Source organism: Mustelus asterias, chromosome 18, assembly GCF_964213995.1.
Source record: "Mustelus asterias chromosome 18, sMusAst1.hap1.1, whole genome shotgun sequence".
Lineage (NCBI taxonomy): Eukaryota > Metazoa > Chordata > Chondrichthyes > Carcharhiniformes > Triakidae > Mustelus > Mustelus asterias.
This window is the reverse complement of record NC_135818.1, coordinates 13174758-13751473: the sequence shown is the minus strand read 5'-3', so window position 1 is coordinate 13751473 and position 576716 is coordinate 13174758. Positions and strand designations below refer to the sequence as shown.

The following is a 576716-nucleotide window of genomic DNA, read 5'->3' as shown; positions in this document are numbered from 1 at the left end:
CCAGTGGTGAACCAACGATGGTTCACCACACACAGTGGTTAGCACTGCTGACTCACAGCGCCAGGGACCCGGGTTTGATTCCCGGCTTGGGTGACTGTCTGTGCGGAGTCTGCGTGAGTTTCCTCCGGGTGCTCCGGTTTCCTCCCACAATCCGAAAGATGTGCTGGTTAGGTGCATTGGCCGTGCTGAATTCTCCCCCAGTCTACCCGAACAGGCACCAGAGTGTGGTGACTAGGGGATTTTCACAGTAACTTCACTGCAGTGTTAATGTAAGCCTAAAACAAAAACAAGAAATGCTGGAAAATTTCAGCAAGTCTGACAGCATCTGTGGCGAGAGAATAGAGCCAACGTTTCGAGTCTAGATGACCCTTTGAACAGAAGGGAGGCACGACGGCACAGTGGTTAGCACTGCTGCCTCACAGCGCCAATGACCCGGGTTCAATTCCTGGCTTGGGTCACTGTCTGTGTGGAGTTTTGCACATTCTCCTCTGTGTCTGTGTGGGTTTCCTCCGGGTGCTCTGGTTTCCTCTCACAGTCCAAAGATGTGCGGTTAGGTGGATTGGCCATGCTGAATTGCCTCTTAATGCCAGGGGGACTAGCTAGGGTAAATGCATGGAGTTGTGGGGATTGGACCTGGGTGGGATTGTGGTTGGTGCAGACTTGATGGGCTGAATGGCCTCCTTCTGCACTGTATGATTCTATGATTCTGTGAAACGTTGGCTCTATTCTCTCCCCACAGACGCTGTCAGACCTGCGGAGATTTTCCAGCATTTTCTGTTTTTGTTTCAGATTCCAGCATCCGCAGTATTTTGCTTTTATCTTAATGTAAGCCTGCTTGTGACACTAATAAATAAACTTTAAACAGTTAAGTCAAAGAAAGAAAAACACATACATTTTTTCACATCTTTTGGGAGGCTGGGATGCAGCAAAGTGCTTTGTGAAGTATATTTGATGTATTGTCTCTGCGGCAGTATCTCAAACACTGTACAGCTAACAGCAATGTGATAATGTATCCATTTTAATGAGGGGATGGTCGCTCCGGTCACAGGGGAAAACATCCCTGGTCCTCTAAAGAGTGTAGTGGAATCTTCTTGCATCCATCCACCTTAATCCATCTCACCAGAATGATCCCGGGAATGAAAGGCCTGATGTATGAGGAGCGTTTGAGAACTCTGGGTCTATATTCAATGGAGTTTAGAAGGATGAGGGGGAGGATCTCATTGAAACCTACAGAATGCTGAAAGGCCTGGATAGAGTGGACACGGGGAAGATCTTTTCATTAGTAGGAGAGATTAGGGTCCGATGGCATAGCCTCAGAGTAAAGGGACAACCCTTTAGAACCGAGATGAGGAGGAATTTCTTCAGCCAGAGGGTGGTGAATCTGTGGAATTCATTGCCACAGAGGAGGCCGGGTCATTGAGTGTACTGAAGACAGAGGTGGATAGGTTTTTGATTGGTAAGGGGATCAAAGGTGGGAGAATGAGGTTGAGAAATTATTAGCCATGATTGAATGGCGGAGCAGACTCGATCGGCTGATTGGCCGAATTCTGCTCCGATATCTTACGGTCTATGGTCCTATGGACAGGTTAGCGGGTCAGGGTTCAAACTGTCTCACCCAGAGGACGAAGCAGCACTTCCTCAGCACTGCATCGGGGCATCAGCGCTGATCTTGTGCTCAGGTCCTGAGAGTGAGACTTGAATAGATGATCTTCTGAGCCAGAGTTGAGAGGGTTCTCGCTGTACCCCAGCTGGCATTGGGATCGGCTTTCCCCTTTTGTGCGATAATGTGAAATGGGCCCCAACAGGCCTGTATTATCCCTCCCAACCAATTGAAATAAAGATGGTGAGAGATGTAAACCAAGCTGCTGATCACCTGTTTTCCATTTGAAAACAATGTCAAAATCTGCCCCATTGTCTCCAGAAATTACCCTTGGTTGAACTAAAAAGTGCCGTTTTCATCGTGACACATTGCGGGATTCTACATGTGTCTGGTTCTGGGCTAAATAAAGAATTATCATCAGGTGACCCATGCTGTGGGTGTTGGGTGAGACCAGGACTGTGCTCAGCTTGAGCTGTTGGTAATGATCGTGTTATCATCATTCACACCCTCGCTCCATCCATCTTTTGTCTTGTCACTTGTCTCAGTACCATACACTCTTACTTTGCCCTTTATTTACTCCTGTTTTCCTATTCATTACAGATCTTCCCCTTTATCCTTCCTCCCGCAGCAACCCCCCCACCCCCCACATACACACACAGACATGCACACACACACACTCACACGCACACACGCACACACACTCAGACACACATTCATACACACACACTCTCTCACTGCCACACACACGCACTCTCTCACACACACTCACACACATACACTCACACACACGCACACACACACTCAGAGACACACTCATACACACACACTCACACTCTCTCTCACTGCCACACACACTCACACACACACTCACACACACAGACACACTCACACACACACACACACACACACAAACACTCTCTCAAACACACTCACACACACACACTCACAGACACACTCACACACTCACAGACACACTCACACACACACACACACACGCACTCTCTCACACACACACACACACATACACTCTCACACACGCACACACTCACGCACACACTCACGCACACACTCACACACTCACACGCACACACACACACGTCATGTGACTTTGTCAAACAGCTGACTTTATTTTCTGGTGCTCTGACCAGCATTGTACACTCAACTAAGGCTGCCAGAATCATCGGATCACAGAATTATAACAGCACAGAAGGCTGTTCAACCCATTGGTTGGAATTTTCCTCGAAGGAGGCCATTTGGCTTATTGAGTCTACACGGACTCGCCCCTCTCCCCGTAATCCCACACCTTTAAACTTAAAGTTTATTTATTAGTCACAAGTAGGCTTACATTAACACTGCAATGAAGTTACTATGAAAATCCCCTCGTCGCCACACTCCGGCGCCTGTTCGGGTACAGTGAGGGAGAATTTAGCATGGCCATAGCACCGACCCGGCACATCTTTCGAAATGTAGGAGGAAACCGGAGCACCCGGAGGAAACCCACGCAGACATGGGCAGAATGTGTAGACTCCGCACAGACAGTGACCCAAGCTGGGGATTGAACCCGGATCCCTGGCACTGTGAGGCAGCAGTGTTAACCACTATGCCACCATGCCACCCGGATGGTAAAAGCAAAGGATAGCCCACCGGTAGGATTGGTGAGTTTTCCTGCCGTATTCTAGACCATAAAATATAGGAGCTGAATATAGGGCGGCACGGTGGCACAGTGGTTAGCATTGCTGCCTCAGAGCACCAGGGACCCGGGTTTAATTCCCGGCTTGGGTCACTGTCTCCGTGGAGTCTGCACGTTCTCCCCGTGTCTGCGTGGGTTTCCTCCGGGTGCTTCAGTTTCCTCCCACTGTCCAAAGAAGTGCTGCTAGTTAGGTGCATTGGCCATGCTAAATTCTCCCTCAGTGTACCCGAACAGGTGCCGGAGTGTGACGACTTGGGGATTTTCACAGTAACTTCATTGCAGTGTTAATGTAAGCCTACTTGTGACACTAATAAATAAACTTAAACTTAATTAGGCCATTCGGCCCATCAGGTCTGCTCCACCACTCAATCACCATCATCCATTAACGTGAGTCTTGTCTCCTCTTTCCTTATGTCCCTGCCAAGCACTAATGTTATAGAAACATAGGAACTGGGAGCAGGAGTAGGCCATTCGGCCCTTTGAGCCTGCTCCGCCATTCATTTTGATCATGGCTGATCATCGAATTCAATATCCTGATTCCCCCCTTCCCCCCATATCCCTTGATCCCTTTAGCCCCAAGAGAGATATCTAATTTCTTCTTGAAATCAGACAACATTTTGGCCTCAGCTACTTTCTGTGGTAGTGAATTCCACACATTCACCTCCCTCTGGGTGAAGAAATTTCTCCTCACCTCAGTTCTTATCCTCAAACTATGACCCCCCTCGTTCTGGACTCCCCCACCATTGGGAACACATCCTGTCTAACCCTGTTAGAATTTTATAAGTCTCTATGAGAGACTCTAAACTCCAGTGAATATAATCCTAACCAACTTAACCACTCCTCATATGACAGACCTGCCATCCCAGGAATCAGCCTGGTAAACCTTCGCTGCACTCCCTCCATAGCAAAGACATCCTTCCTCAGATAAGGACAGCAAAACTGCACACACATCTGGCACATCAGGGAGCAGCCCAGTGCCTTCTCCAGCCAGACATGGAGGTTCACCTTAGACATCAGTGAGGATCTGCACCCAGGCGTCCAGACAGACAAGGCTACACAGCTTTCGCCCACACCATCACACAAACCAGCCTCCCATCCATTGGCTCCATCTACACTTCCTGCTTTCTCGGAAAAGCAGCCAGCATAATCACGCACCCCGGACATTCTCTCTTCCACCTTCTTCCGTTGGCAAACAGATACAGAAGTCTGAGATCACATAGCAAATGACTCAAGAACAGCTTCTTCCCAACTGCCATCAGACTTTTAAATGGACCTACCTTATATTAAGCTGATCTTTCTCTACACTCTAGCTATGACTGTAACACTACATTCTGCACTCTTTCCTTCCCTATGTACGGTATGCTTTGTTTGTATAGTGCGCAAGAAACAATAGTTTTCCCAATACATGTGACAATGATAAATCAAATCAAAATCAGATCAAACCCTCCACCACTGCAGAGTTACACACCTTGGACGTACTGAGTATTAGAGAGGCCTCAGTGTCACATTCTGGTGAGCACCTCACTCTGCCTGATCCACAGTAGGTGGAAGCAGGGACATCGCAGGGAGTCGGCACTTGGAGGACTGCTGGAGGCCAGGGCTCTGCTGAACCCCAGTTAGATGATGTGCCTCAAGAGTCAGTCATGCCTCATTGCTGAAGCTACAATGGCAAAATCAGGAACATCAGTAAGGGATGCCAACTACACTCCCCTTGGATTGAAAGGTCGAATGGAGGAATCCCAATACTTCCTATCCAAGGAGGTCATGCTAGCATTCTGTCACAGCCAGGTCAACACTGCAAGGGCGACAAATGCAGTGGAGACCTTGGTGCAGGTCCTTGATGCACTGGTGGAGGGAATGAACTCCATGGTTCAGGTGGTTGTGGACATCAACGGGTACCAGTGCTAGAGGACGGTGGGGTTTCTCAACAAGACTTTTGCACGAAGTGTCACTGAGACAACCGTATCCACCTTCCACAGAAAGACTGGACACTCATGCACTGAACACCCTCCAGCAACTTTCTGCAAGGCTGCCAACTCATTAGTTGGCATTCCCTCACAGTGACAACACAGTCACGCCAATGTCTTCTTGGTAATGAGGATTTTCCCCACAATGGCCAGGGCCACCACTCCACCCAGTCATTGTGAATGTCTAACTTCTGTACATTGGACCAGGTGGCATGACCCTGATGAATAGTGTGTCTCTGCCTCCGGCAATACTGAGCCTCAGGGGCACCCCTAACTAAGGAGGAGGCTCGTCCTGGAGAGAGGGGACTGTCAGCACAACAGCACCCTGATATCACCCTGTTCCCTGGGAATTAGTGAGCCACCTTCAGCCAGACAGGTGTCAGACCTTCATAGAATCCCCACAGTACAGAAGGAGGCCCATCGAGTCTGCACCGACCACAATTCCACCAGGCCCCACTGCCGTATCCCAAATATTTACCCTGCTAATCCCCCTGACACTATGGTCAATTTAGCAGAGCCATTCCACCTAACCCGCTCATCTTTGAAACTGTGGGAGGAAGCCAGAGCATCCGGAGGAAACCCACGCAGACACGGGGAGAACGTGCAGACTCCACACAGACAGTGACCCAAGCCGGGAATTGGACCCAGGTCCCTGGCACTGTGAGGCAGCAGTGCTAACCACTGTGCCACCATTCGCTAAAGCTCTTTGAGGAACAATGTACTCTCCCCACTGCAAGTCATCATCTTCCTGCAATGTTCCAACTATGGGCAAGTGCTCCCTTCCCATGACACAAGCCATATTAGTGAGGGTGTGCATTGCCAGCAGCCAGACAGGAGGGGATATCAGCTTGAGTGGGTGCTACCACTGGCCTTAATCCTGTCCGTCCATGAAGCAGGAGAATGCGTCCCGAGCTCTCCTGCCCTTCTGACCATCACCACTATCTGATGGCCTTCATCTGCTTCCTCCAGGGCCTCCTGCTCACCACTCACCTTCTGGCCTCCCATATGGTAAATGGTTGTTCATTTTTGGACAGCACAGTGGCACAGTGGTTTGCACTGCTGCCTCACAGCACCAAGAACCTGGGTTCGATTCCCGGCTTGGGTCACTGTCCGTGTCTGCATGGATTTCCTCCGGTGCTCCAGTTTCCTCCCACAGTCCAAAGATATGCAGGTTAGGTTGATTGGCCATGCTAAATTGCCACTTACTGTCAGGGGGACTGGTAGGGTAAATACATGGGGTTATGGGGATAGAGCCTGGGTGGGATTGTGGTCGGTGCAGACTCGATGGGCCGAATGGCCTCCTTCTGCGGCTGTAGTGATTCTATGATTTCATTGCTAGGTTTATTGGCTTAATAGTGACTACATGAATCGCTTTGTGATATCTCCCAGAGACATAATCAGGTCCCACAGGGCTACAATGGATCACATATTATTTCCCTTGTAAATCCTTTCACATATTGTTCAATAATCGACATATTCAGTGCAAGCCTCAAAACAAAATCATATTGTTTAGTCGAGTCATGTACCTGGACGCAACACCTTGCACAATGCTGCAATATCATTTCAGAGGCAGATTATTGGCGTTTTGGCATTGGGTCATCAATGGAAGTGATGACGCACAATGGATCCATTGTTTGATATGTAGATTAATTCTGTGGTCAGTTTGATTTGCTACCTGTTTTATCCACAGCATAAAAACCCAATGGTTTCCAATTTGTCTCAGAATTGTGTAAGATCCCACAAGATATGTCAAGGAATTTCACAGTAACTTCAATGCAGTGTTAATGTAAGCCTTACTTGTGACTAATAAATAAACTTTACTTTTACTTTAAAGCCTTGCTATGCTAATCCTCCCTTTATAACCTTATTGTAAAACCCGATAATTCAATTGTCTTTATTGCTGTGAGGTCGCTTTGATGGGACTACACATTAGCCATACGTGGGACGGCACGCTGGCACAATGGTTTGCACTGCTGCCTCACAGCTCCAGGGTCCTGGGTTCAATTCCTGGCTTGGGTTACTGTTTGTGTGGAGTCTGCACATTCTCCCCGTGTCTGCGTGGGTTTCCTCCAGGTGGCTCCGGTTTCCTCCCACACCCCAAAGATGTGCGGGTTAGGTTGATTGGCCATGCTAAATTGACCCTTAATGTCCTGGGATGCGTAGATTAGTGGGATAAATATGTGGGGTGATGGGGTTAGGACCTGGGTGGGATTGTTGTTGGTGCAGACTCGATGGGCCAAATGGCCTCCTTCTGCACTGTAGGGTTTCTATGATATCTATATGTCCCCCTGCTGCCTTGTAAGCAAAATAGTATGTATTTTATTGTAACCCTGTAATAAGACTGAATTTTCAATCAAGGATTATTCAACAGGATCCAAGAAGGATCCCAAATCTCAAAGCTTTTCAAAAGATGGAATGAACTCCACTGGTGATTGCTCCATTTAGAGTGAAGTAGAAAGGTTGTCAATCAAGACTCCACAAATTTGATAATCTCCCTCTGACAGCTGCCACTCATTGATCCATAAATATGTATCAGCTACTCCCGAGGATGTAGTCGTGTTGCTTGTCCCCCTTCATCAGCCCTTTGTTACCCCTCAAATACTCTCAACAGGGGATAAGCCTCTACCTGATGCAAAGCAGCTTTTGGAAATGTCCCTTTCATTATTGAAGGGAGGTACGGTGATATGCAAAGCTTTTCTTAAAGCTAAATTTATTCCATCTGTGTGTTTTCTTAAATTTAATTCATTCATACCACTCACAGAATGTCAAACAGATGTGACATTTTAATGATTTGGGAAGTATAGGAAGTTAGTAGTGTAAGCTTAAGTAAAGGCTAATCTTAGCCTGAAGGCAGATTTACCCCTTTCACTGTGTAACAAGATTCCACTGGGTGAGTTAAGATTCTATCCAGAAATTACATTATTGAGTCATTTGTGAGCAATGTACCTTCCATCTGATAGAAATTGTTTGCAAACTGTACTGTGCAGTATTTTTCTCCCCTACATACCCAGTCTATATCACCTCCAGCCATTTGGCACGCAGCGGTAAACTTGATTACCTGATAGATCATATACTACATTAGTAGTCAGTTATTTACGCTGTCGCTTATACGTGTCTGCAGGGTAACCAGTGACTGCAGAGGAAATGATTGCCCTTCTTCCCGAGATGTATCTTTTATTGATATCAATAAACGTCGAAGGCATTTCAAGCAGAGAAAGTACAATTTGTAATGTTTTCCAGTTAATGTTGTCCAAGGCTGTGGTGCCTGAAGTGAAAAAGAAAGCTTAATTTTGCACGCACAGCACACACAAGCTCAAATGTGTTCAGTTCTTTGTATCTTTATTTTTGATGGGATTTCAGTTTCCAATCAAGGTAACATTAAGTTGACAGAACTTTGACTAAGATTTCCTTCATTACCCCTTAGATGGGCATTGTAATCATAGAGTCATAGAGGTTTACAGCATTGAAATAGGCCCTTTGGCCCAACTTGTCCATGCCACCCTTTTTCTTAACCACTAAGCTAGTCCCAATTGCTTGCGTTTGGCCCATATCCCTCTATACCCATCCTACCCATGTAACTGTATAGAGTCAAGCTGTATAGAGTCAGGGTTATAACTACATGGAAGTACATATCACGCACAATACAGAAACATGTTATTCTGTCCAGTTGGTCTATGCTGGTGTTTATGCTCCACAAGTCTCTTTAATACGTCTCTTCAACAAGTTCTATCAGTTTAACAGTCTATTCTTTTCTGCCTCATAGAATCCCTGCAGCGCAGAAGGAGGCCATTTGGCTCATCCAGCCTGCACCGATATCAATCCCACCCAGGCCCTATCCGTGTAACTCCATGTATTTACCCTGCTAATCCCCCTGACACTAAGGGGCAATTTAGCATGGCCAATCAACCTAACCTGCACAGAAACCGGAGCACCCAGGGGAAATCCATACAGGCACGGGAAGAACTCCATGCAGTCACCCAAGCCGGAAATTGAGCCCGGGTCTCTGGCATTGCGAGGCAGCCATGCTAACTACTGTTCCATCGCGCCGCCCATTTATTTAACTATCCTCCCTTAAATGTTTCTATACTGTTTGCCAAATTATTCCTTGCAGTGAGTCCACATTCTAACCCCGCTCTATGTAAAAATGTTTCTTCTAAATTCCCTGTCGGATTTATTTAGTGTCTTCTTTAGCTAGAGTGGTTAGCAGAATAAAATAAAGACTCACATTTATAAAGCACCTGTGACAACCTCAGGATATTCCAAAGCTAATGGAGTAGTTTCTGAATTGTATTCACAGTTCAGCCAATTTATACACAGGAAACTCCCACAAACAGATCATTTCTATGCTCACAATGTTGGTTAAGAGTAAATATTAGCCAGGACAATGTGGGTAACTCCTCTTAAATAGTGCCATGGAATAATTTAAGTTGGAAATCTTGTGCCGCAATGGATAGCGCCCCTGCCCACAAGCCAGAAGATTTGGGGTTCGACCCTCATCCCAGGACATGTGGACCAAGGAGAATGCATTCATAATGCGGGCAAACAGGTTGAGTGTGTTGTGGCAATACTGTCCTCTTGATATATTTTATGTTTAAGGGGACTGTTTTAAAGTTCAGTTTTTTTTACAGGCAGTCAGTATGTCTTGTAGGAATGTAGCTCAGGTGCTGGATAATTACTAATTTCAGTCATGCAGTGTTTACTTAGCTAATGGACTCTTGTTTAGAAAAGAAAAGGTACCCTGGGATTTTTTTTTGATTCAAGGAACGGAAGCTTGGGTTTTGATTAGGTATACAGGGTCATGTGATAATGTGGTTAATGGAAGGAGCTAGTTATGTAGCAGAGAAACAGCTTTCTGTTCATTTTCTAGCTGGGATTGTTTAAAAAGAGAAGTCTGCACACTGCTCTGAAAATCAAAACCTCTCTGAAATTTTTAAGCCTGTTAACACAATTAATAGCAAGTATGCCTGGGATTGCTAACTGTATTTGAAGTGGCATTTGGATCTTAGAGGAATATTGCCTATTTGGAACTGAACTAGTGATAAATTAGAAATTAAAGTTATTTCCTTCCTTTTTTAAAAACTATTGTTCAACTGTTAGGATAAGAACATAAGAACATAAGAACCAGGAGCAGGAGTAGGCCATGTGACCCCTTGAGCCTGCTCCACCATTCAATAAGATCATGGCTGATCTTTTCGTGGGCTCAGCTTCACTTACCTGCCGGTTCATCATAACCCTTAATTCCTTTACTGCTCAAAAATCTATCTACTTTTGCCTTAAAAACATTCAATGAGGTAGCCTCAACTGCTTCACTGGGCAGGGAATTCCACAGATTCACAACCCTTTGGATGAAGATGTTCCTCCTCAACTCAGTCCTAAATCTGCTCCCCCTTATTTTGAGGCCATGCCCCCTAGTTCTAGTTTCACCCACCAGTGGAAACAACCTCCCTGCTTCTATCTTATCTATTCTCTTCATAACTTTATATGTTTCTATAAGATCCCCCCTCATTCTTCTGAACTCCAAAGAGTATATCCCCAGTCTACTCAGTCTCTCCTCATAAGCCAACCCTCTCAACTCCGGAATCAACCTAGTGAAACTCCTCTGCACCCCCTCCAGTGCCAGTATATCCTTTCTCAAGTGAGACCAAAACTGTACACAGTACTCCAGATGTGGCCTCACCAGCACCTTATACAGCTGCAACATAACCTCGCTGTTTTTAAACTCCATCCCTCAAGCAATGAAGGACAAAATTCCATTTGCCTTCTAAAAAGCTAAGCTGCTTTGTTTCATTCGAGTTATATTTAAAATGTGATATGAATAAAGCTTGTTTTGATAAAAAGATCCCTAATTCATCAGTAGAATTAATCAGAATTACTCCTGGAACAAATCATACTATGCAAAAATAGAAAGATTGATGGGATCTAGTCTGGCTTCATAATATTCCTTGGGGTTTGGGACTAGGATCCTAATAGTGTCAACCAAAAAATTCTTCCAAATACGCCAATGGCTGGCAGTAACAATGGGAGAGAGAATCCTGATCACCATGCTGGATGTGGAGTGGCACCCTTCAAACTCTAAGCCCCTGGCACTGCACTGTCAGAGGGTCAGTATTACGGGAGCACTGCAATGTCAGAGAGTCAGTACTGAGGGAGTGCTGCACTGTCAGAGGGTCAGTACTGAGGGAGTGCTGCACTGTCAGAGGGTCCGTACTGAGGGAGTGCTGCACTGTCAGAGGGTCAGTACTGAGGGAGTGCTGCACTGTCAGAGGGTCCGTACTGAGGGAGTGCTGCACTGTCAGAGGGTCAGTACTGAGGGGGTGCTGCACTGTTAGAGGGTCAGTACCAAGGGAGTGCTGCACTGTCAGAGGGTCCGTACTGAGGGAGTGCTGCACTGTTAGAGGGTCAGTACTGAGTGAGTGCTACACTGTCAGAGAGTCATTGCTGAGGGAGTGCCGCACTGTCAGAGGGTCAGTACTGAGGGAGTGCCGCACTGTCAGAGTGTCAGTACTACGGGAGCACTGCACTGTCAGAGGGTCAGTACTGAGGGAGTGCTACACTGTCAGAGAGTCATTGCTGAGGGAGTGCCGCACTGTCAGAGGGTCAGTACTACGGAAGCACTGCACTGTCAGAGGCCCGTGGCGACAGACTATCAGCCTGTTCTGTTAATTACCAACTATGGAAATGGACTAACTGCCTGAGTGCACCACTATGTGCAGGAAGAGAATGGAAGAAGAAAAATCATTTCAGTTTACCTGAGGGAGCAGGCAGGGTCTAGATTGAATATCGTGTCCAAACAACAGCATTCTCTCAGTACCACACTATAGCATCAACTAAGAGTTTTGCACTCAAATTTCTAGAGTGGGACTTGAACTTGAAGCCATCAGACTCAGAGACTAGGACTCTATCACCTCGCCTGCCACAGAATCGGAGCGAGTGAGGGTCCGACAACAAAAATCTCCATTGATCTCGGGTGGGAATTTCTGGTCTTGCCCGAGCAAGGCCGTAAAACCCCGCCCGGAGTATTGCCGACGGAGCCATTGCTGACAAGTGAAAGAACCAGTTCTCCAATCAGCCTATCAAAACTCTTCATAACCTTAAAGCCTTCTGCCAGGTCACCGCTCAGTCTTTTCCAGAGAAAATAATCCTCAGCCCCTTCAATCTTACCTGTTAGCTATAACCTCTCAGTTCTTGCATCATCCCTGTAAATCCTTCTTGCACCTTCTCCATTTCTGCTACATCCTTGTGCACCCCCCACCCCCAACTGGCCCCAGTACTCCAAGGCCAGGACTTCACCACCTTCCTCACCTGGTGGGATATTATGGTTCTGCCAAAATAACCGGCAATTTAAATAACCCAACGCATCTGCCAGGGGGGAGACACTATGTCGGTCATAAAATCCTGGCCCAAGTGTTATAAATACGGTTTGGTACAAGTTCATCTTTGTCCCTCTATTTTTCAATTATATGCCTCTGGAAATAAAATATCTCTAGGGGCGGCACAGTGGTTGGCACGGCTGCCTCCTGGCTCCAGAGACCTGAGTTCGATTCCTGGCTTTGGTGACTGTCTGTGTGGAGTTTGCATGTTCTCCCCGTGTCTGCTTGGGTTTCCTCCGTGAAACTGATTTTTAGACCCACATGCTATTGTCCGGGATTGGGCGATCTGCGCCAGGCGTGGCAAGGTCGGAAAATTGCCCCTGTAATGTTACATTGCCAGACAGATTACCGAGTCATTATCACATCATTGCTTGTATGAGTTTGTTGTGTGCAAATTGGATTTGGTCAGACAAGTTTCCCTGAGTTCATATTTCTGCCTATTTATTCATGATGATCATAGAGAATCTTTAAGTTTACTCTTCATGATTTATTTCATTATTTTACATGAACTAAAACCCACGTATATGTAGTTTCCTGCATTCGTTTTGTCACCCATTTTGACAACGCCACCACATTGGTGCACAACATCGTGGGCCGAAGGGTCTGTTCCTGTGCTGCACAGTTCTCTGTTAGCCTGCTTTCAGTTCATTAATATCTCCTCCATCCTCCTTTATTCCTTCAATATCAGCAGTAATGCCTCACAAATCCCGTCCTTATTACTTACCGATAAATCTTATCTCTCCTTGTGGATTTATTTGTTGTAGGTTCTTTCTGCCTGGGTACGACAGCCATCTCGTTGTTCGCAAAGTCATTAATTCTACTTTGGTTATCACTGCATAGTCAGGGCATATTACTCATATCCTCCCTTGTGAATACTTGGAGCAGGCAATGATTTAGAATGTGAACTATCTCATGCTTATCCTTTGTTTCAGCTGCATTTCATGGTTCGTGCCTTGCCTTTGACTGTTAAAGTGCCAAGGAATCTCTTGCCACTGTTTGGCAATTCTAACCATTCTTTGCTTGCCATTCTGACCAGCCACTTAACACGTGTCTGCAGGTCCTCAAATTGATTCCAATTGGAGCCCCTTCACCATGTAATGGTTCATTTGCCTCCTAACTTCCCTTCTGATTAATTTGTTAATCCAATTAGGGACATGCACTTAATTAATCTACACTTGCTGACTCTGGATACATAATTACTTTGCATGCATTATGCACTTATCCTCTGCTCAATGGCTGCTGCAAAAAAAATCCCTGCCAATTAACTTTGTGTAACCGCTCCCTCGTTTTTTGTTGTTGACATTATCGCTTTTAAAATTACACGCCAGGTTCATGGAGCGTGATATTTCTGCACATCAGATCATGTTCTGTAGAAGGGTCGCCAGACTCGGACTGTAAGGGTGGTGAAACTGTGGAGTTCATTGCCACAAGAGGCTGTGGAGGCCAGGTCATTGAGTGTATTTAAGACAGAGATAGGTAGGTTCTTGATTGATAAGGGGATCAAAGGTTGCAGGGGAAAAGTGGGAGAATGGGATTGAGAAACTTATCAGCCATGATTGAATGGCGGAGCAGACTCGATGGGCCGAATGGCCTAATTCGGCTCCTCTATCTTATGGTTGACTCTGTTTCTCTCTCCACAGATGCTGCCAGACCAGCTGAGTTTATCCAGCATTTTCTGCTGCTTTATTTCATATTTTAAATGAATAATTTTGTGTCCAGCGTCCCTCAAGGATCTCATGGTTCCCTGGTCATTTTGTGGGTCACTGACCAAGTTAAGGCTGTGCGGCACCACTCAGGGTTTCAGGAATACAGTGGGTCATGAAACATTTGTGCATCTCCCGTTCAGGATTCGGAACCAACTTGGTTCTCACCATTTATATTTGTTTGATCATTTGGAAGGATGGGAGGAGACAGCTACAAGGCTCCCTCGCTCTGTGGGAGGAACTGAGGGCTATTACATAAGTTCATAAGATATAGGAGCAGAATTAGGCCATTCGGCCCGTCGAGTCTGCTCCGTCATTCGATCATGGCTGATATGCTCCTCATCCCCATTCTCCTGCCTTCTCCCCATAACCCTTCAACCCCATTACCAATTAAAAATCTGTCTAACTCCTCCTTAAATGCACTCACTGTCCCAGCATCCACCACACTTTGGGGTAGCGAATTCCACAGATTCCCAACCTTTGGGAGAAGTAGTTTCTCCTCAACTCTGTTTTAAATTTGCTACCCCTTATCCTAAGACTCTGACCTCTCACCCTAGAATGTCCCACAAGAGGAAACATTCGCTCCATGTCTATTTTATCCATACCTTTGATCATCTTGTTTATCTCAATTTAATCTCCCCTCATTCTTCTAAATTCCAGAGAGTATTGGTCTAAACTGTTCAACCTCTCTTCACACAACAAACTCCTCATCTCTGGAATCAATCTAGTGAACCTCCTCTGAACTGCCTCCAATGTCACTACATCTTTCCTCAAATAAGGAGACCAAAGCTGTGCACAATACTCCAGGTGCAGCCTCACCAATGCCTTGTGTAGTTGCAACAATACTTCCTTACCTTTATATTCTATTACCACTGACTCCTGGGGGTGTACATAATCTTCCCAGATGACCACCTTAGTTTCATCCGGACCAGGTGGCGGGCAATCTTCGGCCCATCGCCTGCATGTGGCGTTTTGTTTTCACGTCCTCCCCATGTCTGCGTGGGTTTCTTCCGGGTGCTCTGGTTTCCTCCCACATTCTGAAAGACGTGCTGGTTAGGTGCGTTGACCCGGTGACTCGGGGAATTTCACTGCAACTTCATTGCAGTGTTAATGTAAGTCTTACTTGTGACTCATAAATAAATAAACTTTATCTGTTCAATTAAGCAATGTATAATGTTTAGTTGTAACTGGTACTAGCTTTGACAAGCACAGTAAGTTGTAATATACATAGTGACAGCATAAATGTTTGAAGTTGATGACAGTTCTATTAATATAGTTTATTTATTAGTGTCACAAGTAGGCTTACTTTAACACTGCATTGAAGTTACTGCAAAAATTCCCTAGTCGCCATAGTCAGTGACCCAAGCCAGGAATCGAACCTGAGTCCCTGACGCTGTGAGGCAGCAGTGCTAACCATTGTGCCAAGGAGGCCATTTGGCCCACTGAGACTGCACCAACAATAATCCCACCCAGGCCCTACCCCCATAACTCCACATATTTACCCCTCTAACCTCCCTGACACTAAACATAATTTAGCATGGCCAATGCACCTGACCAGCACATCTTTCAGATTGAGGGAGGAAACCGTAGGAAACTCACGCAGACACAAGGAGAGTGTGCAAACTCCACACAGACAGTGACCCAAGGCCGGAATTAAACCCGGGTCCCTGACACTGTGAGACAGCAGTGCTAACCACTGCGCCACTGTGCTGCCCTTTCCTCAAGAACTTGGTCACAACGCAATCAGACAAAAGAACAACGTATGAATGAAAGCAGAGAAAGAATAGGCAAAAACAAATAATGCAAATAAAAGAAATTCCGCCCATTATTACTCAACAATAAAGGGAGAAAACAAAACCCAGCAGTGACTACCTGTGAGATTGCTTCACGTTTAATGTAATCATTCCACTGTTACTTAACTCAACAATCCCAATAAAATGTCATCAGAAATATCATATCAATGTGTCTGGTGGTCAAAGGCTAATAGAACAAATTATAATTTCTAATCTTAGGTGTCCAACGTGATTGGAGGGACACAGTTTTCCTTTAACATGGCCTTTTGACAAGAGCTGCAGAGATGTGTTAAATACTAACTCAGAAACTGCTTATCTCATGGGTAACGTTTAATCAGATCAGCTAAGAGATAATGCCAGTTCCTCTGCATAGATGCGCATTCTTTTGACATCAGTTGCACTAACAGGAATTCATCTATCTCCACTCTGACAGTCATATAAATGAACCTCCATTTACAATGGATAAAGGACAAGAAAGAGGCTGTCAATCACATCCTTTCACTCTGCACCAGAATGCCTGTGAAACATGGTGATGTACTAAACCTTGGTGGGATACCAAGACATACATGTGCAGAATAGATGGAAAAACAATAAGTTGCCCCCCCCCCCCCCCGCCCCACCCCCTGCCACCCCTCTCTCCCCATGCTCTGTGCCCATTTTCCTGATGGGTCGGGAACTGACACATCAGTATCTGAATAGCTCGAGTCCTTGTGAAAAAAGGCCCTCTATTCGAAGAATTTGAATAAAAGCAGCAAAGACAAGGAGATGAGACATCTGTCTGCACTCATCGTCCATTGTGATCTGAGCTTCTATTCCCAGCATAGTTTCAGGTTCATTCTTATCCGGGGTGGAATGAAAAGGATTAACTTTATTCAGGCCTTGTGTGACAGAATTCTACGTTTCTCAGTCTCCTACTTCAGTAGCCTGCCTCGGAGCCAGTCAGCTAACTGACACCTTCTCACTCACTGACTGTGTTATGTCTTCTGGTTCCCATGAGTTAGAAAGCGTAGACTCAAAATGATTTGATTTGATTTATTGCTACATGTATTGAGACAGTGATAAGTAGCGTTTCTTGTGCGCTACACAGACAAAGCATGCCGTTCATAGAGTACATAGGGGAGAAAGAAAGGAGAGGGTGCAGAACTATTTACCATTTATATAGATGATCTGGAGGAGGGGACGGAGTGTAGGGTAACGAAGTTTGCAGACGACACAAAGATAAGTGGAAAAGTGAATCGTGTGGAGGACGGAGAAGATCTGCAGAGAGATTTGGACAGGCTGAGTGAGTGGGCGAGGATATGGCAAATGGAGTATAACGTTGATAAATGCGAGGTTATACACTTTGGAGGAAATAATAACAAATGGGATTACTATCTCAATGGAAACAAATTAAAACATGCTACCGTGCAAAGGGACCTGGGGGTCCTTGTGCATGAGACGCAAAAGCCCAGTCTGCAGGTACAACAGGTGATCAAGAAGGCAAATGGGATGTTGGCCTATATCGCGAGGGGGATAGAATATAAAAGCAGGGATGTCTTGATGCACCTGTACAGGGCATTGGTGAGGCCGCAGCTGGAATACTGTGTGCAGTATTGGTCCCCTTATATGAGGAAGGATATATTGGCATTGGAGGGAGTGCAGAGAAGGTTCACCAGGTTGATACCGGAGATGAGGGGTTTGGATTATGAGGAGAGGCTGAGGAGATTGGGTTTGTACTCGTTGGAGTTTAGAAGGATGAGGGGGGATCTTATGGAGACTTATAAGATAATGCGGGGGCTGGATAGGGTGGAGGCGGAGAGATTCTTTCCACTTAGTAAGGAAGTTAAAACTAGAGGACACAGCCTCAAAATAAAGGGGGGTCGGTTTAAGACAGAGTTGAGGAGGAACTTCTTCTCCCAGAGGGTGGTGATTCTCTGGAATTCTCTGCCCACTAAGGTGGTGGAGGCTACCTCGCTGAATATGTTTAAAGCGCGGATGGATGGATTCCTAATCGGTAAGGGAATTAAGGGTTATGGGGATCAGGCGGGTAAGTGGTACTGATCCACGTCAGATCAGCCATGATCTTATTGAATGGCGGGGCAGGCTCGAGGGGCTAGATGGCCTACTCCTGCTCCTATTTCTTATGTTCTTATGAATGTAGTTTTACAGTCACAGCTAGGGTGTCGAGAAAGGTCAACTTAATATAAAATGGAGTTTAATTTAGATAAATGCAAGGTGATGAATTTTGGGCTAATACGGTGGCACAGTGGTTAGCATTACTGCCTCATAGCGCAAGGGACCCAGGTTCGATTTCTGGCTTGGGTCACTGTCTGTGTGGAGTTTGCACATTCTCCCTGTGTCTGCGTAGGTTTCCTCCGGGTGCTCCGGTTTCCTCCCACACTCCAAAGATGTGTAGGTTAGGTGAATTGGCCATGCTAAATTCTCCCTTAGCATACCCGAACAGGTGCTGGAGTGTGGCGATTAGGGGATTTTCACTGTAACTTCATTGCAGTGTTAATGTAAGCCTACTTTGACTAATAAGTAAATAAACTTTTTTAAAAATAAATAAACTTTGGTAGATTGAGCCAGGGCAGGACTTATTCAGTTAATGGTAGGGCGTTGGAGAGAGTAATGGAACAAAGAGATCGAGGGGTACAGGTTCATAGCTGCTTGAAAGTGGAGTCACAGGTGGACAGAGTGGTGAAGAAGGCATTCGGCATGCTCGGTTTCAGTTGTCAGAACATTGAATACAGGAGTTGGGACGTCGTGTTGAAGTTGTACAAGACATTGGTAAGGCCACACTTGGAATACTGTGTGCAGTTCTGGTCACCCTATTATAGAAAGGATATTATTAAACTAGAAAGAGTGCAGAAAAGATTTACTAGGATGCTACCGGGACTTGATGGTTTGAGTTATGAGGAAAGGGTGGATAGGCTGGGACTTTTTTCCCTGGAGCATAGGAGGCTTAGGGGTGATCTTATAGAGGTCTATAAAATAATGAGGGGCAGAGATAAGGTAGATAATCAACATCTATTCCCAAAGGTAGGGGAGTCTAAAACTAGACAGCATAGGTTTAATGTGAGAGGGGAGAGATACAAAAGTGTCCAGAGGTACAATTTTCTCACACAGAGAGTGGTGAAAATCTTGAACAAGCTGCCAGAGGTAGTAGTAGAGGCGGGTACAATTTTGTCTTTTAAACAGCATTTAGACAATTACATGGGTAAGATGGGTATAGAGGGATATGGGCCAAATACGGACTATTGGAATAGCTGGGCAGCATGGGCAAGTTGGGCCGAAGGGCCTTTTTCCATGCTGTAAACCTCTATGACTCTATCCAGATACCTCTTAAATGTTGTTAATGTGCCTGCTTCCACCTCCTCTGGCAGCGCGTTCCAGGCACCCACCACTCTCTGCATGAAAAAGACTTCCCCCGCACATCTCCCTTAAACTTTCCCCCTCTCACCTTGAACCTGTGCCCCCTCATAATTGACATTTCCTCCCTGGGAAAAGGCCTCTGACTATCCACCCGGTCTATGCCCCTTATAATTTTGTAAACCTCTATCAGGTCTCCCCTCAGCCTCCTTCTTTCCAGTGAAAACAATCTTAGTTTATTCAACCTCTCTGTTGTGGGTTAATCGATGTGACCAGTAGTGTCAAGAAATCTCAGACAATACAAGACTAAAGAAGTCAGTGTTTCTGTATTAAAGATGTAATGTTATTAAACAGCTGCTGCCAGGAGATCATCAAAGGGTTAAGCAGCTCTGGCACAGAGCAATTAAACCTCTCTAATAAATCTAACAATACAATTGAAGAACAGATCAATTATAGATTTTTCTTATCAACCTTATCAAACCTAAGATGCTCAGCCCAAAGTTCAAATTCTCGTTCTCACGGGTTCCCTTGGAGTTCATTGTCCAACCAGACAAACCCGTGACACCACATCTGGACACCAGTCCATCTTGTCTGGACAGTGAATAAGCCCTATTCATCATATGTAATAAAATGTTCCAACTGTTCTCCTATCCAAAACTTTAGCTGATAAATCTTGCGTATTTCCATGGTTCAAATATTCTCTTGAAATATGGCTTTGTCCTAATGACTTTTACCATGATGCGTTTTGGTGAAACACTTTTGACCAAAGTGAACGATATTCCTTAAAATCAACAATAATAATACATTTAAAATATCAGCATTTATGTTTTACAATCATAATCATTTATTTGAATCAATCACTGTATCTCATATGTGTAAATTGTTTTTTATTAACTTCTTTTAAAGTTATTTAACTAAATACTGCTAGTTATGTTAGTGGCTTAATGTGTATTGTTTTAAAAAGTCTCACTAATCTCATTACCCCACTTCATTCTGCTCATAGCCAATGCCCTTGAGACCAGGCAACATCCTGGTTAACCTTCTTTACACTCTCTTCAAAGCTTCTACGTCCTTAGTGTGGCAACCAGAACTGCAGGCAACACTCCAAATGCGGCCTAACCAAGGTTTTATATAGTATTGTGTCAACACAGTCTCTGCGTGGACTCCTTTATGACCGATATTGTGGCACGCAGACACTCAGAGATCTCTGCCAACTCCTCCTGAGAGTGTGCTGTGACCTCCCCACCCTGCATAACCATCTCAGCTGATGATATAAAGACCACCGATGTGCCTGTGTCTGAGCTGGTGCCTGGTAGTGAGGGGGGATGTGATGTGGGTAGATTTGTGTGTGGCTCCTCCCCTTCTGTCAAAGGAGGGTCCTTGGGATCCTGGGTGCTTCTGCAGGCTGGCGCATCTGAGAGATGAAGTCAATAAGTCATTGGCATCAAGCATCACATAATGAATGCCCTCGCTAGGCGGCCTGGTGAGACTATGGACAACAGCATCAAGGTGGCATTGTCATTGCTGGATAGCTGAGGACTCCTGCTAAGAACTTCTCATTTGAGATGAGCGAACCCTACATTGTTTGCAATCTCCTCCACCCTCGCATCTGTCCACTGCCTCTTCGTGACTGATGACCACGGTGCACATCTGCACCCGAGCTCCATCTCAGAGTCGCTAAGGATGAGCAGGTTGGGAAGCCCACCACCCGTTCATTACACTTAATGGCATTATGGCTTCTTTAAGCTGCCAAACAGATTTTCAAACCTCACCTTGATACGCACCCAGGGCTAGCGGGCTGTTTTGGCAGGCCCAGATACAAGTACATGCCCTTTGTAACTCTGAATCTTACTCCGCTGAGCACCGTGAATGATACCCACCATTCCCTTCTCCACACCATGCCAACTTGCTGCCGAGTGAAGGGAATCATTAAACCTTTGGCAGGGCTGGACTCAGGTGTGGCGCACCACATCATACCCACTGAGCTGGACTGCCACCTCTAACACCACACAACCCTGCCACAGCAACCTCTGCAAGACGTGCCGGATCATCGACACGGATGCCATCATCTCATGTGAGAACACCATCTACCAGGTACACGGTACATACTCTTGCAACTCGGCCAACGTTGTCTGCCTGATACGCTGCAGGAAAGGATGTCCCGAGGCATGGTACATTGGGGAAACCATGCAGATGCTACGACAACGGATGAATGACCACCGCTCGACAATCACCAGGCAAGACTGTTCTCTTCCTGTGGGGGAGCACTTCAGCAGTCACGGGCATTCAGCCTTGGATCTTCAGGTAAGCGTTCTCCAAGGCGACCTTCATGACACACGACAGCGCAGAGTCGCTGAGCAGAAACTGATAGCCAAGTTCCGCACACATGAGGACGGCCTAAACCAGGATGTTGGATTTATGTCACATTATCAGTAACCCCCACAGCTTTCCCCTTGATCTTGCAGAATCTTACTAGCTGTTCTGTCTGGAGACAATACACATCTCTTTAACCTGTGTTTAATGTTCCCTCCACCCACATTATCTGTACCTTTAAGACCTGGCTGGCTGTAGAGATTTGCATTCTAATTAGTATTCTGTAACTTGATTTCTGTGTCTCTGTGCACTGTTGGAGAACAGATTTTCACTTCATCTGACGAAGGGGCAGCGCTCCGAAAGCTTATGGTATTTGCTACCAAATAAACCTGTTGGACTTTAACCTGGTGTTGTGAGACTTCTTACTGTGCTTACCCCAGTCCAACGCCGGCATCTCCACATCATGACTGCCACCTCTAACCAGACCTTCGCCATCTGGAGCAGGGGCCTCCTCTTGCCATCCCATAGAATCACAGTGCAGAAGGAGACCAATCGGCCCATCGAGCCTGCACCGACCACAATCCCACCCAGGCCCGATCCCCATAACCCCATGTATTTATCCTGGCGAATCCCCCGACACTAAGGGGCAATTTAACATGGCCACTCCACCTAACCAGCACATCTTTGGACTGTGGGAGGAAACCGGAGCACCCGGAGGAAACCCGCGCAGACACAGGGAGAACGTGCAAACTTCACACAGTCACCCAAACTGGAGATCGAACCCAGGTCTCTGGCGCTGTGAGGCACTAACTACTGTGCCACCGTGCCACCCCATTGCACTAGGATGTCCCACCCGGCACTCACTGCCTCCAGGTGCTCATCCCAGATGCAGGGGGTTGGGGAGGGGGGAGGGGGGAGGGGGGTGGGGGTGGGGTGGCCCTCAGCATTGCCCTCCCACCTGGTGTGTTGAGCGGGTGCTGAGACTGTAAATTGGCACAATGCTTATATCAGCGCCTGGACAGGCTCCTCAAGAACTCCTGGCGGCCTTCAGGGAGCTGCCTCAGTCGCAGTTAAACCCCATGGAAATTTCTCCCGCCCCTGCTGACGTGAGCCATAGAAACTTAGAGGCCAGAAGCAGGAGTAGGCCGTTTGGCCCTTCAAGCATGCTCTGACATTCATTTTAATCATGGCTGATCATTAAAATTGATATCCTGATCCCCCCCTCCCCTCATATCCCTTGATCCCTTTATCCTCAAGAGCTAGATCTAATTTCTTCTTGAAATTTTTCAACGTTTTGGCCTCAACTACTTTGTGTGGTAGTGAATTCCACACATTCACCACCCTCTGGATTAAGACATTTCTGCTCACCTCAGTTCTGAAAGGTTTACCCCTTATCCTCAAACTATGACCCCTTCCCCAATGTCGGGGCATGTTTCACGCTGGCCGGCCTTTAGTTGGCCAAGCAGCGTAAGATCGCGTCCGTCTTAAGTTTGTGGCTGGAATTGGAAATCATAAGACCATAAGATATAGGAGCAGAATTAGGCCACTCAGCCCATCGAGTCTGCTCCGCCATTCAATCATGGCTGATATGATCCTCATTCCCATTCTCCTGCCTTCTCCCCATAACCCCTGATCCCCTTATTAATCAAGAACCTATCTATCTCTGTCTTAAACTCACTCAATGACCTGGCCTCCACAGCCTTCTGCGGCAAAGACTTCCACAGACTCACCACTCTCTGGCTGAAGAAATTCCTCCTCCTCTCTGTTTTAGAGGAGTGAGTGTCCCTTCATTCTGAGGTTGTGCCCTCGAGTTCTAATCTCTCCCACTAGCGGAAACATCCTCTCCATGTCCACTCTATCTAGGCCTCTCAGTATTCTGTAAGTTTCAATTAGATCCCCTGTCATTCTTCTAATCTCCATCGAGTATAGACCCAGACGAAATCGCGGCCATTTTGGCAGTGCGGATCGCACACCGTGCGCAAAATTCAAGGCGTTGAGTTCAACAATTTCAGACTGTAAATTCTGTTTCTCTTATTTTCTCTTTCAGGCACATCTTCTTATATCTTTCTTTCTTTTCTTGCCCTGTCACTGTTCCCTGTGGCCCTGTGACTAATTTTTCTGTCATTCGATATCTCCTTGTCTCCCACCCTGATCACAGGCTGTTTCCAGAATTCTCCAACCTCGCCCACGGCTGGGATTCTCCAGTCCCGCTGCTGTGAATGGAGACTTGGCTGAGCGCCAAGCTCCGTTCGCATTGGGAAACGGTGGTGGGGGGTAGGTGGCGGGGAATGGGGGGGGGGGGGGGTGGGGGGCTGGGGGGGTGATGGGTGAGACCAGAGAATTCCGGCCCTGTGTTCTCGTTCCATCCATCCCCGGCCCAAACCCTATTCCATCGAGTCATAGAGAGTCATAGAGGTTTCCAGCATGGAAACAGGCTCTTCGGCCCAACTTGTCCATGCTGCCCTCTCTCATCTTTAATACCTCTATAACTTTAACCGGTTCGGATGGGAAGGCTAACTCCACTTCCCTCTCCACAGATGCTGCGTGGCTTGCTGAGTAATTCCGGCATTTTCTATTTTTATTTCAGATTCCGAGTGCACACAGGATTCTACTTTGTGAGCAGCTGAACAGGTTGCCTGGAAACCAGAGCAGTCCGATTTAGGCATCTGGCCCATAACGCGAGCAGGCTTAAATCAAATTATTTGGAGGGTGTTTTTAAGCATATGGTGATTAAGTTTATGACTGGAAACAGTTTTATTCAAATGAGTCACACAGCATGGTTCGTAGTCCCTCAGTAACTGAAATCTGGATCTGTAACCCAATAAAGTGCAGGTACTTCCTGAGACAAAATACAAATATTTAAAAATACAGGAACTTAAAAAAAATATACATGGGGCGGGATTTTATGGCCTTGCTCAGGGGAGACTGGAAATTCCCACCTGAGGTCAACACCCTTGTCGGACTCTCACCCGTGCCGATTCCGTGGTGGGCAAGGTGTTGGACTTCCGGGAATAGAGTTGAAATGTGTAAAGTTAGGCTTTAGGGGATTTCATTTTTGCTGTGTGCTTTTCCCAGTCCACAGTCAAATGGGCTTGTTTACAACTCAGATCTTCATTTTAACACTCTGATCCATTCAATTAAAAATAAGCAGCTTAAATGATGGTGTTTGAATAAATGATGGGCAGCACGGTGGCACAGCGGTTAGCACAGCTGCCTCACAGCGCCAGATTCGATTCCCGGCTTGGGGTCACTTGCCGGAATTGTGCCGCCTCGCCCACCCGAGGCTCCCAAGATCCTGCCCGAGGCCAACGGAGAATGCTGTTCTGTGAGCCTCAGAATCGGGGCGGGCGAGGTGGTAAAATTCTGACCACTCTCTGTGCGGAGTCTGCATGTTCTCCCCGTGTCTGCGTGGGTTTCCTCCAAGTGCTCCGGTTTCTTCCCACACTCCAAAGATGTGCAGATTAGGTTGATTGGCTATGCTAAATTGCCTCTTAAGTGTCAGGGGTACGTACTAGCAGGGCAAATATGTGGGGCTACGGAGATGGGGACTGGGTGGGGTTGTGGTCGGTGCAGACTCGATGGGCCAAATGGCCTCCTTCTGCACTGTAGGGATTCTATCATTCTATGATTCTATTCTGTGATTCTATGTTGCAGCAGGGATAGAGAAAGTTAATGGGCAAGGGTTAAATGTTTACACAGAGAGAGGGCACAGTGATGTGGTATTGTGGAGGTATGTAGCTTTTAGAGGGAAGACACATGAGTGGTAAAGGCCGGAATTTTCCCCCATTCACGCCGCGGGGTTTACTCGGAGACATGAGGCGCGATCAACGGAAAATCCCATTGACGGTGGCGGGACCCAAAGTTCCTGCCGCCAGCGAATTATTTTCTGGTCTCCCCACAAGCATGTTTCTCGCAGTGGGAGATAGCAGATTCAATATGGCGGCCGGACATGACGGTGCCATCCCAGCCCTGCCCCGCCCCTGAACACAGAGAGAAACATCTGGTTGAATAATTAACGAGGTCGTGGCCGGAAAATTTGGGAAAGACTCTGCCCGACCTCCCCAACAATCCCACCCTCTGCCCCACCCCCGGGGTGGAATTTTCCCATCCTGCCCGCCACGGGAATCATAGTGGGTGGGGGGGGAGGGGGGGGGCGGGGGGGGGGAAGGTGTGGACCATGCAATGATCCGTTGACCTTGGGTGGGCTTTTCCGGTTATGGGGCCAGCGCGGCCGGAAAATCCCACCCGTAGTATCAAAATGGGAAAATTCTGCCCTTCATTTTCTGTTCCAATATTGCCAGTGTTGTTGTTAACGTTACCTGATTTTTTTAAACTGATTTATTTGAAGCTCTAACTGATTTGAAAATCATTTAACTAATGGGGGAATGATAGACAATTGGACGGGGTTTTCATGGCTGCTCACGCCCCTCCGCCACTGCCAGCGAGGATGGAGAATATGGCACTCAGTCACATCTCCATTCACTGCGGCGGGACCGGAGAATGCCAGCCTCAGGTGTGGAGTTTGCAAGTATTCTCTGTGTCTGCATGGGTTTCCTCTGCGTGCTCCGGTTTCCTCCCACAATCCAAAGATGTGCGGGTTAAGTGGATTGGCCACGCTAAATTGCCCCTTAGTGTCAGGGGGACTGGCTAGGGTAAATGCATGGGATTATGGGGATAGGGCCTGTGTGGGATTGTTGTCGGTGCAGGTTCAATGGGCTGAACGGCCTCCTTCCGCACTGTCGGGTTTCTTTGATTCGATGGTTCTATGAGGATAGGGTCTGTCTAGTATTATTGTCAGTACAGGCTCGATGGGCTGAATAGCCTCCTTCTGCACTGTCGGGGTTCTATGATTCAAAGATTGTATGGGAATAGGGCCTGGGTGGGATTGTTGTTGGTGCAGGCTCGATGGGCTGAATGGCCTCCTTCTGCACTGTAGGATTCTAGGATTCTATGAATCTGCTGATTCCAGGACTTTGAAAGATTCTTCAGATTTGAGGGAAAAATAAACGACTTTGACCCATTCTGAAACGTCTTTTACCTGAGAGCGAATTCTATACTTGCCAGAGAAAGGAGCCTGGGCATTTTTCACTGTGCCACAACTATTACTCAACATTGTCAAAGTTCAGGTGTCGCTTTTGGCCATAGATGCACAAGTGACTTTCTCCTAGGATGGTAATTCATTCTGACGGCTATTTCAGCACATGAGAATTTGAAGTCGGCACTGCAGATCATTCTCTCGCTGCTCCATGAATACAAAAGCAAATGACTACAAGTCTAAAATAGAAAAAAAATTGCGGCAAATACCAAGCAGGGTGAGCTGAGTAGCACAGGAGACAAAACACTCACCCTTTCACCTTCTCCCTTTCCATTTCCCAGGCCCCTAACGATCTCTCCGAGGCAAGGCAGCAATTTCTGGTAGTTCTTTGAATTTAGTTTGCTGCAGTCCTTGTTGATGATGAGGTCTCCTTCACATCGGGGAGACCAAGCACTGACAGTCATAGAGGTTTACAGCATGGAAGCTGGCCCTTCGGCCCAACTTGTCCATGCCAACCTTTTTTTTTAACCATTAAGCTAGTCCCAATTGCCCATATTTGGCCCATATCCCTCCATACCCATCTTACCCAGGTAACTGTCTAAATGCTTTTTAAAAGACAAAATTGTACCCGCCTCTGCTACCAACTCTGGCAGCTCATTCCAGACACTCAGCACCCTCTGTGTGAAAAAATTGCCTCTCTGCACCCTTTTGTATCTCTCCCCTCTCACCTTAAACCTACGCCCTCTTGTTTTAGACTGTTCTAGCTTTGGGAAAAGATGTTGACTATCTAACTGATCTATGCCCTTCATTATTTTCTAGACCTCTATAACATCACCCCTAAATCTCCTACGCTCCAGGGAAAAAAATCTCAATCTATCCAGCCTCTCCTTAGAATTCAAACAATCAAGTCCCGGTAGCATCCTAGTAAATCTTTTCTGCACTGCTTCTAGTTTAATAATATCCTTTCTATAATAGAGTGACCAGAACAATACACAGTATTCCACGTGTGGCCTTGCCAATGTCTTGTACAATTTCAACAAGACGTCCCAACTCCTGTATTCAATGTTGTGACCAACGAAACCAAGCATACGAATGCCTTCTTCACCACTCTGTCCACCTGTGATTCCACTTTCAAGAAGCTATGAACCTGTACCCCGAGATCTCTTTGTTCTATAACTCTGCCCAATGCCCTACCATGAACTGGGTGGACGATTGCTTTGTGGAATGCCTCAGTTCAATCCGCAAGCCTGACCCTGAGCTTCCTGCGCTTGCGGTTTGAGTTCTCCATCAATCTCCAACTCCAACCTCTCTGCTCTTGGGTTTCCGACACTATCCCAAAGATGTTGAAGGGACAGCAATCTCGTCTTCCGAGTCAGCACTCAGTCTCCATTGACTTCAGCTGTCCCAGAGTCCAAATTTATTCCCACTTGGAAATAAGTGGACGTATTAGTGAGAGGCAACATGGTTTTGTGAAGGGGAGGTCGTGTCTCACTAACTTGATCAAGTTTTTCGAGGAAGTGACGAAGATGATTGATGAGGGTAGGGCAGTGGATGTTGTCTACATGGACAAGGTCCCGCATGGCAGACTGGTGCAGAAGGTGAAGTCGCATGGGATCAGAGGTGAGCTGGAAAGGTGGATACAGAACTGGCTCGGTCATAGAAGACAGAGGGTAGCAGTGGAAGGGTGCGTTTCTGAATGGAGGGCTGTGATAAGTGGCGTTCCTCAGGGATCAGTGCTAGGACCTTTGCTATTTGTAATATATATAAATGATTTGGAGAAAAATGTAACTAGTTTGATTAGTAAGTTTGCGGACGACACAAAAGTTGGTGGATTTGCGGATGGCGATGAGGACCATCAGAGGATACAGCGGGATATAGATCGGTTGGAGACTTGGGCCGAGAGATGGCAGATGGAGTTTAATCTGGACAAATGTGAGGTAATGCACTTTGGAAGGTCTAATACAAATAGGAAATATACAATAAATGACAGAACCCTTAAGAGTATTGATAGGTAATACACCCAGAACGATACTGTGTATCGTTCTGGGTGTACAGGTACACAGGTCACTGAAAGTGGCAATGCAGGTGGAGAAGGTAGTCAAGAAGGCATACGGCATGCTTGCCTTCATCAGCCGAGGTATTGAGTTTAAAAATTGGCAAGTCATGTTGCAGGTTTATAGAACCTTAGTTAGGCCGCACTTGGAATATAGTGTTTGATGCGCTTCTCAAACACGAGGCCAGATGCTCAGTAAATGAAAGGCTTTTATTTACTGTAATGAAGCAGCCAGTAATTATATACACTATCCCAGACTGAAGGGGTCCCGGCCAGAGCAGGGACTTTTATACCTCTCCCAGGAGGCGGAGCCCGACTGGGATGTGCCACAACACTACAGTACAAAGGTGTAACAACCCCACCCTAACCCCAACAGCAACAAGTAGCACAACTCAACAGTAACATATGTACATCCTTGTAGTACTGGCCAGACCCTGGCTCAGTACTATCCAGTGGGAACCAACGATGGTTCACCACATTCACCCCTCCTTTGAGAACAAAGGCCGGCGGGGTACAAAAACAGAATAAAGTGTCATCAGTCTATAAGTTCAGACAGTCAGGGGGACCGCACCGTCGTTGTGACCGCCTCAATACCGGCGGTGACACCGGAGTAGGCACTTGCGGTGGCGTTCTCCCCAAGGCGGCGTCCAGCTGTTCCTCCACGGACTCACAGGCTGGTTGACCCTGAGGTGACGGTAGTCCATGGGATCCTGACACGCCCTGCAGTGGCGACCATCTTCTGGGCTCAGGCAAGCTGTACACGGGAGTAAAAGGGTTAAGCAATGGTCCCGATGCTGCCCGCGCCGTGTCCGGGGAAGAAACAAGAGTTAAAGGGTTTGTAACAGGGGGTATGGGAGCGACAGGGGTTGCTACGTCCCCTGCTGGCGCCAGGTCTCGGATCGAGACCGTGTCCTCTCGCCCGTCAGGGTAAGCCACATAGGCATACTGAGGGTTGGCGTGGAGGAGATGGACCTGTTCGACCAACGGGTCGGACTTGCGGGCCCTTACATGTCGCCGCAGGAGGACGGGTCCTGAGTACATCAACCAAGACGGTAATGAGGTCCCCGAGGAAGACTTCCGAGGGAATGAGAACATCCTCTCGTGGGGAGTAGCATTGGTTGCCGTACACAGGAGGGAGCGAATAGAATGGAGCGCATCAGGGAGCACCTCTTGCTAACGGGAGACTGGAAGACCTTTTGACTTCAACGCCAGTAAGACAGCCTTCCAGACTGTAGCATTCTCACGTTCCACCTGTCCGTTACCCCTAGGGTTGTAGCTCGTGGTCCTACTAGAGGCAATCCCGTATGAGAGCAGGAATTGCCTCAAGTCATCGCTCATGAACGAGCCCCTGTCGCTATGGATGTAGCCGGGGTACCCGAACAGGGTAAAGAGATCACGGAATGCCTTGATAACCATGGCAGCGGATGTATCAGAGCAGGGAACAACAAAAGGGAACCGAGAGTACTCGTCAATGATATTGAGGAAGTACACATTCCGATCTGTTGAGGGAAGGGGGCCCTTAAAATCGACACTCAGTCTCTCGAAGGGACGAGTGGCCTTGACTAAATGTGCCCGGTCAGGTCGGTAAAAGTGCGGTTTGCATTCCGCGCAAACCCGACAGCTTCTTGTTACTGACCTGACGTCCTCCACCGAGTAAGGCAGGTTGCGGGCTTTTATAAAGTGGTAGAGCCGAGTGACCCCAGGATGGCATAGGTCATTATGGAGGGCCTGCAAACGGTCCTCCTGTATACTGGCGCATGTTCCACGCGAGAGGGCATCCGAGGGCTCATTGAGTTTCCCTGGACGGTACATGATGTCGTAGTTTTAGGTGGAGAGTTCAATTCTCCACCGCAAGATCTTGTCATTCTTGATCTTGCCCCTCTGCGTGTTGTTAAACATGAACGCCACGGACCGCTGGTCCGTGATCAGGGTGAACCGTTTTCCCGCCAAGTAATGGCGCCAGTGCCTGACGGCCTCCACAATGGCCTGGGCCACCTTTTCCACCGCTGAATGCCGAATTTCGGGGCCTTGGAGGGTGCGGGAAAAAAATGCGACGGGCCTGCCCGCCTGGTTAAGCGTGGTGGCCAGGGCGAAATCAGATGCATCGCTCCCCACCTGAAAGGGGTTGGACTCGTCAACAGCGTGCATCGTAGCTTTCGCGATGTCGGCTTTCAATTTATCGAAGGCCAATCGGGCCTCTGGCGTTAGGGGAAAAGTCGTGGACTTCATGAGCGGACGGGCTTTGTCCGCGTAGTTGGGAACCCACTGCGCATAATAAGAGAAGAAGCCTAAGCATCTTCTCAGTGCTTTTGCATTAGCAGGCAAGGGAAGTTCAGAAAGGGGGCGCATACGGTCTGGATCAGGGCCAATGACCCTGTTTTCCACCACGTATCCTAGGATGGCTAAACGGCGCATACGAAACACACACTTCTCCCTGTTGTAGGTCAAGTTCAGGCGAGATGCAGTGCGTAGGAAGTTCAGGAGATTCGTGTCGTGGTCCTGCTGGTCATGACCGCAGATGTTGACATTATCCAGGTACGGGAAGGTAGCCCGCAGCCCGTTCTGGTCCACCATTCGGTCCATAGCACGCTGGAAGACCGAGACCCCATTGGTGACACCAAAGGGAACCCTGAGAAAGTGATACAAGCGACCATCCGCCTCAAAAGCTGTGTATTGTCGGTCCTCTGGGCGAATGGGGAGTTGGTGGTAGGCAGACTTGAGGTCTATGGTGGAGAACACCCGGTACTGCGCAATCTGATTGACCATATCAGATATGCGCGGGAGAGGATACGCATCCAGCTGCATATATCGATTAATGGTCTGACTGTAGTCAATGACCATCCGGGGTTTGTTCCCGCTCTTGACCACCATGACCTGCGCTCTCCACGGACTAGCACTGGGTTGTATGATCCTTTCTTTGAGGAGCCGCTGAACCTCAGATCTAATGAAGATCCGATCCTCAGCGCTGTAACGCCTACTTTTAGTCGCGATGGGCTTGCAGCCTGGCACAAGATTCTGGAACAAGGAGGTTGTGGTGATCTTCAGCGTCGAGAGGCTACAGGCGGGACGTGTTGGGCAATTTGGAGGCTGCTGCTGTTTTCCCACTGCCAGTGAAGGGAGTGGCCCACCGTACTGTAGGATTACACTCCTCAAGTGGACCATGAAGTTTAGTCCGAGAAGTATTGGCGCGGAAAGATACGGCAACACTAGGAGCTTGAAACGCTCGTAAACTGTGCCTTGCACCTTCAAAGTTACCACGCAACTCCCTAGCACGGCGACAGACCGGGACCTCGATGCCATAGAGATTGTCTGTTTGGCAGGTTGAATCTGGAGTCCACACCGCTTCACAGTGTCTGGGTGGATAAAGCTCTCAGTGCTCCCGCTGTCAAACAGACAATAAATCACGTGGTCATTGACCTGGATATTCATCATAGATTTGTCAAGTCTATGAGGCTTGGCCTGGTCCAGGATGATCGACGCCACTGTTGGTTCATGAGCGCCACTGCAGGCAGCTGAAATCGATGAGGAGGACCTCTGCTGGTCGTTCGCGGTCAGTGTCGACCAACATGGCCGCTCCCATGAGTCGCACGTGGGTGATGGCGCCAAACTCAGCGACCCCTGGTGGTCACACACCTCCGACACCGTCGACCGCAATGGCGTCGTCCTGGCCTCGCACGTGGACGAACCCCTCGATGACTTCGACGACGAAGACCCGAGCTCTGAAGAATCGCAGGCCGCACTGCCGTTCCTGGGTTTAGCTCGGCACACTTTCGAATAGTGCCCTTTCTTACCACATGCGGTGCACAACACAGCTTTAGCGGGACACCGTTGCCGAGTATGCTTCGCTCCCCCACAGAAGTAGCAGCGCGGGCCGCCCGGGGCTGCTGCCGTCGTCTGGCCCGAGTGTGAGCACGCCATTACGCAGCATTTCGAACGCGAGGGACGAGGAGGGATTGGCGACTGCTCCTGCCACGTTGTCTCCACATGGTCCTCCGGATATAATACTAAGCTTTTGGAGGCCGTCTCGAGCATCTCCGCTCGCTCGATTGCCTGGGTAAGATCAAGGTTACCCTTCTCCAACAGTTTAAGTCGAATGTACGACGATCCGACTCCCGCCACAAACGCATCTCGGGCGTGGTCGTTCATGCTCTGCTCAGCCGACACAGCTTTGCAGTTACAGCCCCTGGCTAGCTGTCGGAGCTCGTTCGCATATTCCTCCATCGTTTCGCCAGACTGCCGTCGTCGAGTGGCTAAGAGGTAACGAGCGTGTATTTCATTGGGTGGTTTGATATAGCGCTTCTTCAGAAGCTCGAGGGCCTTAGTATAAACGGTGGCCGCACGGATCGCGAGGTCGACAGTGTCGCTTACCCTCGCATGGAGGACCCGGAGTCTGTCATCATCTGTGGTGACCGCTGCGGAGGCTGCCAGGTAGTCTTCGAAACACTTCAGCCAGTGATCGAAGGTGTTAGAAGCGCCCACCGCACGTGGATCTAGTGTAAGGCGTTCTGGCTTCAGGATCTGCTCCATACTCTCTTTTTTTTTCTTCGACGAGAGTTTAACAACAGTAAATAAAATTGATGCGCTTCTCAAACACGAGGCCAGATGCTCGGTAAATGAAAGGCTTTTATTTACTGTAATGAAGCAGCCAGTAATTATATACACTATCCCAGACTGAAGGGGTCCCGGCCAGAGCAGGGACTTTTATACCTCTCCCAGGAGGCGGAGCCCGACTGGGATGTACCACAACACTACAGTACAAAGATGTAACAACCCCACCCTAACCCCAACAGCAACAAGTAGCACAACCCAACAGTAACATATGTACATCCTTGTAGTACTGGCCAGACCCTGGCTCAGTACTATCCAGTGGGAACCAACGATGGTTCACCACAGTGTTCAATTCTGGTTGCCACACTACCAGAAGGATGTGGAGGCTTTGGAGAGGGTGCAGAAAAGATTTACCAGGATGTTGCCTGGTATGGAGGGCATTAGCTATGAGGAGAGGTTGGAGAAACTTTGTTTGTTCTCACTGGAACGACGGAGGTTGAGGGGCGACCTGATAGAAGTCTATAAGATTATGACAGGCATGGACAGAATGGATAGTCAGAAGCTTTTTCCCAGGGTGGAAGAGTCAATTACTAGAGGGCACAGGTTTAAGGTGCGAGGGGCAAGGTTTAAAGGAGATGTACGAGGCAGGTTTTTTACACAGAGGGTGATGTGTGCCTGGAACTCGCTGCCTGGGGAGGTAGTGGAAGCAGATACGATAGTGACTTTTAAGGGGCGTTTTGATAAATACATGAATAGGATGGGAATAGAGGGATATAGCCCCCGGAAGGGAGGGAGTTTTAGTTAAGTCGGGTAGCATGGTCGGTGCAGGCTTGGAGGGCTGAAGGGCCTGTTCCTGTGCTGTAATTTTCTTTGTTCTTCGTTCAAAGATGTGCGGGTTAGGTTGATTGGCCATGCTAAATTGACGCTAGTGTCAGGAGGATTAGCAGGGTAAATATGTGGGGTTACGGGAATAGGGCCTAGGTGGGATTGTGGTTGGAGCAGAGTTGATGGGCTGAATGGCCTCATTCTGCGTTGTAAGGATTCTATTCTATGGATTCTGTTTTGAACGTATACCAATTTATCAGATTTTTCACTGCTACTGTGCATTCTCTAACCTAAATCATTTTATCTTACCAGCTTACAACCATGTGATTTCTACAAATAGATATACTTTAGAAACTGGAGGAGGCTGCCAGTTTGAACCTGTCAACCTCCTTCAGCCCATCTACTCTGAACAGTGTTCCCGTCCTCTCCACAGCTGCTATTTGCTTCATTTCTTTTCACTCCTCTGGCTGTAAGATTGTGCCGAGTATTGCTTTAGTGAATCTTGTACACCGCAGTGTGATTGCTTCTATGATTGTTGGGGGGTGAAGATCTGCATGGAATGCACACATCTACCATTTCGAGGCTCACTGAGCATTTTAGAAATGCCTTCCTTTGTTAAAGGTCACCGCTTCAATTAAACTAAAGGCGCGCAAAATACGGACACACTCGATTAAATGTAAGGAATTTACTGTCAAGCTTTTTCTTTGTTGGAAGGTTTCAGCTAAAAAAACAACGAGGAAAAGCACTAATATGACTGTGTTTTCATTAAAACCTTAATTCTGGCACAGTGGTTAGCACTGCTACCTCACAGCGCCAGGGACCCGGGTTCAATTCCGACCTCGGATCACTGTCTGTGTGGAGTTTGCACATTGTCTGTGTGCGTTTCCTCCGGGTGCTCCGGTTTCCTCCCACAGTCCAAAGATATGCGGGTTAGGTTGATTGGCCATGCTAAATTGACCCTAGGGTCAGGGGGACTAGTAGGGTAAATATGTGGGGTTACAGGGATAGGGGCTGGGTGGGATTGTTGTCGGTGCAGGCACGATGGGCTGAATGGCCTTCTTCTGCACTGTAAGGATTCTATGATTCTAACTCCAAAAACCCTTGATAATCTACAGGGAGTTACGTGAATGTGGAAAAGTAACAGATAGCGGCTGAAAGAAAACGATGTTTGCTCAAGAAATATGAAGATGAAAGGCGACTTTATCACCCCTCTATGGAATGTTGCTTTTATCACCGCGGTGTTAATCACTTGATTGTTCCAATATTTTTACTCTTTAAACATCTGTCGACAATGAACACTATTTCCGATGGCATGTTGCAAATAAATTACACGATGATTATGGGGTTGGACATCAGCCAATCTTCGACAAGACGAGTTGCAGCCAGTCTCTGCTCTCGTGAAAACAAATCTTTATTTCAGTCCCCTTCTCTCATCTCCCCCATATTGCTGCCGCTTTTTGATACCGTGATATAGGGATTTTTCAATTGCTGACTTATTGGGTTCAGTTGCCAGGCGGATCGTTGGCCTCTCTAGGGTGACACAAGGACAGCGTTTCATTTCAAACAATGACTTACGCCACTGAGGAGTGTCCGCTCACTAAACTTCAAGGTTGGCTTACAGAACTCCATCTAGCCACTGACAAGGCCATTGCTTGTCTCTGTGACTATGCAAATGCTAAATACATAAATAAATAAACAATTCCTTGCCCGTTAAGAAAGTTTTGATGTTATTTTCTCATAGAAATGAATCCAGGAGTATTCGTGCCAGCCTAGGCACTGGATTCAGACATAACAATGGTATACACACCAACCCGAAAATGTCTTCCTCCAAGCTCAGAATCATAGAATCCTACAGTGCAGAAGGAGGCCATTCGGCCCATTGAGTCCGTACCGACCACAATCCCACCCAGGCCCTATCCCCATAACCCCACACATTTACCCTAGCTAGTCCCCCGACACTAAGGGGCAATTTAACATGGCCAATCCACCTAACCCACACATCTTTGGATTGTGGGAGGAAACCGGAGCACCCAGAGGAAACCTACACAGACAAGGGGAGAACGTGCAAACTCCACGCAGACAGTGACCCAAGTCGGAGATCGAACCCGGGTCGCATGTGCTGTGAGGCAGCAGTGCTAACCGCTGTGCCACTGTGCCACCCTGACTAACATAGAACCATAGAATCCCTACAGTGCAGAAGAAGGCCATTCGGCCCACCGAGTCTGCATCGATTCTCCGAAAGAGCATCTTTCCAACCTTCTTGCCCTATCATCGCAACCCCACACATTTACCACGAACAATCCACCTAACCTACACATCTTCAGCCTATGGGAGGAAACCAGAGCACCCGGAGGAAACCCACGCAGACACGGGGAGAATGTGCAAACTCCATACATGGTACGTATTTGAAAAGAATAGTACCAAAGTCACGATCTGAAAATTAAAGCAAATTTGTATTTCTGATCTGCTTATGTGATACTGGTGTGCAGGTGGGCCGAATGGGCTTCTTCAGCACGCCTATTGGTGAAATGGAACCAAATGTTCAAACTAACCAGTTACATGCCTTCAAATGAATTTGGGGAGAATCTTTGCTGACAGTTCTTGGATTTCTCCAACTTCTGTTCACAAGATGAATAAGGAAACAGGGAACAATGAGGACATAGAACAAAGAAAAGTACAGCATGGGAACAGGCCCTTCAGCCCTCCAAGCCTGTGCCATCTTAGCTCCTCTACCTGAAAAGAATAATCCACCCACTCCGTCACTTTGTATTTTCACCATTCAATCTGGAAGTCTATTCCAAGTGCTAACTGCCCTTCGTGTGAAGCTATTCTTTTAGATATCAGACAATTACCTGCTTAAATGTAACAAAACTGCCATTGTGGTGCAGGGTTGGAACCCGCAAGTGATTGGAGCGTCAGGGTCACAACACCAGGATGGATACCCTGCCTCAGATACGTGACTGGCACTGAAACCTTCTTCCAGCTTCTGAAATCATGGAGAAGAAAGAGAGCAGGGAACATGTCCCTTTTCTCTCAGTGTCTCTTAACCTTCTGCATGAGCTAGGAAAGCAATGAGAGCTGGGTACTCCACTCTAATGAAGGAAGACTTGCTGAATCAGCCTTTCACCCTCATTCACAGCACGGTGGCACAGTGGTTAGCTCTGCTGCCTCACAGCGCCAGGGACCCGGGTATGATTCTGGCCTCGAGTGACTGTCTGTGTGGAGTTTGCACCTTCTCCCCATGTCGGCTTGGATTTCCTCCGGGTGCTCCGGTTTCCTCCCGCAGCCACGATGATCATGGAATAAAATAGAATCATAGAATCCCCTACAGTGCAGAAGGAGGCCATTTGGCCCATCAAGCCTGCACCGACAACAATTCCACCCAGGCCCTATCCCCATAACCCCATGCATTACCCTGCTACTAAGGGGCAATTTAGCATGGTCAATCAACATAACATGAACATCTTTGGAATGTACAGGTGAGGTGGATTGAACATGCTAAATTGCCCTTTTTGTGTCCCAAGATGTGTAGGTTAGATGGATCAGCCATGGCAAATGTAAGGGGTTATGGGGATAGGGTGGGGGAAAGGACCTGGGTAAGGTACTCTGTCAGAGAGAGTCAGTGCAGCCTCAATGGGCCGAATGGCTTCCTTCTGCACTGTTGGGATTCTTTGATTTGATTTGATTTGATATATTATTGTCACATGTATTAATATACAGTGAAAAGTATTGTTTCTTGCGCGCTGTACAGACAAAGCATACCGTTCATAGAGAAAGAAACGAGAGAGTGCAGAATGTAGTGTTACAGTCATAGGGTGTAGAGAAAGATCAACCTAGTGTGAGGCAGGTCCATTCAAAAGTCTGATGGCAGCAGGGAAGAAACTGTTCTTGAGTTGGTTGGTAGGTGGCCTCAGACTTTTGTATCTTTTTCCTGACGGAGAAGGTGGAAGAGAGAATGTCCGGAGTGCTGGCTTAATTGTGCTGGCTGCTTTTCTGAGACAGCGGGAAGTGTAGACAGAGTCAATGGATGGGAGGCTGCTTTGCGTGATGGATTGGGCTACATTCACTATCCTGCTGGGTTCACTGAATCACTGCTGGAGCGGGAGTGCTGAGTACTGTGGAAAACACTTCAATAAATACAAATGGCTTTAAGGCGAAAGCGAGTTGAGTTGGAGCCAAAGAAGGACCCACTTGTCTCCAGTCCTGGTCCCATTTAGCAGCCAGCTTTGTAAACAGTCTAAAATTAACCGTTGCAATTTGCATAATTTGCAGGTTATTTTGAGGTCATAAGCAATGGTATCATTGTGATCATGATCACCTGTCTTGATTCCATTACTTTCACATCATTGCTTATCTGGAACTGAAGTGAGACCTCTGTCTGCGTTAGTACCATTTCATTGACTGAATTGGAAAGACCCCAAAGCTATTTAGACCGATTAAATCATGACTCTTGAACATGTGCAGGAAAACAACAAGGTAGATTAATATTCAGTCCTGCTCAGGACTTACGATATGACTGTTTGTTGAAGCCGACGGTGAGGAAATATGAGGAATGAGATTTATAATCATAGAAATCATAGAAACCCTACAGTGCAGAAGGAGGCCATTCGGCCCATCGAGTCTGCACCGACCACAATCCCACCCAGGCCCTACCCCCCACATATTTACCCACTAATCGCGATGCAAGGAGCCAGATCGCAAACTAATTTAAATATATGGAGCTCCATTACTTTTTACAATGGTCTGCAAGAATATAGGATACATTTTTAACCTGGAACGTGCAGTCTGTCTGGGGAACCTGGTTCCACAGTTTCAGGGGGAAAACAAACCCAAGATTGTTCCTTGCTCCCCCCAAACCACAAACAGTGAAAACCTGTGGCATTCTCGAGAGTTCAGTGGTGGCACAGTGGTTAGCACTGCTGCCTCACAGTGCCTGGGACCCGGGTTTGATTCCTGGCTTGGGTCACTGTCTGTTCAGAGTCTGCACGTTCTCCCCGTGTCTGTATGGGTTTCCTCCGGGTGATCCAATTTCCTCCCACAGTCCGAAAGATCACTATGATAGAGGTGCTATATAAATGCAAATCTTTTTTGACGGGGTGAGGTCACATGAAGTGATGCAATGGCACATTTTTAACACAAAGACAATTGATGCCAGAAGAAAATTGCTGGCCAAACATATTTTGTGTTCATGAAGGTGGCAACTTAGGGCTGCCACGTTGACACAGTGGTTAACACTGCTGCCTCGCAATGCCAGGGGCCCGGGTTCAATTCTGGCGTTGGGTGACTGTGTGGAGTTTACACATTCTCCCCATGTTTGCGTGGGTTTCCTCTGGATGCTCCGGTTTCCCCCCACAGTCCAACGATGTGCAGGTCAGGTGGGTTGGCCAAGCTAAATTGCCCCGTTGTATCCAAAGATGTGTAGGTTAGGGGAATTAGCAGAGAAATGTATGGGGTTAGGGGGATGGGGCTTGGATAGGATGCTCTTTTGGAGAGTTGGTGCAGACTCAATGGGCTGAATGGCCTCCTTCTGTACTGTAAGGATTCTACGAAAAGTCGGTGTGTGGCTGGCTGCTTGTGGTGAAGTTGTGCCGCACAGATAACTGATTCTATAGCGACTCAGTGTGAGCTTGTTGGTCTCAGCAGAGACAATGAGAGTATTGTAAGTGTTTGGGGTCCATTTTAACTCTGTCAGCCCTGCTGATATCAGTGTTATCTGCGCAGAGCATTTCCCGTCGTTTCTAATTTTAACTTGCAGCATTCTGCCAGTGACTGAGGCTCCCACCTAAAGTGGGGGATGGGGAGGTGACATGGGTTTTTAAAAATTCATTTGTGGGACTTGGCTGGCCAGCATTCATTGCCCATCCCTTGTTGCCCTTGGAGAGCAGTTGGGCGGCCCAGTGGTTAGCACCGCTGCCTCACAGTGCCAGGGACCCGGATTTAATTCCGGCCTCCGATCACTGTCTGTGCGGAACCTGCACATTCTCCCCGTGTCTGCGTGGGTTTCCTCCAGGTGCTCCGATTTCCTCCCACACTCCAAAGATGTGCAGGTTAGGTTGATTGGCCATGCTAAATTGACCCTCATGTCAGGGGGATTAGCAGGGTAAATACGTGGGGTTTATGAGGATAGGGCCTGGGTGGGATTGTTGTTTGTGCAGGCTCGATGGGCCGAATGGCCTCCTTCTGCACTGTAGGGATTCTCTGTTAACAATTCTATTCTATGTTAAGTTTGATGGAAAATCAATGGAAACATTGAGAACTGACATTAAATGAATATTATAGCGTCCAATAGACACTATTGGATTTTAAATTGCGAACCTAGTGACCTATGACCAACTTTAGTGGTAGGGTATGTTAAAACAGCTGGAACTATCTGAGAAAGGATGCAGTATGTTGTTGGCGAGACCTATAAAATAGCCTGAAAGTCATCCCAAGCAAATACAAATTGGATCGTTGGACTATCTGTTATTGCGTTCTGAAAGTTCGGCAAATTCTGCTTGTATCTGTATGTCAATACAATTATATTGTAAGGAAAAGAATTATGACTGGGCTCGTGTGTTCAGAGATGATCCACAAGGGATATCTTTACTGGGATAATGAAGCCCAGAAAAAGATAGATAGCAACTGATGTGACATGGGATTCCTTGCGATCTTTCTATTTCTGTTGCGGGAATGCTCAGTGGGAAACAACATACGCCAGCCCTTAATATCAGAGGCATTTTGTCACTGTTTCTAGAGAAAGGGCAAAGCAAGTACAAAAACATAGAAGTGTATCGAAGATGAACAATTAATTTTGACTTCTTGTCAGCTGAATTGCAGTTAGTGCCACAAGGTGCTCTTCATCACTTGGTAGTGAGGAAATCTCCATTAATAGTGCACAAGAACTCTGTTTTTTACAGAGAGTGATTGCTTAAAATGAACAAATGGGCCATAACCAGAAGGCGCGTTAGTTTGTTTTCACCTTTGCCAGAGCGGGGCTGTTGGTGTTGTCTTGCTTCTTCTCTGGTTTTCTTCAAGACTCCCTCGGTCCACGTTTCCATCCTGTTTGCCTTCTTCCTCTTCCTCAATTCTTCCTTCACTCGTTGACAAGGCTGGTGTGTCTTTGTTTCCTATTACTGTCTATCTTTCACTTCCGACAATAGACCCCTTCAACCTCCCAATTGACCGGATCTTCAGGAGTCCCCAATTGCGGCCTTCTGCTCCTGGCTTTCCCTTCCCAATCCTCAAAAACAGGCTGCCCATTTGAATCATAGAATCCTTAGAGTGTAGAAGGAGGCCATTTGGCCCATCGAGCCTGTACCAACAACAATCCCACCCAGGCCCTCTCCCCCTGACCCCACGTACTTACGCTGCTAATCCCCTGACACTAAGGGGCAATTTAGCATGGCCAACCAACCTAACCCGCACATCTTTGGACTGTGGGAGGAAACTGGAGCACCCGGAGGAAACTCATCCAGACACAGGGAGAACGTGCAAACTCCACACAGGCAGTGACCCAAGCTGGGAATTGAACCCTGGTCCCTGGAGCTGTGAAGCAGCAGTGCTAACCACTGTGCCACCGTGCTACCCTTTCTTCAGAGTCCAACTCTCAAATCCCTTGAATGCAACACTCCACCCAAGGGACCAAGGTGGACATATTTTCACTTTCGTGCTGCTGCATTTTAACTTCCAGATGCCACTTAAGTCACTAATGCCCTGGCCGTCGCCAATCTAACCTGGATTTCATTCTTGGATACGACTTTGTGTTTATCATCAATTTGGCCACCCACTCGGTGCTTCCAATGCTAACGTTTCCATTGCCATTTAGAGCCGTAATCTTGGTCTTTTCCTCATTTATGTTCAGTCAGAAAGACTCATTGGGCGCCATCTTACCAGCCGTCCACGCCACTCTCCCAATGCAGCGAAGTTGGAGAATTTGACGCCTAGCCAAGTCTCCGATCACTGCAGCGGGATGGGAAAATCCTCTGGGAATAAACAGTCGTAACATTCCGGCCATTGTGTCTTTTGACTAAGCCTGGCACTGGCTCTCGAAGGTACGAAATTAAATTCATAGTGTGTAGCTGAGTTAACGTTTCTTGACCAGGCTGTCAAATATACCTTAAAGCCAGAAAGTGAGAAAAAGAAAATCAGACAAGATTTCCAACTCTGTTCATGATCCAGCAACCCCTTGGCAGGAGGGGAGTTTGTACAGATGGTTGTGGAGGACTGGATTGGGTTAGACTTTAGCCCCCCAGCCTTGAACAGCTTCTCGGGACTCACAGCCAGATGGGAGGTGACCGCCATTATTAGTGGGATGGTAATCCAGTGTTATCCAGCCCTCTGGAGAACATTGGAGAAAACCAGAGAAGAAAACATAACACGCAGAGGCAAGGGGTCCACAATACCAGTGAAATATCTCGATTGTCGGTAGCGCTATTGGAAACTCTTGGGTAGTGTGCCCACCCTCAGTTCATAGAATCTCTACAGTGCAGGAGAAGGCCATTCAGCCCATCAAGTCTGCACTGGCTCTCGATAGAGTATCTTACCCAGGCCCTATCCAGTAATCCCACATATTTACCCTGCTAATTAACCTAACCTACACATCTTTGGACACTAAGGGGCAATTTAGCATGGCCAATCCATCTAACCTACACATCTTTGGACACTAAGGGGCAATTTAGCATGGCCAATCCATCTAACCTACACATCTTTGGACACTAAAGGGCAATTTAGCATGGCCAATCCATCTAACCTACACATCTTTGGACACTAAGGGGCAATTTAGCATGGCCAATCCATCTAACCTACAAATCTTTGGACACTAAGGGGCAATTTAGCATGGCCAGTGCTCTAACCTGCACATTTTTGGAGCATGGGAGGAAACCGGAGCACCTGAAGGAAACCCACGCAGAGACAGGGAGAATGACGTGCTGGTTAGGTGCGTCGGCCATGCTAAATTCTCCCTCAGTGTACCCGAACAGGCGCCAGAGTATGGCGATTAGGGGATTTTCACAGTAACTTCATTGCAGTGTTAGTGTATGAACATAGAACAGTACAGCACAGAACAGGCCCTTTGGCCCACGATGTTGTGCCGAGCTTTATCTGAAACCAAGCTGACTGGCTTGTCAGCTGTAAGCTGACTTGTGACAATAATTAAAAAAAACGTAATGTGTAAATTCCACACAGACAGTGACCCGAGACCGGAATCAAACCCGGGTCCCTGGTGCTGTGAGGCAGCAGTGCTAACCACTGTGCCACCGTGCTGCCCATATGTACTGACCATGGACTCAGAATATTTTGGTCATGGAGTTTATTTTAAGAGAAAGCAGCTATTGATGGCACGATGTTGACCTTGGTGTTCATAGTTTGCTGTTCCCACAACTATGCACTTTCTTGTAGTGGTTCGTTCCCCCACTGGCTACCACTTGTATAAACAAATCAAACTGCAGAACTTGTGCCAAAACTCTATACTGATCGCTGACATTCCTTCTCGTAGTTAAAGATGAAAAAGGGTTCAGAAATATAGTGAACTGGAAATCTGCCAGTCGTCTAAAATTATCAGGTCACTTGGCTCTGCGAACAGTTAGGGCAGTAGATTATGGCTTTACGTCCAAGGCTTGACTCTCACTTACACTGAGAACATTTTCTGCTGAGAGGCCATTGTGGCGTGTCAGCTATGCCCAGTGCCTCTGACGTGGAGGGACGGTGGAAAGGATCATAGAATCCCTACAGTGCAGAAGGAGGCCATTTGGCCCATCGAGTCTGCACCGACCACAATCCCACCCAGGCCCTGTCCCCAGAAACCCATACATTTAACCTAGCTTGTCCCCTTGACACTAAAGGGCAATCCACCTAACCAGCTCATCTTTGGAGTGTGGGAGGAAACCAGAGCACCCGGAGGAAACCCACGCAGACACGGGGAGAATGTGCAAACTCCAAACAGGCAGTGACCCAAGCCAGGGATTGAACCTGGGTTCCTAGTGCTATGAGGCAGCAGTGCTAACCACTGTGCCACTGTGCCGCCCCCAGCAAAAACTAACACTTGTTTGCTTGAAAAGAATCTGCTATTCAGGGAACAGATATGGAACTGTTGTCACAAGATGGATTCTGATCAAGAAATCTCAATGCCTGTTGGCTACCTTCCAAAAGGCCAATCAATTTAAGGGGAGTTAATGGCCTACTGGTATTATCACTAGGCTATTAATCCAGGAACTCTGCAAATGTTCTGGGGACCCGGGCTCGAATCCCACCACGGCAGATGGTGGAATTTGAATTCAATAAGAAATATCTGGAATTAAGAATCTACTGATGACCATGAAACCACTGTTGGATAAACCCATCCAGTTCATTAATGTCCTTTAGGGAAGAAATCTGCCGTCCTTACCTGGTCTGGCCTACATGTGACTCCAGAGTCACAGCAATGTGGTTGACTCTCAACTGTCCTTGGGCAACGAGGGATGGGCATTAAATCATAGAATCATAGAATCCTACAGTGCAAAAGGAGGCCATTTGGCCCCTCCAGTCTGCGCTGACCACAATCCCACCCAGGCCCTATCCCCATAACCCCATACACTTACCCTAATTAGTCCCCCGACACTAAGGGGCAATTTAGCATGGCCAATCCAACTAACCTGCACATCTTTGGAGTGTGGGAGGAAACCAGAGCACCTGGAGGAAACCCACACAGATACGGGGAGAATGTGCAAACTCCGCACAGACAGTGACCCAAGCCGGGAATCGAACCCGGGTCCCTGGCGCTGTGAGGCAGCAGTGATAACCACTGTGCCACCGTGCTGCCCCAATTAAATGCTGGCCAGCCAGCGATGCCTATGTCCCACGAATAAATAAAAAGATTAACGAGCTTTTTCTTGCAGGTGATCAGTGTTCTGGTCTTTTCTTGGCAGCCATTTCAGCCGTTGGCTGCGTTCACCTGGCACAGTTTTTATGTACCATCTCAGGTATCAAAGACTACATTGTATTCCTATTCCTATCGGCCCCGAAAGACACCTGGGACATGACGTTTGAGCTTTCAGTGGGCGGGTTGGTGGACTGCATTGACAATTGCGGACTGGCTGTATCCCAGGTATCTTTAGGAATCTCATTGCCAAAGACAGGCTAACAGACAGGTCACACGATAGTGTAACAATGGTCTTTATAAATAAACATGTGTAGCTAGAAACTGACTGACAGCGCAGGTGTGTGCGTTACTTAGAAGAGGCACTTTTGATATATTTGCTCACAATCATGTTTGCATTACCTGAATTAATAGGAAATGAAGGATAATTACGTTCAGGAGAATGTTGTGCTGTACATCTATTTCAAATCTCTTCCTGCACCGAAGACAGACTTTCCTCTATTTCCATAGCTGGTTTATTCCTGGATCAGGTTGCCAGTCTGTCGCCAGGAGCTTAAAGCTTGAGAGGGACCAACACACATCAAACATGGCTGGCCAGGAGTCTCTCCCACTCTTACCTCCAATTTTAACGTTTATTTATTAGTGTCACAAGTAGGCTTACCGTAACACTGCAATGAAGTTACTGTGGCAATCCTCTAGTCGCCACACTCCGGCGCCTGTTCGGGTACACTGAGGGAGAATTTAGCATGGCCAATACACCTAACCAGCACGTCTTTTGGACTGTGGGAGGAAATCGGAGCATCTGGAGGAAACCCACGAAGACACGGGCAGAACGTACAGACCCTGCACAGACAGTGACCCAAGTCGGGAATTGAACCCGTGTCCCTGGCGCTGTGAGGCAGCAGTGCTAACCACTGTGCCACCGTGCCGCCGTTGGCATGTTTGGAAGGATTTTGCAGGCTGATAATCAATCTGTTTGACTTCGTTATGAACGCACCTTCCTTGGCCATCAAGTCCTGGTGTGGGGCTTGAACCCAGAACTCCTGTCTCATAGGCAGGGACGCGAACCCACTGTGCCACAAAACTTTCATCTATATTTAGATGTATATCTGGAACTTAGAAAATTTTCCGTACTTTAGAAACAAAATTGGATGAATTTCTTTACATGTTGTATCATATGCAACAATATTTTCCTAATTTTTAGTCTATCTTGAACTATCTCCATAATGCCTATTTTAATTGCCAAATGGGGCAGGTTCAGGTGTGGGCTGAAGGCACGGTGGCACAGTAGTTAGCACTGCTGCCTCACAGAGCCAGGGACTCAGGTTCAATTCCGGCCTTGGGTCACTGTCTGTGCGGAGTTTGCACATTCTCCCCGTGTCTGTGTGGGTTTCCTCTGGGTGCTCCTGTTTCCTCCCACAGTCCAAAGATGTGCGGGTTTGGTTGATTGGCCATGCTAAATTGACCATAGTGTCAGGGGATTAGCAGGGTAAATATGTGGGGTTATGGGAATAGGGCCTGGGTGGAGTTGTGGTCGGTGCAGACATGATGGGCCGAATGGCCTCCTTCTGTATTGTAGGGATTCTATGAAAGCCCCAAAAAGTGTCAGCATGTGAAGTACTTGACATTGATCCCACCCATATCCACCTTTAACCCAGGGGTACATGGAGCCATGTGGGGGAACGCCAAGGATCTGTCAGGTAAATATCTTTTTTTTAAATTTGGCCAGTCCATGTGAAAGGCTTGTTTTCATTTGTGCTCAGACTTGTTCCGAGCATCTGATTTCACTGCTTCACAGATGATTTCCAACTTTTTGGGAGTCATTCCACTTACCTTGGCCTTTACGCAGCTGGATCTGAGCTTCACTGCTGTCAACATTCACCACAGGATGGGAGCAGCTTAGTCAGTCATGAACCTTTGACAGGACTATCCACAGCGCAGTGCCAACAGCAAAAACACCAACAACAGCCACCATGCTGGCACTCTTTGGGGCTTTATGTGCCTTCAGCCCACACCTGAACCTGCCCCATTTGGCAATTAAAATAGGCATTATGGCGATAGTCCAAGATAGACTAAAAAGTAGGGAAATATCATTGGGAATGATACAACATGTAAAGAAATTCACCCAATTTTGTCTCTAAAATAAGGAAAATTTTCTAAGTTCCAGATATACATCTAAATATAGATGAAGGTTTTGTGGCGCACAGTGGCACAGTGGTTCGCACTGCTGACTCACAGTGCCAAGGAACCGGGTTCGATTCCCGGCTTGGTTCAACTGTCTGTGTGGAGTTTGCATGTTCTCCTCATGTCTGCATGGGTTCACTCCGGGTGCTCCAGTTCCCTCCCATAGTCCAAAGATGTGCGGGTTAGGTGGATTGGCCATGCTACAATTGCCCCTTAGTGTCAGGGGGACTAGCTAGGGTAAATGCATGGGGTTATGGAGATAGGGCCTGGGTGGGATTGTGGTCGGTGCAGACCCGATGGGCCGAATGGCCTCCTTCTGCACCGTAGGGATTCTATGATATTTTAAGATCTATGAACCGCAGCTTTCTCTGCACCCATATATCGGTCCACTGAATGGAGGGGAATGGACATAGCACTTCAGTTCAAAGAAAGCAATGGAACCAGCCTTCCTCCCTTCATTAGGTCATTTAACCTCTTGACGCACTGCATCCGGCTGTAAGGAGACAAATTCCGACTGCTCTGATTCTCAATAACCTCCAGCAACGCTGGCTTGGTTTGAATTGAATTAGTTTGAATTAAGGGTTACGGCGATAAGGCAGGAAATTGGACTTTGTGAGTGTGAGATCAGCCATGATCTTATTAAATGGCGGAGCACCTTTGAAGGGCTGAATTCTCCTGTTCCTATTTCAAATGGTCTAATGAATGGCCGGTTACTTCCTTCTGCGGTGTCCCATTCCTTCTCTCCTTCATTGTCTCAAACATGACCTGCAGGGAAGAATTAGAGTGCTGCTTGTTCTCATGAATAAGATGAAATACATTTAACACACATCAAATATTTAATAACGCTAATCATTTATATGATTTTATAAAAGATAATATATATTTATGTATTAATAGAACCATCATCAAGTTCATGGTAAAAACAAAAGAAAGTTTTAAGTTTATTTATTAGTGTCACAAGTAGGCTCACATTAACATGGCCATGAGGTTAATGTGAAAATCCCCTCGTCGCCACACTCCGGCGCCTGTTCCGGTACACTGAGGGAGAATTTAGCATGGCTAGTGCACCTAACCAGCACATGTTTTGGACTGTGGGAGGAAACAGGAGCACCCAGAGGAAACCCACGCAGACACAGGGAGAATGTGCAGACTCCACACAGATAGTGACCCAAGCCGGGAATCGAACCTAGGCCCCTGGCGCTGTGAGGCAACAGTGCTAACCACTGTGCCACTGAATATTGACACTGTGGACACAGAGGGAGCGCACGGCTCTCACAGTCAGTGTTGTGAGCAATCAGCACACACCTCACTTCAGTTGCCCTTGCTTTAAGTGCGTATCACTTCAGTCATGCAGGTAGGCAAAAAACTATGGGGATGGGATGTGGCCACCTTGTGCATTGGCAACGGTCAACAAAATGTCTTGTGGGCTGCACTCAGAACCCGGATGGCCCACATGTGGCCCCCAGGACACAGGTTGCCCACCAGTGATCAAAAGGGATACTTATCTGCATGTAGTCCAGTACTGGAATCTATGTGTTATGATGCTGTTTGGATTGGTGAAGAGATTCCAAAGTGCTTCTTTCTGTATTTTGTTTTGTCTTTCTAACCACGAGTCTTTCTAACCAGGAAGGCGATGGCCTATTGGCATTATTGCTGGACTATTAATCCAGAAATTCAGCTCAAGTTCTGGGGACCCAGTTTCAAATCCCGCCACGGCAGATGGTGGAATTTGAATTCAATAAAAAATTCAGGATCTACTGGTTACCATGAAACCATTGTCGATTGTCGGAAAAACCCATCTGGTTCACTAATGTCCTTTAGGGAAGGAAATCTTACCTGGTCTGGCCCACATATGAATCCAGAGCCATAGCAATGTGGTTGACTCTTAACTGCCTCCACAAAGGCAATTAGGGATGGGAATAAATGCTGATTCAGCCAGTGACACCCACTCACCATTAATGAATAAAAAAAATAAGCTCGAACAGCTTATCACAGGTGACGTTCAGACCAGTTTGACTTGAATGGAAGAAAATGGCGGAGCAGGAAGGAGCAGCCTGAGGACTGGCGGCACAGTGGTTAGCACTGCTGCCTCACAGTGCCAGGGATCTGGGTTCAATTCCAGCCTTAGGTCACTGTCTGTGTGGAGTTTGCACATTCTTCCCGTGCCTGGATACACGCTCAGAGCTCCTCTGGAATGGCTCCAGCAGTAGAGTTTATTTAAGTTTATTTATTTATTAGTCACGAGTAGGCTTACATTAACACTGCAATGAAGTCATTGTGAAAATCCCCTAGTCGCCACACTCCGGCGCCTGTTCGGGTACACTGAGGGAGAATTTAGCATGGCCAACGCACCTAACCAGCACGTCTTTCAGACTGTGGGAGGAAACCAGAGCACCCGGAGGAAACCCACGCAGACACGGGGAGAACGTGCAAACTCCGCACAGACAGTGTCCCAAGCCGGGAATCGAACCCGGGTCCCTGGCGCTGTGAGGCAGCAGTGCTAACCACCTTGCCATCTTGCTGTCCCTTCACCCCTGCCCCACCCCTCCATCCAAATGGCCAGTTCCTCCTCCTCTCCATCTCTGCCACACACACCTGCCCTCCTGATGCGTGATTAAATCACTCGGGAGGCTAGATTGTACCCGGGAAATAAAGGCTTTTATGACTGACAAGAATGGAGCACACTATATACAATACAATCCCAGACTAAATGGTCTCCAGGCAGTGCAGTGACCTTTATACTTCCCCTGGTAGGCGGAGCCAACTGGAGTGTACCACAGAACAATATCAACAGGTAGAACAGCCCAACCCTAACACCAACAGTAATTATAGTAACGTATCTACAAACCCCCATAGTGCTGACCATCCATGGCTCAGCACTCATAGTGGTAACCAACTATGGTTCACCACACCTCCCCCGCCCCCCCCCACCGCCCCCCGCCACTGGTCTTTCCCACTTGAATTCCCTACCCTCTTTCACCTCGCAGCCTGCCTGATGACTGCCCCGGGGGTCAAGTGTGAAGCTGTGAAATTTCACACGACCGTTTTCCATTCTGCATTCACGGCTTAAACTTTAATAATTGCCTCCTGTTTGTTCACTCACTCTGAAAATCATATCTGAACCACATATGTTGCCCTAGCAACCACCCTGCTATTAACGAACGGGAGAGCAAAGCAATCCAATTAAAAGAGCCTCTGACGTAATTTATGGAACTAATAATTTTGTCACGTATCGTGGCATCAGCAATGTCCCCTTGTCACTGTGTATCCAGTATACGTCCGTATTATTTATGCTTCTATTTCTGGACTTCATGCAAACGTGTTAAATGCATCATTACTGGTACTGCTCTGGATATAATATTAATACAATATTAAATTGAACAGAGTGAACATTATGTTGTTTGTCATGGCTGCCTATTGGATAATTATTCTCCCTAATGGGTCCCCAATGTATAGCTCTATAATCTCATATCTCATCTGCAATGTTCTTGATTCTGACTGGAGGGTGCCAGTTCTTATCTTAACAACACTGGGCAGCCAGCAACTGTCCTTTCATCTACCAGACACAAGTTCGGCTGAGGGTGCAGCTAAAATGCTCCACTGTAAATGGGATGACAGCCTTTAGACAGTCTTACCTCAGCTGCCAGCAGATCCTCGATGCCAAGATGTCAATGTTCTAAAGTGGTGCCACTTTTCGGCTACTGTCACCCACTGTCAGCATCAAACGCTGCTAGGTCAACTACAGGGCAGATACAGAGTGAAGCTCGCTCTGCACTGCATTAACTATGCGCTTAATGTCCAACCACCGCTACATTTTCTCAATTCCCTTCTCGATTATCATTGAAGTACGCTTCCTTGGGAGCCGGCGACTCTGAGATACACAGCGGCACAGTGGTTAGCACTGCTGCCTCACAGCGCTAGGGACCCGGGTTCGATTCCCAGCTTGGGTCACTGTCTATGCGGAGTCTGCACGTTCTCCCCGTGTCTGCATGGATTTCCTCCGGGTGCTCCTGTTTCCTCCCATAGTCTGAAAGACGTGCTGGTTAGGTGCATTGGCCGTGCTAAATACTCCCTCAATGAACCTGAACAGGCGCCGGAGTGTGGTGACTGGGGGATTTTCACAGTAACTTCATTGCAGTGTTAATGTCAGCCTATTTGTGTCATTAATAAGTAAACTTCAAAAACCTCTTTAATACCTAGCTAACCTCTCTAATATCTCGCCAAGCTCTCTAATATTTCTGTATTTTGTTGGGTGGATTGGCCATGGTAAATTGACACTCAGTGTGATGAGTTGTGTAGGTTAGAAGGATTAGCCATGGTAAATGTGTGGGTTTACAGGGATAGGGTAGGGGAGAGAACCTGGGTGCCAACTCCACACAGTCACCCAAGGTCGGAATTGAACCAGATCCCTGATGCTATGAGGCAGCAGTGCCAACCACCGTGCCAGGTACACGGTACATACTCTTGCAACTTGGCCAACATTGTCTACCTGACACGCTGCAGGAAAGGATGTCCCGAGGCATGGTACATTGGGGAAACCATGCAGACGCTGCATCAACGGATGAATGAACACCGTTCGACAACCAGGCAAGAGTGTTCTCTTCCTGCTGGGGAACACTTCAGCAGTCACGGGCATTCGGCCTCTGATCTTCGGGTAAGCATTCTCCAAGGCGGCCTTCACGACACACAACAATGCAGAGTCACTGAGCAGAGACTGATAGCCAAGTTCCACACACATGAGGACGGCCTCAATTGGGATCTTGGGTTCATGTCACACTATCTGTAACCCCCACGACCTGCCTGGGCTTGCAAAATCTCACTAACTGTCCTGTCTGGAGACAATACACACATCTCTTTAACATGTGCTTAACCCTCTCTCCACTCACATTGTCTGTACCTTTAAGACTTGATTACCTGTAAAGACTCGCATTCCAACCATTATTTTGTAAATTGAGTTTGTGTCTTTCTATGCCCTGTTTGTGAACAGAACTCCCACTTACCTGACGAAGGAGCAGCGCTCCGAAAGCTAATGGCTTTTGCTACCAAATAAACCTGTTGGACTTTAACCTGGTGTTGTGAGACTTCTTACACTGTACCATTACCAGTATGGCCCAGGAATCTTCCATTAGGGGTCTAGATGGAGAGAAACTGTTCTCCCAGGCAGAGGTCTCAATAGAGGGCACAGAAACATAGAAAAGCAGGAGTAGGCTATTTGGCCCTTCGAGCCTGCTCCACCATTCAGTATGATATTGGCTGATCCTTTATCTAAAAACCATACTCTAGTGCCCGCCCCACACCCCTTGACACCTTTAGAGTCTAGAAATCTATTTATTTCCTTCTTAAATATATTCAATAGCTTGGTCTCCACAGCTTTCTGAGGTAGAAAATTCCACAGGTTCAGCACCCTCTGAATGAAGAGGTTTCTCCTCATCTCAGTCCTAAATGGCCGACCCTGTACCCTGAGAGTGTGGCTCCTTGTTCTAGATCCTTCCCCCTAACCAGAGGAAACAACATCCCTGCATCCAGCCTGTCCAACCCTGTAAGAATTTTATACATTTTAATTAGATCCCCTCTCATTCTAAATTCCAGTGAATGCAGGCCTCATCGGCCCAATTTCTCCTCATATGACAATCCTGCCATCCCAGGAATCAGTCTGTAGCAGCGTGGCCCTTGAAGGGTGGACGTGATCTGAGGGCCATGTGACCGGTGAGGACCCTATGATTCGTTCTACCAGGAAGCTGAGCCAATAGGCAAGGGTGCGTGGACCATGCCTTGAGGAGGGTCTGGTAGTCAGGGTCTGGGAATCCAGAGGAGCGGTCGCACTTGTAGTCTAGTCTTACTTTGATGTTCTTGTGTATAATTACTCTGTTGGCAATAAAGCCTTAAAAGTTGAAACTTCATCAAGTGGCCCTCGATCTATTACAAGCCTGGTGAATCTTCACTGCACTTCCTCTGTGGCAAGGAATTCCTTCCTCAGATAAGGAAATGAAAACTGCACACAATACTCCAGATATGGTCTCAGCAGACTCTGTGCAGCTGCAATAAACATAGAAACATAGAAACTAGAAGCAGGAGTAGGCCATTCGGCCCTTCGAGCCTGCTCCACCATTCAATATAAGACATCCTTGCTCTTGTACCCAAGTCCTCTTGCAATGAAGACCAAGACTTAAGGTGATCGACAGATGAACCAAAGGTGACATGAGATTTTTTTTTTATTCAGTGAGTTGTTTTGACCTGGAATACACTGCCCTGAGAGGGTAGTGGAGGCAGATTCATTTGTGGCTTTATGAAAGGAAATGTATAAGTGCCTGAAGAGAAAATATTGGTGACACGGTGGCACAGTGGTTGGCACTGCTGCCTCACAGTGCTAGGGACCCAGGTTCGATTCCTGGCTTGGGTCACTGTCTGTGACCCAAGCTAGTCTGCACATTCTCCCCATGTCTGCGTGGGTTTCCTCTGGGTGCTCCGGTTTCCTCCCACAGTCCGAAAGATATGCTGGTTAGGTGCATTGGCCATGCTGAATTCTCCTTCAGTGTACCCAAACAGGTGCCAGAGTGTGGTGACTAGGGGATTTTCACAGTAGCTTCATTGCAGTGTTAATGTAAGCCTACCTTTAACTAATAAACAAAGTTTAACTTAACAGGGTTACAGTTAAAGGGTGGAGGATTGGTTGAATTAATTGGTCTTACTTTGGGAGCTGGTGCAGAATTGATGGGCCAAATGGCTTCGTTTTGTGTTATAACCATATTGCAGGGGAAACAAAGGAATACTTGATTGGATGGGGTGGTTCCAGGTGGGAGTTCAAGCAATGAAACCTCCAACCAGGTTTGACAACCTGCAGGAGCGAAACACCAGATTTTGAGACAAACAGTACAGAAAGGGTTAATATCCTTCAGTAAATGTTGACTGAAGGATACACATTTCTACAGCTCTTGTCCACGTGGTTTAAAATGCAGTTTAAATAGGAAGTATTCATGATAAACCTACCATTTTTAAACTCGCTCCAGTTTGAAAGTAGAATTAAGTTAAGTTTGCCGTGATGCATTTAATAACTTACAATATTAAATCACGCATTTTTGAACAAATGTTTGTCGACATTCTTTTTAATTTTCTCCATCTCTTAATTTTGATCCCCTCTCTATTAGAGGCACTGAAGGCTGCTGGGATACGAGTCCACAAATATCAGCTGCCCTTCACAAACGTGTCAATTCTTCACCTGCGAATCTTCCTATCTGTCCCCAAATTCACTCACGCACCCTTTTCAAGATGGATGACCGGATGGTGATCGAGGAACGGCAACCTTGCCTGATTTCTCCTCTTACCTCCCTCGCCCAGGGGCACTGAGGACAACGACAGCATCCTCACCCTTCTCCTGCCGGAGGCAAAAATTTGACTGAATCACTGGAGGCGGGACAGGTGAGGGGCAGGAAAGGCGCCGGGGAGGGAAGCGTCATGTGTATGCGCCTCGGACTGCTGTTCTCACCGCATCCTGAGATCCACGCTTAGTGCCATGTGCCGCCATATGCACACCCTCGATATCTCTCTCCAGCAACACTGGCACACTCTATCTCAAAGCTGTCCTTGTTCCCAGTTTCATTTCATTCTTCACTTCGTTCTTCATCTTATCCAACGTACAGACAAAACATATCATTCCTGTTGTGTCTTCAAACCAGTTTCATTAAAATAAAAGAGAATTTAAAATGTCCTCAGAAAAACATCCGGTTTGGAATAAAGGGCATATAACTGGCTCTCCTTCTGTACATAAGCAGAATAGAACCTCAAAATTGGAATTCATAACTAATGGATATTTGAGGACAATCCCAGGAGATCTGTAAATCTGTCATTAAACTTAATTTTGTATCTGTTGACCAAAACTTTTGAAAAGATTTATTACAATGGTTTTCCTTTGGTTATAGCTGACAATTATTTGAAGTTGGAACCATTGTTAGGGAGTCTCAAAACATTCTGCAGCTAATTAATTATTTTTGAAGTGTGGTGACCTAAATATGTCAATTTTAAAATAGTTACAGTGGGGGAGGAACCATTATCCAGGAACAAAAATAAAGATATGTAGTTAGCAGAGCAGATAAAACTGGTCACGAGGGCAAAAGAGAAACAACATGGGAAAACACCAGTTTGACATGGCCCTTTTCCAGTCCCCCAGCAGTTTTCCAGTGGTTGCACAGCCCCCTTGCCATGTGGGGAGACAGTCAGCTGCATGGTGTTGGCCCCCAATGGGGAGGATGGGGGGTGCTTGGTTTTTGGAGGCTCCAAGCCCTGAAGAAGGCCTCACTCCCACGCCACTGATATTGACTATCCCTGCGGCCCCAACGGCACCGCTAGAGGATTCCCTCTTCCCCCTACCCCCCAATTGAAGGGGGCATGCCTACCCAGCCTTAGCACAACCTTTCCTTTGAGGATGCATCTCTTGCGGAGGTGCCCTCTTGTTCCCCTTGTATCCGCAACTGTTGGCACAGCCGTGTCTTCAGGGCAGCTGGATGTCTGACTGGACGGCACGGTAGCACAGTGGTTAGCACTGCTGCTTCACAGCTCCAGGGTCCCGGGTTCGATTCCCGGCTTGGGTCACTGTCTGTGTGGAGTTTGCACATTCTCCTCGTGTTTGCGTGGGTTTCCTCCGGGTGCTCCGGTTTCCTCCCACAGTCCAAAGATGTGCGGGTTAGGTTGATTGGCCATGTTAAAATTGCCCCTTAGTGTCCAGGGATGCGTAGATTAGAGGGATTAGCAGGTAAAATATGTAGGGATATGGGGGTAGGGCCTGGGTGGGATTGTGGTCGATGCAGACTCGATGGGCCGAATGGCCTCTTTCTGTACTGTAGGGTTTCTATGATTTCTATGATTTCTATGATGGACGGGCAGCGTGGAGAAGCAGCCCGCCTGAAAGGGTTAATAATCACACAAGTTTAAAAATCTCAGTCGCACAGGGAAAGCTATGTGCAGACCACAGATCTTGATTAAAGCAGACCCAGGTAAGAACCAAGGACCATTTAATTGAACGATGTGCAGCTGCAGTTCATGCTTGCCCATTAGAACAAGAAAAATGGAAAGGGAGGTTGATATACCATTGGTCAGAGATGTAGCTATCATTGCTGGATGATATAACATGCACAAGTTACAACTGGGCACTATATTCTTATGTAAGCATGATGTAACCTTAATCAATAACTGTGAGTGGATAGAGATGGGTTGAGTTCTAAGGAGAGGTTGGATAAACTGGGAATTTTTTCCCTGGAGCGTAGGAGGCTTGGGGTGATCTTATAGAAGTCTATAACATAAAGAGGGGCAAAGATAAGGTAGATAGTCAACATCTTTTCCCAAAGGTAGAGAAGACTAAAACTAGAGGGCGTAGGTTTAAGATGAGAGGGAAGAGATACAAAAGGGTCCAGAGGGGCAATTTTTTCACACAGAGGCTGGTGAGTGTCTGGAATAAGCTGGCAGAGGTAGTAGTAGAGGCGGGTACAATTTTGTCTTTTAAAAAGCATTTAGACAGTTACATGGGTAAGACCATAAGACCATAAGACATAGGAGCGGAAGTAAGGCCATTCGGCCCATCGAGTCCACTCCACCATTCAATCATGGTTGATTTCAACTCCATTTACCCGCTCTCTCCCCATAGCCCTTAATTCCTCGAGAAATCAAGAATTTATCAATTTCTGTCTTGAAGACGCTCAACGTCTCGGCCTCCACAGCCCTCTGTGGCAATGAATTCCACAGACCCACCACTCTCTGGCTGAAGAAATTTCTCCTCATCTCTGTTCTAAAGTGACTCCCTTTTATTCTAAGGCTGTGCCCCTGCGTCCTAGTCTCCCCTGTTAATGGAAACAACTTCCCTATACCCTAAGATGGGTATAGAGGGATATGGGCCAAATGTGGGCAATTGGGACTAGCTTGGTGGACAGCATAGACAAGTTGGGCCGAAGGGCCTGTTTCCATGTTGTAAACCTCATCACTCTATGACTCTATAACTCCTATACTTGTATTGGTATATGCTAATTACGTGTAATCAAATTTATAACTATAATTGCTTGTGTATTTCTGAACTGTGACTGGTGTGAATGGCTCAGTTGGGGCCCTGTAGCGCTACAGTTGTCAATAAATCATCTTGAACCACTCAGTGATTTTGTTTGGCGACTTGAGGAGAATGGTAGTTTTAAATACAACAAGAAAAACATAGTGACCGCCCTGTAACATCGCCTGACCCAATTGGCCAGTGGTGCCGGCAGCTGTCTCTTAATTGGCTGCTGCCGGGAAGGTTGCCACTGTGGTCCTGCTGCCCTCCCTGTGCAGAAGTTCGGGTCTCTGCCTTGGGTCCTGGCCTCAGGACTTACCGCATGGCAGCAAAAGTCCCAGCCTAGGAAGCTAATTTGTGTCTGTCCTGTCCTGGTTTCATGGCTTTAACAATTGAGTTCCAGGCGGTATCCCATTAATGAAAATAAATTGCGGCTGCTATGTGTAGGAGAAGCAAGAAATCAACACACAGCATACTGCAATGATATAACACAAAGGTGACAGTGCTGTTACTGAAAGCAAAAGAAGGATTAATAAAACATATAGGCACAGAAATAATGAAGAGCGATGAACCTATTTTTCAAATAGACAGTGGCTCTTAAATTATACAGCAGGATATCTGCATACACATGCTTGACACTTCCACTAGGAATTGAATTAACACCAAAATGAGAGAACTCGGAGTTTCAGGTGATTACATTCAAATATTCTCACAGTTACCCAAGGGCCTTGCACTAGTATAGTGACCAGATGGTGTGAAAGTTCCAAAGAGGAATCATATTGGACTCAAAACGTTAACTCGGTTTCTCTTTATACAGACGCTGCCAGACCTGCTGTGTTTTCCTGGCATTTTCTGTTCCTCTTTACTGTCATCGATCTGCCCAGCATCAGTTAAAGTCCTGCCTAGCGACAACAGTAGCCGGCATTCAAAGGGGCTGATGAGATGCGACCTTTCCCAATAATGGGATTAGCAGGCATCCAGGCAGAATCCTGTATAACTGGCTCGATCACCAGGAAACAGCACATCTAGATGACTAAGGGATAAGGGGCGGTATACAGATGCTAATATCAAAAGGCACGGAATGTGAGAGAAGCACTCAGCCACAAATATACAAAGGGGAAAATCACAAGGGTTTAATTGTCTGCACCTGCAGAAGCAGCCAGACCAGTTAACAACCCGCAAACGAGAGGCCAGTTTTATAGCTTAGAGCCTGAGAGGCCATTTTAACATCGGAGAAGTCTTAGAGCCAATATAATGCAGAAACCTTTGCAAATGGAGTTTAAATAACTTTGCTGGACCAGGAATAGACGGTCCCCAGACTCGATTGTCCGCCTTGTATTGTGTGGTAACTATAAGCTGGATTTGACCTATAGATTTATTTAATTTGGATGTTGTTTGGGAATGGGAAAGTCTTAAGGAGTTCAGGGATCAAGAATATGGGACAAGGGGTAATTTCTATATAAACAGTGTGTGTGTATTTAATAGTTCAAGTATTTGATTGTCTTACAGTGTCCTAATTGTATGTATTTGTATTTTCTTTGGTTTAATAAATAGTCCTTAGTAATTGGTGGCACAGTGGTTAGCACTGCTGCCTCACAGCACCAGAGACCCAGGTTCAATTCCGGCTTTGGGTCACTGTCTGTGTGGAATCTGCATGTTCTCCCTGTGTCTGCATGGGTTTCCTCCGGGTGCTCCGGTTTCCTCCCACAGTCCAAAGAATTGCGGGTTAGGTTGATTGGCCATGCCAAATTGCCCCATAGTGTTAGGAGGACTAACAGGGTAAATACATGTGGTTACGGGGATAGGGCCTGGGTGGGATTGTTGTCAGTGCAGGCTCGATGGGTCGAATGGCCTCCTTCCGCACTGTAGGGATTCTATGAACAACTGGGCTGGTTATTCTCACTGGGAGTTTAATTAGACTCCTACACCATTCCAAAAAACGACACCACCACAAACTGGTGTTTAAAGTTGAGACGCCATCGCAGACAATATCCGCATGGTTCGTGACATTATGCTGAAAATGTAAAGCTTTGCTCTAACGTATTTGCTTTCACAGTGCAAACGCAATTGATGCATCCTTTTTTCCCCCCATACCTGAGATTAAGTGGCACTTCAGGATCAGTACATTAACTCTTGCAGGCAAAGGTCCCCCATGAAATGCCAGTACCCTACACCGTAAAAAGAAATAATTTCATATCATGAGCATTACAACCTTTTGGATCTAAAAATACTTGCACCTTCATGGATGCACATGAACAACAGGCCAGCTTGAGTGGTCAATTACATCTCTCAATGAATCATTTGCAAATAGTGTTCCTTTAATTTATTCTGTCAATTCGGTCTGTTTTGCAGATTAGTCACTTATCATTCACTCTTACTGGGTAAAGGAACTCAGCAGAGTACTGAACCATAGCGACCAGATGGTTCAATGTTCAATTCCATGTCTCTCTCAGTCAGGCAATTGGGGAGCTGCAATAATTCTCCTTTATATTCATAGTATTTATACTAGTATTATAGTATTTATATTAGTATTTAGCATTTAATATTGGGTGGCACGGTGGCACAGTAGTTAGCACTGCTGCCTCACAGCGCCAGGGACCCAGGTTCAATTCCAGCTTTGGGTCACTGTCTGTGTGGAGTTTGCACGTTCTCCCCATGTCTGCGTGGGTTTCCTCCGGGCGCTCCAGTTTCCTCCCACAGTCCGAAAGTCGTGCTGGTTAGGGTGCATTGGCCGTGCTAAATTCTCCCTCAACGTACCCGAACAGGTGCCTCGGGGATTTTCACAGAAACTTCACGCAAGCCTACTTGTGACATTAATAAATAAACTTAAAAACTTATTTTCCTGGTGGAGTATCACTGCACTTTTGCAAGCTGCTGTCTCTTGTGTCTCAGTCAGACAGATTGCTGCATGTAACCATGGGCTTGTGGTAGCATGGTGTCTTTGAAGGGAAATTCCCTGTGGGCCACGTGGCTGGGCCTGGAGTGTCGAGACGGGAAGGCTAGCCAGATGAGGGCAAGGCTGCGTATCCCGCCTCAGGAAGGATCAACAGTTGGAGTCAGGGAGTAGTGGAGAGTCGCATAGTTATTCTGTCAGACCCCATTTGCATATATTTGATTTGATTTGATTTATTATTGTCACATGTATTAACATACAGTGAAAAGTATTGTCTCTTGCGCGCTATACAGACAAAGCATACCGTTCATAGGGAAGGAAAGGAGAGAGTGCAGAATGTAGTGTTACAGTCATAGCTAGGGTGTAGAGAAAGATCAACTTAATGCGAGTTAAGTCCATTCAAAAGTCTGATGGCAGCAGGGAAGAAGCTGTTCTTGATTCGGTTGGTACGTGACCTCAGACTATTGCATTGGCAATAAAGCCCTTTCGTTCTGAAGCCTCATGGAGTTGCCCTCGATATATATTACAGGGCTGAATTTTTAGGCCCCCTTTGTGGGGTTGTGTGGGGAACACAGAAATGTGTGGGTGTGTAAGTTTGCGCCACTGGCCAGGGTCCCGAGTAGAGATTTCCTGTCTCCGTGTCACCCCGGGCCATTTTCACAGTGGCGGATTGTGGGGTGGCAGAGCTACCTGTCCACAAATGACGGATAGCCAACTGACCTAAGTTAAAGGTCAATTAAGGCCCATCAAGGACGACCAAGCCTGCTTGGATTCAGCTGCAGGGTGCAGGCCGTTCTAGGTGGAAGGGTTTCCACGATGGTGGTCCGGCCAAATTTTTTAAGTTAAAGACATTGGAAGGAGGACATCCATTGTATGGTCTCCTCTCTCTCTCTCTCTCTCAATTACCTGAAACAACAGCCTGCTACTTCTTCAGTGCTGGAGGACTTCATAATAGCCATCGAGAGACAAACATGCTGCATTGTCCTGGATGGTGTTGACCTTCTTGAGTGTTGTTGGAGCTGCACCCATCCAGGCAAATGGGGAGTATTCCATCACACACTTGAAATTGAAAAATCATGTGAAGCATCATTTCTATATCATGCTTGACATCAGAGTGATGATTTCACACAACATTTCACCCATCGGATCCATTATCCAGTCACTTTTCAAGCTTAATTCATAAATTTAAATTGCCCACTTAAGAGATTTTTTGCATAATTTGGCCCGTGAGCATTAGTGAGTCAGGAGGTGAGTTACTTGCCTCAGAATTCCCAGTCTCTGACCTTCTGCCATTGCCACAGTATTTATATGGCTGGTCCCGTTCAGTTTCTGATCAATGGCCCCATGTTTCACCAGAAGGAACTCTTCAGATGCAGACAATAAAAATATAACAAAACTTACTTCAACTTATAAATCAAAGAACGAGTTGAATAAAGAAACTTCATTACTCCAAACTTGGGGCCTCGCCCTGGGCCACTCCAAGCTCCACACAATTCCCAACAGGTTCTTATTTATAGTGAGACATCTGGTCAGCTGATCATCACATCATTCTGTAATTGGTTCCATGGTTTACTGGGTCAGCTGACCCTTACAGCTTGTTGCCATTGGTCACATTACATCCAATACAAAGTTGTCACTGGTTACATTCTAACATCCCATGGGATTTTTCACCATGTGTGGCTATTGAGGTAGAGAAATTAATTTAATTTAGTTTGAATGTGGGAAGGATAAAGGATGGGCATTATATGGTCTGGCAAAGGGCGGCATGGTGGCACAGTGATTAGCACTGCTGCCTCACAGCACCAGGGACCCAGGTTCGATTTCTGACTCGGGTCACTGTCTGTGTAGAGTTTGCATCTTCTCCTTGTGTCTGCGTGGTTAGGTGCATTGAAAAGGCGCCAGACTGTGGCAACTAGGGGAATTTCACAGTAACTTCATTGCAGTGTTGATGTAAGTCTTACTTGTGACTAATAAATAAACTTTAACTTTTTTTTAACTTTGGGTTTCCACCGGGTGCTCCGGCTTCCTCCCACAGTCCGGAAGATAGAACATAGAACATAGAACATTACAGCGCAGAACAGGCCCTTCGGCCCACGATGTTGCACCGACCAGTTAAAAAAAAAAAAAACTGTGACCCTCCAACCTAAACCAATTTCTTTTCGTCCATGAACCTATCTACGGATCTCTTAAACGCCCCCAAACTAGGCGCATTTACTACTGATGCTGGCAGGGCATTCCAATCCCTCACCACCCTCTGGGTAAAGAACCTACCCCTGACATCGGTTCTATAACTACCCCCCCTCAATTTAAAGCCATGCCCCCTCGTGCTGGATTTCTCCATCAGAGGAAAAAGGCTATCACTATCCACCCTATCTAAACCTCTAATCATCTTATATGTTTCAATAAGATCCCCTCTTAGCCGCCGCCTTTCCAGCGAAAACAATCCCAAATCCCTCAGCCTCTCCTCATAGGATCTCCCCTCCATACCAGGCAACATCCTGGTAAACCTCCTCTGCACCCTCTCCAAAGCCTCCACATCCTTCCTGTAATGTGGGGACCAGAACTGCACACAGTACTCCAAGTGCGGCCGCACCAGAGTTGTGTACAGTTGCAACATAACGCTACGACTCCTAAATTCAATCCCCCTACCAATAAACGCCAAGACACCATATGCCTTCTTAACAACCTTATCTACTTGATTCCCAACTTTCAGGGATCTATGCACACATACACCTAGATCCCTCTGCTCCTCCACATTATTCAAAGTCCTCCCGTTAGCCCTATACTCAACACATCTGTTATTCCTACCAAAGTGAATTACCTCACACTTCTCCGCATTAAACTCCATCCGCCACCTCTCGGCCCAACTTTGCAACCTGTCTAAGTCTTCCTGCAAACTACGACACCCTTCCTCACTGTCTACCACACCACCGACTTTGGTGTCATCAGCAAATTTGCTAATCCACCCAACTATACCCTCATCCAGATCATTAATAAATATTACAAACAGCAGTGGCCCCAAAACAGATCCCTGAGGTACACCACTTGTAACCGCACTCCATGATGAATATTTACTATCAACCACCACCCTCTGTTTCCTATCCGCTAGCCAATTCCTGATCCAATTTCCTAGATCACCCCCAATCCCATACATCTGCATTTTCTGCAGAAGCCTACCATGGTGAACCTTATCAAACGCCTTACTAAAATCCATATATACCACGTCCACTGCCTTGCCCCCATCCACCTCCTTGGTCACTTTCTCAAAAAACTCAATAAGGTTAGTAAGGCACGACCTACCTGCCACAAAACCATGCTGACTATCACCTATCAATTCATTACTCTCCAAATAACTATAAATCCTATCCCTTATAATTTTTTCCAACATCTTGCCGACAACAGAAGTGAGACTCACCGGTCTATAATTCCCGGGGAAGTCTCTGTTCCCCTTCTTAAACAATGGGACAACATTCGCTAACCTCCAATCTTCTGGTACTATACCAGAGGCCAACGACGACCTGAAGATCAGAGCCAGAGGCTCTGCAATCACTTCTCTTGCCACCCAGAGAATCCTTGGATAAATCCCATCCGGACCAGGGGATTTATCTATTTTCAGACCCTCCAGAATATCCTGCACATCCTCCTTATCAACTGTAATACTGTCTATTCTACTCCCTTGCAACCCAGTGTCCTCCTCAGCTATATTCATGTCCCCTTGCGTGAACAACCGAAGAGAAATATTGGTTCAATGCTTCACCAATCTCCTCCGGTTCCACACATAACTTCCCTCTGCCATCTATAACTGGCCCTAAACTTGCCCTAACCAACCTTCTGTTCTTGACATACCTATAGAACGCCTTAGGATTCTCTTTAACCCTATCCGCCAAAGTCTTCTCATGTCCCCTTTTAGCCCTTCTAAGCTCGCTCTTCAACTCCCTCTTAGCCAATCTAAAGCTTTCTAGTGCACTACCCGAGTGCTCACGTCTCATCCGAACATAAGCCTCCTTTTTCTTTTTAACCAACAAATAAACTTTTTTGGTGCACCACGGTTCCCTAGCCCTACCAATTCCTCCTTGCCTGACAGGGACATACCTATCACAGACTCGCAGTAGCTGCTCCTTGAAAAAACTCCACATGTCGGACGTTCCCAGTCCCTGTAATCTCCTAGTCCAACCTATGTTTCCTAATTCTCTCCTAATAGCCTCATAATTACCCTTCCCCCAGCTAAAACCACTGGCCCGAGGTTCATGCCTATCCCTTTCCATCACTAAGGTGAACGTAACCGAATTGTGGTCACTATCACCAAAATGCACACCAACTTCCAAGTCTAGCACCTGGTCTGGCTCATTTCCCAGCACCAGATCCAATATAGCCTCTCCTCGAGTTGGCCTGTCTACATACTGAGTCAAAAAACCTTCCTGCACGCTTTGAACAAAAACTGACCCCTCTAACGAGCTAGAGCTATAACAATTCCAGTCAATATTAGTCAAGTTAAAATCCCCCATAACAATTGCCCTATTACTTTCACTCCTAAGCAGGATTGACTCCGCAATCCTTTCCTCAACCTCTCTAGAACTTTTAGGAGGTCTATAAAAGACTCCCAACAGGGTGACCTCTCCTCTCCTATTTCTAATCTCCGCCCATACTACCTCAACAGATAAGTCCTCATCAAACCTCCTCTCTGACACTGTGATACAATCTCTGACCAATAATGCTACCCCTCCCCCTCTTCTACCTCCTTCCCTACTTCGACTAAAACATTTGAACCCCGGGACCTGCAGCATCCATTCCTGCCCCTGCTCTATCCATGTCTCTGAAATAGCCACAACATCGAAGTCCCAGGTACTGATCCACGCTGCAAGTTCACCCACTTTATTGCGAATACTCCTGGCATTGAAGTATACACATTTCAAACCCTGCTCCACCCCACCTCTGCAATGCCGTGCATTGCAGTCCCCATCCATGCATCCCTCACTTTCAGCCCCACTACTCAGGATCCCTCCCCCCCCCCGAATCAGTTTAAACCTCCCTGCATGGCCTTAGCAAATTTACCCCCCAGGATATTGGTCCCCTTCTGATTAAGGTGTAGACCATCCTTCTCATAGAGGTCACACCTTCCCCAGTACGAGCCCCAATTGCTTAAGTACCTGAACCCCTCCCTCCTGCACCATCCCCTCAGCCATGAATTCAAACCTTCCCTCTCCCTATTCCTCTCTAAACTATCCCGTGGTACAGGCAAGAGTCCAGAGATAACCACTCTGTCAGTCTTGGCCTTTAGTTTCCACCCCAACTCCATAAATCCCTGCCTAATATCCCCTTCCCCTATCCTCCCTATGTCGTGTGTCCCCACATGTACAATAACTTGTGGTTTATCTCCCTCCCCCCTAAGAGTCCTGAATACCCTGTCAGACACATCCCGGACCCCAGCCCCTGGTAGGCAACACACCAACCCTGAGTCCCTACCTTTAGTTCCGACCCTCCTATCTGTCCCCTTAATTGTGGAGTCCCCAATCACAAGGCCCAGTCTTTTACAGCCCCTAACCACCTGAGCTTTCTCACTCGGCTCACCCCCAGAGATCTGCTCTCTATGCTCAGTTGATTCCTCCTCAACTGTAGCCTCCAGCACCGAAAACCTATTATGGAGGGGAACCGCCCCAGGGGATTGTCTTCCCGATTGCTTCTTACCCCTCCTCCTGGCATTGACCCAAGCCTCATTTCTAGGAGTTACTATTTCTCTATAACTCCTATCAACTTCCACCTCCGCCTCCCGAATTATGCGGAGTTCCTCTACCTCCCCCTCCAGCTCCTTTACACGCTCCTCCAGAAGCTGCAATCTAATGCACTTCTTACAACTAAAATCTCCTGAAACACTACTGGATTTCCTCACCACATACATCCCACAGGAGATGCAGCATACTGCCTGAACTGCCATCCCTGAAGCCATTACCAGCAAGAAAAAAAGAAAACAAAAAACTTCCCCACACTTATAATTAGGTTAGAGGAGGATGGAAGGGTGGGATCCTCTACCAGTGTAGAGGATCGGGTATCTCCTCTGCACCAATTTATAGGGCTAGGGGCCCGAGAGAAAAAAAAAACTACTACTGAGGGGGAACCACCCAGGTAACTGACTTTTAAAGTTAAAATAAAAACCCTTCCCAGACTCCTTTGCTGCCCACTTCTAGTTTTCACTTTAAACTTGAAAAACTGCTGTTAAAGTAAAGGCCAAAAAAATACACACACTAGCTGACTAATTAAATAAATAAACAATTCAATTAATCCAATTAATCTCTTACCAGCACTGCTGCTTTTCAATCACCCCTCTCAGCTTGCTCCAGTGGATGTGCGGGTTAGGTTGATTGGCTATGCTAAATTGCCACTTAGTGTCAGGAGAGGTAGAAGGGTTAATATGTGGGGCTACGAGGATAGCGGCTGGGTAGGATTGTAGTTGGTGCAGACTCGGTGGGCCAAATGGCCTCCTTCAGCACTGTAGGGATTCTGTGATTCGATCATGTAGTTGAGCGGCATGGTGGCCCAGTGGTTAGCACTGCTGTCTCACAGCGCCAGGGACCTGGGTTCGATTCCTGGCTTGGGTCACTGTCTGTGTGGAGTCTGCATGCTCTCCCAGTGTCTGCGTGGGTTTCCTCCGGGTGCTCCAGTTTCCTCCCGCAGTCCGAAAGGCGTGCTGGTTAGGTGGATTGGCCGTGCTAAATTCCCCCTCAGTGTACCCGAACAGGTGCCGGCGTGTGGCGACCAGGAGATTTTCACAGTAACTTCATTGCAGTGTTAATGTAAGCCTACTTGTGACTAATAAATGAACTTTGAACTTTGAGCTGTCACATGATCAAACCCCCAGGTATGTCTCCCAAGTGAAAGGCAAAGTACCGTGGATGCTGGAATCTGAAACAAAACATTTTGAGTGGCTCTATTCCCTCTCCACAGATGCTGTCAGACCTGCTGAGTTTTCCCAGCACTTTCTGTTTTTGCCTCCCAGGTTGACAGTACTACCTGCAGGACTCAGTTCCACAAGAGGATGTGAATTTGCCCATTCAGTGATGGGAGCAGGGAATCTGGAATGATAGTAACTGGGATAGTTCTTGGGTTAGTACCCCTTCCCCCCCTGAGGACCAGATCCAAATTTGTACGTCGGACCCCTGTGGTAAACTGGTACTGGGTTAATTTGATTTGCTGTCAGTTGAGGTCACTGGAGGGGGAGGAGGGGGGAGGGGGTTTAAATTTTCAAAAGAGCATGAGTTTAGAAGTGTGTCCTGCTGGCTATGAACGTGTGTCGGAACAAAAGACAAATTCTGACCCCAGGGGGAGTAAAGTACAGCCTTCAATCAAATGACAAACACGAGTAGACAAGCAGATTTCCAACGGAGATGACCTGGCATTAACAGCAGTGAAGTTATGCTGTGGTTTGGATCTCAGACGTGTGAAGCGATGGTGATTGTGACTGTCCAGTCTATTGAAAAAACATATGGAGCGTCATTTCTATGTCATGCTTGAAACCAGAGTGATGATTTCACACAACATTGCATCCGCCAGATCCATTATCCAGTCACTTTTCAAGCTTAATTCATAAATTTAAATTGCCCACTTAAGAGATTTTTCGTATACTTTGGCTAATGCCCCGTGAGCAAATTCATTGTCCGATCAGAGAATTAGACACCCCTCGGTCTATGCTGCAATTAATAGGGTTTTAAATGACAAATTATCAAAGGAAACATGCTACGGCAATTGATACAGGGCAATGCTATTAATTTTCCATAATTTGATCATTCCGTGCCTCTGCTGTTGCCAAATGGAGGGCATTAATTCATTGAGATGCTCACGGGATATTGGTTGAATAATTAATTAATTAATACAGCTGAGAACAAAAAGCTCTGAGGACAAAAGGCCTTATAAAAACAAAACAAAAAAAAGAACAACCCTTTGCAAATTCAAAGGCAATAATCCTGATTTACTTCCCCCCCAAGGGAGCTGTTCACCAACGCACTGTCTACTACAACAACAATTAAGACACTGACTGGAATTTTACCACCTCACCGGCCCCGGAATTGGGGTGGGGGGGGGATGTGGGGGGACGGTGGGGTCGAGGCTCGCAGAACGTAATTCTTCATTGGCTTCGAGTGAGATTTTACGAGCCTCGCCTGAGTGAGGTCATAAAATCCTACCCACCATGTTGGATTTATTCAGCTCGATGGGGGTCTCATTTACTTATCAGGGAATTGGTGAGGAACTTCCATCTCTTCCATGAGGGGAGGTCCAACCATATCAAGTGTCCTCCAGATGAGAGGGTCCCAAGCGACCAAGGGAATGCGGAGGGCGTCAGTAGCTGGGGGACACCATTCCTCGATCCTCGGTTAAAGTTTATTCATTCGTGTCACAAGTAGGCTTACATTCACACTGCAATGAAGTTACTGTGAAAATCCCCTAGTCACCACTCTCTGGCGCCTGTTCGGGTACACTGAGAGAGGATTTAGCATGGTCAATGCACTTAATCAGCACATCTTTTGGACTGTGGGAGGAAACCAGAGCACCCGGAGGAAACCCACGCAGGCACGTGGAAAACGTGCAGACTCCACACAGACAGTGCCCCAAGTCGGGACTTGAACCCGGGTCCATGGCGCTGTGGCTGCAGTGCCACAAGCAGCTGAATAGCAGCAGAGGAGGTAGGAGCAGGAGTCGGCCATTCGAGCTTGCTGACCTTCTACTTCAGTGCTATTTTCCTGTGCTATCCCCATATCCCTCGAGGTCTTTAATGTTGAGAATTCCATTGATCTCTGTCTTAAACACGCTCAATGACTGAATCTTAAGAATGATCACATGTGGTGAGTGTGCCACTTATTGCTCTACTTAGGGTTTAAATGTAAGATTGATAAGAGGGGAATGCCAACTCAGTTAATGGAAAAGAGGTGACGATGGCAGCATTATCTGTCATAGACTTTGCAGCTGCTCAGTGAATGGCCCTGGTCCATCAGAGTTGACTCATACATTGCTGCTTCTGAGTTGTCACATGCAGGAGACATTCCCACGGCACCATCTTGGACAATCAGCATAGGCGTTGTGTTTGCCTTTGTCAGGTGTTCGAGTTCTCTTGGGTAACAGCAATTTAAAGGCACTCAGTTGACTCCTTACACAAACAGCGTTGGACACCATGCATCCAATGCAAGCTCTTTAATTACTTGTGCACAAGGAGAACTCTCTATGGCCAACACACAATGGCCAGAGCGGTTCTGAGGTTACAGAGAAACAGCTCAGCAGTTATAGTCAATTACAGCAACTCAGGAACAAGAGATTTTTTCACATCTTTCATTGACATACATATCCACCAATCATAGCATAGCCTTTTGCCCTTTCTTATCCAATAGAAAATAAATCCTTCATTAGCATAAGATGTCCCCATATCTTGCTATTTGGTAATCGCCATGGTAACTTGTTCTTTGTTTTCGTCCTGCTGTTCTAACCTGGAATGCAGTGTTTATGGAACAAGGTTTTAGATATACTCGCTTTATTCTGCGTACGTCAGCGTTGGCCTTACTGAAGGCCGTGTTTGGCTAATAATCATTTTCCATTACTTGACAGAGTTTTTTTTTACAATGATGGAACTTTAATTTTCACAATTGTTGTAACCTAACTTCCACACAGGAACTAACAACGGTCATTTATGTGCTCGTGGACGAAGACTGTCCACAATGTCAAAGGGAGGGCCAAGACGAGTGGCAGTGTCCGCTACCTCACCATCCTGATGCCCCATGGAGGAGGCTCCTGAGCCTGGACACCAGTATGAGGGCTGGTCTATAGCGACTGACCCAATGCAAGGGCACAAGACAGCCTCTGGTGAACATGGACACTGTGGTTATGTGTCCACCACTGGTCACATGGAGCCCCACATGAGGAGTGCTGTGAAGGGCATGAAGGAACACTTATTACCCTCCAATTGACCTGCTCTCCCTCACAGGTCAGAGAGAAAAGCAGACAGTGCCAGTTACCAGGGGACAGCTATCCAGCTCTGAGGAGGAGGAGGGAGTCCATAGACCCCCAATCCTCCCCTGACAGTCTCTACTTTCTCAGGAGACAAAGGAAATTTGGCATGTCTGCTACAACTCTCACCAACTTCACCATAGAAAGCATTATTTCTGGTTGTATCACAGCTTGGTATGGCTCATGCTCTGTCCAAGATTGCAAGAAACTACAAAGGGTCATGAATGAAGCCCAATCCATCACGCAAACCAACCTCCCACCCATTGACTCTGTCTACACTTCCCACTGACTTGGAAAAGCAGCCAGCATAATCAAGGATCCCACACACCCCGGACATATTCTCTTCCACCTTCTCCCGTCAGAAAAAATATACACAAGTCTGAGATCACGTACCAACTGAATCAAAAGAAGGGCGGCACAGTGGCACAGTGGTTAGCACTGCTGCCTCACAGCGCCAGGTTCCTAGGTTCAATTCCCGGCTTGGGTCACTGTGCGGAGTTTGCACGTTCTCCCCGTGTCTGCGTGGGTTTCCTCCGGGTGCTCCAGTTTCCTCCCACAGTCAGAAAGACGTGCTGGTTAAGTGCATTGGCCATGCTAAATTCTCCCTCAGTGTACCCGAACAGATGCCAGAGTGTGGCGACTAGGGATTTTCACAGTAACTTCATTACAGTGTTAATGTAAGCTTACTTGTGACAAATAAATAAACCTTAAAAACAGCTTCTCCCCTGCTGCCATCAGACTTTTGAATGGACCTACCTCACATAAAGTTGATCTTTCTCTACACCCTGGGTATGACTGTAACACTACATTCTGCACCCTCTCCTTTCCTTCCCTATGTACGGTATGTTTAGTCTGTATAGCGCACAGAAAACAATACTTTTCACCGTATACTAATACATGTGACAAAAGTAAATCAACTCATCTCAAATCAAATCAAAATCCAGCTGCACAGATACTCTCACGTCATGAGGTGATTCAGGATTACAATCTAGTGAGCAAAGCAGAGACAGTTGTGATGATAGTAGCGCAATTGAAACAAATTTTTATTTTTTAATGTTTCTGGGGAATGTTTAAAAATTCAGTTTCATGCTATAGGCAGTCAGTATGTCTGGAGGGAATGCAGCTCAGATTTTGAGAAAGCCTAGTAATTACTCACTTTAACCTTGCAAGTTATGTTAACTAGTGCTAATGGACTTTTGTTTACTTAAGTTCCCCTGGGATTTCTTTTTAGAGTGATCGACAGGGCCATGTGATGATCTGGTTAATGGGCAGAACTGGGTCTGGAGCAGAGAGGAAAAGCTTTTGCAGAAGACAGTTTAGTTTGCAGCTGGAGCCTGGTTGAAGTTAGAGGGATTTTGCAGCTTTCTGAAACTCTGTCCCTCTCTGAAAACTTCAAGACTGTCTATACTCATCACAGCAAGTATATTTATGGTTACTAACAGTATTTAAAGTGGTGTTTGTGTCTGTAAGAGGATGTTGCTTCTTTGGAACTGAAAATGTGATGAGTTAAAAATTAAAGTTGTTTCCTTTTAATTTTTAAATATTGTCAGCGGAATCATTCCGAAACAGGCGGCACAGTGGCACCGTGGTTAGCACTGCTGCCTCACAGTGCCAGAGACTCAGGTTCAATTCCTGGCTTGGGTGACTGTCTGTGCGGAGTTTGCACATTCTCCCCGTGTCTGCATGGGTTTCCTCTGAGTGCTCCAGTTTCCTCCCACAGTCTGAAAGATGTGCATGGTAGCTGGACTGGCCATGCTAAATTGCCCCTGAGTTTCCCAAGATGCGTAGGTTAGGGGGATTAGCAGGGTGAATACATGGTGTTATGGTGATAAGGTCTGGATAAGATACTCTATCAGAGAGTCAGTGCAGACTCGATCGGCCAACTAGCCTCCTTCTATGCTGTAGGGATTCTATGATTCTGTTCTATGATTCCTAGAAGGGTTGAGTCTGGCTTCCTAAGTAACATGGGGTTCTTCTCGGAGACCCTAACACATGGCACTCATGTGTTAGGGTCTCCGACCAGAACCCCATGTTAGCCTAACACATGGTCACAGACACTCAGAGGGCTTGGGAGTACTGAGCCTTAGGTATCATTAACAATGCAGCAGATGCTGGATTCACAGCAGAAGATATAGCAGATGTGGAAACATGTGGTGCACATTCCAGAGACCATGATCACCATGACAGTAGATGGAAGACCCCAGCCAGGCTATGAATGCTGCCATGACTCTGCGTGTGGGCATTTGGCCTCCTCCGTTAAGAGATTGGTGAGTCATATCCAGCAGACCACTCAGTGGATGCCAGAGATAGGCATGGTCTTGCAAACTATTGATAACTCCATGAGCTTTATGCAACAATGGCTTGGGAAAGGCAGAGCGGGGTGGGGGTTCGGGCAGTGGGGAGGGGTGGATTCTGGTTCAGGGGTTGTGTGGGGTCGAGGGTGCAAGGCGTCTGGAGGTGGTGAGAATCCTTGGACTCCTCAGCTCATCAGGGAGGTAATTATGCCTTGTGAAGAGTGGAGGATGGCTGCCTTCTGCATCTGATAGCTCCTTGGAGGGTACTCTGGCTGTGGACACTGGCTCTTAGCTCCTCAGTCAGTGACACCAGTGCCTCACATAGCCGTAATTGCAGAGTAGGATCCTGCAGAGGCCTTCGGTGTGCCGATGCCACACCCCTCCCCTTCCCCACCAGGCCTCAGGCAGTCAGAGGATGCCCGCCAAAGTCACCGAAATCCACTGGGCAGCATGGTCAGCAGCCTGAGTCCACCTCACCTGACAACACAGAGAGAGCACAATGTAGAAGAGAATGTAGCTGCACTTAGGGTTCACGTGCCCGCATTTTGTGGAAGCTGCGCTATCTCGCAATGTTTCTCCTCTCCATTAAGTGTGGAATGTGGCAAGGTAAGAGCTATCCAATGTTTTGTCAGGAGGAATACTTTCCTTTAAAATTTATTTATTAGTCACAAGTAGGCTCACATTAACATGAAGTTACTGTGAAAATCCCCTAGTCGCCACACTCAGGAGCCTGTTCGGGTACACTGAGGGAGAATTTAGCATGGGCAATGCACCTTACCAGCGTGTATTTTTGGACTGTGGGAGGAAACCCACGCAGACACAGGGAGAACATGCAGACTCCATACAAACAGTGACCCAAGCTGGGAATCGAACCCAGGTCCCTGGCGCTGTGAGGCAGCAGTGCTCACCACTGTGCCGCCCCTATGCCTTTATTGCTGCGATGTGGCCATTTTGTTTTTGCACAATTCACTCAGGTTGGCTTTCTTTCTCCCTGGCGTAACTTGGGTTGATTTTTCTCAACTTCTTTCAGCTTTTCTTTCATTCAAAATGTTGGATTTTATTCACAAACAGCTGCTGGCACCACATTATGTCTTGTGCCAACCTGCCACCCTTCCTTTGTATCATTGTTTCATTTGTACCACTATTCCTTGGGAATGGGGTAACCCTAAGGAAAGTTGGTGCTAAAGCAATCTGCAGGTTTATAGTTGAGTGGATATGGATTTATATTTCAGGTTGGTTGAAGTACACGTTGGAATCCAGTTATCCGCAGCGTGAGGTTGGTTTGCCAACAGGAATATCTTCGATGCCAGTTGTATGGGTGGCCTTGGGTGACTCAACTTTCCCTTCCATAGAACTGACAGTGCCATTATCCCTTTGATAAGTTTCCTTCAATTTCCTCACAGTGCCAGGGACCAGGGGTTCGATTCCTGGCTTCCTTGACGGCGAGTTTCTGATCAGTACAGAAAATTACTTCATCCTCTGCCAGCAAGAATTTCTAAATAAAGGTTATTTACCAGCTTGCTTCTCCCACGGATCATCTACCATCGATCCCATGACGAGTAAAAACCCATTTCACCCTCTTGGTAAAACTCTTGGACAAATACTTGCTCATCAGTGATGATAATCAAGCAAAGCTTTACAATATTCAGCCAACACCTCACCTCCCCAACCTCTGCTATTTACTTATCTCTGGCCTGCTGTCCCCCAGAACTGAACCTCATTTAGCATTTCCCTTGTCTTCAGAGTGATGGATGACGTTTACCTGTCAGAATGAGCACAGCTGCTGCATTTCCACCTAGAATCATAGAATCCCTACAGTGCAGAAGGAGGCCATTCAGCCCATCGAGTCAGCACCAACAATCCCACCTAGGCCCCATCCCCGTAACCCCACACATTTACCCCGCTAATCCCTCTAACCTACACATCACAGGACATTAAGGGGCAATTTAGCATGGTCAATGCACCTAACCCGCACATCTTTGGACTGTGGGAGGAAACTGGAGCACCCGGAGAAAACCCACACAGACACGGGGAGAACCTGCAGACTCCGCACAGACAGTGACCCAAGCTGGGAATCGAACCCAGGTCCCTGGAGCTGTGAGGCTGCGGTGCCAACCACTGTGCCACCGTGCCGCCCTTAGTGGAGCTAAAAAAGAAATCGACTGAGTACTTGTGGCCAGTGAAGTAGATGTTACCACAGGAATCTAGCAGGACTCCATACAAAGTAGTGTTGCTTTTAACAGCAGCTGTTGGGGGAAGGCTGATGGCTAAGAGCAGTTTATGCGGTTTCCAGAAGCTTGGTTTACAGCCAGCGCATGTTCCAGTGAGTTTAGATCCTCAGCAGCAAGGTGGCACAGTGGTTAGTACTGTTGCCTCACGGGGACCCGGGTTTAATTCCGGCCTCGGATCACTGTCTGTGTGGAGCCTGCACGTTCTCCCCATGTCTGCGCGGGTTTCCTCCGGGTGCTCCGGTTTCATCCCACAGTCCAAAGATGTGGATTGGCTATGCTAAATTGCCCCTTAGTGTCAGGGGGATTGGCAGGGTAAATATGTGGGGTTACAGGGATAGGGTGGGATTGTTGTTGGTGCAGAACTCAATGGGCCGAATGACCTCCTTTTGCACTGTAGGGATTCTATGATTCTAGGCAGAAGACTGGGGGGGTGGGGGGAACAGTCTTACGCCGATGGGCGGGGCGACCCGATAAGATCTGGAGAGGGCCAAGAAATCTGATTTCTCGCTTCTCGTGATCTTACCTGCACCAGATAACGGGCGCGATCAGCACTTTTTGGGCACAAGGCCGATTTCATTATTTAAGTATATTTAAATGCTGATTTTAATAGAATTAGCGAGCCCGGGGCAGAATCGTCCGAGTTCACTTGCCTCTGTGGTCTTGCCGGGAATGGCTCTCTCTGGCGTGGACTTGTTGCAAAGGCCTCACCGGTAGAACCGGAGACCATTGAGCCCCTTGGGAGGCTGGGGGAAGAGGACTGTGCCCCTGGCAGTGCCAGCTTGACACCCTGGTACTGCCCACAGGACACCCTTGCACTGCTAAGCTGGCACCCTGGCACTGCCCACCAGGCACCGGGCAGTGCGAAGGGGGCAAGGCCTGAGAGGCAGGGTGCAGACTGGGTCGGCGGTGGGGGGGATTGCTGCGTACTCTGCAACAGCGACCGGTGTGGGCGAGGTGGGTGGCAATCATTCGGGAGGAGGTCACGATCGTTCTGGTTGGGGGAGTGGTGATTGTCCTGGGTGGGGGAATCGCGATCGGCCACGGTGCCCCTGGTGGGTTGGGGGTGCTGGGCCATAGAGGCCGGGTATAGCAGCAGAGGCAATGACAGGTCTCTGTGCTCCTGGAGCAGAGAAACCTGGACATGCGCAATTGCACCCTCTGCTGCTATCAGCCGGCTTTTGGGCGATTTAGGTCCTACCCACTCCTCCTACTGGTGAATTTCAAGTTTGTCAAGACTTTATTTGCCGGAGTGAGGTAAGATTCAATTTTTAAGTTGTCCAAAAAAAAGTGCGAATTTCTCCTGTCTTCGCACTCCTTTGGCACTTAGAATGTTTTAGTAAGATCGCCCTCTGGAAGTATGTTCCTGAACAAAGGATTTGTTAGCTTGAGGCTGCAAGGAGACATGAAATACAGCAGTGATCACAACACAGGTTCCCTCGTGTTCCCTCACAAAGAGAGTTGTCCGACTCAAGCAAGTAGTTTATTTATTTCTCAAAGCATAGCATTCATAGAATCATAGAAACCCTACAGTGCAGAAAGAGGCCATCTGGCCCATCGAGTCTGCACCGACCACAATCCCACCCAGGCCCTACCCCCATACCCCTACACATTTACCCACTAATCCCTCTAACCTACACATCTCAGAACACTAAGGGGCAATTTTTTTTTAGCATGGCCAATCAACCTAACCCACACATCTTTGGACTGTGAAAGGAAACCGGAGCACCCGGAGGAAACCCACGCAGACACGAGGAGAATGTGCAAACTCCACCCAGACAGTGACCCAAGCCGGGAATCGAACCCAGGTCGCTGGAGCTGTGAAGCAGCAGTGCTAACCACTATGCTACCGGCATTCAAAAGTATTAAAGTTGTACTGAACATGTATAGGTATCTGGTCAGGCCAGTCTTGGAATATCATGCACAATTCTAGTGTCCACACTGCATGAGGCACTGGAGGAAATGCCAATGATAAAGATAAACAAGGAGGCTAGCAGAACTCAGATACTACAGCTCTGAGAAAAGGTTTACGACACAGAAAAGGCTTTGGAGAGACCGGCTGAGGCATTTGAATTTATGAAAGGGTGGAACAGAGTAGATGGGAAGTGAATATGTTCCCATCTATGGGCCAGGGCACCATGGTCCCGCTGCAGTGTATCTCCCACCCCAACCCCCGTGGATTTGGTAAGCCACTTAAATCTCCATTTAGTTTGGCGGAAACATAATATCATGGGGGGGAGGAGGGGCTGTAAAATGTTGGCCATCGAAGACTCCAAGTCTAGGGGCCATAAAGTCCGGGGGGTGATTCTAAGTGCTGGACGAACATGAAAATAGAAGAGTTTCAGATACGTTTGTTCAACAAGGACACAAATGAAATCTTATGGCAATTAATGAAAAAAATGATGCACAAACGCATTCCCGCTAGGAGGGAAAGGAGCCTAATCTCACCAGAAAGCCAGCTGCTCACTCTAGAAGGCGCAATCGCACATGCGCAGATCTCTTCATTCTGTTGCATAGAATAGACAGGTCTGTCAACCACTGGTTGCATCCCTCCACCCCCGGATATCGCCCGTCTCCAACTCCCCCGCAATCACTGCCCCACCCCCTCCTCCCCCTCTGCCGATTGGACCCCCCATTCCCTGGACATCAGCCTTAACCCACCCCTGGCTGATAGCACCACTCCCCCCTCCCAACCCCCGGGCCTGGTAGATCACCCTTCCTGGGCGTGAGACTGATCATGCTGGAAACCTGAGCCCAGTAAGATCACGAGACAATTAAAATGGAACAGATTGGGGGAAGAAACTTATTGAGTATTTTACAGAAAATGATTAAAGAAACAACTATGGAACCCTTTGGGTGATTCATTGCTTCTAAGTTGCACACGCGCTTAAACTGCAAAGGATTCGGGTCACATCACGCCTCAGTGTTACATCTGGAGCAGGTCACCAGGTCACATCAGGGGCAGGCAAATCATGGAGGGAGTGCAAGGTGGATTCACCAGAATTTCTCCTGAGTCATTAGATATCTGAGCGATGGTGAAACATTTGGGGCACTGGGGAATTTCAGTAATGGAAAGTGATAACTGAGACAGAAGCTCAGAGGCATATGAATTAGTCAATGTGGCAGAAAAAAGTAAGTCCAAACATTGCCTCAAGTAGGACAAAGGAACACAGGCTCAAACAAGCCAAAGGGAAATTTTAGGACAGATGCCAGTTCGGTCTTCTTTACGAGAAGAGTGATCAGCATTTGCAATGCCTCTTTGTGTTACAAAATGTAAGGTGTTGGCAGATTTTGGTAGCTCTTATTCAGGTATTTGTAGTTCTAGGAAGTTCAATAGTAAGCATTTATTAACCACGGGAAAATATATACATGGGGGAACAATAAAGTTTATTTATTAGTGTCACAAGTAGGCTTACATTAACACTGCAATGAAGTTACTGTGAAAATCCTCTAGTTGCCACACTCCGGTGCCTATTCGGATACATTGAGGGAGAATTTAGCACGGCCAATGCACCTAACCAGCACGTCTTTTGGACTGCGGGAGGAAACCGGAGCACCCAAAGGAAACCCACGAAGACACGAGGAGAACGTGCAGACTCTACACAGACAGTGACCCAAGCCAAGAATCGGACCCGGGTCCCTAGCGCTGTGAGGCAGCAGTCTTAACCATTGTGTTGTCACCAATGTTGTAAGATGCTGGGCATCGTTCGGTAGGTTTTGTTAAGGTATTGGTAGTTTAGGTAGTTCAACAGTAAGTATTTATTAACGATGAGAAACTATACATACAGCAGCAGTAAAGGGCCAAGTTAGGAGTTGTCTCCATTCTTGATTCTACACATGGCTGTGTCTAACACTGCACTGGGTGGTACAATGGTTGGCACTGCTGCCTCACAGCGCCAGGTCACTGTCTGTGCAGAGTCAAGTGCCATGCGAGAAGAAGAGAATAGATATCGCAATGGTTTTCCCAATACTCTTCGAACCAGCCATCCCACCCACTCCTGCTCTTCATATTCAAATCATTTCGTTAAAAAACACTTGTGAATTTTTTTTAAATAAAGAAGAAGTCAGGATCATTTCTGCTAAAAATGAGAATGACGTCTTGTTTTGTTGAATGTAAAATAATGGCTGGAAGTGTTTTAGAACCCAGTCATGCAATTCATAGAATCATAGAATCCCGACAATGCAGAAGGAGGCCATTTGGCCCATCGAGTCTGCACCGACATTAATGAATAAATAAACTCGAAGGCTGAATTATGAATAAAGAAAGGAATGATTTGAACCTTTAAACTTTGAATGGGGGGAGACGATGGCCCAGTGGTATTATCGCTGGACTATTAATCCAGAAACTCAGCTAATTTTCGGGGACCCGGGTTCGAATCCCGCCATGGCAGGTGATTGAATTTGAATTCAATGAAAAATATCTGGAATTAAGAATCTACCGATGACCGTGAAACCATTGTCAATTGTCGGAAAAACCCATCTGGTTCACAAATAGGGAAGGAAATCTGCCATCCTTACCCGGTCTGCCCTACATGTGACTCCAGAGCCACAGCAATGTGATTGACTTCAACCGCCCTCTAAGGACAACTAGGGATGGGCAATAAATGCTGGCCCAGCCAACAACGCCCATGTCCCACGAATGAATATAGAATGGAGACAATAGTGAGGGGAAATCCCAGTAGAAACTTATCAGGGGCTAAATTGAATCACCACCAAAAAGGTTTGCAGTGCTTGTGAGGTACAATTTGGCCACATCCATTAGTGAAAGTGTTGGCGACATGCCATCTTCATGCAGCCTGCTCACAATCAGGATTTCCATGTGCCTCCAGCACTCACCACTGTTCATTGTCTGCACACAACAGGATAAACTGCATGGGCACTTGAATGAAATTAATTTCCTGGGCTATGGGGAATGGGACTGACTGGATTACACTCCAGAGACTGGCATAGGCCCGATGGGCTGCATGGCCTCCTTCTGTGCCTTAATGATGACTTTATGGCCTCAAAAATAGGATTTCAGATATCACGGCATGGTGGCATGGTGGTTAGCACTGCTGCCTCACAGTTCCAGGGACCTGGGTTCAATTCCTGGCTTGGATCACTGACTGTGTGGAGTCTGCATGTTCTCCCCGTGTCTCCCCGTGTTTCCTCCCACAGTCCAAAGATGTGTGGGTTAGGTGCATTGGCCATGTAAATTGCCCCTTGGTGTCCTGGGATGTGTAGGTTAGATGGATTAGTGGGGTAAATGTGTGGGGCTGTGGGGATAGGGTCTGGGGTGGGACTGTTGTCAGTGCAGACGTGGTGGGCCAAATGGCCTCCTTCTGCACTGTAGGGTTTCTATGATTCTTCTCACATCTTCTTGCATCTGTGTCCCCCATTTCCTGCACCAACAGCTAACAGGAGCAACTTCTCTTTCTACATGTTACCAAAACCTGCCATTATCCTGTACACCTTTCTCAAACCTCCCTTTAATCTTCTGTGCATCGTGGAGAACAACCCTAGCTTTTTCAACCCAATCTGCTAAAGTCCTTCATTATTTTTTATTCATTCGTGGGACGTGGGCATCGCTGGCTAGACCAGCATTTATTGTCCATCCCTAGTTGCCCTTGTGGAGGCAAGTGTGTAATAAGTCTGCGGAGGCAGAAGTCCCTTCACCAAAATTCCTTTATTTACAAACTCTAACAGCAGTACACAGAGTGTTAGCAGTCAGCAGTCTACCTCCGGGGGTGTCAGAGGAACTGACACGCCCGGTTAAGTACAAGGCAAAGAGTCCCTGATTGGTCAATCAATTGGATCCTTAATCAGGGACATCTTTTTGAGTCCAACCAAATAAACAAAATCAAACTAACTTAGGGACAGCTCAAAAGGGGCAGCTCCCTAAAAGGAGGGGAACTGCCCAAAACAAAAAGATCCATAATCAGGGAGCTCATACTCCAATAGGCCACCTCAATGGCCTGATTGAAGTCATTACAGCAAGCTGCCTTCTTGAGTGATTGACACAACTAAGTGGCACTTTGCTGTGGCCCTGGTGTCAATGTAGGCCGGACCAGGTAAGGATGTCAGATTTCCTTCCCTCAAGGAACCAGGTGGGTTTTTCCAACAATCGATAATGGTTGCATGGTCAACACTAGATTCTTAATTCCAGATTTTTAAAAATTGAATTCAAATTCCTCCATCTGTCGCGATGGGATTCAAATCCGGATATTCTGGGCTAATGGTCTAGCATTAATACCACTAGGCCATCGCCTCGTCATTCCTGGAGCCATTCTGGTAAATCTTACCTTTACCTCTCAAGAGCTTGTGCAACCAGTCACAAAGCTGGTAGCATTTCTTTGCAGCTCATGTGCTGAAAGACAGACTTTATCTTTGTAAGATATATCGTTTAGTTTTTTTATTCGCTGCAAATGATTCAGAGTGTGACCCTATCTTCTGTTACAATGCAATGTTTTCTTTACCAAGATGAAGGTAGATATGGAACCATATGACAGATGTTTTACAACATCATGCTTGACAAGACTTATAACAGGGATAGTTGACAGGAAGAGAAATCTTACTGAGAGGTAATATACATTTACAAAGGTATAGTGCTTCTCTATAAGATTGGATTGCAGTTTGCACATGTTATAGTTAAATAGTTCATTTCTTGAAGATTCTGAAAGGGTGAAATCTGTTTTCCAGGTAGCTACATAAGAATCCACTCTAAAGATTTCAAAAAGCAATTCATCAGCCTGCTAAGTTGATAGATTCATTGCTGACTTCCTCAGAACAGTATTTCTCCGCACAAAGGTATTCATTAGACTTTCAGTCCTCATCAGGCCATCATTGCTGCTGAATGAGTGAGATTGTTCTTATTTAATGACATACTTTGCACGGCAAAGGACTATAAATGTCACGGCCTGACTTAATAAATATGCAAACTGCTTTATAAATAGCCGCAAAAGGAAAAGCTATGTGGTAGCAATAAACATCTCTGCTGAGGCAAGGCCAAAAAGCCTGCGAATGATAATCGACAGGACATTTCCCTGAAGGGGGAAAAAAACCAGCCCTCAATAAGTTTACATTATGGGTTCTTGTTGCATGTATTTTCTGGAGTCCAGAGGCGGGCTTTTCTGTTCACACTCGCCCCAAGTCCGGAAAATCCCACCTGAGGTCAATGGACCTTTGCATGGTCCGCCCCGCCCACTACGGTTTCCATGGTGGGTGAACAAAAAACAAAGAACAGTACAGCACAAGAACAGGTCTGCCTGAACTAAAACTGTATGCACTTACGCAGCCCGTATCCTTCCATTCCCATCCTATTCATGTATTCGTCTAGTTGCCCCTTAAACGCCACTATCGTACCTGCTCCCACCACCTCCCCAGGCAGTGCGTTCCAGACATTCACCGCCCTCTATGTAAAAAACTCGCCTTGCTCATTTCCTCTAAACTTTTCCCCCACGCACCTTAAACCCATGTCCTCTAGTACTTGACTTTTCTACCCTAGGAAAGAGCATCTGACTATCTACTCTGTCCAGGCCACTCATAATCTTGTAAACCTCTATCAGGTCACCCCTCAACCTCTGTCGTTCCAGTGAGAACAAACTGACTTTATCCAACCTCTCCTCACGGCTAATATGGAATGGGACAGGAAAATTGCTAATATAGTGGGACAAGAAAATTCTCCCCAAGGAGTTTGCTGTGAATTTATACCACAGAAAATCTACTGTAAATGAAAAATGGAGAGGGAAGGCTAAGGGGTGACTTAATAGAGCTCTTTAAAATTAGGAAAGGTTTTGCGAGTGTAAACACAAAGGGTGAGATTTTCTACGCGTGTTTTGCAGCGGCAGAGGCAACTTCCTTCCTTTCCCAAAGTCTGAACATGTTGCAACCTTCGTAATCCAAGTGCATCATTCCTACCATTCAGTGCCTGAATCTCTCTGATCAGATTTCCACCTCTACCACAGCATGTTTCATCAAAGGTACAAATGACATCCTCTGTAACTGTGTAGCATGCACATTATTCCTCCAATAATAACTCCAGCAGTCAGACGTAAAGGAACAGTGCTTTGTTGCACAAAATAAAGTAAAGCAAAAACTACAAGGCTGTTATGAACACAAACAGGTCCCAACCGGGACAATGGAATAATGGACCTGCTCAGGGGCCTGCTTTATGGTATTCGAGCTCCACCTAGTTAGTTATTACCAATCCCCAGGGAGCTCAATGTGTCCTCCAGGGAGGTCAGTCAGTGATTCCCCATGCAAGTCCTGGGGGTTATCACACCTCCTCATTCTTCTTCACCGCTCTACAGATGTTAACACTGTTGACTAATACTTGCCTCCTCACCCAACTCTCTTCCATTGTCCAGGCCAGTGGAGCTGCTCTTTCTTCATTCAATTTTTACCTAGCCCATTATAACGCGTGTCCCATGGGCTTTCCATTGTAAACACTCTCTGCCGCTGGAACCTGTGGTGAGTGTCGGGGGAGGGGGTCATCGTTGGTGGGACCAGAAGATCCCACTGGCCAGAACATCTAGAAAATTTCAGCAAGAGAGAATGTTTCGTCCTGTGGGGAAAATCAAAGATAGAGGCCATCGATATAGGACAATCACTGAGAAATCAGACAGTGTTTTCAGAAGGACTTTTTTACCATGTTCTTAATGTTTATTTATTAGTGTCACAAGTAGGCTTGCATTAACACTTAGTTCATAAGATATAGGAGCAGAATTAGGCCATTTGGCCCATCAAGTACGCTCCGCCATTCGACCATGGCTGATATGCTCCTCATCCCCATTTTCCTGCCTTTTCCCCATAACCCTTCAACCCATTACCAATTAAAAATCTGTCAAACCCCTCCTTAAATTTACTCACTGTCCACTGCAATGAAGTTATTGTGAAAATCCCATAGTCACCACACTCCTGTTCCAAGTACACGGAGAGAGAATTTAGCATGGCCAACGCACCTAACCAACACGTCTTTCAGATTGTGGGAGGAAACCGGAGCGCCAGAGGAAACCCACCCAGACATGGGGAGAACATGCAGACTCCACACAGACAGTGACCCAAATCGGGAATCGAAACCAGGTCCCTGGCGCAGTGAGACAGTAGTGCTAACCACTGTGCCAGCGTGCCACCCGTGTGTTAAGGGAGAATGTACTGACTCCGCATAAACCGGGAATCGAACCCAGGTCCCTGGCGCTGTGAGGCAGCAGTGCTAACTACTGTGCCACCATGCAATGTGTGATGAAAATGTGGAACCTGTTACTCAGGGAGCAGTTGAAACAAGTAGTATGGATGCATTTGATGAGAATTTAGCCAAGCGTGTGAGGGAGAAAGGAATAACGGGTTATGCTGGTTTCTCTCAGCCGGTCCCTCGCGATTGGGGATGATTTGCTTTCACTCTGGTTCAATGGGTTCTGAGGTGGCTGATGAGTCCGATGTGTGATCTGCAGACTCTGCCACACCTGGTGGTGGTACGTGAAGGGTTGTGGGTAAATGGGTTGCTTGTTTGGAGGTTTCTCCGCTCCCTCTGACGCCTCAACTCCACCTTGGATGTCGCTGATGAAGCCTTTCAACGTGCTTGATGCCTTCCAGAATAGTTAGATGAGGACAGGGTTTTTATCCGTTAACAGGATGTGAACATCAGTAGCAAAGCAGCAGTTGTTAACCCTCCTTAACTTCCCTGGAAAATAAGTGGCCTGCTATGCCATTTGAGAGGGCAATTAAGGGTCAACTATATTTCTGTGGGTCCTGAGTCATGTGTAGGCCAGACTGGGTAAGGGCAGCAGATTTCATTCTGTAAGGGGCGTTAGTAAAGCTTCCGGGTTTTACGAAAGTTGATCATGGTCACCATTACTGATGGCTAGCTTTATATATTCTAGATTTATTCATTGTGTTCAAATTCCAACTGCTGCCATGGTGGGATTTGAACCTATGTCCCCAGGGCATTCATCTGAGCGTGTGGATTTTATTAGCCCAGTGACATCTCCATCTCCTCAATGCTCAAGTGAAGTATAAATGCTGGCACGGACTAGTTGGGCGAATGGCCAGTTCCTAAGCTGCAGGGAATCCGATGAATGTAAAGCTTTCTCCTGTAGCTTTCTCCACTTGTCTCATGGAGCTGCTGACTCATGTCTGTCCCTGGAGCTCTTCCCACCCTCTCGTGTCCTGATAATGCGTCCATTCTTTGTGTGCAGACCTTAATAATAGGTTCTGGCAAGTTATTCAGCTCCAGTCTGAAATGGGACCACTGCCAAACCAGATTGTGCTCTGGTCCAACATCAGGACATGTGTTTTTGCAAGCAGTGTTTACTGATTAGCAAAAAAGGAACGATGTAGTTTTGTGTTCTTTTTTGTCCATTCAGGTTGCGTGGTGTGGCACATTCTGTTGAACAGTGTTGTGGGTGCTTTGTACATTAACATCCCGGGATCCAGTGTGTTTAGTAATGTCATTTTATTCAGTGCTATCTTTTCTGCTAAAATCACAGTATCATAGAATCATATCATAGAATCTGCAGTGCAGAAGGAGGCCCTTCAGCCCATCGAGTCTGTACCGACCACAATCCCACGCAGGCCCTATCCCCATCACCCCATGTATTTTACCCTAGCTGGTCCCCCTGAACTAAGGGGCAATTTAGCACGGTCAATCCACCTGACCTGCGGGAGGTCCACCTTTGGACTGTGGGAGGAAACCAGAGGAAACCCTCGCAGACACGGGGAGAATGTGCTAACTCCACACAGAGGGTGGCCCAAGCTGGGAATCGAACCCAGGTCCCTGGCGCTGTGAGGCAGCAGTGCTAACCACTGTGTCACCATAAGATATAACTGAGGTTATTTTCTGCTGTTGGGTAATTTTGAGGCCTTCTGAAAGTCCCAGACCTTGCCTAGACAAAGCTAATCAATCCTGGCAAGGACCAATTATCTTTGGCTTTGAGGCAATATGGTTCCTTTCAGAGTTGAAGATTGTCACAGTCATTTTTATATTGACCTCCTGATAGGATCTGGGTCCAGCAGTGTCAGTAGTTTGCTCTACTTTACACATATAGCGGGGGGGCCGGAGCAGATGATGATGGGGTATTCCATTCAGGAAACCAGAATCCATCGTGACCACAACGGTCATGGTTTCAGCTGGCCATCCTTGGCAGGCACCTCCCACAGAAGTCCTAGGCTGTAGAACTTTGCAGCGTAGAAAGGGGCCACTTTGAACCCACCACGGCTGCAACTGCTCTTTGAAAGAGTTGTCCACTTGAACCCAATCCTCTGTTCTTTCCCTGTGCTCTTTCAATTAAGTTTGCAAATCCTTTTTAAACTTGTGACAGGTGGCAAATTCAGGCCCAATGAAATCACGGCACGTAACTAGGTGGAAGTGAGTGGTGAGGAGAAAGTAAAGAGGCTTTAAAGTGATTTAAACAAGTTGAGTGGCTGGGCAAATACATGGCAGATGCCATATAGCCATAGAATCCCTACGGTACAGAAAGAGGCCATCTGGCCCATCACGTCTGCACTGACTCTCTAAAAGAGAATTCCCCCAAGACCCACTCATCTGCCCTATCCCTGTAACCCCGCGCATTTACCATGGCTAATTCACCTAACCCGCACATCTTTGGACACTAAGGGGCAATTTAGCATGGCCAATCAATCTAACCTGCACATTTTTAGACACTAAAGGACAATTTAGGAAGGCCAATCCACCTAACTTGGACTGTGGGAGGAAACCAGAGCACCCAGAGGAAACCCACGCAGACACGGGGATAATGTGCATACGCCACAACGACAGTTACCCAAGGCCGGAATCGAACCTGGGTTCCTGGTGCTGAGGCAGCAATGCTAACCACTGTGCCACCGTGCTGCATGGATAAGTGTGAAGTTATCCACTTTGGTAGGAAAAGCAGAATGGCTGAATATTGTTTAAATGCTGATAGATTGGGAAATGTTGATATACAAAGGGGCCTGAGTACCCTTGTACATTGAAAGTAAGCATGCAGATGCAGCAAGCAGTTGGGAAGGAAAATGGTATATTGGCCTTCATTGCAAGAGGATTTGAGCACAGGAACAAGGATGTCTTATAGGGTCTTGGTGAGAACACATCTGGAGTATTGTGTGCAGTTTTGGTCTCCTTACCTAAAGAAGGATATACTTTGCCACAGAGGGAGCACAGTGAAGGTTCATCGGACTGATTCCCGGGATGGCAGGATTGTTGTATGAGGAGAGATTGGATCGACTAGGCCTGTATTCACTGTAGCTTAGAAGAATGAGAGGATTTTCCTTGAGACATATAAAATACTGACAGGATTGGACAGACTGGATGCAGCGATTATGTTTCTCCTGACTGGAGGGGTGAGGGTGGGGGCGGCAGTCTAGAACAAAGGGTCATGGTCACAGGATATTTAGACAGAGATGAGGAGAAACGTCTTCACCCAAAGGGTGGTAACCTTTGGATTTCTTTACAACAGAAGGCTGTGGAGGCCAAGACACTGGATGTAATTAAGAAAGAATAGATAGATTTCTAGACAATAGAGGCATCAAAGGATATGTGGAAAGGGTGGGAGTATGGCATTGAGATAGAGGGTCAGCCATGATCATACTGAATGATGGAGCAGGCTAGATGGGCCGAATGGCCTACTCCTGACCTTATTTTCTGTATTTCCATGTGCACTTTGGACCAAAAGTAAAGATGGAGTTTGAGAAAACGTATGATTTATGATATATTGTACTGTTTTGTTCCTGCAATTAAATATTTTGGTAAACCATTGACTGGAGCTAACAATTAATTTTATAACATGAATTTTTAATACCATCACTGCGATTCTACAAATGACCATCTTCAAATAATAAGCACAACAATATTAATGTGTGTGATTAATAATAGATTTCTAAAATGGCAGAATCGTTAATACAGTGGAGTCCCGTTGTAACGCGCCCCGATTTAGCGCGAAATTGGATATGACACGATGAATCATTGGACCCCTTTTTTTACTATTTCCGGTTTAGTGATTTAGCGCGACCCCAATAACATTCGCGATAACATTTTATGGACCCCAACCATCGCGTTACAACGGGGCTCCACTGTACCTGCTACGGAAGCCAAGACTCAGTATCGAACAGTAACTGGTGACAGGTGATTCCAGAAGCTACAGGAATAGTACAAATCAGGTTGTCTGGCTAAATGTATTACTTCGGGTGCGGAGGTTCCAGAGCGCGGAGGTTCCAGAGCGCGGAGGTTTCAGAGCGCGGAGGTTTCAGAGCGCGGAGGTTCCAGAGTGCGGAGGTTCCAGAGTGCGGAGGTTTCAGAGTGCGGAGGTTTCAGAGCGCGGAGGTTTCAGAGCGCGGAGGTTTCAGAGCGCGGAGGTTCCAGAGTGCGGAGGTTCCAGAGCGCGGAGGTTTCAGAGTGCGGAGGTTTCAGAGCGCGGAGGTTTCAGAGCGCGGAGGTTTCAGAGCGCGGAGGTTTTAGAGTGCGGAGGTTTCAGAGTGCGGAGGTTTCAGAGCGCGGAGGTTTCAGAGCGCGGAGGTTTCAGAGTGCGGAGGTTTCAGAGCGCGGAGGTTTCAGAGTGCGGAGGTTTCAGAGCGCGGAGGTTTCAGAGTGCGGAGGTTCCAGAGTGCGGAGGTTTTAGAGTGCGGAGGTTTCAGAGTGCGGAGGTTTCAGAGCGCGGAGGTTTCAGAGCGCGGAAGTTCCAGAGTGCAGAGGTTCCAGAGCGCGGAGGTTTCAGAGTGCGGAGGTTTCAGAGCGCGGAGGTTTCAGAGCGCGGAGGTTTCAGAGTGCGGAGGTTTCAGAGCGCGGAGGTTTCAGAGTGCGGAGGTTCCAGAGTGCGGAGGTTTCAGAGTGCGGAGGTTTCAGAGTGCGGAGGTTTCAGAGCGCGGAGGTTTCAGAGCGCGGAGGTTTCAGAGTGCGGAGGTTCCAGAGTGCGGAGGTTTCAGAGCGCGGAGGTTTCAGAGTGCGGAGGTTTCAGAGTGCGGAGGTTCCAGAGTGCGGAGGTTCCAGAGTGCAGAGCTTTCAGAGTGCGGAGGTTTCAGAGCGCGGAGGTTTCAGAGCGCGGAGGTTTCAGAGTGCGGAGGTTCCAGAGTGCGGAGGTTTCAGAGCGCGGAGGTTTCAGAGCGCGGAGGTTCCAGAGTGCAGAGGTTCCAGAGCGCGGAGGTTTCAGAGTGCGGAGGTTTCAGAGCGCGGAGGTTTCAGAGCGCGGAGGTTTCAGAGTGCGGAGGTTTCAGAGTGCGGAGGTTTCAGAGCGCGGAGGTTTCAGAGCGCGGAGGTTTCAGAGCGCGGAGGTTTCAGAGTGCGGAGGTTTCAGAGCGCGGAGGTTTCAGAGCGCGGAGGTTCCAGAGTGCGGAGGTTCCAGAGCGCGGAGGTTTCAGAGTGCGGAGGTTTCAGAGCGCGGAGGTTTCAGAGCGCGGAGGTTCCAGAGTGCGGAGGTTTTAGAGTGCGGAGGTTTCAGAGTGCGGAGGTTTCAGAGCGCGGAGGTTTCAGAGCGCGGAGGTTCCAGAGTGCAGAGGTTCCAGAGCGCGGAGGTTTCAGAGTGCGGAGGTTTCAGAGCGCGGAGGTTTCAGAGCGCGGAGGTTTCAGAGTGCGGAGGTTTCAGAGCGCGGAGGTTTCAGAGTGCGGAGGTTCCAGAGTGCGGAGGTTTCAGAGTGCGGAGGTTTCAGAGTGCGGAGGTTTCAGAGCGCGGAGGTTTCAGAGCGCGGAGGTTTCAGAGTGCGGAGGTTCCAGAGTGCGGAGGTTTCAGAGCGCGGAGGTTTCAGAGTGCGGAGGTTTCAGAGTGCGGAGGTTCCAGAGTGCGGAGGTTCCAGAGTGCAGAGCTTTCAGAGTGCGGAGGTTTCAGAGCGCGGAGGTTTCAGAGCGCGGAGGTTTCAGAGTGCGGAGGTTCCAGAGTGCGGAGGTTTCAGAGCGCGGAGGTTTCAGAGTGCGGAGGTTCCAGAGCGCGGAGGTTCCAGAGTGCGGAGGTTCCAGAGCGCGGAGGTTCCAGAGTGCGGAGGTTTCAGAGTGCGGAGGTTTCAGAGTGCGGAGGTTTCAGAGCGCGGAGGTTTCAGAGCGCGGAGGTTTCAGAGTGCGGAGGTTCCAGAGTGCGGAGGTTTCAGAGCGCGGAGGTTTCAGAGTGCGGAGGTTCCAGAGTGCGGAGGTTCCAGAGTGCAGAGCTTTCAGAGTGCGGAGGTTTCAGAGCGCGGAGGTTTCAGAGCGCGGAGGTTTCAGAGTGCGGAGGTTCCAGAGTGCGGAGGTTTCAGAGCGCGGAGGTTTCAGAGTGCGGAGGTTCCAGAGTGCGGAGGTTCCAGAGCGCGGAGGTTCCAGAGTGCGGAGGTTTCAGAGTGCGGAGGTTCCAGAGTGCGGAGGTTTCAGAGTGCGGAGGTTTCAGAATGCGGAGGTTTCAGAGTGCGGAGGTTTCAGAGTGCGGAGGTTTCAGAGTGCGGAGGTTTCAGAGTGCGGAGGTTTCAGAGTGCGGAGGTTTCAGAGTGCGGAGGTTCCAGAGCGCGGAGGTTCCAGAGTGCGGAGGTTCCAGAGTGCGGAGGTTCCAGAGCGCGGAGGTTCCAGAGTGCGGAGGTTCCAGAGTGCGGAGGTTTCAGAGCGCGGAGGTTTCAGAGCGCGGAGGTTTCAGAGTGCGGAGGTTTCAGAGTGCGGAGGTTTCAGAGTGCGGAGGTTTCAGAGCGCGGAGGTTCCAGAGCGCGGAGGTTCCAGAGTGCGGAGGTTTCAGAGTGCGGAGGTTTCAGAGCGCGGAGGTTCCAGAGCGCGGAGGTTCCAGAGTGCGGAGGTTCCAGAGTGCGGAGGTTTCAGAGTGCGGAGGTTTCAGAGTGCGGAGGTTTCAGAGTGCGGAGGTTTCAGAGTGCGGAGGTTTCAGAGTGCGGAGGTCTCAGCATCGAGAATGTGAAAGATCCTGAGAATGAGAAGCCCCGGGTATGCGGTTGCCTGCATGTGGTCGGCACGGTGGCACAGTGGTCAGCAGTGCTGCCTTACAGCGCCAGGGACATGGGTTCGATTCCCGACTTGGGTGACTATTTGTGTAGAGTTTGCACGTTCTCCCCATGTCTGGGTGGGCTTCCTCCTGCACCCCAAAGATGGCCATGCTAAATTGCCCCTTAGTGTCCCACGATGTGTAGGTTAGCGGGGTACATACGTGGAGTTACAGGCCTGGGTGTGTGGAATGCTCTGTTGGAGAGTTGGTGCAGACCTGATGGTCCAAAAGGCCTCCTTCTGCACTGTAGGGATTCTATGATTCGATGGAGGTCCCTGAGTAAGGAGGCTCCCGGTGTAGGGGCCTCTGAGTGTGAAGATCAGAGTGAGGAATTCCTGAGTGTTGAGATCACTGAGTTTGGAGGTCCCTGAATATTGTCTCCTCAAGGTATGCAAATCCTTGTGAATGGAGGTCAATAGTCCACACAGTGGGCGGAATTTAACCGACTCGCCCCCCCATCGATGGGTGTGATCCTGATTTCTTGACTGTTGTGATTTTACAAGAACCGGATTTCCGGCAAGGTCGGCCTCTCACTGGAAATGGGCGGGAGGCTGAATAATTTATTTAAATATATCTAAATGTTTTTCGTGAGCCTGGCACTGAATCGTCTGGGCTCACTTGTCTTTATGGCCTTGTCGGGAAAATTCTCTCCGGCGAGGAAAACACCTGCTCCCCATAAACGGTGAACAGTCGTGTTGGCCTTACCAGTGCAACTGGAGGCCATTGACGCCCCCCAGGAGGCCGAGGGCAAGGGAGTGCCCCTTGGGCAGTGCCAGCCTGGTAATGCCAGCCTGGCAACTTAGCAGTGCCACCCGGCACCTTGTCACTGCCAGCCTGGCACCTGGGCATTGCCCAGTGGGCACCTTGGCACTGGCATTGCCCGGGGGTTGGGGTCTATAGGGACGGGGCCTATGGTGCCTATACAGGGTGGGGCCAGCGGAGGGTGGGGCATGAAGAGGCAGCCCGATCAGGGGGGAGGGGAGCTCACTGCTCAGTCTGCAACGGCATCGGATTGGGGGGGGGGGGGGAGGGGAGACCCGCTGCCGCTCTGCAGTTGCGATTGGATCGGTGGGGGCCCGATCGGTCTGGGCGGCGGGGGAGGGAGGGGCAGTGGGGGCTAGATGCCCATGTGCCCATGCACTATGGGGCTCATGATCTGCTTTGGGCCCCCACGTTTGTGGGTGGGGCGGGGGGGGGAGCTGGTTGAGAGGCTGCCTGCAGTAGCAGGGGCCTGACAACTCTCTCTCTCTCTGTCTGTCAGACCCCTGCTATTTAGCATGTGCAGAATCAGAGGTCTGAACATGCACAGTGGCTCCCTCTACAGGCTGGCTGGCAAATTAAGCCCAGCCCACTGCCTGCAACAGCTAGAAACAGTCTTCACCATTTTTTGAGTGACTAAGTGCATAAGATTGGGAGTGAAAATGCACCCAAAAAATCAGATCAGGAACTCTCCCATTTTCATGCTGGCTGGACACCTTAGAATAAATCTCATAGATTTCCACCCAGTATGTCAAGTGGAAGGAACATTTAGTGATAATCCTGCCCTCTTGTATTGCATAAAAGGTGAAATGTACTCATATCCAGTTGCGTGCGATTAATCCACAGTACAAAGACCGTTCAAGATTATGTGTCGCCTTCGACAACCTGTTCAAAGCATCTTTTCTTCTGACGCCTGAATAATACCCCACTGGCAGGTGTTAACAGAGCTTTTCTAACCATTTTGCAATTTATATGCATCAGCAAAGATCAGATGTGGTGAAGCTGACAGGAAAAGAATGATCGTTATTTGTGTTGGATATTCATTGGCTTTTCTGCTATTGAACGGCAGACGATTTCTCCATAAATTCTCAGCTATTAAACCACTAATCCGTCAGTGTGGCTATTTTCCAATAATGTTCGCGTTCAAGTGTTCACTGCTCCCATCTTTTGATGCAGAACTATACTCAAACTGAGTAAAATCCTAACACAAAACCGTAAATTATAAATAAGGGCCAAGGGCACTGGGAAGGAATGTCCCTCCTGTGCCAAAGGTATATCAAAATCAAAATATACTTATAAAGAATCAATTTTGAGCTTACACCAAGTCTACTGTAGATAACAGGCCATTTGGTCCAACCTGTCTATGCTGGTGTTTATATCCCAAATAAAATTCCACATAGAGGCACAATGGTTAGCACTGCTGCCTCACAGTGCCAGGGACCCAAGTTCAATTCCTGGCTTGAGTCACTGTGCGGAGTCTGCACGTTCTCCCCGTGTCTGCGTGGGTTTCCTCTGGGCGCTCTGGTTTCCCCCCACAGTCCGAACACGTGCTGGTTAGGGTACATTGGCCATGCTAAATTCTCCCTCAGTGTACCCGAACAGGTGCTGGAGTGTGGCGACTAGGGGATTTTCACAGGAACTTCATTGCAGTTTTAATGTAAGCCTACTTGTAAATAATGTAAGCCTACAAATAAATAAACTTTGGAACTTTATTGAATTTAGCCGGCACTTCTGTTAAACTCACAGGCTCAGGGATTGGATCTCACCTCATTTGGGTCGTGATGGGGTTGGTGGTAACAACTAAATTCTCCCTCAGTGAACCTGAAAGGGCACGGACTGTGGCGTCTAGAGGATTTTCACAATAACGCCATTGCAGTGTTAATGTAAGCCTACTTGTGACACTAACAAATAAACTTTAAGCAAACCTCTTCACCTCATCCTAACACCATCAACTTCTACTCCATCCTCCCCATTGCACTTATTTAGCTACCTCTTACAGGCATCCAGGAAGTCTTGTGGCACAGTGGGTATTGTCCCTGCCTCTGAGCCAGAAGCTCTTGCTTCGAGACCCACCCCAGGACTTGGTGTCTAAGGAAGATGTGTTCATAACGCGGCCAAAATGGTTGAGTATCAACCACCAAATCCTTCCAACATGGCTGGCGGTAAGAGCGGGAGAGATTCCTGGTAAGCCGTGTAGTGGAAAGAAAGTTGGAGCCTCAACCATCACTATCCATAGCTGCTGACAGCAACATGTATGTGAAAGGTGCACATTGTCACAGCAACCCGGACTCCCTGAGTGAACAATAACTCACCAAGCCCACTTACATCTCAACTCTTCCTCGTGGTAGCAAGTTTCATATTTTAACTACACGTTGGGTAAAGATCTTTCTCCTGTATTCCTGATCAGATTCATTTGTGACTATCTTCAACCATTAGTCAAGATCTTCCAGTCCCGCACAACCTCACATTGATTTCCCGTGCATATAAAGGACAGCACCGTGGCACAGTGGTTAGCACGGCTGCCTCACAGCTCCAGGGACCCAGGTTCAATTCCCGGCTTGGGTCACTGTCTGTGTGGAGTTTGCACGTTCTCCCTGTGTCTGCGTGAGTTTCCTCCGGGTGCTCCGGTTTCCTCCCACAGTCCAAAAGACGTGCTGGTTAGGTGCATTGACCATGCTAAATTCTCCCTCAGTGTACCTGAACAGGCACCAGAGTGTGGCAACCAGGGGATTTTCACAGTAACTTCATTGCAGTATTAATGTAAGCCTACTTGTGACACTAATAAATAAACATTAAAAACTAGTTTAAACCCCTTTGATAATGGCGAGACCAAAAGATCTTCCTGCCAGACAATGTTAGGTCACCTTCGCTTCTGCGAAACATGCGGTGGGTGCACAGAAAATCCCACCTTTAGTGTTTAATTCTGCCTCCCCATTTTCTCCACATCTGCTCTATCAAACCCTTTTACAACCTTAAAGACCTAAAAGGGTACATCCCTCAACCTTCCAGAGAAAAGAGCTTCATCCAGTTCAACCTTTCCTGATAGGCTGAACCTCTCAGTTCTGGAAGGGTGTTCAAGGTAGTAGTGGTGTCAGTGGGTTGGAAAGGGATACAAGTGGACAGCCTATCCCCAGAATGGAGGTAGTCAAGAAAGGGAAGAGTCTTCCCTTCATCTTGTGCACTATTCCAATGATGTTCAATGTAAGCTTGGGGACCTCAGGTTGGAAGCACCTCAGCTTCCAGTTAGACACTTGGCAGCCTTCTGGAATCAACATTTGAGATCAAACATTCCCGATCATAGGACAAAGTGCTGGAAAATGGGATTAGAATAGATAGATGGCCAGCACAAACACGATGGGCCAAAGGACTTCATTTGGTGCTGTAAAACTCTATGAGTGGGGTTCTCCAGTCTTGATTGTTCCCATCCGGGTGCCAGCGAGAATGGAGAATTTGGCACTCAGCTAAAACTCCGTTCCCTGCAGCGGGACTGGAGAATGTCAGCCACAGGCGAGGTTGGAGAATTCCGACTTATGACTCTATAAGCATTGCTCCCATTTTGTTCAGATTTTAGTGATGATTTTCCTCTTCCCATTTACACCTCCGCTGGACTCCTCTTTGTTTCTTGTTACCACTTTCCTTGCATCGGTTAATGCCTATTATATATCTAACCTTCCCCAGTTCAGATGAAAGGTCACAGACCTGAAACGTTGTGTGTGATTTTATGGCCTCGCTCGTCCCGAAACCGTAGAATCCCACATGAGGTCAATGGACTGATGAGCATGAAACCATTGTCGGAAAAACCCATCTGGTTCATTAATGTCCTTTAGGGAAGGAAATCTGCCATCCTTACTTGGTCTGGCCTACATGTGACTCCAGAGACACAGCAATGTAGTCGACTCTCAACTGCCCTCTGAATAAGGGCAACTAGGGATGGGCAATAAATGCTGGCCAGCCAGTAGCACCCAAGTCCCACGAATGAATAAAATAAAAGTGGTTTGGGAGGTGAGTGCTCGAAACCGATCAAACTTTCATTCTTCTAATTACATTATTATGTGTGAAGCTTCTAATTTGATCCAGGTATCCGCAGTTCCCCGTATCATGAACTCACTGTAATGAATAACAACAGGGGGGTCATTGTATTTTGTGCAAGTGATCTTGATAACTAGTTGATCCTTATCACAACATAAGTTGTCTTGATTTAATTTACATTTTTATGCATTTTGCAACAAAAATTGTACAGACATTTCCATCAAAATGGTTTGGAGAAACATGTTCAAATTATTGGACTAATATGTTCAAATTATTTGGTGGCATGGTGGCACAGTGGTTAGCATTGCTGCCTCACAGCACCAGGGACCCAGGTTCAATTCCCGGCTTGGGTCACTGTCTGTGTGGAGTTTGCATGATCTCCCCAAGTCAGCGTGGGTTTCCTTCAGGTGCTGTAGTTTCCTCCCACACTCTAAAGATGTGCGAGTTAGGTGGATTGGCCATGCTAAATTGCCCCTTAGTGTCAGGCGGACTAGCTCGGGTAAATGATTGGGGTTATGGGGATAGGGCTTGGGTGGGATTGTGGTTGGTGCAGGCTCGATGGGCCAAATGGCCTCCTTCTGCACTGTAGGGATTCTATGATTCTATGACTAACATTTGGACTGAGATACCTCCTCCGAGTTGAAATGATGACACAGCCAGGAATGATTAGAATTGCACTGTCATATTAATATTGAATGTGTGAAGAAGTTTGTATGGAGTTCCTCCCATGTAGTACTTCAGTGAAAGCTTCTAACTCTTGGATGATTCCCTTGGATCATCCCTGGGATTGATTCTGGGCAAAACAATTTGGATGAGGTTGGAGGAAGGAGGCTATCAGTAAACACCTGGGGGAAAACTTTATACTCCCTACCAGCAGGGGTGGTGGGAGTCTGTAAAATTCCCCAGATGGCCTTCCCATAGCCCCCAAAACCAACCCCCACCTGCCTGCAATTCGTCAAGGTAGCATGGGTTCAGCTGCTTTTGGCATCTGTAAGGGACGTTGGGCGAGCACCCTTCCATACAGGGCATGCCACGTGGGTTGCACTAGAAGCAGCAGGTGATACAGCGGGCAACCACAAGGAGGGCCATCATGGTGGTGCTTCAGACATGAATTCTGTGCCTATAGGCTTGGTACTAGCGCCAAGTTCATATCAAATTGTAAACAGTGTGTGCTACAGACATGACAAAGATTTGGATGTGACCATACAAAGATGCTTCAATTATGACCTTTACCATCTTCAGAGAGAGGAGAGAAGATTCTTATGCAATCCGCCTGGGCTGGATTCCAGTCTAGGTCAGGAAGGACAATATTCTAACATACTGTGCCACCTCGTCCCCACCAATCAAGTTTATGTTAATAGATCATTCTAACAACTTAATGGAAGGACCACTTCCAACATAACTCAAGTGCTTAAGATAACAAATGGCAAGAATCTTTATGCGAAAGGTTATGGTCTGCACAATATAAGGAAGAATAGTATCTGTCTTTAACTACACCCTACAAGGATATAAACACTGCGATAGTAATTGAGCAATGTACCTATCTATGGGCATAGGAATGGAACCGAGAGGCACACTGTTACTGGGACTGTTTGCTTTATATGGGAACGTCTTGGTTGTGGGCCAAATGAAACAATAAATAGAAGAAATAAATAACATACTCTTTGTCGATGAAAGAGTGGTGCTGGCAGAGAAAGAAAGTCAGTAAGGAAGCATGGAACAAAAAAGCTGATCTGAATTCAGCAAAAGTGAAGTGCAGGACATGGCAGGCGATATTATTGCTATCAGGATGTCAGTACATCTCTCCACATTCAACAGCTGGTCATCTTAAAGCTGCATATGTGAGGGAGGAGCCAAACCACAGAACAATGCCGTGTGGGTTTGTTCAGATATATATCTGATTGACAGGTCCTTTTTGACACGGCGACACGGTGGCACAGTCGAGTGGTAGCACAGTAGGGTGGCACGGTGACACATTGGTCAGGACTACTGCCTCACAGCGCCAGGAACCTGGGTTCGATTCCCGGCTTGGGCCACTGTCTGTGCGGAGTTTGCATGTTCTCCCCGTGTCTGTGTGGGTTTCCTCCGGGTGCTCCGGTTTCCTCCCAGAACCGAGCAGTATTGGGAGCACGGTTTAGCAAGGGTGTAAGATTGAACGATTGGACCGAAAATATTTTATTTCTTTTTGGATGAACACGTACCCATCCCACTCACCAAGACCCCCCCCCCCTAAACCCCAACCCCACCCCCTCCCCTCCCCTCCCCCCCACCCCCTTCCCCTCCCCTCCACCCCCCTCCCCTCTCCCCCCACCCCCCTCCCCTCCACCCCCTCCCCTCCCCTCCCCCTCACCCCCCTCCCCTCCACCCCCCTCCCCTCCACCCCCTCTCCCCTCCACCCTCCCTCCCCTCCACCCCCCTCCCCCTCCCCTCCACCCCCCCTCCCCCTCCCCTCCCCCCTCCCCTCCACCCCCCTCCCCCCTCCCCTCCAGCCCCCTCCCCCCTCCCCTCCAGCCCCCTCCCCCCTCCCCTCCACCCCCCCTCTTTCTCTCTGCCTTTCAGAGCGGCCCACACAGGGTAGTAATAGTAGGGGATTTTAACGTTTCCAACATTGGCTGGGACAGCCATTGTATTAGAGGCTTGGATGGAGAAAAATGTGTTGAGTGTATTGAGGAGAAATTTCTCATTCAGTATGTGGATGGCCCGACTAGAAAGGGGGCAAACCTTGACCTCCTCTTGGGAAATAAGGAAGGGCAGGTGACAGAAGTGTTAGTGAGGAATCACTTTGGGACCAGTGACCATAGTTCTATTAGTTTTAAGATAGCTATGAAGAATGATAGGTCTGGCCCAAAAGTTAAAATTCTAAATTGGGGCAAGGCCAATTTTGATGGTATCAGGCAGGAATTTTCAACAGTTAATTGGGGGAGTCTGTGGGAAGGCAAAGGGACATCTGGTAGGTGGGAGGCTTTCAAAAGTGTGTTAACCAAGGTTCAGGGTGAGCACTTTCCTTGTAGAGTGAAGGGCAAGGTTGGTAGAAGTAGGGAATCCTGAATGACTCGAGATATTGAGGCCCTGGTCAAGAAGAAGAAGGAGGAACGTGACATGCATAGGCAGCTGGGATCAAGTGAATCCCTTGAAGAGTATAGGGGTGTAGGAGTAGAGTTAAGAGAGAAATCAGGAGGGCAAAATGGAGACACGAGATTGTTCTGGCAGATAAGGCAAAGGAGAATCCAAAGAGCTTCTACAAATACATAAAGGCCAAGAGAGTAACTAGGGAGAGGGTAGGGCCTCTTAAGGATCAACAAGGTCATCTATGTGTAGATCCACAAGAGATGGGTGAGATCCTAAATGAATATTTGTCATCAGTATTTACTGTTGAGAAAAAAAGGATGTTAGGGAACTTGGGGAAATAAATAGTGATGTCTTGAGGAGTGTATATATTACAGAGAAGGAGGTGCTGGAAGTCTTAAAGCGCATCAAGGTAGATAAATCCCCGGGACCTGATGAAGTGTATCCCAGGACATTGTGGAAAGCTAGAGAGGAAATTGCGGGTCCCCTAGCAGAGATATTTGAATCATTGATAGTCACAGGTGAGGTGCCTGAACATTGGAGGGTGGCAAATGTTGTGCCTTTGTTAAAAAAGGGCTGCAGGGAAAAGCCTGGGAACTACAGACCGGTGAGCCTCACATCTGTGTGGATAGGTTGTTGGAAGTATTTTGAAAGACAGGACCTACAGGCACTTAGAGATGCAAGGACTGATTAGGGACAATCAGCATGGCTTAGTGAGTGGAAAATCATGTCTCACAAATTTGATTGAGTTTTTTGAAGGGGTAACCAAGAAGGTAGATGAGGGCAGTGCAGTTGATGTTGTTTACATGGACTTTAGCAAGGCCTTTGACAAGGTGCCGCATGGTAGGTTGTTGCATAAAGTTAAATCTCACGGGATCCAGGATAAGGTAGCTAAATGGATACAAAATTGGCCTGATGACAGAAACCAGAGGATGGTTGTAGAGGGCTGTTTTTCAAACTGGAGGCCTGTGACCAGCGTTATGCCTCAGGGATTGGTGCTGGGTCCACTGCTATTTGTCATTTATACTAATGATTTGGATGAAAATATAGGAGGCATGGTTAGTCAGTTTGCAGATGACACCAAGATTGGTGGCATAGTGGACAGTGAAGAAGGTTATCTTGGATTGCAATGGGATCTTGATCAATTGGGCCAGTGGGCTGACAAATGGCAGATGGAGTTTAATTTAGACAAATGCGAGGTGATGCATTTTGGTAGATTGAACTAGGGCAGGACTTAATCAGTTAATGGTCGGACGCTGGGGAGAGTTACAGAACAAAGAGATCTAGGGGTACATGTTCATAGCTCCTTGAAAGTGGAGTCACAGGTGGACAGAGTGGTGAAGAAGGCATTCAGCATGCTTGGTTTCATTAGTCAGAACATTGAATACAGGAGTTGGGACGTCTTGTTGAAGTTGTACAAGGCATTGGTAAGGACACACTTGGAATAATGTGTACAGTTCTGGCCACCCTATTATAGAAAGGATATTATTAAGCTAGAAAGGGCGCGGAAAACATTTACTAGGATGCTGCCGGGACTTGATGGTTTGAGTTATAAGGGGAGGCTGGATAGACTGGGACTTTTTTTCTCTGGAGCGTAGGAGGCTTAGGGGTGATAGAGATCTATAAAATAATGAGGGGCATAGATCAGCTAGATAGTCAATATCTTTTCCCAAAGGTAGGGGAGTCTAAAACTAGAGGGCAAAGGTGAGTGTCTGGAACAAATTGCCAGTGGTAGTAGTAAAGGCGGGTACAATTTTGTCTTTTAAAAAGTGTTTGGACAGTTACATGGGTAAGATGGATATAGAGGGATATGGGCCAAATGCAGTCAATTGGGACCAGCTTAGGGATTTAAAAAAAGGGCGGCATGGACCAGTTGAGCTGAAGGGCCTGTTTCCATGCTGTAAACCTCTATGACTCTATCCTCATCCTGATTACCAGGCAGCTCGGTGGCACAATGGTTAGCACTGCTGCCTCACAGAGCCAGGGATCCGGGTTCGATTCCCAGCCTGGGTCACTGTCTGTATGGAATCTGCACATTCTCCCCGTGTCTGCGTGGGTTTCCTCCGGGTGCTCTGGCTTCCATCCACAGTCCAAAAGACATGCTGGTTAGGTGCATTGGCCATGTTAAATTCTTCCTCAGTGTCCCCGAACAGGTGCTGGACTGTGACGACGAGGGGATTTTCACAGTAATTTCATTGCAGTGTTAATATAAGCCGGCTTGTGACATTAATAAATAAACTTTATTGAATTTAGCCGGCACTTCTGTTAAACTCACAGGCTCGGGGTTTGGATCTCATCTGATTTGGGTTGTGATGCTGGTGGGGTGCATGCCCCCAATGAGGCTGGTTGTTGAGATCAGGCAACACTAGCTGACCATCCTGCAATCGGTTCTCTCTTTCATTACTTACCCTGCGACGCACTTTCAGCAAGGAACACATTCAAGCTATAAATTACAATTGGAAATGTTTGCAGACAGACAGCGGTTAATGGATCATTGTTGGAGCTGTCCTTCTTGGGTCAGTGCCAATGATCATCTTGATGTGTTCAAATAATCTAAACTCAAGTACGGTGGGCATGAAGTTGAAGATGGCATGCAAATAAGGAGTGTGGCTAACTGTGAAAAGGACCTTCAGCAGCTTCAGGAGGCCAAGGGCATACATTTGCTAAACAGATGGCAAATGAAATTTAATGGGAGCTTTTCCTGGATCTGCGCCCAAGGTGCTTAGAGGATTAAAATATGAGGCAGATTGCATAAATTTAGTTTGTAATCCCTTGAATCGAGGAGGGTGTTTAAAGTTAAATTGATTTCATAAGGTATAATCACAGGAACATGGTGTTGTGCAGCACAGGAGGAGGCCTTTTGGCCCATCATGTGGGGCAACAATCCAGTTATTCCCGCTCCCTGGCTCTTCCAACATATCCCTGCCTCTTATCCTCGAATTCCTCTTTGAAAACAAGTGTTGAATCTGTACTTGTCAGGCTGTACATTCCAAATCCTAACCATTAGGATAACCAGCCAACAAAAAGTTTTCCTCCTGTTATCTCTGCCTCTTTAGACCGGTGTGAGCAGAGTGCAATATTTCATGATGAACAGCACAAGCGGATTTGCAGATTGATGGTAAAACACCAGATTAGAAAAAGAACAATTTTATCGCTCTCAATGTCTTTAAGCCAGCAAAGGAACAGCTGCATTTTCCAAGCTCGGTGGACAGCGATAGGGTGGCACAGTGGTTAGCACTGCTGCCTCACAGAGCCAGGGATCCTGGTTCGATTCCCGGCCTGGGTCACTGTCTGTGCGGAATCTGCACATTCTCCCCGTGTCTGCGTGGGTTTCCTCTAGGTGCTCCAGTTTCCTCCCACAGTCCAAAGATGTGTAGGATAGATGGATTGGCCATGGGAAATGTGTGGGGTTACGGAGATAGGGCAGAGCAGAGAGCCTGGGTAAGATATTCTGTCAGGGATTTTGGGGGGAGGGGTTGAGCAGTGGATGGTGGACTGCCGGCCTCTGTACAATTTTTCATCGTTAATAAATACCTTTTGTTTTCCTGACAAAGTCTGTGGGGGTGATTCTCCCATCCCGTTGCGCTGTTTTATTAGCACAGTGGTCCGCGAGACCCCAGTGGTGGCTAATTCACATCTCCCAGCGCCAGATTTCCGGCTAATATATGCAGCAGGTAATTTTAATATAATTTAAATCCTATTAGCGGGCCTGGGACTGAGCCTCAACCCCCCCCACCCCCCCCCCCCCCCCGCCACCCCCCGCGCCAGGAGTGGTTCACTCCAGCGGGGTATACTATAGCTACCCACTTGCGGGGAGCTAGTGGCCTGACCCCACTGGAGTGAAGGGGGTCGCAATCGAAACCCTCCCAGAGGGTCAGGCCCGGTGGGGGGGGGGGGGGGGGGGGGGGGTGCCCCTGGGCATTGCCACCATGGCAGTGCCCACCTGGGCTCCCTGGCACTGCTCAAGAGGCAAAGTGCCAATGCCCAGGGGGCACATTGGCAATGCCCACCAGGCATCAGGCAGTGCCCCGGGGGGCAGGGCCTAATGGGAATGGGGCCTGATGAGGCGGGGTCTCTGGGGGCGATTGGTGGGGGATCCCGCTGCCACTCTGAAGTCGGGATCAATGACTGAGGGAGGGGAGCCAGCGATCGGGTTGGCAATCTGGGTGGGTGGTGTGGGATTGGGTGGGGGGGGGGAGGGTGCGGGGGGGGGGTGGGGGCAGCCTGTTGGGGAGGTCGGGACTGCGAGAGGGGGGTGGGTTGGCACTGTGGGGGGAGAGTCGGGACTGCCAGTGGGAGGTAGGGGCAGCATCGGGTGTGGCGAAGGGATCAGGAAATCGAGGCAGGCCGGGTCGGGGAGTGGGCAAGGCTGGCCTAACCATGTTCAGGGGGCCAGCGATCGGGCTGTGGGGGACATTGCAGGGGGGGTGCAGCGATAAGGAGTCATGGGGCTGGCCAGCTATTGGGAAGCTGGCAGTGCGAGGCCACTGTGCATGCGCCGGTTTCGGTGCTGATAGATCGGCGCTTGCGCAATGGCCCACTCAGCATTTTGCTGCTGGCCTGATTTACTCCAGTTTTTACGCAAATTCGACACTTAGAATTTTTTTGGCAGAATCCCACCCTGTGAGTGTGCATCATTACAGAGGTACAAGAGGACACCAAATCCCCAGCATCTCACAGCAATCTGCATCAAACTCTCTCTCTAACAAACAAGTAGTGCAGATACATCCTCTCTGGGGCTTCGTGTCATGAGCTCCAGAGAAAAGTAGTAGGGCGTGCCTACGAAGGGAAAGGATAAAGGAAACCTGCCTGATTTCTCCTTCAGCAGCTGAGCACAGAAATGAAGACCTCCACATGACCATTTCATTTGCAAATTGAGTGTGTGCCAGGATCCCTGCGCAGTCTAACCAACTAGACTGTCCACATCTGTGAAGTGATCCAAGAATACAGACCAACAAAGAGAGAGAATGGGGACTCTGGGGTCATCCCAGATAAGTCTGAAGGCCAAGAGCTATTTTGTTCATGAACAATTTAGGGATTTGAACACCCACTAAATGCTCCAGAAAAAGTCATCTGATTTGTCAGGCTTCAAAATGCTGGGGAGTGTAATATATTGGGGCGAATTTTCTTGTTCTGCCCGCCATGGGAATTGAGGGCCAAATCATGGAAAGATCCATGGGCGGGATTTTCCGGGTTTGGGACGAGCGCGATCGAAAAATCCTGCCCTCTGTTTATTTCTGATTTGAATCACTTCATCATTGGTGGCTGTGTCTTCAGCTGCCTTGGCCCCAAACACTTCAATTTCCTTTTGAAACACTTCCCATCTCCCACTCTCTCATCTTTTAAGATGTTATTTAAAACCTCCCTCTTCGACCAAGGTTTTAGATGACTGTCCTAATAATGTGCCGCTCGGTGTCAAACTACAAAAGGTCATGAATGAAGCCCAGTCCATCATGCAAACCAGCCTCCCATCCACTGACACTGTCTACACTTCCCGCTGCCTTGGCAAAGCAGCCAGCATAATTAAGGACCCCACGCACCCCGGACATTCTCTCTTCCACCTTCTTCTGTTGGGAAAAAGATACAAAAGTCTGAGGTCACTTATCAACCGACTCAAGACCAGCTTCTTCCTTGCTGCCATCAGACTTTTGAATGGGCCTACCTTGCATTAAGGTGATCTTTCTCTACACCCTAGCTATGACTATAACACTACATTCTGCACACTCTCCTTTCCTTCTCTATGAATGGTATGCTTTGTCTGTATAGCACAGAAGAAACAATACTTTTCACTGTATGTGAATACATGTGACAATAATAAATCAGATCAAATCAAAGCTTTGGCTGATTAAAGATCTATGGACATCTTGGTTCATACATGACATTGCTCAATCGTGTCATAGGCAGAACATTTTTTGGACTGACACCAGCATTCTCTCGGGGGAGAGGGGGCGATGGGGGGGGCGGGAAACAGCATTCCGTCTACCACACAATTGAGCAACACGGTTTATGAATTTCAGTGCCATTGTGGTACATGTATATCATCCCAGCAACTGACTGGTCAAATCAAATAGCAAGTTCCTTCACCTCCCTCGCTAAAAGTTACAAAGGAGTGCGCCCAACCGCACGGCTATCTTCCGGTTTATTAAATTCCAGCTGCCCACAAGCTACTGATGGAAAATGAGTTGGAGATGAACAAACAATCATTAGATGATTACTTAGAGTCATTAGAAGGCCCTTCAGCCCATCGCATCCACACCGGTCAAAGACAAACCACCCAACTGTTCTAAACCTATTTTCCAGTGCTTGGCCCATAGCCTCGGCAAGGCAAGTGCACATCTAAATACTTCTTAAATGTTATGAGGGTCCCTGCCTCCACCATTCTTTCAAGCAGTCGGTTCCAGACTCCCACCACTCTTTGGGTGAAAAAGTTTTTCACCACATCCTCTAAACCTCTTGCCCTAAACTTCAAAACCTTCAATCTGTGCCCCCTGGTCATTGATCCCTCCACCAAGGGGAAAAGTTTCTTCCTGTCTACTCTATCTAAGCTCCTCAATTTTATACATCTCAATCATGTATCCCCTGTAATAAGTCTGTGGAGGCAGAAGTCCCTTCACCAAAATCCCTTTATTTACATATTCTAACAGCAGTACACAGAGTGCGAGCAGTCAGCAGTCTACCTCCGGACATTCCTGGCTAAGGACAAGGAAAAGACTCCCTGATTGGCCCATCAATTGGATCCTTAATCAGGGACATCTTTTTGTGTCCAACCAAATAAACAAAATCAACTTAACTTAGGGACAACTCAAAAAAGGGGCGGCTCCCTAAAAGGAGAGGAACCGCCCAAAACAAAAAACAAAGCAGAAAGGAAACTTAAAACATCAAATTAAAATGTGATTAAAGGGGTCAATAATACACCCCAGTCCTTGCAGTGCCCAGCGGGCACAGAAGGCATCAACTATGCCCTCAGACACTATATACTCCCTCTCCAGGGATACCCAGCCGTAAATATAGCCACAGTGCCTCCTGGTCATTGATCCCTCCACCAAGGGGAAAAGTTTCTTCCTGTCTACTCTATCTAAGCCCCTCATAATTGTATACACTTCAATCATATACCCCCTGTAATAAGTCTGTGGAGGCAGAAGTCCCTTCACAAAAATCCCTTTATTTACAAACTCTAACAGCAGGACATAGAGAGTTAGCAGTCTATCTCCAGGGGGAATATCAGAGGAACCGATACTCCCGGTTAAATACAAGGCAAAGACTCCCTGATTGGACCCTTTTTCAGGGAGTTCATACTCCAATAGGCCAACTTCAATAGCCTGACTGAAGACATTACACTCCCCTTAGTTCCCTCTGCTCCAAGGAAAGCAACCCCGGCCTATCCAATCTCTCTTCATAACTGAAACTCTGCAGATCTGATTTCTTTTCTTGTTACCTTTCCTTTCCCTCCCCCCATCCACCAACCCACCCACTATTGTTTGAAATTGATGCATCATTGTTTGCTGGGTCCAACTCTATTGTGAGTAGGATGTTGATGGCTGCTTATTTAGACTTGAGTAGCATTGTTATCCATAAGGACCAACAATCTTTCAGAACAATGTTGCTTACTAAGAAGATGACACTCTGGTATCAATCTAATGGCTGGCTGACAATCTGGTTCTGAGTGTTGAGATATTTATACTATTACATAGGCATTCCTTTGTGGGTATTAAAAAAATATGAGAGGTGATGCGATTTAGTGTTTAAAATGATAAATGGATTAGACAGCATATATGCAGAAAAGCTAATTCAGTGTAGTTCTATAATCCTGAACAAGAGGCATAATCTTGTACTTTTAAAAAGCCATGCCATTCAGGAGGGGAATTGGGAAGCACGTGTTCATGCAGAGGATGGTAGAATTGTGAATTTCATCCTGTTAAAAGGGCTGAGATCAGTTAATGGATCATTAAGGGATATTGAGGTTACAGATTTGGAGTTGCAAAATGGAGGTACAGATTGACTATCTGTATGGAGTTTGCATGTTCTCCCCGTGTCTGCGTGGGTTTCCCCTGGTTTCCTCCCTCACTCCAAAGATGTGCAGGTTAGGTTGATTGGTCATGCTAAATTGACCCTTAATGTCAGGAGGATTAGCAGGGTAAATACATGGGGTTACCGGGATAGGGCCTGGGTGGGATTGCTGTCGGTGCAGACCCAATGGGCTGAACCATGGCCGAAATTTTCCCATCCCGTCCGCCACCGGAATCCTAGTGGGTGGGGGGACCATGTAAAGGTCCATTGAAGTTGGACGGGAATCTCCAGTTTTCAGGCGAACACGGCCAGAGAATCCTGCCCATCTCTTTCTGCACTGTATGGATTCTACAATTCCATATTCTATGAAAAGATCTGAATATTAATCAGTACTAATGGTGACCATGAAACTGCAACATTTTTGTTGTTGTTAAAACCCATCTGGTTCACTAATACCCTTATGGGAAGGAAATCTGCCGCCCTTACCTGGTCTGGCCTACATGTGACTTCAGAGCCACAGCAATGTGGTTGACTCTCAACTGTCCCCTGAAATGGCCCGGCAAGCCTCTCAGTTCAAGGACTGTTAGGGATGTGCAACAAATGCTGACCTTACCAGCAATGCCCATATTTTATCATTTTTAAAAATATTGTGTTTTATAAGGATGAACAGGGTGGGCAGAAATGGAACTGTTGGTATGACTCTACTGGTGGGGGCTGCTTACCCTACTGTGTGAATTAATCCAGGATTTGGGATGGGGTTTCCAACCCAGGCCGGACAAGGTGAGGACTCTGCCCCAGCAGTTGGCCGCCAGGAACCTTAGGCCTTCATCTAATTGGCTCAGTATCTCTTAATTATCAGTATTGCTTGGAGTGTAGATGGTCCAGAGCTGGGAACCTGCAATTAGTTTGCGTCATAGTGGAGAAGCTATTCACCCAGACTCGGCAGTTGCACAATTTCCCATCCGTTGCAAAGTCCGGCAAACATCATTTTTGGGACGTGAACACGGGTCTAATTTGCGACAAGTCCTGTCAGCTGGCTGACAACCGAGACATGTTGGATCAGTCCCTTGTACCCATTTTCACTGTGGAGAAAGAGAACCGAATACCAACAGTACAGGCGAGCCTAAAGAGAACTCAAAGGGAGAACCTTAATGGCCAGAATTTGACTGTCCTGCCCACCACGGGAATTGGAGCGGGTGAGGGACGGACCATGGAAAGGTCCATTGACCTTGGGTGGGGTTTTATGGTTTCGGGAAGAGTGAGGACGTAAAATCCCATCCTGTAGATTTAATATTAAGTTTTTAAAAAGTAATTCACAAACAATGGGAATTGGAATAGACAATTTACTTCTATTCATTCGAGGGATGTGAGCATCGCTGGCGAGGCCAGCGTTCATTTCCCATCCCTAATTGCCCTCGATGAGGTGGTGGTGAGCTGTCTTCGTGAACTGTTGCGGTCCATGTGCTGTAGGAACACCCGCAGTGCTGTTAGGAAGGAAGGTCTAGGAGTTTGACCCAGCAACTGTATAGGAATAACAATATAGTTCCAAGTCAGGATGGTGTGTGACTTGGAGATGGTGGTGTTCCCATATGTCTGCTCATCCTTCTAGGAGGTAGAGCTCACAGATTTGGAAGGTGCCGTCGAAGGAGCTTTGAGTGAGTTCCTACAGCACATCTTGTGGATGGTACACACTGCTACCGCTGTTCGTCGGTGGTGGAGGGAGTGAATGTTTGTGAAAGGGGTGCCAATCAAGTGGGCTGCTTTGTCCAGGTTGGTGTCAAGCTTCTTGAGTGTTGTTGGAGCTGCACCCATCCAGGCAAGTGGAGAGAATTCCATCACATTCCTGACTTGTGTCTTGTCGATGGTGGGCAGACTTTGGGAGTCAGGAAGTGAGTTAGCAACAGGAGTCCTAGCCTCTGATCTGTTCTTGCGGCCACGATATATATATGGCGAGTCCAGTTGACTTTCTTGTCAATGTTCACCACCAGGATGTTGATAGTTAATCGCCAGGAATTGATGGTTTCCACACCAGGGCATGAAAGGAAAGGGCGGCACGGTGGCACAGTGGTTGACACTGCTGCTTCACAGCTCCAGGGACCTGGGTTCAAATCCCGGCTCGGGTCGCTGTCTGTGCGAAGTTTGCACATTCTCCCTGTGTCTGCGTGGGTTTCCTCCGGGTGCTCCGGTTTCCTCCCACAGTCCAAGGATGTGCGGGCTAGGTTGATTGGCCATGCTAAATTGCCCCTTAGTGTCCCGGGCTGCATAGGTTAGAGGGGTTAGTGGGTAAATGTGTAGGGATATGTGGATAGGGCCTGGGTGGGATTGTGATTGGTGCAGACTTGATGGGCCAAATGGCCTCTTTCTGCTCTGTGGGATTCTATGATTCTATGAAAAAAAAAAGAACCTGCATTCAAACAGTGTTCCCCAGAATCTTAAACTATCCTCGCATCGAATAAATGCTTTTGACATATCGGCACTCTTGTAATTAGGAATTACAGCAGCTAATTAGTGCCCAGTAATAAGGTTGCCAATCCAGCAGGATTGACCCGGAGTCTCCAGAAATTGATGAGAAATCTCCAGGACACAGCTCTGTGCAATTATCCGGACATCAAAAAAGATTTTTTTAAACATGTTTTCACTTTGCCGGATCTAAAAATATTGGAAATGGGGGGGAAAAGGCTATTGGGCTGGCAGTCATAGAATCCTACAGTGCAGAAAGAGGCCATTCAGCCCATCGAGTCTGCACCGACCACAATCCCACCCAGTCCCTATCCCCATAACCCCAGCATTTGCCCTAGCTAGTCCCCCTGGCACTAAGGGGACGAAGGGGCAATTTAGCATGGCCAATCCACCTAACCCGCACATCTTAGGACTGTGGGAGGAAACCAGAAGACCCGGAGGAAACCCACGCAGAGACAGGGAGAATGAGAATGTGCAAACACCACACAGTGACCCAAGCTGGGAATTGAACCCGGGTCCCTGGCGCTGTGAAGCAGCAGTGCTAACCACTGTGCCACCCAAGCATCATTCAATTGGGTAATGAATCTTTTTGCTTTCCAATTAGTGTAGGAAGGTGGTGGATTTTTTAAAAATTAATCATTGCTCATCCCTAAAAGTCGATGAGCTGCCATTGCAACAGTTGGGCCCAACTGAGTGGCTTACTGGACCATTTAAGAATCAACCACATTGTAGTAGCCAGACCAGGTAAGGACAGCAGATTTCTCTCCCATTAACAACAATGACTTCATAGCCATTGTTAGACTTTTAATTCCATATTTTTACTGAACACAAATTTCACCAGCTGCCATGGTGGGATTCAAACTCAGATGCCCAGAGAATTACCTTGGGTCTCTGGATTATTAGTGCAGTAACAAACCTCCTGTGCCACCACCTCCCCACTGACTAATAGCTGGAGTGTGGGGGAAAGTCATGTGATGAAACCTAGACAGTAAGGTCCCACAAACAGCCAAGAACAGATAATTCATGTGTTTTTAATGATATTGGTTCAGGCATAAATATTGGTCAAGAGAATGGAGAGAACTCCCCTGCTCTTCTTCAGAATAGTGCCATGGGATCTTTATTCCTGTGAGGTGGCATAGTGGCACAGTGGTTAGCATTGCTGCCTCACAGCGTCAGGAATCCAGGTTCGATTCCCAGCTTGGGTGACTGTCTGTGCGGAGTCTGTACGTTCTCCCTGTGTCTGCGTGGGTTTCCTCCCACAGACCAAAAGGCATAATAGTTATGTGCATTGGCCATGCTAAATTCTCCCTCAGTGTAACGGAACAGGCAGCAGAGTGTGGTAACTAGGGGCTTTTCATAGTAACTTCATTGCAGTATTAATGTAAGCCTAATTGTGACACTAACAAATAAACTTTAAAACTTATTGTCTACCTGGGAAGGCAGAGAGAGCCTTGGTTTAATATTTCATCTTAAAAGATGGTACTTCAGTCAGTGCAACACTCTCTCAGTACCACACTTTAAAGTAAAGTTTATTTATTAGTCACAAGTAAGGCACAAGTAGTCACAGTGCTGCATTAACATTGCAATTAAGTCACAATGAAATTCCCCCAGTCGCCACAGTCCAGCGCCTGTTCGGGTCAATCCACCTAACCAGCACATCTTTTAGAGTGTGGGAGGAAACCAGAGCACCCGGAGGAAACCCACGCAGACACGTGGAGAACGTACAAACTCCACACAGGCAGTGACCCAAGTCAGGGATCGAACCCGGGTCCCTGGCGCTGTGAAGCAGCAGTGCTAACCACTGTGCCACCGTGCCGCCCTATCATGCAGCACTATCGTGACAAGTTCGCTTTATGTGTGTAAGCCTCTTCAGTGCGACTTGAAAACACATTCATCTGACTCATAGGCCAAAGCACTGCCGCTTTTAAAATAAGTAGATGAGGAAATTGCAGATGCATTAAATCATAATGTACCAAAGTCCTCTTGATGCTTCCGAATGGTAAATGTCGCTCCATTATTTCAAAGCACAGGTAGGGAAACCAGCTAACTGCAGACCTGTCAGTTTAACACCAATTGTGGGGAGATTGCAGGAACTTATCCGACTGAGCACCAAGACTGATATGAGTTGATCAAAGAGGTCTTTCGAATTATGAAAAGTTTTGATGGATTAGTTATAGGGAGAAAGTTTCCTCTTGTGGAGGAAAGTATGACCAGAGGCCAGCAATATAAGGTCATTGCCAAAAGAATGCTAGGCCGGAATTCTTGAGCTGTTTATTTTCATGCTTCAGCCAGCTGCCTTTTGACCGCCCCATCCCATTAAAGAGTCGGGTGATGTCTATATTAGGAATTTAATGGTGCAGTCCCATGATCATTAGTAAATTTACTGGACGAATGATCCAGAGACAAGAGTTCAAATCTCACCAAGGCAGCTGGGGAATTTAAATTCAATTAATTAAATAAATTTGGAGTTTTAAAAAAAAGCTAGTATCAGTAATGTTGATGCTGTAAGTACCAGATTGTCAGTAAAAAAAATTCTACCTGAGCTGTCCTTCAGGGGAGGAAGTTATCTGGTTCCCACTGCAGTGAACGGAGACTTGGCTGAGCGCCAAATTCTCCACCTTCATTGGCAAAGACGGCGGGGCTGGAGAACTCAAAAGAAACCTTCTCACCCAGGAAGTGGTGAGAATGTTGAACTCACTACCACAGGAAGTGCTTGTAGTGAATAGTATTTAAGGGAAATAAGGTAAGCATTTAAGGGAGAAAGGATGAGATGGTTGCCATGGTGGACTTAGATGAGAAAAGATGGGAGAAGGTTCGGATGGAGCGTAAACACCTCCTGGCATGGATTAGCTGGGCCAACTGATCTGTTTCTGTGCCATATATCCTCTGAAGTGTGAAGTGTAGATCATGCCTGACCAACTTCATCAAATTTTTTGAGAAGGCCACAAACATCGACCGGGATCCTCCGATCTCACTCACCCCACCACCGCCGCTAGCGAGAAAGAAGAATTTGGCGCTCAGCCAAAACTCCATTCACTGCAGCGGGACCGGAGAATCCCAGCCGCGGGCGAAGTCGGAGAATTCCAGCCATCACGGACAGTGATGTGGATGGATTTTCCAGAAAGTAATTGAAAAGTTTCTGCGCAAGACATCATTAGCAAAAATGAGTCCACATAAAATTGGAGGTCACGCAGTTGATAATAAGTCAATGCAGTTCCTTTGCAGTTGCTGGGTCAAAATTCCCTCCCTAACAACATTGGGGGCTAACCCACAGCACGTGGACTGCAGCGATTCAAGAAGGCAACTCACCACCATCTTGTCAAGGGCAGCTAGGGATGGGCAATAATTGCTGGCCAGCCAGTGACGCCCATGTCCCACGAATGAATAAAAGAAAATAAGTATAAAGCTAGGAAATATAGAGGGCATAATTGCATTTGTTAGCACCTGTTTTGTTTTGGATGCCTTCAGGGTTTCACAATGGTGTCCATGGCTTGTGCACACACACACACATGGGGGAAAGCACACAGGCACCATACTCATGAGGTTGTTAGCATGGCCACCAGAAGTACGCAGAGCAGGCAGATCATGACGTCATTCAGTGTACGATGCTGATTTGATGCCAACTCAGCCATTTTGGAGCTCAGTGCTCTGGCCACTGCCTTGTCTTAACCTGGCACAGCTGGACATGCACTTAGCAACAGGAAGGAACACCCCTGTGCCTGTACTATTTAAAAGGGATGATGAATTACTTTCAGGTGAGTTTTATTCCTTGATTGATTTCTTTCAGCTATGGCTACAATTCTACTTTCCATCGTAATTTCAAGTGACAGAAGTCAGCAAGGAGTGGTGTGGCAGGTGCTGAAGGATCTTTCACTGACCTAGAAGATCCTGCATAAACCAGTTGACTGTTGCACTAGTGGGGATTTCCCCTAGGAACACACCGTGACTTGGAGAATGGACAGAGGTTGCACAGAGCAGGACAGGTTGCTGGAAGAGGGAGGAGGCAGAGAAGTGCTCTCAGTATGAGACCATATTCATTCAGCAATTCTCCTAGCTGAACCTCAGCAATGAACAATGTGCAGGACATCTTCAGCAAGGCCATCCTTACTGAAATCTGTCACCAGTTGTAGTCACAACTTTCAACTTCCATGCAGGGCATGGACCACATTGCAATGGTGACCATAATTATGAACTTTTATGATGTGGCTCCTTCCAAGTTGGAGTTAGTAATATTTACAAAACCTCACAGTTTGCTATCCACTCTTGTACAAGGGAGCTCACTGAGTCACTCATTTCAAAGCCAGCTAACATCATTTCATTCCCTCTTGCAGGTAGAGTGAGCACGTGGATTGGCTAAGATTGCAGGATTCACCATGGTACAGAGTGCCTCTGACTGGTCGCAGCTCACTTTGCAGCTACCGTGTGTTGTTTCTGCCCTATACCAAAACTGAAAGGGGTGTGACTCCCACAATTCCGGCTTCGGGTCACTGTCTGTGTGGAGTTTGCATTTTCTCCCCGTGTCTGTGTGGGATTCCTCCAGGTGCTCCAGTTTCCTCCTACACTCCAAGGATGTGCAGGTTAGGTGGATTGGCCATGCTAAAATTGCATGTTAATGTCCCAAGATGTGTAGGTTAGGGGGATTAGCTATGAATCATAGAATCCCTACAGTGCAGAAGGAGAACATTCGGCCCATCAAGCCTGCACCCGACAACAATCCCACCCAGGCCCTATCCCTGTTTACCCTGTTAGTCTCCCTGACACTAAAGGCAATTTAGCATGGCCAATCAACCTAACCCGCACATCATTGGACTGTGGGAGGAAACCAGAGCACCCGGGGGCAACCCACGCAGAGACACGGGGAGAACATGCAAATCAAACTCAGACAGCCACCCGAGGCTGTATTTGAACCCAAGTCCCTGGAGCTGTGAGGCAGCAGTGCTAATTATTGTGCCACCGTGCTGTCCATATGGTAAATGTATGTGGGGTTGCGGGGATAGGGCCTGGGTAAGATACTCTGTTAGAGTCGGTGCAGACTCAATGGGCCAAATGGCCTCTTCTGCACTGTAGGGATTCAATGATTCTATGGACAGATATTTCTCTACACCCTAAAACTATATTCTGTACCCTCTCCTTTCCTTCTCCCCTATGTACTCTATGAACAGTATGCTTTGTCTGTACAGCGCACGAAAAACAATGCTTTTCACTGTATCCCAATACATGTGACAATAATTAGTCAAATCAAATCAAATCAAGCTGGTGTGTGACCAGAGGTAATGAATCATGCAGGTTAATGCTCAGTATCCTGGCAGCAGTCATGATGCCTTCATTCTATGGCCATCCACTCTGTCCGCTGTATATGAGAAACCTTGGCAAACCAAATGAGTCCTACTCCACGACAAGGCCAGTCCTCTGGCGATGATGTGACTCCATTACACAACCCGTCTACATGTCTATGGCATGCACATAATGAAAGAGCTATGGCCACACAAAGTGCGATATGAGTGAACCATTGGTTCACTGAAAATACTTCTGCTGCTTGGATATCTCTGGGAGAGCCCCTCAGATTCGTGAGGGAACGGTCCTTGGCCACCTATAGCAAGTTGTTGAGGAGCAGCAGAAAAAGGATGAGGGAAAAGCAGAAAGAGGGAAAGGGAGGAGGCAACATACACTCTGCCTATAAGCCCGTGCTGTCCATGAAGAAATGATCCAATGAACTGAGACCCAATCCCCTGTTTCCCAATGGCCTCACACCACATTTCTCTCTGTCATTGATCATCACAGTGCTTATAAAGTTTTATAAAGTTTATGTATTAGTGTCACAAGTAGGCTTACATTAACACTGCAATGAAGTAACTGCGAAAATCCCCTAGTCACCTGTTCAGGTGCACTGAGGGAGAATTTAGCATGGCCAATGCACCTAACCAGCATGTCTTTGGGACTGTGGGAGGAAACCCGAGCACCCGGAGGAAACTCACGCAGACATGGGGAAAACGTGCAGACTCCGCATGGACAGTGACCCAAGCCGGGAATCGAACCCCGGTTCCTGACACTGTGAGGCAGCAGTGTTAACAACACAATACAAAGGCAAAAGCCTCCACATTCCAAACCAGACTTATAAGAGCAATCATGTCATAATGCGGAAAAATGTCAACTTCTGGTACACGCATGAATATCATTCCAATTAAGATCTGATGGTTGTTGGTGGACCCAGTTCTGATTAAAGCAAATTACTGCGAATGCTGGAATCTGAAACCAAAAGAGAAAATGCTGGAAAATCTCAGCAGGTCTGGCAGCATCTGTAAGGAGAGAAAAGAGCTGAAGTTTCAAGTCCAGATGACCCTTTGTCAAAGCTTTGACAGAGTACAAAAGACGTGCTGGTTAGGTGCATTGGCCGTGCTAAATTCTCCCTCAGTGTACCCGAACAGGCGCCAGAGTGTGGCGACTAGGGGATTTTTACATTAACTTCATTGCAGTGTTAATGTAAGCCTACTTGTGACACTAATAAACTTTAGAGTGCTGTGTACAATTTTGGTCACCTTACTTAAGTAGGGACGGACTTCCATTGGAAGCAGCTCAGAGGAGGTTCACTTGACTGATTCCTGGGATGAGAGGGTTTGTCTTATGAAGAAAGGTTGAGCAGGTCGGGTTCAGTGGAGTTTAGAAGAATGAGAGGTGACATTATTGAACTATAGGATTCTGAGGGGACTCGTCAGGGTGGATGCTGGATGTTTCCTCTTGTGGCGAACCTATAACCGGGGTGGGGGAAAAGGTTTCAAAATAAGGGATCTCCTTAGATGGATATGAAGGGAAATTTCTTCTCCCAGAGGGAATTATTAGTCTTTGGAATTCCCTTCCCAGTGAGCAGCAGAGGTTGGGTCATTGAATATATTCAAGGCTGAGTTAGACACATTTTTGATTGACATGAGAAGGGTAGGCAGGAAAGTGGAGTTAAGACCACAGTTAGATCAGACAAAATGTTACTGAATGGCGGAGGACGTTTGAGGGTTTGAGGCCTATTCCTGCTCCTACTTCTTATGCTCTTATGCTAAGGATGAGGAGGAGCAGTTTATCTTTGGTGTGGTCATATAGGGTACCATTTAATTTGAAATTGACTGTAGCTTGTGAAAGTGGGTGTCTGATTCTAATGCAGGTACACTGGCCCTTCATTGGGCTGAAGGTGTGAATTAGAAGCATTGCAAGACATGCTGCCATTGCATGGCACTGTGGCACAGTCGTTAGCACTGCTGCCTCACAGCGTCGGGGACCCGGGTTCAATTCTGGCCTCGGGTGACTATCTGTATGGAGTTTACACATTCTTCTCATGTCAGCATGGGTTTCCTCCGGGTGCTCCAGTTTCCTCCCGCACTCCAAAGATGTGCAGGTTAGGTTTATTGGCCATGCTAAATTGCCCCTCAGTATCAGGGGAATTAGCAGGGTAAATATGTGGGATTACGAGTATAGGGCCTGGGTAGGATTGTTGTCGGGGCAGGCTTGATGGATCAAATGGCATCCTTCTGCACTGTAGGGACTCCATGAAATATAATTTTCTTGCTAGTTTGCTAGCAATAATGCCAAAGGAAGCCCCAACAATATAATCAGAATTATGTTGCAACCAAGTGGTTTAGTAATGCCAATGACATTAAAAATAGGCTAATAACACTGACTCTACTGGAGTCCAATTTGTTAGAACATACACTGCAACACAAAAGTAGAGGACAAGAGCAGAAATATTGAAATTGTTCTCTCTCCGAAGCAATTCTCCAATTGCAAAACTCATTTCTGAGAATAGATTCAGAATTTACATTTAACTTGTTTCATTTTTCCATTAAATCCACACAAACAACATCTTCCATCCACAGCAACAGTACCAAGTATCGAAGGGCCGGCGATCAGAGGGTGGGTGTCGGGCTGGCCATGGGAAGGGTTGGGCTGGCAATTGGGGGGTCGGGCTGGCGATCAGGGGGTGGGTGTCGGGCTGGCCATGGGAGGGGTTGGGCTGGCAATCGGGGGGGACGGGGGCCTGCTGCCACTCTGCATTGTGATAGGTGGCGGGTGGGGGGGGGCTCGGGCTAAGCAGCAGGGGAGTCGTGCGGTTGATTGGTCCGGGCGGATGGGGGTCGCAATAGGCTGCGGGGCCCTGCGATGGCTGAGGGTTGCTGTGTTTGAGGCTGGCTGAGACCACAGAGGCTGAGTGACAGGCTTCTGCTGCTAGAGACCTGCACATGCGCAATGGCGCCCTCTGCTGCTGTCAGGCACTGCTCAGGCGATTTAACCCCACCCCTCTCCTCACAGGCGAGAAACTGTTTTTGATTTGATTTGATTCATTATTGTCACATGTACTGACAGTGAAAAGTATTGTCTCTTGCGCACAATACTGTGGGTAGCACGATGGCATAATGGTTAGCACTGCTGCCTCACAGTGCCAAGGACCCGGGTTCGATTCCCGGCTCAGGTCACTGTCTCTTCACGTTCTCCCCGTGTCTGCGTGGATTTCCTCCAGGTGCTCTGGTTTCCTCTGAAAGGCATACTGCTTAGATGGAGATGAGGGGAAATTTCTTCTCCCAGAGGGAATTATGGCCGTGCTAAATTCTCCCTCAGTATATCCACACAGGCACCGGAATGTGGCGACTCGGGGATTTTCACAGTAACTTAATTGCAGTGTTAATGTAAGCCTACTTGTGACACTAATAACTAAACTACAGACAAAGCATACCGTTCAGTATGGCAAGTCATATCTTGCCTTTAACAATACATGAAAAATCTCTATAGAGAATCGGAAGAATAAAAAATACTTGGCTGTCAACTGAATGAAAAAAGCTGCAGGAACACTTTGAAAAGGAAGGAGCAGTTTTAGTTTATTTGTACTGGGAGCTGAGATACATCTGCAGAAATTATTAGTTTCCAGAGGCACCCTATCTGTTAACAATTCTATCACAATGTGTCAATTATTCTCTTTGGTATCACTCTTGACCTCTTTAGCGACTGCTCAAAGGAGACATTTAAAATCCGAACAATGGCTGAGGTGCCATTATTTATGAGCACCTGATTTTCCACAGGGCTTTGATTCATTTTTTAAAATTGCAATTCATTGTTTGCGTGCGATTACCTTCATGCTTTCAAAGGAAATGGTTGTAAAAGGTGCCCCGATGTTAATTGTTCAAGTGAGTTGTGTCAGCTTCAGGGAACTTCCTCGGATTGATTAGTACAATCCTGCACTTCATGTCCTGAAAGTTATTCTTTTTCCCCTTTGAGTGTGGCCGATTTTTAAAGCAGCCATTCAGCTGGACTCGGTATTCATTGAACCTGCGTAAGATGGGAAACAATACATTGCGAATGTGTGGGTGTAATATGTTCGCGTGTAACATGCACACCCTTTCCTGCCATTATCAGCCACACTTTTCTCATTTTTGGCTCGCCAGCATTCTTTTTTGGAGCTGGAGGGAAGCCCACTGCTGAGGACAAGGAGCTGGAAATCAGCAAGACCCAGGTCATGCTGTGCAGGAACTGGAGGATAATCTGCAGCAGCAGAAGCACAGCCCATCTGTCAGATAGCACACTTGCTCCTTACAGAGACTGCCAACTAGCTGACTTGGAAGATGAACTAACCCAGTTTAAACGCTTCTTGCAAAAAAACACAATTATAAACTATTGTCATGTTGCCTTAACACGTTGGATTACATTCATTTTCAACAAAGGCAGCACAGTGGCACAGTGGCTAGCACTGCTGCCCACAGCGCCAGTGGATCCAGGTTCGATTCCCAGCCTGGGTGAGTGTGTGGAGTTCTCCCTGTGGGTTTAAAATTTATTTATTAGTGTCACAAGTCGGCTTAAATTAACACTGGAATTAACTTACTGTGAAAATTCCCTAGTCGCCACACTCCGGCACCTGTTCGGATACACTGAGGGAGAATTTAGCATGGCCAATGTGCCTAACCAGCACGTCTTTGGGACTGTGGGAGGAAACCAGAGCACCCGGAAGAAAGCCACACAGAGAGAACGTGCAGTCTCCACACAGACAGCGACCCAGGCCGGGAATCAAACCCGGGTCCCTGGTGCTGTGAGGCAGCAGTGCTAGCCACTGTGCTCCAATTTCCTCCCACAGTCCAAAGATGTGTAGGTTAAATGGATTGGCCATGCTAAATTGCCCCTTGGTGTCCCAAGATGCGTGGGTTAGGTGGATTAGCCATGGGAAATGCAAAGGGTTATGGGGATAGGGCGGGGATGGTGGGCCTGGGTAGGATGCTTTTTCGGAGAATCACTGCAGACTCGATGGACCAAATGGCCGCCTTCTGCACTGAAGGGATTCTATGGTTCTATGGAACGTTGCCACGAAAGGCAGCAAAATGATTTCCAAGAGTACGACTGGAAATCGAAAATTGTTTGTTGCATGTCTGTAGGTGTGTTGGATGCGACTGCGTTGTTGTTATAAGTCTCAACAAAACGAAGACACCGCGGTAATATTTGTGGGAGATCCAAGAGATAGAAGGGCAAGGGCTTGACACTGTATTGAATCAAATTGTCCTCTGTTTAGCACTAAATGTTCAGGGGCTGACAATACAACGACACATACCTGGTGTGCACAACATAAGAAATAGGAGAAGGTGGAGGCCATTTGGCCCCTTGAACCTGCTCTGCCACTCAACAAGGTCAGGCAGATCTGACCATGAACTCAATTGTACATCTCTACATGCCCCTCATAACTTTGACTCTGTTGTAGATCACAAATCTATCTAACTCAGCCGTGAATATATTCAATGTTGACCGAGATTTTTCAGCCCTTCCGCAGCACCCTTTCCGGCAGTGAAGGCAGCTCTCCATTGGCTGCCACCGCCATCTTCCAGTCCCGCTGAGGTATACGGTATTTTGCCCACTCCACTGCTGGGGAACCTGCAATGGGGAGCGAGGAGTAGTTTCGGCAGCACTGGAAGATCCCGCCAGTGGAAAGGGCTGGAAAACCCTGCCCTGTGGTTCAGCTATAAAGGACGGAATTCCCATAATCTCATCTGTTCTTGCTCCGCCGCCAGCGAGAATGGAGAATTTGACGCTCAGCCAAAGCTCCATTCACTGTCAGCGGCACTGGAGAACCCCAGGCACGGATGAGGTCAGAGGTTTTCGGCGAAAGAATCCTGAAGTTTAATGACCCACTGAGAAAATAAATTCCTCCTCCTCTCCTTCTTAAATGGGAGACCCCTAATTCCTAAACAGTACCCCCTAGGCTCTAGATTCCCCCATGAAGGGAAACATCCTCTTAGCATCTACCTTGTCATAGAATCCCTACCATGCAGAAAGAGGCCATTCGGTCCATCAAGTCTGCACTGACCACAATCCCTCCCAGACCCTATTCCCGTAATCCCACATATTTAGCCTAATAATCCCCTGACACTAGGGTCAATTTAGCACTGCCAATCAACCTAACCCGCACTTCTTTGGACTGTGGGATGAAACCGGAACACCCGGAGGAAACCCACGCAGACATGGAGAGAACATGCAAACTCCACACAGACAGTGACCCAAGGCCAGAATTGAACCTGGGTCCCTGGCGCTGTGAGGCACCAGTGCTAACCATTGTGCCACTGTGCCACCCCCTCAAAGCCCCCACTGCTCAGACACTGAACGGCTAGGCCATTGCTCAGTGTTCCCCATCCTGCCAAATGCAGCGGATAAACACAAAGAGGCTCTGACCCATGGTGCCCATTTGGAATGGTCATTGAAGGAGAAGCCATCATTAAATTTAATATCTAAAATTAGGTATCTTCACTGTTGGCTCTCTTAATGTTCCTCATATCTAGTCTCCACATGCTTCCTGTGTCCTTGCCTTTCCTGTTCTGTGTCCCAATACTTATGCTGGGAAAATACATTAAGCGGCTAGCAGCCCTCCACTGCCCAATGCCCAATAATAGGCTCTTTTGCTCCTGGCACATTGCATGCTGGGTACTTGGAGAAGCAGCAAGTCTCAAAAATGAACCAACCTTGTTGTAACTGATGAGATCCCCACTTATTGGGCATAGTCACATGACTGTCAACCTCAAATGCCTCCTCTCAAGGTAGACAGATCCCCCCCTAACAATTGTCTGGGATAGGAACATAGAAATTAAGAGCAGAAGTAGGCAAATTCAGTCCTTCGAGCCTGCTCCGCCATTCAATCAGATCATGGCTGATCTCTCCCTGGTCTCAAATCCACCTCCCCACCTGTTCCCCATATCCCCTTATCCCTTTTTTATTAGGAATATATCTATCTCCTTCTTGAAGCCATTCAATGATTCAGACTCCACCGCGCGATGGGGCAGCGAGTTCCACAAATTCACCACCCTCTGCGAGAAGTAGTTCCTCCTCATCTCAGTTTTAAATCTATCACCTCTCGACCTATACCTGTGACCTCTTGTTCTAGATTGTCCCATAAGAGGAAACATTTGGTCTACAATTACTTTATCAATCCCTTTTAAAATTTTATATACCTCGATCAGATTCCCTCTCATCCTTCTAAATTCTAGTGAGTATAAACCCAAACTGTTTAATCTCTCCTCATACATCAATCCTTTCATCCCCGGAATCAATCTGGTGATCCTCCTCTGAACTATCTCCAATGCCACCACATCCTTCCTCCGATAAGGAGACCAAATACTCCAGATGTGGTCTCGCCAACACCCTATATGACTGCAACATTTCTCTACTCTTAAACTCCAGTCCCTTTGCAATAAATGCCAACATCCCATTTGCCTGTTTTATTACTTGACTGGGGTGACTGTGATTGCTGGCACACACACCTTCACTTCTGCCAATCATTTGGATATGCGAATTCTGGGTGACAGTGGGTGTGTGGGACACATTACCGTGCATCTAATGCAAGGAATGGGAGACAATCCCAGTTGGACCCATTGCAAAACAGCAATTACTGTGTGACAACTGAGTGTGGTGCAGTAAGAGATGACTTGCATCCTGCATTTGATGAATCAGATAATTAAATTGACATTTTCATTTTCATTACCAACAATGTTTTTTTTTGCCAAGTCTTTTTCTACATTTGCCAGTTTAATTAATGCTATTGCGGTAATTCAATTAAGCTTTATTTAATCTATCCTGAATTGCTCGAGTATGACTTTCATTGTGATATGCATGGACAAGTTGCAACTCAAACTGTGGGAATTTAATTGGGAGGTGAAACATGTGTGTTACAGTACTGAAATTTGCAGTAATGGTCTCCTCATGCTAAATGCTAGATTTTACAAAGTAACAATTCCAGTTACGCAATGGGACTACATTTGAGCTGCAAACCTGTGCATCCCATATGATATCCATCCATTACCATCCACCTGAATCCCTAATCGTCGCTCCCACATGATGATCCCCGCTAGGAACACTGATTCATAAGAGCTGTCCCACATTTTTCATGTCATTCTTCATGCTGTGGACCTCAGCTTGTGCATGCAATCCCCTTTCATTGCATTTATCTGTTCTCCACAGAACGCTGATTAACCTGAGTAGATCCATTGCGCCGCTTAAGAAAGATTCCGAGTAGAAATTAAACAACAGCCTGGGAGGAAGCTTAATTTTAATTGCCCACATAAGACATGTCAATTTTATGAAACGTCATCAGGTTGAACTTCACAATATAGCAAATTAAATCCTTCATTTGCATAATATCTAATATGCATGCATTTTAAAAAATTCATAGCATGCTGGCATTAATAAGCCTTTAAATTTCTAATAAGTTTCTAATTTATTTAAAACAGACAAATTGAATTAAATTAACATTTTAAATGAAAGCGAGATTAATCGCTGTCCATTCAGATCGAGTGGCTAGATATTAAAATGGGAATGGGATGACACTTACATAGAAATACCTAAGTTACAAAATTGAAACAAGGCATTTAACTTAACTAGTCCATATTGGCATTTATATCTAAGCAATTAATTCTAATCAGTTACCCGCCCAGTTCTCAAATCCTTTTCGTTTCTGTCTCCACCAACCCGAGAAGTGATTTTTACGTCTGCGCAATTCTGTGTGAAAAGTTTCTTCTGGGCCTCTGTTCGAAATCACTTACTTTTAATCTTATACAAGTGGCCCCTCAACTGCTAGGTATGTCTCTTCTTCATGTCCCATCCTTTCATTATTGTAAACAGTCACATTATTGCCGGAACTTTCCGCCTCGCCCGCCCGAGGCCAATGGACAATGTTATTCTGCGAGCCTCAATTCTGGGGTGGGCAAGAGGGTAAAATTCCAGCCTATATGTTTAAAGTTTATTTATTATTGTCACAAGTAGGCTTACATTACCACTGCAATGAAGTTACTGTGAAAATCCCCTCGTCGCCACACTCCGGCGCATGGGCCTGTAATCTGGTTATTTGAACAAAATAAGATGGAGCTTTTCAAATCTGTCTCCATATTTGTATTTCCTTAGGGGAGGTGATGATATTATTGCTATTCCATTAATCCAGAAACTCAGCTAATGTTCTGGGGACCCGGGTTCGAATCCCACCGCAGCAGCTAGTGGAATTTGAATTCGATTAAAAATAACTGGGATCAAGAATCTACTGAAGCCATTGTAGATTGTCAGAAAAACCCATCTGGTTCACTAATGCCCTTCATGGAAGAAAATTTGCCATCCTTACCTGGTCTGGCCTACATGTGACTCCAGAGCCACAGCAATGTAGTTGACTCTCAACTGCCCTCTAAAATAGCCTAGCAGGCCCCTCAGTTCATTAGGGATGGGAATAAATGCTGGCCAGCCAGCGACGCCCATGTCCCACGAATGAATAAAAAAAATATGGGCAGTGACGTAGTGAATTTGCACAGCAGTGCAGAACCCATTGCACATGGTCCTCTAATTAAGGCCTTATAAAACTTTATCTATGCTCAATATCTCTTGGCTTTTATATTGTGAACTCAATGAATAGTCTACAAATCTTCCTGGAACTCACTTCCTCATAGCTGTGTGGATGTACGTGTCCCACATGGCTTGCAGTGATCCAAGGAGATGACAATCACCACCCTCTCAAGGGCAATTAGGGATGTGCTGTAAATGCTGGCCTAGCCAGCGATGTTCACAACCCATGGAATCATTAAAAATGAAAATGAGTTAAGGTATTAAAGGATGGCCTTTCTTTCAAAGCTTTCTGTTTTTGAAATGAGAAGACTTCTGTTCCTCAACACTAACCAAGGTGAGGAATATTCACATTGATCGGAATCCTAATCCGTAGTGCGGTTGACAGAGGGGAACCGGTGGATGTGGCGTATTTAGATTTCCAGAAGGCATTCGATAAGGTGCCTCACAAAAGGTTGCTGCATAAGATAAAGGTACACGGAGTTGGGGGTAAAGTGTTAGCGTGGATTGAGGATTGGCTATCTAACAGAAAGCAGAGAGTCGGAATAAATGGGTGCTTTTCCGGTTGGCAATCAGTGACTAGTGGCGTGCTGCAGGGATCGGTGCTGGGGCCTCAACTATTTACCATATACGTAGACAATCTGGAGGAGGGGACCGAGTGTAGGGTAACAAAGTTTGCAGATGACACAAAGATGAGTGGGAAAGCAAATTGCGTGGAGGAAACAGAGAGTCTGCAGAGAGATTTGGATAGGCTAAGTGAGTGGGCAAGGATCTGGCAGATGGAGTATGACGTTGGTAAGTGTGAGGTTATCCACTTTGGAAGGAATAATAGTAAAGTGGACTATTATTTAAACGGTGAAAAATTACAACATGCTACTGTGCAGAGGGACCTGGGGGTCCTTGTGCATGAATCACAAAAACTCAGTTTGCAGGTGCAGCAGGAATCAAGAAGGCAAATGGAATGTTGGCCTTTATCGCGAGAGGGATGGAGTATGAAAGCAGGGAGGTCATGCTGCAACTGTACAGGGTACTGGTGAGGCCGCACCTAGAGTACTGTGTACAATTTTGGTCCCCTTATTTAAGAAAGGATATATTAGCTCTGGAGGGGGTACAGAGAAGGTTCACCAGGTTGATTCCGGAGATGAGGAGGTTAGCTTATGAGGAGAGATTGAGTAGACTGGGCCTGTACTCATTGGAGTTTAGAAAGTTGAGGGGAGATCTTATAGAGACATATAAGATAATGAAGGGGCTAGACAGGGTAGAAGCAGCGAGGTTATTTCCACTTACAATGGAAACAAGAACTAGGGGGCATAGCCTCAAAATACGGGGGAGTCAATTTAGAACAGAATTGAGGAGGAACTTCTTCTCCCAGAGGGTAGTGAATCTTTGGAATTCTCTGCCCAATGAAGCAGTAGAGGCTACCTCGTTAAATGTATTTAAGTCACAGATAGATAGATTTTTAACCATTAAGGGAATTAGGGTTATGGGGAGTGGGCGGGTAAGTGGAACTGAACCCACTATCAGATCAGCCATGATCTTATTGAATGGCGGAGCAGGCTTGAGGGGCTAGATGGCCTACTCCTGCTCCTATTTCTTATGTTCTTATGTATGCTAACTTGCACCAGGTCCCGTCCACACATCACCGTATTCGCTGACCTTCAATGACGCCCAATCCAACAACGGCTCAAGATTAAAATATTCATCCTTGTATTCAAATCCTTCCACTGGAAGAGGCGATAGCCTAGTGGTATTATCGCTAGACTATTAGTCCAGAAACTCAGCTAATGTTCTGGGGACCCAGGTTCGAATCCCACCACAGCAGTTGGTGGAATTTGAATTCAATAAAAAATATTGGGAATTAAGAATCTACTGATGACCATGAAACGATTGTCAGAAAAACCCATCTGGTTCACTAATGTCCTTTAGGGAAGGAAATCTGCCATCCTTACCTGGTCTGGCCTACATGTGACTCCAGAGCCACAGCAATGTGGTTGACTCTCAACTGCCCTCCAAGGGCAACTAGGGATGGGCAATAAATGCTGGCCAATCAGTGACACCCATGTCCAACGAATGAATTTAAAAAAAGATACCTTCTCTAGCTCAACAATGCTCCAAGATCTCTGTGCTCCTGCTACTCTGGCCTCTAATACACTCTGGCTCTATCGTACTTAAGTTGCCTAGGCCCTAGGCTCTGAAATTTCCTCCATGCAGCGCCTCACCTCCACCTTTCTACCACTCTCTCCTACTTTAAGATGCTGCTTAAAACTCTATGTCCCCTGCCAGCTTGAGATAGCATCGCTGTACCACATCTCCAGGCAGTTTCTGGTACACACTCAGTTGTGCACTTGGCCTTTCTAATTATGTCTTCAGCTATTTTCAAATGTCACAAGCTTGTTGATATATGGCCATGATCATTCAGCATCCCATTATTTATTTAGATACATGGGAATTCTTGAGGACCGCTAGTGGGTTTCCCACGATGTTGCTCATGGGTAGGCTGGCGTCTGCGATACTGACACGATAGGTTAGTTCTTAACCTGGTCTGTTCCCTTAATGTTACAGAGCAAGCTGTGGGAATTAAGGTTCAATTCTTGAGGTCAATTAGAGGTCAGCAAATAGACATTTTGGAATTCCCAGAGTGGAGCTCAGGATAAAACGGTTTGCTGCGCATCTGTGGCAAGCTGTCAAACTAGATCGGGGTGGCTGCATGTTAAATGCTAGAATCTTTAATGTACACATGCTTACATTTGGTGGGGTTGCTCCATGATAGTCAGAGGTATAACAGAGCAGCGGTGAATGCACTGTTATTATCAGGGGTCCCTGATTTAATCAGCATTGGGAGTGCATACAGACAGCAGGGGGCTAAGTCGTATGACCTGGGCGTGTAGGGGTTTGACCAAACTGGGCATGATCTAGGCCATTTCAGAGGGCAGTTGAGAGTCAACCACATTGCTGTGGTTCCGGAGTCACATGTAGGCCAGACCAGGTAAGGACGGCAGATTTCCTTCCATGAAGGACATTAGTGAACCAGATCGGTTTTTTTGAAAATCGACAATGGTTTCATGGTCATCAGTACATTCTTAATTCCAGGTACTTTGATGGGGCCCCAGAGCTGCTAACTTGAGGAGGGGAACTTCAGCCTCCAAGAACACCTCAAGAGGGCTCTCAGGGAACAGGGATCCGAACCTAGGATCTGAGAGAAAGGATCCAAGTATCCATATGTATTGAGGAAGTTCTGGGCTACTGGGGAAGTGGTCTAGGGCTTTTTAGGGCAAGGGTGACTCAGGTGCTGGGTGCAAGGTGGTAGGGGAGAATCTACAGTCCAGCAGGACTGGGGGGAGGTAATATCTGGGAATATTGAGGGGCTGAAGTAGGGCAAATGTTTGGCCCTATGAGGCCCTATAAACCAAGCAGTATTGGGAGCAAGGTTTAACAAGGGTGGGAGATTGAAATCTTGAAGAATTGGACTGAAAATATTTTATTTCTTTTTGGATGAACAGGTACCACCCACCTCCCCCCCCCCCCCCCCCCCCCCCCGCCCCCCCGCCCCACTCCCCAAGTCCCACTCTCTTTCTCTCTGTCTTTCAGAGTGGTTCACATCCTCATCCTGGTTACCAGAAAGCAGGGTGGTACAGTGGTTAGCACTGCTGCCTCACAGCGCCAGGGGCCCATGTTCGGTTCCCGACTTGGGTCACTATCTGTGCAGAGTCTGCACATTCTCCCCGTGTCTGCAGGGGTTTTCCCGTTATTTGTCATTGTTGCTTTTCTACCCTGCTGCATCTTCTAGCTAAAGACCGTCACTTCCAGCCAGCTTCAGCAGAAGCCCTCGTACTTTCCATATCTTCACTGTATAAAATTTTTTTAAAAACTGGTGCTTCAGTTTCCTCCCGCAGTCCAAAAGAAGAGTTGGTTAAATGCATTGGCCATGCTAAAATCTCCCTCGGTGTACCCGAACAGGTGCTGGCGTGTGGTGACTAGGAGATTTTTCATAGTAACTTCATTGCAGTATTAATGTAAGCCTACTTGTGACAACAATAAATAAACTTTAGATACATTTCTACTACTTTGCCTTCAGTTAGCTGGTTTCTTCCCTGAATGCACAATGTGCAAAGTTAGTTAAGCACCTATTATATATTCAAAATGGTGGCATGGCTGCTTTAAGAGCTGATCACATGGTTTGATGGCAATGTCATTAGGGTGTGTGCTCAGAGTGCTGTTTTCCTTGCAGTTTTGCATTTGATGCAGTGCAGCTTTCAATAAAACCTGTTGTGTGTTTGTTTGGATCTACAGGCGAAATCATATCAAAAAGTGGCAGAGTGTTGTTTCCAGTGAGAAAACTGATATGTTTTTCACCAGGTTCTACCACACTCTGCCAAAAACATAACAAGGGGGCATGATTCACACCATCCTGCAGAGGGGGGCAGGCCCTAAACACACCAGCAAAACCCAGCTGCTCAAAGATCAGTGCGCCATCTTTAAACTGCAATAAAACTCCCCCGATCCCACCATTGAGGCCTCAGGGGTTCCCTACCCCACCCCCTGCCCAGAGCCAGCATTCACTCTTACTGCTGCAACCCCCCACCCCAATCATCAGCCCCCTCTCCCCCCTCTGCAATCATCACCCCCTCCCCCTGACAGTTGGAACCGCCCCCACACCCCCCCCCCCTCCCCGCAATGGCTAATGCCAGCATCCAGCATCACCCGCTCATCAGACTGGCCCCCGGCTCACAAGCACAGCACCCTTCCCCCACCATGAGGCTCCCACTGGGACCTGCCCCTTGGCACAGGTTGGCACTGCAAGTGTGGCACTGCCTGGGTGGCTCTGCCAAGGTGGCACTGCCAGGGTGCCAATCTGGCACTGCCAAACTGTGCCATAGGACTGTGGCAACGGACATTGCCAGGGCACTACCAGGCCATGTCCTTCGTACCCTGGGGGATATACATACCTTTGCGCCCCGCCCCCCCCGGGGGACCCCCACAACAGGTCCACATCTGTGACGTCACATCGGCGCAGTGTCAATATATGACGGCGCCAACGCAGGATGGGGAAGATCCAAAGTCACATTCTCACCGGTGAGAACTGCAACATCTGAATCTTGAGCCCTTTGCCGGCAACTTCACAGATGGCGAACGCAGGCTCAAGATTTCACCCTGTCCATGCAAACCACGTCTTTTCTTTTTTATTCGATTTGATTTGATTTATTATTGTCACATGTATTGGTATACAGTGAAAAGTATTGTTTCTTGCGCGCTATACAGACAAAGCATACCGTTCATAGAGAAGGAAAGGAGAGAGCAGAATGTAGTGTTACAGTCATAGCTAGGGTGTAGAGAAAGATCAACTTAATGTAAGTTAGATCCATTTAAAAGTCTGACAGCAGCAGGGAAGAAGCTGATCTTGAGTCGGTTGGTACATGTCCTCAGGCTGTTGTACCTTTTTCCCGACGGAAGAAGGTGGAACAGAGAATGTGTGGGGTGCGTGGAGTCCTTGATTATGCTGGCTGCTTTTCTAAGGCAGCAGGAAGTATAGACAGTGTCAATGGATGGAAGTTGGCTTGGGTGAAGGATTGGACTTCATTGATGACCCTTTGTAGTTCCTTCGGTCTTGAGCAGAGCAGGAGCCAGACCAAGCCATGATACAACCAGAAAGAATGCTTTTTTTGGTGCATCTGTAAAGGTTGGTGAGAGTCGTAGTGGACATACCAAATTTCCTTAGTCCTCTGAGAAAGTAGAGGCGTTGGTGGGCTTTCTTAACTATAGTGTCAGCATGGAGGGACCAGGACAAGTTGTTGGTGAAAACTTGAATCCTAAAACTTGAAGGTCTCGACCATTTCTACTTATCATAGAAATCATAGAAACCCTACAGTGCAGAAGGAGGCCATTCAGCCCATCGAGTCTGCACCGACCACAATCCCACCCAGGCCCTACCCCCACATATTTACCCGCTAATCCCTCTAACCTACACATCTCAGGACTCTAAGGAACAATTTTTAACCTGGCCAATCAACCTAGCCCGCACATCTTTGGACTGTGGGAGGAAACCGGAGCACCCGGAGAAAACCCACGCAGACACGAGGAGAATGTGCAAACTCCACACAGACAGTGACCCGAGCCGGGAATCGAACCCGGGACCCTGGAGCTGTGAAGCAGCAGTACTTCATCTCCATTGATGTAGACAGGGACATTTTCCTCACTATGCTTCCTGAAGTCGATGACTATCTTTTTTCATTTTGTTGACATTGAGGGAGAGATTATTGTCACCGTACCAGTTCACCAGATTCTCTATCTCACCCCTGTACTCTGTCTCTTCATTGTTTGAGATCCGACCCACGACAGTGGTGTCATCAGCAAACTTGAAAATCTGTTAAAACCCATAACCCCTAACATAGTTAGGACATTACAGCACGTCATTTGACCTTTGAAAACTGCCATAAACAAAGCGAGTTGCCTTATTAAAAATTGAAACATTCACCATCAAGGCAACTTCTGAGTTTTTACGCAGAAGAATTACCTTGAAATCCCAAAAGTTGTTCAGTCTTTTTTCACAGGTGATTTTAAACATAAAGTCAGAACCAAATTGAAAAGAGGAGGGAGGTTCGCAGTGACCAATAAGAGAAAGGGGGAAAATTATCATTCACATTCATCCTCTAACTCGATTTAAATCACTCGGGGGAAAAAGAATAGTTGCAGTAATATTCAATTCCTCAAGAAGAGAAAGAAGTCCAACCTCGACAAACAATAATACATAAAGACGGAAGATACTAGAAATACTCAGCACATATGTACTCGGTGGCACAATGGTTAGCACTGCTACCTCACAACGCCACGGACCCGGGTTCAATTCCGGCCTCGGGTCACTGTCTGTGTGGAGTTTGCACATTCTCCCCATATCTGCGTGGGTTTCCTCCGGGTGTTCCAGTTTCCTCCCACAGTCCAAAGAGGTGCAGGTTAGGTGGATTGGCCATGATAAATTTCCCCTCAATGTCAGGGTAAAGGTAGAAACATAGAAGATAGGGGCAGGAGGAAACCATTTGGCCCTTTGAGCCTGCTCCGCCATTCATCACGATCATGACTGATTGTCCAACTCAATAGACTAATCCTGCTTTCTCCCCATAGCCTTTGGTCCCATACATAAATACATGAGGTTACAGGGATAGGGATAGGGATTGCTGACGGTGCAGGCTCAATGAGCAGAATGGCCTACTTCTGTACTGTACGGCTTCTATTCTATTCTAAGTCTGGCAGCATGTGTGGAGATCAGGAGAAAGGTTATTGACCTGAAGCATTAACTTTGACTCTCCCTCTTCCTCTCCACAGATGCTGCTGGACCTCATGAGCATTTCTGGCATTTTCCATTCTTATTTGCATCTGTGGTACATTGCCATTGTCTCTTTAAGCAATTTTTTTGGTGCACTGTTTTTGAAATGTTAATACAAAACGCAGCAGTGCAGTTAATCACAAATTCATAATGGGAAGTCAGCAATTGTTAGGACTTTAAATGTGATTTTTGGCTGAAATTCAATTTCCAGTTAGTGTCGAAATGTTTTGGAAAAAGCGAACTCATAAATCATCACAGGACACACCTTTGTGTTTCAACTCCGATAAATCAACTGGTTCTAAATTATGCGTGTACAGAATGCACAGATGTGGCTGATGAAAACAACATCCAACCTAATAATCCTAAACTTTTGTGATGGATTGAAGTAAATTATAAAAAGTCATCAAAAGGCAATCCAGTGGATGAATTGAACCATCTTGCTGTGAAATATGTGCTTTCTGCTGCTTTTATTCTGCTAAAAGAATCTTAGATTGGATATTATCATAGAAATCATAGAAACCCTACAGTACAGAAAGAGGCCATTTGGCCCATCGAGTCTGCACCGACCACAATCCCACCCAGGCCCTACCCCCATATCCCTACATATTTACCCATTAATCCCTCTAACCTACGCATCTCAGGACACTAAGGGGCAATTTTTTTTAGCATGGCCAATCAACCTAACCCGCACATCTTTGGACTGTGGGAGGAAACCGGAGCACCCGGAGGAAACCCACGCGGACACGAGGAGAATGTGCGAACTCCACACAGACAATGACCCAAGCCGGGAATTGAACCCAGGTCCCTGGAGCTGTGAAGCAGCAGTGCTAACCACTGTGCTACCGTGCCGCCCGTATTATGGGGTAGAATGTTTTTTATTAGTAATTTGTATGACATGGGCGTCACTGGCTGGCCAGAATTTATTGCTCATTCCCAGTTGTTAAAGGGCAGTTGAGAGTCAGCCACATTGCTGTGGCTCTGGAGCCACATTCAGGCCAGACCAGGTAAGGACGGCAGATTTCCTTCTCTAAAGGACACGAGTGAACCAGATGGGTTTTTCCAACAATGGTTTCATGGTCATCAGTAGATTGTTAATTCCAGATTTTTTAAATTGAATTTCAATTCCATCATCTACCATAGTGGGATTCGAACCCAGAACATTAGCTGAGTTTCTAGATTAATAGTCTAGCGATAAAAGTCTCCTTACACACCTATGACTGCGTGGCCAAATTCCCCTTCAATTCAATTTTCAAGTTTGCTACGACACCACCGTAGTGGGTCGGATCTCAAACAATGACGAGACAGAGTGCAGGAATGAGATAGAGAATCTGGTGAACTGGTGCGGCAACAATAATCTCTCCTTCAATGTCAACAAAACTAAGGAGATTGTCATCGACTTCAGGAAGCATAAAGGAGAACGTGCCCCTGTCTACATCAACGAGGACGAAGTAGAAAGAGTCAAGTGCTTCAAGTTTTTAGGTGTCCAGATCACCAACAACCTGTCCTGGTCCCCCCATGCCGACACTATAGTTAAGAAAGCCCATCAACACCTCTACTTTCTCAGAAGACTAAGGAAATTTGGCATGTCAGCTACGACTCTCATCAACCTTCACAGATGCACCAAAGAAAGCATTCTTTCTGGTTGTATTACAGCTTGGTATGGCTTCTGCTCTGCCCAAAACCACAAGGAGCTACAAAATGTCATGAATGTAGCCCAATCTATCACACAAACCAGCCTCCCATCCATTGACTCTGTCTACACTTCCCGCTGCCTCGGCAAAGCAGCCAGCATAATTAAGGACCCCACGCACCCCAGACATTCTCCCTTCCACCTTTTTCCGTCAGAAAAAAGATACAAAAGTCTGAGGTCACATACCAACCGACTCAAGAACAGCTTCTTTGCTGCTGTCAAACTTTTGAATGGACTTACCTTGCATTAAGTTGATCTTTCTCTACACCCTAGCTATGATTATAACACTACATTCTGCACTCTCTCATTGCTTTCTCTATGAGCGGTATGCTTTGTCTGTATAGCGCGCAAGAAACAATTATTTTCACGGTATGTTAATGCATGTGACAATAATAAATCAAATCAAATCAAAAATCAAAATAATACCACTCGGCTTTTGCTTCCCTGGGGGCAAGCAGTATTGTATGTGCCACCTGCTGTGTACAGCACCTGATATTGAGTTCCATTGTATTCAATGCAATTATATAATGCACTGTATATATGAGGTCGCCTCCTTTGCTTTGTGCCATTGCCCAAAACAAACCTCTACCACCCCTAGATGTTTCAGTGTTTCAGTTACAATAGTAAATGTGTTTTATCGCCAAGCAGATCTTTGAATAATTCAATTTGTTCACTTTTTTGTGATACATGTCTGGAATATGGGCCCAAACATCTTCAGCTGCTTCATCAATGACCTTCCTTCCATCATAAGGTCAGAATTAGGGATGTCCGCTGATGATTACACAATGTTCAGCACCATTCACCGTTCCTCAGATACTGAAACAGTCCATGTCCAACTATAGCAAGGTCTGGACAATATCCAGGCCTGGGCTGATAAGCACCACACAAGTGCCAGGCAATAACCATCTTCAACAAGATGGAATCTAACCATCGCCCCATGACATTCAATGGCATTATCATCGCTAAATCTCCCACTATCAACATCCTGGGAGTTACAATTGGTCACAACCTGAACCGGACTGGCCACATAAAAGCTATGGATACAAGAGCAGGTTAGAAGCTCGGAATCTTGTTTAAGTTTATTTGTTAGTGTCACAAGTAGGTTTACATTAACACTGCAATGAAGTTACTGTGAAAATCACCTTGTTGCCACACTCCGGCGCCTGTTTGGGTACACTGAGGGAGAATTTAGCATGGCCAATGCACCTAGCCAGCACGTCTTTTGGACTGTGGGAGAAAACCGGAGCACCTGGAGGAAACCCACAGAGACTTAGGAAGAACGTGCAGACTCCACACAGACAGTGACCCAAGCCAGGGATTGAACCCGTGTCCCTGGTGCTGTGAGGCACCAGTGAATCATAGAATCATAAAATCCTCCAGTGTAGAAGGAGGCCATTCAGCCCATCGAGTCTGCACCAACCACAAACCCATCCAGCCCCTTTCCCTATAACCTCATGCATTTACCCTAGCTTGTCCCCCTGACACTAAGGGGCAATTTAGCATGGCCAATCCATCTAACCTGCACATCTTTGGACTGTGGGAGGAAACCGGAGCACCCGGGGGAAACCCAAGCAAACACGGGGAAAATGTGCAAACTCCACACAAACAGTGACCCGAGGCCGGGAATCGAACCCGGGTCCCTGGCGCAGCAGTGCTAACCACTGTGCCGCCATGCCGGCCCTTAAGGTACAATGCAGATGGGGGAAATATATGAATCCGTCACACAATGAGCTTCCAGTCATTTGTACCCAAGAGAAACTGTTCTGGGGCAGAGAGGGGGTTGATATTTATATGGATAGTTCTCAAAAACAAACTGGCTCCAGACAAATTAACTTGAGAATTCACCAACTGTGACAGCGGCAGAAGTTACCATTTTATAAATCTTTTGGCTGCATAGAACTGTAAGGCGGACACCCTCACCTGAGGCGGGCACTCCATTTGACTCAGAAACGGACTGGGTACATCGCAATTTATGAGCAGGAATTGAGCCCAGTTCAGAGGGCATCAAAAGGGTTTTTTTTAAATTAATTCGTGTGACATGGGCATCATTGGCTGGTTAGCATTTATTGTGGAGATGCCGGCGTTGGACTGGGGTAAACACAGTAAGAAGTTTAACAACACCCGGTTAAACCAGATAAACCTGTTGGACTTTAACCTGGTGTTGTTAAACTTCTTATTGCATTTATTGCCCATCCCTAGTTGCCCGAGAGCAACTGAGAGTCATCCACATTGCTGTGGCTCTGGAGTCACATGTAGGCAGGCCAAATAAAGATGGCGGATTTCCTTCCCTAAAGGACATTAGTGAACCAGATGGGTTTTTCCAACAATAGGCAATGGGTCATCAGTAGATTTTTAATGCCTGATATTTTTTATTGAATTCAAATTCCACCATCTGCCGCAGCGGGATTTGAACCTGGATCACCGCATCCTGAGATCCATGCTCAATGCCATCTGCCGCCATATGTACACCCTCGATATCTCTCTCCAGCAGCACCGACTCACTCTTCCTCACTGCTGTCCTGGTCCCCAGTTTCACTTCATTCTTCATCTCATCCGATGCATCAACAAGAAACTTTTTCTCTTCCTTTTCTGTGTTAAGGGATGCAAGCTCCAACAACTCATCGATACCAACACTCCACCTGCTCCCATCCCTCGGATAATATCCCTCCTAACCCCAGCCCTTGCCGCTAGAGCTCTGATGAAGGGTCATCTAGACTCAAAACGTTAGCTCTATTCTCTCCTCACAGATGCTGTCAGACCTGCTGAGATTTTCCAGCATTTTCTGTTTTTGTCCCCACAACATTAGTTGAGTTTCTGGTTAATAGTCTAACGATAATACCACTAGGCCATCGCCTCCCCAGGTGGGCAGCAGTTAGGGATAGGCAATAAATGCTGGCCCAGCCAGCGATTCCCACATCCCCTGAATAAATTAAAAGATTCGTACCAGCTCCGACCCTAAGGTACATCCCTCCAGAATCTCTGGGCTACTGTCTTTAAAGAGTTAGGAAAATAAAGAATATGGGCACGGACAAAATCAGTCCTTCATCTCATCGGTAATCATTCCTGCATTCCAACATGATCAACACAGCAAGGGTGCTAATTTAGATCCAATTTTCATAGAATAAGTTAATTTACCATAAAATATTTAGATTACAGAATTGCGGACAGTTCCACTGAACAAGCTCACCAAGCTGCTAGAACAGCCACCTTCACTCATACACCGGTGACATTGAGATGTCCATCGCTGCTCTGTCCAAGACCGCAAGAAACTACAAAGGGTCGTGAACGTAGCCCAATCCATCACGCAAACCAGCCTCCTACCCATTGACACTGTCTATACTTCCCGCTGCCTTGCAATAGCAGCCAGTGTAATCAAGAACCCCACGCACCCCAGACTTACTCTCTTCCACCTTCTTCCGTCGGGAAAAAGATACAAAAGTCTGAGGTCACGTACCAACCGACTCAAGAACAGCTTCTTCCCTGCTGCTGTCAGACTTTTGAATTACTTACCTTGCATTAAGTTGATCTTTCTCTACACCCTAGCTCTGACTGTAACACTACATTCTGCACTCTCTCCTTTCCTTACGGGATTCTTTTGTATAGTGCGCAAGAAACAATACTTTCCATGGTATACCAATACAATAATAAATCAAATCAAATCAAACAGTCAGGATGTTGAGATGTTATTTGCCTTGGTGTACTCGCCGCAGTACTAAAGTGACATACCTACCCACCGCAGTACTAAAGTGACATACCTACCCACCGCAGTACTAAAGTGACATACCTACCCACCGCAGTACTAAAGTGACATACCTACCCACCGCAGTACTAAAGCAACATACCTACCCAGCCACAAACGTAGCCTATTAGATCAGACTGAGACATGAATTGGTTTTAAATCAGCTTATGTTGGATTTCTTGGGAAGCGCCAGAATAATGTCATTCATCAATCAAACAAAATCTCAAACCACACCTGACACTTGGCACAAAGCCAAGTGATCAATTGTGTTATGGACTCCAACAAAGTGATGTTTGATGGTGCGAAACCAACTTATATCAAACATAATGGTTCACTTGACCCTATTGGCTGAGTTACGTGTCTAGAAAAAACACATTACATTCGTAATATTTTATCTCTGACTCAGCCAAGTGTCAGCCCTTAGTTCAGTTTGTAGCACTCTGCAGCAGAATGTTTTGGGTTTAACTCATACTCCAGGGTCCAGGTTTTACACTACCCAAATTCATATTTGCACCCCTCCCCTCCCCCCCGCCCCCCACTCCCCTAATCCCTCCGGCTGCGGGTGCACAGGTGTGGTGGGTGAGCATAAAATGACCTAAAATGGCATGGACCACCATGACCCAGAAATGATTTTGCTATGAGGTGGACAGGAAGCCTGCCCATACCCAAATGGCCACATCGGGGCCTTTTCCTGCAAAGTCCCGCTTATTAGGCTGGCGGGTGCCCAATGTTTTCACCCTGAATCTCAGCCGGGAAGGGCTGGAGGGGATCCTCAATCTAAAGGCCCCTTCAGACTGAGTACTGTCCCCTCAGTGACCTGGGAGCTCTGGCCATCAGTCCAACCCCTCCCCCAATTTCCCTGCCACCCTCCATCACCCTCCCCTACCCGATCTATCCCATGACACTGACATTGCCCTCCTCCTGACGCCCCCTACTCCGCCCCTCCGCCCAACTTCCAATGTTCAATTTTTTTTTAATTCATTCATGGGACATGGGCAACTCTCTCTGGTCAACATTTATTGCCCATCCCTAGTTGCCCTAGGGCAGTTCAGAGTCAACCACATTGCTGTGATTCTGGAGTCACATGTCGGCCAGACCAGGTAAGGACGACAGATTTCCGTCCCTAAAGGACATTTGTGAATCAGAAGAATTTTTCTGACAATTGACAACAGTTTCATGGTCATCAGAAGATTCTTAATTCCAGATATTTTTTATTTCCACCACTTATCCTGCCAGGATTCGAACCCTGGTCCCCAGAACATTAGCTGAGTTTCTGGACTAATAGTTTAGTGATAATACCACTAGGCCATCGCCAAAGCCTGGCTGATGTCTATCTCCACTCCATTTATCCTCCTTTATTCAATACTGATGAAAATCCATCGATCTCAGCATTTAAAAGTTCCAACGAATTTCCTCTCCCCCCATCTACAAGCTTCAGGGTGAGAGATTTTCACTGACTTTTAGTTGAAAAGATGCTACCTGAGTTTGCTTCTGCAGCTTCGTTCTAATTGTAAGATCAAAAATTCAGATGTATAATTTCTAAACCGCGCACATGCATGACCGTCGCATCATGTGAGTAAACCCCTCAGCGAGATCTGAAATGGTTTGCACTTTGGGGAAATGAATAGGCTGCTTGAAGCAAATTCCCATTGCCCCTGCTGTTAAGGTCCATGCCTCACAGTTCCAGGGACCCGAGTTTAATTCCGGCCTCAGGTGACTGTGCAGAGTTTGCACATTCTCCCCGTGTTTGCATGGGTTTTCTCCGGGTGCTCTGGTTTCCTCCCACAGTCCGAAAGATGTGCGAGTTGGGTGGATTGGCCGTGCTAAATTACCCCTTCGTGTCAGGGGGATGAGCAGAGAAATATATGGGGCTACGGGGATAGGGCCTGGGTGGCGCACATTGTTGTTGGCGCAGGCTTGTTGGGCTGAATGGCCTCCTTCTGCACTGTAGGAATTCTATGATTCTATGAACTCAATGAATTGGTGTATTCTCTGGTCACGCTACATATGCACTGATTGACCTTGGAGCCTCTGATCAGAGTCCTTGAACTGCTGATGTAGAAATGCAAAGCACTGCTTACTGTTACGTGCAGCCCTGCAGTCCTGCTGCTCCTGTTAATCTCATCCAACAATTTTTTTTCCCTTTCAGTCTGAGCCTTATTGCATCTTGATGAGCACCAGGTATCAGTGCCTTGCACAGAAGTGTCTTAGCCTGGGGCAGCAGTCAAGTTAAAAGTTCAGGGAAAATGCATTAACATATGGCAAGCATACAGCTAAGGTGTGATAAGCAAATGCATTACATGACATGGCCTGTTAAAGTGCACAGTTTTGTGTGGTAGGAGCCAGTGGTAATTTATGTGGCTGGCAGAATGATTTACAGCGTGTATCTCCCAACACCTCTGTGCATTATACTAGGAGTGAAGGTGTGCTCTACAAACTCGTGACTCGATAACAGGTTGTGGCTGAAATGGGATGTTAGCACCAGAGCCACGACTGATATACTATGGGCTGTTCCCAAGGACACACTCCAAAACAAACATCAATTGCTGCAGGATCATTTTGATTTGATTTATTATTGTCACATGTATTAACATACAGTGAAAAGTATTGTTTCTTGCGCGCTATACAAACAAAGCATACCGTTTGTGGTGAACCATCGTTGGTTCCCACCAGGTAGTACTGAGCCAGGGTCTGGCCAGTACTATGAGTCTGTATATATGTTGCTGTTGGGGTTAGGGTTGGGTTGTTCTACTTGTTACTGTTGGGGTTAGGGTTGGGCTGTTCTACCTGTATTATAGTTATTATGGTACATCCCAGTCGGGCTCCGCCTCCTGGGAGAGGTATAAAGGTCACTGCTCTGTCTGGGACCCCTCAGTCTGGGATCGTGTACTATACATGGTAGCTTCATTGTAATAGTCAATAAAAGCCTTTATTTCCTTGAGCATCTCTAGCCTCGTGAGTTATATCGCGCATCACCGTTCATAGAGAAGGAAACAAGAGAGTGCTCAACTCGGTAAAAGACTCTCTTTGGCCAGCCCGAAACTTGTTCGTCTTCCAGTGCAAGGAGCCGTCCCGGGCCGAATGTTGCAAACTGACATGTTCCAAAGTCCTGGACTACGCGCTGAGAGACGCTCTCAAGCTTGGGACAGCCGCCACAGAGACACAATGGGGGAAGATCGGTGTCTAAGACCTTTCAACTGCAGTGAACTGAGGGGAGCAGAACACCCTCAGGCTGAATGGCTCACTGAATGTATACGGTGAATATTACATGCATCACAATAGCAGTCCAAAGATATGCCGGTTAGGCTGATTGGCCGTGATAAATTGACTCTGGTGTCAGGGGGATTTCTGGGTAAATATGTGGGGTTACGGGGATAGGGCCTGGGTGGGGTTGTTGTTGGCGCAGGTTTGATGGGCTGAATGGTCTTCTTCTGCACTGTAGGGATTCTATGATTGAAGCAGCCTGGAGTGCACCTTGATCTATGTAGACAACTTTTAAATCCTTTAATTTGAATGGATCCAAAAAGGGTCCATGTTATATGTCTTTTTGCAAAAATATACTTTATTCGTAAAATGTCTGAAAGGGAAAGGACATTACAAACATTTCAAAATGGCCGTCACACAGAGCGCAACAATATTCAGGTTCTCTTGAAATGTCTGTAATGTCTTTTTGACTGTATTGAACCACTGTAGAGTGCAGTTTGACGTATGTAGAGATATTTTACGAGTAAAGTATATTTTTGCAAAACAAAACATATAACATGGACCTTTTTGGGTGCACTCAAGCTTGAGGCAGCGGTTGCCAAGGTGCAATGGGAAAAGGCTACTGTGTAAGGCCTTTCATGGTGGCACAATGGTTAGCACTGCTACCTCACAGCGCCAGGGATCCGGTTCGATTCCCAGCTTGGGTCATTGTCTGTATGGAGCCTGCATGTTCTCCCCATGCCTGCGTAGATTTCCTCCGGGGGCTCTGGTTTCCTCCCACAGTCTGAAAGACGTGCTGGTTAGGTGCATTGGCCATGCTAAATTCTCCCTCAGTGTACCCGAATAGGCGCTGGAGTGTTTCACAGTAATCTCATTGCAGTGTTAATGTATGCCTACTTGTGACACTAATAAATAAACTTCTGCTCTCTTGCTTTCTTCCATATCCCATGCGATTACAATTAAATCAATTAAACTATAAAGTGCCGGCAGCGTGCACAGGAGACACGTGCGATTCCACGTGGGAATATTGTTCATTGGTGAAGCATACTGTTAGCTGACAATGCTGCACTTATATGTGGGCTATAAAAGAGCCTGATCAAACAGGTATGCCCTGTGTCATGACCAAAACTTGCTGCCCAACTCCAGTGCATTAGCATTAGACTTCAGAGGGGCGGCACGGCAGCACAGTGGTTAGCACTGCTGCCTCACAGCGCCAGGGACCCGGGTTCGATTCCTGGCTTGGGTCACTGTCTGTGTGGAGTCTGCACGTTCTCCCCGTGTCTGCGTGGGTTTCCTCTGGATGCTCCAGTTTTCTCCCATAGTTCAAAGATGCACAGATTAGGTGGATTAGCCATGCTAAATGTGTGAAGTTACAGGGATAGGGCTTTTTCAAAAATTTGATTTATTATTGTCATATGTATTAGCATACAGTAAAAAGTATTATTTCTTGAGCGCTATATAGACAATGCAGTCCGTTCATAGAGAAGGAAACAAAAGAGTGCAGAAGTGAGAGTGCTACACCGACCGTGCTGCCCGTCTGAACTAAAACCCCCGTACCAGTACATAGGGGAGAAGGAAAGAAGAGGGTGCATAATGTAGTGTTACACTTATAGCTAGGGTGTAGAGAAAGATCAACTTAATGCCAGGTAGGTCCATTCAAAAGTCTGATGGCAGCAGAGAAGAAGCTGTTCTTGAATCGGTTGGTACGTGACCTCAAACTTTTGTATCTTTTTCCCGACGGAAGAAGGTGGAAGAGAGAATGTCCGGGCTGCGTGGGGTCCTTAATTATGCTGGCTGCTTTTCCGAGACAGTGGAAGGGAGGGCATGGGTGGGATGTTCTTTCGGCGAGTCAGCACAGACTCGATCGGATGAATGGCCTCTTTCTGCACTGTAGGGATTCAATGATTCTCAGTTTGACGCCAATTATTTATACAAAATAAGATTCAAGCAACATCTTCCCAATACTAATAAGCAATTAACAAATCGTTATCAAGTTTCTTCTCTTCTTTAATCAGCAGCTAATGAACTGGAAGAAATCACCTACAAGTAACATTCATTCTAATTGAAGAAACTTTAGAAGAGCAGAGTTCCTTTATGCACCACCACAGTTGTCGATTGGTTTACTCATGCAGGCAAACTGTCGGGAATAGAGTGTTCACTTAGTGTGATATATGTCAAATAGGTTATATTTAAAAACTAAAATGAGTACTCATTGCGAATACACAGGACATTAATTTATCATTACTGAGCAAACACACATCAGAGCGCCTACTGTCATCTTTCGCAATCTATGATTAGATCCATTTTGAACTTAATACCTCGGCTGAGACACGCGGACAAGACCATTACGCAATTGCTGTTAATTTTTAAATCAAGCCTCTACATGCTTGTGATCTTCGACTCTGCAAAAAAAAAAATACATGGTAATCATTTTGTCAAAAGTGTTAGTTGGATTTCAAGCACAGCCCTACAAACACCAGCTTGCGTGCAGCAAAAGCTTTTTGTCTGAAGCGGCATACTCCAAATGGCAAACATACGTTGGTTATGACTCTCACCAATTTTTACAGATGCATCACAGAAAGCATCCTTTCCGGATGTATCACAGCTTGGTATGGCTCCTGCCATGCCCAAGACCGTAAGAAACTACAAAGGGTTGTGGACGTAGCCGAGCCTATTGCGCAAAACAGCCTCCCACCCACTGACTCCGTCTACACTTCCCGCTGCCTTGGCAAAGCAACCAGCATAATCAAGGACCCCACGCCCCTCGGACATTCTCTCTTCCACCGTCTTCCATCAGAAAAATGATACAAAAGTCTGAAATCACGTACCAACTGACTCAAGAAAAGCTTCTTCCCTGCTGCCATCAGACCTTTGAATGGACTTACCGTATATTAAGCTGATCTTTCTCTGCACCCTAGCTTTGAGTGTGACACTACATTCTGCCCCCTCTCTTTTCCTTCTCCCCTATGTACTCTATGAACAATATATTTTTGTCCGTATAGTGTGCAAGAAACAATGGGAGGGGAGGTGATTCTCCCAAAATAATTCTAAGTGTCGAATACGCATAAATACCGGAGTAAATCCTACTGTTTTTTTTTCAAAATGAATTTCCTACTGCAGAGTGCTCCAGCGTGATTCACGTGAAAAATCCAGGAGCGGTGCCTAATCCCGCTGGAGAGGCTGACAGCATAGCGCTGAGCGGCCACTGCACAAGTAGCCCGCACTGCTGGCCTCCCGATTGCTAGCCGGCCCCACAGCATGACCCCACATCTCTGGCTGTGCATCACCCCCCCCCCCCCCCCCCCCCCCCGTCCCCCAAGGCCCGAGCGCAGACCACCCCGGATGTGTCCAGGCCAACTTTGCCAACCCCCCCTCGCCCCTGATCCCGCCCACCGGCAGCCATAACCGCCCCCCCTTCCCCCCCCCAACAGCCCTGACCCTCCCAGTAGGCTGCAGCCCCCCTCCCCCCCCAAGGCCCAGCCCCAATCGCTGGCCTCCCTCCCTCTGTCACTCAGCCTGAGTTCAGAGTAGCCCCACACCCCCACCAATCTTCCCCCCAGAAGCCCTGCCCCCAATGGACCTCGCCTCCATTAGGCCCTGCCCCCTTGGCACTGCTCAATACCTGGTGGGCTGTGCCGGGGCACCCCCTGGATATCGGCACTTTGCCTCATGGTTAGTGCCAGGAACCAAGCTAGCACTGCCAGGCTGGCAATGCCCTGTGGGCATCCCCACCGGCGCCCAACCCTCAGGGGGGCCTCAATTTCCCCCCTTCACTCCAGCAGGGTCAGGCCACCTGCTCCCCGCAAGTGGGGAGCTATAGTAAACCCTGTTGGAATAAACCACTCCTGACGGGGGTGGAGAGGCACTAGTGAACCTGGAGATTTCAGTCCTGGGCCTGCTAACTAAATGTAAAGTAGATGTAAATGGTCATTAGCATAAATTATGCAACTCTGCACCGATTCTTGGCACGGAGCTGACAGCGCCGAAAACCTGGCTGTTGGAGACGCGAGGAGGCCGTGGCGCCCAGTGGGGAACCCGCGAAACGGCCTCCTCTCGAGTCTGTTGAACTTGTGTAAGTCACTAGATTGGCCTCAGCTAGAGAATGTGGCAGCACAGGTGGAAAAGATGGTAAAGAAAGGATATGGCACGCTTGCCTTCATCAGACGGGGCATCAAGTATTAAAAGTTGGTGAATTATGTTACAGTTATATAAAATGTTGGTTAGGCCACATTTGAAACATTGTGTCCAATTCTGTTCACCACACTACCAGAAGGACATGGTGGCTTTGGAGAGAGTGCAGAAAAGGTTGACCAGGATGTTGCCTGGGCATGGAGGGTATTAGCTATGAGGAGAGATTGAATAAACTGGGATTGTTCTCCCTGGAAAGATGGAGGCTGAGGGGCGACCTGATAAAAATTTATAAAATTATGAGAGGTAGAGATAGGTTGAACAGTTGAAAGCTTTTTCCCAGGGGAAAATGACAATTACAAGGAGGCACAAGTTCAAGGTAAGGGGGGGGAAGGTTCAGTGGAGATGTGCGGGGGAAGTTTTTTACACAGAGGGTGGTGGTGGCCTGGCATGCCAAGTGAAGTGGTTGAGGCAGATACGTTAGGGACATTTAAGACTTGTAGGAGGGAAATGAAACGAGTCAAGCCTTGGAGACCGTGTTGAACTTCAAGAAAAGTTTTTATTCCACATGCATGAGGGAGAGCTGGACTCCGGCCTGAAATGCCAGGTTGCCTGCGGATTCTCTCTGCCCATCGTAGATTCGTACAGGCTATTATATTTTTCCATGTCGCAAAGTTTTACATTATCATATTAATTCCTCGAGATGGATACAAGATCTAATCCCACCATGCAAAATACATTGTTCAGTAGATCCCTGCTAATCATTTCTCTGGACGTTTCTGTTTACCCGATTATAATGTCAAAGTGTTGTGTTTGCCCAACCGATCAACAATGATGTGTCAATCGCTCCCCCACTCTGCTAGGCGATCATGTTTTCCAGGAGACTATGACCCCCCTAGACTGTATCGAGCCTGGCTATCTTAATGACGGAACTCCCATTGTTGTGATAACTTGAAAAGATCTCCTGCTCATTACCATTGTTAGAAGTTGATAACATGCATTAATCATTATCTGTCGGCAGATATCTGCGTTAATACTTTCCTTCTCTCTGGTGAGGCCTGGCTCTCCGGGCTTGCTCTATGTAGCCCTGCATGTATTACACTGAAATCAAACAAAATATGAACGGACACATAAATTAAAATATAAAAGACATGATCCCTGATATTGCCCTGCAACAAGACTTATCTGGATAAATACCTGAACAGACGGGGAATAGAGGGATATAGGCGGTTGGCCTAGATAGGACAACGTGATCAGCGCAGGTTTGGTGGGTGGGAGGGCCTGTTCCTGTGCTGTACTATGGTTTGTTCTTTGTTAATTCTGGGCTCCAGAAAACATGCATTGGAGAGAGTGCAGAAAAGACTGGTTCCAGGGATGAGGAATTTCAGTTATGAAGGTAGATTGGAGAAGTTGGTTCTATTTTCCTTGGAGAACAGAAGGCAGGGAGGAGATTCGATCGAGGCATTCAAAATCATGAGGGGTTTGGACAGAGTAGATGGGGCAGACATTGTTTCCACTCATGAACGGATCGAGAATGAAAGGGAATAGATTTAAAATAATTAGTAAAAGAATCAGAAGCAATATGAGGAAAATCTTTTTCTCGCAGCAAGTTGTTGAAGTCGGGAATGCACTGTCTGAGATTGCAGGCCCAGCCGCCGGAGTGTGGCGACTAGGGGATTTTCACAGTAACTTCATTGCAGTGTTAATGTAAGCCTACTTGTGACACTAATAAATAAACTTAAATTTAAAGCTATGGGCCGGGTGCAGGAAGGTGGGATTAAAAAGGACACCTGGGTGTTCTGGGGCTGGCACAGACAAGATGGGCTGAATGGCCTCCTTCTGTGCTGTAACTTTTCTGTGGTTTCAATGGTAGGTAACAGTATTACCATGTGATCCCTTACATTCCTCAGCAACTCACCCAGGGAGATAACACAAAAGTGAGCTGCAGCCTTTTAAACGTGCTCATTCCATTCTGTCACTCTGCGTGAGTTTCCTCCGGGTGCTCTGGTTTCCTCCCACAGTTCAAAGATGTGTGGGTTAGGTTGATTGGCCATGCTAAATTGCCCCTTAGTGTCAGAGGGACTATCTAGGGTAAATGCATGGGGTTACGGGGGATAGGGTGGAATTGTTGTCAGTACAGGCTCGATGGGCCGAATGGCGTCCTTCTGCACTGTAAGGATTCTATGATAATTATTTCTCTATCTCCCATTTTGGAGAATCTGGAGCAGTGAAGCACAATAGATTGTTTTTACTATAAGTGATGACACAGAAATGGCATGAATGTTTTGGGCCAATTAACATTAATTTAACATTAATTAACATTAATGGTGGCAGAGTGGTGTTGTCATTGGACTAGTAATCCAGAGACCCAGGATGATGCTCTGGGGACTCGAGTTCGAATCCCGCCACGGCAGATGGTGAAATTTGAATTGAATAAAAATCTGGAATTAAAAATCTAATGATGACCATGAAACCATTGTTGATTGTTAGAAAACACCTATCTGGTTCATTAATATCCCTTTAGGGAAGGAAATCTGCCATCCTTACCTTGTCTGGCCTACATGTGACTCCAGATCCACAGCAATGTGGTTGACACTTAAATGCTCTCAAGGATGGGTAATAAATGCTGGTATAGCCAGCAACGCCTACATCCAATGAATGAATAAGAAAAAATTTACACAAAACCAGGGGTTTGACCAAACTGGGCATGATCTAGGCCATTTCAGAGGGCAGTTGAGAGTCAACCACATTGCTGTGGCCCTGGAGTCACATGTAGGCCAGACCGGGTAAGGATGGCAGATTTCCTTCCCGAAAGAACATTAGTGAACCAGATGGGTTTTTCCACCAGTCAACAATGGTTTCATGGTCATCAGTAGACTCTTAATTCCAGATATTTTTTTAATTGAATTCACATTCTACCAGCTGCTGTGGTGGGATTCGAACTCGTGTCCCCAGAACATTGGCTGAGTTTCTGGATTAACAGCCCAATGCTAATACCACTCGGCCATCACCTCCCCTCATTATTGTTTCTGTTTATCAACCAGGAGCTTCCACCCACCTTCCTATCCTGCAGAAGAGCAGTTTTGTTTAAGCCCTAACGTTCAGTGTGACGTTATACAATAGGGAAATAAAGAGACGTTAGTATTACAGCTTCTGGCTTGTACTCATACAGGTTAGATTGGTAACAGAACAAGGGGTTAGGGTTTAATCAATGATTTGTGAGGTCTCATCTGCAAGGAGTCCCTCTCTTAGATGGGATTTGCAATAAATAAGCCCATAGAAATACGACGCAACTTTTATAATCCCTTGTTTGCCAGAACTGAATTTCACTGGGTCAAAAGCAGGCTGATTGAGTGCTACTGACAGTTTAATAAAACAGAGAATCAACAATTAGGTTTTCTTCTGCACACAGTTTGCACAGAAGACTTGCAATCTTGATTCTGTCATTGAACTCGATCTCACTGCCTACCCTACTTCAGCTTGTGAGCCTGAGCAAAACTGGCAGCCTTTGCAATGGAGAAAATGATGAACTCATGACTATTATTTTTGTTCCAATTGAATTGAGCACTTAAAAATTGTAATTGTGCAGACAGACATTAAGGGCTTTATTGCCAGTGGCATTAGCCCTCATTGAGCTCACACCAATTTGACTCCTCCATATGGACTAAATAACCCATCAATCTACATAGTTAAAACATGGTCACTGGCATAAATCCAATCTGCCTGTAGGGCATGGGAAGGTGTCCAACGCATTCATGGGGCAAAGCACACTAATGGGTGAAAACTGGTCCAAAAGTACATACACAGTCACAAGCACAGAAGCCCGATTTAGCAGCCTTGTTGGAAACCAGGTTAGGGAGGTCGCAGCCAGAGCAATGGGCACCAGTTATAATTCTACAACATGCCCACCGTGCCTGCATATTAACCAGCTCTTTTTTGAAATTTTATTTGATTTGTTATTGTCACATGTATTGGGATACTGTGAAAAGTATTGTTTCTTGCGCACAATAAAGACAAAGCATACTGTTCATAGAGTACAAAGAACAAAGATCAAAGAAAACTACAGCACAGGAACAGGCCCTTGGGCCCTTCAAGCCTGCATCGACCATGCTGCCCGTCTGAACTAAAACTCCTTACCAGTACATAGGGGAGAAGGAAAGGAGAAGGTGCACAATGTAGTGTTACACTCATAGCTAGGGTGCCATGAAAGGTCAGCTTAATATAGGGTAGATCCATTCAAAAGTCTGTTGGCAGCAGGGAAGAAGCTGTTCTTGAGTCGGTTGGTACGTGTCCTCAGACTTCTGTATCTTTTTCCCTTTTCGGGGAAGCAAGACAACCAGAGGAAGGAAGCGAGTTCTAGCTTTAACCGTGCTGCTCAGGCGTGACGATGAAGTCCGGGCCCCATCTGTGAATTTAAGTTGAGGTGCAAGTGGGTACAGCAGCATATCAGGAGAAACCCCCCTTCCCCTCCAACTCGATTTTCAAGTTTGCTGATGACACCACTGTAACGGGTCGGATCTCAAACAATGACGAGACAGAATACAGGAATGAGATAGAGAATCTGGTGAACTGGTGCAGCAACAATAATCTGTCCCTCAATGTCAACAAAACAAAGGAGATTGTCACCGACTTCAGGAAGCTTAGTGGAGGACATGTCCCTGTCTACATCAATGGGGACGAAGTAGAAATGGTCAAGAGCTTCAAGTTTTTAGGTGTCCAAATCACCAACAACCTGTCCTGGTCTCTCCCATGCCCACAGTATAGTTAAGAAAGCCCACTAACACCTCTACTTTCTCAGAAGACTAAGGAAATTTGACATATCCGCTACAACTCTCACCAACCTTTACAGATGCACCATGGAAAGCATTCTTTCTGGTTGTATCACAGTTTGGTATGGCTCCTGGTCTGCCCAAGACCACAAGAAACTACAAAGGGTCGTGAATGAAGCCCAATCCATCAACACCAACCAGCCTCCCATCCATTGACTCTGTCTACACTTCCCATTACTTCGGAAAAGCAGCCAGCATAATCAAGGACCCCACACACCTTGGACATTCTCTCTTCCAGCTTTTTCCGTCGGGAAAAAGATACAAAAGTCTGAGGTCACGTACCAACCGACTCAAGAAAAGCTTCTTCCATGCTGCCATCAGACTTTTGAATGGACCTACCTTGAATTAAGTTGATCTTCCTCTGCACCCTAGCTATGACTGTAACACTACCTTCTGCATTCTCTCTTTACCTTCTCTATGTACGGTATACTTTGTATAGCGCGCAAGAAACAATACTTTTCATTGTATACTAATACAAGTGACAATAATAAATCAAATTAAATCAAATCAAACGCAAGGCTAACTGTATCCAGGGCCACGGCAGTTCCATTGGATGAGTTTCAACTTGACCTTTCAGCTTTTCTTGTGGGCCAGGAGGCTCCTCCAAACCCCACAAGGAGGTTTTGGGCTTCTCAAGTATTGCAGGGGCAGCCATAACCCCTCACCTCAGTCATGGACCAAGCCTTGCTTTTCTCATCCCCAATTCTGGAAAAAGCAGCCTTTACCCTGTAAAGAAATAGAAATACAAAACCAATTATATTCCTGAAAACACTTTTTCTGAAGGATTTGGAAAAGTCGTATTTGTCCCCATCTACCCCAGGATGTCCCCTCAAAATTAAATATGGCTAGAATAATGGTTACAAAATGTTATGGCTCAAGTTAGAAACTCCAAAGTACTTTATGGAGAACCATAAGTTTTGCATCTTGAATTGGGCTAGGATGAGTATGACATGTTTCACTTCAGGTATGATTCAAATGACCCACCAGAGAGCTTTCATCAAACAAAGTTTACTTAAGAATATAGTTAACATGTATAGAAAGAAAATTAGCAATACCTTTTATCAATTACAAACAAAAGAAAACAGAAAGAAAACAACCACAATAATGCATTACATCTTAATTGAATATTAAAAGCTGTAAAAGTTGTTAAAGCTATTCCAACAAAACAAAACCTTTCACAGACAAAACCCTTTTCACAGGCTTAACACAGCAGAGATTAAAATCTCACTTGACTGGAATCAAGTCTTTTTGAACCCTGTACTTTCCTTCCAGAAAGCAAAACGTTGCCTTGAGATAACCAGCAGAATTTCCAAATAGAACAGGGAGACAGAGAGAGAGAGACTTCAGCTTCTTTCTTGCTTGGTGTCCCTGCCAAAACGAAAAACTAAACTGCAGCCTCAGAACTCTCAAAACTGAAACTTTAAACTCACTGGAAAGAAAAATAAACTGTCCAAAAACACATGACCTTTTCTTCTAAAAATGCGGATCGTAAAACTAATCCCAGGGTAAACATCAACAACCCCATTTACCACTTAAGAAGCAATAAAAGGACAATTCCAGTCAAGTCGGAAACAATGACATCACTGAAGCAGTGAGCTACAGAAATCATGACCGGAATTCTCCCATCCCGCCACTGGAATTTTAGAGGACGAGTGGAAGGGAATGTGAAACGCCATTGACGGTCGGGCGGGAATTTCCGGCTTTTAGACCAGCGCGGCCGGAGAATTCTGCCCCATGTTTTTAAAAAAAACCTTTCTTAAAGGTCACTAACATCACAAAAAGCATCACAGAAATTTTGAAACAAACATCATTAAACTTACTCATGAACTCCTCTTCCAATGCATGTTGTCCCGACAAATCTTCCACTTTTTCAGAGTGACCTCGGAGTTGCTCTCCACATTACTCCCATAGCTCAGCAGGTCCACGATTTTGATTAGTGTTTTACCAGCATGGCCAAGCAGGGGGGTCAGGGAATTACCCCGAAGGCTACATTGTAACTCCCCAAAACTCCAGGTTGGCTGACGCCCCCAAACCTTCAAAGCCAGCACTGCGTAGCTCAAATCTACACCATTATTTCCTGCCCCCCTCAAGGGAAGCACCATGATTGTCCCCAATATTTAATCCATCAGTTGACATCAGATAATCCACCTAGTGCTGTCATTGCTGTATGTGGATAGTTTGCCATGTTTCTCATTCTTCCCTGCTGCCGTCAGACTTTTGATTGGACCTACCATATATTAAGTTGATCTTTCTCCACACCTTAGCTATGACTGTGACACTACATCCTGCACCCTCTCCTTTCCCTCTCCCCTATGTACTCTATGAATGGTATGTTTTGTCTGTATAGCGCGCAAGAAACAATGCTTTTCACTGTATCCCAATACATGGGGCAGGACGGTGGCACAGCGGTTAACACTGCTGCCTCACAGCACCAAGGATCCAGGTTCGATTCTCGACTTGGGCCACTGTCTTTGTGGAGTTTTCACCTTCTCCCCGTATCTGCGTGGGTTTCCTCCGGGTGCTCCGGTTTCCTCCCACACTCCCAAGATCTGCGGGTTAGGTTGGTTGGCCATGATAAATTGACCCTTAGTGTCAGGGGGGGATTAGCAGGGTAAATGTGTGGGGTTATGGGAAAAGGGCCTGGGTGGGATTGTGGTCGGTGCAGACTCGATGGGCCGAATGGCTTCCTTCTGCACTGTAGGGATTCTATGTGACAATAATAAATCAAATCAAATATTACAACAGTAACGCCATTGCAAACCACGAATGAAGAAAGTGGTCCTTCGGCCCATCGAGTCTGCACCCACTTTCTGAAAGATTCAAGTTAAATTTTTATCTCCATCATTCAACCATTGTATTTTAGCATTGAACTATTTACCCCAAACTAGTGCCCTTTTGGCACCTCTGAGTAAGGCTTGTGCCAACAAGAAATCAGTGCTTTAATGTTTGTGAATCTGTGCTCTGTAGAAAATGCCTTGAGGCTGCACAACCTCATATATTTTAGAACAATTACAACAATCGGTTAAAGCATTCTTTCATCCCATCAGCTTGGCGTGGATTCCAGGGCAATGTGATTCCTCGATGCATTAAAAACAAAGCAGGTATTTGTACTGGTGATCAGTGGCAGCCTTTGCACCAGCAGGATCAGAGAGTAACGGGTGCTCCGGTTTCCTCCCACAGTCCAAAGATGTGTGGGTTAGGTGGATTGTCCTGACGTGGAGATGCCGGCGTTGGACTGGGGTAAACACAGTAAGAAGTCTCACAACACCAGGTTAAAGTCCAACAGGTTATTGGATAGGCACATGGAGCACACCAGGATGATAGGGAGTGGGATAGCTTGATCTTGGTTTCAGATAAAGCTCGGCACAACATCGTGGGCCGAAGGGCCTGTTCTGTGCTGTACTGTTCTATGTTCTATGTTCTAGGTTTATTTGGTAGCAAAAGCCACTAGCTTTTGGAGCAGCGCTCCGAAAGCTAGTGGCTTTTGCTACCAAATAAAGCTGTTGGACTTTAACCTGGTGTTGTGAGACTTCTTACTTAGGTGGATTGGCCATGCTAAATTTCCCTTTAGTGTCAGGGGGATTAGCTAGGGTAAATGTGTGGGGTTATGGGAAAGGACCTGGGTGGGATTGTGGTCGGTGCAGACTCGATGGGCCGAATGGCCTCATTCTGCACTGTAGGGAATCTATGATTCTATGTTGCTGGATTGGTAGTTAATTTGTTGCGCAATATGGAAGGAGTCTGCAAGCCAACAATCTAACCACAACTTTTATGTTTATTTTTATTTTATTTACTTATTAGTGTCACAAGTAGGCTTACATTAACACTGCAATTAAGTTACTGTGAAATTCCCCTAGACGTCACACCTGGGCGCCTGTTCGGGTACACTGAGGGAGAATTTAGCACGGCCAATGCACCTAACCAGCACGTCTTTCAGACTGTGGGAGGAAACCAGAGCACTCGGAGGAAACCCACGCAGACATGGGGAGAACGTGCAAAGTCCACACAGACAGTGACCCAAGCTGGGAATCGAACCCGGATTCCTGGCAGTATGAGGCAGCAGTGCTAACCACTGTGCCACTGTGCTGCCCAGGATCATTTAAACTTATCATCTACTTGAATTATTGATCTCAACATTTGTGGAATCAACTAATTGCTTGTTAAATAAAGGTCGGTTGAGATATATTCACTAATTTACCTGTGAATGTAGCTTAAGAAAGGCCTGACAATGAATTCCAGACTGTCCAACTATGCATGAAATGGACACAGGGAGTGGAGACCAAGGCTGAATAAAATTTTAAAGTAAAGTTTATTCATTAATCACAAGTATGTTTACATTAACACTGCAATGGAGTTACTGTGAAAATCCCCTAGTCGCCACACTCCGGCGCCTGTTTGGGTAACACTGAGGGAGAATTTAGCATGGCCAATGCACCCAACCAGCACGTCTTTTGGACTGAGGGAGTAAACCAGAGCACCCGGAGGAAATCCACACAGAGAACATGCAAATTCCACACAGGCAGTGACCCAAGCTGGGAATCGAACCCGGGTCCCTGGCGCTGTGATGAAGCAGTGCTAACCACTGTGCCACCGTGGCGCCCAATTGAAACTTAACAATATGGCTGTTCATGCAAGAAAACCATGCGCTTATCCCTCCACAACTACAAGCCTTTCCTTTTCCTCTTCCAAGTACTTGTACTTGTCACGGCTCCAATAGCTTCCTCAGAGGCTGCTCAGATCCTTGTTGTATTTAACAGATTAGTCATGATATCATTGAATGGCAGAGCAGACTCGATGGGCTGAATGGCCTATTTCTGCTCCTACTTCTAAAGTAAAGTAAAGTTAAAGTTAATCTATTAGTCACAAGTAGGTTTACACTCACACTGTAATGAAGTTACTGTGAAAATCCCCTATGAAAATCTTATGATCTTCACATTGCCGAGATGCTCTTGGCTGACATTCAATAGTTTTGGAACTTGTGAGGTCACCATCAAAGACTGCTCCACCAACTCTCACCAACTTCCACAGGTGCACCATAGAAAGCATTCTTTCTGGTTGTATCACAGCTTGGTATGGCTCCTGCTCTGCCCAAGACTGCAAGAAACCACAAAGTGTTGCAAATGCAGCCCAGTCCATCACTCAAACCAGCCTCCCATCCATTGACTCTGTCTACACTTCCTGCTGCCTCGGAAAAGCAGCCAGCATAATCAAGGACCCCACGCACCCCGGACATTCTCTCTCCCACCTTCTTCCATCGAGAAAAAGATACAAAAGTCTGAGAACATGTACCGACCGACTGAAAAACAGCTTCTTCCCTGCTGCCATCAGATTTTTGAATGGACCTACCTCGCACTAAGTTGATCTTTCTCTACACCCTAGCTATGACTGTAACACTACATTCTGCACTCTCTGCTTTCCTTCTCCATGAATGGTATGCTTTGTCTGTATAGCGCACAAGAAACAATACTTTTCACTGTATACTAATACATGTGACAATAATAAATCAAATCAAATCAAAGAAAAATAAAATCCACCTGCGCAGAGGCCACCTTGGCTTTCAGGACATGAGGTTGGATGTGAAATACTGACTGAGATGGTTGAGAGGGGTGGGGGGTGTGGGGGCAATGCGCGCACAGTGGGAGTATGTTGAGTCATCACTTCCGTGCCCCATCACCCCTCTCATGGCCCAGATCCACTTCCCTGTTTGCTGGGAGTTTGAGAGACTTTACTGCAAATCAATGGGGTGATAAATAGCTAAGGCTAGGACATTTGTCATCAGTCTGATGAATGCCATCAGTCAAGTTGGCATTCATAGTGCGCATAAGGTGAAGGCATGTACACACTTGTGTTTCCTGCATTTGCCATTTGCACGAATGAAGAAAGCATGATAAAGAACACAAGAACATAAGAAATAGGAGCAGGAGTAGGCCATCTGGCCCTTCGAGCCTGCCCCGCCATTCAATAAGATCATGGCTGATCTGAAGCGAATCAGTCCCACTTACCCGCCTGCTCCCCATATCCCCTAATTCCCTTATCGATCAGAAAACTATCTACCCGTGATTTAAACATATTCAACGAGGAAGCCTCGTTGTGACGGCTTGAGACGGCTTCTCCAATTTCTCTGCAAACCCGCGCAGAGCGGCTGAAAGAGATGGAGAATCTGGCGGATAAATGAAAAGAAACAGTAGGTCATTCGGCCCTTCAAGCCTGTTCTGCCATTCATTTTGATCATGGCAGATCATCAAATTCAATATCCTGATTCCTCCCTTGCCCCCATATCCCTTGATCCCTTTTAGCCCCAAGAGACATATCCAATTACTTATCGAGTCATAGAGCAGTACAGCATTTGGCCTCAACTACTTTCTGTGGGAGTGAATTCCACACATTCACCACTCAGTGAGTGAAGAAATTTCTCCTCACCTCAGTCCTAAAAGGTTTACCCCCTTATCCTCAAACTATGACCCCTGGTTCTGGACTCCCGCACCATCAGGAACATGCTTTCGCAATCTACCCTGTCTAATTCTGTTACAGTGTTGTAAGTTTCTATGAGATCCCCTCTCACTCTTCTAGACTCCAGTGAATATAATCCTATCCTCATATCCTGCCCTCATATGACAGACCTGCCATCCCGGGAATCAGCCTGGTAAACCTTCCCTGTATTCCCTCTATAGCTAGTACATCCTTCCTCAGATAAGGACATCAAAATTGCACACAATATTCTATGTGTTGCCTCAACAATGCCCTTACAACTGCTATGAAACATCCCTATTCCTACACTAAAATCCTCTCACTATGGAGGCCAACATACCATTTGCTTCCTTACTGCCTGGATGTAGAGCAATGTACCATTGCTCCCACCTTTCCTTCCCTGCTTCAGTAGTTAAACTAATTCCTTTATTGTATCAAGGAGCATGCCTACTTCCGGCCTCCTGTACCACCTTCATGGTGCACCCAACTGCTTCTTCCTCCTGTTGCTAGGGAACAGTAACTTTCCAGCTCCTCACAGGCCCCAGCAGCACATCGAGGGAGGCAGCACTGAAAAGGACCACAACCTTTGACCTTCAATCTTCCCTGGCAACATTTCTACTTTTCTCCTTCAACTTAGCTGACTGCTTCGACTTGCATGTTGGGGGCCTCTCTTTAACTAGTGGGGAGGAAATCCCATCACTTTAGTTGCTATCTCTCCTGTTGACATTGGGGAAATCAGGAGTTCCCCCCCCACTCCTCCACCCCTTACAACCCCCACTCACCTTGTTGGGGCGGCACGGTAGCGCAGTGGTTAGCACTGCTGCTTCACAGTGCCAGAGACCCCGGTTCGATTCCTGGCTCGGGTCACTGTCTGTGTGGAGTCTGCACGTTCTCCCCGTGTCTGCGTGGGTTTCCTCCGGGTGCTCCGGTTTCCTCCCACAGTCTGAAAGACGTGCGAGTTAGGTGCATTGGCCCGAACAGGCGCCGGAGTGTGGTGACCAGGGGAATTTCACAGTAACTTCATTGCAGTGTTAATGTAAGCCTTACTTGTGACTAATAAATAAACTTTAATTTGGTGTCAAACATCCACTCAGTACGTTTTCTACAGAGACAATGGTATCGACTCTTCCAGCAACTGAAACGTTTCTTATTAAGACAGCAGAAACTCTTGAAAAGCCATTGCTCATAAATAGATTTAGAAATCATAGAATCCTGCAGTGCAGAAGGAGGCCATTTGGCCCATTGAGTCAGCACTGACCACAATCTCACCCAGGCTCTATCTCCATAACCCCATGCATTTACCTTAGCAAGTCCCCTGACATTAAGGGGCAATTTACCATGACCAATGTACCTAACCCACACATCTTTGGAGTGTGGTAGGGTATTGAGTTGGACAATCAGCTATGGTGGTGATGAATGGTGGAGCAGGCTCGAAGGGCCAAATGGCCTCCTCCTGCTCCTATCTTCTATGTTTCTATGTTTCTATGAATCTCTAGCACCCGGAGGAAACCCATGCAGACAAAGGGAGAACGTGTAAACTCCACACAAGTCAGTCACCCAAGTTGGAATTGAATCCAGGTCCCTGGTGCTGTGAGGCTGCAATGCTAACCATTGTACCACCGTGGCAGCCATTTATAGATTGATGATGAATTTCTCGTTTACTTTTGAAGAGAACGTAATGTATAAAAAGTTCTCCTGCAAACAGTTGACCCATCCATTTACTGCCCCTGTTAATGTTTGCCTGGCAATTGTTGCAATTCCACCTGAATGAGTGTGACGCTGAAGTGGTGCAAGACTGCCTCCTGGTGTTGGTTTCCCATCACTGCTCTGAATGTGTTTTCGACAGACACACTGGCATCTGCTCTAAGTAAACCTGCAACCAAAATATTCCTACTTCAATTGCAATATAGACACTTCTACCTGCACTATACACACCTCATACACCCCGGACATACTCTCCTCCACCTTCTTCCATGGGGAAAAAGATACAAAAGTCTGAGATCACGTGCTAAGCAACTCTAGGAGAACTTCTTCTCTGCTGCCATCAGACTTTTGAATGGCCCTACCTTATATTAAATTGGTCTTTTTCTACATCCTAGCTATGACTGTAACACTACCTTCTGCACCCTCTATTTTCCTTTTCTCCTATGTACTCTATGAATCATAGAATCCCTACAGTGCTGAAGGAGACTATTCGGCCAATCGAGTCTGCACCGACAACAATCCCACCCGGGCCCTATCTCCGTAACGCCATGTATTTACCCTTCTAATCCCCCTGACACTAAGGAGCAATTTAGCATGGCCAATCCACCTAACTGACACACCTAACCCGGCATGGTGGCACAGTGGTTAGCACTGCTGCCTCACAGCACCAGGGACCCAGGTTCGATTCCCTGCTTGGGTCACTGTCTGTGTGGAGTCTGCACGTTCTCCCCATGTCTGCGTGGGTTTCCTCCAGGCGTTCCAGTTTCCTCCCACAATCCAAAGATGTGCGGGTTAGGTGGATTGGCCATGCTAAATTGCCCCTTTGTGTCAGGGGGACTAGTTAGGGTAAATGCATGGGGTTATGGGGATAGGCCCTGGGTTTGATTATGGTCGGTGCAGATTCGATGGGCCGAATGGCCTCCTTCTGCACTGTAGGATTCTATGATCTTTGGAGTGCGGGATGAAACTGGAGCACCGGGAGGAAACCCACGCAGACACGGGGAGAACGTGCAAACGCCGCAGTGACCCAAGGCCAGAATTGAACCCGGGTCCCTGGCGCTGTGAGGCAGCAGTGCAAACACTTGTAGGACTGTGCACTAATCTTGGGACTTTGGCTCCAGGAGTCTGCCTGCAGTCCCGGTCCTGTCCACTGCAGCTCCTGGTGCTGCAGGGTCTAGAGAGTTGCCAGCCGCTCAGATAGCCCAGCGGCTCTCTAAGGTGGGACATCCTCCCGCCAGTTAACGCTTGTTGGAGTGTGAAATGGCTGCTGTCAGAGAGGATGCTTTGGACGGTGGGAAGGGAACCCCACTACCTGACAAACCTGCCCTTTTTCTCCAGTGCTCCTTTTCGATCCCCTTCCAAATTCTAAAGTCCGCCTTAGATCATTCCTCAGGCTTCTTTTTTGTCGAGAAAAGAGGGCCAGACTGACTGGCAGTTATAATCTCTCAATTCTGCCGTCACCTTGAAAATCTTCTGTGTACCTTCCCCAAAGTGGGCATTAACATTGGATAAAAGCAAATTATTGCAGATGCTGGAAGCTGAAACCAAAAGAGAAAACACTGGAAAATCTCAGCGGGTCTGGCAGCATCGGTCAGGAGAGAAAAGAGCTGACGTCTCGAGTCCAGATGACCCTTTTTCAAAGCTTTGACAAGGGGTCATCTGGACCCGAAACGTCAGCTCTTTTCTCTCCTCACAGATGCTGCCAGACCTGCTGAGCTTTTCCAGCATTTTCTCTTTTGGTCGGGCATTAACATTATTTGTTAACGTGGAGAACAGGACTGTGCACAGTCCTCCAAGTGTAGTTTAGCCAGGGTTATATATAAGTTTGACATATCAGTAACTTCTGTGCTTTACAATGCAAACTCTCTAGAAATATACCCTGGTGCCTTGCTTACTCATTAAGTGGTCTTGCTAATCTGAGTTTCTACTTCTCATGATTTGCTCCTCTATCCACTTTGACTCTTATCTTCCAAGGAGTAATTAGTTGGCCACTTCATTTCTCCCACCAAAGTGTGCCACCTCACACTTAGCTACACTGACACTAACTAGTGAACTACACGCGCATTCTGCAAGAGTATTGACATCTCCCTGTGTTTTGAAAATGTTTAAGTAATTGTAAATGGGAAAGCGGCAGTTAATGTTAAGTTTATTTATTAGCGTCACGAGTCGGCTTACATTAACACTGCAATGAAGCTACTATGAAAATCCCCCAGTTGCCACACTCCGGCGCCTGTTCGGGTTACACTCACTGAGGGAGAATTTAGCACGGCCAATGCACCTAACCAGCACGTCTTTCAGACTGTGGGAGGAAACCGGAGCATCCGGGGGAATCCCACGCAGACAACGCGCAGACTCCGCACAGACAGTGACCCAAGCCGGGAATCGATCCCGGGTTCCTGACACCATGAGGCAGCAGTGCTAACCACTGTGTTTAAGGTCTCTGCTGTTCCGTTCAGTGAAGAACTTGGAGTGTCTTATCCTTTTGCTAACTCGTCTCTCTTGATACAACGTCAATCTCAAACCGTTGATCAGTTGCATGGGGCACTTTAATGGATAGCGGTCTGTAGAGAAATGAAACACAAGAAGCCCGCGGGCCACACAGTACGTCTCCAAACACATTCATTTAAATTGGGATTGAAATTGATTCAGGCCCCAGGCTTTTTCTCTAAAGGTGACTTTGCACACAGTGACGATAGCAGGAGACATGGCAGAATTCTGAAGGCAGGCAAATCATGTCTAAATGAAGTTAGATCTCATTGAGTTAGGTCTCTGAGGTATGCCACTTTATTACCTTTGCAACTGCTGCGTAAAGCAAGTCAAGGTTATTTATCCCTTTTTAACCTTGTTTTGGTGGAACAGAGATTGGCACCGGCTAAATATGACTAGATATAATTACTGTTCCTCCTCCATTTCAGGGTGAACTGATTCCATCATCCAGTAATATTAATTCACTTTAGGTAGACATTTAAATGGGAAGTGTTTCCCCTGCTAAGGGAGTAAAGGAAAGCATGAATAATTAATGTGGACGTGCTTTCTCCATAATTCATCAGTGATGTCAGATTGTATTGTTGAATAAATAGAATTGTCTACCGTGGGATGAAAAAATTAACTCCATGTTATTGTTCAACAGATTTATTTTACGAGTTTTTAATGCAGATATCAGGCAAGAAATTAGTATGAAATTAGTGTTCATGTGAGAGTTCTTTGCCCATTATTTTATTGAAATGTTGCGCAGTGGTTAGCACCGCTGCCTCACCGTGTCAGGGACCCAGGTTCGATTCCCGGCTTGGGTCACCGTCTGTGCGAAGCCTGCACGTTCTCCCCGTGTCTGCGTGGGTTTCCTCCGGGTCCTCCGGTTTCCTCCCACAGTCTAAAAGATGTGCAGGTTAGGTGCATTGGCCATGCTAAATTCTCTCTCGGTGTACCCGAACAGGCGCCGGAACGGGGCGACTAGGAAATTTTCACAGTAACTTCATCGCATTGTTAATGTAAGCCAACTTGTGACACTACTAAAAAATGTTAAACTTAAACTATTTGTTACGGTGTGCGTTCATATAGAAGGCAGAGAAATGCCACAATATGTGTTTTGTATTTTCTGATATTAAAATTTCTGGACTATAGTAAATGAAGAGAAGGATCTACGTAGAATCGTGGAAACCCTCCAGTGCAGAAGGAGGCCATTCAGCCCACCGAATCTGCACCAACTCTCTGACAGACATCTTACATAGGCCCTATCCCGGTAACCCCCAATATTCTCCTCACTAATCCCCCCAATTTACACATCTTGGAACTCTAAGGGACAATTTAACATGGCCAATCCACCTAACCTGCACGTCTTTGGACTGTGGGAGGAAACCGGAGCACCCGGAGGAAACCCACGCAGATATGGGGAGAATGTGCAAACTCCGCACAGATTGTGACCCAAGGCTGGAATTGAACCCGGGTCCCTGGCGCTGTGAGGCGGCAATGCTAACCACTGTGCCACCATGCCACCCTCTTGACTGTGTCTACCTTCATAATTGTTGAATGAATATTGCTGAATAGAAGGTAACTGAGACACAAGTTTGTGGGTTGCGAATCTCCCTGAAGCTCCAGTGAATCAGGCTATATTGCGTCATAGACATTCTATTTAAAGTATGCTTCAAAGATATTGGCCCAGAATTTGTTCTCAGCTGGTGATAGAGAGTCAGTTGCCCACAGAGTTTTGGCTTGTCAGCAGTGATTTTCCCATATGCGGCCTCTGATCCAGCACAGAGGATCTGTAGCGTGTGTGAGCAGCGCGAGAACAGTGAGGTTCTTACCAGTCACCCTGAATAATTCTCATTGAGATAGGCAAAGTCAAAATCAGGAACTATCAAGCTGGAAATGTTTATTAAATGTAAATCATGTAAACAAAGCAAAGTAAAAAATGGGAAATACAAATGAGAATAATGGGGATATAAAAGACATAGCAAGTACATGGCATTATGATCATTTCAGTGTCTGTTGGTGAGGACTACAACAGGGCACCCTGTGAAGGAGCAGGAGATCTCAAACAACAACTGATGATTGATTTGATTTGCTTTATTATTGTCACGTAGTGGAATACAGTGAAAAGTATTTCATCGCAGTGTTAATGGAAGCCTACTTGTTTCTTGCTTGCTATACAGACAAAACATTGTTCATAGAGTGCATAAAGGAGAAGGAAAGGAGTGGGTGCAGAATGTAGTATTACAGTCACAGCTAGGATGCTGGAGTGCATGATAAGGTAAAATGTCAATGATTCACCTCTACTTCAGAAGGTCCTTCCCAACCTCCTCCCTCTCGATGGTATCCCTTTCCCTCTTGACTTCTTCCTTCTTGATGGTGTGGCGGGGCCCCTACTCTGGCATCCCAGTGTTCCTGCCTCTCTCTCGATTGTGTGTGGCCCTGTGCCAGGCCCTTCCCGAACCAACCTCCTCCCTCCCAGTGACATGTGGCCGGCCCCAGTGATGTATCTGGCTGCGGTCCCAAGGTGAATACAATGACCAGGGAAAAGCAGCTGTTCTCCACCTTATCCAGACACTGGGTAAGACACTATGAAGCCCCTAGCCACCGGGACTTGATAGTTTGAGTTATAAGGGGAAGCTGGATAGACTGGGACTTTTTCCCCTGGAGCATAGGAGGCTTAGGGGTGATCTTACAGGGGTCTATAAAATAATGAGGGGCATAGATAAGGTAAATAGTCAACATCTTTTCCCAAAGGTAGGGGAATCTAAAACTAGAGGGTATAGTTTAAGGTGAGAGAGGAGAGATACAAAAGGATCCAGAGGGTCACCACAAAGGGTGGTGAGTGTCTGGAACGAGCTGCCAGAGGCAGCAGTAGACTTAGGTGTAATTTTGTCTTTTAAAAAGCATTTAGACAATTACATATGTAAGATGGGTATGGAAGGATATGAGCCAAATGCAGGCAATTGGGACTACCTTAGTGGTAAAAACTGGGCGGTATGGACAAGTTGGGCCGAAGGGCCTGTTTCCATACTGTAGACCTCTATGACTCTAGCCAGCAACAATATGATGACCCCAATTCACTTGGGCACTTAATACTGAAAGCTTTTAACTTGACATCCCGCAAGGAACTTAACCTTAAATAGCCTTGTTTAGTTCTCTTCAATATTGGACATTGATTGGAATCCTGCAGCAAGAGCCCTGTTGATGTTAAGTTAGTATTAAACATTAAACATGAAATGATTTAGGGGTGGCATAGTGACACAGTGCCAGGAACCCAGGTTCAATTCCTGGCTTTGGTCACTGTCTGTGGGGAGTCTGCACATTCTCCCCGTGTCTGCATGGATTTCCTCCGGTTTCCTCCCACGGTCCAAAAGAAGTGCTAGTTAGGTGCTGTGGCTATGCTAAATTCTCCCTCAGTGTACCCGAACAGGTGCCGGAGTGTGGTGACTAGGGGATTTTCACAGTAACTTCATTGCAGTGTTAATGCAGACCTACTTGTGACACCAATAAATAAATTTAAAATTTTTTAGAAAGTTTAAAGTTTTAAATTTTAAAGACTTTAAACTTTAAAACTTTAAACTTTAAAAACTTTTAATGTAAGCCCACTTGTGACACTAATAAATAAACTTAAAAATTGAAACTCTCATTGGTTAATCTCTATCAATTAAGTGTTTAATGTTCTAGGCATGGCCCTTCCCAACATGACTTCCTCCCTCGTGGTAGTGTGTGACTCCCTTTCCCTGCAGCTGTGTTCCCCCCTTCATGACCTCCTCACTCTCGTTGGCTTTGCAGCTTTGCAGGCCAGTTGGTTCATGGAGTATAATTAACAACCTCACAAATGTGCTTCACTCAGGAATCTTTTTTTAAATTCAGTCGTGGGACATGGGCATCGCTGGCTGGCCAGCATTTATTGCCCATCCCTAGTTGCTCTTGAGGAGGTGGTGGTGAGCTGCCTTCTTGCAGTCCACATTCTGTGGGTTGACCCACAATGCTGTTATGGAGGGAGTCCCAACTATTGTGAAGTACTTTTATAGTTCACGTTGTCACTCAGGGAATTCTGACACTCAATGTGCACTCAGCAAAGTTCACAAACAGAAAAGACCAGATGCTGGAATCAGGAGCGACTTTGGATTATTGGGTGCAGTGAGACTCCTTAAAGTTTTGAGATGGAGTTTGTTGCATTTGCACACACTTCTGATGCAAAGTGTGTTAGCTGGATCAAAAATAGAGAATGCTGGGAAATCTCAGCAGGTCTGACAGCATCTGTGGGGAGAGAATAGAGCCAACGGTTCGAGTCTGAATGACCCTTCGCCAGAGCTGAGAGTAAAGAGAATCAGCAGAGATTTATACTAAGGACATAAGAGCAAAAGAACTAGGAGCAGGAGTAGGCCATTTGGCCCCTCGAGCCTGCTCCGCCATTCAATAAGATCATGGCTGCTCTGAGGTAGGGGGTGCTGGAACGGGACATAGGGAGTGTAAATGAGGATACAGAAGGCTGCGAAGGTGCTAAAAGTGTCCATTAAGTGATTAGAATGTGTGAATGGCAGAACACAGGTACAGATTGTAAAAGGACTGCCTGGGGAATGTGGCAGTTGCCCTCAAGGGTGGTGGTCGGGTAGCAGGGAGGGGTTGGGGGGGGGGGGGGGAGCGTGGGGGAGGTTGTGGAAAGAAGGAGAGCTGGAATGAAGAAGTAGAAAAATAGAAGTGAGAAAGAAGGATGGTAAAATGGATGAATGAGACAAAATGAAATGGAATAAAATAAATGGAAATAGGGTGAAGGTGGAGGGGAGAGTTCGTGCTCTGAAGTTGTTGAACTCAATGTTCAGTCCGGAAGGCTGTAAAGTGCCCAATCGGAAGCTGAGATGCTGTCCCTCCAGTTTGCGTTGCGGTTCGCTAGAACATTGCAAAAAGCCAAGGACGGACATGTGGGCAGGAGAGCAGGGTGGCGTGTTGAAGTGGCAAGCGACAGGAAGGTCTGAGTCCTGCTTGCAGACAGACTGAAGGTGTTCAGCAAAGCAGTCACCCAGTCTGCGCTTGGTCTCTCCAATGTAGTGTGAAGTTGTATGAACTAAGTAATGGCATGATGGGAAAATTGGTCAACTATTTGGTACAATATAAGAACGGCTGACCAAGGCTATTTCAAAATGCCAGATCCCTGTAAGACTTAATAAGGCCAACTCTGCATAACTTAAGACATGAATAAGACCAGAGAAGGTCAAGCTATGCCTGACCTCTGTAAGGCCTGATAAGATTAACTCCTCATAAACTTAGGGCTGTATGAATAAGACAAGATAAGGTCAGGGATGAAGGAGTCACAGACCTTCTTCTGTTACATCAAAGGACAAGATAAGGGTATGAATGATGAGACAAGGAGTTCTAGGAGGTCAGAAGGTTGTGCCATGATTAACGACATTGCTTATGATTCTATTACTGATCAAATTCCTGAATAAGCACTGGTCACGCAAAGTGATAATGATTATGTATAAATACTGGACTGTTTCTTTCTGTAAGCGCGGACTTGAGGAGGAATTAGCAAGTTGTACCAACTGCTCTCTGAACTCAAGTTTTCAGCCAAAACTGCATGCAGTCTTTCGTAAATAAATACTAGTTGTTTTGTTGGAACGAACTTTGTTGAGTTTTTCTATCACAGTCAAGAAGCAGGAACGTTTCCACTTCAACAGTAGAATAGAGTGTTAGCTGGATGCTATTGTAAGATGTTGGCCTGGTTGGTAGGACTTATGAAGGTATTTGTGGCCCAAGGTAGTTGAACAGTAAATATTTATTAACTACTAGAAACTATATACAAAAGCACAGCAAAGGTCCAAGCTGAGAGCTGTCTCCATGCTTGCTTCTACACACAGCTCTGTCCAACACTACACTGACCCCTAAGTGTGGGTCATGCGTTCTCTTACATCACTGTGTGGGTGATACTGTACTCAATGTTCAGTATCACCCACAATGTTCTCACATTAACCCTTCATGCACCACACCCTTATACTACAAGTGTCTTATTGATGAGAAGTTTGCAGCACACACCTAATGTTTCCCAGAAATATTCAGGGTAGGCAGATCATGAGATCACCAATTAGTGAATAACATTGATCTGACACTAAAGCTGCCATGTCAGAGCAACGGGCTGTAACCTGGGTCCTCTCTTACTCCCACACAGCTGAACATGTGTTCTACATGTACAGCTGAAGGGGCGTGAGGGTTAAGGTGATGGAGATGGGGTGGGGGATGGTTGGGGAAGATAAAGGGCCAGAAAGGGGCGGCACGGTAGCACAGTGTTTAGCACTGCTGCTTCACAGCGCCAGGGACCCGGGTTCGATTCCCGGCTTGGGTCACTGTCTGTGTGGAGTTTGCACATTCTCCTCGTGTCTGCGTGGGTTTCCTCCGGGTGCTCCGGTTTCCTCCCACAGTCCAAAGATGTGCGGGTTAGGTTGATTGGCCATGCTAAAATTGCCACTTAGTGTCCTGGGATGCGTAGATTAGAGGGATTAGTGGGTAAAATATGTAGTGATATGGGGGTAGGGCCTGGGTGGGATTGTGGTCAGTGCAGACTCGATGGGCTGAATGGCCTCTTTCTGTGCTGTAGGGTTTCTATGATTTCTATGAAACAGGAGGAGCACCAGGGCCCATGGTTTCTCCCCCTGGCCCCGGTGGAATGGATCTTCATACTGATCCCTGATTAGTTATTGCCACATACAGCAATGTGTTTGGTAGCCCAGGACACCATTATAAACAAATGCGATTAGTACCTGGCATAGACCTGGCACAGTGACCAGAAAATGGCACAAAATCTGTGATGCGCGATTAAATCACTCGGGAGGCTGGATCGTACCCGGGAAATAAAGGCTTTTATTAGTAACAAGAATGGAGCATACTGCATAACAATACAATCCCAGACTAAAGGGTCACCAGGCAGTGCAGTGACCTTTATACTCCTCCAGGTAGGCAGAGCCAACTGGAGTGTACCACAGAACAATATCAACAGGTAGAACACCCTAACCCTAACCCCAACAGTGACAACAGTAACATATCTACAAGTACCCATAGTGCTGACCATCTATGGTTCACCACAATCTGTATAACGCTACCTCCGTTATAATATGATGGATCTCTCCTTCTGCCGCTCTTCCTGAGTCAGAAATATTGTCGATATAGGGGGCGATTCTCCCACACCGCCGTGCTAATTTTCTAGCGCAGCGGGGTGGGAGAATCTCATGGCTGGGCATGTGCGGGATTCGCGCATGCGTTCCCACCATGAGCGCATCTCCCAGTGCTGGATTTTTGGCGCCGTCAGATCCGCGCTGGAAACCGGCGGGAAGACCAGGTAAGTAATTTTAATCTGTTTTTAATATAATTTAAATGCGGGCCTGCTAGCCTCTCCCACCCACCAGGGTGTTTCATTCTAGTGGGGGGTTTACAGTGTGTCCCCACTTTCGGGGAGCTATCGAGATGACCCCGCGGGACGAGTGGCAGGATGGGGGAAGTCGAAGCTGGCTCAGTAATGGTTGGAGGGGGACACGATCGGACCACGGGGGGTTTGGGGGGGCAGCACTGCAGTGGACCTAGGCTGGCCTCGGGTCACTGTCTGTGCGGAGTCTGCACGTTCTCCCCGTGTCTGCGTGGGTTTACTCCGGGTGCTCCGGTTTCCTCCCACAGTCCAAAAGATGTGCAGGTTAGGTGGGTTGGCCATGCTAAATTATGTCAGAGGGAATAGCAGGGTAAATTTGTGGGGTTACAGAGAGAGCGCCTGGGTGGGATCGTTGTCAGTACAGGCGCAATGAGTCGAATGGCCTCCTTCTGTACTGTAGGGATTCTATGATTCTATGACTCAGCAGCTTCCTGGGGTAAAGAATTCCAAAGTGTCGCCACTCTTTGAGAGAAGTAATTCCTCCTCAAATTCATCTCAAATGAGCGTCCGCTTCATTATTCTGCGATTATGCAACACTCTCCCAGGAGTGGAGACATTCTCCCAACATTTACCCTGTCTAACCCCCTAAAAATTTTACATGTTTCAAGGCATCAAATGGCATCCATTCCCGAACATTGCTTTCTGGTGACCGTGGCAATCTTCGCTGGGGCAACTAAACAAAAGCAATATGTCACTGAAATGCAGAGTACTGTAGAAGACATGAGTGATTTCAAATTTGTGTGTGCAGATGATAAACACTATCACATAGCTTTCCCAGACACACTTGTAAAGCCAGAAATACCTTCTGGCCTTAGGGGTGGCACAGTGGTTAGCACTGCTGCCTCACAGCGCCAGGGATCCGGGTTTGATTCCTGGCTTGGGTCACTGTCTGTGCGGAGTCTGCACGTTCTCCCCGTGTCTGCGTGGGTTTCCTCCAGGTGCTCCGGTTTCCTCCCACAGTCCAAAAGGCGTGTTGGTTAGGTGGATTGGCCATGCTAAATTCTCCCTCAGTGTACCCGAACAGGTGCTGGAGTGTGGCAACTATGGTATTTACACAGTAACTTCATTGCAGTGTTACTGTAAGCCTACTTGTGACACTAATTAATAAACTTTTCATTCTTCTGGGTGAGGGAGTCCACGCTCTCTCACGGGTTTTAGAATCTGGTAACCATCGACTCTTTTCCTTTATTGACTCATAAATAAAATATATCACTGTAATATTTATAAAGCCTCAGGTAATCAGCTTTGTAATCATATTAAGTGCAGTCATAAACATCCCTGAGCATGATGTATGCTATACGTGGTTGCCTGATTCCTCTGTATAGATGAATGGTGCTGGATTCATGGCAACTTGCCAATTTATGAGTGTTCTGTTGCAACTCTGCTGATTATTCATTTATATCAGTTCCTTGGGGAAAACAAACACCTTTAAGATCATACCACGAGGTTGGAGGTGATTAATAGTAGGGTGAGATGTCAGAGAATGTTGCTCCGAGAGTGGGGGGGCAGTAGGGGTGGTGGGGGGGCAGGGAGTGATGGCACAGGAGGACTTTGCACTCATGATGACAGATCTAGGATCACACTTCATTGCTGAGCTATGGGAAAGCTTGAACCTGAGATGATGCTGTGCCATTAAGGTGTGTTTGTGTCAGGTTTCTTGTGAAGGGAATGTTTTAAATTTCGGCCGATTGTCTGCAATCGGCAGCCCACAAGCTGAGCGTGCAGAAGAATCATTGCTCCTAGTTAACGGGGTGTTTGTTTTAATCTTAGCTAATGCATTTTTGTTATTTTTAGGGTTTGCCCTGGGGTTTCAGAGTAGGGTTTAATTAGGTTGATTGACAAGAGAGAGAGTCACGTGAATGGGTGGAGCTAGGCTTATAGAGAGACAAGCAGGCAGTTGCTGTTTGAAGTTGAAAGGAGCAGCAGCCCTTTTTTTCTCTCTCTCTCTTTGGAAATTGAAGGCTGGGACTTGCTAGAAAATAGGTATCTCTCTCCAGAGATCTGCAAAAGGTGAGAGGTGTTTTCTGTCTCTCTCATTCTCTGGAGTTCTGCTATGTGAAGACAATGTTTCTCTGGAGGCTGCTGTATGAATCATAGAATAGAATCATAGAATCCTACAGCGCAGAAAGAGGCCATTCGGCCCATTGAGTCTGCACCAACCACAATCCCACCCAGGCCCTATCCCCATATCCCTACATATTTTCCCACTAATCTCTCTAACCTATGCATCCCGGGACACTAAGGGGCAATTTAGAATGGCCAATCAACCTAGCCCGCACATCTTTGGACTGTGGGAGGAAACCGGAGCACCTGGAGGAAACCCACGCAGACACGGGGAGAATATGCAAACTCCACACAGACAGTGACCAGAGGCCGGGATTCGAACCCAAGTCCCTGGAGCTGTGAAGCAGCAGTGCTAACCACTGTGCTACCGTGCCGTGAGAATTAGAAAATGGGTGTCTCTCTGTATCTCTGTCGAGGGGTGTCAAATGGCTTGAGGAGTGGCAACTCACAGAAGCCTGTGTGTTTTTGCTAACTGATTCTGAAGAGGAGCTTACACCTATGAGAGATATTGCTTAATATGGAACTAATAGAGGTAGCTAGCAGTTAAGAATTAAATCTTGTCATGTTTAAATATCTCAATTGATAAATGTTACACTAATTCTTTTTGTTACAGTTAAACCGTATTGTTAAATAAAGTTTGTTTTAAATGAAAGCTTCCTAGTCGGTTAATCGAATCCCAATTGGACTGAAGCACCTTTTGCTCACACTAATGCCAAAATCCAAAATAGTTCGGGTCTAGGCTAACTTCACAATATACCTTGGGGTTTCTGATCTGGTCCCTAACAAACTTCTTTTGCCAAAATCACTGTGTGGTCACCTCTGGGAGACAGCAGAAATAGCAGATAAAGGTCTATTCTTTAATCTGTCCAATTGCAAATGCAAAACATACTGTTGAAGATTCTTAGGTAGAAATGTCACTCAATGACATTTTACATTATGACTTTAACCAGATTTGATTTGATTATTGTCACGTGTATTAACATACAGTGAAAAGTATTGTTTCTTGTGCGCTATACAGACAAAGCATACCGTTCATAGAGAAGGAAATGAGAGAGTGCAGAATGTAGTGTTACAGTCATAGCTCAGGTGTGGAGAAAGATCAACTTAATGCGAGGTAGGTCCATTCAAAAGTCTGACAGCAGCAGGGAAGAAGCTGTGAGGCAGCAGTGGGCGGCACGGTAGCACAGTGGCGAGCACTGCTGCTTCACAGCTCCAGGGACCTGGGTTCGATTCCCGGCTCGGGTCACTGTCTGTGTGGAGTTTGCACATTCTCCTCGTGTCTGCGTGGGTTTCCTCCGGGTGCTCCGGTTTCCTCCCACAGTCCAAAGATGTGCGGGTTAGGTTGATTGGCCATGCTAAAATTGCCACTTAGTGTCCTGGGATGCGTAGATTAGAGGGATTAGTGGGTAAAATATGTAGTGATATGGGGGTAGGGCCTGGGTGGGATTGTGGTCAGTGCAGACTCGATGGGCTGAATGGCCTCTTTCTGTGCTGTAGGGTTTCTATGATTTCTATGAAACAGGAGGAGCACCAGGGCCCATGGTTTCTCCCCCTGGCCCCGGTGGAATGGATCTTCATACTGATCCCTGATTAGTTATTGCCACATACAGCAATGTGTTTAGTAGCCCAGGACACCATTATAAACAAATGCGATTAGTACCTGGCATAGACCTGGCACAGTGACCAGAAAATGGCACAAAATCTGTGATGCGCGATTAAATCACTCGGGAGGCTCGATCGTACCCGGGAAATAAAGGCTTTTATTAGTAACAAGAATGGAGCATACTGCATAACAATACAATCCCAGACTAAAGGGTCACCAGGCAGTGCAGTGACCTTTATACTCCTCCAGGTAGGCAGAGCCAACTGGAGTGTACCACAGAACAATATCAACAGGTAGAACACCCTAACCCTAACCCCAACAGTGACAACAGTAACATATCTACAAGTACCCATAGTGCTGACCATCTATGGTTCACCACAATCTGTATAACGCTACCTCCGTTATAATATGATGGATCTCTCCTTCTGCCGCTCTTCCTGAGTCAGAAATATTGTCGATATAGGGGGCGATTCTCCCACACCGCCGTGCTAATTTTCTAGCGCAGCGGGGTGGGAGAATCTCATGGCTGGGCATGTGCGGGATTCGCGCATGCGTTCCCACCATGAGCGCATCTCCCAGTGCTGGATTTTTGGCGCCGTCAGATCCGCGCTGGAAACCGGCGGGAAGACCAGGTAAGTAATTTTAATCTGTTTTTAATATAATTTAAATGCGGGCCTGCTAGCCTCTCCCACCCACCAGGGTGTTTCATTCTAGTGGGGGGTTTACAGTGTGTCCCCACTTTCGGGGAGCTATCGAGATGACCCCGCGGGACGAGTGGCAGGATGGGGGAAGTCGAAGCTGGCTCAGTAATGGTTGGAGGGGGACACGATCGGACCACGGGGGGTTTGGGGGGGCAGCACTGCAGTGGACCTAGGCTGGCCTCGGGTCACTGTCTGTGTGGAGTCTGCACGTTCTCCCCGTGTCTGCGTGGGTTTACTCCGGGTGCTCCGGTTTCCTCCCACAGTCCAAAAGATGTGCAGGTTAGGTGGGTTGGCCATGCTAAATTATGTCAGAGGGAATAGCAGGGTAAATTTGTGGGGTTACAGAGAGAGCGCCTGGGTGGGATCGTTGTCAGTACAGGCGCAATGAGTCGAATGGCCTCCTTCTGTACTGTAGGGATTCTATGATTCTATGACTCAGCAGCTTCCTGGGGTAAAGAATTCCAAAGTGTCGCCACTCTTTGAGAGAAGTAATTCCTCCTCAAATTCATCTCAAATGAGCATCCGCTTCATTATTCTGCGATTATGCAACACTCTCCCAGGAGTGGAGACATTCTCCCAACATTTACCCTGTCTAACCCCCTAAAAATCTTACATGTTTCAAGGCATCAAATGGCATCCATTCCCGAACATTGCTTTCTGGTGACCGTGGCAATCTTCGCTGGGGCAACTAAACAAAAGCAATATGTCACTGAAATGCAGAGTACTGTAGAAGACATGAGTGATTTCAAATTTGTGTGTGCAGATGATAAACACTATCACATAGCTTTCCCAGACACACTTGTAAAGCCAGAAATACCTTCTGGCCTTAGGGGTGGCACAGTGGTTAGCACTGCTGCCTCACAGCGCCAGGGATCCGGGTTCGATTCCTGGCTTGGGTCACTGTCTGTGCGGAGTCTGCACGTTCTCCCCGTGTCTGCGTGGGTTTCCTCCAGGTGCTCCGGTTTCCTCCCACAGTCCAAAAGGCGTGTTGGTTAGGTGGATTGGCCATGCTAAATTCTCCCTCAGTGTACCCGAACAGGTGCTGGAGTGTGGCAACTATGGTATTTACACAGTAACTTCATTGCAGTGTTACTGTAAGCCTACTTGTGACACTAATTAATAAACTTTTCATTCTTCTGGGTGAGGGAGTCCACGCTCTCTCACGGGTTTTAGAATCTGGTAACCATCGACTCTTTTCCTTTATTGACTCATAAATAAAATATATCACTGTAATATTTATAAAGCCTCAGGTAATCAGCTTTGTAATCATATTAAGTGCAGTCATAAACATCCCTGAGCATGATGTATGCTATACGTGGTTGCCTGATTCCTCTGTATAGATGAATGGTGCTGGATTCATGGCAACTTGCCAATTTATGAGTGTTCTGTTGCAACTCTGCTGATTATTCATTTATATCAGTTCCTTGGGGAAAACAAACACCTTTAAGATCATACCACGAGGTTGGAGGTGATTAATAGTAGGGTGAGATGTCAGAGAATGTTGCTCCGAGAGTGGGGGGGCAGTAGGGGTGGTGGGGGGGCAGGGAGTGATGGCACAGGAGGACTTTGCACTCATGATGACAGATCTAGGATCACACTTCATTGCTGAGCTATGGGAAAGCTTGAACCTGAGATGATGCTGTGCCATTAAGGTGTGTTTGTGTCAGGTTTCTTGTGAAGGGAATGTTTTAAATTTCGGCCGATTGTCTGCAATCGGCAGCCCACAAGCTGAGCGTGCAGAAGAATCATTGCTCCTAGTTAACGGGGTGTTTGTTTTAATCTTAGCTAATGCATTTTTGTTATTTTTAGGGTTTGCCCTGGGGTTTCAGAGTAGGGTTTAATTAGGTTGATTGACAAGAGAGAGAGTCACGTGAATGGGTGGAGCTAGGCTTATAGAGAGACAAGCAGGCAGTTGCTGTTTGAAGTTGAAAGGAGCAGCAGCCCTTTTTTTCTCTCTCTCTCTTTGGAAATTGAAGGCTGGGACTTGCTAGAAAATAGGTATCTCTCTCCAGAGATCTGCAAAAGGTGAGAGGTGTTTTCTGTCTCTCTCATTCTCTGGAGTTCTGCTGTGTGAAGACAATGTTTCTCTGGAGGCTGCTGTATGAATCATAGAATAGAATCATAGAATCCTACAGCGCAGAAAGAGGCCATTTGGCCCATCGAGTCTGCACCAACCACAATCCCACCCAGGCCCTATCCCCATATCCCTACATATTTACCCACTAATCTCTCTAACCTATGCATCCTGGGACACTAAGGGGCAATTTAGAATGGCCAATCAACCTAGCCCACACATCTTTGGACTGTGGGAGGAAACCGGAGCACCCGGAGGAAACCCGCGCAGACACAGGGAGAATGTGCAAACTCCACACAGACAGTGACCAGAGGCCGGGATTCGAACCCAAGTCCCTGGAGCTGTGAAGCAGCAGTGCTAACCACTGTGCTACCGTGCCGTGAGAATCAGAAAACGGGTGTCTCTCTGTATCTCTGTCGAGGGGTGTCAAATGGCTTGAGGAGTGGCAACTCACAGAAGCCTGTGTGTTTTTGCTAACTGATTCTGAAGAGGAGCTTACACCTATGAGAGATATTGCTTAATATGGAACTAATAGAGGTAGCTAGCAGTTAAGAATTAAATCTTGTCATGTTTAAATATCTCAATTGATAAATGTTACACTAATTCTTTTTGTTACAGTTAAACCGTATTGTTAAATAAAGTTTGTTTTAAATGAAAGCTTCCTAGTCGGTTAATCGAATCCCAATTGGACTGAAGCACCTTTTGCTCACACTAATGCCAAAATCCAAAATAGTTCGGGTCTAGGCTAACTTCACAATATACCTTGGGGTTTCTGATCTGGTCCCTAACAAACTTCTTTTGCCAAAATCACTGTGTGGTCACCTCTGGGAGACAGCAGAAATAGCAGATAAAGGTCTATTCTTTAATCTGTCCAATTGCAAATGCAAAACATACTGTTGAAGATTCTTAGGTAGAAATGTCACTCAATGACATTTTACATTATGACTTTAACCAGATTTGATTTGATTATTGTCACGTGTATTAACATACAGTGAAAAGTATTGTTTCTTGTGCGCTATACAGACAAAGCATACCGTTCATAGAGAAGGAAACGAGAGAGTGCAGAATGTAGTGTTACAGTCATAGCTCAGGTGTGGAGAAAGATCAACTTAATGCGAGGTAGGTCCATTCAAAAGTCTGACAGCAGCAGGGAAGAAGCTGTTTTTGAGTCGGTTGGTACGTGACCTCTGACTTTTGTATCTTTTTCCCGACGGAAGAAGGTGAAAGAATGTCCAGGGTGCGTGGGGTCCTTAATTATGCTGGCTGCTTTGCTGAGGCAGCAGGAAGTGTAGACAGAGCAAATAAGATGCAGTAAGTATGTGACTTGGTTTCTACAGGAGAACAATATTGCTTTATATTAAAAAAGGTAAAGTTGCCATAGTCCCAGATACCCATAAGCTGTAGAGAAAGGCTGACTGGTGGTGATTTAACCTGAGGATCACCACACCTCAGGTGAGGGGCAAGGTTGAGAAAGTGGGGCCTTCATAATCAGCCGGTACGGGAATTGAACCCACGCTGTTGGCATCACTCTGCACCACAAACCAGCCATCCACCCAACTGAGCAACCAATCCCCTGCTCTATATTAGGAACATAAGAAATAGGAGCAGGTGTAGACCATTTAGCCCTTTGAGTCTGCTTATTAGACCATGGGTGATCTTCCATCTCAATGCCAGTTTCCTACACTATTTCCCTATTCCTTATATCGATTTTCTCAATGAATTAGTCAGAAACTTATGTTAGGATGGCAACTTTCTATTGGATGTAATGTGACAAATAGTAACAAGCTACAAGGGCCAGCTGACCCAGTAAACCATGGAGCCAATTACAGAATGGTGTGATGGTCAGCTGACCAGCTGACTCACTATAAATAAGAATCTGTTGGGAATCGTGGGGGAACTTGGATTGGCCCAGGGCGAGGTTCCAAGTTTGGAATAATGATGTTTCTTTATTAAACCCTTTCTTTGATTTATAAGTTGGAGTAAGTTTTGTTATATTTTTATTGTCTGCATTTGAAGAGTTCCCTCCAAAGAAACAACCCGAACCACTCCACAGTGTGCCAGGATTTCACCATTCAGAAATCTCTTGTGCAATTACATCTATTCACTTTTTGATTTCTTTCAGACACTTTATATGGAATTATTTAGCTGTTGGGTCTTTGTTGCTTCCTTCACATTGCATTCAAATCATAAGCAGTTTAATTTTTGTATTCCTCCTGTGCCTGTTCCATCTCTGCTACATCCTATTTCATATACAATGAAAAAACATGAAGCATGTTCCCAGATCACTCTCCTTGGTAGCAGGTGATCTCTTTGCCACTCAACTGTGATGAGAAACAAACAGAAGAAATGTTCTGCACATTTACCGAGCAGTAACCTATTAAAGCACCAGAAAGGATAAGCTTCTAAATAGAAGCAATGGGCCTTTAAAGAGTTGTGTTTTGTTTTTAAAGTCAGCAGAGCTTCTCAGTGCTTTATCATTGTAAGATTTCATTAATCTCTGACAGAGCAGCCTACAAGATTGCCCCATGGCGGAGGGCACCTGACTATGGCAAGTCAGATAGAACATGTTGTATTTAAATACCCAAACAGGTTCTGAGGAATGAACAAGACTATAATACTGAGAGTAAATGTCACTATCGTACAGGTCAAAATAACCCCGAGCATATAGAGGTTTGTCACAAACTTCATGTGAATATTCTTAAACATGGTAATGATTTTCAGTGTTCTTGTTTTTATTCAGTCATGGGACATGGGCGTTGCTGACTGGCCAGCATTTATTGTCCATCCCTAGTTGCTCTTGTTCACAGGGCAGTTGAGAGTCAACCACATTGCTGTGGCTCTGGAATCCGGAGTCTGGCGGCATGGTGGCACAGTGGTTAGAATCATAAAATCATAGAAACCCCACAGTGCAGAAGGAGGCCATTCGGCCCATCGAGTCTGCACTGACCACAATCCCACCCAGATCCTACCCCCATATCCCTACATATTTTACCCGCTAATCCCTCAAACCTACGCATCTCAGGACTCTAAGGGGCAATTTTTAGCATGACCAATCAACCTAACCCGCACATCTTTGGACTGTGGGAGGAAACCGGAGCACCCGGAGGAAACCCACGCAGACACGAGGAGAATGTGCAAACTCCACACAGACAGTGACCCAAGCCGGGAATCGAACCTAGGTCCCTGGAGCTGTGAAGCAGCAGTGCTCGCCACTGTGCTACCGTGCCGCCCACTGCTGCCTCACAGCGTCAGGGGCCCGTGTTCGATTCCTGGCTCGGGTCACTGTCTGTGTGGAGTTTACACATTCTGCCCGTGTCTGCGTGGGTTTCTTCCGGGTGTTCCGATTTCCTCCCACAGTCCAAAGATGTGTGGGTTAGGTTGATTCACTGTGCTAAATTGACCCTTAATGTCAGGGGGATTATCATCATAGAAACCCTACAGTACAGAAAGAGGCCATTCGGTCCATCGGGTCTGCACCGACCACAATCCCACCCAGGCCCTACCTCCATATCCCTACATATTTACCCACTAATCCCTCTAACCTACGCATCTCAGGACACTAAGGGCAATTTTTAGCATAGCCAATCAACCTAACCTGCACATCTTTGGACTGTGGGAGGAAACCGGAGCACCCGGAAGAAACCCACGCAGACACGAGGAGAATGTGCAAACTCCACACAGACAGTGACCCAAGCCGGGAATCGAACCCAGGTCCCTGGAGCTGTGAAGCAGCAGTGCTAACCACTGTGCTACCGTGCCACCCCAACCACTGTGCTACCGTGCCGCCCCATTTAGCAGGGTAAATACGTGCAGTTATGGGGATAGGGCTTGGGAGAGATTGTGATTGGTGTAGACCCGATGGGGCAAATGGCCCTTTTCTGCCCTGTAGGGATTCTATGACATGTAGGTCAGACCAGGTAAGGATGGCAGATTTCCTTCCCTAAAGGATATTAGTGAACCAGATGGGGTTTTTCAACAATTGACAATGATTTCATGGTTATCAGTAGATTCTTAATTCCAGATTTTTTTAATTGAATTGAAATTCCACCATCTGCCGTGGCAGGATTCGAACCCGGGTCCCCAGAACATTAGCTGAGTTTCTGGATTAATAGTTTAGCAATAATACCACTAGGCCATCACCTCCCATGTTAGTGTGTTAGCACATTGTTGTTTGACACCAAATAAATGCAGTTCTTACAGCATTCAAAAAAATTTACAGTGGTAAATTTTCTGGTCTAGCCCATCACAGGAATTTTTGTGGACAGGACAGAAAATTTGGCAGACTGGTTAAAGGTCTATTGATCTCCGACGGGAATTTTCAGTTCTCGGGGCGGGTGCGACCGGAAAATTCCACAGAAAGTCTCCAACATCTTAACGCATTCTGTGCCTTGCTTTAATAATCTATCCATGTAAAAGGAGGCTTGACATTGACAGCTGAAAACTGTGTTCCCCTCCCCAAAAATATAGTTGCAAACTGTATCTAAATGTCCATTCAGATCACACTTCAATGTGTCTCTTCAGAAGGAACTCCTCAAAATGCAGCTAATGAAAATACAACAAAACTTACTCCAACTTATAAGTCAAAGAAATGGGTTTAATAAAGAAACATCATTACGCCAAACCTGGGGCCTCGCCCTGGGCCACTCCAAGCTCCCCACAATTCTACATAGTTCCTTATTTATAGTGAATCAGCTGGTCAGCTGACTATTACATCACTCCGTGATTGATTCCATGGTTTACTGGGTCAGCTGACCCTTACATCTTGTTCCCATTAGTCACATTACATCCAATACAAAGTTGTCACCCGTTACATTCTTACACAATGAAATACAATGCAATTTACTGATTGAACAGCAATGTTGGAAAAGGTAAATAATGTTGCCTTATAATCCTTCACACTACATCGAAAGCTATGCATTACACATAAAATGTAAAGAAGCAGCTTAGGTCTTTCAGCAATGTTTAAATATGGCTGGAATGTGGCTTATTGCACCTGTAGCAGAAGACAATTCAAACAGGAAAACTTTGCTCATACAATACTATTGTACCTTCAAGAAATATATTTTAATCATGTTTCTCTGCAGTTTTTTTAAGCAGGCCTGGCCTTTTTGTTTTGATGCCGTGCTGTCTGTAACCAGTAGCGGCAAAGAGTTCCACAGATTCACCACTTTCTGGCTGAAGAAATTCCTCCTCATCTCTGTTTTAAAGGATCATCCCTTAGCCTGAGGTTGTGCCCTCTGGTTCTAGTTTTTCCTACCAGAGGAAACATCCTCTCCACGTCCACTCTATCCAGTCCTCGCAGTATCCTGTAAGTTTCAATAAGATTCCCCCCTCATCTTTCTAAGCTCCAATGAGTACAGACCCAGGGTCTTCAACCGTACCTCATACGACAAGCTCTTCATTCCAGGGATCATTCTTGTGAACATCCTCTGGACCCTTTCCAAGGCCAACACATCCTTCCTTCGATACAGGGCCCAAAACTGCTCAGGATAACTGAAGCAATGTTCAGATTTAATTTGGCCTAATGCAGTGTCCTGGGGTTTTATGACCCTTTTGGAATTGTTGGGTGGAGCCTGATTTACAGGTCAGGTAGTACTTTGGGACAATTCTTTTTACCACATTAAAAATCCAAAGGTTTTGGTTTCATTTTGATTAGAAGCTGTTTGGACTGCAGACTGGAATCAGTGTTTTCTGTCTCTCTCTGGAGTGAAAATTCTGCTGCTGTCTGCAAGTATAGCTGGAAGCTAGAGGCAAGCACTATCTCTGTGTCTCAAGATGTGCTAGAGGTTCCAGGGCTGGAAAGCCTCAGTGTTTTAATTCAACATCCAAAGTCCTAATTCACAGCAAATGTTACAAAGCTGCAAAGTCCAGCATCACATAAGCGTACTTGCTCTCTGTGCCAAGCTGAGAATGGAGTGTATGTTTGTGGAGGTTGTTTGATTTAAGACCATACGACATAGGAGCAGAATTAGGCCACTCAGCCCATTGAGTCTGCTTCGCCATTCAATCATGGCTGATATTTTTCTCATCCCCATTCTCCTGCCTTTTCCCCATAACCCCTGATCCCCTTATTAATCAAGAATCTATCTATCTCTGTCTTAAAGACACTTAATGACCTGGCCTCCACAGCCTTCTGCGGCAAAGAGTTCCACAGATTCACCACTCTCTGGCTGAAGAAATTCCTCCTCATCTCTGTTTTAAAGGATCATCCCTGAGCCTGAGGTTGTGCCCTCTGGTTCTAGTTTTTCCTGCTAGAGGAAACATCCTCTCCACGCCCACTCTATCCAGGCCTCGCAGTATCCTGTAAGTTTCAATAAGATCCCCCCTCATCCTTCTAAACTCCAACAAATACAGACCCAGGGTCTTCAACCGTTCTTCATACGACAAGCTCTTCATTCCAGGCATCATTCTTGTGAACGTCCTCTGGACCCTTTCCAAGGCCAGCACATCCTTCCTTCGATACAGGGCCCAAAACTTCTCACAATACTCCAAATGGGGTCTGACCAGCACCTTATATAGCCTCAGAAGTACATCTCTGCTCTTGTATTCTCGCCCTCTCGACATAAATGCTAACATTGCATTTGCCTTCCTAACTGCCGATTGAACCTGCACGTTAACCTTAAGAGAACCTTGAACAAGGATTCCCAAGTCCCTTTGTGTTTCTGATTTCCTAAGCATTTCCCCATTTAGAAAATAATCTGGGCCTCCATTCCTCCTTCCAAAGTGCATAATCTCACACGTTTCCACATTGTATTCCATCTGCCACTTCTTTGCCCACTCTCCTAACCAGTCCAAGTCTTTCTGTAGCCCCCCTGCTTCCTCAATGCTACATGTCCCTCTACATATCTTTGTATCATCTGCAAGTGTAGCAACATAGGTGATGAAAAGCTTCTGCAGTAAAGTAGCTCCACACTGTGTGAGTTCTTCAATAATAATGTTCTCTTTAGTGGACGGCCCATTACGTTTGTAAATGTTTGTAAAAGGGGTGGCACGGTAGCACAGTAGTTAGCACTGCTGCTTCAGAGCACCAGGGACCCCAGTTCGATTCCCGACTTGGGTCACTGTCTGTGTGGAGTTTGCACGTTCGCCCCGTGTCTGCGTGGGTTTACTCCGGGTGCTCCAGTTTCCTCCCACATTCTGAAAGACGTGCTGATTAGGTGCATTGACCCGAACAGGCACCGGACTCTGGTGACTAGGGGAATTTCACAGTAACTTCATTTGGAGTGTTAATGTAAGCCTTACTCATGACTAATAAATACATTTTAACTTTAAAAAAAAACAGTTTTTCCCCGTAGCTGACAAGTTAATTTGCCATTTCTGTCTGTGGCGAAAAGTAGGCCCCAACACCTCTCCCCATCCCAACTTTCCACCCCTCGCCCACCGCCCCACCCAGCAACCCTCCTAATGAATGTTATGACCCAGGGCAGAAACTCCAAGCTGTTTTATGAAATCAGCCGAGACCATAGGTTTTGCACTTTGAAATTGGCACGGGTGAGCATAAAATGTTTCACTCCAGCTATGATTCAAGTGACCCACTGGGGAGCTTTTATCAAACAAAGTTTATTTAAGAACACAGTTAACATATAATAAGAACGTGAGCATAACTTTTCACAAATACAGAAAAAACCATGACATTGTATAAACTTTAACATCTAAATATACTGTTCCAAATGTGGTGCTGGGACCACAACTTTTCACAATATACATTAACGTTGTGTGTGCGATCTTACTGCCCATTCACACCACACTCCCGCTGCAGTGAAGATGGAAAATTTGGAGACAAATCTCCATTCACTGCAGTGGGATGGGAAAATCCCGCTGGCGTGAACAGTCGGAAAATTCGGGTTTTCAAGAAGCAGTTAGATATAGCACTCGGGGCGAAGGGGATCAAAGGGAATGGGGGGAAGACAGCATCAGGCTCTTGAGATGGATGATTAGCCATGATAATAATACATGGTGGAGCAGGTTCGAAGGGCCGGAGGGCCTCATCCTGCTACTATTTTCTATGTTCCTATGTTTAATTGGCTAAGTTCTAAGCTCTGGAATTGCCTCCCGAAACCTCTTCACCTTTCACCCTCTCTCCTCCTTTGGGGCACTTCACCAAGCTAATCTATCTGACCAAGGTTTTAGTTACCTATTCTAACATATCCTCAAGTGTCTTGGTGCCTGTAGATGGAATGTTACAGTAGATAGGACTAGGTAGATTAGGAATTAGATATAAGAATTAACTCAGCATCAGATAGAATAGCTGTTTTACATAAGTAACCGAACAGCATTAACATTTTTAATATGTTGCTTTAAAGTGTTAGTTTTAAAAGTTTAAAATGAAAGCAATGGAATGATTACATTTAATATGAAAGAATGTTGAATGTATTTAACTCAAGGCCTTACGTGCAAATAAATTTGAACTAAGATGAAAGTTTTAGCAACATAGTAAGACAGGCTAAGAAAAACAATGGACTTCTTGATTAAGAAACTGCATATTGAAACATAAAGTGTGTTATAATCTGGGATAAAAGCCAGACAGCAGATCAAAATCAGATATAAGAAAGAACAAGTTTGAACTAGAGAAAAAGCTAACAGAGATAAGGCTTCACGCTACATAGCAACAAGAAGCCATCTTTAATGAGGCATAAATTCAATCAGTAAAAGCAGACAAATAACACATCTGTATTTGAAGGTGTCAAACTATAATTGATTGAAGGACATGCCATTGTTAGATTGATAGAACTGTGAATGAATGAAATTGCTTTTAATTAAGAGCTGGGCTGTATAATCTGATAACAAAAAGTATAACCATTCTGCTTTTTGGCATGAAATTTGAGATCTTTTGAGAATGCCACATGGCTCATTTGCTGTGTAGGTGAAATCAGAGATCTCCTTTTCGGCCGAAAGAGACTTGTCTTGTTTTAATTATATGTTTGTATTTTCTGAATATTTTTAATTTGTAATGTTTTTTGATTTCAATGTTTTAATAAAAACTAGTTTAATTGAAGAATTTCATTGAACTGAATAAACTTTTTTGCCTTTGTGAAATGAAATGTTGAATGAAAAGATTTAGTCTTTGAGTTAATCAGGCCACCTAGAAGGATCCCCACAACAGTGCCAAACTCTCTTTAATAGCTGTGAAACACCCTAGGATGTTTAATGACATTAAAGATGCCAGATAAATACAAATTCTTATCATTGTTGTGGCAGCTTCTTCATGGTGTTTGTGCTGTTTAGTCATGGGTGCTTAATTAACTGGAAATGTGGTAAGCAAGTTACCTTGAACTCAATCTATTTATACAACTGTATCTTTCCACAACTCCATAAGGTAAAACTCCTATGTCTGTTGCAGCTTTTGGTCATGCCAATTGGCTTAAGTTTATCACATTTACTATTTTTAACTCTTTCACTCATCCGCTAAACCTTTGAATTGTTAAACAGTATGAATAATTGCAATTAATGTAGCTTACTAAGTAACTCGGGGTTATTCTCCAATTATCCCATCTGTCAACACCTTTGCCTGGTCCTCTATAGCTTTTAGTTTATTAACTTTGGAGAAATCCTCTGCTCTGAGGCCTAAGTTTGGTGGCGGAAGTGAGTGTGATTCCTGCTTGGAGGGGGACAACATTGGACCATAGAATCCTTACAGTTCCATTCAGCCTATCGAGTTATACCAACTCTCGGAAAAAACACCTTACCCTTTTTTTATTAATTTGTGTGACGTGGGTGTCGCTGGCTGGCATTTATTGCCCATCCCTAGTTGCCTGAGGGCAGCCGAGAGGCAACCACATTGCTATGGCAATTCCCCTAACCCTGTGCATTTACCTTGGTTAATCCACCTAACCTACACATCTTGGCGCACCAAGGGGCAATTTAACATGGCCAATCCATCTAACCCGCACATCTTTGGAGGAAACCGGAGCACCCGGAGGAAATCCACGCAGACACGGGGAGAATGTGCAAACTCCACACAGTCACCCAAGGCTGGAATTGAACCCAGGCCCCTGTCGCTGTGAGGCAGCAGTGCTAACCACTGTGCCACCATGTTGACATGACCGAACACGCCCAATCTTGCACTTATCAGCTCATTAACTATTTATTTGTGCGGAGAATGGCCAATCGCATGGCAGGGCGCACAGGGAGTTACCATCCCCACCGTTACCTCATGGGATTAAAGGTCCAGGTACCGTGGGGAAAACCTGCTGAGTAGAGTGTTGCTGTTGGTGTCTGGCACTCTACCTTACAGAAGCTGAGCGCCGATTCTCAGACACTTCTTCCTACCACCCCTGGGAGGATGACCCCATTGTTTCCAGGATTGCCATTGACCTTTGGAGATCTTCCCTCCACAGCTTCCAACCTCATAGTCCCCCAACCCCACACTTCCACCTTCTTCCCAAAATCCAGAAACAGGACTGTCTTGGTAGGCCCATCGGATCAACATATTGCTGCCCCACCAAACTCATTTCTTCTTACCTTGACTTCATTCTCTTTCTCCTTGTTTAGTCTCTTCCCACATACATTCACGATTCCTCTGATGCCCTATGAAATATCAACCATTTCCAGTTTCCAAGTCTTACTGCTTCCTCTTCACGATGGACATCCAATCCCTCTACACCTCCATCCACCACCAGGATGGTCTGAGTGCTCTCCTCTTCTTCCTTGAGCAGAGGCCCAAACCATCCCCATCCGTCACCACTCTCCTCCGCCTAGCTGAACTTGTTCTCTCCCTCAAACCATTTCTCCTTTAACTTGCCTCGCTCCTTGCAAATAAAAGATGTGGCTATGCGTACCTCACATGGGACCCAGTTATGCCTGTCCTCTTGTGGGCTTTGTGGAACACTCCTTATTCCAGTCCTCCTCAGGTCCCCTCCCACAGCTCTTTCTCCAGTATGTTGATGATTGTATCAGGACCGCTTCATGCTCTGGTTTGTCCCAGTCACAGGGAGCATTCAGGAGAGGGATGCAACAAGCAGGAGGCAGTGAATGGGAGAAGCAGAAAATAGGAGAGTCAGTGAGTGGGAGGGTTGATGAGGAGGTGGGAAGTGATGAGCAGGAGGTAGGTAGAAAGAGTTTTAAAGTTATTAAGAGTTTTTATATTATTAAGAGGATTTTTGGGCCAGTTTGGTTTAAAGCAGCCAATAGGTTTTTAGTGTAACAATTACAGGAGAGGAAAATTACAGGAGAGGAAAATAACGCACTCTTATGGGTTTTCTGAAGGGAAAGTGATCTCCATTTAGCACATTTTCATGTAGTTCTGTAGAAACACAAAATGAGTGCTGGACGAGGAATAGTTGTGGTTCCATCTTTTTGTGGAAAATTAACAACTGGTCTGACTTACCATTGGGGTGGCACGGTGGTCCAGTGGTTAGAACTGCTGCCTCACAGCACCAGGAACCTGAGTTCGATTCCTGGCTTGTGTCGCAGAATGTGTGGAGTCTGCATGTTCTCCCCGTGTCTGCGTGGGTTTCCTTCGGGTGCTCCAGTTTCCTCCCGCAGTCCAAAGATGTGCTGGTTAGGTTGATCGGCTATGCTAAATTGCCCCTTAGTGTCAGGGAGATTAGCAGGGTAAATAGGTGGGATGAGGATAGGGCCTGGATGGGATTGTTGTCAGTGCAGACTCGATGGGCCGAATGGCTTTTTTGTGAACTGTCGGGATTCTATGATTATTCTCCGGTTTCAATTCTGCCATCAAGTTTATTATTCTTTATTTTTACATTACAATTATACGAATGGATTCTGCTATGTTTTTCAGTAGTCACTGTGGATTCAAAGATCCATCCACCTCCCTGCTTCATAACAAGTTTCAACCTTATTTCCTTCAGGCACCCACCTACTGCTTACATCACTGACTGTTACTTAATAATGATGTGGAGATGCCGGCATTGGACTCTGGTAAACATAGTAAGAAGTTTAACAACACCAGGTTAAAGTCCAACAGGTTTATTTGGTAGCAAAAGCCACAAGCTTTTGGAGCCTTAAGCCCCTTCCTCAGGTGAGCCATTCACCTGAGGAAGGGGCTTAAGGCTCCGAAAGCTTGTGGCTTTTGCTACCAAATAAACCTGTTGGACTTTAACCTGGTGTTGTTAAACTTCTTATTGTGTTACTTAATACCCAGCCCCCTGGCCAATATATATATTCCTCAACCAACGCCACTTAAAAGAAAACATAGACTATCTGATCATTTATCTCATTGGTCATTTGTGGGAGCTGGCTGTGCCCAAATTGGCTCCTACATTACAAGTGACTACACCTCAAGTACTGCCAAGTACTTTGGTACGCTCTGAGGTTGCGGAAAAGCATATAAATACAAGTCATTTCTTGCTTCACCATCTTCCTGCATTCATTGTTAATTGAAAAACTTCAATTTGAGAAATAAAATCCTTTTGCTATACTGTCCAGCCATCTCCATCCTGTATCTGTACCCAATAACCATGAGGGATATCACAAGAGATTCACTTGTATTCCTTAAATAACCCATTAAGAGTAAATTGTCAGAAATTATACTGTGGTGTTTAAATACTGTGGTGTACTCCCTTGTTAAAGATTGACTGCACTGCTAAGGTTGCCCACAGGTACTTATGTTATCCATTTTATACAGATCCATGAATTTCCTAAAGAAGAACCTGGGTATTGATCTGCTTCTGGTCCATTTTAATGATGGTTTGCTTCAGTTTAGCTCTCACTCTTTCACCCTTCCTTTAGCTCTGTGCAGTCCGACTAATCCAGAACCAATGTTTTTGCTTAAATTAATTGATGACTGTAATGACTTCAATCAGGCCATTGAGTTTGGCCTAATGGAGTACAAGCTCCCTGATTAAGGATCCACAAAAAGATACCCCAAACACAAAAGGATGTCCCTGATTAAGGATCCAATTGATGGGCCAATCAGGAAGTCTTTACCTTGTATTTAACCGGGCGTGTCAGTTCCTCTGACACCCCCGGAGGTTGACTGCTAACTGCTAGCACTCTGTGTACTGCTGTTAGAGTTTGTAAATAAAGGGATTCTGGTGAAGGGACTTCTGCCTCCATAGACTGATTACAATGACTGAATTATTAGCCCACATTTGTAATGGGGCTGTAATGTTCCCCATGGACTCCTCAGCATGAAGTCTGGGCCTTTTAAAGCCTGCATTGGGCCTCAATTGAATAAAAATGTTGGACTATCCTTCTGATGTAGATGTGAATCGGGCAGTCGGTCGAAACCTTGAGCATCACTTCCAGCTCTAGCTCATTAAATATAGGAGAGCACCTCTTATCAGGGGGAATGCGGAAATGGCAATGCTATTTTTCAACAATATTTTTAATGGCACGCCTGCCCTGGAATCAGGGCGGGCAAGGCTCGCAAAACGGCATTCCCCATTGGCCACGGGCACGATCTTACGAGCCTCGGGCAGGCACTGCTTTCTATGGTGCATCTGTAAAAGTTGGGGTTGTAGGAGGAAAGCAGGTTACTGCAGGTCAGTTAGCCCGACCTCAGCCACCATGAAAATGCTGGAATCCGTTATTAAGAAACCTTAACAAAACATTTAGAAAATCAGAGGATGATCCAAGTCAACATCTTTGATCAATTTATTTGTTTTTAGAGGATTTAATTAGTAGGGTAGATAAAAAGGTAATGTTTATTAGTGTCACAAGTAGGCTTACATTAACACTGCAATGAGGTTACTGTGAAAATCCCCGAGTCACCACACTCCGCCATCTCTTCAGGTACACTGAGGGAGAATTTAGCATGGTCAATCCACCCAATCAGCACGTCTTTAAATCTGTGGGAGGAAACTGGAGCACCCGAAGGAAACTCATGTAGACACAGGGAGAATGTGCAAACTCCACACAGACAGTGGCCCAGGCCAGGAATCGAACCTGGGTTCCTGGCACTGTAAGGCAGCAGTGCAAACCACTGTGCCAACATGCAGGGGAACCAATAGATGTGGCATCGTGGATTTCAAAAATATATTCAATAAACTGCCACAATAAAAATATTAATACAGAAGATAATGCGTCATGGAGTTGGGGGGTAATATATTTGATCTAATTGATTTGTGCTGCCAAATAAACCTGTTGGACTTTAACCTGGTGTTGTGAGACTTCTTACTGGGTAATATATTGGCAGGGATAAGGGATTGGTTAACAGAGGGGATACAGAGGGGTGGGAATTGTTGCACGTGGGATGGAAAACTTGATGGACCAGCAAAATGTCTGTCAACTTTGGGCAGGAATTTCTGGTCCCATGATGGGCGGAACTGAAATATTTTGCCCAGAGAGTAGGGATAAATGGAACATTTTCAAGTTGGCAGGATGTGGCTGGTGGAGTGTCACAAGAATTCAGCTATTTACAATCGGTATTAATGATTTAGTCAAAGAGACGGAGGCTAGTATATCTAGGTTTGCTGACAATACAAAACTAGATGGAATGCAAGCTGTGAGGAGGACACAAAGTAGCTGAAGATTTAGGCTAGTTAAATGAGTAGGATTTTAGGTGACAGAGTATTAACATGGGGAAGTGTGAGGTTATTCAATTTGGTAGCAAAAATAGAAAAACAGAACTTTTTTTAAATAGTGTGAAACTTTTAAATGTTGATGCTCAGAGTGTTTTGGGTGTACTGAGAATCATAGAATCCCAACAGTGCAGAAGAAGGCCATTTGGCCCATTGGGATTGCATACACAACAATTCCATCCAGGCCCTATCCCCATAACCCCACATATTTACCCTACCAATCTCCCCTGACACTAAGGGGTAATTTGCATGGCCAATCATCCTAACCTGCACATCTTTAGACTGTGGGAAGAAATTAGAGCACCCGGAGGAAACCCACATAGACACGGGGAGAATGTGCAAAATCCACACAGTGACCCAAGGCCAGAATTGAACCCGGCTCCCTGACACTGTGAGGCAACAGTGTTAACACTGTTGTACTTGGTACAAAGAACACAGAAAGTTAGCATGCAGGTACAGCAAGCAGCTAGGAAGGCAAATGACTTGTTCGCCTTTATCACAAAGGGTTTGTAGTACAATGATAAAGATGTCTTGCCACAACTGTATTAGGCTTTGATAAGGCCACAGCTGGAATACTGGAATTTTGTTCTCAATATTTAAGAACGGATATACTTGCATCGGAGGTATTACAGCAAAGGTTCACTAGAGTAGGATCCAGGATAAGAGGCTGGGTAAATTGGGCCTATACTCTCTGGAGTTTAGAAGAATGAGAGGTGATCTCTTGAAATATACAAGATTCCGAAGTAGCTTGACAGGATAGGCACAGAGAGGCTATTTCCCTTAACTGGAGAATCTGGAACATGGGGACCACAGTCTCAAGAAAAAGAGCTGATCACTTAGGATTGAGATTAGAAGCAATTTCTTCACTCAAAGGGTTGTGTTTGTTCCACCATTTAATATATTTAAGGTTGTGGATTTTGATTTGATTTATTATTGTCACATGTATTGGGATACAGTGAAAAGTATTGTTTCTTGTGCTACACGGACAAAGCATACCATATATAGAGAAGCAAAGAAGAGTGTGCAAAATGTAGTGTTATAATCATAGCTTGGGTGTAGAGAAAGATCAACTTGATATAAGGTAGATCCATTCAAAAATCTGATGACAGCAGGGAAGGAGCTGTTCTTGAGTCGGTTGGTGTGTGACCTCAGACTTTTGTATCTTTTTCCTGACGGAAGAAGGTGGAAGAGAGAATGTCTGGGGCGTGTGTTGATTACACTGGCTGCTTTTCCGAGGCAGCAGGAAGTGTAGACGGAGTCAATGGATGGGAGGCTGGTTTGCATGATGGACTGTGCTGCATTCACAACCCTCTGTAGTTTCTTGCAGTCTTGGACAGAGCACGAGTCACACCTAGCTGTGATACAACCAGAAAGGATGTTTTCGATGATGCATCTGTAAAGGCTGGTGAGAGTGATAGTGGACACTACAAATTTCCTTAGCTTTGGTATTATCACTAGACTATTAATTCAGAAACTCAGCTAATGTTCTGTGGACCCGGGTTCAAATCCTGCAGATGGTAGAATTTGAATTCAATAAAAAATATCTGGAATTAAGAATCTACTAATGACAATATTCAATTGTCGGAAAAACCTATCTGGTTCACTAATGTCCTTTAGTGAAGGAAATCTGCCGTCCTTACCTGGTCTCGCCTACATGTGACTCCAGGGCCACAGCAAAGAACAAAGAACAGTACAGCACAGGAACAGGCCATTCGACCCGTCAAGCCTGCATCGATCATGATGCCTGCCTAAACTAAAACCGTACGCACTTACAGAGTCCATATCCTTCCATTCCCATCCCATTCGTGTATTCGTCTAGTTGCCCCTTAGATGCCACTATCATACCCGCTCCCACCACTTCCCTGGGCAGCGGGTTCCAGACATTCACCGCCCTCTGTGTAAAAAACTTGTCTCGCACATTCCCTCTAAACTTTTCACTATGCACCTTAAACCTATGTCCCCGAGTACTTGACTTTTCTACCCTGGGAAAGAGCATCTGACTATCCACTCTGTCCATGCCACTCATAATCTTGTAAACCTCTATCAGATCACCCCTCAACCTCTGTTGTTCCAATGAGAACAAACCGAGTTTATTTGATTTGATTTGATTTATTATTGTTATATATATTAACATACAGTGAAAAGTATTGTTTCTTGCGCGCTCTACAGACAAAGCATACCATTCATAGAGAAGGAAACGAGAGAGTGCAGAATGTATTGTTACAGTCATAGCTAGGGTGTAGAGAAAGATCAACTTAATGCAAGGTCAGTCCATTCAAAAGTCTCCAACCTCTCCTCATTGCTAATACCCTCCAGACTTGGCAACATCCTGGTAAACCTCTTCTGTACTCTCTCCAAAGCATTCACATCCTTCTGGTAGTGTGGTGACCAGAATTGTACGCAATACTCTAAATGAGGCCTAACTAAGGTTCTGTACAGCTGCAGCATGACCTGCCAATTTTTATACTCAATGCCCTGACCAATGAAGGCAAGAATGCTATATGCTTTCTTGACTACCTTATCTACCTGCGTTGCCACTTTCAGTGGTCGGTGGACATGTACGCCCAGATCTCTCTGTACGTCAATACTCCTAAAGGTTCTACCATTTATTGTATAATTCCTACATGCATTGGACCTGCATTTGGACAAAGTGGTTGACTTTCAACTGCCCTCTGAACTGTTCTAGCAAGCCACTCAGTTCAAGGGCAACTAGGGATGGGCAATAAATGCTGGCCAGCCAGCGATGCCCAAGTCCCATGAATGAATCAAAGAAACAGACTGATTTTTGGGTTCCCAGGGAATATGGGAAGAGGGTGGAAAAATGGAGTTAAGGCCGGTGATCAGCCATGATCGTAGTGAATAGCAGATAGGGTTGCCAACTGTGATTAAACCTATTCCTGGAGATTTCATCACATGACTCACTTCCACACACCAGTCATTAGTTGGCAAACACACCCATCCCCATGGTGCATTGCCTTCCTGCACCAACTGGAAAACAAAAAGACTCATTACCCAATTGGATGATACTTGACTGTCAGCCAAATGGCCTTCCCCCCTCCCCCACACCACTCCATTTTAAATATTTCTATATCTGCTTCTTAAAGCCAGGTTGCACCATTGTTCTGACTGGTGGCATCTGTAGCTCATGTGAACTGTTTTATGTTAGAATCATAGAATCCCTACAGTGCAGAAAGAGGCCATTTGGCCCAACGAGCCTGCACTGACAACAATCCCACCCAAGCCCTATCCCCGTAACCCCACATATTTACCCTAGCTTGTACCCCTGACACTAAGGGGCAATTTCCCATGGCCAACCAACTTAATATGCACATCTTTGCTCTGTGCGAGGAAACTGGAGCACCCAGAGGAAACCCACGCAGACACGGAGAGAACATGCGAACTCCACACAGTGACCCAAGCCAGCAATCGAACCTGGGTCCCTGGCATGGTGAGGCAGCCGTGCTAACCACTGTGCCACCGTGCCATCCTTGTGCCACCATGCTGCCCTTCTGGAAGGCTTACAGAAACTTCAATAGCTAACAGAGAGAATTTGGCGCAGAAAAGCTCCACTTATAAGCGTCGCTTACTAACTTATAAATAATAGCACCCTTGATGAGGGAAATGTCTCTCAGACTGGTTAAGATGGTTTTTCAGAGTCTCGGTGCAGAATCGATGGGCCGAATGGCCTCCTTCTGCACTGTTGGGAATTTATGATTCTATGATATGATTCTTTGATTTGAGATGCAATAATTAGGAATTGGGCTGGAATTTTGTGATTGAGTGCTGGGTGCTGGAAGCTAAATTTGTTTCCAAGGGGACAATGATGCAATGTCACTTTGTACATCCTCCTCCTCACATGTTTGTCAGTGGAAAGAGCAGAACGTGATCCTTTTAAAGATAACTTTTATGCATATCTCTGAAATGGCCAGGGAAATGTGTCTGGGAACGCATGGATAATACCAGAGCAGATAACACAAAATTAATTTCAGCTACGATTTTCTGCAGGGTTGCGATACTCCTGGAAGTGTAGTGGACTGGGTCTTCTGTCACCTGATGGCATGAGCACCAACCCCATCAGAATTTCTGGGATTAAGATGTCATGCAGGTATGGAATGAGCTGTAGGTGTTGGGAACTTTAGTGATTGGGAGTTTGCCAGTTTGGCTGTTGCAGGCTCCACCCCAACCCCGGAGTGGTGCTAAACTACAGAACAAAGAGGAATCTGTTCAACCTCCACCGCCAACAGGCCAGATTCAAGGTCACCCCATCCTCTATCATTGAACCACAGGATGCAGATGATGCTTGTGTCTGCACACACTTGGAGGCCGAGCTCCAAGCCATTGTCAACAACTTCACCGAGGTGTATGAGAGCGTGGGCCTTACACTAAACGTTCACAAGACTCCACCACCCTGCTCCAGCCACACAGCACTGCCCCCCCCTCAACCACCCCCGCCGTCCCCCCCGCCCCCGCAACCGAGATGAGACCTTTCAAAACGTGGACCACTTTCCACACCTTACGTCACTGGCTGGCCAGCATTTATTGCCCATCCCTTGGAGGGCAGTTGAGAGTCAACCACATTGCTGTGGCTCTGGAGTCACATGTAGTAAGAAGTCTCACAACACCAGGTTAAAGTCCAACAGATTTATTTGGTAGCACAAGCCACAAGCTTTCGGAGCGCTGCTCCATCAATAGGTGAGTGAGAGTTGCGTTCACAAACAGGGCATATAAAGACACAAACTCAATTTACAAGATAATGGTTGGAATGCGAGTCTGTAAAGTAATCAAGTCTTAAAGGTACAGACAATGAGTGGAGAGAGGGTTAAGCACAGGTTAAAGAGATGTGTATTGTCTCCAGACAGGACAGTGAGTGAGATTTTGCAAATCCAGGCAAGTCGTGGGGGTTACAGATAGTGTGACATGAACCCAAAATCCCGGTTGAGGCCGTCCTCGTGTGTGCGGAACTTGGCTATCAGTTTCTGCTCAGCGATTCTGCGTTGTCGTGTGTCGTGAAGGCCACCTTGGAGAACGCTTATCCGAATATCAGAGGCTGAATGCCCGTGACTGCTGAAGTGTTCCCCAACAGGAAGAGAACACTCTTGCCTGGTGATTGTCGAGCGGTGTTCATTCATCCGTTGTCGTAGCGTCTGCATGGTCTCCCCAATGTACCATGCCTCGGGACATCCTTTCCTGCAGCGTATCAGGTAGACAACGTTGGCCAAGTTGCAAGAGTATGTATCGTGTACCTGGTGGATGGTGTTCTCACGTGAGATGATGGCATCCGTGTCGATGATCCGGCACGTCTTGCAGAGGTTGCTGTGGCAGGGTTGTAATGGCCTTGGCCAAGGCCATCCCCACACCCCCACTTCTTGCTTTCAAACAACCGCACAACCTCAAACAGACCATTGTCCACAGCAAACTACCCAGCCTTCAGGAGAACAGTGACCACAACACCACACAACCCTGCCACAGCAACCTCACCAAGGCAGCCTTCACGACACACGACAACGCAGAATCGCTGAGCAGAAACTGATAGCCAAGTTCCGGACACATGAGGATGGCCTCAACCGGGATTTTGGGTTCATGTCAGACTATCTGTAACCCCCACGACTTGCCTGGGCTTGCAAAATCTCACTAACTGCCCTGGCTGGAGACAATACACACCTCTTTAACCTGTGCTTAACCCTCTCTCCACTCACATTGTCTGTACCTTTAAGACTTGATTACTTTAAAGACTCGCATTCCAACCATTATCTTGTAAATTGGGTTTGTGTTTTTATATGCCCTGTTTGTGAACTGAAATTCCACTCACCTGATGGAGGAGCAGCTCTCCGAAAGCTAGTGGCTTGTGCTATCAAATAAACCTGTTGGACTTTAACCTGGTGTTGTGAGATTTCTTACTGTGCTTACCCCAGTCCAACGCCGGCATCTCCACATCATGGTCACATGTAGGCCAGGCCAGGTAAGGACTTTCCTTCCCTAAAGGACCTTAATGAACTAGATGGGTTCTTTCGACAATCGACAATGTTTTCCTGGTCATCATTAGACTTTTAATTCCAGATTTTTATTGAATTCAAATTCCACCATCTGCTGTGGCAGGATTCGAACCCGGGTCCCCTGAACTTTAGCTGAGTTTTTGGATTAATAGGCTAGCGATAATACTACTAGGCCTTCGCCTCCCCTGTTAAATCGACAATGAGGTTTGAGACCGCCTTCAGTGTGCCAGCACAGCCTTCGGTCACGTGAGGAAGAGAGTGTTTGAAGACCAGGACATGAGCCCTGGCAATAAGCTCATGGCCAACAAAGCAGTAGTGATACTCGCCTTCCAATGTGGCCCAAAGACGTAGACTATGGACAGTAGGTGCCTCAAAACCCTGGAGAAGTACCACCAGTGCTGCCTCCGCAAGATCCGACAAATCCATTGACAGGATAAGCACACCAGTGTCAGTGTTCTCGCTCAGGACAACATCCCCAGCATTGAAGCACCCTGACCACACTCGATTAGCCCCGCTGGGCGGGCCACATTGTCCGCATGCCTGACATGAGAATCCCGAAACAAGCGTTCCACTCGGGATTTTGACACGGCAAGTGAGTCCCAGGAGGGCAGAGGAAATACTTCCCTCCTTGAAAAAGTGCAACATCCCTAGTGGAACCTGGGAATCCCTGGCCCAAGACTGCCCAAAGTGAAGGAAAAGCACCTGGGAAGGAGCTGAACATCTTGGGTGGGATCTTACGGCCTAGCTCGAGCGAGACCGGAAAATCCTGCCCTAGGACAACGGACATTTCCATTGTCCGCTCCTCGCCCGCTCCGATTCCGTGGCAGGTGGAGCGGTAGAATTCCGGCGCTCGAGTTTCAACACCGAGAACAGGATGAAGGCAAGCGCCAAAAGTGAAAGTGCGAGGCAACCAGGGCCCCCCACCCACCCGTACCTCCAACCACCGTCTGCTCCACCTGTGACAGAGACTGTAGTTCACGCATTGAACTCAGTCACCTGGGAACTCACCCCGACCCCAAGGGACTGCCTAAGAAGGAGAAGCTAGCTTTGATCACCTGCAGCAACTTAAAAGGGCAACAATCCTCAGAAAACCAGGATGATCCATTGTTTGCAATGTCTGCAGGGCCCACTGTCGACATCCTGCAGGGTTGCTGATGCAGTTGTGCAAGTCCTGCTAAAGGAGGATCAAAGAATCAAGGAAGCTCGATTTGGTACAGAGGTGTGGAACCCCAAAGAGAAAAGATTAAGGCGAAAGATGTGCCGGTTAGATGGATTACCCATGCTAATTTGTGTTTAACTGTTCAAAGATGTGTAGATTAGGGGGGATTAGTGGCATAATTGCATGGGGTTATGGGGATAGGGTGGGGAGTTGGGTCTGGATAAGATGCTCTGTCGGAGAGTTGGTGCAGATTCGATGGGCCAAATGGCCTCCTTCTGCACTGTAGTGATTCTATGATTCTATGAATGGGTCCAGTGGCCAGAGCTTTTCATGTCAATTTCATACTACCACAACCTCACTCTCAGTGCAGGAAGAATTTTAATAGCTTTAAGGGGTTAGGAAAAATAAGAATTCAGCCACACCTTCTAAAAATACACTTCGACAAGCATGTCTGCAAAGAGTTCGTGTTCTTCTTTCACACTTTGAAAAAGTGCTTGAATTGGTTAGTGATTGAATACCGAGGAGACATTTTGGTGGACTTTACATCCCTAACCTTCTCATAGAAGTCATTTTGACTCACAGCTAGGCATGTAATCGTTCTACTAAAAGTGTCAGATGGAATCTAACTGCATGTCGCTGTCATTGTGCCACTGTAAGCAGACACCTGGGGTTTACTATTTTTATTGGTCCTGGAAGGTAATTCTCATTTTTGCTCTGTTTTTAAAGGTTTCAGGTCATGCTGGGAATTATTTTAAAATTTAATTCATGGGATATGAACAAAGAACAAAGAACAAAGAACAGTACAGCACAGGAAACAGGCCTTCGGCCCTCCAAGCCTGTGCCGCTCCTTGGTCCAACTAGACCAATCGTTTGTATCCCTCCATTCCCAGGTTGCTCATGTGACTATCCAGGTAAGTCTTAAACGATGTCAGCGTGCCTGCCTCCACCACCCTACTTGGCAGCGCATTCCAGGCCCCCACCACCCTCTGTGTAAAAAACGCCCCTCTGATGTCTGAGTTATACTTCGCCCCTCTCAGCTTGAGCCCGTGACCCCTCGTGATCGTCACCTCCAACCTGGGAAAAAGCTTCCCACTGTTCACCCTATCTATACCCTTCATAATCTTGTATACCTCTATTAGATCTCCCCTCATTCTCCGTCTTTTCAAGGAGAACAACCCCAGTCTACCCAATCTCTCCTCATAGCTAAGACCCTCCATACCAGGCAACATCCTGGTAAACCTTCTCTGCACTCTCTCCAATGCCTCCACGTCCTTCTGGTAGTGCGGCGACCAGAACTGGACGCAGTACTCCAAATGCGGCCTAACCAGCGTTCTATACAGCTGCATCATCAGACTCCAGCTTTTATACTCTATACCCCGTCCTATAAAGGCAAGCATACCATATGCCTTCTTCACCACCTTCTCCACCTGTGTTGCCACCTTCAAGGATTTGTGGACTTGCACACCTAGGTCCCTCTGTGTTTCTATACTCCTGATGACTCTGCCATTTATTGCATAACTCCTCCCTACATTATTTCTTCCAAAATGCATCACTTCGCATTTATCCGGATTAAATTCCATCTGCCACCTCTCCGCCCAATTTTCCAGCCTATCTATATCCTGCTGTATTGCCCGACAATGCTCTTCGCTATCCGCAATTCCAGCCATCTTCGTGTCATCCGCAAACTTGCTGATTACACCAGTTACACCTTCTTCCAAATCATTTATATATATCACAAATAGCAGAGGTCCCAGTACAGAGCCCTGCGGAACACCACTGGTCACAGACCTCCAGCCGGAAAAAGACCCTTCGACCACTACCCTCTGTCTCCTATGGCCAAGCCAGTTCTCCACCCATCGAGCCACTTCTCCTTGTATCCCATGAGCCTTAACCTTCTTAACCAACCTGCCATGTGGGACTTTGTCAAATGCCTTACTGAAATCCATATAGACGACATCCACGGCCCTTCCTTCATCAACCGTTTTTGTCACTTCCTCAAAAAACTCCACCAAATTTGTAAGGCACGACCTCCCTCTTACAAAACCATGCTGTCTGTCACTAATGAGATTGTTCCGTTCTAAATGCACATACATCCTGTCTCTAAGAATCCTCTCCAACAACTTCCCTACCACGGACGTCAAGCTCACCGGCCTATAATTTCCTGGGTTATCCCTGCTACCCTTCTTAAACAACGGGACCACATTCGCTATCCTCCAATCCTCAGGGACCTCACCCGTGTCCAAAGAAGCGACAAAGATTTCCGTCAGAGGCCCAGCAATTTCCTCTCTCGTCTCCCTGAGCAGTCGAGGATAGATGCCATCAGGCCCTGGGGCTTTGTCAGTTTTAATGTTCCCTAAAAAACCTAACACTTCCTCTCTCGTAATGGAGATTTTCTCTAACGGGTCAACACCTCCCTCCGAGACACTCCCGGTTAACACGCCCCTCTCCTTCGTGAATACCGATGCAAAGTATTCATTTAGGATCTCCCCTATTCCCTTGGGTTCTAAGCATAATTCCCCTCCTTTGTCCCTGAGAGGTCCGATTTTCTCCCTGACAACTCTTTTGTTCCTAACGTATGAATAGAATGCCTTAGGATTCTCCTTAATCCTGCCTGCCAAGAACATCTCGTGCCCTCTTTTTGCCCTTCTAACTCCCCGTTTGAGATCTTTCCTACTCTCTCTGTATTCCTCCAGAGCTCCATCTGTTTTCAGTTGCCTGGACTTAACGTACGCCTCCCTTTTCATTTTAATCAGATCCTCAATTTCCCTGGTTATCCACGGCTCTCGAATCCTACCTTTCCTATCTTTCCTTTTTACAGGCACATGCCTATCCTGCAGCCTTATCAATAGTTCCTTAAAAGACTCCCACATGCCAGACGCGGACTTACCCTCGAACATCCTCTCCCAATCAACATCCACCAATTCCTGCCTAATCCAGCTATAGTCAGCCTTCCCCCAATTTAGCACCCTGCCCGTAGGACAGCACTCATCCTTGTCCATTACTATCCTAAAGTTAACAGAGTTGTGGTCACTATTTGCCACATGTTCCCCTACCGAAACTTTGACGACCTGACCGGGCTCATTTCCCAGAACTAGGTCCAGTATAGCCCCCTCTCTAGTCGGGCTATCTACATACTGTTCCAAAGAACCTTCCAGTACGCATTTTACAAATTCCTCCCCGTCCGGTCCCCCAGCTCTAAGCACTTTCCAGTCTGTGCCAGGGAAATTAAAGTCCCCCACTACAATAACCCTATTTTTTCTGCACCTATCCAGAATCTCCTGACATATCCTTTCCTCCACTTCCCGTGGGCTGTTGGGTGGTCTGTAGTACACCCCCAGCATAGTGACTGCACCCTTCCTGTTTCTGAGTTCCACCCACAGCGACTCAGTACATGACCCCTCTAAGTTGTCTACCCTCTGCACCGCGGTAATATGCTCCTTAACTAATATCGCTACTCCCCCACCTTTTTTAGCCCCTCCTCTGTCTCGCCTAAAACACTGATACCCCGGAATATTCAGCTGCCAGTCCTGTCCTTCTTTTAACCAAGTTTCCGTCACCGCAACCACATCCAAATTCCGCACAAGCATTAAGGCCCTAAGTTCGTCTGTTTTACCCGTTACACTCCTCGCATTGAAGCAGATGCACTCCAGACCTCCAGGCCCAGTCAGGTCCTCCTCCTCCAGAGTGCTCCTCTTCTTAGCTGGCCTTGCCTTGGCCCCCAGCTCGACCCCAGCCTCAGTATTTACTGACCTCCTGTTTTGTTCCCCACCCCCCTGCCACACTAGTTTAAATCCTGCCGAAACACTCGAGCAAAACTCCCAGCCAGGATATTTGCTCCCTTCCAGTTAAGGTGTAACCCATCCTTTCTGTACAGTTGCCATCCTGACTTGAAGATTTCCCAGTTATCTATGAATTTAAAACCCTCCCTCTTGCACCAGTCCTTTAGCCACGCGTTCAACTGTAGAATCTCCCTGTTCCGAGCCTCACTTGCACTAGGCACCGGGAGCAGTCCAGAGATTGCTACACTGGAGGTCTTACTTTTTAGCCTAGCACCCAACTCCCTGAATTTCTCTCGTATGACCCCCCTGCTCTTCCTACCTACATCATTTCCCCCAATGTGTACAATCACATCCGTTTGACTACCTTCCTTTTTAAATATGCTTCCTACCCTCTCGGAGACATCCAGTACCCCGGCACCAGGGAGGCAGACTACCATCCTGGATTCTCGTTCAGTCCCACAGAAGCGCCTGTCCGTGCCTCTAACTATTGCGTCCCCCACAACTATCGCTCTCCTAAACCCCTTCTTTCCCTTCCGGACCCCTGAGCCTGTCTCCGTGGAGGCGATCTGGTCCTCGTGGCTTACCCCTGGAGGGTCATCCCCCTCCACAGAATCCAAAACAATATACCTATTGTGGAGGGGGACAACCACAGGGGATCCCTCCACAGACTGCTCACTCCCTTCCCTTCTCCCATCTGTTGCCCATCCCTTTCTCTTATGGGAGACTGCCACTGGGGTGCTTTCTGGCACATCACCCTTCTGACTATTACCCCTCCTAACCGTGACCCACTTGTCTTCCTTCCGAGACCCTGGTGTCACTACCTGACTATAACTTTTATCTATGACTCTCTCATTTTCCCTAACTAAACTGAGTTCATCGAGCCTCAGCTCCAGCTCCCTTACACGATCCTTCAGGAGATGCAGTTCCACACATCTGGCACAGATATGGACTTCCGGGAGGCAAGTTGTCTCCAGGAACTCCCACATCCCACACCGAATGCAGTATACTGGCCTCCCACTCATACCAGCCATGTCCTTTTTAGTTTTGGGGATAAAACAAAAAGGGGGTGTAACCAAAGAAAAACAAACAAACAACCTTCCTCGCCGAAGCCCTGTGAGCCAAAGCCCTTTTAGCTCTCACTCTGTCCCCTGCTCACTCTGCTGCCCGCTAACGACACTGCCCGCTCAAAGGTGCGGCCTACTTTTAAACCCTCCAAAATCTTCCCAGGCTGCTGCTGGGCCTATTTCCTGTTTAGAAAAAAAAACCTCCGATTTTTTTCACTAATTTAACTGAAAAATAATTAAATAAATTAGTGCACAAACAAGCTCCCTTACCCTCAGCCTGCATTTATTGCCCATCTCAAATTGCCCTTGAGAAGGTGGTAGTGAGCTGCCCTCTTGAAACGCTGCATCCATGTGGCGTAGGCACATCCACAGTGCTGTTAGGGAGAGATCCAGAATTTTGACCCAGCGACAGTGCCGGAACATTGATATATTTCCAAGTCAGTGGCTTGGAGGGGAGCTTCCAGAAACATGAAACACATAGAAACCCTACAGTACAGAAAGAGGCCATTCGGCCCATTGAGTCTGCACCGACCACAATCCCACCCAGGCCCTACCCCCATATCTACCCACTAATCACTCCAACCTACGCATCTCAGGACACTAAGGGCAATTTTTAGCATGGCCAATCAACCTAACCCGCACATCTTTGGACTGTGGGAGGAAACCGGAGCACCCGGAGGAAACCCAGGTGGTGGTGTTCCCAGGTATCTGGTGTCTTTGTCCTTGTAGATGGTAGTGGTTGTGGATTTGGAAAGTGCTGCCGAAGGAGCCTTGGCAAGTCGCTGCAGTGCATCTTCCAGATGGTACACACGGCTACCACTGAGTGTCGATGGTGGAGGGAATGAATGTTTGTGAGTGGGGTGCCCATCAAGGGGGTTGCTTTGTCCTGAATGGTGTTGGGTTTCTTGAGTATTAGAGCTGCCCTCATACAGACAAGCAGAGAGTATTCCATCACACTTCTGACCTGTGCCTTGCAGATGGTGGACAGGCTTTAGGAAGTCAGAAGGTGAGTAAATCATTGCAGGATTCCTAGCCTCTGACCTGCTCTTGTAGCCACAGTATTTATAGCTGGTCCAGTTCACTTTCTGGTCAATGATAACACCCCAGAATGTTGAAAGTCAAGGGATTCAGCAATAGCACTGCCATTGAATACCAAAGGCTAAAGGTTAGATTCTCTCTTGTTGGAGATGGTCATTGCCTGGTACTTGTGTAGCATAGGTGTTACTTGACAGCCCAAGCCTGGATATTGTCCAGGTCTTGCTGCATTTGGATGTGGGCTGCTAGGAATGTTTGGCAATGGATGATGGATCCCCAAAATAGAATCGTCTTACCTCATGTGAGGAGAAAGTTTTACAGATCTAGGAAAGGAAGGTCATAAAGGATGTTGGAGATGGGGAAATGGGACGGCATATGCCACATGAGGATTTATTCTTGGCACATTTTGCTTCTCTTAACTGTTAGTGAACAATAATTGGGAATCTGTACGTCGCCCCATTGTCTCCAAGTGACATGTGAGCCATATTATTGAGGAACCCATTTTAAACGCTTTTATCTTTCTATTGCCTTCGTAGATCTGCTACAGCCTGAAGAAAATACATATTTCTCATCATTTAACAATGCGAGTACTGCACTTCTTGCTTCTTCATACCTGTCAGGTCATTAACAATTCAGTGAAGAAGAGAGGTATGCACTGTGTGAAATATAAAGAATAAAGGTGTAGGAATAGTAGGTGGTGGCACCCAACAGTAATGATGACAGGGTATTTTCGAGAAGAGACAAATCAAGAAGTCGAGAGGTGTAGGAAGGGAATGCCAGAGCTTAGGACCTCAGCAGCTGAAGGCTACAGGGATAGGAGGGACTTGAAAAGAAGGATGTGAATTTTAAAATTGAGGCATGGTTGAATTGGGAGTCACTGAGCACAAGGATGATGAGTGAAAGGGATTTGGTGCACACTGTGGAAGAGTTTTGGATTGCTGCCACAGAATCTTTGGGGTGCACTGCAGGGTTGTTTGGTGTTCAGCCCTTTAATTTCTTACAACTTTGCTCCCCTTGAAGCAGCCAGACCAAGTCACGGAGTTTTTAAAGCAGCTGTTTAGTCAAGCGATATAGCTAGGACTCTGTGGTCAGCCAGAATACAGTCATACACAAGCAGATATAGCTTCAGATTTAATTACAAATAATTAACATATACCAATCAAGATATATAAGTTATCTCTGCTCACTCACAACTATTGGTTAGGGTTACATCATGCTTAAGATACAAATGTTAAAACCTATCACCACCGTTGCACGCCTGCTTAATTATAATATCCAATCAGTGTAAATTTTTGATCATGTTAGCTGGCCACTGTTACAAATTACCCTTGACATCCCAACTCCTATCTGGATTTGTATATACCAACTACCTCTCCCATGTCCAGATTTCTGATTTAATGAATTCTCTCAGACTAAAAGCCTTTGTTAGATAAATGAACCTATATTCCATGGTTTCCCCCTTGTAACTAGGCCTTGATGCTTATCTGTGTCGACTTTAGTGAAGACCTCTGGTTTCTCTTATAGCTGTTTATGTGATTTTTAAACCTGCATGATTATTAAACCTTTCAAGGTGTAATCCAACTTCAGCAGAGGTGAAAAAAGATAATACCTATCATACACTCTGTCTGATTTTCATTACTGAGGATACTCTTTGCAGGCACTGAGCACCCCTGTGTGCTGCGCCTGTCTGTCACCCAGCAGGTGACTGAAAAGAAAATGAACCTTATGGTTTGATATCAAAGAGCTGGGAGATTTGAGAGTTCAGGTTCACAAGATGTTACCAGCAGTATCACATTTATGTCAGTAATGGATATACCAGGAAGGCGATGGCCGAGTAGTATTATCGCCAGACTATTAATCCAGAAACTCAACTAATGTTCTGGGGACCCGGGTTCGAATCCCTCCACAGCAGATCGTGGAATTTGATCTCAATTAAAAATATATCTGGAATTAAGAATCTACTGATGACCATGAAACCATTGTCGATTGTTGGAAAAGCCCACCTGGTTCACTAATGTCCTTTAGGGAAGGAAATCTGCCATCCTTATCTGATCTGGCCCACATGTGACTCCAGAGCCACAGCAATGTGGTTGACTCTCAACTGCCGTCTGAAATGACCTCGCAAGCCATTCAGTTCAAGGGCAACTAGGAATGGGCAATAAATGCTGGCCAGTCAGCGACATCCATGTCCCACTATTGAATTTAAAAAATGGTCCTTGGACACAGAATCATCATGCAGAAGGAGGCCATTCAGCCCATTGAGTCTGCACCGACCACAATCCCACCCAGGCCCTATACCCATAACCCCATCATTAACCCTAGCTAGTCCCCCTGACACTCAGGCAATTTAGCATGACCAATCAACCTAACCCACACATCTTTGGAGTGTGGGAGGAAACCGGAGCACCCGGAGGAAACCCTCGCAGACACGGGGAGAATGTGCAAACTCCACATAGACAATAACCCAAGCCGGGAATCGAACCCGGGTCCCCGGCGCGGTGAGGCAGCAGTGCTAACCACTGTGCCACCGTGCCGCCCCTAAGGCCAATTTTAAACACGCCTGCTCAGCAGAAACCCAGCACTAAAATGGCCACAGCAAACTTAATCTTTGAGCAGATGAGAGGTGCGCCCTGGAATACAGCAGGCCCTTCTTTGAACTATGTTATCAAGATCCCCATTTCAATCTTAAGCTGAGGCCTTCCAGACGGGGTTTCTTTTCAGAGACTAAGTATTGCCAAAACTTAGCTAATACAAAGACTATTGGGAAGAGATAGCATTGGGCAGTCCAACACTTCTCTTGAGTTACATTACATTCATCAACATAGTTATACATTTCCAAATTCACTTTTCCCACCTCCTGGTTCATCCCGACCAAGTATGAATCAATCATCTTTGATGCAGGTCAATCATTGTTAATAAATGCCATATACTTCAGCCAACTGCATCCTGTCCTCTGACATCATGGGAATTCATTGGTCCATAAAATCCAGAAGTCCCTACCCTGGAAACCATGGATGAACAGGGATATCCACTGCTTGCTGAAGTCCAGATCTGAGGCGTTCAAGTCAGGCGACCCTGACCTGTACAAAAAAGCCAGATATGATCAAAGGCGATCCATCAAAGATGCCAAAAGACAATGCCGGACCAAGCTAGAGTCCCCAGGCTAGCCACATGGATCCCCGCTGACGATGGCAAGGTTTGCAAGACATAACAGACTACAAGATGAAGGCATGTAAAATCATTGGCACCAATGCACCCCTCCCTGATGAGCTCAATGCATTCTATGCCCATTTTGAGCAAGAGGTCAGCGAGAACATGGCCTCATCCCAGAAGTCTCGGATGCACCTATATCCGAGGTTACCACTGCAGGTGTCAGAGAGCATTCTTGAAGATCAACCCACAGAAAGCGACTGGCCCAGATGGGGTACCCAGACGAGCACTCAGATCCTGTGTGGACCAGCATGCGGGGGTATTCACAGACATCTTCAAGCTCTCTTTCCACAATCTGAAGTCCCTATCTGCTTCAAGAAGACGACCATCATCCCAGTACCAAATAAAAGCCGGACTATTGTCCGGTGGCTCTGACATCCATCAGTATGAAGTGCTTCAAAAGGTTAGTCATGGCACGAATCAACTACAGCCTCCCAGATCCTCCTGGATCCACTACAGTTTGCCAAGCGCTGCAACAGGTCCACAGCAGACGCCATCTCCCTGGCCGTGCACTCAACCCTGGAACATATAGATAACAAGGACATCTATGTCAGACTCCTATTTATTGACTACAACTCAACCTTCAACACCATTATTCCTATGAAACTCATCTCCAAACTCTGTGGCCTGGGGCTCGGCTCCTCCCTCTGTGACTCAATCCTGAACTTCCTAACTGACAGACCGCAATCAGTAAGGATAGGCAACAACACCTCCTCTACGGTCATACTCAAAACAGGTGCCCCGCAAGGCTGTGTCCTTAGCCCCTTACTATACTCCTTATACACTGATGACTGTGTGGCCAAATTCTCCTCCAAGTCAATTTTCAAGTTTGCTGATGACATCACCATAGTGGGTCGGATCTCAAACAATACTGAGATGGAGTACAGGAAAGAGATAGAGAATCTGGTGAACTGGTGTGACAACAATAATCCCTTCCTCAATGTCAACAAAACAAAGGAGATAGTTATCGACTTCAGGAAGCATTCATGCAGGATCTGAGTGCTCGTCCGGGTACCCCATCCGGGTCAGTCGCTTTCTGTGGGTTGACCTTCAAGAAAGCTACTCTGACATCTGCAATGGTGACCTCGGATACAGGTGCATCCGAGGCTTCTGGGATGGAGGCCATGCTCTTGCTGACCTCTTGCTCAAAATGAGCATAGAATACATTGAGCTCATCAGGGAGAGGTGCATTGATGCCAATGATTTTACACGTCTTCATCTTGTAGCCTGTCCTGGTGGAGGACATGCCCCCCTGTCCACATCAATGAGGATGAAGTAGAAATGGTTGAGAGCTTCAAGCTTGTAGGTGTCCGGATCACCAACAACCTCCTGGTCCCCCCATGCCGACGCTATAGTTAAGAAAGCCCACCAAGCCTCTACTTTCTCAGAAGACTAAGGAAATTTGTCTTTCACTAATATTTACAGATGCACCATAGAAAATATTCTTTCTGGTTGTACCACAGCTTGGTATGGCTCCTGCTCTGTCCAAGACTGCAAGAAACTACAAAGGGTCGTGAACGAAGCCCAGTCCATCACGCAAACCAGCCTCTCACCCATTGACTCTGTCTACACTTCCCGCTGTCTCTGAAAAGCAGCCAGCATAATTAAGGACCCCTTGCACCCCGGACATTCTCTCTTCCACCTTCTTCCGCCAGGAAAAAGATACAAAAGCCTGTACCAACTGACTCAAGAATAGCTTCTTCCCTGATGCCATGAGCCTACCTCGCATTAAGTTGATCTTTCTCTACACCCTCGCTATAACTGTAACACTACATTCTGCACCCTCTCCTTTCCTTCTCTATGAACGGTATACTTTGTCTGTATGACGTGCAAGAAACAATACTTTTCACTATATACTAATACACGTGACAATAATAAATCAAATCAAATCAAAATCTTGTCTCCTAGCAACTTCGATTACGCAAATCATAGGGTCAAAAGTTCTTGTTCCCACTGATTTGGTGATCTACCTTGATCAGAAAAAGTGAATAATCCTATTTATTTTAAAAACTTTCTCTGATCTTTACTGATCAAAATTGAACTCTGTGACTGCATTGTTCTGAAAGAATGCAGTTCTTTTTAGCTACATCCCATCTCAGTATGCCTCGGGGCAGCCTGCATTTTGGCTGAAGTGTACATCGGAAATACCTTTTTAAATCCAAAATACATGTTTAAATCTTTTAGCTGGTTCTATGTGTTTCTATGCAGACAGTACCTTCTGTAATATATTTAAGGCAGTCTGTGATTCTTATCCAAAGTTAATCCACTCAGTTTTTTAGTTGTCTTATTGGTGTTTTAAATCCCAGAGTATTTTGAAATTCTCTATCAGGCCTGTGCAGAGAAGCAACCATGGTTTCTCCGTCAGCCCAACCTGGTGGCAAGAGGACCTGGGGCCAGAACAGCCCCTAGAAAAATGAATTCATTCTCTTTCCTTTCTGCAGGCCAGCAGGAACACTGCCAGGTGGCATAATTCCTCGAGTTCCATCTCTTTTTCGGATGCCCAGAATAAACAGACAGACACCTGCAGGATATCGCTGCTCCCCAATCCAGCTCAGGCCCTATCCAGGTCAAACAGTCCAGGCCATGGGCCTTCATTTCCACCAGTCTAATGAATCTGGTCAGTTGACTTTGGTCAAATTCCTGAGACCTATGTATCAGCGTCCGACGTCCTAGCAGAGTGGCTTTAGATCAGAGCAAATCGCATTTAACCTTTGCGAGAAGAGCTAGCGAACTAAATAGAGAGCAGTTCATGTGGAATTGCAGATGTGAGTTGATATCCTACCTCATCAGCATGCCAAGCTATCAGACCGCCAGTTGCTTCTAAAATAAATCGGTTACCTAGGAAACCTGAGCTGACTGGTTTTTAATTCAAGTTAGAATGTCTCAGCAGAGTTGGGACAAAAGTATGCTGCATCTTGAAAAATAACATGGGACAGTATTCACACCACCACACAGAATGGTTGCAGTATAGAAAGAGGCCATTCAGCCCATTGTGTCCATGCCAGCTCTCTGAATGAGCATGAAGACTTAGTGCCAGATGTCACGTTTCTGGGTTGCCATCTTGGTTACCTCGATGTGTGCGCTAGCATCTCAGGGACAAGGCTGCATCTGCAAGTAGGGAAAAGCTGTGGACCTTCAGTCTCCCATCGGTTTCATATTCAGAGCTTCACTTTCTTGGCCCTTTAATCATTCTTGTCTTCTTCAGAGGGAAGGCAAAAGGACCAATGTATCCCAGGCTCAAAGCTGCTGTTGTCAGAGTCCTAATGCAATGGAGGACATGAAGTAGGGAATGGAAATCATAGAATCCCTATAGTGCAGAAAGAGGCCATTCGGCCCATCGAGTCTGCACCAACAACTATCCCATCTAGATCCTATGCCCGTAACCCCACATGTTTAACCCGCTATTCCCTCTAACCTACGCATCCTGGGACACTAAGGAGCAATTTAGCATAGCCAACACACCTAACCTGCACATCTTTTGGACTGTAGAAGGAAACCGGGACTCCCGGAGGAAACCTGCGCAGACACAGGGAGAATGTGCAAACTCCACACAGACAGTGACCCAAGATGGGAATTGAACACAGGTCCCTGGAGTTATGAGGTAGCAGTGCTGACCACTGTGCCACCATGCTGCCCAATGCTGAGCATAACTCTAGCAGGAAGCCCTGCCTGAGACACATAGTCAAGGGGAGTCAGGGCTTGAGGGGGGAGGGTCAGTAGGAGAGACCCAGGCAATGGAGGTGACTCTCCAGACCTCAGGCTTAACATAGAAAAGTCTCCTATTTATAAGTGAGTGAAAGGCAATGTCGGGCACGTCTGTGCTTGTCCTGAGATCTAGTACGTCACATAAATCACATTCTTCATGAAGTCCTGATGCCACATGGAGTTGGAGACATTCCCCTACTAGTGGCTTTGAAGGTGACCTCAGTGTTCAATTTACCGGCCTCTGGGTCTTTCCAGGGATCAGCAGGGGACTTGTGAGGCATCTCTCAGTCCGCAACACATCAATGCATAAAGAAGGTCACTGATGCCCTTTGCAGGAAGGCCCATCATTATGTTTGGTTAGCTCTGGGTGAGGAAAGCCAGACTCAAAGATTCACCGGCTCTGCAGCCATCTCAGGCTTCCTAAGGGTGCAGGATGCAACAGACTGTATCCATGTGGCTATACAGTCTCCTCAGCAACTGCCCCTAATGTTTATTAACCGCAAGGGCTACCATTCCATCAATGTGTAGCTGGTGTGTGACCATCACAAGTAGATCCTGCACGCGTGTAGACAGAACCCTGAGAGTTGCCATGATCCTACATCCTGAGTTACTCCAGATGTCTGAGATTTATGAGGGGTCAGAACGTCTGCAGGGATGGCTGCTTGGTGATAAGGGGTAGCCATTGAAATGTTGGCCACGCTCAAAGTCGTTCTGAGGAGAGGTCCAACACTGTTCACACATCCACATGCTCCTTCATAGAGCAGAACATCTGAAGATGCACTACAATTGCTTGGTGGCTCAGCACAATACAACCCTGATAGTGTTTCATGCATCATCGCAGTGTGTTGTGCCCTTCAGAATCTGGCTATGCAAAGAGGTGATCCCTTGCCAGAGGGTGAACTGGAGAAGGATGACAGCTCATCGAGGATGAAAATCCAGAAGCCCTGGAACCTCAGGTGACAGCCGAGAGTCAGTAAGAGCACGATGATGCCAACAGAGGGAGGAATGTGGGCGACCCGCCCGTGATACTTTAATTACTGACAGGTTTCAGAAAGAGTAAGGTTAAGTGGGGGCACATTGTCACGTCTCTCCCAGCCCTCGACGCCATTCCCTTTCATCTCAGGAGATGTCCAACCACTCGCAGTCAGAACGAGTCCAACATTCACATTTGTACATTCTGGCCTCATGAATCACCAGGCCATGATATCTGATTCGATCCACGATGCCGTGTGAATGAGCTCAGTCTGGGAACTGAGACTCCACTGAGGAACAAGAGGAATACGAGAGAAGGCTTGATGCTTTTGCTGCCATCTAATGATGCAAACACTGCCGCGACTCGGATGAGGACACGGCCAGGAATGTCTTGTTTTCTGCCCCTACAGCTGAAGAGACATAAATGCCACCAGAATATCAGTGCTGCTGAGCTGCCCTCACTCAATGGTATTACTTGTGGAAAAAGGGTTAGAAATGATTACATCACACTTCAAATAAAGATTTAAATGCATCTCATTGACATTACACAAGAGTGGGGAGACCAATTCAACTGAGGTTGATGTCAATCTCACAGTCAAACATTATCACTAAGTGAGAGGATGACTAAACCTCGATATAAGAGCATTCCAATAAATAAATTCACAACGCCTTCTCTTGACCAAAACATTCACATAATCCTCAAATGTATTCACAAAAGTGCAATTTATTCACAGCGATAGCACACCCATGACCCAAAAGTGACATCAAAATTTCTTAGCTTCCTAACCTGACCTGTACACAGCACCAACATCCACAGTAGAGGTTTATTTATTAGTGTCACAAGTAGGCTTACATTAACACTGCAATGAAGTTACTGTGAAAATCCCCGAGTCGCCACACTCCGGCGCCTGTTCAGGTACACTGAGGGAGAATTTAGCACGGCCAATGCACCTAACCAGCACGTCTTTCGGACTGTGGGAGGAAACCGGAGCACCCGGAGGAAAGCCACACTGACATGGGAAGAATGTGCAGACTCTGCACAGTCAGCGACCAAAGGCCGAAATCGAACCCGGGTCCCTCTCACTGGCACGCAGTTTCTGCTCAGCGATTCTGAACAGAACGGATTACTGCAAAGAAGTGTACAACTGCAACATTGCCATCAAACCAGCAGACAAAGGAGGGGCCACCGTCATACTGAACAGAACGGATTACTGCAAAGAAGTGTAGAATCACTGAGCAGAAACTGATAGCCAAGTTCCGCACACATGAGGACGGCCTCAACCGGGATCTTGGGTTCATGTCACACTATCTGTAACCCCCACAACTTGCCTGGGCTTGTAAAATCTCACTAACTGTCCTGGCTGGAGACAATACACGTCTCTTTAACCTCTGCTTAACCCACTCACATTGTCTGTACCTTTAAGACTTGATTACCTGTAAAGACACGCATTCCAACCATTATTTTGTAAATTGAGTTTGTGTCTTTATATGCCCTGTTTGTGAACAGAACTCCCACTCACCTGATGAAGGAGAAGTGCTCCGAAAGCTTGTGGCTTGTGCGACCAAATAAACCTGTTGGACTTTAACCTGGTGTTGTGAGATTTCTTACTGTGCTTACCCCAGTCCAACGCCAGCATCTCCACATCAGATTTAGAAGTGTCAGAGCAATGAACAACAACTGCTGTAATCAACGATTGGTTTTGAACCATCAGCCTTCCCTGTACTAGTGGGAAGTTTGGTTACCCACAGTCTATAAAAATGATGGCCTGCAGCAGATGGCCATTTGTATTTGGTGCAGGTGGCTTGTTGCTCCAAGCAACACGGTGGGTTAAACATTAGAGGGTTGGCCGTGGCGTAGTGTTATTGTCACTGGATTAGCAATCCAGAGACCAGGGGATAATGCTGTGGGGTCCCAGGTTCAAATCCCATCATGGCAGATGTTGAAATTTGAATCCACTAAAGTCTCATCATCCCGATTGTTGTTAAAATCCATGTGGTTCACCAATGTCCTTTAGAGAAGGAAATCTGTCCTTGCCTGGTCTGACCTACATGCGATAGGGAGGCATGGTGGCATAGTAGTTAGCATTGCTGCCTCACAGCGCCAGGGACCTGTGTTCAATTCCGGCTTCAGGTCATTGTCTGTGCGAGTCTGTACATTCTCCCCCTGTCTGTGTGGGTTTCCTCCGGGTGCTCCGGTTTCCTCTCACACTCCAAAAATGTGCGGGTTAGGTTAATTGGCCATGCTAAATTGACCCTTAGTGTCAGGGGGATTGGCAGAGTTACAGGGATAGGGCCTGGGTGGGATTATTGGTGCAGGCTCGAAGGGCCAAATGGCCTCCTTCTGCACTGTGGGGATTCTATGATTATGACTCCAGATCCTCAGCAATGTAGTTGACTTTTAAATGGCCTCTGAAATGGCCCAGCAAGCCACTCAGTTCAAGGGATGGGCATTAATTGTTGGCCCAACCTGTGACACCCACGTCCCATAAATTAATTTTTTAAAACTTTCTGAGTTGGAGTTCTGGCTTTTGAAGGAACCTGCGCTAACGTGTTTATGTTACATAACCTGAGCTAGGCTCAGCAGAACCACTCTAACATCGATGCACGATGAGTTAAAAATAGCAACCATTACTCTGTTAGCTCCAGCAATGTGGGTGTGTTAGAACTTAAATGTAACACTGATACGGCTCATAAGCCATGTGTTTATATTACATTAATTTCATTTCTTTCTGAATTCAGTCTCTGGTCCTTGGCGTGTTTCTCTCTCCACAGATGCTACCAGACCTGTAGAGTATTTCCAGCATTTACTGATTTCATTTCAGGATGTTGGGGGAGATGGTGGCATAGTGATAATGTCACCGGACTAGTAATCCAGAGCCCAGGCTAATGCTCTGTGGATATGGGTTCAAAGCAATATGGTAGCTGGTGGAATTTAAGTTCAATGAATAAATTTGGAAACAAAAATCTAGTCCCAGTAATGGTGACCATGAAACCACTGTTGATCACTGTACAAGCCTATCTGATTCACTAATACCCTTTAGGGAAGGAAATCTGTCATCTTTACCTGGTCTGGCCTACATGTGACTCCAAACCAATGTGGTTGATTCTTGACTGCTCTCTGAAAAACTCGAGCAAACTACACGGTTCAAAGACAATTAGGGATGGGCAACAAATACTGTCAGCAAGGACCGCATCACAGGAAAGAATGAAGTAATAAAAAAATGCACAAATCACAGGCCAAGCCAGCAGTTAAAGTCACCATTTTTAGCATTTTCAATCTCCGCTTGCAATAGCCTTAGAGATTTAAAGATCAAAGGTGGGATTTTCCTGTCCCGCCCGCCACAGGAATCGTAGCGGGCAGGACAGAAAATTTGGCAGACCGTGCAAAGGCCTGTTGACCTCGGGTGGGAATTTCCGGTCTTGGGGCATGCCTGGCTGGAAACTCCCGCCCCAAAGGTGCAATTACTTAATGGGGGCTATTTTAGACCATAAGATATAGGAGAAGAATTAAGTCATTCGGCCCATCGAATCTGCTCTGCCATTCAATCATGGCTGATATGATTCTCATCCCCATTCTCCTGCCTTCTCCCCGTAACCTTTGATCCCCTTATTGATCAAAGAACCTATCTCCCTCTGTCTTAAAGACACTAAGTGACCTGGCCTCCACAGCCCTCTGTGGCAACGAGTTCCACAGATTCACCACCCTCCGGCTGAAGAAATTCCTCCTCATCTCAGTTTTAAAGGAGCGTCCCTTCACTCTGAGGTTGTGCTCTCGAATTCCAGTCTCTCCCACTCATGGAAACATCCTCTCCACATTCACTCTATCTCGGCCTCTCAGTATTCTGTAAGTTTCAGTTAGATCCCCCCTTATCCTTCTAAACTCCATTGAGTATAGACCCAGACGCCTCAACCACTCCTCATATGACAAACCCTTCATTCCAGGGATCATTCCTGTGAACCTCCTCTGGATCCCCTATAAAGCCAGCACATCCTTCCTTAGGTATGGCCATGTTAGCCGTCAATGAGAACAGCGACGCAGATGGAAAATTCAGCGGGAATTGGAAAAAGCAAGATCAGATTTTCTATTTTCCAGGCCCCTCACTGGGGTCGTATTGGGAAATCTGCCACGGAAGGCTGGGAATCTCATTTTAATACACAATAATATCATTAGTTTTGGAACATTGGCTCTGTTCTCTCTCCACAGATGCTGTCAGATCTGCTGAGATTTTGAACCACTAAGGCTGGCTATAACATGGCCCATGCATCAACGCGCGATGGTTGAGCAGGTGATTGGTCGTTATTCCCTCCAGGATCCCGCCTACCCTGAACTGAATGTGATTTTATAGTGGAGCAGGCAGGGTCTTGGACCTCAATCTGGTGCATTGTACCAGTGATGCATTACTATTTTCTTTATTCCTGCATGGCATTTGGGTATGGTTGCACAGTGGCACAGCAGTTAGCACTGCTGCCTCACAGCGCCAGGGACCCGGGTTCGATTCCCGGCTTGGGGCATGTCTGTGTAGAGTTTGCACATTCTCCCCATGTCTGCGTGGGTTTCCTCCGGATGCTCTGGTTTCCTCCCACAGTCCGAAAGATGTGTAGGTTAGGTGCATTGGCCGTGCTAAACTGACCCTTAGAGTAACTGAACAGGCGCCGGACTGTGGCGACTAGGGGATTTTCACAGTAACTTCATTGCAGTGTTAATGTAAGCCTACTTGTGACTAATAAATAAACTTTACTTGACCTTCCAACTGGCTTTGACTGGAAATAGAATCATTTCTTAGGTGGGTGGCCACCATGGCAGTAACAACATCTAAATTTCTGAGTCTGAGACTGTGAACCTGAGTGCCGTGGCCTCAGCCCCACTGAAATTGGATGGACCTACCATGCTAGCTCAGGAAAAGAACCCTCTTGCAATTTTCAACTGTCCTTTTTGTGCCTATACCATGTCCATGGTCTTATTGCAGGCCTCCTTCCATTTTTATTCCCTTTACTGAAAAGTTTTACTGTTCTTTAGGCTTCCTACAAACACGTCTCTCAGGCTGATTTCTAAATTCATGCCATACCAACAGTGATGAGAGAGTTTCTCTAACTCGAGAATGTAATTTGCGACAGCCTCACTAGGTAACGGTTTCCTTCCACAGAATGCATCTCTCAGTGCAGTTTCATTCTTAGCCATCCCATTGTATGTGTCCAGAATCTCATTAATTTGGCACGATGGTACAGTGGTTAGCACTGCTGCCTCACAGCACCAGGACCTGGGCTCAATTTCCGACTTGGGGTCACTGTTTGTGTGGAGCTTGCACGTTCTCCCCGTGTCTGCTTGGGTTTCCTCCAGGTGCTCCGGTTTCCTCCCACAGTCCAAAGGTGTGCGGGTTAGGTGGATTGGCCATGTCAAATTGCCCCTTAGTGTCAGGGGGAGTAACCAGGGTAAATGGGGTTATGGGGGGGGATTGTGGTCAGTGCAGACTTGATGGTCCGAATGGCCTTTTTCTGCACTGTAAGATTCTATGATAATTTCAACATGTTCCACAACACTGGGGAATGCCCGACAATATTGGGATTTTCCGGCTGCGATCGCCCCAAGACCGGAAAATCCCACCCAAGGTCAACAGACCTTTGCATGGTCTGCCCCCACCCGCTACAATTCCCGGGGCGGGCGGTAGGGAAAGTCCCACCCTACATCAAAAGCATTTGGCCCCATTATGGTGAGGAAACATTTATTTTATTCTCATCTCCTATTTTTTTTGCTTTCAGCCACCCTTTTCTTGTAATTATGCCTTTACTGGGTTGATTTTTCCCATTATCCCCAACTTTCAGTGGCTTTTTTTGTTCAATTGCATACCATGTTGACTCACTGAGCTGTTGAAGTGAAAAGGGGTCAGTTTTCAAATCATTTTGATTTCCTCAAAGCCAGTTTTTGAAGTTATAAAAAGTGTACCACAATGTTCTCCCTTCATAATTTCTCAAAAGTGAACTGTAAAAGAAAATTCTATCCCAGCCTTGTCACCATTTTTCTGTTATGTAATACACTGAGAAAAGACCCACCATGTACACTCACTGCAAGTAGCCATCGTTGAACTAACTTTAGTTACAGCTCTCTGAAAGAGAGAGTAACAGAGGAGTGGAATCTTGTTGAGCCATCTCGCCTGCCAGCTGGAGACCCAGTGAGAGATGAGTGCTGCCTTTTTCTGGGGTTGCCCGCCCAACCACATGACGCCAATCAGGCAGTTGGGACGGCTGGGGCAGGTCTTCCCTTGGCATCAAGACCCCAGGTGGAGGGGAGACCTCACCTACCGAGAGCTGCCAGTCAGTCAGAGGCTGGCAAGCTCTTGTGCTCAGCAGCACCACTGGTGAAGCCATGGTTGCTGCTGGAAGACAGTAAGAGTTTTAACAACACCAGGTTAAAGTCCAACAGGTTTATTTGGTAGCAAATGCCATTAGCTTTCGGAGCCCTGCTCCTTCGTCAGACGAAGGAACAGCGCTCCGAAAGCTAATGGTATTTGCTACCAAATAAACCTGTTGGACTTTAACCTGGTGTTGTTAAAACTCTTACTGTGTTTACCCCAGTCCAACGCTGGCATCTCCACATCATGAGTACCATCGATGCTGCTGGAAGGACAGGCACTGGAGTCCTAGGGTTACGGAGTGGCTTCGGTCATAGGTAAGTGATGTGGATTGGGGAGGGGTTTGCAGAGAGTGGGTTGAAGGATGTAGGGGGGTGGGGGGGTGGGGGGCGGAGGTCAGCAGTTAAGGTAGGGCATTAATCTTTCTGGCATTCCCTTCCTAATGCTTGATCAGGCACTGGGTACCTTTGATCACCACCCCCCCCTCTCCCCAACAACCATCTCCCCTGCCAACCCCCCCTCCCCCCGCCAACCTGCCACTGTCAGAGGTGACAAACTGGCCACAGGGGGCAGCACGGTGGCTCAGTGGTTAGCACTGCTGCCTCACAGCGCCAGGGACCCGGGTTTGATCCCTGGTTTGGGACAATGTCTGTGCGGAGTCTGCACGCTGTCCGCGTGGCTGTGTGGATTTCCTCCGGGTGCTCCGGTTTCCTCCCACAGTCTAAAAGACGTGCTGGTTAGATGCATTGGCCATGCTAAATTTTCCCTCAGTGTATCCGAACAGGCGCCGGAGTGTGGCGAGTAGGGAATTTTCACAATAACTTCATTGCAGTGTTAATGTAAGCCTACATGTGACACTAATAAATAAACTTTGAACTTAAACAGTTTTACTGTCATGCACTCTACAGGCATGCCTGCAGCTGGGTTAATGCCAGCAACAATGGGGTGAGATCCTTAATTGGTTATTAGTTGGCCACTTATGGGTCTTGATTGGTGGCAGGCTGGGAAGGCTGGCCATGGGGCCTTCCCGTTCAGAACCCATTTTTGTTGGAGGGGTGAAGCCTGGTCCAACCTGATACACCACCATCCTGCCTAAGTGAATGCTCTTCCCACCGCCAAAGCTTGACACCAGCGAGAGCACAAGTAAAAAATAAAGTTTATTTATTAGTTACAAGTAGGCTTACATTAACACTGCAATGAAGTTACTGTGAAAATCCCCTAGTCGCCACACTCCGGCGCCTGTTCGGGTACACTCACTGAGGGAGAATTTGGCATGGCCAATGCACTTAACCAGCACATCTTTGGACTGTGGGAGGAAACCGGAGCACCCGGCGGAAACCCACGCAGACACGAGGAGAATGTGCAAACTCCACACAGACAGTGACCCAAGCCGGGAACCAAACCCGGGTCCCCGGTGCTATGAGGCAGCAGTGCTAACCACTGTGCCACCGTGCTGCCCACAGTCCAAAGATGTGCTGGTTAGGTGCTGCCCACAATAGTCTGGCTGAGGGGACAGCAGAGGGAGCAAGAGGACAAAATGCTCAGCTCTGACCATGTACTGCAGCCACAACCTAACTCAGAGGAACAGGTGAATGAGCAAACCTTTATATCCAGGTACAGGAACAAAAATAACTAAAAGGAAACTCTCTAGGGAAAGAGAAGAAACGAATTATGAATGCAGATCAACACATTGCAGTGAAACAAACTGGATGAATTTCTTTGTAAAATATAATAACTCTAAAACTGGGCTTTGGGCTGCCGCATTTGAGTAGCTCCAGCACCACCTGCTGTTCCCTTTACCAACTCAGTCGATCCTTCCTGTGAAACCATCCGTGGACCAAAATAAAATCACTGAATCATAGAAATCCCTACAGTGCAGAAGGAGGCCATTCGGCCCATTTTGTCTGCACTGACAACAATCCCACCCATGCCCTATCCGCATAATGCCACCTATTTACGCGGCTAATCCTTCTAAACTGCATCCCGGAATACCAAGGGTCAATTTAGCGTGACCAATCTACCTAACCCCGCACATCTTTCGGACTGTGGGAGGAAACCGGAGGCACCCGGAGGAAACCCACGCAGACACAGGGAGAACGTGCAAACTCCATACAGGCAGTGATCCAAGCTGGGAATCGAACCTAGGTCCCCAGAGCTGCGGGGCAGCGCTAACCACTGTGCCACCGTGACACCCATGCCGGAAAGACTCGGGTAGTTTTTGTGGCGAGAATTAAGTTGATGACCTTTCATCAAAGCCTTCAAAGTTCAGGAGCAGGAAACATTAATTGTACACTGGTGAAGAACCACAAATTCTAAGTATAGGGCGGGATTCTCCGGTTCTCATCCGCGACGGGATCCATTGCGATCGGAAAATTTGGCGTTCCAGCCAAAACTCCATTCATTGTTGGCAGCACTGGAGAACCCCAGCCACGATCGAGGACGCAGGATTTCGGCCATATGATCTATTTGATGGTCAGCAGCGGTGGACGGATGTGTGTACGGTGACCAGCCATTGTCTTTGATTTGATTTATTATTGTCACATGTATTAGCAGACAGTGAAAAGTATTGTTTCTTGCGCGCTATACAGGCAAAGCATACCGTTCATAGAGAAGGAAAGGAGGGAGTGCAGAATGTTGTGTTACAATCATAGCTAAGGTGTAGAGAAAGATCAATTTAGTGTGAAGTAGGTCCATTCAAAAGTCTGACGGCAGCAGGGAAGGAGCTGTTCTTGAGTCGGTTGGTACGTGACCTCAGACTTTTGTATCTTTTTCCCGACAGAAGAAGGTGGAAGAGAGAATGTCTGGGGTACGTGGGGTCCTTAATTATACAGGTTGCTTTTCCGAGGCAGCAGGAAGTGTAGACAGTCAATGGATGGGAAGTTGGTTTTGCGTGACGGATTGGGTTACATTCACGACCTTTTGTAGCTTCTTGCGGTCTTGAGCAGAGCAGGAGCCATACCAAGCTGTGATACATCCAGAAAGCATGCTTTGTATGGTCATCAAAGGGTCATCTGGACTCGAAACATCAGCTCTTTTCCCTTCTTACAGATGCTGCCAGACCTGCTGGGATTTTCCTGCATTTTCTCTTTTGGTTTCAGATTCCAGCATCAGCAGTAATTTGCTTTTATCCATTGTCTCCTGTACATTAATTGCCCGGGATACTACTTGTCCCAAATTTCTCCACACAGCAATTGGAGAGAGAGCTGGAGTCTCCTCTTGCCGCTGCCTGGATACCTTTGGTATCCGCCCATGCACTCTGTTCTGGTGTGCAAGCATAGCCCACTCTGCTACAAGATGCAGGAGGACTGACCAGTGCTCATAAGGCACAACATGTCTGACTAAGAACAAAGAACAAAGAAAATTACAGCACAGGAACAGGCCCTTCGGCCCTCCAAGCCTGCACCGACCATGCTGCCCGACCGAAATAAAACCCCCTACCCTTCCGGGGACCATATCCCTCTATTCCCATCATATTCATGTATTTGTCAAGACGCCCCTTAAAAGTCACTACCGTATCCGCTTCCACTACTTCCCCACGGCAACGGGTTCCAGGCACCCACTACTCTCTGTGTAAAACATCTGCCCTGTACATCTCCTTTAAACCTTGCCCCTCGCACCTTAAACCTGTGCCCCCTAGTAATTGACTCATCCACCCTGGGAAAAAGCTTCTGACTATCCACTCTGTCCATGCCCCTCATAATCGTGTAGACTTCTATCAGGTCGCCCCTCAACCTCTGTCGTTCCAGTGAGAATAAACCAAGTTTCTCCAATTTCTCCTCATAGCTAATGCCCTCCATACCAGGCAACATCCTGGTAAATCTTTTCTGTACCCTCTCCAAAGCCTCCACATCCTTCTGGTAGTGTGGCGACCAGAATTGAACACGATATTCCATGTGCGGCCTAACTAAGGTTCTATAAAGCTTCAACATGACTTGCCAATTTATAAACTCAATGCCCTGACCGATGAAGGCAAGCATGCCGTATGCCTTCTTGACTACCTTCTCCCCCTGCATTGCCACTTTCAGTGACCTGTGTACCTGTACACCCAGATCCCTCTGTCTGTCAATACTCTTAAGGGTTCTGCCATTTACTGTATATTTCGTATCTGTATTAGACCTAATGCTCACGTGGGGCACCATGTTTTTCTTGTCAAAGCTTTCTATATAAATGCAATCTCTTTTATTTTATCCACAATCATAGAATCCCTACAGTGCAGAAGGAGGCCATTCGGCCCATCAAGTCTGCACCGACCACAATTCCATCCAGGCCCTAACCCCATAACTCCATACATTTACCCTAGCTAGTCCGCCTGACACCGGAACATCCGGAGGAAACCCACGCAGACGCGATGAAAAAGTGCAAACTCCGCACAGACAGTGACCCAAGTTGGGAATCGAACCCGGGTCCCTGGCGCTGTGAGGCAACAGTGCTAACCACTGTGTCACCCACAAAAACATTTATTAAAAACATTTACCAGAATTTGGCAGTATCTTGGTTCCGGCAAGAAAACTGGTGGTTGGAATTTTCCAGCTATTCACGCCATGCTGCCACTGACCAGAGAATCCCGCTGGCGTGAATGGCCGGAAAATTCCGGCAGGCGTGTTTCTCTCCAGAGAAACGGGTCAGTTTTCCTCCAGATCAAACCGCACTCTGCCACTTTGACTTTTACACCATCGTGCAGGGGCTAAATATGGTGGCAAAGCCTGGCTGCACTGAGATCAGTGCGCCATGTTTAAAGGGTGCCCCGATCAGGACATGAATGAGCCTCCCTCCAGCCCACCATGGAGATCTCAGGGGTCCCCCCCGCCCCCCCCCCCCCCCCCCCCCCCCACTATGCCCCCCTTCTGCCCCACAATCAGTCAGTGCCTCTCCCCCGCATCCACATCAGAAACACCACTTCACCCCCATCAGAGCTGGCACTTGTTGCCCCCTTCAGAATCAACACCTCTTCCCACCCCACCAACAGTCACTGCCGGCACCGCCCTCCCCCCCCCCCCCCCCCGCCCCCCGCCCCACTTCCCCCCAAACATCAGACCCTTGTCGCCCGATTCCCTCACCCACTGGGCAGAGCGAGCACGAGTAGGTGGGAGTTGGTGCCCCAGGAGGGTGGAAGCCAGCAGGTTCAAGGTGGTGTACAGGGTTTACGAATTGAGTGTGGGGGAAGTTGGAGTGTGGATGGAGTTGGGGAGAGAGACTTTTGAGTGAGCGGGGCAAAGGTGGCTGGAAAGACAGGCTTCACAGTCTCCTCCAAACAGTCTCGCTATCTTGACCCACACAGATCAACATCCTCATCAACGCTCCACCGCTCTCAAAGTGTCCCTTAGTTTTTTTCTTCACAGAGTTGGTTACCCTGGATGTGTGAGACACACACGCGTTATTGGGCACGCAGACTTTAAGCCTTATCCTGCAAGCCATCATGCTTAGCACTCCCTCATGTGGCTGAGAGATGAATGTGCTGTGCTGGGCTGACTAAAGTGCTGTTTAGAGCTTTATGCGTCCTGGGCAACTAATCTGAGTTCTGCTCACCCAGTGTCCATATAAAGCAGTAAGTTGATCAGGTTTGAACCTCCTTCTTAAAGGCGTTAGAATTAAGTTGCTAGAAAATAGGACAGCTATTGAAGATTGTGTCACCTTTAATGTCAATATCACTCACACGTCCTCACTCATTGATCACTTGCTTATCATAGAATCATCGAATCCCTATAGTGCAGAAAGAGGCCATTCGGCCCATTGAGTCCGCACCAACCGCAATCCCACCCAGGCCCTATTTCTGTAACCCCACATATTTACCCTGCTAATCCCCCTGACACTAGGGGCAATTTAGAATGGCCAATCAACCTAACCCGCACATCTTTGGACTGTGGGAGAAAACCAGAGCACCCAGAGGAAACCCACGCAGACACGGGGAGAACGTGCAGACTCCACACAGACAGTGACCCAAGGCCGGAATTGAACCCGGGTCCCTGGTGCTGTGAGATAGCAGTGCTAACCACAGTGCCGCCGTGTAGAATGGGTTGATTTGTGTTGGCGCTCTCTCTCACAGGGGTGGGTGATACAGGGCTGCCTGTCAGCATCCCGTCAGGCCTTTCAATCTTGTGGCATGCTAGTGGAAATTTACATCGGTGTTAAACCCAACTGCTAATGTGTGATGCGCACAAGGCAGTCCTCATTTCGCCAGAGACTTCGGGGTGAGTGCAGCAACTTTCTGTCACAGTGTTATGCTGATCCTGATGTGCTGTAGATCATGTTGTCGGGCAGCTCCTGCCTCCATCCCCATACCATGCTGGTCTTCATGGACAGCACCGTGCTGCTGGACCCATGGATGCCAAGTCTTGGGTTGTTAGATCTGTCTGAAATCCCATTTAGCACAGTGGTAGTGCCACACAACATGACGGAGGGTATCCTCAATGTGTGGACAGGACTTTGTCCTGATGCATCTATCCATGACAGTGTAGGGCAGCACAATGGCACAGTGGGGTTAGAATTGCTGCCTCACAGTGCCAGGGATCTGGGTTCAATTCTTGCCTCGGGTCACTGTCTGTGTGGAGTTTGCACATTCTCCCCATGTCTGCATGGGTTTCCTCTGGGTGCTCTGGTTTCCTCCCACAGTCCAAAGATGTGCAAGTTAGGTGGATTGGCCATGTTAAATTGCCCCTTAAGTTCAGGGGGCCATTAGGGTAAATATGTGGGGTTACGGGGATAGAGTCTGGGTGGGATTGTTGTCAGTGCAGGCTTGATGAGCCGAATGGCCTCCTTCTGCACTTTAGAGATTCTATGACCCTCCAGTGTTACCAAGTTGCATCAGTCCTGTGCCTGGGGTTGGGGAGTATGAGGCTCTCCTTACCCCCTGGTTCCACACGCCAGTGTCTATCTGGGCAGCATTGCTCTATGGAACGCGTACTTACTCTTTTAATCCCCTGACACTAAGGGGTAATTTAGCAAGGCCAATCCACCTAACCTGCACATCTTTGGAGTGTGAGATGAAACCAGAACACCCGGAGGAAACCCATGCAGACAAGAGGAGATGTACAAACTCCGCACATTGACCAAAGCTGGAATCAAACTCGGGTGCCTGGCGCCATGAGGCAGCACTAACCACTGCTAACCACTGTGCCACCGTACTGCCCCTTCACATTCTCCAGCCCACCACAACGAAGCTCTGAAGTTTGACCGGTGGTGGAGTGCGAGGTGAGGCCGGTGGCCGGGGAGGGGGGGTGGGGGGGGGGGGTGTGGCCTAATGAAGTCAAGTGGAAGGAGGGTTGTGCAAGAAGGTGGGGGAGGGGTGAGGGCTCATGATGGAATGCGGAGGAACAAGGAGGTGGATGAAGAAGATGAACACTGGAAAGCAGACTGAGGGGAGGGAAACTGGACCTTGACGAGGCTGCATGAAAAGCTTACGAACAAGAGGGTCAAAGTTATTTCCTGGAAGGGGATGCAGAAAGACTCCAGAGGTGGTGGGTAGATGTACAAGTGGGGCATCGGCACCTCACAGATGATGGGCCCTGGGGGGAGGGGGAGGATGACTTAATCGAGGAGCAGACTTCTTGAGGCTGCTATAGCCTTTTCCCTCTGGGTTGCTGACATCTCGCACGCTCTAGTGAAGACAAATGGGCTGGACAGTGAAGAGGCAGTACGGTGGCACAGTGGTTATCGGTGGTTAGTGCTGCCTCACAGCGCCAGGCACCCGAGTTCGATTCCGGCTTCGGTCACTGTGCGGAGTTTGCACATTCTCCTCGTGTCTGAGTGGGTTTCCTCCGGGTGCTCCGGTTTCCTCCCACACTCCAAAGATGTGCAAGTTAGGTGAACTGGCCTTGCTAAATTACCCCTCAGAGTCAGGGGATTAGAAGAGTAAATACGTGGGGTTACGGGGTTAGGGCCTGGGTGGGATTGTGGTCGGTGCAGACTCGATGAGCTGAATGGCCTCCTTCTGCACTGTAGGGATTCTATGATATGAGTGTGCTGGAGTGTGCCAACCCACCTAACCTGCACATCTTTGGAGTGTGGGAAGAAACTGGAGCACCTGGAGGAAATCTATGCAAAAACACGGAGAACATGCAAACTCCACACAGTGACCTGAGGTCAGAATTGAATCCAGATCCCTGGCGCTGTGAGGCAGCAATGCTAACCACTGTGCCATCGTCCTGGCGCCAGGAACTTCAAACCCACGAGATGAGTGTAGGTGGATGAATCAGCTGCTGGCTCACTGGGACAGTTGGAGGGGAACTTGCCTGTGTATAATGAATGAGTTTCCAAGCGCAAAATCTGGTGTGGGATCCTGCTATCCTGGCCAGTGAGACAGGCACTGTACTTAGTCTCAAAATGGGAGGATTCTACCATTGGTTTTTCCAGTTTGTAAGATTTATTACAACAGTGAAACTTCATTAAAAAGTCAAAAGATTCTGCAGAAACACTGGCAGAAGTGTGGATTTGGAATGCAGGTGAAGAGTTGCCTTAGTATTTCTGATATAATTCTGCACCAAATATTTTTTTTTACATAGAATGTGCGGCACTGGTTCATGTCATTATTTATGCTCTGCACAAGCATTACTCAAACCGTTCACGGTAGGATTTTCTTCTTGACTTAATCCACTTTTTGGGATATTGATTGGATTATGTGCTGTTGTGATTTTCATAGTATCATAGGATCCCTACAGTGCAGAAGAGGCCATTCGACCCATCAGGTCTGCACCGACCCTGCGACAGAGTAACGTACCCAGGCACTCTTCCCCACCCTATCCCTATAATGCCACACATTTCCCATGGCCAACCCACCTAACCTGCACATCTTTGGAGTGTGGGAGGAAACTGGAGCACCCGGAGGAAATCCATCCAAAAACAGGGAGAACGTGCAAACTTCACACAGACAGTGACCTGAGGTCAGAATTGAATCCAGGTCCCTGGCGCTGTGAGGCAGCAATGCTAACCACTGTGCCACCGTCCTGGCCAATTTGCCTCTCCATTGTAATTAAGAGGACCTCATCCCTCAAGCCATGGAAGATATGAACATCTGCGTAAAAAGGATCAATTCTCCCTCCTCCTGGTGACTTACCCTCACCAGCAACAAGCTTAAAATCAATGAATAAAATATTTGCCCCACATCAAGATCCTTGTGCAACCTTGCTAGGTTAATCCCACACCACCATCACTCCCCTACCCTGTTGGTAAGGTAGTTTTAACCTTCAATGCTGCAGTCTCGTTGGCACAGCGTTGCCTCCTCCACTGCTCAGAGATGCTGTCGTCAGCCCAGTTGCTGTGAGGATGTAGCTGATAAATGTTGGAAATCATCAGCATGGAGGGAAAGGTGAAAATGAGTAGTTTAGTCCAATATCGTTATCCACGGCCTCAATCACAGTTTCTGAGTGAGACAGTGATCGGCTTGTACTTCCTCCAAGTGAGTATACACTATTCACTCCTCAAAAACCAAATTCAGGTCAGATGGTCCCTTTGCTGAACACCTCCATTCTACCCACCAGGCTTCACATTGAGATTTTTTTGATTTTGATTTGATTTATTATTGTCACATGTATTAATATACAGTGAAAAGTATTGTTTCTTGCGCACTATACAGCAAAGCACACCGTTCACAGAGAATGAAAGGAGAGAGTGCAGAATGTAGTGTTACAGTCATAGCTAGAGTGTAGAGAAAGATCAACTTAATGCAAGGTAGGTCCATTCAAAAGTCTGATGGCAGCAGGGAAGAAGCTGTTCTTGAGTCAGTTGGTACATGACCTCAGACTTTTGTATCTTTTTCCCGACGGAAGAAGGTGATGTATATCCGGGGTGTGTGGGGTCCTTAATTATGCTGGCTGCTTTGCCGAGGCAGCGGGAAGTGTAGACAGAATCAATGGATGGGAGGCTGGTTTAATTTCCTCCATTGTGTTGTGTGTCATCGCCACCGTGCTAAATGGGATAGATTTTGAACAGATAAAGGGAAAATACTGCAGGTGCGGGAATCTGAAACGAAAAACAGAAAAATGCTGGAAAATCTCAGCAGGTCTGACAGCTGGAGAGCTGTGGCGAAGGGTCATCCAGACTCGAAACGTTGGCTCTATTCTCTCTCCACAGATGCTGTCAGACCTGCTGAGTTTTTCCAGCATTTTCTTGCCTTCGAACAGATCTAGCAACTCAAAACTGGGCTTCCAAGAGGCATCTGGGCCACCAACCAGCAGCAGAATTGTACACAACCACAATCTGTAATCTCAAGGCCCAGCATATCCCCCACTCTACTCTTACCATCATGCTGGGGGATCAAACCTGGGTCAATGAAGGGTGCGGGAGGGCACCTCAGGAGCTGCATCAGGCATAACTAAAAATGAGGCGTCAACCTGGTGAAGCTACAACGTAGGGCTACTTGCATGCCAAGCAGCAAATGCAGCATGTGATTGTCAGAGCTAAGTGATTCCCACAACCAACAGTTCTGCCACATCCAGTTGTGGACGGTGGGGGACAACTAACAGGAGGAGGGGGTCCAAAAATATTCCCATCCTCAATGATGGGGGAGCCCAGAACATTATGGCACGGTGGCACAGTGGTTAGCACTGCTACCTCACAATTCCAGGAACCTGGGTTTGATTCCTGGCTTGGGTCACTGTGTGGAGTTTGCAATTCTCCCTGCATGGCTTTCATCTAGGTGCTCTGGTTTCCTCCCACGGTCCAAAGATGCGAGGGTTAGGTTGATTGGCCATGCTAAATTGCCCCTTAGTGTCCCAGGATGCGTAGGTTAGAGGGATTAGCGGGGTAAATATATGGGGTTACGAGGAGAGGGCCTGGGTGGGATTCTTGTCATTGCAGACTTGATGGCCCGAATGGCCTCCTTCTCCACTGTAGAGTTTCTATGATCCTATCTATGATCAGTAGAAAAGATAAGGCTGAAGCATTTGCAACAATCTTCAGCCAGAAATGTCGAGTGGATAATCCATAGAAACCCTACAGTGCAGAAGGAGGCCATTTGGCCCATCGAGTCTGCACCGACCACAATCCCACCCAGGCCCTACCCTCACATATTTACCCGCTAATCCCTCTAACCTACGCATCTCAGGACTCTAAGGGGCAATTTTTAACCTGGCCAATCAACCTAATCCGCACACCTTTGGACTGTGGGAGGAAACCGGAGCACCCGGAGGAAACCCACGCAGACACGAGGAGAATGTGCAAACGCCACACAGACAGTGACCCGAGCCGGGAATCGAACCCGGGACCCTGGAGCTGCGAAGCAGCAGTGCTGACCACTGTGCTACTGTGCCACCCCATCTCGGCTTCCTATAAAGATCTACAGCATCAAAGAAGCCAGTTTGATTCACGCCACGTGATATCAAGAAATGATTGAAAGCAATGGATATTTCAAAGGGTATGGGCCCTGATGACATTTCAGCGATAGACTTACGCTCCAGAACTTGCTGCGGCCCTAGCCTAAGCTGTTCCAGTATAGCTCCAACACAGGCATCTACCCAGAAACCTGAAAAATTGTCCAGGCATGTCCCTTACACAAAAAGCAGGAGAAATCCAACCCGGCCAGTTACCGCCCCACCAGTCTACCCTTCATCATCAGCAAACTGATAGAAAGTGTCATCGACAGTTCCATCAAGTGGCACTTACTCAGCAATAACCTGCTCACTGATGTTCAGTTTGGATTCCACCAGGTTTACTCAGCTCCTGACAGTCCAAACATGAACAGAAGAGCTGAACTCCAGAGGTGAGAGCGACTGCTCCTGACATCAAGGCAGCGTTTCACCAATTATGGCATCAAGGAGCCCTAGCAAAACTGAAGTCAAGGGGAATCAGGGGGAAATCTCTCCACAGGTTGGGGTGATACCTGGCACAGTGGAAGATGCTCATCGTTGTTGGAGGTCAATCATCTCAGTTCCAGGACATTACTGCAGGGGGTGCTCAGGGTAGTGTCTTAGGCACAACCACCTGCAGTTGCTTCATCAATGACCTTCCATCCATCATAAGGTCAGAGGTGGGGATTTTTGATGATGGTTGTACCATGTTCAGCACCATTCGTCACTCCTCAGATACTGAAGCAGTCTGTGCCCATATGCTGCAAGACCTGGGCATCATTCAGGCTTAGGCTATTAAGTGGCAAGTAACATTTGCACCACAAAAGTGCCAGGCAATGGCCATCTCCAGCCAGAGAGAACGTAACCATTTCCCCATGACATTGAATCACCATCACTGAATCTCCCATAATCGACATCCTGGGGGTTACCATTCACACAAACCAGCCTCCCATCCATTGACTCTGTCTGCACTTCCCGCTGCCTCAGAAAAACAAAGACCCCACGCACATAGTCTCTTCCACCTTCTTCCATCGGGGAAAAAGATACAAAAGTCCGAGGTCACATACCAACCGACTCAAGAACAGCTTCTTCCCTGCTGCCATCAGACCTTTGAATGTGTGACATTAGTGTACCTTTAAGAAATGTTCTTTTCCAAATCATGTACTCTGCAGTTGTAAGCAAGCTGTTTCAGTGTGTTTTTCTAATTGTTGCCGGACTGACTGGATGAGTCATTTTATTGCAACTTAAGTGATTTAAATGTGATTTAAATGTTTGTGTTTACTCTGGGATTAGTTTCACAATCCTGCATTGTTCGGAGGACGTCATGTGTTTTTGGACAGATTTTTGTTTCAGTTTGGAGCTGCACGTTTGAGTTTTAGTTTTAGAAGGGACAGCAAGTGTTTTCCCTTTCCCTGTTGTCTTGAAAATTCTGCTGGTTAGCTGAAAACAAGATCTTGTTTATTTATTTATTCACACATCTGGAGGGTGAAAATCTGCTGTTGTTGGGGGCAAGACCAGAGTCTCTCTGGTGCTTTGGGAAGCTACCTTGTCATTAAACTTTTCGGAGTGAATCCAGAGAACTGCAAACTTCAACCAAAGGACTCAATTTCCATTATCACGTGAGCAGTCGACTTTGCTGCATCGACCTGTTCAAAGGGTCTTGTTTATGGCAAGGGTTTTGGTTTGATTGAACACATTAGATATTTTTGCTAAAGGTTATACATTATAGTGATTGTTTTGTTTCTTGTTTGTAATTGATAAAGTTCTTGCTAATTTCCTTACTAGATACGTTGACTATATTCTTAAATAAACTTTGTTTGGTTAAAGCTCCCTAATGGGTCATTCGAATCATACCTGAAGTGAAGCCTTTCATGCTTCTCCTAGCCAAATTCAAGATGAAAATCTTAGGATCCAGGCGGATTACATAAAACACTTTGGAGTTTCTAACCTGAACCATAAGAAATGGACCGACCATATATTAAGCTGATCTTTCTCTACACCCTTTAGGAACATTTAAGCAGTTATTGGATAGGCACATGGAGCACACCAGGATGATAGGGAGTGGGATAGCTTGATCTTGGTTTCAGATAAAGCTCGGCACAACATCGTGGGCCGAAGGGCCTGTTCTGTGCTGTACTGTTCTATGTACCCTAACTGTAGAATCATAGAATCCCTACAGTGCAGATGGAGGCCATTCAACCCATCGAGTCTGCACCAATCACAATCCCACCCAGGCCCCAGCCCCACAACTGCAAACATTTATCCCACTAATCCCTCTAACCTACACATCCCAGGACATTAAGGGGCAATTTAGCACCTAACCCGCACATCTTTGGACTGTAGGAGGAAACTGAAGCACCGGAGGAAACCCATGCAGACATGGGGAGAATGTACAAACTCCACACAGACAGTGACCCAAGCCGGGAATCGAACCCAGATCCCTGGAGCTGTGAGGCAGCAGTGCTAACCACTATGCCACCATGCCACCCAAATGACAACCATGCCAACTATGACACTACATGCTGCTCCTTTCCTTCTGCCCTATGTACTCTATGAATGGTATGCTTTCTGTGTAGTGCAAGAAACAATACTTTTCACCGTATCCCAATACATGTGACAATAATAAATCAAATCAAATCAAAAATCAGTTGCTGTCAAGAGATCTGCTCCTCCACAGGGTGCCCTGTTGTAGGCCTCACCAATAGACACTGAAATGATCATAATGCCATGTATTTGCTATCTCTTTATTGTCTCCATTATTACCATTTATATTTTCCAATTGTTATTTTGCTTTGTGTACAGGGTTTACATTTAATGAGCATTTCCAGCTTGATAGTTCCTGATTTTGACTTTGCCTATCTCAATGAGAATTATTCAGGGTGACTGGTAAGAACCTCACTGTTCTCGCGCTGCTCACACACGCTACAGATCCTCTGTGCTGGATCAGAGGCCGCATATGGGAAAATCACTGCTGACAAGCCAAATCTCTGTGGGCAACTGACTCTCTATCACCAGCTGAGAACAAATTCTGGGCCAATATCTTTGAAGCATACTTTAAATAGAATGTCTATGACGCAATATAGCCTGATTCACTGGAGCTTCAGGGAGATTCGCAGCCCATGGTCTGTGAACAGTATGCTTCATTATTTATTAGTGTCACAAGTAGGTTTACACTAACACTACAATGATGTTACTGTGAAAATCCCCTAGTCGCCACACTCCGGCGCCTGTTCTGGTACACTGAGGGAGAATTTAGCATGGCCAATGCACCTAACCAGCACATCTTTCGGACTGTGGGAGGAAACTGGAGAAAACCCATGCAGACATGGGGAGAATGTGCAGACTCCGCACAGACAGTGACCCAAGCTGCGAATTGAACCCGGTTCCCTGGGTCTGTGAGGCAGCAGTGCTAACCACTGTGCCACTGACTGTATAGCACATAAGAAACAATATTTTTTGCAGTATCCCTATACATATGATCACAATAAATCAAATCAAATCAAGCTGGACAAACATCTGAGGATGGAGGGAGAAGATGACATATTAAGATGAAGAAAGATGTGAGGAGGCTCGAATGGAGAATAAATTACAGCATGGTTTGGCTGGGCCGAATGGCTGTATAATCCTATCTAAGTAAGAAGTCTCACAACACTAGGTTAAAGTCCAACAGGTTTATTTGGTAGCACAAGCCACTAGCTTTCGGAGCGCTGCCCCTTCATCAGGTGAGTGGGAGTTCTGTTCACAAACAAGGCACATAAAGACACAAACTCAATTTACAAAATAATGGTTGGAATGCGAGTCTTTACAGGTAATCAAGTCTTAAAGGTACAGACAATGTGAGTGGAGAGAGGGTTAAGCACAGGTTAAAGAGATGTGTATTGTCTCCAGCCAGGACAGTTAGTGAGGTTTTGCAAATCCAGGCAAGTCGTGGGGGTTAAAGATAGTGTGACATGAACCCAAGATCCCGGTTGAGACCGTCCTCATGTGTGCGGAACTTGGCTATCAGTCTCTGCTCAGTGACTCTGCGTTGTTGTGTGTCGTGAAGGCCGCCTTGGAGAACGCTTACCCGAAGATCAGAGGCCGAATGTCCGTGACTGCTGAAGTGTTCCCCAACAGGAAGAGAACACTCTTGCCTGGTGATTGTCGAGCGGTGTTCATTCATCCGTTGTCGCAGCGTCTGCATGGTCTCCCCAATGTACCATGCCTCGGGACATCCTTTCCTGCAGCGTTGGCTGAGTTGCAAGTGTATGTCCAGCCAGGACAACCTGTTGGAATTTAATCTGGTGTTGTTGTGAGACTTCTTATTGTGTTTACCCCAGTCCAGCGCTGGCATCACCACATAATCCTATCTAACCCATTGAATCTTCCAACCTCTCTATCCCTTGAAATTTTGAATCAGCACCAATGACTGATTTCTGTGATTGCAGCATTAATCCAGAGTCCCAGATCAGTCACTAAAAGGGGCCAAGAGACTGTCAATCACCCAGCGTTAGCCCCGCCCCGAAGAACTGTCAATCACCGGCATGCGCCCCGCCCCTAAGCGATAGTCAGTCACCGGGCATGCGCCTCGCCCCCAGTGATGTCAATCACCCAGCGTTGGCCCCGCCCACTCTACAATCAATCACAGGGCATGCGCTTCGTCCCGAGCGGTTGTCAGTCACCTAGAGTTAGCTCCGACCCACTCAACAATCAATTACCGGGCATTCACTCCGCCCCGAGTGAATTTCAATCACTGCGCATGCGCCCCGCCCCGAGAGACTGTCAATCTCCGAGCGTTAGCCCCGCCCCGAGTGACTGTAAATCACTGAGCATGCGCTCCGCCCTGAGCGACTGTAAATCACTAAGCATGCGCCCCGCCCCGAGTGACTGTCAATCACTGAGCATGCGCCCCGCCCCGAGTGACTGTCAATCACTGAGCATGCGCCCCGCCCCGAGTGACTGTCAATCAGAGTCCGCCCAGAATGCACCGGTTTATTGACAGCTGCCTCCCTCGCGCGAAGAGTGCCACATGAGCGGGAGAAAAGAAAATCACGAACGAGGTGAGCCGGGGGAAGGGGAGCTTCGAGGGAGCTCCGGCTGTGAAGCTGCTGGAACTCACTCTCCTCTGGGTTAGTGCGGTCCCTGGCGTCGCGCGGGCAGGCGGCGCGAGCGGATGTCGTTGGGGATGGGGGGGAGCCCCGCGCCTGCGCAGTGCCGCATTCCCCCGCTCACTATAAAAGAGGAAGCGGCCCCGGCCGCGGGGGCAGTGGATGGCAGGCGGCTGGTGTTAGTCAGTGCGCTACTGGTGTTCCTCATGGTCATCGCTGGCGAGTGCATGTAGGCAGATCGCTCAGCTATGTGTGCTCAATATTGCACCTTCTCACTTCATCCCACCCCCCCCCCCCCCCAGGCTCTCCACCCTCAGCTCACTCCCTTTTCTCTGACTGATGCTGAGCTTGGTGTTGTCTCTTGCCAGACAATCCTCCATTTGTTTCCCCCTGTCAAATTCTGCAAATTATTCAGAAGTGGGTTTTCTCCTCTTTCACGCCTCCCACTTTCTCCCTCTGCTCCATGCTTTTGTTCCTGGGGTGGGCTCTGCAGTGCTGTGATCAGTTAGACCTACAAGATTTATTGAATTGATTTATTATTGTCACACATATAGTAACAAGTATTGTTTTTCGTGTGTTACACAGATAAGACATACTGTTCATAGAGTAAATTGGGGAGATGGAAAGGAGGGTGCTGAAGGTAAAGCTTGTGCTGATGTTGACTTGTTGATTTAAGAATAACTTGGTGCATTATTTAAAGCTAATTGGAAGAATTGAATTTTGAATCCTGCATGATTATTCTCTTATGGTCCACTACTAACAAAATAGATGTTTGGAACTGAGGAAATGATGCAGTTTTGAGGAAGATGAGTAGAAATTTGGTGAGTGAATAGTCATTTGAGGTATTTACTCCATTGTGACCTTTCTGTGATTTATTGTGGCAATTCTCTACTTGAATTTCCAGACTTTGGTTTTGCAGGCTAGCTAGGTTATGGAGGAATACTACTTTTTTTAAACTGTTAACTAGAGACCAGTTAACATTTTGGGGCAGCACAGTGGTTAGCACCGCTGCCTCCGAGTGCTGGGTTCTCGGGTTCAATTCCTGACTTAAGTCACTGTTTGTGTGGAGTTTGCACATTCTCTCTGTGTAGGTTTCCTCTGGGTGCTCTAGTTCCCTCCCACAGTCCAGAGATGTGTAGGTTGGATAGATTGGCCATGCTAAATTGTCCCATAGTGTCGGGGGACTAGCTAGGGTAAATGTATGGGGGTATTGCCTGGGTGGGATTGTGGTTGGTGCAGACTTGATGGGCTGAATGGCCTCCTTCTGCTCTGTGGGATTCTATTCGATGATATTTGTATCCTTACTTCTGAGTTCATATTGTAGAGTACCCAGCCAATGAAATGCTATGATGTGGAGATGCCAGTGTTGGACTGGGTGGGCACAGAAAGAAGTCTCTCAACACCAGGTTAAAGTCCAAGTTTATTTGGGTCATAAAATTATCTTGTGGTTGTGTCTTTGCCTATATAGGCCATGTTTTGAACCTACCTCTCCACTCACCTCATTGAAAGCTCATGATTCCAATTTAACCTGGTGTTGTGAGACTTGCACTCGAAATGCTGTTGTGGTGTTAAAACACAGCAAGATCCCTTTGACAGCACAGAGAAATGATTAGGTAATTGTCCAGAACACTGGGATCTTTCATGATGCTTTCTGTTGAAATATAATTATGCCCATTTAAAATGTTAAGTTGTATGTTCATGTTACATGGCAAGTGTGGATTTTTTATGGGTTACCTACAGTTGGGTTTTCTGGCTGAAGGTTTGCTTTAGAAATTTTGCAGTGTTGAATTGCTTTCATCTGAACTCTTGTGCAAGTAATAAGCTCATAAAATGAGTTTATTTCAATTTCCTGAGATGTATCTGTATGACGTTTTCTATTATACAATAATATTTGGAATTGTTCAGAATGGGAAGAAGCCATTTGGACCATCATGCCCATGCTGGTTCTTGGAGGAGCTATCCAAACAATCTCATTCTCCTGCTCTCCTCCCTATAGTCCTGCAACTCTACTCTTGCCAGAATACCTACGTTTTGAACATCTATTGCACTGAGCTTTCTTAGCTCAAGGGATAACAATCCTAGCTTCTCTCGTCTCTTTGCTTAATCAACAAAAATAAACATCTCTGCTAATAGTTTTTGACATTGGTGATTTTGGCTATATTGCTGTAGCTTCCTGTTACTTTGTCTATTTATCAGTGAATGTGACAGTTGCTGACTATTTCATTGAGTGAAATAGTTTTTTTTGTTGTCTTTTCAGAGTAATGAGAATGAGCCTCTAACAATGCTTGGAATATCATGGGTAGCATCAGGTTCCACTATTTCTGCTATGGATGCCTGTTATCTTCATTGATTTGGACATTTCTCCTTTTCATCTATTTCAATTTAAATTGGGAAAAATATACTTTCAGTAATGTGCCCTTCCAGGGGAATCCAGGACTTGTGCAGAAGCTCCAGCCTCCAATAACACGCAATTCCAAATGGGTTCCTGACTTTCAGAAAAATGCTCAGTTTATGAAACCCATTCAAAAAGAATTAAAGAAACTTGAACTGTCTCCTGAACTTGGTGAGTGGCCTTTTCTTGCTTTGAATTCTTTGAATGTAATGGTTACAGGGATGTTAACCCAAAAACATCATTTGGTAACCCGTGATCTTATGTAGCAGCCAAAATGCTGTGCTATATTTTGTCATGAACAATCTTAATTTCTTCAATCTAATTCAGTAACGGACCATTCTGTCAATCCCAGTTTTAAGTGTAAGCTAGTATTGTTTATATCAAAAGCTTGGACGTTTAATACAAAGCAAGGAGAATTGTGTGAATGGATCCACCTTTTGTGGCTTGAAGTATTTTTCATTGACAGCCACTGTGATGGAGGAGAGCTGTTGGACATCATGGAACAAGCCCTATTCAACTAACTTTTTGATGTTGCATAAAGTTTATTCATTAGTGTCGCAGGTAGGCTTACATTAACACTGCAGTGAAGTTACTGTGAAAATACCCTGGTCGTCACACTCCAGTGTCTGTTCAGGAACACTGAAGGAGAATTTAGCATGGCCAATGCACCGAACCAGTCCATCTTTGGACTGTGGGAGGAAACCAGAGCACCCGGAGGAAACCCACACAGACACAGGAAGAATAGACTCTGCACAGACAGTGACCCAAGCCGGGAATCAAACCCGGGTCCCTGGCACTGAGGCAGCAGTACTAACCACTGTGCCACCATGTATCAGAGGCTGATACTTTTGGAGTGTGCAAATTAGTAGTCTAATGTGCAGTCGGAGAGTATTAGTGGCAAGTAAATTATGATGGTCAGGTATATGCTTTTAAGGTTGAATGTTGTCCTAGGATTAAGCTTTATAATTGCCATTGTAATTTAAGACTTGAAGCGATTTCAAAATCCACAGAAGATTTATATCTGATATGAAATGCAATGTGACATTTCCTCTGTGGGATTTTAGCAACACTAGTAAATTCAAATCTTTCTTTTCAGGAAGGATTTTCAATGAAGCTGACCAGGAGGTTCGGGATATGGGATACCAGAAACATGCTTTCAACATGCTCATCAGTAATCGCTTGGGTTACCATCGGGATATTCCTGATACCAGAGACCCAAAGCAAGTTCTGCATTATTTAAAAATAAAATGCTGAAAGTAACCTCTGCATTGAGTTGCCCCTTGTGCAAGAGGGTATTTCAAAAACTTTAATAAAGAAATTAAATACTATTCAGATAATCTGAACATTCTGTAGGAGGGAGGGGAAGTCATCTTGCCCTATTATTGCACTTGGTTGCTGACTGTCATTCTAGTGAGGATTAGGGAGTAAGTCACCTGCTCTAAGTCTAAATTGTTGCTATTATCTTTGATTCAAAAAATCTTCAAGACAAGTGATTAGTGGGGATTGGGAGATTTTGCTGAATGACAGTTATAAAGTCTCTTGGATTCCCTTTTTAATTAAGTTTAATTTGATATTTTATGTATACAGAAATATCCAGGAGCTTCTATGTTGATGAATGTTGGTAACATTTTTATAACACCATTGAAGTGAATACTGGGGGAAAAATGTCATGGTTTGATGAGCTTTGTTTCCTCATAGGTGTAAAGAGAAGAGTTATCCTGTCAATTTACCATCTGCTAGCATTATTATCTGCTTTTATAATGAAGCATTATCAGCATTGCTTCGGACAGTTCACAGCATTTTGGATCGCACTCCTGCATACCTATTGCACGAAATTATTCTAGTGGATGACAGGAGTGATTTTGGTGAGTAAATGTACTTTTTTTTTTCCCCCCTTCATCTTTTGCCCGTATTCCCTTGCTGCAAAGAACTGACATTTTTTATTTTGTCCTTGCAATACTCGGTACTATCAAAATGTCAAAATATGATAAAAGCCAGTGTGACATGTTTGAACAAGGAGTAGGCCATTTGGCTCCAATCTACTCCATCTAATAAGCTATGACTGTCCTGACAGTAACCTCAAATCTGCATCACATCTATTCTTGAGTACCTACCACCCCCTTGCTGACAGTCTATTCACCTCTGCCTTTAAGATATTCAAAGATTCTGCTTCCATGCATTTTCAGGAGGAAAGTTCCAAAGATTGTCAACCCTCAGAATTTCACCTGTTAAATGGAAGATTGCTTATTGTTAAACCCCTAGTTCTAGATTCTCCTACAAGAGGAAACATCCTCTTTATAATTACCCTATTAAGACTCCTTGGGATCTTATATATTTGAATCTGATTGTCTTTTACTCTCCCTAATCTGATTTGTTTCCTGCCAATTTGTAAGTGGCTTGGGTAATAGTGCAAAGAACATTGACCTCTGTGCCAAGCTCCTTATACTGACAATGCCGAACCTCTGTCTTACCCATATAATGGTACCCACGTGGACCATGATAATTGGGTCTCCCGCACCACCACTGCCAGTTCTCCTCCAGCCCCAAGTAGGTTAGCATTGCTGCCTCACAGTGCCAGGAACCTAGCTTTGATTCCCAGTTTGGGTCACTGTCTGTGCTGGTGTGCATGTTTTCCCTAATGTCTGTGGGTTTCTTCCCTCAGTCCGAAAGACATGTTGGTGAGGTGCCTTGGCCATACTAAATTCTCCCTCAGTATACCTGAACATGTGCCAGGGTATGGCAACTAGGGGATTTTCAGTGTCTTTATTGCAGTGTTAATGTATGCCTATTTGTGACATAAATAAGATGTCCCAAACCCTGGCACTGAGCAGGCAACATTGCCATCTGAACTTGCGCTCTTTGCTGCAGAGAATAATATCAATCATTCTGAAAAGCCCCTCGCCCTTTGGACAACTGCAAAGGCTGAGGATCCTGTGCTCTGGATCCCCATACCTGCCTCACTTGCAATCACTCTGCTATCCCTGACCACTTAACAGGTGTGACCACTTTCTGGAATAGTGTCCTGGTAACTTTCCACCTCTGTGCCGCTATCTGCAGCTCAGCTTCCAGCTCAATTTCTGTCCCAAAGTTCCTGCAGCCACACACTTAATGCAGATGTTTGCCATGGATCGCACTGGTATCAAAGCTCCCACATCCTGCATTTGCAGCACATACCTCCTGACCTTCCAACTTCAATATATGCTAATTAACAATTACCAGTTAATTTATGATTAATAAAGCCTACACCTCCCAATAGGTTTTGGCACTACCAGTAAACCTTGCTGATAAAACAATACCGTACTTGCAGCACTCCTAAAACTTAATTTTGAATAATATCAGTCACTGATTTACCTGGAAATCAAATACTGGAGGCTGAAAGAGTAGGAGAAAAGTTACTTCCTCCTAACCCTTCACCAAACTCCCTACTCAGCGCACTTTACCTCTTATACTTGAAGTTAGATGATTTTAACCTCTTCCCAAACTGATGTTTTGTTTTCTACTTTCAGTTGAGTTGAAAGATGAGCTAGAAAAGTACATTGACAACAACCAACTTAAAAAAGTGAAACTAATAAGGAATGTAATGCGAGAAGGTTTAATACGTGGCAGAATGGTTGGATCGTCTCATGCAACAGGTACCAGCCAAAGCTCCATCTTAGTCTGGACTAAGTCATATTCTGAGTGGTGTTTTGTGATCAAACTAGAGGCGGAAGAGGGATGTGAAGCTTTGCAAAACTTGGGAATCATTTTTGGTTTGGGTGGTCTTAGTACATTGATCAAGTTACTCGGATGATTTTCTGTTTAGAATTCATGCCATTTTTCTTTCGGCTTTCTACTTTGATTGTACCATAATCTCCAATTTAAAGGTAGGTTATACAATCCAAAAGTTTTGGATCTTCTACCACACTAGTTTTACCAACTGCATAACACTAAGCTTGTTTAGAGATTTGGATGAAGGATCTTGAATCAGATTGTCCAAGTAAGAAGAGATCATCTGCTCATTTTAAGCTAACTCAGTCTGTAACAAAGCACTTCCTTAACCTACAATCATTCATTACAGAAACTGTTTCTTAAATAAGATTAGTATCCTGGAATCAACAGACGTGTGGGTTAGGTTGATTGGCCATGCTAACTTTGCCCCCTAGTGTCAGGGGGATTAGCAGGATAAATATGTGGGGTTACAGGAATAGGGTCTGGGTAAGATTGTTCATTGCTGCAGTCAAAGGACAATACAGCACAGGAACAGGCCCTTCAGCCCTCTAAGCCCGCACCGCTCCCTGGTCCAAACTAGACCATTCCAATTGTCCGATAGGAATTCTATGATTCAACCATCCTTCCTGGCAATCCATCTTCCGAGATGCAAGAAAGTAATCTAGTTTGCCCAAAATAGATATTCCCCGGTGAATTCTTATGGAACCTCAGCTTGCAGTCAGTTCCCATCTATTCCCACTGCACATCAGAAGCTATGAAACCAGATGCTGTAATTAATCATTGTTTATAATCTTGTAATAATGGTGAACAACGAGGGTTGCAATGATGCCCACTTGTGCTCAAGTCTGGAAGTCGCAGTGTGCCTGAACAGACTTCATAGGAGCTCCTGCTGATGGTTCCCTTGGCACCCGAGTTGATTCTCCAGCACTTGGATTTGTTTGGGTCAGAAAGACCTTCCCCAGCTTCACATCAAAGCACCCAGCAGTTTATTCAATGAGCCATGATTTTCTTTTGCATGTAGTATTGTACACCAAAAGCTCAGACACTAATCACTGATTGTGGGAATAACTTTCCACACACCAGTCCTAGATTTACCATAGTTTAAACCTGCTCTACTCTCTTTGATGCAACCATTTGTTATTTTCCAGGTGATGTGCTAGTGTTCATTGATAGCCACTGTGAAGTAAATGAGATGTGGCTGCAGCCTCTCCTGGCTCCAATTAAGGAGGATCACAGCACTGTAGTCTGCCCGCTAATTGATATCATCAATGCCGACACACTAATCTACAGCTCTTCTCCAATCGTGAAGGGAGGGTTTAATTGGGGCCTGCACTTCAAGTGGGATCCTGTGCCTGTCTCACTGCTGAATGGACCAGAAGGAGCAACTGAACCATTCAAGTACTAATTCTGGTTTTTTGGGGTTTGTTTTGGGGAGAGTGTCTAAGAAATGGGAAGCTGTGTAGTAATGAGTACATTGATAATCAAATGATAATTACAAAATTACCTCTTGCTTACTGCTGACGGGCCTCAAACTGGAAAATACTTTGTGCAGGTTTCAAAATTTGGATTGTTGCAGTTTAGTGTCAATGTAATTAGACTGAATGTTCTTTGTATTCTCTCATTTAGATCACCTACAATGGCAGGAGGATTGTTTGCAATGAATCGGGATTACTTCAATAAACTTGGGCAATATGACAGTGGCATGGATATTTGGGGAGGGGAAAATCTGGAAATTTCCTTCAGGGTAATTTTCTTCTCTGCCCTAAAACATATCTAAGTTGTTTTTTGTTACACAGTAACATAGATTCTTAAATTTTGCAACATGGATTTTGCCTTTTTTATTTGCTTGTTGGTCAGATCAGTGAACACACCTGTGCATTAATCATACACTTTGTTTAATTTTCATAAGTTAATGTTGATCAAATTGATACTCAAAGATTACTTTATCTGGTAGTAACTTGCTTTAGAAAATATATAATTTCAAATATATGGTGTACAAACCCTATCCCCTCTATGCAACTTTTTATTATTGTTTGGGGTCAGATTTGGATGTGCGGTGGGCAGCTGAAAATAGTTCCATGTTCCCGTGTTGGGCATATATTCCGGAAATGGCGGCCGTATGGTTCACCAGGAGGCATGGATACCATGGCGTACAACTCTCTGCGTCTTTCCCATGTATGGATGGATGAATATAAGGTATGCATTTACAAGGGGATATTTTATTGGTTCACAGATACAGGACCGTAAATTGGTGCAATGTATGAGTCCATTAATGACAAGCACTTACATCTTAACACATTTGTGAGGAACCTTTTTTTTCTAAACCAGTAATTGTAAGGAGTTTGGCTACCATCCCAGGAAGGGGGGTTCAAAGCTTGGGTGAAAAGATGAGTTGTTGTATGTTTATTTGTTTTGAGGTAGGAAGAAGGGGTTCCAGTGTAGAATTCTAGAACAGGAATCTGTTCCAGTGGTAGGGGGTCTGAAGAGAAAACGTAGGACTGAAGGAGATTGCTGCAGTAGCCAGAGAGGGTTAAAATCTAAGAACAAGGGTCTTCAATTTGGTGTATATGACAAAGACTTGGTGCAAGATAGATGTTTGGCAGCATTTTGGACAAGAGATTGATGTTGAGTTTGGCTGTGGTAGAGGTTAAAGTTGGAGACACCACATGATGAGCTGGAGACAATTGTGATGCTTTCACTAGATGGCAGACAGGCCGACTGACAAACTGGCTCCTGAAGTGGAACTGTCATCAGCATTCATGTGTAAGCTAATTATTCCTGTGGATGGTGTCACTAACTGGAATAGCCCAATGTTAGATTCAGGCAGTCTCCAGATAATGGTTTAATGGAGTGTAGGCAACTGTCAAGTTAACTTTTATCTTGTCTGCAGCCCACCCTAAAAAGCTCAGTACCTTAACAGTAGGAATCACATGGACCCTGCGTCCAGATAGAAATGTCAAATGATTATCCTTACAATCCCAACGTTCTTTTATCTTGGAAGGGAGTGGACAGTTTAAAGCAGAATTGTTTACAACCTGACATTTTCAACACTTTGCGACTTTGCAGATGCTCAGTCTATCCACTGTTAGCATAAAGGCTGCTGCTATTTTGTTTGCAAGCATGCACCCCTTGCACCACCTTCCCTGTAAAACTATCTGGGCCCCTTTAATCTCTAACAATCACATCACCCAGGCTTGTGTCAGGCAGATTTCAGAACCAGTCACTTGACCACCCTTCATTTTACCTTAAATCAACAAGGCAGTCCCAAAACAATAATTTTAATCCTGATAATTGTAATTTGCACATCATGAATGGGATAGTATTGCAGAATTATCCTTTACTAGTCAATTATACTGGGCTAAGAATTGCTCCCATTATTAGTGTTAAATAATATTTTCACCTAAGCATAACTGTTTAACATCTGGCTTTATTTACATTGATGGAAATAGTTTAGCAAGGAGTCAGCAGTCAAAAGACCACCCAAGATGGTATGGATGGATAATATCAAAATGTGGGACTGGAAATGGAGAATGCAAATCAGTAGTGAAAGTGAAGGTATATGAAAAACCGCAGGAAAACCTATGATTTGCTCAAATTTCTGGTACTTGAGACCATAAACAGTTAAGATGCTTTTACAAAATACTTCCAGCCAAAATTATTTGATTTTTACTATTGTCAGGATGTCTCATTTGCTGAGACCTAAAACAACATCATTTTTGTGTAGAGTAGCACTTTAAAGCTTTCCTATCTGATCTACTGGACAACTTGTATACATAATCTCAAAACAACTATCAGATTTCAGATTAGCAGTACCTTCAATCTGTTATTTACTTTTACCCTTTTTTTAAAGTTATGTACATTTTTAAAAGGATAAATAAATGTTCTGTTTGACACAGGCTGATGTTCTACTTCCATCACATTACCTATTCATGATGTTTGGACAAGATTTAATGATCCTATAAGATGAGAAGCTCTACAGAAAGTGTCTGCTCCCAGGCTGTTTCTTGCCAGCAGTACTAATGTTTAACCAAGCAGCCACATGTGACTGAGCAATGCTCAGTGTACAAGGTATCTCTTGCTTGCATTTAGAATAATGGGACAAATTGGTAGAATACCTCTTCCTTTTTAAAACCTGCATCCATGATCTGAGCCAACAATGGCTATTGGTTTAATTTACGACACCACCATAACTAGTAAACGAGCCCACACTAATTGGAAACTTTAAGAGTGCATTGAAATAATATTTGCATGTTAGTAGAACTTCACTTAAATAGCAATTTTCAAATTGGATAATATAGTCACTATATGTATTTTTGTGGCTGTAACATTTTCTTTTACGCTTTATCTTCCAGTCCTTATCAAATGTCTGTGCTTTCACATGTAACTCCTTTACTTGATGACAGACTCAGTCCAGCCTGACCTGACACATACTTACCCAACATACATTTCTAGCAGGAATCATTGTATAGAGATTTAAAAGTGGGAGCTTTTGGCTTCTGCATTACCAATTAATATTGGATGACTTGTTCCAGCCTTATGTTTTACAAGCTGGGACCAAACCTGACGACAACCTAGTGCAGAAAATTGGGGCTGTGATTTTCTTTTTCATATTCCAGCTCAAGCTTTCCAATTAGCTTGGTTATTAGAGCTGGAGTTCACACTTTGGCTTCAGCTAAGGTATTCTACTGAAGAGGAACTAGTGCGAAATACAAGATTTCTGTTTGAAATGTTTGCAATTATGGCCCAGCTTTTCTTTACAGGGGACAACGTCTCAACTGAAATTCCTACAGTTGTAATGTTTCCTTGGCCTGTCAATGTGATGTCTTGGAATTTTTGCATTATTGTTTGCTTTCCTGCATGAGCTAAAATGTATTATAGGGATATATTGCACAAGTTGTGAACAATTGATTATTTTCTATGTAATAGTCAATGTGAATAATTGTAATAAAGCCTCATGGCATATGATGATGGTGTTATGATGTGAACTAGAGCCTTTAGAATTGAAAGAAACCACAGGATTTGTGTTCCTGATTTTATTTTAGAAAAGTAAAAAAACCTGAAGCTGAGACTTGATTTGACTTGAGTCATAAACACAGAACAATACAGCACAGGAACAGGCCCTTCAGCCCACCAAGCCTGCACCGATGTGTGGTCTGTATCCCTTTTGTTCACCCTGCCTGCTCATGTGTCCATCAAGATGCTCCTTGAACGTTGTTAACATGCCTGCTTCCACCACCTTCACTGGCAGTGTTCCAGGCATCCACCACCCTCTGAAAAACTTTACCTGCGCGTTTCCCCTAAACTTATTTCTTCTAACTTTAAACCTGTGTCCTGTTGTGGTTGACCTTTCCACCCTGGGGAAAAAGCCTGACTATCCATCCTATCTATGCATTTCATAATTTTGTAGACCTCGATCCACTTGCCCCCTCAGCCTCCATCTTTCCAGTGAAAACAATCAGTTTATTCAACTTCTCATACTGAAAACCCTCCAGACAAATAGATACAAAGAAATAATTTGTGTTATGCTTCTCTGCAAACTCTAATTTCAAGCAGTGTAAGTACTGTTGGTAGAGTTTGGGAAGGGTTTGAATTGAAAGGACAGTCTGTGGATGTGAGCACCTAATCTGGGTTTAATAAACTTTTTAAAATTGTTTTTTTTTCTTCAATTGAATTTCAGGAGCAATACTTATCTTTAAGACCTGATCTGAGGAAACAGAGTTATGGTGACATTACTGAGCGTTTGAACCTGAGAAAAAAGCTGAACTGCACATCTTTCAAGTGGTATCTGGATAATGTCTACCCAGAGATGAATGTTAATGGACCAAATGAAAAAAGTAAAATACAACAACCTCTCTTTATTAACAAAAGTCCCAAACGATCCAAAATACTGCAGCGAGGAAGGGTAAGATTCAAGAGACCTGAATTAAGTTATGTATAATATTTTTACTTTCAGACTTCCTTTTTTCTGCTGTTTCCCACCCTTGTACAGTACAGGGCTTTTCTGCAGAATGCAATTTAACTGTGGAAAGGGGAGGAGACCTCCAGGATATTCAACCTTTTCTTGTTTGTTTGGGCTTGCCTGCTTAACCTGTGGAAAATGAAATACAGAAGTTAACAGACTCTGAAAAATGTCTTCATGAAACACTAACATTGAAAAGTCCTCTTCCCCCCCCCCCCCCCCCCCCCCCAAGTTGCTGCTCAGGATTTAAAATGCATAAAAGATTTGCACACAAAGAAATACATGATGAGTGGGAAATAACCTTTCTTTTTCAGTGCAGTTTTCTTCTGCTTGTCTATTATTCAATTTGATGTTTCACTCTTCTGAGTGAAGGCTTGCAATTTTATTTAAAAATTGGTATCTGTCAGTGTAAAGTATTTAAATAGTGTTGGCTACAAAAATATGCTCTTTTTCAATGCATGGTTTATATGGAAATAAAACAGCCATGCACTTTGTGGGGAAAATCTTGCTTCTATCGAAAAGGAATTGATTGGATTATGAAATCTACCTGGAAGAATGGTGCAAATGAAACCTAATAAAATGTTAATGATTGAATCAACTGAAAGGGTTACAATTATTGAGTCAACTCTGGAGCATTGCTATTTCCACCTGAGAATAAATCTGTTTAAATGGGAAGTCTTTGAGGAATGCATTCATTTTTGAGGCCTATTTGCCTTTCCCAGCTCTTGTAGTTTTTTTTTTGTTGCAAATCTAGTAAACTTTTAAATCTACTCTGTTCAGGTTTGAGAGCCTATAACAGAACTTAACTTCACTCAGGAGGTATTTTACTTCCAAGTTGCTGATTACAAAGTTTCTTGAAGAGAGAAATTAATGCTGCAATTTTTTAATAGTGTCAGATTTTTTTTGCAAAGTGGTGTTAAATTCTGATTTGTTTCAGGCTAGTTGGTGCTCACTCCACTCTGCTACTCATTTTCCTGGTATGGTTGCATGTAACATTGTTCTGAAGAATTATTCAGCCCTTCAAGCTTCTTTCCTCTTGCCTCTACATTTTACCAAGAATTGGCACGTTTGGCCTATTGGGGGTGGGAGGATAAAGTTTAAAAATAAAGCAAGTGGTTCATTTTGGGCTTGTAAAATGACATTGCTTTATTATTTAGCTGGCACTGTCCCTCCTTGACTAAAGCAAGCATTCTAACTTTCTCTTTTTAGCTTTCAATTTGTGCCATTTAAGTAAAGCAACCTGCGACAATCATTGTTTGCTTCCTCCATATACAAACAGCAATTGGGACCTTGAATCTTAACTAACAGAGCAGTAAATTTTGCCACCAGAATTGATCTTAAATAACCCTATGACTGACTAAGAAATTACTGTTTTAAACACTTCATCAACAAAAAAAAGTCTGACATCTTTTGGTATCACAACCAAATAAACCTGTTGAACTTTAACCTGGTGTTGAGACTTACTGTGCCCACCCCAGTCCAAAGCCAGCAACTCCACATCAATATAAAAATAAATGTTGTCTGAACTGCTGGAATTGAGTCTATAACACTTGCCATCCTTTTTTATTCAAGGTCAGTGTGGGTGACAGTGCTAGATGTGTTGGTGACCTTCCTGCCATTAAAGTCTTCTACACAGTGTTGGAAATACTCAGATCAAACAGTATATGGGGAGAGAGGAAACAAGATCATTTTCAGGTCCATTATCTTTTCAGGAAAATATTCTAACAGTTAATGGACCTGAAATGTTTAGTTCTGTCTCCCTGCAGATGGTGCTTGACCTGTTCGAATATTTGCAGTATTTTGTTTCTGTATTTGTTCTATAACTGGTTTAATACTGCCTCATGAACTCCAACAGATGATAGATATATCTTCTGTTCATGAAATTCATTGAAATATTAGTTTTGTAGATAAACATTGGCAAAAAGGATGGATGCAAGTAATGAATAGTATTGGATGCATGCCAGGGCCTAATTTCAATTACCTATGATAAACTGTCTCCACTGTAGAGACAGTTTAAGTACATCTCTGTACATCCATCAATTACTGAGTTGTCTGTATGCTCAGTCACTATGGATGTTGACTGTATCTGATCAGTAAAAGTGAAACATTGGGCTCCACTACATGCTAGTGGTGAACAGTTGGTTATTGCAAAGATGAGTTGGTAGGTAGATGTGGATTTTGTTGTTCAACACAGGCACTCAATATCTTTTCCAATTAAAATGCTACAGATTATGGATGTGAGCTATTTATTGATAAAGGCTACACTATTTTTGACACAACCCAACCACAAGACATGGTTTAAATAGTCCTTCTATATCATCTATAAATCAATCTCATGGCTACCTACTAAACATTTGAATGTCCAAGTACATTATATATCATTAGCTGTGAGCATATATATGCTTTCAACTTGAACATTCATTTGAGAGAGCCTCTAAGCTAGTATTTTTCAAACTTTTTCAGGTGATCAGTTCCTCACAACCTACATCATGGCCTGTATAATGAAATACATCATACAGTATATTAAACATTAGGGGGGGTCAATTTTGGATCAATTTTTCAATTTATTCAGGCCATATTCCAACACAAGGAAATCAGTGTCAGTATTTTGCAAACTCTTCATCAACATTTACACATACGATAAATGCTCAATCAGACAATACACATTTTCTGAGCATCAGCTAGCTACAAAAAATTGACTGCTGTTCATGTGTGATAGATTTCTTGTTTAAGATGCACCTTTGGAATGCATACAGGGATAAAATAATGAGTTGGGCTGTGAGATAATGGTGATACTTATCAAACTCTGAGCTTTCACAATGGGAAGTTTGAGACTCGGGCAGAGTCCACTGACCAGGCAAGCAGCAGTATCAGTGCTACAGTTGCAAGGTAAATGACATGTGCTATTCTTGAGCAGTAACTTGTATCAGCCTTCCCTCCTCACCAAAAGTCCTCGTGTTGGCTATGTCATCAGCTGAGATGTCTTCATTGTCATATGGCCTTTTACAAAATGTGCACTATAAACAGAACATCCTACTTCGTTTGAACAGTATCACAGAAAATCCCGTGGTTTTTTTAAAACAGGATTGCAAAATGCACCTTGTTTTTGAATGGACTCCATTTATAAGGTAGCAACAATTTATCCATTTTCAACATCTGCAGGTCACGGCTCCCACTTTGAAAAACCCTGTTCTAATCTCTTGTAATAATAGACAATGCTCTTTGGGTAATTCTGGCAAATGGAAGATGGATTGAAAAGTACACCAATAAAGTCAAATTTTGTATTCTTTCTCACCATTTGAAAACAACAAACTGGATGTTCCAATTGCAATTCTGGGTGGATTCAAAGTTTCCATGCTACCTTTGCCTGACTAATTTGCCACTTTTGGGTTGCAAACCATATGGATTTATTTTGACATTTTGTAGACAGTGGCTCATCTAGATCTGTGTGTGGGCATATAAAGCCCTGTTTTTAAAAAAATATCTTCCTCCCTTTCTCCATTCCCCACTCTCCAATAGGTATTCCACCCAAATTAAAACAGGAATTGTTGGAAATACTCATCAGGCAGCATCTGTAGAGAAACAGCTTAATATCTTTAACATTTTGACAAGTTTTAAGCAAGTACAGTGGTGATGGAGGTATTCGACTCACACTGACTGAAAATTGATGGGTGAAGATATTTAACACAACCGCCTGCTTCTTAGTACCCATGCTGTTTTCAATTAGTTAGAAGCTGCAATAACGTACACAATCAATGGCTTGTGTATCTCCTAGAGGTTAACCCTGTGAATACTGAATCTAACAAAACATTCATAACATCTATTCTAGCCCATGTCATTCAAAGTTTAAAATCTTAAAGTTTATTTATTAGTATCACAAGTAGACTTACATTAACGCTGCAATGAAGTTACTGTGAAAATTGCCTGTTCGGGTACACTGAGGGAGAATTTGGCATAGCCAACGCACCTAACCAGCACATCTTTCAGACTGTGGGAGGAAACCCACACAGACACGGGCAAGACGTGTAGGCTCTGCACGGACAGTGACCCAAGCTGGGAATTGAACCTGGGTCCCTGGCGCTGTGAGGCAGCCGTGCTAGCCACTGTGCAGCCCCTAGATAGTAGAACTCTGCGTTTTTTACATACACTAATGGCTTGGACTTGGCAATACTGGGCACGATTTTGAAATTTGAAGATGACACAAAACTTCTCAGTTTAGTAAACATGACGAAAATAGCAGTAGGCTCCAAGAGGGCATCGGCAGGCTAATGGAATGAAAGGATTGGGTAACCAGAGGGCACAAATTTAAGCTGAGTGTCAAAAGAAGTGACATACAGATGTTTATTTTTACGCAATGAGTTTCAGAGTCCCAGAGAAAGCCAATGATTTACATCTATGAGGTCACGCAGTTCGGATATCACCTAATTAAATGCTTGCAAATTGAACCTAAACCTTCAAGAGATCCTGTGAAATATTCCTGATGTATTCTCTTACAGCACTTGGATCTAGATAAAAGTGTAATTTCATTACACTTTTTTCCCCTCTTGTTCTGTTGCATTTATTTAACCGTTGTTCCGTACCAACTCTCTGCCAGCACACTTCGTAGTTTGTCTCTTGAGCCAACTTCTGTTGCACGGTCTCTTACCTTGTGGTCACTCAAAGGTAGAATGCCAAAATCAGACATCTTATTTTACTTTGTGTCTTGGAGGTGTTTGTTAACATAAGAACTAGGAACAGGAGTAGGCAATCCAGCCCCTCGAGCCTGCTCTGCCATTTAATACGATCAAGGCTGATCTCATCTCGGCCTCAACTCCATTTACTTGCCTGTTCGCCATAGCCTTTGAAACCCTAACTAATTGAAAATCTGCCCCCCTCTTCCTTAAATTTACACACAGTCCTGGCATCCACCACGCTCTGCGGTAGTGAATTCCACAGACTCCTGACCCTTTTGAGAGAAGTAATTTCTCTTCATCAGTTTTAAATTTGCAACCCTTTATCCTAAAACTATGACCTCTTGTTCTAGATTTCCCCACAAGAGGAAGCATCCGCTCTACGTCAACTTTATCAATCCCCCTTATCATCTTGTCACCTCAATTAGATCTCCTCTCATTCTTCTAAACTCCAGGGAATCTAGGCCTAAACTACCCAATCTTTTCGTAAGTCAAACCTCTCATCTCTGGAATCAATCTAGTGAACCAACTCTGAACCGCCTCCAATGCAGCTACATCCCTCCTCGAATAAGGAGACCAAAACTGTACACAATATTCTAAGTGTGGTCTCACTAATGCTTTGTACAGTAGCAGCAACACTTCACCACCTTTATAAAAGATTCCTTTAGGCAATAAATGTCACGATTCCAATTGCCTCCCTTATTACCTGCTGTATCTGCATATTAGTTTTCTGCATGGGAACACCCAGATCCCTTTGCACCCTCTGGATAACTTCACACACATCCACGTTAAATTCATCTGCCAAATTTTGCCCCATTCACTTAACCCATTTGTACATTTCTTATTTCATTATCACAACTTACTATGCCACCTATTTTAGTAATTAAGACTGACATTAAGATACTATCTACATTTCTTTTGTAATCTATGATTGAGGTTGATAATTTTTGTGAGAGTCTTCTCATCAGGTATTTCATTAGTGAAATTGCAGCAACTTTTAAAAAGGAGAGATTTTAAAATTATTTGTTCATGCCATACAGGCATCATTGGCAAGGACTAGCAACTATTGCCCATCCCTAATTGCCCCTGAATTAAGAGTCAACCACTGCTGTGAGTCTGAAGTCTCCAAGAGGACATCGGCAGGCTAATGGGCGGCACGGTAGCACAGTGGTTAGCACTGCTGCTTCACAGCTCCAGGGACCTGGGTTCGATTCCCGGCTTGGGTCACTGTCTGTGTGGAGTTTACACATTCTCCTCGTGTCTGCGTGGGTTTCCTCCGGGTGCTCCGGTTTCCTCCCACAGTCCAAAGATGTGCGGGTTAGGTTGATTGGCCATGCTAAAAATTGCCCTTCGTGTCCTGAGATGCGTAGGTTAGAGGGATTAGTGGGTAAATATGTGCGGGTAGGGCCTGGGTGGGATTGTGGTCGGTGCAGACTCGATGGGCCAAATGGCCTCTTTCTGTACTGTAGGGTTTCTATAATTCTTCTATGATTCTATGACATGCAGGCCAGACTGGGTAAGAATGGCAGATTTCCTTCCTTAAAGGACATTAGTAAACCGGATGGGTTGTTACAACAATCGATGACAGTTTCATGAGACCAGCTTACAATTCCAGAAATGCAGATGCCATGGTGGGTTTGAGTCCTTTTCCCCGTGGTTAAAAGTTTATTTATTAGTCACAAGTAAGGCTTGCATTAACACTGCAATGAAGTTGCTGTGAAATTCCCCTAGTCGCCACAGTCCGGCGCCTGTTCGGGTCAATGCACCTAACCAGCACATCTTTCAGAATGTGGGAGGAAACTGGAGCACCCGGAGGAAACACACGCAGACACGGGGAGAACGTGCAAACTCCACACAGACAGTGACCCAAGCTGGGAATTGAACCTGGTCCCTGGTGCTGTGAGGCAGCAGTGCTAACCACCGTGCTGCCCCAATAACATTAACCTGAACCTTTGGATTACCGGCACAGTGATATTACCACTATGCTACCCTCTTCCGCTATAAGATGCTGAATTTTGCCTGGCATTCTCGTGTTATATTGGAAAAATTAATGAAGAACAGAAACTTAATAGAGTTTTTCCCCCACTGGATTTAAGCAGTCAATAGGTGAATAAGAAACTGCCTCATCACAAGGTTTAGAACATTTTAACTGTTTATACGATACACCCATTTCTGGACAGATGGGCAACTGGAAACCTGATCTATCAGGGCTGTGATATAAACAATCACTATAAAATGCACATGACGGTGGCACAGTGATTAACACTGCTACCTCACAGCACCAGGGACCCGGGTTCAATTCTTGGCTTGGGTCATTATCTGTGCAGAAACTGCACATTCTCCCCGTGTCTGCGTGGGTTTCCTCCGGGTGCTCTGGTTTCCACTTGCAGTCCAAAAGAAAGGTTAGGTGCATTGGCCATGCTAAATACTCCCACAATGTACCCAAACAGGTGTGGCGACTAGGGGATTTTCATAGTAACTTCATTGCCGTGTTAATGTAAGCCTACCTGTAATACTAATAAATAAGCTTAAAATTAACATGCCCTTTTCACATTTCCTTTTCTCATTAGTTTAGTAAAGCTTTTCCATTGTTGGCTTAATGGAGACCGGGAAATCTATACATATTCCATGCTTTGTTCCTCTAGGGCACTGTGATCACTGTACGAATAAGTTTGGGATAATTACATAACTTAGACTTAGATACTTGCATCACATTTTAAGAAAAATGTACACACCAGGTGTGGAATTTTCTCAGAAAAATTCTAAGTGGTGTTTCTTCAGCAAGGTAAGTTATGTGAGTTTACGGTATTCTGTGCAATACAGAGGCTGTAATCTGATTCCCGTCAGTAGTGGGGGCGGGGGGAGCGGCAGAGCCTATTCATGCCAGGAGGCTGGCTGCAGACTGCTCGGGGCGCTATTGCGTAGGTACCCTGATTTCCCCAGTATCCTGTGTACAGGTATAATCGCAAGCCCGATGTTTCGTTTCTCACTCGTACTTTCTGCCCCGCTATGCTACTTGATCAGTGCAACGGGGTGGGAAAATCCTGCCACAGTTGTCCAGAATTGTTTTCAAGCTGACCCCAAAGGAACGCCAGGCGTCATTTTAGTACAGTACTTTGGGAGTGGAAACATAGAAGATACAATATCTGGATAAGTTCAAAGAATTTTTGTTACTGCTGTATAAGGTTTTATCACTTTTATGCTTCAGGTAAATATTTATCAACACATTTTTTTCAGGTTCACACACTTGTGGTTAGACATTCTAACGTCATTCTATCATACTGAAAGTTCCACAATCCAGACATGACTAGGTCCCAGGCATTTTCAGCAGACTGGAGAGATTACAATGTGCAGTGAATATTTCTATGAGGCTATACCGAAATCTCTTTCAAGTTTAACTAATGGGGCACTAATTGCGTACGGGCTTTTCTCAGTAGAATATTACGTAAGAATTATCGTGTTTGCTTTTTTAAAACTCATTCGTGGGACATGGGTGTCGCTGGCTGGGCCAGCATTATTGCCTATCCCTAGTTGCCTGAGGGGAGTTGAGAGTCAACCACATTGCTGTGGCTCTGGAGACATGGAGGCCAGACCAGGTAAGGACGGCAGATTTCTCTCCCTAAAGTACATTAGTGACCCCGTCTGGTTTTTCTGACAATCAACAATGGTTTCGCGGTCATCAGTAGATTCTTAATTCCAGATGTTCTTCATTGAGTTCAAATTCCAGATATTTTTCTATTGAATTGAAATTCCACCGTCTGTCGTGGCAGGATTCGAACCCGGGTCTCCAAAACATCAGCTAAGTTTCTGGATTAATAGTTTAGCGATAATACCACTAGGCCATCGCCTCCTCGTTTTGATATGGGCTGCACTTTAATCCAAAGATGTTTAAATTAGATTGTCTTTATGAGTTATTCATTTTTCCTTACAGTAACCTTAAGTTTGGATTCAATACCTCTATATTGTTTTCTATCTCTGCAGCTGTACAGTCTACAGACAAGCAAATGCCTGGCTGCCCAGAAATATCCTGATCAAAAAGGAGGCATTGTGGTGGTTAAAGAATGTGATTGGACAGATTCAAATCAGGTTAGCAGCTGTTCTGAGATTTATTTCACCAGGTTTTTTATTTCCATTTCATTGAGAGAAATTGGCCTTGGTTTGCATGAATTGTTGAATTCTTTGTTACTTTGGAGTGAAATATTTTTGTGTTCAAAGTTGCTTTTTGGCCAAAATCGATCTGTAAAACCAGCCCTAATCCTGTTCTCATCTAACATCAGGAGCAGCAAGCTGAACTGTTGTTTCTTTCCCTCTTTGGTTCAAGAATGCTAATTCGATTTGTAACACAGCCTTGGGATTGAATCTGGTAAAACATTTGGCCATCGAAGAGCTTCAGCTGCTCACCCCATGTGTTCAAAGCAGTGTTAAGCTATGATTCGCACTTTGACTAGATTTATTTTTGCACCCTTCTGGAAGACATGAATTATCGCTTCTCTTCCCAGACATGAGCTAGACAGTTAGTGACTCATTAAACTCATGGGTTAAGGGGGATGGATTGCAACACATTTATTGCAGAGTTAACTGTAATATACTTTTATGTTTCTGGTCTTTTGTGTTTCAAAGCTAGGACATGAATGCATCTCCCAAACAATGGCTTCAAAAACCTAAAGCCAACGATTACGACAATTTAATATTTATTTATTAGTGTCACAAGTAGGCCTACGTTAACACTGCAATGAAGTTCCTGTGAAAATCCCCTACTCACCACACTCTGGTGCCTGTTCAGGTACACTGAGGGAGAATTTAGCATGGCCAATGCACCTAACCAGCACGTCTTTCAGATTGTGGGAGGAAACCAGGGCATCCGGAGGAAACCCACGCAGACATGGAGAGAATGTGCAGACCCGCACAGATAGTGACCCAAGTTGAGAATCGAACCCGGGTCCTGGCGCTGTGAGGCAGCAGTGCTAACCACTGTGCCACCGTGCCGCCCAATTTGTCCAGCAATTTCTATTCTCTTTCCCTGTGCAACCCCTGAGGAGACAAGAAATAGTGGAATATAAAATATTCTATTGAAGCTCCCTTTCTCAGGATAAAAGGTCAGTCATTTAGGATGAGGATTTTCTTTAGTTGGAGGGTTGCAATTTTGTGAAGTTCTCCCAGGCTAGGAATGCTCAGTATAAGTCAAAACAGAGAGCAATAGATTTTTGGAAACTAAGGGAACCAAGGGATATGAATAGAGCAAGAAGTTGAGTTGAGGTAGAGGATTAGTTGAGATTAGAAGACAGTTCATCACCTTCTCATGTGCAGTTAGGGATGGGCAATAAATGCTGGCCTAGCCAGCGATGCCCACATCCCATGAAAGAATACATTTTAGAAACTCAGCCATGATCTTATCAGGCAGAGCAGGCTCCAGTGGCAGTATCTCACTTATGCCTGTTCCTATTTCTTAAGGTCTTAAGTAGTTTATTTATATCAAGATTTCCATCCAATTTTCTTATTACTTTCCTTCACCTGAAAGTACGACTCATGTTCATGTATAGCTCAATTTGTAAGTTTAGGCAGTAAGTATTGGTAGGTTATTTGACTAGGAACCTAATCACAGACAATGCCAATCCTGTGATTTCTCTCTGCCTCTCCCAATCTTTCCTTTCTTTGTCTGTTTCGCTCTTTCTAGGAGGGGCTGAAATCAGGAGTGATTCTAGTCCAGATTGGCCAGCTTTAACTCCTAAATATATTTTCAGCTCAAGAATATTAATGCATTTTGATACTGTCATCTACCGAAAGTCTATGCATCATTTACCTAAAGTATATACAACTGATCGGCCTAATATTCATTACACAAGTGATGTCTGAGTAAACTCAAGGAAAAAAATGAGAACTTGTCTTTTCTTGCTGGGGTTTTCTGCATGGTCCCATTAAATACTTCTCCACTTGAACATTCCTTTGTGCTACTTCCCAAGGGCACAGAGACAAGTACTCATTTTTGTATAGTGCATTGCGTTACATGGTATAATACCCATGCCATTATAAATATCCTTCTCCTTAACCTTGAGCAACACCGTGGGATATACATTAATTTTTAAAAATTCGCTCACTATGCGATCTGCCTTCTCGCAATTTCCTGTATGATTCTTAGTAGTTATGAGATGCAACTTTCCTATACCTGTTACAAAGCGTTGAAACCCTACATTTGTCCTATTTGATTTCTTGTCAAGTTTTTATAACAATTAAAGAAAAATCCAATAATTAATGTGCGCATATAATTATAATAATGTCTGTGTAAACTTGTCACACTGTAGATGCACCTTTTTACCCTTGATGTCACTGCAGCACATCTGGCCTGTAACCCAGGTCTGTCCCTAATGGTTTCTATTTTTCTATGACTAACTCCCTTGGTGGCTTTGCTCACCGGATCAGCTTGCCAGAAGAAAAACTATGGATGCCTGAAGAGATGAGGGTCGATATAAAACTAAAAAGCATTCCAGAATGCAAAAAGTAGCACAGATCCTGGCTTGTAGGTCAAAGATGGGTATGTGGAGTTGACAGCCTTGAGGGGCTAAATGTCCTACTTCAGTTGTTACAATTATGTGGATTATAAGATTATAATGTTTCTGCATTGTGACCTGTTCAGAGGTTTGCCTGATAGCAAACCCTTGGTTTTTTTTGATTGTTAGAAATTAAAAGCAGAAAGGTGTACGCAGGTATATTTCATGCAGTGATGAACCAGTTCTGCCAATGAACCTCGGGCAATATTTTGCAATCCAGGGAGTGGACTCTGACGTCATCCCTCAAACACTTGACATTTGAAGGTTCAGCCTCCTGACTGTTTACTGACTGCCTCCTGCACTTGAATATCTCATGAGTAATTTTTAAAAACGTCACACACCAGAATATCCTCCCGGTCACTGCCAGAAAAAAGCCCCCTCCTCCCCTCACCCCATACAAACACACAACTCAAAAAGGATTGCAAAAGAAAAGTCCAAAGTGGGGGGAAAAGAAAATGTATCAACTATCCAGTGACTCCAAGATTCTGAGGTTCTACTCTGTCCTGTCTCTCTCGTGCCCTCGCATCCTTCCTTAGTGGCATTTCCCCCCCCCGCCCCCCACACACCACCATCTTTGCTTTATCGTGGGTTAATTGTAAAGTTTCAAGAATTTGGCCACCACCCCCATGTGTTTTGAACCCTCAGAAACATCCAGCCGCATCTGTGGAGAGAGAAATTAGTTACATTATGTGTTGATAGCTCTGTCAGAAGTTCTGATGAAGGGTCATCAAACTGAAGTGTTAACCCTGTTTCTCTCTCACACTTGCTGCCAGATCTGCTGAGTATACCTGCTGGGGCGGCACAGTGGTTAGCACTGCTGCCTCAGTGCCAGCGATCCGGGTTTGATTCCCGGCTTGGGTCACTGCCTGTGCGGAGTCTGCACATTGTCTGTGTGGGTTTCCTCCGGGTGCTCCAGTTTCCTTCCACAGTCCAAAGATGTGCAGGTTGGGTGCATTGGCCGTGCTAAATTATCCCTCAGTGTACCCGAACAGACACCAGAGTATGGCGCCAAGGGAATTTTCACAGTAACTTCATTGCAGTGTTAATGTAAGCCTGCTTGTGACACTAATAAATAAACTTAACTTATTGCTAGCATTTTGTTTTTATTTCAGATTCTCAGTATCCACAATGCCTTTGTCACCTGTTGCTGTTAAAATCCTGGTTGACATTTCGGAGAGATTGCGTGTTTTAAAAATTTTTTAATCACTCCCTGTTGATGGTGTTTATAGGTTTGGATTTATAATGAAGAACAAGACCTGATTCTGGCCAACCTGCTTTGCTTGGATATGTCTGAAACACATTTATCAGACTCTCCTCGTCTTATGAAATGCCACGGTGGTGGCGGATCACAACAATGGACACTTGGGGTAAGATAAATTTCTGATCGGAAAGCTTTTTCCATTGTACCAGTGTTTCTATACAATGGCTTCATGTGTATTAACACAAGGTATAACTGAACTATGCAATGGCACAGCGTATTTGATTCCCGCCATTGAATACTAACATGCAGATCAATAGCAAGACTTTTTTGGTGTTATTATGGATCTGTTGTGCTGTTGTCAGGGAGCACTGATTGAAGGCCAAGGAATGAAAATCACTGGGTGCAGCTTCTGGACTGTCCTTACCGTCCTTACCAGTCCTTGCCTGTTTCCGAGTAGAATTTGGATAGGTCTGGGAAATAGGCTACCTACCTGCACTCTTTGCTTGGATGAGGCATCTAGAGAAACAAAAAAGGCAAAAGAATGCTGGTTTCTCTTAAAAAAAAAAGTTTTCACGAAACAATTGATATGACACATGTTGCTTTAATAATGTCAAAGATGTCATAACCTGATGGGACGTAAGTTCGTGCCATGGTTCCATGTTGTGGGATGGTTCACTCATTAGTCCAGCTATCAAGGGGAGAGACTAAATGCAGTCATAAGTCAGAGGAGGAGGCTACCTGGATCATTGTCATGGCTAGCTCTCGAGTATAAGGTCTGGGAGCAGTTTGCCTGTCCTCCGCCTTTGGTTTTAAAAATAAATGTATTTAATTTGGAGGGTTGCCAATTCATTTTCAAATAATACTGAATTGCCTTATGCAGAGCACCCATTATTGTTTTGCACGTGGGCTGTTGAGGTATATTTACAACTTGGAAGAAGTTCAGTTGTACTTTTCCCCTTCAATCCCAGCTGTAATCTGTCACTACTCTTTTGCTTTTCTGTTGCCATTCCAGGCATGAGTTTCTCTTGGATAAGGCCACAACTACTGTGTTTCTGCATTCCTTGAAGGATCCAATGAAGAAGCCATCACTGTTTACTTACAAGTAGTAGCCTGCAATCCTCTTTTGTTTGACCTTTACAGACATGCACCATGTTAGTCTTGTTACGCTCCACACACAGACTGCTGTCTTCCAGGTTCTACCAATAGATCAACAGTCACGCCTTTTCCTGCATTTTCCCTGAGAATGTTTGGTTAGTTGTGAGAAAGGACTTTGTATCCATCCTTATTATTGCATTGATAACCCAGTCTTTGGTGGAAATGTGGCTCACAGGTAGTAACATCTTACCCCTCATTAGCTGACTGTACTTCAGACACACTGGCCCTTTCTTGGATCTTGGTCTCTTTCTGGTACCTCTGACTCCATTAAGCACCTTGCCTTGTTCAGTTCCTCTCACTGGTGCTCTGCTGCTTCCATTCCACCACCTGTCTTATCAAACTAAATAATTCCTTGTCCTGTTCCACTCTGCTTTACCCCTGAATCCTAACCTTTTACTGGTTTCACTTCCCATCTCCTTGCAAACTGCCACCTCATTTCTGATTCCCTCTTCTTCTCCCAAGCCCTTGAATGAATCTAGCACAGGCTGAACTTTCTGATACCCTCTCCCTGGATCATGGGCTCATTATTGAACAACAGCAAGCCATTATCTTCCCTGGAAACTTTCTAACCCCCATCCCTCACTCAACTCCATGAACTGAACTTGTGGTTCCCAGGCTCCGCATAATCATTTGCAGCCTCAAGAACGTAGTCCCTCTTTTTTTCATTCCATATTTTCTCCCCTTGTCTGATTTCTACTCTCCTACATCTACAACTGTTGTGACACCCCTCTGCTGCTTTAACCAGTTCCAATTACTTGGTTGTGACCTTTTCATTGAATGGCGCAGTTAGTCCACATCTTCCTTCCCACCACGGCAGTCCGATTGACTCTCCTTGAATGGCGGCTAGATCAGTTTCCATTGCCCATCACTCTCCCCTACCTAACTGAACTTGTTCTCACACTAAACAACCTTTCTGACTTCTGGACTTCCTCCAAATAAAAACAATCACTTTGGACCGGAGCTTTGTCTGCTTCTTTTGTAGGTTATGTTAAACATTCTTCTTAGTTGGGTCCTCTCCCTGATCTGTTTTTTTAGTACTGAATGTGTTGTTGTTGCTCCATCTCCTCACCCTATCTGGGGATTTCATTACTTTTGCTTCTAACTTCACCTTCCATCACTTTCATGTGGTCAGTCTCTGGCTCTTCCTTTCTCTTCTATGACTTTCCCCATTCCTGGAGAGAGATTGTCTACGAACAGCCCAGCAACCCCAACCACAGCCTCAAATATACTTGTTCAGAGCCCGTTTTATTTTAGTAATAACTATATATCCCTCTCCCAGTTTCTCCATCATATCTGTTCTGACAATACTTCATTCCACATTAGATCTTGCAGAATCATAGAATCCTTACAGTACAGAAGGAGGCCATTCGGCTCATCGAGTTTGTACTGACCACAATCCCACCCAGGCCCTATTCCCGTCACCCCGCATATTTACCCTGCTAATCCCCCTGACAGTAGGGTCAATTTAGCATGGCCAATCAACCTAACCCGCACATCTTCAGACTGTGGGAAGAAACCGGAGCACCTGGAGGAAACCCACACAGACACGGGGAGAAAGTGCAAACTCCACACAGACAGTGACAAAGGCTGGAATTGAACCTGGGTCCCTGGCGCTCTGAGGCAGCAGTGCTAACCACTCTGCCACCGTGCCACCCATCCCGTTTTTTGGGATGAGGAACCTCTTCTACCACCCTCCCCACAATCTTGGTGGAAAGGACGCTGAACTTTATCTGGATTTGGCCTTAACACTGACCTTAATCACAGTCTCCATTCTCACTCAGAAAGCAAGTGCTGGCGATGGGCGATTAGTGTTCCGAGGCATGGGGGAAGCTGAGCCTTGTGCTTAGGATATGGATCACCAGCTCACCTGGTGCATTGAAGTTCTGGAACAGTACGATTCTTCTTGCAGGAGAATGGAGGACCATGTTCAGACCATTTTACATACTAATATTAATATAAATTATAGAATTATTAGCGCTGCAGGAATATGTAATGAGTTCTAGAATCGTTTTCCAGATGCTACAGACCAAATTCCCTGATCTGAAAAGACAAACTATTTAAAACTAAAGTTTATGTTCTAATCTTTGTTTCGTGTTTTTATAGGTAAATAATTCTTTGTATCAGATATCAGCTGGACAGTGCCTGAAGGTGATAGATCCGGATAGTCCTAAAGGATATGTTGCCATGGCAATCTGTGATGGTTCCAGATCACAGCAATGGAAGCTGGACAGCTGATGTGAGCAACAGACCTGAAATACTCCCCGGGGAGCAGTTTAAACATCTGCCTGAGATTGATTGCTAAGATGCATCGGCACAGAGAGGATAGCAATTAATGTGTGAATAGAAATGCTGGATGTTGGTAGAACTGCTCACTTTTAATTAGGTGAATAGTAATTTTATCGAAGTATTTTGACTGTTTTCTCTCTCAGCTTTTACAATTATCGTGAGATGGAAATTTTTAATTTGTGAAAATATGGAATAATCAGTTATTTATGTTTTAAAAGTGGTCCAATTTGCTTAGCTGGGTATGATGGTAATTATAGAGGCTCATTATGCATCAGCAGTTTGTTTCCCCAGTGATTCCGATTGTAACTGCGCAACCCAGTGAGGTGAATCCTATAACCAGGTTCTAGTTTGGAAGCCTGGTTTGTGATGAGTTTGGTAAGGGGGTGTTGCACTTAACTTCTTTCTTCTGGGCTAGAGACAGGAAACACAGCTAAGGCATCTACTTCAGTCTCCTAACCAGTTGCAAAGTTTATATTTGCCCACTGATGAAAACGGATTTGACCATGAAAGCCCCCACGGTTAATAGTTTGCCAGAACTCCTCATCTGAAATAATGCATGCTTTTCGTGTGGGATATCACTGAGTAGCTGGCAGCCTTGGAACTGTACCAAAATATACTTAAAGGAAAAGGGGGGGAAAAGATTCAAGTTTTAACTTGGCAATGAAGTAAGTTCTCAAAATAAATCACCAATTAAGATGTCCAAACTTATACATACTGCTTCTTTTCTGAATGCGCTATATCAGTTCTGACGTGATGTGTTGAAGTTTTACTTGCTCTAGTAATGGTATCATTTGGTAGAGCAGCTTATACAGGAAGAGTGGAACAATGTTATTTGGTTTGGGGTTTACAACCTTGAATTTCTTCATAGATTATGAAAAGGCTATAAAAATATCCGGTTAAAGAGATGACTATTTTATTGTTGAATTAAAGCAAAATGTTTACATTAAAACCACATTTATGCTAGTTAGTTAAAAAGGCAGCACAGTGGTTACCACTGCTTCCTCACAGCGCCAGGCACCCGGGTTCGATTCCCGGCTTGGCTCACTGTCTGTGTGGAGTCTGCACGTTCTCCCTAAGTCTACGTGGGTTTCCTCCGGGTTTCCTCTCTCAGTCTGAAAGACGTGCTGGTTCGGTGCATTGTCCATGCTAAATTCTCCCTCATGTACCCAAACAGGCGCTGGAGTGTGGCAACTAGGGGATTTTCACAGTAACTCCATTGCAGTGTTAGTGTAAGCCTACTTGTGGCACTAATAATTAAACTAAACTATGATAGCTAAACATAAACAGTTACATTAGTTGAAAGCACAAACAATGGCTTAACCCGATTCTCAAAATGAGGGGGGGGAAACAAAAATGTGTGTCCGCAAAGCTTCAGTCACCGATGTTTAAATGTCATTGATGTTTCTAATGTACTTCCCTGTCCGCTTTTATAATGCAGCAAGAGGTTTTTCTATGTTTCGTTTGACTTAGGGAATCCTCCTCCTGCTTGTTGTGCAATAATGACAATAAAAATAGGAGGCTGTCCTCAGGAAACCTCTTCCAGCCAAAGTGTAAACCCGTCTCTGCTTATACAATTTCACCAGAAAACATAAGTAATCCCATTGAGAGTTGCACTAATTTAATTCAACCAGAAATCCCCCATAGAGCCCTTAAAGGTGGTCCTTCAGAATTTAGAACTGTTCCATTTATAAGCCTTTAATTTTCTGCTCCAATGATGAGATAGGCATAGGGATGTGGTAGTATAATAGTTATGTTACTGGACTAGTAATACAGAGGCTAATAATCCAAAGAATGTGAGTTAATTCTGGCAATTTGAGAATTTGGACCCAGTTTTTTTTTAAAAACAAAATCTTTTCAGTAAAAATGACCATGAAGCTATTAGATTGTTGTGCTTTTTAAAAAAAACAATGGTTCACTGATGTGCTTTCCTGCAAGAACACCATTTGAGATTCCAACCATGCTCTGAAGCAGCCTAGCAGCATAGAATCCCTACAGTGCAGAAGGAGGCCATTTGGCCCATCGAGCCAGCACCGACCACAATCCCACCCAGGCCGTAGCCCCATTACTCCACATATTTACCCTGCTAATCCCCCTGAAACTGAGGGGCAATTCACCTAACCTGCACATCTTTGGAGGGTGGGAGGAAACCCACGTAGACACAGGGAGAACGTGCAAACTCCACAGTCACCCGAGGCCAGAATTTGAACCCGGGTCTCTGGCGCTGTGAGGCAGCAGTGCCAACCAAAAAGCCCTGAGATTTCTTTAAAAAGCAGAAACGTGCATCAAGTAAATTGGTCGTCTTCCAACTTTATTCCAACCTAATTTAGTAACTTCTGACCAAATTCCTTTTATTAACTTAATTTTTGAACAGTGTATTTTTTTACGAAAGTGGACATATAAAGCCGGACTAAAAATATCATCATGTTTACTACGGATACTTCCTGGAGATTTATGTAAAATCAATATGAAGTGAGTGTATGTTTATCTTTTATCCTTTAGTATCTGCTGGCAGGGATTTTTGTTGAAAGTGTAACTTTAGCAATGGAGCAGCAATGATGGTGGTTGATGTGGAGCAGGTTAAAATCACTGATACTGAATGGAGACGTTAGCATCCATTCCACAGCGATGGCTTCAGTCCATGAATGTCGAGATGCTTGGCAGGGTTTTCTGCTGGAGTTCCCTGACAGCTTGTAAACTTTCCCCATTGTTTTTAATGGATAGCGAAGGCACGGGCTTGTGAGCACTTAAGTAGAAGATCCTAGTTGGGTCGTCACACACTTGGAAATGGCTGGTTAACAAATAATTCCATTGTACTGGAAGCACCTTTAAAACATCGGAGCTGTGCTTAATTACAGTGTGAAGTCTCACAACACCAGGTTAAAGTCCAACAGGTTTATTTGGTAGCATGAACTTTCAGAGCACTGCTCCTTCATCAGATGACTCACCTGATGAAGGGGCAGCGCTCCGAAAGCTCGTGCTACCAAATAAACCTGCTGGACTTTAACCTGGTGTTGTGAGACTTCTTACTGTGCCTATCCCAGTCCAACGCCGGCATCTCCACATCCTGTATTTAATTAGGTAGAGATTTAAATTTTATAAGCAAACCTGTTCAATTTGGACTGCCATTGGGACCACTTTTAAGCCACCGTTGAGAGACATATTGTCATTTCTCATTAGGGTCTATGATCTCTACTGATGTTTTGTACAGACTCCATGGGCGGGATTTTCTGGCCACACTCGTCCCAAAGCTGGAAAATGCCGCCTGAGGGTAACAGACCTTTGCCTGGTCCGTGTCCCGCCCGCTACGATTCCCATGGCGGGTGGCACAGGAAGATTCTGACCCATGTTCTGAAGCATCATCCCCAGCATGTGGAATGATTTAATTATTTGCTTTAACTTGGGAGATTTTTTTCCTCTTATAATAAAAATTGATTACATTTAAACTTAAAGGATGAACAATAACTGGGAGTGCTGATAACATGATTTGGTTGCAACTGCAGTGATTTCACTTGTACCTTTCCTAAGTGAGGAATAAGTTCAGGCCTATTAAAAATGGCTTGGGCCACGTTACAGTGTGTGGCTGTGAGATTCATTCATCTCTTCAATCAGTAATTCTCCAAAGTCTAAGCAGTTAGCTGTAAATTAGATATTCTGCTCATGTTAATTATGCCCTGTTGTTAATTTTCAGAAATTCTGTATTGAATTGATATTTTATCAAATAATAAAGCTACTAGATATTTATTAGAATAAAGATCTAATTTTAAATAATCATCCTGTATTGATCCTCAGGTAATGCGATCGAGCTCTTTTGGCCATTTGATTTTCAATAATTTCACTTGATTTTTCTTTCACGACAAGTCGAAAATGCCACAATTAGCACTCTTCTCGAGATAACTGCTTGCATTTGTTGTAGTCATCATTTGTTTAAATATTTATCAATTATGAAATTGTAAGTGTATGTTCGAGAGAGGTGTTAGCAGCCAGGTTGTGAGGGAGTAAACTTGACAGTGCCACAACAAGTCCAAGGATCCTGCAGAAGTCGACTATCACAGCAGGAAAATAATTGGTCTCTCTTGGAAGGTCAAACTGCAGATCTACGCTGAGTTCAAGTGTTTGGAGTAAATATTCTTTACAAAATGTTGTCAATAGTACAATTAACTCACAATACTTGTACCATCCCAAACTAATTCCTCTTCCCCCTTCAGGATAGATTCACTAGCGTGAAGGCTCAGGGGTATAACAATTGAATGAGGAAAGGCAGTGGAGTTGATTAGCAGCAAACCTGGACTTAGAAACCTACTGCTTATCGCCTAATGCCAACCTTACCCTTAATGATAGCCTTCAGGCCCTGTGGCGACGAGGGGGTTTTCACAGCAGCTTCATTGCAGTGTTAATGTAAGCCTACTTATGACACTAATAAATAAACTTCACTTTGAGGAAAGTACAGAATCCACAGTGGTTGAGGAACTTTCGTACCCAGGCTCATGAATGGTTCAATAGTAAAATGACTAAACATAGCAAAGACTACAAACCCAGTCATCATCCTGGCTCTATTGTCAAAAGCTCCAGTTGTTTTAGTACAACTTTGGCATTGCAACAAAGTGGAAAATTGCCCAGCTATGTCTTGTCCATAAATTAGGATTGTGTCATGGTTGCATTTGTTATTGTGGTCAGCTGTTCCTTGCTTTGAGGGTGATGCTTACTCTGGGTTGCTGGTATGACCCTGATAGAAGTCCACACCTGACCTTTTAAACATGGGAACCTTGAGGTGGAAGCATTGTCCACACAATCTTTAATTGGTGATCAGATTTCAGTGACAACTCAGATCACGACTGAGACCACCTTGTCACTGCAGCCGCCTTCTGCTTTTGCAGATGTTGAGAGAGGTAGTCTTTGCCTGTTCTGTGTGTTGAGGACTTTTGTATTTATTTACCTTTTAATGCAACAACCAATCATCAGTGATGATGGAAGGAGTCATCAGTAGGAGCAAGAGGCATTTACTCACCAATATTCTGGCAGGTTCCCGAACTCCAAAACCACTTGGTGCAAAAACGGACATGAACTGAGTTCCAGGGTAGTGACTGCATTTGTCATGTATTTGACCAAGGAGTTGCAATGAAATGGATGTCAATGGACAGTGTAAAGTTTTTCCTAGTGGATGGATTCATATCTAACACAAAACAAAAGATAGCTCACACAGCCATCTATCTGAGGTTAATTATTTTAACCACTGCTCCATTTCATTATTAGCAAATGCCTGCATGCCAAAAAGAGCTAGATAACATATAGATCTGGGCTGATGAATGACATGTAGTATTTGCACCATAAAGCTGCCAAGCAATGACCATCTCCAATAGGACAGCACTTAACCACCCTTCCATTCAATGGCCTTATCATTGCTCAGAACTTCCCCTCACCATCATTAGTATTCTGGAAGTCACTATTGATCAGGAACTAAACTGGACCAGCCACATAAATGCTGTGGCTACAAGAGATGGTCAGATGTTAAATATTTTGCAGCAAGAGCACCTGACTCTCGAGCACCTCCACCATCTACGAGGACAATCAGGAGAGTGATGGAATACACTTAACTGGAAAGATGAAAGCTGTAACATGCAAGAAGCTCAACACCATCCAGGACATAGCAATTTTCTTGACCGGCCCCATTCACTAGCTTAAACACCAATCGCAACACCACTGCCACACCTTGACTACAACATGTATAATATACAAAATGTACTGTAGCAACTTGTCGAGGTTTCTTTAGCAGCATCTTTTAACCCATAACCTCCACTATCTAGATGGAGTAAAGACAACAAGTGCACAGCAACATCATCTCTAAGTTCCCCACCACATCAATTTGGAGATATATCACCATTACCTTCATGGTTGCTGGGTCAAATGCCTAGAACATCCTATCAAATGGCATTGTCGGAACAGTTTCAGCATACCTGATGGGGTTAACAGCCTGCATCTCAATACCATACTCTATTGAGATTATTTCTGAACTTAAATGTTATTGAGTTGACCATACTTTGTTCCAACCATAGGAATGGTCCATGATGAGGGTGGAAATACAATTAATTAAAATGAGACATTTATTATATTGTGTTTGCCAGAACATTTGATTTATTATTGTCACATGTATTAGTATACAGTGAAAAGAATTGTTTCTTGCGCACAATACAAAGCATACCGTTCATAAAGGAAAGGAGAGTGCAGAATGTAGTGTTATAGTTATAGCTAGGGTGTAGAGCTATGACTGTAACACTACATTCTGCACTCTCGTTTCCTTCTCTATGAATGGTATGTTTTGTATAGTGCGCAAGAAACAATACTTTCCACTGTATACTAATATGTGACAATAATAAATCAAATGTGCTGGCAAACGCAATATAATAAATGTCTCATTCTAATTGTATTCCCACCCTCGTCATGGACCATTTAGACCGACATTTTATTCACTTACGTATTTTGGCAGAACTGTAATCTTCAGATGAAAAATTCCCTCATTATAACTATCGAGTGCTCCTAAATGGGGGATAGTTTAAAATGAAAGGTTCTAAGAATAAATAGAACATCCGCTGTACTTCCTTTTATACCAGTTTTGGCTCCTTGTTAAGATGTCATGGAGATTTAATCCCTGCTCCGAAACAGTACCGAGGAAGTGCTACACAGTTGGAGGTGCTATCGTTCAGATGAAATGCTAAAAACTAAGGTCCCACCTGGCCTCAGCTGGATGTAAAAATAAATCTCATGACATTATTTGGTTTGCTTGCCAATATTTATCCCCTCCACCAAAATCATAAAGTATTACAGTAGCACAGTGGTTAGCACTGCTGCTTCACAGTGCGCCAGGGACCTGGATTCGATTCCCGGCTTGGGTCACTGGCTGTGTGGAATCTACACGTTCTCCCCATGTCTGCATGGGTTTCCTCCCACATTCTGAAAGACGTGCTGGTTGGGTGCATTGACCCGAATCAGCGCCGGACTGTGGCAACTAGGGGATTTTCACAGTAACTTAATTGCAGTGTTAATGTAAGCCTTACTTGTGACTAATAAATAAACAAACGTTAATATTATCTTTGCCTATGATGATGTCAATGCAAAGTACTTCATGGGCTATGAATGGCTTTGTGGTGCTGTGAGATTATAAAAGGTGTCAACACAAAGAAGGCTTTTCAGCTCATTGAGTCTGTGCTGTCTGGGTTAGTTCCACGGGCTTGCTCTTTTCCCATGTCCTCGCAATATTTTCTTTTAGGTATTTATCTAATACCCTTCTGATGGGTGCTATTGAATCTGTATGCACCACCTCATCAGGTAATACTTTTCAAATACTAATCACTTGTTGCATTAAAAAGCTGTCACCTCTGGCTCTTTACCAATTGTCATAAATCTGTGCCCCCTGGTTATCAACCCAGCAACCTTTGTAAACAATCACCAAAAGAGAAAATGCTGGAAAATCTCAGCGGGTCTGGCAGCATCTGTAAGGAGAGAAAAGAGCTGACGTTTAGAGTCCAAATGACCTTTTGTCAAAGCTAAAAGGTGTAGCTAGTGGGAGCTTTTATCCAGTGGTTTCAGATTCCAGCATCCGCAGTAATTTGCTTTTATCCTTTGTAAAAAATTTATCTATTACTACTCTAACAAGTCTCTTAGTCTTTTCTATACATAAACCGTCAAAGAGTCGGTGCAGACTCAATAGGTCAAATGGCTGTTGGAGGAGTCAGTGCAGACTCAAAGGGCTGAATGGCCTCCTTTTGCAATGAAAGCTGTTTGTATATTACAACATAAGGATTAAATAAAATTGGCGACAAATGCTACACCAAGAAGGATTTGCTTTATTATAAAATTGCTTTATTGATCGTAGTTTCAATACTGTATTTAGTTTCAGATGCAGTACACTGCGAAAAAAAAAACATCTTCACTTAGGCTTCTGTCATCTTTGTTTTAAACATCAACTACATTATTTACAAGTTTTCTGTATACATACACATAAGCACCCGTCCCCTTGATATATGCTTTGTGGTGGTGGTGGTCATTTGATACATGAGGAAGGGGTTTAAATTGCACGGCCTGTGAGGAAACAGTGAACTGTATCCAGTCATTTTGCAATTCAGTCCAGCAAAACCACTGCTGAACCCACTGTCAGCTTTTTAATCTTAAAATTTCTTATCCCTGAATATACAGAAACAAAAGCTTTTATAACAAAAGAAAGGTTCACAGTAATAAATATCAAAAAAATTATACAACTGTATACAAGTTCTATTGAAACAATAAAAATAACTCCAAGTCAAAATAAAAAGAATAAAGGCGAGTTTGGAGCATGACGTGAGCTGATGATTAAATGTTCTCATCCCAAAAGGCATTTTAAAGTATAATGGCATTTATATAAATAAAAAGCTCTGAGCAATCCCAGAATATTTAGTGCATTGTTGTTAATTAGTGCAGTTGTCTTTAACACAGTCACAACTCAGAAGGAATGAGACAGTAGTGAAATGATCAAACTGGACATTATAGTTCTTTTGTATGGTCAATAGAATTCTAACCTATCAATAACTTCAAAAACAATATTTTCTTTTTTAAAGAGTTTTTAAACGTGCACTGCATGAAACTATGGCATTCTCAGTATTGGCAAATAAATAAACATGGACAAAATCCTCAACAGAATCTACCAAACAACTTAAGAAAAATGTTCTTTTAAAGCATATGAAATGCATAGAATTCTTTTAAATGTTTAAAAAAAAACAAAATATAGTTTTAGATCAGAGTTCTGCCTCCACGCAGTTTTCCTTTTTCACCTCAGAAGAGGTCCAACAGCACAACATCCTTCGAAGCTTTTTACTGCAGGCCCGTGGGGGAAGTTTTAAATTCTGGATGATCAAAGCCAGCCTCCAGCTGTTGCAGTAACGCATTTGGACCACAGGATGGCAGAGAAAATTATTCCAATTTCCATCTCCCACGACTGCTGCAAGAGTTTCAAACTTTGGCCCCCAGTTCCAGGACCCCAGTCTCAATGATGGGAACATACTTGTCTTCAATCTGAACCAGCAGGATCGTCTTGTCTATGTGTGACCTGCTACTTGGCTCTCTGCTGCAAGGCACCCAACGGTGAATCACCTAATTACACAGAAGGAAACAATGAACTGGTTAGGAAACAAAATAAATCTGGAATAGTGAAGAATTTCCATGATCAAATGTACAAATTATTCTGCCCAATGGTTTCATTGATCTTGAATATACTGGTTTCCAGCTTAAAACTGCCTTGGATTATTATTCACAGTACGGTGCACAGTGGTTAGTTAGACTGCTGCCTCACAGCGCCAGGGACCTGGGTTCGATTCCTGGCTTGGGTCAATGTCTGTGTGGAGTTTGCACATTCTCCCCGTGTCTGTGTGGGGTTTCCTCCGGGTGCTCCGGTTTCCTCCCACAATCCAAAGATGTGCAGATTAGGTGGATTGGCCATGCTAAATTGCTTGTCAGGGGGCTAGCTAGGGTAAATGCTTGGGGTTATGGGGCGTGGGTGGGATTGTGGTTGGTGCAGACTCGATGGGCCAAATGGCTTCCTGCGCTGTAGGGTTCTATGATTTCACCATCATTTTGTGTTCTTTTCCTCCTATTTCATTTCCCATCTTCCCATTGTTGAATAATCAAGTGGACGGACAAAGGAGTTCATTTTAAAACCAGATAGGAGCATAAAAGAAATCCAAAAGTCACTGATTCTACCCCACACCCCACTGCTGCAGAGCTCATTCCTCCTTCGGTACAACTGAGATTGGAGACCTACACTGAAGCAGCCATCCAGGATTTTCAATACAGTGAAAATAAAAAGTTCCAGCTGAAATCAGCAGTGAAAAGTTTGATGTGTGGGTAAATTAAATGTTCTTATGTGTATGACGCACCATTGTAGTTACAGTCAAATCCTGTGCAGCAATCCCCTCGGTAAATGCAATTCCCGAAACTGGAATTCCTGAAACTGGAATTCCCGAAACTGGATCTTTGAACACAGTAAGAAGTCTCACAACACCAGGCTAAAGTCCAACAGGTTTATTTGGAATTACGAGCTTTCGGAGCACTGCTCCTTCATCAGGGGCAGCGCGGTGGCACAGTGGTTAGCACTGCTGCCTCACAGCGTCAGGGACCCGGGTTTGATTCCGGCCTCGGGTCACTGTTTGGAGTCTGCATGTTCTCACCGTGTCTGCGTGGGTTTCCTCCAGGTGCTCCGGTTTCCTCCCATAGTCCAAAGATGTGCACGTTAGGTTGATTGGCCATGCTAAATTGACCCTAGTGTCGGGATTATCAGGGTAATTATGTACGGTTACGGGAATAGGGCCTGGGTGGGATTGTGGTCAGTGCAGACTCAATGGGCCAAATGGCCTCCTTCTGCTCTGTAGGGATTCTATGATCCTATGACTAACCTGGTGTGAGATTTTACTGTGTCAACCCCAGTCCAACGCCGGCATCTCCACGTCATGGATCTTAGAGGGGAGTCCCGGTTGCACTGGTCAGGGCTCTGTGTTGCAGCTCATTTGCTATCTTTTTGTTGCCCCTGCATGAAGGGTTGCACCAATTAAGATGACAACCTGATTGCACTGCTTGATGCAAGATGACTCAGGAGAAGGAAGCAGGAATTGGTGTCAAGCAGGACTCCGGCAAGGTCATATGTCACAATGAGTACCATCACAAACCAAGCTCAGTTTACAATGATACAGATTCAGCACTAATGACTATTCCCTTATTTTTACATTGAGGCAGACTGCAGCACTGATCTGACATCTAACGTGCATGAAAGTGGCAGCTTTGGCTGGAGGGAAAACCTCTCTCTCAGTCTGTCTTAATCATTACTTGGCCTATGTACATTTGGGCTGTAAACTCATGTTGTTAACAATTTGTGGCATAATCACAATTGGAGAGGTATATATAACCTGACTGGAGAGTTCATAGTGGAAAACATGCATCTTTCTGTTGTCCTGTTTTACCTGTCAGTACAGAGCAGACAATATCCCCTGTGTACTTAAGCTGTAAACAGGCTTTCACGTACCTGTCAAGCAATTTAAATTAATACAGCAATGTCTCTGAACAGAATAGGGTCAAAATTCTAACTAAAAACCCTGCATGAAACCGAGTTTGAAGAATCCCAACACTGCAAATTATAAAGAACATAGATTGCAATACATCCAGAGTGAACACATCTTGGTGCTATGGAATACATTTTTGTACTGCATAAAATGCCTAGTGCTGCAGTGCTTAGAGAACTTTCATGTGTGGTTCTCCCCTATTTATGCTACTTTTCACTGCCACTCTAATGAAGACCCATTTGAGGCTGGAGATGCACAATTCTGTAACCCTTGGCTTAGTGGTTCTTGCTTCAAAATCAAAGGTTGAGGGTTCAATCCCATTCTAAAGACTCCAGTGCACAATCTTAGCTGGTATGTTAGCAGTGTTGCACTCTAAGGGATGTTGCACTCTCAGTGGTGCAATGGTCAGCCTTTCAGATGAGACATTAACCCGAGGCTGTGTGTCTTTGGTTGACATAAGAAGGAGATGGTGAGGTGGTCATAATGCCACTGAACTAGTAATCCAGAAGCCTAGAACAATGGTCTTGGGGGACATGGGTTCAAATCCCACCATGGTAGCTGGTGGAATTTAATCTCAATCAGAAAGATAATTTTATAAAGCTAGTCTCAGTAATGATGACCATGAAGCCATTGTCGATTGTTGTAAAAATCCATCTGGCTCAATAAGGTCCTTGAGGGAAGGAAATCTGCCGTCCTTACCTGGTCTGGCCTACATGGACTCCAGACCCAAAGCAACATGATTGACTCTGAAATGATCTAGTAAGCCAAGGGCAATTAGGGATGTCAACAAATTTATTTATTAGTGTCACAAGTAGGTTTACATTGACACTGCAATGAAGTTACAGTGAAAATCCCCTAGTTGCCACACTCCGGCGCCTGTTCGGGGACACCAAGGGAGAATTTAGCACGGCCAATGCACCTAACCAGCATGTCTTTCGGACCGTGGGAGGAAACCGGAGCACCTGGAGGAAACCCACAGACACAGGGAGAATGTGCAGACTCCGCACAGACAGTGACCCAAGCAGTGCTAACCATTGTGCCACCGTGCCACCCATAATATTGGCCTCGCCAGTGACTCCCACATCCCACAAAAGAATAAATATACAAATGAGTCCCTTATTATCTCCCTGGGGGGGGGGGGGGTTGTGGGGATTTGCTACGTGCAAATTAGTGCCCCAATTCCTACATTACAACAGTGACCACAATTCAAAAGTGTTTCACTGGCTGAGAAGTACTCTTGCACATCCTGAGGACTGTTCTGAAACAGACCAATTAGAGTTTCAGAGAGATTTTTAAAAATACAAGAGATAATTTGGAAACATCTGACTACCACTATTTACAACACTGATATTAACTGAGCATTTTTATTTGAATCTTTCATTGTACTTGAATTCATCGCTATACTGAACTTCACTTTCGACTAACTCTTGATTACCAATAAACATCTTCTCATTTAACTTTGTTACTCCCTTTTGAAAACTCAAATATACATAATCTGTCTGAGATTATCTCACTGTCCTCCCATATACCAACTTTTATACCATTTCTTACTCCACTCTTGCTGATTTTTGAATTCTGTGCACCATCTTAACCAGTCACACGAGTACTTAAGAGGGATGCTCCATTTATTAAAATAAGAGTTACTGATGGATATAGAAACTTACATTGCCTTCCATGCCCTCCTGAGGGCTCCAGTCTTTCCAGCTGATCCGACCAGCTCGCATGCGGATTACTTCATCTGGCCAGTGAAGCTCTCTCCTCTTGGACATGTTGATGGCTTCCATGACTTGGCCAGTGTCAATTATCTACAATTAAACAAGAAAAGAATCACTGGCATCATTAACTGGCAAACATTTTTCATGAGAATATCCGATCTAGCACCCAAACTGAAAATACATTTATATTCTTCAGTTCTCAGCCCGAAGGCACATCCACCCACAGTGCCACAACCTCCACCATGGGTAGGGCAAGGAAGCAGGTCCCAAATCCACTCAGGCGGAATGGGGATCGAACCCTGCACTGTTGGCACCAATTGAGTCCCCCAAGGAGTCCAAGTTGTGATGGCAGCATACACTTTTACATGCATCTTGTAGCCTGGAGCAATGGATAGTGATGGTGGAGACTCCAATTTCTTTCCATCACATGGCTGACCAGGATTCTTACTACTCTTACCACTAGCTATCGCCATATATGCTAAGGATTTACTCAATTTGTTTGGTCCCATTATGAACGCGCCTTCCTTGGTCATCAAGTCCTGGAGTGAGACTTGAACCTTTAGCTTCTGGCTCAGAGGCAGGGTGCTACTCACTGGAGATCCAGGACTTTGACCCAATGAAGGAAATGCAGTATAGTTCCAAGTCAGAATAATTTGTGGCTTGGAGAGAAGCTTGGTGGTGTTCCCATTCATCTGTTGTCCTTGTCCTTCTAGGTGGTAAAAAAAATCATGTGTTTGAAAGGTACTATTGAAGCAGCCTTGGCGAGAGTGCTTCTTCTAGATGACACACACTGGTGGCACTGCTCTGGTAATATAAGGAGTGAATGTTTAATGCCAATCAAGTTGGATGTTTTGCCCTGGAAGGCGTCAAGCTTCTTGAGTGTTGTCGGACGTACACTCATCCAGGCAAATGGGCAGTATTCCATCACATTTCTGACTTATGCCTTAAAGACAGTGGACAGGGTTTTAGGGATTGAGGGTGAGTTACTTGGCACAGAATTCCCAGCCTCTGATGTGCTCTTGTAGCCTCATTGATATGGCTGGTGTAGTTAAGTTTCTGGTCAATAGTAACCACCAGGATGTTGATAATGGGGAATTCAAATGCTGTTGAAAGTCAAGGGGAGGAGATTAGATTTCCCTGTTGGAGATGGTTATTGCCTGGCATTTATATGGCACAAATGTTATTTGCCACATTTATCGGCCCAAGCCTGAATGTTGTCAAGGTCTTGCTGAAGGGGATCAAAGGATATGGCAGGTAGGTGGGGTCAAGCTATTGAGTTGAATGATCAGCCATGATCATAATGAATGACAGAACAGGCTCAAAGGGCCGAATGGCCTCCTCCTGTTGCTATTTTCTGTGTTTCTATTTCAACATGAATTGCTACTGTACGTCGTTGCGAATGGTACTGAGCATTGTGCTGTCAGAAGTGAACATCCCCACTTCTGACTTTATGATGTCGAGAAAGTCATTGATAAAACAGTTGAGGATGGTAAGGCCTAGGACACGATGCTGAAGAGCTCCTGCAATGATGTCCCATTACTGAGATGATTGGCCTCCAACAACTACAACCATCTTCCTTTGTGCTGGAATACGAGTTCAACTAGTGCAGAATTCTCCCCCTGAGTCCCAAGCTCCGGATGCTGAAAGATTATGTACTGATTTAAGATTTATCCATCGGTGAGGCAACGACACAAGAACAGCTCTTTCCACTGTCAAGGCTCAAAACATGACATTAGCCAGCGATAATGTAAACACAATTAGAACGAAGCTGTGTGAGCTTCTTCAGTGGGGTCCCAAGACTCAGAGGTCATTTGTCCCTGGGCTTAACTTAGAAGGTGAGTTGCTCCACAGTAGCTTCCTTGGGCGGCTGTGAGATACGACTTATTTTAATGTAGGAACCACAACAGGAAATGTTTACTGCTGTGTCATTTCATCTCCAGCTTGTGTGAAATACATTTCTCAATGAGTACGTACCTGGACTCTGTAGTTAATTTCCTCCTTCTTGGCAGGTGTGTTAAACGCTGTGCTCGAGTTGCTGCCGGGCTGAATGTCTACACTGGTGACACCTTCCGCTCCTAGAAGTCCTGCCAGTGTGTTGCGTTTGCAGATGGGAATGCTCTGGCTGGAGCTGCTGGATGAGGGCAGGCCGCACTGTATGCTCAGAGTGCCTGTTTGGCTTGATGGTTCTATCTGGTTCACCATGGACAGTCGGGACTGGATTGAGCTGGGCAGGTTTCGCAAAGACAACTGGCTGGTTGAGGAACGGCGGCATGGCACCAGGCCAGTGGCAGATGTCCGTAAGGAAGAGTGACGGGTGTTATATCGATATGAAGACTGGCTGGCAACTGAGGCACGTGCAGGGGAATGTCTGACAAGGCTGGATTGCACTGAGTGACTGCTGTGGCTGGTGCCTGTTGAAATCAACAACAAATAACTCTTTGTACAATAAAAACCGAGAGTGCTGTTAAAACTCAGCATGTCTGGCAACATCTGTGAAGGTGGTCCCACAAACATTTTAAGTCATAGCATTTTGATAATATACAATTATGTTTACATCTTCATGTTATAATAAATCACTTGTAAACTATTAGCAACAATTTAAAGAAACTATCCTCCCCTTAACTAATGACTTGTTATATTCTAATGTCCAATAATAAACTCAAACCGAGAGAGAATGTTGACTGAATGAGAAGCAGGTGAGAATTACATTTTTTGCTTACTTTCAATATTCAACAATTCCACCCTCAAAATGATTCAAATTAAGAGGAGGGAAGACCCTCTGAATTTCTTTCCACTGCATAACTCTATAAAGGAAATCTGGAGGATATGGATTATGATTTAAACTCCGTCTAAAGCTGTAATAAACAAGTAAATTCAAACTCTAGTTCATTCTGTAAATCTTATTCGCTGTCTCTCACAAACATTCCACTTTTTAAAAAGTCAATGAAAACTTTTCATCAGTAAATCACTTTAATTTATCCTGCAGCTTTTCATCAGACTATTTGAAAATAGATTTTGGGAGAGACAGAGAAATATTTTCATGCCATTGATGCGTATTGGAAATTGTCCAAACTGCACTAGTTCAGACTGCAGCACCCACCTTCAGCTTAACAAAATATCAGCTTAGTTCATTTATTAGTGTCACAAGTAGGTTTACATTAACACTGCAATGAAGTTACTGTGAAAATCTCCTAGCCGCCACACTCTGGCGCCTGATCGGGTACACTGAGGGAGAATTTAGCACGGTCAATGCACCTAACCAGCACGTCTTTCGGACCGTGGGAGGAAATTGGAGCACCCGGAGGAAACCCATGCAGACACGGGGAGAACGTGCAAACTCCACACAGCAGTGCTAACCACTGTGCCACCGTGCCGCCCCGGGTGGTCAAAGCCCAGGTTTTGCAAGAAGCTGAAACTTTTGTGAAAATTGTAATGAAACCATTAATAGGCCCACAATTTCTTCCACTCCTCCAAAGCTGCAAAAAATTAAAATTCATGACCAGGTTTTTAAGCCATGTGTTCAAATCCCTCCATGCCCTTGCCCCTCTCAATCTCTTTAAACTCCAGCAGTATTACATAGCTCCTAAACAGTCCTTTCTTCTGATTCCAGCCTCTGTGCATCCTTCTCCCTCTTTGTTTAATTATTTGTGGCCACTTAAGTCCCATGTTGTAAAATTTCTCTCCCTGAACAATTCTGCCTCTCCACCTTCCTCTCTGCTTTAGGATCCTTCCTCTTTTTAAATTTTTTGATCATTCTTCCTAACATTACCTTGGGCTCTGCGCCCAGTTTCCCCGTACATCTTTATGAAGCACAGTGGGGGTGTTTTTGGTCACATTAAAAGCATTATAAAAATGTTCATGTTGTAAAAATATGACACAGGAAGCAAGGAGGTTAATTTATGCAGGAAATGCAAGCTGTAAGATTTTAAATAGATATTGACAATAGAAGTGTTATCCATCGCCTCAGAGAAAGACAAAAGAATGCAATTTAGTTATGGAATTTGACAGACAATTATTCCCCTTTTTTAAAATCTCCTTTACAAGCTGCAGGGGTTAAGCAAATGTCATTTTGTTATTTATTTGATGCAGTTCCACTTCCAAGACTGTTCTTGCGTTTGTTGTTTTTTTTTATATATCCCTCAGCAGGCTGCCGTAGCGGTTTAAAAATTCATAACTGCTGGTCTTATTCCAAAATAAACTGGCTGCCAAATCTATAAGTGGACCAATTACAAAATCTGCATTTCTATGAAATTGTGTGCTTGTCTCTCTCTGGAGTCTATTACCACAGAAAGAATGTCTTGTACTTATATTACACTTTGTAAGATCACATAAAGTCTCCAAGACTTTATGGCCAATTTTTGAAGTGGTCACTGCTGTAAATGCAGGAAAAGTGGCAGCGAATTTGTGCACAGCAAGGTCTCATAGACATCAATTGGATCAGAAAAGCTCATAGAATCCCTACAGTGCGGGAGGCAGCCATCCGGCCCATCGACTCTGCACCGACAACAATCCCACCCAGGCACTATCCCCGCAACCCCACGTATTTACCCTGCTAATTCCCCTGACACTAAGGGGCAATTAACATGGCCAATCAACCTGATCTGTACAGCTTTGGACTGTAGGAGGAAACTGGAGCACCTGGAGGAAACCCACGCAGAGGGTCAGGAGGCGAGGAGAACTTTCCTGTTCTTGTTCAAAATAGTACAATTGGATCATTTACGTCTAGTTGTGAAGGTAGTCAGGACCTCAGTTATACATCCTGTGTGACAGACAGCCACACCAACAGTCCCTTAATATTGCTAGCTGATATTTTGTGCTCATGTCTGTGTTGGAGCTTGAACGCAAAACCCTCTATAACAGGTGAGAGTTCAACCCACCGAGTCAAAGCTAATATCAAAGACATAAAAATACATTTCAAAACACATCAAACAATACTGACTGGACAGTAGAGGTGTCATTGTTAATCTGTCACGCCTGATTTAAAGGGTCTAAAAGCAAGATGAACTGTTTGATGTTTACCAAAACGCCTTCTGGCTATGCCAGTGAATGTTTGCCCTTGAGATTAAGCTGCATCAAATACAGAGGTTCTGAACGATGCGGAGAGTCCAGTGTCCTCTAACTGTTCACTGCTTAGCAGATCTGCAATGGACCATCAGAGTAAACTGAACCCAACATTAATGGTGCTGTGTAATACAGAATAACAAAACCTTACCCAATATGGGTGGGTTAGATGTGACTGGAGGCTGGAGACCTGCTCCAGGCCCATATCCAGCTGGTCCAGAACCTCCGTGGGAAGTACTACTTTGGGACTCATTTGCAGTTACATTATTACTGGCACAGGAGACTCCACCCGCATCCGAATCCTCAATATTTCCACCACTGTTACAACCGGCACCACATCCTTTCCGTAACCTGAAGAAGACACATACAAACAGTTAAGAGTCTGTGGTTCCCTGCGTAGACTTTGTTAAGCAAGTGTATGTCACCTTCTAACAGGGGAGCACTGTACTGCAGGACAGTAGCAGATCAGGGCAGCTTATTGAGTTCTTTCTTACAACACACAAATAACCCCATCTCAGTTGAGGTATCTGTGCAGATCCTGAGCCGAGCAAAATAAGCTATTGCATGTTTGCCATTTTTGCTGTGTTCTCAGCTAACATTGTATTGTATCAGTCTTTAAGTTCTTCTAATGCTGTTCTCGCTGGAAACCTGTTTTGTACCACTTAATGACAATGTATAAAGTGACGAGACAATTTCTGCCACATTTGGACAACATAGGGCCCGATTTTACCATCATGTTGTGCCCATATCCGGGTGCAAAAACTTGGTAAAGTCGGGTGTGAGGCGACAAGTGTGATCTGCATCCACCTCCGCGCCGGTTCTCCCTTTAGCAAGGCCCGAAAATGGCCGCGATCGGGATCATGCCCGAAACGGGCGCGACGGCCATTTCAATGCATTTGCATGCATTTAAATTGACTTAATGGGCTGCACGCCCAACCTTACCGGCACTTTCCCCTTTACCACCGCATTCGCTCATCCAGAATCGGTGCAAAACAGACATGCTCTACAAAAGTCCAATTCAGGCACTCCAGCTAGTGAGGAGGTAAGTGCCGAGCATCTGACGGCTCTCTGCTCAAGTTCAGTGAGGGGAAGGGGGGGATCCGCTGACACTCTGCTTGAGATCGGTCAGGGGACGGGGGCTGTGATCGGTCTGGGTGGCAGGGCGGTGGGTGGATAAGAGGGTCAGTAATGTTGTGGGGGTGGGGTAATATCTGTGGGGGCCAGGGGGAGGCATTATCCAGCCCAGGGGCGATGTGGCAGGGGTGACACATTGTCTTTTTTTTTCTGCGCATGCGCAGTTGGAGGCACCGATCGGAGCGGCAGGATTTTGAGTGAGTTAAGCTCCGCCCACGGGCTTGTGCAGCGCGATTCGGAATCGCTGATATTTTTTCCGGCAGAGTGCGAATGGGGGCGCCTGAGAACGGGTCTAAAAGTCAGATTTGAAACACTCCCAGTTTCAAGTCCGCCCAGCACTTAGAATCGAAATGGTAAAGTAGGGCCCATAGCTTGCAGGAAACTGTCTTCTAATTTTCTCCATTATCTTCCAAATAAAATTCCGGCAATATTGTCAGTTGGCACCAAAACAGTAGAAACACTTTGTACCAATATCATGCCATCCTTAATATGAGTTCAAATCATCCAGTACCAAGTTAGTGGAAAAAGAGACTTCATCCCATCAGTATGTGTCAGACTCAAAGCCAATTTTGTTCCCGATACTTAAAACATACCTTCAAGCAAGTTGTGAACAAGCATGAACTGTCCAAACCAGGCAGCACAATGAGAGGGAACCAGCATTATTGTAATCAATCGGCATTAACAGGAATTTTGTTTGGTAAATGTTAGTGTATTCGTCAAGGTGAGATGTGCAACTTATTCTCATTCTGGTACTGCACCGTCTGCAGGCCAGTTTCAAGGCTGTCCTATCCTCTATCATTGAACTATTGTAGACAATGCTTGCGCCTGCTCACACTCAGAGGCCAAACCCCAAGCCATTGTCAACACCTTCACCGAGGTGTACGAGAACATGGGCCTTACACTAAACATCCATAAGACAAAGGTCCTCCACCAACCTGTCCCACCACACAGCACTGTCCTCCACCAACCTGTCCCACCACACAGCACTGTCCTCCACCAACCTGTCCCACCACACTGCACTGTCCTCCGATTAACAAAATCCACGAAGAGGTCTTGCACAATGGGGACCACTTTCCAAACCTTGGGAGCCTACTGTCACCAAGGGCAGACATCAACGACAAGGTCCAACACCACCTTCAGTGTGCCAGCACAGCTTTCCCTTGTCTGAGGAACAGAGTGTTTAAACGCCAGGGCCTCAGACCCTGCACCAAGCTTATGGCCTACAGTGACATCCGCCTTCCTAAATGGCTCAGAGAAATGGACTATGGACATAGGTACCTCAAAACCCTGGAGAAGTGACATTAGCACTGCCTCTGCAAGATTCTGCAAATCCATTGGCAGGATAAGCACACCAATGTCAGTGTTCTTGCTCAGGCCAATATCCCCAGCATTGAAGCACTGACCAGGTTCGGTCAACCCCTGCTGGGTGGGGCCACATTGCCCACATGCCTGACACAAGACTCCCGAAACAAGCGCTCTACCCAAAGCTTCTACATGGCAAGCGCACCTCAGGAGGGCAGAAGAAATGTTTCAAGGACACCCTCAAAACCTCCTTAGAAAAGTGCAACATGCCCACCGACACTTGGGAATCCCTGGCCCAAGACCATCCAAAGTGAAGAAAAACAATTTGGGAAGAAACTGAACACTTTGGGTTTCATTGCCCAGAGCAAGCTGAAGCCAAGCGTTGACAGCTAAAGGAATACGTGGCAACCTGGGCACTTCACCCACCCGGATACCTCACTCATCCGGAGACCCCACCCACCCGCTCCTGCAACCACCGTCTGCTCCAGCTGTGACAGAGACTGCAGTCACACTCTGAACTGCTCAGTCACCTGAGAACTCATTTAGCGTGGAAACAAATCATTCCTCAACCCCGAGGGGCTGCCTAAGAAGTATTCATCAGGGTGAGGGATGTGACATATTGTCATTCAGGTACTCATATACAAGTATCAAGCATTTCCAGGTCAGGGGAATGTGCTAAATGTGAAGTAAAAATTAAGTTCTGAAATGAAAAATGTTTAGCTAACCCAAGAGGAGGTAACATCCAATTCGATCGGACACAATCTTTTGTCCAACTTCTATATCATCAATAACAGGCTGAGTTTTGTCACTTGTGTCTTATTTGAAATTTTCTGTTCATAGAATCCCTACGGTGCAGAAGGAGGCCATTCGGCCCATCGAATCTGCACCGACCACAATCCCACCCAGGCCCTATTCCCATAACCCCACATATTTACCCTATTAATCCCCTGACACTAGGGTCAATTTAACATGGCCAATCAACCTAACCCGCACATCTTTGGAGTGTGGGAGGGAAACGGAGCACGCGGAGGAAACCCACGCAGACACAGGGAGAATGTGCAAACTCTACACAGGCAGTGACCCGAGGCCGGAATTGAATCTGGGTCCCTGGCGCTGTGAGGCAGCAGTGCTAACCACTGTGCCACCCCAGTTTTCAGTTGCTGAACAAAAGTATATATTGGACATTTTAATGAAAAAAAAGTTAAATTTTGAGAGATGTCCTTACCTGTGCCACGTAGACACAATGAAATTCCGTATGTTTGTGATACTTATGGGTCCTCCCAGGATGGTTTTTAGCTGCTCGTGCGTATCAGAGTAGGACGTTGTGAGTGGAGAAACATAGATTGGGTAACCAATTGGCTGGTCACACGAAGAGTTTATCATGTTCCTTAAGGCTTGTTTTGCATTTTGGATGCTTCCTCGTTCTGGATTGCGGTTTCGCAGGAAAACCAGCTCCTGCTGCTGTCCAGCCCACAATCCCCGGACACATTCCTTGTTCACCTGCACACACAGATGGACAAAACGTGTGAAAAACGACAGAAGGGAGATCACTTATTAGTGCTTTCCACCCTCTTCCAATTCTTAATTTTAGCTTTAGAATCCGATGCCGATGTTATAGGTGACTTGTGCTGCAAAGTCAGCAGCTATTTTGACCCATCTGGTACGAGTGATGATGCATATGTCACAAAACTCTCCGTGCTCTGAATCTCAAAGCAACTCACATGTGAGTTTAGTTTTAGTTTAGTTAATAGTATCACAAGTAGGCTTACATTAACACTGCAATGAAGTTACTGTGAAAATCCCCTAGTCGCCACACTCCGGCGCCTGTTCAGGTACACTGAGGGAGAATTTAGCATGGCCAATGCACTTAACCAGCCTGTGGGAAGAAACCGGAGGATCTGGAGGAAACCCACACAGACACGGGAGAATGTGCAGACTCTGCACAAACAGTGACCCAAGCCGGGAATCGAACCCGGGTCCTTGGCGCTGTGAAGCAGCAGTGCTAACCACTGTGCCACCATGCTGCCATTTTGACTCATTTGGTACGAGTGGCAATACATATGTCGCATAAATCTCCGTGTTCTCAATCTCAAAGCAACTTACATGTCAGTTTAGTTTTAGTTTATTTAATAGTATCACAAATAGGCTTATATTAACATTGCAATGAAGTTACTGTGAAAATCCCCTGGTTGCCACACTCGTGCACCTGTTCGGGTACACTAAGAGACAATTTAGCACGGCCAATGCACCTAACCAGCAAGTCTTTCGGACTGAGGGAGGAAACCGGAGCACCCGGAGGAAACCCACGCAGACACGGAGGAGAATGCGCAAACTCCGCACAGACAGTGAGTGACCCAAGCTGGGAATCGAACCCGGGTCCCTGGCACAGTGAGACAGCAATGCTAACCGCTGCACCACCGTGCTGCCCCATGACCATGAGACATAGGAGCCGGATTAGGCCACTCGGCCCATTGAGTCTGCTCCACCATTCAATCATGGCTGATATTTGTCTCATTCCCATTCTCCTGCCTTTTCCCCATAACCCCTGATCCCTCTGAAACAAGGGACCCGTGGAACTGGTGGCACGAAATTCGGGGTAGTAAGAGCTCAAGATATGGAGCTAGTGTTACCGCCAGCTTCCACCAGTAAGTGGGATCATTTACGATCATTGAATTCTCCAGCATTGTGAGAAGTCTTCACTAGTGACAAATTAGCTTGAGCCTAATGGACAAAAACCACCACCAGCACAAGAAACACTAATTACAAAGGCAAAATACTCCGGGTACCGGACCAGCACATGCTTAATTTAATAAATACATCTCTTTACAGCAATCTATCAAAATTCAAATGCTCGAGGTGATTTATTGGAATGAAAGGAGTTCTCAGGGCAGCAGGAAGATGATACAAGTTGCGCACATCATGTCAAAGAGAATTAGACACTGCACTATCCGACATATGGGTTACTGATCTTTACAAACATGTGTCACTTCTGTCTTTCCCCATTAAAATTTTAAAAATATATAATTCCCCTGGCAGGAAGCTCTCACCCAAAGATATTCCTAGAAGGAAACCTTGAGAAATTATGACGAGTTTTTTATTCTGCTTTTCACAGGGTTTAAATGGACATTTGGCTTGCGGATGTGTGTGTGTGAAGCAGATATCCTGCCTGTTCAAAGGGCTATCATGTTACAGCAGGGAAATAACAAACTCTGTTCTTGGTGGTTGAAGCTGAAATGCTCAAGTCGTTTAAAATGTACTTGGATCTGCATCCAAAGTGCTGCATCCTGCAAGGCCACAGACCAGGCGCTGGAAAGCGGGAGTGAAATTAGTAGCTAATTTTCATAGAATCCCTACAGTGCAGAAGGAGGCCACTCAGCCCATCGAGTCTGCACCGACCACAATCCTACCCAGGCCCTATCCCCTTGCATTTAACCTCACTAGTCCCCCTGACACTAAGGGGCAATTTAGCATGGACAATCAACCTAACCTGCGCATCTTTGGACTGTGGGAGGAGAAGGCTGTGGAGGTCATTGAGTGTCTTTAAGACAGAGATAGATAGGTTTTTGATTAATAAGGGGATCAGGGGTTATGGGGAAAAGGCAGGAGAATGGGGATGAGAAAAATATCAGCCATGATTGAATGGCGGAGCAGACTCGATGGGCCGCGTGGTCTAATTCTGCTCCAATGTCTTATGAAACTGGAACATCTGGAGGAAACCCGGATGAAGGATACAGGGAGAACGTGCAAACTCCACGCAGACAGTGACCCAAGGCCGGAATTGAACCCGGTTCCCTTGCGCTGTGAGATAGCAGTGCTAACCACTGTGCCACCCCAAATTTTTGGTTTTCTCTTATTTGTCTGGGCCTCTTTCTGTGAAATAACATTTCTATGGTTATATGAGGTCAGAAATGGAGCAGTGCAAAGAGGGTTGGAGGAGAACAACAGTGGAGATGGTGCTGATTTTATACCGATCTTCAGTTGCTGGATGGGATATCTCAAATCTTGTGCACCAGTTAAAAAAATAAATTTATCAGACTTGGTGTCACAGCAAGGTCCAGCTTTCTTTTCTCCTGGTCCTTCTTGGCCAGTAAACCAACTGCTCAAAAGCAGCATACTTTAACACCATGAAGCAAAGTCATTACATATGCTGTAACTTGTCTGTATTGACATGATGATGTCTCCACTTTGCGCATGCATCTTGGCCAGAATATTAGTGGGTTTCTATAAGTGAGGCATGGTGGCCTCCTACAGTGCAGGTGATGTGCAGAAAACTTGCTGCACATTACAAAAATGAATACAACAAAGTGGCAGACTTAGTTCACTCTCCCAAAGACTATGCTGCAATTTATAATACAACTGAGGGATAATGTCAGCGAGGGCTGCAGCAGGAGGGACAAAGGCATCTCTTTTAATGAAATGAAAGTCATGCATCCATTAATTGGCCAAGATACAAAACTGGTGTGAATGTGAAGGTGGTTTTACACCATTAGAAACATTGTCGAAGGCAAACAAGGTGTAGTACTTGCGACAAAAGCACTCTCTGGTATAAATCTAGCCTTGGGAGAGCTGATCGCATCAAACACCCAACTTTTTGTGGCTTTTATAAGCTGCCAGTTAGATGGTAACTCACAGAGTCAGATTCCTTCCTTTGTAGCAATGGGAATTGCACGACTCGGATCTTGATTCAGAATAATGGCAGGAAGAAGAGTAAATGCAGGAGGACAACCTATGAGTGCTATGGGTGGGGTTTCAGTCCACCTTCTCCAGGACCAATTCTGTAAACGTGAAATAACTCCAGGCCAATGCCGAGTGTCAACTTTAAAGCCGCTGGTTTGCGGATCGCCGAGAACCACTGGGTTTCTGATTATTGAGGACCACTAGTTACAGAGGACAACTGTTCATGACTTCATTCTGGTTTGATTTTAATTCATTGTTGTCACATGTATTGGGATACAGTGAAAAGTATTGTTGCTTGTGTGCTATACAGACAAAGCATACCGTTCATAGAGTACATAGGGGAGAAGAAAAGGCGAGGGTGCAGAATGTAATGTTACAGTCATAAAAGAGAGTTAAGAGTAGAGTTTTAAAAGCATAGAACAGGAGTAAAAGATAGAATTAGAGGGTATGCTGGGGACAGCTCACAAGAATTAGGTTGATTGGCCATGCTAAATTGACCCTAGTGTTAGGGGATTAACAGGTAAATATGTGGGGTTACGGGAATAGGGACTGGGTAGGATTGTGGTCGGTGCAGACTCGATGGGCTGAATGGCCTCCTTCTGCACTGTAGGGATTTTATGATGAAATTGCCTTGCTCCTTGAATCTTGATTCCTTAGGTTTCCTTAGATATACCATATGAAGGACAACACAATCACAGTCTCTACATCTGTCTCCACAGGACAGGTGAATCTCATAAAAGCTGTGCTGTTTCAAGCCAGTAACTTTGACCATAAAATATAATTATAAACCAATGACATCTGCAAACTTCATGAGCTACATTCTATTATCTGGGTTACCAGCAAGGTGTTATGGTGCATCTGTGTAAATGTTGTATACGAAGGTGTGAAACTGGAAATGAATAAGCTAGAGATTGAAATTGACTTTCTGGGCAGTACCAGACTATGCACAATCAATCTGCACAAGGTCCAAAATTATTCCAAACACCTCATACAATGATGCAACCTTAAAGCAACGTACCTTAATGACTCGGAAGCTGAGATATCGCTTATTCAGCATAATGATTTTATATTCATTGGTCCCATCATCCATAACGTGTCGCAAAGCCAACAGCGAGGGAGAGTTGGACAGCACCGCACTTCGCCAGGCTGGGTCTCCTTCGTGAGCTATGACCAAGTTCTGCTCATGGGATGTTATGGCATCGAACAACACCGCGGGATCATCATATTCATCAGGTGAGGTGAAGTGATCCTGAAGACACAAAGAGACCAAATGTAAGGAAACGCTTCAATTTTGTGAATCCCTGAAATGATAAACTCAAAACAATTGCTTGGTTAATAAGGTTAGAATGGAAAAAGGCAGCAAATGCCAGGAAGGCGATTTTGTTTCCCTATTGCAGGCACAACAAGTAATTAAGTCGGCAAATGGATGCTGGCTTTTATTGCCAGGGAAACAGAGTATAAAAGTAGGGAAGTCTTCATACAACTGTATACAGCATTGGTGAGACCACACCTTTTAATTTTGGTCACCTTACTTAAGGAGGGACATTTTTGCTTTGGAGGTGGTTCAGAGAAGATTTACTAGGACGATCCCTGGGAAGAAGGAATTGTTGTATGAGGAAAGGCTGAGCAGTAATCACTGGTGTTCAGAAGAATGAGAGACGATCTTATTGAAACATGTAAGATCTTGAGGGGGTTTGACAAGATAGATGCTGCGAGGATGTTTCCCCTTGGAATCTAGAACTAGGGGACCTAGTTTCAAAATAAGAGGTCTCTCATTTAAGGTGGAGATGCAAGGAATTTCTTTTCCCAGAGGGTTGTTAATGTTTGAAACTCTCTCCCTCCAGAGAGCAGCAGAATCTGTCACTGAATATATTCAAGGTAAAGTTAGTCAAGATTTTTGATTGATATGGGAGTCAAGAGTTATTGGGGACAGATAGGAAAGTGGAATTAAGGTCACATCAAATCAGCCATGATCTTATTAGCTGATTGAGCAGGCTCGAGGGACCGAATGGCCTACTCTTGCTCCTATTTCTTACGTTGTTATTGTCTATTCAAAAGGTATAAGTCTAGTGTTTAAAGCAATCTTCAACTTTTCACAATTGAAGGTCTACTTGTCTAATAACAGACAGTGCATATTTATTATGCTTATGTTTGAGGGGAGGCAACAGCCTAGTGGTATTATCACTCGACTATTAATCCAGAAACTCAGCTAATGTTCTGGGGACCCGGGTTCGAATCCCGCCACGGCAGAAGGTGAAATTTGAATTCAATTAAAAAATTTAGGGCAGCACGGTAGCTAGCACTGCTGCTTCACAGCTCCAGGGACCTGGGTTCGATTCCCGGCTTGGGTCACTGTCTGTGTGGAGTTTGCACATTCTCCTCGTGTCTGCGTGGGTTTCCTCCGGGTGCTCTGGTTTCCTCCCACAGTCCAAAGATGTGCGGGTTAGGTTGATTGGCCATGCTAAAAATTGCCCTTAGTGTCCTGAGATGTGTAGGTTAGAGGGATTAGTGGGTAAATATGTAGGGATATGGGGGTAGGGCCTGGGTGGGATTGTGGTCGGTGCAGACTCGATGGGCCGAATGGCCTCTTTCTGTACTGTAGGGTTTCTATGATTCTATGAAATACATCTGGAATTAAGAATCTACTGATGACCATGAAACCATTGTCGATTGTTGGAAAAACCCATTTGGTTCACTAATGTCCTTTAGGGGAGGAAATCTGCTGTCCTTACCTGATCTGGCCTACATGTGTCACCAGAGCCGTCTCCGCTGCCCTCAGGCAACTAGGAATGGGCAATAAATGCTGGCCAGCCAGCGACACCCATGTCCCACGAATGAATTTAAAAAAAAAATTCTGGCCACAGTGTCTCTACTGACTGCAGTGAGAATTGTGGTTTCAGACCAGCCTGGAGTGACTGATTCTGGAAGCATCACTACTCCCGTAAGAGCAGGTTAAAAATTGGATATGCAAAGTAATGCCCTCCATCCCAATGAGGGGAGCCATTCTAGGATGTAAGGACTACCTTCCTTAGAAAGCACTGCAACACTTTTAATCAAAGCTTGCTTCTTTCAATTTTCATTTGAATAGACAATAAGGAAGTCACCTTGAACACAATGTCCTTCCCCTTAAAGTACTCGATCCACTCGCCTAAAGTTCATTATGGAAATAGATTTCTTGTAGTTAATTACGACTACCTTATGGAGGTTTTGGTTTCTGAATTTTATATGAGCAAAGAAAGCTTCCCAAATTAATGCCTTTGCAAACAGTTTTTCCGGCATACCTAGCACCAGTTACGCCATCATTAAAGTCCCATTAAACATAGCATTAATGAATAAATTGTAAAGGACAGATTAAATATGTTCATCAAGAGGATTTGGGGCTATTATTTCTAGAATTATTTAGAACAAACTTAATCAAAGGCTTGAAAGAGTCAGCTAGACAGTCCAAAACATTACTATGCTTTAAGTTTTAGAACAATTTATTGCAACCGAGAGTATACCTGTAAACTGAGTAGTGGGTGCTGTAAATGTTTCAGTGAGTAGAAGGTTGTGGTAAATTGCAGATCCCCTTAGTGTTGATTACTTACATCAGTTTTAAAATAGTTTAAGTTCATTTATTAGAGTCACAAGTAGGCTTACATTAACACTGCAATGAAGTTACTGTGAAAATCCCCTAGTCGCCACACTCCAGCGCCTGTTCGGGTGCACTGAGGGAGAATTTAGCATGGCTAATGCACCTAACAGGCACGTCTTTTGGACTGGGAGGGGAAACCGGAGCACCCGGAGGAAACCCACGCAAATACAGAGAGAACGTGCAGACTCCGCACAGTCAGTGACCCAAGCCAGGAATTGAACCTGGGTCCCAGGCACCGTGAGGCAGCAGTGCGAACCACTGTGCCACCCGAAACCTAGCCTACTTATCAATGCATGTAATATTTTCCGGCCTGCAATTCCTACAAATTGCATGCCAGTGGGAGGCCGCAACCCAGGAATTTCAAATGCAGGCAACTGCAGTTCCTCTAAATAGTTGCTGGGAGCTAGGTTCTCAATTCTGCAAAAGTTTGCAACATAATCTATCAGTGCAGCTCAATTGAGTACATTAATGTTATGTGGCTAAAATATTGTCTCTTCACATACCAAAGGATTTATGTGGCTGACGCAAATGTCAGGACCCAATGGAAGTAAAACAAATTTAAATTGACAATTATCCTTCACCTTTGCAATTTCCACAGAATAAATTCCATGTTTTATTGCAGACAGGTGCATCTGCTCTCACTACTGGAGATACCTATACATCAGCGGCGTGGAGAACTGTGTTCAGTAAAGCGTAGATAACTGCCGTGTAAATCATGGAATAATTGGGACAAGGTAACTCAAGCCCTGCATTTGTTTTCAGTGATGTCTGGTGCATGGAATTTACAGAAACATTACCCTCCCCCAAATAAATGGGGAATCTATCCCTTGATTTCAAGTCCATCAGTTGGTGATCAGACAACTGAGACTTCCTCTAAACCTCTGTAGAGCGCTGATCAACTGGAACAACGCAAACAACTTTCCTCCTCTTTTGTGGGAGGTACAGTGGCCTCCACCTGGTAAATGTCGAACTGTGAATAGAATGGGCAGTGGCAGGGCAGGTTAGCTTCTGTTTTCATTGGAGTTTGCTTGGGGATTGCAAGGTTACCTTTTGTAACTGTTAAGTAATCGTCTGAAAAATTCCTAACCTTCATGTCAATAGTTCAAGGACATGAATAGGGAATTGATTAGGAGGTAGAAGCCAGAGAATAGGCATGTATTCCAATTTTCAGAATGCAACCAGCTGTGTCCCCCAGTTATACATATTGGGGCCTCAACTTTTCACTATATTTTTCAATGACAAGGAATGGAAATTGTAAATCCAAAGATGTGCGGGTTAGGTGGATTGGCCATGCTAAATTGCCCCTTAGTGTTGGGGATTAGTTAGGGTAAATACATGGGGTTATGGGGACAGGGCCTGGGTGGGATTGTGGTCGGTGCAGACTCGATGGGCCGAATGGCCTCCTTCTGTACTGTAGGATTCTATGACTGACGGTTCTAAGTTAGGTGGTACAGTATATAGCATAGATAGTTACAAAGGGATAATGATTAGGTGAATGGGTATCACTGTGGCTGGTGGAATTCAGCTTGGAAAGTATGGAATCATCCACTTTGGACCCAAGAAAGATTGATCATAATATTTTCTAAATGGTGAGAAGCTAAGGACTGTGGAGAGTACAGATTTAGGAAGAAAGACTTGCATTTCCAAACATTCCAAAGCATTTGCAGCCAATGAATTAATTGTTGAAGTGTAGTCACTGTTGTCCGTGTGCAAAGATTGCTAAAAACTAGTGAACAGGTAGGAAAAAAATTGCAAAGGATAATGGCGGCAAGGTGGCACAGTGGTTAGCACTGCTGCCTCACAGCACGAGGGACCTGGGTTCGATTCTGGCCTTGGGTGACTGTGTGGAGTTTCCGTGTCTGCGTGGATTTCCTCCGGTTTCCTCCCACAATCCAAATGTGTGCAGGTTAGGTGAATTGATCATGCTAAATTTTTCTTCGTATCCAAAGATATGTAGGCTAGGTGGATTAGCCATCGTAAATGTGTGGGGTTATGGGGATAGGGCAGGGGTGAGTGCCTGGTTAAGATTTTCTTTCGGGGAGTCGGTACAGACTCAATGGGCCGGATGGCCTCTTTCTGCACTGTAGGGATTCTATGATTCTACCTCAAGGGGTTTGGAATACAAAGGAATGATAGGTATGCCATAGTGCAAAGCTCTGGTTAGACTGCATCAGTTCTCGGCATCACACCCCAGGAAGGATATATTGGCCTTGCATTGGATGCAGTGCAGATTTCCTAGATGATACTAGGGCTAAGAGGTTTAAATTATGAGAACCAATTGAATGTATTCCAGAGTACAGAAGAAGGGGAGTATAAAACTGAGGTACTGAAGATGGATAGGGAAGGTCGAGAGAAACTATTTCCTCTGGTGAGGGAGTCCAGAACTCAAGGAAGAATACTATTAAAATTAGAGGAACACCATTCAGTGTGGTGTTAGGAAGCACATCTTTGCAAAAAGGGTAGTGGAAATTTGGAACTCTCCCCCAGAAAGCTGGTGAGGCGAAGTCAATCTGAGTCTTACAGAACTAAGGCAGGTAGATCAGAGTTAAGATACAGACCAGACACGATTTAACTGAGTAACAGGATGGATTTGAAGGGTTGAAAAGCCTCCTCCCGTTCTTGTGAGTTTACTGTCTGAAGCACAATGTAATTTTCACTTGTCATGGCACTATACAATTACAATACATCTTCTTTATCCATATAGTACCATGGATGGCCAAGCAGTTACCAAATGCACACTAAATAAATGCATAATCCCAAACTACAATGATATATTGTGGCAAGTGTTGCATAAAATTGCCTAATAATTCCTTCAAGATTAGTAAGGGAAATGTTCTGTAAACTGCCTGCAGGTATCTGTACAGTATGGAGTTTTGCTGCTGAATTGAGATGAATACTTAATCAAGGCTTTTAAAATGAAGCCACACTGTACATGAGCGAGATAGCAAAGGCAATGAGCTACACTCAGAACTAAGTCGTCCAACAAATGATGATCAAGGGTTCAAGTTCTGCAGTCCTGCCAAATCCAGGTTTGAATGTGATGGGCAGTCAACAAACAATGGGAGCAGGAGATGCCATAACTATCCAAAGGTGTGCGGGTTAGATTGATTGGCCATGCTAAATTGCCCCATAGGTTAGAGGGGTTAGCGGGTAAATATGTCGGGATACGGGGATAGGGCCTGGGTGGGATTGTGATCGATGCAGACTCGTTGGGTTGAATGGCCTCTTTCTGCACTGTAGGGTTTCTATGATTCTATGAGCTATCCACATCCTCAAAGATGGGGTCCCAGCACAATTGTGCAAAAGACCAGGCTGAAGCAATTGGGATCATCTTCAGTGGCATCAAAAAGCCGAATAAAACTGAACTCAATGGAAAGTTCTTCAGCAGCTGGAGTTATACCTGGCACAAAGGACGAAAGCTCTGACTGCAGGAAGCTAAAGATTTCAGCCCCATTTCAACCCTGAGACAGCACTACCCTCATCTGTTTCTCCATCCTCTATCAATGTCAGAAGTGAAGTTACGGCCTGGTCATGGCAGCGGTCATCCTTCTTGTGCAATTCCTCAGATAATGAATCTTGCAGGACCTGAACAACACCAGGCTTGGGCTGATAAGTGGCAAGCATATTTCACCATACATATGTAGCAAGGAATGACCAACTCTAGCAAGAGAGAACCCAAATACCTCCCAACAACACTGCCATTACCAAGTTCCCTAAACCCCTGGGGTGCACTGACCAACAAGGACAACCCAAACAATTTATCTTCTCTCTTATGGGAGGTTCGGTGGCCTTCACCGAACTGCTGCCTCACGGTGCCCGGGATCTGGGTTCAATTCCAGGCTTGGGTCACAGACTGTGCTGAGTCTGCACATTCTCCCCGTGTCTGCGTGGGTTTCCTTCGGGTGCTCCGGTTTCCTCTCTCAGTCCAGAAGCTGAAGCCCGTGCGCCAGGGAATAAAGGAGATTGACCCAACATACCACAAATGATATTGAGCTTGTACAAACTGTATGCTATTCGTCACACAAATAAACTTAGATTATTCGATGGGCAGTCTACTTAAAACTGTTAACCTTAAGAACAATTCATTAGATGCTTATAAATTATCTCCTGAACAAGGTCTTCAAAATTATAGAAGGGTTAGAGTAGATGTGGAGACAATGGGTGGGATTTTCCGGCTGCACGCACGCCAAGAACAGAAATTCCTGCCCGAAGTCAACGGACCTATAAGCGATCCGCCAAATTTCCTGTCTTGCCCAATATGATTCCCGTAGCGGGAGGGACCGGAAAATTTACCCGTGTTTCAATTTGTGGGATAAGCCAAAACTAGGGACCATAAATGAAAGCTGGTTACTAATAAATCCAGTAAGGAAACAAGTAGAGATTTCTTTACTCCAAATGGTTAGAATGTGGAGCTCACTAAGTCCAGGTTGAAGCAAAAAGCTTAGAAGCTTTCAAAAGGAAACTAGGCAAATACATGGGAGAAAGGCGAATAGAAAGATGTGCTGAAAAGTTGAGATGAGGCAGATGGAATGGGATGAGACTCGTATGGAATATTAACACCAGCGCAGACTAGTTTAGCCGAATGTCCTGTTCCTGTGTTTTATGATTTTTTTTTACAATGCAGAAGGAGGCCATTCGGGCCAGCAAGTCTGCACCGACCACAATCCCACCCAGGCCCTATCCCCATATTTACCCCAGCTAGTCCCCCTGACACTAGGGTCAATTTAGCATGGCCAATCCACCTAACCCGCACATCTTTGGACTGTGGGAGGAAACCGGAGCACCTGGAGGAAACCCATGCAAACACGGGGAGAACGTGCAAACTCCGCACAGACAGTGCCACAAGCCGGGAATGGAACCCGGGTCCCTGGCGCTGTGAGGCAGCAGTGCTAACCACTGGGCCACCCCTCTGCTTTTGTCATCGCTATGCTTAATGCTCAGCATCCACTGAGATTTGTAACCAATAAATAGTGTTTAGTACATGACTTGTGCTCTGGTTTCTTCCTTGTTGATTCAGCAAAAAACATTTAATTCTCTCACCCAACAGCCTGAAGTTACACGAATCAAGGTTTAGTAAATTAAATGCATTCCAATCTGAACCGGTTAATGCAAAAATATTCCACAAACTGAATTGGGCATCATTCATACCTAAACTTCCATAAGGAGGCAAATCTTCAGACAGTTCTTTAATAATTAGCTAAAGGAAGGTATCAAGGATTTGTCTGCTTCCTTGGCATATCTTTGTCAGAAAACTAAATCCCAGCTTTCTAAGCAGCCTGTGGACAACTGGTGGAAACTTTTCTACGGCTGAAAAGTGTTTACTTTACCTGATGAAGCTTCAGGGACATTCGTATTCCAGGAACTACCACTTTTCGCAGCAGTTCCATATCAGCAAATATCCACTCGTCTCGCACAGAGGAAATTCGAAAATCTCCCTTGAATAGCGCATGGAGGCCATAGAGAAAGGACTCTAGATTACTGAAAGGAAAGGTGATAGCTATTAATCATGTCAAAGTTAAACTGCAAACAAAGCTCACCGTCAATAAATCCCAATACTTTCAGATTGTATTTGCAAAGCATTGGGCCTATATTGGAGTTTAGAGGAATGAGGTGACTTTATTGAAGCATATAATATTTTGAGGGAGCTTGACAAGGAGGATGTTTCCCCTTGTGAGAGAATCAAGAACTGGGGGCACAGATTCCAAAATAAAGGTATCCCATTTAAGACAAAAATGAGGAGCCATTTCTTCTCCCAGGGGTCGTTAATCTTTGGAATTCTCCACCCCAAAGAGCAGTGGAGACTGAATCATTGAATATATTCAAGGCTGATACAGACAGACTTTTGATCTACAAGGAAGTAATTATATTTTTTATGTTGACCTGCAAATTTTAAAATTGCATTTCTGAATCCGGAATCCAAATCGTTAATATAAATTGTGGAAAACAGTGGTCCCAGCACCAATCCCTATGGAACACCTCTTCCTACTATTTGATCGTCTGAGTAGTTACCCATTAGCTTCCGCTCTGTTTGATGTTTTTTAGACAACATGCTAACCATTCTGTCTCCTGTTCCCAGACCCCGCGTGCTCTGACCTAAATTGCAAATCTGCAATGTAGTATCTCATTGAAGGCTTTTTCAAAATGCAGATTATATGGCATTCTGTCTATTTCTTCTGTTACTCCTTGAACTAATTCAATAAATTTGATCAAGCATGATCCTCCCTTAAAAATACACGCCAACTACTCTTTATGGTAGTTTCATTTTCCAGGTTTTCGACTGCACCTTTGATCACCAGGCTGATTCCGGGGATGGCGGGACTGATGTATGAGGAGAGATTGACTAGGTTAGGATTGTTTTCGCTGGAGTTCAGATGAATGTGGGGAGATCTCATAGAAACTTATAAAATTCTAACACGATTAGACAGGATAGATGCAGGGAGGATGCTCCCGATGATGGGGGAGTCCAGAACCAGGGGTCACAGTTTGAGGATTCGGGGTAGACCATTTAGGACGGAGATGAGGAGACATTTCCTCACCCAAAGAGTGATGAGCCTGTGGAATTCATTACTACAGGAAGTAGTTGATGCCAAAACATTGAATGTATTCAAGAGGCGGTTGGATATAGCACTTGGGGCAAATGGGATTAAAGGTTATGAGGAGAAAGCAGGATTAGGCTATTGAGTTGGATGATCAGCCATGATAGTGATGAATGGCCGAGCAGGCTAGAAGGGCCAAATGGCCTCCTCCTGCTCCTATCTTCTATGTTTCTATGAAATATTTCATTATCTTTCCTACCACTGACTTCAAGCTTTGGTTTCCTGGACTTATTCCATCACTGTTTTTAAATATAGGAATAACATTGGCTGTCTGCCAGTCCTCTGGCTTGGACTCTTTTCTAATGAATTGTCATATGCATGTAATTGTGCCTCTGTGATCGCTTCCCTAACTTGTTTTAATATCTAAAATCTGTTAAGTAGTTCATATTACTGTCTTTGACTCCTAATCACCACATTTGTAAGCTAGCCAAGGAATAGGTACCAAAAGTTATAACCCTGTTGGCTGGCGAACCTTATCAAATATTTATCAGCACAGCCACTAACTGATGTGACTGCACTTTAGGTCCCCAGTAATTAAAGCTATCAACCAATTGCATTCAGATGGAGTTTTAAAATCCTGAATACGGAACAGTGCATTTGGGTTGGCAGAATCCCAGCACTGATGTGCAATCTAATATTCTTCAATGTGTCAGAGCGAGTGAGTACCTGGACATGTGATGGGAAGCTGTTCCGAGAGCTCTCCTGCCCAGCACACTGAGGCCATAGCACAGAATCACCAACGCCGAGTCTTTGTCTGAAGATATAGGCTGAAAGTTTTTTTTTTAAAGAAAGGCAAACCATCAGAATGTGCATTTTATAAATTCAGCCCATCGCCGCCTCGTTCAGCAAGTTAACTCTGTCAGCGTGGAGCTTTTTAATCATCGGGAATCATTAAACATGAGGCGAAAGGAAAAGGAGAATTGCACTTCAGTCTCACAACAGGATGTCCTATTTTGAGCTACATCCTGCTGGAACATGTAGACTCCCTTATGAAATCATTAAAAGGCAATTTAAAATTAAAATATTCATATCCACATTCTATGTATTGTACTGTTTTTTTGTTGTTTAAAATCAGGTTACTCATCTACTTATGTATTTTTTTTACACAGTAATTAAAGTAAAGTTTTGAACATTCCCATCCCATTTTATATGGGCACTTTTGCCTCGAGAATCTGTTATTTTTGGAGCTGTTTTGCAAACTCTATAGAAACATCCCTTAATCTTACACAGCAAAATGAAATAAATACACGTCATAAAGACTTCTGGAAAAGTATGCTGGCTTTCTAATTTCCCTTAGTCACACAATCTGACCAATGGATTCTGCATGCCCCAATCAACACGCAGTGATCCACGGTGGACTATTATGGTGCAGATCAGGCTTGCTCCTATACCCAAGGTACATCCCAAACCACCTGAACTAGAAATCTGTTTCCGGCACTGAAACTCATCTAATGAATTCAAACGGAGTTTAAATAGGCGCTGGGTGTACAGTTCAGTCTTCAGAAAATGACTCAAATATTGAAGCAACAGAGACCAATTCGTCATTTCTAACCATGAAATTATCATGCCGTCTTGCACTTGTGCTGACTAAAAACATTTTTCTAATTGACTGAATAATAAAATAGAAATAATCGTTGGAAAAGAAGTATAATCTGCACTCAGTGGTCAGAGAAATAAAACTGAAGACCTATAACCACCTCATACTTTGTACACTACTCTGTTATGGTTAGTACATGCTGTGGCTTACCCAGTACATCATATACATGCAGGAATTAGGCTAGGTATATAGACTAGAGAACAATATGAGATGTTATATTTTGTCCAGCGAATATAAAACGACAGCATAGTACAGCCTGATGGCGACTATTTGGCCCACTAAGTCTGCATTGCTCCTTCAAAGAGCAATCCATTTACTCCCAATCCCTGCTTCTCTCCCCGTATATCTGCAATTTTTTCTTCTTCAAGTATTTATTGAATTCCCTTTTGAAAGACATTTTGTAACCGTAACACGCAACTGCTGCTTCTAATACCTTTTCTCTTCGAGAGGCGCAGTACTGGATCCAATTGAGATAAATCCCACAGAAACTCTCTCTGGATACTCCAGCCAGTCGATGATCATAGTCCTCGTCAATGTTTGGATTGAAGGTGGGGTCCACATCCACATAATTATGGCTAGTACATGCTCGAAGCCCATCCCGCATGGTTTCATTAGCAAGCCATTCCTCTAGCTTGGGAGAACTCGTCACATAGAATAAAATACTCTGGGTGTCAACATGAGGACAGAGAATGAAGGCATTAGAAATTACACGAGTAAAACCTTTCCCACAAAACAACATCCATTTGAACTAGATTACATTGACATTGGTCATTCCTGACATCATCCAGTTCAACATTGCATGCATTACACACGGCCTCAACAATATCTTTCTGTTGGTTTGGACTAGCTTTGAAATTATTTTCTCCCCTTCTTTCCCAGATGATCCAACCCACACTCAAGTCTCTGTAAATTGTCAGCAGCAAGAGGGTGACTATGGCAAGAGGGACAAGTCTCTGAGAGACCAGCGCTTGGTCTCTTTTTGGTGCTCCCTCACAGTAGCACAGCTGAACTTATCATAGAATCCTACAGTGCAGAAGGAGGCCACTAGGCCCACCAAGTCCGCACCGACCACAATCCCACGCAGGCCCTACTCCCATAACCCCATGCATTTACTCTGCTAATCCCCCTGACACTAGGGACAATTTAGCATGGCCAATCCACCTAACCCGCACATCTTTGGACTGTGAGAGGAAACTGGAGCACCTGGGGGAAACCCACACAGACACGAGGAGAATGTGCAAACTCCACACAGACAGTGACCCAAGCCGGGAATCGAACCCAGGTCTCTGGCGCTGTGAGGCAGCAGTGCTAACCACTGTGCCACCCAATAAATGGAGAACCTGGTGACTTGATGCATATCTCTACTGTATACGCCAGCTATATTGGCACTGCAAAGCGAATTGTAATTCTGTTCCTGAAGACAAATAAAAATGAGAAAGAAATGGCTAAAACAAAATGGAGGCTATAGAGTTTCCATTTCCTGATACAATTGCTTTGTAATTATTAAGATAAAGGCAAAACACTGCGGATGCTGGAATCTGAAACAAAAACAGAAAATGCTGGAAAATCTCAGCAGGTCTGACAGCATCTGTGGAGAGAGAATAGAGTCTGGGTTTCGGCTCTGATGAAGAGTCATCCTGACTCGAAATGTTGGCCCGACTCTGCTTTTTCATATGGTTTTATTCTATTTTACTGTATATTTTCACAAACAAACCAAAACAATCAGTACACAAGGAAAGGACTTTAATGATTTTTTGGGCCTTCATTTGAGTGCATACGGGAATTATTCAACGCAAGGTTATATTCAATATCTATAATCTCACTATTTACTCCCATTGCTTCTCCACCTTGTTCTTCCATTACTTTTTCATTATTTTATTGGGAAAATTATTTTTACGGTCAACGAGAAAGAAATTTCAACACTTTCCCGCTGTCACCCAACATCAGCATCAAGTTGATCCCAGATCCAATACAGCGTGCTGGAATGCAGGTTAAAACTCAGCCTACTAACATTATAGCAATATAATGATAGTGTTGAAGTTGCTCAAGAACCCTGGTTTCTTAAACCAAGAGATAAGCTGCACATGTGGAAGTTATGGTCGAATTTTAGTTGGCTTTTTGGACACTGAAATTCCACATAGAACATAGAACAGTACAGCACAGAACAGGCCCTTCGGCCCACGATGTTGTGCCGAGCTTTATCTGAAACCAAGATCAAGCTATCCCACTCCCTATCATCCTGGTGTGCTCCATGTGCCTATCCAATAACCGCTTAAATGTTCCTAAAGTGTCTGACTCCACTATCACTGCAGGCAGTCCATTCCACACCCCAACCACTCTCTGCGTAAAGAACCTACCTCTGATATCCTTCCTATATCTCCCACCACGAACCCTATAGTTATGCCCCCTTGTAATAGCTCCATCCACCCGAGGAAATAGTCTTTGAGGGATGTGAGGGATCTCAGTCCCCCATCCAAAATTCCAGCAGAAAACCCTATTGTACAGGAACCCCAAAAGATGGAAGCAGTGGATTTTTGTGGCCTCTATGTAGTATTGGATAGCACCCGATTGCCATTCAGAGATAATGCTATTACATGTTAATCCATGTAATATAATCAGACATTAATAGAAACATAGAAGATGGGAGCAGGAGGAGGCCATTTGGCCCTTTGAACCTGCTCCGCCATTCATAACCATCATGGCCGATTGTCCAACTCAATAGCCTAATCCTGCTTTCTCCCCATAGATTCCATTCGCCCCAAGTGCTATATCTAGCCACCTCTTGAATACATTTAATGTTTTGGCATCAACTGCTTCCTGCGGTAATGAATTCCATGTAGTCGAGGTGACAATCTGCAGAATGAATGAAGAGATTACCTTCACGTAGTAAGTTGTGAGGATCTTTCTCAGGTCAAACACCTGCAGCATGGATGCAGCGCTGTTGTCAGTGATGCTGTAGCCCTCGAGGACGTACTTGGTGACCAGAACCTCCCAGGCAAGCCACCGCTGGCCGAAAGCAGCATTAAAAGACAACATGTGAGGAATGTGACCTGGCTCGCAACAGCAGAATCCCTCATCTTCCTCAACCCCTTCCGTGATCGCTTCCACCTCCCGCTGTTGACAGTAGGTGCCTGCAAGGAAAGAGGGACAATCAAGGCTGTCATCACATCACTGAAATAATTAAGGGCTAAACTCCGAGTGTAGTTTTCACCTCTTTCCATCCTAAAGGTTCAAGGGTACCCAACAAGTCTTTCATGCTCAGGTGGCTATTAAACTTTATTTATTATTGTCACAACATTACATTAACACTGCAATGAAATTACTGTGAAAATCCCCTCGTCACCACACTCTGGTGCTTGTTTGGGTACACTGAGGGGGAATTTAGCATGGCCAATGCATCTAACCAGCACGTCTTTCAGACTATGGGAGGAAACCGGAGCACTTGGAGGAAACCCATGCAGACACGGGGAGAACATGCAGACTCCGCACAGACAGTGACCCAAGCCGAGAATTGAATCCGGGTCCCTGGAGCTGTGAGGCAGCAGGGCTCGCCACTATTCTGCATTTGGGACTTTCAGCACTCTCTAACCAGGTAATGGGCATTGAAGGCAACCGTGCCTCAATCCCTACCCAAGGACAATATACATACTTGCTTTAGAGAATCACAATCATGAGTCCTAGCCAACCATCCCCTTCCCTTTCCCTGAAGCCAATCACTCAAACTGAAATGAGCTAACCTGGAACTGAATCCGACCAATTCTGCTGTATCTGGCACTATGCTGTTTTCATTCTCTCACAGTGTTTTAACTGTAGCTTTTCATACTTGTTTGCAGAAAGTAATTTAGTTTGCTCATTGACATGTCACTGTGGATTCAAGCCCCTCTCCAGAGATTTTAAACACACAAGGGCCCAGATTTTGCTTTGAGCGACAAAGGGACGCCACTCGCAGCTTACTTTGCTGATAGCTGCTCATAGCGTTTTCACAGGCCTGCCTGCAGCTATTCCCTTTATTCTGGCCCATTATTGAGTGGCTCACTGGGATTTAGGATGTGATCTCGCACAAGGTTAACGGTTACTGTACCAGAGGGGGCCACATGGTCGACAGAACTGTACCCAGAACATGAACAACAGACTCATGAAAAGATTCAAGAAACAAAATTAGAGAACAAAATGAATGGCCAATTTACCCCATTCACAAGAATTATTTTCCAAAAAATCAATATTAAAGCAGTGCTCATTTCACACAAAATAGACAATTCAAAGAAAAAAACGGATAAATAGAACTGATTTAAACAGAAAAATGCTGCAAAATCTCAGCAGGTCTGACAGCGTCTGTGGAGAGAGAGAACAGAGCCAACGTTTCGAGTCTGGATGACTCTTCGTCAGAGCTGAGAGGAAAGAGAGTCAGCAGAGGGTACTGTGAGGGTCGGGAGGGGTATTGGACAAAGGGAATGTAAATGAGGATACAGAAGGCTGAGAAGGTGTTGAAAGTGTCCATTAGGTGGTCAGAATGTGTTAATGGCAAAACAAAGGTTCAGCTTGGTGAAGGACTGACTGAGGAATGTGGCAGTTGACCTGAAGAAAGGGAGGGGTGGTGGAAAGGAGAGCGATAAAATGGAGGATGAGATGAGATGAGGAGATTAAATGAAATAAATGGAAATGGGGTGACGGTGGAGGGGAGAGTTCATGCTCTGAAGTGATTGAACTCAATGTTTTGTCTGAAAGATGAGGTGCTGTTCCTCCAGTTTGCGGTGGGCTTCATTAGAACACTGCAACAGGCCAAGGATGGACATGTGGGCAGGAGTAGGGTGGTGCGTTGAAGTGGCAAGCGATGGGAAGGAACTGATTTATTTGTGCCAAGTTAGAGAATGAGACAGAGAGGATTAGAATCTAAATGATTTTAAAACGTTTTTGACCTGCATTAATTGAAATACTAGGATGCTCACCTCTGAACTCCAAGCCCCGAAGCTGGTAGGTGACCAAGCCATTTCCTATTTCTATAAGGTGAACCAGTGCATTGAGGTAGTCGGAGGCGAGAATGAAGCAATCCCCAGTGTTGAAGTTGCCCCAGCGTCCCAACATCAAATCCCCACAGAGACTGTGCTGCAGGGATCTCGTCAAATGCTCGTAAAAGATGGAATTCAAATTGTTGTCATCCGAGCCTACAAGACGTAAAGAAACAACAGTAAAGGCATTGAGTAACAGGCCTGACGTGAGTTTAAGAAAGTGCTTTAAATTGGTAATGATTCTATCAGTCCTATAATCACTTTAATCACCAGGATACTATTTAAACAAAGGCATTAACTTGTTTGAAAGTGTTCTTGTTAAAATATCAGAGAGATAAATTTTATGGATGGGTTAACTGTTACAAATAATGCTTTGAACCCATGAGTTCATGAAAACACATACTCGGAAAAAGAAAACCCATTAGTAAGGCAATTACAGGAAACAAAACTGATTATCGAGTTTGGTTGAACTCCAGTGAAGAATGTTGTTTCCTTTCTCCTTAGCACAGTTTTCTTGGGTTTTTTGCAGAGCCCCCAGGCATTCCATCAGGTGATTTGACCCAATTCACATGCCAGTGTTGCACTGAAACAGGAGATACACATGAAGCAGACCCAGCAATATTCCGTGGATCCCTCCTGCCTGCGGGAGGTGCCTAGACTCTGTTCAGCACCACAAAGTGGCCATTTCAACAGTTTCCAGTTTCCTGGCCTTAACCACCACCTTCTTCAATAGACAAGCAATCCCTCTCCACGTCCATCCCCCACCAGGACAGTCTGAGGGCTCTCCTTGAATGGAAGCCCAAACAATCCCCATTCACTACCACCCTGAGTGAATGTGTTCTCTTTTCAAACTATTTCTCCTTAACTTGTCTCACTTCTTCCAAAATAAAAGGTGCAGCTATGGGCATCCGCATGGGCCCTGGTTATCCCGGCCTTTTGGTGAGCTTTGTGGAACATTCCTTGTTCGAGTCCCTCAGGCCCCTCCCAAACCTCTTTTCCCAATACATCAATGACTGTATCGGTGCCACTTTGTGATCTTGTCTAGACCTGGAAAAACGAGTCAATTTTGCTTCCAATTTCCACCCCTCCCTCACCTTCACATGGTCCATCTCCAACACTTCCCTTCCCTGACTTCTCACCGGCTCCCACGGCTACCTCTGCTACGATTCCGCACACCTTGCTTCCTGAAAGGATTCCTTTCTTCCAGGTCCTCTGTCCCCGTCACATCTGTTCCAATGGTGCTACCCTTCACTGTGATGCTTCTGACACGTCTTCCTTTTCCCTCAACCGAGAAATCCCTCCCGCTGTGGCTGACAGGGCCCTTAACTGTCGGACCCATTTCCCATACTTTTGCCCTCACCCCTTCCCTTCTCCCATGATAGGGCCCCACTTGTCTTCACTTTCTACCTGCTGTGTTGTGATTTGAACTCTTAGTCTCCATATTATTATGATGTGGAGATGCCAGCATTGGATTGGGGTGGACACAGTAAGAAGTCTCACAATACCAGGTTAAGGTCCAACAGGTTTATTTGGAATCACGAGCTTTCGGAGCACTGCTCCTTCATCCCAGTCCAACGCCGGCATCTCCACATTATGGCTCCCATCAACGCCGCAAACCCCACTCACCTGATGAAGGAGCAGTGCTCTGAAAGCTTATGATTCAAATAAACCTGTTGGACTTTAACCTGGTGTTGTGAGACTTCTTACTGTGTCCACATTATTAGTCCAGGCCTGACAGGATTACTATCCCACTAACATAACCACTCTAATTAGGCAACATCAAGCATTGTATGGCTAGATACAGTATGGGATAGGGTAAAACTCTCCATATTCCCGTCCTCGAAAGCTTCTTAACCCCTAAATCACAAGAGCACAATTTAATCTCATTTTCTCATTTACTGCACCAGTAATCTTTACAGCCTGAGGTTAGCTATCAGTACTTCACTAACTGCAATACTCACTCGAAATTGTTCAAATTCATTACAATTGAGACCTTAAAACCCTCGAGAGAAAAGGGGCTTTCAGTAAATCAGCCAGGGCTAAATTTGAACTTGGGTCTCAGAGGTTAAATAAAAATGTGTTGATTGACTGCACCATTCCAATCCTCTTTATGGAGACATTATATTTTACCATTCATCATCTGTTTGTTTGGAAGTTTTATTGTTGGTCATTTATGGCAGCTGAATTGGGATTTTAAAATTTGTAATTTAAAAAGGGACACAGTTAGCATAAAAATTATTTGGAAAATGTTTTTCCACTGGTTGTGTGAAGACAATAAAATGTCTTGCATTACAGTGCAGTGGTATCATACACAAAGCAACAGCCAGAGTTTTTCCAATGTTGATGTTGGAGACAATACACCTCATGGGAACTTGAATGCACAGGCTGAAATAATAGAATCCTACAGTGCAGAAGGAGGCTATTCGGCTCATCGAGTCTCCACCGACCACAATCCCATCCAAGCTCTATTCCCATAACCTCACATATTTACCTTGCTAATCCCCTGACACTAGCGTCAATTTAGCATGGCCAATCAACCTAACCCGCACATCTTTGAATTGTGGGACGAAACCGGAGCACCCAGAGGAAACCCACGACTGGGAGAACATGCAAACTCCACACAGTCAGTGACCCAAGCCGGGAATCGAACCCAGGTCCCTGGCGTTGTGAGGCAGCAGTGCGAACCACTGTGCCATCCATAAATGTACTGAACAAATCTCAGTATAAATGATGAGGTCTTTCGTTCCAACCAAATATTGTAAAACATGTACCATACAATCACAGGATTAACAAAAACCAATTCAAATTCTTATTAAAAGCCCTGAAATGTTGTTTATGAGCCTGACAAATTGAACATGCCAAAACTTGCCAAAGCGTTTTTTTACCTCAAGGTTCCTATTGCTCACAGAAAGCACATATACTGTCAAACAAGGTTAATTCAGTAAAGATTTTCAGCTTACGCAGCATTAAGAATGAAATGACAGAAAAGAATCTTGTAGCATGATACCTTTAACACAATAAAACATCCCAAGGCACTTCATATAAGCAATATTTGACACCAAGCCACATAAGGTGACATTAGATCAGATAGCAAAAAACCTGATTGAAGAGATAGGGTTTATGAAGTGTCTTAAAGAAGGAAAGAGAGGTATGGTTTAAAGTTTAAAGGGTGGTATGGTGGCACAGTGGTTAGCACTGCTGCCTCACAGTGCCAGGGACCTGGATTCAATTCCCAGCTTGGATCACTGTCTGTCCAGAGTCTGCACATTCTCCCCGTGTCTGCGCGGGTTTCCTCCGGGTACCTCAGTTTCCTCCCACAGTCCGAAAGATGTGCTGGTTAGCTGCATTGGCCATGCTAAATTCTCCCTCAGTGTACCCGAACAGGCACCGGAGCGTGGCGACAAGGGGATTTTTACAGTAACTTCATTGCAGTGTTAATGTAAGCTTGCTTGTGACAATAAGAAATAAATGTTAAAACTTTAACTTTGAGGCAATGGTGAGATTTGAGAACAATGATGAGAATTTTAAGATTGAGGCATTGTTTAAATGGGAGCCAGCAGAACTTTGGATGACCTCAAGTTTACAGAAGGAAGAATGCAGGAGGCTAGTCACGAATATGCTGAAATCAAGAGAAAATGCTGGAAAATCTCAGCAGGTCTGGCAGTATCTGTAAGGAGAGAAAAGAGCTGACGTTTTGAGTCCCGATGACCCTTTGTCAAAGCTTTGACAAAGTCTAGAGGTAATAAAGGCATAGATGGAATTCTGACCTGAGGCAGAGATGGAATCGGGATGTTACTGACTTGTAAACAGGTAGTCTTAGTGTTGGCATGGCTAAGTGGTCTCACTTCGGGGTTAAATGAGACACCAAGGGTGTGAACAGACCGATGCAATCTCAGACTGTTGCCAGGGAGGGGGATGGAGTGAATAGCGAGGGAAGAATGGACCTGGAGGTCTGGAGTGCTTATACTTCAATGCAAGGAGCGTAGCAGGTAAGACAGACGAACTTAGGGCCTTAATGCTCACGAGGAATTTGGATGTGGTTGCGGTGACAGAGACTTGGTTGAAAGAGGGACAGGACTGGCAGCTGAATATTCCGGGGTACAAGTGTTTTAGGCGAGACAGTGGAGGGGCCAAAAGAGGTGGGGGAGTAGCAGTATTAGTTGGAGAGCATACTACAGCGGTGCAGAGGGAGGACAATTCAGAGGGGTCGTGTAACAAGTCACTCTGGGTGGAGCTTAGAAACAGGAAAGGCGCAGTCACTATGTTGGGGGTGTACTACAGGCCCCCCAACAGCCCAAGGGAAGTGGAAGAACGGATATGTCAGGAGATACTGGATAGGTGCAGGAAAAATAGGGTTGCTGTCGTGGGAGACTTCAATTTCCCTGGTATAGACTGGAAATCGCTGAGAGCTGGGACTCTGAATGGGGAGGAATTTGTAAAATGCGTACAGGAGGGTTCTTTGGAACAATATGTAGATAGCCCGACTAGAGAGGGGGCTATACTGGACCTAGTACTGGGGAATGAGCCCGGTTAGGTCTTCAAAGTTTCGGTAGGGGAACATGTAGCAAATAGTGACCACAATTCTGTTAGCTTTAGGATAGTGATGGAAAAGGATGAGTGGTGTCCCAAGGGTAAGGTGTTGGATTGGGGGAAGGCTAACTTTAGTGGGATTAGGCAGAAATTGGCAGCTCTTGATTGGGAGAGGCTGTTTGAGGGTAAATTCACATCTGGCATGTGGGAGTCTTTTAAGGAACAGTTGTTAGGGCTGCAGGACAGGCATGTGCCTGTAAAAAAGGATAGGAAGGGTAGGATTCGAGAACCGTGGATAACCAGGGAAATTGAGGGACTGGTCAAAAAGAAAAGAGAGGCGTATGTTAGTTCCAGGCAGCTAAAAACGGAGGGAGCTCTGGAGGAGTACAAAGAAAGTAGGAAAGAACTCAAACGGGGAATTAGAAGGGCAAAAAGGGGTCACGAAATGTCCTTGGCAGACAGGATTAAGGAGAATCCCAAGGCATTTTATTCATACGTTAGGAACAAAAGGGTTGTCAGGGAAAAAATCGGACCTCTCAGGGGCAAAAGTGGGGAATTATGCTTGGAGCCCAAAGAAGTAGGGGAGATCCTAAATGAATACTTTGCGTCGGTATTCACAAAGGAGAGGGATGTGTTGACTGGGAGTGTCTCGGAGGGGAGTGTTGAACCGTTGGAGAAAATCTCCATTACAAGGGAGGAAGTGTTAGGTTTGTTAGAGAATATAAAGACTGACAAATCCCCAGGACCTGATGGAATCTATCCAAGGCTGCTCAGGGAGACGAGAGATGAAATCGCTGGGCCTCTGACTCAAATCTTTGTCTCGTCACTGGACGCAGGTGAGGTCCCAGAGGATTGGAGGATAGCTAATGTGGTCCCGTTATTTAAGAAGGGTAGGAAGGATAACCCGGGTAATTATAGGCCGGTGAGCTTAACGTCCGTGGTGGGGAAGTTGTTGGAGAAGATTCTTAGAGATAGGATGTATGCGCATTTAGAAAGGAATAAACTCATTAACGATAGTCAGCATGGTTTTGTGAGAGGGAGATCATGCCTCACTAACCTGGTGGAGTTTTTTGAAGAAGTGACCAGAATGGTTGACAAGGGAAGGGCCGTGGATGTCGTCTATATGGACTTTAGTAAAGCGTTTGACAAAGTCCCTCATGGTAGGCTGGTGAAAAAGGTTGGATCTCATGGGATAAAGGGGGAGGTGGCTAGATGGGTGGAGAACTGGCTTGGTCACAGAAGACAGAGGGTGGTAGTGGAAGGGTCTTTTTCCAGCTGGAGACCTGTGACTAGTGGTGTTCCGCAGGGCTCTGTATTGGGACCTCTGCTGTTTGTGATTTATATAAACGATCTGGAAGAAGGTGTAACTGGGGTGATCAGTAAGTTTGCGGATGACACAAAATTGGCAGGACTTGCAGATAGTGAGGAGCATTGACAGAGGCTACAGAAGGATATAGATAGGCTGGAAATTTGGGCAAAGAAATGGCTGATGGAGTTCAATCCTGATAAATGCGGAGTGATGCATTTTGGTAGAAATAATGTAGGGAGGAGCTATACGATAAATGGTAGAACCATAAAGGGTGTAGATCCGCAGAGGGACCTGGGTGTGCAAGTCCACAGATCCTTGAAGGTGACGTCACAGGTGGAGAAGGTGGTGAAGAAGGCATATGGCATGCTTGCCTTTATAGGACGGGGCATAGAGTATAAAAGTTGGGGTCTGATGTTGCAGATGTATAGAACGTTGGTTCGGCCGCATTTGGAATACTGCATCCAGTTCTGGTCGCCACACTACCAGAAGGACGTGGAGGCTTTGGAGAGAGTACAGAGGAGGTTTACCAGGATGTTGCCTGGTATGGAGGGGCTTAGTTATGAGGAGAGATTGGGTAAACTGGGGTTGTTCTCCCTGGAAAGACGGAGGATGAGGGGAGACTTAATAGAGGTGTATAAAATTATGACAGGCATAGATAGGGTGAACGGTGGGAAGCTTTTCCCCAGGTCGGTGGTGACGTTCACGAGGGGTCATATGTTCAAGGTGAAGGGGGGGAGGTTTAACACAGATATCAGAAGGACATATTTTACACAGAGGGTGGTGGGGGCCTGGAATGCACTGCCAGGCAAGGTGGTGGAGGCGGACACACTGGGAACGTTTAAGACTTATCTAGATAGCCATATGAACGGAGTGATACAAAAGAATGATCTAGTTTGGACCAGGGAGCGGCACGGGCTTGGAGGGCCGAAGGGCCTGTTCTTGTGCTGTATTGTTCTTTGTAATAGCAGGGGTCGTAGACAATAGCTTCAGTCTTCCCAATATCTAATTGGAGGATATTTTTGCTCATTCTGTACTGGAAGTTATAGAAGTAATCTGATAGCTTAGCTATGGTGGAGGAGTTGAAAGTGGTGGTGAGGTAGAGCTATTCAGTGAAAACAGAAGACAGCTCATTATGAGTAATGAGTATTCTGTAAAAAAAAATTATTCTGTACTCATACAGCCCACACCGACATAGCGGCTTTAACATACTAAAGCAGCTCAAGGAGCTCCACTGAAGCATTATAAAACAATTCCCCCCCATGTATGCATGGGTTTCCTCCGGGTGCTCCAGTTTCCTCCCACAGTCGAAAGATGTACAGGTTAGGTGCTAAATTGACCTTTACTGTACCAAGAGGTGTAGGTTAGATGGATTAACCATGGTAAATGTGTGAGGTTACGGGGATAGGGTTGGGGAACAGGGCCTGGGTAGGATACATTGTCAGCGAGGCGGTGCAAACAGGCCTCCTTCTGCACTGTAGGGATTCAATGATTCTACGAAAATGTGACATTGAGCCACATTAAGATACGAGGTCAGATAACCAAAAGCTTGGTCAAAGCTTCTCTGCCATTGTTCCATATCCTCTCAAACATCTACTGATCTTAGTAATGTAAGCTTAAATTTTCCCAGTCCCACAAATTTTCTGGTCACCAATGGTGGAATAAAATAGCATATTTTTGGGGGGAAAATTGCAGGTTTCTACTACCTTTGACAAAATGTCATCCCATTCTTTATTATCCCATTAGTGGAAGTCATTTCTTTGTATCCACCCTTTTGTAACCTTTAAACATTTAAACCACCAGATGAGGTTATTTACCTGCTGAAATCCCAATTCAATCCCCAGCAACTTAATTTGCTATCATCTGCTGCTGTTCATTGCTGGCACTGGGATGGTACCAGGATAACGTTTGGAGTGAAGTGGACAGCCACTGCATAGTTGCGTGGCCTGCTTACAGCTCCTCTGGGAACTCTGCCCAGTGTACTCATGCAAGCTCCACCGATGTTATAAATTAAAATAAAAGTAACAGTAAAGTAATTATTTGACACTGCTCCACTGCAACCTTCAATAACGTGCTAGTTTTAGATCAGCAATTTAAGAAGCAGAAAAAAATGATGGGGGGGGGGTGGGGGAGAGTTACTGCTAAAAGTCACTCCCCTGTCCTTGCCTCTGATCCCCCTCGCCCTCCTGTGACCCCCCACCCCACCTTCACTTCCTTTTGGCATGGGGTCCCTCTTTGATCCTGGGCCTCTGCTGAGTACATTACAGGCAGCAGCCACCTTTCCTGCTGATAGATCAGCGGCAGCTCTTGGAGGGGTTGGAGAAAGTCAGGGGATGTTGAATTTCCTCCTGTGGGATCCCTAATCCAGGGGGCAAACCTAATATGGCCACTTAAGTGCCTGATGGGAACTTGATACTGATGGGCCTACACCAAGGCTGCAAGATCCCTGTTGCAAACATTAAATTCTATCTGTCGTGTCAGATAAGCCCAGGGCTCATCTGACATGAGGACCTAGCGGGTTAAATTATGAGGACAGACTGCATAAACTTGGCTTGTATTCTCTTCCACACAGAAGACTAAGGGTTGATCTGATCACGGTGAAGATTTTGCTGGATTAACATAATAAATCAATTGCTAAAGTAAAACATTCATATCTCACCTGGGTTTCTGTCAAGCTGAGAAGCCAATCTGGTATTTGAATGATCCACTCTCTTTGTGCTATTAAACAAATAGACATTTTAACATAGAAACAAAACAGAAGCACACAAAATGAAATTGCAACCCTCAGCAATAGTAAGAAGTCTCACAACACCAAGTTAAAGACCAACGGGTTTACTTGGGGGTCACAAGCTTTCGGAGCACTGCTCCTTCATCAGGTGAGTCACCTGATAATTTCAATGTGGCAACTGGTAGTCACATTTTGACAGAACAAAACAGTTCTCTATTTCTCAAAATTGCCAAACTCACTTGAATCACAGGATGGCTGATGTGGGGAGAACACAATTGGGGCTCTCTTCTGGGGTGACAACAGAGAAAAGGAAGCTTTAATTTCTATCTCTTTTGTGCAATAGCTATCTTGAAAATGCCTAGTACAGACAGTGCAAAAATGGGAACTGATTGATTCTCCTGTAAAACTACTCCTGACAAAATAACTTCTTTTGACATGTGAAGGAGGAGCTCCTGCCATCTATTGTGCTCTGTTGCATCTCAAGACCCAGAGATCCAATCGTGTTAGTTTAGTCTACTTCCTCGAGATCACACAATCTACGAACTGCCTCCATCAGCTTTCATGTCATTGTTTTTGAAGAGCGGTGGTAGTGTTACATTTAAAGAGGAATAGTGCTGTAACCATTCCACAGCACTCAGTATTATAAATTGTAAAGTACTTTGGTACAGAAATGGCAAACTGCGTTTTACAGAAACTTTAGAATTGTTAAATGCCCCAATGTCCTTTGCAGGTATGCTTTCAGTCAAAATTCGATACCGAACGGCATAGAGACATTGGGACAGGTGACCAAAAACTGTGTCAAAGGGGTAGGTTTTAAGGTGCAAATTAAAAGAGGAGCGAGAGGTAGTAAGGCAGAGAAGTTCAGGAAGGAAAATCTGGAACTCGGTAACTAAGCAGATGAGGACACAGGTGGAGTGATGTAAATAATGAATGTAGTAAGAGATCAGAAAGTGCACGAGTGCAAACATCTCTGCAGGTTGTAGGAGCTGGGAGAGATTGCACAGAAAATTGGAAAAGTCACGGAGGGATTTGAACAACAAGATGAGAATTTTAAAATAGTGCAATTGCCAAAAGGGAGCCAATGCAAGCACAGTGATGACGTCTGGGCAGGACTTGGTACAAATTGGGATATGAGCAGCAGAGACTGAATGAGTTCAAATTTATGGAGGGTGATAAGTGGGAGGCTGGCCAGACGAGTACTGGAATAGCTAGATCTGGAAATAACAAAGGCACTGATGAGGGCTTCAGTAGCAGGCAACTAGGCTGGGTGGATATGGGGGATGTAATGGAGGTAGAGGTAGACATTTTTGGTGATGTACAGAACATGGGGTTGGAATCTCATGAGGATAGAACAGCACAACAAGATTCTGAACAGTCTGGTTTAGAGACAGTGGACATGGAGGGGTATGGAGTTGATGGCAAGAGAATGAAGATTATGACGGACTGGGTAGATTCAGAAAGAATGTTCCCAATGGTGGGGGAGTCTGGAACTAGGGGTCATAGTTTGAGGATATGGGGAAAACCTTTTAGAACTGAGGTGAGGAGAAATTTCTTCACCCAGAGGGTGGTGAATGTGTGGAATTCACTACCACTGAATGTAGTTGAGGCCAAATGTTGTCTGATTTCAAGAAGAAATTAGATGTAGCTCTTGGGGATCAAGGGATATGAGAGGAAGGGGGGATCAAGATATTGAATTTGATGATCAGTCGTGATCAAGATGAATGGTGGAGTAGGCGCGAAGGGCCGAATGGCCTCCTCCTGCTTCTATTAGCAGAAAAGACACCAAAAGAGAGAGTAGCAAACTAAAGGTTGCTTACTTTACCACAAAATAGATTATAATTTTCAGGAATTTGACTTTAAGTTCCATGACTTCTAACCATGTTTTTCTCAAAATGTTTATTGTGGCAAAATTACAGCCATTTGGATAATAAATATTCAAGTTCTTAAATTAGACGTCAGTGCTTAGCATCACCTAGTGCCACGAACAATAAGCTCATTCCATTCAAGGAGTGGTAAAGAAAGAAAAATAACAATAGTATTAAATGTCAAAAGGAGAACTTTTATTTTTAAGTAGCACATCTCTTTCACCCACGTCGCTAAGCCTATTATTACATCACATAAACACACTTACTTGTAGTCTCTTTCCCAGAACTTGACTGGGCGTACGTACGAAGTAATGAATATTGCACTTCCTAGGAATGGGTTCAATGGAGTTGAGAATAAAGCTGATATGATTGCCTGGACAAATAACATGGCTGAATCTGAAGCAAGGGGTGGTTAAGGAATAAAAAGCACATATCCTAACCACACTACACACTGCACTGAAATCCCTGGAACAATGGCATATAATGGGCCAAAGAGCTTTCTCCATCCAAACCTAGCTTACGACCACATTATAAGTCTTCTTTACTGGCCCAGTAGCTACATTCCTTCAGACTGGTCTGCCTGTTGTGTAAGTATCTCTGTATCTGTTAGAATAGCTCTTCAGTAGTCCATCTTGCTTAGCAATCCAATCCTCCAAAGAAAAATACAAGATAGCAATCAGCAATCCCAACAAGAAGCGGACTGATTCCCGCCTCAAAAGGAGTACTGTCAAAAATACTCAGCAAGCTCAAATGCCAGTTTATTTGTTTAAAGTTACACATGTGGATGGACTTTTTAGTGCTGACCTGAAAGAGACTTTGGAGCAGTGTTTTTTTAAATTCATCTGTGGGGCATGGGCAGCTCATCCCTAGTTGCCCTCGAGAAGGTGATGGTGAGCTGCCTCCTTGAAATGCTGCAGTCCATGTGCTGTGGATTGTCCCGCAAATGCCGTTAGGGAGGGGATTCCAGGAAATTGACCAAGCAACTGCAAAGGAACGGCGATATATTTCCAAGTCAGGATGGTGAGTGGCTTGGAGGGGAACTTGTAGGTGGTGGTGTTCCCATGTATCTGCTGCCCTTGTCCTTCTAGATGGAGGTGGTCGTGAGTTTGGAAGGTGCTGTCTAAGGATCTTTGGTAAATTTCTGCAGTGAATCTTATAGATAGTACACACTGCTGCTACTGAGCATCAGTGGTTCAGCACCAATATCTCTCTACAATTGTCCTTGCAGCACAATTTGTTGTTAACTACATCAAAGCTGGTGCAAATACAGGATAGGAACAGAATAAAATCATTTACTTCTGCAACTTGGCTTTCAGTCGATAAAAATGCATTCTAATTGGTTGGTTTCACAAAACAATGTTTCTTTTGCGTACCTTTTGCTACTTTTATTCCAACCAAAAAGCCCAATTCAAATTAAATCCAATCCACGGTCACCACGTGAGGGACAAACAAGAACCCAACCGACAGGATGAGACATTGCACCCCATCCCGGGCTCAATCCGATGCTTCATCTTAGGCCAAAGGCCGAGCTGGCTTTGAAATATATTTTTTTTAAATACTTTTCCAATTCAATCAAATCAAATCCAATTCAGAGTCTCAACAAGTTGAGACATCTCAGATCCAGGCCGACAAGACAGGGCAAGCGACCAAACCACCCCGTCCTGGGCCCGATCCACACGAGCCAAGCTGATTGGAGAAGGGGGAGGTTCCTCCTCCAAGACCCGGGCCCACCCGCATCTCAGCCAAAAGGCCGAGACGCCGCTTTTAAAAATTGCTTCATATGAAACATATGAAGCCCCAGCGCAACCCAATGACCTCAACCAAGCGCAGCATCCTCTCCACGCTACACTTGATCTTAGCCAAAAGGCCGAGAAGCGAAATATTGCATCAGGTAAAACCTCAGTTTAACCTTACTGGCTACCCTGATCTTTTACTCTACCCTAGCCTGGGCAAACCACCATCGCAGGCGTCAGCACAACCCCAGTGCAATGGGCGAGCCTCATCACCTGCTTGATCATGGTTGATGGCGTTTTTCCATCCAGGTACATCAGTCCAGAGCATTGCAATGCAAATTGCAAATGTGTCAGAATTAAGTAGTGTTCAAAACCAGACTTCAGCACACTCTGAGTATCACAACCTAGGTCGGGGAACACATTTTCATGATTGCTAATACAGAACTACTTTGAACACCTTATTCCTTATAATAAACAGTACTGTAACACAAATGTACAATAAAAGTGTAGAGCTCGGACAAAGGGTCATCCACACTCGAAACGTTAGCGCCGTTCTCTCTCTCCACAGATGCTGTCAGACCTGCGGAGATTTTCCAGCACTTTCTGTTTTTGTTTCAGATTCCATCATCGCGGTAATTTGCTTCTAACAATAAAAGTGAATTGTGTTTGTGCTTTTAAAACACATTTAATGTCCTCTGTGTGGTTTATTTTGTTTGAATCGATGCCCCCGTTAGGTTTTATTGTAACAGGGGATTAACTGCTCATCTGAGCATTAGGTTGGCCCAGGTATGCAGCTAATCCTCAGCTCTCAAGACTAAGCAGCAGATGCCTGTGAAATTCTGGGCACCCACTGCAGTACATTGTACAGGAAATGGACGTACAGACAATATAAATCATTCCTAAAGTAGGAGTACAGGATACGGGGCACTGCAAAAGGCTGAGCGAAAGCATGGAACGCGGATCCCCAGGTGATTTGCCAAGGAGCGATGTAAGTGTAGACAAATCTCAGTTTGTAGAAAAGTTCCCATAACTGAAATAAAAAAGAAAAATATGAAGCATGTACATTTTTAATGCTCAACACTTTCACATTACACTTCAATGGAATAACGGTTGAGGTTGGATTGCCAATTAAAGGCTTCATCTTCCTTTAGTTTACGTTTAATGATGGTTTTGAAACCAATAGTCCAGGTTAGCATTGCTTAGTTATCTCATTTTCTTTCCCAAGTTAACACTTTCCACTGTAACAGTATCCCTAGCCTCTGGTTCCTGGTACTGTCCCACCTTTCCCCAGTTGTCATTCGCTGTTATGCCATTGTGCTCCATGGGAAAAACCATGAGCAACTCTGACCTCTCCATTCACAAAGATTTGAAAAATCCATCACAAAAGCACTTAAAATCACACCACCGTTCTGGGAAACTGCAACTAATATTCATGCAGATCATACCAACAACAAGACCTCTGGAGCACATGGAATCCTTGCTTAAATTCTGAAACATGGTGGAGATACATTCCTGGCATGGCTGCGCATTTCCCTCATCTGGGAGGCATTGCACCCCATCCTGGGCTCAATCCGATGCTTCATCTTAGGCCAAAGGCCGAGATGGCTTTGAAATATTGCATCAGGTAAAACCTCAGTTTAACCTTATTGGCTACCCTGATCTTTTACTCTACCCTAGCCTGGGATCTCAGGAACCCTGTGATCATGACTATGTTCAAGAAGGGAGACAATTCCAATTGCGGTAACTAAAGGGGCTCCTCCACAGTCTGCCACAGGGAAGATTATTGCAAGGATCCTCCTCAACTGCTTTCACCCTGTGGCTGAGGAACACCTTACACAATTGCAGTGCGGATTTCACCAATTGAAAGGCACCACCAATCATGATCTTCACTGAGTGGCAAATTCAAGAAAAGTGCAAGGAGCAGCACCAATCACTGTACATAGCCTTTTTAGATCTCACTAAAGTCACTGGCTATGCTAACAGTGAGGCTTATGGAGGATCCTCCTCAAATTTGGCTGCCCTCAGAAATTTGTCACTATCCTCCAAGTTACCCACGTGTGTAGACTACCTAGTGGCGGCACAGTGGCTAGCACTGCTGCCTCACAGCGCCAGAGACCCGGTTTTGATTCCCAGCTTGGGTCACTGTCTGTGTGGAGTTTGCACGTTCTCCCCATGTCTGCGGGGTTTCCTCCGGGTGCTCCGTTTTCCTTCCACAGTCCAAAAGACGTGCTGGTTGGGTGGATTGGCCATGCAAAATTCTCCCTCAGTGTACCTGAAAAGGCGCCGGAGTGTGGCGACTAGGGGATTTTCACAGTAACTTCATTGCAGTGTGAATGTAAGCCTACTTGTGACTAATAAAAAAACTTTATAGAACAGATGGGAAATTATTCAACCTACGCCACCTTTAATCCAAAACTAAAGCCACTCCAACATCAGTCATTGAGCTTCAGTATGTATGATGATGCTTGTTTGTGTTCTCACTCAGACACTAAGCTGCAGATCACTATCGAAAACGTTTCATGAAACACCTAGAAAACCAGCTCCTACAGCACCAAACTTCCCACAATCAATCAGGATCCATGGTGAGATCCTGGAATATGTGGACCATTTTCCCTATCTTGGGAGCCTCTTCTCATTGAAGGCAGGCATAGACAATGAAATATATCATCACCTCCAATATTCCAGCGCAGCCTTCCAATGGCTGAGTGAAAGAGGACAGTGCTAACCACTGTGCTACCGTGCCGCCTGTCTACAAGTGGAAGATAAATAATGACGTGGAGTGCAATTATGTTCATGAGTTCCAGATCATGGAAAATATTAACATCAATCTGTCCACTGTGATCTTTTGCAGGAGGCACCCCATTTCTCCACTAGGCATCTCAGGGGGCTACTGTAAGGATAGCCAAACGAGACATTATTCATTTTCCTGTTAAATGAAAGTAGTAGCTAACATACAATAGACAAGGTAAATCTTTCCTGAAATTAATTGTTACCCTACAATCTACAATACATGTAAAATCATTGAACTGTGTAACTCTGTTCAGTTCTCAGTCAATTTTAGAAAGATCAGCATATGGTTTACCTTGTATCCACCAATTGTACTTTTGTTCTTATGACATACCTTACTGAACAGTATGGACATGAAGAAGAGGTCCAAAAGCAGAGTCTCTGAAAAAGCTTTGTAGTCGAAGGTGAAGAAGAGCACAGTGAAAACAACAGTTACATATTGGTATGTGGGGCTACTGTAAGAAGATCGAAGCAATTTCATCCCTGCAATGGTGATCATTAGTGCGCCAAACCTAGAGGAGAACACAGAATTGGTTCTTGAGAGTACCATACTTAAAGCAATCAATTGCAACCCAACAGGTCAAGCAAAATTACGAGGATTGAATCACTAGGGTTATCAAACTAATATTAATGCTACGAAAATTGTATTCCAAACAAAAGTGCCATTTTCTATTAAATAAATGATTTATTCAGTAATAAATAAGTAAAATGTATTATTCCAGCTCTATGAACGCGCAAGTGCTACGATCTAATTGTTCCGTGTCATCAGTGTGGTATTATTGCTGTTAATCAGATCAAAGAATCCCATTCCACAAAAAACCCAGAAGGGGTCCATTACAGTTCCAGATGAAAAATTAAAATTCAAGCATGTTAAAAGTTTACTTTAAACAATTTTAGGGGAGACTACAAGTGGTAATGTCACTGGGCTAGAAATCCAGAGGCCCAGGCTAATGTAATGGGGATGTGGGTTCAAATCCCAGCAGTTGGAATATAAAGCTACTTTCAGGAACGGTGAACATGAATCTATCATTGATTGCTGTAAAAACCCATCTGGTTCACTAATGTTCTGGAGGGAAGGAAATCTGCTCTCCTTACCCAATCTGACCTACATACGAGTCCAGACCCAACGCATTGTGGTTGACTCTAAACTGCCCTCTGAAAAAGCTCAGCAAGCCACTCAGTTCAAGGGTATTTAGGGATGGGCAACAAATGCTGGCCTTGCCAATGACACCCACTTCCAGTGAATATAAATAATAGCAAACATTCTAAGTTGAAAGCCTGAGCCTAGTCAAACCCTATGTCTCTGTGCCAACCTCATGAGTTATTTATGTGCATATCTAGTCAGATGTGCCAACAGCATTGCACTTGAAACAAAATATCATGAGGAACACAAATGGAAATGGTTTCTTGTACAATAAAAGAAAACTATGGATATAGCTTTCTCGATGGTTCATACACAGTTAGCAAATCTTCACGAATAACTCAAATAAGCAGAGGTAAAACAGTTCCTAATTTTTGGAAACGGATCTAGACTCAGATTCATGGGAGGCCACTCTAAGCTATTCAGTACGCTTCTTGAGCAGTCAGGTCTGGGAAGTCGCTAAGAACTACAAAGTGACCTTCTGCCTCTGCCAGAAATTGTATACGGTACAAAAATAGTTGAAAAAGGAAAAAGAAATTCTTAGGAACATAGTTGAGGAAGAGAATAATAAAGAGAAACACCTTACTCTGCGTCCAGTTTCTTTGGGCTAGCTATCGTCTTAGCACTGCTGCTCAGTTCATTCAGAACAATCAACGGATAAATAACGTTCTTTTCCACAAAGAGAAGCCAAACATAAATCTTTTCAAACCACATGACGTGAGCAGCATCTGAGAGAAGAAAATGGTAAAGGTGGCTTTCTGAAGGACACAAGGCCAAACAATTCAACAAAGTGCCATTTCCAGGGTCAAAGTGATCCCTCTGTAGATGCTTTTAACAAAAAAACATGGTCAGCCCATACAAGTGACAATAATTGAAGTATTCATATTTGCAGTGACTGGAGTATCATTGAAATTTGCAACTAAAATAGTTTTGCAAATACACAACTCTTGCTCAAAGTAATCAAAATATTCTAATTATCCAAAGAGATTTCTTTATAATACTTCAAACAATTTGAAACTATTTCTCGGCTGCAATGAAGAGCACAGGTCGAGTGTTTTATTTGCCAAAGGTGTGAAGGTTATTCCCTCCAAGTGAAATTTACAAGATACTTGCAAAAATAATTGCACTTTTGCTAACTGTGGAAATGTTTATTTCCTCCAACTCAAGTTGTAAAATTTTACCCAATACTGGCTATCAACATATGCCAATTAAATGGAAGATTGGCAAAGAAGGAATTTGAAATGTAATCTCAATAGGGCTTGATTAAATCACCTCCATTAGTTTGCTTATCCCTTACTCACTCCCCAAACTATTTTTCCAGTCATTTTGGGAGCTGCCTTGGTCAATTCTTTTTAATGAACCTTTGCACCCTTAAAGACCAGCTTTCATTTTGAACATGCTTCTTGGCTGAAAAATTGAGCTGATTTCATCAGAATATCGCAGCCCTATATTGGTAAATGTCATACTGACTTCATTGCCAGACTATTTTGAATGATATTAGTTTGAAATGTTACATTGCAACAATTAAATCAATGAGCAATTCATTTCACCTTCATGAACAGTCACAACTCATTATTGCTATTGTTCTATGGCTATCAGAGGAGTACCTACTTCTCACTTCAAACTGATAGTATTCCTTGGTTTTCAGCAGTGGATGAGAGAAGCAGTGCCATGGGAGCTGTTTCCTCAACTGAGGCAGCAGGTAATGTGTTAGAAATCCCACTGCACCTACTAGGGTGTACAGCACATAGCTGAGGACAGGCTGGAAAACAAGGGAAAAACGCAGTCAATACATTTACTTCAGTATATTCAGTCTGCAGCCCTTAATGCAATTTGTCGTGTGAGGCACTTTTGAATATTTTAACAATATAACATAAACACAAATTTAATTTAATTTCTTAAAATTAAAGACTAAGGGACCTATGAGATTTTGTATCCTTTTTAACGACATTACTGTAAGCCTCCTGTTAGCCATCCCCTTTATTTTGGGGACAGAGGAGGAGTTAAAATTCAACCCCTTGTACGTTTTGTGATCTAAAAATGAAGATCAACACCCTTCAACACAATACACTTCAGAAGTGTTGAGTAACAATGTAACATATTAATATCCAGCAACTTTTCCACTTTTTTCCAAAGCTAATATTGCCCACTTCCTTGACTTATCTGAGCCACACAAAAACGGTGTCCATGATGACAGATGTCTGACAGGGCTTTTACTCAACAGGACAGCAACCCATGGTGGACACAAAGTTATTCCTATGTTGACTGCACTTCACTGTACAAACCATGCTTTCTACATGGCTCTCTTGGTAATCCTTTCTCTTAAGATAACAATAAATAAAAAGTTGTCCACTCTCCACTGAGCAACTAACCAATGCAGTCTTAATTCTAGACGCTGATTATTCACCAATTTCCACTAACCAGTGGGAAGTGGCATATAACTTGCAGCAGTTAGTTAGCATTGTAGAATTAGGAACAAGAACATTTAATGGTGATTAATATTTCAACAATAACTGTTTACATCAATGACCCCATCCTGCTTACAAATAAGTCACAAAATTTTTATCTGTGTAGGTGACTTGTTCTGTATATTTAACCATTAAGTGGCCAATTGTACGTAACTCAGGTGGCACAGTGGTTAGTCCTGCTGCCTCACAGCGTCACGGACCTGTGCTCAATTCCCGGCTTGGGTCACTGCCTTTGCAGAGTTCTCCCCGTCTGCGTGGGTTTCCTCTGGGTGCTTCAGTTTCCTCCCACAGTCTGAAAGACGTGTTGTTTAGGTGCATTGGGCATGTTAAATTCTGCCTCAGTGTACCCGAACAGGCACTGGAGTGTGGCGACTGGATGATTTTCATAGTAAATTCATCGCAGGGTTAATGTAAGCCTACTTGTTACACTAATAAATAAATGTAAAAACTTAAACGTAACCCTTCAAACTGTTGCTGCTGGAATCATCATAAATTCCATGTACTATGGTACTAATTTAAAAAGCCAAAGGTATTCACTCCCCCAAAGAATTGCTGAAAGAGATTTAAAGTAATTCAGATTGGTTTTCTTAGTTGCACAACCCCACATCCAGAGATTGCAGGTGGAATCGATAAAACATTTTTTAAAAAATGATTAACGATGGTACAGGTGTACAGCAATGGCACTAGTGGGCCAGAACTTGTGTCTCGCAGTGTGCCCAGTCAATTATTACTTCTTTCATTCTTCATCTTAAATTTTTTGTGCCATGATTTGCTGCAATTGAAAACTAATAAAGGTATGGAAAGGGCAACAGGCCTTCAGTGAATGATGGGAGCAACATGCACTTCCTTAATCAACAGGATTTAAGGATCGTGACAGAAACAGAGGAATGAATGAGAGAAACACAAATCGGGGCAAGTGAATTAGAGTCAAATCCAGTGTAGAAAGATAAATAAAGAGTGAAAGAAAGGCTGGGTAAGAGAGGGAAAATTGGTAGACAGGAAAAGTAATAAAACAAACGTTAAAACATAAAAGTTAACATGTTTAAAGTTTCCAAGAACAATTAGGTTACAAGGCTATGGACCAAGAATTAGAAGGTGGGACTAGCGTGGAAATCTCTTTTTTTGGTAGGCATTTACAGAATGGCAACCTATACCGTTAATGTCTATAATTGTAACAGTCAGGGGCTGATTGACATTGCATTAACAATTATCAAGTTATTGAAATGGGCTTATTCTGTTAATTACCAGACTTGACCTTCTGTGGTGAGTTTAATGATCAATTAGTGTGCAAGACCTTTTAAAGGAGTTGGGAGGCCAAGGGTGAAATTTTTTTGTGGAAATCAAATGATGGAACTACACAAATCAATAAGCAGGTTCCAGAGATGTGGTAACTCATGATGGATCTCTTCACCCTCTGACTTTCACAGCCCACAGCCCGGAGCTTAACCAGCAAAAGAGTTTAAATATCAAAACAAAAATTCAAAATTTAATTTTGTTTTTTGTTACTTTGTAATCTAAAAAAACTAATTTGAGGTTATAAAAGGCTTTAAAGTTGTAATTTGTGCCAACGCTATCCTAATTAGTACTACAGGTCTCAACAGGGATCCTACACCAATATCTGAGTTTGTACGTTCTCCCTGTGTCTGCGTGGGTTTCCTCTGGGTGCTCCGGTTTCCTCCCACATTCTGAAAGACGTGCTGGTTAGGTGAATTGACCCGAACAGAGGCTGGAGTGTGGCGGCTAGGGAAATGTCACAGTAACTTCATTGCAGTGTTAATGTAAGCATTACTTGCGACTAATAAATAAACTTTTGACTCCATGTAAAGTCATGATGGCCTTGGACAATTTTATGATGTTTTCACATCGCCTTGGATTGGATTAAGAAACTTTTTGTCACATAACTTTAAACAGTAGATTTTATGCCACATGGGAGCCAGAAAATGGAATGAGACTCTTCAAATCTTTCAATGAGATTACGACTAATCTGTGACATAACTCCATACACTCGCTTTTGCCCCAATTCCTTTAATACCTCTGGTTGGTTAACAAAAATGTATCAATTTCTGATTTAAAATGAACTATTTACCTAGCATCAATTGCTATTTGCAGAATTTTTCTTGTGTGCTATTCCACTGAAGGAAAATTCAAGCTCCTTACCTGTAGGGCAATGAAGACCGTGCTGACATGGATAGCAAAGTATAAGACAGCGATGACTGTGCAAACTATCAGATCGGACTGTAAACGTTCACTCTAGAAAAAAAAATCAAGTTATTTTCTAAAAAGTATGCATCAAATCATTTTTAACAATTACACTTAATTATTAACTCCTGTCATTTTTTTCCCTTAAACTAGCCTCTTCATTGTTAAGGTCCTACTTTGGTTAATGCAAGGATTCCTTTGACAAAAACTGTTGTCCAAATGTTCAGGCAAGACACAAAGATCAGGAAAATTTTGCTTTTGATCCCTGGTCAGACAAGCTATTCAGATGAGGATTTTTTTTGTTGAAAAATAATGCCAAAGTTCCTGACTCCCATACAGTGACACATACAAGGATAAGCACATTCACTTGGTTCAGGACTCAATTGTGATGCTCCCCACTTGCCATAAAATGGTCAGGCGCCAACATGAGTGCTTCTGGAATTGCATCTTATCAAGAGTTAGTGCTAGTAACTTAGGTGAACTTGAAAATACTTCCACGTCAATAGGGGTATGAGCTTAGTAGTTAAATTAATAGACCATCATCAGAGGTTGAGAGTTCAGACCCCACTGTGGCAATCTGTGACACTGAATTAAAAATGTATCCAGCATGCTGTGAGCTAGCATAAGAAGAATAAGTTGGAGGACTGTTGCAAAAACTCAACTTGTTGACTAAGGCTCTACTGGAAAAGATCTGTCATCAGAACACGGCCAGGGCCTTGTCTATTTCATGCATATCCCAAGAACAAAAACATAAAGCTGCATATCTAAAAATTATTTCTGGACTATAAAGTGGTCCATGTATCCAAGTAGTAATTAATAAAAAAGATAAACATTACTTACAACAGACTGCTTGAGTTTTTCTGGTAGGGGGTCTTTTACTTCTGCTAGAGGGTCTTCAGGATTTTTATCGTCAGTATTTGGGAAAACTTTTGATCGTACTAAAGACCTATAAATTTAAAGCAAACACAACAGTACTTTTACTCAACAACCTTAAAGTGGATATTAACTGGGTATTGACGCTTAAAGAGATTATTGCTGTTCACTCTACATCATTCATCTTCCATTATTTTCCGTCTGTGAAGGATTTAATCATCTCCTCAGTGTGGAGATGAATTTAAGATAAAGCAAGAGAAAATTAACCTATAACTGTAAATGATATTCTTGTTCCGATTCGATTTGTCACATGTATTAGTATACAGTGAAAAGTATTGTTTCTTGCACGCTATGCAGTCAAAGCATACCGTACATACAGAAGGAAATGAGAGAGTGCAGAATGTAGTGTTAGTCATAGCTAGGGTGTAGAGAAAGATTAACTTAATGCGAGGTAGGCCCATTCAAGAGTGTTTGGCAGCAAGGAAGAAGCCGTTCTTGAGTCGGTTGGTACATGTCCTCAGACTTTTGTATCTTTTTCCCAATGGAAGAGGGCGGAAGAGAGAATGTCCAGGTGCGTGGGGTCCTTAATTATGCTGGCTGCTTTTCCGAGGCAGCGGGAAGTGTAGACAGTGCCAATGGGTGGAAGGCTGGTTTAGTGATGGACTGGGCTTCGTTCACGACCCTTTGTTCCCGTCTTTTCGGCATATCAATAAAATGTCATTCTCATAAAAACTTCTAGCAATGCATCTCAACGTGAACTTCAGTAAAATTATCCATACTCTACGTCCTACCTCCCAACCCATCCACAACCCATGTTGCAAGATTATCTCAAAGTCCATTTCTGCTAATAATCGCTCATTAGGGATCTTAACAAATACCTTCTGAAAGCCTATGTGGGCAATCTGCATAGACACTCACTTTTCCATTGAAAGAAGAATGTGTTATAAACATCCTTAAAAGCAAGAAATGTAAATATGAAAGCAAAATATTGTGGATGCTGGCAATTTGAATAATATATCATGTATCAAAACAACTTTAATAATGGCTAAACCATAATAAACCACAACTGAGAAATAAGAACATTAACATGCATAAACTACCACGCAAAGGCAATTGGTAACAAGGGTAATACTTGAGTTGCTATAGAATCAACAGAATATGTAGAGCCTTGAGATAAAACATCATTAACCTCCAACAATTGGCACGCATGATGAAGTAACCCCACTAAACTTTGAAGTTATCATAAACAACAAGGGATATTGGCATGCCTGAAGGTACTAATCATTGCAATCTAAATGTGAAACTCGTGAATTAAATATGATCAGAAAGAGTGTAAGAACTAAACATTGTCTGACCTTTTCTTTGCAGTCAGTTAGGACTGATGGGTCCAAATCTAACAGAAAGAAGACATTTAAAGATTCAATGGACTTTGAATGATTGTTGTTTTGGCCAGTGGGGCACTTAAAGACTCCAGAATATGTCCAGTTGTGTTTCTTATTTGATTTGTGTAATTTTGGTTAAATACAGATAATCCCCGAGAGAGATGGTGTATCCCCATATTTCTGTTAAGGCACATTCAACTCCATAAACCCTATTTTAGCAGCCAATGTAGGAGGCATGAAAGTCATGAATAATTCCTACACTCCCACCATGCTAATGACATCCTCAAAAAAACTCAACAAGATAATCCAGTATGACCAATCTTTTATCAATCCATACTGATTTAGATCACTTTATACGTTTCCAAGTCAGTCTGAAAGTAGATTTAGGGCAACTGCCCCACAATTGATGATAAAATTTGATAATTCCTTTTCTCTGCATTTTATTTGGGATGCACAGCATCCTAATGGAATGGATTAGAAATGATCTGTTGAAGAATTGAATTCAATAGGCCAAATAGTTTTTCGCACTCCACGGACTCCTGCACTTTTGTGATTCATAAAAATTATGAGACATCATGAAATTTCCTAGGGCAAGTCTGTCAAATTTTGCATGCAAATAATCTACTTATTCATAAGGCAAGTGAGTTGTTGCAGCCATGATTTGCCATCGCGGATCTATTTGGAGCTAGAATTTCCATTGCCTCCAAGGCTTATAAATGCAAAATTGTGGTCCTATATTATGTTTGGCAAATGAGACCAAGTTGAAATGTTCACATTGTGGTGTCACATTTGAGGTGAGCTTCCGACTTTATATTCATGTCATTACTGAACTTTGTTTCGGTTCATCGGCTGCAGAAACCTTCATCCATGCCTTCATTACCTCGAGACTCAACTACTTTGTGCATTCCTGGCTGTTTTCCCACATTTTAAAACTCTGCTTCCCATGTCTTAACTCACAACAAGTCTGGTTTCCTCTATCCTCGCTGTCTTTTATTGGTTCCCAGTCAAGCTTTGATTTTAAAATTCTCATCCTGGTTTTCAAATCCCTCCATGTCCCTCCCTATCTCTGCAATGTCCTCCAGGCCCATACCCCTCCCTAGATATCTGCGCTTCTCTAATTCTGGCTTCTTGTGCATTCCCAATTACAACTGCTGCACCACTGGTGGTCACGCCTACAGCTGACACAGACCAAGCTCTGGAATACCCTGCCTACAACCTCTCTTTGCCCCCTTTAGCTCACTGCTTAAAACCTACATCTTTGATCAAGCTTTTTATCACCTGACCTAAAATCTCCTGAAGATGTGTGATTCTCTGTTTTATAATGCTCCTGCAAAGTGCCCTGTGATGTTAAATTATGTTAAAGGTGTTATATAAATATAGAGTTATTGTTGTTGCAATACTACTTCATACCTGCAGGTGACCCCACTAAACTTCTTTGGCTGCACAAATGGCAGTGCGTCTGACATGCGCCCGCACACGTGGTCCAGTACAATGCCACATTCACACTGTAGACACCTGTCCACATGAACGTAGAAATGGCAAAGTGCCGACATTTCTTAAAAAGTGCCCAATAAGGATCTAACTTGTGCTGCATTTACACTTTCGGAACCAGTTTCAGAGTGACGTTATACTGCCAGTTGCACTTCATGTTGAATCGAGGAAGGAGGAGCTTTAAAGCATGCTCCTAGAATTCTTCGGAGTGTTGGGATGGAAGTATTAAAGCCATTGAAAAGTGAGTTTATGAAAAGCCCAGGTGGCCCAGTCTACAGCTTTGGACAGAGATAGAGATAAACACTTAATAACTCAAAATCAGTGTAATATTTACTACAAGTGACCTCAGAATTTTCACCTCAATACACTTGAGAGTCAGAATGTATGATTGGCTCCTCTATTAAAGTACCAGGTTCAGACACCTAAAACCACTTGGAGCCATTCCAAATGTATATCTGGTGCATTATGAATATGACCGCGGTGTGCTATTATGATATAGATTTGTGGAGCTGAGAATACTGGATATCAAAAATATGCCAAAATCTTTCTCTACCTTATAAAACTAATTTTCCTGCCTGTTGTCCAATATCCATTAATATCCTTCTTTTGGAAGCAACTGATTAATTCCTTTTAAAAACAAGTGATAAATTTTGCTTCAATAATCGTCTGTGAGAGTTTTACATTCTAACCACCTTCTAGATAAAGACATCTTTCAAATCTTGACTTCCATTCTTTTTGATTATTTAAAACTTTTGCCCTCTTCATACTCTGTCATTCTGCCCAATGGAAACAACCAATCATCCGATATCCTTAACCTTGGCCACTTGTATCAGACGAAACGTGGCACAGTGGTTAGCAATGCTGCCTCATGGCATCAGGGATCTGGATTCAATTCGGGTCACTGTCTATGTGGAGTTTGCACATTCTCCCCGTGGGTTTTCTCCAGGTGCTCCAGTTTCCTCCCACATTCCAAAGATGTACGGGTTAGGTGGATTGGCCCTAAATTGACCCTCAGTGTCAGGAGGACTAGCAAGGATAAATATGTGGGATTATGGGGATAGGGCCTGGGTGGGATTGTGGTTGGTGTAGACTCGATGGGCCAAATGGCCTTCTTCTGCACTGTAGGGATTCTATGGAACCCTTCAACCAGTTCAGCTCAAATTTGAAGTAAGCTTTATTTCTCAAGTTTCTCTTTGTAATTGCTCTCTCTTGTAGCAATCTACACTGCACCTTGTTCATTGCTTTTATATCCTGCCTAAACTGAGGTGGACACAAAATTGCACATATTGCTCCAACTGCAGCCTAAAGTCTTGTACAGGTTCATTATTATTTCCTCGTGTTCTATATAGCGAGAAACAAAATCAAACTGTGCTGCCACCTTCAATGATCTGTTTTTGGTCCCTTTGTTCCTCCAGTCTACTTAAAATCCAAGATGTACTTCATTTCCCTCTTCTTATTTTCCACACTTCACACTTCTTTACGTTGAGTGGAACAGTCAGCTCTCTACCCATCTTGTTCGTCCATGTCCACCTGTGGTCTTTCACAGCTTTTACCACAATTTGCATATTTCTCAATTTGGTTTCATCAAATTTCAATACTGTTCCCTCAATTCTGAAGTTCAGATCGCTTATGCATATAGCAAACAAGGGTAGCTGCAGAGACTCCTGTGGAAAGCCAGGGCTTAGCAGCCTTACCACAATAAACAATGGAGGAAGCATTGTGCAGAGTCTCTTCACACCAAATTAAAACCTTCGCTTCTCACTTCGATCTCACCAAAAAAAACACTGACAAACTGCAGCTGCGTTCAGGGACGTTCATTCATCCTTTTGTCTGTTTTCCCATCACGTTAAAAGTTAACCAAACCTAAACCTCATCTTTCGATGCTCTTTTACCCCAAAAACTGGAATGGAAAAGAGTGCAAGCAGTCAGGTAACTGATCATGAGCAACACCATGTGACTGGTGAAAACAGTACTTGGCTGGTGAGAGCTTGTTGTTCTGAGGCCACGCTCATTACGCATTCATGAAGAGTAAAATTCAAGAATGTTTAGTTCCATATGCAATGAATAATTGATCAGTTATTCATAAATTTGTCAAATTGAGGATGCAAACCACAGGATTTTCATCAACACTGCTGACCTGCCAAGCATGTCTGCTTTTATAATTGGATTTCAAGCTTTCCATCTCGCTTAATACTTCTTTATAACATTTCCACTCAAATATTGCCTTGAAGGCTTTTCTCCTGCAATAACAGCCTTTACATTCTGCTCTCATTCCGAGGCGCTTCACGTCTCCAAAAGGAGAAAGAATATCTTGTAACTGCATACCTGGCTTTGATACATTCACTGTCACCCAGATTCCACGTTCTCCCACTCATACACACAACTACAACACGAGAATTTGCATAATCAACCTCCAGAACTGGAACACTAATTAGAAGTTAAGTTATAATTCCAGCTTTATAAGTTGCATATTTACCATTACTTTCAGTAGAATTGACGCCAAGAAATCTCAATTTATGGCCGCAAGCAGCACATCTTTCGATGAAAGGTCACTCTGTTCTAAAATTTACAAGGTTGATTCCTGAGGGCGATGGGGTTGCCATATGAGGAGAGATTGAGTAGAATGAACCAATAAAAGCATCCTTTCCGGTTGTATCACAGCTTGGTATGGTTCCTGCTCTGTCCAAGACCGCAAGAAACTACAAAGGATCATTCATGGACGAAGCTCAGTCCATCACTCAAACCAGCCTCCCATCCGCTGACACTGTCGACACTTCCCGCTGCCTCGGAAAAGCAGCCAGCATAATTAAGGACCCCACGCACACCGGACATTCTCTCTTCCACCTTCTTCCATCGGGAAAAAGATACAAAGGTCTGAGGTCACGTACCAACCGACTCAAGAACAGCTTCTTCCCTACTGCCATCAGACTTTTGAATGGACCTATCTTATATTAAGTTGATCTTTCTCTACACCCTAGCTACGACTGTGACACTATATTCTGCACCCTCTCCTTTCCTTCTCTATGTACGGTATGCTTTGTCTGTATAACATGCAAGAAACAATACTTTTCACTGTATACTAATACATGTGACAATAATAAATCAAATCAAAAATACTCTGGATTTTACAAGAATGAGGTGAACTTGTTAAAACTTACAGGATTTTGAAAGAATTTCAGAGGGTAGATACGAACATATGAATTGGGATCAATGCTCACTTTGTTAACTTTTCTTTTTAAATAGCTAGAGAAACTTAACTCAGTCTTTATATTTCTAACTAGCTTTCTCTCATACTCTTATTTTTCCCTCCTGGTTAATCTTTTAGTCATTAGTCATTCTTTGCTGTTTTTTATATTCTGTCCAGCCTTCTGATCTGCCACCCACCATTGCACCATTATATGCTTTTGCTTTAAGCTTGCTACTATCTTTAAATATTTTCCATTAACCACAGATGGTCGGTCCTCCCCTTGGAATCTTCCTTTCTCATTGGAATACATCGATTGTGTATTCTGAAATATCCTTTAAATGTTTGCCACTGCATCACTATGTCCAGTTCACATTAGCTATTTTTATGCCCTCATAAAATAAGCCCCCATTTAAGTTTAAAATATTAGTCTTGGACCTACCATTCTCTCCCTCAAACTGAATGTAAAATTCAATGATATTATGACCGCTGCTACCCGGGGTGCCTTTGCTAGGAGGTCACTAATCAATCCTATCTTGCAATGAGTTGCTGAGAGATGCTCTCGATGCTGAGAGACTGTTTCACTAGCTGGCAAGTCTAGAACTAGGGGCCATAAGAGGAAAAGGTCAACTATTTCAGACTGAGATGAGGAGAAATTTCTGCACTCAAAGGATGTGCGCCTTTGGCAGTCTCTAACCCAAAAGGCTATCAACACTCAGTTGTTGAGTATCTTCAAGGCTGACCAATGATATGGGGAGCAGGTCGGCAAGTCGAGTGGAGGGCAAACATCAGCCATGATCTTTAATAGCCAAGCAGACTTCAGAGACCATATTGCTTATCCTGATCCTATCTCTTATGTTCTTATATGTTAATTTTCTCTCTCTACAGATATTGCCTGACCTGTTAAGTATTTCCAGCATTTTATTTTGTTTAAATTACACCTCGACATGCCCTTTTCCAAGGCAATTATAAAGACTTATGATGAGAACACTTGTTTCTTGAAGTGCGGTCACTTACATCAGTACACAGGGGTCACTGCTTTGTCTGCTTAGATGGTAGGAGACAGCAACCAGGAGGCCACAAAAGACGGAGAAGAGAACTGGAATATGTTGTGCATCCCAGGAATCCTGGAAGGTAGAAGTGAAAACAAAATTAGTTCAAACCATGGAAGACCAGATGACAGCTCCCACAATTTCTGTCATTTTCTGTTGTGGCACATTAAACTAATGCTGACTGTGCCATTTGATCAAAACTATGGGATGACATTGTAACAGTAGGATAAATAGTTGAGCTCCATTAATAAACTGGCCATGATGGTTATTTTAAGGGAGGCCTTTTTAAAGTGTCTGAATTCAACTTAAAGTTAACAAATCATCAGCAGTTGAAATGATCTGATGCATAACAATGAATAAAACAAGCAAATGGTGCAATAAAGCATAACATGTAATCTTAATTGTTTCTTTTACAGTTGGGAATTGAAGGAGCTAGTTCTCTGAAAGGTAAATCGTGTCTACCCAACTTTCTTTAATACAGTCACTGAAGTGATGAATAGAAAAGGATCAGTGTAAACACTTGAAATGAATTCTCAAAGGCACTTGATGAAGCTGCTTGCTAAAATTGAGCACACGGAACTGGGGGCAATCTTGTGGCAGGTAGCAGAGCTGGGAAAAAAAGAGACAATCTCTGATTGATGGGCAATGACAAGTATTCCCCCAAAGGAGCCCTGCGCTTACACTGCACATTTAAATGAGCTGGATTTAGAAAAAGGGGGGGGCGGTATATCAAATTTTGCAGATGATATGGAGCTAAGAAGCAGGCTGAGCTGTGGAGAGAGAGCAAAAGTTCCCCATGGGCTAGAATTGTATGTTGCTCAGGAGGGCGTGCATCCTGACATGGTCGCGCATTTGTGCAATATTTTGGTTTACCTACTGTCAATCAGGCAGATTAGCCCATCAAGGGGCCAACTGAACACAATTTTATGTGACCTGTCCACTTTCACAATTGGACAGGCAGCCCTTACGTTTTTAGCTTCAACCTGGATCCAGGACAGGATGAACTCTCAGGGTTGAAATAAAATTAACAAATGTGCCTGAGGACTCTGTATGATTGTGCTACCTAGACACTTAAGGCATAGTTTTTAATCAATATTTATTTTCTATGGGTCAGCAGTATAATATTTGAGGTCTGATATACAGACTAATAAAGGACCACGAGGTCAGTGGAAGTAAACTAACTGGAACAGTTTATTAACACGTCTTTATCCTAGTGCAGTCAGCACAAGACTGCCTAGGCAAGCTCCACGAGTCCTGGGTCACCTAACCCATTCGCTTAAAGGGACATGCCCCAACATACATAACAAGCAGCTCCCTGAGACAGTTCCACAGAGGCTGTCCCCCTAATGGAGCACATTAGAAAGGCCAACCCGTACTCTCCCTGTCCCTGACGCCCGCCCTCTTCCCACCTTCCCCAGCAGCGCTCAGCCTCCCACACAGCGTAATTCACACTATATGGCCATTGATCGACCAGCCAGCGTGAAATTGGGCTCCAGGGTCGACCGTGGAAGGGAACATGTTTCGCGTTCAGGCCAGCTGAGTGCTCATGTCCGATGAACAACAATTCAGGCCGTGATTACTAACCAATCAAATGTGGCTAGAACAATGACAGGTGCAGTTTAACATAACAAGCATGAAACAGCACACTTTGACCATAAAAATGGCCTGGAACTACAGCCTGTTTCTGCTTGTAAAATGGTAAGACAAATTCCTGTAATTGTTAATACAGTGTGGGGATGTTGGTAGGGGTGGAGCAGGGGGGAAGGTTGGAGGGTGGACTTGGGGGATTGAAAGGTTAGAGGGCAAGGGAAGTTGGAGTGGTGGTTTGCGGGGGGGGGGGGGGGGGGGGGGGTAAAGTGCTCGGGGGAGAAAGGTTGGAGGAGGGGCTGTGGGGAAGGTTGGAGGAGGGGCTGTGGGGGAGTTTGGAGAGGGGGTTGTGGGGGAGATTGGAGAGGGGGTTGTGGGGGAGGTTGGAGAGGGGGGACTGTGGGGGAGGTTGGAGAGGGGGGACTGTGGGGGAGGTTGGAGAGGGGGGACTGTGGGGGAGGTTGGAGAGGGGGGACTGTGGGGGAGGTTGGAGAGGGGGTTGTGGGGGAGGTTGGAGAGGGGGGACTGTGGGGGAGGTTGGAGAGGGGGGACTGTGGGGGAGGTTGGAGAGGGGGGACTGTGGGGGAGGTTGGAGAGGGGGGACTGTGGGGGAGGTTGGAGAGGGGGGACTGTGGGGGAGGTTGGAGAGGGGGGACTGTGGGGGAGGTTGGAGAGGGGGGACTGTGGGGGAGTTTGGAGAGGGGGGACTGTGGGGGAGATTGGAGAGGGGGTTGTGGGGGAGGTTGGAGAGGGGGGACTGTGGGGGAGGTTGGAGAGGGGGGACTGTGGGGGAGGTTGGAGAGGGGGGACTGTGGGGGAGGTTGGAGAGGGGGGACTGTGGGGGAGGTTGGAGAGGGGGGACTGTGGGGGAGGTTGTGGGAGAGGTTGGAGAGGGGGGACTGTGGGGGAGGTTGGAGAGGGGGTTGTGGGAGAGGTTGGAGAGGGGGTTGTGGGAGAGGTTGGAGAGGGGGGACTGTGGGGGAGGTTGGAGAGGGGGGACTGTGGGGGAGGTTGGAGAGGGGGGACTGTGGGGGAGGTTGGAGAGGGGGGACTGTGGGGGAGGTTGGAGAGGGGGGACTGTGGGGGAGGTTGGAGAGGGGGGACTGTGGGGGAGGTTGGAGAGGGGGGACTGTGGGGGAGGTTGGAGAGGGGGGACTGTGGGGGAGGTTGGAGAGGGGGGACTGTGGGGGAGGTTGGAGAGGGGGGACTGTGGGGGAGGTTGGAGAGGGGGGACTGTGGGGGAGGTTGGAGAGGGGGTTGTGGGGGAGGTTGGAGAGGGGGTTGTGGGGGATGTTGGAGAGGGGGTTGTGGGGGATGTTGGAGAGGAGGTTGTGGGGGATGTTGGAGAGGGGGTTGTGGGGGATGTTGGAGAGGGGGTTGTGGGGGATGTTGGAGAGGGGGTTGTGGGGGATGTTGGAGAGGGGGTTGTGGGGGATGTTGGAGAGGGGGTTGTGGGGGATGTTGGAGAGGGGGTTGTGGGGGATGTTGGAGAGGGGGTTGTGGGGGATGTTGGAGAGGGGGTTGTGGGGGATGTTGGAGAGGGGGTTGTGGGGGATGTTGGAGAGGGGGTTGTGGGGGATGTTGGAGAGGGGGTTGTGGGGGATGTTGGAGAGGGGGTTGTGGGGGATGTTGGAGAGGGGGTTGTGGGGGATGTTGGAGAGGGGGTTGTGGGGGATGTTGGAGAGGGGGTTGTGGGGGATGTTGGAGAGGGGGTTGTGGGGGATGTTGGAGAGGGGGTTGTGGGGGATGTTGGAGAGGGGGTTGTGGGGGATGTTGGAGAGGGGGTTGTGGGGGATGTTGGAGAAGGGGTTGCGGGGGAGGTTGGAGAAGGGGTTGCGGGGGAGGTTGGAGAAGGGGTTGCGGGGGAGGTTGGAGAAGGAGTTGCGGGGGAGGTTGGAGAAGCGGTTGCGGGGGAGGTTGGAGAAGCGGTTGCGGGGGAGGTTGGAGAAGGGGTTGCGGGGGAGGTTGGAGAAGCGGTTGCGGGGGAGGTTGGAGAAGGGGTTGCGGGGGAGGTTGGAGAAGGGGTTGCGGGGGAGGTTGGAGAAGGGGTTGCGGGGGAGGTTGGAGAAGGGGTTGCGGGGGAGGTTGGAGAAGGGGTTGCGGGGGAGGTTGGAGAAGGGGTTGCGGGGGAGGTTGGAGAAGGGGTTGCGGGGGAGGTTGGAGAAGGGGTTGCGGGGGAGGTTGGAGAAGGGGTTGCGGGGGAGGTTGGAGAAGGGGTTGCGGGGGAGGTTGGAGAAGGGGTTGCGGGGGAGGTTGGAGAAGGGGTTGCGGGGGAGGTAGGAGTTGGCTGGGAACTTATAGCATGGAATCATGGGAGGAGTTCTGTTTATTTTTGTTGCTGATGGAAGTTTACTGAGAGCTGGCTATATGGGGTGAAATTGCCAGGACATGGTCTCATAGTGAATCAATATTCTGTTTTGTACTGGACAAGATTCTCAAGTGTCTTTTCCATTGACTTCAATCTTGTCCTTACCCATTATCCCACTCTGTGTTTTCATGAGAATTTTGAGGTATTAAAAAATTATGATAAAGTTACATTGCATAGTATTAAAAATATATTTGTAATGTATGAATATGGATTCCTTGAAGTTGCATTGAATCTTGATATTCACATGTCATCACCGGAAGTGATGTTCCTGATTGCTAGAGTGGGAAGCTGTCAGAGTAAAGAAGCAGCCTGTACTGAATACACTTGGTAAATAAAGCTCTGTAGCTTTAAGCCTCCGTGTCTCCCATTCCTCAGCTGTGACCTGGCTGCCTTGGCCATCCGAGGCCTCGGATGGTGTATTACAAGCAGCCACCATAATTCCCCCACTGGGGTCCTTGATCTCAGGAAAGGCATGCTGCTGCTGCCCAATTAAGTGCCTGAGTGGGACTAAATTGGGCAGGTCTTCCCGAAAGGAAGCAATTCTTGTTGGCTCTCCAGCCAGCAGGCCTCCATTGAATACCGTCCTATATATTTGAAAAAGATTGAAAGACTGGTCTCTTCTCTCCTGAAACAAGGCGGCTGGGGGATAGTCTTTAGCATTATGAGGGTTTTGTTAGAGTGGATACAGAGAGATTGTTTTTTCTTTTGGGGAAAAGTATAGCTCGAGACCATTAATATAAGAGTCACCAAGAAATCCAACACGAAATTCTGAAGAAAACTTCTGCACCTGAAGAGTGGTAAGAATGTGAAACGTGCGAAGACAGTGAGTGGTTAAAGCAAATAGTAAAGATGCTTTTAGAGGGGAAACTAGACAAGCAGATGACTGAGAAAGGATAGACAGTTATGATAGTAGATATAGATAAGAAAATATGGGAGGAGGCTTGAGTAGAGCATAAACACCAGCATGATCTGGCTGCACCAAATGGCCTGTTTCTATGCTGTATATCCTGCATAATCAGGTTTCTAGGTGTCAGATCACCAACAATCTGTCCTAGTCCCTCCATGCCGACGCTACAGTTAAGAAAGCGCACCAACACGTCTACTTTCTCAGAAGGCTGAGGAAATTCGTCATGTCCACTTCACCAATTTTTACAGATACACCATAGAAAGCATCCTATCTGGTTGTATCACAGCTTGGTATGGCTCCTGCTCTGACTAAGACCGCAAGAAAACGCAGTCCAGTCCATCATGCAAACCAGCCTCCCATCCATTGACTCAGTCTACGTTTCCTCAGAAAAGCAGTCAGCATAATCAAGGGCCCCCGCACCCCCAACATACTCTTTTCCATCTTCTTCCGTCGGGAAAAAGATACAAAAGTGTGAGGTCATGTACCAATCGACTCAAAAACACCTTCTTCCCTGCTATCATCAGACTTTTGAATGGTCTTATCGTATATTAAGCTGATCTTTCTCTTCACCCTACATGTAACTGCAACACTATATTCTGCACCCTATCCTTTCCTTGTCCCCTATTTACTCTAAGAACAGTATGCTTTGTCTGTAGATTGCGCAAGAAATATTACTTTTCACTGTATCCCAATACATGCGACAATAAATCAAATAATCTCATAAATGGGTTTGAACAGTTTAAATCAATCAAATGAGTTCACAGCAGAAAATTGTTTTTGCAATTATTGAGAATCACACTCAGAATGACCAGGGAATAGCTGGTTTAAGAGTTTCCGAGTTTGAAATTCTGGCTCTTAAGCGTTGAAACCATATGAAGAAATATAAAAAAGCTAATTCCCCAGTGTTAGAGGACAGGTAGAATTTTTTTAAATTAAAAGAGCCAAAAGCTTTGTTAAGTCAGTGAGCAGGAAGCAGATGTGGCCGGCAGAAATTGTAGGTTTTTAGTGAAAGAAAAGCGTGATAGAATTAAACACCACCTCATCCGTATGTATTTCAGAGGAAACTTTTCTAGCTGCTAAACCTAACTTGTTAGCACTGATTTCCCAAAACAGAAAATGTTTCATTTTCCATTATTAACATTCTTCACTTTGATGAGCACAATATTCAGAAAAAAATCTTTGCAATTGCTATTGTTAAAGATTGCCTCCACCATACAAAGACCAGAGATTCATAATAAAAATAGGAGCACTTACCCGCAGGGCACCGTAGCATAGTCCATACAACAAAGCTACTGTCAAGATACTACGAATGAAGCTGTAAAGTGCAGCAAGGAGGTTTGTGGTAGCTGAAAAATACAATATTTTTTCTGGAATCAGGGTTTTAGGCCTCATAATTAGACCGGTCGCCATGTTTAAAATTCATATGAATTGTTGCTTAAGCACAAAGAACAAATAAAATTACAGCAGAGGAACAGGCCCTTCGGCCCCTCCAAGCCTGCACCAACCATGCTGCCCAACTGAACTAAAGCCCCCTACCCTTCCGGGGACCATATCCCTCTATTCCCATCCTATTCATGTATTTGTCAAGACGTCCCTTAAAAGTCACTACCGTATTTGCTTCCACTATCTCCCCCGGCAGCGAGTTCCAGGCACCCACCAGCCTCTGTGTAAAAAAAAAACCTGCCTCATACATCTCCTTTAAACCTTGTCCCTCGCACCTTAAACCTATGCCCCGAGTAATTGACTCTTCCACTCTGGGAAAAAGCTTCTGATTATCCATCTGACAAGACATTTGAAAATCTAATACAATAAGAAATCTGGTTGCATCCAAAGTTCTCAAGCAATTAGTCTTCAGATTTCTCATTTCTACTTAATTTAGTATAATTAACAATTCTACTTAAATTTTTTAAATAATATATTGAAACATTTTCAAATCTTTTTCAAAATGTTTTGCTATTTCATATAACTATGCTTTCATCACCTTTAGTGCATTTAAGGAGCAGTTTGGCTTGCTATATTATTCTTCCATCAGAGACTTGAACATAAATCTAGGCTGGCACCGCGGGGCTGTGCTGCAGGAGTTGTGCTGTCTTTCAGACCCACAGTTAAATCAAAAGGCAAAGTCTGTCTGTTCGGGTGATTGCAAAAGATCCCAATGCATTATTCAAAGCGGATCAGGGCAGTTTTCCCTATTTCCTGGCCAATATTTATTCCTCAACCAACATCACCACAAATACACGAACTGAACATTTATCTCCTTTTCTCAAAGTGAATAATTGGGGTCTGTTAAGTTAGAACTTGGGAGGCTGGGAAGTTGTTTTAAATTACAAAGGGGTGGACTCGCGTGGGCTTTGCACTGGGTTGGTCCCTTTAAATCACTGTGTGTACGTGGCTCCAAAGAAGAAACAAGAGAGGCCCATACTTAATTACCCACGCATTCCAAAAACAAACTGGAGGAAGTGTTGAATGGGACACAGGAGATAGAATGAGATTGATTTCAGAGACTAGGTCTAGAACATAGTAGCACAGAAAATACATTAAAGTGGGAGATTTAAGACAGAAACCAACAGGATTGCGGCACTGTGGCATGTCCACCAGGATTACTGTTTGACTTAGAGACGATCTCAATATTTAAGAACAGATTAAAGGACAGGGATATAGAATCATAGGATTAAGACACTATCAGCAACCTGAGATTGCCATTGACCAGAAACTGAACAGGATCAACCATCTTAATACTGTGGCCACAACAGTAGATCAGAGGCTGGGAATTCTGAAACTTGTAACTCACCTCCTGACTCCCAAAATCCTGTCTGCCATCTACAGGGCACAAGTCAGGAGTGTGATGGAATACTCCCCACTTGCCTGGATGGGTGCAGCTCCAACAACACTCAAGAAGCTCAACACCATCCAGGACAAAGCAGCCCCGCTTGATTGGCAACCCACCCACCACCTTCAATATCTACTCCCTCCACTACCAATGCACAGTGGAAACAGTTTGCACTATCTACAAAATGCACTGCAGCAACTCACCAATGCTTCTTCGATAGCACCTTTCAAACCCACGACCTCCATCACCTAGAAGGACGAGGACAGCAGATGCAAGGGAACACCACCTGCAAGTACCCTCCCAAGTCACACACCATCATGACTTATAAATATATCACCGTTCCTCACTGTCGCTTGGTCAAAATCCTGGAACTCCCTACCTCACAGCATGGTGAGTGTACCTGCATCAGATGGGCTGCAGCAGTTCAAGGCAGCTTCATAGAATCATAGAAACCCTACAGTGCAGAAAGAGGCCATTTGGCCCATCGAGTCTGCACCGACCACAATCCCACCCAGGCCCTACCCCCATATCCCTACATATTTTACCCGCTAATCCCTCTAACCTACACATCTCAGGACACCAAGGGGCAATTTTAGCATGGCCAATCAACCTAACCCGCACATCTTTGGACTGTGGGAGGAAACCAGAGCACCCGGAGGAAACCCACGCAGACACGAGGAGAATGTGCAAACTCCACTACAGACAGTGACCCTAGTTGGGAATCGAACCCAGGTCCCTGGAGCTGTGAAGCAGCAGTGCTAACCACTGTGCTACCATGCCGCTTCTCAAGGACAATTAAGGATGGGCAATAAAAATGCTAGCCAAGCCAATGACAACCACATCCCTTGAAAGAAAAACTTGATACCGACACATGCAGGTTGAGTAGACTTGCTTGTTTCTTTTGTACTTTATATATAAATCTATGTGGGACCTTGTATGCAAAGTTGACTGCTGCATTTGCCAACATAACAACAGCGACTCTTCAAAGGTTAAGTGTTTTGGAAGTCCCAAGGGTAAAAGAATTGCTGCATTCCTTCATTTGAAATGAATACATTTTAAAATAAGCCCTGAATTGGTTCATGGTAGTGCAATACCAAACTAGGGTGTCGTGTGTGATAGACACACAGATTGAAACTCACACTTTGTTGTGCTGAGTTACTAACCTTGGAAGGAGATGCAGGCAACGGATGGAGGTTATTTATTCTACAACAACGTGCAAGAAGATTTGGCTGATCATTCCCCAAAATTGAAAGCAAAGTTCTCTAGCTCATTTGAGGGCTCCCACTGCAGCACATTACAGAACATATTGGTACAACCATGTGAGCGGTGCCCCATTTGGGTCCTTAACTTGAATACATTACACATGGCGACAAAAGGAGATGTAAGGCCCAATAATGCAAAAAAAGGTTGAGATATAATTACAAGGCCATTTGTCAATGAGCAGAATTTATACAGGAACATCAGGAAAATGAAAACAATGTGGCAATTACTCATTAGTTTATTCTGAAGCCATTTAAGCTTGATGATATGCATCAACATGTCAAATACCTGGTTTACCAAAAAATCCCACAAATGTCAGAATACTCACCATTTCCACCAAACACATGGATATCGAATTGTTCACAAAGGTACATCACAAATGTATTTACTTGTGGAAGCAACCCAATGAAGAATATGACTGGGAAACACAATGTAAATGCTGTGAAGTAAAAAAGAAAATGCAATTACAATAAGAGTTATGGATACAATTAAAATTAAACAGGTAGTAGAAAATAAATTTGAGAGTAATACATATTTCATATACAAGCAACGAAGCCAGAAAGGAAATAAAGGATTGCAATAGTTTTTATACAAGAAACTAACCAATATGAGCAAATTTTATATGCATTATTTGGAGGTGCCCAGATCGGTTAATCTTTGGTGGAATGTCTTCAGGTATTAGACTGTCACTGACCTTCCAAATACCATCCCAATGAAACCTTATAGACAATGAAAAGGTCCCAGGTATTTTACTAGCATCATTATTGGCACGGAATATATCATAACATTAATGGAATTATAGAATCATGGATTTGTATAGTATAGAAATAAACTATTCAGCTCCTCAAGTCAGTGCTGGTATTTTTCCCCACGAGTCACTTAATCTCACTTTCCCCTTTCCTCTCCCACAGACCTCAATATTCCTTTTATAAGCAGCCATCTAACTCTTTCCTAAAAATAAATTAGATGCTAATTCAGATGCTTGTGGGCTAGAATCTATATTTTAACCAGTTGTTATGCGGAGACATTTTTAAAAAATCTTCCCTTGATTCCTCTTTTGCCATCATCTTATACTTGTAGCCTATTTATCTTCTCTTTAAATTTGAAACAAACTGCTGCAATGTATATTGAAACAACCCTTCATAATTTTGAAGATTCCATCAGGTCCCCTTTTAACTTTCGCAGCACCAGTAAAAAGAAAAGCCCCCACTCTCGAGTCTTTCTTTGTAAAAGTAATCCCTCAACCCAACAATCACCCGAGGTTTTCAACGTTACATCTCTTCCGCTGCCACTATCCTACCTTTAACTGTGCTGCCCAATAGTTATACATTGACTCCTTTTACAATTTAACATCTTGCATAAATTCAACATTGTCCTCTAGCTTTTGTATTCTGTATTTTTAGACAGAAAACAAAGCATTATGTTTGTCTTCTTCTGATGTTGTTTACCTGCTTTGCCTCTTTTTACCATTTGTGCACCTGCACAAGTTCGCTCTGCTTCTCTACTTCACTTAAAATTATTGTTCAAAGTGCACTTATTTTGCTTTTCTTTAGTTAATGTGTTTTAAAAATTCAACTACATCTGCTACCTATATTCACACCCCAACAGTGAGCCAATGTCCTCCTGCAGTCTTTACCACTACCTATGACAATTTACTATTTGGGAGCCTGTTCTCCCCTCCACCCACCCACTAATTAGGTGTCACCAGCAAATTCCAACGTTATTCCCCAAATTCCTAAATCCAAATTGTTTTTAAAAATCGCTAAGAAAACAGACTAGGGAACCGAGTAGATGTAAATGAATTAACAAGCTGTTATCCTAAGACTGGGGGAGCTTCTCAATGGAAACACATAGATGGCCTAATTATTCCTTTTCCGTCAGAAAACAGAACCAACTGAACGGTTGTTTATTGCCCTCGATCAACGAGTCTCAGGAGAAGTAAAATCATTAACTCAACTCTAATAATTAGTTCAGATACATGAACAGATGGTACATGATCAGCATGTTGTGCTTTCTGTCCAGTGTTGCTTTCAACAAGAATTCACAGAAAACCTACTTAATGATATCAGCTAAACTTCCTAAGTTTATATACGTAGGTAAATCCTAAACAATCTTCAATAAAGAATATTACAACACTGCATTTACTCACTACTGCTTTTGTTGAAGTACTTACATCTGCTATTCCTGTAATGGTGCCTAAGAATCGCAGCTACAAAGCAGCAATCTCAGTCTACATTGTTCCTGTAAACCAGCAGGTTTCTCATTAGAATATACAGGGAATTAATCTGTGTCTGAGCAAATGATCCTTTTCAAGCATAACGTCTAGTAACTGATGAGTTCTATACTGGTAGGAAAAGTCAGAGAAATTAATAGAACCAAGTTGGCAATTCAGATTAATTTCTACAAATACAATGAAAATTTGGAACTAATCTATTAGTAATCTACTAATCTATAGGTTTGCCTATCCTGTTAACACATGCTCAGTTTGCACTGTGACAATTTCACTTATTTTATCTGTTTAACCATTGGCACTTGCACACTGCCTATATAACACAGTTCTGAAACAAGGCGACTCTGTGCCCTTCTGTCTCTTTTTACTGGGCATGTTGGGCCCCAATGTTATGGGGAGACCCAACTGTTAGAGGTGATGGCTACTGCAGCAGGTCGCAAAGATTGTACTTTAAGATCAAAAGATGGCAGGGGTCGGGGTGCGGTCGTTACGAGGAGAAAAAACTGATAGAATAGAACAATATTTGAGTATAAATGTGGAAATCAAGTCTTGAATTTCGTCACTGAGACCAACTCCTTTTACCTGACAACACAACGCCAAGGCCGTTTTCATAAGTCAATGATTGCGTCAGTTTTGCAAACACTAATTCTGTAGAGTGCAGCTGGCATTTATTCTATTAAGTGCAGCTGGTAGGGGAAGACAATTTCTCTTACTGTCTTCCTTTCTCTAATATGCACACATCTCATCAAAACTATGGTACAGCAATCAATGACAGTGTTATTTTGGGTTGATGTTTATGATTTTGAACTTGTTTAAGAAGTAGAATAAAAAATGGCAAAGATTAATCCATAATATTAGAACAATGTTGTCTAATGTTTCTCATATATAGTGGTCACCTAATGTCTAATGGAGTGCATTCTGTAAATAAAAATACTGTGTAAATGTGCAAAACAGCTCCACTTCTACATATAGGAAAAAAGTTAAAAGTTTACTTATTAGTTCCACAAGTAGGCTTACATTAACATTGCAATGAAGTTACTGTGAAAATCCCCTAGTCGCCACACTCCGGTGCCTATTCAGGTACACTGAGGGAGAATTTAGCACGGCCAATGCACCTAACCAGCACGTCTTTCGGACTGTGGGAGGAAACCGGAAACCCGGAGGAAACCCACGCAGACACGGGGAGAACGTGCAGACTCTGCACAGACAGTGACCAAGCCAAGAATCGAATCCGAGTCTCTGGCGCTGTGAGGCAGCGGTGCTAATCACTGTGCCATCCCCAAACAATTCCATACACTCCAGGTGAGAAACATTAGACAGTTAGCAATGATTAAAATTGGCCAGGAACCATCTCTAAACAGATATCTGGTTCGAAACTTAGCATGTAGCTATGCTACTGCCTATTAAACCTTATTGTAATCTTTTCCATCAAAAAATAACTAAGAGCCTACATATCGGTGTGACGTACACAAAGCAACACATCAGTTAGAAAGAGAGCAAACAAATTAGCTTAGTTTTCATAGGTCAATATTTCCCTTTAAAATGGTTCCTTTGGGAGCAATACAAAGTCAGGTTATAAACTGGAAGGCTCTTTATGTGAACATTCTATCAACAAGAAAGAAATAGAAGTGTATTGTGAGTCAAACAGGGAACTTTAAATGTGCTTACATTATAACAGCACATTGAAGGCTGGCAAGCAACACGGTAAGCAGATTGCTTTGAAAAATAAAAACAAAATCAGCGTCATTCTTCTTCAGTTGGAAGACTGAGTCAGTAGGCTGTTTAATTGAAAGGCCTGCCTTAGCTTTGTAAACCTTTTAAAAATTACCTTTGAAGAAAGATTACTGATATTTATTTTCCAATCTTAATAATCTTTTGATCTAATATTCCTTACCCATGACAAGATCTCTGGCAAAAGTCAAAAGTGAAGGGCTGGTAAAGGCCACGCCATACAATTTAAATCTTGTTGTTGATGTATTTTTGCTCCCGTAATTCAGCAGCCAGATCAGGCCACAGCACACACAGAAGTAGACAGGCCTACTGTAGGCTATAATACGATTATGACCCTAGGGGAAAACAGAGATTCAATAAATATAATTTCAGTCAAGTTATTCTACAATACTGATCTCCAGCCGCAAAAGCAAATCAACAAGACTCCTGCTTTACGACCTTGCTGAAATCATATCCTGTCAAGACCAAGAGAGTACTTGAGAGCTTAAATATAGATTGGGAATGCCACTACCAGCTAGTAAATAATCAGTGCTCTGAATGGATCGCCCAAGTATTACTTGAGCAATGCAATGACAAGGTGTGGGTCTATGAAGTGCCAAATGAAGCAATGCTAGAATGGTTTCACAACTCTGCCTTTTGGAGTCAGATTGGGACTTGACTTCTGCATCTAATTACCATTTTTGTGTTGATAAACAGTGGAAACTGCTGCCCACTACACCAAATTGGCAACACAACTGTGCCCGAAGGTTTCCTGAACTGTAGTGAATCCAAACATGAATCTCCAACAATAATGAGACATTCTGCATTTTGGTCAGAGGAAAATAAATTATGTATGTGAGGAGTTAAGAGGAAATTGTTTAAAAGTAAGCCAAAATAATTAAGCCAAAAAAAAGCCAATAGCTTTCCTACTGCCATCAGACTTTTGATCTTTCTCTACACCCTAGCTATGACTGTAACACTACAGTCTGAACTCTCTCCTTTCCTTTTCTATGTACGGTTTGCTTTGTCTGTATAGCGCGCGAGAAAAATACTTTTCACTGTATATTAATACATGTGCCAGTATTAAATTAAATCAAATCAAATTGCACTTTGAATCAACTTGCAAAAATCTCTGTGTATATTTAACAGGTGATTAATATGGATTTCAATGCAATGATAGGGGGGGAAAGGCAGAACATTAATTTGGAAAGATGAGCACACCCAGAAAAATACAAAACACATTGGTATTGAGCTTTCAGTCATGCAATCAATTCCCCATATATTGTGCTTGATCCTGCTCAGAGATCACAAAAACATGCAGAATCTGTGACCACACTTCCTATTTGAGAAAACAGACGTAAATTCTGACCTTCTGTACACTCAATACAATTACATTGTTCAAAAGCTGCAGTGTAAAAAAACATCTATATTAAAAAATGTTCAGTTAACTTTCCATTTTTAACACCTCAAAAACACGGTGAATTTACATCTGACCTTTGCTGCAGCAACTGATCTCACTGCATACAAATAATTTTGTGTAGATTTAATTATATGACCACGTAAATGTTGCTAAGCTACTAAAGGGACTGTCAAATAGCATGTTCTGGGTTTCTATATTTAAAACAAGCTCAATGATTAACTATATCGGCAAGCTATGAGTGATTACAAGATGTTTCTTCAGCCATTAATTGTCAACTAGCTAAACTTACATTCATCACATTCAGGGATGCTGGTGGTTTGGGGGTTAGATATAACACGTTTAGATCCAAATAAAACTGTCTTGTTTGACCCAATATCAGAAGAGCACTTTCCCATGCATCATCTGTCATTGTTCTGTTTTCTGCATCATAAAACCCAATGTCTGTCTCCATTTGATTTTCTATTTGGTACAGTGAGTGAGAGTGTTACGTCTGTGTGTCTGAGAGGGAGAGACAGAGTCTGTGTTGGAGACCGAGACTGGCCAAGCCAAGGAGTTATAAACACTGAACACTGCTTATGTCTAAACCAGTGGTTTTCATACTTGTTCTGACTGGGAAGGCTCGCTAGAAATACTGGCACGTTCTTGAGGATCTCCACAAATATAAATTCACTGCCAGGGATTCCTGTCTTACTTTTGTGAGTCAGTGTCAGCTACCCAACTGAAAAGATCCCTACCATTGCAGGGAATAATATTTACAGGAACAGAAATATCGGTTAACAAATACAGAATAAATGCTAAACACAGAACTCTGGATATATTGCGCTCTTGCGTGAGGTTTTGCCTGGCCCCAGATCAATAAATAATCTGAGGAGATCCTATGACCATAATAACATTTCTTAATATCTTATCCAAAATATATTCACAACACATTTACTTCTGAATGTACATTTGCTCCATGAGGGTCCTTGATTCGGTGGATAAAAATGTAACATTGCTTAGAATGTTATTAACTTCCCATTGCATACTTCATACATGTAGAATAATAAACACAGAAAAAAATAACCTGCCTTAATATACAAGCCCTTTTATTCATAAGGACATTCAAAAGCACTTTACAGATAAGTACTAATGTGCAGTTTGTTGTAATGTCAGAAACACAGCAGCCAATTTGCACGCAGCAAGGTCTCAGAATCTGATACATGTTGGCTGCAATAAAAGGACTCCCTTCTCATTCTTCTTCAAGCAATGCAGTGAGATTTTCTATTCGTCACTCTTAGCAATGTACTGAATTACGTGCTCAAATCCTGGAGCAGAGTTTAAAACCCATAATCTCCTGAATTAGTAGTGACAGTATTATAACTGATAATACACTGTTAATTTAAAATACCCCTTCAATTTAATTGATTTCAGCGCCTACCAACAGGACGAAGACTCAAAGCGGAATGCATAATATAACGGACGTGCATCACCATGGCAGTATGTTTTGGGAGAACAGTAACTTCACATTCCATGGTTACTGGTTTCAAAAGTGAGATGTAAATTATTCAGCAATGCCTTGTTAAGGAATTTTAAATTGTAGACATTGAGAGGGGATAACACAGTCCAAAGATGTGCGGGTTAGGTTGATTGCCCCTTAGTGACCCGAGATGCACAGCTTAGAGGGATTAGCAGGTAAATATGTAGAGATACGGGGATGGGGCCTGGGTGGGATTGTGGTCGGTGCAGACTCGATGGGCCGAATGGCCTCTTTCTGCACTGTAGGGTTTCTATGATTCTATGATAACAAAAGGCAGAAAGGAAGCTTATAACAGTACGTTCTTCAGACTACAGACAGCAAATCAACAGACAATTGCAATGAAGTTGCTAATATTACAAAACTTATCGGATTTTATTTAAATTAACAAGCATATGAAGGAATTAGGGCTGAATATTAGTGAAGAATGCCAAACTTGCAGTTGGTACAAACAGTGATCTTAAAGCGAATCTGACTGTCAGTAATACTTTGGGAATCCATGATGTTGAGCCAGATTTTTGCTGTAGCTGGTCACAAATGGCATCTGCTCTTTTCTGCTCAGCGAGTTGCTGAAAGTGCGAGTTGAAAATGGCGGAGCGAGGGGAAAAAAGGCATCTGGGTCCCAAGAGGACATGCAAGCAAATGTGTAACCTCTCAACAAAACAGATTGAAGGATTGGGGAATAAACAGTGCAAGGGCTGGAAAATAAGTATAAGTTAGAATGGGTGAATTCAATGTCAACTCAAGTACAGAAAGTGAAATAAAGAGAGAGGGAAAGTTTGGATTAGGAAGGTTAGAAAAAGTTAGAAGGTTAAAAAATATTTTTAAAAACTTAGGCTGGAATTTTACCGACCAGCCTGCCACGGGAATCGGAGCGGGCGAGGGGCGGAGCATGGGAAGGTCCATTGACCTCGGGTGGGATTTTACAGTTCCAGGACAAGCGAAGCTGTAAAATCCCACCCTTAAAGTAGCAATAAGACAACACTTGTAATAGATAATTTTCAGTGTCAGATTAGCAGTAATTAACAATTATTCCATTTTTAAAAGGGCACGTACACTTGAAATGCCAGGCGAAATTCTCCCAAAAGTTTCGAAGTGTTGTTCCCAGCGGGAAAACCAGTGAGATTCCCGCTGGGAGAGCCAGTGCGATTCAGTTCGCAACTCAGCCACACTTAGAAATCTTTTTGGAGCCTGGGGAGAATCTCACTAAATTGTCCCACATTTAGAATTATTTTTGGAGTGGGGGCCTAAAGACACTGGCAAGGCTGGCTCCTGAGAAATTGGGGCACCCTTTTTCCCACTCCTGCCGCCTGGGATCTTTTGGTCCCACTGGAAGTTTTTTGGCTGGCCCGTCACATCCCCCACTATGGCTAGTCCCACCAAGGGGATGCTGTAAAACCCTGGCTTTTGTCTCCAATAATAATGCAGTTGAAACTATCACAGAAATGCTTTGGAGTAAATTGTAAGCCTGGCTGCAATAAGGGATCTTAGTTAACTTCATGAGATACCAGGTGGAATTTTACCAACAGCCTGTAATTTATGATGACATAGATGGAATTGTGTGCCACTTTAATTTTCTCTGTTTTTACCTTTTCCCAAGTGATTAGAATTAAAATTTGAAGTTCCAGCGGCATGCACGCATGTAAAACACTTCCAATTTAGCAGCGGGAGAAGCTTTTCAGGGGTGTAACCCGCTGTCAGCTGACAATGCTGCATCTACAGGCAGCCTATTAAAGAATCCCCTAGTCCAACAAGGAGGCTGTGCTTCACTGCCAAGATGTTCCACAGATTGAGACTGCCATCATCGAAGCTATCAGTGACTGCCAAAGCAGGCCGGCCCCAAGTTTTAGCAATGTTCCCTGCCATCGGGGAAACGCGAGAGGTGACGCTCCCTGAGGATGTGTGAGAAGGCCTTCCCGCTAGACCAAGCCAGAGTGGACAGAGGTGCAGAGAAGGTGAGCCACCAATGGGTGACCAGGCGACCCTGGATCCAATGATGGGGTCATCAACAACGTACACGTGCCAGTGGGCAGCTAATCAGAAGAATGAATGTATGTTTAGCCTTAGTGCCACACGGCAATTCAGGTCGAAGTGTGCAGGAGTTTGCCTTGTGTGTGTGCTTGGAAACAATGTTTGAATGACAGGACCATATGTCTAATGGGGATACATATGAACAAGGGTGTTCCTTGGCATGTCACTAACATGCCACTTTGTCATGCAAGACAAGCAAACCCACAACAGCAGGGAGAGGATGCAGACAGGTGAAGGTGTGCTTCCATTGCACCAGCAGAGGAGGCAGCTACAGCGATAGCTCACAATGACAGAGTGTGGCAGGCGGGGAGGCTGGACCAGCCAGACGCAAGGTGGACAAGGCAACCATCCTTCAGGTGGCAAATGGGCAAACAGGATGCATGCTCAAACTGCAATGACATGGTTCTTTTTGTTCTCCACTACGTCATTCAAGGACCAGGCCGCAGCCAAGACAGAAGCCAGAAGACTCCCCCTTTAGAACAAAGCAGCCAGTGTCCCAGAGGTAGCACCGTCAACTCCTTCATCTTCCACCTCCAGCTGCCCAGACAATCAGACAGTCTCGGGAGGGTTCATACATAGATTTGGGAATACTATCCCATGACTACATCGCAGACACGTCCAAGCAGTTGGGGTAGGATGTGACAGCTGGGTCCCCTGAAGATCGGCCGACTGCTGAGGGCCAGGCCCTTGTTGAACCCCACACTGATGGGCCTCTGGGCTTGGCCACAAGATGCCTGTTGGACATGCAGCGGGCATTAGAGGGAAATATGGTAGAAATTATGTGCTGTGCTGGATATGGAGGAATCCATGCTAGTCATGAATTCTGCCATGTTTCAGGCACTGGAGTTCATGGCTTCATCTATGGGGAGGATGGCAACCACCACAGAGGGTCAGGTCAAGCATTCGATTCATATGCACTCTGACTTGCTTTTCATTGCTCCATCCATGGGCTCGGTGCAGCAGCGGCTCAGCAAGAGGGGGATCCCCCCACCCCCATCCCTGGGACAAAGGGCTTATCTTATGAAGGAAGGTTGAACAGGTTAGACCTATGGCCAGTGGGGTTCCTGGCAGCAGTTGCACATCTCTCCTGGCCTTGGCATCCATGTGAAGTGAGGGAATTTAAATAATTCAACATAGATTGTACTAAGATGAATATTAATCGCTCCGGAGTAGGCAAATGTAGTTATGAGCATTAGCAGCTTTAAATGTAGAAAGAGCAGTTATTCAAGAACTTTCTCAACATAATGGGAAATATAGCTGACACAGGCATGATGGTGAGAGAATCGAATAATCACAACACTTAATGACCTTCACAGGATGAATGAATAATGTTAGAGTGTTAAAATAAATGGTAGGCATAAATCGCAGGCATTATTAGCCTCACAGGGAGATAACAGCAGACATCTGCAGCCTGTATGAATCTGCTTATTAGGATTTTATAATGTGTGATAACCAAAATATATAAATATATTACACAGCCTTTTGTACCAGGGAGATAACTTGTAGGGGCAGGCAGTGTCTCCCAAGCATGCTTGTGATTAAAAGTCTTGGTTATAGAACACACCAGATTTGAGTATCTTTTACCACAACACAGGTAAGGTACATTTGCATTCATGGGCTCTTCCTCATCCTCTGATAAATCCTTCTCATCCTCATGCTCTTCCCCTTGCTGCATCTGTTCTGCGCTGCAGCAACAGGTTGAGGAGTGCACTGCAGACCACTATTATCTGTGACATCCTCTGGGACGCGTGTTGCATCCAGACCAGTCAAGGCAGCGGAAGCAGATTTTAAGAGGCCCAATGGTGTACTCTACGATGACTCTGGTGGAGGCAGGAACGTGACTACATTGCTCCTTCGCTTCGCTCTGTGGGTGCCTTACTGGTGTCACCAGCCATGTACACAGGGGATAGCTGGTGTCACCAAGGATCCATCCATCAACCTGGGCTGGCTCTTCAAAAAGCTCTGGGAGCTGTCAGTTGCACAAGATGTATGCATTGTGACAGCTTCCTGTGAGGCGAGCACAGACCTGCATTATTCTTCTCCTGTGATCGCACACCAGTTGGACATTGATTGAGTGAAACCCTTTATGATGCAAATGTAGTTGGCTGGTTTTAGTCAGCCAATTGTGCATAACATGTACTCCACCCACCCGAAACAACCTTCTTCCCACTTCAACTGAGCTTCCATTCAGAGAAGCTGCATTCGATACAAGATCCTAAAAAGTAAGGTGCGTTACCTTTTTGGCCAGCTTCTCTACCTTCTATCCTCCCTATCACCTGCACACTTCCGCCCCAACACCCTTGACCCACCCAACATAACCATTCCTCTCCCGTTATCCTCGACTTCCCATTAGCTTGGACCCTATAACCATTACTCCTCCCACATGCCATCTCTCCCCCTGTGCCAATATCCACGGCCATCCCAATGCCAAAACATACTGTTCACAGAGAAAGAAAGCAGAGAGTGCAGAATGTAGTGTTACAGTCATAGCTAGGGTGTAGAGAAAGATCAACTTAATGCAAGGTAAGTCCATTCAAAAGCCTGACAGTGGCAGGGAAGAAGCTGTTCTTGCGTCGGTTAGTACGTGACCTCAGGCTTTTGGATCTTTTTCCCAATGGAAGAAGGTGGAAGGGAGAATGTCTGGGGTGCGTGGGGTCCTTAATTATGCTGGCTGCTTTTCCGAGACAACGGGAAGTATAGATAGAGTCAATGGATGGGAGGCTGGTTTGAGTGATGGATAGCTAACCTGGATGTGCCACCCTAGCTCTGCTTAAAAAAGTTACGGTATGAATTTCAGTCAGTGCCAAAATAATGACATTCACCACTGACCTCAAAGAAAGGTTCCCACCAGTACCGGGCAATCTTTGCTGTGTGGCTTCCCCTTTTCCTGGCGAGAGTTTGAACCTGGCACCACATCAAGTGGCTCTCCAACAACAAACAGGGTATCGAGCCTATCTCACTGAAGTACTTGCACAGACAGCAAACACCAAGTAGTAAAATGTTCTGAATTTTAAACTTTTAATTAAAATTTTCCAGAGAGCAAAATAAATGATTGGGAAACTACACATGGGATTAAGGCAGAAACTGGAATACTCCAATCATTTTTTGAAATAGATTTATTTTTAAAATGTGACTTTTTTTATCATAATGGAGAAATTTGACATACCACAAGTATAAAATTTGTTTTTCAAGATAAGTTCAGCACTAATTATGAACTTAAGGACCCAATTGTATCTCGCTCAAAAACCTTTCCAAAGATTTTACAGGGAGACCAATAGTATAAAGGTTTTGTTTATTCAGTGATTGTATTATTCAGTCCTCCATTCTAGGAGGACTTCCAACTGGGAAGGATAGTTTTTCTTTATTCATTCATGGGACATGGGCTGCTCAGGCTGGCCAGCATTTATTGCCCATCCTTAGTTGCCCGAGGGCAGCTGAGACTCAACTACATTGCTGTGGCTCTGGAGTCACATGTAGGCCAGGCCAGACAAGGACAGCAGATTTCTTTCCCGAAAGGACATTAGTGAACCAGATGAGTTTTTCCAACAATCGACAATGGTTTCATGATCATCAGTAGATTCTTAATTCCAGATATTTTTTATTGAATTCAAATTCCACCATCTGCCGTGGCGGGATTCGAACCCAGGTCCCCAGAACATAAACTGAGTGTCTGGATTAATAATCTAGCGACAATACCACAAGGCCATCACCTCCCCAATCATGAACAGCAACTTTTGGCTCTATGTTTAATTGCACCCTTGAAACGCTAGACATTGATGGCTGCTGTCAGTTTCAGAGAAACAATGACAGCGAACACTGATTGTTCCACCATCATTACTCACACAAAATCCAGGACAACATATTACAGGCTACCATTATACTTTTCCCACTAAAAAACAGTTGTTGAAATGAAAAGTTTTTTGATAACTGGGTAAGTGCAATAAAATATCTGTTTTTCATAGAGCACATTAATTTTAAACTTACATGTCTTGGAGAGGAGGAATCAGGCTGCACACTCTATTAAAATAAAATGCAGTTGTTGTAATTAATTTATTAATATTTTATAATATAATGTGTAGTAATATTGTGACTGCAAACAGCCCATACCTTCAGAAGTGAATATTGGCAGCTGGCAATAACCAGGCAAAACTGGAAGACCCAAATGTCTTTAAAGAACCCATCTATTAACAAAACAGATCCAAGGAAGGCAACAAGAATTGCCAAGACAATGGCCAAAACATTCTCCATAATTTTCCGATTCCTAGGAACAGATCAGAGACATGTTATTGTTCCAGTGTACAATAGTAGGCAGTTCCCAATTGGGCATGGCAAAATCTAACTGATCCACTTCATTTGCTAATTTCACATAAGCCTGCTTTAAATTGTCAACCACTGAACAGAAAGGGATGATAAATAGTCAACTGCCACTCCCACCTTAAGATTTATTTTTGTTCTACTGGGTTATAGTTAGTTGAATGGAGCCAAGTTCAATTTGCATTCTGAATTTTTAACCTGCTCTTTGGGGGATCATATTTCAGGATTCCATCCTAATGCCAGTGTAAGCTGCACCAGTGCCTTTGAATCTTATCTGCCAAATGATCTCAGGTGCAACTGCTTACTCAACCCTGTTGTTTTACTGCAAAATCTCAGCAAAAGTCTCTGAATTTACAATTTTACAGATACAAAAGTTTTGACACAGGGGCAGGTGGGAGTTGTGATAATATACGAGTGTGATTTACATCAAATATTCTGAAATGTTAATGCTAGCCTTCCAAGATTACCTTTCTAAATGCCGTCTGGAGGCAGCTAAGTAAACATTACGTGCTTTCCCTCAGGCAACATTGCCAAAAACTCTGAAGACTAAATCCCCTGCTTGTGCTTGCAGCTGAGAAACAACTATCAATTCCTTGGGAGCTGAACGACATGACGCAAATCATCTAAAAATGAATAATCATAGATAATCATCATAGGATCCCTACAGTACAGAGAGGCCATTCGGCCCATCGAGTCTGCACCGACCACAATCCCACCCAGGCCCTACCCCTATATCCCTACATATTTTACCCACTAATCCCTCTAACCTACGCATCTCAGGACACTAAAGGGCAATTTTTTTTTAGCATGGCCAATCAACCTAACCTGCACATCTTTGGACTGTGGGAGGAAACCGGAGCATCCGAAGGAAACCCATGCAGACACGAGGAGAATGTGCAAACTCCACACAGACAGTGACCCAAGCCGGGAATCGAACCCAGGTCCCTGGAGCTGATGGGGGATGATGGGGGAGAAGCTGGCCAAAAGATACTTTGATATCACTGCGGTGCCATCAACTTGCAGTTGATGGATCTCGCAGTCAATTGTATTCTCTGCCTGAGATGTCTAATCTACCTCATCTTAATAGTGGCAGGCATGCATTTCTTTTTTGAGGCTTTTGGATCTGCTTTAGAAACGATCCTTCTGGACGAGACTAGTGTCAGAGTTCAGATGTGAAAATGGGAGTGTGGCTTCTTAGAATGAAACTTGCACTGTACCAAGCCACAGTGTAGAAGTGCCTTAAAATACCAACATGTGGACTAACAGAAAATGCTGGAAAATCACAGCGGGTCTGACAGCATCTGTCGAGAGAGAATGGAGCCATAGTTTCGAATCAGGTTGACCCTTCGTCAGATGGCTCTATTCTCTCTTCATAGATGCCGTCAAACCTGCTGAGATTCTCCAGTATTTTCTGTTCTTGTTTCAGATTCCAGCATCTGCAGTATTTTGCCTTTAACATATGGACTAATGTCCAGGTGTTGGTGGTCATGAGTGGAGTAAACTTTTCCCCACCATACCATATTCAGCTTCAAAACCTTTGAAGAGCAACTGCGTTTCACAGAGGTAACCGTACAAATAACTTATTTCTCACATTATTTATGTCCACTGACTCTCAAAATGCTCGGAACAAAAAAAAACTACTTCACAAAATTAAGCAATCAGACAACAATTTACTTTATACTCTCAGATTTCAGTCTGAGTTTTAGTAATGTGAAACAAAATACATCATATAAAGTGCTCAAGCGATGCATGTACTCTGTACAAAACACAGAAAATCACCCAGCTCAATTCACAGGATATAAAGGCAATGACAGTGATAAACCACTGCATATTGTCATTACAGTAAAACGAGGCAAAGAAAATGACTCTTTTCTCCATTTCCCTTAAGCTATCCGTGATATATGGAAAGCCTAAAATGCCAAGGATGAAGTAATTTCAGTTTTGTGATGCCATAAATTATTCATATCAATACTGCAGACTGAATCATCCTGCTTGTTACACAACAAACTGCTGTTTGATTAAAACATATCCAAAAATCATGATTATCACAGTTAACTGGTTAATGAGCAGGCACTCATCACTGGTAAAATCACAAACCCTAATAAAGGCAAAATACTGGGCTGCAGTGCAGAGGAACACACAAGTGTTTAAAATCCATGTGAATCCATGCCTTTGCCGCCTCAAACAGTTATCACCTCTTACCTATCAAACAATGCTAATAGGGTTAGGCGGTCAAAGTTCACTCCTATCCATATCTTGGGAAGGATCCAGAACCGGTAGTAGTGCTTGATTTTCTGGGCCTCCACTTGTGGCTGAATGTGATCTTGTAGATCCGGGCTAAGATCGGTGTCCTGCTGTTCCAGGAGATCAGGATCAATTGTCAGCAACCTGTTCAGTCGAATCTGTGGGAGAGACAACTGTAACTGGGTTATCAAAGTTGTCTTAAAAAGACAAAAGTCTTTGATTTGAAGAAAATCAGTACATCTATTTAGCAGTTGGTATTATTCTTTTGAACCAAACAAACTGGCATGTTCCAGCAAGGGAATTTGTAAGCTTAACACAAAATGAGCTTCTGTCTAAGCCAAACTAATGCTCATTACCAAGCCTTAAAAAAAGGAATGTGGTTGACAATGTCTGTTTGGATATTTTTTAATTGCTACTCTTTACATTGCTAGTTACGTTAAAATAATGTTTTTAGTCGGTTAATTTCATGTTTGTAATGTTATGGTTGAGGTGTAAGAGTATTTTGTTGTATTACCACAAAGGGTCGTGATTTGATTTGATTATTGTCACATGTATTAATATACAGTGAAAAGTATTGTTTCTTGTGCGCTATACAGACAAAGCATACCATTCATAGGGAAGGAAACGAGAGAGTGCAGAATGTAGTGTTGCAGGCAAAGCTAGGATGTAGAGAGAGATCAACTTAATGCAAAGTAAGTCCATTCAAAAGTCTAGACAGCAGCAGGGAAGAAGCTATTCTTGAGTCGGTTGGTACGTGGCCTCAGACTTTTGTATCTTTTTTCCAACAGTAAAAGATGGAAGAGAGTATGTCCGGGGTGCGTGGGATCCTTAATTATGCTGGCTGCTTTGCCGAGGCAGCAGGAAGTGTAGACAGAGACAATGGATTGGGCTACATTCATGACCTTTTGTAGTTTCTTGCAGTCTCGGGCAGAGCAGGAGCCATACCAAGCTATGATACAACCAGAAAGAATGCTTTTTATGGTGCATCTGTAAAAGTTGGTGAGAGTCGTAGTTGACATGCCAAAGGAAGCGGGAAGTGTAGTCACAGTCGATGGATGGGAGGCTGGTTTGAGTGGTGGACAGGGCTTCATTCAGTCCAGATGAAGTAGAAAGAATTGAGAGCTTCATGTTCATAGGTGTCCAGATCAGCAACAACCTGTCCTGGTCCCCCCCATGCCGACACTATGGTTAATAAAGCCCATCAACTCCTCTACTTTCTCAGTAATGTTATGGTTGAGGTGTAAGAGATACAAAAGTCTGAGATCAGGTACCATCCGACTCAAGAACAGCTTCTTCCCTGCTGCTGTCAGGCTTTTGAGTGGACCGACCTCGCATTAAGTTAATCTTTCTCTACACCTTTGCTATGACTGTAACATTACATTCTGCACCCTCTCCTTTCCTTCCCTATGTATGGCATGCTTTGTATAGCACACAAGAAACAATACTTTTCACTGTATACTAATACACGTGACAATAATAAATCAAGTCAAATATAATGTAGAATTACATTAGATCCAGTGAGAGAGGCAACTGTTAACCATAAGTTGCTTGTTTATAATAGTCAGAGACTTTAATTAGGTCTAGAGTCAAGAGTTTGCTTTAACATCGTTCTATATTCCAGTGGGGTTCACTGTCTCAACAATATGGCCTCTCCATGCCATTGTAACAGATGGTAATCGAAAACAAAAAACAATGTGCATTTGAGATCTCAGACACATGACATTGTTATTTTATAGATACCACCTATTATGTGAGCAAAGATCACTGAGTATCCAAATACACACTCTGCCAAGCAATTCGGACACACAATGGCCCAAATCTTCCAGTATCTGGTTTGTCAAAGACCTGACACTGGAACAGTCATACAGTCATAGAGGTTTACAGCATGAAAACAGGCCCTTCGGCCCAACTTGTCCATGCCGCCCTTTTTTTTTTTAAAACCCCTAAACTAATCCCAATTGCCCGCATTTGGCCCATATCCCTCTATATCCATCGTACCCATGTAGCTATCCAAATGCTTTTTAAAAGACTAAATTATAGACTGGTTAGTCTTACTTCGGTGGTTGGTAAATTGATGGAAAGGGTCCTTAGGGATGGGATTTACGACCATTTAGAAAGATGCGGATTAATCCGAGATAGTCAGCACGGATTCGTGAAGGGCAAGTCGTGCCTCACAAATTTGATAGAATTTTTTGAGGAGGTAACTAAGTGTGTTGATGAAGGTAGGGCAGTTGATGTCATATACATGGATTTTAGTAAGGCGTTTGATAAGGTCCCCCATGGTCGGCTTATGATGAAAGTGAGGAGGTGTGGGATAGAGGGAAAGTTGGCCGATTGGATAGGTAACTGGCTGTCTGACCGAAGACAGAGGGTGGTGGTCGATGGAAAATTTTCGGATTGGAGGCAGGTTGCTAGCGGTGTGCCGCAGGGATCAGTGCTTGGTCCTCTGCTCTTTGTGATTTTTATTAATGACTTAGAGGAGGGGGCTGAAGGGTGGATCAGTAAATTTGCTGATGACACCAAGATTGGTGGAGTAGTGGATGAGGTGGAGGGCTGTTGTAGGCTGCAAAGAGACATAGATAGGATGCAAAGCTGGGCTGAAAAATGGCAGATGGAGTTTAACCCTGATAAATGTGAGGTGATTCATTTTGGTAGGACAAATTTAAATGTGGATTACAGGGTCAAAGGTAGGGTTCTGAAGACTGTGGAGGAACAGAGAGATCTTGGGGTCCATATCCACAGATCTCTAAAGGTTGCCACTCAAGTGGATAGAGCTGTGAAGAAGGCCTATAGTGTGTTAGCTTTTATTAACAGGGGGTTGGAGTTTAAGAGCCGTGGGGTTATGCTGCAACTGTACAGGACCTTGGTGAGACCACATTTGGAATATTGTGTGCAGTTCTGGTCACCTCACTATAAGAAGGATGTGGAAGCGCTGGAAAGAGTGCAGAGGAGATTTACCAGGATGCTGCCTGGTTTGGAGGGTAGGTCATATGAGGAAAGGTTGAGGGAGCTAGGGCTGTTCTCTCTGGAGCGGAGGAGGCTGAGGGGAGACTTAATAGAGGTGTATAAAATGATGAAGGGGATAGATAGAGTGAACGTTCAAAGACTATTTCCTCGGGTGGATGGAGCTATTACAAGGGGGCATAACTATAGGGTTCGTGGTGGGAGATACAGGACGGATATCAGAGGTAGGTTCTTTACGCAGAGAGTGGTTGGGGTGTGGAATGGACTGCCTGCAGTGATAGTGGAGTCAGACACTTTAGGAACATTTAAGCGGTTATTGGATAGGCACATGGAGCACACCAGGATGATAGGGAGTGGGATAGCTTGATCTTGGTTTCAGATAAAGCTCGGCACAACATCGTGGGCCGAAGGGCCTGTTCTGTGCTGTACTGTTCTATAAATTGTACCCGCCTCTACTACTACCTCTGGCAGCTTGTTCCAGACACTCACCAACCCTCTGTGTGAAAAAATTGCACCTCTGGACACTTTTGTATCTCTCCCCTCTCACTTTAAACCTATGCCCTCTAGTTTTAGACTCCCCTACCTTTGGGAAAAGATATTGGCTATCTAGCTGATCTGTGCCCCTCATTATTTTATAGACCTCTATAAGATCACCCCTCAGCCTCCTACGCTCCAGAGAAAAAAGTCACAGTCTATCCAGCCACTCCTTATAACTCAATCCATCAAGTCCTGGTAGCATCCTAGTAAATCTTTTCTGCACTCTTTCTAGTTTAATAATGTCCTTTCTATAATAGGGTGACCAGAATTGCACACAGTATTCCAAGTGTGGCCTTACCAATGTCTTGTACAACTTCAACAAGACATTCCAACTCCTGTATCCAATGTTCTGACCGATGAAATCAAGCATGCCGAATGACTTCTTCACCACTCTGTCCACCTGTGACTCCACTTTCAAGGAGCTATGAACATGTACCCCTAGATCTCTTTGTTCTGTAACTCTCCCCAACGCCCTACCATTAACTGAGTAAGTCCTGCCTTGGTTCAATCTACCAAAATGCATCACCTCGCATTTGTCTAAATTAAACTCCATCTGCCATTCGTCAGCCCACTGGCCCAATTGATCAAGATCCCGTTGCAATTGGAGATAACTTTCTTCACTGTCCACTATGCCAGCAATGTCCACTATGCCACCAATGACATCTGCAAACTTACTAACCATGCCTCCTATATTCTCATCCAAATCATTAATATAAATTACAAATAGCAGTGGACCCAGCACTGATCCCTGAGGCACAGCGCTGGTCACAGGCCTCCACTTTGAAAAACAACTCTCTACAACCACCCTCTGGCTTCTGTCAAGAAGCCAATTTTGTATCCATTTAGATACCTCACCCTGGATCCCGTGAGATTTAACCTTATGCAACAACCTACCATGCGGTACCTTGTCAAAGGCCTTGCTAAAGTCCATGTAGACAACATCAACTGCACTGCCCTCATCTACCTTCTTGGTTACCCCTTCAAAAAACTCAATCAAATTTGTGAGGCATGATTTTCCACTCACAAAGCCATGTTGACTGTCCCTAATCAGTACTTGCATCCCTAAATGGCTGTAGATCCTGTCTCTCAAAATACCTCCCAACATAGTCCAAATGCACATACATCACTGAAATCGTTCAAGATTAAACTTCTGATGGGCTGATTTGCACTGCCCAGGACCCTTCACGAAAGTCACTGACACTGAGCTCAGTGTTAAGAGACTTGGGCCAGAGCAGTAGAACTGTGCTGGAAATGTCAAGGTGGTTAATACCTGGCCTAAGTTGGTAATTAGCCAGCATAACTCAACTGAGCACCACAGCTGACTCCCCCATCACCTCCCTGACCTGACATGACTACACACCCACTCTGACCCGACCCAACTATCCCCCCCACACAACCATTCCCACAACCTGACCAGCCACTCCGTCCAACTATCCCCACCCAACCCGAACCGACTGCCCATTCACCACCCCTCCATTCACTAACTCACTAACTTACTGAAAGACTTGAGACCTTTAAAAGTTTATCTGAATTTGGCAGCTAATGTTGCAAAAAGGGACGTGTCCCATCGTTTCTCGTGTCTGACTTTTTTCCCTGGTGATGTTTCAGCCAGGATCGAAAGTCCCAGCTGATAAATCGTGAAAGAGTTGTAAATTTGCGTGGGCAGCATCAACGTGAGCAGGTACTGACACTGACTGCAAGATATGGACCAAAATCTCTTTGGATCAGTTGAGTGGAAAAGTCACAAATGCTACTAAGATAAAAATGTGTCTTTCATTTTTTAAAAATTTGTGTCACAAGTAGTCTTCCATTAACATTGCAATGAAGTTACTGTGAAAATCCCCGAGTCGCCACACTCCAGCGCCTGTTCAGGTACACTGAGGGAGAATTTAGCATGGCCAATGCACCGATCCAGCCTGTGGGAAGAAACCGGAGCATCTGGAGGAAACCCACACAGACACAGGGAGAATGTGCAGACTCCGCACAGACAGTGACCGGAGCCAGGAATTGAACCCGGGTCCCTGGTGCTGTGAGGCAGCAGCGCTAACCACTGTGGCACTGTCTTGATCTGACTAAAATCTTTTAGTATGTCATTTCTTTCTCTTACACAGTGAGCAGATTGCAAGTTTCTGCAACATTTCCCATTGCTATAGAAAATCTAACCATACGCTTTCAACAGTGTCTGAAACCTCAACGTGTGTATTTTTTCAGCAGACACAGCATTTTGTCAAATACTTACTAGATCATGTGGATAAAATCTAACTGAGGTAGAGCTTGATAGATGAGAATCTGTGTCCCTGCAAGGGAAGAAATAAAACCTTATTAGTTTGTGAAAATGATAAAATTTACTTGTCTTGTGACTGGCGAGGGAGAATCATAAGTCAGCGTCTAGCGTAGCTGCTTTCAATGTTTTTTTAAGATCTTAGACAACCTCTATAAATAGCTTAAATGTCTGAGAGAGAAAGCGAGAAAGATTTTAATCTTTGGAAGATTATGTTGACTTTTTACAGCTGAAATGCTTGGCAACCTGCAAGCTGTAAATAACATAGGCTAACCTTGAATTGAGGGACAGCACTATTAAAAAAACTATTGTTCTGTCCGGTATTCTCTTTAAGACAAATCCTGTCAGTCATGATTTCCAGCTACATTCCACAAGCATTGAAAAATACAATCAAGTGCACGCGAGGACTTGGTTTAGGATCGCTTCCCATCACAATTGTTGGTGCATTTGAGTGACTGCACTGACAGATCTTGAACTCTGGCAAGCATATGTGGTGATGACCTGTCACCTTTCTGCTAAATCTCACCTGAAGGCAAAAATTAGCAACCCATCTGTTCTGCTGTCATGCAGGCCAGCTGAGTTTCAAAGGTATACCTATGCTAATTTGAGTTCAGAGTTCCGCCTCCAAATTAGGAACGAGTTATCCATCACGATATCAAATGATTTACAAACGGACAGGAATGCTTCCAAGTTCAATCGCCAGTGGGTGCGGAGTTGCTTGGTCTCAGCCAGGGTGTACTGCAATTGCCCTGCCCTGAAGGGGAAAATAAATTAGCTGGAGGTTCTGTTCCTGAACACCATCTAACTATCCTGCTGTCAAATGTGTAGGGTGTCAATGTGGGGTGAAGTGAAGAGCTGGACATAGCTGTGATTCCACCCACTTTATATGGTTAAATAACCTGCAATAATTCACTCTACGATCATGACATGAAGTCTAGTAATGCCGTGTACTTAGAAGCTCAAAACTCATCAAACTGTAGCAACAAACATGACTTACTTACACAAGTAGAGAAAAATAGATTACAAAAACATTAAGTGCAAAGATAGATCTAGATAGAACAAAGACAGATACAGATCAGTCATGATCTAATACAAGAACAGAATAGGTTTGACAGGCTGATTGGTCAATTGTTGCTCCAATGGCTAAAATTTTCAAGATGGAGATTTATGTCAGCTGAAATATCATCACAGTGTATTGAGGAAAGGCAGGTACATGCAGTTAAGATACAAATTAACCCGAGTTTAATTGAATGACGAACCAGGACTGAACACCTTAATGACCTACGGCTGTTCTTATAAATTTATCCCGTTAATTTTAGGCCCTCCAGATATGTATTACTATCTGGCTCGAATGACAAGCATCTTATAAATTTAGCTGGATTTTTTGAGTTGATCACTAAGACAGTGCAGAGGGCAGCATCAATGGATATAATTTGATAAGTGTTTACAATACTGTGTCTGTGCTGGGTGAAAAAGAGCTATCCAGCCTAATTCCACTTCTCGAGCAGGTCCATAATCCTGTAGGCTACAGAATTCAATTGTATATTCAAGTTTTATTTCAAATGTGTTGAGGTTTCTGCTTTGACACTTCTGCAGGCAGTGAAGTCTAGACAGGGTGCGCAGCGGGTGAGAGGGCGGGCAGCAGGCAGGCAACAGGCCAGGGCAAACATCGAGCCGGAGCAGGCAGACAATATGAGAAGGGGACAAAAGGGGAGGGGGGGAGAGGGGACAAAAAGAGAGAGAGGGTGTTTGAGGGGGAGAGGGTGTGTGCGCGTGGGGTGTGTGCCCGAGGGAGCAGAATGTACACAAGTCTGGGTACTCCCACTCTCAGGATTCTCATTCACCCTCACCCACACATCAACAGGCACCCTCATCCATTTTGAGTGTGCTTATAAAGTTTATGTATTCGTCACAAGTAAGGCATACATCAACACTGCAATGAAGTTACTGCGAAATTCCCCTTGTCGGCACATTTCGGCGCCTGTTCGGGTCAATGTACCCAACTAGCATATCTTTCAGACTGTGGGAGGAAACCGGAGCACCCAGAGGGAACCCACGCAGACACGGGGAGAATGTGCAAATTCCACACAGACAATGACCCAAGCCGGGAATTGAACCCAGGTCCCTGGCGCTGTGAGGCAGCAGTGCTAACCACTGTGCTACCGTGCCACCCGTAGAGTGAGGGTGAGTGAGTGGGAGTGAGCTGGACACACGTGCATTCATCATATTACATTCTAATATTCACCTTTATTTATTACTCATTTTTCTTTTGCTCACCAAGTTGCTTCTTTTCAAACCTCAGTTCTCATTTTGAAATTCATGTTGAATGTTGTGCCTACCTTTATCTTCCCAAAATTTGCTCATCGGCTCCTTGAGTAAAACAAATGTTGAAATGTGGTCCCCCCACGTGGAAATGTTGGGCAAGCTTGCTCTCCCCCAAAAGATTGAGGTGGGTGGGTCAATAAAGATTGATGGATATTTGGTAGCTAAGTGGTCATCATGATGGACGGCACAGTGGTTAGCACTGCTGCCTCACAACTCCAGGGACCTGGGTTTGATTCCCAGCTTAGGTCACTGTCTGTGTGGAGTTTGCACGTTCTCCTCATGTCTGCGTGGGTTTCCTCCGGGTGTTCCGGTTTCCTCCCACAGTCCAAAGATGTGCGGGTTAGGTGCATTGGCCATGCTAAATTGCCACTTAGTGTCCCAGGAAGCATAGGTTAGAAGCATTAGTGAGGTAAATATGTGGGGCTACGGGGATAGGGCCTGGGTGGGATTGTTGTCAGTGCAGGCTCAATGGGCCAAATGGCCTTCTGCACTGTAGGGATTCTATGAGAAATGGAGCATCAGCTAATAAAAAGAATTGAGGCACAGACTGTTCAAGGTCTAATTGAACAGGTTTAATGGGCTTCTTCCTCTTTCTACGTTCCTGAAGCTCTTAATAATGATCATGGAATTTCCTAGGGCCCGAATCTTCCAAGCAGCGGCAATTGTTGCAGCATTTGAAAACTCCACCCCCACCCACCTTTTGCGGCACTGGTTTGTCTATGGCAAGTTTAATGGTCCAGTTTAAATGTGAGTGAATAAATGTGAGTGTATGGGTGAATGAGTAGATATGCGAGATAGGGGATGAGCAGGCAGGCGATAGGGTGATGAGGTAGCAGGCTGGCTTTGTGGGTCGTCAGGTCGGGGAGATAGTCAGGTCACGGACTGGTTGAGAAGGGGATAGTTGGATGGTCAGAGTGGGAAACTGGGGAGGGGAGGTGGTCACTGTGAGTGATTGGAGATGGGTTGTGTAGTTACCCAGTTGTTACACTAAGGGCCCGATTTTACCATTTTCATTCTAAGTGCTGAATCTGGGCGTAATGCAGATCTGACTTAGAAATCTGCTTTCAGGGTCCCCCATACGCACTCAGCCTGAAAAAAAAAAAATCGCCAGGACCATTCGCGCTGTGGGCGGGGCTTAGCGCATCTGAAATGATCAGAGCTCCGAACTGCGCATGCACAGTTAGAAAAAAATTGAAAAAGCGCGCCCGTGTCAGATCGCTCCCGGGCCACAGAAAGCAGAGAAAGCGGCCCGGGAGCGAAAGGCGGGAGCAATGGCCCCCAAAGACATTGCTGTCCCCCTTATCAACCCCTCCCCACTACCCACACACATTATTGTCCCCCTTATCCATCCCCCCCGCTATCGCCACCCCGCCTCCCTCCCACGCCCCCCCCCCCCCACCGATCGCCCGCAGAGTGGCAGCGGACCCCCCTGCCCCCCCAGAGATCCATCTGACCCCCCCTCCACCAGAGATCCACCTGCCACCCCACCCACCCCCACCAGAGATACATGTGACCTGCCTCCTCCCCCCCGACAACAATCGGGCCTCACTCCCCCCACCCGAGAGAATGGTCTGGCCTCACTCACCCCCCCCCCACACCCCCGCAGGAACATCTGACCCGCCTCCTCCTCCCTCCCCACCAGACAACGATCAGCCCTCCCCCCCACACCACCAGACAACGATCAGCCCTCCCCCCCACACCACCAGACAACGATCAGCCCCCCCCACCCCCAGACAATGATCGGCCCGCCCCCCACCCACCAGAGATACATCTGACCCGCCTCCTCCTCCTCCCTCCCCAACCAGACAACGATCAGCCCGCGCCCCCCCCCCCCCCCCCCCCCCCCCCCACCAGAGAATGATCTGACCCGCCTCCCTCCTTCCCCTCCCCCACTGATCTGAGTCAGAGAGCCGTTGGAAGCTCTGAATGCGCTTTTCAGCAGTTGGAGCGCCCGATTCAGACTTTTATTTAGCAGGTCCATTGCGGCACAGTTCTGGATTGGCAAATGTGGTGGTAAAGGGAGAAATGCTGATAAAGTTGGGCGGGCAGTTCATTAATTCAATTTAACTGCATGCAAATACATTTAAATCGCCATTGCGCCCATTTTGGGTGCGAAGCGGATTGCCGCCATTCCCAGGTTTCGGTAAAGTGACAATCTGCATGAATCGGGTCGCGTTAATGGCCTCACACCCGACTTTACCACATTTTCACGCCCGTTTTTGGGTGCGACGCAATGGTAAAATCGGGCCCTAAGTTTTAACCTGTTTAACATTTCCGGGGTAATTATTCGAGTAGGGGGAAAGGGATGGCCTAATGGAATTATTGCTAGACTATTAATCCAGAAGCTCAGCTAATGTTCTGGGGACCTGGGTTCGAATCCTGCCACAGCAGATTGTGGAATTTGAATTCAATAAAAAAAACCTGGAATTAAGAATCCACTGATGACCATGAAACCATTGTCAATTGTGTTCGCTAATGTCCTTTAGGGAAGAAAATCTGCCGTCCTTACCCGGTCTGGCCTACATGTGACTCCAGAGCCACAGCAATGTGGTTGACTCTCAACTGCCCTCCAAGGGCAACTAGGGATGGCCAATAAATGCTGTGATGTGGAGATGCCGGCGTTGGACAGGGGTAAGCACAGTAAGAAGTCTCACAGCACCAGGTTAAAGTCCAACAGGTTTATTTGGTAGCACAAGCCACAAGCTTTCGGAGCGCTGCTCCTTCATCAGGCGAGTGGGAGTTGTGTTCACAAACAGGGCATAAAAAGACACAAACTCAGTTTGTAATTGAGTTTGTGTCTTTATATGCCCTGTTTGTGAACACGACTCCCACTCACCTGATGAAGGAGAAGCGCTCCGAAAGCTTGTAGCTTGTGCTACCAAATAAACCTGTTGGACTTTAACCTGGTGTTGCAATAGATGCTGGCCAGCCAGCGATACCCACGTCCCACGAATTAAATAAAAGTACAATGGAACTGTCCGAAGTCTCTGACTCTAACTTGGAGGCGGAGGCATTCACAGAAGGGGAACAGGAGAATTGTCCGTCAGAAATTGAAACTTGAAAATATGTTCGCAATCCAGAGACTGGAAGGTTTGGGCCCATTTATGGTCTTCCCATGTTCCTGCAGTCATGACACTGAAAATCCCAATCCTCGTCTCCATTCATCTACTTGCTCTGATAGCACTCCAAAATCTATGTCATGAAATCCATGCCACAGGGTACGAGAGTTTCAATGTGTTTCTCATACTAGCAGAATTTATTTTTTCACCCTGGATAAAAGATCCCAAATAATTTTAGGTCTTCCATTTCAAGCAAGGACAAAATTAAACTGCTGTGGAGTTATTCTGGCCAGCTGCAACCAAGAGTAAACTCTAGATGAATTAATTACCTTCCATCAAACAGCAGAGATGTGAAAGATACAAACCCAGAAATTAGGAGTGCAACATTAGCATTTAAATGCTTAACATGCTTGCGTGATATTACTTAGTCCACTTACTTAATTGAGTTTAAAATAAATGAACGAATGCCTCCATTAAAATAGTGGAAGAAGGAATGCCATGCAAACACATTAAGTGTCATGGCTACTTCCATTTCATATTTAAGAGGTGTATTTTCCAGAATAGGATCAGCAATGAAACTAATGTAAAGTTTATTTATTAGTGTCACAAGTAGGCTTACATTAACACTGCAATGAAGTTACTGTGAAAATCCCCTAGTCGCCACACTCTGGCACCTGTTCAGGTACACTGAGGGGGAATTTAGCATGGCCAATGCACCTAAGCTGCACATCTTTGGACTGTGGGAGGAAACCGGAGCACCTGAAGGAAACCCACGCAGACACGGGGAGAATGTGCAAACTCCACACAGACAGTGACCCAAGCTGGGAATCAAACCCGGGTCCGGGTCCCTTGTGCTGTGAGGCAGCTGTGCTAACCACTGTGCCACCCTGCTGCCTAAGAACTTAACAGAGATTAGAAAGCAATAATTTGTCAAGGGGCTCAGATAACACAATGCATGAGAGATCTGAACAATTAAAACAGGTTGCAAGCTTGAAAATGACTGCAGCTTATGAAGAACGTTTGCCTGATAAAACACTGAGCAATAACACTCACAGCAACAACACAGTGTAACTGAGAGATCAGGAAACAAGACTCAAGAGACTTATTAATGACAACCACGAGATATGTTGCCATGTTGGAAAAATACTGTGCATAATATGTCCAAACCGAACATCAGTGACTTGCTTTATAGTTGCTCACCTTTCATCGGCAATGTTATCATCTCAGAAAACAATGACTTCCATGACAAAACTATAATACTTCACAAGCACTGATGTGTACAAAAGAAAATATCACAAATCCTCCACTGTTAATTTAATTGGGAGGTTCAGAAGATAGGAAGACTCCACAAAAGTTGTTCTCAGACAGATTGTACGCGCTGTACTTGGTAATATGGGTCAGGGCAGGTATTAAAGAATCTGAGATAACAACAGTGCATCCCAACTGAGATTCATTATTTTTCTCTCCCAGCCTGGTTACATACCATATGTTGTTTGATGTCCTTCTTGCAGCAGTTTCAAAGTTCACAAGCGACATGTCACAACCCCCTGTCTCATACAATTTGCCTGAAATAAAAAGATGTATTTTTAAAAAAACAGATCGAGGCATTAGAAACTTCCAAAACACTCTCAAAAGAATATCATTTGAATAATTATGAGAACAGATAGGTTCACAAACGAAAAGGAGCTGAAAATAAGCTGCTTCATTATTCTCTGGTCCCATCTCCAATACGGGATACAGTTAACACCGGTCTGGCTTAGATAACCCACAAAATAACACATTAGTGTCCTCCACCAGACAACTTTCACAGAAGCTACTTTAAATCAGCAGCCCTCAGATCTAAACAATAACAACCTAACCTCCTCCATTCACAAAGCAGTCATTCTATCCCTTTCATATAAATGTAATATTTCAAGGTCTCAAAATTGAGTGCCAGATTTTATCATAAGGGGCAAGTCATAGGAAAAAGTAATTTTGGCCGAACGAGCCCATTCATTACAGAGCTATGCAACCAATCTCATTCCTTAGGAGCTGTGAAGTTTCACATTCATTCATTACCACCACCCCTCACCCAAAAAGAATATCTAACGGTGCATTCTGAACCAACATTCTTTCTTTACATGACATTTCCACAGTCCCTTAATTAAAAATAGCCACCAGCTGGTTGACTATCAATAAATAACTGCTCAATTTCATTTGGTGTTAACAGCCAAAGTTTGAAATAGAGTTACCAAAATACATGTGCTACCCCTCCTGGAACACGAGGGATAAATGCACTTAGCTTCAGCTGCCATAAACTGAAATAGCAGTGAGGAATTTATAGTTGATCAAAAGAGGCATTTTGTGAAACCGCTGCACACTAATTGGATGGTTCGATATTTCTAGTCATCAGTATTTGCACGTTCCATTGTGCAACTAATGAGAAGGCAACTTCAACTCCAAACTCTCTCCCTCTCGCGGGCTGAAAAGATTTCAACTACAGTTGCTTTGTACCATATAAAATTGCACTGATCTTAGGGAGACATGGGTTTAGGAAGAAAGTAGGTACAACATGTTTTCGAAAATCTTACTTATTTTATCCCCACTTCCGTTTCAGTAGAAGGGGCTACTATTTACCTCAGTGGTAATTAATCGCTTTTTTTTTCTTCTCAAGTTTAAACACAGCATAATCAGGCAAACAGTGGGATAATCAGACAACCAAAGTGTCAACTGCTTTAAATTCCCAAAATTCAGGATCAAATTAGCCACAATTTACTGAACGAGTCGATTATATGTTAGGAGTGTGGTTTGGTCATCATGGAACATTGCTCTTTATTGCTTTGTGAATCATATGTCATTGCTCTGTACATTTCAAAAATGCTCTGCACATCTCATAGTCTATCACTAAAGCTATGTTCAAGGGCATCTGCTTTCGTCTCAAGTTATTTTGTGTGTTGCCTTGGGACATTTTATTAAGTTAATGTGCTATATAAAGACAAATTATTGTTATAATTGAACCTCACTCAAATCTTTTCCACTAACTCAAAGTATCTTCACAAGCCCTCCTTTCCATTCAGCTCCTTATCTGTTACAATTACCTCTTCTATTCATTCGTAAAGTTTATTTATTACTATCACAAGTAGGCTTACATTAACACTGCAATGACATTACTGCGAAAATCCCCTAGTCATCACACTCAAGCGCCTGTTCGGGTACACTAAGGGAGGATTTAGCATGGCCAATGTACCTAGCCAGCACGTCTTTCGAACTGTGGGAGGAAACTGGAACACCTGGAGGAAACCCACAGACACTGGGAGAACGTGCAGACTCCGCACAGACAGTGACCCAAGCCGGGAATCAAACCCGTGTCCCTGGCGCTGTGAGGCAGCAGCGCTAACGATTGTGCCACCGTGCCGCCCTATCATTAAAATTGTAAATATTCAATCCTCTCAGTAGCTATTTTGCTAACTATTGCATTCCATGTTCATCATTCATCCATTCTTTTTAGTACAAGATCTGAATCACTGTAGCTAGACCTACTTTGTACAGTTCAAAAAGGATCTTACAATTTTCTAATTTTTGAAAGACACAGTTGCTTCACATCTCTCATAAATATAACCAACTTTGACTAATAACTTTTGATTGCTTCAGCGCTGGTCTTTACCACAGATACTTGGAATTTTGTAGCACAGAGAATCCCATATGACCAGAAAATTCCCAATTAGCCTGCTCTGCCTTGGTTAGAAAGTGCCCTGATACACAATAATGCAGAATTTGCAGAGGATTCTGATAACTGTCAATGTTCTGTACCGGACCATCACCTCAGGATTTAGCACAAGTGGTAAAAAGTTTGGAAGTTGCGGCCTGTCATTCACTGTTCTGCCATATGCTGCATTGTGGACCAGACCAGCAAACCCACATCACACAGCCCCACTCAACTCCCACACCAGCATTCAGCAAGGCAAAATGATTTGACAAGAATTTGAGGTGAATGGGCAAAACAGTGGCCGATCAAGTGTGAGGTTATTCATTTTGGGCTGAAAAAGGATAGATCAGAATACTTTCTAGATGGCATGAAGTTGCTTTCTGGATGGCATGTGCTAAGAGACTTGGGGGGTTCAGATGCTTAAGTCTTTAAAATGTCACAAACAGTTGCAGAAAATAATCAAGATGGCTTGGACTGGAGTACAAGGATGCAGAAGTTATGCTGCAGCTATACAAAACTCCAGTTAGACCCCACTTGGAGTACTATGAGCAGATCTGGGCACCACAGCTTAGTAAGGATACATAAGGTTAAAAGTTAAAGTTTATTTATTAGTCACAAGTAAGGCTTACATCAACATTGCAATGAAGTTACTGTGAAATTCCCCTAGTCGCCACACTTCAGCGCCTGTAACTAGCACGTCTTTCAGACTGTGGGAGGACACCGAAGCACCCGGAGGAAACCCACGTAGACACGGGGAGAACGTGCAAACTTCACACAGACAGTGACCCAAGACAGGAATTGAACCCGGGTCCCTGGCACTGTGAGACAGCAGTGCTAACCACTGTGCCACCATGGCTTTGGAGGGAGTGCAGCATAGGTTTACAAGAATGATACCTGGACTTCAGGGATTTAAATATGAGGAGAGATTATACAAATTAGCCCTATTTTCTCTTGAATATCGACAGGTAAGGGGTGATCTGATCAAAGTCTTCAAGTAACTAACCGGCAAAGACAGGAGACATAAAGATAAATTATTTCACTGGTTGGAAATTGTAGAACTAGGGAGCATAGTGTAAAAATTAGGACCAGAACATTCAGGGCAGATGTTAGGAAGCACTTCTGCACACACAGGGTGACAGGGGTTTGGAACTCTCTTCCACAAATGGCAGTTGATGCTAGGGCAGTTGCTATCTTTAAATCCAAGATAAATAATAATTTTGCTTAACAAAAAATTAAGGGATATAGGCCAAAGACAGGTATATGGAGTTAGGCCACACACTGGCCATGATCTCATCAAATGGTGGTGGAGAAGGCTCAATGGCCCTACTCCTCTTCCTATGTTCTCCCAGGGAACTACGACTGCCTGACAGAGGCTTGACTCTCAGTATTCATGATCGAGTGATTAATTAGTGCTTGTTTTGAGAGTATGTGGCTGGAAACATGATCAGTGCTAGCAGGATCTCTATAAGAAGAGACAAAGAGACATCAGCAGCAGTAACCCGGGATCAACCACTGTAGGAGAAGCAGCAAGACCTCGAGTCTGCGACTCAGAGACATTGGAACAAAGCCCATCAGGAGGGAAGATAACCAGTTCGTCTCACCGCGTGTAATATCTCCAAGTCGTAAGTTTGGATATTTTGTGAAATTTTGATACCTTTTGAATAATTGTGTGTACAATGGAGTAGGTCAGAGGTTAGTTACTTTGTGTGTAACGAGTTTGATGCCTGGTGTAAGTTTGTGGTAACCTGGTACAGTACTATAAAGGAAATTTATTGTACAATGATTCAAGAGTTTGAATGTCTTTATCCACAGCATCAGTTGACCCAAGTTCAGGGACAACAGTAGGCTTATCCCAGGTTAAATTTGACTTCATCAGTGAGTGGGTGGTAAGTACAAAGAGTTTGGGATTTGTGGCCAAAAGTTATGATCTCTGAAAAATAAATAATTTTTTTGGCCAAAAGTTGTTAATTTCAATATTTGTATGTTGAGGAAAGAATGAATCTGAAGCCAGATTCTGTACCTTAAGACAGATTTATTTCCAAGCTTACAAAGTAAAGACACAGACTCTCCCAATTCCCCCCACCCCAACACCCAGTGTGAACCTTTTTTTTATACTCTTGTAATGAAGCCCTAATATTTCCCCAATTAGAGACGGCAGCCCTTGATTACCAACTTAAAGCATGTACTCTACTGCAGCAGAATTCCAACATACAAGTCGGCGGTCGAATTTTACATGACATTATGGGGGTACGTATAGTAAACTTAGAGGGTGTATCAAGATTGGCAATTGATGCTTAATCAGGGGACCCAACAATCTGTGATGAAGAATGCATTACAATGCTAGAAGGCACAAACTCTTTAGAGGACTGGGCATTTCTGTAACCAGTCTAATCAGTGAATATAGGTATAAAGAGGTGCAATTTGGGTTGAAGAGCAGAGACTGGAAATACAATTTAAAATGGTAAAATTCTCAATGGAGACCATTAGAAAATTCTAAAAATGCAGATTTACATATTTTACAATGCAGGATTACTGGTGAGGTGGAAAAGTAGTAAGAAATGATGTGGGATTCTGAGGTCTTTATACAAACCCAGTAAATAGAAAAGCAAGGGAATGATGACAGTAATTTAATTTAGCTTAAAAAAAATCTTCAAGTGAAAGCAAGGTTAAACTTAGTTAAGAAGCGAAATTATCTGGGGCGGCACAGTGGTTAGCACTGCTGCCTCACAGCGCCAGGGACCTGGGTTCGATTCCCGGCTTGGGACACTATCTGTGTGGAGTCTGCACGTCCTCCCCGTGTTTGCGTGGGCTTCCTCCGGGTGCTCCAGTTTCCTCCCACAATCAGGAAGGTGTGTGAATTAGGTGGATTGGCTGTGCTAAATTGCCCCTCAGTGTCAGGGGGACTGGCTAGGGTAAATACATGGGGTTATGGGGATAGGGCCCATGTGGAATTGTGATTGGTGCAGACTCGATGGGCCGAATGGCCTCCTTCTGCAGTGTAGGGATTCTATGAAACAAAACACATAAATTACTTGTTGAAGGGTAAAATTCATAACATTAAAAGACCCAGGAGCAAGTAGGACTGGGATTGGATGGCTCATAGAATAGTACAGCATAGAAAATCATTCAATCCATCTCTTTTAAAGAGCATGTGGAAAACAACAGCATAGACTTGATGTTTTTGTGCAGTAACATTCTAGAACTGGATTATGAAAGATGAGGATACCTCATGTATTGCCTCTTATTCAGCAGCTTGACAGTCAGCCCAATTACACTAAAAGGTGTTGCAGGTTTTAAAAACAGCCCCAACAATGAACTGTGGTAGACAGTGCAGGGTTTAACGATTAGTATTTGCTTAATCAACAAAATTTATGACATACAGACTTGGTGCCCAGTAAGTCATAACAAATGTTTCATGTTGAAATACATGACTGAAGTTATGAAAGGATAAGCATAATTAAGTTCACGTTTCCTAATATAAGCAAGAAACATGATTGTTGATCAGGAAATTGACTCCAGAGTTCTGTAATGTGCTGGCTGCTTCAGATTCTGGAATATGGCACAGCTTCTGAATTCTTGCATGCATTTTAAGAATGGAAGCTAAAGCATTTGGAGTGCTCATTTCCACACAAGTAGCAGAAAGAATCCAGTTTTGCCATTTTTCAGACCACTGAATTCTTGTTTTGCATTCAGATTAAAGGCATCAGAGACAGCATTATTGGGAGGGCATACTTTAAAAGGAGGGAGTTAAAACAATTCCTGGAAATAGAATACTCTTAAATCAAAAAAAGGGCACAAACAACCGGCATACTCCTCTACTCCCTGCTGTACATCATGTATGTACTCAATATTGCTGAACCACTTGTACTGTACAACAGTAATTTTCTGTTGTACCATTATGACCATTTATTCTGGTCACAGTATCCTTTAAGCACGTTAATAGAAGTTGATCAGAACCAATGTGTCTAAACATAACTGCATATTGCAAACACCTTGAAGGTCCCTGGCTTTTCATTTCCATAAACCAATCAACATTCCTTTGAAATTCATTATGTACCAACACTGGACTCAACCCGATTAATATGCTAGCTTTTCAATTAATGGTTTTACTTTCAAACATAAAGACAAATAAGAAACTGTCAATCAAAGCTAATGGGGCTCACGAGAAAAATACATAAATATTGATTTGTATTCATCCAAGAAGCATCACAGTTAAAGGAGGATTGAGTGCCTCAATTACTGACACAAAAAGAAAATGATTTGTGTCAACACCAATCCTTTAAAACACATTTGAAGGTACAGAAGATCTTAGAACCCTGAAAGAGGGCTAATGTCACAACAGGTCAGCCCAATCCTGAAAATGCAATGAACTACTAAAACACCTTTGCGTTGTTTATCTGCAGTATGAGTACCTTTCTAGAATGCTATCCTCATAAAAGGCAATATATGACATGACTAATTTGTGAAGGATATGTAACATGTTTATCTTGATTCAACCTGACACATGAAGTTAATGCCTTTTGTGAATAGTCAGTTCCGCCATACTGGAATATTTTCTAAAGGGATTAGGAGGCATTGTTCAAATTACATTTGTATCATCAGCAGCGAGTGCTAAAAATCTTTTGAAAGTTATGCCATTTTAGTATTCACTAATTTTACAGTATTTTCTATGGTTCACTTTCGTGCACAAATGTTACTGCAGCCAACAAGAGGGATCAAAAACAGTAACAGGTTGTCAGTGGATCATCAAGTTCCATGGGGCTGCACGGTGGCACAGTGATTAGCACTGCTGCCTCACAGCGCCAGGGACACAGGTTCGATTCCCGCCATGGGTCACTATCTGTATGGAGTTTGCACGTTCTCCCAGTTCTGCGTGCGTTTCCTCCGGGTGCTCCGGTTTCCTCCCACAGTCCGAAAGACGTGTTAGTTAGGTGCATTGGCCATGCTAAATTCTCCTTCAGTGTACTCGAACAGGCACCGGAGAGTGGCGACTAGGGGATTTTCACAGTAACTTCATTGCAGTGTTAATGTAAGCCTACTTGTGACGAATAAATAAACTTGAAAAAACTTGAAAAAATTGGACTTTAGCCTACGATTTGAATGTTGTGTGCTTCAAGGAAACAAAGAAATTTGTCAGATGGGTTAAAGCAAAACACAGCACTTTCCAAACATCTATATAACCTGTAATAAATACTACAGTAATAAAATCAGAATAAATCCCAACCAGTATAGCCTAAACATAGAAAATGCTGGGAAAGCTCAGCAGGTCATGGCAGTATCTGTGGAGAGAGAAACAGAGTTATGTTTCAAGTCCGTATGACTCTTCTTCAGACACTGCCAGGCCTGCTGAGCTTTTTCCAGCATTTTCTGTTTTTATTTCACATTTCCAGCATCCACAGTATTTTGCTTTTAATTTAGCCTACACACCGCTATTCAAACAGTGAATGATAAAATCGTTTCTTGCGCTGACCTGCAGGTGGGAATTATTATTAACATGAACACAGCACAAGCTTTGCATTAATTGTATTATGTGGGACACAAAGCAGACAATAGCTGAACTTAGATATGATCACATGGATTTTAACAACCTCCATGTAAATATATAGAACTAATTTATTCACAAAAGCGCAACCCAATTCCATTATTATGCCATTGGTGAAAGAATAATTTATGTAGTTCAATCTTGTCTTGAGGATTAACAGACAATGTACAACAGAAATGGACTGACACGGATACCAGTAAACAGAACATCTGAAGACCAGCATTAGATGTGTCAACTATCTGTGCACTGCTTTCAAACTTGCACTGCTCATAAATACCAATTCAAGTCAAGGAGCTGAAGAGCAGGACAGCAAACAATAATTTGCCAGCATTCCTTCTAAGAAACTGACCTTATTTTGGAAGCAGAAGGCAAAGAATAGAAGGTGTTTTTGTGGGACATGTGGAACACTGTGTAGAGTGTCATAAAGTGGAAAGGTGTGGGTGTACACGAGTACAAGTAAAAGCTAGGCGTTTCCTTACGGAAAAAGGAAAAAGATAGATTTGCATTTTATATAGCATTTCTCATTACCTCAGGATGGTCCAAAGATCTGTACAGCCAATAAAGTATTGATGAGGTCTGGTCACTGTCGTAATGTAGGAAACATGACAGCCTATCCATTTATAGCAAATTTCCATAAACAGCACTGCAATAATCCTGCAGAAACTTGCAGCAAATGAGGAGGCCATTCAGCCCATTGAACCTGTGCTGGTTCTTTGAAAGTACTTTGCCGTGTCTCCACTTTTTGTCTGTGTAATTTCCTCATCTTAAAGTGCCAGACCAACTCTTTCAAAATTACGCACAAGATCAGCTTTTACTACCTTTGCAGAGTGTTTCGACAGCGAAGTGAAAATATTTCTCCTCTTCTTCCCTCTTGATCTTTTTCTAAATATTTTAAATCTATGATCTCTGGTTATTCAGCCATTCAGAGGGAACAGTTTTTTTCCACAGCAACATCTCTTATCATCTTGAAAACCCAATTAAGTCAGCTCTTAACCTCCTCTGCTGTAAAGCAAATAATCCTTATTCTGCCATCCTCTCCTCATAACTCCAGTCCCTCATCACCAGTAACTTCCTGACAAACCACCTCCACACCCTTTAGAAGGTTTTTATATTTTTTCTGAAGTGTGATACCCAGAATTGTCCACAATACACTCAGAAGCCTAGCCACCGATTTAGAAAGTTCAAATACGATCGCTTCGTTTTAATATTCTATGCTTCTTAGTGTACAGTCTTTCCACACTAGTCCTCCCAAAGTATACCAGTTCAGAATTCTCTGCATTGGCATCAAGCTGCCACGGTTTGGCCCATTTTACAATCCTGAAATCTGCAACTAATCTGCTACATTGTCAAGTGTCTACCATGTTCAAATTTTATAATGCTGCTCTCTACATCCAACTCTAGACCGTTCATAAAAATTGCACAGAGTAATGGGCTCAAAACGGACCCTTCAAGAATACAACTGAAAAGCAGCTATTCATTACTGCCCTTTACTTCCTGTTACTGAAGCATTCCTGCATCATACTATTTTTAATTGATGTTGGCTGACTCGTTAGTGTTGGCTATGACACGGAGAGCTCCCTTGCTCTTCTTTGAAATGCTGCCATGGAATCTTTTATCTCCACATATTAGGACAGACAAAGACTCGATTTAACAACTCATCTCATCTGAAAAATAACTTCTCACACACACTGCAGTATTCCCTCAGTTTTGCACTGATATGTCAGCCCAAATTTGTACTCAAGTGTCTGAGCAGGACTGGAATTCACAATCTCCAAACAAGGGGCAGGAGCATGACTGACTGGGCCATAGCTGACATAATAAAGGAGAGATGTAAATATAGCTACCTGAGGGCTACCTTCACACATCATCTAGTAGCTTTATTTTCTCATAGCATTGGCACTAGTTGGGTAGAATTAAGCATTCTTTCTGGTTGCATCACAGCTTGGTAGGGCTCCTGCCCTACCAAGACCGCAAGGAACTACAAAAGATCGTGAAAGTAGCCCAATCCATCACGCAAACCAGCCTCCCATCCATTGACTCTGTCTACACTTCCCCCTGCCTCGGAAAAGCAGCCAGCATAATTAAGGACCCCATGCACCCCAGACATTCTCTCTTCCACCTTCCTCCATCGGGAAAAAAATACAAAAGTCTGAGGTCACGTACTAACCGACACAAGAACATCTTCCCTGCTGCTGTCAGGCTTTTGAATGGACTTACCTTGCATTAAGCTGATCTTTCTCTACACCCTAGCTATGACTGTAACACTACATTCTGCATGCTCTGCTTTCCTTCTCTGTGAACAGTATGTTTTGTCTGTATAAGCGCGCAAGAAACAATACTTTTCACTGTATGCTAATACATGTGACAATAATAAATCAAATCAAACAAAAATGATGGTCTGATACCAATAAATGGGAATGGAAGAAGGTACATGTCTTTAGTCCCATAGTTTGATGATTTGACAAATGACTACCACTGGAACAAAACAATAACCTCAAAAATGTACCTGTATGGGCTTACTGTTGAGGCAAGTCGGGGCACGAATTCAACTTTGACAAAAATGCAAATGGAGGGTTAAGGGATGAGTCACCCATTTTGCACTCCAACCTATTTTCAATTCGAAAGAATGACTTCAATGGAAGAAAAAGTATCAGGTGGCAAAGGTAATGGTTGACAATCCACTAATACCCTTTTTGCATCCCCACATCTGTGCTTCACCAAAGGCTGTGGAATATAGGGCCCACTTCATTCAGGCAACTTTGCAGGACTTGCTGTAATTAAGAGGAGATGGACATACTTTCCTTCGCACTGGAGGGAGGGCCAAGAGACTATAAATGAGAAAGGGGGTGCCGGAGCTAGAAAGAATCTGGGGACATGCAGTTGGAGGATAGAATGTAGGCAAAAGGGAAGAGAAAGTGGTGCGTGCAGCATTTCCTGTAGAGCTAGGAGGAGCAGCATCATGAGTATAATAACAGGAGAGGAGCTGCCAATAAAGGCCCGAATGAAAACTGGGGAATTTATTGTGGGTAGACAGTGAATGGTTACTTGCATTGGAGGGCAAATGGGGATCAAAGGGTAGATATCAAAGATTCTCCTTGTGCTCAGGGAGAGTCACAAGCACCGATACATGAGGTATCGGATGCAGAGGGGCCAAGTACAGATGGCAGCAGCACATGATATTGCTGGGGTGAGAGTTGGCAGATGTACTTCGGCTCTTCCCATGTCCATACAAAGGGGAGTTTGCTGCATTTGATGTCAATGCCGCGCATGCACAGTTCTCGTGTTTTATTCCTTGTGAGCAACAGAATAAGCAGCAGCCAGGAGCAGATCTGCTTTTCTAAGAGTTATTGGAGCTGCAGGACATATTTTACAACTTCTGCTTCTTCAACTAGTATTCCTCAACACTGGATCTACTGAACACTTCAGAAACTTGCTCAGAGTTAGGATAAAATGTTTTGTTAACCCATTAAAGGCACTCCCAAACCATTTAAAATCTAATGGTTAAGAAAAAGGAGATACATGTCCGGATGCAAGTGCACAATCCAGCATTCTCTCCATGAACCTGAAAACTGGATTGGCAGCAGGGCAGTGAAATTAGGTTCTGCGAGATCAGAATCAACTCTGTAATTGAGGTCATAGACTAATAGATACAGCATAAACACAGACAATGAATGGAAAGGTATATGCGAATAGCCCTCTGCATCTAGGGCAGCATCTTTCAGTGAATAATTCCCAGTCGCTGCTTCTCTGAGGGTCCCATTGGATTTGTGTGGGACAGTATGCATACGCACACAGGTATCGGTGATTCCTGCCAGAACAAGATGGCCACAGTGTTAAAAAATTATCTTCCTACCCATATTTTAAGCAGCTTGCTTTGAAGACTGCTATTTAGGCTGCTGTATAATAACAAACACAGAGATTGCAGAGTGCATTCTTCACCTGGTCTTTCATGCAGTTTGCAGGACAGTCCCAAAATAGTTGCAGGGCCCTCTTGGCATATTTAAATTCATCCTGCCAACAAGCTGCCTAAAATCAGTGGGGACTAATATGCTGACAGTTAGATTACCGGAACAAATTAGATGCAGGACCACATGCCCAGAAATTAGGACACATTGCGCTCTTTATACATCCAAAAACCGTACAACATGCATACCAACTGCTACCGCCCAGTAAATCCAAGTAATGTTTACTGACTGGTTCACATCAAGTGTTAGGATGTCAGACCATTCCACCATAACAATTGAGATTGATGCCACTGCGTTAGAAAGTAATTATCATAGCTGTGCCCTTAGTAAAATCAATAGTAAGCACAATTTTCCTACACTTTAACCAGTTTCATGCTATTGCCACTCAGGATTTTAAAAATAATGGCACTGGTAGCCTGATGGAAAAGTGCTTTGTTGCTTCAAGATTTGAGGCTGTTAAAAACATATTGCTATTGCAAAGATTAAACAACTAGCACCTTATAGTATCTACTTCCTATACATGGGATTTTTCATTTTTAATATTAAGTTACAGAGATCATTTACAGAACTTAAATAACCCCTTCTCTGTTCCCCACAGTGCACTGACACCACAAACATACCTTATCTAATTACAGCAGTGATTAATAATCAATTGCACTCAAGTCAGGAAGATAGTACTAGACCTTAAGAGGGCACAGGTAACCTGCTGTAATGGGCAAACACATAACAGATCAAATTCAAGTATGAGGTGATGCACTTTGGTAGGAAGAGACCATACTTGCTAAGTGATACAATTCTAAGGGTAAGAAAGAGCATAGACACTTGGGAGTGTTTGGGCACACGTCTTTGAAGGTGGAGGACAGATGAATAAAGCAGTTAACAAAGCACTATATACAGAGGCATTAAGTACTAAAGCCAGGAAATTATTTTAAAAACTGCATAAAAACACAAACTTAACCCCAGCTGGACTATTATGCCCAATCCTGGGCACAACACTTTAGGAAGGACATGGAGGCTTTGGAGAAGGTATAGAAGCAATTTAATAAAATAGTTACAGGAATGAAGAATTCGGATTATGTGGATAGACAGGAGAAATTGGGCTTCTTCTCCTTAGAGCTGAAAAGACTATTTCTGGCAACTGTACTGAAGATTTGTGCTCCAGAACTTGCTGCACCCATAATCAAGCTGTTCCAGTACAGCTACAACAATGGTACCACCCCACCGCACCGCCCCCCCCCCCCCCCCACCCCCGCAATGCAGAAAATTGCCCAGTATGTCTTGTACAGAAAAAGCAGGCCAAATCCAACCCAGCCAATTGTTGTCCCCTCAATCTACGCTTGATCATCAGAAAAGTGATGGAAAGGGTCATCAACAGTGCTATCAAGTGGCACTTGCTTCTGTTACAAGTCAGGTTGGATACTTCAAGGTGTTCTATGAAGCTCGCCTGACCTGTAATGTTTTAAGTTGAATTTGGCCACGATGAGCATGCGAGGTTTCACTTCAGGTATGATTCAACTGACCCACGAGCAGCTTTTATCAAAAACAAAGTTTAATTAAGAATATTGTTGACATGTGTAGTAAGACACTTAGCAAGAACTTTTAACAATTGCAAACAAGAAACACAACAACCACGATAATGTATAACTCTTAAGGAAATATCTCTGTGTTCCAACCAAAGCCAACATCCAATACACAAAACCCTCCAAATAAACACAATACAGCATAGGATAATGCCCACTTGTTACAGGAATTCAGCCTCCTGCGTTGAATGCTGAAAATCCCGTGAAGAAACTCAGAAGAGTTTGTAGTCGAATCTGCTTCCCAAAACACAGCTTTTTTAAGGCAGGATGGCAATAAGCCTCTCCTTCAGCTAACTGATAATAGTTTCAGAACCAAACAAAGAGACGAACAGGGAGAGGGAGAGAGAGAGAGAGGGAGAGATTGCTTCTTAGCTCGCTGCTAAACTGTTTCCAACACTCCCCAAAATGAAACTGAAAGCCCAAAGGAAAAAAACCCCATCACTTGACTGCCACAAACAAAACTGAAAGCCCTAACACCTGACTGCCAGTTTAGCTCCATCCTCCCAATGACATCGCTGAAGCTGTAAGCTGCATGATTTTTTAAAAATACTTTTCTTAAAGGTACACTCACATGACACTTCGCATTAACTTGCTCACTGATGCTCAATTTGGCGTCTGCCAGGATCACTCTGCACCTGACCTCATTACAACCTTGGTCAAACATGGACAAAAGAGGGGAACTTGAGTTGACATGAGTCACTGCCCTTGATATCAAGGTGGCATTTGACTGTGTGTGGTGTAAGGAGCCCTCGCAAAACTGGAGTAAATGGGATCAGGGAAAACTCTTCACTGGTTGGTGCCTACTATCTACAAGATGCACTGCAGCAACTCACCAAGGCTCTTTTGCCAGCACCTTCCAAGCCTGTGAGCTCTATCACCAAGAAGGACAAAGGCACCAGATGCAGGGGAACACCTCCAAGCCACACACTATCCTGATTTGGAAACATATTGCCAATTCTTCAGTGTCGCCGGGTCAAAATCCTGAAACTCCCTTCCTAACAGCACTGTGGGTGTGCGTACACCACATGGACTGCAGCAGTTCAAGGCAGCAACTCACCACTGTCTACTCAAAGGCAATTAGGGATGCATTGTAAATTCTGGCTAAGCCAACGATGCTCATATCCCGTGAACGAATAAAAAGAAAAGGGCAACATACCACTGTAGAAATTTTCGCAGTCCAGAAAGACTTGCAAATTTCAGTCTTATTTAAACCAAAACAATCAGAAATGTAATAAATTTGAAATTCAGGGATAAATCGCACATTTCATGCCTCACAATCCATAAAAATAAGTCAATCATAATATTCTTATTATAGACACTTGAAATGATCTGAATATATAAATTACATATAGCAGTGATACTGACAAAAATCTCAGAAACTGGAAAAGATGGGCGGCATGGTGGCACAGTGGTTAGCACTATTGCCTCACAGCGCCAGGGACCTGGGTTCGATTCCCAGCTTGGGAAATTCCACACTGTCTGTGTGGAATTTGCACGTTCTCCCCATGTCTGTGTGGGCTTCCTCCGGTTTCTTCCCACGGTCCAGAAACGTGCAGGAGAGGTGGATTGGTCATGGTAAATTGCCCTTTAGTGTCAGGGGGATAGCTAGGGCAAATGCATGGGGTTATGGGGATAGGGCCTGGGTGGGATTGTGGTCGGTGCAGACTCGATGGGCCAATTGGCCTCCTTCTGCACTGTAGGGTTCTATGATATTTCTATGATACATAAATATCTTAAAAGTGATTTTCATCAACAATTACTTTAAGAGGTTGCTCTTCGATTCATGCGATTCATCGTGTGTGGGATCAAGCTTGCCAGAAAAGCAGAGCAATTACATTATGACTAGAGGAAACTTTCATATGTTGTGGGAATAAATTCGGCTCATACATAAAATGCACTGCATCAAAAAAAAACTGATACTGAGGATACTACTTGGACTGATTCAAAAGCCAAATTGTTCTCTTCTTCACCCCACTAGCAAAAGAAAATGTACAGCTGACAGTTGTGGTACCAGACTTATCGCAATTAAATCTGATTACTAAACAAGTGATGGGAACCACAAGCTGGTTCTGCTGGTCAGGTTAATTAATAATTTAAAACCACATACCACAGCCAACTGCTGTGCTTTCTGTTTGGAAAATTTCTCTCAAGAAATGGCATTTGTATACCACTGTGCCACAGGCTAGTTTTAACTTTATTTATTGGTGTCACAAATAGGCTTACATTAAAACTGCAATGAAGTTACTGTGAAAATCCCCAACTCGCCACACTCCGGTGCCTGTTCGGGTACACTGAGGGAGAACTTAGCATGGCCAATGCACCTAATCAGCACATCTTTTGGACTGTGGGAGGAAACCGGAGCAGTCAGAGGAAACCCACGCAGACACGGGTGAACGTGCAGACTCTGCACAGACTAGGGGAATTTCACAGTAACTTCATTGCAGTGTTAATGTAAGCCTTAGTTGTGACTAATAAATCAAACGTTAAACTTTAGACAGTGATCCAAGCCGGGAATCGAACCTGGGTCCCTGGTACTGAGGCAGCAGTACTAACCACTGTGCCACCATGCTAGGGCAAAGCAAAATTAAGTGGTGAGCAAACACAAGGAGTACGTGACTGAGGGAGACCTTGATGATCATATCCAGGATCGGCAAATAAATGAGATTTAAATTTGGTGACAAGCAAAATGGCTACGGTAGGTGTAAACTTTCAGTCTTAAGTCAGGCATGCTTCAAAGCAACACCATCATTCTTTCAAATTAAATCATGAAGTAAGATAAACTAATTTTACCTTAAAAAAAAGTATGAGTAATAGGAGTAGAAAATGCTGGAAAACCTCAGCTGGTCTGACAGAATCTGTGGAGAAAGAACAGAGCCAACGTTTTCAAGTTTGGATGACTCTTTGTTTGAGCTCTGACTCGAAACGTAGGCTCCATTCTCTCTCCACAGATGCTGTCAGACCTGTTGAGATTTTCCAGCATTTTCTGTTTTTGTTTCAGATTCTAGCATCCGCAGTATTTTGCTATAACTGAATGAGTAATATTATTTAAACGATGAGTGCTGCAAGCATTTCCAAGGGACCTGACTGGAAGCCACTGAGTCAAAGCTATTGGTGTGGGAGTGGAGTTGCATAATAACTGGGTATTTGTTAATGTTCTGCTTAGTAATGTTACGGTCATCAAGATGTGGGATGGTAATGCTGGTTCTGTCACAAACAGTTCCTAATTACTGTAGTTAAAATCTCCGATTATTATAATTGGCCCCTTACTCGATGCCTTCCTTCTCTCGGCCAAGTTCCAGATCAAGACTTTCACCCTGGTTTGGAGGTCTACAGCATACCTTCAATAACAATTATATCTGTTACTACTGATTAATTCCAGCTAAGTAACTTTGTATTTGCCTTTTAATTTTGCATTACCTCCGTGCTTGTGCCACAATACTGGAATTTATAAAAGAAACAGAAAATATTGGAAAAACTCAGCAGGTCTGGCAGCGTCTGTGGAGAGAGAAACAGAGTTAATGTTTCGAGTCCAATTCGAGTCCAATGTGCTTTGGTTTTGTTTCAGATTTCCAACATCCGCAGCATTTTGGTTTTATTTTATTGGAATTTATATACAGGGTATATTATCACATCATCTCCTTTCCTCCTGATCAGGTGTAAACTCTTCATATTCTCCCAAACATCCATCCCCTTGATCAGAGACTTTAAAAATATTTTTACTTAGTTTATCCTTCACTATTGTTAAATTTATGATTTTTTGATACATGTTTAAATAAGTACGTCTTTAAGGGTAAGTTCTTACATTTATCATAATGACCCCTAAGTTTAGATTAAGCGCATCTCCATGATTCTACCTATCCTGACTCTTAGGTGCCAAACACCACCACCACCTCTTGTTTAGCCTAGCCAGTCTGCAGAGGCACCCACTGTTCCAAAGGTTTTCTTTTGTTTCTTTTCTTCGGCCATTACCACTCCTTTTGTCCCTGCGCAACCGACTCTTCGGTCATTTAATCTATCCTGTTTCTAACCCTATCACAGACTTTCTCCTATTGTTCTTTTTCCCTTGCTCAAAACCTATTACATTTCGAACCTTTACTGATGAAAGTTTAAAACGTTTATTCATTTATTAGTCACAAGTAGACATACATTAACACTGCAACGAAGTTACTGTGAAAATCCCCCAGTCGCCACACTCCTGTTCGGGTGCACTGAGGGAGAATTTAGCATGGCCAATGCACCTAACCAGCATGTCTTTCGGACTGTGGGAGGAAACCGGAACACCCGGAGGAAACCCAAGCAGACACGGGGAGAACGTGCAGACTCCACACAGACAGTTACCCAAGCCGGGAATCGAACACGGGTCCCTGGCGCTGTGAGGCAGCAGTGCTAACCACCGTGGTCATCAACCTGAAACGCTAATTCTGTTCCTCTCTCCTGACCTGCTGAGTATTTCCAGCATTTTCTGACTTTATTTTCTATAATAGAGTCCAAGATCCTAGTATTCAACAAATGTAATAATCATTGGTAAGACAATGCAATGTCATGCAACAGCAATGAATTTTTGTTATACGTAGGTCAACTGATAGAAACACTTGCATTATCCAGCATGTTCCAGGATGTCCCAAAGTGCTTTACACCAACAACTTATGTTTATCTTTAACGTAATAAAATGTCCTAAAGCACTTCAGAGCAGCTTTATAAAATAAAAGGCACACCGATCCATATAAGGAGATATTAGGTCAGGTGACCAAAAGCTTGGTAAAAGAGGTAGGTTTTAAGGAGTGTTTGGAAGAGGAAAGTGAGGCAGGGAAGTGGAGAAGTGCAAGGACGGAACTCCAAAGCTTAGGACCTGGTAGCTGAAGGTGTGACCACCCAGTGGAACGAGTAAATTCGGGGATACACTAGAGGCCATATTTAGATGGGCGCTATGTCCAACCCTGAAATGGATGTGGGACTGGAAGATATTACAGAGATAAGGAGGAGTGAAGCCGTGAGAAATTTGAAAACAAGAATAAAAATCTTAAAATTAAGATGTTGCTTGACCAGGAACCAAAGGAGATCACGAGCATAGATGGATGGCACGTGGTGCGAGTTAGGTTCCAGGCAACAGAATTTTAGATGACCTCGAGATTGCAAAAGGTAGAATATGGGAGGCGAGTCAGGAGTGCATTGCAAAAGTCAAGTCTAGAAGTGCCAAAGGCATGAATGAGGGTTTCAATGGTAGATTAGCTGAGACAAGGGTGTAGTCAGTCAATGCAATGGACGTGGATACAGGCGGTTTTAGTGATGGTGTAAATATATCAGAAGTTCATCTCTGGATCAACATGACAGCAAACTATCTGATTTCTCAAAGGACAGTGGTCAGGGAGAATTATGAGTCGATAGCTAGGGAACAGAGTTTGGAGCAGGGACCAAAAGCCACGGCTTCAGTCTTCCCAATATCTAATTGGGAGAAATTTCTGCTTGTCCAGTACAGAATGTTGGACAAGTAGTCTGATAAGTTAACAACAAGGAAGTAGTCAAGAGAGGTGATGGTGGTGGCGAGGCTAGCTGCATGTTGTCAGTGTACATGTGAAAATTAGCACTGTGATTTTGGACAATGTCAGCAAGAGGCAGCATGTAGTAAGAAGTAGGAGAGGTTTAAATATCGATCCCGGGGGAGTGGAGGGCTAATGGTGTGGGAGCAGGAAGAGCTGCCATTGCAAGTAATACTCCAGCTAGTTAGGTAAGAATGGAACCAGGCGAGAGCAGTCCCATCCAACTGGATAACAGTGAAGAAGCATTGGAGGAGGATGTTATAATTAACACCATTAAAGACGGTAGACACATCGAGCAGGGTGAGGGGTGGTTTACCTTTGTCACAGTCAAGCAAGATATCAATTGGACTTGATAAGAGCCATTTCAGTACCATGACGGAGCGAAAACCTGATTGGAGGGATGGAAAGATTGAATTATGGAGGGTGACAACACGGTCCAGGATTTTGGACAGGGAGGGAAGGTTGGAGATGTGTTGTATCAAAGGTCTGTTCCTTTTGAGGAAAGGAGTGATAATGACAAGGAGAGAGACACAATACTTGATGACAGAGAACCGTTAACAGTATTAGCTAAAAAAAAAGGGGGGGGGCGCGGGGCAGGAGGGGAACTTTTAAGAGTTGGGGTGGCATAAAATGGATAGCATGGACATGCTGAGCTCAAAGAGGGCAGAAGGGCAAATAGCAGAAAAACAAGAGAAAGATTCAAGTCTAGAGCTTGGGTAGGGAGAACATTAGAGGAAGTTTGACCCAGTGAGCGAGTAGAAGGGCAAGGAAGAGATGTGGCAGAGCAACTGTTTGGATGGTCTCGATCTTAGTGACAATGAAGTTCATGAATTCCTCGCACTTTGTAGGTGAGGGTGGAGGAGACGGTGGAGAGCGGTTTAAGAAGACAGTTACAACCAACAAAGTAATTTTGAAGAGTAGGAAATGCATAACCAATTTGCATACAGCAAGATCCCTCAAATAGCAATGTGATGGTGACCAAATAATCCGTTTTTTCAATGAGGTTAGTTCAGGGAAGCTGGGGAGATATTGGAGCCCTGAAACTGAATTGATACTTCATCTGAAATAATTTGATTTGATTTATTGTCACATGTATTAGCATACAGTGAAAAGTATTGTTTCTTGCGCGCTGTAGACAAAGCATACCATTCAGAGAGAAGGAAAGGAGAGAGTGCAGAATGTAGTGTTACAGTCATAGTTAGGGTGTAGAGAAAGATCAACCTAATGCAAGGTAAGTCCATTCAAAGTCTGATGGCAGCAGAGAAGAAGCTGTTCTTGAGTAGGTTGGTCCGTGACCTCAGACTTTTGTATCTTTTTCCCAAAGGAAGAAGGTGGAAGAGAGAATGTTCGGGGTGCGTGGGGTCTTTAATTATGCTGGCTGCTTTGCCTAGGCAGCGGGAAGCGTAGACAGAGTCAATGGATGGGACACTGGTTCGTGTGATGGATTGGGCTACATTCAAGACCTTTTGTAGTTCCTTGTGGTCTTGGACAGAGCAGGAGCCATACCAAGCTGTGATACACTTGTATCACAGGTTACACAGGTTGTAACAAAGAAGGTCCTAATCAAGAACTAATTTTAAATGTGGATACCACCCCAAAGCAACAAAACAATAAGATCAGTCGCTTCAAGAAGTGCATTTTCTTTTTGCTTTTACTGATTGTAACAAAGTCAAGTTTATTTAAAGTCTATTTATTTGTCATAAGTAGGCTTACATTAACACTTCAATGAAGTTATTGTGAAAATCCCCTAGTCGCCACACTCTGGCGGCTGTTCAGTGACACTGAAGGAGAATTTAGCATGGTCAATGCACCTAACCTGCGCATCTTTGAACTGTAGGAGGAAACCGGAGCACCCGGATGAAACCCACGCTGACACAGGGAGAACGTGCAAACTCCACACAGACAGCGACCCAAGCTGGCAATCGAACCCGGATCCCTAGCACTGTGAGGCAGCAGTGCTAATCACTGCGCCACCATGCCATCCTGTAACAATCCTTCAAACCAGATTTTTATCTCATGTGCGAGCATTTAAGCAGCTCAGAAACATAGAAAAATAAACACAAACAATTTCTGACAAGAATGAAGATTCCACCATTTTCTTAGAAAAGATGATGTGGCTCACTATCTTTACACAAATTGTTCATCTCAACATTTAAATTCATACCATTCCTGACAATTGTTCAAAGACTGAAATGTCTTTTTTAAATTTTACTTTCATTTCCGCTGAATTGCAGCCATCCCGTATGTACTTTGTGCAGAAAATGTCATAGGTATTCAATGTAGCTGATCCCAGCAAAATCCAAGGACAAGAAATACAAACCAAAATATAGGCTTTTTTGTTCTGAAGGTCACTGCACTCAATCTTCAAGCATAAGCTTGAGCTGGTAAATATTCAAAGCAGCATCATCTTTTTTAAGCTCGAAGGAACTAAAAAGTGGCAAGTTTAAAGAGACAGTACATCCTTTAAAAAAAAGTGGGTTGAATTTTGCACCCAAAAATAAAATTTACTTATTGCATGACACATTAATTTGGGCAAACTAGTGCCCTTTTGGTGGACACATACATCTGGCGCCAATGCCAACTGCTTCTTCTGAGGTGTTGGGAAAGAGTTTGAGCACATGCAATTTAAGTAATATTGCAGATTTTAATTTTGATTTGAATCGGCCATTGTGATTCGCCAAAAGGAATACTATCTCTTTACTGATAAGAGGACTTAATACTCATAATGAATAACTTGGGTAAGTCTTCCAGGCTGCCTACCAAACCCATCCTGTAAACTGCAGCCACCAACAGCAGAGGCATTGTCATGTGATGCTTCCAGGTGGACACTTCCATTCCTGACCAGTAGGGAGGCGCTAGCGCTAAGTACAGCAGCCTGTGACGGGGGTCGGGACTGGATTTTGATCTGAGAAGTAGATGGCTGACTATCTTGAAGGCTACAGTAAAAAAAAAGAGTGAATACGAAGACATCACATCAAAAAAGACAATGAGAGAAGACATTGATCTAACCGAACAGAATTGATCATGCACTGATTAGCATGGGACCACAAAAGCACACTAAGAGTTCATATTTGGGTTGTTCATGCAGTCTTGCAAAAGCAAAGAAAACAACCCATCAAATGAATCATCGCGAAGAGTTTCAATAAGAAAGCACAAAGCAGAGAAATTTTCAAGCAGCAAACTGCTTTCAGACAATGGGCCAACATCCACCAAGTCAGCAGTTGTTGCTGTCGCAGTTACACCCACGATAAAATACAAATATATATGATGTTGCATTTATCCCCCATTTGGCCCTTTATGGTTGTTTTGCAGCTACAAGTTAAAATGTTTTGGGTGTAACGTCATAGCACAAATCCTATGCACTGAATGGATGGTGGAACAAAAAGGAGAACACAAAAGCTGATATTGCATTGTGAAGTTCCAGGAGATGCCTTGTAATCAGAGAGGCCAGTATAAGAACAACAGCCATATAAGAATGAATGAGTCTTTTGGATTACAATTTTTCAGAGTCTTAATTAAAGCAACAACTGAAATATTTCAAAAATGCAAAATTTGCATTACAAGAAAATCTGGTGTAACATTTTGTATGCTGTAATATAAATAGTATGGGCATCATGTAAACTAATTTGCCCCCAAATGTGAACTGTAAAAGCTAGCGAGAAGATTAAGGATTAATTAAGCTTTAAATTGCATGGGGCCCTGAACAGCAGATTATACAGAGGATAAACGGAGCTTAAGCACCCTTGGTACATGTGAGGCAGGATTCTGGATAACGTATCTTATACTCCAATGACTAATGTCTTTTAGGGAAGGAAATCTGCCATCCTTACCCGGTCTGGCCTACATGTGACTCCAGACCCACAGCAATGTGGTTGACTCTCAACTGCCCTCTGAAATGGACAACAGTTAGGGACGGGCAATAAATGCTGGCCCTGCCAGCGATGCCCACATCCAGTGAATGAATAAAAAAATACAAGAACCATCTCCCAAAACTACAATGGCACTGGTTTCCTTATTAAATGCTCATTGCTTATACCTAGATTTTGTTAAAAAATATGCTTCTCTGCTAAAGCTTATTCCATTAATAGTAAGACAAGTATGAGTAAGAAATATATTCATGCAACATCAATCAGGAATAGCAGACTTCTGATACATAATGTACAAGCACACAGAAATAAGTACTGTACTGTCTACTTGAACCTTGATCAAGTTTCACCGCATGTACTAACTGTTAGCTGAGCTTTTGCCATTCTTTGACTCAAAAGGTGTCATTTCCTAAAAAATACTCTGCATAGTTTTGAGATGATTTATGATTATATGCAGCTTCAGTAAATCTGTTTCATCTTTTCCAGGGATTGCGTGATCGAGTGGGTGCCATCAGTTGGGGGTTAATTGTGCTTATCGGCTGCACAGGAAAAGTTTGATGAACTAACTGGTCCTTTCCTGTTTTTTATTATTGTTTTCAATATTTATCTTATCAAAACATTATCTATCTAGATTATTATCTTCATTTAAATTAAGTGTTATGAATTAAATAATCTGAATATTTTTCAGATGATCATCACTAATTCGTGACTTTTGTTATCTCCGAAGCCGCCATTTCTACTGTCTCTAGGTTTTCCGATGTAAAATTCTGGTATTTGGGCATCAAATCATGCTGCTTGCAGTCAGGGGAGAAATTTGCAGGATGTTGTGTCAGACCAATTTACTGTTCTCTGAATCGTTCAATTAAAATGATTCAAGAGTTACAACCCAATATAATTCCCTTTATAAATATTTGGGAAAATTACCTCACTATGAAGGAGGATTTAAAAAAATAAGTTGACCAGTTTTTCCAAGTTTTTCTAGCTTCAAGATTGTCCAGAATAGGTAGCAACATCCTGATATTTGGAAAGGTGTTTCATGGAAAGGAACATTCTTTTGATAAAATTGTTTCCCACCTCCTTGAACTTCCATTTTTAAGACTAAAGATATTGAGTGTGGCTAAATTACACTGTTCTGATTAACTTTAGAAGTGATTTTAATGGGGAGAAGCACGGTGATGTAACAAAGTCTATGAAGGATTAAGTAGATCCGTAGTGAATTCCATTCTACTGTATAGAGTATAAAGGGTGAAAACCTTGCAAATGGAGTTTAATGAGGGGGAATGTGAGGTAATGCACTTTGGTAGGAGGAATGCAAAAAGCAAGAGTATTATCTAAATGGAGAGAGACTACAGATAAGTGAAGTGAAGAGGGATCGAGGGGTTCTAGTGCACGAATCACAAAAAGCTAGCAAGCAGGTGCAACGTGTAGTTAAGGCGGCAAACGGCATTTTGTTTTTTATTGCAATGGGGTTGGAATTTAAAAATAGGCATATTTTGTTGCAGTTGTACATGGTGTTGGTGAGGCCTCACCTGGAATACTGCGTACAGTTTTGGTCCCTTTACCTTAAAAAGGATATAGTAACATTGAAAGCAGTCCAAAGGAGATTCACCAGGCTAATTCCTGGGATGAGTAGGTTGTCCCATCAAGAGAGACTAAATAGTCTGCGTCTGTATTCTTTGGAGTTTAGAAGAGTGAGGAGTGACCTTATTCAAACGTACAAGATCCTGAGGGGGGCTTGACGGTAGATGGTGAGATGTTTTCACTAGTGGGAGAGTCTCGAACAAGAGGACATAGCTACAAGATAAAGGGCCGGTCATTTAAAACTGAGGTGCTAGAAATTCCTTCTCGCAGAGGATGGCGAATGTCTGGGATTCTCTGCCCCAGAGGGTGGTGGAGGCTGGATCATTAGAAGTATTTAACGTGAAGGTGGATAAATATTTGATAGATCAAATAGAGAGCTATGGGGAAATTGCACAGAAAAGGAGTTGAGGCTGGCATAGATCAGACTAAATCATATTGAACTGTGGGGCTTGAAGGGCCTGGTGGCCTACTACTGCTTCTATTTCTTGCATTCTTGTGTGTTTTCCACTAAGATATGGAAACTGGTAGTGAGAAAGGGACATTTGGTCCTTCAAGCTAGTTCTGCCTACTCTTTACATCACGCATCTGAGCATTGTCTCCACAGTTGAGCTTCTATTTTAAAGAACTTCACGTTCTATCTCTTATCCTCTCTAAAATTAAAATCAAGCTGCTAACGTGTCTCTAAATCTCTATCCTCCCCTCAGCAGATATCCATCCAGCTACCTTATAAAAAGGATAATTAATCTGAAGATAGCTTATCTGGAAGTCGATTGCGCATCTTTAATTCCGTTCAGTTTTAAATTTTGCACTTACATTCTCCAGTTCTATAACATCCGCCTTGTTACAAATCTTGGTTACTTCAATTGTATTAACTTGAAGATCTGTATCAAGCCCCCTCATCAATCTTATTAACTCAAAACAAATTTTGTTTGATGTAACTGCTCCAAGGCAGCCATTAATTGTAAAATAATAGCCATAAAGTGAATATGTTGGATAAAATTATGCGCAACACTACTTAAACGGTACAAATCTGTCGTTTGATAATTGTCTTGTACACGTAATCTTTGTTAACACATGTCAGAACAAATCCGAGAGCTTTCAGATTAAAAAGGGGGATACTGAAAAGCTTAAAATGATCCAGCTTCAAGATTGCAATTGTTGCTCTGCTTACATCAAAAGAAGATTGACCACTTGTTTTACTTTGGCTACAAAATCTAAAATGTCTCTGTTAAACAAAGAATGTGGCCATGAGGTAACAGGCATATTATATATATCGGGGGGTTGGTTAGCTCCATTGGCTGGACAGCTGGTTCATGATATAGAGCAATGCCCATAGCACAGGTTCAATCCCTGTATCAGCTGAGGTTATCCATGAAGGCCCTGCCTTCTCAACCTTGCCCTTCACCTGAGGTGTGGTGACCCTAAGGTTAAATCATCACCAGTCAGCTCTTTCTCTGAAGGGGAGAGCAACCTATGATCCTCGGGGACTGTGGCGACTTTCATTTCATAAAACTGTGCCAGATGTTTTGCTGAAAGTGGTTGGCCGTGGATAGTGATAGCAAGTCTGAGTCTTAGCCAGACCACTTGGAGAAATGGTGAAGGGAAATAAAACTACACGCAAGTAATCTTTATTTTTCTCACTTCTCCAACTCTTAAATGCCAGTTACAGGGATGTACTGGTGAAGCTTTCAGAGGTTGCACTTTACTGCTAGGAATGGTGTATGGCGTAAAGAATAAATGGGATGGAGGGGAAATCTGTGATGATAAGCAAACGGCTAGGCCATGTAGCTCTCTTGAATTAATTAGTGGGCAAAAACATCAACAGGTGTAGAACTAAGCGACACAGATCCTAAAGTCGCATGTTTAATTGCCTGACTGTACTTAGTTAATGTCAGCCAGAGGAGTAATAATTTAGCTGGAAGTTTGGCGGGTGGAAAATTATTGACATGGTTTCCACTCCTGATGACTACTTAAGTGATCTCCTCTGGAAAGTAAGCATGTGGGTGTCAAGTGAAAACAGGATTGTTTCGCTGTCACAGGCATTTACTTCTTGTTCATTCCTTGCCCTCCTTTCCCCTGGCTCTATACTTGCTTAAAGGCTATTCAAATCTTCCTGTTCTGAGGAACAGCCATTGATCTGAAAATATTAGTTCTGCTTCTCACGCCTCAGATGCTGCCTGACTTCCTGTGTGTTTCCAGCATTTTCTGTTTGAAAGACATCACAACTAAGTTTTAAAAGTTAAACAGTCTGCACAGATTCATTGTCCAACCTTGCAGATGTCACTTGGGAGAGGTACCAGAGGGCTGCCAGTATCATTGAGGAGGGAGAATGAGATGGTGAAAATAGCTAGATTTTCACAGATTGCATAATTTGCACATTTCTTAACAATTGTTGAAATTAAAAAAGGTTTTGCTCCAGAGTTTCCTGCAGCTGTCATCCACATAGTAACACATAATTAGTGGTAATTTTTGTTTTCATGTAAATGGGTATAAATTACATATTAACCTTTGTCACAGGTCATTTACTGGAAAATCATTTACTTGGAGCCACTCAGTGGTCATGGTGACATCACACTTTCCCTAAGTTAAATAGCAAATATTTACAATTCTGAGCAGTGGATAGATCCTTTATTAAACACTAACGTTTAAAGGTTTATAATCCTGAAAACACACCTTCTATTTTGTCAAATTTATGCTGCTCCCCTTTGGCAAAATGGACCGTTCCACCGATCTCATCTTGGGTTGAATCACAGCCTGCTCCTGTTCCAACTCACGACTTCTTCCATTGGAACAATTCATACAAAAAACAGGGAAGCAACATCATTTTGGCAACAAAATTTTAAAAGGTGTAGAGTCAAGATTCTGAACTGATAAAATCTGAGTTTTAAATAAAAACTCATTACTCATCAGAATTTATCAAGTACTTGGGCAGACTTGATTTTTTTTTTTAAGTGCTTGAACTCATGTACAGTATACTGCATTTCTGAAGACGGGCAGAAAAAAGGTAATGGTTTGCAGATTTTAGTCAACTATGAATTGAAAAACCACACTAACAATGCCTAACTTGTAGTGTACGCACAAAGGATTTACTTTTCCAATTCATTCGATGGGCATCACAACAAAGACAAGATAGGGACAGTTTTAAAATGGAGAAGCGAAATCTTGGTCCAAGATCTGCAACATCAAAACTTTATGCACAAAGCAGAGGACAACATGCGCTTTCATCAAGCCAACATGCTTATGAAGTCATGCAGCAACAGCCTAAAGGCACAGAACATGCTTTGGTTTTCAAAAACAGCTGAGGAAATAGCAGAATGCAAGAGATACTTGTGGCATGCAGTTGGCATGGTCATTTGATGTCATACCTGAGAGGTGATCCAATGAGCGAGGCTGGAGGGGTGGGGTTACTCCCCGCATTGTGCCGTCGCCGTACGGCTTGGCGCCTGAACGTACTGCGTTCACGACGAAAAGTAACCGTCTCATCAGTTGTTTGGGCTGGCACAGCAAGACAGGTGTAAGCAAGATAGGCATTAACAACTCAGTCAATAAACAGTATGAACAATACTGTTCCGGTCATGTTTACTAGCCATTTATTTGCACAGGTCATCCCTAACAAAGTATCTTTATATAAAGTGACACTGTCAAGTTCATTGTAATAGAATAGATTTTGTCACTTTAATCAGAAAACTGTAACACCCGCTCTTTGAGTTGCTCCAGTTTGTTTTCAATTTGACCAAAGATTAACGTAAATATAAAATGCACTACAAATCAATGTATAACCAGAAAAATAGTCAATTTAAGATATTAACAGATAGTTATTAAAATTACATGCTGTTGATGCTGAGGATTTTACTTGTATTAACGTTAACCAGCTCAGCTGGTACCCAAATGTATTAAGAGGATTAAGTTTAGCTACGGAAGTGTTAGATGGATTGGCCTTATTAAACTGTCCCTTAGTGTCAGAGGGTTTAGCAGGGTAAATATGTGGGGTTATGGCGATCGGGCCTGGGTGGGATTGTTGTCGGTGCAGGTTCAATGGGCCAAATGGCCTCTTTCTGCTTTGAAGGGATTCTATGATTCTATGAAAAACATGAATCCTTGATCAAAACTTTATTGCTGAGATGTGGTAATAAGGAGAATTAGATTTTCTGCCCAATCCAAAAAAAAGGTACAAGAATGTGTCATAAATCCAACTTTGAATAGAATTACTTTTACTCTTGCAGATCATCTTCAAATCCTGTCTGAAACTATGCTTTTAAAAGTAGATGTTATGACAGATTAGCTAAATACAGTCAATTATTAGAGGTGAAATGAGGTCCATTAGCCACATTCTGCCATAAATTTCTCATCTCAGCAACGCCACTTTGGTGAGGCGCTGCATAGCACCTTCTCATAAGAGCACATCAGGGGGTATCACATCTCAACCCACTTGTGCACATCGCCAGGCAGCTAGCTTTAGTACTAGTATATCGCAGCCCTAGACAGAAGAGGGGGTAAAATGATCAAAAGTCTGATGCACAAAGAACAATGCAGAGTACTAACTGCAGCGTTGCTGACATCATATTTTTAAATCATGATCATGTCAAAGTGGGATGTCTGAACATTTTCTCTCACAAATATCAGTAGAATTACCAAAATATTCGATAATTCTGGATTTCCATCGCTACAACATTGGCAGCCAAGCATTAGGCTGCCTTGGCCCTAAGCTCCGGAATTCATTCCCAATACCTCGCCACCTCTTGTCTTTTCAGATTCTCTTTAACCAAACATTTGGTCATACATTTGACTATCTGATGTGCTTCTGTGAAAAAGTTTGATTGGTAATTCTTCTGTGAAGCATCTGGAGATGTTTCAATACGTCAAAGGTGCAATATAAATGACAGCTCCCACTGTTGTGATGCTAATATTTCAATTTGGGGATGGAGTGAAGTATAAACTTGCAGTCACCAAGACTTCAATATACTCAAGTAATACAATACAAACCTCTGTGACAAGAAAGATAATGCGATGACAAAAGAACTCCAAGTGGAAACCATTGGGAGTCTCAACCTTAGCCTACAGTTGAAAAATAGCATTAAATTAATTGTGATGATTATTTTTCCTCTCTTTTCAACATGGTTAACAGTAAGTTTGATGAAACCATTATGAGGACTGAATGAGGAGCACGAGAAATAGGCTGGTACTCTAAGTGCTTGTTCATTGCAGGCACGAATCCCATTATGAATGCAAACTCTTGCGAGAGGGCCATAATGGGATTTGTGGCAGAGAGATCTCATCTTCCCCATCCCTGCCATCAATGTAACCAGGTTCACTCGCAGAAGAAGCGTGTTGTTGGTCTCTGTGCTCGAGGGTTGGGGGCATGTTCCTTGTCTGCTGGGGATTCCAATGTCCGTTGTTGGGGAGGAGGGATCTTTAACATTACTCTGAGATTGAGGTGCCCTTCCAATCTCTGTGCAGTCGCCTTTCCTCTCTTTATTTCTCTTTCTGTACCAGATTAGACTCCAACTCACCTTGCTTCTCTTTTGTTTAATTATTTTGTCAATTTTTGAATCTCATTAAAGAGAATATTTCAGCACGCACGCACGCACACACACAGCTAGAGACCTGGGTTCGATTCCCGGCTTGGGTCACTGTGTGGAGTTTGCATGTCCTCCCCATGACTGTGTGGGTTTCCTCCAGGAGCTCCGGTTTCCTCCCACAGTCCAAAGATGTACTGGTTAGGTGCATTGGCTATGCTAAATTCTCCCTCACTGTACCCAAACAGGCGCCGGAGTGTGGCGACGAGGGGATTTTCACTATGACTTCACTGCAGTGTTAATATAAGCCTACTTGTGACACTAATAAATAAACTTAGGTGTCCTTCCAATCTCTGTGGAGTTAGCCTTGCGGCTCTATCAGGCTCCGCCCCACCAGAAAAATACACCCCATCCCCTTGCATTTTTCTTATAAAGTGTCAGAGGTCTGGAGTGAAAACCTCCCTGTTTTTCTGGCGAGAAACATACTTGTTTTCAGTCAAAACCTGACACACTGCCATTTTTTAGGAAAATTCCAGTCAAAGAAAGGTGGTTGTGACAGAAATGAAATATTTTTCTCAGCGGGTCAGGCAGAAGCTGTGGAGAGAGAAACAGAGTGCTCATCCAAACACTTGTTAAAGGTTGTAAGGTTTCCAGCCTCCACAACCTTCCCTGGCAGTGCATTCCAGATTCTCACCACCCTTGAGTGATTTTGTTTTGTCAAACGGTCTCTGAATCTCTTGCCCCTTATCCTAAAACTGCGCCACCTTGTTATTGACCCCCTGAACCAAGGGGAACAGCTGCTTCCTCTTCACCTTGTCCATACCTCTCATAATGTTATACACCTCAATCATGTCCCCCCTCAACCTTCTCTGCTCTAAAGAAAATAAGCCAAGCCTATCAGTCTCTCCTTCGAGTTCAAATGTTCCATCCCAGGCAACATCCTGGTGTATCTCCTCTGCACCCTCTCCAGTGCAATCACATCCTTCCTATAGTGAAGTGACCAGAACTGCACACAGTACTCCAGCTGTGGCCTAGCCAAAGTTTTGTACAGCTCCAACATAATCTCCCTGCTCTTATAATCTATGCCACAACTGATAAAGGCAAGTGTTCTGCGTGCCTTTTTAACTACCCAATTCACCTGTCGTACCATATTAACCTGTCCCAAATCTCTTACATTCGAACGTATGCCTCCTATTTCCAGAACTTTCAATCACTGGAAACAGCCTGTTGTTGTATACTTCTATCTCTTCAAAATTTTAAATACCTATATCACCTCAGAATCTCCTCTATTTATTTAAAATAGCCCTAATTTTTCAATTTGTTAACTCTCCTCATATATTCTCACCCCAGGCAGGATCCAGGAAATTTGCACTGTGTCTTCTCCGTTGCCTCAAAACTCTCCCTTTAGTGTGGAGTCTTTTTATTGTCCATAACATTCTAAATGTGGTCTTACTAAAGTTATATAGATGCTTACTGTTATATCTTGACAGTTATGTTCTATACCACTTGCCATAAAAAATAATCATAGTTTTCTCTATGGACGTATCCATTTTAGGTGATGCTTTTGACATGTTATAGAATCATAGAATCCTACATAGCAGAAGGAGGCAATTCGGCCCATTGAGTCCGCACTGACCACAACCCCACCCAGGCCCTATCCCCATAACCCCATGCATTTACCCTAGCGAGTCCCCCCAACATTAAGGGGCATAAAGCATGGCCAATCCACCGGACCTGCACATCTTTGGACTGTGAGAGGAAACAACGCAGACACAGGGAGAATGTGCAAACTCCACACAGACAGTGCCCCAAGCCGGGAATCGAACCCGGTTCCCTGGCGCTGTGAGGCAGCTGTGCTAACCACTGTTCCCCCACTTATAAATGGCTCTGCTCCTCCTTATAATGCTGCTTTCATTAATTCAATTATCAATTTTATTTCATTATTAATATACCTCTTGCTATTTATTAATACAGCTCACACTACTTATGGGTTATGCAATTCGCCTGCTAAAAGTGATGGATGGTGTAGTAAGTAAATGATTGTGTGAAAATATGGAGGCATAAACAATCAAGATAATTCTGAAAACAAAAGCAATGTAGTGGAGACGTAGGAAATCTGACATATAAACAGGAAATGCTGGAAATATTCTGCAGCTCAAGTAGCATCGGTTGAGAGAAATATAGCTTAATTTCAGGTCAATGACTTTTCATCAGAGCTGGGAGGAGAGATGCGAGGGAGTTGTGAGGGAAGAATGAACAGAAGGGAAGTGCTGTGATAATATGGAAGGCAGGAGTGATTCAATGACAAAATGAGTGATGGTGAAAAGCCACAGGGGATGGTGATGGGGCAAGTAAGGAAACCAAAGATGAGGCCCAGTGTAGCTGCAAATTACAGAATCATTTCCAGCAACTACAGTCCAAACAGAATGGAAGCAGTGGTTACAATCTGAAATTGCTGAGTCCAAAAGGCTGTAAAATGCTCCATGAGCCTCCACAGAGCTTCATTAGAACACTGCAGGAGGCAGAGGTCAGAATGGAAATGGAATGGAGTACTCAACTAACAAACGACTGGAAGCTCAGGGTCACGATTTCAGACCAAACAAAGGTGTTCCACAAACCATTCCACATTTGGTTTCCCTCCGACACACGACGGCACAGAGTCGCTGAGCAGAAACTGATAGCCAAGTTCCGCACACACGAGGACGGCCTCAACCGGAATATTGGGTACATGTCACACTATTTGTAATCCCCACAGCCTGCCTGGACCTGCAGAGTTTCACTGGCTGTCCTGTCTGGAGACAATACACATCTCTTTAGCCTGTCTTGATGCTCTCTCCACTCACATTGTTTGTATCTTAAAGACTTGATTAGCTGTAAGTATTCGCATTCCAACCATTATTCATGTAAATTGAGTTTGTGTCTTTATATGCCCTGTTTGTGAACAGAATTCCCACTCACCTGAAGAAGGGGCTTGGGGCTCCGAAAGCTTGAGTGGCTTTTGCTACCAAAGAAACCTTTTGGACTTTAACCTGGTGTTGTTAAACTTCTTACTGTGTTTACCCCAGTCCAACGCCGGCATCTCCACATCATGTATGTGTAAGTGCCATGGGAAGAGGAGGGGCCTTTGAGGGTAACTGAAGAGAGGACCAGAATTTCATGGAAGAAACGGTGCCTTCAGAATGCTGAATGGGGTGAGGAAGATGTGTCTGATCTGGCATCATTCTGGAGTTGAAGGAGAATGATTCATTAAATGCAGACACTGGTGGAATGAAAAGCGAGGACAAAAGGGAAGCCTGGTTCTGAAAGGGAGGGAGGAGGTGAGAGCAAAAGTGAGGGAAATAGGATGGTCATGGTTGAGAACCCCATCAACCTGGTGGAAGGGAATCCTTAACTAAGGAAAAAGGAAAATAAAAGCACTAGTCTGGAAGATGACATTGCCAGAACAGATGCAATGGAGACAAAGTAACTGGCTGAATGGAATAGAGTTCTTACCTGAGGCAGGGTAAAAGGAAGTGTAATCAAGATAGCTGTGGAGGTCAGTGAGTTAATGGTGGACATTGGTTTTCAGCTTATCCGCAGAAATGGAGGTAGAGCGATCAAGGAAGGGAAGAGTTACAATGGATGTTGTGAAAGGTGAGAAAGGTGAACACTGCAATGCTGATAACATTTGGACCCGGAGTACTTTGAGCATTTCCTGATTTATGTCCAGGAAAATTGTGTTCAGTGCATAGAGTGGATGATTCAGAAGCCTGCATTGTCAATATTGCTATGATTAAAGCCTTGGAATGGTCAGCTGTGTGTAGGAAGGCAAGTTAAACAGCTCGAGTTTACTCTCTCATCTTAAAACTGTGCTGGAATTTCTAACCTCATTTCGGTAATTGGATACTTAAGCCATTGTTTTTCCCATTAGTCAAACAATTTGACCTATACAACCTCTTTCCAAAACTTAAAACAAAGCTGGAATGCAGTCAGTTCAGCAAGTCGGTAAGAAGGACTTGCAGTAGTGGCAGATGTTCCAGAGGCCATGGGATTTTGTGTGTGTGTGTGTGTGTGTGGTGGTGGTGGGGGGGTTAATAACCACTTTAATATGGTGTGAACAGCTGCCTAAATTGTCTGAAATAGCTGAATATAGTTGACAGCCATGACAAATGGTTCGCGACATTTTCCTCATCTCGGTAGCTATTCAGGGTAGGGGATGGCAGCATATGCAGTGAGGACTGCACTACATTTCACTTGCCACTTCTTTGCCCACTTTTTATATCCTCTTTGTTGCTTTCTTTGATTCTTGGATTTTTGACTGAGCTTCCGAATCTATTACTGTCTAACAATGTATCGAGATACTCAAACCATAGTTGTACAAGAGTTCATGTAAGTGATTCCAGAACAGAATCACAACCAATTCCAAGCACTGAGAAACTTCCATTATCTCATTCTCTGTTTCCTTCCTCCCAACTAATTTTCAGTTTAAGTTTAGTTCAAGTAAATCCTACTTCTAATTCTACATCGCTTAATCTGCTCCAATAGTCTTGTGTGTCAGTAGCTTCTCAAAGGCATTTGAAAGTTTGTGCATACCAAATCCACAACACTTTCCTCTTGACCATATCTGTCAGTCTCACCAGGAGCTTAAAGAGCCATCACAAGTTAAATGATCTGGCCTAGAATTATCTGAGTAACAATAATTTAAAACCAAAAAGTCCCCACAACTGTTTTGAGCTGGTCAAATCAAAGTTGGAACCTTCAGAGATAAACGATAAGCTAGTTTAGCCCCCATAGTGAGATTACATGAATAGTAATTTTATAAATTACATTTATAAACAAAGAACTCCACATATAGGCTGCGCCAATTTTTTGATTCAAGGTTAGCATAATATCTGTCAATCCATTACAGCAATCATTTATACGCTTGCTCAGCTTTTGTTTAAAGAGTTTCTTTGTTGCAGGGAAATTCTCACTATTGTCCTGGCCAATATTTAACCTTCAACTAACATCACTAAAAGCGCAGTTTATCTGGTCAGAATCACACGGCTGATCGTGGGAAATTGCTGCGTGCAGATCGCCACACTTCCTTTATTACAACAATGACTACACTTCAAAACCACTTTATTAACTTTAAGGCACTTTGAGGTCATTAAAGACGCTGTATAAATGCAAGTACTTTTTACTTTGTAAAATAATTTTCTTACGTTTGTCTAGCATCTAACAAATATTTGTACAGCAAATTAATAGTCTGTTAACGATGGGGGTTGAGGGACGACCTAATAGATGTCTACAAGATTATTAGGGGCATGGACAGAGTGGATAGTCAGAAGCTTTTTCCCAGGGTGGAAGAGTCAATTACTAGGGGGCATAGGTTTGAAGTGTGAGGGACAAGGTTTAATGGAGATGTATGAGGCAATTTTTTTACACAGAGGGTGGTGGGTGCCTGGAACTCGATGCTGGGGAGGTAGTGGAAGCAGATACAAGGTGTCTTGACAAATTCATGAATAGGATGGGAATAGAGGGATATGGCCCCCGGAAGGGTAGGGGGTTTTAGTTCAGTCGGGCAGCATGGTCGGTGCAGGCTTGGAGGGCCAAAGGACCTGTTCCTTTGCTGTAATTTTCTTTGTCCTTTGTTTAGTTAATCTGTTTTTGGTAGTGGGAGGTCAAGTATAAATATTAAGCCACAGAGAGAACTTTGCTGTTCTGTTTCTAACGAATGTCATGGTATCTTTAATGTCCAGCAGATTAGGTGGATATTTGATATTGTGTCTGAAAAATGGCAATTCCAACAATGCAGCACTTGTTCAGTACAACACCATGTCAGCCTAGATTATATGCTGAAGCCTCAAACAGGATTTGAGCCACAACCTTTTAACTCAAGATGTGACAATGTGCCACCTAGCCAAAGTTAGTTCAAGACTAAAATAAAGTACCACAAAGATATGCATCTTGTCCAGAATGGAAGTAAACTCTTGTGAAAATCCACGATGGATGCATCAATTTATGGAAAAGAATTTGGTTTATTTCCCATGAGCACGACAAGAAATTTACACAGATACTAGGGCTACAAGAAGATGCTTCTCCAATGGTTTATTTTCACTTTCAATGCAAGTAAAGAAGCCAGCTAACCTGGCATTATTTGTGCTGTTTTAATAAAAAATATTTGCAAAAAAATCAAAAGAATATTAATTAAAGCAGGATAAAACTGTCTTTTTATGTAATGGATAGTGATGGTGAGGGTGACCTCTAACTAAAATTTAGAGTCAATCATTTATAATAAACCAGTCAGCTTGTCAAGAAATGTAAGCTGTTAGAAGCCGTGATATAGGATAAAATTAATGTTCAACTCAGAAGACATGGGCAAGCACAGCCCACAGATTTGCAATGGACAAGTCATGTCTTACAAGTTTAATAAAGCTCTTTGAGTACATAAGGGAGTGCGTTGAGAAAGCAAATGTCATTATGCTGTATTTAAGGATCTTCAAAAGACAACGGTGCAGCACTGGAACCTTGTTGATCAAATTGAGGTGCATCCTTGTAACGTGTGTGGTAGTATGCACAGGCATTGGTTGAAGGGCTGAAAACAAAAACTAGTGGATGTATTCCAGATTGAAGGACTATAACAGTGCAGATCTCCAGGAGTTAATGTGGAAAAATAATGATCTGGATTTTGATTTTAAAAAAGCACAATAGGTTTTGAAAGGGACGTGACTCTACATTTGCAGCCAGGTGGAAGGAGCAGAAGGATGTGATTAAGTAAATAGCCTCTTTGGAGAGTTGGCAATGTGTGCATTCACTTTATAGGCCTCTTCGGTGTTGTAAAATTGTAGAATTTTAATAAAGGGGAAAGATTATGCAGGGTACAATGCAATCGCAGGTTCGATGTTAAATGGCTCTTGATTGAACTCAAAATATTGCTCATTCCAAAAATTATTCTCATGAGAAATATTTCCGCACGTTTCCTCATTCCTCATGGGGCGGCACGGTGGCACAGTGGTTATCACTGCTGCCTCATGGCACCAGGGACCTGGGTTTGATTCCCGGCTTCGATCAATGTCTGTGTGGAGTTTGCACATCCTCCCCGTGTCTGTGTGGGTTTCCTCCGGGTGCTCTGGTTTCCTCTCTCAGTCCAAAGATGTGAGGGTTAGGTTGATTGGCCATGGTAAATTCTCCCTCAGTGTAACCGAACAGGCGCAGGAGTGTGGTGACTGGGGGATTTTCACAGCAACTTCATTGTAGCGTTAATGCAAGCCAACTTGTGACTAATAAATAAACTTAACTTCTTGGATTAGAAAGAGTCTAAAAAGCAACTTGATAAGGAAAGTATTTTCCAAGGTACCATATGCTTCTTGAAGGCAATGTTTTCTTCCCTTTTCTGTGCCAACCCTATGAAAGGGCAGAGAGGCAGTTTATAATCTGGCCTTTGCCAATGCATCTCTTTACTAAGCCACTACTGAAAATGAAAGAACGTCTGACATGAATTTTCACAACCTGATATAGGACCAGGATCCTGCTCAAGACTTTTGCTCACTCTTCTCTCCTCTCAACATTGCGATTGAGATTAGGAACTCATTATGATGCTTTTGGCTCTTTTCCTCCCTTCTTTACTTTAAGGTTTTTAGCTTTCCGAAGTTTGTCCATTCTCATTGGTGAGGTCCAGAGTACCTTCCTCAATGTTAAGATGTACTTCAATAATCAATCACAAATCTTAATAACAAAAAAGCCTTACCCTGTTAATCATTTTTATTATTATTCCAGTGCGATCATGGATCTGTATCCAGTACTTAATTACTGAAAGAACATGGTCAGATCTTCAGCAATAGAAGTGAATTCAACTACATTTTTTTTTAGAAAGCAAAGAAAGTTGATGTATCCTCTCGAGAAAACACATACTTTTTTGTTTCTCTGTAAACAAGTGTTTTATATACATTTCCGAACCCCTAACAAGATGTTGGAACTAAATGACGTTGCAGCATTTTTTTTCTCCATTTTCTTTTTCCTACATTAGAACACTTTGGCAGGTTTTTCATTAGAAACATATAATTATCATCCTCATTCAAAATATAACATGGTCACATTCAAAGTCTCTCAATATATTTGAAAATTGTTTTGACTTCCTCTCCACCTTGTTACCTGTGTACCAGAACGACAAATTTTGCAACATGTTGAACAACATATGTAGAGATTACATAAATGTCTTTTTAAAGTTTTATGTCCTTGATTTAAAGGAATAGCTGATAAACCGTCTAAAAATGTTCTTATTATTTTGTGTTGAATTTTTGTTTTAATTAGTATTCTTTATTTCTGGAAACACCATCTTAAGATAATGACCCCATGGTCACAGGATATTTCTCACAGGGAAAGCTTTCAATTAGGACAGCAGACATGCTGGCTTCAGTAGATTTCACAGGGTGCGAATTATTAGGGAAAGCGTAACAGGAAGTCTAAAGTACTAATTGGGTTAAATGGTTGCAGCTTTCATATTGCACAGCATGAATCAAATGACATTGTCACAGACTGGCTGTACATTTAAGTAAATGTAACCTTTTTGCAATTGGATTCTATCCCATTGAACTTCAAAGTGGTTTGGAATGCAATTCCATAAGGAGCCTGCTGCCTAGAGTTTCCCAGGAATGGGGGGGTAGGGTGGACTGCTCTCTCTTCAAGCAGCTGAGAGGTTGTGCGTTTACGAGTATGTCAACCACCAAAGTAACGGAGTACGTTCCATCATGTAAAAAGTAGCCTTTTGTTTCCAACTCCACAAATGGAGAGAAAGTGAGCGGTGTCCTTATTAATTCAAATATAAAGGAAAATGTTGTTAATGTAAGCCTACTTGTGACATTAATTAATAAATAAAAAAATGAAAGGACTTGACTTGTAGCTCTTTACATAACCTCTGGACTTCCCAAATCTTTTCACTATTGATGAAGTGTTTTTGAAGTGCAGATACTGTTGTAATGTAAGCAGCTGATTTGTGAGCAGCTGTCTCCCAACAACGAGATGCATGACCAGATAAACTGTTTCAATAAGTTGGTGTTGACAGCTCAAATCTTCATTTTGATTTTCAAAGTGAGGAGAATCGTGCGGCCGCAATCAGTACACTCTGCCACATCATCCCAGATTTTGATATTGCCTTGCAGGGAGCAAAAAAGGAGACACCCTTGATTGTAAAAAGAGTCAAGTAAAGGCTATTCAGCCCTTCAAGCCTGTTAGCCCATTGTTTGGTCATGGCTGCTCCGAAATCTAACTCTACTTAGTTATCCTTGCTCCATATCGCACAATTCCACTACCTTGACTTGAACATCATCGTGAAAGTCCCAACTGAATATGAGGTCCGCTTACAGCGATCTTCAGTGACACTGCTATCAAGTAATTTGAAAAAAAACAAAACAACCAAAACTTAGGAACTTGTTCCCAATAAATACGACAGGAAACAACAATACCCATGCTACAAAACAAAGGGGCAGGGGAATAAATTAACATTTCACAGTAATCAATGTTAGTCATAATATTTATTGTGCATATGAATCATGCAACTTTCCTGTTCACCCAGATAGTGGGGAGGGGTGGTGGATAAAGGATAAAAGTTGCTCCAATTTCATCTGGCATTTCAAATCCAGGGACGTGGGCAAAAATAAATTTGGTGCACAGCTCTCATTTATAAAGCAGAACTGAATAAATCTCCAGAACAGCAAATAAAAGTCACAGATGTCATCTTGAATGACTTACAAAATGATGACTTTGCTGCATAAGTGCAACATCAACTCAAAATGTTTAATGTTTGGCAGCCTTCAGTCTTGTGCGACAATGGTTGATGTCAGGATGGCCAATTCGGTTTATAAATATTGTGTGGTGAGGCTCGGCTCTGGCATGGGAGTCTCCGCCACATTGGCTGCGATGAAGGTACATCAACATCAACAGGGACAAAGTAGAAAGGGTCGAGAGCTTCAAGTTTTTAGCTGTCCAGATCACCAACAACCTGTCTTGGTCCCCCCATAGTTAAGAAAGCCCACCAATGCCTCTACTTTCTCAGAAGACTAAGGAAATTTGGCATGTCAGCTACGACTCTCACCAACTTTTACAGATGCACCATGGAAAGCATTCTTTCTGGTTGTGTCACAGCTTGGTATGACTCCTGCTCTGCCCAAGACCGCAAAGAACTACAAAAGGTCATGAATGAAGCCCAATCCATCAAGCAACCAGCCTCTCATCCATTAACTCTGTCTACACTCCCCGCTGCCTCGGCAGAGCAGCCAGCATAATTAAGGACCCCACGCACCCCAGACATTCTCTCTTCCACCTTCTTCCGTCAGGAAAAAGGTACAAAAATCTGAGGTCACGTACCAACCAACTCAAGAACCGCTTCTTCCCTGCTGCTGTCAGACTTTTGAATGGACTTACCTTTCTCTACACCCTAGCTATGACTGTAACACTACATTCTGCACTCTCACGTTTTTTTCTCAATGAACGGTATGTTCTGTCTGGATAGCGTGCAAGAAACAATGCTTTTCACTGTATGTTAATACATGTCACAATAATAAATCAAATCAAATCGATAGTGGACGGAGATGGTGCAGGATTTGCTGGCCTCTGTTTACATCTGGCTCCTCTTAGCCAGTTGAGCTTTCTCTTTCTGCTCACCTGATCTAATATCCTTCCAAACAGTCAGCCTCCAGAGGTCACGGCCGTCACGAACTTTCTCCAAGGTGTCTGTGTCTGCTAATTCAGAGCCCACCCTGCCAGCATGATGTTGTGGGACCTGCCTCCAGGATTGCTTCTAAATGAAGTTTCAAAGAGCATGGTGGGAAAAGCCGACTGTGGATCCAACAAGCAGCAAACTGCTTTCCCCACCTGAGTTAACACTTAGTTAAAAAAAGAGAAAATTCCACCCATAGTCTTATTAGTTGATCCTTTATCTTTCCCTGCCCCCTTTTATTACGATTCTGTGGTACGAGTCTCCATTTGGAAAAGAATTGAGTGTTCTGAGGTGAACAAGCTATAAATGCAGTTCAGTTTTTAAGCAATTCTGTATTTACATACAAGGCCACGAATATAAGAAGGGGATATTAGTAGAACCATAGAATCCCTACAGTGAAGAAAGAGGTCATTCAGCCTATTAAGTCTTCACTCTCTCTCCAAAAGAGCATCCCACCCAGACCCTCCCCTCCACCCTATTTCCGTAAACCCGCATATAGCAACCTACACATCTTTGGACACTATGGGGCAATTTACTATGGCCAATCCTCCTAATCTGCACAATTCTGCACTGTGGGAGGGAATCAGAGCACCTGGAGGAAACCCACATGGACATGGGGGAGAATGCACAAACTCCACACAGTCATCCAAGGCTGGAATTAAACCCGTCTTCCTGGCGCTGAGAGGCAGCACTGCTAAACCAGTGAGCCCACGTGCCGCCCTATTCATATATTGAATGTGCTCATTGGGAGAATGCCGGTGTTATCATTTGGAAATATCTAAGTGCATCAAGTGGCATTATCGAATACTACCACTACTTATTTACTTTTGTGCATCAAATATTCATATGTGCTTTTTAGGAACAAAGTCCTTTTTTTTCAGGCAATGCAAAATGGCATCTTTGATGTTCTGGAGATTTATTCAGTTGGCATAAACTGAGCTCGAGGCATCTTGTCCAAAGCATTTCTTTATCATCCTGCCAAATATTACTCGGGTGACAAAGAAGTGCTTCAAACAACATGCCTCAAGCTCAGTTCCTCTCATTGTACCTAATATGACATTTATTGGGTGAAACCACATTGTCCACTTTCAGCATATGACTGTTTAGTGCACTGGTATGAATTCATTTTGTTCAGTATTTTAGCAGGAGAGTTAATCCATTTATTTTCAACTGACATTGAGAAAATGGGGGCACTATAACATATGAGGCACATGATATTACAGTTATGCTCAAGAGGAAGGCCACATGAGGTGTAATTGCTCTACCCTCCTGAGGTCAATTGGAAGTATCAAGACAAACCGAGTTTCAATTAAGCATAGACAGGTTTCTTTTTCATATTATTTTTATATAAAGTGAGTATCCTGCAGTCAACTTAAAAAAACCTACCTTTAAGCTGCAATACAGGTTAAAAATAACAAAGGAACTGAGCAATAGACAATAAGAATATGTTTATGCTTCTGTCTGACTGTGACAAAGATAAACCATCACTCTTCCTAAACTATCTTCAGCCTCTAATACGGTGGCACAGTGGTTAGCACTGATGCCTCTCAGCGCCAGGGACCCGGGTTCAATTCTGGCCTCGGAAGGCTGCCTGTGTGGATTTTGCACGTTCTCCCTGTGACTGCGTGGGTTTCCTCCGGGTGCTCTGGTTTCCTCCCATAGTCCAAAATGTGAGAGTTAGGTTGAGCGCCCATGCTAAATTACCCCTTAGTGTCAGAGGGGTTAGCAGGGTAAATACGGGGGGGGGGGGTTACGGGGATAGGACCGGGTGGAATTGTTGTTGGTGCAGACTAGATGGGCCGAATGGCCTCTGCCTACATTGTAGGGGTTCTATGATTCTGATACAGTTGACCACACCATCTTTCTCCACCACCTCTCCACTGTCATCCAGTTGCATGGGACTGCATTCAACTGGTTTCATTCTTATCTATCTAATCACAGGCAGTGTATCACTTGCAATAGCTTCTCTTCCTATTCATACACCAGTACCTCTGGTGTCCCCAAAGATCTACCCTTGGTTCTTCATTTAAATAGAATAGTTGCAGCACATAAAGATACTATTTGGTCCATCATGTCTGTGCTGGCTCCCAACAAGAGCAAATTAGTTTAGTCCAACTCCCCAACCCCTTTCCCAGTAGCCCTGCAAATCTTCTCTCTTCAGTTACTTATCCAATTCCCTTCTGGGAGCCACAATGGAATTTGCCGTTACGTTTTCAGGCAGTGCATTCCAGATCCACTCGCTGCGTAAAAATATTTTTCTCGAATCACCATTGGTTCTTTGCCAATTATTCTAAATTGTTGTCCTCTGGTTCTTAACCCTTCTGCCAACAGGAACAGTTTCTCTCTATATACTCTAACTTGCGACCTCACAATTTTTGAACACCTCTATCAAATCCCTTCTCAACCTTTTCTTTTTCAAAGGAAAACAACCTCAGCTTCTCCAATCTAACGATGTAACTGAAGTCCATCAACCCTTCTGAAGAAGTCATGTTGGATTCAAAATGTTAACTTTGTTTCTCTCTCCACAGAGGCTCCCAGACCTGCTGAATTTTTCAACCACTTTGTTTTGTATTTTAGATCTTCAGCATGCACAGTGTTTTGCTTTTGTCCAGTTCTCTTTTTTTTACTGAAAAGAACACAGCAATTGAAGAAGAAACAGCAATTTCTTAAAGAATGAGCATTTTAACTACAAAAGACATCAACCTCGCATAAATGTAAATCAAAAAATCCTTGGCAATGTCAATAAAATTTACAGTTAAAATTTTTGATCAAGCTGTCATTACAAAATCCATCACATCTGTAATAAATATTATAAATGCTAGTGTATTGGGTAACACAGTTCTGAAGGATATCAGACTTACTAGAATTGCACAGCCTTCTCTCAGACAAATACAAGAAAAAGTGTTACATAGATCTGCTTTGTAAGGAACTTATCCCAAGAATGAAATAACTAAGTAGAATGAGTGGCTTTTCCAGAACATATATAGTTCAGTGACAAATTTTGCCTGTTTATGTGCCCGTGAGAGACCTTATGACATTTTGCCACACTGCAGGCACTGCATACATAAAAGTTGGAATAGTGTAACATAATTTGAAAGTAAAATCAGCTGCATTTATTACCAATTCCCCTTTCAAGAAGCTCAATAAAGTGCAATGGTGGATCGGTGAAATTTCCAGACTGTGAAAAGCACTGAGCAGAAAAATTATAATCTATCCTTTCAAACTTGAGTTGTGTTTGCAGACTCTGTAGGGTTTTAAGGTATTTGCATGATGGACTGGGTGGATTACATAGCGTTATGTGCATCATTATGACACCTGTGCGTCAGCTGTGGCTCAGCTGGTATCGCACACCTTACCTTAGAATCGCAAGGTCCTGGGTTCAAGTCCCACTCCAGAACATGACCACAAAAATTAAGACAGGGCAGTACTGAGGGAGTGCTGGAGGTGCAGCTATCTGCTTTGGCACTATTTTGGAGAAGAGCAGAGGACTCATGGTGTTCTAGCCATACTTATCCTCAACATCATACAAAGCAAAGCAGATTATCTGGTCATTATAACGTTATTGTTTGGAGGAGTTTGCAAAGTGTCTATTGGCAGCCGCATTTCCTACATTACAATAATGACGACACTTGAAAAGTACTTAATGGCTGTAAAGCATTTTGAGATGTCCAGTTCACAAGAAGTACTATATAACTGCAAGCCTTTGTTTTCGTCAATATTAAAAAGACACTGTCTTCACTGCAGGTTTTCCCCCTTTATTCCACCAGTTTAAAAGAGTCTGAAATCTGGTGTAAACTAGTGTCCACTTGACTACAGGCTCACCCTCACAAACCAAAACTAAACAAAGTTAGAACAATGTAGGCCATGTAGGCAAACAATTTGGGGCTGCACAGTGGCAAGCACTGGTGCCTCACAGCGCCAGGGACCCGGATTCAATTCCGGCCTTGGGTGACTGTCAGTGTGGAGTTTGCACGTTTTCCCCATGTCTGCGTGGGTTTCCTACCACACTCCAAAGATGTGCAAGTTGGTGGATTGGCCATGCTAAATTGTCCCTTAGTATCCCAAGATGTGTCAGTTAGGGGGATTAGCAGGGTGGATGCATGGGCTTACGAGGATAGGGCAGGGGGTGGAATGCTCTGTCAGAGAGCCAGTGTAGACTTGATGGGCCGAATGGCCTTCTTTTGCACTGTAGGATTCTATGATCTATTATATGCTCTAGGTGAGCAAGTTTTAACAATGTCTATGGCTTAAATATCAAGACTGGAACAGGTGGAGAGGAGAGGATATTAACTCTTTTTTAAAAACTTCAACGTTAATATGTATAATCCCGTTTTAAATTATACAGTATATTAAAGTTCCTCATTTCTACAATTACTGAATTACATAGAATCCCTGCAGTACAGGAGGCGGCCATTCAGCCCATGAAGTCTGTACTGACCACAATCCCACCCAGGTCCTATTCCCATAACCCCGCATAATAAATATGCTGATTTCTAAATTATTCTTTTTTGGGAGACTTGTCAATTTATGCAGCTCCTTCCGTTCCAGAATCATGTTTTCTGTTGCTCTTTCATGGTGTAACCAGGAGCATTTTTTCTCCAGTAAGTCTTCAAAAAATATCAGAAAAATGATCTATGTTAATTCCACGCTTACACTTTTGCTGCTCAGGTGATTATCAGCCTCATTACTAGTCAGTCTTTGCACAATCTTTTCTCTCATCTCACTTTCACCCACGTCTCTGCAATCACGGTGTCTTTTGCTTTTTCACTTTCCTCCATGTCTCACTTCTTCCTCCTGATATGTGCTTGTCTTCAACGGCTCCTGCATTTCCCTACACTTCTTACAGCACAGCTGCGAGCTTCACTCCAGGCAACCAGCAGCTCTATGTAATTCAATGTACTGTCACTAGTAAATTGTGACATTTTGCCACACTGCAGGCACTGCATACCTACAGATTGTAATAGTTTAACATAATTTGAAAGTAAAATCAGCTGCACTTATTACCATTCCCTGTTTGAGAAGCTCAATAAAGTTCAATGATGGGTAGATGAAATTTCCAGGTTATGTTCACTCGAAAAGCACTGAGCAGTAAAATTATAATCTACCTTTTGAAGCTTGAGTTGTGTTTGGAGACTGCAGTGTTTTGAGGTACATGCATGATGTACTGGGTGGATTATGTACCATTATGTGCATCATTATGACACAGCTGTGTAAGTTAACAGAGAATGAACTGCTCTCTTCAATAACAGTGAATTAGGATGAACAGCCTGGGTCTCTTCTCTCCAAAAGAGGGGCGACCAATTATAAGAGTATAAACAGAAAGTGCTTCCCCTTATTCAGAGCAAAACTAGAGACCATCAAAATAAGATAGTTACTAAGAAATCAAGCAGTAAACTTCAAAGACACATCTTTATCCAGAAGTGATGAGAATGTGGATCTTGCTACCACCAGGAATAGTTGAGGTGATTAACATGGATACACTTAAAGGAAAATCAGATAAGTTGTCTTTCAGATGGGGCATTAAACCAAGGCCTCAACTGCCCTATCAGGAGGATGCAAATAATAGAAACATAGAAACTAGAAGCAGGAGTCGGCTATTCAGCCCTTTGAGCCTGCTCCACCATTCATTTTGATCATGGCTGATCATCAAAATCAATATCCCTGATCTCGCCTTTCCCCCCCATTCCCTTGATCCCTTTAGCCCCAAGAGCCATATCTAAAATCACACAATGCTTTGGCCTCAACTACTTTGTGTGGTAATGAGTTCCGCAGATTCACCACTCATTTGAGGTGAGGAGAAATTTCTTCACCCAAAGTCCTAAAAGGTTTACCCCTTATTCTCAAACTATGACCCCTCGTTCTGAACTCCCCACCATGGGGAACATTTTTTTCTACCCGTCTAATCATGTTAGAATTTTATAAGTTTCTATGAGAATCTTTCTCATTCTTCTAAACTCCAGTGAATACAATCCCATGGCATTCATTTAAAATAGACCAGGAGAGGCATTCCCAGTGTCTTCACCAATATTTATCCCTCAACCAACGTCACTAATGACAGATGATTTGGTCATTATTATACTGCTGTTTGTGGGTGTTTGCTGTGGCCAAAAACAGCAGCCATATTTCTCCTGTGTGACTACACTTCATAAGTACTTAATTGATTATGTAAGAGCTTTGGGACATCCTAAGGTCATGAAAGGTGCTATATAAATGCCAGTCTTTTTTTTACATGATGGAGAAAGGAATGGAAGGCTTTGCTAATAGGGTTATATGATATGGAGTGGGAGTAGGTTTGTGTGAAGTTGGCCCAAATGGTCTGTTCCTCTCCTGTAAAGCAGTTATTTAATCGATTTTAAAAATTGGGTGAAACTGAATTGTGCAATAACAGCAAATATTAGATGAACATATTTCTATAATTTTTTTTCTGTGCCCCTGTTTTGATTAAGCTTCAACTCGATTTGATTGATTAGAACCTCAGTAAAATAACAGATGAAGGAATTTCACAAGCACAAATTTCAACCATTCAAGTGACAGCTTTCTCAGTTAGGAGCAATCGCACCTCTGAGCCAGAAGGTTATGTCTCCAAGTGCCACAATGCAGAATTTGGGCTTTTACTTCAGTATTACATCATTAGACATGTCATTTTTTTGGATGAGGCATTGAAGGATGGGTCCATCTGCCAGGTAAATGTAATAAACACCGCAGAAATGTTTGAAGAGTTGGTAGCTCTCCCACTATCCTGGTCCAGTCATCTTGTTTGCAATTTGTGGAGCCTTGCTGTTTGTAAACCGTCAGCCAAGTTTTCCTCCTTCAAAACAAGTGTCTGCGCTGTGAAAGTGATTCATTGATTCACTTAGGACATCTGACGCTATGTAAATGCAAGTTCTTTCCTTTTATTCACATGACCAAAAGATCGTGTTGAATACTTTGTAAATTAATAGCTGAGCAATTTTCACTCTGGAAAAGTTAAATTTCTTTTCCTGATTTCCAACTATATTTTAATTTGATTTTAAGAGCCCCACCCTGTACTTAACCTCATGACTGCAATTGTAACTGGGAAAACTTAAACACAACTCAAAAGTACAATGTGCTCAGATTCGGATCATAGAAACCAGAAGGAGTAGGCCATTCGGCCCTTCGAGCCTGGTCCGCCATTCATTATCATCATGGCTGATCATCGAATTCAATATCCTGATTCCCACCATCCCCTCATATCCCTTGATCCCTTTAGGAGGAGAAAACAAAATGATTGGAGAATGAGGCTGTGGGGGAAGAGGTAGATACATAGAGCAGGGCGATAGAAAGGAAATAAAAGAATGGGTGAAGAAGAAAGGAGAGATAATATGGAAAGCCTCAAAACATTTTCAGTTCATTAAGCCTCAGTAAATTCTGAATCATTACTTGGGAGCAGAATAATGAATGCTACAGCAACATCTTCCACCATATATGCCAATAAGAGAGTGGAGGTTTCAACTATTTAAAGATGGAAAATTGTTAGCTTATGCTTGCTTTTGCTTTACTGAATTATGTAAAATTCTTCACTGAAAACTAATTAAGATTTGGATTTTTGGTGTGGTGTGTACTGCACATGGGTACATTTGGGGGCTGTTTGGCTCGGCCATATTTGAAACAAGCTCACACAAAGCAAGACAAGACTTGCATTCATGCAGTGTTTTTCAAAACTACTGAACTTGTCAAAATGCTTTACGGGCCAACTAAGTACTTTGGAAGTGTCAACACTGTAGGAAATGAGGGACTCTATTTGTACACAGCCAACTCCCACAAACATCATGTGATATTTATCAGATAATCTGATTTTTTCGTGATGCTGATTGAGGGATAAATATTGACCAGGACACTGCAGTTTACTTCCCTGCTTTCCTTTGAAATAGTGCCATGGAATCTTTTACATTCACCCGAGTAGGCACACAGACCTCAGTTTAAAGTCTCATCCAAAAGACGGCACCTCCAACTGTGCAGCACTCTCTCAGTATCATACTGGCATGCCCACCGTGATATTTTGTGATCAAGTCATGGGATGAGAACTGGAATCCGGAACCCAGTGACAAAGGCAAGAATGGTACTACTGAGCACAGTTGACACAGCAAACCAGCTGGTCGATCATTAAACACAATTTTAATGTTAAGAATCCAAAAAACTACTTAATATACAATGGGGTTAAAACAGAACCCAAGCTCCATTGAAACAGTAAGATTGCCTTCAAAGGTAGCATCGAACAAAGATTTGGATTCAAATGTAGCCATATTACTCTTGATTTGTTTTGATAGCCCACATCTAAAACACCCTATCCAGTTTGGTAAGTATTGCAGCACCTTCACTTTGCTACAAACTTGTAAACAAAGTACAAGATTCAGAAAAGTATTCTTAGAAATGGGATGATTTTCATGGAAGCACTAAAATATTTCAAGTAGAGTGTGATGACTCTATTAAAATAGCAAAGGAACTGCACAGTAACAGGTTAAGAACTCACTGCTAACATTGAACAGCACGTTGGCACAGTGGTTAGCACTGCTGCCTCACAGCGCCAGGGACCCAGGTTCATTTCAGGCCTCAGGTCACTGTCTGGGTGGAGTTTGCACATACTCCCCGTATCTGCATGGGTTTCCTCCGGTGCTCCGGTGTCCTCCCACAGTCCAAAGATGTGCAGTTAGGTTGACTGGGCATGCTAAGTTGACTCTAGTGTTGGGGAATTAGCAGGGTAAATGTGTGGGGTTACAGGGATAAGGCCTGGGTGGGATTGTGGTTGGTACAGACTCGATGGGCTGAATGACCTCCTTCTGTACTGTAGGGAATCTATGATTCATTTGCAAAGCATGGTTTCTCACATTGTAAAATTATGTTCTATAACTTTGCAAATGATTTTCATCGTGTTTTCACCGATTCTGCATCAACCAATGCTTTAAAGGAATGCCTCCCCACCAGCCCTAGAATATCAACATATCAGAGCTGTGGTAGGATGCAGGATTTATTTTCCATTCCCCTCCATGCCACACCCTACCCAACTCCGCAATCTCAATGGCAATGCTGCAAGTGGTGCCAAGTAAAGGCCAAGGACATCCCTACGATGTAAGAGAGAAATTAGAAACATATACCAGAGCTGCTCTGTCAAGCAGGCAAATTTGGCAATGGCAGACTTCCAAAAGCCCACCTGCAACCAACTGGTGAATGGCTTGGGAAGGTCAACAGAAACTAATGACATCAAGATCATTAAGGGTCATATAGATACCAATGACATAGGTAGAACTAGGAAAGAGGTTCTGATAGAGAGTATGAGGAACTCAACACTAAATTGAAAAGCAGAACCTTAGAAGTAAAATTCTCTGGATTCTAACTGAGCAAATTGACATAGACGTTAGAGAGATGAATGCATGGCTCAAAGGGCTGGTGTGGGAGAAGTGGGCTCCTGTTCGTGGGGCACTGGCACCAGTATTGGAGTAAGTCGGGACTGTACCTTTGGGACGGTCTGCACCAGAACCATGCTGAGACCAATGTACTAGCAGGCTGTATAACTAGGGAAGTAGACAGGGCTTTAAACTAAATAGTGGGGGCAAGGGATCAAATTTGGGAAGATGAGGTAAATTCAAAAACAGAGAAAAGGCAGAAGGGAAAGGTATTAATGTGGGAAATGATAAACAGGTCATGACAGGAAGGGACAGAGAGCACAGGGAATTTAAGAGGAAATCAGCAGGTAAGGCTAGAGATTACTAAAATAATATAATTACGAACTAAAAGCTAGTGTTTGAATATGTGTAGCATATAACACAAAGCAGATGAACTGATAGTTCAAACAGAAATAAACAAGTACAATCTGATATTGTGCAATGAGATAGGATTAATTAATGACCACATAGTAAAGGTGCCCCCAGGCAGCAGCAATCATAATATGATTGAACTTTACATTCAGTTTGAGGGAATAAAAGGTGGGTCCAAAACTATCTTAGACTTACATAAGAGCAAATTGCGAGGGCATGAAAGCACAACTAACTGAGGTCATCTGGCAAATTAGGTTAAGGGATAGGTCAAGAGATGCAGTGGCAAACATTTAAGGGAGTACTTCAGAATATACAGAATAGATACATTCCAACAAGAAATAAAGATTCCAAGGGGAATTGTGATTAACTAAAAAAGTTAAAGATACTTAACTAAGATAAAGAAAAAGCGTATAGTGGATCAAAGTCAAAGGTGGGAGGTCAGAAGATTGAACAGAATACAGACAAAAGCAAAGAATGATTAAAAGATTGATAAGGGAAGGAAAAATAGAATATGATAGAAAATTAGCTAGAAAAAATAAAGACAGATAGTAAGAGTCTCTATAGGTTTTTGAAAAAGAGCTAAGTAAGCGTTGGATCTATAGAAAGTGTCTGGGGTATTAATATTGAAAAATAACGAGATGGCAGATGAACTAAGCCAGTATTTTGCAGCAGTCTTTATTATAGAGTAACATCCCAGAAATAGCCGCAAATCAGGAATTAGAAAGGAGGGAGCAATTTGGGAAAATTACAATCACCAGGGAAGTGGTACTGAGAAAATAGTTGGAGGTGCAGGCTGATAAATCCCCAGGTCTGGATGGACTTCATCCTAGGGTCTTCAAAGAAGTAGCTACCGGGATAGTTGATGCATTGGTGTTAAATTCCCCAGATGCGAGGAAACTTCCATTAGATTGGAAAATTGCAAAAGTAACTCCTTATTTTTCATTATTAATTCCTTTATTCAAAAAGGGAGAGAGATAAGAAGCGGGAAACTACAAGCCAGTTAGCTTATCATCTGCCATAAGGAAAATATTAGGAGTTATCACTAATGGAATTATAGCAGTTATAGCAGGACACTTGGGGGGAGGGGGTGCGTGAGAGAGGGACAGGATAATCAGGCAAAGTCAACATGGTTTTGTGAAAAAGAAATCATGTTTAACCAATTAATTGGAATTATTTGAAGTACCATATGCTATGGATAAAGGGGAACCAATGGATGTATTGTATCTAGATTTCCAAAAAGCATTTGATAAGGTGTCACATTAAAGATAACTGCAAAATATATAGGCTCATGGTACAGGGGGTAACATATTGGTATGAATAGAAAATAGGCTAGCTAACAGAAAAAAGAATGTAGGCATAAATGGGTCTTTTTCTGGTTGGCATGAGTTGGCACGTAGTGTTCCATAGGGATCAGTGCTTGGGCCTCAACATTTTACAACTTATATGAATGACTTGGATGAAGGGAACCAAATGCTAAATTTGCTGATGACGCAAAGATAGGTAGGATAGTAGGATGCGAAGAGGACACAAGGAGGCTACAAAAGGATACAGGTTAAATGAGTGGGCAAAAACCTGGAAAATGGCGTATAATGTTGGAAAATGGGAAATTGTCCATTTTGACAGGAAAAATAAAAGAGGAGCACATTATCTAAATGGTGAGAGATTGCAGAGCTCTGAGATGCTGAGGAATTTGGGTGTCCCAACGCATGAATCATTAAAGGCTATAATTCAGATACAGCAAGTAATTAGGGAAGCAAATTATTGTAAGTGAAAATAAATACAAAAGTAGGGAGGTTATGCTTTAAGTTATCTAGGGTATTGGTGAAACCACATCTGGAGTACTGTGTATGGTATTGGTCCCCTTATTTAAGGAAGGATGTAAATGCATTGGGAGCAGTTCAGAGGAGGTTTACTAAACTAATACCTGGATTCATTGGGATGTCTTCTGAGGAAAGGTTGGATGGCTAGGCTTGTATACACTGGAGGTTAGAAGAGTAAGAGGCAACTTGATTGAAACAGTGGAGCTTCTGAGGGGTCTGAACAGAGTTGATGTGGAGAGGATGTTTCCTCTTGTGGGAGAATCTAATACGAGGGGCCAGTTTAAAAATAAGGAGTTACCTATTTAGGACAGACACAAGGAGAAACGTTGACTCTGAGGGTAGAGTATCTTTGGAATTGTCTTCTTCTAAAGGCAGTGGAAACAGAATGTTTGAATATTTTTAAGGCAGAGACAGACAGATTCTTGTTAAGCAAGGAGGTGAAAGGTTATCAGGGATAGGCAGGAATGTGGAATGAGATTACAATCAGATCAGCCATGATCTTATAGAATGGTGGAGCAGGCTCGAGGGGCAGAGTGGCCAATTGCAGCTTCTAATTCCTATGTTTGTACGAGATTCAGAAGAATTCTAATTTTATCCCCTCCCCCATTGATGCCACCAAGCACATAGCCACCATGGCCCATTAGGTGTCTACTATCCAGACTGGTGACAATCAAAGGAGCGGTTTTTTTTCAATGTTGTTGATTGTATTTCTGAGAATTCTATTGTTCATTCATAAAGATCCAAGTGAGAGGAACGAGAACCAAAAGGTTTAAGATACATAATAAAGCCATGGAGAAAAATTTCAAACAATTGGATTGAGTAATTATGAAGAGAGGAGCGACAAATTCGTTTCAGACTACAGGACAGGCAATATTTTTAGCACAAAACCACTGCAGATTTGTACAGAATTTAGAATCCTGATGGCCACTGGGCTTTTCAGTGTGAGCCCAGGGTTCAGCTCTTTTTGACCACATTATTTGGAATGACATGTGCGAAAGGAAGGAAGTGTGTCAGGCTCATACGAAATTGCCTTAAAGTCAATTTCACGTCCTCACCTCAGGAAATGATCACTCAGCAAGCTACAAACACAACTTCCTTTAACACTTAGCAAAATGATACCCTTTCAGCTTTTCTTGCTTTGCATCATCAGGATTTGTTTACCATTCCAAGCATTGAGGGAACCAAACAGGCCATTGCGAACTCGAAGCCTGTTGTCATGGGAGCTGAAGAGACAGTGACAGAGGATGTACTTGCACCAGGAGAAGTAAATGGGGAGGCTGGCCTGAGCGAGACAATTCCCTATGGAGAGACCCCAACCAGTGGCACTGTGTCACTCTCAACAGAAAAGGAAGTCCCCCCAATAGAGATACCAATATTAAAAAACCAGTCTATTTAATAGGGGACCCAAAGGGGGAAGGATATTGTAGCGAGCCCTCTTTGAGGGGCGAACCTCAGAGACCACGTGATCTTCCATCCAATGAGATAAGAACACGCACAGCTACAAAGAAGGTGCAGGCTTTAAATTCGCAGTTCACTCTTGGTCTGGGAGATATAGGGGGAGTATTTCTGTTCTTGCTGCACTCTGTATATGATTTCTGCACATAGTTTTTCTGCTCGCAAATAAATAGCTAGTTGACTTAATAACTGGCAGTCGCCTGGAGTCTCCATTACTCCAGATAGTTACTTTACAAAATCTTCTCATTTTATATGGTTGTGTTAACCCTTTGAATGCAGTGTTTGTGGATATTTTGTTAGGTCGAGTAAAAAGCCATTTTATTGCATAATCTAATGATGCTATACAACCGTACATGTTAACTATTTGCCCTAAAAGTTATCCTGGGGAAAAAAACATGTTTGCTGTGCTTATGAGGTCCTACTGAACAACAGTGCTGTAATTCTATCAATGTATGAAAGAGCAAACTATGTCCCACTTCATACAAGAGTGCCCAATCCCACAGACTCAGCGGAGGCCTATCTGCACTCAACGCTGCAGGACTGGAAGAAACTGCTCATCTTAGAGACTTTGCATTCGCTAAATAAATAAATAATCTGGTCAATTTAAAGTACATTATCACACTCTAACTTTTAATTATTGACTTCCTTTACATGGCGGGCTGCTACAGATGGACCTCCGCACTCATCCAATTGTTACTGTTCTGGTGGCAACCATACTCATTCCATTACAGCGGAGGTATCAGTAAACAATTGGGAATACAATTTACCAGCATATCAGGAACCATCCAATGTAATTTTACGAATGTTGCAAAATATTTCAATTGAAACTTAACTGCAGTAATTAATGAGACCAGCACAATGTGAAGCTAGGAAAAACAAATCAGTTTGTATAAAACATTACTGTGTATTAGGTATATCATGGTGATGTTTATCTAACAAGCAACCTACCTCCGCTGGTGGCTCCTTGTTCTTCTGCTTCGGGAAAGGTTACTTGACTGGGCAAACTATTCCGTGAGCGAGTTACTGATTCTAGTTGTGAAGCTCTGCCTATAAGGGACATTTCATCCAACACCTCTCCCTCCTTGGCTTCCAAATCTGATTTGGATGTAGTTAAAGGCCTCGCTTTATCGGGTGTGCCTAGTCTGCTAGGGTCACTTAAACAGGCTGCTGTGCCACTGTCCAAGCTCAGTACTCTTGCATGAGTCTTGGCACTGGCTGCACTGAGAGTCCTGCGCGTTGACCTTCTCCTGGCATTTGCACTGCTTTCTGAGCCAGAATGGACCTTTGATGCAGTTTCAGAGTCAGTGCCTCTTTCGCGAGTCAAGTACTTTGCTTTTAAGACATGATATCGTCCTTCAGGAGACTGGCACGAGTGGGAGGTGGTGCTGGATGAGCTGTCTGAACTGAAACGATGTGCTGAATGCATGCTGGAGGTCCTGCTCAGGTCGCTCTGATCACTCGAATCCTCATCTGGACAAAAACTACTATTGCTCGTTTTGACACCAGCCACAGCACGAAAGGACACGTACTCCCTATGCCGGCTTGAATCAAAACTGCTCGCTCGTTTTTTCCCCGTCTTCCGGCGGTTTGACTTGTGTGTAGAAGCAGCTCGGTGAATAAAATTAGAAGACTTGGGCCTCACGTCCCCATCTTTTTGCTTGACCATTTCATCCTTTAGTGCTTGCATATCGATTGATTTTTCAACAATCTCTGCTACTGTTTGCTCAGTCATTGCATCAGTAAGCGATCCACTTTGCTGTTTCAGTATATCCACAGTCAATTCATTAGCATGGGGATTTTTGTTGGCTTCACCAGACCCAGAACCGCTGAGGTTTTCGCCAGTTTGTACTGAGTCAGAAGTCTGCATCTGGTCAGAAGTCTGACCAGGATCAGGACTGCAACTTCCATCTTTACTTGCAGTGTGCAACTTTATCCTTTTGCCATTAGTCCTTCTATTATTTTCCATGATGCTGGTGCCTTCAGGCTCACTACTGTACCCGCAGCGGGCGTTGCTTTTCTCATAAAGTCTCTTCTCAGAGCTGTGCTCATCTGCTGAGGTTTCTGCTTGCTCTGAAAGAATGCTCTCCACGTGCGTTGAACTTGTTTGTTCGCTCTTATAACTGCTGATGGTACTATTAGTGTCTCGATCTGTCCCACTACAGTAGCTTTCCGTTGACCCACTACTTCTGGTACTGAGGCTCTGCAGGCTATCAACACTATTATCTGTTTTTAGAGGTTTACTGGGTCCCGATTTGGATAATGGTTGGGAAGCACCATTTCTGAGTAAGTCATCTAGCTGGAAAACGCCAGCATAACAAGAGTTTTCATTCAATGATTCCTTGGATCCCGAAAGGGGTTTGGAACCTTCTAATTCACAGACAGTGTCGAGCCCTCTCCTTTGCTGAAAGAGAGCAAAATCGCTGAGAGATGTGTCTGGAAAAGCAACGGCTGAACTTGAAGTCCTTGGCACACCCCTCGGCCTATGGTCTTTCCTGTAAGACAAGGAATGCAAAGGTACAAGGGAGGCTGCTTCTGTGTCGCAGGCAGTGGACAATGAATGCTCTGTATGGTGGTAGCACATGCTGTCGTTTGGATCTATTGGAAAGTCTTGAGCTCCTGAAGATGTCAATGGGTGGTTAGACACGAAGGAATCATTCGACACCACTTGGAAAAGCTTGGAATCTAATGCCAGGTCTGTGGGAAGAAATGGCAAGAATGAAGCTGCAAAGTTTGTGCAACTTCCAAACATATCTAGAGTTTATTGTTCGAAACAGGTTCTATAGTTTTCACATCATGATAATATGGAGAGCTAAACTGTGCATTTTCCATCACCTAAAATTAGAGTGAAAGGGAGAGTGAAAAATGAGTGGTCAGCCAAGAAAACTTTCAAATATGGGAGTCAAAAGGTGACAAATGCCCAGATGAGGATTAGACTGAAATGGGGACAGAAACAGATGATCTTATGGAGGCAGAAAATGGCAGACTTTTAAGTGGGACTATAGGTAACTAGAAAGGTACAGTTTAAGATTGAGTAGAGCACCAAAGTTACTACCAAACTGGTGGAAAATTAGGGACATTTCCCAAATAGTGCTACCACGATATGTGATTAAGGGTAGTTACTGAATTATTTATAAAAGATGAACTGCCACTCCCTGGCTCCTTCCCGGAGCCTCCTGCTTGCTGCCTCCCTCCAAAATCCTCCTGATAGCTGCCCCTCCCACTCTCCTCATCCCTCCCGAATCTCCCACTCACCCTGTCCCTCCCCAGCCATCCTGATCACCAAACCCCCCCCCAAACCCGGTGTCCTCTCCCACCCACACATTCACCAACCCTCCCATTCGCTGGATCCCTCCCTGATCCTCCCATTCACAGTTCCTCTCACTCACTCCCTCCCTCACACCACGCTTCTCCCAACCCTCGCTCACAATGAGGATTCAGGAGAGGGAGTGAGAACTCAGCAGAGGGAAGCAATGAGCATAAAAGCCAGGAAGTAGGAGGGAAGCTTCGGACAGGAAGGGGGGGGGGGGCAATGAAATAGAGAGTCGAGCAAGGCGCTGAGTGGGAGTGTCAAGGAGGGAAATGGAAAGTGGAAGCAGCAGCAAGCTGGAGACTCAGAAGGCATGGCAAATCAGAGGTGGGAAGCGGTGAGCAGGGGGAACTTGAAAGAGAATTGTAAATTATTAAGTGTCAGTAAGTTATTAAACGCTAAAATCTTATTCAGAATTAGTAAGATGATCTTTGGACCAGTTAGATTTCTAATCTAAAAACTGCAGCTCAGGAACGTCACCCACCCTTATTACATGTTTTTTTTAATGGGAAAGTAGTTTTCATTAAGCATGATTATTTTTAATGTGCCACTATTAAGAGTGGTAAACAAGCAAACAAGGGATAGCTGTATTTGCTTTGCAGCATCTTAGGAGAAGAAAATGTTGGATGCTCATTATAAGCCACTTTCCAATATCCATTGGGTGGGTGGGCCTATATCATGGCCAACAATGGAGATTACACCATATGACAATCATTGCGTAACCTATGGCAATGAATCTGATAGGGGCAAAGATTGCTAAAGGTGAACTTCAGGTATATTTCACCATGCAGTATTACATATTTCCTTAGATTCAAAGGTTTCCACCCTCAATTCCCAATCTGTGAGTTTGCTAACTCAACCATTACTGAATGGTACATCAAGCATTCCAGTTAAGAGGGTAAATGTACTCAATGATAGTTAGAGAATTTGAGTGGCAATTGAGTCCATCTGAATGATTAGTCTGTACTAAACTACTCAATTTCAGCTTTCTGCTATAAACAGAACAACCTTGCTGTGGCTCGAGGTGAGATAATTAATTACCAGGTTTCACAGAGCTAAATATCTCCTGCTCATTGTTCAGATAGACCTGGAGAAAAGCTGTGGTAAACATTTAAATAAATATTTCATAATTCTCAACAATTACATGTCCCATTAAAAAATCAAAACTCCAGAGTAAGCATGATTCATTTGTGACTTACTAAAGAGCTTAAGAGTATAATTACATTAAAAGAAACATAATGCTGTTAAGAAGAGTAAAGGGTCTGGGAATTGTTAGATGGGGGAGTGGGACTGACTGGATTGCTCTGTGACAGGCCTGCATGGACTCAATGAGCAGCATGGCCTCCTTATGTGCAGTAAATGAGGCCAAGACTCTAAACCAACAAAGAATGACCAAAAATCAAAATAAGGGAAGAACTGAATATGAATGCAAGCTAACAGATTGAAGAGAGTACTCAAAATAAACGTGGGTATGTTCAGGGCTGCAAAACGAAAAGATATAATGGGTTGCAAATAAATGGCTGAGATGTTAGAAACAGATATTTTGCATCAAATATTTTGTGACATTCTTCATAGCAGAATATCCAAAAACCGGCTTGAGATAGTGGGAAAACAGGGTCTTAAGAGACAGAGGTACTTGAAATAATTAATTTCAGTAAAGAGAAAGCACTGAAGAAGTTAATGGGACTAAATTCCAACAAATCCCATGGGTCCTATATCCTACAGCAGTGGCTGCAATCTTCCAAAACCACTAGAATCTATTACTTAGCAAGTGGACTGTAAAGGAACAAATGTAACACTGCTATTCAAGAAAACAGGGAGAGAGAGAACAGGGAACCATCAGCCAGTGAGCCCAACATAAGTCATCAGGAAAATGTGAGAATCACTGTAAAGTAAGTGATCAGAAGACACCTGGAAAATCAGAATATGCTGAGAGTCAATTTGGTTTTATGAAAGGAAAATATATTTGATAAATAGATTAAAGTTTCTTAGAGGATAGAAATAGCAGAGGTGATAAAGGGGAAACAATTGATGTTGTATATTTGGATTTCCAAAAGGAATTTGATACAGTGTCACAAAAAAGGTTCTTCTACAAGATAGAGGTTCACAGGGTTGAAAGTAATCTGTTAGCATGGATAGTGGGAGTGGTTAAAGGACAGGAAACAGAAAATACAAATAAGCATGTCATTTCCAGGTTGGCAGACTGTGACCTGTGGGGTGCCACTAGGATCAGTGCTTGAGTCTCAGTTATTTACAATTTATATTGATCACTTTTAAGGAGGGGCGGAGAGTAATAATATCCAGTTTCCCTGACAAAGTTGGGTGGGAAATTAATCATGAGGAGGAAAGGAGGGGCTAAATTTTAACTCACTCAAAATCCATTCAATTACACAGAGTTAAAATCAGGACGGGGGGTCTTGTGACTTATTGGGTAGCATCCTTGCCTCCGAGCCAGACGCTGTAGATGCAATTCCCACTTCAGGACTTTACGGCCAAGGCAAGTGCATTCATAAGTGCTCAAACAGGTTGAATATCAACTTGAAAATCTTCACAACATACACTGATGGCAGCTGGTAAGAGTGGGAGAGATTGCTGGTCAGCCATGTAATGGAAAGAAATTGAAGCCTCTACCATCACTATCCACAGCTCCAGGCTATAACATGCATGTGGACTTGCCTCCTTGCCCTACCCATGAGGTCATGGCGCTGTGGGTTGGACCTGTCTTCAGGCAGAGAACATAGCAAGAAGAAAATCAGGCCCAAGGAACATAGAACATTACAGTGCAGTACAGGCCCTTCGGCCCTCGATATTGCGCCGACCAGTGAAACCAATCTAAAGCCCCTCTAATCTACACTATTCCAATATCATCCATATGCTTATTCAATAACCATTTGAATGCTCTTAATGTTGACGAGTCCACTACTGAGTCTGCGAAGGGATAAAGACAGGTTAATTGAATAAGCAAGAAAGTGGTAAATGGAGTATAATGTGAGAAAATATAAGGTTATTCACTTTGGTAGGAAGAATAGAGAAACATAATTTTTTTTAAATGGTGAGAAACTACTAAATTTTGGTATTCAGAGGAACTTGGCTGCCCTTGTACAGGAAACAAAAAGTTCACATTCAGGTGCAGCAAGGACTTAGGAAGGCAAATGCTATATTGGTAAGGGCAGTTGATGTCATATACATGGATTTTAGTAAGGCGTTTGATAAGGTCCCCCATGGTCGGCTTATGATGAAAGTGAGGAGGTGTGGGATAGAGGGAAAGTTGGCCGATTGGATAGGTAACTGGCTGTCTGACCGAAGACAGAGGGTGGTGGTCGATGGAAAATTTTCGGATTGGAGGCAGGTTGCTAGCGGTGTGCCGCAGGGATCAGTGCTTGGTCCTCTGCTCTTTGTGATTTTTATTAATGACTTAGAGGAGGGGGCTGAAGGGTGGATCAGTAAATTTGCTGATGACACCAAGATTGGTGGAGTAGTGGATGAGGTGGAGGGCTGTTGTAGGCTGCAAAGAGACATAGATAGGATGCAAAGCTGGGCTGAAAAATGGCAAATGGAGTTTAACCCTGATAAATGTGAGGTGATTCATTTTGGTAGGACAAATTTAAATGTGGATTACAGGGTCAAAGGTAGGGTTCTGAAGACTGTGGAGGAACAGAGAGATCTTGGGGTCCATATCCACAGATCTCTAAAGGTTGCCAGTCAAGTGGATAGAGCTGTGAAGAAGGCCTATAGTGTGTTAGCTTTTATTAACAGGGGGTTGGAGTTTAAGAGCCGTGGGGTTATGCTGCAACTGTACAGGACCTTGGTGAGACCACATTTGGAATATTGTGTGCAGTTCTGGTCACCTCACTATAAGAAGGATGTGGAAGCGCTGGAAAGAGTGCAGAGGAGATTTACCAGGATGCTGCATGGTTTGGAGGGTAGGTCATATGAGGAAAGGTTGAGGGAGCTAGGGCTGTTCTCTCTGGAGCGGAGGAGGCTGAGGGGAGACTTAATAGAGGTGTATAAAATGATGAAGGGGATAGATAGAGTGAACGTTCAAAGACTATTTCCTCGGGTGGATGGAGCTATTACAAGGGGGCATAACTATAGGGTTCGTGGTGGGAGATACAGGACGGATATCAGAGGTAGGTTCTTTACGCAGAGAGTGGTTGGGGTGTGGAATGGACTGCCTGCAGTGATAGTGGAGTCAGACACTTTAGAAACATTTAAGCGGTTATTGGATAGGCACATGGAGCACACCAGGATGATAGGGAGTGGGATAGCTTGATCTTGGTTTCAGATAAAGCTCGGCACAACATCGTGGGCCGAAGGGCCTGTTCTGTGCTGTACTGTTCTATGTTCTATGTCTTACTGCAGTTGTACAAGATTTTGGTGGGATCACACTTGGGAGAACTGCATACAGTTTTGGTCTCTGTACCAAAGGAAGAAGAAAGTTGCCTTTGAGGTGGATGGATTCTGGAGACAAGAGGGCTTTCTTATAATGAGAGAATGAAATGGGACTACATTCATCAGAATTTAGAAGAATGAGAGACGATCGCAGTGAAACGTGTAGGATTCTGGGAGGTTTTGGCAGGGCAGATGCGGAGAGATTGTTTCCCCTAGCTGGAGAATCTGGAACTGGGGGCACACCCATGAGGGTACTGAACGGTGGAATAGGTCTGAGAAGTTGTGTGGTCTACTCCTGCTCCTATTTCTTAATGTTCCTTTTTGCAGAACTATCCTACCCAAGAGGTAGGATATGAGATTTTTTAAAATGAGATATTTCTCTCCACAATTACCGAAATCTGAACTTTTGAGGGGCATTTAGAAGGAAAAGATAGAGGTAGCATCTTCAGAAAGTTTTACTTTAAATAGGATATCGTACACTGCTTTACTGCACAGGTTAACCCTTTTACTTCATATCAACAGTGCAAAGTGGCCTTTGGTGTGCAAAACAGACACAAAAATGTATCTGGCCAATTGCGATTTGTGATAACCTAAACATTTTTTCAAATCATTGCACAAATACAATTCATGGCAATGTAAATTTGATTTGTGTGTCAATTGATACTTCACTTGTCAAATTCGACAGACTAAGTGTATGTTATGGTAGGAGTGCCCAAATTGCAATAATTGGGCATGCGTAGCTTGAGCTTAGTCAGTCAATTCCTCATGCCTAGACATTTTTTAAATCACTTGTTCATTCTGCTTATTTCATGTCTGGATGTTTCTAAAGTATTTTTGGATAAATCCTACATCAGTACACCAAGATCAGAGACTTAAGCCTCTTAAGATACCTGCACGGATTTAACCTTTATATGTGCTGCCAAGATTTCAACATATACTTCACAAAGACAAAATACTTGGGAATCCATGCACTGTCTGCCTTTGTCTTCAATCCATAAATTATCAACTACGTACCATGAGAAAAGTCAGAAGTACATTTCGCTCATTGCGATTGTGTCCCATTTTGGAAAGGTTAGATATGAATCCAAAACAATGCCCTAACAAGTGTTCAGAAGAGAAATGAGCTGAAGAGGGCTACACAGCCCTTGAGTCTGTTTCACCAATCAATAGGGTCATGGATAGTCTTCAAGCTCACTGTTTCACCCAATTCCCGTATCCATTTATTGTTTTAAGAGTCCAAACATCTGTCAATCTCAGCCTAGAGTATACTGAATGGCAGAGTGTCCACAACTCTCTGGGGTGAACAATTTTAACCAACCCCTTGCATGAAACAATTTCTCCACATCTCAGTCCTAAACGGCTGATATTCTGCCTCAGCTTCATTCTCCTGCCTATTCCTTGCATTCTTGGATTCCCTGAGGGACCGTAAAACTATCTCAGCCTTGAATATACTTAACGACTGAGCATGGGTGCTCTTGTACAGGAAACCCAAAGTTAACATGCATGCGCAACAAGGAATTAGGAATACAAACAATATGTTGGTCTTTATTGCAAGTGGATTGAAAACACAAAAGTAAATCTTGCTGCAGTTGTACAGAAGTTTGGTGGGAGCACACCTGAAGTACTACCTGCAGTTTTGGTCTCTATACCTAAGGAAATATATACTTGCCTTAGAGATGGTGTAATGAAGGCTCACTAGACTGATTCGGAGATGGGAGGGTTTTCCTTCATGGAAAAAGTATGTTAGGCCTATATCATTGTAATTAAGAAAAATGAGGAATGATCTCATTGGAAAATATAAGACTCTGGGAAGTTTTAACGGCAGATGCAGAAAGTTTGTTTACCCTAGCTGGAGAACCATGGGCACAGGTTAAAGGGCAGACCATTTAAGATTGGGTCAAGGAGAAATTGCTTCATTCCAAGGGTTGTAAATCTTAGAAATTGTGAACCTCAGAGAATTTAGGATGCTCTGTCATTCAGTATATTCAATGCCTAGATTGGGCTCTTAAGGCAATCAAAGGTTATGGGAATATGGATGGAAAAATTAGCTTGAAGATCACCCATGAACCTACTGAATGGTGGAACAGACTCATAGAAATCATAGAAACCCTACAGTGCAGAAGGAGGCCATTCGGCCCATCGAGTCTGCACCGACCACTCGAGGAGCCGTATGGTCTACTCTAGATCCTGTGGAACTCCACATCAACATTTACAAATTTCATGCCTTTTAAAAATAATTCTGCTGTTGCGTTCTTCCTACCCAGGTGAATAACCTCACACTTCCTATAGTGTGCTCCATCTGTCACTTTGTTACCCACTCAGATAACCAGTCTATTTCTCTTTGCAACCTCTGTGCCCTCCTCACAATTTGGATTCCAACTTAGTTTTGTATTTTCAGCAAACATGACTAAAAGAATAAGACCCTAGCACTGATCCATGCAGCACTTCACTCATCACTCCAACTTGAAACAGCTCCATTTATCTCTTTGTTCTTCTTCCTCTCTATGGACCAATTCCTCCATCCATGCTGATATATTACACTCATCTCCATGAGCCCTTCTTATATTGCAAATTATCCTTTGTGCAGCATCTTTTTAAATGCTTTTTGGACAACCAAGTATGATTAAAAACTCATTAAGCATAATTTCCCCTTTGGAAAACGTGTTGACTGTCTGATTGTACCTGATTTTCCCAAGCGCATTGTTAAAACTTCCTTAATAATAGATTCCAGCCTTTTCCTACAACTGCTATCAGGCTAACTGGCTTGTAGTTCCATGTTTTTTTTCTCCCTCGTCTCCTGAATAGTTACGTTTACTCGCTTCCAATCTGCCGGGGCCATCTTGAACCTAAGAAACTTCAGAAAATCATAATGAGAAAATAGAGACAAACAGAACATCCACTATCCTTGCAGCTACCTATCTTAGAACCCAGGAAGTAGGCCATCAGGTTTGGTGTACTTGTCAGAATTTAGTCAATTAAATTTCTTATTCTCTGCTGATATTATTTACCTTAAGTTCCTAGTTCTTATGAGCCCCTTGGTTAGGTACTGTGAAGACAGATAAAAAAATATTTTTCAACAGATCTGCCTCATTTGCCAGGATAATTTATTTTGGTTCTGCCTCCAAAGACCGATGTTTACTTTAGCTACCCTCCTTTTTATATAGCCTTTGCAATCTGTTTTTATATTCCTGGCTAATTTAATCTCATTCTTTTTTTCCTCTGGATAAAAGCAAATTACTGGAATCTGAAACCAAAAGAAAAAATGCAGGAAAATCTCAGCAGGTCTGGCAGCATCTGTAAGGAGAGAAAAGAGCTGATGTTTTGAGTCCGGATGACCCTTTGTCAAAGCTAAAAGGCATAGAAAGTGGGAGATATTTGCACTGTAGAGTGAGGGAATGAAAGATGAGGCATAGTCACAAAAACAAGGGGAAATGCTGCTAATGGCAGTCCATAGAGAGAACCAGAAACATCAGCTCTTTTCTCTTGTTATAGATGCTGCCAGACTTGCTGAGATGTTCCAGCATTTTCTCTTTTTTTCCTCTTTGTCTCAACTTTTTGGTCACCCATTCCTGGTTTCTAAATATCTCTCAATCCTCAAGCTTACCAGTGTTGCTCTCAACAGTATAAACCTCTTCTCATCTATGCTATTAATTTTTCTAGTAAGCCACAGACAGATAATTCCTGCTGAGTTTTTAAAAATATTTTTGTTCAAAATTTTGTATCATTTCTTTAAATGTTTCCCACTGTTTATTTGCTGCCATTTATTTTAATCCATTTACCCAATCAATCATAGCTAGTTCTCCCATCATCACCATGAAATTGGATTTGTTTAAGTTTAAGATCTTGTTTTGGACTGAAGGATCTCAAATTTAAAATGGAATTCAATTGTGATATGAACACTTCTTCCCAACAGATCTTTTACTATGAAATTACGAATTAGTAAAATAAACGCTCGTGGTGTAGGAGGTAACATTTTGGCATAGACTGAAGATTGGCTAACAAGAAAGAGTTCGTATAAATGGGTCTTTTTCTGTTTGGCAAGATGTAACAAGTGGTGTGCCACAAGGATCAGAGCTGGGGCTTCAACTTTTTACAGTTTATATAAATGACTCGGATGAAGGGCATGAAAGTATGGTTGCTAAATTTGCTGATAACACAAAGATAGGTAAGAGAGTAAATTGTGAAGAGGACGTAAGGAGGCTACAAAGGGACATCGATAGGTTAAGTGAGTGGGCAAAAATTTGGCAAATGGAGTGTAATGTGGGCAAGTGTGCAATTGTCCATTTTAGCAGGAAGGATAAAAAAGCTTATTATCTAAATGGTGCATGAATCACAAATACACAAAAATCACAATACAGCTACAGTAAGAAATTTAGAAAAGCTAATAGAATGTTACAGTTTGAGAGGGGAATTCATTACAAAAGTAGAGAGATTATACTTCAGTTGTATAGGGCATTGGTGACAGATCACATCTGGAGTATTGCGTAAAGTATCTATCTCCTTATTTAAGGGAAGAAGCAGTTCAAAGAAGGTCAGTTAGACTTATGCCAGGAAAGGTTGGAGAGGATAGGTTTGTATCCCCTGGTCGGTGCGGACTCGATGGGCCAAACGGCCTCTTTCTGTACTGTAGGGTTTCTATGGTAGAGTTTACAAGAGTAAGTGCTGACTTGATCAAAACCTTTAAAATCCCATGGGGTATTAAGAAAGTGGATGTGGAGAGGGTGTTTCGCCTTGTCAGAGAATCTAGAACTAGGGGTCACAGTGAAAATAAGGGGTCGCTCATTTAAGACAGGGATGAGGAATATTTTTTTCCTCAGAGGGTCATGAGCCTTTGGAATTCTCTTCCTTAAAAGGCAGTGAGAGCAGAGTCTTTGAGTATATTTAAGGCAGAGCAAGAGGGGCCAAATGGTCCACTCTTGCTCCTAACTCTTAAGTCCGTATGTTCCTGCCTCATTACACAATACCAGATTTAAAATAACCAACCTAGCTGGATCCAAAAAGTATAGTTCTAGGAAACTGTCACAAAAGCATTCCAGAAACTCGGCCCTCCAAAGTTCTTTGCCAATTGCTTTGTCCAATGAAATTAAGGTTAAACTCCCCCATGATTATTACTTCTCTTTGCTATAAACTTCAATTATTTCCCGTTTAATGCTCTGTACAATAGTATAACTATTCTGAGGGGACCCACAAATAACACCCACTAATGGTTTCCGACTCTTGTTACTCTTCATCTCCCCCCCATACTGATTCCACTTCCTGATCTTCTGGGCCAAAAACCTTTCTTACAATCGTCCTTGTATCATTAAGACTGTAACAACATAAAATGTAGGAGCAGCAGTGGGCCATTTGGCCCATTGAAACTACTCCGCCATTCAATGAGCTCTGACTGATCTGAAATGATCATTCTCAAATCCACCTTATCCCCATAACCTTTGATTCCTCTACTGATTAAAAATCTGTCAATCTCAGTCTTGAACATACTTAACGACCCAGTCTCTACAGTCCTCTGCAGTAAAGAATTCCACAGATTTACTCCCCTCAAAGAGAAGAAATTCCTCCTCATCTCGGTTTTAAATTGGTGACCCCTTACTTTGAGATTATGCCCTCTGGGGGAACAAGGGGCAACAAGCTCTCAGTAGCCCATCAAGCCCCCTTAGAATCCTATATGTCTCAATAAGGTTCTCTCTCATTCTTCTAAAGTCCAGTGAGTACAGTCCCAAGCTACTCAACCGCTCTTCATAAGAAAATCCCTCCATACCTAGGATCAACCTCGTGAACCTTCTCTGGACTGCCTCCAATGCCAGTACATCTTTCTTTAGATAAGGGGACCAAAACTGCTCACAGTATTTTCTTTATTATCAGGACAATTCCTCATTTTCCATTCTGCCTGTCTTTTCGAAATGTTAAGTATCCTGGAATATTTATTTCCCTACCTTAGTTACTTCGCAACCATGTCTCTGTAATGAAGATTAAATCAAACCCATTTATCTCTATTTTTATCATTAGTTTTCCTGTCTTGTTATGAAAGCTTCGTTCATTTCGATAAAGAGCTTTTTTTAAAAACTACGATTCTTTGCATGGACCTTATTCGTTGACACACAATTAATGTTAAACTCTCTCTTCCTGTCCCAATTTGCCAGTTTTACCCAAATCACTATGTTGCTCCATTGCCTTGACTTTTTTCTTCCGATTTCTAAATTTCCTTTCACCTGATCTTCCCCTTTATCAGTTAAAATCCTACCCACAGCCCAAGTTATGCAGTTTTCCAAGATGCCAATTCCAGCCCAGTTTAAAGTGCAGCATTTCTTAAGGTAACAACTCCCTCTTTCCGCATTACTGGTGCCAGTGTCGACTGAATCAAAACCCCTTCTTCCCATGCCATTCATTGAGCCACAAGTTTAATTTTCTAATCTGTATGGCCCAAAGTCAATTAGTGCATGAATCAGATCGCAATCCAGAGGTTATTACCCTTGAGAATCTGAATGTTCCACCTAAGTTTTCGCTCTTCTGTAATGCATATTTCCCAACTAATTTAAACTAGCTCATTAAAAGCATATTTATTTTGCTAAATTATACCTTACACAAGCAGATCAAGCTTCAAATTCTAATATTCCTCAAAATAGGCTGTAACACTGTAAAAATAAAGAGGTGATTTTAAGTGGAATGCAACAGAATATCAGCTGGATATATTTATGGAAACACCAGGATAACAACAAAATCTACTGGATTGTTTGCCAGTCAAATCCCTGCAGGCAAAGCTCACCTTGCTCATCATTCGCATCTTTGTACAAACTGCAGCTCTGGCCCAAGCTCAAACTAATATCATCAGAGGTTTTTGCAGTTTCTTCATCCCCTATAGTGGACATGAAAAGAATTGTCAATCTCCAAATGTCTAATGTTAATTCTCTATTGCAAATATATACTAATCTGTAGTGACCCTCCCTGCAGAAAATACATTCCCAGCTGGACACTGCTGGAACTCAACTTGTAGGGCAACAGACTTGCAATGACTTTGCTGGATAATCCAGAGTGCTAGCTGCAGGTTAGAATCCAGGACGACATGGTGGCAGAGTGGTTAGCACTGCTGCCTCACAGCGCCAGAGACCCGGGTTCAATTCCCAGCTTGGGTCACTGTCTGTGCGGAGCTTGCATGTTCTCCCCGTGTCTGCTTTCCTCCCATAGTCCAAAAGACGTGCTGGTCAGGTGCATTGACCATGCTAAATTCTCCCTCAGTGTACCCAAACAGGCGTCAGTCAGAGTGTGGCAACTAGGGGTTTTTCACAATAACTTCATTGCGGTGTTAAGGTAAGCCTACTTGTGGCTTAATAAATAAATAAGCTTAAACAAAGGTGCAATGTGCAAGGATGTTTCAGTATGTTTGTGTCAGCCCCACCCCCTCCTTACGGAGTGGCCCAAAATATGGTCAGTCCATACCCAGGAAGGAATCTGATGACTGCTTCAACAAGCAGACAATGGGAGAAAGCACACCTCCAGCATCTGGCTACCTTTTTACCTGGCAGGTGGCAATACTTAAGAGTTTGTTTTGCATTAACTCTATTTGAAGAGTTCCTCATGACGATACCAGAGTGTCTTTCTGCTACACGTTACCCAGTTAAAAGAATCGGCTTAATCGACATCTGTGGGCAGCGAACTGCTTGAATAATTGACTCACTAATTCACTACATTCCAGTGGGCAAGCACCATGGAACTCATCTTGTTATTTAACTGGAGGTGAAAATCTGCAGTTAAAAATGTTGACATACATGTGACAGCTCTCCTGTGTTGTACCAGCACCATTAAAGACTGACATTCCCAAACTCTCAACATCAAAGGTTGAAATTGTGCCTTTATAATGCAGAAAGCACAGAAACAATTGCCAACCCCAAAGTAACAACAGTTCAATTGCACAGTACAGGTCATGTGTTGTTAAGATGTCAATAGTTTAGTATTATTTTTTTTTAGCTCATGCACCACAAACACACAGTGAAGATCCAATGTATGTGATGGATGCACGCAAAGCTTTGGTACTCAAAGCAAGACTACATTCTTCAAACATTTTAAAGGCACAGTCTATTTTAATTGATCCTGTCCTAATCTTTGAGAATTTTAAAACTCCTATCATATCACCTTGCTATCAGCATTTTAACAGGAAAAGTTCCTACTTTATGCCAGTGTTTTTTAGTTCCCCATGTCAAACAGTGGATGGCTCGGTGGCACAGTGGTTAGCATTGCTGCCTCACAGGGACCCAGGTTCAATTCTGGCCTTGGGTGACTGTCTGTGTGGAATTTGCATGTTCTCCTTGTGTCTGCATGGGTTTCCTCCGGGTGCTCTGGTTTCCTCCCACAGTCCAAAAGATATGCGGGTTAGGTTGATTGGCCATGCTAAATTGTCCTTTAGTGTCAGGGAGATTAGCAGGGTAAATACGCTGGGTTACAGCGATAGATTTGACAAAAAGCTGAAGTCTTGGCCACATACAGAACACACGCAATGTTTCCCCCCGCCTTCCCCCCCCCCCCCCCCCCCCCCCCCCCCCCGCCCCACCGTGAATGGTGCAATGTGTAAACAATGAGAAAAAAAACGTAGCAAGGGAGAAAATAGGCAGTGACGAATGGCTGACGGCTGAACTAAATTTAACACAGGGCAGGATGGGCCGGAGGAGTTTTGGATATAGTTGACGGTGCAGGTTCAATGGGCTGAGTGGCCTCTTTATGCACTGCAAGGATCCTATGACAAACAACCTCAAAACAAAATAATGATTTAATGCTAAATTCCTCTTAAAATATCTGCTATGAATGGCACACCATCGTTACTCTAGTTTAACATCATGTGCTATCTTAAGTGAAGTATAATAGACGTACTTTCAGTGTGTTTTCTATAATAAGTTGCAGCGACCAAAAACAACCTCCAAAAGTAGTCTTTTCAATTTTAAACATGAATCCAGGGAAACTGACAGCAGCAAAATTCAGTTCATAATCAAATCAAACTGATCTTGGTCATGATCGTCACAGTGTACTTTCACTGTTGCAAAAGATATGTTCAGTAGGAACCCTTCACTGGCCTACATTTGTTTTCATAGAAATCATAGAAACCCTACAGCACAGAAAGAGGCCATTCGGCCCATCGAGTCTGCACCGACCACAATCCCACCCAAGCCCTACCCCCGTATCCCTACATATTTACCCACTAATCCCTCCAACCTACGCATCTCAGGACACTAAGGGCAATTTTTAGCATGGCCGATCAACCTAACCCGCACATCTTTGGACTGTGGGAGGAAACCGGAGCACCCGGAGGAAACCCACGCAGACACGAGGAGAATGTGCAAACTCCACTCAGACAGTGACCCAAGCCGGGAATCGAACCCAGGTCCCAGGAGCTGTGAAGCAGCAGTGCTAACCACTGTGCTACCGTGCCACCTACTTCAATGAAATTCCTTTTGGTGACGGATCATTTTTAAACAAATTGAATGATTTTGAATTTGTGTTTAGGACTTCAGAAGGTAAAGAAAGGTCAACAACTTTAGATTTCCTTCAGAATAATGCCACAAGTGGAACCCAACAGTGCAGGACCTGACCAGATCCTCAACAATCCTCAACACTACCCACTTCCACCCTCACTGCAGAACCTATCTAGGCCCTTACCCAACCCTTCTATGACTCATGGTACCTCCAGGTTTAATTTCCCCAAATCCTCCAAAACAATCTCCCAAGCTCTGGTTTACATCAATTCCAATTTATCCAAAACGCCTCTGGCCCATCCTATCATGGGTTAAGCCATCTGCCATTCTTCACTGTCTATCTTCTCCCTTGCTGCATTTCTTTTTCACTGATTACATCCTTTCATGGTCCCATTCTGCTCTATTTCTGCAGTCACCTTCCAGTTCTATTTTCTAGCCCATGTCCTTCGGTTTTCTGACATTGGTCTCCTGAGCATCTCCCATCTCCTCTCCATTTCACAATTTCAGCTGTCTTAAAAGCAACTCTCAAGATATCTTTCCCCAACCCCTTTGTCTTGCTATCACTATTACCTTCAAAAGCCTCAATATCTCTAACCACACTTACCATCATTTCTCCTAGCTCTGTTATTGCTTGGTATTCACTTATGCTCTGTGAACTAAGTTGGCACATTTATTCTGTACTTAGTATAGAAATTGAGTGCTAATGAAAAGGGAGACATGCTGTTGAAGCTTTCATCTTGCACTCATCAGGACTAAAGGGTGCAGATTAGTTGGTAAGTCAGCTCTAATTAGTCATAGTGTTGCCAAGGAGAATGCACCAGTGAACTATTGTTCCCATGCCTTTGTTTAATTAAAAAAAGGCACAATGCTCTATCTGCTTGCAGAGGACAGGCCTTACATAAGAATACATGTAGCTTCTAGCAAACTTAAGTGAGCCACAGTGTGAGTGCAATTAATAATCTTAATCGGTTGTCAGTGTAACTCTTAGCATGCTCGAGATTATTCAGCAAATTCTGCCCAATCGCGGAATCACATCTAACTTTAGACATTATGTTCTGAGTTTTGCACACATGGGCTGGTTGAGTATGGTCAGTACTATGTCTATTACAAATATTCGAAGGGCCACACTGCTTGATACGATTTGCCAGTCATTGGGAGATATGGTTTATGTAGCTGGCATCAAGCCAGCACTGAAATTCATATTCACGTTATTTATTTATGTGGCAGGCAGGATGTCTTTTGGGTTTGACGGCATAATTCTATTAGTGGAAAATACCACTCCTGTTGCGACTACATAATGGCAAGGTGAAACTGTTGGCTTCACCTGTTGCTCAAATGTTTGAGATACGTTACCCTTCTACAGCTGAAGAAGAGTCATACGGACTCAAAACATTAACTGTGTTTCTCTATCCACAGTTGCTGCTCAGTTTTTCCAGCATTTTGTGTCTTTATTTCAGATTTCCAGCATCCACAGTATTTGGCTTTTATAATTAAAAACTCCTATCAATTGAAACCAAGGGTTTGAATTCCATCAGGTATTTTGCGAGTGCAAAACTCCATTGCATAGTACTTTAATAGTCAATTTGCTTAAAATTTAGAAAGAGAAAAAAAAAAAATCACAAAATAATGGTAAACCAAAGGAAACTGTACTTCCAAAGATTAAGAGTAAACAGAGTGGTGTTTGTTGAAAGCCTGCACGCAAAACTTTTCCATTCCCACTGAGAACACAATTCAGGAAGCAGGCCTCGGTGTCAAAATGCCTTTAGGGATTCAGAGACCAATCACATAGGCTCACATTCTGCCTGCTCCTAAATATACCGAGTTCAGAGCAGTAGTCCAATGCTAAATATAAGCAGCATTGAAAGTTCTCCCTCTCACAGTTACCATTTCCTTACAGTCTTTTACTTTAAACTGCTGTTAAAATTAATGCAACAAAGCATTTGGTTTATGGTTCCAGTTGTTGCTCACATCTTGGAAAAGGGGTCAAAGTAACTTACAAATTCACAGAATCAAAGATTCAAAATGCTTATTTTAGGTCGCTGACTAGCACGGCATCAGTATTGCGTAAGCAAACTATCAAGCATTACTTTAGTACAATTCAGTAAGGAATTTAATTCTGGAACACACGGACCTACTAGATAATGTTTTAAAAAACCTCTACTCATTAGATGGCAGATCTCATACCTCTGACACTTGATGTTGCTCCCAGGTGAGGCTGCATAACCTGTTAACAAAAAGGATTGGAAATAATTAAAAAGGCATAAGCTTCATAATTCAGGTTTGTTGTTGTACATCCAAATCAATGTGCAAGAATAACACACTTCAGCTTAAATGCTAAAAATAAATCCAAGGTTGCAAAGAACATTTCCTGGATGGAGGTAAACGTACATTTTAAACTAAAACTCAAAGCCATGCATTCTTCTAATTACAGGGATTGATCCCACATATTCTACAAAGGTTTGCTCTTGAAGCTGTTCTGGAATTTACTGTGTTTATTTTGAGTATTCTCTATGCATGTTGAAAAATTGTGCTATGCATCAGTGCCCTTCCTACCCTGCCCCTCAATCTTTAGCACCAGATTCAAACATTCCCAGTGCAGCCCCATCTACATGAAATTGGCATTTCCCACACTCAAATATCTTGCTCATATGCACACCCTAATGTCAGAAATGATCTGGCATCCTTAGTCTAAGACAAAAACTGGCCTGGATCAGTGATAAACAAATACACTAATCATTCGTTACACTTTCCCACAGAAGGTCTGTGGGCTTTTACACTGAAACTTGTAGTGATTAAAAATCAATTTCAGTGCAGCACCCCTCCACAGGGGATCTTTGACCTATAAACAGAGAAAGTGCCTTAATCAGACTGAAGTAGTCTTATTGAAGTACACAAAGTCTGAGCAAGGAAGTGTATGCTTGAATATTCAATTGAATGACAAATCTAATATAAAAAGTGAAAAAAGGAAAGAAAAGTGTAAAAAGTAATAAAGAGAATGTTAAATTTTTCTTAAAGTTTCCAACAAATTAAAATCTTAAGAAACAAGCCCCATATTTATAAAAAATAATTTTCAGTGCCAGGAAGGTTGCTTTGCAGTAACTAAAACTTAGCACACTTAAGACGAGAATGGATTTTTCCAGCAATTTTAGTAGATACTTATTATATAGGCACAGCAACTTTATGTCCTTTCAATGCTAAGTCTATAGTTGTGATACCATTATAGCTGGAAAACCCTGTCAACTATTTCCAATTTCCACATTTAACTGAACACCTGAGATGATCAGAGATTGCTGTCCGATTTGTGCTTCACGAATAAGAGTACTAAATGACTTACCGTTATTTTTACTGCAAAGTCCAGGCCAAAGTATACTTCCTAAACTATACATGCCACAATGCCAGCATGTGCTGGAGTCAGAGTGCAAACAGCTGCCTGGAACCCAAAACCTCTGTCAATATCATGAAACAAACGAAGAATCATAGAATCCCTACAGTCCAGAAGGAGGCCATTCTGCACCGACCACAATCCCACCCAGGCCCTATCCCCATAACCCCATGCATTTACCCTAGCTAGTCCCCCTGACACTAAGAGGCAATTTAGAATAGCCAATCCACCTAACCCGCAAATCTTTGGACTGTGAGAGGAAACCGGAGCACCCGGAGGAATCCCACGCAGACACGGGGAGAATGTGCAAATTCCACACAGACAGTGACCGAAGCCTGAAATCGCATCCGGGTCCCTGGCGCTGTGAGGCAGCAGTGCTAACCACTGTGCCACCCACGAATATAGTGAACAGATACACCGCCAAGAAGACACTAGAACAGATGGACTCACTAAGTCTTTTTCATTATTGAACAGTTCATTCATCTTGGTGATTAAGTACTACTTCATAGTTGTAATTTTTACATGTGATTCAGTCCCTTGAGTCTGTTCCTTCATTGAATAAGGTCCTGGCTGATCTTATAGCAACTGCAAACCAGAATCTCACCAACCCCCGATAACCTATCTCATGCTTGCTTACCAAGAATCTGTCCACCTCTACCTCAAAAATATTCAAAGTCTCTGCTTCCACCATCTTTTCAGGAAGTGAGTTCCGAAGACTCACGGCCCTGAGAGAAAAAAATTCTCCTTCTTCTGTTTTAAATGGGAGATCCCTTATTTTTAAAGTGTCCACTGGGTCTAGATTTTTCCACAAGAGGAAAAATCCTCTCCACGTCCACCCTGTTACAACCCCTCAGGATCTTAAATGTTTCAATCAAGTCACCTCCATATCTTCTACACTCCAGCGGATACAAGCTTAGCCTGTCAAACCTTTCCTCATAAAACAGCCCATTCATTTCAGGTATTAATCTGGTAAACCTTCTCTGGACGGCTTCTAACACTCCCAACTGCTTCCAATTTTAATTAAAGCTATGTGGATAGGGAAGCAAAAAAGATTGAAGAGTCTGGAACACAGAGTAAAACCAGATCATAAGCTTTAAACAACATTATGGGTACCAGGGTCATGGCATGTAAATCAATTTTTGAGGCCTCCATAATATTTCCAAAAACTGGGGGTTGGCTTATACACTCAGTCTAAAATGTGAACTATTGCCATGGGTTTTGGTGGTTGCCATTTTGAAATGTGAATAAAAAACATATCACTGGCAATTCAAATTAATTTGATGTTGCATAGTTTATTGAATAAATTGTACCTTTAACCACAATCAAAGTGTTTTAAAACAAGTCATATTCATTGCTTTCGGCTTCCAAAACACAGAGTATATTGAATTCATTCTGAGCCACTTTGGTCATGGAATTTTCCTAAGGATTCCACTCTGGATCAGATTTGGTGCTTTCACTTCCAGAATAATCCCCCCACAACAAATCATCTTCCTCTCCATCCAATGAAATGGATATTTCTTTCTTGAATGAGCTGATGACATTTAGTACACCAATAGCCCATGACTTGATAATGAAATCACACAAAACATCAAGCGAGGCTACACGCATATTTCCAACTTTTGTGACAATTATGAATTCCTGTCTATTCCATTTGGAGTGAACATGATCCTTGAGTGGTTTGTTGAGGTGCTCATCTGAAGGTTGAACTACAGATGATAGACCTCCTGGTTTAACTGCAATGGAATACTGTGAACAGTACTGCACAGTTTAGGTACAGTGTAAATCTCTCTCAAACTAAAAATAATCCCACCAATATTACTTCTCTCCTGCCTCATGGTCTCTGTCAAAAGGTAAGTCACCTGACTATCAACATGCTGAATTTCAAATGGCTTTCGGTCAAAGGTTGCGATCATTGGGAATGAATTGAGACTGCCTCTGTCTCATTTCATCCAGAATTCTTACAGCTAAAGGGACACAGGTGACTTTCATCCCACCAGTTTAGGCTTCAAAATCCATTCATACCATTGACAACAACAGAAACATCAACACATATAAAAAGCAATTGGAAAATTAAGCTAAGAGCTGAAAACAAAACTGCTTTGAAAATTCTAAGCTCAAGGCTTTGAGGAGAAAATGTTTCCCAAAATATTCCTAAAACTAGGAATTTGGGTCCCCTACAATTATGGAGAAAATCTGAAGACAAATGAAGAACAAAGTGAGATATGGGAAAGGGGAGGCACAAGGATGGAAAAGGAGCGAAGTAGAGGTAACATGCATTATACTATATTGCAAAATAAGATCAAATATAATAAATGCAGGAAGAAGATTAATCAACATCAACCTTTCCTTTTGAAAAAAAAATGCTGTGGAAGCTTTATAGTTGGGAGTTTTAAGAAAGATAAAAGCAACAAGAATCCTTGGCATATGAACTGCACTAAAAGCTGCTTTGGCAACATCGAGAAACTAGCCATCAGTGGGCAAAAATCTGTCTCAGTGTAAAAGTTTTTTAAACTTTATTTATTAATGTCACAAGTAGGCTTACCTTAACACTGCATTGAAGTTATTGTGAAAGTCCCCAGGTCGCCACATTCTGGTGCCTGTTTGGGTACACTGAGGGAGAATTTAGCATGGCCAATGCACCCTAACCAACACGTCTTTCAGACTGTGGAAGGAAACCGGAGCATGCGGAGGAAACCCATGCAGACATGTGGAGAACGTGCAGATTCCACACAGACGTTAATGACAAGTGAAAACTCATAGGAATCTCATATGCATCCCCCGTGGTTTACACAGTTCAGAATACGGAAGGATATTTATTGTATTTTGGTTGGTTTGACCAGGTGATAAATATAAAGGAAATTGGCACTGAAAGAGGTCTGGACAAATAAAACAGATGGATCATGGAATGACAGTTACACTGTTCGATACATAAAAGTATTGCCTTGTATTTGAAAAAGAAAACATTAAATATGAAGGATCAAATGGATGAGTCCCATTTCAAATGGAACTGTTCCATTGGCAAAACGGCAAATGCAGAAGCGTTCAGTTCACTGGGCTACTTACCAAGGCTGAAATCAGCTGGAAGCTACTTAAAAATTCCATTGAAAGGGTTTTTTTTTAATGCAATAAAGCTCATTGGTGTAACCACATTCTTTGCTGGAATTTTGAGGCACACATACCTTTGAAAGAACCATGACACATTGAAAAAGTTCAAAGAAGACACATGGCATGCTAGAGTACTGAGTACAGTTCTCATCACCCCATTACAGGAAGGATGTGATCATACAAGAGATTTATGAAGACATTGCCAATGACAGAGAATTTTAACTACGTGGAAACATTGGATAGACTGGGTTGTTTTCTTTGGGGAAGAGAGGAAGTGAGGGGAGATTTAATTGAGATGTATAAAATTATAAGGGGCCTGGATAGAATGGAGAGAAGGCCTTACTACCGCCCAGTAGAGGGATCAATAACCAGGGTTATTTCTTGAGAGTAACTGATAGAAGATTAAAGGGAGGTGAAGGAGAAATGTTTTCATCCAAAGGTGGAGGTCTGGAGTTCACTAAAAGGATGGTGGAGACAGAAACACCCACAGCATCTAAAAAGTATTATGCATTCTTTTGCACTTGAGGAAAAAGTAGTAGGAAATAAGATCCCGTCTTTAAAATGATACAAGGTTCACACAATACAGATGTAAGCAGGTCATACAAGTTCAGGTGTTATCACATATAATAGCACATCCCAAAACTAGAATTGGATTAAAATGGTTTCCATCTCTCCTACAGGACGATAAATGATAAGGCAGACAGAGACGAGAGAGGCAATTTAGACAAATTGATCCTGTATTTAGCTTGTATCCTATACAGAATTTAAAAAATAGAAACTCAGAACAGTTGACAAATAACTTTAGAATCTTAAATGTCATAATCTTCCACAACTGTCCTGATTCAGGAATTGTCTCCTTGAATTGGAAAACTGCTAATATTATTCATCATTTTAAAAAGGTAGGTGCGATAAACTAGAAAATTAGCAGCCTGCAAATCTAACATTGGTTGTAGGGAAATTACTAAAATCTGTTAATAGGGACAACATGACTAAGCAGTTGAATAATTGTAAACTCAGACGGAGCCAACATGAATTTGTCAAGTGTAAGTAATGTCTATCAAATTTTTTAACTACATGGTGGATAAGAATGTGTCTGGCTCTTGTTCTTAAGTTTGCTACATCTTGTTGCAATCCCTCCCAGTATAACATTTAACACATTTTCCCTCTCTTTAGATCTGATAAAGAGTCAAATGGACTCGAAACATTAACTCTGTTTTCTTTCCCTACAGATGCTACCAGACTTGCTGTGTCCTTCCAGCATTCTGTGTTTTTGTTTCCGATTCCAGCATCTGGAGTATTTTGCTTATTCTAGAGGTTATTTATGTGGCTTCCGGAAGAAATTTGGTAGTCCGGCAAGGAAATGGTTATGAAAAACTGACTGGGGAGCAAACTATTGACACGGGTAAGGAATTGGTTAGGAGCTAAGAAACAGCATAGGAATAACATCCAGGTACTCAAATTGGCAGATTAGACCACAGATATTCCCCAGACATCTATACTGGGGCCTTGGCATTTCATTATGTTTCTAAAGGATAATAAAATAAAAAATGTAATTGGAAACAGAAAGCTTAAAAGGAGGACTGATAAATGGGCAACACTGTGATAGATGGACTTCAAGTCTGAGGTTGTCCACTTCAGACCCAAGGAAGATAGATCAGAGCATTTCCTAAATAGTGAAAATCTGGAGATTTAGAAGTCCAAATACAGAAATTTAGTAAAATTTAGTGGGTAGGTACAAAAATAACTAAACTGGCTAATTTAGTTTTAATTTACTTGTTCTTAAGTTTTGCTACATCTTTGTTGCAATCTCTCCCAGCTCCCACTAATCACTAGTCCAACTATTTCAACCCCATTTATACAGTATACAATCGAACACATTTTTCCCTCGCTTTAGTTCTGAAAAACAGTCTTGTGGGCTTGAAATGTTAACTCTGTTTTCTCTCCCTATGGATGCTGCCAGACCAACTGAGTTTTTCCAGCTTTCTCCAATTTTGTTTCAGATTCTGGCATCTGCAGTATTTTACTTTTACGTTGGGCTAATTTAATGTTGATCTTTATCTCAAGTGGTTGGAATTCAAAAGGGCTGAAAGTTAAGTTGCATAAAGCTGAGCCATGACTCCATTTATAGTACTGAGTTCAGTTCTGGTTACCAAACCTTAGGAAGAATATATTGGCCTTGCAGGGGCTGCAGTGCAGAATTATCAGAAAATTACCTGGACTAAAAGGGTTAAATTATGACAACAGGTTGCATAATAGAGGCCTGCCTCCTTGCTTTACCCTATGCTTCATATGGAGTAGTGCCCCTCAAGCAATAACACCAACTGTCTATCTCTCTCTAATGGAGAGAGATGTTTATGGTCCTTTGAGGGCCACAACTAATTACTTTACCTAGGTGCATAAACTCAACTTGTACTCGTATGAAGAGGTTTAAAGTTTTATTTTCTAGTCACAAGTAAGGCTTACATTAACACTGCAATGAAGTTACTGTGAAATTCCCCGCGTTGCCACACTCTGGTGCCTGCTCGGGTTGAATAGATAATTTCCCTTCTGGCATAACCATAAAATGCAAGTTTCTGCCATTAAAGGGTTGATATCAGAAAGCACTTTTACAACAATGTTGTGGAAATCTGGAAATTTCTCACCCATAAAGCTGTTCAGTCTAGCTTAACTGGAAACTTCAAAAAAGAGATCTAAACATTTTTGTGAGGCTAAAGGATTAAGGATGATAAAACCAAGCCAGGTAGATGGAATAAAGATACAGGTCAGCCATGACCTAACTGAAGAATGGGACTAGCTCAAGAAGTTCCTATGAAACCAACAGCCCCAAAAAAGCTGGCAATTCCAAGAACAAGTTACAGTTGGAAAATAGTTGAGAGTATAAATCTATATCCAAAGGCAATGCTGAAAGGTGATTTTCTTTACTGCATTGTAGGACATTAATATCTTGGGATCACATTCCACAATTTAATTTGTTTTACTGTGAAAACTAGAACATAATAGCCTCACAGATGACAGGAAAAACCGGAAAATAGTATCAAAGAATCATAGAATCCCTATAGTACAGAAGGAGGCCATTCGGTCCATCGAGTTTGTAATGACAACAATCCCACCCAGGCCCTATTTAGGCCCCACACATTTACCCTGCTAATCCCCCTGACGCTAAGGGGCAATTTACCACGGCCAATTCACCTAACCCACACATCTTTGGACTGTGGGAGGAAATCAGAGCACCCGGAGGAAACCCACGCAGACATGGGGAGAATGTGCAAACTCCACACAGAATGCGACCAAGGCTGGAATTGAACCTGGGTTCCTGGCACTGTGAGGCAGCAGTGCTAACCACCATGCCACCCTAGGCCTTGATCTTATGACTTCAGCTGGAACTAACCCAATATTTAAATAATTGTATTATTAGAGGAACAAGCCTTAAGTGCACAATATAATTTTTGCTGTGGCTGATCTAGAAATTTTGAGGATGGTGGTGCAAAATATTTTTTAATGTGAATCTGGGGCACAGTGAAAGATCCACTCACATTACGATTCAAAGGAGCGAAACTTAGTGAAGCAAACTGCATAGATAGAAGACTAGCACAATGTAAAAGGGCAAATTCCAGAATAAGGAATCTTGCTGTATTTCTTAAATTAACACTGATTAAAGTTGTGCCAGTAGCACAGAAAATGAAATAAGCTATCTTCAACATCCATGGCAAACTTTAAACAAAATGCAGAATATTGGCCCAAGTTTGCTGCTTAAGATTTCGATAGGCAAGTACAATTTGAATTATTTGAATAGAAACAATGTGTAGAGATACAGAGAAAAGACAGGGAAATAGCACCATATCATGATTGCTTGTTTGGAGAGCCCGTGCAGGCACAATGGGCCATATGGTTTCGTTCTGTGGCATAACAATTCTGTGATTAGAACAAAGAACAAAGAAAATTACAGCACAGGAACGGGCCCTTCGGCACTCCAATCGTGGACCGATCAAGCTGCCCGAATGAACTAAAACCTCTTACCCTCCCTGGGACCATACCCCTCTATTCCCATCCTATTCATGTATTTGTCAAGACACCCCTTAAAAGTCACTATCGTATCTACTTCCACTACCGCCCTGGCAGCGAATTCCAGGCACCCACCACCTTGTGTGTAAAAAACTTACCTCGCACATATCCTTTAAACCTTGCACCTTAAACCTATGCGCCCTAGTAATTGACTCTTCCATCCTGGGAAAAAGCTTCTGACTATCCACTCTGCCCATACTCCTCATAATCTTGTAGATTTCTATCAGGTTGCCCCTCAACCTCCGTTGTTCCAGTGAGAACAAACTAAATTTCTCCAACCTCTCCTCATAGCTTTTGGGGTACACACTGGCAAGAAGTCCTGACAATGCATATTCATTCATTGAGCTGTTGACACAATTTACCACAGCCACACCCCATGTGGCTAGGAACAAGAGCATGACGATCGTGTTTAATGAAATAAACAATTCAGCCTACCAACTGATATGGTTATTTTAAATAAGTTTTTTTTAATGTCACTATGATAGCAAATAAGGGATGAAGAGCAGAATTCAGTAAAGATCCTTGGTGTGTTAGGGACCTGTATGTGCACTGCAACGACAAACGGCAAAATCAAATGAACACATCTTTCCGGAGTTTGCAGCTGTAACAATGGCAAAAACAGACAGAACTTGCTGAGATTACAACTGCAAAACTGTCAAAAACCTTTGGCATCTGTGCATATGCAATTAAATGTGGAAATGCGGAACTTGCTGACAGTGATTCTCGACCTCTGCAAAGGGGTGAAGTCCCCACAGATAGAAACCTTTGCCATTCACTTGAACTGATAAGAACATGTATAATAAGTATAATAAGTGCCCTAATGCCAGTGGGAAACTCCCAAAATAGTACACCTTATTGAACTCAGTGTAGGTGGGTTTTTACCAGTGTACAAAGTCATAATTATTGTTCAACAACCACAGTGCCCTGAACAACTAATTTTATATTTGAGGAATGTAAAATGTTTCCATTATAACAAAATAATATTTTTAATCTGTAATTTTTGCCTCACATTTATGAGATTTCAGCTTGCACCTTCATCCCTAATCTTTCTTTTGTTCTCTATAAAGAAGTAAAGGACGGGTACTGCATTTGACTTCATGGTTTGCTGTGTGTGAGAATTATTTAATGTGATTGGCTTGCTTGGTGACATCAGCGTCCAGCAACAAAGAAGGTCCCCTATAGCTGATGCCAGATTTAAATCAACTTCAGGAAAGGGGGGATGGAATAGATCCATGCCGCAGAGATTACTAGATCTTTGTGGAGAGCTTTCTTCCAGGTCGGTAATGAACACTACCACATTGCTGTTGACCACAAAATCCAGGCCATCATAACCCAAAATTCTGAGATCTATACACAGCTTTTTGGGGCGGCACGGTTGCACAGTGATTTGCACTGCTGCTTCACAGCTCCAGGGACCTGGGTTCGATTCCCGGCTTGGGTCACTGTCTGTGTGGAGTTTGCACATTCTCCTCGTGTCTGCGTGGGTTTCCTCCAGGTGCTCTGGTTTCCTCCCACAGTCCAAAGATGTGCGGGTTAGGTTGATTGGCCATGCTAAAAAAATTGTCCCTCAGTGTCCTGAGATGCATAGGTTAGAGGGATTAGTGGGTAAAATATGTAGGGAAATGGGGGTAGGGCCTGGGTGGGATTGTGGTCGGTGCAGACTCGATGGGTCGAATGGCCTCTTTCTGTACTATAGGGTTTCTATGTTTCTATGATTCTATGACAGCTCTGGTATGGGTTCGATGGACGAAATATGGCTTAATTCTGTGCCCTATGGCCTCCTTGATTCGTTCTCAGCCAGAAAAACAACTATCTGTAATACAATGTCACAGGTAACAAGCATCACTTTTTCCTGTCCTGGTAGAATGCTGTGAGATAATTTCATCTATATCCCTTTTGACGGTTATGACAAAATTATTGTTATCACAACACAAGTTCCATTGTGTCAAGAGCTGGCACGAGTTTTATATTTCTCATGCCACATTTGCTCCTTTGGATTGTACTGGGCTATACCTGATAAAATTTCTACTCATTGACATTGGGTAACCTCATAATATATGGTATATTATCGCATCTGTTTGTGCACTGAAGCACAGAATTCCTTCAGCGGAGAAGGAGGCCATTCGGCTCATCAAGTTTGCACCAACTCTCCCAAAGAGCATCTTACCCAGGCCCACTCCCCTACCCTAGCCCCGTATCCCTGTGCATTTTACCATGGCAAATCCACCTAGCCTACACATTGTTAGATACTAAGGGGCAATTTAGCATGGTCAATCCACATTACCTGCACATCTTTGAACTGTGGATGGAAACCACAGCACCTTGAGTAACCCATGCAAACAAAGGGAGAATGTGCAAACTCCACAGAGACAGTCACCAAGGCTGGAATTGAACCCAGGTCCCTGGCATTGAGTGGCAGCAGTGCTAACCACGGTGCCATCGTGCCGTCCATTACTACTCCTTCCTTGTTCTAACATCCTGGCAAACCATGTCGTTTGATACCTTATGTACATCTAACAACCCCTTCTTGCGGCCACCTCCTGCCCCCAATAAGTTAATTCTTTAATGTTGGGGATTGATCTGGAGTCTCATCTGTACAGACTGCATGGTTCATATGTTTCTTCTATGCACTGGTTCTAAAACTGAACACAGTATTTAAGGTGAGATCTGGCCTCTGCACCTTAGGTTTAGCACGACATTACTGAACATACCTAAATGACTTAACAAAGCAAATCATTTTATGTTAATGAACTTGCACAAAACACGGGATTAGTGAATATATGGATAGGGTCAGAACGAAAGATTACAAGGATAATTTGAAGCATAAATGATTGAACACTGAAGAGAACACTATAATTTCAGTTCTGCTGAACCATCGAAACATCATCTATAGAATAGAACTGAAACTACCACAGCAGCTATCTCATTCCATATTTTCTGATGATATTTGCAGGTAGTGTTCCACTTTTGAAGCCTCAGCAACATTATTAAGCAACAATTCATTCTAATTTCATAACTTTTATTTTTATCTCTTGCCAAATATAAATTGGTCTGTCCTTTTTTTCTGAAATTCGGGGGAAAACAGGTTGAAATCAGCTCCAGCAAATGCCTACTTTCTTCACTCAAATTCATTAAAAGAGTTCATCAGAACGCTATGGATTTAAATCAGTAAAGCAATTTTGGAAAGGGCAAACAAGTTACCATTTTCAATCAATGAATACTTGAAACCTGTATTCACAAAGCCTAGTAAGTTGAGTGTCAAGCGTTGCATCATCGTTGCTTCGATATTACTGCAATTGGTGTGTAAAGGGGTAAGGAGATGTGTGCATCACCCAGCAACTGATGCGGCTTAAAATTCCCAGGTTTAACCCTAATTTCTGAAACAAAGGAACAGATATGGGCCATTTAGCATAACCCAACCTGTTCCCCATTCATTGAGCTCATGTTTGATCTGAACCTAACTCCACACTCCCTGCTTTGCCCCATAATCCCTTGTTAACAAAAGCCTATCAATTTCAGATTTAGGGTTAATAATTGACACATCAGCAGCTACCTGTGGAAGCAAGTTAATGCTTATACCATTCAATGCATGAAGGAGCGTTTCTTAATTCCACTCTTGAAAGATCTGTCTCTAATTCTTAGGCCCTTAGTCAATCGTCGTAAAAACCAATCTGGTTCACTAATGTCATTTAGGGAAGGAAATCTACCGTCTTTACCCAGTTGGGCCTACATGTGACTCCAGAGCCACAGCAATGTGGTTGACTCTCAACTGCCCTCTGAAATGGCCGAGTGAGCCACTCAGTTGTATCACGGTTTCACCTTCTTGAAGACAACTAGGGATGGGCAATAAATTTTGGCCAGACAGCGATGCCCATGTCCCATGAATGAATAAAAACATTATTGACTTCCCATCCAGCAAGAATAATTTCTCCCTGTCTACCCTATCCGTTCCCTTCAACATGTTGAAAACTTTGATCAAATAATTCCTTAACATTCTAAATGCTAGAAGACACAACCCTAAATCTTTTAAAATCTCTCCCCCTCATATAACCCTCAGAGTCTAGGTATCAGTCTGATAAATCTACGCTGTATTCCCTCCGAGGCCAATGTATCCCCTGGAGGTGAGGAGATGATGACCATGAAACCATTGTCGATTGTCGTAAAAACCCATCTGGTTTACTAATGTTCTTTAGGGAAGGAAATATGCCGTCATTACCTGGTCTGACCTACATGTGACTCCAGACCCACAACAGCGCGGTTGACTCTCAAATGCCCTTTGAAATGGAGGGCAGTTAGGAATGGGCAATAAATGTTGTGCCAGCCAACGATGCACACGTCCCATAAATGAATAAAAACAAATTGCACGCAATACTACAGATCTGGTCTAACCAGGGTTTTATGCCGCATAATTTCTACCCCTTGTATTCTCGTCCTGCAAATATAAAGGCCAGCATGTCATCAGCCTTGTTGATTATTTTCTGCACATGGACACCTATGTCTACTTGGGCTTCCACTGTTTCTAATTTTTCACAATCTCAAAAATATTTTGTTTTAATTTTTAAGTGAAAAATAGATGACCTCACACTTGCCTACACATCCATTCTCCAAAGTTCTTCCCCTTTGTTTAACATATTAATATCTCCTTGATCTTCATTTAGCCTTCTTACAATGTTGCCTAACTTTGCGTAACCAAAAATTTGAAAACATGGTTTCCTATCCCATCATCTAAGCCAACGTTTCCTAAACTGAGGCGCCATAGGAGACATCTAGTGGTTCCACGGTAGATCCAGCCATTTTAAATTAAAAACTGTCCTTCCAGCATGTCCAAAGGTGGGTTTCACACTACACTGGCTACTGACAGGTGCACTAATCAGCCTATAAGCAGCCAATGCACTGAGAAATCTGCCTCTGATTGGACAAGCTGGATATAGTAGAAAAGTCAGTATTCAAAAACCCAGACAAGGACAACAGCGAAGAAGACTAGATGGAAGAATGAGATAGGCAGTGGTCTCAGAGGGTGGAAGCGGTCATGGAGCAATGGAGGGGAGGCAGCCACGAAACAACGGAGGGGAGGTGGGCATGAGCATCAGAGGAGGCAGCCAAGGAACAACTGAGAGGGAGGTGTGAGTGTGTGTGCGTGAGGGTGAGAACGAGGCGAGAGCGAGGCGAGAGCGAGGCGAGAGCGAGGCGAGAGCGAGGCGAGAGCGAGGCGAGAGCGAGGCGAGAGCGAGGCGAGAGCAAGAGCGAGGCGAGAGCGAGGCGAGAGCGAGGCGAGAGCGAGGCGAGAGCGAGAGCGAGAGCGAGGCGAGAGCGAGGCGAGAGCGAGGCGAGAGCGAGCGAGGCGAGAGCGAGCGAGGCGAGAGCGAGCGAGGCGAGAGCGAGCGAGGCGAGAGCGAGCGAGGCGAGAGCGAGCGAGGCGAGAGCGAGCGAGGCGAGAGCGAGCGAGAGCGAGCGAGGCGAGAGCGAGGCGAGAGCGAGAGCGAGCGAGGCGAGAGCGAGCGAGGCGAGAGCGAGGGAGGCGAGAGCGAGGGAGGCGAGAGCGAGGGAGGCGAGGGCGAGGGAGGCGAGAGCGAGGGAGGCGAGGGCGAGAGCGAGGCGAGAGCGAGGCGAGAGCGAGGCGAGAGCGAGGCGAGAGCGAGGGTTTGTAAGAGAGTGAGAAAGGTTAGAATGTGTGTAGAGAGGTGAAAGTGAGCGTGCGCGAGAGCGCGAGCGAGCGTGCGCGAGAGAGTGCGAGCGTGCGCGAGAGAGCGCGAGCGTGCGCGAGAGAGCGCGAGCGTGCGCGAGAGAGCGCGAGCGTGCGCGAGCGTGCGCGAGAGAGCGCGAGCGTGCGCGAGAGAGCACGAGCGTGCGTGAGCGTGCGCAAATGAGCGCATGTGCCCGATATGAGAATCGAGCTTGCCAGCAGCTTTCCAAATATTAAACAAACATCACTCCTCCCATTAAAAATGACTAAAAGGTATTTTGTTGAAAGTTTTTGTTGAATATTACTTTTTAATTATAATAAATGTATGTATGCAAGAAATAAAAAATACTTCTAGAAATTTGATTTTGTATCTGGAGTATCAATTGCACAAAAACAGTCAATTTTTGCGGTTGAAATCTTCAAATAGTAAGAATGTCAGGGATTCTATCAGTACGCATGAGAGGTTTAAGTGGTTCCATGGCTGAAAATGTTTGTAATGATATAAGCAATTAATAAATGGTGAATAGTTGAGGGCCCAATACAAATCACAGGACACCACAAGTCGCATCCTGCCAATTAAAGTACCTGTTATTATCCCTACACTCTGTCTCCCACTGCAGCCACTATTGTTGCAATGCAGCAAACATGGTGGGCAATTGTTCTGAAGCAAAGTCCCACAAACAACATGTGATAATGACCTGACAATCCCATGAACCAGAGTTTTGCAGCCAATTCCCTGAGTTTCAATTTCAGTTAACACAACTTCGCCAGGAGGGTAGTTATCTAGAACCTATCACAGCGATTCCCCATTTTTTGAAATTAAAGCTGTTTTGGTAAGGTTATTTTCAACAGTAGCTCAAAGTTTAAAGTTTATTTATTTGTCACAAGTAGGCTTACATTAACACTGCAATAAAGTTAATATGAAAATCCCCTCGTCGCCACACTCCTGTTTGGGTACACTGAGGAAGATTAGGTGGCCAATTCACCTAACCTGAACAGGTAGCTGAAGAACTACAAAGCACATACCTGTATTGCAATGATGACAAGCCAATAATTTTCTAAATTCAATACATAATTATACAGATTGTTATCATGATGTGTTCCTGTGCAGAATTAACACTAACAATTTTGTGGTTAAAATTATAATAAATGTATACGTGTAAGAAATGGAAAATATTTCTACAAATTTGATTTTGTATGTTTCTTTAAAGTTTAAAGTTTTTTAAAGCTTTAAAGTTTATTTATTAGCATCACAAGTACGCTTACATTAACACTGCAATGAAGTTACTGTAAAAAATGTTGGTACCTCTTGTGCAAAAACAATCTGGTTTTGTAGTTTAACTCTTCAAATAATAAGAATGTTTCTCAGGGATTCCGTCAGTACTCATCAGAGGTTAAAGTGGTTTTGTGGCTGGAAACATTTATGAAATGTTTCTAATATAATGTAATGTATACAAGACACTGGGTCTCATTTTAACACTCCAGTTGACTTGACCCTCAGGACAAGTAAATTGATTTAAGTGAATGCAGTTTCCAGACATTTCTTTTCAAATATGAAGAGACTCTAACTTAACCTCCAAAATAACTCGAATGCCAAGAGAAAAAGTTATAAATCAAGAGATGAGTCACATAGTTGTTTGGTAGTGCAGAACTTGAGTATCGCTGAAAAAAGGGACATGCCATTGAAGGTTTTCAGCTCACAATCATTGGGACAATTCACAAATTGTAAAGGGAGCAACAATTTATACTGCACAAGAAGAGAGTGCTGATTGGTTGACATGTAGCTTCTGGTTGGCATGTAGATTCTGGTTGATAGAGATGTCTCCATGGCAACGCCTCTACCAAACAAGTCCATTTGCCAACCAATCAGCACCCTTCTCATGCGGTGTAAATTGTCATTCCCTTTACTTGGTAGGCTTGAAAATTGTCCTGATGAATGCTGGCCAAAAAGCTTTGACAGCATGTCTCTCTTTTCGGCAGTACAGAAGAGTCATACTGCACATGCTTCTCTCTGCACAGATGCTGCTAGACCTGCTGAGTTTTTCCAGCACTTTTTGTTTTTGTTCCAAACCTGCAGCACTTTGCTTTTATTTTAACGAACTACTTCATTTTGGCCAGAATGACATTTTTGAGTTTCGACTCAGAGATTCTCTGGTGATATTTCAAAACTTACACAATGTACAAATTAAACTTGTAAAAGGCAATTATAAAAGTTGTTTGAAAAATGGAACAAAAAAATGTTAATACGAAATATCCTTTGATTTTGAATTTTAAGACCTTGTTTATGATATGTAGTTTGTTCAATTTACAGAATTAAATTCTTTTCATTGAAAGTTTGAGTTTGCAACAAAGCTGCTGTTGATATTTGGCTCGAAAATTCAGAACCAAAGCAAAAAAGTAGTAACAATATTAAGCAGCAGTGACTGCTCACATCAACAATATGTCAACAGTACCTGGTGGTTACTGTCCAAACCAGCGTAAGAATTGCGTGAACTGCAGCCAACTGGAGGCGTAGCTTCCCGTACAAACTCAGTCATCTCTATTCCACCTCCTGGATCACTGTAAATTAAATGCAAGCAATTGATAAATTTGAAGACACCTAAAGAAAAGTTATGCCAATATGGTTTACGTCAAGTAAAGTTTTGATCAAAACTTGTCCACAAGGCTGCAACATGCACTTCACAAAACTAGTGTTCATTTGTTTGGTGTCCAGCCAATATTTCTCCTTCAGCCAAATCACAAAAAGAGACTGTCAGGTCATTATCACATGCTGTTTGTGAGACCTTGTTAATTGTCCTCTATGTTTCACACATTATAACAGTGCCCGCACTTCAAAATTCCTTCGTGATTAGAAATTACTTTGGGATAACAGGAGGTGATGAAAGAATTTACATAAAAGCAAGTCTGCACTTCATTCCTTCCAATACTTTATTTGTTTCTATCTATTAGAAAATCCATTCTTGATCCCTCTGTCCTTGCTCATTACCATCCCATCTCCAACAGGCTACAAGATGAAGGCCTGTAAAATCTCTGGCACCAACACATCCATTCCTGATTAGCTCAATGCATTCTACGCCCGTTTTGAGCAAGAGGTCTGCGAGAGCACACCCTCCACCCCAGGAACCTCAGATGAATCCACATCCGAGGTCACCGTTGCAGATGTCAGAGCAGTCATCTTGAAAGTCAATGGAAAGCAACTGGCCCGGATGGAGTACCCGGACGAGCTCTCAGATCATGTGTGGACCAGCTGGCAGGGATATTCGCAGACATCGTCAATCTCCCTTTACAACAATCTGAGGTCCCTATCTTCTTCAAGAAGATGACCATCATCCCAGTACAAAGAAAAGCCAAGCAGCGTGCCTTAATGACTATCGCCCGGTGGCTGACATCCATCATTATGAAGTGCTTCGAAAGGTTAGCCATGGCACGAATTAATTCCGGCCTCCCAGATTGCCTGGATACACTACAGTTCGCCTACCGCCACAACAAGTCCACAGCAGATGCCATCTCCCTGGCCCTACACTCAACCCTGGAACACCCAGATAACAAAGACACCTACGTATCATCTCTTCCAACCCATCAACACTCCAATCTCCATGCTCCTCTCACTCTGGTCCCTTGTGCATCCCCAAAGACACCTATGTCAGACTCCTATTTATTGACTACAGCTCAGCCTTCAACACCATTATTCTTACAAAAAGCCCACCTCCAAACTCCATGGCCTGGGGCTGGGCTCGTCCCTCTGCGACTGGATCCTGAACTTCCTAACCCACAGCCCGCAATCAGTAAGGATGGGCAACAACACCACCCCCACGATCATCCTCAACACTGGTGCCTCACAAGGCTGTGTCCTCAGCCCCTTACTATACTCCTTATTCACCTATGACAGTGTGGCCAAATTCCATGATTTTCAAGTTTGCTGATGACACCACCATAGTGGGTCAGATCTCAAACAATGAGACATAATACAGGAAAGAGATAGAGAATCTGGTGAACTGGTGCAATGACAATCTCTCCCTCAATGTCAACAAAATGAAGGAGATTGTCATCGACTTCAGGAAGCGTAGAGGAGAACATGCCCCTGTCTACATCAATGGGGACGAAGTAAAAATGGTCGGGAGCTTCAAGGTTCAGGTGTCCAGGTCACCATCAACCTATCCTGGACCCCCCCCCCCCCGGCCAACACTATAGTTAAGAAAGCCCACCAACGCCTCTACTTTCTCAGAAGGCTAGGGAAATTTGGCATGTCCACTACGACTCTCATCAACCTTTACAGATGCACCATAGAAAACATTCTTTCTGACTGTATCACAGCTTGGTATGGCTCCTGCTCTGTCCAAGACTGCAAGGAACTACAAAGGGTCATGAACAAAACCCAGTACTAGCCTCCCACCCATTGACACAGTCTATGCTTCCCACTGCCTCGAAAAAGCAGCCAGCATAATTAAGGACCCCACGCACCCCAGATACACTCGCTTCCACCTTCTTCCGTCGGGAAAAAGATACAAAAGTCTGAGATCACAGAACTGACTCAAGAACAGCTTCTTCCCTGACTTTTGAATGGACCTGCCTCATATTAAGTTGATCTTTCTCTACACCCTAGCTATGATTGTAACACTACATTCTGCACTCTCTCCTTTCCTTCTCTAGAAACTGTATGCTTTGTCTGTATAGCGTGCAAGAAACAATACTTTTCACTGTATGCTAATACATGTGACAATAATAAATCAAATCAAATCAACCTCCCTTGACACTCAAATTCCTTGAACATGCTGTCCCCTCCCAAATCCATGCTAATCTTTCCTACAATTCCATGTTTGATTACCTCCAATCAAGTTTCTAATTCTGCAAGAGTACAGAACTAGCCCTTACAGAATCATAGAATAGCATCAGGAAATAGTACAGGAGCTCACATGGCCTTCAGATACAAGCCAATTCTTACAAAGAGGTAGTCTCACTCCCCATCTTATCCCCATATTCTTGCAACTTTCCTTCAAGAATCTATCCAATTCCCTTTTGAAAGGTACAATTAAATCCATTTCCACCACCCTATGAGGAATTCATTCTAAATCCTATCCATTCATCGCATCATGCCGCCTCTGGTTCTTTTGCCAATCACCTTAAATCTGTGCCTCCTGGTTATTAACCCGTAAGCCGCAGGAAATAGTTCCTCTTTATTTACTACATGTTTATTATTTATGATTTCAAGCATCTTTCATCAAAGTCGACAAATGTAAGCATATTTCTGTGACTATGGAAAACTGTCCCTCCACATCCTTCTCAAAATGTCTGCAGCCTTTGATAAAGTTCACCATGCCACCCTCCTCCAACATTTCTCTTTCATTGTTCAGCCGATGATGCTTTCCTCACTTGATTCCATTCTTATCTATCCAGTCATAGCCAGAAAACCATCTGCAAAGGCTTTTCTTTGCATTCCTTCATTTTTACCTCTGGAGTCCCTGCCTCATAACACGGTCGCTCAATCCCTCCACAATCACACATTTGTCACACTGTTTGATCAGCATCCACTACTGGATAGATGAGCAGCAATTTCCTCGAGCCAAATATTGGCAGGACTAAAACTATTGTCTTAGGCCCTAGCCAAAGACTGCTCTCTAGTCACTGACTCCACCCCCTCTCCATTGCAATTGTCTGAGGCTCTTCCAGACTGTTTGCAACCACGATGTCATACTTACTCCCGAGGTGAGTTTTCAACCACAAAATCCAGTCCAACATCAAGACCACCTTCCTCCACCTCTGTATTATCTCCTGGCTCCACCCCTTCCTGAGTTCATTTGTTGTTGACACCATTACCAATGCTTTTGTTACCTCCAGATTTGACTATTCCAATGCTCTCCTGGGCATTCTCCCATCCTCAACCTTGCATGAACTTAACCGCATCAATAATTCTGCCACCTGCATCCTAACTCGCAACGAGTCCCGTTCATGCTTCATCTCTGGGCTTGCTGACTCACAGCTCCTGTGCAGCAACATCTCAATTCTAACACGTTCATCTTTTTCAAATCCCTCCATGACTTACAACTCCCTATATCGATCATCTCTTCCAACCCATCAACACTTTAACCTCCATGCTCCTCTCACTCTGGCGCCTTGTGCATCCCCAATTTTCAGTGTTCCACCAATGGCAACCATATCTTCAGCTGCAGTAGGCTCTAAGTTCAAGAATTCCACTTCTAAACATCTCCACTAAGGCATTCCCTAAAACCTGCCCATTCAGCTAATCCTTTGGTTGTGGTCCTAATATCTCCTTATGTAGCTCGGTGTCAAATTTTGCTTGAAAATACTCCTGGGAAGGATATACTTTGAGATATTTTACTACATTGAACATGCTGTACAAGTGCAAGCTGTTTTTATTCTTGTTGTAGAAAGATAAAATCACTCACAAATCCTAAAGTGGAAGCAGGCTGTTCAGCACAACCATTCAGCGTTTGATGTTTAGTCTTTAGGAACCACAGACCTAAACCCATGAGTAAATAGAGTTATAATATAACCACCATGAGCCTCTGTTCCTTTATCACCGTGCTTCAACCACCTATCTAACCTACTTTTAAATGCTGACATGGTCATTGATCTACTGTATTTAACAACTCTGGTAGAAGATTGAGAGACTGTGGAATGTATCCAACTCTTATGTCCCAACTCCCTCACATTTGATCGCATGACCATTATTCACAAAGCTTCAAATTACCAGGAGCAGTTGGTTTCAGTCTTTTTATCCCATTCTTTATAAAGTGACAGATCTACCAATTCAGCCCCCAATCTTGGTCCAGAATGAAAGTAACCCTATTTTTTCACATCTTTCTTCGTATCTGGATTTCTTCAAGCCCTTCCAAATCCTAATGAATTTGCTGTATTCTCTCTACTGTCTCTGAAGTCTTACTACAGTATGAAAGCTAAAACTGCACACACTACTTCAACTGCAGTCGATGGTTTTACATAAATGCTGTAAATAAATCTCAAAATCTAAGCGCACAAGTACAGCAGGCAGTAAAGACGACAAATGGTATGTTGGCCTTCATAGCGAGAGGATTTGAATACAGGAATCGGGATGTGTTACTGTAATTGTACAGGGCGTTGGTGAGGCCACACCTGGAGTACTGATGTCCTTATCTGAAGAAGGATGTCCTTGCTATAGAGGGAGTACAGCGAAGGTTTACCAGGCTGATTCCTGGAATGGCAGGTCTGTCATATGAGGAGAGACTAAGTCAGTTAGGATTATATTCACTGAAGTTAAAGAGCTTTTGGGGGGGGGGGGGGGGAGAGAGGATCTTATAGAAACTTATAAAATTCTAACAGGGTTAGACAGAGTAGATTCAGAAAGAACGTTTCCGATGGTGGGAGGAGTTCAGAACTAGGGGTAAAAGTTTGAGGATAAGGGGTAAACCTTTTAGAACTGAGGTGAGGAGAAATGTCTTCACCCAAAGAGTGGTGAGTGTGTGGAATTCACTATCACAGAACATAATTGAGACCAAAACGTTGTGTGATTTCAAGAAGAAATTAGATATAGCTCTTGGAGCTAAAGGGATCAAGGGATATGGGGGGAAGGGGGGACCAGGATATTGAACTAGATGATCAGCCATGATCAAGATGAATGATGCAGCAGGCTCGAAAGGCCGAATGACCTACTCCTCCTTCCACTTTCTTTATTTCTTAACTCTTTTATATATTATATTATAACTCTATTAACTCATATATTCTATGCACCTTGCCATAAAACTCAGTATTCCATTAGTTATTTTTACAGCCTTATGTTCGAGGGCTGCTGTTAATGCTTTGTGAACAGCACCTCAAAATCACACTGCTCTTCCAAATCTGTCTTCATTCCAAATGTTAACAGCACTTCTAGTTTTCACCTAAATACATTACCTCATACACCCTGACAGTGAATTGTATCCATCATTTTTTCGCCCAATTGACTATCAATAACAATTTGCAGCTTCCTTTGGTCCTCAGAGTTATTCACTATGTCTTCTGTTGTAGCATTGTGTACAAATTTGGACATCACTTCCTCTAGCCATATAATCGAATAATTTATGTTTACCAAAGAGACCCTTGTGGAACACTGCTGGTCACATCTAACCACTTTTAAAAACTGCCTTGAAGTCCTCTCTCTTTACTCAATTTTAACTTTTTCAAAGTCCAATTTATTACCTCCCCCCACCCTGAACCCCTTAATTTCAAGTTGTCTCCCATATGATGCCATATGGGAATGGAAATCAAGATGCAACTATTTTCTGTAAAAAGTAATTCCCCTCATCTCTCGCTGCAAGGAAAAAGTGCAAACACTTCCTACCATTTAGAGATGGCCTCAATTTTTATTTTCAGCCTCAAGGATACATCCCATTTGTCCTTTATTTCTCTCAATATCCTCTCATTTCAACCCATGTGCCCTGGAGTAGCTTCTTTCATTTTAATATGAACTGGTACATCAAAGTTTCTGACAATGATTTGGAGCCAAAATTAGGTGATGGCCTAATGGTAATATTGGTAGACTATTAATCCAGAAACTCAGCTAATGTTCTGGGGACCCTGGTTCGAATCCCACCACGGCAGATGGTGGAATTTGAATTCATTACAAAAAAATCTGTAATTAAGAATCTACTGATGACTATGAAACCATTGTCAATTATCAGAAAAACCCATCTGGTTCACCAATGTCCTTTAGGGAAGGAAATCTGCTGTCTTTACCTGGTCTGGCCTACATGTGACTCCAGACCCACAGCAATGTGGTTGACTCTCAACTGCCCTCCAAGGGCATCTAAGATGGGCAATAAATGCTGGTCAGCCATGTCCCATGAGTGAATAAAAAAAATATAGAAACGTGAAATGATTTTTTTTCCCCCAAAGAGACTGCATGCTAAATTCCTTCAACTGTTAAATTTGCATATGCTTTAATGTGATATATAATATAGGCTGTAGGATAACAATGTCAAAGGCATGTTCTCTCTTAATAAACCTGAAGTAATGATAACATAACTGTTAATTTTTCAATGTAAATATCATCTGGTGTCAATGTGGAAGGCATAGACAACTACGACTTGCACAAGAGTGCAGGCAAGTCGAACACAAACTTCTTTTGTAACCCTCCCCAAGCATAATTAATACACAGTTAATTCCAACAAGACTCAAATCTCTGTTGTTAGATAAGCAGCTAGGTAGCCTCGCTCCCAACCTCTGCCATTACCCAGTTTAGTAGGATGGAAGGAGGTCTAAACTGCTCCTTTGACAGGCTGTGCCTATCTAGTATTTGTGCTCTCGTGCACAGAGATGCCACAGTTATTAATCCACATTTTTCAAAGAATAAACTCATTGCTCAATGTGCAGGAGACAACACTCCACTGCGCCACTTTATGATGCTGAGTATTAAGGTTGCAATACCCAACATCACCAAGCTGGCCCTAAATAAGCCACATACAATATTTTTTAAATGGTCAATTATACCTTGCATACATTATATAAAAAACAACAACAGGTGAAGCAAATCTGGGTATGATTCTCAAAGTTGCTTAAATTTTGAGAGCCTGAACATCCTCACATGCCAAATTCTTTATTTGTAAACAGTGCTGTCATAGGGTTGGTGCAAAGCAGAAATCAGGTACTTTCATATGAGCAGAGGTTGAAGGTTGGGGGGTGTGGTGAGGGGTGGGGGTGGTGGTGTGGTGTGGGGAATCATGGGCCATTTTCACACACCTCCTTGTGCCCAGCTTGACAGCATTGATAGAGGCCTGGCAGCTTGTCCTCTTGGCTGGTGAAGGTGCATGGCAGGGAAAATCTGTGCAGGGAAAAGGGGAGAAAAACAAATTACAAAACACAGCGGATCAAGCTTCATCTGTCGTGGTTGAATGATATAATTTGAAACCTTTGATCGTTAAAGAAAGAACTTTCATTTATCTAGTACCTTTTATGACCTCAGGACATCCCTTAACCCTTCACAGCCAATGAAGCACCTTTAAACTTTTAAAACAAGAAAACACAGTAGCCAATTTGTGCACTGCAAGTTAATGGTTTGATAATCTGTTTATACAATGTTGGTCGAGGGATAGATGTTGGCCAAGACTCTAGGGGAACTCCATCGCGAGCAGCATCCCTCAATGTTGCATTTAAGTGTCAGATGATGTGAAGTCCCTGGAGCGGGGCTTGAACCCATGCCTTTTTACTCAGAGGTGAGGGTGTTATCATTAAATCTAACCGTGGAAGCAATTAGTAACTTCAAAATGTAAGTAGCATCCCATTTTCTGGCGAAGTGTAGTAGTTTATGCTTGCGTGGGAAGCGACTATCCCGTTATTGCTTCTACAGCAAGTGGAAAAGCAGAATTGAATTCCATACAGTGGAATACAATCCTGACTTTACAGTGCCACAGCCCCTTGGTCTGAATCCAAGCCAGACTGATGGGATATAAATCTGTCTCCAACAGCTGGAAAGGTCTGAAGTAAAATGAGTTTGTGGCAGTCGTGTCAGTCCTAATCTCGGAACATGTGAGTTTATAACACAGAGCTACCCATAATTTTTAATTTGGATGCTTAAATCACCAGAAGGACAAAACCACATCTTGGGAGGGGAGATATTTATTCTCAATGTGAAGTAGTTCCCCCGTACGTAAAAGCTTAAAAACGGATTTAAAACTCATTGTACTCATTCTTACTCGTTGGATGACAACCAATGTTAATTCCAGGAGGCATTCTGAAGAGTTGCAATTTTGGGTGTTTGAGACAGGAAAGGGTTGATCTGTTGACATTGGCAACTAGAAAGCAAGCTATTCTCAGCATTCATCCTAGTTTTCTGGATACCAAACCTATTTCAACAAAGTTCCATTTATTTATTAATAATCCAACAAAACACTGCCAGCGCTGATATACTAAGATAGGCTTTGCTACATTACATCAACGCCTTTTTATATCTCTACCTTTTGTATTAGCATGTATTACTGCAATTAGAAGATGTTTGACAGCCAGTGTTAGCACAAGCTGCATTGATATAGCACCTTTCATGTGCTAAAACATCCCTGTAAAGTATAATACATTTCACAAAGGAAGACTGGGTGGCTGCAACAAGCCCAAAAACAAAAGACAGCTGCAAATGCACTTGTTAAAAACATAAGTAATTATCATCAGTTTATTGCTATATTTCCTCACTGCCAGTGTTATGCACCAACTATTGCCAAGAGGCATTAGGGACCTGTTTCTAGCTCGTTATCAATGTTGCTCTAAGTTGCCTGCTAAGAGCTACTAAAGTAGAGCACAAAATCTTTTGGTTTTCCTTCATTCCTTGAGGGGCAGTGTCGGATTTTGAATCAGTTCCACAGTGGTGCCACTGATGTATGGAATTTAGCAAGAATCAAATTGAGCCTCGTATCATGTTTTACTAGCAGGATGCACTAATTCTCCAATATGCCGTTCTATACACAAGATATATCCAGGAATAAGCTTAAAATAAAGCTAAATAACAATTCGCCAAATACGAAAAACAACTAAGAAAGTGCCTCATGGGTTTGGTGAAAACTGGAAAAATTTATATATTTAATGTTATTCAGATGGGAAATTAACAATCAAATGTAAAATGCTTACGATATGTGCTATAATAATGTATATATATGCTAATCAAGACACTGTGTGTAGACCCCTTAAAAAAATCAGTAATATAATTCTGATATGGTACCAGAATAGACACCAAATTGTAAGGATGTGTTCAGATAGATCTGAAGTTGCAGTGAATCCACTGGCCGTAGCATAAGACGTCTCCCAAAAAAGGATGCCCACATTACTTGAAATCAGGAAAGATTCAGACAGTAGAACTTATTGTCATTACACCAGTGAACAGTGTTTCGGATTCAGCAGATTTCTGATATGATTCAGCCAATGGCCAGTGAAAACAAGAAAGCAGTTCAATGCACAAACAGCTCCTCTTTAGTCCACTGTACTAAATTTAATTTCCACTCTCCTCCCCTTCACTCCCTCCATCTCCTCTGCCCCAACACCTCTTCATCCACCCCTTCCCCATCACCTCCTCTTCCTTGTGCATTACTGAAGCATATGGAACAGAAGAGTTCAGGTTCCAACTCAAGACTACACTGTGTTTGCTGAGTCACTTGAGGAACTAAAATTCAATATAGTATACCAAGGAGGGGGGAAGAGGCAGGTAACTAGGGTCTCTGATTCTGAGATCACCATCTAATGGTCTCTCCTGAAGAATGCATGAGTGGACGCTGACCTTAATAGAAGAAAATCACCAGTGTGGGTCATCATTTGTGACATTATGTTTGAGTTGGCTGATGCTAACTTTGTACTATCCACAGGATACACTACAGCAACCCCCAAGCTCCCTGCAACAGCACATCCCTGTTCTGCAAACTCTGCCACCGAATAGAAAACTAGCATCATTTCCCCGTCTCCCTTCAAAACACAAACTGTTCTGACTTGAACATATAATCATTGTTCCTGCATTCTTGCTGGGTCAAAAGCTTAGAATTCCCAACCTAACATTGTGCCAACAATAGCACTCAAGGACAGCAATGGTTCATGAAGATCAAACAGAACTTTTCAGATCAACTAGGAATGGGCAATAAATACAGTCTGGTCAGCATTGGCAACATCATGCAGAAAATTTAAATGAGATACTTGAACAAGGGTGCTAGATGGTTATTGGTGTAACCATATTTCTTTCAATCATTGCCTTCAGAAGTAAATGGGAGTAAAACTGAAGAAGTATTTTTTTTTAAAAGAATGCATCTCTTCCTGCCAAAGCAAAAAAATTAATCTATTGTGCACAACAAATCTTACATTCCTTAGAATTTCCATGTCGTGATTGTCAGCTATGTGCAGTATTATAGAACAATACAATGCTTTGAATAAACATTCCAGCTATTTTGGAGAAAACCTTCTATTTGGTTCTTACGTGTCTGACAACCATATTATAATAACAAATACAGAAGTTCACATTCGCACTGCTGAAGATTCCTTCCAGACAAAAACAATCTCCCATTTTAGGCATTGTCTATTCTAATCTGGCTGACATTGTCAATTTCCACCATGACAGCCAGCTAACTTTCAGAAAGTCTATGCCACCCACATGTAGTAGTGTAAACACTGACATGAGATGTAATGACTACACTTACAATCACTTATAATCATAGATTTTAATATTCAGTTTATTTAAAAGCCACCTGCAAAATCCATGATTGAACCTTCCAAAAATATGTTCTATCACAGGGGTTCCAAACTCGGGCTGGTTCACAAGGAGGTTTGAAGAGGACACCAAAAATAGGCTCTACTATACCTTCATACTGCCACTTTCACCATCCAAACAGAAATTTGTCTTCCAATTCCTCCACCGCTTCTGTAAAGCCCAAATGTTTGACTGATCTCTTTTTTATTGCTTTTCAGCCTCCATCTTCTTTACCTGGCTGAGCATGCCAAGTGGTAAGTGTGCTATGTTTGTCTACTTTCACAGACTGCACACATCATGGGATGTACTAGCACCGGAGACAGACAGCAACTCTTGAAGGAGCCAGTAAAGCCTGTAAAGTGATGGGCCTCAGCAGGGCTTGAATTACGCAGTTTGGCACAGCATTCAAGTTGGGGCAGAGGACAGTGTGGTCCTGTGACTAGTGTATGCCACTTTGATCTACAGATGACTGGGCCATGTTAGTAGTGGGGCTGGAAACAAGCAGTTAATAAGGCATCAGGGCAATGGTGGTGTCAGGTTTATCAGCAAGGAGTGAGGTGAGTTACATCAGATCATATCAAAGTTCTGCAGTCCTGCCATATCCATCAAATGGCAGTGGACAATTAAACAACTGGAGAAGGAGGGTCCATAAATATTCCCATTTTCAATGGCGGGGGAGCCCAACACATCAGTGTAAAAGACAAGATTGAAGCATTTGCAACCATCTTCAGCCAGAAGTGCTGAGTGGATGATCCATCACAGCCTCCCTCAGAGACTCAGCATTACAGATGCCAGTGCTTAGCCAACTTGATACACTCCACTTGATATCAAGAAACAGCTGAAGGCACTGGATACTTCGGGTTCTGGGTCCTGACAACAGCACTGAAGAAATGCTCCAGAACAAGCAATGCCCCCTAACCAAGCTGTTCCAGTACAGTTACAACTCTGGCATCTACCTGACAATGTGGAAAATTGCTCAACCATGTCCTGTGCACAAAAAGCAGGATAAATCCAACCCAATCGATTACCACTCCATCAGTTTACTCTCAATCAGCAGCTAAGTAATGGAAGGTGCCAAAGACAGTGCTATCAAGCAGCACTTACAGAGCAATAACCTGCTCATGACGCTCAGTTTGGGTTCCGCCACGGTCATTCATTAACCTCATTACAGCCTTGGTCCAAACATGGACAAAAGGGCTGAACTCAGGTGAGAATTACTATTCTTGACATAAAGGCAGCATTTGACTGAGTGTGGCATCAAGGAGCCCTTGCAAAACTGAAGTCAGTCTGAGTTTGGGGGATCTTTTCATCGGTTGGAGTCATACCTGGCAAAAAGGAAGATGGCTGTGGTTGTTGGAGGTCAATCATCTCAGCTCCAGGACATCACTTCAGGTGGTCCTCAGGGTAGCATCCTAGGCCCAAAAATCTTCAGCTGCTTTATCAGTGACCTCCCTCCATCATAAATCAGAAGTGGGAGATGTTCGTGAATGATTTTCAGTACACTCAGTACTCCTCAGGTACTGAAGCAGTCCATATCTGTAGATAGCAGGACCTGGATAACGTTCAGGCTTAGGCTGAGAGAGAGCAAGTAACATTTGTGCCACACAAGTGCCAGGCAATGACCATCTCCAACAAGAGAGAACCTAGCTACCTACCTACCCTTTATATTCAATGGTATTACCATTGGCAAATCCTTCACTATCAATATCCCTGAGGTTCAGAAACTGAACAGACAAGCCATATAAATACTGTGGCTACAGGAAAATCCCACAGATAACCCTTCTTGGGGAGGGGAAGGGAGGGATTATTTTGCTTCTTAAGATTCCACCTGCAAGCAGATATATGCAAATAAGCAAAATACTGTGGATGTTGGAAATGTGAAGTTAAAAGCAGTAAATGGTGGAAAACACTCTGCAAGTGGAGAAAGAAATAGAGTTAACATTTAAGTTAGATGACCAGTTCTGATGAAAGGCCATTTACTTGAAATGTCAACTCTGTTTCACTCTCCCCCCCACAAAAGGCGCTCACTGACTTGTTAATGTTGAACATCTCTGTTATAGGCCAAACCTGGTAATTACATGCATTCTACTTTCCATTGTCTGGAATTACATGCACCAAAATAGAGCAATGCTTGTAGTCAGCAGTTCATTCACCCTTTGACTATGTCAGGCAAGAGATACTGCTAGACTTTAGATCTTTGTAACCTAAACTGAAACATCTGATCTTTGATGTAATTTTACAAATAAGATTGACAATGACGTACAGTAACGGTGACTGCAATCTAGAGATTGCTACAATGCAAGTTTTTAGTAACACAAAAGACTATTGTTCAGCAGGTGCATGCCTATGATCTGTAACCCATAAGCATCTTTGTTGGTCATAAGAAATATTACAACAATATTGGCTAACACTTAAATAATTACTAAGACAATTTTAGTATTAATAGTTTTAATATTTTCTTTCCATGAGACAGTCAGATTCAGAAAACAACAATCTGCAACTCAATGCAAGCAAAGAGTACAGACGCAAATGTTCACATTACCACAACTTTTTCTGATAATCAGGAGCTATTACATTAAATACGAACATCAGAACATACCCCTTCTGATGGCAAACACCGAAATGTTGACTGCTAAAGACCAAGTCGAGACAAGCATATGCCAGATCAGTCAAAAGTTCACATCAAATAATAGTGCACAATAATAATTATCCAGCTAAACCTATTCTTCCATTTCATACAATAATAGAACAAAATTTCATTACAGAAGCTCTCATGGCATCTGCCCCCTCCACATCAAAACTACCTGCGCTATTTCTACCTTCCTTTCTTCACTATAATGCAAGGCCTTGTCTGGCTGCTCTGGTGATTTGGATGGATGAAAGATACTCCCTGGGACAATTTAAAGAGTAGGGAATCAGTGTTTTTCCTAACATTCTTCCCGCGCTGAAACAATCAAAAACTGATTGGCCTTATTAAGCTCATTTGTTATCGCTCGGTACACAAATTAGCCGCCTTACACAATAACAGTGACAATCTACAAGAAGTTGATCATTTAATGCCAATGGAATTTAAAAAGTGCAAGTTCTTTATTTTCTTCATTTGAGTATTTACCTAATTTCCTCTTAAATGTCATGTTTGACTGAGCTCCAACCTTTCTATACTCAATACTTTCCATACTTCAAATACCCCGAGTCCAAGATGAGTTCCACTTTCTGGGACTTGAAAAGAAAAAATAGCTCGAAAAGGAGCAATACATATTTTTGGAACGATTTATAGAATAAAAGCCAATAAAAAAAATGCTATTTGATCTAGATTTCCTCCAGGAAGAAAATTGACCCTCACGTACCCTCTGCCCAATCTTGATGGACGGAAAACAACCAAAAGGGAAATGAGTACACAGATAAAGGTTTTGGGAGATTTCTTCCATCGTCAAAGATAATCAAGCAAAGCTCTGGACATGAATCCAGTTTAATAGCCAAGCTCAACATTCATACAAGCTGTCACTGCAAAAATGACAAGCTGTCCAAGCAGTGCAAAATTATATTCTCCCACAAAGGCTTTGGTCATCTATCTCTGTTCCTCACCCATATTTTGAAAGCAACACTTGTCCAGCTTTTTTTTTTGAATCAAATTTTAACTGCTTCTGCTGGGAGTTGGTTCTGCATCTCTCCTCCCCAAATATTACTTCACTGCAGTGTGAATATTAGCGTACTTGTGGCTGATACATAAATTTTTAAAATTAATTAAATTATTCTTTTAGCCAATGAAGAGGGGTTTGATTGATTGAGTTTCTCATTTTAAAAATGTCATTCTTCCAGCAGCTAAACCACAATTAGTGAGCAATTCAAGTTTAAAAATATTATAACATTTCTCACAATTGATAGAAAGTTTGGAAGTCGCTGGTGATAGTGTGGGTATTATCAGTTGTAAGCTTTGGCTCAGTAGGAATGGTCGAACCCTATGAAGTACAGAAGATCAGAGGGACCTTGGGGTGCATGTCCATAGATCTCTAAAGACAGCTGGACAGGTAGATAAAGTGGTTAAGAAGGCCTGCCTTTATTAACCGAGGCATTGAATATAAGAGCAGGCAGGTTATGATGGAGCTGTGTAAAACACTGGTTAGGCCACAGCTGGAGTGCTGTCTGCAGTTCTGGTCATCACACTATAGGAGGGAAGTGATTACACTAGAGAAGGTGCAGAGGCGATTCACCAGGATAGCGCCTGCTGGAGCGTTTCAGCTATCAAGAGAGACGGAATAGACTGGGGTTGTTTCCCTTGGAGCAGAAAAGGCAGAGGGGGGACCTGATTGAGGCATGTAAAATCACAAGGGGCAGAGATAGGGTGGATTTTCCCCTTGGTGGAGAGGGCCAATAACCAGGGGACATAGGTTTACAGTAAGGGGCAGGAAATTTAGAGGGGATTTGAAGAAAAATATTTTCACCCAGAGAGTCATGATAATCTGGGACTCTCTGCCTGAAAGGACAGTTGAGGCGGGAACCCTCACAACATTTTAGTATTTAGATGAGCACTTGAAATGCCACTGCATACAAGGCCACGGGCCAAGTGCTTGAAAATGGGATTTGAATAGATAGGTGTTTGATGGCCGGTGTGGACACGATGGGTTGAAAGGCCTCTTTCTGTGCTGCAAAACTATAACTCTGGCCTTGGAGTCAGAAAATTGAGACTTTGAATCTCACTCCAGAGATCCAGACAGCACATAATCTAGGCTGACAATTCTGTGCAGTTCTGAGTGAGTGCTGTACTGTCGGGGGTGCCATGGTTCAGGTTTGACATTAAGCCAACTCAAATGGACGCAGATATAGCACTATTCAAAGATATCAGAGAACTTCTCCTGGTGCCTTGGCCAAAAGTACTTCAACTAACATTACTAAATCAGCTTATTTGGTCAATTACTTCTTTGTTGTTTATGATACTATCTGTGTGCAAACTGGATGTCACGTTCCCTAAATGAGAACAGCAACTACGCTTCAAAAGTACAGTAAAGAGCCTTGGGATGAACTGAGATCATAAAAGGCATTACATGTATACAATATATTTTCTTTCTTTGGACTTCAGGAAGGGTGTTAAAAGAACATGAAAAATACTGCACTGACATTTAAATACAGTGCTTGATTTGTGTCATTGAACCTTTCACTGAAGTTGGACTTCAGTTGTATTAATTACCAAATTGAAGTAACTCTTGAATCAAGCTTTGAACAGTTCCTGTTGACATTATCATTACTATAATGTATATTACATTACAGATGCCTTCAGGAACAACAGGGATAGCAATCCTTATTAATCATTATATTTCTCAGTGTGGAGTTCATCCCTTGAACAATTGGGAGATGTTTCAATTTTCTCTTTACTTGGAGAGTAAAATCAGTTTGAACTGAGTGGTTCCTGAAATGGCAAGAGTATTTTGTACCTCCCAAATACTCAGGTCATTATTAGTGTGCACCCCATATTTTACATGCTGTTTTAATAAAATAGTTTCTTTACTTGAAGAGGTTCCTCCATGATTTCCAAGCAAACCAGGATTTTTTTTTGTACTTTATATTCAGCGTCTTTGGAATGATTAAACACAAGATCTTGATCTCCTTGTCTAGATGTGGTGTATATTTAGTGACTGTTACATTGTGTAGCTCTCAGTTTAACTGACAGCATTTATCACCGTATTTAGGGATTACAGAACTTTCCATGGCAAACCTCTCTGCCGTGATTCCAGATTATGCTTGATGGTTAGTCTGGCTCAGTGGTATTACTTTCATCTCTGAACCACAAAATCAAGGGTTCTTTTGGTATGATAGGTGGCCATTTGGTCCATCATGCACCCACTGACCTAATCCCACTTCCCTGCTCTTGGCCCATCACCTTGTAACTCATGGACATTTCCTGAAGCCCATAATTTAGGCTGACGCTTCAGTATAGTTCTAAAACAGGGATTAATTGTCAGTTGTGCTGCCTTTTGAATGAGACATTGAACCAAGGCTCCATCTGCCTGTTGAAGTGAACTAAAAGATCCCACAATACCATTTGAAGTAGAGGAGAGGTTTTGCCCTGGTCAACACCTTATCTCATGATAAACGCCACTAAAAATATTATTGATTATTTATTTCATTACTACTGATGGGACCATGTGCTCAAGTTGGCTGCTGGATTTGCCTACACAACTAGCAACTACAATTCAAATGTATTTAATTGACCGCAGAGCACTCTGCGACATCCAAAGGAAGTATATATAAATGCAAGTTCTTTCTTTCACCAATTACAAGTGCATGTTACCACAGGAACACAAAATTCGAGAAAAAAAAGGTCAAACTAATTCTTGTTGCTAATTATAAAACACCATTGACCTAAGTATACTCAACCCAAAATGTGACCATTAATCAACAGCTTTCAATGAATTCAGCATATACCTTGCCACTGCACAGAACTGAGAGGAATCATGTAGATGTGACAGAAGTTATTTTAAGCAATAAAATTATGTAGGACACCAAAATTTTCTAACAAATGCCTTCCCAAAACAATCCAATAAGAAGAACGATCCTCTATTACTAGGCAAATATAAAACATCGTGCACCACACAGAATACCTTCAAATGTTATATATTTTGCTCTATAAAAGACAGTTTCAAATCCATTTAAAAGATTCACTAATTTCCGTATGGCAAGTTTAATAACATGATCAATCAGCGGATTTGATATAATCATCCAATCTTGGAATTCAGGATATGGATAGATGATAAATTTTGAATCACAGAGAATCAGCTTTAGGCACAGACTTGGAATGAAGGAAATGTTTCAACCAATTATAATTGCAACTTGATGGAAACCTGCAGTAATAACCAGTAAGCTTTTAAACTTGAACTATTAGCAGACAATGGAGAAAGCAAAGGAAGATAAACTCAAGATAATTGACAACCTGGTCAACTTGCAAAATAAAAAACACTTCAGATAATCTCTCAGTGATCTCAATTTTATTTTGGCGTTCAGGTAACCACTGCCTTGGAGAATATTAGTGGTCTGTTCAAAGTAGTAAGACAGTTACAAACAATTAAGTTAGTATGTTTGAAAAGAAGCAGCATCTTTGAATGACTGCAGTCAGGCATACAGTATAGCACTCACTCACCCTGGCCCATTGCTGTCATCTCTCCTGGATGATCCATCCTGCTGCTCAGTTTTTACACGTCTCTCAGCTATCTCACTGTTGCTTTGATCCACAATCTCTCCTTCATCCAGTGCATGGTGCAATCGATAGTTCACTGTTTTAAGCACAATAAACACAGCTGCTATAACAGCACTGTAACTTCCTACAATGATCATGCTTGATGGAAGAGCCTGCAAGAGAGTGAAAGTATACAAACATTAAAAAACTTCAAGCAATGTTTCACAGGATGGATATATATTTAAAAAATCTTCACTCCAATTATTTTTCTTCTAAATACTTAATTTTGATTCTGCACAGAAACTTCATTCAATTAACTTAGGGGAGGCAGTTCACCAGGTATCTACCTCCGGTACAATATAACTCATAACATAACAGCAATTGTGACTTTCTTCTTCCTCTTCTTCCAAGCACACACCTAAGTCCCTTCAGGTTTTAGCAAAGATTCGAAAGGACAATATGCTGATTCAAAGCACTATTCAGTTGCTGGCCACATAAACTTTTTTTTAAAAAATCATTCATGGGGCATGGGCGTCGTTGGCTGGGCCAGCATTTATTGCCCATCCCTAGTTGTCCTTGGAGGGTAGTTGAGACTCAACCATATTGCAGTGCCCTGGAGTCACATGTAGGCCAGACCAGGTAAGGATGGCAGATTTCCTTCCCTAAAGGACATTAGTGAACCAGATAGGTTTTCCCGACAATCAACAATGGTTTCATGGTCATCAGTAGATTCTTAATTCCAGATTTTTTTTTATTGAATTCAAATTCCATCATCTGCTGTGGCGGGATTCGAACCCGAATCCCCAGAACATTAGCTGAGTTTCTGGATTAATAGTCCAACGACAATACCACTAGGCCAACGCCTCCCCTATAACTGCATATTTGAAGGGCATCAAAAAAACAGACAAACGCTCTATCAAAAGAATAAAAAATTTCTACTTATATAGCACCTTTCATGACTAGACATCCCACAGCATTTTATAGCCAATTAAAGTACTTTTGAATTGCGCTCACACTTGTTATATAGAAAAGGTGTCAGCAGACATCCACAAACAGCATGTAATAATGATTAAATAATGTGTTTCTGTGATTTGATTGGGAGATAAATATTAGCCAAGACAGTGAGTAAAACTTCCCAGCTCTTTTGCAAAATAGTGCTATGGGATCTTTTAAGTCCAGAGAGTTTAATGTCTCATCTGTAAGACTTAACAATAAATAAATTCACCTCAAAAGAAGGAATGCTGAATCCAAAATGTTCTAATGGCTTTCTTGTGACCAGCCCTCTTGTATGGACTTCAACATGTAAATCAGTGGTTGCTGACATTTTGTGAAGTTTATACAATATTTGCTTTCATTACTTCAGTGTCTGACAAAGAAACAAACATGTGGTCTGCCTGCAGGGAGCTGGCATTGATTCAATGGGCTCAAATCAGCCTCCTTCTGTGCTGCAAATGACTTGATGGGAACGATCTTACTGGCCTTTCACGCCATGCTCCCATTGCAGCAAGGTCAGGAATTTGGCAGCCAACCAAATCTCCGTTCCCGCCGGCATGAATGGTAGTAAGATTCTGGCCTATGACTCTATACAAAAGACAATTAAACTAAGTTTGGATCCAAGAGAGTATTGACCCTCAATAACACTGTTTAACACTACAGAAAATAATTTTGACAAATTAAGGGAGAACTGCACATTTAGTTTTACTTATTTACAGGATGGCAGCATTGCTGGCAAGTTCAGTATTTTTGTTCATCCTTAATTGCCCCTTATGAGGGTGGAGGGGGTAATCATCTTGAGCCACTGCAGTCCATATCCTCAGAATGCTGTTGGTAGGGGTAAGTTCTAGGATTTAACTCAGTGACGATGGAGGAACAACAATATATTTTGGGGTCAGGATGATTTATGACGTGGTGGACTCAGCACCAGCTTACATTGATCTTCTGGGTAGCGGAGATCACAAGTTTGGGAGATGCTGTTGAAGAATCCTTGGCAAACTGCTGCCGTAGGTCTTGCAAATGACAGACACTGCTTCCATGGTGACGGACAGTGTGTTTTCAAGGTGGTGGATGAGGTGACGGCCAAATGAACTACTTTGTCCTGCATAGCGTTGAGCTTTGTAAGTATTATCGGAGCTGCACTCATCCAGGCAAGTGGACAGTATTCCAACAAACTCCTACATGTGCCTTGCAGATGGTGAAAAGGCTTTGAAAGGCCAGGAGCGAGTCACTCACTGTTGAATACCCAGCCTCAGACCTGCTCTTTCTGCCACATTATTTATGTGGCTGGTTTAGCTAACTTGCTGGTCAATGGTTAACCCAGCCCACCCCCTCCATGTTGATGATGGAGGATTCAACAATTGTAATGTCACGGAGTGTGGGAGTTGGTTAGATTCTTTCTTGCTTAAATGGTCATTGCCTGGCAGCGGCAATAATATCTATGCTATGCATTAGCCCAAACCTGAATGGTATCTAAGTCTTTCATGTCTTTCCAATGGAATCTAGGGAGAGCTGACAAACTGGATATACAATTGATGATAGGAAGCAGAGAGTAATGGTGGAAGGATGCTTGTCGGACTGGAGGCCTGTGATTAATGGTGTGCCTCAGGGATCAGTGCTGGGCCCATTGCTGTTTGTTATCTATATCAATGATTTGGATGAGAATGTACATGTACAATGTATTATCAGTAAGTTTGCAGATGACACTAAAATAGGTGGTGTTGTAGACAGTGAGGAGAGTTATCAAAAATTGCAGCAGGATCTTGATCAGCTGGGGAAGTGGGCCGAGAAATGGCAAATGGAGTTCAATACAGATAAGTGTGAAGTGTTGCATTTTGCAAAGTCAAATCAAAGTAGGACTTTCACGGTGAATGGTAGGGCCTTAGTGAGTATTGTGTAACAGAGGGACCTTGGCGTTCAGTTCTCTAAAGGTGGAGTCACAGATAGAATAAGGCAGTGAAGGCAGCTTTTGGCATGCTGGCCTTTATTGAGTATAGAAGTTGGGAAGTTATGTTGAAGTTGTACAGGATGTTGGTGAGGCCGCACCTGGAGTATGGTGTTCAGTTTTGGTCGCCTTATTATAGGAAAAATGTTATTAAACTGGAGAGAGTGCAGAAGAGATTGACAAGGATGTTGCCAGGACTCATGGGACTGAATTATAGGGAGAGATTGGACAGGCTAGGACTTTCTTCTTTGGAGCATAGGAAACGGAGGGGTGATCTTGTAGAGGTGTATAAGATCATAAGAGGCATGGATAGGGTGAATGCACTTAGTCTTTTTCCCCAAGGTTGGGGAATCGATAGCTAGAGGGCATAGGTTTAAGTTAAGGGGAAAGAATTAATAGGAACCCGAGGAGCAACTTTTGTTTTTACACAGCGGGTGGTACTTGTGTGGAATGAGCTGCCGGAGAAAGTGTTTGAGGCAGGGACATTGACAACATGTGAAAGACATCTGGACAGATACACGAATAGGAAAGGTTGAGGAGGATATGGGCCAAATGGCTTAGATGGGCATTTTGGAAGGCATGGACCAGTTTGGGCTGAAGGGCCTGTCGCCGTGCCGTAGATTCCATGATTCGGCACAAGTTGCAGCATCTAAGGAGTTGTGAATGGAACTGAACACCATCCAATCATCAGTGACTTTTCATGACAAACATTATGTTCTAAACCATATCCTTTCTGTATAACAGACAGAATGTTTTTTAATGTTACACTGAGCCAGTGATGTTTCCTGTCTGTTTAAATTGTTTGCCTAAAATTGTCATCTTTTACCTAAGGCAAGCTGGAGTCATTTCCTACCATTTTGTATCTTATCCACACAGTTTATATCAGTTTCAAAAAACATAGCAATAGAGCTTTTGTTGTATAAACCAATATGTAAAATGAGGTACTATTTCCTCCCAAAATCTGCTTGTACCTAGATCTCATTGGTACTTAGCACAGCTTCAGACACTAAGTGAAAGACTACCATGCACAAAGACGTTTAAAATGTGGCAAAACAGAGACTAGTGCCATCCTTGTGCTTGCTGATTCCAATATTGTAATTAAGCAACCTGATAACGCAATCAAAAACAGATTAAACCAAATTGTAAGTCATGCATTAAGATGCAACCAAGTGACAGAGGACTGAATGTGAAATACGCACTAGGAGCTGTGATTCCACTGTTTTAAGTGTGTTGTGTAGCACAACCTAATGAAGAAGTGCATTGACACAAAGCAAAGTACGAAGATAAATAAGAGTTCACATGGGTCTTAAATTTGGGCCAACTGAAGAAACTAGTCTCACCCAAATCCAATATCTCTCAAATCTACATCAGAATCAAAACAGCACTGTCAATTTCTGATTGAAGAATTGAAGGCTTTGTTAAAAAGGTTTTCACAATTCCACATCCAGATACTCTCACGTGACCTGGCGTTTAAATTTTCTAGCAATGTAATGCATTTTCTGTATAGCCAATTACTGGATTAATAGTGGAAGCATGGTGTGCTGAGTTGAAAGAATTCTATTGTTTTAATGAAGAACGCAACATCACTGTGATTGGAAATTTAATCACTATATAGTTGGATTTTCACGAGTGTTTCATCATGAGACTTGTTAGGAAGATATTATTAAAGCTTAAATGGCTTTATGATTACACGGTTGACTGAAGGGCAAAAAGCAAAGTGGAATAATAATGTATGTTTCTTGAAGTGGTAAGATGGAATGTGCCCCAAGAATGTGTGCTTAGGTCTCTTTCTCCACATATACATTTAGACTTGAGCAGCATGGGAGTAATGTCAAAATTTGCTGCTGCCATCAAATAAGGGGCTTGACTAATTTTAAGGAAGAAAACAGGTGACAATAGGAGAACATATGATAAATTTGGGAAATGGGCAAGTGAGTGGCAATTGCAGTTGAGCAAAGGTAAATGTCAAGCGGTACAGTTTTGGAAAAAAAAAACAGAGAATGGAAATAAATCCAAAATGGCCAAACTATTGACAGGTTAACCCCGTTTTTATGAACAAAGAACAATACAGCACAGGAACAGGCCCTTCGGCCCTCCAAGCCCGCGCTGCTCCCTGGTCCAAACTAGACCATTCTTTTGTATCCTTCCATTCCCACTCCGTTCATGTGGCTATCTAGATAAGTCTTAAACATTCCCAGTGTGTCCACCTCCACCACCCTCTGCGTAAAATACGTCCTTCTGATATCCGTGTTAAACCTCCCCCCCCCCTCACCTTGAACCTATGACCCCTCGTGAACGTCACCACTGACCTGGGAAAAAGCTTCCCACCGTTCACCCTATCTATGCCTTTCATAAGTTTATACACCTCTATTAGGTCACCCCTCATCCTCCGTCTTTCCAGCGAGAACAACCCCAGTTTACCCAATCTCTCCTCATAACTAAGCCCTTCCATACCAGGCAACATCCTGGTAAACCTCCTCTGTACTCTCTCTAAAGCCTCCACGTCCTTCCGGTAGTGTGGCGACCAGAACTGGGCGCAGTATTCCAAATGCGGCCGAACCAACATTCGACTGCATGGGTCGAGTTCATTCCTACAAAAGGATTTTCCTTAAAAACGATATTGTATAATTCAGTTTTGGAATTATAGTAAAATACACAAAGAAATTAATCATATTGGAGGCCATGGGAAATAAATGTGTGGATTATTGAACAGGGAGGTGTGTGTTCAAGAGATTTTACATGTTTGAGGAGATCAGCCAAGCGCCGCAGCATGCGGAACTATCAGTTTACAACGCAATCACTTTCATTCCGTAAACTGGCATTTCCAGCAAAATTCTAATACACAAAAACAGGATTCACCTGTAGTGCAGGACTAAAGAGTGATAGAGATGCATATATGAGGACCTTTAGTGTTGCAAGTGGGAAAGATAGAAAAAGGAATTGGACTCTTAGGTTTTATATACACCAAAGCAAAGCAATGATGGAGAATTTGTATAAGACATGCTAGACCTCAGTGAAGTGTATTCTGAGTGCCTTAATCAGAAACAAATGCTGCAGCAATGTAGATTGACTAAGGTAGGAGTCATAGAGCTATACAGCATAGAAACAGGCCCTTCAGTCCAACTCGTGCATGCCGACCAGGTCTCATAAACTGGACTAGCCTCATTTGCCTGCGTTTGGTCCATATCCCGCTAAACCTGTCCCATCCATGTACCTGTCCAAATGTATTTTAAATGTTGTAATTGTACCCGCCTCTACCACTTCCTCTGGCAGCTCATTCCATATTTACACTACCCTGTGTGTGAAAAAGTTGCCCCTCCGATCCCTTTTAAATCTTTCCCCTCTCACCTTAAACCTATGCCCTCTAGTTTTGGACTCCCCTACCTTGGGGAAAAGACCTTGGCTATTCACCTGATCCATGCCCCTCATGATTTTATGAACCTCTATAAGGTCACCCCTCATCCTCCTATGTGCCAGGGTAAAAAGTCCCAGCCTATCCAGCCTCTCCTTACAATTCAAACTTTCCAGCCCCAGTAACATCTTTGTAAATCTTTTTTGGACCCTTTACAGTTTAATAACATCCTGCCTATCGCAGGGCGACCAGAATTGTATACAGTACTCCAAATGTGGCCTTACCAATGTCTTGCACAGTTGTAACATAACGTCCCAACTCCTGTACTCAATGCTCTGACCAATGAAGGCAAGTGTGCCAAAAGGAGGAGTGAAAGGAAATAATAATGGAAACTTGAAAAATTAAGGTTGCATTTACTAAAGCAGGAAAGCGTCAAAGGAAATATAATAGCACAGTTAAAAAAGTGAAAAGATCCGAGAGTACTCCATGTACACTGGTAACAAGGGACATAAGTTTAGGATTAGTCCTGGAGCATAAAATGGAGGTCAAAATAATGTTTTTTTCCACACAATAATTCTAGTTATTAGAATATGAAACACATTACCAGAAGTGGCCTCATGTAGTGAAATTGATTCAATCACGCCACTTCAGCATCAGTTATATAAGCACAAGAAAAATATTCAGTAGTTTGGGGGAAAAAAAATCAGGAAAAGTTCAAAGTAATAATACTGGTGTAGCCATTAGTTGAATAAGCATCATTAGGTCAACATGCCTTATTTTAATGCTTAACGATCCATGATATAATAATTGTGAAGCTTTTTAACAATGTGGTAAGGAGCATATTGTCCAAGCTTATAAATGTGAGCCGAGTGCCCATTTTTATTCTTGCCTCCATTATTGATGTGCTTCAATGCTTCTGGCCATCAAGCTATGAAAGATGAAGTGGAAGTACCAATGGTATGTTGATTCTATTTCCCAAGAATTATCTAATGGAAAAACTGATCAAATAGATCTCCAAAGATGTGTGGGTTAGGTTAATTAGCCATGCTAAATTGCCCCTTAGCATCAGGGGGATTAGCAAGTAAATATATGGGGTTACGGGGATACAGCCTGGTGGAATTATCAATGCAGGCTTGATGGGCCAAATTACCTTCTTCTACACTATAGGGATTCAATGATTCTATGAAATATAAGCAGACTGAAGTATGCATAGGTGTATGAAGTATGCTAATTCCAATAGATCGAACTGCTTATTGAAAGCACTGACCGATGAATCAAGATAAAGGTGACCAAATTCAAGACTCTTTGGAGGTCGGCCACAACAACTTGCATTTGTATTGTGCCCTTAACATTTTACAACACCCCAAGGAGCTTCACAGGAATGTTATCGGACAAAAATTTTCACCAAGCCACAAAGCAGGGACAGGTTAATTAAAGCTTAGACAAAGAAATAGTTTGTAAGGAAGAGAAAGAAGCAAAGATGTGGAAAGCTTTTTAGGCAGATGAAGGTCAATGGTGCAGAGATTCAAATCAGGGATGCACAAGAGGCCAAAATTGAAATCTCAAGAAGTTTGTGGAGCTGGATGAAGGTTACAGAGATCGCAAGAGCTGAGGTCACAGAGGGATTGGAAGACAAAACTGAAAATTTGAAAATCCAAGCTTTGTCACAGGATTACTTAAAACATACAGCACTGAAACAGGTCTTTCCATCCAAATAGTCCATGCCAGTATTTCTGTTCCACTCAACCAACAGAGGAATAATGAATGCAAGGGATGTGGTGAGTTGGAATAAGAGCAGACTTGTAGATGAGATCGAGTCAGCAGAGGTTCGGATGAGTTTAAGTTTGGGAAGGGTGCAAGATAGGAGGCTGGCTAGCAGAGAATTAGAATAGTCATGTCTGGAGCAGCGGTTCCAAAAATGTGGTTCTTGAACCCCTAAGGAGTTTGCAAAATCTTTCAAGATATTCACAGGAAATATCCCAGAATGGTGGACGCAGAAGTGTTTGCATCCCAGAAATACAGGAAAATGACAGGGCCTGGGCTCACATGGGGGTCTGTTGCTCATTGGTCAAGTGACCTGTCATTCAGCATGGCCAATGACCAAAGGAGCCAATGAGGTATGTAGACCATTCTGATTGCTGTTGATCTGCCAATAGCAATCTTGCACCTCATAGCTGGAATTGAATATGCTGGGTCTTCTGCTTAGACTTTGGGGTCATCTGCTGCCTGCACCTGTAGGAGTAAAGCTTTTAGGTACCTGCATTTTAATTTAACCCTCCCAGCCAACCGCACCTGCAAAGGCCATTCCCCTCCTCCCGCCGTCATCTGTAAATCCTTCAACAATGTTTCCTGTGGCCCTGGCCAGGCCCTTATCCTCCCAACCTCTGCACTAAATTCTGAAGGAATACATCAGGATTTAGAAATGAGGTCACAAAGGGAAAGGCCCTGAGCCACAGACAAACACTATGTCCTCCTTCCCCTCCCTTTCAAGACTCAAGACCAGTCCAATACCTTGATGATGGAGTCTGTGGCCCAGGGTCCATACCTTCGCTTTAGGATCTCTGCTCTGAGTCCTCGCCTAGTCCCATGTCAAAGGATTAGGGGAGGACCTTTGCCCATTGGAATGGTAGGGTGCTGTTTCTCTTGCAGGTAGAAAATCAAAGATGCTTTTGTTGCATCAGACATGTGCCCTCAAGCCCAATATTAAAGGTGCCATTTGTGATTGGTGACATAATCTGGTCAGAATGGAAATTATTGAACCAGTACGCCATCAATCACACCTGAAATGTATAGTAAGTGACTATATTTTGTGAATCTAATTTGTATTTAGGTTGCTATCCTTCAATTGTTGTAGTTTGCTTGAGACATAATCGTGCTGTATACTGCTTAATAAAATTAAGAACATGATAAATAAAGTAATTATTGATAGTGTGCAATCAAGTATATTAAGAATTTTTTTCAAAATTACTTTTTGTAATTTATACTCAGGTAAGGGAGAAAATGCTGGAAAATATTTATTTTTAAGAGGGGTTTCACAAAATTTGACATTTTCATGAAATGGGTTTGTGGGATGTTGAAGTTTGGGAACCACTGGACTAGAGATTTTGGTTCAGATAACCTGAGGCAGAAACAGAGACAGGCAATTTTACAGTATTGAGAAAAGGAGGTCATGACGATTGACAGAATACAGGGTCGGAAACACCACTCCGGTCAATTAGAACTACAAGGTCTGATTCAGCCTCAGAATCAGCAAGGAGGTAGGTGGTCAAGGAACAGATTTTGGGACAGGGAGCAAAGCCAATGTGTTGAAATATCCTTGGGAGAGCAGATTGCCGAACTGGAAATTCCAAAGTATGGATGAGCTGCGAGGAGTGGGAGATAGCAGAAAAACTAAGTGATGAAGGGGGGAATCCTGACTGACATGTAACTCTAGTCAAATCTAAGATTATGTCTGAAAGTAAACTGGGAAACAGAACTTAGACTAAATAACAACAAAGCTAATATTTTGCCAAAAAAATATTCAGTTGAAAACAATCTACATACACAGATTCACATATGCCCATTCCAATTTTTACTCGTGTTTCATTGAACCCACATTTTACATCTACCTGAAGTACGTTTCATCAAATCAAAATGATGCACAAGAAACACTCTCAGAGGTTGGGGCTCACTAACAAATTTGCATGAAGATGCATTTTATAGACTAGATTTTTGGCTTAAAAGGACTGCATCATTCTCTGAGGCAGGGGGAAGAAAACAAGCTCAGAAACATAGACATTATTTTCCCAAGACTTCCTGTTGACTTAGCACCAAAATCTAATTTAGTCACAGCACTAAAGCCCAATGTTCCACTCAATATAACTCCTTCCCCTGTATTGCCACACATCACCCAATTTAGGTGTAGTCATGTTCCAATTGTAAAACATTATTCCCTAGACATGGTGGCAAGAAGGTGATTCTTTCACATATTTTGAGCTTGAGCAACTTGGTAATTTGTTGATACTAAAATGATTTACCAAAGTGAATATTATTCATCGTTTGCGTTTCATTTGCAGCTCTCATCATCCCTATGGATTCATTACTCAAAAATCTCATGAGTGCCACGGTGTAAGAGAAAAAACATTACAGCATACATGGAGTCCCTCACAATATTTGCTTTGTTCTTGTGCCTAGTTTGCATCAGGTGAGCCAAGAAAAACGTGGACCTGCGTACAATTTAATTTAATTAGCAGCTGAAGGGCAAATAACTGAAAAATTAAATTTCAAATGCTTCAAATCACAGTTTAGTGCAAATAAACTGTTTTATAACAGAAAGCAAAAAACAAGAAAAACTCTGTCCGAATCTGAAGATGATAACCCGCATTCATACAGCACCACAAATAAAAACATTGCAAAAGTATAATCAACAAAATGAACACTGGGCCAAAGAAGGCTCAATACTCAGGGGTGACCAAAAGCTTGAAGAAAGGGTTGAGTTGAAAGGAGGCTTTTAAAAGAGAACCTTACTGAAGTAGTGAGGTAGAGCACTAGTCCACTGAGCTGGGAAGTAGAACGAGACTGGATAGTCACATGAGCAGCCTGGGAATGGAGGGATACAAACGATTGGTCTAGTTGGACCAAGGAGCGGCACAGGCTTGGAGGGCCGAAGGGCCTGTTTCCTGTGCTGTACTGTTCTTTGGTATGGTCAATTGTATCAAGAGTGGCGTGGTCTTGAAGGACAAGGATTAAAAGTAAAACATCACAGCTACAATCATGTAAAATCTTGTTTGCAACTTGGCTCTGAAATTTGCAGAAACCTAAATGAAAAGATTCAAGCTACTTGTGAAAGAGATGCGCATAGATGTTGGAGTCGGCGATTGGTTTACGTACTTGAAAAGAAAGAGCTTGGAAATGGAGTGCTGGTTTTCAAGGAAAACAGGATCAAAGGTGGGCATTTTAAGAGACAGCTGATGATAGCAGTTTCGAACATGTGAAGGACAGACTCTGAGGAAAGAGAACCATTTAAAATGTCACCTCACAGGTGGGGAGGGGGAGAGACAGTTCAGTAGCCAACAGATTAATGAAAATGAGGCAAACGGAGCAGGAAGTCAATCACATGGATGAGATGTGATCAGAGAGAGCAGAGAAGAATTGGCAGAAAACTATGGGGAAATAGATGAGAGTTCAGGATAGGGTAGGGAAAAGCAGAGGATGAAATGTGGCTTGGTGGGCAAAGGAAAGGAGGAAGCAGCAAAAGTAACTGGACACTAGTCACCTATCTGCCCACTCCACCAACTTGTCTATGCCTACACTGCCCTCTTCAGTTTACAATACTTTCCAAGTTTTGAGTTACCCACAAATTTTGAAATTGTCCCCTGCACACCAAGATCTGGATTATTAATATACATCAGGAAAAGCAAAGGTCCAAATACTGACCCTGAGGAACAGCAATGCAACATCCCTCCAGCCTGAAAAACATCCATTGGCCATTATTCTCTGCTTCCCATTTTCAGCCAATTTTGTATCCATGTTGCTATTGTCCCTTCTATTCCATGAGCTATAGCTTTTCTCACAAATCTATTGTGGTCCCCTTTGATTTCAATGTTGTGAATGCTGCCTTGACATCAAGGGCAGTTACTCTCTCCTCCCTTTGGAGTTCAGTTCTTTTGTCCATGCTTGGACCAAGGCTGCAATGAGCTCAGGACCTGAATGACCCTGGAAGAATCCAAAATGAGCATCAGTGAACAGGTTGTTGTTGAGCAAGTGCGACTTGATAACGTTGTTTGTGATATCTCCCATCATTTTGCTGATGAGGACTAGACTGGTGGGCATTAATTGGCTAGATTTAATTTGTTCTCCTTATTGTGGACACATATCTGGGCAATTTCTCACATTGTCTGGTAGATGCCAGTATCATAGCTGTAATGAAACAGCTTAGCTAAGGGGTGAGGCTAGTTCTGAAGCAGAAGTCGTCAGTACTGCTGCTGCAATGTTGTCAATGCATATAACTATTGCTGTATCCAATGTTTTGAGCCGTTTCTTGATATCACATGGAACGGATTGAACGGGCATCTTTGATGGCGAGGAACTCAGGAGGAGGTTGAGATGTGGCAAGAGTGAATGTTGGACCCTTGGAGGACGAGAGGGGGGATTTAATAGTGGGAAATGAGGAAATGGCTGAAACTTTAAATACATTTTTTGTGTCGGTCTTCACGGTGGAAGACACAAATAGTTTACCGAATATTAACGATGGAGGGTTGGTAGGAGGAGAGGTACTCAATACAATTAATGTTACCAGGGAGGCAGTGCATGGTAGACTAACGGGACTGAAGGTGGACAAGTCCCCGGGCCCGGATGGAATGCATCCCAGGGTATTGAAAGAAATGTCAGAGGTAATAGCGGATGCGTTAGTGGTTATTTATCAAAATTCGTTGGATTCTGGGGTAGTGCTGGCGGATTGGAAAACAGCTAATGTTACGCGGCTGTTTAAAAAAGGAAATAGACAAAAGGCGGGTAACTACAGGCCGGTTAGCTTAACGTCTGTAGTTGGGAAAATGCTGGAATCCATCATTAAAGAAGAAATAGCAGGCCATCTGGATAAGAATGGTTCGATTAGGCAGACGCAGCATGGATGCATGAGGGGAAGGTCGTGCTTGACGAACTTGTTGGATTTTTATGAAGATGTGACTAGTGCAGTTGACGGAGGGGAACCGGTGGATGCGGTGTTTTTGGATTTCCAAAAGGCGTTTGATAAGGTACCTCACAAAAGGTTGCTGAAGAAGATTGGGTCACACAGAGTTGGGGGTAGGGTGTTAGCGTGGATTGGGGATTGGCTATCCGACAGGAAACAGAGTCAGAATAAATGGGCGCTTTTCTGGTTGGCAGATGGTAACTAGTGGCGTGCCGCAGGGATCGGTACTGGGGCCTCAACTATTTACCATTTATATAGACGATCTGGAGGAGGGGACTGAGTGTAGGGTAACAAAGTTTGCAGACGACACAAAGATAAATGGAAAAGTGAATCGTATGGAGGGCGTAGAAGGTCTGCAGAGAGATTTAGACAGGCTGAGTGAGTGGGTGAGGATCTGGCAGATGGAGTATAACGTTAACAAATGCGAGGTTATTCACTTTGGAAGAAATAATAGCAAATTGGATTATCTAAAATGGAAAGAAATTACAACATGCTGCTGTGCAGAGGGACCTGGGGGTCCTTGTGCATGAGACGCAAAAACCCAGTCTGCAGGTGCAACAGGTGATCAAGAAGGCAAATGGGATGTTGGCCTATATCGCAAGGGGGATAGAATATAAAAGCAGAGATGTCTTGCTGCATCTGTACAGGGCATTGGTGAGGCCGCAGCTGGAATACTGTGTGCAGTATTGGTCCCCTTATTTGCGGAAGGATATATTGGCCTTGGAGGGAGTGCAGAGAAGGTTCACCAAGTTGATACCAGAGATGAGGGGTGTTGATTATGAGGAGAGACTGAGCAGATTGGGTTTGTACTCGTTTGAATTTAGAAGGCTGAGGGAGGATCTTATAGAGACCTATAAGATAATGAAGGGGCTGGATAGGGTAGAGGTGGAGAGATTCTTTCCACTTAGAAAGGAAACTAGAACTAGAGGGCACAGCCTCAAAATAAAGGGGGGTCAGTTTAGGACAGAGTTGAGGAGGAACTTCTTCTCTCAGAGGGTGGTGAATCTCTGGAATTCTCTGCCCACTGAAGTGGTGGAGGCTACCTCGTTGAATATGTTTAAATCACGGATAGATGGATTCCTGAGCGGTAAGGGAATTAGGGGTTATAGGGATCAGGCGGGTAAGTGGAACTGATCCACTTCAGATCAGCCATGACCTCATTGAATGGCGGGGCAGGCTCGAGGGGCTAGATGGCCTACTCCTGCTCCTATTTCTTATGTTCTTATGTAACATCCAGTCGGCAATTCTGGCTAAAGATGGCTGCAAATGCTTCAGCGCAGTCTTTTGCTGTGGTCCCTGGTCATTGAGGATGGGGATGTTCATAGAGACTCTTCCAGTTAGATAGTTGATTGTCCCCCACCATTCTTGGCTAGATGTGGCAGGATGCAGAGCTTTGATCTGACCCATTAATTGTGGGAATGCTTTGCTCTATCACGTACTGTTTCCACTATTTAGCATTTATGTGCTGTAGCTTCATTGTTAGGTGTGCCTGGTTTTGTTCTTGGCATGTTTTCCTGCATTCCTCACTGAAGCAGGATTGATCGCACAGCTTGATGGTAATGGAGGTATAGGGATATCTCAGGTCAATACATTAAACATTGCAACGGAATACAATTCTGCTGCTGCTAGCTCACAGTGCATCAATGCTTAGTTTTGAGCTGCTAGATCTTTTCTGAATCTATCCCATTTAGCACAGTGGTAGGGCCACGCAACATAGTGGAGGATATCCTCAGTGTGAAGGCAGAACTCAGTCTCCACATGGGCTGTGCAGTGGTCACTCTTACCTATAGTGTCATGGGCAGGTGCATTTATATTAGATAGGTTCGTGAGGACATGGTCATGTTGGTTTTCTCACCAGTTGCCACTGGTCAAAACGACGAATGTGTCCTTCAGGCCTCAACCAGCTCAGTCAGTAGTGGTCCTCCTGAGCCACTCTTGGTGGTGAACATTGAAGTCCCCATACACCCAGAGTTCACTATCTGCCCACTATCCCCTCACACTCGCTCTCCACCATCTCCTCACGCTCACATTCTGGAGAGGGGGCGGGAGGGTACTTGATTTCTCTGATGCTTATTGGGGAGTTTTTTAAGATTGGTATTAAATAAAGACAGAAAATGCTGGTCCAACAGCATATGAAAAGATAAAAAGCATCACTTTTGTCAGAACTGTGATGCAGATTTAAAACAGAAATGTTTAAGGAAATATGTGCTGACAGATCTGCTATTTGGATTCTGATTTTTATCTCTTTAAAGTCATCATACATTGCAGGACCGTTTAGACAGCAATGTTTAAAGGAAGTCAAGCTACAAAGAACAAAGGACAATGCCTTCCAAACATGCACAATCATTACTCATAAGCTAAGTCTGAGGACATCAGCTGATCTTTTGCTACACGTTTGTGGTAACCAATTTCCTAACTCTCTCTGAGGGGAATTTAGTGTGGTTTTCATGAGTCAGACCAAAGGAATTGCTGGGTGAAGAAAGATCAAGGACAATCTAGTTTACCTTTTACCATCCTAGCTGTTGCATTAGACAATGATCATGGAGTTTATGACTAATGGTGGAAATCAATGTCTCATCAATTAGTCTAAAACAAAAATGACACAATGAAACTCCCCCTCCTGTCCCCCACTGCACCCAGTGGTGACAAGCTTTGGAAACCATAGGTCCAAAGTCACTTTTTCCATCCCAAACATTTTGCAATTCCATCATGTCAAAAATTAATATATCTCAAAATAAATCTGAGAAACTCAAGAGTTCTGTCTTCCATGGTTTCTTCCTAGTCTGCACTGACCTACAATAGCTGTGAGAGTGAGTGCCTTCTAGTTATTTTATATAATGAGGTCTGATAGCACTTTACTTATTAACCTCTAAAAATTAGAGGAAGAGTATAGCCTACAATCAAAGTCCTTCTCATCCACAAAAAGTGTCAGAATTGGTTCTATATTTTAATTTTAAAAAAACATCTTGAAATGTTGTTCAGTAAGTACTAATGAGCTTGCAGGTATAGACAACTTAATTGGGTGGTAAATAAAAAGATCACCAGATTTGAAATCTGACATTTACAAAACCCTTCTTCCAAACAATCATCTCCATCTCCAACCTCCCATTTGTCTCCAAACCTTTTGAATTTCTTGCCACTTTGCAAATCTATGTCCATCTTTCCCACTATTCTGTTTTTGAACCTCTCCAATCAGTTTTCCTCCTCATCTGTAACATGAAACTAAAAGTTAGAAATGGCATCCGATGAGACTGACAAAGTTCCTTCTCAACCTATCTGCATCCAACCATTCTACTATCGTCCAATTGCCCTCCTCTGTCCTCAAGTGGGACTACTTTTGCCTGATTTTCTGACCTGCCATTATTACTATTTATCCAGTCTTGCCTTGGTCCCCTCCTATTTCTTAATTACATGCTGTTGTCTGGTGAAATCGTCTGAAAACATGTCCCGCCAACATGTCGATGACACCCAACTCTACCCTCATCACTATCTCCGTGGACCTTTCCACTACTAAACTGCTCGTCTGACATCCAGACTTGGAAGGACCAAAATCTCCTCCAAATAAACATTGAAAAGATCAAAGCCATTGTCTTCAGCAGACACCATTGTGTCCATCCACAAATGGCATTCAATTTCCCCTTGTTCCATCTTGCTCAGACTGTCACTTGCTTTCACAAATTAAGTAAGAAGTTTAACAACACCAGGTTAAAGTCCAACAGGTTTATTTGGTAGCAAAAGCCACACAAGCTTTCGAAGCTCTAAGCCCCTTCAGGGCCCCTAAGGGGCTTAGAGCTTCGAAAGCTTGTGTGGCTTTTGCTACCAAATAAACCTGTTGGACTTTAACCTGGTGTTGTTAAACTTCTTACTGTGTTTACCCCAGTCCAACGCCGGCATCTCCACATCTTCACAAATTAAACCAGATCACTTGCAATATTAACATCCTATTTAACGCTAAAGGAAGGTTCCAAAACCTTACCCTATCCATCTCCCAATGCAATGCTGTCCTTCACCACAGTTGCCTCATTGCAGCTGCTGCTGGAAACCTCATCCGTGTTTTTGTTCAAAAACTATTTTAACACACTATTGGCTGGCCTCCCATGTGCAAAAGGTTGTCTATTCTAAACTGCATAAAGTTTCCTTCACCGATCACCTTTATGCTTGATGGTCCACACTTGCTCTCAGTCCAGCAATGCATCAAAACTAAAATCCTCATCCCTTAATGCAAATCTCTCAGTGGCAGGACCCTCTCCTTTTCTATAACCCCCTCCAATCTGCAGAGAACTCTGCAGTCCCCCAAATCTGGCCTCTTGTGAAAATCAGCTTCCTTCACCCTGCACTGGCAGCCATGCGTTCAATTACTGAGACACCAAGTTCTGTTACTTCCTCTCCGCCTCTTTCTCCTCCTTTTGGAAGCTCCTTAAAGCTTAGCTCTATGATCAAGTTTTAGTCACCCATTCTATATTTGTTTCTTTGGCTCAGTTTCAATTTTAAGTGATCACACTCCTGGGAGGATACTTGGGATGTTTTACTATCTTAAATACACCATATAATTTCAGTGATTTTATGGTTGCAAAGTATTGTTGAATTCCGGAATTATTTGCAAGGCAGGTTAATAATGATAAGCACATGATTTTGAAAATGCAGTCAGATACTTAGTATACTAGTATTGGTGGATGGGCTAATGGTGAAACACCTTTGCTGTTCTTAAATTTTCTTTTTTTTAAAAATTCATTCGTGGGATATGGGTGTCACTGGCTGGCCAGCATTTATTGCCCATCCCTAGTTGCCCTTGAGAAGGTGGTGGGGAGCTGCTTTCTTGAATCGCTGCAGTCCATGTTCTGTGGGTTGACCCACAATACCGTTAGAGAGAGAATTCCAGGATTTTGACCCAGCGACTGCGAAGGAATGGCGATATATTTCCAAGTGAGGATGGTTGAGTGGCTTGTAGGGGAACTTGCAGGTGGTGGTGTTCCCATGTATCTGCTGCCCTTGTTCTTCTAGATGGAAGTGGTCGTGAGTTTGGAAGGTGCTGTCTAAGGATTTTTGATGAATTGCTGCAGTGCAGCTTGTAGATAGCACACACTGTTGCTACTGAGCGTCGGTGGTGGAGAGATTGAATGTTTGTAGATGCGGGCTGCTTTGTCCTGGATGGTGTCAAGCTTCTGGAGTGTTGTTGGAGCTACACCCATCCAGGTAAGTGGGGAGTATTCCATCACACTCCTAACTTGTGCCTTGTAGATGGTAGATAGGCTCTGGGTTGTCAGGAGGTGAGTTACTCACCGCAGTATTCCTAACTACTGTGTTTATGTGGCGAGTCCAGTTGTGTTTCTGGTCAATGGTAACCCCAAGAACGTTGACAGTGGGGGATTCAGTGATGGTTACACCATTGAATGTTAAGGAGCGGTGGTTTTAGAGTGTCTCTTATTGGTGATGGTTATTGCCTGACATTTGTGTGGCACGAATGCTATTTGCCAATTGTCAGCCCAAGCCTGGATATTGTCCAGACCTTGTTGCATTTAAACATGGACTGCTTTAGTATCTGAGTCGTCGTGAATGGTGCTGAACATTGTGCAATCATCAGTGAGCATCCCCACTTCTGATCTTATGATGGAGGGAAGGTCATTGATGAAGCAGCTGACGATTGTTGGGCCGAGGACACTACCCTGAGGGACTCCTGCAGAGGTGTTGTGGAGCTGAGATGACTGACCCGCCACAACCACAACCATCTTCCGATGTAGCAGGTATGACTATAGCCAGCAGAGAGTTTGCCCCCGATACCCATCAATTCCAGTTTCGCTAGGGCTTCTTGATGCCACATTCGGTCGAATGCGGCCTTGATGTCAAGGGCTGTCACTCTCACCTCACCTTTGGAATTCAGCTCTTCTGTCCATGTTTGAACCAAAGCTGTAATGAGGTCAGGAGCTGAGTGACCCTGGCGAAACCCAAACTGGGCATCATTGAGCAGGTTATTGCTGAGCAGGTGCTGCTTGATAGCACTGTTGATGACCCCTTCCATCACTTAACTGATAATCTAGAGTAGACTGATTGGGCAGTAATTGGCCGGGTTGGATTTGTCCTGCTTTGTGCGTACAGGACATACCTGGGCAATTTTCCACATTGTTGGGTAGATGCCAGTGTTTTAACTGTACTGGAAGAGCTTGGCTAGGGGAGCAGCAAGTTCTGGAGCACAAGTCTTCAGTACTATTGCCAGTATGTTATCAGGGCCCACTGCCTTTGCAGTATCCAGTGTCTCCATCCGTTTCTTGATATCACGTGGAGTGAATTGAATTGGCTGGAGATGGGCATCTGAGATGCTGGGAACCACTGGATGAGGCCGAGATGGATCATCCACTCGGCACTTCTGGCTGAAGATTGCTGCGAATACTTCAGCCTTATCTTTTGCACCGATGTGCTGGGCTCCTCCATCATTGAGGTGGGGATATTTGTGGCGCCTCCTCCTCCAGTGAGTTGTTTAATTGTTCATCACCATTTTCGACTGGATGCGGAAGGACTGCAGAACTTAGATGTGATCCGTTGGTCGTGGGATCACTTAGCTCTGTCTATCACTTGCTGTTTTTGCCATTTGACATGCAAGTAATCCTGTTTGGTAGCTCCACCAGGTTGACACCTCATTTTTAGGAATGCCTGGTGCTGCTCCTGGCATGCCCATCTGCACTCTCCATTGAATCAGGGTTGATCTCCTGGTTTGATGGTAATGGTTGAGTGGGGGATATGCCAGGCCATGAGGTTGCAGATTGTGCTGGAGTACAGTTCCGCTGCTGTTGACGGCCCACAGTGCCTCATGGGTGCCCAGTCTGGAGTTGCTAGATTGGTTCGAGGTCTGTCCCATTTAGCACGGTGATAGTGACACAGAACACGATGGAGGTTAGTCTCAATGTGAAGGCGTGACTTCATCTCCACAAGGACTGTGCGATTGTCACTCTTAACAATACTGTCATGGACAGATGCATCTGCAGCTGGCAGGTTGGTAAGGATGAGGTCAAGTATATTATTTCCTCCCGTTGGTTCCTTCATCACCTGCTGCAGACCCAGTCTAGCAGTTATATCCTCAAGGACCTGACCAGCTTGATCAGTAGTGCTGCTGCCGAGCCACTCTTGCTGGTGGATATTGAAATCCCCCATCCAGAGTACATTTTGCGCCCTTGTCACCCTCAGTGCCTCATCCAAGTGCTGTTCAACATGGAGGAATACTGATTCATCAGCCGAAAGAGGAAAGTACGTGATAACCATTAAGACGTTTCCTTGCCCATGTTTAACCTGAAGCCATGAGACTTCATGGGGTCCAGAGTCAATGTTAATAACTCCCACGGCAACTCCCTCCCAACTGTATACCACTGTGCTGCCACCTCTGCTGGGTCTGTCCTGCCGGTGGGACAGGACATATCCAGGGTTGGTAATGGTGGTGGCTGGGGTGTTATCTGTAAGGTATGATTCCGTGAGAATGACTATGTCAGGCTGCTGCTTGACTAGTCTGTGAAACAGCTCTCCCAATTTTGGCACTATCCCCCAGATGTTAGTAAGGAGGACTTTGCAGGGTCGACAAGGCTGTTTGTTTTGCTGTTGTCTTTTCCGGTGCCCAGGTCGATGCCAGGTGGTCCGGTTTCATTGCTTTGTTGAGACTTTGTCGCGATTGATACAACTGAGTGGCTTGCTAGGCCATTTCAGAGGGCAGAGAACTCTACAATCTGCGGTTTTACATTGCAGCTTGACTTTGAGAGGTGGTTTACTTTTGCCTCAAGTGATTTACAAGAAATATACCATTGTATAACAAGCAATTGTTTCCAATCCAAAAATTAGTGAAACAAGAGGAGTGGGGAAAGGAAGGGAAAGAAGAAAAATTGGCAGCATCTGGAGAAATACAACATTTTAGATCGATGATCTTCTGTTCTAAACTCTTAAGTTATGGACCTCCACTGCTCTCTTCAGAGAAGCTGCCATACTGGTGACTATTTCCAGCATTTTCCATTTTTATTTCAGATTTCCAACATCCGCTGAATTTTGCTTTTGTTACAGAAGATTGGCTTTTGTTTTCCAATGTTCACAATGCAAGACAAACAATTACACTTTGCCAAACGAGGACAGAGAGGGATGATTCACAGTTCATTCACAGAACAGCAGGGATGGTTTAAGTTAGCCAACAGCTTAAAATGACTGTGCACAGGATCCAAGAATAACAAAAGAAAAAGGGCAAATAGAAAAGGCAGAAATTTAAAGAAAGAAAGTTTGAAGAGGTCTTCTTCACACATATAAAGATCCAAGGGGTTTTTTGGTTCTCTAGTACAGTCACTGCTACCACATTTAAAGATGTTTTTACTGAGTTTGTTAAAATTCAGATCTGGGACCCCTGCATCCAAGAGCTGGCCCCTAACATTTATGCTGGTAAATCCATTTTCTGTAGTCTGGCAGAAAAGCTGTTGATAGTGCTATGAATTAATGGAAAAAGTTCCAGAAATGCTACAATGGCGAAAGAAAAAGCAGAGGCGTCAGGTGAGAGAATGAGGAGAGCACGATATAATTAGCTTTTTCCACTAGAACGCGATGCCGGGGCATCAAAATAACCCCTTCAAACACAAGAGAGGCAATCAAGTGTTGGACAGAGTTCAGTTTGTAGAGAGTAAAGGGAAGTACTTGGAACTAAAGAAAAATGGAACTTCACAGTGTTATTGTAGTGGTATCATTAGACATCACTCAGCTTGTTTCTTTGTGTCCATGATTAATGGTCATTTGCTGACAAGTCTTTCAATGACGATGGTAAGGTAAATACAACAGTGAGGGAGAATTCTTCAGTTTAATTATGTTACATAATAGACCAGAAAATCAGTGGCAAAAAGAATATCTATCTGTATCATCTTTGTCTCTACCCTAGCTTTTAAAAGCAAGTTTGCATTTTACTACTACTTCGTAGGTATTCCCTCGGAGTCAACCTACCAAACCATTCATTAGTTTATCTCGTATTTTGCCTCAAAACAGGGAGTGATACATAACAGCGTCTCACAAAACTGTGGCATAAATCTCTGCTGCAATTCCAATAATCTTTCAACATCACACAAATTAAAATCAGGAATGGAGTCAAGATGATTTGTTTTTCAAACTGGAGGCCTGTGACCAGCGGTGTGCCTCAGGGATCAGTGTTATTTGTCATTTATATTAATGATTTGGATCAGAATATAGGAGGCACGGTTAGTAAGTTTGCAGATGACACCAAGATTGGTGGCATAGTGGACAGTGAAGAAAGTTATCTTGGATTGCAACGGGATCTTGATCAATTGGGCCAGTGGGCTGACAAATGGCAGATGGAGTTTAATTTAGACAAATGCAAGGTGATGCATTTTGGTAGATTGAACCAGGGCAGGACTTACTCAGTTAATGGCAAGGCATTGGGGAGAGTTACAGAACAAAGAGATCTAGGGGTACATGTTCATAGCTCCTTGAAAGTGGAGTCACAGGTGGACAGAATGGTGAAGAAGGCATTCGGCATGCTTGGTTTCATTGGTCAGAACATTGAATACAGGAGTTGGGACGTCTTGTTGAAGTTGTACAAAACATTGGTAAGGCCACACTTGGAATACTGTGCGTGGTTCTGGTCACCCTATTATCGAAAGGATATTATTAAACTAGAAAGAGTGCAGAAAAGATTTACTAGGATGCTACCGGGACTTGATGGTTTGAGTTATAAGGAGAGGCTGGATAGACTGGGACTTTTTTCTCTGGAGTGTAGGAGGCTGAGGGGTGATCTTATAGAGGTCTATAAAATAATGAGGGGCACAGGTCAGCTAGATAGTCAATATCTTTTCCCAAAGGTAGGGGAGTCTAAAACTAGAGGGCATAGGTTTACGGTGAGAGGGGAGAGATACAAAAGTGTCCAGAGGGGCAATTTTTTTCCAGAGGGTGGTGAGTGTCTGGAACAAGCTGCCAGAGGTAAGAGTAGAGGCGGGTACAATTTTGTCTTTTAAAAAGCGTTTAGTTACATGGGTAAGATGGGTATAGAGGGATATGGGCCAAAAGCGGGCAATTGGGATTAGCTTAGGGGTTCAAAAAAAAAAGGGCGGCATGGATAAGTTGGGCCAAAGGGCCTGTTTCCATAGTAAACGTCTATGACTCTATGATCTGAATTTCCAGTGAAGCTGTTTTTGTCTGGGAAGGTCAAATTTGTGACTCTGATGCTAACAATCATTTTCTGTTTTTTTTTTGTAGTCTCAATCTTTTGGAAGGTTTGTTGTAAATTTATCAAAAACATCTTGTAGATGCTACAGACTACACAAATTGTAGCCAAACAAGTCATTTTTACCCAGAGACTCAAAAGAGTCCCACCTCAGGATTACTCTGGCAGTACAAACTGAATTAATACCAGAGAACTAATCCAACAGAAAATGTTACTCAATAACTTCTAGCTTTGGCAAACTGAGAAACAAAGCAGATGACCAGAGTGAAGAACTATTTGCTCTTTTTCCCTCCATCCACAATATCACATTATTTCCAGACCCACTGTCATGATTGTTATGATTCTTGGGAGAGACTTGGGAATTTTAGTTCAGGATTCTCTTAAGCTTAACTTGCAGGTTGACTTGGTGGCTAGGAAAGCAAATGCAATGTTAGCATTCATTTCGAGGACTAGAATACAAAAGCAGGGATGTATTGCTGAGGCTTTATAAGGTGAGACCACATTCAGAATACTGCAAGCCATTTTAGGCCTAAGGGAGGATGTGCTGGCCTTGGAGAGGGTCCACAGATGGGGGATCACATTGAAGCTTATGAAATAATGAAAGGCCTGGATAGAATGGACGTGGGGAAGATGTTTCCATTAGTAGGACAGCCTCTGGATAATGGGACAACCCTTTAGAATTGAGATGAGGAGGAATTTCTTTAGCCTGAGGGTGGTGAATCTATGGAATTCATTGGTACAGAAGGCTGTGGAGGCCAGGTCATTGAGTACATTTAAGACAGAGAAAGATAGGTTCTTGATTCGTAAACATATCAAGGGTTACGGGGAAAAAGCAGGGGAAAGGAGTTGAGAAACTTATCAGCCATGATTGAATGGCGGAGCAGACTTGATGGACCAAATGGCCTAATTCTGTTCCTATATCTTGTGGTTTTATTCTACATGGTCTGGCATAAATCTTTCCCCATCAGACTCACAAGCTCCTTTATCCAAAGGAAAAGACAGGTTTTATTTTCTTTTGGAATTTACCTCTGGCTAAAGTTCAAAGATGTTTATTATGGTGGGCAAAATTACCAATATAAGTGGTGAGTTCCAGTTGGCAAGCAAAACTAATTTAATTGAATACATAGTTTATCACTGTGGTGGAAAAAACTATGACAGCATTCCAGCTGGGTTCATTGAAACCAGTGAAAACTACTGGTAATGTAGAGCAGATATCAGCCCTTGTTTGGTGGCAACATAATGCATATTGCCACACAGATAGATTTAGTCAGTGATGTGAAAACTATTGTATACTTCAATAAATAATCAAGTGCATCAGATGATTTAATTCAGAGATTGCTTGGACATCAGATAATGTTTTTACTGTGCTTCATCTCGAACTCGCTAACATTTAGTCTGTGGTCAAAAATAGATGTAAAAACTGAAGTTGAAGTTTATTTATTAGTCACAAGTAGGCTTACATTAACATTGCAATGAAGTTACTGTGAAAATCTCCTGGTCGCCACACTCCGGCACTTGTTTGGGTACATGGAGGGAGAATTTAGCATGGCCATTGCACCCAAGCAGCACGTCTTTCGGACTGTGGGAGGAAACCGGAGCACCTCGAAGAAACCCACGGAAGAACGTGCGGATTCTGCACAGACAGTGACCCAAGCCGGGAATCAAAGCCAGGTCCCTGGCACTGAGAGGCAGCAGTGCTAACCACTGTGCCATCCTATTTGGGAACAAGGAAATTCCTCCAGGCACAGTAAAAGCACCCTGTCTAAGAGAGCCCTGCTAACCTTATCCGCCAATTCCAAATCTTTCACAATTTGAAATAAAACTGCATTAAAAAAATTAACCCATGCCTTGTGTGTCAACCTAGTATTAATTCCAGGTCACACGCCCTGTAGCATCATTACACACTGCCAATATTACAAAATGAGATTGACCACCTGGCATCAGTCTAGACAGAGGACACAACAACAACAACACACCCAGCCTAGTCAAATGAGCAAAGTCTTTCTTACTGGCTGGGCCAAAATTGAAAGAGCTGTCCCACGGACCAATTGAGAAAGAATCTAATGTGCTCACCAAAGCAAACATCCAGAGACCCCATTACCATCCCTGGGTATATCCTGCCCTACCGGCAGAGCAGACCTACCGCAGGGGATAACACAGAGATGTACATTTGGGAGGAAGATGCCTGAAAGTCCTCAGCATTGACTCTAGACTTCATGGAATCTCAAGCCATCAGGTCAAACACGGCCAACTGTCCTCACTCAGCTAACGAATTGGTACCCCTCATTTGAACCCCTTGAAGAAGTATTGACGGTAGCAAGGGGACTGAGTGTATTCTGCAATGTCTATCACTAAGAATGGCTCAGAAGCACAATGACTAACTGAGCTAGATGAATCCTGAAGGACGTATCTGCCAGACTGAGCCTAGGGTTGGTGGGGGTAGAACCAAAGGAGATAGAAACCTATTCAACTTGCCCCACCAACTTACCTTTTACAGACACATCTGTCCATAACAGTTCTGGGAGCAGTACCTACAACAGTGAAGGAACAGCAATATAGTTCCAACTCAAGATGGTTTATGACTTGGGAGAAGAGCATTCCAGGGAGTAGAAGTTGTGGGTTTGGAAGCTGATGTCGATGGTGAGGAATTTAGCAATGGAAATGCAATCGAATATCAACAAGAGATGGTTAGATTGTTTCTTGATAAAGATAGTCATTGATTGGCAGTTGTGCAAATTAAATTTGTGCAAACTTGCCACTTAATCATCCAAGCTTGAATATCGTACAGATCAAGCTGCATGCAGCCATGGATTGCTTTGCAAATGGTACTTCCACTTCCTGCGAGGTAAAGTCAGGACTATGATGGAATGCCTTCTATTTGTGTGGATGAGCGCAACTGTAACAACATTAAGATGTTCAACTCCATCCAGCACAAAGCAGCCTGCTTGATTGGCACCCCATCCATGATCTTAAACAGCCACTTTCTACACTACTTGCACACACTGGGTGCAGTTTGTAACATCTACAAGATGCACTGCAGCAAATCTCCAAGGCTCCTTCAACAGCAACCCCCAAACTCACAGCCCAGAAAACAAGGGCAGCAGATGCATGGGAACACCACCACCTCAAAGTCCCCCTCCAAGTCATTCGGCATCCTTACCTGGAAATATATTGCTATCTTCTCATTGCTGCTGGGTCAACATCATTGAACTACCTTCTAAAAGCAGTGTGAGAGAAATGAGACCTTACAGACTGCAGCAGTTCCAGAAGGTTGCTCATCAGCTTCTCAAGAACAATTAGGGGTGGGTAATAAATGCTGGCCTTGTCACTCACATCCCATGGACAAATCAAAGGAATTTTGCACATGTGGATTACACTCCACTGATAGCAGAACATCACACCAGTTACTTTACAGACATAATTTGAGAGAGTCATGAAACTGAAATAAATTCAGTAATGCACTCTTTCTTCAGCACTTTTGAATATTTAAAGTTACAGTTTTTGTATGTTAGGAATGCAATAATCATTGGTTAAGACAATGTCAAACCACAACTTTACCCAGTAAGTTGTTAAAATATGGAGCTCATTAGCAAACTGTATACTTGAATATAGATACCTTAAACAGGAAGCTGGATCAACACGTGGGAGAAAACACTATATTGGTGAAGTTAGTTTTTTTTTATTATGGCACCGGCTGTCTGCTAGAAGTCCTTTTATTGCTACTTCAATTGTTTAAATAGGGTTTTGTTTATTTTTACTATGGGCCTCAGGTACTTTCTGGGATTGTTTTATCACCCTGCATTGTTAGGAGGAGGACTGGTTGGCAGATCATGTATTTTGGACAGTTTTTCTTCCTAGTGAATTTAAGGTTTCATTTTCTGTTTGGCAGCTAGTTGCAGTTTTAGTTTAGGAGGGAGTGGACGTCAGATTGAAAGCAATGTTTCTCTCTCTCTCCCTGGTATTGGAAATTCTGCTAGTTAGTTGAAAGCAAGGCTTCTTGCCTTCCTGGAGTGGAAAATCTGCTGTTGGTGGTTGGTTTGCCTAGAGTCTCTCCCGTGTGTTCTGGGAAGCTGTTCTAACTTCAAACTGTTCTGGTTGTATCCAGAGGGCTGCTAGAAATTACAGGGCTGAGAGGTCAGGGTTTCAATTCTCCAACCAAAGGACTAAATTCCAGCATCATTTGAGCATTCATATTTTACCTATTAAACCTGTGGCAAAGGTTTTGTTTGTGGAATTTGGTTTGGTTGGAATGATGTTTAGCTGTTATGGTTGATAATATATCATGATTGTTTTTTGTTTGTTTGTAATTGGTAAAAGGTATTGCTAATTTTCTTTCTATACATGTTAACTGTACTCTTAAATGAACTGTTTGATAAAAGCTCCCTACTGAGTCATTTGAATCATATCTGAAGTGAAATATCTCTTGCTCCCCCGAGCCAAATTCAAAGTGCAAAATTTATGATCCAGGCAGATTTTATAAAACACTTTGGAATTTCTGACCTGAATTATAACAATATAAACGACTTGTATGAAGGGACTAAAGGTACAGTTCCTAAATTTGCTATTGACACAAAGATAGGTAGGAAAGTAAATTGTGAAGACGTAACAAGGTTAGAAAGGAACATAATCAGTTAAGAGAGTTAGCAAAGATCTGGCAAATGGAGTATAATGTGGGGAAATAGGAAATTCTCAATTTTGGCAGAAAGAATAAAAAATAAGCTTAACTAAATGATGAGACATTGCAGACTCTGATGTGAAGAGGTTTCTGGGTGTCCTAATGCATGAATCTGAATCAGACTACATCGCTACAGCAAGTAATTAGGAACACTAATAGAATGTTATTTTTATTGTGAGGGGAATGGGTTACAAAATTAGGGAGATTATGCTTCAGTTATACAGGGCATTGGTGAGACCACATCTGGAATACTGCGTACAATATTGGCCTTCCTTATTTAAGGAAAGATGTGAATGTATTAGAGGCAGTTCAGGGAAGGTTTACTGGACTAATACCAGGAATAGGCGAATGGTCTGATGAGAAAAGGTCAGACAGTTTAGGTTTGTATCCACCAGAGGTTAGAAGAGCAAGAGGCAATTTGATTGAAACCTTTAGGGTCCAGAGGGGCTGTGGCAGGGTGGATGTGAAAGAATGTTTCTTCTTGTGGTACAATTTAGAACCAGAGGTCATTGTTTAAAAATAAGGGGTCGCTTTTTTAAGGCAAAAATGAGGAATTTTTTTTTCTCTTCGAGGATTGAGTGTCTTTGGAACTCTCTTCCTCAAAAGGCAGTAAAAGTAGAGTCTTTAAATATTTTTAAGGGAAAGCGAGATAGATTCTTGATTAACAAGGGAGTGAAATGTCATCAGGGTAGTCAGGAATCAGATCAGCCACAATCTACTTGAATGGTGGAGCAGGTTCAAGGGACCTGCTCCTAATTCACATGTATTTGCACATGATTTTTTAATATTTTATTCCCATTTTCTACTTTCCCTCCCCCCAAACTACTAGTAAGAGTTGTGGGAGGGTGGGTAATAAGACTCTTCCTCTTGTTTACGTCCTCTCCATACGAAGAACTGCTTAATTTCTGACTCCCAGCATCTTGTATCATTAGATGTGCCCTTGGATTACAAATAGGAGTAACCCAGAGCCTGATGAAAAAAGAAACCTTGAGTCATCTTCCCATTTGAAGTTTCCCACCAGTCATCTGCAGGTCAGATGGAAGCTCAGAGCAGATTCTTCTATTGGATAAAGTACCTCTATTTAGCAGGAAAAGGTTGATGGAGCAATTTAAGCTTAACAGTTCAATCGAGTTCATTAAATATCTGCGTCAGAGCTAAAGACATTAAGAAGTTTAACAACACCAGGTTAAAGTCCAACAGGTTTATTTGGTAGCAAAAGCCACAAGCTTTCGGAGCCTTAAGCTCCTTCTTCAGATGAGTGAGAATTCTGTTCACAAACAGTTCACTGCACAGATGGTTCTGGTGACAATGAAGCTTCACTATCAATTCTGTTTATTGGTGCCATCAGTGCTCACAGTAATGTTCAGCTTTGAGAGGTGTGCAGCAGGTGGCTGTGAATTAAGTATAATATTTCTACTTGTATTGCTTTAAAATGGCAGGCAGGTGCAGAGGGCTTATAATGAACTATATTAATCTTATTCTGCTGTCAGTAAGGATGAGTACATGCCCTAAATAACAAATAACAAGTATATGAATAGCTCTTGGGCTAAGTTCTTGCACTAGTGACTGTAAACACATCATTTAACATCCTGCCTTTTCTTTGTTAGCAAAATTAAAACAAAATTCTAATTTTAAATGAACACTTCTTTTTCAAGCTTATGTTTTTAAAAACATTTTTTAAAATGCTTTACTCTTTACGCTCAAACATTCAGTGGTTTGGAACATTGTTAATGACATGATTCAGTTTGAAGTACGTGTACAAGAAGGTTAGTTGGCATCCATCATGCCTTCTCTCATTCCCAAAGCAAAATAAGACTGTCCACTTGCAGAAAACATCCCATCCAGCTGTCTTGCTGACAAGTGACCAGACCCAGATAATAGTTGACAGAATATAGTGCTCATATTGCAAAAACCATTAAAGCACAAAAAGTTCTTCATGTATTAAGTCACACGCCTTGCACAGAACCACTACATTGTAAAAAAATACGCTGCCAACTGCACAGAGGAAAAAAAAATTGTATTAACAAATATGTTTTGAGGACACTCAATAGAACGCATAGCTCCACCACGCTTTTAACTCAATTACACAGCTTTTCCTTGAATATTTTCCCTACCTAGTTGATCCTCCGCAACTACAATGTTCAAAAAAATCATTTTATTAAGAATTTCCACCTCATTGGAGAGAGCATTTATCGTCAAACAGACTAACAGGCTAAGAAACAGGGGCAAAAATATTACCTCTGCCTACTTCAGTGACAGGGTTGAAGATACATTTTCAAGAATCACAAGTGATCCATTTCCAGCTTTCCAACATGGCTGCCCGGTGGGTTCTTGAAAGCAGCTCCCTACTTGGACACAGGGACATAGATCAGTAACAGCATCTGTTGGCTTGCTTGGTTGCTTACTTCAAAATTATCTGCCTGTCCTATGACCTTGATGGCTGAGGACAACAACAACACCATCAACCCCAACTTCCCTTCTAAACCAACCAAATCCCAGCCATTTCTGCCACTTGTTCAGTACAGCTCGGCTAATATCGTGGAATTCCATCTCACACCATCATGGGGCCACCAACACCATAGGAACCCTGCAATCTTGTTGAGCTACAAGGAGTTTTCCTCAGAAATCTCTACTTAATGACTGCAATTCATAGGAGGGAACAATCTACAGTGCTCTTGATTATCTCCTGCAGTCGTATGAAGGGAGATAAGAGAGGCCTCATCTCTCCTGATTGAAGCATCGTGTTTGGCAGACCAATGAAAAAATGACAGATTTGTGATCAATTTTTTTATAGTATAAATGCCAAAGAGAAATCTTAATCCTGTGCAGGAATGTAGTCATTTTTATAAGTAAAATAGAGCATAAGAACTGGAGTTCCTATTTAGCCCCTCAAGCATATTTCACCATTCAACAAGATCATTCATGGCTGGTCTGCAATCTAACCTCATCTTTCCCCCGCCCCTTAGTACCTTTCATTATCAAAAATCTAGCAATCTCAGATTTAAAATTAACTGATCTAGCCTTTTGCAAAAGTGTTCAAAACTTCTATCACCCCATGCACATAGAAGTGTTTTCTAATTTCACTCCTACTCTAACTTTTAGACTATCTCCCTTAGTCCTGACTACCCATCAACAAAAATAGTTTCTCTCTATTTAGCCCATCTTTTCCCCTTAATATCTTGAAAACTCCAATAAAAAACCCTACCACTCAGTTAATTTCCCAATTAGGTCAATCATTTGCTATAACTACTTCAGTATTATTCCTACGAACTCATTCGCAGCACAGGGACATAGGTCAGTAACAGCTGTTGGGTTGCTTACTCAAAATTATCTGCCTGTCCCATGACCTTGATGGCTGAGGACAACAACAACACCATCAACTCCAACTCCCCTTCTAAACCAACCAAATCCCAGCTTGGATAATATACTGCCACTTCTTCAGTACAGCTCGGTTAATATCGTGGAGTTCCTTCTCACACCATCATGGGGCCACCAACACCACAATTACATCAATGGTTCAGGAAATGAAGTTCACCACCAGTATGCCTTTGCCAGTGTCACCCACATCCTGAGACCAAACCTTTTTCCTTTCCTAAAATAACCTTCAACAAAAAGGAGAAGTTAGAATTAAAATCAACACCAAGGGATAGAAGGTCCTCCTGTTATTTCCCTACCCGTGTTTACCTAGCCTCAAATATGAAAGCTTTAAAGTTCTACACTGGGGGCATGTGTCAGGGGTGATTCCTAATCGGTGGATTGTTTCTTCCTTCTACAATAAACATGGAGCAGTTTTTTTTTGTTGTCTCCAACTCCAGACTGAAAACAAGCTGAAGCTCAAGTCAGTTTTGTAGACAGAAAGAATGAAACTTAAAGGAGCTTTGTGAGCCGTTCGTGTGCTGCTGACGAGTCATATTTGAATATCCCATCGCTGTGATTGAAAGAAGTCCAGTATTGAGTAATAACAGTAAGGAAACAGGAAACAGACATTGGGACAGAATGTATCCAAAATTAAGCGATGCAATCAAAGCTGATAAAAGGATAATAAATATGAAGCTTCCATTCATTGTTCTTAACATTAACAGCTCTATTTCTTCAATTCCAAATTCCAAGCAGTTATCTTCTCCCATTTAAGAACCTCAATTGATTTTGTGTTGTTGGCCATCTGGGGCTGATGTATTTCCACATTCCAGTAACAGTCTGGGAAGAATTTGTTTCTGAATTCTCTAATGCTGTTGCGACACCTATATGATACTATGAAACACACTGTACTCAAGGCTTTTGATTCATACTCCCTTCTTGTCCTCAACATTTTTTTAGTCTTTTGTTGCTTTTGATAATCTTCTCAGTCTCACACTTGCCAATTTTCTTCACCCTTAAACGAACCTCTTCATTTAGGTTTATACTGGTGTGAGCCATCCTTGTAAGCCATCATTGCACAATCCCAAAAGCATCCCTTTTGTCATTCAGGCATGTCCACTACGACTCTCACCAATTTTTACAGATGCACCAAAGAAAGCATGCTTTGTAATCTTCCTAAATGGATTCCACTATTTCCAAAAATCTATCCGACCCCACTGCAGTGAGTTTCTTTTTGATTCATTCAAAGATTGTCACCTTCACATCTAAAACCTTGGTTTCAATTATCCTCTTTGTCATCACTATTCCCATGATGTTGCCTTACTACTAGATTTTTAACTATATCTGTTGCATTCCTCATAACTAAATTGCATATCTTCTATTCCCTCCTGGCTTTAGGACATTATGCTTCAAGAAACTACAGTAAATGCATTCAAAAATCTATTTCCTTTTTCGCTTGTGATAATTCTCTCACGATTTATACCCAAGTTAAAAACTCCCATTATTACTATACTGTCCTCTCGCATCCTGGTCTGCATATACAAACATCCCCATTAAATCATCACATCCAGTTAGTCGATAATTTTTTTAAAAACATTTTCTGATGTATATTGTCAATTCTTGGGTACACAAATTTAAATCTTCTTCCTTTCCGCTGTTATTGATGCTAAAATTGCACTGTTGCTCCACCTTCTTTCCTATTTTCCTTATTCCTGCGCAAAGAGCGAACATCATGGTATATTTAGCTTCTAGTCTTGCTCGGGTTGCAGCTGCACTTTGCTGTGCAAAACAGACAGTGTCAACCTTTAATACAAGAGCAGGGGAAAATTTGGGGACAAGAGCCAACAGAAACCTATTTGCAAACACAAAAGCAAATACTACAGATGCTGGAAATCAGAGATAAAAACTCAGCAGATGTGGAGAGAAAAACAAAAGCTATTCAGGTAATGACCTTTCTCGTGTTAGATGCAGTTATACCTGCCAGTGTAATGATGTGGCTTATATTTAGACACTAGCACAAACAAAAGTGTGATTTAAAAAAGTTACTGAGGCTGGTATATCCATTCTAAACAACATGGCAGATTTTATTTGATGAATCTACAAACCATTTTGGTTTCTGATGCAAGTGGTTTCTTGCATTTAACTGTTCACAACTGACATGAAAATCATTTCTATAATGATGTAATCATTATATTGATTTACGTCAGCAAATTCATGAATAAATAGTTCATGTAAAGTTCAAATAGAGGACATGCCCCTGTCTACATCAATGGAGATGAAGTGGAAATGGACGAGAGCGTCAAGTTTCTAGTTGTTCTGATCACCAACAACCTGTCCTGGTCCCTCTATGCCAACGCTATAGTTAAGAAAGCCCACCAACGCCTCTATTTTCTTAGGAGGCTAAGGAAATTTGGCATGTCCACTATGACTCTCACCAATTTTTACAGATGCACCATAGAAAGCATCCTTTCCCGAGGTATCGCAGCTTGGTATGGATCCTGCTCTGTCCAAGACCGCAAGAAACTACTAAGGATTGTGAATGTAACCCAGTTCATCACACAAACCAGCCTTCCATCCACTAACTCTGTCTACACTTCGCGCTGCCTCAGAAAAGCAGCCAGCATAATCAAGGACCCACACACCCTGGGCATGCTCTCTTCCACCTTCTTCCGTCAGGAAAAACATACAAAAGTCTGAGGTCACGTACCAACCGACTCAAGAACAGCTTCTTCCCTGCTGCCACCAGACTTTTGAATGGACCTACCTTATATTAAGTTGATCTTTCTCGATACTCTAGCCATGACTGTAAGACTACATTTTGCACTCTCTCCTTTCCTTCTCTCCTATGTACTCTGTGAACGGTATGCTTTGGCTGTATTGTGCGAAAGAAACAATACTTTTCACTGCATCCCAATACATGTGACAATAATAAATCAAATTATATGAAGGAAAAGTAAAAATATCACACACATAGAACATTATCCCAAAGAACATTAATTTCACTGGCTGGCAACATTGAGTGTAAATACCTCATTTACTTCTTTAACATCAGTTACAGTTCTGTGATAATTACAAACTCAGCTATGAATAACTGCAAACCTGATCACTCTATCCAATAAAATGAATGGCCTTCAACCACTGCGTCACTCGACTATTTAACCTTGAGAGTAACGATAACTGTGTTACAATTAAGATTTTTTTCAAAACACCCTAGAAACACAATTAAAACAAATGCAAAACCTCAATTTACTGCCATGATATGAAGGTTTTTTTTGATTCAAATCCACACACAAAATCTTAGTGTTAAGAAGTGCTTCAGTCAGAGATGAAATTCAACATGTAATTCCACTGTCGTTATCCAATACCATAGCTTCCTTTGTTGGAAGCCTGAGACATACTAAGAGGTCATGTTTTTCTCAGCAGCATTAGCTGACAAAACTCAGCTTCCAACAGAAGTAAATTTCAGAGAGAGAGAGAGAGAGGCCTTGGACTGATAAATATAACTGTTCAAAGCTCAAAGAACATTCCTCCTAAAAATCGGAAATTATTTAGGGAACATTTTTTGGGTAGGACTAAAAGAATCAAGTGCAAATGTGTTAGAATTACTTCATGTACAAGTGATGAAATTAATTTCAATGCCATGTGTGTAATTCCTTAACACGTTTGTAGCCAAATAAAGAAAACTTGCCAAATATTTTTCTATGAACAATAATGCGCTTTGTAAATTACCCCAACTTCCTGACTGCATAAATTCTATGCACCACATTGGAGAGTTACTTATCATCCATATCACATTCTTCGCATTACAACCATTTTAAGGCTCACTTCACATCATTTGTTTTGGAGCAGGTTTAATTACTAGAATTCAAGAATTAGCAAGTACTGTATCACTGGCTGAAGAACTCAATTGCCAGTGGCTAAACAAGTCTAATATCATGAAGTAATCAAGAAGACAGTGATGGCACTTGCCTGCTTTTGCACTGAAAATTCAAAAATGAGGGCTGGATAACTAAAACTGGTTAATTGGCTCGTTCAAGATGCAAGATAATAGTTTAAAAAACAATACTGTGTATAATTATTTTTAGCATTGAACAGTCTATTCAATTTTTTTTCAAAGCCTCTTCAAATAATGTACATTTGCAAACATTTTGAATTGTCCTTCATACTTAACACTGGATGCGGCTGCCTGACTTGGTCATTGTTATTCCTCTTCTGGTACATTGTGGCATTTTGCACCACAGGAGTGTGGGGAGGGGAACTTGCCAAAGAACAAGAATGTTTCTTTTCAAATTTTCTAAATGCTACCAATATGTCCCAATTACTGTTTTATGAAATTTATAACAATTGCTCTATTCTTTAAAGAAAAGCAAATAACACAGGAAATGAAAGAAATCTGCTTTTGCTAACTTGCAGTTATAAAAGTTACTGGCCTGGATTCATCTTTCGTAATCTGCATTAGTCATTACTCTTCTGAAACTGACAGCAAGTGTTCTGATGGAAGGCCACAGACCTAAAGTGCTAACTCTGTTTCTCTCTCCACAGATAGTACCACCATATTTCCAGTATCTTCTGAGATTATGAAAATCCAGAAAATATTGTCAGTGGTTTTAAGCTTCAAGTTTGATTTTTTTTCTTCTTTCAGAGGCTGGGTATTGAGCAACAACAGTAATTTTACACCAAGGTGGTCAGGCCAGGAAAGGCAGTGTGTATCACTGTAATACCACCTTCACATTTATGAGTTGGGCATGGAGTCGATGTGTTCCATGGTCTGTTCTGGGTGACCAAAGCCGCACATAGGAGAGTTTTAATTTTCCCTTTGTGCATGAGGTATCCTTATCTACCACGGATTGTGTGGATGTGGTTTATGAATGTCCAGGAGCTTGTGGGAGGTTGAAACCAGGGACCTTACGTGTCGGGTTTTCACGGTGTATTTGTTCCGAACTCCTTGACAGGGCCATTCAATTTTCCAAGCTTCTTCAGGGTTGAAATCACATTGCCCAAGGTTTATGTGTGGGTCAAAAAGGGCTTATGTGACTTCAAGCTGGGATGAGGGACGTTGGTGAAGTCCTGATGCATAGGGAGGCATTTGTTTTCCATGATTCACTGAGCTTCATAGAGGGTTGCTGTGTTGCAGCAGATCAGTGGCTTGGTGGTGGGGGGGTGGGCCTATGTACCAGCACGGGTAGCCATTAGTTTGACTGTAAAATAGTTGAAAAAGTGAGACGCAACTGCATTTTTAAAATGCATAATTACAACTGAAAAATCTCTCTGACCCTGGAAAACTAATTTTGCATTTATGGGATGTCAACTTTTTCAATTATGATAAATAAATTAAAATTCTTCTCCCTTAATCCCATGTGGCTGTTCCAATCATATATTTCATTTTCTGTAAAATATTAGAAGTGGGAGGGTATCTTTACTCCCTGATTACTCCAAAACATTTCAATGTCTTTGGCTTGATGGCGGCACAATGGTTAGCACTGCTGCCTCTCAGCGCCAGGGCCCTGGGTTGAATTCCCGCCTCGGGTCACTGTCTGTGCAGAGTTTGCACGCTCTCCCCATGTAAGCATGGATTTCCTCCGGGTGCTCCAGTTTCCTCCCACAATCCGAAAGTCATGCTGGTTAGGTCCGTTGGCCATGCTAAATTCTCCCTCAGTGTACTCGAACAGGCGCCAGAGTGTGGCACTAATAAATAAACTTTAATGTAGAACAATATCCCATGGACGTTTCACATAGACATAGGGAAAAATATGGACTCTGAGTCAGAAAGAAAAGTTAAAAGCCTGGTCAGAGGAGCATGTTCTGAGGATGGTCTTAAAGTTGGGGAAAGAGATGGAAATGCAGAGGTTGAAGAGAGCATTCTAGCGTACATATTCTCGATGACTAAAGGCATGGGCGGTAAACGTGGAACAAAGGAAAAGAGGATGCACAAATGGTTGGAGTTAGAGAAATGCAGAGTTTGGAGCAGATTGTACAACTGGAAGGCAAACTGCTCTGGAGAGAGAACAAAGTCTTGAAGGGATTCAAATAGAAGAATGAAAAATTTAACTCTGGTGTTGAAAGTTTGGCAGTCAATATAGATCAGCAAGAATGCAGTGATATCTTGAGCAAAATAGGATGCGGGGAGAAGAGATTTGATTGAGCTGAAATTAACATTTAATCAAAAACATTCACAATCTTCATTTCTACTTCCCATTTTAACAATTAACACAAAAATGTCAAAATATACTTTCATATACCATCCAAATGAGTGTTGGGATCACATGCCTTACATTGTTTTTTTTGCAAATTTTTTATTTACAATACAAAAATGTAATTTGCTACATCTTGTTGGATAACATGGGAAGTCAGGTCTGGAGGTGACAAAGATGTGGATGATGGTCAGAGTAACAAGTATGCAACAAAACCTGTTATAAATACATGATTAATCAACATGTTCTCTCCTTGCAGGTTAGCACAACCTTGATCTCTCTCTCACTCTGGAGCATAGAATTCTCTCCATCTCACTCAATACCTTTCCACACACTGATAGGCGGTGAAATTCAACCACTTAGCCTAACATGGTTACCTTTTCCCTCTCTTACGGTAGATAGATACACACATAACAAGGTTGACCAACTGTTGCAGCTAACTTGATAAGTAGCTGTCATTTTCAGATTCTTTTCAAATAACAAGCATTTTACCATCTCCATGTGAAATTCTTCTGAGAATAAAACTAAGATTTTCACAGTAACTTCAGTGTTAAGGTAAGCCTACTTGTGACACTAATAAATAAACTTTTAAACTAAGATACCGCATGATCTACTTTCTTTATAAAAATGTGAAACTTTCTTTCCTTCAGACAACCAACTATTTATAAAGAGAATTCTAATTGCTTCCAGCAATCTAGGGAATATCCAAATGAGTAGATAGCTGGGAATAATTACAAGGCAGCAATCTTAACACAAGGTGCAGTGATAGTTGACCTACTTATACTCATCATTTGAACAACAAGATAATATTGCAAGTTCAGGATTGCTCCTGCATTTAAAAGCTGGTGCACTGTGGGGTTTGTGGGAATAGTTATTTCGTTCATTAAATTGTGCCAAAGTGTGGTTTGGGGAGAGAAAAGATCTTGCTCTAAGCTCAAGCTACCAACCTGACTAAAACGTATCTCCTTTGATGTAGGAGGTAAACTTACCTAAATGTCTGTTTGGTTAAGCTTTCCTAGGACCCAGGCGATTCACAATATACATTAATTATTTAGGAGGGAGCTAAATGTAAGATCTCCAGCTTTGCTGATGACACAAACCTGGGTGGGAGGGCGAGCTGTGAGAAGGATAAAGAGAAGCTTCAATGTGATTTGGGCAAGCTAAGTGGGTGGAGAAATGCATGGCAACTACAGTATTATGTGGATAAACATGAGGTTATCCACTTTGGTAGCAAAAACAGTAAGACAGATTATCTGAACAGCCATAAATTAAGAGACGGGAATGTGCAACGATACCTGGGTTTCCTGGTACACCAGTCACTGAAGGTAAGCATGCAGCGGGCGATAAAGAAGACAGATGGTATGCTGGCCATCAGAGCGAGAGGATTAGAGTACAGGAGCAGGATGTCTTGCTGTAATTATACAGAACCTTGTTGAGGCCACACCTGAAATATTGTGTGCAGCTCTGGTCTCTTTATCTGAAGGAGGATGTTCTTGCTATAGAGGGTGTGCAAAAAAGGTTTACCAAACTGTTTCCTGGGATGGTGGGACTGACATACAAGGAGTGATTGAGTCAGTTAGGATTATATTCACTGGAGGTTAGAAGTATGAGGGGATCATAGAAACCTATAAAATTCTAACAGTACTCAACAGTGTAGATGGAGGAAGGACATTCCTGATCATGGGGGTGTCCAGAACCAGTGGTCATAGTCTAAGGATATGGGGTAAACCTTTTAGTCATGATGTGGAGATGCCGGCGTTGGACTGGGGTAAGCACAGTAAGAAGTCTCACAACACCAGGTTAAAGTCCAACAGGTTTATTTGGTAGCAAATACCATAAGCTTTCGGAGCACACCTCCTTCGTCAGATGGATATCCACTCCATCTGACGAAGGAGCTGTGCTCCGAAAGCTTATGGTATTTGCTACCAAATAAACCTGTTGGACTTTAACCTGGTGTTGTGAGACTTCTTACTGTACAAACCTTTTAGTCATGATGTGGAGACAGAGGTCAGGAGAAATTTCTTCACCCAAAGAGTGGCAAGCCTGTGAAATTTGCTGGAACAGAAAGCAGTTGAGGCCAAAGCATTGTTGGTTTTCAAGAAGGAATTAGATATAGCTTTTCAGGCAAAGTGGTTCAAAAGATAAGGGGGAAAGGCAGGATCAGGCTATTGCGTTGGATGATCAGCCATGATCATAATGAATGGTGCAGCAGGCTCAAAGAGCCAAATAGCCTACTCCTGTTCCTATTTTCTGTGTATATTTCTATGTAACAATGGAGCCATCAAGTATTTAGTTCCCAAAAAACCCAGGAGTCTGGGTACTAATTTTCCTCATGGCTTATAATAAATATTTTTGTTCTCTTAGCTCTCCACTTCATTCAGTCAAAGGATATGCAACAGCTTGAACACCTCCTGCAATCAGAATCATGTCTCCAGCCTAACTTGAAACTATTGTTTTAAGTATTTATCAGCTGTCTACAGAAAGCCTGACGAAGGAGCCAAGATGTATTCAAAGAAAACATACAGTATGATTTCTTCACTTAAAATTAATACTATGTTATTTCTGAACTTTGTTAGCAATTATTGAAATCCAACATTGGAAAATATTTTGAGCTAAGCTAGTTAAAAATTTGAACTTAAAAAGAGAATAGGTTAGATAAGTTGAGCAACAGCTGTTAGAAGAGCAACAAGAACGGAATATGGTGTATATAAAGCAGGGATTCCCAAACTGAGAGTTACAACCCCAATGAGGTCACATTTAGGGTCGGAGGTTTCCCCTCTTCCAAGGCAAAAATGGTAACTTGGGATAGGAGAATGCCTAATCTGGAGACTCAGTCAGGACAGCAGATTGATGCCACGAAATAGCAAGGGACAGGCAATGAGCCTAAAGAACCTTTTAACATAAGAAACCACTTTTACAGACAAGGTCAAGTGGGCCTGGGATCTTTGTGCACCAACTTGGTGCAGGTAGAGGCCCACAAGCACCAACTCACAAGCATAACTTCAGCCATGTCAAACAAAACACTACCATCCTAAAGGGGTACCTTTACCCCAACGGCCCGCAGTGTAGACACTAACCTCCTGCTGCCTTCTTGGTTATTCACGGCTTCTCCTGAGCCCACTTTGATTGCCAGGGCATCTCCTGAGCAGTCTTTGCTTGAAGTCTGCTACCTGCAGTCCTTTGCCTGCTTTTTCAATTTAACTGGGACTTCTTCCTGCCCCTACCCTCTATCTCGGACTCCTCATTTGGGACCTCTCCCTGTCTTTTCTCCTTTTGGGGCCTCTCCCTGTCCCTTGCCTGGGACACTTGTTTTTAATGGCGTTCTGAAGACCGGTCACATGATCTGGGTTTGGGTGCTGTTTTCCATTTCTGCACAAGCATACTGGGCCCATCCTTGTCCCAACGGACACACACTACTGAACTGCGCATCTATGTAACCTGTTCCTAGTCCACGCATGCATGGAAATTATGATGTCCATTAGGACTTGGAGTTCCTGAAGTCCCACTCTCCGACAAGTTAACCTCCCCCCAACCACGTAAAATACGACCGAAGCAGACCATCACCCTGTTTTCCTTTGTTTTTTCTCCCCTCACTGCCCCACCTACTCCTTCTCTTCTGCCACATGGGGGCAGCCCTCCATTTACCACCCCACACAAGAAAAAACTAACACAAATAATAATATATAATTTTTAAGAAGAAAAAGGCCCAGGAGGCAAGAAGACAACGAGATAAGGGCAAGGCATCACAGGGAGCAACAAGGGTTGGACATGAGCCGAAATAAAAGTGGCAGAGCACGAAGAAAAGGGGACATGTCCTCTCTCTGTCCGACCCCAAAACTCTCGGACAAGTGTGGCTTTCGTAATAATCCAGATTTGGATATTTAAAGGAGGACAATGGCCACTGGGCAGGTAAGGTTGAAATGCCCTCCCAACATTATGAAACTGATTTGAAAAAATAAGATTTTTCTTTTACTTTCGAAGAGTTCTTCAATATTTGATAGAGTATATTAAAGTAAATAGATTGTGTCCACTTGTTACAATTAGCTGGACTGATCAACGCCTTGCATCCAGATCTGCTCATGTGGGCATGAAAAGGGATTAAATCTCACATTGAAATTGTCACAATGGTTCTTGACAACATCATCATGTAACAGAAGTGGTCACAAGGATCTACATTGGGGCATCAACTATTCATTATATTCATTAACACCATGGGATTTAACCCACATATCCAAGCTTGCCGATGATACAAAGATAGGTAATATTGTAAGCAGTGTAGATGAAAGCATGAACGTACAAAAAGATACAGGTTGGACATCCTAAATTCAGCTGCACTGTCTGAAAACCAGACTTTTTTTTGTATTCAGCTAAATAGTTCAATTTCATAAAAAGCCAAGTCTATCCTGGTGCATTAATGATATTGATATCACAGCTGGTAAGTTAAATTAATAATAAAATGTGCCTTTTCTCTCCCGGGAGATCTGGGAGCTGCTCCCAGAACAGAGTAAGCATGGGAACATAGAGGCCATTCGCAGACCAATGCAGAGAATGGAATCAGCAAGATTTACAGTTATGCGCACACAGAACCTGAGTCCTTTGCAGTGCTTTAAGATCTACCAATCCAACCAATTTTAAATTTAGGAGGCAATAGGGTGATTCAACCAAAACTTTCAAAATAGTTTGGGAGAAAGATAGGGTAGATTGGAAGAAACTACTTCCACGAGTTGATGAGTCTAGAACACAGGGAGACAGCCTGCAAATTAGATTCAAACCATTCAGGAGTGAACTTGGGAAACTCTTGTTCATACAAAGGGTGGTAGAAGTTTGGAATTCTCTCCCACAAACAGCACTTGATGTTGGATCAATTGTAAAATTTAAAAACTGAAGCCAATAGATTGTTAGCCAGAGGTATTTAAAGAGATATGGAGTAAAGCAGATCAGCCATGATTTCACAATGATGGAAGAGGTTCCAGGGGTTTGAACTGGCCTACTCCTGTTGCTAAGTTCCTTACCCGCTTTACCACAAGTTCCAGATAATCACTGATAATCAAAAAGATAGAAAGGACTTCTCTGCCACCGTTGTTTAAGTGCAGTTCATAAATTCTTCGATAAGAAAATCCAGACACTAGTTGAAAATGAATATTAAAAGAAATGAGATGAGCAGGACAGTAGGATTAGACTGCAGTAATGCAATATTAAGGGAGAAATTGTTAGGATCAGTGACATGAAATTCTATTATTCTAAAATTTGCTTCCCCAACAAGTAAACTTTTGAACAGTTGAGGAGCAAGATTTCAAAGTAAACTCATTAATGTCTTCTTGTAATCTGTTGCCATTCTCCTCAGTATTGACGATCTCCCACCAATCTGGTCCCATCCACATTTATGAGTTGTGTCTTTGATTCTAAAGTCCAAAACGCTAATACAAATTGTGAGCAGCATTGGTCCAGCATTGACCCTTTGAAACCATGAAACCTACCCTTTACCCCTCCTCTCCGTATTGAAGACAGCTACAGTTGTTCAACTGATTTTACCATCAAGCACAAAACAAAATTGCGCATGTTCCTGTGGACCAACAACTTATTTTCAATCGCATATTTACACAACGGAACAGCTTCTCATGCAGCCTAGGAGCACCTAGGAAAGGAAAAACAGCGGGGAGGAGGAGGATGTATGTAGAGTGGACTATTGAGCTATAACAGGCATGCGGTGCGAAACCTCTGAAAGCGAGGTTACTTTATACAGGTCCTGACTAGGTGTTTGTAACATGACAAGACTTTATTGAAAATAGAGTTCAGATACAGCCACCTGAGATCAATTGTAAATTTACCTACAGTAAAAGCTGGGAGGCCGATGGCCTAGCGGTATTATCGCTGGACTATTAATCCAGAAACTCAGCTAATGTTCTGGGGACCTGGATTTGAATCCCGCCACGGCAGTTGGTGGAATTTGAATTCAATAAAAAATGTCTGGAATTAAGAATCTACTGATGACCATGAAACTATTGTCGATTGTTGTAAAAACCCATCTGGTTCACTAACATCCTTCAGGGAAGGAAATCTGCCGTCCTTACCCGGTCTGGCCTACATGTGACTTCAGAGCCACAGCAATGTGGTTGACTCTCAACTGCCCTCCAAGGGCAACTAGGGATGGGCAATAAATGCTGGCCAGCCAGCGACATCCATGTCCCACGAATGAATAAAAAAACACCTCTATGAGAAATGAGAAACCTAACTGAAAGGCCAAAGCACTTCAGGCAGCAAGAGTACAACAGAAAATCTTGGGGATAGCGATCATAATTCTATCTCCTTCACGATAGCATTGGAAAGAGATAGGATCAGGCAGGCTAGGAAAGTGTTTCTCTGGAGTAAAGGGAAATACAGTGTCATCAGGGAGGAAATTAGACGGGTAAATTGGAAGGAGGCATTCTTGGGGAAAAGTACCGAAGGAAAGTGGAGGATTTTCAAGGAATGTTTGTCTGGAGCTCTGCATGACAACGTTCCGATGAGACAGGGGGGTGTTGGTAGGGTACGGGAACCGTGGTGCACGAAGGTTGTGATGAACCTGGTGAATAAGAAAAGAGAGGCGTACAGAAGGTTCAGAGAGCTAGGAGGTGTTAAGGATTTAGAGGAGTATACGGGATGTAGGAAGGAGCTTAAGAAGGAAATTAGGAGAGCGAGAAGGGGTCATGAGAAGGCCTTGGCGGGTAAGATTAAGGAGAATCCCAAGGCTTTCTACAAATATGTCAAGAGTAAAAGGATGAGATGTGAAGGCATAGGACCCTTAAAAGGTGAAGGGGGAAAAGTTTGTGCGGAACCGTTAGAAATGGCGGAGCTGCTTAATGAATACTTTACCTCGGTATTCACGGTGGAAAGGGATCTGGGTGGTTGTACTGCTGGTTTGCGGTGGACAGAAAGGATCGAGCATGTGGACATAAAGAAAGAGGATGTGTTGGAACTATTGAATGGCATCAAGGTTGGTAAGTCGCCGGGACCGGATGGGATGTACCCCAGGTTACTGTGGGAGGCGAGGGAGGAGATTGCGGAGCCTTTGGCGATGATCTTTGCATCGTCGATGGAGACGGGAGAGGTTCCGGAGGATTGGAGGATTGCAGATGTGGTCCCTATATTCAAGAAAGGGAACAGGGACAGCCCGGGAAATTACCGACCGGTGAGTCTAACCTCAGTGGTTGGTAAGTTGATGGAGAGGATCCTGAGAGACAGGATTTATGATCATCTAGAGAAGTTTAGTATGATCAAAAGTAGTCAGCACGGCTTTGTCAAGGGCAATTAAAAATAACAATTCCATTTCTACAAAGTCTCATCAAAAATGAAATCCATACATTTGGGTCCACGATGAATGCAGTTTTTATATGCTCTGCTCAGCATATTACGAGCCTGGTTGAGTTCTTTGAAAATGTGACCAAACACATTGACGAAGGAAGAGTGGTGGATGTGGTCTATATGGACTTCAGCAAGGCGTTCGATAAGGTCCCCCATGCAAGACTTCTTGAGAAAGTGAGAGGGCATGGGATCCAAGGGGCTGTTGCCTTGTGGATCCAGAACTGGCTTGCCTGCAGAAGACAGAGAGTGGCTGTGGAGGGGTCTTTCTCTGCATGGAGGTCAGTGACCAGTGGAGTGCCCCAGGGATCTGTTCTGGGACCCTTGCTGTTTGTCATTTTCATAAATGACCTGGATGAGGAAGTGGAGGGATGGGTTGGTAAGTTTGCTGACGACACCAAGGTAGGTGGTGTTGTGGATAGTTTGGAAGGATGTCAGAAGTTGCAGCGAGACATAGATAGAATGCAAGACTGGGCGGAGAAGTGGCAGATGGACTTCAACCCGGATAAGTGTGTGGTGATCCATTTTGGCAGATCCAATGGGATGAAGCAGCAGTATAATATGAAGGGTACCATTCTTAGCAGTGTAGAGGATCAGAAGGACCTTGGGGTCCGGGTCCATAGGACTCTTAAATCGGCCTCGCAGGTGGAGGATGCGGTCAAGAAGGCGTACGGCGTACAGGCCTTCATTAATCGAGGGATTGAGTTTAGGAGTCGGGAGATAATGCTGCAGCTTTATAGGACCCTGGTTAGACCCCACTTGGAGTACTGCGCGCAGTTCTGGTCACCTCATTACAGGAAAGATGTTGAAGCCATTGAAAGGGTGCAGAGGAGATTTACAAGGATGTTGCCTGGATTGGGGGGCATGCCTTATGAGGATAGGTTGAGGGAGCTTGGTCTCTTCTCCCTGGAGAGACGAAGGATGAGAGGTGACCTGATAGAGGTTTACAAGATGTTGAGAGGTCTGGATAGGGTAGACTCTCAGAGGCTATTTCCAAGGGCTGAAATGGTTGCTACGAGAGGACACAGGTTTAAGGTGCTGGGGGGTAGGTACAGAGGAGATGTCAGGGGTAAGTTTTTCACTCAGAGGGTGGTGGGTGAGTGGAATCGGCTGACGTCGGTGGTGGTGGAGGCAAACTCGTTGGGGTCTTTTAAGAGACTTCTGGATGAGTACATGGGATTTAATGGGATTGAGGGCTATAGATAGGCCTAGAGGTGGGGATGTGATCGGCGCAACTTGTGGGCCGAAGGGCCTGTTTGTGCTGTGGCTTTCTATGTTCTATGTTCTAAATCACCTGGTACAGTTTAGGTAAAAGAAAGCTTGAATTTTGAAAGCCTATGGAATGCAGAAGGAGTCACAAGCTATATAAATAGCTATATAAATCACTACGTGTTAATGCCATCAGGATATATAATATTTTCACTGAACAGCATGACTCTAAACTTTCCAGAGGAAGTAACTGACTGTACGCCATTTAAAATCACATGCAAGAATTTTGCAGCTGCAATGGTGAAGGATGTGGCTTGGTCACTACCCCCAGATACTGCAACATTTCCAATCCTTTTAAGCAGGGAAATGAAAGACACCTCATGGAGTGCCAGCAATTATATGATACAAAAGCAGAATTAAAGGTATCCAAACTGAAAGGGCTCATTATCACAAACGATTGCCTGGAGAATTCAGTAGTGCATAAACAATGGCGGATTTGTTATTGCGTATGGATAATTCTGCCTCTACTTCTTTCATTCCTGCAAGAGACAGTTTATAGCATGGGATTTGTTATTATGCACAGATATAAATAACTCGGAATTCCTGTAAAGGAATACAACATATTAAGGAATTTGTAATAGGTCACATATGAGCATCGCGCCTGCTTTCATTCTTTTGACAGGAAAACACAAGCACACACACACACACAACCACCCCCACACCCACCCTCCCACTCACCCACCCAAAAACACACTTTTAAAAAAACCAAAAGAGCTGCAAATATCTTGCTGAGTTGTTAGGCAGAGGCTTCTGGGCTTGGTTTATTAACGCAGAACACAGTGAGATAATATACATCACGTTACCTCATGGCAAACAAATAAAATAATATGTTTTCAGAGCCAGGCATTTGTTGTTATGTTCTCTAAATTCTAACAATCCATGTAAGAATGGAAAATGGTTCAATTACAGTTTTATTGTCCTGTTGTGGTACCACACACAGTTTTCATAACATTCTCTCAAATTAATCTCCTTGGGATCAGAATTAATGCTACAACAAAGTCGGTTGATTGCTAGCACAATTAGGACTTAGTTCATTTTAAAGAAGCCAGTATTCTTTTGCCTCTTTTATTGTACCTCGTATATTAAATTCACTTTGATTGGATCTAAATTATGTTCTTGAAATGTCTTCCTCTTGAATTAGTTAGGAGACAGATAATGTAGATAAAAAGTATATATTCGGATTGGCAAGATATGACAAGTGGTGTTTCCACGGATAAAAACAAAAATTTATGGAAATAATCAACAGTCAGGCAGAATTTGTGAAGAAAAATTCTAAAGTAATGATCCAGGTCTGTGACCTTTCAGAGAACTGTTATTTTTGTCTTTATTTCGGATTTCCAGCATCCACTATATTTTTTCTTTGTCTTGGTGTTCCCAGGGAGCTGCTTTAGTGGTTCAAGTTTTCATCTCACCTATGCTGAATCATAAAATCATAGAATCCCTACAGCACAGAAGGAAGCCATTTGACCCATTGAGCCTGATGCAACAACAATCCCACCCAGGCCCTATCCCCGTAACCCCACGTATTTACCCTGCTAATCCCCTTGACACACCAAGGGGGAATTTAGCATGGCCATTTAACCTAACCCTCACATCTCTGAAGTGTGGGAGGAAACCCACGCAGACACTGGGAGAATGTGCAAACTCCACACAGACAGGTCACTGTCCCAAGGTCAGAATTGAACCCGGGTCCCTGGTGCTGTGAGGCAGCCCGTGCTCACCACTCTGCCACCATACCGCCCCTACAACAATCACACCCAGGCCCTATCCCCATAATCCCTGCTGGGCCCACCTGACACTAGGGAGCAATTTAGCAAGGCCAATCAATCTAACCCACGTATCTTTCGAGTGTGGGAGGAAACCAGAGCACCCGGAGGAAATCCACACAGATACTGGGAGGACGTGCAAACTCTCCACAGACTGCAACCCAGAATTGAACCTAGGTGCCTGGTGCTGTGAAGCAGCAGTGCTAACCACTTATGGATAAATTAACCAATTATGGACTTGGAAGAAGGAATAGAGAGTTGTAGTAATACAAGTTATCAGATTACACTAAATAACACGTTAAAGTAGTTGTGTGGATGGGAGCTGGGAGGTACAAACAGGATAGTGACCAATTAATTCAGTTTGCAAAACTATGATAAGTAGTGTTCAATTTTGACAAGTGTGAGGTTATCCATTTTGGACCCAAAATGGAGCAGAAACATTTGAAAGTCCAACTTCATTAATTAAAAGCCAGTTTCCAGCTACAAGAAAGTCAAAAAGGAAAATAAAATGTTGGCCTTCAACTCAAAGGGGCTGGAATACAAAGGTGTGGAAGTTATATTTCAGTTGCATAGAGCCTTGGTCAGACCACATATGGAGTACTGCATCCAGTTTTGGCCACCACTCTTCAGGAAAGTTATACGGGCCTTGGAGGGAGTGTAGTACAAATTGATCAGAAATATACTAAGGCTTAGGTCAGGTTAAACAAACTCTTCAATGAGTATAGAAGATTGAGAGATGATCTTATTGAGATGTTTCAAATACTACAAGGATTGACTGGCAAGGAGAAGCTATTTCTTCTGGGTGAGCGAACAAGACAAAGGGTACTTAATGTAAATTCACTGTATGTCACCGTTATTTTACCACCACCAGGTCACTAACATCTCATCTCCAAGAAGTCATTTCATTTTAATTGCAGTCATTGTCCAATTACAAAATATTCTCATATTTAGCATGCAAAGTTCATTGTACATTGCTATAGCCAGTGTGATAGCTTCAGCACGGCTTGCAGAATTGACTCAAAAAGATTAGCAGATTACGGTTTTACTGCTATATTTAGTCACAAAGTATCCAATGAGTTCTACACCGTGCATTACAAATACCCCTGCCAATGCCTGGTAGGCCAGAAACGAGGATCAGATTTCTAAAATACTTCTTTCACTCAACTTCTGAGCGCATGATTTTCTTGGGCTATTTTCCACAGCAACTCAAATCAACACTCACTTCATCGAAGGCTCCTTTCACCCCCGTCTCAGCAGGATGCACAACCTGTCTACAATCAAGAGGAAGGAAGACCTGGGGCTTAAACATTTTTGAGTCCAGCACAGCCTCACAATAAAGCCCGGGAAGCAATAGACTGGCTATGGTGTGATTGTGTGCTTGGCGGTCCTTTTTGGTGTCACACAGTGGTGTTTGCTAGTCAAGCTAAATCACCACTCCACCACTTCAACCCGTTTGGTGGTGCAAACAGGCTGGGGTACAATATGTTCACCGAATGAGCTTAATTAGCCTTAGTCGCCTTTTGATTTATCACAGATTTAAAGTTTACACACTGTTTTACAATTTGAGTCCCATATATTGTTAAAATGCTCACTTCCCGGGCTAATTTTGCTCAAGTGTACATTTCGAGCACATAGCCCTCTGAAAAGCAAAACCAGCACGAGGGAAGATTGTGGAAGCATCGAAGTAGCTGTGAATTGGTTGAAGTGGAATGGTCATACGTTGCAGAAAGGGAAGACATGTGGTGAGGTGAGGGATGGAACTCCCCTGAAGAGGAGGAAGGCCCAAGACCAGATGGCAAGAGACTTAAACGCTGCTGAACTGGATAAAGAATGGGTGACCTGACAGGAGGAGATGGGGAAGGGTGATCAACCAGCATTGTAGCGAACCAGAGTAAAAGTGGAGGCGCTAAAAGAAGTAGAAGCCCTATGAAACTAAACTTGGATACCTTTTTGTCGAGGATTGAGGGCTATGGGTGGCTAGATGACTGCCAATGTTAGTTTGATATAATAAAACGTATTTCATTTGCAGGTACCATAAGGCTCTCTTTTGCTGGAATTGAAATTTAGTTTGGCAAGCATTGAAGGATTTAATAGTTCCATCAGCAATGTGTTCCAAGAGCACTGGATAGACTTGTACAAGGCAGTAATCTAGCCTCAAGGTTCACAAAACAATCATAAACACGCACAGTTCAGAAGCATCTGAACACAATTAAATGCCAGCTTTGTAATTATTCCCAGGTAGCCATTATCATCCATTTAGCTGTGGCTCATTCAGAGAACACAATGCACAACAGGAACCGAAAAATATTTTTTTAGTTATTGCATGAGCAAAAACATTTATTGTGGAATCAACAAGCCATCTCAGTAATCACAGGGTTAAAGTTAAGAATTAAATTAAATATAGCAATCTGCAGAATCTGACCAGTTTGCAACACATCTGACTGTTTACTTAGGTTTGCCCATGTTTTTATCATTTATGGTAAGCTGCACATAGCTAATAGCCTGCATGATCCAACATTGCTTGCAGCTGTTTTCCTTCAATCGTCAACAACAAAAAAAAAGTAGGTAATAACCGAAGTCAAAGCCAAAGGGCATTTTTGCACAAAATCATAGATTCACCATTTATAAATAATTAAGCATCGCATGCAAAGCTTTTGTTTTTAAATGTAATGATGCGACTGCATAGATGATCACCTCTTGACGGCCAATTCTGAAAACAATAATCTTCATCAGCACCATTTTTCATCTAACACACAATTAGCTGCAATGTATTTAAAATTTGCACAATGTGCTATTGCAATATAAAGTTCCTCATGGCAGGCCTTCCATTTAACGTCAGTGGGTTCCTGCAGGTTCAAAACGCAATTACTAATTCTAACATTTTGATTTACCCCAACGCACATTTATTTGGCCTTGGTTCAGGCAGCACTGGAAGATATTTTCCATGTGCATGCCATTTGCATTTTGTTTTTAAAATTATCTTCCAGCTTGCCAAAGAAACAGCACCCATGAAACTGTACCCCAACCAGAGTCGGCATCTTTTGGAAATGACAGGAGAGGAGATACGGGAAAATTGGGGTGCTGCAAGCAGGGTAGACCAGCAGACCACCAAAAATGGTGAGAGTAAAAACAAAGGGTGGTGGAGGGACAAAAACACAACTGGGCATTTGTGGGACTTAAATAATTTGAAAAGCATAAAAATTTAAAAAGCATTTAAATAAACCCGTTGGACTTTAACCTGGTGTTGTGAGACTTCTTAATTTGTGGGACTGCCACAGCTATTTCTGGCAAGAGAGTAATCCTATCCCAACAAGTTAAGTGAAAATTTTCAGATTTAAGTTATTTCAATTAGAGCAAGCCTCATACATATAACACAGGAGTGGCTAAATAACACAGGGGGGGCTAAATGGTCCATTCAAAGAAATCATAGCTATTCTGTGACCCTTTACTTTACCCTTTATCTTTATCCGAAACTTCCATCAATCTCAGATTTAAATTCAACAACCAACCTCAATTATGATTTACTGGGGAAAGTTCCAAATGTCTATTATTCCGTGTGCAAAGATGTGGCCTAACTTCAGGCCTAGTTCTATTTTTTTTTAAGATTATGACCCTTAGGCATAACAGCCAGTGAAAATAGTTTACCTCTCATTCGTCTTAATGTTTTAAAAACATTGATCAAATCAATCACTAAGCTTCTAAATTCCAAGAAAATAATCCTACTTTGTGAAACATCCTCTCAAAATTTTACCCTAGGAGTTCAGGCATCATTCTGGTAAATCTACACTACACTCCCTTCACAAGGAGTGTACTGGACTGTTCACAATACTCCACATGTAGTCTTACCAAGGATTTGTATAGCTGAAACATTACTTTTAATTCCTTGTATTCTAATCCTCTAGATATCCAGCAAGCTCTTAGCCTTTTATGCACGTATCCATGACATTCTTGCTGTTTCTAGCTTTCCCCCATTTGGAAATTAATCTATTCCATCCTTTAAGATGCAGTGGATGACATCACATTTGGCTACATTGAAATTGATATGCACAGTTTTACCCAGTCTGCAAATATTCTTTTGCAATTTGACATTTCCATTCACACTACTTATAACACCATCTAATTTTGTGACTGTCAAATTTGGCTATATGGCTTTTTATCTCATTATCCAGATCTTCAATAAATGCAGTGGTTATCTGAGGCTCCAACACAGATCACTGCGACACAGCACAAGTCAATATCCCACCAATTAGAGTACTTCCTTATTATCCCTATTCTACCTGCTCAATTTCCCAATAATTTGCCTTCAAGTCCATGAGCTTCCATTTCAGCTGCCTCTTATGAGAAATGTCTTCTGGAAGTCCATATAAAAATTACATCATATTCATCTGACATAGCCTATCCTTAACACATTTATGCCAGCTCTCTCATCAACTGAACATTTTCAAGGTGCTGAATCACCCTATCCTTTTGACTCTGGTAAATTCCCAACACCAGATGTCAGGTTAACTGTCTTAATTTCCTTTGTATCATCTCTCATCTTTCTTGAATAGCGGAACGCCATGTGCAGCCTTCCAGCCAAAGAGAACACTTGTCAAATCAGGATAACTTTGAAGGATTATAGTTAAAGCATCTGCAATATTCTCACCTTTCTCCCTTAAAATCCTGGACACCAACTGATTCTTGAGATTTGTCATGCTTTTGTTCAATTATTTTTATTCATATTAATTTTGTGGAGTCCCCATCCGATTCAATATTAGCTTCCTTGGGATGTCTGACACGCCATTCCCTTCCTTCACTGTACATACTGGGGCAAAATATTTTCATTTTCAATATTACTGACCAGTTTTCAAGAGCCCAAATTGCTCTTCATACCCCTCAATTTCCGACTCTTTGAAAGAAGTGTTGATATTCCCATCCCTTGCAAGTTACTATTCGTATTTCTAGCTCTTACTGCTTTGTCACCTTTTGTTGTTGTCTGCTCGCTACCACATGCTACAATCCAACCTTCTCTGCCATATCTTAGACTGTATTTATTATAGGCTGTGCTTGCTGCCGCCGCACAGCTAGCTGCGTAAATGAAATTAAAATAACACAAGCAGTGAGAAAGAACAGAAATACCAGTAGCTCAGTGAAAGGGCAATAGGGCCATCTGAATTTGTTACTCATTTGGTTAGTGTTTCTTTAGTGAACTGATAAATCCTGGAATTGTCTTAAAGCAAGTTCCTTTTTTAGTTCATCTAATTTGTGAATTTGGGTAACAAAATAATACTGGTCAATTCGATATTTTCACATTGTCTGTTGAAGCTAAGTGGCAAAAAGAATGGCATGAGTGTGGCGAGGGCACTGGCGAACGGAATGAAGGAGCAGCGAGTGGCAACAGGCAGAGGGGCAAGCATTCAATGGGCATATAACTGTGACATTAGCAGCACTGTATTATGTGCCTATAGAAGGATTAGGTGCCCACTTCCTGTTCCAGACATCTGCGGCACTGACTCCCTGTTCTAGTGCGCTGGCAAGAGATAGTGTTAATTATATCTACTTTCCAGTCTATTGCAAGCTTTTTTAATATGTAACTTCTGTATTGTAACAGCTTCATGCCACTTTTGCTGATGCTAACTTTTATAAATTGGGTTCAAAATATCAAATTGCCATGTTACGATCCCTGCAGAGACATACAGATTTGATTTTCCTGTTGATTGTTGAAAGGCTGGCACAAGATTTGATGTTTTAAAACTTTTACTGTAACAAACGACTGAAAAATAAACTACTGACTAAACATACTTTTTTGTAGGCAACATGTAAATTAACGACAGAAAATTATATTCAGCTTGTATATTCATCACCCATTACACTCTCTACAGAATTACAGCAACCCAAAGTTGCTCCCAGCTTCCAGTAGGTTCCCATACGCCTGTTTCAAACTTAGAAACTTGAAGCGACTGTCTACAGGTGCTTTCCTCAGTTTTCAGACTTTCTTAAGTCCACCACCAGCAGTAAAGCCTATTTCTTCATCCCACAGACCATACCAAATCAAAACTCTCAAAATGTTTAGATGGCTGCAGGATGCATCTCTTAGACTGGCGGCCATTTCAGTAGCTTGCAAAGTCAAGCATCTTTTCTCTCTACTGACCGCACCAAACTCCTGCTGTCTTGTGATTTGTAGGGAGGCTTGGAACCTGATCCCAAAAACTGCTTCCTCTGCCTTCTTCCCCATGGCAACATGAAACATATTAACCATATATCTAGGTGAAATGCTATTTAATTCTTGACCTCAACTCCCTTTCATCTTGTAAGTAAATTTGATTGTTTACAATACAACTGTTGACAATCCTATACCCGCAATACCTTTCTGAGACTTTGGGAGACTCGGGGTTTACTCATGGCCAATTCAGAATCTGCTGCCCTTGTCTCTTAGCATAAAAATCTTGTATCTTCTTCTCAGTAAAACAATCTAAGCCCTCCTTTGATAAGCAAAATTCAAATCACCTTGGCTTACCATCAGGCAGTCTTCAGATGAGGTCACCTCCATTTACTCTAAATTTAAAATTACAATCCCAAAACATAATAATCTTATAAACCTCATAATTGTATCAAGTTCAAACTCATTCTTTTAATTATTAATCTAGCCTCCAGCCCAGTAATATAACCATTGCACTGCCATAATAAGGGTCACCATTCTACAGTGTTACATAAGTCTGGAAGCACAAATGAATCTGTCATTTTAAATAGAAATGTATTTTTAATTCACTTAATTCTTTGTTCCTGTGCTGTAATTTTCTTGTTCTTTCCAGAAGGGTATGGGAGTTTTAGTACAGTCGGGCAGCATGGTCGGTGCAGGCTTGGAGGGCCGAAGGGCCTGTTCCTGTGCTGTAATTTTCTTTGTTCTTTATTTATTCTTTAATTCTATACAGTGACTTGTGCACTGCCAGCTCATAGCATTCTCATGCCTCTCATTTGAAGGGCATGGTCTTAAGTCCTACACATTAAGATTTCAGTACACAATCCAGGCCTGCATTCCTGCTGAAGGAGTGCTGCTCTTTGAGCAACATGTTAAGATGAGGTGCCATCTGACTTCAGATCACAAAGATTTGAAGATGGTTCAAGGAGAATGACCAACATGCATCCCTCAGTGAAAAATCACCAAACAAAAACCTGAAATACTATTGAACATTTAGGAGACTGTTGGCAGAGAATGGGTGCTGCATTTGTCGACATAACATGTCCCGAGGTCAATGTGTGTAGTGCTTTGAGCTGGTACAGCAGAACATAAATGCAAGGGTTCACTTTATTTTCAGTAACTAATAAATAGCAATTATTTTATTGTAGTAACCCAGTTGAACTTAATAAGGATAGATCAGAAACAAAAACAGAAAATGCTGGAAAATCTCAGCAGGTTTGACAGCATCTGTGGAGAGAGAATAGAACCAATGCTTTAAGTCTGGAGTGACTGAAATGTTAGCTCCATTCGCTCTCCACAGACGCTGTCAGACCTGCTGAGATTTTCCAGCATTTTCTGGTTTTGTTTCAGATTCCAGCACCCACAGTACTTTGTTTTTCTATAAGAATGGATCAGATCTCTCTAATATTTGCAATTTCGTCTATCAGATGCTTCTAACTGAAGCAGAACGAGGAAGCCTGGCAAATTCGGATATACAGCTGACTCCTTTCAGTGACACACAACAGGCATGCTCAAATTTGATTTGACTGATAAATGTCCATACACCTTGAGGATTTCAGAGACCCGAGGGTATTTCTACATACCTGATGGGCTCTGTGGAGATCAGCCCACAGTTACAATCTACGACATGACATATATCAAACAAATCTTCCTCCACCCATATTGCCCCTCCCTTCTCCCTGGATGCATGTATGAGTGTGGTATCGTCATCCCAGTTATTTTAAGCCAATCAACAACAACGAAGACACAGCCACCAATAGTGGGAGAAAGAGTGTGAGCGATAGACTAGGGTGATGCAAATTGGAGGAACGTGGAACAGAGCTGGAGGAGCTTACAGACACAGGGAGGGCCAAGGCAATGAAGAGATTTGAATTTGAGGATGAAACATTTAAATTGAAGGTGTTGAGGGACTGGGAGCCAAATTAAGTCAACCAAAAAAGAGGTGAAAAGGTGAGTAGGAATCACCTTCCATTAGATCTGCAACACCTATGGATGTCAGCTCAATTCTAATGATGAATGATGACACAATAATTTTGTATTCAATAAATGTTCAAATTGGACAAATCTGTGTCAAGGTTTGAACAAAAAGCTTTGTTTACCCTCAGATGAGATCATACAGAATGCACCAGCATTCTCATACAAAACATTTCAGGCCATACGTAACCCCTCTGATCGTGTTAATGTTTGAGCTAGATTAGCAAATGTACAGTCGTTGTTTTAAACTTTTGGGCCAAACATCTGACTTGTACCGCAGGGTATGGAATATGTAAAGGACATTTATCTGCCATACTATTCTACTCTTGCAAATTTTAAATCAAAACTTGGAGTTCAATTGGTTGGTGCCTTTAAACATGGTCCAAGGTGGCATTCTGAAAATGGGTGTAAAGATCTGAAGTCTACTGGTAATCAAGGTCATGAACATCTAAAATAATAACAAAAACAGGTTTATCTGAAGGAAACAGAATGCTTTCTCATTTTCAAATAAAAATACAATGAAATTCTCTTTGACCACCTTTCTATTTTTCCCTCTACCAAAGGCACTGGCTACAGTTCTAAAGGCCTCAGCTATCTTCATGTATGTTAGGACCCAAAGACTATAAGCTATGCCAAGGGTTATGCCCAAGTGTGATTTTGTTCTAACTTGGCCTACACACATGTTCATTTCCCATGAAAGGGTAACTGGATCAGAATCAAGAACCCGGGCTGATTTTTATCCAGGGCCAATTTGTACTGCCGTCCTGCTGGAGTTAACAGAGACAGCAAATCAACTTGGGGCCTTCTGTTTTCTGTGTACCACTTCCCATGGCACATTCAACTACTTAGTCACCAGGCGACCATGGTTCCTTTCTAAAATAAAGGATATATGGCTACCCGAACGCCAGACCAATTTTATCCAATGAGAACTGTAAAGTCCCAAGTTCAATACCCAGCTAATATTGAAAGTCCCAGATATATTCCTTGATGAATGCTCTCAACTGGTTACAAATGGTCCCATAACCTTAGAAGGAGGGGCCAGACAAATAAAAGTGGTCACAATTTTTGTTTATGATTGCTATCCAGCAAACCCCAATAGAATTCTTTGCTTGTTAGGTTTCAACCCAGCCATGACCCTCCCCCCACTCAAACAATTATCGCTGTTAACTCATCTTTTATTCATGGCAAGAGAGAAAATAATGTAGTCACTTGGCTGGAACTGGAGGGCAACTGTTGCTCATGTAATCTAACCCCAAGGAGGCCCCACCCCGCCCCCCCCCCCCCCCCCCCCCCAAGGAAAATCAGCCATGTGCTGCTGGAAAAGTCAATGTGCCGTACCTGTTATTTCATCCTGGACTGGGGAGATCATAGTTCAATCTCTCCTCTCACCTCCTTATCAGCAAAGCACATGGCAAGAGCATTCCCTGCAATCATTCTAGCTCATTGAATGAAATTGGAGATTTCAACTGGCCAACCACAAATTATTAATTTCTAATATAAAGACATTCTGTACACAGAAAAAAAACAAAATTGAAACTGTCATGAGGGCGTGTTGGGGTGCAGTAGAGAGTGATCAGATACCTTCAGCAGAACACTGAAATTTTGCCCCTCTGCGAAATAACTGCAATTCTTGCCAATAATATTAACTCCACTGTAAATACTGTGCACAAGTGCAGTGCATGTGGTAATGGTCTCTTTTTGGGCTCTCTGGGAGACCTAGCTCCCTACTTTCAGGGCACCTGAAAAATGGTCCAGTCTTAAAAGATTATGGCCCAAATCTTCGAAGCAGTGGCAATGATGAGTGGATTGCCACTGCACTCAAAGATTCCCCTGCGCCGACCCTGCTGCACATTTGTTCTGGAATCTTCTGATCCCAGCTGTCAAAGAAATACACAGCACAGCATCCCTCAGGGAACTCCATCGGAGTGGAGTAGAATCGGGGCACCAGCTGCCCAGTGGCAAGTTTAAAAGTCCAGTCTTTGAATGTCAGGGAATGGGTGAATTGGTAGGTAGGCAAGCAAATGAGGTGGGTAATCAGGGGAGTAGTCAGGTCGGGTCAGAGGGGGTTAATCAGGTCACGGGGTAGTTGGTTGGTCGGGTCATGTCAGCGGGTGGTTGGGTCGGGGTACTCAGTGGATAGTAAGGTTGGGTCAGAGAGTAGACTCAGTTTTAATCTGTCTAATACTTATTGGGTAAATACCCAGTTAAGTACCACAGAACAGACCGTAGTCTCCAACTTCAACTAAGAGTCAGGGACTTTTACAGAGTGTCTGGGGAAGAGAGGAATTACCCATTGAACGTTTAAACATCCTGGACAAATCCCATGTAGGTCCACAGGTCAGGACTTCTGCAGGGTCACAATGCACATTGTCACTCATACAACCAACGATTCGGAGACCAGAAGATTTGGTTCCATGGACACTCAGGCTTTGACGCAATAAATTTGCCTAAAGTTGTTTTTGTTTTCTACGTGCCTTAGCTAAGACATCTGAAGAGTGGACAAATTTTGGAATGAATAATAAGTGAGTTTGGCTGAATGTGGATCATAAAGAATGATCCCCGATGAGCTGTTCTGAACTTTGGAATAACAAACAAAACTTATGCTGATTATTTGAAACTTAGCAAAAGCAATCAAAAGTCCATCCTGATCTAAAATGTTAGATATTGCATTCAGATCCGAAGGATTGCCAGAAAGCTCTTGGCATTGGCTTGTTCATCCCACTCCACTACAATATTTCCTTATGTGCTGCTCCTGGTTCAGGAAAACATACCAACATTGCTTGCTTCAGAATGATTTGGAGTGTTTTTAACCAGATAATTGCAGGGGTTTTGCTGAGAGGGCTGTATAAGTAGAGCTGTGGTTAACATTTGGGAATGGTTATGTTTTCTTTCCCTTTATTGTTCTCGCCTTGCAAGGCATCAAAATTATTCTGACTGCTACAAATATATTCAAATTATAAGTTTTAAAAGGCACAAAAGTATTATTTTTCACTGAAGCCTTTGTTGAGGTTACTGCAGCTTAGAACTAGCATTATCATGCATTTTTAAAGCTCCAAGTCACATGATGTAAAGCAGCACAACAAAAGCTTGTGACCATATTTTAAGCTCTTATGTACAGACAGTGAGCAGCAACAGAAGACGCCAACTTAATGGCACATCTGGAAGAGATCAGACCAAATCACAACAGTCAGGCAAGTGATTTTCTGTGGCGCAATATCCTGCCATAAATCCCACTACTCTCACCAGAGTGTGTTATTTTCTCCATCAGTTTCTCATGTCACTGGCATTTTAACATTGCTTTGAATCAACAGTTTATTTTACATAGCCAGTCTTTTGCCTCTCTTGATCCACTCAAGAGTAAAGGAAATTTCCGGCTGGTGTGTGGAGAGCTTGTGAACTCCATAGTCAAGTGTTCCAGCAACCAACTGGAAAATCCCTCCAATGATCAGAGAGGTAAACACAGACATTTAAAAACATGCTGAGCGAAACGCGCCTCACCAAGTCAATTATCCTAATTGAAATAAAATATATATCTTCTTGGTTGGAGCCAAGTGTTCCATAATCATTGTTCCGTGACTCCAGCTGGGTGCATTTGTGTGGATATTTGATGAGGACAAAATTGAGCCCAGCTGTGATATGTCCTTCTCCCAGCCCCACTTCATTCAAAATAGCCTGATGATAATCATTGGTCAGATTCTCCCACTATGCAAGGTACCATGGAACAAACGCCATGCAGGAAAGTGTAACCTCATCACCCTGTCCATCTATCGTCAGAGCTGAACCCAACCCTGTCTTCAACCAACACTTTCTCACTTCCCAACTAAAGAGATTGTTACTGGACAGCGGTCAGGTAAGAAAAGCAGCCAATTCGACATTCAAGAGCCTTGACCATCACCCGAGCATCATTTTCCCCCAACCCTCTCCTTACATAAGAACTATGAGCAGGAGTAGGCCATTTGGCCCCTCGAACTTGCTCTGTCATCCAATAAGATCATGGCCGCTCACCATAACCTTGAATTCCTTGACTGTTCAAAAATTTATCTATCTTTGCCTTAAAAACAATGAAGTAGCCTCAACTGCTTCACTGGGCACAGATTCACAACCCTTTGGGTGAAGGAGCTCCTCAGCTTAGTCCTAAGTCTGCTCCCCCTTATTTTGAGGCCATGTTTCCTAGTTCTAGTTTCATCCGCCAGTGGAAACAACTTCCCTGCTTCTATCTTATCTATTCCCTTCATAATCTTATATGTTTCTATAAGATCTCCCCTCATTCTTCTGAATTCCAATGAATATAGCCCCAGTCTACTCGGTCTCTCCTCATAAGCCAACCCTCTCAACTCCAGAATCAACCTCCTGAATCTCCTCCCTCCCGTGCCAGTATATTCTTTCTCAGGCAAGGAGACCAAAACTGTACACAGTACTCCAGGTGTGGCCTCACCAGCACCTTATGCAGCTGCAACATAACCTCCATCCCTCTAGCGATGAAGGACAAAATTCAATTTGCCTTCCTAATTACCTACTGCATTGACATAAAAGACCAGGGGTCAAACTGTCTGTTTGGTCAGTATCATTCCATGCATCCACTACGGAGCTACTTACTGGGAAGTGGAATTCTCAAATACACAATGAAATGCAATTATAGATTTTAAAACAGATTCTTAAAACATTCCTATTTCATTGAAAAAATATTTCCCATCAGCATTGATCAAGTGATGCTGCCCCATTGTTGCTAAAATTACTAATTATTGAAAAACATCGAGATTCATAAGAACTGGAGAAGCTTTTATGCAATACTACAGATGGGATTTCCCTCAACATTGCATAGGGACACTGTATAATAGCAAAACAAATGCTTCATAACATGTTGGCGTCTTCATTTAATAGAAGATGTCAGATGTGTCAAAGAAACTCATGAAAATTGATGGGCCCAAGTTCTATTTTCTCTCTCTCTCTCAACTAGCTATGGTGCCACGAGAACCATACAATAAATTGACTTGCCTCAGTAGCTATCAGATACACAATATACAATTCCTTGTGTATTTATGCAAATAACTTCCCCAAACACAGACCAAATCTGCAACAGGTTCATCAAGTCAATCAGTTATCCCAATTTTCTTAAAAAGTAATGTATTCTCCCTCTTAAGGTCTCCCTGAGCTTTGTCACTGTCAAGCTGATGTTGAGATGGTTACACATTTGTTATAACTCGATCATTGAATCCCTACAGTGCAGAAGCAGGCCATTTGGCCCATCGAGCCAGCACCGACCACAATCCCGCCCAGGCCCTATCCCCGTAACCCCATGTCTTTACCCTGCTAAAGTCCCTGACACTAACAGTCAAATTAGCAGGGCCAGTCAACTTAACCTGCACATCTCTGAAGTGGGGGAGGAAACCCACGCAGACACGGAGAGAATGTGCAAACTCCACACAGAGTCACCCGAGGCCAGAATTGAATCCAGGCCGCTGATACTGTAAGGCAGGAGTGGTAACCACTGTGCCGCCCTCAATGAAGTTACAAATACACCAGCTTGGCTGAGATTTGAGATACATTGTTCTAATTTATCTACTTTATTTGTTTCTATTCTGCAGGCAACGTTTTGGTGATTTATACTCTCCTCAAGTTGAGGGATAGACACTAGTTACAGCAAGTGGAACAATTTTCCATTCAGCCACCGAGCAGCAGCATCAGGCTCTCAAAGAGTATTCATTGCCCAGACTTCACAATCTTGGAAGAGTTTTCCCCGTCCTTCACAGACCATCGTCCAGTCGTAAATTCAGCACCAATTAAATATCCACCAGCACAAACTAGCATGATTCACCGAGAACACACCCCTTAACACACACACGAGGAGGCGCGAGAGAGGAGGCGCGAGAGAGGAGGCGCGAGAGAGGAGGCGCGAGAGAGGAGGCGCGAGAGAGGAGGCGCGAGAGAGGAGGCGCGAGAGAGGAGGCGCGAGAGAGGAGGCGCGAGAGAGGAGGCGCGAGAGAGGAGGCGCGAGAGAGGAGGCGCGAGAGAGGAGGCGCGAGAGAGGAGGCGCGAGAGAGGAGGCGCGAGAGAGGAGGCGCGAGAGAGGAGGCGCGAGAGAGGAGGCGCGAGAGAGGAGGCGCGAGAGAGGAGGCGCGAGAGAGGAGGCGCGAGAGAGGAGGCGCGAGAGAGGAGGCGCGAGAGAGGAGGCGCGAGAGAGGAGGCGCGAGAGAGGAGGCGCGAGAGAGGAGGCGCGAGAGAGGAGGCGCGAGAGAGGAGGCGCGAGAGAGGAGGCGCGAGAGAGGAGGCGCGAGAGAGGAGGCGCGAGAGAGGAGGCGCGAGAGAGGAGGCGCGAGAGAGGAGGCGCGAGAGAGGAGGCGCGAGAGAGGAGGCGCGAGAGAGGAGGCGCGAGAGAGGAGGCGCGAGAGAGGAGGCGCGAGAGAGGAGGCGCGAGAGAGGAGGCGCGAGAGAGGAGGCGCGAGAGAGGAGGCGCGAGAGAGGAGGCGCGAGAGAGGAGGCGCGAGAGAGGAGGCGCGAGAGAGGAGGCGCGAGAGAGGAGGCGCGAGAGAGGAGGCGCGAGAGAGGAGGCGCGAGAGAGGAGGCGCGAGAGAGGAGGCGCGAGAGAGGAGGCGCGAGAGAGGAGGCGCGAGAGAGGAGGCGCGAGAGAGGAGGCGCGAGAGAGGAGGCGCGAATGCTTAACAAGAACTGACAGATTTCACAACTTCAACACCATTGCCTGTAAATTCCAAGAGCTACCATTTGCAAATGGCCTGTGTGCTATCATTACTGTACCTCATCATTGGCATGTTCCTGTGAAACAAACGCGGTGATTAAAAAAAAATAAACAACGTTGCTGCAACACAGTTATGATTCACAAACATTTCACACCATTTTGTTCTTTGATAAAGTCGAATCTTTAATTTTCTTTCCACTGTTGACATGAATTACTTTTTGCGAAACTATGTTGAAAAATATTCTTTTATTTCAAAACACTGCCAAGTCTGACCTATTTTCTCCTTCATCGCATCAGCCCTTCCACTCATCGTCACTGCTTCCTTGTCCACTGAGCCGACTGATTCAGTGCTCTTCCCAAGTTCTACCTGTACAAAGTGCAGCTCGAAAACTCTAACCCCCAATGTATTAATGCAAAAGAAAACTCCCACTCTCCAGTTTTCCCCATCTTTCAACACAAAGAACTGAAAATTCTTATCTTTCTAAACAAGACAGTTTCACAGTCTCACTCTTCTCCAAAGCTCCAAACTCCTCCAGTCCTACCCACAAGCTTCTGCCTCCCTTGCCCCTAATTGCACAGTGGTGTAGTCTTCAGTCATTTTGGCCACACATTTTGAAATGTTCACCCTAAATTGTTCTGCCCTAACTGTCACACTTTCCTGCTTCAAAGCTCTTCAAAACATGTTAACTTGCCCAGCTTTTCGCTGTAAAGCTGCCAACTTTGGTCAGACATAGCGTTGAAAGTTTCATCACATGACTTCCTGTCTCACGTCATCCCTTCCAAACAGCTTTTCTTCACATCCCCACACTTTGTATAGTTAACAAAAATATTCAAAGAAAATGAAACACAATTATTTTAATGCCCCTATGATTTTACTCCCAGGTTGGTGACAACACCACTGGCCAAATCTGGAGGATTTGGCAAGCCAAACTGCTCAGTGTGTCACTCCTATTTTGAGTAAAACAGATAACCAATTAAACAAAATCAAATAAATTGAAAGAGAAATTAAATGGATACTGCCTTAAACAAAACGCAAATTACATGGCATGGTGACACAGTGGTTAGCACTGCTGCCTCACAGCGCCAGGCACCCGGGTTTGATTGGAGTCGTGTGTGCAGTTTTGGTCCCCTTATTTGCGAAAGGATATATTGGCCTTGGAAGGAGTGCAGAGAAGGTTCACCAGGCTGATACCGGAGATGAGGGGTGTAGCTTATGAGGAGAGATTGAACAAATTGGGTCTGTACTCATTGGAGTTTAGAAGGCTGAGGGGTGATCTTATAGAGACATATAAGATAATGAAGGGGCTGGATAGGGTAGAGGTAGAGAGATTCTTTCCACTTGGAAGGGAAACCAGAACTAGAGGGCACAGCCTCAAAATAAGTGGGGGCCAGTTCAGAACAGAGTTGAGGGGGAACTTCTTCTCTGAGGGTAGTGAATCTCTGGAATTCTCTGCCCATTGAAGTGGTGGAGGCTACCTCGTTGAATATGTTTAAATCATGGGTAGATAGATTTCTGATCGATAAGGGAATTAAGGGATATGGGGAGCAGGCGGGTAAGTGGAACTGATTCGCTTCAGATCAGCCATGATCTTGTTGAATGGTGGGGCAGGCTTGAGGGGCTAGATGGCCTACTCCTGCTCCTATTTCTCATGTTCTTATGTTCTTATTTCTGTCTCGGGTGATCTTCTGTGTGGAGTTTGCACGTTCTCCCCATGTTTGCGTGGGTTTCCTCCGGGTGCTCCAGTTTCCTCCAACAAATCTACACAATCTACACTGGCCCACCTAATCAGATTTGGTGGACTGGCCATTCTAAATTTTCCTTTGGGAGATTAGCGGGGTAAATAAGTGGGATTACGGGGTAAACTTGTGTATCAGTCGGTGCAGACTCGATGGGCCAAATGGCTTCCTTCTACACTGTAAAAATTATATGATTCTATGAAACTCAAAACATTAAACCAAAACGTAATTAAGAGAGTTGACATTGCAGCCCAGTCCCCGTGGTGCCCACTCGAAGATCTTGACGGTGCTGCAGATACCGCATGCTCCTTCTCTAGGGACACGCGACTGTGAATGTAGCTGCGGTAGAGGGGCAGACAGGTGGGTCGGACGACCGCCTCGGTGTAACGGTTGCTCCATGAAGCAGCATGGGATTTTCTAAATGCAAAACATGCTTGAAATAGAACCAATTAATGTGACCAGCAGCAGGTTGTACATTGAAAAGTGTTACCACTGCTGCACCAAGACATGGTTCCTAAATGCGTATATGGAGGCAAAGGATGCACAAAATCTTTTCTTTTTAACAAAAGCTATGTAGAAAATACTCTGCCCAAATTTCTTTGGCTGTGTGTCTATTTTTGCCTCCTCAGAAGCACTTTGAAACATTTTGCTGTGATAAAGAAACTACAGAGATGCACGTGTTGTTATAAAGCCCACTGCAATGGCTTTACTCTAACACATCATTGGGCCTACATATTACACAGGGTTATATCTAACTGTTTACCAAGAGCTATGTACAGAGAATCTCAACATCACAAAAGGTTATCATAAGCCATGAATGGGTTATGGCACTTGCGAAAGAGCTGTCATTAACTCTCCACTCCCAGTAAGGATGTCTCTTGTGCATCATACACACCACGTCACCTATTCGGTTTATTTATTCTTACATTTTATATGCCCATTTTTTTTCTGAAGCACAACCTACTAAATTAATCAGGTGACATGACAGCCAGTAATAAAATAAGAAAAACGCCAGCTGGTAAAACACAGAGCAGGAAAGATGACAGCAATCCTTTCAATAAATCAAAAAAAAAATCAGAAGTAGCTTTGCCAATGTGTTCAAATAAACACAAGATCCAACATATTAAAAAAGCTTGCTTACTGTAGTCCTTGAAAAATAATAAAATGAAAGCAGATTGACCAGTGAAACAAAAAATGCATTTAACTGGAGAGGGACAACATTTTAAATCATCTCTCTACAACAATAGAGACCAACAATCTTTGACGTTAATGATCATAGCAAGTGATCAACTCATCAATCCGAAATATTAATTATACAGACGATTGTCCTCTATTTCCCAGCTATTTTTAGGAGCGTTATCATTCATTCACTTTGTCTTGCAGCTGTTTATTCCAGTACCAGGCCAGCACGGGAACACAGTGGTTTGCACTGCTAGCTCACAGCACCAGGGACACAGGTTCAATTCTGGCCTTGGTCACTGCCTGTGTGGAGTCTTAACATCCTCCCCCGTGTCTAAGTGGGTTTCCTCCGGGTACTCCAGTTTCCTCCCACTGTCCAAAGATGTGCAGGTTAGGTGGATTAGCCACGTTAAAGTGTCCCTTAGCGTCCCAAGAGGTGTAGGCTGGGGGAATTAGTGGGGTAAACATGTGGAAATATGGGGATAGGGTCTGGGAAGGATGCTCATTGGAGAGTCGGTGCACACTTGGATGGGCCAAATGGCCTGCTTCTGCACTGTAAGGATTCTGTGATGCTTCCAAAAAACGTCAAACTAAAATTGATTTGCTTTCGAACAAAATCCCACAGTATTGCCCCAGAGGCTATTTTCTTGGAAGGGAGAGGGAGGACCCTTACTGTATGTGTGTGTTTGTTTGTGTACACATAATATGATATAAATAATATATTAACCCACACAAATACACATGTACATTTCTGAAACATCACTGATGATCCTCAAAACATCCCCCACTGGTTATTAGTAAACAGGTACAGCCAGAAATACTCACCATGTACAATGTGAACGGGAAACAAAGGAAGAAAAGCCAGATGTAGAGGTGGAAAGCATTCACAAATGTATTTTGATGGGGATCATAATACCATCCGCCAGTGATGGAAGCCCAGACTCCCTGCCTCAGGATTTGTAGAGTCTGAGACCCCATTTCTGTCCATAAATCGGTCTAATAGTGTCCCGGCGGTGTGAAAGCAGGAGCCCCGAGCCCCGGCTATCCTCCTTTGTACGTGTAAGCTGCCGCTGTGTGGGTCGCCGCTGCCTTCCACTTACTACCGACAGCCATCTTGTCGTGGGGCAAACGGCGGCAGCTCGGATGACTCGCCGCGGTCCTCCAGCTCCGGCTAGGCTATCCCGTCGGCCCGCGGAGCTGGTAAAAAACAGCGACGGCGTCAGCTGGGATGACCCGGCATGGTCCTCCAGCTCCGCCTGGACTATCCCGTCGGCCCGCGGGGCCGCGGCCGGGCTCCGCCAACGAGTGTGGCGGTGATCAAGAAGAGACACAGCCGCCTCCCTGTGAGGACTGCAGAGCCCCGCGCCACCTAGAGGCATATTCACAGTTCTGCAGAGTTTGATGTTGCTGAAAGTCTTTAAGTTTATTTATTATTGTCGTAAGTAGGCTTACATTAACACTGCAATGAAGTTACTGTTCAAATCCCTTGGAGCAGACAATAAGAGTCATAGAGACTCACAGCACTAATCATAGAATAGAATCATAGAATCCCTACAGCACAGAAGAAGGCCATTCAGCCCTTTGAGTCTGCACTGACCCCACAATCCCACCCAGGCCCTATCCCCATGATCCCTATTTACCCTTGCTAGTCCCCCTGACACTAAGGGGTGATTTAGCATGGCAAATCCACCTAACACGCACATCTTTGGATTGTGAGAGGAAACCGGAGCACCCAGAGGAAACCCAAGCAATCACAGGGAGAGAACGTGCAAACTCTGCACAGACTGTGACCCATGGCTGGAATCGAAGGGGAATCCCTGGCATTGTGAGGCAGCGGTGCTAACCACTGTGTCAACGTGGTTGCCCTAAGTTGTCATCTTCATGAACACAAAATATGTTTGGCCAGCACATTTCTTTTGGCAACAATTGTCATTGTGTTAAAAATGTGCCATTGCATCACTTCAAAAAAGATTTGCATTTATATAGCACCTCTATCATAGTGATGGAGGTGCTATATAAATGCACCTCTATCACTACAATAGAGGTGCATCTATCATCGTGAGAACATCACCCACTAGGTACATGGTACATACTCATGCGACTCGGCCAATGTTGTCTATCTCATACGCTGCAGGAAAGGATGTCCCAAGACGTGGTACATTGGGGAGACCATGCAGATGCTACGACAACGGATGAACGGACTCCACGCGACAATCGCCAGGCTGGAGTGTTCCCTCCCAATCGGGGAACACTTCAGCAGTCAAGGGCATTCAGCCTCCGATCTTTGCCTAAGCATTCTCCAAGGCAGCCTTCAACACACACGATAACGCAGAATCGGCGAGCAGAAACTGATAGCCAAGTTCCGCATGCATGAGGACGGCCTCAACCGGGATCTTGGGTTCATGTCACACTACATGTAACCCCCACCATTTGACCTGGGCTTGCAAAATCCTGCTATCTGTCCTGACTTGAGACAATTCACACCTCTTTAACCTGTGATTGTCCCTCTCTCCACTCGCACTGTCTGTACCTGTAAAGACTTGATTACCTGTAAAGACTTGCATCACAACCATTAGCTTGTAATTGTGTCTTTGCTTATATATGCCGTGTTTGTGAAACCTACCTCTCCACTCACCTGATGAGGGAGCAGCGCTCTGAAAGCTCGTGATTCCAAATAAATCTGTTGAACTTTAACCTGGAGTTGTGAGACTTCTTACTCTATCATAGCGATAGAGGTGCATTTATATGGTCTTGTGGTGTCGTGGGTAACATCCCTGCCTCTGAGCCAGAAGCTCCAGGTTCGAGTTCCACTTCCAGGACTTGATGGCTGCAGAAGGTGTATGCATAAAGTGGCCCAATCATAAATCCTTCCAATATGCTTATGGCAGGCAGTAAGAGCGAGAGAGTCTCCTGCCATGTTTGATGTGGCTATTCCAGGAAAAGTTTGCCATAGAAACAATGCACTGTCTGTCTCGTGAACCCCTAAGCAGAAGTTATCACTGTAATCACCCCATCTCAGTGCAGCTGGGCGATGTCAGCGTGTTGCGGCCTCATCCCTCTACATGGTAACGTAAAAAGCACCCATCCGGTTTTTTTTGTTAAAAAGCACCCATCCGGTTTTTTTTGTGCTAGAGTGAGGTAAGATCGGGAGAAAAAACTGGCCTGTTTCTTGCTGGAACTAACACACTGCCATTCTTTGGTAAGACTTCCCTCACTGTTTCTTTCAAATCCAATGATGTTATTTAAAAAGGAACTGTGTTACATAGAAACATAGAAAATAGGAGCCGGAGGAGGTCATTTGGCCCTACGAGGTGCCTCCGTCATTCATTTCAATCATGGCTGATCATCCAACTCGGTAGCCTGATCCCACATTCCCCCATAGCCTTTGATCCTCTTTGCCCCATGAGCCAATGTTTTGGCCTCAATTGCTTTCCGTGATAGCGAATTCCATAGGCTCACAACTCTCTGGGTGAAGAAAGTTCTCATCTCAGTCCTAAAAGGTTTATCCCATATCCGTAGACTGTGACTCCTGGTTTTGGACACCCCCACCAGTGGGAACACCCTTCCTGCACTACCCTATCCTGTCCTGTTAGAATTTTATAGGTTTCTAAAAGATACCCCCTCATTCTTCTAAAATCCAGCAAATATAATCCTGACCGCCTCAATCTCTCCTCATATGTCAGTCCCACCTTCCCAGGATTCAGTCTGTGTTCCCCTAAATTATCCTTAACTTTTAACATAATGAGAGGAGCTTATGTTACTGACATCTTTCAGTTGTTCCTTGTTGCATCAAAAAACTTGTATTTGTGTAGTATTTTCAATGTTGATGAGCATCAATGCCGTTGATCATAGAATCCCTACAGTGCAGAAGGAGGCCACTCGGTCCACTGCCTCTCCAATGGAACATCTTACCCAAGCCCTATCCCTGTAACCCCTGTATTTACCCCACTAAATCCCCTAACCTACATATCTTGGGACACTAAGGGGCAATTTAGCATGGCCAATCCACCTAACCTGCACATCTTTTGGACTGTGGGACGAAACCGGAGCACCCGGAGGAAATCCACGCAGACACAGGGAAAACATGCAAAATTCACACAGACAGCCACCAGAGGCCAGAATCACACCTGGGTCCCTGGCGCTGTGAGGCAGTAGTGGTTAGCAGTGGTTATGCCACCATGCCACCCCCATGTTGAACATGGTTATAAAAATGAATTTGAAGCCAAAGAAGGCATCTTTTAGAAAAGGTACAGAGGTGGGTTTTATGCTGTGTTTAAAGATACAGATGGAGGGAGAGAGGTAAAGCAGGTTAAAGAATTAATGAGCACAGTTGGTGGATATTTAGCCCATCATATTCCCGTGTCTGCGTGGATTTCCTCCACGTGATCAGTTTCCTTGCACAGTCCACAGATGTGCGGGTTAGGTTGATTAGCCATGCTCAATTGCCCCTTATGTGTCAGGGAGATTTATAGGGTAAATATGTGGGGTTACATAGAAACATAGGAGATAGGAAGTGGATGAGGCCATTTGGCCCTTCGAGCCTGCTCTGCCATTATTATGATCATGACTGATTGTCCAACTCAATAGCCTAATCCTGCTTTCTCCCCATAACCTTTGATCCCATTCGCCCCAAGTACTACATCTAACCGCCTCTTGAATATATTCAGTATTTTGGCATCAACTACTTCCTGTGGTAATGAATTCCACAGGCTCACCACTCTTTGGATGAAGAAATGTTTACTCACCTCCGTCCTAAATGGTTTACCCAGAATCTCCAGACTGTGACCCCTGGTTTACAGGCTTGATGGGCTGAATGGCCTCTTTCTGCACTGTAGGGGTTCTATGATTCTATGAACTCCTCGAAAGGGCTGTCCAGTTAGTGTCACAATGACCCTTCGGAAAGACGTTCATAGGGGGGAGAAAGGAACTGACACTGAGATTTAGGGAGCATTAGGAGAGGTGAACTCATGCTCAACTAAAGAGGTTGACTTTTTGAAAATGGCGAGAAAATGATTTAGAGATAGAATCATAGAAATTATCATAGAAACCCTACAGTGCAGAAAGAGGCCATTCGGCCCATCGAGTCTGCACCGACCACAATCCCACCCAGGCCCTACCCCATATGCCTACATATTTACCCGCTAATCCCTCTAACCGACGCATCTCAGGACACTAAGGGGCAATTTTTAGCATGGCAGCTAAAGAAGCTTTAAGATGCAGGAGGGTTTAGGGAAGAAGGTCAAGATGATATGGTTGAGGCAACTAAACAACATTAAGCAGTTCTCTTAAATATGTGAATTTACCAAATCATAGAATTATAGAATCCCTACAGTGCAGAAGGAGGTCATTCGGCCCATCGAGTCTGCACCAACTACAATCTCACCCAGAGCCTATCCCCATAACCCCACATATTTACCCTGCTAATCCCCTGACACTAGGGTCAATTTAGCATGGCCAATGAACCTAACCCGCATATTGTTGGACTGTGGGAGGAAACCCACGCAGACATGGGGAGAATGTGCAAACTCCACACAGTGACCCAAGGTTGGAATTAAACCCGGGTCCCCGGTGATGTGAGGCAGCAGTGTGCCACCGTGGCGCTCCAGATGTTCCTTGTTAGGTCATCTACATAGTTGGGGGTAAGTCATTCATCAGAGGAGTTATATCACAAATCAAACAGCAGTAATGATTCCTCTTCAGTACAAAGAAAACCATTCCATTGTCAACACTGTTTTTGCAAATTTGTTCCTATTTTGAAAATCTACAAATACAAAGTGCAAAATTCACCAACGTCTCAGTGTTAAATTTCGACTAAATCCACCAAGGGTGTAATGAAACCTTACTGAGTTCAGAGGTCAAGAGCTCTGATTCCCGATGAACCTCGAACCCTTCACGCTGGCTGGGAACTGACCACACATGTGTGGTCCGGGAATTTGCTGTTCTTTAGGCCGAGGACAGGCCCTGTGCAACAGGGCAGGTCAGATGACTTGATACGGAGCACCATTATCAAGTCAGCTTCCCAGGGAGTGGGACACTGGAAGGGGGCAGGGAGGGGCCCCAAAAGAAAGTCTCAGGTAAGGGACAAAGACAGGGGACAGAAAGAGGTCCCATTAAATTAAGTTAAAAAGAAAGGAGCAGAGAAGTAGGTTCCAAATTAAAGAGAGAGCTGCAGGGAGCAGAATTAAAAGTGGACACAAGAGAAGCCCCAAGATCCAAGAAAGCAGACAAATGTTGGTGACTCCATGGTGCGAGCTGTTGGAGCAAAGGTGCCCCTTTGGAGCAGTGGTGTTCTGCTTGGCATGGCTCAAAATCTGAAACTTTGCTTACAAGATGGATGCTTGAGTGTACACAGAAATACTGGCGAAGGATTCTCAGATGGCAAGATTGAAACCCTGGGTCATTGTTGAGTAATTTTTAGAGAACATTCCAAGGCAAGATCTTCAAACATGGAGATTGAAAATCCTTGTGAGAAAGACAAGGGGTGGGATCTTCCGGCTGCGTTCGCCCCAAAACCAGAAAGTCCTGCCCCAGGTCAACGGTTCTTTGCCTGGTCCACTCCGACCCCTCCCCCCACCACCCCCCCCCCCCCCCCCCCCCCCGGCCCCCCCGGCCCCCCCGGCCCAGTACGATTCCCATGGCGAGAGGGATTAGAAAAATCCCCCCGTGGTTTCAGTGAAATTGGTTGGCTCACAATGTGATTAACATCCGTGTGGGTTGTTGCAAAATCCATGGAATCGGGTTTGGTCGAATCTGTCATTTATTTTGTAATGTAGTACGTGCGACCACAATTCACCAATTAATCCATACATACTTCACACTAGCCCATTAGAGTATAAGATAGATATTGTAAATTTATCTTCTGAACTTGTAAAGTTTATTTTTGTTTATTCCAAGCCCATGGAATCTTGTAGCTTTATTTATTTAATAAGTATCTTGGATCTCAAACTTTATCTACTTTAAACAAAATGTAATTGGTTCATAACCGGATTTCCTCCCCCCCCCCCCCGCCCCCCCCCACCCCCACCCCCTCTCCACCCACACTCCCGGGTCTGGCCGAGGATCATAACAAGGGATAATATATAGCAGTGCAGGGCCAATAACTGAGGCTGCATTCAAAGGGATAGCGCAAGATTAGCACTGCTGCCTAACAGCATCAGGGACCCGTGTTCAATTCTGGCCTCGGGTCACTGTCTGTGTGGAGTTTGCGCATTCTCCCCGTGTTTGGGTGGGTTTCCTCCAGGTGCTCTGGTTTCCTCCCACACTCCAAAAATGTACGGGTTAGGTTGATTGGTCGTGCTAAATTGACCCTAGTGTCAGGGGGATTAGCAGGGTAAATATGTGAGGTTATGGGAGTAGGGCCGGGTGGGATTGTGGTCGGTGCAGACTCGATGGGTCGAATGCCCCCCTCCTGCACTGTAGGGATTCTACGGTTACCCGGTGAAGTAAGCAGCAGCCAACAGCGGGACGAGGAGCAGAACTGCTCTGGAAAACAGAAGGAAAGTAGTGGCCTCTCATTTTCCCCTCTGCCATTTGCCTCCTTGTTTTTGAACCTCAGCTCCTGGTCCGACCAGGTTGGTTGACTGACCTTTGACCTAAAGAACTGCAAACACATATGACTCCTTCCCCTGTTTTATTTCATTCATTTGTTCATGGGCTGTGGGTAAAGGCCAGCATTTATTACCCTTCCCTAATTGCCCTTGAGAATGTGGTGATAAACCATCTTCTCAAATGTGTAAGAGTTTTAAACAGAGGCTCCCACTTCACTCGAAGGTCTGGACCCCGTACGAAACATCAATGACACGAGACAAATTTTGAATACAATTTCCACTTTACATGGAAATTCTTTATTACCCCACTAAGCAATAATATAAACTTACAACACAGATAAGACCCAAGCACAGGAGCTCATTCCTGGGTGGTCAGTCCACTGAATGAATTCCTCTGCACGACGTATTTTTTAAAGTTATATCCAATCAAGATCCAATCAAAGTCTCTCCACCGGCGAGACATTCCAGATCCAAGCTGACAAGACAGGCTGCCCTTTTCCTGTCTTGGGCTTGATCTACATGATCCAAGCTGATAGGAGCAGGCAATGCACCCCCTCCAGTGCTTGATCTAATTTGCATCTTAGCCAAAAGACCTAGATGCTGTTTTAAAACACTGCTTCAAATGAAGCCTCAGTGTAACCCCATTGACTTCTATCAAGTGCAGGACCCAAAACTACACTTGATCTTAGCCAAAAGGCTGAAAAGCGGCCTTCGTATGAGTTGTTATGACTAACCAAGTCAAGCTTACCTGGCTGTAGCAACAATGTCCTTGTGGGCTGTGGCTTTATACCTCATTCCGACCCTGTTCCCTTGACATATAAGGTAATACCTTGAATAGGATCATCCTACTGGGTTTCATCACCTTATCAATCCCACCATGGCTATGCAAGACAAAATGTAGGTAGTCATTTCCTGCCTCAGCAAAGGGGTGTCTCCAGGTGCATGCGAGCAATCTGCATCTTGATAAGGCAGGAAGAAAGTCTTTTACAAGCATCCTGAAAGGCTATTGTTTTTTTTTATTTCAAAAATATACTTTATTCACAAAAAGAAACTCTCAAATAAGACATTTCAAATGACAGATCCAATAGTTACAAACAGTCCAATAAATGAATCATTTTTACCCTACAGTACAGTGCTTATTTACAAAAACATTACATTCATTACATTTCATTACTTAAAACTATGTACATGCATCGTCCGAGTTGTGCCGTTATTTTTCAGATTGGCACACAGTTACGCAGGCCGAGGGTATTCTGCAGTTACCCGGCCCTCGGTCTGCCTCGGTTGAGACGCTTTACACGGTGGCCTTTCCCCATTGTGCCTTTGCGGCGGCTGCCCCAAGCTTGAGCGCGTCCCTGAGCACGTAGTCCTGGACCTTGGAATGTGCCAGTCTGCAACACTCGGTCGAGGACAATTCTTTCAGCTGGAAGATCAGCAAGTTTCGGGCGGACCAAAGCGCGTCCTTCACCGAGTTGATGACCCTCCAGCAGCAGTTGTTATTTGTCTCGGTGTGCGTCCCCGGAAACAGCCCGTAGAGCACAGAGTCCTGCGTCACCGAGCTGCCCGGGACGAACCGCGACAAATACCACTGCATCTCACTCCAGACCTTCTTTGCAAAGGCACATTCCACAAGGAGGTGTGCGACTGTCTCATCAGCCCCGCAGCCGCTTCGAGGGCAGCGTGCGGTGAGGTTGAGCCCTCGGGCGTGCATAAAGTTATTGTTTATGAGAGTTGTGGATAGAGTGTTCGGCTACACTACCTCAATGACATGTCTTGACATGTCTGTGTGTGTATGTGTGTGTGTCACTGCTCAGTTAAACTGTCTTTATTTTTTAAAAAGTCAATATAAACCCCAGGGATAATGTCTTCAGTCAGAATTATTCTCCCCTCTTGTCCTCCTCACTCCATGTTCCTGCTGCCCAGTGTTGGGCACTAAACAGAGGTCCCTGCCTCAACTGTTACATTATATGCGCAAACAGAAATATAAGATACATTAAAAATGCCTTACAGCATAACAAAAATACACAAAATATCAAAATGCCTGACAATTCCACCGCAATCCATGTGGCGTAGGTCCACCCAGAATCTGTTAGGAAGGGAGTTCCAGAATTTTGATCCCGCAACAATGAAGAAATGGTGATATAGTTTCAAATCAAGATGATGTGCGGCTTGGAAGGGAACTTACAGAAGGTGATTCCCATGCATCTACAGCTTTCGTCCTTCTCAGAGGTAGTGTTCACAGGTTTGGAAGGTGCTTTTGAAGAATCCTTGGTGAGTTTCGACAGTGCATCTAGTAGATTGCACACACTGTTGCCACTACGCATGAGCGGCGGGGGAGCGAGCGTGAAGGTGAAAGCAATTCACTGCGGATGCTGGATCTGAAACCAAAAGAGAAAAGGCTGGAAAATCTCAGCAGGTCTGGCAGCATCTGTAAGGAGAGAAAAGAGCTGACATTTTGAGTCCAGATGACCCTTTGTCAAAGCTAAAAGGCATAGAAAGTGGGAGATATTTATACTGCAGGGTGAGGGAATGAAAGATGAGTCATAGCCACAGAAACCAAGGGAAAAGACAGCTAATAGCACAGAGAGAATAAAGGGTGTGAATGGCCAAACAGCAGAGAAGCTAAAATGAAGATGTTGGGGCGGGGGGCGCGGTGGGGGGGGGGGGGGGGGGAGGGGGGGGGAGAAGGGAGGGGAGAAAAATGGATGGGACAGAGGTAAGATTTAGAAAAGGAGAAGCAAAGGGGGAGAAAAGGTAAGGGAAGGGGCGTAAAGTAGGGGAAAAGAGCGGAAAGAAAAATGAAGAAAGACAATAAAGAAATAAAAGGTAGAGAACAGTAAAAAATTAAATAAAATAGAATGAAAACAAAGGGGTCGAGGTGGGGTACAGCAAATCATCTGAAGTTGTTGAACTCGATGTTGAGACCGGAAGGCTGTAAAGTGCCAAGCCGGAAGATGAGATGTTGTTGCTCCAGCTTGCGTTGAGCTTCAATGGAACAATGCAGCAGGCCAAGGACAGACATGTGGGCATGGGAGCAGGATTGTGTGTTAAAATAGCAAGCAACCGGAAGGTCAGGGTCCTGATTGCGCACAGAGCGAAGGTGCTCAGCAAAGCGATCACCCAGTCTACGCTTGGTCTCTCCGATATAGAGGAGACCACATTGGGAGCAGCGAATGCAATAGACCAAATTGAAAGAGGTGCAAGTGAAACACTGCTTAACCTGGAATGAGTGTTTTGGACCTTGGATGGTGGGCATAGAAGAGGTAAAGGGACAGGTGTTACACCTTCTGTAATTGCATGGGAAGGTGCCATGAGGGATGGGAGAGGTGTTGGGCATAGTGGAGGAGTGGACTAGGTTATCCAGGAGGGAACGGTCTCTGTGGAATGCTGACAGAGGGAGTGAAGGGAAGATGTGTTTGATGGGAAGAAGTGTCATTTTCCGCGCCATGACCATCACCCCCTCCCCTCCCTCCTGGAACAAGGACAGAGTCCCCCATGTTCTCACATTTCACCTCATCAGCCTCCACATGCAAAGCATAATCCTCTGCCATTTTCGCCAACTCCAGCGTGATGCCACCAGCAAACTTTCTCAGAAGACTAAGGAAATTTGGCATGTCCACTATGACTCTCACCAACCTTTACAGATGCACCATAGAAAGCACTCTTTCTGGTTGTATCACAGCTTGGTACAGCTCCTGCTCTGTCCAACACCGCAAGAGACTATAAAGAGTCGTGAATGAAGCCCAGTCCATCACTCAAACCAGCCTCCTATCCATTGACTCTGTCTACGCTTCCCACTGCCTTGGAAACGCAGCCAGCATAATTAAGGACCCCACGCACCCTGGATGCTCTCTCTTCCACCTTCTTCCATCGAGAAAAAGATACAAAAGTCTGAGGACAGGTACCAACCAGCTCAAGAACAACTTCTTCCCTGCTACCATCAGACATTTGAATGGACCTACCTCGCATCAGGTTGATCTTTCTCTATACCCTAGCTATGACTGTAACACTACATTCTGCACTCTCTCCTTTCCTTCTCTATGAACAGTATGCTTTGTCTGTATAGTGCGCAAGAAACAATATTTTTCACTGTATCCCAATACATGTGGCAATAATAAATCAAATCAAAATCAAATCTCACAAATTTCCACAGACCTATCTTCCGAGCTGCATTGATGGAGATCCAGGAGCAGGTCTCCTACTCAAACTGTGCTGAATCATACAGATTCATAGGATCCAAAATGTTATTGGTTTAGGTTACCTGGCCAGATTAAATCAAGTTTCTCCAACTATTCAATTTCTGACACTATGCATGTCATTAGATGAGTCAAGACGGAGCCTACACTGTAGTGTCAAATTCAGGCCATAAGATGGCAGCTGGCGAATAGTGGACTGGGCAACTGTAAACATCATTCTGGAGAAACATTTGGAGTCCAGGACATGGGCACACATATTAATTGTGATCGATTCAAGGGACTTATTTATCTGGCACTGGGTGATTGCAGATATTGGGGGAAATTTTCCTGTCCCGCCCACCATGGGAACCATAGCGGGCGAGGGGGAGGCGGACCATGCAAATGTCCGTTGATCTTGGGCGGGATTTTCTGGTTTTGGGGCGAGCGTAGCTGGAAAGTCAGTGACTGTTCTTTTTGGAAGTTTTATTTACCTGGCAGCATCAGCACCTGGCACCTGTGATGAGACACTCTGAGGTGGCATGCCGATCCAGCTTGGTGTGGGTTGTCACTGAAAGCATCAACTTTTGTTGCTTCAACAACACAAAATGAAAAAGGACCTCAAGCAGGTTATAGCTTCCCAAAGTCAGAAGTGAAATTTGAGAAGCCTCAGTTAGAATGAGGTACATTCATTTTCTGCAGAGCAGGGAAGTTTTTTTATATTATATTTTATCATATAAAATGGTGGGCAGAAATTTCTGGCCATTCATGCCCTCCCCCCACCCAATGGGAACAGAGAACTTGACGTTCAGTCAAATCTCCACTCACTGCAGCGGGACCGGAGAATCCCAGCTGCGGGCGAGGTCGGAGAATCGGGCCCGGTGTTTCACAACTGGTGAGCTGCTCAAGGCCCTTGTTGAGCTGTTTCAATTCTGACTGTCACTCAAGTATGGAATCGAACCTGGGTCCCTGGCGCTGTGAGGCAGCAATGCTAACCACTGTGCCAACATGCCACCAATAGTTGCAAATACTAGTTACAGACCACAGTGGCACAATGGTTAGCACTGCTGCCTCACAGCATCAGGGATCCAGGTTCAATTCCCATCTTGGGTCACTGGCTACGTGGAGTTTTGCACATTCTCCCCGTGTCAACATGGGTTTCCTCTGGGTGCTCCGGCTTCCTCCCACAGTCCAAGGATGTGCGGGTTAGGTGCATTGGCAATGCTAAATTGCCCCTTAGTGTCAGGGGGACTAGCTAGGGTAAATGTTTGGGGTTATGGGGATTGGGTGGGATTATGGTCGGTGCAGACTCGATGGGCTGAATGGCCTCCTTCTGCACTGTAGGATTCTATGATTCTATTCTAATCATTGTATAGAAACTAAAGGGTGGTTGGGAAGGTTAGGCCAGATGGACCAATGGTTTTCCCTTCTAGTGTGCGTATGCAAAATGGCATTTCATATTGGATGTATGGCATAGCACAAGGAGATAAAAGAGAATGATATGACCCAAAGAAAGTCAAACTTAATTTAAAAAACCTCTCTCCCAGGGGATATTATCCAGAGTGAAATAATACCATCTTTAGAACACTGCTTCGAGGTTCAATACACTGTGGTGATTTTATCGCAGTGTGAGTTCATGACCTCTGAGATGCTGAAGAGTTCGGGTTGTGATTCCTGACTTGGAAGAATGTATCTGAAAATAATATTTTCATTCATTAATTCAGCAATATTTACCAAGCACACATCATGTACAGAGACAGCATTAACAGGATTTTCCAAACTTCATTCATTGTAAGTATGCTTCCCAAACAATTAGTAAGGCAACCACTCATTTTCCAGCAATTGTAAATGGCACAAGACATTAGAATTGGTTTCCTTGCTTGAAGGGTAACTGTTCAACAATTACATTTTTTCTAACCATATAGAAGCATTTTTAGGACCATATAGCTGAATTGGTCAGTTACATAGAAGCATAGAAACTAGAAACACAGGTAGGCTATTTGGCCCTTTGAGCCTGCTCCGCCATTCATGTTGAACACGGGTGATCATCAAATTCAATATAGAATCCCTACACTGCAGAAGGAGGCCATTCGGTCCATTGAGCCTGCACTGACCACAATCCCATCCGGGCCACATATATATTCTGCTAATCCCCTGACTCTAGGGTCAATTTATCATGGCCAATCAACCTAACCTGAACATCTTTGGAGTGTGGGAGGAAACAGGAACACCTGGAGGAAATCCACGCAGACAGGGAGAACGTGCAAACTTCACATAGACAGTGATCCGAGGCCGGAATTGAACCCGGGTCACTGGCGCTGTGAGGCAGCAGTGCTAACCACTGTGCCATCGTGCCACCCTAAATATCCTGATACCCCCTTTACCCATATCCCTCAATCCCTTTAGCCTCAAGAACCATATCTAATTCCTTCTTGAAATCACACAACGTTTTGGCCTCAACTACTTTCTGTGGTAGTGAATTCCACAGATTCACCACCCTCTGGCTGGAGAAATTTCTCCTCACCTCAGTCCTAAAAGGTTTACTCCCTTATCCTCAACTCCTAGTTCTGGACTCCCCCACCATCGGGAACATTCTTTCTGAATCTACCCTGTTTAATCCTGTTTAATCCTTTTAGAATCCTGTTGAAGACTTATTGTGGAAGTTGCAGGTGATGATTTTTGTGCATACCTCCTGTCATCATTGTCATTTCCAATAATTTTGGAAACTGTGTTGTCCTTTTGAGGAGCATATAATTGATGGTCATACCCCTCAAGCCTCTTCTGGGTCATCTGTTGATGGTCATATTGGCACCAAGGGGACAGGTATAAAATTGACACTTCGCCTCAGTAAGGGGAGAATTCAGTTTCACTGGGGGGGGAATTTCCCCGTCCCACCCACCATAGGAATGGTAACGGGTGGATGGGGGTTGGGGGTTGACCTCGGGCTGGACTTTCCGGTTTTGGGGTGAACGTGGCCAGAAAATCCGACCCACTGGCTGGAATTTTACCGTAAGAAGTTTAACAACACCAGGTTAAAGTCCAACAGGTTTATTTGGTAGCAAAAGCCACACAAGCTTTCGAGGCTCTAAGCCCCTTCTTCAGGTGAGTGGGAATTCTGTTCACAAACAGAACTTATAAAGACACAGACTCAATTTACATGAATAATGGTTGGAATGCGAATACTTACAACCAATCCAGTCTTTAAGAAACAAAACAATGGGAGTGGAGAGAGCATCAAGACAGGCTAAAAAGATGTGTATTGTCTCCAGACAAGACAGCCAATTTTACCACCATGCTCCCCGGAATTGGGGCGGGCAAGGCTCGCAGAATGGAATTCTCCGTTGGCCTCAGTCGGGATTTTACGAGCCTCACCCAAGCGAGATTGTAAAATAAAAGTTCAAAGTTATTTATTAGTCACAAATAGGCTTACATTAACTCTGCAATGAAGTTACTGTGAAAATCCCCTAGTCGCCACACTCCGGTGCTTGTTCGGGTACACTGAGGGAGAATTTAGCATGGTCAATGCACCTAACCAGCATGTCTTTCAGACTGTGGGAGGAAACCGGAAGACCCAAAGGAAACCCACGCAGACACAGGAGAATGTGCAAACTCCACACACACAGTGACCCAAGCCGGGGAATCAAACCAGGGCCTCTGGCACCATGAGGCAGCAGTGGTGTCCAAATACCGGCCACTGTCTCTCTCTGTCCTGTATGCACCATTCCTGGGGTCCTATGAGTGACCATCCTCTGTACAATTATTTTCCATATTTTACCCTTCAATGCAGCAGTGGGTCACATTTATCTAAAACCAGACAAATCGATACTGGAACAAAAGCAAGATACTGCTGATGCTGGAAATCCGAAATAAAAACTAAAGAAAAATCCGGAAAAGCTCAGCAGGTCAGGCTGCCTCAGATCTGAACAGCCTGAATGAAAGGTTATTGACCTGAAATTTTAAACCTATTTGTCATCTGCGGACAGAAATGAGTTTTTCCAGCATTTCTTTGTTTGGAAATCAATATTACTTTTGTACAGAGCCTTAACACGTCACCATGAATGGTTTACACAACAAATTATTTTTTGAAGTCTGGTACAAGACATAAGCAACTATTCTACACTTTAACACTCAATAAACATCATTCAGAGGGATAGGTAGTTTTTTTTTGTGGCAAAGGGTGAGAACAAAGTTGTGGAGTTTTAATGTTCACTGGTATCAGTACGAGTGGACATCAGTTTAGCATCTCATCCTATCAAATGGTAGCTCTGACAGTAAAACATTCAGGCGGCTCGATGGCACAGTGGTTAGCACTGCTGCCTCACAGCGCCAGGGACCCGGGTTCGATTCCCTGCTTCCCTGGGTCACTGTCTGTGCGGAGTCTGCATGTTGTCTGCGTGGGTTTCTTCCAGATGCTCTAGTTTCCTCCCAAAAGACATGCTGGTTAGGTGCATTGGCCATGCTAAATTCTCCCTCAGAATGTACTCGAACAGGCTGGGAGTGTGGCGACTGGGGGATTTTCACAGTAACTTCATTGCAGCGTTAATGCAAGCCTACTTGTGACACTAATAAATAAACTTTAAACATTCCTTGGGCATTACATTGGATTGTGAGCTTATGGTTTTTCACTCCAGTAATGTGAGCTGAGGCTTCTAACATAATGCCTGAAGATGCCATTATCTAATTAGCCATATGAATAGCTGGCAAGCTTTTCACAGTTTAACGCATTTGCACTGGTCAGAGTGTGAATCTCATATCGAATTAAATGCTGGTCATAATGCCCAGTCATATGTTTCAATTTCCTTAGAATCCCTACATTGCAGAAGGAGGCCATTTGGCCCATCAATTATGCTCCAACTCTCTGAAAATACATCTTAACCAGGCACAACCCCTGTCCTATCCGGGTACTCCTGCACATTTTCCATGGCTAACCCACCTAACCTACACATCTTTAGACACTAAGGGGCAATTTACCATGGCCGATCCACCTAACCTGCACATCTGTGGGGGGTAACAGGAGCACCCGAGGAAACCCGTGCAGGCATGGGGAGAATGTGCAAACTCCACACAGACAGTGACCTAAGGCTGGAATCGAACCCGGGTCCCTGGCGCTGTGAGGCAGCTAACCACTGTGCCACCATGCCGCCCTGATATAATTATTAGTTGTTTTTACTTTGCTCCATCTTTTGAGGTCTCACCATATCACGCTACTGCCCAGGCCAATAATGTAAGCGGGGTGGAAGCCTAGAGCCCACAGGAAATCCTTCTTGGTTATTCCTGTTGATTCCACAGAGGAGATCAGTAACCCGCCATGCAGAAACTGATAGGCACGGACATCTAATCATGGTGTTCTCTGATTTTGATTTGATTTAATTTATTATTGTCACATGTGTTAACATACAGTGAAAAGTATTGTTTCTTGCGCGCTATACAAAGCATACCATTCATAGAGAAGGAAAGGAGAGAATGCAGACTGTAGTGTTACAGTCATAGCTAGGGTGTAGAGAAAGATCAACTTAATGCAAGGTAAGTCCATTCAAAAGTCTGACGGCAGCAGGGAAGAAGCTGTTCTTGAGTCGGTTGGTACGTGACCTCAGACTTATGTATCTTTTTCCCAATGGAAGAAGGTGGAAGAGAGAATGTCCGGGGTGTGGACAGTGGGAAGTGAAGGCAGAGTCAATGGATGGGAGGCAGGTTTGCGTGATGGATTGGGCTACGTTCACGATCTTTTGTAGTTTCTTGCGGTCTTGGGCAGAGCAGGAGTCACACCAAGCTGTGATACAACCAGAAAGAATGCTTTCTATGGTGCATCTGTAAAAGTTGGTGAGAGTCGTAGCGGACATGCCAAATTTCCTTAGTCTTCTGAGAAAGTAGAGGCGTTGGTGGGGCTTTCTTAACAATAGCGTCGGCATGGGGGGCCAGGACAGGTTGTTGGCGATGTGGACACTGAAAAACTTGAAGCTCTTGACCATTTCTGCTTCGTCCCCATTGATATAGACAGGGGGATGTTCTCTTCTACTCTTCTTGAAGTCAATGACAATTTCCTTCATTTTGTTGACATTGAGGGAGAGATTATTATCGCCACACCAGTTCACCAGATTCAGGTGTTATTGCTGCAGTACATTGTGCCAATGGGCCACCCATTGAGGCTGTTGGCTGAAAACTTGAAACTCTACACCTGGCAACTGCTTCTATTGGCACACACAATCAATTCTAGGCTGGTCAGCGTTATGTATGTTGGGGCATGCCCCTTTAACAGGTCCCGGGACTCAAGCTCCACCTTGGGTGGGGCTTGCCTAGCCAGTCTTGTGCTGACTCTGCTCGGATAAAGACGTGTTAATAAACTGTTCCAGTTAGTTTACTACCACCGACCTCGTGGTCTAGCATTAAACTCAAGATCAGTGGCATAAACCTCCAAAACGTTTTCACACTTCTGTGTTAAAGTGGTGGAATCCTGTATTAAAGTGATGGTCCAAAGGTGTGCAGGTTAGGTGCTTTGGCCGTGCTAAATTGCCCCTTAGTGTCCCGGGATGTGCAGGTTAGAGGGATTAGCAGGATAAATATGTGGGATTACGGGGATAGGGCCTGGGTGGGATTGTGGTCGGTGCAGACTCAATGGGCAGAATGGCCTCCTTCTGCACTGTAAGGATTCTATGGTTTCTATGGTTTCTCATTTTGAAATGCGTTCACAACGAATCGAAACAAAATATCTTTAAAAATATGGGTGGGATTCTCTGGCCGCCCTCACCCCAAAACCAGAGAACCCAGCCCAAGGTCAATGAACCTTTGTGTGGTCCGCCTCTCCCCGCCCAGCCGCTACAATTCCCATGGCGGGCAGGATGGGAAAATTCCCCCCTATCTATTTCAGTTTGCTTGCACACACTATCCCATTTTGAAAAAAAAACTGCCCACACAATCACTCCGACCCTTCTCAAAAGCATTCAGCACACAGAGAATTCGCCACCTTCACAGCGACACATGTCTTGTCAGACCGCCCACCCAATTCCAGCGAAGCACTTACTCCTCTGTTCTTGTCAGGTCACGTAAACACTCTCGCCTTTAGCCTCCCATTGTTCAAAGCGGTAATCTACTGCTGCTCAAAGACATCTCCCTGTCCACTTTAGCTTAATTGCTTTCCCTTTAACTCTATCAGAGAGCCACTCTCCTTCCCGGGTGATCTTCTCGTTGTTATTTCCACTGGGGCTTACGTAATTCACTTGCCGAATTTGTCTCAAGTCCTGTAAGTGAAAGTTTCTTCTTTTTTTACAAGTCCAGAGAAGCTTACTTGCAGTGTATAGCTTGCTCCCTGTTCCCTGAACAAACAGCACTGCTGCCTCACAAGTGCCAGGGACCTGGGTTCGATTCCCAGCTTGGATCCCTGTCTGTGCGGAGTCTGTACCTGCTCCCCGTGTCTCCCTGGGTTTCTTCCAGGTGCTCTGGTTTCCTCCCACAGTCAGAAAGATGTGCTGGTTCGGTGCATTGGCCATGCTAAATTCTCCCTCAGTGAGTGTACCTGAACAGGTGCCGGAGTGTGGCGACTAGGGGATTTTCACAGTAACTTCATTGCAGTGTTAATGTAAGCCTACTTGTGACACTAATAAACAAACTTAAAACTTAAGCTTCAGCTAGAGGTGCTTTTCTGGTCAGACCTCTCAGAGTTGCAAACCAGTTTTGTGGCTGGGTTTGCCAACTGTGATTAAACGCATTCCTGGAGGTTTCACCACATGACTTTCCCCCCCATGGCCTGGTTATTAGCTGGCCAACACATTCATCCTTGTGACGCACCATCTTCTTATGCTAATCGGAAAACAAAAAGATCCATCATCCAATTGGAGGATGCTTGATGCCCCTCACCCCATTTTCAATATTTTTATATCTGATGAAAAAAAACATTCAAAGAAACTGACAATTTTTTTCTTTCCCAATGATTTTTCTCTGGAGTTGCACACTGCAGTGTCCTGGGATTGATCTTCAAGAGCTAGAAGCTCCAGGCCAATCTTAGAGGGTTGGTAGCCTAGTCGTAGCATGAGCTCACATTGCAACAGGAGATTTGGTCCTGAATAAGAAGGGCGTTGGGTGGAAATTCCCTGAGGGTCGTGTCAGGGGAGCCACTTGCCTCAGAAAATGAGAGAGGGTTTACATTTATATCAAGACATCCCAAAACGTTTTACTGCTAATAAAATGTAATGTAATTGTAACTATTGCAATGTATGAAATGTGGTAGACAATTTACACACTGCAAGAACCAAAAGATGCACTTTTTACAGAATTATAGAACCCGACAGTGCAGAAGAAGGCCATTCGGCCCATCGAGCCTGGACTAACAACAATCCCACCCAGGCCCTACCCTGTAACCCCACATATTTACCCTGCTAATCCCCCTGACATTAAGGGGCAATTTAGCATGGCCAATCCACCTAACCTGCACAACTTTGGACTGTGCGAGGAAACTGGAGCACCCGGAGGAAACCCACGCAAACACGGGGAGAATGTGCCAACTCCACACAGACAGTGACCCAAGCCGGAAATCGAACCCGGGTCCCTGGCGCCGTGAGGCAGCAGTGCTAACCACTGCGCCGCCATGCTTCTTTCGGAGAGTCGGTGCAGACTCGATGGGCTGAATGGCCTCCTTCTGCACTGTCGGGATTCTGTGGTTCTATGGGAACCAGGTAAGAGCAGTCCCACCCAGCTGGATGACAGTGGAGAGGCATTGGAGGAGGTTTGTGAGATCTACTGTGTGAAAGGTTGCAGACCGGTCAAGATGGGTGATGAGGGAAAGTTTACCCATGCCACAGTAAAATAGAATGCATTTTGTGACTTTGATAAGCACGGTTTTGGTACTGTAGCAAGAGTGGAAACTTAACTGGAGTGATTCAAATATAGAGTTGGAGGAAGGATGGGAATGGATTTGGGAAGTGACAGCACATTCCAAACAAAACCACACAAACCAGCCTCCCATCCATTAACACTCTCTACACTTCCCGCTGCCTCGGCAAAGCAGCCATCATAATTAAGGACCCCACGCACCCCGGACATTCTCTCTTCCACCTTCTTCCATTGGGAAAAAGATACAAAAGTCTGAGGTGAGGTACCAACTGACTCAAGAACATCTTCTTCCCTGCTGCCGTCAGACTTTTGAATGGACCTATCTCACATTAAGTTGATCTTTCTCTCCACCCTAGTTATGACTGTAACACTACATGCTGCACTCTCTCCTTTCCTTCTCTATGAACGGTATGCTTTGTCTGTATAACGTGCAAGAAACAATAGCTTTCACTGTATACTAATACATGTGACAATAATAAATCAAATCAAATCAAAAACATGAAAGGGATTAAGGAAAAGGAAATTGGAGCAGCAGTGGCAGTTTGCAAGGCAGTTTGGCTACGAGTTGTTGTTTTTGAGGAGAGGGGTGATGACAGCAGGCTTAAACGAGAGTGGGACAACATCTGAAGAGAGAGAAGCATTGACAGTATCTGCCAACATGGGAGACACGTGGGAAATTTTGGTGGTCAGCAATTTAATGAGAATAGAGTTGAAAAGGTGAGCCTCATTCACAAGATGAGAGGGCTTAAGTTTAAAGTTTATTTATTAATGTCACAAGTAGGCTTACATTAACACTGCAATGAAGTTACTTTGAAAATCCCCATGTCACCACACTCCGGTGCCTGTTCGGGTACACCGAGGGAGAATTTAGCACAACCAATGCACCCAACCGGCACGCCTTTCCGTCTATTGGAGGAAACCGGAGCACCCGGAGGAAACGCACGCAGACATGGAGAGAATGTGCAGACTCCGCACAGACAGTCACCCAAACCGGGAATCGAACACGGGTCCCTGGCGCTGTGAGGCAGCAGTGCTAACCACTGTGCCACCTTGCCGAGGGATGACAGGAGAGAAATTAGAGAAAGTTGTGAGTTCAGGGCTTGTTATGGGTGATAGGGTGGGGTGCTGCCGAGACATGACAGGGAGTTTGTCCCAGTGGGCTTGTGGAAGGAAGGGATGCGATAGAGGCAACTGGCTGGGTGATCTCGATCTCAGAGGCAAACGTCCATGATCTGCTCGCACTTATTGGTGGCAGTGAGCCTTACAGATCCAGAGATCTCTAAATGACTGATGATGAACCAGCCAGCTGGCTTACTAAGGGTGGCACGGTGGCACAGTGGTTGGCACTGCTGCCTCACAGCTCAGGGACCCTGGGTTTGATTCCTGGCTTGGGTCACTGTCTGTGTGGAGTTTGCACATTCTCCCTGTGTCTGCGTGCGTTTCCTCCGGGTGCTCCAGTTTCCTTCCACAGTCCAAAGATGTGCAGGTTAGGTTGATTGGCCATATTAAACTGCCCCTTAATGTCCCAGGATGCGTAGGTTAGATGCATTAACAAGGTAAATATGTGGGGTTACGGGGATAGAGCCTGGGTGGGATTGTTGTGGGTGCAGACTCGATGGGTTGAATGGCCTCCTTCTATACTGTAGGGGTTCTATGATTCTATAATGGCACCATCAGGGATAAACCTGTCACTGTTGGTTAACTTGACCCTCAATAACTCTGAAAGTGAGTGTCCTAACATGGACTGCTGCGGTTTAAAAAGGCAGCTCACAAATAGTGTGGGCAATAAAAATGCTGGCCTAGCCATTGATCTCCACATCCCCATGGATAAATGATTAAAAGTCCTGATTTAACTTAAAGTTGTAAACTAACCATTACTCAGAGCCTTAAATCTCATTATTATTCGAGCTTTCTGTCCTTATTTTTTGCTTCCGATCCAATTTTCACTTGGTTAAAAGTGATGACTCTTACTGGAATATTGTTTAATCACCACCAATTGGCTTTTTGTGCCTGGGCCAATGGCCATTCTTCATGTGTGGGGCTAGACAGTGACTTCAGCCCATCATGTCTGGGACGGCCTTCAAACACTAATCTATTCTAATCCCATTTTCCAGCACTTGGTCTGTAACCTTGTACACTTTAGCATTTCAAGTGCTCATCTAAATGCTTCTTAAATGTTGTGAGGGTTCCCACCTCTTACCACCCTCTCAGGCAATGAGTTCTAGATTCCCACCACCCTCTGGGTAAAGACGTTTGCCTCAAATCCCCTCTAAATCCCTTGCCCCTTATCCTAAATCTATGTCCCCTGGTTATTTTGACTGCTCTACGAAGGGGAAAATTTCTCAACCAGCCTCCTAAATCACTGACCACGATCACTTTACCCATTTCTCCACTTCAGTTCATTTGCACCATCGGCATGTTTCTTGTACAAAATGGTTTGTTTTGTTAACCACAGCTGTGATGGTTAAAGCATTGGCTCTGAACCACTGGACCATCTGGGCTCCACCATCACCAACTCAATGTTGCCTTTTCCATCATTCATAGAATCGTAGAATCCCTACAGCGCAGAAGGAGGCCATTCGGGCCATCGAGTCTGCACCAATCTCAATCCCAGCCAGGCCCTATTTCCATAACCCCACATATTTACCCTACTAATCCTGTGTGGAGTTTGCACATTCTCTCCATCTGCATGAGTTTCCTCCGGATGCTCCGGTTTCCTCCCACAGTCCAAATATGTGCAGGTTAGGTGGATTGGCCACGCTAAATTGCCCCTCAGTGTCAGGGGGACTAGCTAGGGTAAATACATGGGGTTACGGAGATAGGGCCTGGGTGGGATTGTGGTTGGTGCAGACTCAATGGGCCAAATGGCCTCCTTCTGCACTGTACGGTTCTATGATACTATGATAATCCCCTGACACTAGGGTCAATTTAACATGGCCAATCAACCTAACCTGCACATCTTTGGACTGTGGAAGGAAACCGGAGCATCTGAGGAAAACCACGCAGACACGGTGAGAATGTGTAAACTCCACACAGACAGTGACCCGAGGCTGGAATTGAACCTGTGGCCCTGGCGCTGTTAGGCAGCAATGCTAACCACTGTGCCACCGTGACGCCCTATAACTGAAACATTCCTTCTGTCAATTAATCCACCCAGGCCTTGTTCTCGATCACATGTCCTTCCCTTTTGTCCTTTTTAACCGAGTAACTCCTGACTTTACAATCAAAAAATGTCAGAAATATTCAACAGATCAGGCGGCCTCTGTGGAGAGAGAAACAGAGCCAAGGTTTTAAGTCAATGATCATCGATCAGAACTAGGAAAGATTTGAGATAGAACAAGTTGAAACCAATCCAGAGATAAGGAAAGGGGGAGAGGAGGAAAGATCAAAAAGGAAGGCCTGTGATAGAATCATAGAATCCATAAAAGGAGGCCATTTGGCCCATCGATACTGCACTGCTTCTCCAACAGAGCATCTTACCCAGGCCCACCCCCACCTTATCCCCATAACCCCACACATTCATCCTGCAAAGCCCCCTAACTGATACATCCTTGGACACAAAAGGACACTTTAGCATGGCCAATCCACCTAATCTGCACATCTTTGGACTGTGGGAGGAAACCAGAGCACCGGGAGGAAACCCACACAGACACGGGGAGAACGTGCAAACTCCACACGAACAGTCACCCAAAACCGAGAATCAAATCTGGGTCCCTGACGCTGTGAGGCAGCAGTGCTAGGGTAGAAGAGAGGAGAGAGTAAATAAAAAAGAGATAGAATCATAGAATCCTACAGAGCAGAAGGAGGCTATTCAGCCCATCAAGCCTGCATCGACCACAATCCCACCTCGGCCCTATCCCCATAACTCCATGCATTTACCCTAGCTAGACCCCCTGACACTAAGGGGCAATGTAGCATGGCTAATCCACCTAACCTGCACATCTTTGGACTGTGGGAGGAAACCAGAGCACCCGGAGGGAACCCAGCAGACACGGGGAGAACATGCAAACTCCACACAGACAGTGACCCAAGCCGGGATTTGAACCCGGGTCCCTAGCGCTGTGAGGCAGCAGTGTTAACCACATGGAGATGTTAATGGAACAATCCTTTTTTAAAAAAATTATTTATTAGCCACAAATAAGGCTTACATTTACACTGCAATGAAGTTACTGTGAAATTTCCCCAGTCGCCAGACTCCAGTGCCTGTTCGGGTCAATGCACCTAACCAGCAGGTCTTTCAGGCTGTGTGAGGAAACCGGAGCACCCGGAGGAAACCCAAGCAGACACGGGGAGAACATGCAGACTCCACACAGACAGTGACCCAAGGCTGGGAATCGAACCCGGCTCCCTGGCGCTGTGAGACAAGCAGTGCTAACCACATGAAGATGTCAATGGAACAAGTAAAGAAACAGAAGATGAAAGAGCCATTCTGTATCAATCAGCTCTCTCTGCTCTGGGAAAGTTTAATTCTCCCTTCACCCAGATCACTTCTGTCCCGCACCGAAATCTCTCAATCTTTCTCCTCCGTTACCCAGAATAAACATTTCATTGATCAAATGGATGCAAGTCACGTCGGAATAAAAGTTTCCATTCTGACTTAGGCCGGAATTCTCCGTCTGTTCGTGCTCTGCTGCTGTCACCAGCGAGAACAGAGAACTTTGGCGCTCAGTCAAATTTCCATTCACTGCAGCGGAACTGGAGAATCCCAGCTGTGGGCGGGGTCGGAGAAACTGGTCCTTAAGTGTTTCAATCATTTTATATGTTGTAAAGACATATATTGTCGAAACGTTACTTTGCCCAACAAGAATGGGAAAATGGAGAAAGCTAGTAAGGGATGACTGACATTAATCTTGGACACTTATTGAGAATCAACTTATATCAGCTCTCTATTGTATTTACATTTGTACGGTATAATTGACTCTTTGTGGACATTATTTCTGCTCCTAAAAAACTGATGAATGTAAGAAATGATTTGGGCGGCACGGTGGCACAGTGGTTAGCACTGCTGCCTCACAGCGCCAGGGACCTGGGTTCGATTCCCGACTCGGGTCACTGCCTGTGTGGAGTTTGCACGTTCTTCCCGCGTCTGTGTGGGTTTCCTCCGGGTGCTCCGGTTTCCTCCCACAGTCCAAAGATGTGGGGGTTAGGTGGATTGGCCATGCTAAATTGCCCCTTAGTGTCAGGGGGAGGAGCTAGGGTAAATGCATGGGGTCATGGGGATGAGGCCTGGGTGGGGTTGTCGGTGGTGCAGACTTGATGGGCCCAATGGCCTCCTTCTGCACTGTAGGATTCTGTGATTAATGGAGGTTGGTGAACTAGCTTTCCAGTACAACAAATTGCACCAGAAAATGATGGGATGTTTATGTCCATTGCCCCTCATATGGCAAGTCAGTAGCCTTCAGTGGATTGCTTAAAAGAAAGAGAGGGGCAGCAGAAGATGAGCATGACCTCCAAGGAAGAAAACTTCAGGCTGAGACACCATGAGCCACGGTTGAATGGCATTGTTAATGATCTGCTCAGTGACGCTCATTTGGGTTCCACCAAGGCCACTCAGCTCCTAACCTCGTTACAGTCTTGGTTCAAACATGGACAAAAAAAGCTGAACTCCAGATGTGAGGTGAGAGTGACTGCCATTGACATCAAGGCAGCACTTGTCTGATTGTGGCATCAAGGGGCCTGAGCAAAACTGGGGTCAATGGGAATAAGGGAAAAATCTCCACCAGCAGGAGTTAAAGCTAACACAACAGAAGACGGCTGTGTTTGTTGGAGGTCAATTATCTCTGTTTGAGGACATTACTTCATATATTCCTCAGGGTAGTTTCCTCGGCGCAATCATCTTCAGCTGCTTCGTCAACGACCTTCCTTCATAAGGTCAGAAGTGGGGATATCCGTTGATGACAGCACAATGTTCAGCACCGTTCACAACTCCTCAGATATTGAAGCAATCCTTGTACACATACGGCAAGATCTGAACAACATGCAGGCTTGGGCTCATTAGTGGCAAGTAACATTCAGGCCTCACAATTGCCAGATACAGACCATCTCCAATAAGAAAGAATCTACTAATTCTCCAAGACATTCAATGGCATTACCATTGCTGAATCCGCCACTATCAACATCCTACAGGTTACCATTCACCAGAAACTGAACCGGACTAGACATATAAATACTGTTGCTGCAAGAGCAGGTCACTCACCTCCTGACTCCCCAAAGCCTATCCACCTTCCACAAGACACAAGTCAGGAGTGTGATGGAATACTCTCCACTTGCCTGGATGGGAGCAGCTCCAACAACACTCAAGAAGCTTGACACTATCCGGAACAAAGCAGCCCGCTTGATTGGCACCACATCCATAAACATTCAATAATTTCACCACCGACGCTCAGTAGCAGCAGTGTGTACTATCTACAAGATGCACTGCAGGAAATCACCAATGTTCCTTCGGCAACACCTTCCAAACCCACGACCACTACCATCTAGAAAGACAAGAGCAGCAGATACATGGGAACACCACCACCAGCAAGTTCCCTTCCAAGCCACTCATCGTCCTGACTTGGAAATATATCATTGTTCCTTCGCAGTCGCTGGGTGAAGATCCTGGAATTCCCTCCCAAATGGCATCGTGGGTCAACCCACAGCATGTGGACTGCAGCGATTCAAGAAGGCAGCTCACCACCACCCTCTCAAGGGCAACTAGGGATGGACAATAAATGCTGGCCAGCGAGTGATACCCATGTCTCATGAATGAATAATTTTTTAAAAATTTAAACTAGACACACAAGAACAGATATAGAAAGGTAGACAACTTGAAGACATCAGCAACAGAGCTGTATGTGTGCTCTGCTCAAAAGCAAAAGTGAAACTAAGACTGGGTCGCATGACCCACTTCCCTTCTAGTGATGTCCTGCTATTATCCCTTAAAGGTAGATTATAACAGGTGCATGCTCCAAATCAAGACCTGGGCAGTGAAGTTCTGGATGCCTAAAGTTTATGGAAGGTAGAATGTGGAAGATCAACCAGTTTTGGAATAGTTGAATCCAGGGGTAATAAAGGCATGAAGGAGGGTTTATGGGCGGCATGGTGGCACAGTGGTTAGCACTGCTGCCTTACAGCGCTAGGGACCCTGGTTCGATTCCCGGCTTGGGTCACTGTCTGCCTGGAGTTTGCACGTTCTCCCCGTGTCTGCGTGGGTTTCCTCTGCATGCTCTGGTTTCCTCCCACAGTCTGAAAGACGTGCTGGTCAGGTGCATTGACCCGAACAGGCGCCGGAGTGTGGCAACTAGGGTAATTTCACAGTCACTTAACTGCAGTGGTAATGTAAGCCTTACTTATGACGAATAAATAAACGTTACATTTTTTCCGCAGCAGATGAGCTTAGACGAGGTGAAGTTGGATGATGTTAGGTATGATAGGTGCACTGATTTCTGAGATTATAAATTGTTTTAAGGTGGATTTCCAAACATCTTACGATGGAGTGTGTTGCTCATTGCTGTCCTTGTAGTCATTGGTAAAAACTACTTAACAAAAGAAAATCAATATCTTCCCTTGTGTATGGCATCTGTATGGTTAAAAATTTCAAAGCAGTTTGAAGTAAATTTCAAGGACCTAAACAATTCCCGGGGAACAGAAAAGAAACTTGCTCTTATCAGGTCCATAGGATGCCTCAAAGCCCTTCAAAATCATTCATTGTTTGCAAAGTGCAATCATTTTTATATTTGTAAAAGTGGCAACTAGTTTATGTATAATCTGTCTTCGGATGTGTTGGTTGAGTGAAGAATGTTTGACAAGACACCAGGAAAACGCCATAATTTTCCTCGAATATTCACCTGAATCGGTAGTTGGAGATTTAACAGTGCATTCAGAGACGGCTCCTCCTGCAATGCAGTACTGCCTCAGGACAGCAGTAGTGTTGATCTATGTTGGTCAGTTCCAAGAGTAGAACTTCAAAATCCTCAACCTTTGAACTTAACTCAGGAATGATATTCCTGGCCCTTTTCTAAGTCTGCCTATGTCCATTCTATTCACTGCACACTAGAAGGGCCACATAATTTCCATCCATTCATAGTCAAAGGAACACAGGATTAGGGGTAGGCCATTCAGCCCCACAACTGTGTTCTGTCAGTTAATTAGATAATGGCTGATCCATACTTAAACTCCATTTACCTGACTTTGATCAATATCCTTGCCTAATAAAGTAGTTACAATCCTGTTAGGGGCCATTAACGTTTAAAGAAGAAATCCAAATACCCATCAATTAACTGACAGAACTACGCTACAAGATTTTATGGGCGGAATTTTGCTCGAGTGAGACTGGGTAATCCTGCCCGAGGTCAATGGATATTTCCATTGTCCGCCCCTCGCCCACTCCGATTCCGTGGCGGGCAGAACAGTAGAATTCCGGCGCATGTGTTTAAACAAAAATAAACTTTATTGTGTACAGAAAGAGAAATTAAACAGTGAATCCACCACGATAGCTTATAAAGCCTTATGCTATGAACTCAGTGCTACTTTTATTTTGCCCCCCCCCCCCACCAGAAGAATTCCCTTATCATTCAAGTGAAGGTTCATTCACTTGTCTCCTTTAATAGAATAACTGCAGATGTCATGTCTCCAGTTCTTCAGCTAAGTAAGACCATCTGCTGTTTTATAAAACTAACCCATTTACTGACTTTATCGTGAGTTAACTTTTGAATTGTAAATCTCTCAAATCTGTGTGGTTTGGCAGCCTCAAGATGTTTACCAGGGTGTTCCCCACAAACCAGCCCCCTCTGCCACCCCCCCCCCCCCCCCCCACCGTCCCCCGCACCATGGAACTTACATTCAAAATTCAATTTCTGAAACTAAAAAGCTCTCCCTCGAAAATATGAACTGTTACATTAGCCATACAGAACTCGGTCTTGAAAATTTCAATTAACCTGGCATCCTCAGCCTTTTGGGTGGGAGAGAGTGTTCCGGATTTTCACAACCCTGTGTGTGAAAAAGTGCAAACGTATTTGACTCCTGAAGGGCCTAGTTCTAATTTTAAAAGTGTACCCTATTATTGTAGAGTCTCACATCAGAGGAAAAAGCTACCCTGAGCCTCCTGTTAAATCACCCTGTCAACCTTCTAAATTCAAGGGAAGATCATCCATGTTTATGCAAATTATTTCCATAATTTAATCTTTCTATTCCCACTCCTTTTGCACCAAAATATCATTCCTGAGATGCAGTGCCCAGAACAGAACACAGCATTCCAGATGCTATCTGCCCAACACGCTGTGCAACTAAAGAATATCATCCTCCTGTAATGATACTGTGCCTTTAAGAAATGCATTTGTGTCATGTTTCTGGTGCAGGATTGTTTTTAGCAGTCCCTTTTACTTATCGGTGCCACTTGTCTATCGCCAGCACCTCTGGTGTTGTTGCTGCTGCAGCATAATTGTTCTTAATTACTAGAATGTTTGTTTTAATCTGGACGAAGGCAGGGTTGTGTTAGTGTTTTCCCCTGGAGTTTTTCAGAGTGGGGTTTGATTAGGGGTTTTTACAGGTAAAGTCATGTGACTGGGCAGAACTAGACCCACGGAGAGAAACCCAGTTCAGTTGCTGCTTGGGAGTTGTAGAGAGAAGTAGCTCCATTGAAACACTGGAAGTCTAGCAACTCACATAAGCCTGTGTGTTTTTGCTAACTGATTCTGAGGAGGGGGTTTATTAGGTGCATTGGCCATGCTAAATTCTCCCTCAGTGTACCTGAACAGGCGCCGAGTGTGGCGACGAGGGGATTTTCACAGTAACTTCATTGCAGTGTTAATGTAAGTTTACTTGTGACATTAATAAGTAAAATAAACATTAAATGTCTGTGAGGATATTACTTACATTGGAACTATAGAGATGGCGAGCTGTTAAGAATTACAACTTGTCATGTTTAGGTATTTAAACCGGTGAAGGTTATGCTAATTATTTTTGTTATATTTTTACTGGGTTGTGAAATAAAAATTGGTTTAAATAAAAGCTTCCTCATGGGTCAAGAGAATCATACCTGGAGGAAAACACCTTATCCTCACACTAATGCCAAAATCAAAAAAAGTTGGGGTCAAGTCTAACTTCATATGCCTTGGAGTTTCTGATCTGGTCCTGAGCACTCCCCTATTTCTTCCGAGTTCATTGGCAGCCTTCTTTAGTTAATTTCCAGCTGCTACCTTGCACATATTTTATTCTGTCTTACTGTATTTTGCATAGGATGTCAAGTCGATAATACAAGTGAGAACCAGGCTGAATATAGAAAGTTCAGCGAGGAGGTGAGAAGGGAAATAAGGGAAGCAAATAGAAAGTCTAAGAGATTGGCAGCTAAGCTAACATACAAAGGAATCCAATTATCTTTTATTGGCATATTGATAGTTAAAGGATAGTAACAGGAGGACTGGGGCTGATTGCAGGTGTATTGGCCATAATTTTCCAATTCTCTTTAGATATGGGGGGTGGATTGCAAATGTTTCACCTCTGTTCAAAAATGCAATGAAATGCCGGTCAGTTTAACCTTGGGAAAACTTTTAAAAACAATGATCTTGGATTGAGTTTACAGTCACTTGGACAAGACTGGATTAATTAAGGAAAGTCAGCATGGATTTGTTAAAGAGAAATTGTGATGAATTAACTTGATTCTGTGATGAAGTAACAGAGAAGGTCGATGAGGCTGATGCAGTAGATGTGGGGCATATGGACTTCCAAGGGCTTTTGATAATGGTCCACGTAATAGGATTGCCAGCCAAGTTGAAGCATCGTACAACCCGATTTTGATTTGATTTGATTCATTGTTGTCACATGTATTAGTATACAGTGAGAAGTATTGTTTCTTGCACGCTATACAGACAAAGCATACCGTTCATAGAGAAGGAAAGGAGAGGGTGCAGAATGTAGTGTTGCAGTCATAGCTCGGGTGTAGAGAAAGATCAACTTAGTGCGAGATACGTCCATTCAACAGTCAGATGGCAGCAGGGAAGAAGCTGTTCTTGAATCAGATGGTACGTGCCCTCAGACTTTTGTACCTTTTTCCCAATGGAAGGAGGTGGAAGAGAGAATGTCCTGGGTGCGTGGAGTCCTTAATTATGCTGGCTGCTTTTCCAAGGCAGCGGGAAGTGTAGACAGAGTCAATGGATAGGAGGCTGGTTTGCATGATGCACTGGGCTTCATTCACACTTACTTGGCAATGCTGAGGAATTGCAAACTGATCTGTAAATATTATCTGTCAAAATATTTTATGTGCAAAGTTTTCCCACCTCAATAGAATTACAAGCTAGTAAATGACAGGGAAGATTATTGATGAGAGAGCTGTTCTCTACTTTCTATCCCAATTACAGTTTGACCACTAAAACGTCACAGATTTGTGGTTTGAATAACTTCATTTATCAATATGTCCTGGCGTTAAACGGGTTAAATACCTTCAGAGAAAATGCTGGAAAATCTCAGCAGGTCTGGCAGCATCTGCGAGGAGAGAAAAAAGCTGACGTTCCGAGCTGACCCTTTGACGAAGCGTCATCTGGACTCGAAACATCAGCCCTTTTCTCTCCTCACAGATGCTGCCAGACCTGCTGAGATTTTCCAGCATTTTCTCTTTTGGTTTCAGATTCCAGCATCCGCAGTAATTTGCTTTTATTATTTAAATACCTCCAGCTCAGTTTCGAGACTTCGTGATATCCTCACCTTTTAAAGATTTAAGCTTGGTTGATTTTTCAGTCACTGAAAGGAAAAAGATAAGTTAGCCTGAGTTGGGAACAGCAGAAGAATGATCTTTCGCCTGTTTAGACGCAGGGTTATATGAGGTTGGTTTAGCTCAGTTGGCTGGACAACCAGTTTCTGATGCAGGGAGATGCCAGCAGCTGTGGGTCCAATTCTTACACTGGCTGAGGTTATTTATGAAGGCCCCACTTTCTTAACCTTGCCTCAGGAGTTGCGATCCTCAGGTTAAATCACCACCAGTTAGCTTTCCCCCTCAAAGGGGAGAACTGCCTATGGTCACCTCGGATTATGGAGGCTTTACCTTATCATATTGAGTTCTTCTCTTCATTATTGTGCATTCCCAGTGTGTAGTTTTCATTTTACCTGAGAGTATTGACTTTGTTAAAGCTTCTCCTTCCCTCCGAAAGGCTGTGATCCAACTGGGCACCTTGCTGCTTTGGGCAGTTTGTAACTGGATAACTTGTCTTTTGCTTTTAGAGACATAAGAACATAAAAATATAAGAAATAGAAGCAGAGTAGGTTAGAGGGCTCTTTGAGCTTGATCCACTGTTGGCTGATCTGATTTTGGCTTCATCCCTCCTTTCCTGCTTGTCTCCCATAACCCTTCACTCTCCTATTCATCAAACATTTGTCGACCTCAGTGTTGAATATATTCAATGACCCTGCCCCCACAACTCTCAGAGATAGACATGGAAATCATAGAATCCCTACAGTGCAGAAGGAGGCCATTTGGCCCATCGAGTCTGCACTGGCAACAATCCCACCCAGGCCCCATCCCCACATATTTACCCAACTAATCCCTCTAACCTACGCATCCTGGGACACTAAGGGTCAATTTAGTACGGCCAATCAACCTGACCCGCACATTTTTGGACTATGGGAGGAAATTGGAGCACCCGGAGGAAACCCATGCAGACATGGGGAGAACATGCAATCTCCACACAGACAGTGACCCAAGCCGGGAATCGAACCTAGGTCTCTGGAGCTGTGAAGCAGCAGTGCTAACCACTGCGCCACTGTGACAATTCCAAAGATTCATGACCCTCTGAGGGAAGAAATTCCTGTCATCTCTGTCTTAAACAGGAGAACACTCATTCTGAAACTGTGCCCACTTGTCCTAAATTCCCCCCACTGAGGGGGGAACATCCTTTCAATATACACATTGTCAGGTCCCCTCAAGATCTTGCATGCTTCATTCTTCTAAACTCCAATGAGTATAAGCCCAACTTGCTCGACCATTCCTGATAAAGCTAGCTGCATCGACTCAGGAATCAACTCAGTGAACTATCTCTGAACTGTTATCAATGCAACTATCGCTTTCCTTAAATAAGGAGACCAAAATGTATGCAGTACTCTTGGTGTGGTCTCAACAACGCCCTGTACCGTTGAAGCAAGGCGTCACTACTTTTATTGTCCATCATTTGCAATAAAGGTCAAGATTCCATTTACTTTCCTAATTACTTGCTGTAACCTGCATACTAACTTTTTTTTTTGCATTTCATGCACAAGGTACCACAGCGTTTTGTAACCTCTCTCCATTTAAATATTTTGCTTTATACACTTCCTGCCAAAGTAGGTGGCACAGTGGCATAATGGTTACCACTGCTTCCTCACAGCACCAGGGACCCGGGTTCGATTCCTGGCTTTGGTCACTGTCTATGTGGAGTTTGCACTTTCTCCCCGCGTCTGCGTGGGTTTCCTCCGGGTGCTCCGGTTTCTTCCCACATTCCAAAGATATGCGGGTTAGGTTGATTGGCCATGCTAAATTGCCCATAGTGTCCCAGGATGTATAGGTTAGAGGGATTAACTGGGTCGTAGGGATAGGGCCTGGGGTGGGATTGTTGTCAGTGCAGACTTGATGGGCCAAATGGCTCCTTCTGCACTGTAAGATTTCTATGAAAACCTCATATTTTCTCCATCTGCCACATTTCTGCCCACTTACTTAACCTATCTAGATACCTTTGGTGGCTTTTTGTGCCCCCCTCATGCCTTCTTTTCCTGATTATCTTTATATTGTCAGCAGGTGCCATACACACAGTTCCTTCGTCCAAGTCATCATATAGATCGCAAATGGTTGATTCCCCAGAACTGATCCCAGCAGCACCCCACTAGTTACAGCTTGCCATCCCGAAAATGTGGCATTAAAGTTTTTTTTAATGTTCATTTATTAGTGTCACAAGTAGGCTTACATTAACACTGCAATTAAGTTACTGCGAAAATCCCCTAGTTGCCACACTCCGGCGCCTGTTCAGGTACACTGAGGGAGAATTTAGCATGGCCAATGCACCTAACCAGCACGTCTTCCAGACTGTGGGAGAAAACCAGAGCACCCGGAGGAAACCCACGCAGTCATGGGGAGAACGTGTAGACTCCACACAGACAGTGACCCAAGCTGGGAATTGAACCCAGGTTCCTGGCGCTGTGAGGCAGCAATGCTAACTACTGTGCCACCGTGCGCATTTGTCTCACTTCTCTGTTTTCTGTCAGTCAATTAAAAATAGAAGAGCTGGCATTAATACAGTACTTTTAATGGCATCTCAGAGCACTTCACAGCCACTGTGTCACTATGCCTGAAAGTAACTTTTAAATGGCACCATAACACCTGCTTTTGGAAATCCAAGTATACTAGATCTGCTTCACCTTTATCTCCCTGCTTCACCTTTATCTCCCTGTTTCACCTTTATCTTCCTGCTTCTTATATATTTGAGTAACTATAATTAATTGAATGAACATGATTTTTCTTTCATAAAACCATGTTGATTCTGCTTGATAGTAAAATACCCCACCAGGATTTATTTAATAATGGATTCCAAAATTTTCCCAGTGACAAACGTTATGCTAATTGACCTGTAGTTTCCTGCTTTGTGTCTCCAACCTTTCTTGGCTTCCTCCTGTGGTTTAGGGGTCTTCATCACTGGACTGGTAAACCACAAACCCTAGAGCAATGCTCTTGGGTCCTTGGCTTGAATCCCACCATGGTAGATGGTAAAATCTTGAATAGGGGCATAACATTTGTGGTTTTCCAACCTGCTGGAATTTTGAAAGATCACAACCAAGTTGTCCACTATCTCTGCACACTTCTTTTCAGATGCCAGGATGCATGCCGTCAAGACCATGAAAAGTTGCCAGCCTTTGGTCCCACCAATTTGCCCGGCACATGTCATGCGGGGCTGCACAGAAGTCACCAAACCTGGGTGAAGTCAAGAGCAATGCCCAAAGTGCCTCCAGAAAGAGGCACGGGCAAGGAGCTGCAGCGGCATTGCCAATTCAGGTTGCATTGCACTGAAGGGGGCTGCAAGGTGTACCACAATGGTTTCAGGCTGCACTGAAGGGATGCACACACACACACGCACACAAACGCACACGCGTGCACAAATGCGCGCACAAGCACGCACACGCACGCACACACAAACACCATTGACGATTGTAGGAAAAACCCATCTGGCGGCACAGTGGCACAGTGGATAGCACTGCTGCCTCACAGCACCAGGGACCCAGGTTTGATTCCCAGCTTGGGTAACTGTCTGTGCAGAGTCTGCACATTTTCCCCGTGTCTGCGTGGGTTTCCTCTCGGTGCTCTGGTTTCCTCTCACAGCCTGAAAGACATGCTGGTTAGGTGCATTGGCCATGCTAAATTCTCCCCCAGTGTACCTGAACAGGCGATGGAGTGTGGTGACTGGGGGATTTTCACAGTAATTTCATTGCAGTGTTAATGTAAGCCTACTTGTGACTAATAAATAAAGTTTAACTTTATGCACACACACACACACCATTGTCGTAAAAACCCATCTGGTTCACTAATGTCCTTTGGGGAAGGAAATCTGCCGTCCTTATTTGGTCTGGTCTGCATGTGACTCCAGAGCCACAGCAATGTGGTTGACTCTCAACTGCCCTCCAAGGGCAACTAGGGATGGATAATAAATACTGGCCAGCCAGCCAGCGACGCCCATGTCCCACGAATGAACAAACACACAAGCCCCATGGTACCATCATCTGACATGTTGAACCAATGCTGGTCACTGAGCTATCAGTGTATCCCCACCATCGCTGGAGCTGTCCAAGGTCAAGTTACACTCAGATCAGTGTGACAAGAGGCAGCTTGCAATTTCAAAGCTGCAAGTTGGGCCAGTGACTTAAATACGTGAGGAATGGTGCAGCAGAAAGAGTGGAAGGGATGTCTGGGGGGAGGGGAGGTGGGAGAGGTAGAATGTGCAACATTAGTCTCCCAAGGTAATGGGGGCGGGGGGGAGAGACCACCCAGACCATTTCAATGGTATGCGGGTTAGAACAAAGCATAAAAGAACAAAGAAAATTACAGCACAGGAACAGGCCCTTCAGCCCTCCAAGCCTGCACCGACCATGTTGCCTGACTGAACTAAAACTCCCTACCCTTCCGGGGACCATATCCCTCTATTCCCATCATATTCATGTATTTGTCAAGACACCCCTTAAAAGTCAGCATCTGCTTCCACTACCCCCCCTGGCAGCGAGTTCCAGACACCCATCACCCTCTGTGTAAAAAACCTGCCTCGTACATCTCCTTTAAACCTTGCCCCTCGCCCCTTAAACCTGTGCCCCCTGGTAATTGACTCTTCCACCCTGGGAAAAAGCTTCTGACCATCCACTCTGTCCATGCCCCTCATGCACGGTAGCACAGTGGTTAGCACTACTGCTTCACAGCTCCAGGGCCCTGGGTTCGATTCCCGGCTTGGGTCACTGTCTGTGTGGAGTCTGCACATTCTTCTCGTGTCTGCGTGGGTTTCCTCCGGGTGCTCCGGTTTCCTCCCACAGTCCAAAGATGTGCGGGTTAGGTTGATTGGCCATGCTAAAAATTGCCCTTAGTGTCCTGAGATGTGTAGGTTAGAGGAATTAGTGGGTAAAATATGTAGGGATATGGGGGTAGGGCCTGGGTGGGTTTGTGATCGGTGCAGA

General features: G+C 44.2%; 2 protein-coding genes across 6 annotated transcripts; one reads left to right on the top strand and one right to left on the bottom strand.

Moving 5' to 3' along the window:
- Positions 1-232851: 232851 nt before the first annotated feature.
- Positions 232852-262919, top strand: LOC144506968 (polypeptide N-acetylgalactosaminyltransferase 11-like). 2 transcript variants are annotated; one of them, XM_078233438.1, is made up of 13 exons: positions 232852-232875; positions 233520-233825; positions 234751-234874; positions 235353-235519; positions 237161-237286; positions 238511-238760; positions 238989-239106; positions 239406-239558; positions 243040-243264; positions 249032-249107; positions 251947-252077; positions 255766-255903; positions 258996-262919. In XM_078233438.1, the coding sequence occupies exons 2-13, from the start codon at positions 233558-233560 to the stop codon at positions 259125-259127; spliced, it is 1908 nt and encodes a 635-aa protein (XP_078089564.1). In that variant the 5' UTR covers positions 232852-232875; positions 233520-233557; the 3' UTR covers positions 259128-262919. The 2 variants fall into 2 exon arrangements, with proteins under 2 accessions (XP_078089564.1, XP_078089565.1); XM_078233439.1 differs by lacking the exon at positions 249032-249107 and having other exon boundaries at positions 251973-252077.
- Positions 262920-266997: 4078 nt separating this feature from the next.
- pcnx1 (pecanex 1) lies at positions 266998-540654 on the bottom strand. 4 transcript variants are annotated; one of them, XM_078233420.1, is made up of 36 exons: positions 540356-540654; positions 473994-474202; positions 456132-456237; positions 439631-439670; positions 434752-434841; positions 421238-422983; positions 394416-394545; positions 388364-388539; positions 366778-366859; positions 359869-359926; positions 354087-354301; positions 351678-351831; positions 351555-351587; positions 342791-342962; positions 338995-339105; positions 335831-335922; positions 329680-329789; positions 322573-322678; positions 321691-321783; positions 318677-318827; positions 317652-317793; positions 316259-316436; positions 314059-314167; positions 311671-311800; positions 309471-309529; positions 300916-301131; positions 298847-299100; positions 296403-296633; positions 295039-295139; positions 293104-293254; positions 285161-285391; positions 280691-280965; positions 277181-277380; positions 273943-274379; positions 271918-272058; positions 266998-268295 (listed from the first exon to the last, which is right to left on the bottom strand). In XM_078233420.1, exons 1-36 carry the CDS (start codon positions 540506-540508, stop codon positions 268155-268157), a joined length of 7023 nt encoding a protein of 2340 aa, XP_078089546.1. In that variant the 5' UTR covers positions 540509-540654; the 3' UTR covers positions 266998-268154. The 4 variants fall into 4 exon arrangements, with proteins under 4 accessions (XP_078089546.1, XP_078089547.1, XP_078089548.1 ...); XM_078233421.1 differs by having other exon boundaries at positions 354087-354286; XM_078233422.1 differs by lacking the exon at positions 540356-540654 and adding an exon at positions 463390-463471 and having other exon boundaries at positions 473994-474171.
- Positions 540655-576716: the final 36062 nt, after the last annotated feature.

Excerpts from the sequence above, each read along its gene's own strand:
- LOC144506968 (XM_078233438.1), top strand. The coding sequence starts at position 233,558 with ATGGGTAGCATCAGGTTCCACTATTTCTGCTATGGATGCCTGTTATCT. Across the intron at positions 233,826-234,750 it reads TGAACTGTCTCCTGAACTTG|GAAGGATTTTCAATGAAGCT; the intron begins GTGAGTGGCCTT and ends CTTTCTTTTCAG. Across the intron at positions 234,875-235,352 it reads CCTGATACCAGAGACCCAAA|GTGTAAAGAGAAGAGTTATC; the intron begins GCAAGTTCTGCA and ends GTTTCCTCATAG.
- pcnx1 (XM_078233420.1), bottom strand. The coding sequence starts at position 540,508 with ATGGGGTCTCAGACTCTACAAATCCTGAGGCAGGGAGTCTGGGCTTCC. Across the intron at positions 434,842-439,630 it reads AGCAACATCAAGTGTCAGAG|GGGATGAAGAAACTGCAAAA; the intron begins GTATGAGATCTG and ends TGTCCACTATAG. Across the intron at positions 318,828-321,690 it reads CGGTCTTCATTGCCCTACAG|CCTGTCCTCAGCTATGTGCT; the intron begins GTAAGGAGCTTG and ends CTTGTTTTCCAG.